General features: G+C 34.4%; 6 protein-coding genes and 1 non-coding gene across 12 annotated transcripts in view; 1 reads left to right on the top strand and 6 right to left on the bottom strand.

Moving 5' to 3' along the window:
• Positions 1-46,943, top strand: part of LOC111058431 (arylsulfatase B) — a 119,277-nt gene extending 72,334 nt beyond the window's left edge. Inside the window, exons 2-9 of the mRNA XM_039423340.1 lie at positions 26,173-26,332; positions 27,026-27,252; positions 28,253-28,514; positions 30,201-30,379; positions 35,493-35,628; positions 36,846-36,946; positions 37,154-37,235; positions 41,994-46,943. Of these exons, the coding sequence (XP_039279274.1) occupies positions 26,173-26,332; positions 27,026-27,252; positions 28,253-28,514; positions 30,201-30,379; positions 35,493-35,628; positions 36,846-36,946; positions 37,154-37,235; positions 41,994-42,415 (1,569 nt within the window). The 3' untranslated portion in view covers positions 42,416-46,943. The remainder of the gene's footprint in view (positions 1-26,172; positions 26,333-27,025; positions 27,253-28,252; positions 28,515-30,200; positions 30,380-35,492; positions 35,629-36,845; positions 36,947-37,153; positions 37,236-41,993) is intronic.
• Positions 46,009-55,293, bottom strand: LOC111058430. The gene is made up of 4 exons (XM_039422745.1): positions 55,284-55,293; positions 54,500-54,633; positions 52,542-52,625; positions 46,009-51,110 (listed from the first exon to the last, which is right to left on the bottom strand). The coding sequence occupies exons 1-4, from the start codon at positions 55,291-55,293 to the stop codon at positions 51,102-51,104; spliced, it is 237 nt and encodes a 78-aa protein (XP_039278679.1). The 3' UTR covers positions 46,009-51,101.
• Positions 55,294-55,511: 218 nt separating this feature from the next.
• LOC111045201 (coronin-7) lies at positions 55,512-89,744 on the bottom strand. 2 transcript variants are annotated; one of them, XM_039423338.1, is made up of 19 exons: positions 89,652-89,744; positions 87,806-87,991; positions 87,076-87,224; positions 85,410-85,596; positions 82,987-83,210; positions 82,314-82,396; positions 81,487-81,579; positions 79,284-79,446; positions 77,388-77,528; positions 75,008-75,613; positions 72,959-73,189; positions 68,617-68,886; positions 66,310-66,421; positions 64,895-65,008; positions 64,204-64,374; positions 59,093-59,322; positions 57,746-57,936; positions 57,340-57,478; positions 55,512-55,748 (listed from the first exon to the last, which is right to left on the bottom strand). In XM_039423338.1, the coding sequence occupies exons 2-19, from the start codon at positions 87,963-87,965 to the stop codon at positions 55,527-55,529; spliced, it is 3,486 nt and encodes a 1,161-aa protein (XP_039279272.1). In that variant the 5' UTR covers positions 87,966-87,991; positions 89,652-89,744; the 3' UTR covers positions 55,512-55,526. The 2 variants fall into 2 exon arrangements, with proteins under 2 accessions (XP_039279272.1, XP_039279273.1); XM_039423339.1 differs by lacking the exon at positions 75,008-75,613.
• Positions 89,745-93,014: 3,270 nt separating this feature from the next.
• On the bottom strand, positions 93,015-123,482 carry LOC111045202 (sal-like protein 1). Of its 2 annotated transcripts, none has more exons than XM_039423336.1 (13): positions 123,282-123,482; positions 120,407-120,683; positions 117,317-117,584; positions 115,374-115,483; positions 113,950-114,101; positions 112,972-113,077; positions 111,272-111,433; positions 109,947-110,076; positions 105,205-105,295; positions 104,243-104,375; positions 102,378-102,506; positions 101,001-101,245; positions 93,015-98,615 (listed from the first exon to the last, which is right to left on the bottom strand). In XM_039423336.1, exons 2-13 carry the CDS (start codon positions 120,674-120,676, stop codon positions 98,291-98,293), a joined length of 2,121 nt encoding a protein of 706 aa, XP_039279270.1. In that variant the 5' UTR covers positions 120,677-120,683; positions 123,282-123,482; the 3' UTR covers positions 93,015-98,290. The 2 variants fall into 2 exon arrangements, with proteins under 2 accessions (XP_039279270.1, XP_039279271.1); XM_039423337.1 differs by having other exon boundaries at positions 115,374-115,480.
• Positions 123,483-131,148: 7,666 nt separating this feature from the next.
• LOC111045203 lies at positions 131,149-427,814 on the bottom strand. Its single transcript, XM_039422744.1, has 23 exons — positions 427,551-427,814; positions 418,889-419,122; positions 416,752-416,863; positions 413,973-414,137; positions 411,886-411,951; positions 281,145-281,319; positions 271,204-271,282; positions 261,889-261,944; positions 233,023-233,100; positions 231,732-231,958; positions 230,070-230,299; positions 225,621-225,814; positions 221,636-221,867; positions 220,458-220,680; positions 216,815-216,902; positions 150,948-151,088; positions 148,873-149,074; positions 144,077-144,290; positions 141,974-142,123; positions 139,733-139,906; positions 137,618-137,926; positions 135,297-135,427; positions 131,149-134,575 (listed from the first exon to the last, which is right to left on the bottom strand). Exons 1-23 carry the CDS (start codon positions 427,797-427,799, stop codon positions 134,468-134,470), a joined length of 3,837 nt encoding a protein of 1,278 aa, XP_039278678.1. The 5' UTR covers positions 427,800-427,814; the 3' UTR covers positions 131,149-134,467.
• LOC120350745 lies at positions 383,731-383,891 on the bottom strand. Its single transcript, XR_005571013.1, has one exon. It is a non-coding gene; the product is annotated as a U1 spliceosomal RNA (small nuclear RNA).
• Positions 427,815-429,621: 1,807 nt separating the features above from the next.
• On the bottom strand, positions 429,622-514,468 carry LOC120350362 (rho guanine nucleotide exchange factor 12-like). Of its 4 annotated transcripts, XM_039423332.1 has the most exons (11): positions 514,021-514,468; positions 500,730-500,944; positions 492,792-492,841; positions 492,310-492,367; positions 457,848-458,044; positions 456,653-456,862; positions 443,476-443,691; positions 438,362-438,440; positions 437,620-437,658; positions 432,211-432,419; positions 429,622-429,888 (listed from the first exon to the last, which is right to left on the bottom strand). In XM_039423332.1, the coding sequence occupies exons 1-11, from the start codon at positions 514,050-514,052 to the stop codon at positions 429,637-429,639; spliced, it is 1,557 nt and encodes a 518-aa protein (XP_039279266.1). In that variant the 5' UTR covers positions 514,053-514,468; the 3' UTR covers positions 429,622-429,636. The 4 variants fall into 4 exon arrangements, with proteins under 4 accessions (XP_039279266.1, XP_039279268.1, XP_039279267.1 ...); XM_039423334.1 differs by lacking the exon at positions 443,476-443,691 and having other exon boundaries at positions 514,021-514,466; XM_039423333.1 differs by lacking the exon at positions 437,620-437,658 and having other exon boundaries at positions 514,021-514,459.
• Between the last annotated feature and the right edge of the window lie 7,347 nt (positions 514,469-521,815).

Raw genomic sequence — 521,815 nt, 5'->3', positions numbered from 1 at the left:
ATGGTGTACGATTTAACATTAACGAAAAAATAATAATTTGAAGAACGATTTTCTTCTGGAATGATCGACGAATAATATCATTCCCGACTCGAGGCAAGCTATTACAAAGCGAGACTGAACTGAAAGAAACAGCCTACCGGCTAGTGAGCGCGACGCACTCAAGTGAAAGAAATACGAACTGAACGAGGAGCGCGCGTCCAATTCAAAAACGAAAAATGAAAACTAGAGCTGGCTCCAACAAATTGTCAAGATTAGATGTGAAAGTTGATGATTTGTAAATTGTTATGTTAGTTTTTGATTTATAGTGCTATAATATGAAAATCGATTAGATAAAATTTATCTAATCTTTATTTAATATTTAATATTGATATAGATAGGTAGCCTACTCATAGTCCCAAGCATCGACTGTATGGACAAGGGATTATTTTATACCGACAATTCAAAATGAATGTATGCAAAATCAAATATGGAAGTATGTATGTGTGCTTTCGAAATTCCAACTTTCAAGTTATTTTTGTTATCGATCACGGCAACTGTACCAGAACCATATAAACTCATTGACTTCAGAGTACTTTATAAATAGAAGATTATCTTCTATCATAGGAATAAGCATTTTGTAATAATTGTTCTAAAATATTAACAAAATTATCCTACAGATTGTGACATCTATTTACATAATAATCAATCAAGTTATATCTCAAAAAGGCCATTATTGAAATTAAACAAATGTATCAAGTACGGTACCCTTTTACTTTTTTATGTTTCATTGAAAATTCAACTTCAATAATTTTAGTAGCCCTATAGAGGAAAGCGAAAAATCATTTGAGTTGAAAAAGCAGATCTGGAAGAGACGGGCCAATCAAAGGGATGAATGGAGGCGAATTGTTGATGAGGCCAAGGTTGCAGCCCTACTTAGCGTTTCTTAAGTAAGTGAGTATAGAGAAAAGTGAGTAGCCGTTAAAAAAATATTTTGCATATAATGGGCCATATGAATAAAACCAAAACATATGCTCATGAGCATGAGCATGGAGCATAAGGTTTTGCTCCCTTTATAAGCTTTACTTATGCTCCTGAACTCTGGAGCAAATGCTCACGTATTTTAAAGATTTTTCATCAGCTGATTCGCCTTTGTGGCCTTACTTTTTTTTATAGCTCACGTAAGTGCTAAATATGCAATTAGGAGACACTTGTGTTAGTATACTAATTGCATTGTACTGATACACTCATATGTATTTCATTTCTGATTTGCATGGTACTGATTGATAATGTGAATATCTTCTGAACGGTTTGCAATATCGATGTGCGGTTTTCGCCATTCATTTTTCCTTGAAATTCCGTATCGAAATAATGTATCACATGACCACCTTCCTATTAAAAAAAGCAAAGTTACTTTCAAAATGGCGGATCCAAGATGGCGGACCAGATTTTTAAAGTCATAGTAAAGTAGTATTTTTAATTCGAGTAACATCCCCAATCACACCCACCTTGGAATCACTTCTCTTTATGAGATACTAAGCCGCTCTCAGACTCTTTTCTCTCTTTTCTGCTTTGAATAGTATTTATTGATTAAAGTAATGTGAATATTTCCGAAACGGTTTGAGATATCGGTATGCGGTTTCCACCATTTATTTTTTCTTAAAATTCCGTATCGAAATCATGTATCGCATGACCACCTTCCTATTTAAAAAAATTAAGTTGCATTCAATATGGCAGATCCAAGATGGCGCACCAGATTTTTTAAGTCATTGTAAAGTAGTTTTTTCAATTTGAGTAGGATCCCCAATCACATCAACCGTCAAATTACCTTTGTGTGTGAGATATTAAGCCGTTCTCGGACTTTTCACCCACCCTGTATGTCATCTTATGAATTTCGGGGATGCGATATTTTTATTTTTCACATACTCACTCGCTCACTCACTTTTTTACTATCCACAGCTGTTTCAGCCAAGGATGAATTATCCTTTTAATGTCGTTCAGCGAGTTTTCCCCAGGATGAGACCTAGTGCAATCGAATTTTTATATCATAAACCTATATGTTCCAAATTTCGTGAAAATGGTTAGAGCCGTTTTCGAGATCCGTGTTGAACATAAATAACCAGATATAAAAATATATACAAATATATGGAAATTGCTAGCTTAATGTAATATGATATGCAAGCAGGAGACACCGCTGTGTTTGCGTCATCTGCTCTGTTTTCTATTTATGAATTTATGGATGAATTTATTTCCCAAAAACAAAATACAAAAAAGCTTTAGAAAAAATAAATATATGCTACTGCACTTAAACTAAAATGCATACATAAAAATTAGGGAACTAATAATAATAATAATATTTTGGCTCTACTGGCAAAAGTAACACTTGAGCACCAGTAGTGAGTTCAATTAAAGTAATTATATAATATTATGTACATGTACAAGAACAAAAGAGTACAAGTTAAAAAAGTTAAGTTGCTATTAAACAAAATTAACAGAAATAGAATGAAGGTAATATAAGAATAGAAAGAGCATTGACAACATAAAAAAGCAAATAAGTAAGATTGAAATAGATGTTTGCTCTCACCCATTTATCAATTTCATTTTTCAGTTTTTTTTGAGAAAGGACTGGTAATAAAATGAATTGGGATTTTATTTGCAAAGAATTCTATGAAATACTGAAGCTGATGTTTATTGACTGACAATCTAAAAAAAGATCTATTTATGTATGTTGTTCACTGTTGGGCGTAAATTGTGAGGGTTCGCATTAAACCTAATTGACTTTTAGGTTGGTTGAGTTTAGAATTTTGAAAATAATGTAATCTCTATGATAATCTTCAGCATAATCTTATAATATCAATATAGCCTTCTTATAATCTTCTACACTCTCATCTTCTTAAATGCCTATTTCCTATTTTGTGATGGCTATCTTTATATCAGATAGCTAGCTATCTTTTGCATTTATTCTTTTGCAGGAATAATGGTGATATATATTTTGGTTGAATCTAAAAAGAGTTTTATAGTTCTCAACTATTGGTTGTGATCGTATCTGGTATAGACCGTATAGTTTCCTCTTCCTCATACGAATTAGTTGAGCCATTTTACTGTGAGCAAAAGATGAAAAGCTGCTCTAGACTAGACTCACCTTTTTTAAAGCATTTGCTTCAAAAATTGAGCAAATATACTTTATTCATACAATTTGAGTACCCTATAAGCTTTTACTTTTGAGCAATTGCTCAAACAATTTTTTGATGAGCATGAGCAAAATGTTTTGCTCACGTTTATTCATAGATAATGAAGCTAATGCTCCATATCTTAGAAGTATAAGCAAATGCTCCACTTTATTCATATGGCCCAATATTTCAGAAGATTTATAATTTGGGATGGAATTTTATGTTTTTGTTAAAGGTTAATAGAAAAAAAAGTTGGATGTAGGCAATATAAAGCCAGCAGCTATCTAGACAAGAAAAAATCTTTTTCAAGTTGTGTTTAGACTAAAAAATATATCAATCAGAGACCCAATCATTCATGCACTATTTATATCGGTACCTACCTACCGTATATATTTTGCGCGAATACTGATGACTCTTTTTAACAGTTGAATGTTTAAAGATAGGTCGACTACTATCCTATATAAGTAGCTGCACCAGATTTAAGCTAACCTCATAAATAAAAGAAAATTAAACAAAAAAATAAAATAGATAACCACTTACAATTGAGACATCACTCATAAAACATCATCCAGCAGCGAGGAGGGTTCTAGCTTATTCTTCATCATAGTATAGAGTCTTCATCAGACTCTATAGGAACATCCAAATACTGTTTCTAGATGACTAGTAGATTTTATTCATCAATTGACTAGAATGTTGTAGGCTACTGCGGAATCAAATTCTCTTCAATACCCATTATTTAGACATAGGCTATCGCGATCTGCCACCTGTTGAGCACAAATTAAAATAAACAAAGACATCTAATCTCATGATGTGAAGAATCAGAAATAACTTGAATCAGCAAATTTTATTCGTACCTTTGAAAACTATCAAGATAAAGTTATACAGTAACTTGAAAAGTTTCTCGTCAAAGTACCGCTAATAAAAGCTAATAACAAAATATAGTTTAAAATTTCAGTCTTTGGTGAGAAATGTTTTTTGAAACCGTGTAAGTGGAGTGGGTATCTATATGTCAAATATGCTGCTAGATGTAAAACTACCAGACAAAATTTAGTTGGCAACCAAATGGTTTGTTCAATCAGATTATGTCGGAGTTTTAGTATATTCCAGCAAGAAATACACATAGGCTATACTAATTTTGTCACTATTGTTTTGAGTGGAAAATTGAAATCCTACGTGAAGAATCAAGAATATTTCTTTTATACTTTTCCAGATGCTACACAATGCCAAAAAATCAAGTCAAGTCGTCTGTGTTATCGATTCAAGGATAAATAATGTAGGCCTATCGTGAAATGTTACTGGCCGGCCAAGATATTTTTCGTTCTATATTTTCGGCACGATACTCTGTAAAAAATTACTTCTGACTTGGGATGGACATGCGCAGCAGTGAGGCATATAGCGGTAAGGATACAACGGCGGTGATATTGCCGTTCTGAACCGGCCAGCGTTCTCTTTTTTCTATAGTGAGGTCCATGTTATAATGACAGTATTTGATCAACTTTGGTTTTGGTATCCTTGTCAATCATTCGACAAAGCCAGTGGTACTATCCTTTTCTAGGTCCACAACGATGCCAATTATGTTTTTGACAATGTAGAAATATAATTAATTAATGCAGAGAATCGGCATCGCTATTCTTCTATCTTCATCCACTGTCATTATAACGTGGACCTCACGATAGTAAACATTCAAGCGCTCATGTTAAACTTACGAAGATTCCTCTCTGCAAGCACTGACTCGACTGATTCTAATCGACAAATTGGCAACTGCGCTGACTTTATCCATCACTCTAATTGGCTGATCTCCCTCCATTTCTCTGCGCCGCATATTCCTCCAGGTCAAAAGTTATTTTATCCAGAGTATAATTATTATTAACTAATATGACCTACTGATGTATAATAGTTGAAAATTTCGAATCCGATAAGATTGACTCAGCAGTAACTCAGCATTGACTCAGCTAATAACTTGAAAAACGGTAAAAGTTTATTTATTTCAATACTTACCGGTGTACCACTAAAACTTTTAGACTAGATCCACCAACAAACTTCACCAAAAGAAATGAACAAAATGGCAGAAGCTTCCAGATGCCAAAGAATCATCCTGTCAGCAAAATAGCAAAGTTTTGAAAGTTGCAACTCGAGGCTGGCCACTATAACGGTAGAACATGACAAACATGTGTGTACATGCAGGTTCATAATGCACACACATGTTCATTGTCATCGGTGAGAGGCTTCCAACATTACGCCGCATCCACATGTGTGCCCAATGAAGGCCAATGACAACCAGCGCCAGTGTGTGTGGATGGCTGGTTTACCAACGCTGATTACTGCTGGCCTTGATTGGGCACTGGTGACATTGCAGGCTGAGCCAGCTTACTGAGCCAACATGAGGACTAGAACTAGGCATAAAATAAACAGCCAAATGAACCAATAACAATAGATAAACCACTGAAAATTACAAATTATGATGATAAAAAAATAATTTAACCTCAAATAGAGAAGTAAAGGAAAAATTAATTACAAAGGTCGAAGATACAAAAACCCCAACCTCAAAAACAAATTGGTTTGAAGCCTTTCCCTGTGATGACAGACGGAGACGATAGACCAATGTATGACGACATGTATGTATGCCTGTGTGTATGTGTATACCTATACAATAATGTTCATCATGCATGTCCTGTCGTTAGTGGCTACGCTGAAGTCCAAGTACAGAAGAGAAGCTAGCCAGGGTTAGCCAGTGAAACGGGAAGATTTTAATAAGTGGCTAATTCTTTAAGAAAATTAATTTTATTATTTACTTGTTATAAATAGTAAGGAAAAAGTTAGCCATTTACTGTACAATAAGTGAAAAAAATTATTTTTTGAAAATAACATTTGTCAAATGTCCTCCATTGGAATCTATGCACTGCTGCATCCGGGCCTGGAAGTTTCTCATGACATTTTGCAGCATATTGAATGTTATTCCTTCGATTTCGTCCCGAATTCGTTGTTTTAGGGCTGGGATAGTTCTAGGTGGATCGTTCTGAAAAACTTGCAGGCTGTCAAATCTGGAGAGCGGGGGGCCAAGGGATATCCCCATTTTGGGAAAATGACGCGGCCTGGAAACAAAGCATTCACAGCATTCATGGCAACTCTTGCAGTGTGGCTTGTTGCCCCATCTTGTTGGAACATTGTGTGTTCATTCACTGGAAAACGGGCGAGTTGTGGTGTAAGAAAGATCTGGATCATTGCAACGTAACACACAGAGTTAACAGTCACAGCGGTTCCATTGATATCCTCAAAGAAAAATTGGCCTATGATTCCTCTTGCTGACATTGCGCACCAAACCGTCACCTTTTCAGCATGAAGAGGCGTTTGATGAAGTGCGCCAGGGTTTTCCTCTGACCAGTATCTGAAGTTTTGTTTATTAACAAAACCAGAGAGGTGGAAATGCGCCTCAACACTCATCCACAAGTTGTTTACTTGGTTGACATTTTCTTCAAGTCTTCTGACCATTTCCTCACAAAATTGTAATCGTTTCTCATTGACAGTTGGTTTGAGAGATTGCACAATCTGTATTTTGAATGGGTGAAAATGTAAATCATTATGAAGAATCCTTCTCACTGATGGGTTACTTATTCCAAGGCATGGAGCATGTTGTTTGGCAGATCGGCGTGGACTTTTGAGCACTGCATGCTGAACAGCAGCGATGTTTTGAGGGGTTAGAACGGTTTTTGCACTCCCACCTCGTTTTTTAGACGTTGATCCAGTTTGTTCAAGGTTGTTTATCCACGAACGAATTGCGTTATCTGAAGGAACATGCCTGTTGGGAGGTATGTTGAAATGGCGTCAGAAATCACCTTGCGTTTTCACCAAACTCTCACCATTCATATAATACACTTCAAACCTAGCGCTGCAGTGCAGGATGGTTTCTCACAACTTGGCGTTGTTTTCATTCGAGATGGGTGTCTGGCTTGGAAGTGTTTCAGCTGCATTGCAGGATGACTGTTAACAGTTGCCGGAAGATCAACAGCTGGATTTTTTTCGTTATTTTTCGTGATAGAGAAATTCTGATTGCAGATTCGTTCTCAGCGACCCCAAGTTTAGCTACTTTTGTCGTTCTTGTGCTGAAAAAGAAGTGTCTTGTTTTGGCAGGGCGAGTCCGTGACTAATTTCTCTACCTGGAAAACAGTCTCTGGTTGTCGCTATCAGCTTTTGACGCTTATGTCTGTTAAGCTGGCAGAATAGCTTGGAAGTAAACTGGTTTCAATTTTGGCACAGACTGTACTTTCTTTGAAATATTCTTTTTAGAACTTAGTGTGACTGTAGAAGTGTGTGTGTGACCACCATTGGACAATACTCCTGCATGACATTGTCTCTTATCTCAACCTTATTTAGTTCTATTGCTTCCTCTCTCATTCTCTCTCTCCCCCTCCATCACCCTCTCTCTATCACTCCTGCGCCTTTCTCTCACACACTCTTTCTCTGTCTAACACACACACACTCACTCTCTCTCTCTCTCTCTCTCTCTCTCTCTCTCTCTCTCTCTCTCTCTCTCTCTCTCTCCTACTCTCTCTCTTACCCGGTTGTGTGCTAATGCTCTCCTTTTTTTAAAACCCCTCAGGGTTTTGTTATTTCATTCAATGCTTCAGACATAATTATCTACAACCTATCTTGAATTTGACTCTCCCAAGCCTAGATTTGTAAATTTCTTTGTGTCAATAATATTCATTACTATCAACTCTTGCTTGTAATACTGTGAATTCCCCCATTCCACCGAGTAGGATTGTATAATATAGTTGATGTAGCATCGTACTGGAGGGTTGATGGTTGAATGTGAGAGAGGGCCGGCCGTGCAAAAAAAACTAAAACTGCAATTCAATTAAATCCTCACTTCTTCACTTTCTCACTATAGGCCTATATCCCTCAGAACCACACTCTCTTGTGAAATACACAATCCCCTACACTGAAATAATTTGACTCCTTCAAGTTATGTGCTCCCAACTTGATAATACCGCCCGTTGTTCTCTCAATAATATTTGTTGAACGAGCGTTAGCAAGTTCTACTTTTTAATCAAGTTCAAAGTAAATTGTTCAAAGTACATTTCAATCAGTACGCGGTTGTACTGAACTTGGTGAAGGTTCCTATCAATAAGGATAATAGAAACGTATTGATAAACACATTAACTAGAGCCAACTATCATGCACTATTGGAACGCATAAGGAAAGAAGATTGGGGAGAAATCTATACCGTGAATGGAAGCATTGACACTATTATGGATAAATTTGTCGATCGTTTGACCAGTATCATCAATCAATGCTCCCCAATCTTCATTCCTTATGCGTTCCAATAGTGCATGATAGTTGGCTCTAGTTAATGTGTTTATCAATACGTTTCTATTATCCTTATTGATAGGAACCTTCACCAAGTTCAGTACAACCGCGTAGTGGTCAGTTATGTTTGTCCTAAATATAACTCCTTTAATGGACATAGAATGGTTGCCTGAATTTTTATAAAAAATGTGGTCAATGCAAGAATTTGTTGTGGTTGTTACTCTGGTATCACCAGTTATGTAAGACTTATAGCCATTACTATTGAAAATATGCAGATAATCTTGAACAGGAACACTAGTTGAATGTGTATTTATATTCATGTCTCCCGCCACACATACATTTATTCCATTAGGAATTTTACTGATTTCATTACTCAGACTATTAAGAAAATTATCAATACTATTTTGATTACTTGGTGATCTATAAACCCCAATCACCTTCACAATAAAATCATCAATTCTTAAGTCAGCACTAACTACATTGGCATCAGTGATATCGAGTGAAACTTCATTGAATCTTATGCAATCTTTTATGTACATGCATAATCCATCACATTTATTCTGTTTAGTGTACTTATTTATTGCCATATATCCAGGAATGTTGAAAATGAACGGCATATCTGCAGTCAACCAGGTCTCAGTTAATATTATAATGTGAATATCAGTTTTAAATTCATTGAGGCAGCAAATAAACTGATCGAAATTAGCATTCAAACTACGTATATTCATAGACATAATATTGAAACACTCAGCATCTTTATTTCTGTCCTCGTGAAAGTGATAGTTCAAATAATCGTCGATTACATCTGTTTCATTTTCTGTTTCTAAAATATTAAGAACTTCTTCAGTGTCACTCGCATAACTTATATCATCAGGTCCACTTCTCTTTCCCTTGTTCCATTTAACAAGCTCCTCACTATCTATGAATTTAAGTTTCTTAATTAGTTTGTCCACAGCATCATCTACCAGACTGGTTGTTAAATACCTGAAAGTTTCAGTGTGTATAGACAAGGCAACAATCGCATGGGGCATGCTGTTATAGATTTCATTCTCCTTGTACTTAATTCTGATTAGAATAACATTTTTATGAGTTAGCCCTTGTGCTTCGTGGATTGTGTGAAGTGCAACATCCTCTCTCCACTTTATAGTATCACCCACCATAAGTTTTTCCTCTTGGGTGAATGTTAATATCAAAGTGTCGGGTTGTATCAGATGGTATTCCCCATTTCTGTAAGTAGGCAGAATTGAGATAGCTCTTTCATTAAGCGTCGTAATATTTTCATAGACAGTGGAAAGGACAAAACAAACATCGATAGGACATCTACGAGTTACCGTTTGTTTTGTAAAAGGTTCACAGAATTCTGAAATTTTATGCCATCTTGTGGCATAATTACTTCTCTCAATGTAGGGTATTTGGTTTGCGTCACCAACTACAATTATTTCTGAGGCCTTACTCAAGTAAGCAATAAAACCGATGTAACCCGCATGCATAAGTAGAGCTTCATCAAAAATTGGAATATGATTCCCAATGAAATTGTTGAAATTGTCATTGTAAAAGAAAAATTTATCTTTTTCCATGATTTTTAAGAAATATGTTTCAGTGTATTGCTACTCTAGGGCCTCTCTGTAGACCCATATTTCTAATAAATATTCCATGATTGAATTAAATAACTAATAATGTATATGTTTGTATTGATATACTTCAACCACATTTGTATAAAATTGGAAAAAATGAAGCATATAATAACATCTTCTAATGTAACATTTATGGGGAATAACCCAGGTCCCTCTATCCTTTGGGGGTATTCCTCCCCCCCAATACCTCTTGTTTTTGCCCCCCCCCCCTTTAGCAGTTTGGTGAAATGGCACCACTGAAGTTGAATGAAATCAACTTCAATTATTGTATGGTAATTGTATGGCAAGATTACGATACTTATGAGCTCTACTTAGAAATGGATTGTGAAACAAGATAATTGTACTGGAATGTAATAAACTGTGATATTTTCATGATTATATAAAAGCAATTAAGCCATTCATTTCAATCATTGAGAGAAAAACCAATAAGATGCTTATATTATCTTCTCAAATCTTAATACATTAACAATACACTACCGGTAATTCACGTGTAAATAATACTTATGTGGTCGATTTCAATGAACATTAAATGAAATGGTTGTTTTCTTCTAAATGTCTATACTTGAGCATTCTGTTAATTTCGAACAGAGATCACTTTTACGGAGTTTTCTCAGATGATGCAGCAATCACTGAGGAATATCCAACACATAACTCAATAATCCAGGAGAGAGTCATCTAAAATTAAAACTATTAGTGCAATATTGCTAAATTATTAGTGTTTTTCAATAAATTATTAATCCCATAAATGTCTCTCAATCAAATGATAAGTTATGGAGTTCCAAATATTATAATATTTTTCGCATTCCCATTTTTATTTTTTTTATATTTGAATCGCTTCATTTGGGTCACTCGTTGTTTAGTCGAATATAGTATTTAATAGTATTATTCAGGTATATCAATCACATAAATCTCTCTCAGCAGCTACTATATAAACGCTTAAAATAGGTTGCTAGGGAACGATAATGATAAGAATATGTGATGAATAATCTATCCTGTTCTAGGCGAGCAATATTTCTGTACCGTATCACAGATATCCAAAAGCTTCAACACTAAAATGTGAATATCTTTGAAACGGTTTGATATATTTATGAGTGATTTCCACCATTCATTGTCTCTTGAAATTCTTTATTATTTGAATCTTGTATTAAAACCTTCCCATAGAGAATTTTTGATTCAATGTGGCGGAACGAAGATGGCAGACCAAAATTATTTTGAAGCTACCTACAGAATTTTTTTTCAATTTGAATAAGAATCTCAGTGGAGCCCACTGTTATATTATCTTTGGAAAAGGAACATTAAGCTGTTTTCCTATTAATATTACGCTGTAGGCCTACGTGAATCCATAGGACTTCATAGGTTTCTCCGTATGGGTAAATGATTCAGAATCAGAATTCAAATTTTGTTAAATCAATAATACCAACGACATAGCAACTGCCATCACAATTTGTATCATTAATATTACGCGTATTCTACTGAAGGATAATAGTCAGGCAGACACACAGGAGCAAGTTATTTTGTCTCATGCAGTACTTTCAATGTTACTTTTATATCCTGAAAAAGGACGAAGAAGTGAGTAAAATATTTTGTTGTTCAACGGACTTGACCTGTAAAAAGGTTCGAAGAGTGCGTGTTCAAAATTTGAAGCTGATCGATCAACTCTTTCGTTATTGTAGTGCATTCAAACAAACAAGCAAACCCACAGACTGGCAACAACTTTGAACTTGATTAAAAAGTAGAACTTGCTAACGCTCGTTCAACAAATATTATTGAGAGAACAACGGGCGGTATTATCAAGTTGGGAGCACATAACTTGAAGGAGTCAAATTATTTCAGTGTAGGGGATTGTGTATTTCACAAGAGAGTGTGGTTCTGAGGGATATAGGCCTATAGTGAGAAAGTGAAGAAGTGAGGATTTAATTGAATTGCAGTTTTAGTTTTTTTTGCACGGCCGGCCCTCTCTCACATTCAACCATCAACCCTCCAGTACGATGCTACATCAACTATATTATACAATCCTACTCGGTGGAATGGGGGAATTCACAGTATTACAAGCAAGAGTTGATAGTAATGAATATTATTGACACAAAGAAATTTACAAATCTAGGCTTGGGAGAGTCAAATTCAAGATAGGTTGTAGATAATTATGTCTGAAGCATTGAATGAAATAACAAAACCCTGAGGGGTTTTAAAAAAAGGAGAGCATTAGCACACAACCGGGTAAGAGCGAGAGTTGGAGAGAGAGAGAGAGAGAGAGAGAGAGAGAGAGAGAGAGAGAGAGAGAGAGAGAGAGAGAGAGAGAGAGAGAGAGGGAGAGATAGAGAGAGGGAGATGAGTGAGTTTGTGTGTGTGTTAGACAGAGAAAGAGAGTGTGAGAGAAAGGCGCAGGAGTGATAGAGAGAGGGTGATGGTGGGGAGAGAGAGAATGAGAGAGGAAGCAATAGAACTAAATAAGGTTGAGATAAGAGACAATGTCACGCAGGATATTGTCCAATGGTGGTCACACACACACTTCTACAGTCACACTAAGTTCTAAAAAGAATATTTCAAAGAAAGTACAGTCTGTGCCAAAATTGAAACCAGTTACTTCCAAGCTATTCTGCCAGCTTAACAGACATAAGCGTCAAAAGCTGATAGCGACAACCAGAGACTGTTTTCCAGGTAGAGAAGTCACGGACGGACTTGCCCAGCCAAAACAAGACACTTCTTTTTCAGCACAAGAACGACAAAAGTAGCTAAACTTGGGGTCGCTGAGAACGAATCTGCAATCAGAATTTCTCTATCACGAAAAATAACGAAAAAAATCCAGCTGTTGATCTTCCGGCAACTGTTAACAGTCATCCTGCAATGCAGCTGAAACACTTCCAAGCCAGACACCCATCTCGAATGAAAACAACGCCAAGCTGTGAGAAACCATCCTGCACTGCAGCGCTAGGTTTGAAGTGTATTATACGAATGGTGAGAGTTTGGTGAAAACGCAACGTGATTTCCGACGCCATTTCAACATACCGCGCAACAGGCATGTTCCTTCGGATAACGCAATTCGTTCGTGGATAAACAACCTTTAACAAACTGGATCAACGTCTAAAAAACGAGGTGGGAGTCCAAAAACCGTTTAAACCCCTCAAAACATCGCTGCTGTTCAGCATGCAGTGCTCAAAAGTCCACGCCGATCTGCCAAACAACATGCTCTATGCCTTGGAATAAGTAACACATCAGTGAGAAGGATTCTTCATAATGATTTACATTTTCACCCATTCAAAATACAGATTGTGCAATCTTTCAAACCAACTGACAATGAGAAACGATTACAATTTTGTGAGGAAATGGTCAGAAGACTTGAAGAAAATGTCAACCAAGTAAACAACTTGTGGATGGTGATGAGGCGCATTTCCACCTCTCTGGTTTTGTCAATAAACAAGTAATAAGTGGAAAATGCAACTTTAAAACCACCCTCATCCCTTCAGCACATGATGTAGGGGTTGGGATTTTTTATATGCTCACCTCCAAAATAGTGTCAACCACAGAGAATTCCTCCTACTTTGTGTGTCAACAAAGCTGCAAAGTCGAAAATATTGTGTTCCAAACATTCCCTCCAAATTTCATTGTCAACTGATCTATTGTTGCTGAACAGAAAATTTCACTCTCAACACTAAAACTGCTGCAACAGTCGTAGGGAAATGCGTAAAATAGTGAAAATATGCATCAAATTGAAGATAATTTGATGCTCTATCAGCTTATAATCAGAACCAATTTTTTCATCAATCGTTCAAAAATGATAATGCCGAAAATATGAAAAAATTGGAGACAGATGTGTTTTTTCAAAAAATGTCTCACCTTCAAGAGCAGATATCTCAGAAACTATAAGAGATATGGAAAAAATGTAAAGGACAAAACTTGTTTGTAATTTTGTAAACTTCACGTCTGCACAGAATACGAATGTTTATAAGATGCATAGTTCCCGAGATATATGCGAAAAATGAAAAAATGGTACTTTCAAACCACCCCAACCCTTTAGCACAGGAGGTAGGGGTGGAGACTTTTGATATGTCAATCCTCTTACTATCCTCAAAAGAGCTGTGGAGTTGGAAATTGTGTACCAGACTTTCCCCTCTATAATCTTTCGTTGACTGGACTAAATGGCAACAAAAAGATAGGTATTCAATTCTGAGCAACCAAGGCAAAGGCTCTTGTGCGCGTATAAACCATGAAAGGTGTACCCGAATCTCATTTCCAAACAATATATGCATTCATTGTCTGCAATACAAACATTATGTTTATACAAAAAAAATGTATAAACATTATCTGCATTATCATATTTCCAACTTATGAATTGTGCCTTTGTTAGTATTGAAGAACGATTTGTTCCAAACCAAGATATTTTGAAAGACTGTTCTGGCTTACTCCGAAAAAGTTTAAAGAAATGAAAAAACTTGTCAGTTTTCCTGCAGACGTACTTTGCGCTATCCCTAAACTGGAAAAAATATAAATAAGTTGAAAGTTAAGTTAATAAGTTAACTTTAGTCAAATGGGGGGGTACGTCATAAGGATACATCAATGATCAAAACTTTAAACACTTATAACTTTGACAGAATGATCAGATCTCCTTGTACTACAGCTCATTCTTCTCAGCTCGTCAAGGCGGTTCAAAATCATGTATCATAACTGAAATTTGATCAAAAAATAAAAAATTCATCCTTTAGTGTATTTTAGCCCTCATTTAAATATAAAGAAAAATGTCCAATTTCTTTATTCAAAACTGTGTATTTCGGTAACCCGAGATGATAAAAAATGGTACTTGGTCTTGATTTGAAGAACAGAATCTCCTCCTTCATGTGAGGTAGATGAATTCCGTGAAAATATAATCGTGAGGTAAGATATGTTTGTTTCAAAAAATCAAGAGTTTGCGATATTTTCCTCATTTTCACAGTCTCGACAGTTTTTCGATAATAAACAGTCATGCAAGATGGATTTAAGGCAACGCAGCTTTAGAACATGTAATTGTCTTCCATTTGAGACCAATCGCAAGTTTCTATCATGTATCTTACTTGTTTTAGAGACTCTTGAATAACAGAAAAAATGAGAAATTGGAAATAATAATTTTTTCAATTGGCTGTAACTTTTGAACAGTATTGAAATCAGAAAAACGATTTATGAGAGCAAAAAGAGAAAAAACTCTCTACAACCTTGACTACTTTTTGGATTTTGAAGTGTTTCATAAGATATGCAATTTTGAATATGCGAAAAATGTATGATACCTTAATCATTTTCACAGTCTCGTATATTATTTAAAGTTGTGTAACTCGTGAAGCATTTTATTTGATTTGATTTGATCCTTGACGTATTCTTATGACTTACCCCCCCCCCTTCAACTAGGAGATACTGAAATTGAATGTTTCTAACAGGTAATTCTCATAGAAAATAACCCTGGTAAGATGATTTCAGCTGAAATATGTATTATTTTGTTAGGAAGTCTTGAAAAGGTATTATAATGAAAAATTTGTATTTTGGCTGTAGGACATGATTTTCTATTTTTGGGTGTATTCCCCCTCCCGCCACTACTAAATTCAAAAATTCCCAAGGAATCCTGTTCATAATATTAGTTTTTCTTTCACGTGATGTGTGGTTTTTCATCTATACTAGAAAAATATCCAAGTTGTATTGGGTAGAAGTGGTGGGTTTGCATAATTTTGAAACCCCTTAAAAAATACCCGTTTTTGAAAATCATAGCTCTGGAACCAAAAATGGTAGAATCCTGCGCAAATTTATTGGAAATTTTATTATCTTTAATTTTTGTGAAACCGTATATTTGGGATGCCCAATATTGGTACTATGATCCCTATCATGCAAATAAATTTGCAGAAATCGAAGGCCGTCCGGCTCGTAAATAATGGGGTTCTAGCAATACCTACTATTACTTCAGGCCCCACAACTAATTAATGACGTCATAAGATGTAGATTGATTCTTCCTAGAATTATTAGTAGTTTCTACTACAGTAACTATACCCACAGTATGGCCATTAGAATATTTTTCCCGCCGCCGCCATGAAGATTCCAAATATTTAATTTTACAATGGAGCTTATATGGGATTATAAGTAAAATCGCTTGCTTTTACTTATTGAAGTATATTTTTGTGATTATTAACTTCGATATAATTTTTTTCATGTTTTTTCTATATTCCCAATATATAGTTTTGGAACTTGAAATACAGTAGTAAATCGTAGATAATAGCGAGTGAAAATGAAAGGTAGGTAACGTAACATGAAAGCTGAATTTCCAAAAAAATACCATAAAACTTTTGAAATGTGTCATGATATTGTAATAAATTTTGTTCCATTGACGAATAATAAAGTTCTCATATTATATTTCTAGAAGAATGATGAAATTTTCATCATAGTAGTACCTAGTAGTTTGTTTTTATTCAGCCAATAAGTCTGACGAAAATATTTAAGAATAAAAATAAGAATATTTTATAATATATTTTAGAGCACAACATTGAATATAAACTCTGGAAGAGCCAATTATTCTAGCCATAGTACTACTTGATGAATTTTATAAACAAGTAAGAAATTGAAAAATAACACACATAACCATTATTGTTTATATTAAGTGATATTTCTAATCTTAACCACTGCTCATGGTAATGCAACTCGAAAATCATATCAATAGCTATTGTACCAACATGTTATGGGTAGGGTACTCAGTACTGAATAGAATCAATAGAAAAGTCAAGACGTCTTTAATCAGCTCTTAATCATGGTCAAATATTTCATAAAATGTTATATACAATTGAGCCACAAAAAATATTTGAAATTGGATTATTTGAAGTTCGATTTGATAAATGGGATGAGGAGGCTCCCACAAACTTGATCACAATAAATCTGTGGTACAAAAAACTCATCAGGAAAATGTTTTTCAGTTAGGTAAAACCTTTGATATTATGATGTTATGGACAGTTCCAGCACTTTGCATTTACTTTTTAATTTATTCAAAAGTTCTTTCACACACTTTATTTACACTGTTCTTCCACACTCTAATTACACTGTTATTTCACATTTTATTTACACTGTTCTTTCACACTTTAATTAAATTTCCCACTTACACTTTATTTACACTGTTCTTCTACCCTTCATGTAAACCGGTTTTTTGTAGAATTGAAGCTCTTTTTTTCTCATCGCTTGTATCCATTTTCGTTTCAATGTTTCATCTTTCGAAAAAGAAAGTACTGTACCATACAGAAACTTTTGGAGTCTTGTTATAATTCCCGCGACAATTAGGTACACAACAGTATTCCATGATTTAAAACCCCGAGTATTCATCATTACTTTTCACAAACAAATATCAGAAGAATGATAAACAAACCATATTTATTGAAATGGAAGATCGTTCCATTGAAATGGAACCATATTCATTGAAATGAAACCGTGAAAATTGAATTTGTAATTCCAATTTTGTCAATTACTGTTCTGGCCAGAGAACTCGAATTTTAGCGCCAGAATGCCAGACTATAGTTCTGCCAATAGCAGGCTTGTGTTTGCGCTGGCGCAGACCGTCCTGCTTGCTTGGCATTCTGGATGTTTTTTGTGAGTCGTCCTTGTCTTGTCTGTCTTGTCTTGTCAGCCCGTTTTGCAAGACCAAAGTTGTGTTGGTCATGTAATTTTCGATCGGAAATTTCTTGTAAATTGTTTGAGTGTCGTGTGTGTGAATTATGAATATAACAGCGTAAATAGTATTGAATTGAATTAATTTGAATTTATAAAGAATCCAGTTTGAGCTTTGTTCGAAACACAGTGTATGGCCTGCAAGTTGAACACAGAACCAACGAGAAGGCAGCCCGTAAGCAATAACCTGTCTTTCCCAGATTTTGTCCCACCCTGAATCTGACCAAAACACCTAATAAGGCTTCGAAGGGCAAGTAGTCAAGATTGAAATAAATTTGGTGAGTTTTTGCTCTTTTTTATTGTTCATTAATGCAGAGCTTAACTGTACAAATAACCTGGCTCAAATTGAAGATTAATTTTGCCCCTTGTTTGTAATTTTGTAAACTTCACGTCTGCACAGAATACGAATGTTTATAAGATGCATAGTTCCCGAGATATATGCGAAAAATGAAAAAATGGTACTTTCAAACCACCCCAACCCTTTAGCACAGGAGGTAGGGGTGGAGACTTTTGATATGTCAATCCTCTTACTATCCTCAAAAGAGCTGTGGAGTTGGAAATTGTGTACCAGACTTTCCCCTCTATAATCTTTCGTTGACTGGACTAAATGGCAACAAAAAGATAGGTATTCAATTCTGAGCAACCAAGGCAAAGGCTCTTGTGCGCGTATAAACCATGAAAGGTGTACCCGAATCTCATTTCCAAACAATATATGCATTCATTGTCTGCAATACAAACATTATGTTTATACAAAAAAAATGTATAAACATTATCTGCATTATCATATTTCCAACTTATGAATTGTGCCTTTGTTAGTATTGAAGAACGATTTGTTCCAAACCAAGATATTTTGAAAGACTGTTCCTGGCTTACTCCGAAAAAGTTTAAAGAAATGAAAAAACTTGTCAGTTTTCCTGCAGACGTACTTTGCGCTATCCCTAAACTGGAAAAAATATAAATAAGTTGAAAGTTAAGTTAATAAGTTAACTTTAGTCAAATGGGGGGGTACGTCATAAGGATACATCAATGATCAAAACTTTAAACACTTATAACTTTTGACAGAATGATCAGATCTCCTTGTACTACAGCTCATTCTTCTCAGCTCGTCAAGGCGGTTCAAAATCATGTATCATAACTGAAATTTGATCAAAAAATAAAAAATTCATCCTTTAGTGTATTTTAGCCCTCATTTAAATATAAAGAAAAATGTCCAATTTCTTTATTCAAAACTGTGTATTTCGGTAACCCGAGATGATAAAAAATGGTACTTGGTCTTGATTTGAAGAACAGAATCTCCTCCTTCATGTGAGGTAGATGAATTCCGTGAAAATATAATCGTGAGGTAAGATATGTTTGTTTCAAAAAATCAAGAGTTTGCGATATTTTCCTCATTTTCACAGTCTCGACAGTTTTTCGATAATAAACAGTCATGCAAGATGGATTTAAGGCAACGCAGCTTTAGAACATGTAATTGTCTTCCATTTGAGACCAATCGCAAGTTTCTATCATGTATCTTACTTGTTTTAGAGACTCTTGAATAACAGAAAAAATGAGAAATTGGAAATAATAATTTTTTCAATTGGCTGTAACTTTTGAACAGTATTGAAATCAGAAAAACGATTTATGAGAGCAAAAAGAGAAAAAACTCTCTACAACCTTGACTACTTTTTGGATTTTGAAGTGTTTCATAAGATATGCAATTTTGAATATGCGAAAAATGTATGATACCTTAATCATTTTCACAGTCTCGTATATTATTTAAAGTTGTGTAACTCGTGAAGCATTTTATTTGATTTGATTTGATCCTTGACGTATTCTTATGACTTACCCCCCCCCCCTTCAACTAGGAGATACTGAAATTGAATGTTTCTAACAGGTAATTCTCATAGAAAATAACCCTGGTAAGATGATTTCAGCTGAAATATGTATTATTTTGTTAGGAAGTCTTGAAAAGGTATTATAATGAAAAATTTGTATTTTGGCTGTAGGACATGATTTTCTATTTTTGGGTGTATTCCCCCTCCCGCCACTACTAAATTCAAAAATTCCCAAGGAATCCTGTTCATAATATTAGTTTTTCTTTCACGTGATGTGTGGTTTTTCATCTATACTAGAAAAATATCCAAGTTGTATTGGGTAGAAGTGGTGGGTTTGCATAATTTTGAAACCCCTTAAAAAATACCCGTTTTTGAAAATTCATAGCTCTGGAACCAAAAATGGTAGAATCCTGCGCAAATTTATTGGAAATTTTATTATCTTTAATTTTTGTGAAACCGTATATTTGGGATGCCCAATATTGGTACTATGATCCCTATCATGCAAATAAATTTGCAGAAATCGAAGGCCGTCCGGCTCGTAAATATAATGGGGTTCTAGCAATACCTACTATTACTTCAGGCCCCACAACTAATTAATGACGTCATAAGATGTAGATTGATTCTTCCTAGAATTATTAGTAGTTTCTACTACAGTAACTATACCCACAGTATGGCCATTAGAATATTTTTCCCGCCGCCGCCATGAAGATTCCAAATATTTAAATTTTACAATGGAGCTTATATGGGATTATAAGTAAAATCGCTTGCTTTTACTTATTGAAGTATATTTTTGTGATTATTAACTTCGATATAATTTTTTTCATGTTTTTTCTATATTCCCAATATATAGTTTTGGAACTTGAAATACAGTAGTAAATCGTAGATAATAGCGAGTGAAAATGAAAGGTAGGTAACGTAACATGAAAGCTGAATTTCCAAAAAAATACCATAAAACTTTTGAAATGTGTCATGATATTGTAATAAATTTTGTTCCATTGACGAATAATAAAGTTCTCATATTATATTTCTAGAAGAATGATGAAATTTTCATCATAGTAGTACCTAGTAGTTTGTTTTATTCAGCCAATAAGTCTGACGAAAATATTTAAGAATAAAAATAAGAATATTTTATAATATTATTTTAGAGCACAACATTGAATATAAACTCTGGAAGAGCCAATTATTCTAGCCATAGTACTACTTGATGAATTTTATAAACAAGTAAGAAATTGAAAAATAACACACATAACCATTATTGTTTATATTAAGTGATATTTCTAATCTTAACCACTGCTCATGGTAATGCAACTCGAAAATCATATCAATAGCTATTGTACCAACATGTTATGGGTAGGGTACTCAGTACTGAATAGAATCAATAGAAAAGTCAAGACGTCTTTAATCAGCTCTTAATCATGGTCAAATATTTCATAAAATGTTATATACAATTGAGCCACAAAAAAATATTTTGAAATTGGATTATTTGAAGTTCGATTTGATAAATGGGATGAGGAGGCTCCCACAAACTTGATCACAATAAATCTGTGGTACAAAAAACTCATCAGGAAAATGTTTTTCAGTTAGGTAAAACCTTTGATATTATGATGTTATGGACAGTTCCAGCACTTTGCATTTACTTTTTAATTTATTCAAAAGTTCTTTCACACACTTTATTTACACTGTTCTTCCACACTCTAATTACACTGTTATTTCACATTTTATTTACACTGTTCTTTCACACTTTAATTAAATTTCCCACTTACACTTTATTTACACTGTTCTTCTACCCTTCATGTAAACCGGTTTTTTGTAGAATTGAAGCTCTTTTTTTCTCATCGCTTGTATCCATTTTCGTTTCAATGTTTCATCTTTCGAAAAAGAAAGTACTGTACCATACAGAAACTTTTGGAGTCTTGTTATAATTCCCGCGACAATTAGGTACACAACAGTATTCCATGATTTAAAACCCCGAGTATTCATCATTACTTTTCACAAACAAATATCAGAAGAATGATAAACAAACCATATTTATTGAAATGGAAGATCGTTCCATTGAAATGGAACCATATTCATTGAAATGAAACCGTGAAAATTGAATTTGTAATTCCAATTTTGTCAATTACTGTTCTGGCCAGAGAACTCGAATTTTAGCGCCAGAATGCCAGACTATAGTTCTGCCAATAGCAGGCTTGTGTTTGCGCTGGCGCAGACCGTCCTGCTTGCTTGGCATTCTGGATGTTTTTTGTGAGTCGTCCTTGTCTTGTCTGTCTTGTCTTGTCAGCCCGTTTTGCAAGACCAAAGTTGTGTTGGTCATGTAATTTTCGATCGGAAATTTCTTGTAAATTGTTTGAGTGTCGTGTGTGTGAATTATGAATATAACAGCGTAAATAGTATTGAATTGAATTAATTTGAATTTATAAAGAATCCAGTTTGAGCTTTGTTCGAAACACAGTGTATGGCCTGCAAGTTGAACACAGAACCAACGAGAAGGCAGCCCGTAAGCAATAACCTGTCTTTCCCAGATTTTGTCCCACCCTGAATCTGACCAAAACACCTAATAAGGCTTCGAAGGGCAAGTAGTCAAGATTGAAATAAATTTGGTGAGTTTTTGCTCTTTTTTATTGTTCATTAATGCAGAGCTTAACTGTACAAATAACCTGGCTCAAATTGAAGATTAAATTTTGCCCCTTGTTTGTATTTGATTATTTAAATAGTAAATAACAGTCCTCTGGTAGCTCTAGCCTGAGCTTTGTTCAGAACATATCAGATGTGATAACAAGCGCTCTTATTCAATACCTACCTACTATTACTTAATAATAAGTATTTGTCTTATTTCGCTTGCTTACCGCCAGTAGATCATCAATCTACATGTGATGACGTCATAGTTTATTAAAGCTTCAGTTGTGGGGCCTGGAGTAATAGTAGGTATTGATTCTAGCCACAGCTTTAGCTCAGTAATAAGTGCATGAGTAACCTTATATAATAATGGACCATGAGAGGTCTAGACGACTGACCAAGTCTTACCGCCGCTTTCTTGTAGATACTGTAGAATACCAAGAAAGAAATCAAAAAGATAGTCGGTGACTGGAATACAGTAACCATATATCCAATCAAGAATAAGAGTTTCAAAACACTCAGCATGAATATTGGTGTGCACCAATTTATCCTTTTGAAATTCTATATTACTTACGATGCCAGTTCTGGAAGATCTCTGGAACCTTATGTGATATGTAGCAGACTTATTATAATAATTATCAGTAAATATTTGCTGATTGATATTTGTGACTATTATCAAAGGATGATAAGCAATAGTTGCTCAAAATAAAATTAATTTTTAATGATTCATTAATTATTGCATATGCTGCACTACAAAAATGCTTGGTGCCAAGACAGCTCAGACTGTATATCACGAGATGGATCAGGTAAGAATAAAAATTTCTAAAAACTTTGAATGCTGACAAAAAACACAAATATATTTCCATAAATAAACGCAACAATAAAATATATCAATACAAAATAAGCTTCCCAATATTTCTAATATCACAGGAGTTATTATCATTAAAAGTGATATTTGCTATAAAAATATGTATTAATACTGATATATAAATTCGGATTGATTCAGAATTTAGCAAATTTGAACATGTTCAGTTCATAGACTCGATAAATAATATATTTCAACCAATTATAAATAATCCAAAAAATGATTGCTTCAAATCTCAGGGGCATGAATTCGTGATATGCATGGAAATAAGCTTCCTACAGATTTCAAAATATATTTATGAAAAGAGTTCTTAATAAATATATGCCAATGTCTAACACATTGCGAAGTATTCAAGCTTGCATCAAAATTTATATAGCACTTTTGAATAATTCCCCGATTCACTAAAAAGGCCTTATTAATGAGCTCATTAACTGAAGTTCTCGATGAATAATTAATCATCTCCGACAATTAATTAGCCAAATCCTTTTGACTAAATCCATTTGGCTGGGCTACGGTATGGTCCAGCTCATGAATAATATTATTTTTCTATCAGTATTAGCTCCTGAATGGGAATATTTTACAGTTAAGAACTCATAATATCCACCGAGTTCACAAATAAACAAATAGTTAATATACATAAATAATTTGACAATAAAATGGGACTGGCTTGTTTATTTTAAAATAATTGAAAAGGAACCCTATTTTCTGATGCATCTATCTTCCACAAAATCTCAAGCCAGAGAGCTGTGTTCCTAGAAAATTTTCATCTTCTTCCTCTAAAATTTGTAAGCCCTCGCCTGATTGGTTTTCAAGTCTTTGTAAGACATTATATGATTGGCTATTCAAGATTCAGGGTTTCCCTAGCTTTTTGTTACACAACAAATGTATAAAAAATAACTATTATTAATTACTAGCATTTATTGTAGGTTACTAAATTGTATAGTGGGCCATAAGAATTACAATTAAAAGAATCACGTTAAACAATGATGCAATAATTGTACAAATTCCATACATTGATCTCTATATATATGATCTCTAGTTACTCTTGTTTTTGTGATTTTTTAGATACCAATAAATATTCGGAGTATCACAATAATTAATGTCTTCATATTCACATACCATTCCCTTACATTTAATATTTATAATTATAGTGGAACTAGCCGTCAGGCTCACTTCTCTCGCCATATCCGTCTAGCCAGGGGGCTCCGCCCCCTGGACCCCCGACTGGATCGTCCAAGAATGAGATCAGCAGGCTCGCTTCGCTCACCTGCATTTTTCATTTGAGCATTTTTATCATATGTTAGGGCGATCCAGTCGGGGGTCCAGACTAAACGTCTGGTTAAACGGATATGGCGAGTGAAGCGAGCCTGACGGCTAGTAATATAGTATTCCCAGGAATAGCTCTGATTGAGGTAGCAGTGCCCAATCAATTTTTCCGCGATAAATGCATTTCAATCTTCAACTTGGTGCCAACCTAACAAAGTCAACTTAACTTAATGCCAACCTGACAAAATTATTAATTTAGTTACCAGTTAACAACTGTTTCAAAGAGGTACTCTCTCTAGATTATAGTTCTATATTAACATATGGTATGGACATTTTTCAATTATAATTAAAGAGAATAAGAAGAATATACATGCTAAAAGACGAACTTTAAACCCAATAAAAACTACCCTTAGAGTTGAAATATTGCCAATATTGCCAAAAGATTTCTTAGTGCGCCTCTAAAGGGCCAACTGAACATACCTACCAAATTTGAACGTTTTTGGTCCAGTAGATTTTTAATTCTGCGAGTGAGTGAGTGAGTCAGTCAGTGAGTGAGTGCCATTTCGCTTTTTATATATATATATATATTTATTTATTTATATATTTATTCATTTATTTATTTATTTATTTATACATAGATATTATAGTGGAATAAAATGTATTTTTGTTACAATAGCTGGTTGGTCGGTCAGCTGATTAATTGAGCAATAAGTTGAATAAATTGTCGGTAGAACTGAGATCATGTGACCTACAAAATCAAAACAAGAATTCCAACCTCTAAATTACATGAATGTTTATTTTTGTGTTTGCCAAGAACAAATTACAATATTTTCCATAATGTTATTTATGGCAAAGAATTTAGACTAGTCTATAATTAGATCTTTCATTGATCTCTTATCGCTTTATCGATAATAGCTGTACCTCTTATCAGAAAAGAGGATTCAATTTTATAATAATTCTACCTTGACTATGCTGATCGTTTTTCAATTTGCTAATTCTTTCTAAAATGATCTATTTTATTTGATTATTACATTGAGAGTCACACCTGACAGCACATTTTGTAGAACATGATTTTTCTCCATAAACTTTCGAGATTAAATGGAAAAATTGAAAAAAGTCCGAAATTTTAGGGGTTTTGGGGTTGAAGCCGCCCTCTGGCGTGTCAGCAAATTTCAGATTCGAATTCAGCGCCCCAAAATACGTATAGAAGTGTCGAGAAAAATTCTTTCAGGGCTGTTTCCTGAAAAATGACCATTTGACTGGACTATAACAACATGTTTGCTAACCAGATTCCATGTTAATACACATGAAACTTGGCATCTTCGATCTTGACCAATAGCAGGATGTTTTCCAAACTTTATAGTGGTGAGAGCGGAATTTCGAAATGTACGCAAGTCAAGAAACTAAAAATAAAATATCTCAAACAAACAAAATATCAAAATACAGTAGAACAAAATATCTCTATAGTTATTATTTTCGAATAAAGTATTTTAATAGGGCTCCTTGAATATTGAATAATTATTATAGAAAATTATAAGTATACTTAAATTTAGAGATTGCTGGTAAATTTAGAGACTTTTACATTTTTTTCCGAACACTTTCTATGAAAAACATATGAATCATCCCACCTAGTATAATTATTTTCAAATATTTGGTTGTTATACACGAAAGAAGAAGTAATCAAAAAAAAATCTTTTTCATTTTTTATCAGTATTGTACCTATTATTTTCCAGAGAGTTTTCTTAAAGTCCAGTATTCGCAATTTATTAGTTTAAAATAATTCTTTAGTTTATTTCATAGAACAATAATACCTACTAGCGTTTAGCTAGACTAATCAATTTTTGTTGATCTGCTTGTTTCAGGGATGGAACGACGTCGGCTTCCATGGTTCAGATCAGATTCCGACCCCAAATTTGGACGCTCTGGCCTTCAACGGCGTCATACTCAACAATCACTACGTGCAACCGCAATGCACGCCTTCAAGAGCCGCTCTGATGACGGGGCGTTATCCTATCAAGACTGGTTGGTAACTAGCTTTGAATTTCTAAAATACTGTTGAAATTGCAATAGTTGCACCATCTACGTTCACAATATAATATATAGATATACAAAATACAGAATAACTTCACAAAATGAATACACAATAATGTTAACCTCATAAAAATCGGTGCGGTGCTGTTCCAGTCTAATATGCCATTCCTATAGGCCTATATCTTGTATTATGTATGTTCATGAATATGAACTCCCGTTTCCTAATCATTTCTCAATCTAAAAGAAAAGACCGCCAAATTATACAGGTAGAGACTGGGGACTGTTGATATTATGTTATCATTGAACTTGAGAATCTAGGTGGTATCCTGAACATAAATCTTAAAACCCTTTTCTGTGCACGAAAAATTGGTGCTGAATGACTTAACCCCCCCCCTCCTCACAGATAATATATTTGTTGGATTATAAAAATATAATTATATTGCATAAGAAAATACAAACTGGCTAGCTTGTTTTTTTTCATAGTCAGTTTGTTATTAGAATAGGAAATTACTGAACTATTAGCTTGTATTTTTTCATGCAACGAAGGTCCAGATATATATGATTCTATTTCCATACTTAACTCAAAAATCATTGAATAATCAACAGGGACAATAAATTCTATTTTACTCCTGTCATGTCTGGTTCAGGATATTTTCTAATATTTGAAAATTGTTGCCATTGTAGGTATGCAAGGACCGCCCCTACTGGCCGCGGAACCGCGCGGCCTCCCGCTTTCCTACAAAATCCTGCCGCAGTACATGCGGGACCTGGGTTACAGCACACACGCGGTCGGCAAATGGCATCTCGGCTACTATCGCCGCGACTATACGCCGCAGTATCGCGGCTTCGACACTCATCTCGGATATTACGGCGGTTTCACTAGCTACTACGACTATATTCTCCAGGATATTGTGAGCATACAATAAAAATAATCCATACAGCTATCAAGAAATTCATTATAGTCTATCAACTATACTTTCGACTTGGAGAGATATGCGGAGCAGAGAAAAGTATGGATACAGCAGTGGCGATGTTGCCGTGCTGAAGCGGACAGCCTTTTAGTGAGTGTTCAACAGCTCATGATACACATAAGTAGTTTCCTTTCTGAAATCATTTCATCGACCGAGTCTGATCGAAAACTTGGCAATAACTGCGCTTCTTTCTATGACCTATTCATCACTGTAGTTGGCTGATGTCCTATCCCTCCATTTCTCTGCTTCGCATATCCCTCAAAGTCGGAGTTTTCAAATAAATTATTATATTTTCAAGTATACTAATATTCATTCTAAGAGCCAGACCACGTTTAGCGTTTTTTTCAGGCGCCAACTCAATCAGCTAATCGGAGAGCTTTCTGCCATTTGCAAGCTCTCCAATTGGCTGATTGTGTTGACGCCTGAAATAACACTTCGTGGTCTGGCACTTTTATTCTTCATAGGACAAGACAGTACTTATCCTTTTTCTGTTCAACAATTCACATGAATCTGTAATCACCAACATTATTTGTTATACTCCCAATAAGTGAACCGGTCTTTTCGCCTTTTCTGAATTCGTATTCCTATTCAATAAAAAAGACTAAGAAATTGTCAAAAACAATTCTTAGTCTTTCCATTCAATATGAATAATATTACCACAATATCAACTTCTCAACTACACAGCAAGTGAAATTCTTATTCCGTTACCTGATTGATATTTTAAAGCTCAAAAGTTCAGTTGAACCCATTCCCAGCAACTTGCTACTCTCAATAAGGGCCAGACCATAAGCGTTTTTTCAGTCGCCAACCGAATCAGCCAAACGGAGAGCTACCTGCCCTGCCGACTTGTCCGCCCGCCGCCAGTGCGAAAACGCTTTATATGGTATGACCCTTCGTGTGCCAGTAGCTTCGCTTGCTCTGAATCCCCCGGTTGTTGCAGTACCCAGAGGGCGAGTTCACCGGCTTCGACCTGCGTCGCAACGGCAGCATCGCCTACGACCTGCAAGGCCGGTACGCGACCGACGTCTACACAGAGGAGGCGGTGAACGTGATCCACAGCCATCCGGTGGGGCGGCCGCTCTTCCTGTATGTGGCCCACCTGGCGGTTCATGCCGGCAACCGCGGAAAGCTGCTAGAGGCGCCGCAGGAGGTCATCAACCGGTTCCAGCATATCGTCGATCCTCAGCGGCGCACTTATGCCGGTGAGTATAATAGGGGCGTTCATGTGATCATTAATACTAATAGTCGATTTAAAACTACTTCCGACTTATAGGGATATGCGGAGCAGCGAAAAGTAGGGATACAGCGGCGGCGATGTTGCCGTGCTAAAGCGGACAGCGTTTAGTCGTCTTTAGTGAGTGTCCAACACCTCATGATATGCATTCCTAGTTTCCTGCATCAACTGAGTCTGATCGTCAATTATTTGGTGTACTTCTTTCTAATTACATCACTGTAATTGGATAATCTCCCTCGATTTCTCTGCTCCGCATATCCCTCCAAGTCGGAGGTAATTCTATATTCCGTACAAAATTACTTTTGACTTGGGAGGGACATGCGCAGCAGAGAAGGCATACCGAGATAGGGATACAACGGCCGTGATGTTGCCATTCTGAACCAGCCAGTGTTCTCTCATTTCTAGTGAGTATTCAAGCGTTCATGTTAAACTTATGAAGTTTCCTCTCTGAAAGCATTCAGTCGACTGACTCTAATCGATAAATTGGCAACTGCGCTTCTACCTATGACTATCCATCACTGTAATTGGCTGATCTCCCTCCATTTCTCTGCGCTGCATATTCCTCCAAGTCAAAAGTAATTTTGTATGAAGTATAGGTATAGCTGCGAAGCATAGATAATGCAGTAGTGCTTTCTAATAAGAACGAATTGATAAGATAAAATATAGAAGAAAAGTATTAATAGGATTAAAGAAACAATAAATTAAATGAATAAGAATGAAAAGAATTTAACAAGAAAGAATTCATGTTGGAGCTGAGCTATAAATCGCTCTTGGGTCCTGACCATTGACATGAACTGCGATAATAGCTCGGTTAATTTTGTCAGCTAGTATCGTGGATCCAAACATGGATGTTGACAGTTTTGTTGAGAAAGTTTTCTTGAGACCAGCATTATGAAACAAAAGCAATAACAACCACCACAATAGATTTCTACTGCACAAGTTGTGGAAATAGCTCAAGAATTGAGCACGAAACTTGAAAAAATTGAAGTACAGTATATATCACATTCAATATTATAGAAATACTAGTAGGTATGGTACCCTTGTAATATTTTTTTATTGAACACTCATTTATTATAATTTTTATATTGTTCAAGTTTTTAGTTTATTATAAATCAATATCATAATTAAATATAGAATAGAATGACTTTTTTATTTATGACGAGGCGAAGTTTGGACAGTAATGTCCACTCTACCACTTAACCACGTCGTTAGCAGAAAATACAAATACAATACAAAATATACAGAGATAATAAAGAAATCGAAACAAAAAATGAAATAAAATGTAATAAATGTGAGGGTTTAATACCGGAAAATAAAAGTCATAGAAAATAAGTATTTTTTCTATAAACTAAATCACTTTACTGCTGAAAGAGAAGACAAAAAATATTAAAATAAATCAATACATAGGCTACTGTCATATTACAAGGGTACTCATAATATCTCAGAATGCAGCCGATGTGACTTACACCACTTTGCTTTTAACATGATCAATCATTAGTTGAATTTTCAATTAGCCCTATCAAAATACTTTATATTCATATTATAGGTATTCAAGTATCAATATTCATCAAACTCAGAATAATCAAACTGGTCTTTTTATTTATTCATTCATCTACTTGTCTATTTATGTATTTTTATTTTTATTTTTTTAAAGCGATGGTGGCCAAACTGGATGAGTCAGTGGGTGAAATAGTTTCAGCTCTTCACCGCAGATCCATGTTGGATAACACAATTATCGTTTTCATGTCAGACAATGGAGCACCAGCTACTGACAACCAGCGACCAAACATTGGCCTGTTTCCCAATTGGGGCTCGAACTACCCTCTGCGAGGGGTGAGTAGAATCATTATTCATTTTATTTATTTATTTAACTATACAATCCATGACACTCATGATCATACAAATGATCAGGAAAGGAACAACAGACCTAGCTCAAAACTGTCGGAAATTTCATGTTTTCTGTTCGAAATGTCTAGATATTGACGAACTGTAATTATTAATTAAAGAATAACTATGGGTCAGATAAAAATGATTCAGATCCAGTCACAGGGACACATGATTTATTCAACTTCAAAAACTTGAAACATACATTTTTCGGGGACAATATTTCACTTTCCACCCTGTAAATGTATTCGTAGTAGACATACACTGATAGTGTTATTGGTACATTGTTCTAGTATATTTCTAAACCTTCAAAATTATATCTAGTTCAAGGCTGTAAGTCCATCTTCTACGGCTGGAGCGTTATTGGAAAAAGAGCAAAAACAACTGTTTGCAGCGGAAAACACTCTTTTTTCACCATTTTACCAAACCTGAACAATTAGAAAACCATATGTAACTCATGACCCCTTGAAGGTAAAGACTTGAAAATGGTATCAATCATCTTTTCGTGAAGATGTGTGGAAATAGATTATCCATGATGGCAATCTCAAAAATGTTTGTCATCATAGAAAAAACCAAGATGGCGGCCAAAAATCTGATTTCAAGAGTTTGAAGTTATATTGACCATAGTAAAAGTTATTGGAAATAGATAAATCTTCCGGATATTGTAGTATGATTATTTTGAAGCTTCCAGATGGCTGAATTGAGTGAGCCAATATCCTCGACATTATTAGAATTACAGACGATTTCTTGAAAATTGGTTTATTTTTGCCGCCATCTTGTTTTTTGTGATGACAAAATGTTTGAGATTGCCATCATGGGTAATCTCATAGCCACCTCTAATACAAAGCCCCGGCCTACGATATTGCAACGTCGCAGTGTAGGCCTAGAATCTAATACATGATTGGTGAAAAAGATTTAAAAAAATACCAGCTGATCTTTTTCACCAATCATGTATTAGATTCTAGGCCTACACTGCGACGTTGCAATATCGTAGGCCGGGGCATTGTATTTGAGGTGGCTATGGTAATCTCTTTCTACACATTATTACAAATAATAAAAGAGAATAAATTTAAAAGAAATTGATACCATTCACAAATCTGTACCTTCAAGGAGTCATGAGTTACACGGTTTTCCAATTGTTGGGATTGGCATTTGGTGGAAAAAGCATGTTCTCCGCTGCAAACAGTACTTTTCTCTCTTTTTCCGATGACGCTCCAGCCGTGAAATATGGACTTACAGCCTCCAACCAGATGTCATTTTGAAGCTTTGGAAATATACTAGAACACAGTACCAATAACACTAGTGTATGTCCACTGCGAATTCATTTACAGAGTGGAAAGTGAAAAATTGTCCCCGAAAAATGTATGTTTCAAGTTTTTGAAGTTGAATAAATCATGAAAAGAGTGGTCGAAATGAGTCGATTCTCTCGATCATCCTAGTTTGGTTAATTCTAAACACTTTGGTGGTAAAACCAAAGCTTGTTACCTTGTTACCTCATGCATAGAAATGGAAAAGCGCACCAGAAACCGTGCAGGCGGGTTTTCTTTGGAGGGCGCTGGAGAACTCATTTCTTGACTTACAGTGCATGAAGATATATCGTTCCAAAGTTGAAAAAACGCTCTAAATTTCATAGATTCAAATATCTCTGTATCTCTTGCACGAAAAAAGTTATAATGGAATGAAATATTTGAAAAAACGTTTTTTTTGGGCTTTAGGAGGTTATAACCACTAAAAGAATATGCGTTTTAGAGGAGAATTTCATAAAAACAAAAATTTTAGAAGAAGATTTTAAAAATATTTTCGTCTAGAAAAATGATTGAATATCTTGAACGGTTATTGAAATACAAGCAATATAACAAAACCCTGAAAATTTTGGCGGACATCTTGTTTCCGATGTGTTTGCCTGTGATTTCGACTTATCATCATCACGATCCTTATTATGCTAGACCTAACGAAGAAATTGAGACATCTTCCAGGGCTGTTACCCAAAAATGACCACGGAGTGCCTTATTCATACTCCGAATTAGCTGACATGCATTTAATGTATGGATGGGACACTGTAATAGTACTGAAGCAAGACGTTTGTATCAAGAGAACTTCCTAACCGATATGTCCAAGTTCAAGGTTTTTTGCCACTATTCATCAACGTCTGTCTGAAACAGATTCTTTGATATCCAAAGAGCACATTTATGCAGGCAGACCCGATCTACTATGACTGTTGAGTTAGAAGAACAAGTTCTTAATGAAATTTATGAACATCCAGAGAAGAGCACAAGAGAATTGTCAGTGCAGTTTAATGTCAATCAATCTATTATTTGGAGGATACTAAAATAGCAAAATTACATCCATACCACCTCCAGAAAGTTCATACTCTATTGCCACGAGACTGTATTCCCCGTGCTGGTATTTGCCGATGGTTTTTAGTAAAACTTGTTTACCCAAACTTCTTAACAACCGTTTTATTTACCGACGAGGCACACTTTACAAGAACAGCTATCGTTAACGTCCACAACCAATATATTTGGGCAGCTGAGAATCCTCATGCCATCAATCCTAATCTTCCACAACATCAGTTTTCAGTAAACATTTGGGCAGGAATCATAGGAGATCATCTACTACTTCGGTTTGAGCTTCCTCCCAGGCTTAATGGCATAATCTACTAGTCTTTTGGTATAAGTTTAATGTCATTTAGATATGCTACTTTTATATAAAAAAAACTTTTCATGAAAAACCGAATATTTTATTTGCAATCAGCTATAGCCTATAAGTTATTAGTTCTCTCCTCATAAAACAGCAAATTTTTATGGTGTAATGTACTACATAAGAATACAATTTATTTAACTTTTATTCGAATTTAGTTTACACAGCTTACATAATTCTTTTCAGAATTAAATTCTCTACAATTTTTATTGCGAAAAATTATTTGTTTACTGGTCATTAAAGAAAGTTATTGGGCATCAAACGTAGAGTCTGTGTTTTTCTACTTGAATTTTTTGCATATTTCAACTTTTTTCTCAAAAACTACTCACACTACAGCTTCCAGACTAGTTTTATTCAATTTTTCAGATACTTTTCCATATGAATCCAGCATAAGTTTTTCAAAAACTAGTCCCCAAACAATTCAGCATCGGTGTATTTCACCAGAGGAACTGAATTCCGGGCGAAATCTTTCACTCTGTATAGCTCGCTAATGAAGCATTTATGGATATATGTTTATATGAACTGTTTTTCTTATTTTCACCTCTACTATCACGTATTAAAATATTTTACCATAATTATGAATCATCCTGAATATCTCACAATAACTAAATAGCAAGCGAAATAAAAATTTCTGTCAATAATGACCGCCATCTGAATTATTCAATGATGACGAGTATTTTCGCTGTTCCATCATCAATATTCCTATTCGGCTTGTTGTAACGAAGCAGTGTAGGCCTAGAATCTAATACATGATTGGTGAAAAAGATTTAAAAAAATACCAGCTGATCTTTTTCACCAATCATGTATTAGATTCTAGGCCTACACTGCGACGTTGCAATATCGTAGGCCGGGGCATTGTATTTGAGGTGGCTATGGTAATCTCTTTCTACACATTATTACAAATAATAAAAGAGAAGAAATTTAAAAGAAATTGATACCATTCACAAATCTGTACCTTCAAGGAGTCATGAGTTACACGGTTTTCCAATTGTTGGGATTGGCATTTGGTGGAAAAGGCATGTTCTCCACTGCAAACAGTACTTTTCTCTCTTTTTCCGATGACGCTCCAGCCGTGAAATATGGACTTACAGCCTCCAACCAGATGTCATTTTGAAGCTTTGGAAATATACTAGAACACAGTACCAATAACACTAGTGTATGTCTACTGCGAATTCATTTACAGAGTGGAAAGTGAAAAATTGTCCTCGAAAAATGTATGTTTCAAGTTTTTGAAGTTGAATAAATCATGAAAAGAGTGGTCGAAATGAGTCGATTCTCTCGATCATCCTAGTTTGGTTAATTCTAAACACTTTGGTGGTAAAACCAAAGCTTGTTACCTTGTTACCTCATGCATAGAAATGGAAAAGCGCACCAGAAACCGTGCAGGCGGGTTTTCTTTGGAGGGCGCTGGAGAACTCATTTCTTGACTTACAGTGCATGAAGATATATCGTTCCAAAGTTGAAAAAACGCTCTAAATTTCATAGATTCAAAATATCTCTGTATCTCTTGCACGAAAAAAGTTATAATGGAATGAAATATTTGAAAAAACGTTTTTTTGGGCTTTAGGAGGTTATAACCACTAAAAAATATGCGTTTTAGAGGAGAATTTCATAAAAACAAAAATTGTAGAAGAAGATTTTAAAAATATTTTCGTCTAGAAAAATGATTGAATATCTTGAACGGTTATTGAAATACAAGCAATATAACAAAACCCTGAAAATTTTGGCGGACATCTTGTTTCCGATGTGTTTGCCTGTGATTTCGACTTATCATCATCACGATCCTTATTATGCTAGACCTAACGAAGAAATTGAGACATCTTCCAGGGCTGTTACCCAAAAATGACCACGGAGTGCCTTATTCATGACATTTGCGCCCGGACTAAATAACAACCGGCTAAAATTAGAGCTTCAAAAAAATAAAGTTCATTTCAAAATTGAAATTCACACTTGGCAGAAAAAGAGACTTCAACTAACCTTTCAACCTTAAATTAGCCTAGGCATAAGTGTAGACAAGGGAGGGTCCTTGAAAATTTGGCCAACTTTCTGAGGCTACAATACATTTGGGGAAAAAGGCATGAGAAAAAATAGAAAATGAAATCAAATTTAGGGGGCTAGCCAGGTCCTCCTTAATTTCTGAAACTTTTTAATGGCACATACGTAATATCTTATACAGTCAAGTGAGCTCTAAACCCACTGGTAGGCATGGACGTTTAATCATCTCATCAAATCACCCATGCACTTTCCATTCAATTACTCACGCAAACACGTTAACAAATTATGACATTAAAATTTATCAATAAATTTATAAAATTAACATTGTTCAAAATTCAATTATTTTATATTGTTTTTCATTCAACAGGCAAAAGAAACATTGTGGGAAGGAGGCATTCGAAGTCCGTCATTTATTTGGTCAACCACCTTTCAACAAAGCCCAAGAGTGTCAACAAATCTCATGCATATCACAGACTGGTTGCCCACACTCTATGCAGCGGCAGGTAACATCTACATTTATATTTATGGAAAAATGAATCAAATATTCATTATATGTTCCCTGGTTTCCTAAGTACTTCAAAGTAATCTTTGTTGAAATAAATAACAAGCGAATGAATGAAATACATTACAGAAACCAAATACAATTGATTTATTGATGTTATTTTCCATGACAAAGCGCTACTTAATAACTACCGGTAAAGGCTAATGAAGCTCCTCTCAGGAGTAAAATTCTCTCTTCATTTCTTATCAAAAATTAGGTTGAGTTTTACGTGTGTGAAACACAGTATCTAGACTACAACAAAGTGATTATTTTCTTATTTGTGTTTCACTAGGTACCCGTATAGATTATCCTGCGTCGGAATACAATTCTAAATGGTAATTCAATATATTATGTCAAATTTGTGAAAATGTAGGCTACCCTGTACGTAAATTAATTATGCTCTAAGGCCGCCTTTACACCAGAGTTGTCAACTGAAAGTTTTCAACAAATTGCCGCAGTTCGTTTCCAATCTCTTAACAGCAACATTTTGTCGACAACTTGTGCTAACACACAAGTTTCCAACAAAATGTTTGTTCCCCACTCAGTGTGGGAAATACTGAGAAAGTTACCAACAAAATGTTCCCTTTATACAATTTTAGGCCGACTACACTCTGAAGACAAAAAGTTAAAAACTTTTGTTAATTCATATTTGAGAACAGCAACATATTTCCTACAAGGAAATCGACAATTTTTTGTTCAAATAAAACTTTTTGTAGACAACATTTTGTTGACAACTTTGTTGTAAAAGCAGCTCAACTTAGTGTGATGACAGGGGCTGAGCTCCAATTTTAATTCAATATTATTTATTCTTTATTCATCCATACAATAAGTACATCATCAAAATGATAGGGAGAGAAAAAATAAGGTAACCTTGTGCTATTCCTCTCCCAAATTTAGATAAGGTTACACATAGTCCGAAATAGGTTAAGTCTTATAGTTGTTCACTTCACATAGCTATAGCTATATAATTATAGTATAGACAATTATAGATAGCTATAGTATTGACAAAAAATCCATGAATAATTGCCTTAATTAAGGGCGGAGTTAGGACTCTAGGTCCTCTGCCCAGCCTTGTGCTATTCCTCTCTCAAATTTGGATAAGGTTACTCGTAGTCCGAAACAGGTCAAGTTTTATAGTTCACTTCATAAAATTTTCGTTTTTTTACTCGATAATTCTAGGCGGAGACAAGTTTGCTATGCCTCCAGACATAGACGGCGTTGACCACTGGTATTCGCTGCAGTGGAAACTGCCATCTCCACGCAAGCAAGCTCTTCTCAACATCAACGAAAGGGACAAAATTTGGATAAGGTTACACATAGTCCGAAACAGGTCAAGTTTTATAGTTCACTTCATAAAATTTTCGTTTTTTTACTCGATAATTCTAGGCGGAGACAAGTTTGCTATGCCTCCAGACATAGACGGCGTTGACCACTGGTATTCGCTGCAGTGGAAACTGCCATCTCCACGCAAGCAAGCTCTTCTCAACATCAACGAAAGGGACAGAAATGCCGCCATTATAACATCCTACGAGACGGGCATTTCACGAAACACTTGGAAAATGATATTCGGTGAGTCATAATGATAATGATTAGAAATTTTGAAAATTAATAAAACATGGTTGATTTTTTTTTAATTTAGCACTAAAATTCTATATAGGCCTTGGCCGCCTCCACTACAGCTCTCCAAGCTTTTCTGTCTTTTTTCTCCACCCTCTACATCCCATTTTTGGAGATCGTCTCTCACTTCATCCTCCCACCTTCATCTTGGACTTCCTCCCTTCCTTCTGGAATGCAGCCTCCCTTTGAATATTATTTTACACATTCTGCTCTCGTCATTCATTCTACAGATATGTCCAAACTTTAGACCAGTTATAGAATAGACACGCTGGGAAGTCTAGCCTCTGAAGCCAACATCTACTGTCATATCTCCAAATCGTGACGTCATCATCGAATAGAAAACTTTCAGATTGTGTTTATTTCAGAAGGATGTAAATTATTATTCATTAAAATGGTAAACTCCAGCTGCGCTCCCGCTGGAATAGACACAATCTGCTATGGAAAACAATGTAAACAAACTCTACAGAAAAGTTTTCTATCTGATGGTGACGTCACGATTTGGAGATATGGCAGTAGATGTTGGCTTCATCGACTTTCAGTATGAATATACAATAGGCCGTGTCTATTCTATAACTGGTCTAAGGTCCAAACCACCTAATTCGGTTAAATAAGGTGAAATTTATAAATTGTTGAACTGGATTCATACATATGTCAGTATCAGTGTAGCCTAAGTGACCGGCACAGTGAAAATATCATTGCTATGAGTTCTAATTGGACTATTCCCACTCAGCCCGTTCTCTGTACATTGGTACAAATGGTCAGAGATGGTCCAATGGTCCATTTGTGTGCCATTCTCTGTACATTGGTACAAATGGTCAGAGATGGTCCAATGGTCCATTTGTGTGCCATTCTCTGTACATTGGTACAAATGGTCAGAGATGGTCCAATGGTCCATTTGTGTGCCATTCTCTGTACATTGGTACAAATGGTCAGAGATGGTCCAATGGTCCATTTGTGTACATCTCTGTCTGAGAGAGTTTAATGACATCCAATTCTATATCTAGGCTGTATTATAGATTTCATTTTCATAATATGTTCGACCACTGTAGAACATTTTTTAGCAGGATACATCTGTGTATTTATTTATCAATTTATCCCCAGGAATACATAGGCTACAATTGAGAAGTTAAAACTGAAAATCATTAAAAACGATCAGATAACTTGTTCTTTGCACTAGAGAAAATTTTGTCCAGGAAACATCTTTAAATAGAATAATAATTTATTATTTTGTCAAAATTACGTGAATGATTTTCATCAGAGTTGAAAATTCTCAGCAAAAAAAATGGGTTTAATTGATCTCGAACCCGCAACTTTTCATTCATCATTCACGCGTGCTACCAAATTATGCCACGAATGGATCACTTTGAGAAAGCACTTTTTACTTTCCTTGCCCTATTACCAGAGGTGAGGAAAGTATTGCTTTCCAAAAAAAATAAGGTACTCTAATTTCAAGTTTTCTATACGTTTCAAAGTCCCCTGAGTCCAAAAACATGATTTTTGGATTTTGGTCTGTGTGTATGTCTGTGAACACGATAGATCCATTCCTGATATTAATCGATTGACTTGAAATTTTAAATGTAAGGTCCTCATACCATGTGGCTCCGACAATCAGAAATTCAATGAAATTCAATTCAAAATGGCGAAAAAATGGCGGATAATGACCAAAAAACCATGTTTTTACGGTTTTCTCGAAAACGGCTCTAACGATTTTTTATCAATTTATACCCTGGATTGCTATTTATAAGCCCTATCAACTAACATGAGTCTCATTTCTAGGAAAATTGCAGAAGCTCCGTAATATTCTAGAGAAAAATGGATTTTGTTAATTTTCCATCACGATTTTCTCAAAAATGACTTTTTTCAAATTCATACCCTGTATAAAATTTATCAACTCTATCAACTGGCATGAGTCTCCTTCCTGCGAAACTAACAGGTGGTCCATCCCATCCTTGAGAAATGGACTTTGTAACATCCTTCTCGTGCATGAGGTAGGTAGGTAGGTTGTAGGTAGAGTTGTTGTACGAAAGAACACACATCATAGTCGAGATATTTTGATTGGGAACTTGATTAAACTGAATTTAAACATTGCAAAATCTAGTGAATTTGACAGAAGGAAAAACTTACCGTATTTTGTCAAAAATTTAAGAATAGTATCAAATGAAGCCAATTTCAATCTTTCAAATTTACACCCTATCTACCACACAGTAAAGCTGCGTTTACTCCAAAGTTATTAACAAAAAGTTAATAACTTATTCCTTATAGATTCTATTAGTCCAGTCAAATGGTCGTTTTTCAGGAAACAGCCCCAAAAGAATTTTTCTCTACGGTTCTATATGTATTTTGGGGCGCTGAATTATAATCTGAAATTTTCTGACACGCCAGAGGGCGGCTTCACCCCCCAAATCCCCAAAAAACCCTAAAATTTCGAACTTTTTTCAATTTTCCCATTTTATCTCGTGAACCTTGAGTTTCTCTAGAAATATCATTCCTGACAAAATCAAGGAGAATAAAATTTCCAATAAATTGAGTCGTCGCGCAGGATTCTACCATTTTTGGTTCCGGAGCTACAAATTTTCAAAAAAGGGGTATTTTTTTAGGGGTTTCAAAATTATGCAAACCTACCACTTCTACACTATACAAGTATACAACATAGATATTTTTCTAGTATAGATAAAAAACCACACATCACGTGAAAGAACAATTCATTATGAACAGGATCCCTTAGGAATTTTCGAATTTAGTAGTGGGAGGAGGGGGATATACCCAAAAATAGAAAATCATGTCCTACAGCCAAAATACAATTTTTTTATTATAATGCCTTTTCAAGGCCTTCCAAACAAAAAAATACATATTTTGGCTGAAATCATCTCACGTGGGCTATTTTCTATGAGAATCACCCGTTAGAAACATTCAATTTCAGTATTTCCTAGTGGGGGGTACGTCATAATAAGGATACGTCAAGGATCAAAACTTTAAACACTTATAACTTTCGACAGAATGATCAGATCTCCTCGTACTACAGCTCATTCTTCTCAGCTAGTTTCTTTCTCAGCAAGGCGGTTCGAAAGCATGTATCAAAATTTAATGAAAAAATTGAAAAAACAGAAAAATGGCCAATTTCTATATTCAAAACTGTATATTTCGGTAACCCGAAATTATAAAAAATGGTACTTGCTCTTGATTTAAAAAAAGAATCTCCTCTTTCATGTGAGGTAAATGAATTTTGTAAAAATATAATCGTGAGGTAAGATACGTTTGATTTAAAAAATCAAGAAATTTGCGATATTTTCCTCATTTTCACAGTCTAGACTAGTTTTTCGATAATAAACAGTCATGCAAGATGGGTTTAGTTTAGCGCATCACTCCGCTGCCAGTGCTCACTAAAATACATAACGCTGAAATTTTGCTGAACTGCCATTTGCGTGAGAATGTTCAATTTTCCCGACATACCTTGAAGATTCAGAAAACATACTTTCTTATGAGTGCTACTTTCACAAAAAATGTCATTATTCAAATCAATTCTGTCCGGGCAGTTCCATTCAGTCCGGTCATCTATACTAAAAAAGAACCATGAAGCAGAATTGATAGGATATACTTCAGAGCTTGTAATATGGGTTGTCACACACTGAATAATTTTATCACATACATACCTTACACCACATCCATTCAGGGTCATGCCATGTGATGTATGAAATCTTTCACCTATGATGCTTATGTCTATGAAATTTTAATTTGACAAATCTTCCTCATTGCTCTATTAGTTTCTTTTATCAACTCGTTCACACAGGACCACTTCACCAAGTCATTACGGCGCGGAATTGAAAATACAATAACATTGGTTCTGTAGAGAGCCGCCAGATTCCTTCGTAGAGCCACAAGAATGTTCTTTGCTTCATTTTTACTAACATCTAGCCAGCTTGGATCACCAAAAAGTCGTTTCTATCAAATTCTGCAATTTTCTCTGGCAGGACGTCGGTAAACTTGGCACCTGATTTGACGAAAGAAGTGATATCGCGCTCACATTTCTTTATAAACTCGTTTCTTACATTTCTTCCTTGACTGTCAGCATAATGATGCAACTTGATTTTATAAGGAGATTGAACCGTTGACACTTCTTTAACTGGCTGTTTTTCTGTGCAATATTTCTAACATTGATCTTGCTATTAGCCTCATATACCAAAGCGTTCTTATGAAAACTATCTCTAGTTGTTATTGATACATTCTGAGTACCGTACACTGTTTTGACTTTGCATACAACTCATCATAAAGTGTTCTCCACTTATCTCTCTCCTCTCCAACCATAATCTTTTCATTCCTTAATGCTAATTTGTCTGCCTCTAGTGCTTCAATAGAAACAGACATCGACGTAACTATTCCAGACAAATGCCTATTCTCCTCTCTAAGCGTCATCATTTCATTGAGATCAGTACCGTACTCTGTGTGTGAATTTCAGCTTTCATCTTTTCAACCTCATTTTTCAACTCACTCGAGAAAGTTATAAGATCATCCCTCTGCTGCAGAAGTTCCAGTTCCCTTATACTTTGCGACTCGTCTACATTAATTGTTCTGAAATTTGGTGTGTTGACACCCATATCATGCATTTTCGGAGTACATAGTGCACCATGTCCACAAATCTTCGATTTTTGTGGGGTGCACTGGGAACAGACAAAACAACATATGAATATGTTCAATATAATTTGATGATTGCAGGTAAATTCAAGAACCACGAGTTCGATGAGTACTACCAGGACACCAAGTCGCCGACCAACCCAACCTACAACGTGCAAGAGATCCTAGCGAGCCCGGCGGGGCGTGCCCTGGCCACACTGTATCCTCCGTCAGCCACCGACTACACCATTCGCAACTCGCGCTTCGAGGCGACCGTCAACTGTGGAGTAGGCATCAACTACCCGGCGCCCAACTGCGAGTTCCGCCCCTGTCTCTTCAACCTCGACAAGGACCCCTGTGAGCGACTGAATGTCGCCGACCACAACACGGCTATCACCATCCAGATGTACAACGACCTCCGCTACTTCAGGAGCATGCTGATACCGCAGAGCAATCGAGGACCCGATATCTACGGCGCCGATCCCAAGAAGTGGAACGATACGTGGCAGTCGTGGGCGCTTTGATCAAAGTAAACCATGATGATCCTGATTAAAATGCCAATTTGCTGTGGATGTTTCAGATCAAAGTAATTAATGTAGTTATTAAAATAATGCGAGTTTGCTGTGGATGTTTCAGATCAAAGTGAACAATGACCTGTAATTTAAATAATGCGAATTTGATGTAGATGTTTCAGATCAAAGTGAACAATGATATTTTATTAAATTGCGAATTTGTTGTAGATAGAACAGTCACGAGAGAAAGATTGAAATTGCAGCGGCATAAGCATGCTGCACACACGAACATTAGTAGCATCCACTAGCTGCAAAGGGAACGTGGAATTGGAGATGTCCAGGAATCGAAATGACATTTCCAGTTCCGCTTTCCGGTAGAAACTAGTAATGGACGCTACTAATGTCACTGTGTGCAGCTTGCTTAATAGTAGCTGACCTTTTTCTCGTGACTGATTAAGTATCTATAGTACTACGGAGTGTGATGCTCAAGATGCATTTACATTTAATACGGTATGTAATTTGGTCATGCGTAAATTCACTAGTAAAAATACAGAATGTCCGAAAAGTTACAAACCATAGGGATTCTACTATTTAAATGTTCAAACTATTTATTACCTACATTTATAATAATCTTGAAAAATAGCAATAGATATTGAACAACATACATGATAAATATGTCATATGTTATTTATCAACTAGTTCCTAGTTGATGTTGTATTTCATTATTCTATTAAAATTTATCCAAAATATATGTCTTTCAGGTTTCGAAACATTTTCAAAACTGGAAATAGATGAATAGATGAAACATTATTTTGGCATCAAGAAACTATTAGAAACTAAGAAACTAATAGTTTCTTGTGATTGAACTATACACAATTGAATGGTATTAAATTCGTTGAATTAATCTTCATTGGGTATAATTTTGATTCCACGAGATTCCTCACAGCACTATATCAATCTAGTTTGAGTCTGATAATAATGGGACCACTTCCACTAGTCTTATTTCAATGTAACTTGAACGGAAGCAGTATTTAACAAGTTTTGTGAAATAGGATTTATTATCATAGAATAAAATTTAAGTGTAGGAACGCCATGGTGCGTGAAGTTTTGGACACTAAATAAAATAACAAATTGAATTTAAACGTTACTACTATTATGCATCACTCGGTTTAACATTCTGTTTGTATGTTTATTCTTACTCCTACTTTTGAATGATTGCTACTTTTATTGGTAGACTAATGAACGGCAGAACTACATTCGTATGTAAAAGCATCTAGTGGGAAAATTACAGTGAGTTTCAATAATACAGTCAGTTTTAATAATACAGTGACTTGGCAATAATCTATTAAGTAACCTATGGCCTATAAATGAACCCAACTGCTGGCAAGCAAGTTGTTAATAGAATATCAATGTTTCATTCAATTAAATGGTTCTGTTGAAAATACTTATTAATGTTTTGTATTTGGAAAATAATAAATTTGAAATATTTTTTAATTATAGTTAGATTGACTACTTACTATATATACCATCAGTATTTTTCAGCAGTCATTCAATTGATTTCTCAAATACCATGCTCCACTTTATAAAGCTTTTCTACTAATCTTACGATTTAAAAGTAAATTTCATTCAAACTTTTACCTTGGAACGATTCAGTTTTAATTTTTACAAAACAATATAATTCTTACTTGAATAATAGTTTCTTAAATATTATGGTTTTGTTGCATAAATATGAAAGGTATGTTCATAAGTGCCATCTGAATTAAATGTCTATTTTAAATAGCTATCAGTCCAGGCAATGAATGCTCAAAAAAGGGTATAGAGGGAAATGTTTGGAAGGCAATGTTCGACCCCGCAGTTCTGTTTAGGGTGGTAAGGAGGTAAACATATCAACCACCCTCATCCCCTTAGCACATGAGTTAGGAATGGGAACTTTTGATATGTTCTCCTCCTAACTAGTCCCAACAAAGCTGCAAAGTCAAAAATTTTGTTTAAAACATTCCCTCCAAATTCCTATGTCAATTGGTCCATTGTTAAAAAAATAGAATTTAACACTCACACAAAAGGTGTAGGGAAATTCGTAAAAGTGTGAAATCATACATCAAATTGAAGAGAATTCAATGCTCTATAAGCTCATAATAAACAAAAATAAATTTCCAATCGATTTTTAAAAAAGTTATGAGCAAAAATTTAAGAAAAATGGGGGCAAACGTGGTTTTTTCAAAAATGTCACACTTTCAAGAGCGGATATCTAGAAAACTGTAGGAGATATGGAAAACGTTGTAGGATAAATATTGTAGGAAATTATGTAAGATTCAATTTGTTATATGACATGCAAGTCCTTGGGATACTTAGTTTTTGAGTTTTATGCGAGAAACCAAAAAATGGTACCTTTAAACCACCCACACCCCCTTAGCACAGGGGGTAAGGGTGGGGACTTTTGATATGTTTACCTCCTTACCACTCTAAACAGAACTGCGGGGTCAAAAATTGTCTTCCCAACTTTTCCCTCTATAAACTTTCCTTGCCTGGACTGCATTAAAAAATCTTATCTAACAAAAAATATTCTTTGCAATAGTAACAGCCAGAAACAGCTAAATGTTGCTGAAAGAAAAATTTTCATCTTGAAAATGTGTCTTGAACTTATGAAAAGAATAATGCAGGGAGATTAGAATTTCTCTCCATCTTTTCTATTAGAGGAAGGAAAGTATTTTGATAAAAACATTAAAATAGTCACAAAGAATACTTCTCAAAAATATTTTGAGCGGAAATTTCAAATGTCAGAAGCTTAGTAGTTGGTACTAAGGAACAATGTTGACTCTAACAACATGAGTTCTGAAAAACATTCTACAAATGAACTCATTTTCAATAGTTGGAGCATAATTTTCTGGGGAAAAATTGCCAAAATTTTCAATTTTCTATTAGTTTATTACTTAACCAAATGCTAGTAAGTATACCTACTTCAAATGATGTGATTTGAAAATATTAGTGATAGCCTATTAGATACTAGTAGTGACTAGGAAACAACATATTATCAAACTATCATCCAACCTTTTTTATACACTGCAATAATGTTATGTTGTATCACTGCCCACTCGATTAATTTATGGATATACGTGTATAATATCAATATATTGTTTTAAATAATTTATTTTAATAGAAAATAAAATGTAACAGTTGGTGTAGCTGAGAACTATTATGCGCAGAATTTTTGTATTGTACAAGTTAGTATCAACTTAATATCAAATTATTTCAGGTAATTTACACTTGAAACAATAAGCTAATATTAATGTTACCCTATTAAGTATCTACTCGAAATTTGTTCAATTACTGTACAATGTATTAGTAATTTAAGACTATTATTATGTGATTAAGCTGTATCTAACATAATATTCGAATAAAGTTGAAGATAAAAAACGAAATAGTTATCATGTTCCTTCTTCACACCCCAAAACTGTACAATTTCTTTTTTTTTTTAATTTTACTAACGATACCGAAAGTTAGTCATGTTTTCACTCCATTTTAGGCTCAATGTTCAGTCAAAAGCTCTCAAAGTGTTTACAGTTCCTCCAATTAACCAAGTAATCAAGAAATAAAAAAACAGAAACTTTTTTATATCCCTTTATTATATTCAAGTATATAAATCTATAGTAAGTAGCAAACACATCTCATAAACATATCTTTTAAAATCACCACAGTTACTATTAAAACGCACATGCATACAAACTAATAAAATAAATAGGTATCCATATTAATTTATTATAAATATATCATCTTGATTTCAATGTTCTTGTTCAAGATAGATTAAGCACTGAAAAGCATGAAAACAAATACTGATAGAATTATTGATGAAAAATATTGTATTAGAAATTAATAAGATGTGCTAAAGAATTGTATCTTCTCATTAGCAATGCACAAACAATATAAATAATACTAAGATATTTCTATGTTGTATTATTAGAAAATGTACATGAATACTCAAGAGGCAGTACTATAGGTAGGCACACATTTCATTTATGAATTTCTTTGTTAAAAATTGTTGACTCATACTGTAAACCCTAAAAATAGTACTAAGTAAATAGAGTCAAATAATTTCATCACTTTTAATAACAAGCTAACATCACTGTAAGATCATCACCAGTATCAACTACCAATTATAAAACTTCGTTTGATTTTGACTAAAAATTTGGCAATACAGAGCTAGTTGAGGATATTTGAAAAATACTTCGACTAGAAGAGATCTGATTTTAAACACTTTATATCCTATAATTGAAAAATTTAGTTTCAGTCAATTAAAAAAAAAATTGTTGATAGGTAGGAAATTACGATTCTCTATAGTAGACGAATTTTTATAGAAGTTGAGTGGTAGAAAAGACTTGAAAGTCCTAAGTCCGAACTCCACCTAATAAAGATTTTCATCTTTTTCATTTTCAATTACAACATTCTCTCAGAGCTCACACTCTAAATGATTTTCTAACTAAAATACGATCAATCAAGGTATGAAAAGTAATAAAATACTAAAATAGTAGAATAGTTCTAAACAGGAAATATCAATTTCATATTATGGTAGATCCCTCCCTATCAAAGCAATATTTTTTAAATCAATTTGTATGAATTATTATCACTCGATAAACATTTGAAAGTGCATCAATCTATCACTGGATCTTAACCATGATTCTCACTCATTGAACTCATCCCAGAACAATAAATTAAAATTATAATTGAAGAATTAATTACATTCGAAAGGTAAATCACATTCGAAAAGCAATCACAACGATTCAGACTTGAGGATCATAAAATTTCATCAACTACAAGATGTTGAGCATGAGAATTTTCACAATCTTGATGAGCTAATGAGCTACAAAAATAAATCTAGGCTTATTTATTATTTTTGTATCAAGTTTTTGAATGGAATTGAAAAGAGTTGTATCAACGCATTTGATATATTATGTGATGATTAAAAGCATACGAAAAACTGGTTGAATTATAAACGCCAGTATATGGAAGAATAGTATCAAAAAGAAAACTTAAATCAAAGTACTTCATTTATTGAAATGTAATAAAAATTCTCAAATACCCTTTTTATGTTTTTTAATACTAGAGGATTTTCATTTCGTTTCAATAATTATTGTAGTGGTTCTATAAGGAAAAGTGATTACTTTTCACTTGTACAGTATTTGATTAGAATACGAGTATTGCAATATTTCAAAATACCAATAATTATTGTTGTTGTTTATGAAGAAAAACAGTTTTACAGGATTCAAAAGTACCAAATAAAAAGGATTAATATAGTAGAGTAGCACCTATTTCAAAATATATTGTTGATTCTAAATTGTCAGGCTTCATCACATTATTGAGACTAGAAAATTACAAAATATTAGGAATGTGTTAACATTCAATAAGTGTGTGCTCTTTCAATTAGTATAATATTGTGATTCACAGTAGAAGATAGGTATAGTGAAGTGAGATTCACGTTTCAAAGTCAGCACCTCATTAACATTGGTTTGCTATCCTTGTCTATCTGCAGACAAAGCAGATAGCTCTATCCTTTTTCAACTCCGTACAGTGTTGCCAAATCATTTTTAGGTTATGAAGAGGTATAATGAACTATCAAAATATTAAATCTCAATTATTAAAAATTTCATTTTCTTGGTGAATATGATATATCTGAGACAGAATTGATTATTATTCATAAGAAAAACGATATTAATATCCGATTTAGCGGGATGACTTGATTCACAGCTATCTACCATAGAAGACGGTGGAAAAGGAAAGTGAAAACAATGTCTATCTATCATTTCCACTTACTTTATAACGTGAAACTCACTATAGATTGTATTCATAATTTCATTTTGTCATTACATTCAGTCTGCATATTTAAGAATATGACTAGGTTATATATTGCTTCACAGGCGGCTCTCATAGCACTTAAGCACAAAACTAAGAGCACCATAACATTTCTCAAGTTGAGAATATAACTTTTCTGAATTGCAAACTTTGATAGGTTTGAAATAAGACTGTGGAATGTCAATAAAATGATAGGTAAAAGTAGCTGAAAATAAATCCTTAAATACTTGACAAATATGAGATTATTTATATTGCTATCAATAATTCTTGAAACCTATAGTCGTTAAATACTAGAAAGTTATGCTTATCTCAGAAATATTAAAATTATAATAGCATATATCATGATTAGCTAACTACGTTTAGATAGAGAGCAAGGCAAACGTCAAAGTGACAGGTCTAAAAAATAATATAAATACAAATTATTATCAAAATTTGATTAATACAATAAAGTATTTAGAAAAAGACTAGATAATACAATTTTCCTTGTTCGTCATCTCATGTATGGATAAAATACAAGCATAAAGAAGTATTGAAAACCAATATCAAACAATAGGTATCCAAAGATGCTTGAGGAATGAATTAAAACGTATGGAATAATAACACATTAACTATTTACATAAACCATCGATTTTAAATAGAAGAATATGGGAATTTTTCTGGTTTAATATCACCTTTCAATAATTTATTACTATCAAAATCAGTAAACTTTGCAAAGTAACACAGTTTTGGTTGTAACACAATTGACAAGTGACTAAATTTTGACACAATTGACAAACGTGACACAAATTTCAGAACTGTATAATATATTTGTAACCGAATACAATTAATATCATGCTCAATGTTTGTCTTTACTTTCTATAGGAATAGGAGTAGGACACACTCTCTTCATTTTAAAATGCATATAACATACCTAACACACAAGATACATACAACTAAGGAAAGCCAAAGTGTTTCTGAAAAATGATTTTGAAAATAATTCTCGGAGAGAGCTTTCTGGAAGTATTTGAAAAAAAATGCTGAATCTTGGTCCCTTCACTTATTTTGAGAGAAAAATATTGAAACATTTTGCAACTGCTAAATTGAAGGAAAATGCGTTTTCCTAATAAATTTTTCGTTGTACTCATTATTACTGTTTGACATTGATGATTAAGATACTATTTCAAATAGTAAAATAATTATAATTATACACACAGTGTTCTGTCTATTTTTCCCAGACACTTACGAAATCAAAAAGATTGATTGTAAAATTACATGAGTAGGGAGTGTAAAAAATACAATGTATTACAATACATTGTAAATACAACGTATTTTTTGTAAAAGTAAATAATTTACTTCTCAACCAAATTATTGGTATATTATTTGGCAGCCGAAATGTAAGTGCTAGCAAACCATAGATAACCAGCTATGGTAATGGAATGTTAGGCTATAATTTTCATCAATACTATAATAAATTATTCCGGTAAAAATGAAATAATAATATTTGAGCGTTTTTGCGAAAATTTTGCGTTTTAAATATTAGACTTCCTAAACAAAAAGTTTTACTGAATTATCCAATTCACAGGGATATTATCAATTAAATAAGTTACAGTTTCCAGTAATAAAAGCAACTGAACAAATAGCTATTGTTAAACAATAATTGTGTATACTATTATAAGAAAGTATCAAAGTTATAAAAAATATTGTCAATGAAAGATACTAATATCATTGGTCAAAATATTGGGTGTGGAATGTTTAAAATCTTTCAAATCATTGAACTTAAAAAAGCAGTTCTGTAAATACTAACATAAATTGGCACGAAAAAACTTTTTGTTTGAATCAGTAAATTTCCATCAGTACTGAGTAGATCCATTTCTCTCATGTAATTCAATTACATTATAGATTATGTTATCTGTAACATATTGTAGGTCTGCATCAAAACATTAAGGAATTTTATGAAAAATGCTGATGTAGAAAGAACATTAGGATTCTCAGACTCTATAAGCATTTTTTGAAATTGTACTGACACGTCAATTACAGGACATTTCATCTTAGAATTTATTTTTCTCTTGTCAAAACTTGCGATTCATAATCGAAACTAGTTTACGACACGCTTCAAAATACACCTCTCTAAAACCTATTACTCATAACTGGCCCTAGTTATAATTGATACACTAACTTTTGTTAACTGGATTCAATCTAGGATTCAACTTAGTTTTAATTCAACTTTTATTAATTACTTCTAATCTTCTAAAAATGATTACTTATGGCACATACTTTCATCTACGAGAAACACACAGAATTTGCAAAAGGTGTTGGTGTTTCTTCATTTAGAAAATGCCCTAATGAATATTATCAAAAATCAATCATATAAAGATGATTGAAGATGACTGAAGACATATTCTTGCATGGAATTTAGGAATAATTATCAAATGAGGTTTTTCTATTATTTGTACTAGGTTGAACTTGAGTAATTATTTTAAGAGGTATTTTGGCGGAGAGTAAGAAACTGCTCGATTTTAAAAGTTGGTAACTTGGAATGTTCAGGTGTATAAATTGCTATTCATACGAGTTTTGAGACATTATAAAATGGCTGAAATGTTATAAATGCAAAATTAAAGAGATCAAAAGTAAATAGTCGATGAAGATGATTCAATTCTATGTTATCCGATACTGCAAAGTACTAGTAAATGCTCTAAAAAAGGAGTATTATAGTATGAAATATAAGCTACAGGATGTATTGTATACATTACAATAAATGCGATGATATTACTATTAAATATATGATAAAACATGATACTAACAAATAGTACATTCTTATTGTTCACTTCTTCTATTACGATGGTATAAAATTTTGTTACCAATCTGACTGGGTTCTTCACTCATCCTGGAAAATATAAACATAATGTGTGTTAGACACAAAATTTAAATAATTCATCAAGCAAAAAAAACATGAAAAAATTACAATAGATTAATATAATAGAATGTAATTATGTAATGAAATTGCTAGTTCTTCAATAATATTAATCAAAGTCAACCATCATAGTTTATTAGTGAATTCAGAGGAATTGAAAATTTTATTCGATAGTTTTTTTTGGTCTCAAAAGTAAGAGTGAATTGAAAACATAAAGTTAACATGACGTTTGGAATGTTAATTTCAAGTTCAGATTCGACGCAGTGCCAGTATAGTAAGATTCACTTCAAACTTTCAGCAACAGTTGAATGGGAAGCTTTCATGGTTTCTATGAGGAATGCTGACGGAAGTGAATCTCATTATACCCGCATTATTTGAACGGGTCGCCGTCTAGGTGTCACCCCGACAACCTGACATCTGGTCATTTTGGCCATAGGCGACAACCTGTACCCTGGTAAAAATACACCATTGCCGTCAAATTGTCACCTACTGAACCGAAGGTGCCAACTTGTCATGACCGTAAACGACAACCTGACACCTCGCACACACATGTCAGAGTGTCACCCCGATACTTGTCTCCTGTACCTGCAGGTGATAGTTTGTCGGCAACGTTCATGACAACCTGACACCTTGCATGTTGGCGCCCCGACAACTTGTCACCTACAGGGCACCAGTTGGCACAACTTAAACCCCCGCGGCGTGGGGAGGAGAGATCAAGCAATTTTTACTGGTTATGATGTAGAATTGAATTCTTAGCACTTTTGGTTCAGTAACATTTTCCCGTCAAACGCACGGTTCGGGAGAAATTAGCCGTTTTTGCTAATTTTAGGTCATTTTTTTCGAGTAGGTTGAAAACCACATCAACCTGTCCCCTCAAAACCGGTTTTGAAAGGGGACAGGTTGAAGGGGTGTCAAGTTATCGAGGGGTGACACCTAGACGCGTTCCCATTTGGACACTCCTCTTAAGTACCTTAAGTGCCCCATAAGTAGAGAGAGAATAACAAGATACTGTACCAAGAAATAAGTTGAATGAAACAGTAAGCACTATGAAGCCTGTAAATAAATTGAACTAGTTGAAAAATTAATAAATAGAGAATTTTAAACATGCTGTAGTGAAATTCACGTCAAACTATAAGTATGGTTGAATGGAAAGCTTTGGTGTTATCGGCAGTATAAAGTATTGTAAGATCCACTTCCTACTGTCAGCCTTCCTTATAAATAACACCAATTCTTTCCATTCAATCAGTGCTAATAGTTTGGAGCAAATCTTACTATAACATACTCTACTAGCATAATTATTACTAGAGCATAATCTCTAATAGCAATTCAAAGCGTACCAACGAGTATAGGATTTAGTTCTTATAGAAAACGTAAATAGTGAAAGAAATGAGATAATGTATTTACCCATTCTTTTTCATCGACGCCCTCCATTCTTTCTTGTTCCAGTTTTGTATTCACTTCCAAGCGGCTGCTCATCGCCTTTTGTAACTGAAAATAACAAAATAAGTTCGAAACGTATTAGAAAATTATACAAGACGATAATTTCAGACAAATATTGATTATAGACAGAAACAGATATTTATTATTAAACAGGTTAGAAAAAAATGTTATAGTGATGAATTGATTAAAATTCTTTCTAAGTGAAATTATTCTCTAATTCTTACCATTCATAAGAATACCATTGGTTGCTATGGATGTGTTCACATATTGACAGACTACAAATGTGAATCCTCTCCCATAAGAACGAACAGTATTCATTTTATAATTAAATGTGGAAAATCCAATACAGTATATTGTTTTTACTTTCCTTGCCCTATTACCATAGGTAAGGAAAGTATTGCTTTTCGAAAAAAATTAAGGTACCCCAATTTCTATACGTTTCATGGTCCCCTGAGTCCGAAAAAGTGGTTTTTGGGTATTGGTCTATATATATATATATATATATATATATATATCCTATATATCCTCCTATATATATATATATAATATATATATATATATATATATATATATATATATATATATATATATATATAATATATGTGAATGTGAGTGTGTGTGTGTGTGTGTGTGTGTGTGTGTGTGTGTGTGTGTGTATGCGTGTGTGTGTGTGTGTGTGTGTGTGTGTGTGTGTGTGTGGTGTGTGTGTGTGTGTTGTGTGTGTGTGTGTGTGTGTGTGTGTGTGTGTGTGTTTGTGTTTGTGTGTGTTTGTGTGTGTGGTGTGTGTGTGTGTGTCTGTGTACACGGTATCTCATCTCCCAGTAAACGGAATGACTTGAAATTTGGAACGTAAGGTCCTTACACTATAAGGATCCGACACGAACAATTTCGATCAAATGCAATCCAAGATGGCGGCTAAAATGGCGAAAATGTTGTCAAAAACAGGGTTTTTCGCGATTTTCTCGAAAACGGCTCCAACAATTTTGATCAAATTCATACCTGAAATAGTCATTGATAAGATCTATCAACTGCAACAAGTCTGTAAAAATTTCAGGAGCTTTACCCCATCTATGCAAAGTTTGATTTTAGATTCTCAATTATCAGCCTTCATATACAATTTAAACGAAAAATTTCAAGTGGAAAAGATTGAGCATGAAAATCTCTGCAATTATTGTCCAGTAACATTCCCACCTAAAATTGAAAATAAGCTTGAAATCCGAGAAAATGTGATTATTAAATTGCAAACTGTTGGTTCTATTAAATCATTCACTACGAAGAGATAGCAGACCTCGTGTGTTTCCAGCGTTATTGACCTATCACCAGCTGTCTCATATCTTTGAGTAGTAGACTTGAGATGCGAGAGTACACTAGCGTCAGGTGATAAATTTTCATGACGGCAAGGAAAGTTGTGTGAGTGCACCACACCAGATTTTTCTGCTTGAAGTGGAAAAACTCACATAAGAACCAAACTTATACTTTTCCGCCAACGTGTGAACACTCCTATAAGAACCAACGGTATTTATTTTCTGCCAACGTGTGAACACTCCCACCAGTACCAAAGATATTCTTTTGTTTAATTATTTTTCTACTCAGCGTAGAGTTGTGTGGCAGAGGACCTAGAGTCCCAACTCCGCCCTTAATTAAGGCAATTATTCATGGATTTTTTGAAAAAACTATAGCTATCTATAATTATTGTCTGTACTATAATTATATAGCTATAGCTATGTGAAGTGAACAACTACAAGACTTGAACTATTTCGGACTATGTGTAACCTTATCTAAATTTGGGAGAGGAATAGCACAAGGTTACCTTATTTTTTCTCTCCCTATCAATTTGATGATGTACTTATTGTATGAATCAATTTATCTAGTGTAAAAACTAATGACCAGCAGAGAATGAATGAATTGTAATAAAGTGTTACCTCCTCTTGTTTCTCCTTGGCCGATGCTTCGGGAGACCAACTGGATTTGGAGATTTGCGGTCCCGGGGATTTGGTGAGCGGCGCTGCTGGTGAGTGCGCATTATTCGAGCTGGGTGTGCCTTGCGCATCAGACACTATAATCAAACAAAATAAATTATCAATTAAATAAACCAATTGAAACAAATTATTGGCAGAAAAGGATCTTGCCTTATAGTAAGACAAACATAGAATAATTGCAATTTCGAAATAAATTGATTGAAACAAATAATTAGCAAAAAATAATTTTGCCTTATAGCAAGACAAACATAGAATGGCAATTTTTAAATAAATTGACTGAGACAAATAATGGATAGAGAACAATCTCGACTCATAACAAGACAAACATTGAATTTTAATTTTAATCTAAATCTAAAGCAGAAAATATAAGGAAAAATAACTAATGAGCACCCGAGGCTGAAGCACTCATTCCAAATGCTGCCGGTATTCTGTCAGCTGTTCTATTCAAATCAGTAAAAGTAATGAGAAATACACTTTGGACTGATTAGAAGATCCCTAGTTGTTCAGTACAGGGGTGGGTGGAGGTAAAATGAAGTCAACTGCGCATGCTCGACTGCTGTATTCCTAATTATACAATTATTGTGTTCTGGCCCCTGTTTCATGAAAACTTAAAGTCCTGTAATACAGAAACAGCTGATTTTATCGGCTATATTGAGCATGTAATTTGAATGGTGATTCTCCTGTATTACGTGACTTATAAGTTTTATGAACTTATTATTTTTCGTACAAACACTCATGATTGAAAAGATTGAGAGAAAAGAGGCAAATGTTAAGCTACTTATCTCACAATTATTCTTATTCTTCTTAATCCAGGATTAGACGTGAACGCCTGTTCCGGTAAGGACATAACTGATGCACATACAATCTTTTTAGAGGTCTGCCTATGTCCCTTCTACCATAAGGTCTATATATTCAATTTTAAGTGGCATCCGTTCAACATTATAAAAAACAATTTCGAAAAATACATCAATCACTTTTCGTTTACCTTGATGCGAGGCACAGTGAAGGAGAGCGGTTCGATGGTGGTGTTGGTGAGACGGAAGGCGCGTGCAAACTCGACGGCGGTGACGTCACAGCAGCTCTTGTCCAGGAAGGAGAGGCCCTGGTGCAGGGAGGGGCAGCGGTGATGGCTCAATGGGCACAGGTAGGGCGGCTCGCAGCTCACCTCGTACGTGTAGATTGTCGAGTCACCCTGTATTACACGTTAAACACAAAACAACAATATAATATTAGATCGAGTAGATTTGTGAAGTCATACTGTAAGTAAATCATGATGAAAATAATATTGAATTGTTTAGATCACTGAACCACACGGTACAGGTATTTACAGAGTCCGGCAGTGAATTGGGCGATTTTGAAATAACTGTTAGAAATCGATTAAGTAGTTAACAAAACACCGTAATCTACATAGAAAAGCTTTATCATTTAATTTACAATACTGTTCATTTTTTGAAAATTACGTCGGTAAGGTGACGTCCTTCTCTCGCCTGGCGTTTGGTAATAAGCCTTCACGGCGAATGCACGTTGTAGATTGCTCCCAGTCTCCATTGCACACATTAGCATTCCACCATTCGCTCTGTCTCAGCTGATTCATTCTCAGCGCCTCCACGAATGCCAGGCGAGAGAAGGACGTCAACATAATTTTCAAGAAATGAACAATATTGTAAATGAAATAATAATGCTTTTCTATGTAGATTACAGTTATACGAATAAAAGTTTTGTTAACAACTTAATCGATTCTCAACAGTTATTTCAAAATCGCCGGATTCACTGCCGGACCCTGTATTATAGTGAGAAATATTATATTGTGTAGATTGTCAAGTCACCAAGTATAGCAGCGCACAACAACAAGCAGTAATAATAATAATAACATCGAGTGACCTTGCTGGCTCAGGTCTTGTGTAAGAGTTTCTAGGTTGCACCTGATTAATTTCAGGCCTCTGACATGACCTAAAGACTGTTCTAAGGCATCGGGACCGACGGCTTAACGAGTCAATTCGAAACACGAGAAAAATATCTTACACTTGCCCGGGCTGGGATTAGAACCTGGGCATCTGAAATATAAAGCTAGCATCTAATCGACTACGGCCACTCCAACAACAAGCAGTATTAACTTACATTGAATTCTAAGAAGGGATGCATTGAGTGATTTATTCCTAAACAGGGATGCACTGCGGACATTTATATGATATCGTATATCAAGTTTGAAAAAGTATTGTATTATCATTTTTGTATTCTTGCCATATAAGTGAAATAATGAAATAGTGCCATGTAGTGAAATAGATGAATTAGTATAAATATTAGATCGTGTAGACTATAGATTGTCGAGTCACTATGACAGCACAATAGCAACAACTAATATAATATCATGTAGATTTTCGAGTCACACTGAATTGCAATGAATTCAACACTGTCCACAATACATATTCATATTACCAAAGATCGAAAAGAATGTGTAGATTTGTAAGTCTCTCTGTATAACACACAACAAACATTACACCAGTAATGTTAAGTAAACCTCACAAAGTAACACAAATTAATATACCTTGAGTAGAAAAATAAGTATTGTAATTCTTGTATTGTTTTATCTTTTCTCAATAACGTTGTGAATTGTCTTTGTATTGATTGAATACAATTCATTCAGTTTATTCTGTTTGAGAAGATCTTCAGACAATTAATTTTATTTATTCATTTCTTGGTATAGACACTACACAAATCATAGAATGTGAAAGTAAAAACCAAATAAAATTATATATTTTTCATTTTCGTGAGATGAAACTTACTCTGCCAGTCAAGAAGAGTGTTGAACTGTCCTCATCATAGAAAGGAATGAGGATAGCAGGAGACACATCCAGGCCGACTGTGGCCAGGGGTGTGTTCAGCTCCTCTCTTCTATACACCATTATTTGTCTCTCTGACACTCTGCAAACACAAACACAACACTTTAAAAACATACAGTTAACATAATGTGAAACATAAATATTGTTCATTTCGGACGAGTACTTGATATTATGATTTTTCAAAAATTGGTCCATCATTTAAGATAACGTAAAAACACTCCTATAAGGACAAAGGGTTTTCGCCAACTCGCACCAATTCGTTTTCTGCCAACAATGGTATTAATTTTCTGTTATCACACTCCCATACGAACCAATTTTTCGCCCCAGATGTGAACACTGTCATACGTACTTGTCAAATCCGGTGACGACGATGAAAGCGCCGTCAATGGCCCATACGACGCGCGCCCCCCTGGAGCCGACCGGCCCCTTGCCCTCTCCGACCGGGTTGTCCGACTTGCGCGGGTCGTACACGCGCAGCAGTGTGTCCTTGCACGCAGTCGCAAACATGCGGCCGCACGGCGACCAAGCCATGCTCAGCATCTAGAAACACATTATCAATGAATTGAAAATGAACATAATTCTGCCGTTGAATAATACAACAATAAATACAACAACACTTACGCATGATTGAATGCATGAATGGATAGATCCAATTGAAAGATTATAATTTACATTATTAATACTATATTCACTTTCTTTATAGGGCTAGTTATTCAAATGAAAATCCTCACGTACCCTTTTTATGTTTCAATTCACAACATGTTTTGACTAATTATAGCCGTTCACAACAAAATCACTTATTTAAATTGATTTTATATTATTTATAAATAAAAGACGCTATAGACACTGACCCTGGCACCACCACTGTCTTACAGTCTTTGGAAAAATACATATAAATTTTTAATTTTTCCATACTTGTCAATAAAATATAAATTTATAATCCACCATTTGTGTTCTTTTTATCATTTATATTAGGCCTATACAAAAACGTATTTAAACTTTTTTTACAGTCAGTTAATGAACGATGTTTTCAAAATGGTTAGAAATAAGTATGTTCAATTGAAGAAAAACTGCTAAAAAACTAAAATAAAGAAGTTGTTACTCTTTTTAAATTTTATCCAAAAATCACTTTATTCAGCATAGTATTTCTGTATATGAAATTCAAAATTGCATTTACAAGTAAGAAAAACCTATTATCAGATAGATTGATTTTACATAATAATTAAACTTTATCAAGAAAATATTTGTGGAATATTTCAACATACAATGCACCAAGTTGATTCAATAAAATATTTCGATTTCAGAGATAGAAAGTCAAATAAAATTTAGAAAAATGGTTCTTGATTTTACTCTATCAAAAACAATTTCTTTAATCGTTCACTTATTCTACTCTTCCTCTTATTGTATTATTCTACTCTTGTTCGTAGCATTTTTTCTATTTATTTCCTCATTCTATAATAATGTATGAGTGTATAAATAACTGAATAAATTATTGTTAGTCTCAAAAAACAATAATATATCATTTGAACTGTCAAGATCAAAGCGAACAAAGTGATCCATTAAATAGATGAAAATTCAACGCAAATGATTAATTATTGAAAAAAAATCGGGGGATTCCTTATATACCTTATTTGTAAATGTAACATTGTGGGAGATGAATTGATTTGATTTGATTCGACAAAAATGCAAAACACACCTGATCGGTATGTCCGTGCAAGACGAGCCGCTCCTGGCCGGTGGAGAGGTCCCACACACGCACAGTCATGTCGTAGGAGCCGGATGCCAACACGTCGGATGCGAGTGGGTGGAACTTGACAAAGTAGACCTTCTCCTGATGCCCCAGCAACACCTGCTCTGGCTCATTGGTCGGCTCCGTCAGGCCTCCACGAGGGATTTTCCACAGCTTGATACTGCCGTCGTCACACGCTGTAAAAAGCACTCTATCTTAGATTTTTCCCTGAGTAATTTACAAAAATATTCTAGGATTAGATTGTCTACAAATCAAGTTATGAAAAAACCTAATAAACAGTTAATACAGTGTGATGCAGTATCTTGGAATTGATACAATCTAATAGCACATGTACAGTACATAAGATCAGTCATGTATAAAAATCAATACATATTATTACAGGATACAAATAATGGAATAAGCAAGAAATCAGAATCAAGACCATGTAAGAGAATGATAATAATTATTGTACATGGAGAAATGTATTGGATATTCGACTGACAAAATGATTCAGGTTGTCTCACCATATATAGGCCCTGTGGGCTGGGGGTAGAGTCGAACAAGGTAGACTCAGTACTCATGTTAAAGGAAAGAATTCACCCACAGAAGACCCTGCCAATTCTTTTTGAAACTGGATTACAAATACCACTTATCCAATCAACTCAACGACCAAGGTGGAATTTCAAGAAGGCTAATTGGAATGGGTTTACAACGGAATTGGATAAATGTATCCGTTGGATCCCTCCAACCCCTGAGAACTACAAGAGGTTTAAAGGTCTTGTTGTCGCAATTGCAAAGAAACATATACCAAGAGGCTTCAGGAAGGAATATATTCCAGGCTGGAGTAGAGAAAGTGACCATCTATACAAGCAGTTTCAGGAAAAAATGACCAACGGATTGCAGGAGAGCTCCTTAACAGCTTGGATGAGGCACGTAGAAAGAAATTGTCCCAGACAATGGAGGGAGATGGACTTCAGACATTCTAGCCGCCGGGCTTGGAGTCTTCTCAGAAAACTGGGCAGTGTAAGAATTACTACACACCAGAGCTCCCCTATCCATCCAGATCAGGTGGCAGAACAAATAGTCAGAACATCTAAGGCGGCTGGCTGTTTGGATCATGCAGCGGAGGTAAGGAATGGACTGAAAGCGCTTAAAGCTATGGCTGTGGAGGACTTACGCCTGTCCAGTGATTTCTCAGTAAAGGAGGTGGATGCTTCTCTTTGTAATACCATGTGTAGAAAGGCACCTGACTTTGATGGAATCCATCCACAGTTTCTGGTGCATGCTGGAGGGAAGGTTAGGCTGTGGATGTCACGCTTTTATACAAAAATTCTGCAAACTGGAAATCTTCCAGCAGAATTCAAGGAGTCTAAAATAGTTTCAATTCTCAAGCCTGGCAAGCCTTGTGATGATGTGAAAAGCTACCACCCAATTGCACTGCTGAGTGTGAGTTACAAAGTGCTAGAAAGGCTTCTTTACAATAGGATAAGTAGAAGAATACTAGAGCATGTACCGATAAAAAAGGCGGGATTTCGACCCAACCGGAGTTGTACAGACCAGGTTCTCTCTTTGACGACATATATCGAGGCAGGCTTCCAAAAGGGATTAAAAACATCTATTGCCTTTGTGGACCTGAGTGCTGCTTATGATACAGTGTGGAGAGAGGGACTCATTTTCAAACTCCTGCATGTTCTACCAAGCCTAAAAATCATCCAATTGATAAATAACATGCTAAAGAACAGATGCTTCAGAGTGCTCATGGATGATAAGCTAAGCAGAAGAAAGGTACTCAATAATGGATTACCACAGGGTTCAATCTTGTCCCCGCTCCTTTCCAACTTGTACTCAGCAGATCTTCCCAACATACCATCAAGGATCTTCATGTATGCTGATGACATTGCTGTGGCCACTCAAGACAAGAGTATGAAGACAACATCAAAGAGCCTCACCGAAGACCTATCTTCCCTTTCAGTTTATTTCCACAAGTGGAGGCTACACCCTAACATGAAAAAACAGAGGTGTGCTGTTTTCACTTGAATAATGGGGAGGCTAGGGTAAAACTGGATGTGAGGTTTAACAACACGCAATTGCAGCATAATTTCTTTCCAAAGTACCTTGGTGTGACGCTTGAACGCACTCTGTCCTACAAAAATCACCTTCATAATGTTGCTGAGAAACTGAAAACTAGGAATAATATTGTACAAAAACTCTGTAGAACAACATGGGGAGCATCAGCAACAACTTTGCGCTGTTCTGCCCTAGGACTGGTATACCCCACAGCTGAATACTGTGCGGCTGTTTGGATGAATAGTGCCCATGTGAATAGAGTCAACACTCAGCTGAATAATTCCATGCGACTTATTTCTGGGACCATTAGAACCACCCCCACATATTGGGCTGCCAGCTCTCAGTAACATTGCTCCACCAGGGCTGCGAAGATCTTTTGCTCTTGTTAGTAAGTATAATAAGATACAAATGACAGAGCACTCCCAATCCACGGAGATCTTTTGGAGCTCGGTAACAGGCTGAGGTCAAGGCGCCCTCCCATGCGCTTGGCTGAGCAGATAGAACGCGAGAATTTCTCTGTCGCTGATAGCTGGGAGAAAGAGTGAATGGATAGAGCGCCTCTCAGTGTTAGTCACGGAAGATGTAGAGCATATCTTAGTGACTGGGGTAGATTGCCCTCCCCTGTTTGTGATTGTGGAAAGGCTAGACAAACAATGAATCATATCATCCGAGATTGTGCTATTCGAGCCTATCAGGGCGGTTCCGATGATTTTATAGCAGCTTCTCCACAAGCAATAGCTTACATAACCAACCTGGACATCCAAGTTTGACTTGATTATTTCCTTGTGTATATATACAGTTTCCTTTGTCATAGTAGTTTTGTTTGTATGCTATGACCTAGATGGATGGTTCTATTTTGTTTTGTTTTTTGTTATAAAGCTGACAAAGGTCAAAGACCTGAATATTTTTTGTGAATTTATGAGTGTGTCTATGTGTTTGCCATACGCTAATAATAATAATAATATAGGATAATTTTTCAAAGCCCGGTTCACACGTACAAAATTATCGTCAGTCTTGCCAGAGTTGACGGCTTAAGGCGGGGACACACTTGTTATGCAGCGTTCCGATCCACATGTCCTATTTTTCTGTGGGGGTGGAAGTAAAGTTCATATGAGAGACAGGTGTAGCTTGCCGCATTCAAATCCCTTGTTTATTTCGCTGCCATACAGTCGTCCGCCTGTACGATCGGAGTGGAATCGGAACACTGCATGACAGGTGTGTCCCCAGTTTAAGACTGCAAATGTGGGCAGGTTGTAAAAACATGTGTTTTATTCAGTCTTACTTAAATCGTCTAGAGGCAATTTGTCAAATCTGGCACGATCAAGCAAGACTGAGATAAATTTGTACGTGTGGACCGGGCTTTAGATTTGTATATTATCTAGTGAAAGAAATAACAAAATTCCTGTGGAAAAGGTTTTTGTTAATCAGTTTGTGAAATATGGGTGCCCACAGTTCAAAGTTATGGAAAATGTAATTTCATAATATGGAGAATGTAATGAAAATTGAACTGTCAAACTACATCAGGCATGCATACCTTATATGGTAGCAGATAAAATCTTAAGATTTTGAGCATACAAGCTACAAGGTATTGTTTATCAAATAAAACATCTGTTTTTGATAAATTCATTCAATTTGCTATGAAATAACAAGTTTTGAATACTTTTTTTATTGTTCCATAGCAGTTAAATAAATAATGGGCCATATGAATAAAACCAGAGCAAATACTAATGAGCATGAGCATGGAGCATAAGGTTTTGCTCATGAGCATTAGGTAGAAGCATAAGCATTTGCTCATTTTTATACGAATAAGCTTTACCTTATGCTCCTGAACTCTGTAGCAAATGCTCACGTATTTTAAAGATTTTTCATCAGATGATTCGCCTTTGTTGCCTTAATTTGTTTTTATAGCTCACGTAAGCTCTAAATATGCAATTAGGAGACACCGCATGTGTTTGCATCGTCTGCTCTGTTTTCTATTTATATTTAGTATTTTAATAGCGTGAAAAAATGTCATCTCTATAATAATCTTCAGCATAATCTTATAATATCAATAGCCTTCTTATAATCGTCTACACTCTCATCTTCTTAAATGCCTGTTTCCTATTCTGTGATGGCTATCTTTATATCCGATAGGTATCTTTTGTATTTATTCTTTTGTATGAATAATAGTGGTTGGCCGAGCAAAGTGAGGTCTAAGATTCAAGTCGACGGTTTGGCATTTCTCTTAATGTTTAAATGTTTATATGTTATGTTGCGCATTTACGGCGAAATGCGGTAATAGATTTTCATGAAATTTGACAGGTATGTTCCTTTTTAAATTGCGCGTCGACGTATATACAAGGTTTTTGGGAATTTTGCATTTCAAGGATAATATAAAAGGAAAAAGGAGCCTCCTTATTACCGTAAAAATCAGACTATAGAATTATTCATCATAAATCAGCTGACGAGTGATTACACAGATGCGTGGAGAAGCCAGTCTATTGCTGTATTTCCATAAGGTCTATAGTTTTAATCAGGTAATTGTGGATGAGAATACTGCGTGAGGTCTACTGTTCACAGAACTACTAGTATATATCATGATCGAATCTAAAAATAGTTTCATAGTTCTCAACTATTGGTTGTGATCGTATCTGGTATAGTTTCCTCTTCCTCATACGAATTAGTTGAGCCATTTTACTTATGAGCAAAAGGTGAAAAGCTGCTCTAGACTAGACTCACCTTTTTTGAAGCATTTGCTTCAAAATTTGAGCAAATGCTCTAGTTTATTTGAGTATAAGCTTTTACTTTTGAGCAAAGGCTCAAACTATTTTTTTGATGAGCATGAGCATGGTTTTGCTCACGTTTATTCATAGAAAATGAAGCAAATGCTCCATATTTTAGAAGTATAAGCAAATGCTCAACTTTATTCATATGGCCCATTGTTTCAACTGTTCCAAGGTCCTAAGGTGAACAAATCCTAATCATCATTCAAGATAATTTAAACTGAAATATAAATTAAGTTTGTCTCTTACCAACAGCAAGCCGATGCGTATCAAACGGATCCCAGACGAAGTCCATAACGTTAGTGCCCTGCACCAATGCAGGTATCACTCCATCGGGCAGCTTACCAGGCTTCGACAGTTCGAAAATTGCAATCTTTCCACCGGGTCCACTCAGAGGAACGGCAACTCTGTCTTTATTTGCTGAAAATATAACAACATTTTAGAATAAGCTATAAAAGAATTCCCACAAGATTCACAGTAGATATACAATATGTAATTAAAAGACTTGAAGTTGTTGCAATCATTTATATATTGAAGAAAAACCAGAACAACCATGAGTTGACAAACCATTATTAATCTCTAGCAAACTCTACTAATGACCGTAGATAAAAAGGCATTATTGCATTGTTCACTTTTTCAACGAAATAATCTGATTTTAGGGAAAACAGTAGTTTATATTATTTGTTTCGCCAAAGAGACCGTACCCGTTTTCTCATTTAAATGTGGTAAGGAAATAGGATCACAGAAAAAGACAACAGCAAGTTGTCATTCTTTTATTCTTCATAAATAAAAGTATGACAGTTGTAAGGTTCACTGACCATATTGTAAGGCTTACATTATATAATCAGGCAAGGTGGAACCATTTCGCAAGGGACTCCCCACCAACAAAACTTACGAATTAAGTTTATTTACTTTTTTTTAATTTAAATTTCTCAGGTACCTTGAAACCCATCGCATTCTCCAGAAATTTGACGGCTCACGTTCCTGACATTCTCAATGTGCAGCGACTTGTGAGCTGGAGTTCCCTTCAGGTGACGAAATTTCGATACTCGTCCTACAAAATTAAAATAAATTACAAACATTATTCTCATGTTATTATAAATACATTTGAAACTATATTCATATGCTAGTGTATAATATACAATAATTTCTTTCAAATGCAAATCAGGGTTGAACTAACAAGCGTGTAGCTTTAATGATGATGCCAAATTAATTTCTACTCTCTGAACTGAATTATCTTATATACAATCACTGGAGTATCAAAACATATATCTCAAGTTGTAATAAATAATGTAAGCTACTTGAGAATGAGCACCAAGAGCAATGGAGTAATTAATTTCTTACAATATTAAATTTCAAATTCGTTTATTGTTGTAACATTTCAAAAATGCAGAACAGTCAAAATACATATAGTGAGGTTCACGTTATAATGACAGTGTTTGATTAGAAATGGTATTGCTATCCTTGTCTATCATTCAACAAAGCGAATAGCGCTATTTCTTTCTCGCTTTGCTCTGTTGCCAGATCGTCTTTTAACAATGTAGATTTATTTACTAATTAACAAAATATTTCATCTTAATTATGAAAATTCATTATAAAATTATTGAAAAATATAATTTCTTGCTTAATAAAATATAATTGATTATTTTAAACGAGAAAGAACCGTTAATATTACATCAATAAACCTGTATCAGCTACCGTCTATAGAAGGCATTGACAAGACACAGGATCGGCAACGTTTTTCTCCTATCTTTCTCCACTGCCATTATAATATGGACCTCACTACAGACATAATATCATTCAGGTATGACAACACAAAATCACAGAATGCAAAATTTCACATATATTCATATATGAATGTATGGACATTAAAGGCACACGAAAAAATGCCTAAATGCTTCTCAACACATAAAGTACATTTATGTAATTAATGAAACAAAAAGATAAATAATCAGATAGCAAAAAATAAGATGAAAATCTTACATCTAATAGTTCAGTCACAAGAATAAGGTTCACAAGGCGGCAGCAGCAGGATGAGGTATAGAGTACTGCGCATGCCCTTTGTTAATATTGTAATCTGTTTTGCACTAGTCGACAGGGGAGCCAACCATACATCTTATTCACTGGCCAACCTTATTCTCGTGATTGAACCATCTTTACCACATTATTATCGTAATATATGATATGTGGACAACTATTTGTTGTCTGTGCTGTTTTGCAACATCTATCTATCTATAACAAGAGTTACAAACATAGGTTGCCAACAAAAGTTTCAAAATAAATTGCAACAAAGTTGCAAACACAACTCGCCAAGAAAAGTTTTAAAATAAGTTGCCAACAAAAGTTGCTACTTACCGAAAACAGTTGATGTCCGCTTGGGCACGGCAGCTGCTGTTGACAGCTGAGTGGGAGCAGCAACTGAGTTGCGTTTCGCCTGAGTTTCGCTGTCCTTGCCACTTTTCGAGTTCTGTGAAATAGTACAATTACAATACATTACTTGGAAAATCAAAGTAAGGAATACTATAAACACATAATAATCATAGAGCAGTGTTTACACAAAAGATGCCAACTGAGTTTTCAATAAATTGCGGCAATTTGTTGCCAGTTTCTTGAAAAGCAAAGCAGTATTTTTTCATCAATTTGTAGAAATCATCATTTTCAAAATTTGTGTTTCTCACTTAGGGCCGGTTTCCGAGCTCGGGATTTAGCTAAGTTCTAGACTTTAACTGGCTTTAAACTCTGGAGTCAGAAAATTGGCTTTCCGAGTCAGAGCGTTAACGTAGTTGAGGACTTAAATCGACTCTGGAGTTTAGAGATCATGTTAGACCCTGGAGTTTATAATTTCGCTTTCTGAGTGAAGGGCTTATAAATCCAGGACTTGAATTAGATTCTCGCCTCTTTCCGAGTCAAGGATTTATCAAAAATCGTTAAGTCCAGGACTTGAAACAGCGTGATTTTAAACCCTCGACTGGGGAAGGGTTTAAATTCAAGTTCTAGACTTAACTGAGCAAACACAACTCAGTTATTATTTTGGAGTAAATAAAAAGCCAAATAGATGTCATGGAATACCTAAATTATTTGGATTAGTCCATCTAAATTCACAATTTATAGTTTGCAAGTTCATTTTGGAATATAATTGTATCAGAAATTATGCGTAAAAAACTAACCTCATTTTACGACTGTGACAACCTAAAAATGTTCAAGCAAAATAATACAAGGATTGCCATGGAATTTATATTCCAATCTGAATGTTATTAATCAATGTCATATTCAAAATATTAATAATAATAACAATAATAAATTATTACTCCAGTTTTTTTTCAAAACAAATACGTTTTCAAACTCAATAGCCTGATGAAATTTTTATTCCAAAATCACTGGTTAGGATCAATGATCAATAATAGCATAACGTAAAATGAAATGTTTATTCATTCACCTTTCAAATGTTTTGCTTTGAATAGGCCTACAAAGAAATCGAAACATATTTTTACAAAATAGTTTGGAGAGCATGCTCATTTGAATTGTCCCGCTGTAATCAGCTGTTTTCATTTTGCTATAATGCCAACAATACAACAGCAAAACATTGTGAATTTCCCTGATGTTTACTGCGTTACAGTCCTGGACTCAGATAAGTCGAGAACTTGATAGACTCCGAAGTTTAGAAGATAAAATCGTGACTCAGAAAGTCAATTTAGACCCGAGAGCTTATTTTAGTCATGGACTCTGTAAGTCCAGAACTTATAGATCCCAAGCTCGGAAACCGGCCGTTAGTATGTTTCTCAAATATTTTAGAAAATCGATTTTTCAAAGTTTCAGAAAAAAATACTAATTTTTATGGTACTGTAATTCGATTCTACTGTCAATGTTCTCAATCAATGTTTAATTTATTTTCAATTTAAAATTTAATAATTAAGTTTCTGTACTGAAAAATCATATTCATTGATTTGACATGCACATCATGGTGAACATCAATTATTATTATACTACTGGTATTCACTATTGGTGATTTAAATACACCACAATTGCAATGGTTTTAAATTGAATAATAAGACCAAGAAATTGTCAAAAAACTACACATCGACAATACCAACTTCTCAACTACACAAAAAGTTCAATGGTTTTATTCAAATTCAAAATGCAATACACATTTTAGAGTGCATGATCTACTAGAGTCACATCTTGCTCATTCTTCCTCTGAATAGCATTCTATTATTTTTGTTATCATTACTCAAGACAAATAAAGAGATGAATCAGATAATCAAAATCATAACATAAAATAATCAAAAAATAAGACAATCTAACTCCGAAGATACCAGTATTATTTGATATGGTGTTTTTCCGGCTTTAAAAAATATCAGTTCTACAATCATTAACAACTTAAGATTTGGATATTTTCTAGTGATGTGCTTTGACTTGTGCATAGCGCTGATTTTTGTATCATTTATGTTATGTAGAAAATGTTTCATGTCGAATCCATGAACATGAGTTTTGACGATGTTCATGAACAAGTTTTGGACGATTCCCTGTTTTTCAACACGTTTCCAACAACGTTTCAATTCGTTGAAGGCTTGAATTGTTACCCTATCTATTCTATTATTGTTCTAAATCTATTCTATTTTCTTATTTATTTTCTATTCTATTTTATTTTTTAATTGAGGTGACCTTGAGCGAGTCGCGTCGCCTGAGCGGCGTGGGTGTGGGTGCGGGTGATCCGGCCTCCTGCACAGACATGGACCGCGACTCGTACATGCGCCGTCGCTCGGCAATTGTCGCGTTGCTGTTGCTGTTGCGTGCTCCGTCGCATTGCTCCTCCTCATCTCCCCCTCCAACACCACCCCCCGCCATCACCACATCATCTGTCGCACTCTCGTTGGCGCTCTCTTTCTCGCCAGAAATCTCCAGCTGTGACACAGAGCCGTTCAACAGTTTATCCTGGAACATAAATTTATGGCATAAAAGTGAGGATTCTCAATTTATGTAGCAAAATCCCATCAAAATGTTACCTCTGTTTTTACTAGTAGTTCTATGAACAGTAGACCTCACGCAGTTTTCTCATCCACAAGTATCTGATGTCACCTGTTCTAGTTGAATCACAATTCACAGTTGAATCACAATTCACAGTTGAATCATAATTTACTGTTATTTGTTTTCTCCAAGATCAAAAACTGACGTTAATAAAATCAGTTCACGTTTTAATTTGTACTTCATATGATGATTTATCCAGTTCCGTGATAATCTTTCCATCTGATAAAAATATTTCTCAACTATTCTAAAATAGTTTTTTTTCAATCAAGAATATAATAATTTCTTCAACATTATTTATTTCATTTAATCATTTTTTTCAATCACCTATCATAGTCCAGTCAAGGAAAGGTTATAGAGGGAAAAGTTAGGAAGACAATTTTTGACCCCGCAGTTCTGTTTAGGGTAGTAAGGAGGTAAACATATCAAAAGTCCCCACCCCTACCCCCTGTGAAAGGGGGTGTGGGTGGTTTAAAGGTACCATTTTTTGGTTTCTCGCATAAAACTCAAAAATATGTATCTTAGGGACTTGACTGTCATATAAAAAATCAAAGCTTACATAATTTCCTACAATATTCATTTCACAACTTTTTTATATCTCCTCTAGTTTCCGAGATATCCGCTCTTGAAGGTGAGACATTTTTGAAAAAACACTTTCCCCACTAATTTTTTTCTATTTTTGCTCTTATACCTTTTCAAAAAAAAATCAACGGGAATCCATGTCGATTATGAGCTCATAGAGCATTGTATTCTCTTTTCATGTATAATTTCACACTTTGACGAATTTCCCTACACCTTTTTGCAGCAGCTTTAGTGTCGAGTGTGCAATATCCATTTTTGCAACAATAGACCAATTGACAAAGGAATTTGGAGGGAATGTTTAAAATTAAATTTTTGACTTTGCAGCTTTGTTGAGACTAGTTAGGAGGAGAACATATCAAAAGTCCCCATTCCTAACTCATGTGCTAAGGGGATAAGGGTGGTTTAAAAGTTGCATTTTTCAGCGTTTTGCTTCCACGCTCATATCTTGAGAACAGTGCGTTCAACCGACATAACTAACTATTCAAAAATAAAGCTTGATAAATTCTCCACACTTTTTGTTCAGTGGAATTTTATGATATTCCAATCAGTTCCAGAGATGTTCGTTCTTGAAGGTGTGTAATTGTTAAAATAACAGGTTTTTTCCAATGTTTTGCTCTTTCAGGGCTTACAGGGCTTGTGATACCATTCTCAAGTCTGTACCTTCAAGGAGTCATGAGTTACACGGTTTTTTGATTGTTGGGATTGGCATTTGGTGGAAAAAGCTTGTTTTCCGCTGCAAACAGTACTTTTCTCTCTTTTTCAGATGACGCTCCAGCCGTGGAATATGGACTTGCAGCCTCCAACTAGATGTCATTTTGAAGCTTTGGAAATATACTAAAACACTGTACCAATAACACTAGTGTATGTCTACTGCGAATACATTTACAGGGTGGAAAGTGAAATATTGGCCCCGAAAAATGTATGTTTCAAGTTTTTGAAGTTGAATAAATCATGAAACGAGTGGTCGAAATTAGTAGATTCTCTCGAACATCATAGTTTGGTTGATTCTGAACACTTTGGTGGTATAACCAATCCGATACCTCTCACAATAACTAAATAGCAAGCGATATAAAAATTTCTGTCAATAATGACCGCCATCTTGAATTTTTCAATGATGTCGAATATTTTCGTTGTTTCCATCATCAATATTCTTATTCGTCTTGTTGTAACGAAGAGATTGAGACCATTTGCAAGTCTCTATCTTGAAGTAGTCATGAAAAAATAGTTTTTTAGTTCTAGCTTGTTACCTCATGCATATGGAAAAACGCACCAGAAACCATGCAGTGTTTTCTTTGGAGGGTGCTGGAGAACTCATTTCTTGACGTAAAGCGCATGAAGATAATATATCGTTCCAAAGTTGAAAAACGCGTTAAATTTCATAGATTTAAAATTTCTCTGTATCTCTTGCACGAAAAAAGTTATAATGGAATAAAATTTGAAAAAAATAGAAAAACTTTTTTTGGGCTTTTGAAGGTTATAACTAAAAAAAATATGCGTTCTAGAGGAAAATTTTATAGAACAAAAATTTTAGAGAAAGATTTTAAAAATATTTTCGTCTAGAAAAACGGTTGAATATCTTGAACGGCTATTGAAATTGAAATACAAGCGATATAGCAAAACCCTGAAAATTTTGGCGGCCATCTTGTTTCCGAGGTGTTTGCCTGTGATTTCGACTTATCATCATCACGATCCTTATTATGCTAGACCTAACGAAGAAATTGAGATATCTTCCACGGCTGCTACCCAAAAATGACCACGGAGTGCCTTATTCATGACATTTGCGCCCGGATTAATAATGTAATTCATATTATCTAGAGTTTACTGGAGATCGAAAATGATGTATCAACCAACCAGTATCTCAAATTTTCCAACAATAAAATAAATGGTTGTGGCAATTTTAAGTTGATCTATCTAATATAGAGATAGCTAGAGTTAGAGTTAGCAAAATACATAGCATTATGACAGTTTTTCAGAAAAACTGATGAGAGAAACATAGGGATTTTATAATTTATTTTCTCAATAAATTGAATTGGAATAAATGGTGTTTTCTCGGTTTTGTAGCAAAGGTGAATAATAACATATGTTTATGATATATGTGTAAAGCAGGGAACCCACTATGCCGTCACCGTCAGGCGCCGTCCGGCACCGACCGTCACCGTTGCGTACCGGCAACATTGCTTTGCATTGTTTTGAACGAACGGCAACCCACTATACCCGTCCGTCACCGGCCACGACCGTGTCTGTGAGTCACCACCGGCCACCATTGCTGTTTGTGGCATTCTTGCCGGATAGCCGGTCCGTTTTTTTATCATTCTTCCAGTCGACATTCAACTATCAGGGAAGTCACATCGCCAGTGTTTTGTTGTAGTGCGCCTTTGTTCTGTGAGCGATGAGTACGGACGAAATGTTGATAGAGGCTATTAGGGAGTATCCCTTCCTGTATAATACTAGTGATAATAGTTATCACGACAACAGGAAGAAAGATAATGCTTGGCAGGAGATCTCAGAAAAGTTTGATACCATGTCAGGTAAGTTATTTACAAATATTATTCTGTAAGCGAAATTATGAAATAAGTTTTGGCCGTTTGACAAATCACACGATGATGGGAAAGGGCTCAAATTAAAGGTCTTGATCCCAGGGACTCGGGAAAAGTTAGCAGTTGTCTTAAAAGTCAGCACATGCTGCGGCTATTACTAGCAATTCTTCGTCTGATGAACTCTCCACCGCAACTGATGCATTTCTTCTGGTTAGCTCCGGTTTCTGACGGAGCTAACCAGACGGGCAAGTGGGTTATCGCCGGAAAAATGACGGTGAAGGCGGCGACTGACGGTGACGGTCGGTGCTGGACGGTGCATGACGGTGACGGCATAGTGGGTTCCCTGCTTTAAGACATGAATTTGAATATCTTATGGCTATCACACTCCAAGCGAAGCGTAGCTAGAAATATGTCTTTGTTAGACGTAGCCGACGTATCTCCTAATGTTAAACAATCAGTCCATTTCACACCGACGTAGCTCAGATTTAGCATTGGGAGATATGACGGCTATGTCTTCCGAAGACGTACTCTAACTCCGCTTGGTGTGTGATGGTCATTAGTTTTTGTTGCCGAATTAGTACTACTGAAGAGCGTAACATAGGGAACAGTAAAGCAGTTTCTCCTGAAGCATTGAATTGTGATAATTTTCTTAATTTCCTTGATTTTCTTTTTGCTGGTGATGCCTAGATTTTATATTTTATTTCAGTATATGTATGAATAAATATGAATATTTATTTATATTTTTAATGATATGTCATATTATAAAGAGTTTGTAATATGTCTTAAATATTCTAAATTGGCAATAAATGAAATTTTGTATCAAATTTTGATACAGATATGTGGAAAATCCTAAATGAACTCACATCATCGGACGGCTGATTGGCGTGCAAGCTTTGGGGCGGCGAATCAGCTGTGACCGGCTCGGGGCTGTGAGCGCCACCTCCATTGACGGCAGCCGGGGGCGGCGAGACGGCTGGGGGCGGCGGATCAGCAACAGCTGGCGCACTGGGCACATCTCCACCACCCGCCCCCGTATCTACTGATGCCGACGAGGAGAGCTTCGGCGGAGTGAACGGTTTTGGGCCCAGTCTCGGCTGCGAAACGAAATCAACATTTCAAAAATTAGAAAGTAGAATAATTTTCCAAAATTTGTTAAACTTGTCATTAATATTTTAACTCAATTTTTCCACACCATTTTTTTTCGCTATTTCATTAAATAATTTTCACATGAACCAGTGCTGAATTGAATTTAAGAGTTTATTCAAACCTAGGAGGACGAAGTTAGGGCGCAGCCGGCCCTCTCTTACGCTTGACTCTCTGAATATTGACAGCGATTTGATTATCGATATAATATACTATTATATTAATATAAAAATATAATATAATTTACTTAATTGCACAACACGCCGTGCTATGCACGGTCTAGTGTGTGAGTAGCTCCACAGCTATTCCTGTCCTTCATGAATCATTTTTTCTATTCTACTGTGAAAAGGATATTGTGTGGATACGGTATCTAAAATTTAATAAAAAGGCTTAGTGCCGGTTGCACAAAAGCCGGTTAAATGTTAATCGTGGTTAACTCCATAAGAACCAAACAGAGAAGCCGTCTTTTCAAAAAGGCCTTCTCTGATTGGTTCTCGTAGAATTAATCACGGTTAAAATTTAACCAGCTTTTGTGCAACCGGGCCTTAGAGTTGCCATGATTACTTATCTATTGAGATAACGAGAAACATACGTGGAGTTGTCAAACGAGTCCTCTAGTGAACTCTATTAGAGGTAAGTGAGGATTTAGAGTAGTGTAAAAATACAAGTGTTTTCGCTGAAAAAAAAGATGAAATATAATATTGCAGTCTAAAACAAATCGAACAACAAACATGCTGAGAAAAGAGCACAATTATTGGAAGAAAGGTGAACAACAGCAAAATAGCAACGAAAACTATTTAGTGTAATATCATACAAGAAAAATGTGAACAAATCAAACTCAATAGGTGGTTTAAAAATCAACAAAAAATAGGAAAAGAAGATCTCTGAAAACTAGGGTGAACAAGAAACAATTTAAACTATTTAGAGAACTATAACACAAGACAAAACAAAAGTGAGCAACTCAAAACTTACAAGATCTAACAACAATAATAAATGTATATTAATAAGAAAAACATTAAAATAAAAATAGAATTAACGCCAAAACAGCAAAAACAACTTTTCTAGTGAACTATCACGCAATAATAAGTTGGGCATGTAGGATATAAATGGTGCTACGAATATGAAAAGAAATATATTTATAAGAAAAGAAGATGACGGAAAGTAGGGTGAATAGAGACATGCTAAACTCACGACATAACAAAGGTGAACAGATCAAACCTTATTGGTGTTACCAACATAAATTATATTAATTAGAAGAGAAGTAGAATAAAAAAGGTAGAATAACAACAAGACAACAATTAAAAATATCTGATAAAAAACTATCACACAAGTGAAACAAGACATACCGGTGGAGGTAAAACTTTATACGCACTATCTATCTACCGCAACATAAATGAAGAAATATATAATTTAGAAGATGATAAATTAAAGTTGATTGATCAACAAAAAGATAGCATCAAACCAATCAAGTGATCACACACGACTAAACATGTGGAGGTAGAGGCTTGCACAAATCAATACCAACAATTTTTTTCAAGAGAGTATATAAACAAAAACTATCAACTGAACTACCACACGAGGCAGATACGTGAGCAGAACAATCCTTATAGGTGCCACCAATTAAAATAAACATGAATGAATGAGAAACGAATAGAACTTAAGTAAAATCAAAGAAGGCAACAACCAATACGAAAAAACTTCTTAGTGTATAAACAGAAGCCATCTAGAGAACTACGACACAAGACAAAACATAGGTGAGCAGGTCGAACCTTATAGGTGCCACCAATATGTACAGACGAGGTGAAGGACACAGGCTGTACAGGGCTTTGAGCGGGAACGAGCTGTACCGGACTTTGAGCGGTGACTGTACTCGGCTGCTGAGCGGGCGGTGACGTCACTGTGCTCTGTTGCTGAGTGGGAGTTGCACCAGATGACGTCACAACATTCACCACCGAATTAGTGCGCGGTCTGGCGACCGGTTTGGGAGTTACGCTGTTGGTGTCCTCCTCAGGAATCGAACTGTTCCGCGACGCTCTCGGCAACGGTTTAGGCGGGAGATTGTTGTCTCCCCCTCCACCACCACCACCGTTCTGCACGTTCTTCATCTCAGTTTTACAGTCGTAGTCGTTGTTGTGGGACTGTTTGTTGTTGTCGATGTTGTCGATCTTCTTGGGCGGCAGCTCGAACAGTCTCTTGCTCTTCTGCTCGTTGGTGTCGTTGTTGTCCTTTTCGAAGATATTGCGTGTTGTGACAATGTTGTTGCGAATGAGGTGCTCTTTCTCGCGTGGTGGTGACGAGGCTCGCTTCACAGGCTGACTGGCTTTGCGACGCTCCTCGTGTTGCAGGCGGACGTCGGCTAGAGAGCCTCTGTGCACCTGATTGCAACCAACCACACAACATTCACACACCAACTCTACAGTCAAGTCCACGTTATAATGGCAGTATTTGATTAATATTGGTGTTGCTATCCTCTATCACTCTACAAAGGAGAGTGCAATCTATCCTCAAGGAGAGTGCAAACTCTACAAAGGAGGTAGCGCTATCCCTTTCTAGCTCCGCAATGTTTCCAGATCGTATTTTATCAATCTAGCAATATAACTAATTAACAGAATATTTAACCTCAATTATGGAAATCAATGCATTGAAAAATATATTCTCTTGACACATAAAATATAATTGAAGATAGATTATTGATACATATAAGTACAGTTAATACATCAGATATACCGGAATAAGCTATCTTCTATAGAAGGCAGTGGCAAGGAAGAAAATCAGCAAAGCTGTTCTTCTATCGTTCTCCACAGCCATTATAACGTCGACCTCACCATGGACCACACAACTCACAGTGACTACTTCAAAAACAAGCTTCCAACAACATAAATGCTTTGCATGATTATCAGTTGTGACTGAGATTCTGTTGTGGCCATGAACAGTAGAAACTTTACTTTCATGAAGTAACGGAATAAACCCACAAATACAGTACGGTACAACAAATTCATGATGATAAGGTCTGACCCGGAAGTCTTGTGTCCGAGTTCTGAGGTAACACCGGTATAGGTTGAATAAAATTAGGTTAAGGGGCGTTTAAATTGGTCAAGTTTCCTTGAATTTCATTTTTCGTCACGTTTGTGTAAAATAAATGTATTTTGCAAACTTGAAGTCAAGTTAGCCAGAACTCAAATCCACTATTCCAATGTAGACCCTTCTTCAAGCTTTGTTGATTCAAGTAGTTGTTGAACATGCTTGACTTTTGGGTTCAACTTGAACCTTGAAGGTACAACCTACAAATGCGAAAATGATTGAGAACAGTTATCAGTGAATATAGAATGTATAGAAACAGCTCAATAAGAAAGTAAGATTCAAAAGAAACATGATTTAAGAATAAAAAATTGAGATTAATTAGATTTTACTTAATAAGTATATACTTTTAAGGATATGTAAACTTGAATTCAAGTAAACCTAACTTCAAGTTTTCAAAATCAAACGTTCACAATCGTTAGAAAGTTGATGAATTCATGGGAAATTGGCCAATATAAACGAATCTTTAACCATCCTTCAAAACCACACAAAAACTTATCATAAATTTTAAATATTCAAAGTGTAATCCATTATCGTTCCTGGATAAAGTGAAGAACATGATGTTTGTCATCAAACCTTCAAACCACAACAAAACTGCAAACTTCAAATGTAATTTGAAAGCGTAATCCCACTTTCAAAGTAACCACATACTGTAAACGAGGGGAATAACAACACAAGGGTGCAAACTTATTTTAAAGAAAACAACAAAAACTATATAAGGAATATTTTTATAAATATTCTGTTTTTTGAAAGTAGCCATAGGGTTTAACCAGATACTGTGAGATATGGCTGATACTTTACATGTGAGCTTTTAATATTAAACAAGGCAATGATTTTATATAAAGCTCATAATGTTTCCAAGTTCAAAACTAGAAACATTGACAAAGACTACAACATATATTTTGTCATAACACTAAAACGACCACATTGCAACGAATATTTTTATACACCATACAAATACAACAGCCACAAGTTTTGACAGATATTGTAACGAATATTTTCTAGTCATCATGAAATTAAAATAACGCAATTGTAGCAACAAACATTTTTAGGAGATATTTAGCCACAGACCTGATGAAGGTTCTTGTTGGTGGGATCAAGGCTGATCTTGACGACAGGGGTGTCCGTGCCCTCCATCCACTGTCCCGCAGTCACCGACGAATCGCAGCCCGACGTCACGGGGAACAGGTCACTGTGGAAGTCTCTGTACGACTGAAATCATAAACAATATTTAAAATAAATTTATGTAATTCACGATAAACTTCTATTGTAACAAATCATAATTGGATCAATTATTGAATGGAGCATATCCCTTGGAAGTATCTGTAAGGTCTCTGCCCACTGCACCGTATCATACTAGGACCGGTATAGGAACGGCACATGCAACAAAGAATAGTTCACGTGGGCGATGCCCACTAGACCGGTCCGTAGTCGTACCGTATAGGAACGTGCCATGACCGGTCACCATACAATTTCTCGGAGAGAATATTTTGCTGGTTACGTTCCATTCCATTTACGTACCGTTCAACAAGTGATGTATAGCCGCGTATGTACCGCGTTGTAGACCCGGTTACTGGAGAAATATTTCTTCGTCGCTAACAAGATGCCTATACAACGTCCAATATTCGCCTTCGGATTTTCATTTCCTTACAGCGTCATGAATCCAATAGAGTCAGGTAGACTTTTTGTGGTTTTTTCTTCCTCCTCATCCAAAATAATGGCAATCACTGCTAGTTTCCTTAAAGACAGCTTATTAGAGTACTAAAGGCATAGCTTAACCAACTGATTACACTTCAACTAACCAACTAACAATATTTAAAATAACTGAAATGCTACACCAGCATGGACGACGTGTTCACTGAGCATATAGTACACAAATGAACAGACAGACATGCACTGTGCACCAGTGGAAGGGGCACGGTCTATGCAAGGTCATCATAACCTAAAGTAGCCTAATAGCCAAGAGTGGCCTAAAAGCCTAAAATATGAATGTAATGTATGATTTTTCTTGTATTAACAAAACTGCTGTATTTTTTAAAAGATCAAAATAAATTTGTGTTGATTTGATATCCTGGTTACTCTATGTACTTATTCTTTCAGATGTTTCTCAATAATTCATGCAATATTTTCAGAAATTTGGTAACTCAACAGCTGTTATGAACTTTTTCCACTCTCTCATACTCTCTCTGTCTCGTTTTCAACAGTCAATAGAAATTTCTCTCTCAGTTGCTAATCACAGGACAAATCCTTTTGAAGAACTTTCAGCGAGTTATCCCAGATTACAGATCCAGATCAAATGAATTTTTGTATCATGAATAAATTTATTGGATTCCAAATTTCATAAAAATCGTTTTTGTGATCCGACATACATACAAACATACAGAAATTGCATGATCAATAGGGTAGGATAAGCATACAGTAATTTTTCACTTGACCTATTGAATAGAAAAATGCATAGTATTTCAGCATTAACTGATAAATAACTCTTGAAGGGTATACAATTGTTGGAACATTTGAATTCAAAACATCCCTAATACCATTGATTCCCATTGATCAGAAACCTGCACCATGTTCACACAACAGATTTTATCCAACAAGTTTCATATTCCATTCACACATTGTTTTTGAATCCACAGGCACCATACATCCATTATTATTCATATCTCTATTCTATTTATATTTATATCCTCAGATTATAATCTCTTTGAGAAAGATTAATTCATCGTAAACAATGAAGTTGGAATATATTCAGATTGACACATATTAATGAATGATTCATAATTAGGTAGCCTACTAGTAGAAATAGAAAGAAAAAGAAAAAATCTCAGTACCCTTTATGAATTATTTAATCACAATAAATAATTCATAAAGGGTACTGAGATTATTTATTTTTCTTTCTATTTCTATAAAAAGTAGCCCTATACAGAAAATAGATAAATTAGGTACTAGTTTATGTTGTTTGCTTACCTTTCTAGGCACCTGATACATAATTGGAATGACAGATGATGATGTCAGCTGTAGCACTTTGTTGACCTCAGCTTGCATGACATTGAGAGCTCGCTTGGGCACCAGACAGGCTCCCTTCGTCTGCTCACCAGAGTGTCTTATACCTTCAACCAGGTACGGATCTCTGAAACATCCAAATAATATTCACAAAACATACTCAAAGCATGTTCATGAGCAGTTGATCACTCTATTAGGTTACTGCATAGTTGTATATAACTTCCAGCTGTTTGGGCTCGGTCTCAATGTTCGTCTTTAAGCCAGGTACAGTAACTAAGTATATGGTTATCTTTTTTCCTTAGGGCTACTCTTGAATAGAAATGAAAAATAAAAATCTAATTACCCTTTTTAAATTATCAAGTTTTACTTGATAATAGCATCATGGCCGAAACATGTTGTAAATAAACAAATTACTAGTAGTTCTGTGAACAGTAGAACTCGCGCAGTTATAAACCACAGCCTCCTCTTATACTGTCCATCACAGTAAATCCTGTCTGTAAAACGTGTCGGCAAGATATCGGTGTGAAAACAGCTAATGGCTGTTGGGGTTGGTGTATCAAAAATGCTAACATCAAAAGCTTATTTCACTTTTGTCAAAGCTTACAGTTTTGGGTAAGTCCTGTTGCTCTCGCCCCTATCTATATTATGATTTGTAATTGTATCAACAAATAAATATTATTCAATAATAAGTGTGGTGATATTAAGTGCAATATTTGACTATAATTTGGTATTTTAATCATTCTAAATTCTAAATTTCTAGCTCATAAATATTTTTCGACAGAAATTGAACTTGACTTTCCTCAGTAAGAACATAACCTATTTTTTCGGACATTTTACTATTTATCAAAATTGGGAACAGAATAGTTTTGGGCTATGCCTGTTGTTCTATCCCGATCATATTCATATAATTATGATTTGTAATTGTATCAACAAATAAATATTATTCAATAATAAGTGTGGTGATATTAAGTGCAATATTTGACTATAATTTGGTATTTTAATCATTCTAAATTCAAAATTTCTAGCTCATAAATATTTTTCGACAGAAATTGAACTTGACTTTCCTCAGTAAGAACATAACCTATTTTTTCGGACATTTTACTATTTATCAAAATTGGGAACAGAATAGTTTTGGGCTATGCCTGTTGTTCTATCCCGATCATATTCATATAATTATGATTTGTAATTGTATCAACAAATAAATATTATTCAATAATAAGTGTGGTGATATTAAGTGCAATATTTGACTATAATTTGGTATTTTAATCATTCTAAATTCTAAATTTCTAGCTCATAAATATTTTTCGACAGAAATTGAACTTGACTTTCCTCAGTAAGAACATAACCTATTTTTTCGGACATTTTACTATTTATCAAAATTGGGAACAGAATAGTTTTGGGCTATGCCTGTTGTTCTATCCCGATCATATTCATATAATTATGATTTGTAATTGTATGAATAAATAAATATTATTCAATAATAAGTGTGGTGATATTAAGTGCAATATTTGACTATAATTTGGTATTTTAATCATTCTAAATTCTAAATTTCTAGCTCATAAATATTTTTCGACAGAAATTGAACTTGACTTTCCTCAGTAAGAACATAACCTATTTTTTCGGACATTTTACTATTTATCAAAATTGGGAACAGAATAGTTTTGGGCTATGCCTGTTGTTCTATCCCGATCATATTCATATAATTATGATTTGTAATTGTATGAATAAAAATTTGAGATCACTATGGCTAGAAATCATTCAACTCTCACTGAAATCACTAGTTGAAAACTTCTGCATCAGATATACATTTAACAGAACACAATTCAAAATTATTATTTATGTTCATCAGTAAATTTTCAAGAAGGAAAAGTTGTGAAAGCCGCAAACTTCATGCTCTTCTGTATTGTGCAGTAAGCTTTTCCTCTAATTTTGTGGCTTTACACCACCACAAGTCTGAATCCCTGTCATTATTAAGATTTGATATTTCATATCATTTTCTGTAATATTTATTAAAACAATTTCAAATTTGCTTGGAAATCTAATTATTTTGATTTACATATACAAAATATATTCAGATATTGTCACAAAAAATAATAACAAACCAAACAATATATAACGTCGACAAAATATCTAAATAACAAAAGTGGATAATGCTGCAAAAACTCACCTTTCAGTCACTTCCAGATAAGATATTGTTGTATCTCCTTTGCCAGCCAAAAACAACATTCCTGTATCTGGATCATACAGTGGAATAAGAATGCTGAAAAAGTAAATAAGTTATAAAAACAATTTTTGAAACGATACCAAATCAACTTGAATGAATGGTAATGTAATTTTAAGGAAAATGTTCAGGTAACCTAAACAATTAGTATATTATTCAATAATAAGTGTGGTGATATTAAGTGCAATATTTGACTATAATTTGGTATTTTAATCATTCTAAATTCAAAATTTCTAGCTCATAAATATTTTTCGACAGAAATTGAACTTGACTTTCCTCAGTAAGAACATAACCTATTTTTTCGGACATTTTACTATTTATCAAAATTTGGGAACAGAATAGTTTTGGGCTATGCCTGTTGTTCTATCCCGATCATATTCATATAATTATGATTTGTAATTGTATCAACAAATAAATATTATTCAATAATGATAAGATAACCTAATGATATTTATTCAACCATTCAGAATTACACAAGTTACAGTAAAGTATCACAGGCATACGTCCAAAATGATTCCAATTATAATTTATAAAACAGTCCAAATGTAGATAGGTTTAAAATTCTTTAATTACACACTAAATTTACAATATATTGAATAGATCATTTTGTCACGTTTATTAAAACAACAGACACTAGTTTTGGTCTTTTAAATCGACTCTATCGCATAAAGACTCACTATCTTATGAGTAACTTCATACCAATGTAAAAATAAGAATTATGAATCATTTATACAATGAACAAGAATATTCTTCATTATGAATGATTGACTCACCCAGTTGAGCTATCCAAAGTCAACGATTTCTCCACCTCATTGAACTTCCGCACATCTCTGATAAAAACTTCACGCTGTCTTGCCTGAAATATTTCAAAATGAATACAAAATTTACTTCTGTGAACTACAATACAAAAATCAATATCTTGATAATAATATCGAGTGCCCTGGCTGGCTCAAGTCTAGAGTCAGAGCTTTGAGGTCACACTGAACAATTTCAGGGTCCCTCGAAAGACCTAACTACTGTTTTTGGGCAGCCGAGACTGACGAGTAACGTGTCCATTCGAAACACGGGAGTGGACCAAGAAAAATATCTTTCCCGGGCCGGGATTCCAACCCGGGTCTCTAAATTAGCTAGCATCTAATCTATTCGACTACTAACTACTCCTATCTTGATGGAATGCGTCGATAAAATTACGTTTGAATATGTAGAAATTATTTTTCTCTCTGGAATACAGAAAATCCCATTTGATTTGAACATGAGAATGAAGCAGTCACACCACCGCTTCAAATCCAGTTGTCAGCACCTGATTATTTATTGTATTTTTACGTTGAAAACAAAATATTTCATTTCATTCAAATTCATAGGAATGTTTTTGTTTTTGTGGACTGAAGGTAAATTTCCATATTCTACTAAATGTGAATAAGATAATGAAGAAGTTGTAATTCGTACCGCATCGAATCCAGTAGTCAACACTCGATTCGTCTCTCCGAGCCAAACGACGCGCGAGTCCTTGATGTTCTGATGGCTGTCGGTGGACTGCACTATGCTCTTACCCTGCGCTTTTGACCTTGGGTCGAGAATACGCAGCTGTTTGTCCTTGCATGACGTCACCATCAGCCTCCCGTCCTTCTTCCAGCTCACCGACTGAATCACGTCGCCGTGGTCCGAATTTGCTGCGAAAAACGAAATCAAAAACATCAATAACTGGAAAGCAATAAATAATTATTTCAATGAATAGATAAATTTTGATTGGGAGACACTTTTTATTAATAAGGTCATATTAAGTTGTAACAGATGAGAAAAGTTTTATTTTTTGTGTAAATATAGATTTGGACTACCACTGAAACGCTAGGAAAAGGACAAGTTTTGGCAACTGCCGGTTTATTCATTCTTGAATATTTACTCTTGTAGATAATGTATTTGTATGCCTCATTCAATAAATCATCAATCATTTATTTATCAATACAATTACTATCTATTATAGATATCATATTCTGTTTAGTTTTCCTCTTTCAGATAATCTGAAAGAGGAAAACAAGTACAAGTTCAACTTGTACTATTCCTCTTTCAATTTTATCGGTAACTAGAAGGTAACCCGTGCTTTGCACCGGGGAAAATTGAGTGTTTTAAAAAAATGCAATCCCCTTGGAACAAAAAAATTTAATTATTTATTATTTTTTCAAAATCTTCAAAATCACGTGGATAATCTTTATAAGAGTTGAAAATTTCCAGCTAAAAAAAATGGGTTTGATAGGACTGGAACCTGCAACCTTTGATTCATGAACCCACGTGCTTTTCAATAAATCAACTAAGCTAAGGAGTCACTTGGAGTATGCCTTGTTTGAATGGGCTTTATAGTTGCGTAAACTTCGAATCGCAAATTGAATAAATTTGATTTGATTATTAAATTAGAATTAATAGATTGTTAACAATGAAAACAGGCCTGCCAATAAAATGACCATCTTCAGTAAATTCAAAATCTTTATGTAAAATTGCAAGTTAATCTGTTCAGTAGGTCAGACGTCAAGATGCGTCATGAATTTCGTGAATTTCCTATTCCGTACATGTGTAAAACGATTCTTTCCTTTATTATATCCTATACTATTAAACGAGCAACTTCTGTTTATATGTTTAGATGTTTGGATGTTTTTATGTTTGTATTTCACCGGATCTCGAAAACGGCTCTAACGATTCTCACGAAATTCAGAACATAGTAGGTTTATAATATGAAGATACGATTGCACTAGGTCTCATCCCTGGGAAAACTCGCTGAAGGACATTAAAAGGATAATTATTATTCATCCTTGGAAAAACAGTTGATAATTATTTCGTCGTCTGTTGATGATGGAAGTGAGTGAGCGAGTTCATGTGTGTGGGACTGTCAAAATTATGACTCAGCTGTTGAAATTTTGTAATCATTCAATCAGGTACTTAGTGCCGGTTGCAAAAAAGCCGGGTTATTTTCAATCCTGATTAATTCAAGTAGATCCATCTTTTTGGAATGGTCTTCTCTGATTTGGTTCACGTGAAGTTAATCAGGACTAAAATTTAACCGGCTTTTGTGCAACTGGGCCTTTGTGAGGGAAATTTTTGCATTCCTCTGGGAATTAATCTCAATTTTCTTCTTTAGTAATAAATTGTTTATGGTTTTGTACTCCAGAGCGAAGCTTGGTCCCCGATATTTAGATTATAGATGAAGTTCAAAAGGTTGTGTGTTTGTCACGCACTTCACATTTCTGGTCCGAGAATACTCCTTGAGAATAATTATTGACAAGTGATAAAAATGTTGAGTTTAGTAATGTTGTTAGAAAGCAGAAAAACACTTGAAAGCTAAATAATTTCAATAATATTGTATTCGAAAGTAAATTTCGAGCCCAAAATTTACAGAACTATAGTGCGGTCCATGTTATAATGGCAGTGGATAAAGATAGAAGAATAGCGATGCTGATTCTCTGCATTAATTAATTATATTTCTACACTGTCAAAAACATAATTGGCATCGTTGTGGACCTAGAAAAGGATAGTAACACCGGCTTTGTCGAATAAATAGACAAGGATAGCGAAACCTAAGTTGATCAAATACTGTCATTATAACGTGGACCTCACTATACAAGCTACACTATCAGCTGATACCAATTGAAATGTTTTGTATATTCTGGGCCTACAACAGTAGATCATAATTGTATAAATTTGAGAAGCTGATGGTTAATACGATAAGAGATGGGCATTAGAGGAAATAATTATTTTATACTGAAGGTTATTAATTGATGAACTGACTGTAAACTTCTTTCTCGGAGGAGACGTCCAAGAGAGACGTCCCTTTATAACCTGAATTAAATAACAAAAATGTGGGATAATTTTATGTTACTGACTGTAGACTTCCTTTTGGGAGGCGACGTCCCAGAGCACGATGGAGGTGTAGGAGGAGGTGGTGAGGAGGCAATCGGCTGTCGGATGGAAGCGGACCGTCTCCACACGCCGCTGTCTGTGCGAGAAAGTGCACTCCGGTGTGCTCAGGCTTTCCTCCAGGCCTTTCTCCGGTATGTGCCACACCTTCACCTGAAATCACCAACAAATTTATTCATTTATAATACACGCATTTTCCAGAATGTGCCAAACCTTCACCTAGAATCAATAACAAATCTATTCATTCATTCATTAGCAGGCACATAACAGTCATATTTGTTCATTCATCAATTTATTTATAATACAGGTACATAATACATTCAATTATTCATTCAGCTATTTCTCTCCCAAATTTAAGTTCAAATAAAAAGTTCAATATATTTTGTTATTCATTAATTTATAAAACAGGCACATAATAAATTTACTTATTCATTCACCCATTTATAATACAGCTAGATAATATATTTATTATTTATCAATTTTTACTAAATACTTCACATTAAAATGATTAGAAGATAAGTAAGATTAGCTTGTGCTATTTCTCTCCCAAATTTAATTTCAGATTAGAAAGTCCAAAAATAGGTAATGTCCAACACCAAACAATTTTGGGTCCAATTTTATTTTGAGTTCAACAAATCATGTAGCCAACAATGATCAGAAGAGTACAAAAGGCTAAGCCTCAAACTGTCCCTCTATCGAATTTTGTTAAATGAATGTTTCCAAATATAGGGTTGAGTTTTTACTTCCATTAATAAGCTATCAGTATAATTTTCACTTTCATCAATAACAGTCTAATTTTCACTCCAGAATTTTACCAACTGAAGATTGAAAATTTGTATAGTTAAAAAACTGAATAAAAAATAACTTATCAATCGATCATTTGGAATTATAAATCAATAATAATATTTGTATAACTTTCAGTGTAGAGCCCCACACAGAAATTCCATCATAAGATATTACGGCTTAATATTTCATATTTATACAAGGCTAATTATCTTAGGTAAGTGTTATTGGGGATTTAAAATAATAATTTTCTGTGATTTTTATATTTATTTTGGTTTGCATCTTGGATCCATCCTTTTGAGTATACATGTCCGGCTGAACAAAATACTGTTGAATTTGAATTTGGATTAAATACCTCGAGAATCAATCAGAGAAGCCTTCTTATTGGAAGAGGCTTCTCTGATTGGTTTTGGTGGTATATAAACATTATTAAAATCTGACCCGATTGTGCAATTGGGCCACAGAAAAGTAGTTTTTTATTTTAGTAAGGTCCCAATCAATCCTATCCAGGAGTTAAAGATCATCCAGCCAACGTGTAGCTGGGAATATGTCTTTGTAAGACATCAGCAGCTACGCTACGCTGGTGTAAACGGGACAGATTCGTAGCATGGATTTAACATTGGGAGATAGGACTGCTTCCGAAGACGTATTTCAAGCTACATATAGATGGGTGTGTGACGACCTTTACTGTTGACAATGAGTTCACAGAGCTCGAAATAACTACACTCCATAAGTAAATAAATCGTTTACTACTTGAAATAAATGACTGCTTGTCGGTATTTGAACGACAAAACAGTGTGTCAGAAATTATCAAATTGTTATTTGATTTAGCAGAATAATGCAACTTACCAAACAGTCCTGGGATCCAGTGGCTAGCAGTCCGTCATGAAAAGGCGAGAAGTCCATATCGGTGATTGTGTCAGTGTGGGCGTGCAACAGAGGCATTGTCTTGCTTTTGCGACCGCAGTCGTTGACAGGCAGAACGGCCAGGCTTGATCCTGCAAAATTAACAATATAAATTGCATTGCATGAGGAAACAAATTCAGTATAAATAAGAATGAGGAATTGCAGTCGGAATATCGAGACTCCAACATTTTATTATCCGTCCTCTTCATAAATATATCAGTTATATTTAATTTCATTTTATTAATCATCATTAACATTCTTTGTTCACAGTATACACTGTTAGAACAAGTGCCTAGTCAAATATCATTGGTGCAGTAAATGTTTTATATATGCGATTTTTAATGATGTTTGTCTTGGAATGAAGCTGTAAGCCATTATCCGTAGTAAGTTTTCTTGTATCGATCTAAAATGTATTTTTATGCACTAGATAAATAAATTATTAGATAAATATAAAAATTATCAGCTTGTGATAATTTTGTTGGATTGTGATTTGAATTATTCTTGAATATCGGTAATCTGAGAAAAATCATTGATATGAAAGAGAACAATCAATATAATGTATAATGTTATGGTTGAAGATGAACTATTAAAATAGCAAATTTACAATTGCATTCAAGCGAGGATCGATTTCAACTTATTAAAACAATATATATTGTAGGCCTATAAAACTCACCATTGTGATCGACATTGAATGCCATGAAGGCGGCGGATGAGGCAATGTTATTTCCATAGGTCTGATACGATCCAACCGAGATATCGCGAACACAAGCTTCAGGCTTTGGCACAATTGGAGTCGCATTTTTAAACTTTGATGCTTTAAAACGCCACGCCATTATGAACAAGCATCAACAGTTGTCTTCTGAAAATAAAGATAAAAATATATAATACATATAAATATGATTTTTATATTAGTAAAAGCTAAGACCTATTTCATGTGTACTAAAAAGAGGCAAAACTTACCAAGAATAATTAATAAACACTAGCTTTTACAATAATGCACGATTGGAAGAGAGAATAACTTGAGAAGAAAATTGGCAATAAATTGAAAAGGACTGATAACTTTACTAATGCTCACCACTTCAACATTTATTGAGAAAAACTCATAATGATATTCTAGTTTTATATTGGCAACCTACATAGAATTTACAAAATTGTTCAACATCTTAATTATTTTTTTTTTAGTAGAAGGGAGCACAAAAAATATAAGTTAGCATAATGAAATACTGAAATCACTCCTTAAATTTAAAAAAATACGAATTAACTTCTAACCGATGTTACAATTTTGTCGTCTATCAAGACTTGAATAGATCTAGTAATTTTTCTGGCAGCGATCAATAATAATTATCTTCAATTACCAAAATTTATTCCTATACTATTAAACGATCAATTTCTGTTTATCCTGTACTATTAAACGAGCAATTTCGAGCATATATTTGTATTTCACCGGATCTCGAAAACGCCTCTAACGATTCTCACGAAATTCAGAACATTGAACATAATAGATTTGTAGTATAAAAATTCGATTACACTAGGTCTCATCCATGGGAAAACTCGCTGAAGGATATTAAAAGGATAATTACTATCCATTTTTGAAAAAAACAGCTGATAATAATTATTTCGTCGTCTGTTGAAGATGGAAGTGAGTGAGCAAGTTCATGTTTGTGGGACTGTGTCAAAATTATGACTCAGCTTTTGAACTTTTGTAATCATTCAATCAGTGCTGGTTGCAAAAAAATCCGGGTTATTTTTAATCCTAACTAATTCCAGTAAAACCATCTTTTTGAAATGGTCTTCTCTGATTTAGTTCACGTGAAATTAATCAGGATTAAAATTTAACCGTCTTTTGTGCAATTTTTGCATTCCTCTAGGAATTAATCTCAATTCACTGTGATCGGATAAAACATTTCTGTATGAACTATGAATATTATTATAATTTCTTCCTTCGTATTAAAATGTTTATGCTTTTGTACTCCAGAGCAAAGCTCCGTCCCCGATATTTGTTTTTATATTGAGTGGTTTCAAGATTCATACCGCACGTACAGTAAGCCCGTAGAGTATGTAATAAAAAAATAAATATTATTTGACATAAAAGATAAAAACAATTTATATCAAGCAGTTAGTATCAATAAATAAAGTTAAAATAAGTTTCAAAGATTTATGAATAATTGTAATCAATTAAAAACAACAACTAAAGAAATTTTATTTGCTTGACAGTTGTAAGGTTAGAAATTGAGTAAATTATTGAATAAGTAATTCAAACAATGGATAAGATAGGATTAATTTAGCAATCCGATTCAATTTTTTTAATTTAAATTAATTATTGAATCACAGAAAATAACATAAATATCACTTTGCAGACAACAAAACAAAGAGCTACTACCAACAACACCCTCCCTGTTCACGAACACCGACTGTCAAGATTGAGAAAATATGATAGCATGAATTCATAACAAATTTAGAACAAGAAATTCTCAATGACAAATGTATGAAATTAATTTGCATTTTCAAAATGTACATACCTTTTAATAAAAATGTATGATTGTCACTTGGAAATAAGTAAAATGTGTAAACATGTACTCCGGTCTGTCAATCGGCGTTCATTCCACAGTGGTCTATGCCATCTAGATAACAGGGTGTAGTAAAGATAACATGATTGATGTTTTCTAATTAAAATCAAGTTTAGTGTACTTTTTAATTTTTTTAAAGATTTGAGTAGAAATAGCTTCAATTTTTTCTTGTTTTGATGTTAATATTCACATAATATTATGCATATTTTTGACAAATGAATCTGATAGTACCTGGAGCGCGGGAATTATAAACAAAGCAAAATGGATGCGAACTGTGATGTGGGTATTAATTTATGAGTCGACGTCAAATTTCAAAAATATAAAAACTATGTAAATTGCATCACATTTTATTGTGTGTCTACTATATTGCTTCATTACAATACTTACTTATCTAGCGCTACTTTTAATGATGAAAATAGAACAAAAATATAGTAACCTACCTATATATAGACCTTATTATGCCTGCTCCTTTTTACTTCAAAAACACCTTTTACTTTTTCAAAAAACACAAAAATACAGTATCGTATTTGAAATATTATTATTACCCTTCATAATTATTAATTTCGCAATTTAAAATTTCAATTTAAGTAGTGTTGTATTTCTTAGAATAGTAGAAGTAGGTAGTGTAGAGAGTAGAGAGATTATAGTTTTAGAAGAGTGTATTTAACTTATATATATTTTTATTTATATAAGGATTGCTACAATATGGTATGGACGCGAGAATAGTTCTGGCCCTAGCCTTTCCCTAAATGCAACTGATCACCAAGTTTTTATAGAAGAGAGTGGAACTTGACAATCTATAGGCTTATAGGCCTACACACTTCTCAAAAAACCAATACGACGCCCACGACGGTACCGGACCGTACCTATGTAGTACGTCTACATATTTATTTTTGAATACTGCATTATTATTAGAGAGGATAGTGCATTATTATTCTAGAGAGGACTTATAATGTGCGAGTGATAAAAAGGTTGACCAATTGACAAAGGAATTTGGAGAGAATGATTTGAATACAATTTTTGACTTTGCAGCTTTGTTGGGACCAGTTAGGGGGTGAACATATCCAAAGTCCCCATCCTTACCCCTTGTGCTAAAGGAATGAGGGTGGTTTAATAGTTGCATTTTTCAATGTTTTGCTTATACGCTCATATCTTGAGAAGAATGCGTTCAACCGACATGACTAACCATTCAGAAATGAAATTTAATAAATTCTCTACAATATTTGTACTGTGGTGATTCGTTATATCTCTATAATTTGATGCTCTATAAGCTCATGATCAGCATGGATTTTCCCATCGATATTCAAAAAGTTATAAGAGCAAAAAACTGAAGGAAAATGTGTTTTTTTAAAAACTGTCACATCTTTTAGAGCGGATATCTCGAAAAGTGAAAAATATATAGAAAAAGTTGTGAGATCAATATTGTAGGAAATTATGTAAGCTTTAATCTCTTATAGAATAGTCATGTCTGTAAAATGCATAATTTTCGAGTTATATGCGAGAAACCAAAAAATGGTACCTTTGAACCACCCCCATCCCCTTAGCACAGTGGGTAGGGGTGGGGACTTTTGATATGTTTACTTCCTCACTACCCTAAACAGAACTGCGGGGTCAAAAATTGTCTTCCAAACTTTTCCCTCTATACCCTTTTTAGAGCATTCATTGCCTGGACTATCAGTTCAGTTCGGTTCGTTTTCTGTTTACCGATAACGAATGAGACTTCCACACATACATAAGGTTGTCACACGGCTCTTATTGGGTTTATATTTTCTTCTCAAGAACAGCTGTGTTTGGATTTTCACAAATTCAAGTACAACAGCTGCTGCTGGTGTTCAAATAGTAAGATGTAATTTTTTAAACTCCTAAATTTCAAGTCACTTCAAAATTTTGAACTTTTCAAATAATTTCTTAATGATTATGTTAAATTTGGACATTCTGAGTGATTAGTGTATTTCTTAAATTAAAAATTATTTGTTTCTTGTTTTCCTAAGTTTCAATTTATCCTTATATTTTTATAGGATTTTCCCACAGTAGGCTACTAACTTATCCTCGAGTTCCAACTACAGCACTTATTGCACTGCAGAGATCAGTCGATTCATTTATCATCTGGCTAACTATTCATTGAAAAAAATAATGCTCCAGGAACTAACTAAAATGAATTGACCATATGATTTTCACATGGAAGATTTTAAACAGATCATCTCGCTATCAGGTGAAAATAAGAGCCGAAAGACTTTGTTTTCGTTTCCTAGCAAAGAAGTTGAATATGATGGAAGAGGGGGAGTTCGGTGCTGTAAGGTTTCTATTCGGTACCGAATTCAAACCAAATTACCTTTTTACACTTATCGGAATCGGCCGAAAACGAACAGAACCGTATGTGTGTAAAACTAGCCTTACGACGAGCAGGAAAGTGTGGATGGCTCCCTATGCCAGCGCTCGCCTTCAATTATTGACTTGGCAGCGATTTTTGCGGAGCCGAAACGAGCGAAGGCCAGTGGCCAGGCGAGAATCTAAAAATATATCCCATCCACACTCTCGATAACCATTGCGTATTGCATGACATTGCCTTGCAAGCGATTCGTGTTGCCTGGGCATCAGATTAATTCATTATTTTCTAGAAAGCCCATTACACGATCAAATATTTCATAAAAGATCTTTGACCATTTTTAATCAGATTTATCTATTTGTTTATGAGATATGTGTTGAGCTAAAAGATCACTATTACATCACCAAATATCATTGAAAAAATAAGCTCCGAGTCACAGGGGCTGTTCTGCATATGTTGGCCCAATGAAGGCCAATGTCGACCAGCGCCAGTGTATGGATGGGTGGTTTTGCTAATGATGGTATAATTGGGCACTGGTCGCATTGCAGGCTGGGCCAGCTTTCTATAGAACAACATGTAGATGCGACATTAGACTGTTTTGCTCAAATCTTTCAATATTTTTCAAACATGAAATTTTTCAAGAACTACCGCAGAAGTCTTTAATCTCATTACTGAGATTTTAGTAATACTTAAAAGTTATCATTAATTAATAAATATAGTATTATACTCCATCTAATTAATTATTTAAAAATTAAGAAAGAAGGTCCTACATCTCTAAACGGTACTTAATCTAGGGATCCTCCTAGGAAAATTTATTCCAATCTATTTGGTATAGATTTTATATAGATATATATTCGTAATGACAAATTTCCATCATCGTATACAGATTTTTCAAAAATGAACATTGATCACTAAATCGAGTTACAGTCAGGTTGTGCCGCTAAGGGTCTTAAAAACTACATCATGCATGACAGAATGAAACAACGCAATACTTTTAAAAACTCTGAAAATTATAATTTTTAAATCAATCTATAAAAAACATAGTAACTTACACAGTAGCTATAATACTGTATAATAGAATCTATTTATACAACATATTGTTATATTTCCAGAAATCTTTTAAAGATTCATTACAATATTACAAATCGGGCAACCTTATTGAAATTTGTAGTAATTGTAGCTCAGAGTAAATCAGCTAATTAATTATATTGAGCTGGTATTCCAGAAACGGCTTATGATTCGCTGACATAATTTGAGTGTACTATAAATAGTATACTCAGTATATACAAAAACCATCAAGTCTTGGTATACATAAATGAAGTTGAAAACAAATTTAATAAAGTAATGGAAGCTTAAATCTTAAATCAATTCCAACAACACTTAAAAAATATAAAGCATGAAGCTTATCGGAAGAGTTTGTAAATCAAAGCCTAATTCTATATAACTAAGGGAAGAGTAAGTTTATTTCAAACTCCTGATACTAAATAAAAATCTTATTTTAACCCAAACTACAACAAAATATTTACGGCTGACGCGAAGGAAGAAAATATTACACAAAAATAATACCACAAAACATAGTCCTCTGGTTTTGAAACAAGAATTCATTTCTAAACTTTGAACTAAATTATATATAAATTCAGATATATTAGCCATCCCACTGGGCAAACAAAAGAAAACCTAGAATGCTGATTTTGAAACTTCTATTTCGTATTCCACTTTTTGAATAAAAGATTGATTATTTACAAAAATTCAGCACATCAGTTTTAGATTTCAGAAAATAGAATGCCGTTGACTGTTCTGTAACTATTGTCAAGTCTGTAGCGTTTTAATTGCACGGATAAAAAAAATCGGAGTTTCAAAAATATTGTCAAGAAAATTCGAAAAAATGATCACGATCTCACATTTTTAATACGATTGATCTTGGATTTATTGAAGATGATTGATTGGATTAGGTACTTTACTCCATCAATATAATACAGTACATTTTTTGCATTTATAATGGTAAGTCAATGCCACTGTACATTTATATAACTTTATATTTCTATCCTAAATAGTAATAAGACTAATTTTCGTCTTAAATCTGAGGTAAATCATAAAATATCTATGGTGTTCCCCATTAAATTATTCATTGAAGTTGTACTTAATAATAATAGTTTAGTTCTATGAATTGGAAAATAAATCAAAAATAATATTGTATACACTGAAAAAGAAAGAAGTATAACTAAAATTTGTTTTCATTCATTCTACCTCACTAACTTAGAAGAAAAATGTTGTACTAGAAATGAACCTATTCATTCAACCTTGTAACTCTTTGAGAATCCTACAGGAATTTGTGTATAAGATCATATAAATTTTATTAATTTCTCTAGTAAAATATAATATTTTTCAATTGATTCAGAAATTTATAACTTATTTGATGATAATAAATGGCTTATTGACAATTATTATGACAGGAATATAATAAAGAGTATTTATAATTATTCTTTAAAATAGGAATGAAATTAAATGAAAAAATTAAACCTATAAAAAAACTACAGGAATTCAACTAAAGTTGGCTTCATATTACTCAACCGCAATAGTTACAAAAATAAAACAGTGAAATTCATTGATTCAAAAGAATTTTACATCATATCTACCAAATTAAATTCAGGCCGATATTGTTCAAATTAATAATTTTAAAACTCAATTTCTCCCTTATTCTTCATTCAACAATTGTTTAAGCCAAGCTTAAATACGGTACAATAATGAATGACTAACAATGTGAACTCTCAAATTAATTATCATACAGCTATCACGGTTGAATTGAATTATTTTCACCTAATACAAAAAGGCTTATTAAAAAAGAATTTATGATCTTCTGTGAAATAGTTTATTCACCTAACTATTGTAGTTGAATGATTTCTACCCAATTGGAATACGGATTTTACAATCATTGAACTAAAGAATTTCAATTAGTTTTATGAATGCCTTGAATTGAATAATGACCTCGATGGCCAATGACCAAAGAATTTAATAGTTACCTCTATTTATACGGTGATAAAATATCACATTCTATAAGATAACGAAATGACATACAATCTGAAATCACTTTCAGACATCATACAGTACAGATACATACAGTCGTTCAATGATTCGTATCAATTTAAAATGAAAGTAGTTTTTATCATGTTACGAACAAATTTGAAAAGTTGGTATAGCAGAAACTTGAAACTAGAATATAATTTTACACTATGATAACGCTTCAAGTGGTTGAATATCTTTACCATATCGACTGAAAACAAACTTGATTTCAGAATTTAACGTAAAAGTCCTAATCGGTATCTATGTTTGAAAACACGTCAACACATCGTACAGCTATGTGTTTGAGTATGATCACTAAGTCTTCAAGATAAAATATTAAATGTAATTTCATTTCGAACTTAATATCAAAATTTATGTTTGAAAACACTTTAAAATATCATAAAACTACGTGGTTCACCATTATAGTTAAAAACTAACTTAACGTTAGAGCTTATGTTTCAAAACACTTCAACATATTTTACAACTAAATGGTTGAATATGTTCACCATGTCGTAAAAATAACATGATAAATGTCATTTTATATAAAACATAATATGAGAAATTATGTTTGAAAACACTTCAAAATATCGTACACCTACGTGGTTGAATATGTTATAGAGTCGTTTGTCAAGAGAACGATTACCATTATATTATTATGATATCATATCATATTATCTATTTTACATAAAGAGTGATTCACTTTAAACCATCAGCATTCCTTATAGATAGCAGCAATGATTCTCATCCAACTAACAATCACTGGTATTTTATTCATTTTCGTACTTAATTTCATTTTATTAATTTGTTTTATTATTATTAGGGCTAAACTCTAGGTCCAGTGGCGAAATACCTGTCATCAGTTTTTTGTTGGGATCGATTTAGTATGTCATTTTGAACACAAAATCACAAGAAATAAACGGCGGTCACTCATCATAAATTTAAAAAAAATTTAGTTTTACTAACCTCACTTTCATCACGACATTTCAAACACCTCTAATATATTAGGTTAGGAAAGCTTATGTTAGAAAAGTTTTGGTTATGAAAACTTAGGCACTGGACCTAGAATTACACCATTATTAGCAAAGATCATTCAAATTATTGGGAGAGAAAAATACAGGTGAACACAAACTACTAGTAGTTCGGAGAACAGTAGAACTCGCTACACTCACTATCATCTCTACTCACACACGCCCGCCTATTCACACACACACACACACACACACATACAAATTGAATTTAGAGAATGATGATATATTATATGCAATAGGATCGGTGGAGGACGCTGAGAAATAGAAGTTCTTCACACATTTGAGCTAGGATGCACGGTTGAAGAGATGAAAAATCTAAAACTTGAAATTTGGGACTTGGAAAAATTATCGAATTTTAAATTTTCTGATATTTTAGACTTGTAATACATGAAATAAGATCACCTTGGAGCGCTGAAGAATAAAGGTCCTCTACACTTTTGAGCTCGGAAGCCCGGTTTAAAAGATAAAAAAACTGAAACTTGGATTTGGAAACTTGGGACTTTGAAAACAAATTCGAATTCCAAAAATTAGAAGATTTTGAACATGTAATACATGAAATAATAACTGCGACAGTAACAGCGGTACAAACAAACAGACAAATGCCGATTGACTTGAAACATAGAATTCGCTTCGCTCATTCAATTATACACACAAATTTATAGATGACAAAAGGCTGAATTCAAATAAGGTTAAAAACAATTGTCCAAAAATAGTAATGATAAAAAAATGTAATTTAGAAGAAATTTTAGAATTGAATTAAAAAATAGAATTGAAATAAAACACTTCGTGAAGCATTAAGGACTTAATGAAAACTATTGAATTAACTTGGAAATGGTATTGTCCAACAAATTGTGACATTTAACGTTGTAATGTATAAAAGTAAAACATAACATTCTTATCGGACATTTCTTCTAAATTCGCAAGCAAAATATCTCAAAGTTTGCTTTTGTTTCTCTGCCAACCACTTCAATACAATTACAATGGAACCGAATCTGATACAGAGGACCGATCCTCACCATCGGGATACTGTGGGTGTCATTCCAGTCATTAATTCTATTCAAGATTCGAGTCCATCTAGTTGACTCGCTCCCCTACCCACAGTGGCATTCACAAGACTCCAAGGAGGGCTAGAGAAGTTGTATGTACCATACTCTGACTCAAAAACTTGTAAATGCACGTATGAATTGTTTATTTGTTTCTGCCACAGCCTATCCATACGACTTCATAATATATTATATTGTCACTAAGCTTACCATAGTGTACATACTTTCTGAAAATTAAAAATCCAAGTACCCTTTTTCAAAATTTTTATTCACATGTTTCAACATATTACTACCATTTTTCAAGTTAGTGATTTATTTTACTCACTCACTTGTAAATGGCGTTAATATGTTGAAACATGATGTGAATAACAGTTTAGAAAAATGTTCACATCAGTATATATATATACTGTACATATATATATCAACAGCTGATATGCTATGGTAAGCATAGTAAGCACTTCAGAGATGCAACATTAGCTGATCCTATACTCACCATAGTGTATATTAGGGGTATTCACGATCTTAAGATAGTCGAATTATTTGCTAATTTGAATCAGTTGCTATATATGTTTTTGTAATATACAACTTATCATAGCATTGACTCGCACATTGAATAACAAATAGCACCACTCCTGGAGTTATCCGAATAGCTCCTATAAATTCAAAATCGTGAAGACCCCATAAGCATATGATATACTTATAAAGTATAATCAGCTATTGCTGATGCTTTGCTTAATATAAGGCATAAATTATAAACTGTACTGATCTGATTAATATAAGGTAAACACTATCTACTGTACATACATAATAGAGTGTCCCATAAAGAGCGCAACACTTGTATTGTAATTAAATCATTGTTTACTTAATATTTCAAAATATTTTTCATTACAATGGAAAATGCGTTTCCTGTGGAATTTTTGCTTGTGGACTTTCTTTAATAGTTAATTGTAAAAATATGTTTGAAATTATAAATAAATTATGATTTAATCGACAATTTGAATGTTACGTTTTTTATGGGACACTATATACATAATGAGCGTATATAATCAGCTGATGAAAAGTCCAAGTGCTAGCTAGGTCTAGGTCGGAACGCAGCCGTTTAAAGTGAACCACACACCTCAGCCCACAGCCCACTTAGCGAGGCAGCGCCTTTAGAGGACCCAGCGACAAAATGTTGCTTGCGCCCAAACCACCCAGGTTGGCCTGGGCCGGACTGCGAGCGTTGTCGATGGCAATGATCGGCACACCAAACAGGCCACCCGAGCTAGACTGCAGTTGGGACAGAGGAATGATGTGCCGGATGCCGAGCGAAGCGAGTCTGTCGGGCACGCCGGGCTGACGTAGGTCGACCACCGGCAGAGCCATCTCGGTGCCCGCGCCTCCTGACTCCTTGTGGAACGACTGCTTGTGTTGCGCCAGGCCCTGTTGGGTCGGGTACTGCGCGTTGCACAGGTTGCATCTGCCAAAAATATTTCAAGTTAGTTGTTAGAAGTAGTAGTCCTGATGAGAACTAAGTTATTAAAATTTAACCCCGTATTATATTGGAAAAAAATGCTCATTAGGCTTCTTACATGTTTATCACACACACACACACACACACACACATGTTCATCATTCATGTTTTGTATCAAGAGGCTTCTAACATGAAATAAACAACCTATAACAATAAATAAAACACTGTAAAAATTAAAGATTATAATGATAGAAAAATAGTTTAACCTCAAATAGAGCAGTGAATAAAAAATGAACAAAAATTCGGAGATACAATAACCTAACCTCAAAAATCTTTGCTCAGAGCCTTTCGGTATGATCACAGCTGTGATGGCACAACAATGTATGTCGACTGTGTATCATGCATGATCTACCGTTAGTGGCCAGCTGTCTATTTAAACTAGATTGCAATAAAAATTATTTTTAAAATCTGCCACAAATTCAATCCATTTTTTTCAACCTCCGATCACATATCATACGACTCAGACAAGAGGTGGGGGTGGCGATTTTCACTGAACTGAACAGCTTGTCATCCCCAAAAACGCCCTGTGATCGGTGCGGCAATAAATTGTTATCGAATTGTAGACCCAGAACATGGCTCCTCCACTTGAGTTTCCCGCCAATTGCTAGTTGCGTAGCGTTATTCATTTTTTACAAGTGAAAGTTATGTGGTAGTCATAGGCTTTTCTTGTCTTCAATTACTAATGTACTTGTGGAAGCGTGTCCCTATACAATGGAGGAATGTTGTGGTGCCTTTACACTTTGAGTTGATACAGATGCATACACTTTGCATAGAAAAATGTTCATGAAATGTTACATGCCACTTGAGCTCTGCTCAGATTTGTGGCTTCACGTAACAAATGATAATAATAATAATAATAATAATAAGGGCAAAAGTTCAAAAGCATATTTACCAAAGCATGATTCAATTTTACATAGGAAACGTTATGAGTGATGATTTTATGCGTGAATAGTGTCGGAGAATTGCAGATGTTAGTTTAAATGACTTTCGAAATCGTTGTGATGCATGACAACACATAGTGCTGATGCGACCAAACGACTTCTCCAGCAAATCAAATGTAATAATTACGATCCCCCGCCATACAAATCTGTCTTGGCCACTAGCGACTTGTAGCTTTACCTCAAACTCACGACATGACTTCGAGGCCACAGCTTCCAACTAACGAGGAGATCCAAAACAACGTCACAGCCCACTTACACTCATCTGGCGACAATATTTAATGAAGGGGGTTTTGGTAGGTTCACTGGTACCTCAAACTTCACGGCAATTATGTAGAAGAATAATCATAAGTGTAAGTAGCTTTTAGTGATAAAATGATTCTTTCATAATATACATTCGTCTGGCCAATCGGAGGTTGCATAATTATGACTCTCGAACTTGTTCGTTCTGGGAAAAATCAATCACGTTTTTAGTCCAATAGTTGTTCGTTATTTGAAAAGTGATTGTAATTACAGGTATTTCAAGTTTTACCATCAATTTCGCCATTTTCATTGCTTCAATTATTATTTTAATAAGATTTATAAATTCCTACCTTCATATTAATGCATCAAAGAAAAGCACCATTCATCAACATGCATCAAATATATTTCATAATGTATCAACATCAATAGACAATTCAACATAAAAATATGTTGAAATATATTTGTAATGAAATGTTTTGCAGAGTCAAGTGTAATAGAAAGCCTAACTTCGCCCTCCTAGGCATAAAATAAGAGTCATTTTCCATTCTATTCTATTCTTGGTAAATGAGAAAGACCGATGAAAATATAAATAAATTGATATTGACAATATCACAATATATTTTCAAAGCACTTGATCAGTACCCAGGTTTCCAATGCAATTTTCAATGAAACCTGGGTTCCTACTGATCATGTGAAGATTTTCCAAAAATATAATATAGTAGTATAGTAGCATAAATCAATTTGTTTTTATCATGGTAAAATATCGCATCTCCTACCATATAATCAATGAAGAACTGAATTGATCAAATTAAGAAATTCTGAACATAGAATATTTTGTTATTTTCGTGATTGTTTGATATTACACTTTTTATCAAAATTTGGAAAAAACAGACTCTGCCTAGTTTTCCTCAAAGGTCATAATTATATTATGATTAGAGTGTTTTGTTTGATTGGTTTAGATGGTTAATTTAATGTAATGGTAGTTTTAAAATGTGACTCTAATAACCTGTATTTTTGGACTGTGTGTTGTTTATTTATTTTTTTAAATCGGAATAGGAACAGTTTTGGGCTTGCGCCTGTTCTTTCGGAAAGTGATTGTACTTGTAAAAACAAAATAAATATATTCTTGGCAATAACATTTGAAAATCACCTGTAAGACAGCTTGCCGCTACTGCTGCTGTGCGTGGACATGTGCGTGGAGAGGCCCTCGCGCGTGTGGAAGGACTTGTCGCACACCTGGCAGATGAAGGCGCGCGCCCTGGGTGGCCGGCGCATCTGGGGCGCGTGCGTCTGGTGTCGCGGCGGTGTGTCGCGTGTCAAGTCCACTGTCGGCAGGGCCATGGTGGGTGGGGGTCCCCTGCGGGCGCTCCCTTGTGGCGAGGCGAAACCCGAAGTCTAAAAGGGGACAAACCTTACAATTACTTCAACCATGGAAGATATAATCTTGTCAAGGTAGTTTAGTTTATTCTTCGCCAGTAGACAAACCTTCAATTACTTCAAACACGAAAGAAATGACTTGCAACACATGACCTATTAAAACATTAAACTACCTAAACTATTTAATCAATACTTGACTTGTTCATGATTATATAATCTAATAACATTATAAAGAGAAGAATTGGCTTATACATGCACAGGATAGGGAATACACAAATGAAGGACGCATCATTGCGTCTAAACTACTGAACTGATAAAACTTGAAATTTCGCATAAGATTCTTACTTTACCGAGGATGGTTATAGGCCTATTTCCAGTTCGCCAAGTTTTCAAATCGTCAAGCTTCCAGTTTGCAGGGGTACCCTCAGGGGTTTTGTTATACTTTGCTTGAGAGTGGTCAAAAATAATGTATTCAACGGTTTTATCTTCTATCTTCTTATTCTTCTTCTTCTATCTATATCTTCTTCTTCTTCTTCTATCTATATCTTCTTCTTCTTCTTCTTCTTCTTCTTCTTCTTCTATACTATAAAGTATTGAAAAGGAAGAAATTGAACGGGATACGTAATACATGTTTAACGCATAATCGCGTCTGAACTACTGAACTGATTAATTTGAAATTCTGCATGAAGATTCTTAATAAACCAAGGATGGTTATAGGACTATTATCATTTTTATTAATCAATTAATTATAACTTAAATAATTGGAAGAAATTTATTCAATTTGAGATGAAAAGTTTACGTAGGATAAAAATCCAATCAAATCATTTTTCTATTGTGAATTATTACAGTTGTTAATACCTTCAATATTAGCATGGAACAGACTATACAACTAAATTCAATCTATTTGTGCTTTAAACAGATCCTTGCGGAGCATGGGTTATCTGCTAGTTGAAAGATAAAAATGAATAATTTTACTTCTTGAGAAGTTGATATTGTTGTAATTGTTCATATTGAATAAAAATACTAAGAAATTGTTTATCAGAAATTGACAATGGGGTAACAACCGAAGTCGGTCTTTCTAAATTTCAATAAAATCTGTGGTTTTTGACAATTTCTTTGTCTTGTTATTTAATATGAATAATTTGGTTACCTGTCTTGAAGGACTGGAGGCTGGCATAATGGATATGGCGGAGCCAAGGGTGAGGGGTGGGGGAGGCCGGGATGGGGAGCTGGGTGGAGCTGGCGCCTGTGAGCGACCTGCCTCGCCCGATGGTGTCACCTGCAAATTAACCAATCAAACTATCAACTCACAAATATACTATAAATACAAAATTAAATAGACTATAATTATTACTAAACTATGAATTAATACAAATTACTTCATATTTTAAAATGATTAACGATCTCTTTAGTTAAGGAACTGCAATAACCAACCGGCTTTTTAAAAAGAATAGTTTATTTCAACATACTAATAAATCTAATAAAGAGTTAGAAGCATTGTACGCTACACGACCTCTGGCAACAGACTGACTTGAAACTGTCAAGTTTTAATAATGATTATGCCACGAGTACCAATCAGAGAGGGCTGTTTCGAAAAGAAGGCTTCTCTGATTGGTTCTCATGGAGTTTAATCACGATTTAAATTCAACAGATTTTTGTGCGGCCGGGCAATCAGAGCTACCTTTGCCGCTCCGTCATGTTTCCACCACTTTATAGAATGTGGTGGTAATTACCACCATGTGGTGGAATGTAGTGTTATCAACCAGACCTTACATTCAGATGTAACTTTGATCAAATGTTCTCCGTCAAACCAGCACGGAGAGTGTTGCATGTAATTCAACGATGGCGCACTTTGGTTAGTCGAATAGTGGAGCGGTATGCTGCGACCCATTTAAATACATGCATAACATTAAACACTCTCAAGCTACCATTTAGGCCACATTCACCGTTCCACCATGTTTCCACCCTCAAATGTAAATTTCACGAATATCCAATTGAGTTTAACCGCCGTAATACGAAGTCATTGCATTCGATAATTCTGTTGGATGACATAATTTTATAACCGTTCAATAAGACTGGATTTTCGTGCATAATATGATCGATGATCTACTAATGAAAAACACCATTTTCCTTAAGTAATTTTAGGAAATTAAAAAATATGATTTAGAACTAAGAGATTTTGTCACATAATTTATGTAGTTATTATCATGCTCTATAGCATATTGAGAATCACCTATAATAATAATAAAGAAAATAATTGGCTTATACACGTATGGGATAGGAAATTCACGAATGACGCATCATCACGTCTGAACTACTGGACTGACAACTTGAAATTTTGCATATACATTCTCAATTTACCGAGTATGGTTATAGGCCTGCCCTATTTTGAATTCTTCAAGATTTCAGAAGGTGAAGTTTTCAGTTTGTCAAGTTTTAATTGGACCCTTGCGGGGTAAGGGTTATCTGCTAATAATTTATTTCTTTCCAAAACGTACATGAAAATGGACATGAGAAAGTCAAAAACTAAAAACTAACTTAAAGCCAAAGAGAAATTAGTGACTGTATAAAATTCATTTCAATCAACTATAAACTTTGTGCTCCAGCCGCCATATTATAAAATGGCGACCAAAATTAATGTTTCCTGATTTTCTTCTAAAACTATTCACCGCACAGAAAACTTTTTATAAAAAAAATATTTTTGGATAAAAGCATACAATGTATAAAAATGATATTTATAATATATTGATAAAGGATAAATTTCCGTTACATCTTAATTTCAACCCTCATAACCCTAGAAAAAAGGCCAACCTAGTATTGTCCACCAGAAATAGCCATTAGTGGCTGCTACTAAACTCAGGTCCATTGTTCGGACGCTGCTAATATCACTGTGCGATGGTTTTTTGCCATCATACTATTGGCGGATACTAGTGGACACCACTATAAATAGACCCTATGTACTGGGGCTTTTGAGCTCATTCATGTATAATGTCTAGTGAACTGATTAAGACTCACCGTTATTCCTCCCCTACTGGCCAGTAAGTTAGCCACTACATTTGCACCGCCTTTAGGAGTGGCTGCAGAAATAGAAACACTGGAGCCAGGCCTCAGTTGCACTGGACTAGCTGCCCCCATACCGTTGTCCATACTAAAAAAACACCGGAAACAATTCATTTAAAATAATCAATAGCAATATGAAAATATAAGCGTGCAATCTACTAATTAAAGTGTATCTAGAGAAATCAGCAATAAAAATTATGTAAAATTGTCATAACAATTGAAAAAATTATAATCGAAAATTTACAATATTTTAAAAGATGGCAAAATTGAAAATAATACAATTTTTCAAACTGCTGAACAAGTTACATACTGATCTCAACCAAACAATATTTTCTAAAGAATTAGCTCCAATGTTATAAAAAAAATTATACAGTAGTTATAACCATACTTTTATACTTTTCCATATCATACGATGTTCAAAAATTATCTCATAAAAATCTACACCAATCATTATAGATTACAATATTAAACTCTTCCTCAAAACATTAGAATGCATTTCACTCCTAGGGAGGAGCTTCATCAACCTCTGCTGATGATGATTAACCATCTGCTGAGGAGGTTGATGTTTCCTTAAGATTGAAATGCATTTCTCATTTCTCAACTAAAAGGTAAGTGTTTTCAAATATTTACTGTGAAACACAGTGTCTAAATTATAACAGATTTATTGGAAAGTGTCATGGAAAACATCAGTAATATTGTAATTACGATTAATTCATCTCATATAAGGATATTTTTGATCATTTTCACTGCAGCTTGACTGTTGCCATTACAAGTGCTTATTTTACTCTACACATGATAGATTTATTAGTTCCAATAATTCAAATTTGAATTTGAATTTGAAAAAAATTGAAATTTGAAAATTTGAATTATTGTGTTAACATTTATTGGAAACCCAGAAATAAAACAGCCATACTAACCTGACATCCAATCTTCTCCCTTTGGCCATAGGTGCATCAGTAGGTGGCTGAGTCTGCATCCTCTTCATCAATTGGATCTGATTGGTGTTGACTAGAAAAATAAATATTATTATTACAATGATTATAAAATCCAGCTTTAGACTAAGGACAAAGGACATGTATAATTGTGAACGACAATAAAACCATTTGATTTGAGCTATCATCATTTAATTTTTATACACCATCTACAGTGAGATGCACTCCATATTTTCAGCATTTCAGAAATGCTGACAGATTGAACTGAATCTCACTAAAGAATAGAAAACAGTTGACTCCTTTGAATGTAGTCATATAGTTTTTCTGTTTAGTTTGAAGTTATTTTACAGAGCAAGAACGACAAAGCTGAATTTTTATAATGTCAATAAAAAAAACAAACATTCGTGAGAGATTTTAAAAGTACAAACTAGCCTAATTATCTACTTCTAATACCAACGATTCTTAATAATACGTTCCCAAGACATGTGCATCAAGGAAACGCATTTCAGCATTTTTGCCTACTTGAAAACTAACGGGCAATTGTTGTAAACTTTACTATTATTAAAAATGATCCAATACCGACCAGGCTAGCCGAAACGACTAAGGTGTTGCACCATTCAGTCTGCTAGCGCTACCTAGTGGTGGGTTTAAAGCCCGCCGGTAGACAGACAAGGGCGTTCACCCATGTACTTTCCATTATCAACTATGCAGAAACTTAAAACTCATGAGGGCATCATCCACAATGCGCTGCGCAAAGTGAATCTTGTCGAACTATTACATTTTTCATTTTCTATTTTGAAGTGATTTCAAAGAGAAAGTACGACAAAGCTAATTTTTAAACAAACTAATAGCATAGAGAAAAGATAGCATAAGAAGATATCCCACGGTATAGGGCGTTTATGTTCCAATTTCACTGTTAACGCAAGCCGATAGTCCTAGTAGTTGCTTTACGTAGAGCTATGTGACGCTTGTAGCGCAGAATACATATAGAATGGGAACTATCAATCAAACGCCTATTCAACCAATGCTTTTCACATGTCACAAATACTTGAGTGTATCAAGACACGTCACGTGACTGCACCATCTTGTTAGAAATTAAAATCCTGGTCTTTTGATTGGCTCGCGGCAGTGAACGAGACCGATTGACTCGGATCAGTGAAGTGATCCGAACCTCCCATCTATACTATTACAATGCTGAACTTTCTTCCAAGATGGCGGATTTTTGTAACAGGGTACTAGCTGAGTTACCATTCTGTATCTATTCTGTGCTGGTAGTCTCTCATACTGAGCCGTTCTTACACTCTCCCAAAAACAGTAATAATAGACAAAAGTCGACAGTAATCGGTTTGAGTTGACAGAAACTCAGCTTGAAATTTGGAACATAAACGACCTATAGCATGGGATATGTACTTATATCTTTCTCTATGCTAATAGACAGTACGAACTAGTATTCAAGTTTGAATACAGACCATTATTGAGTAGTTCAGTGGTCTGCTGCGAGGGAGGAGCCACCAAACTGGCGAAGGAGCGCGGCTGAATGGAGCCGGGCTGGGGAGGGGGAGGGACCTGTGATGGCCCACAGTACAGCTGGGGGCTTGCCTAAAACAACACAAAACATAACATTACAGAAATGTTATATTTATACAAAAATAATATTACAATTTAATGAATAATTATTGTGTATCATTGAATAATTATTAATAAAGTAATTACAATAATTTGTGAATTATGGTGTCTCACTGGTGTCCCAGCAAGCTTTACACAAGGCAATGGTTGCTCTCTGGTGACCCACTGGTACCAAGACTGGTGGCTGAATCATCACAATTAATTTTATCAAATGTATAAATAAATAATGTCATATGAGTTTTGTTGGTGAAGCTATTCAACGGTAAATCCTTGTTTGTGTAAGTATTTATGTAATTTGTATTTATGGTTTATAATATTATGATGTCCTATTTCTATTCCTTAAGTTGAAAAAGTGCGATTTTTTTAGCATATGTTGTTTTTGATCTTTATTTTGATGTAAGGGAGCACCTCACGAAGTTAGTCTGCCTATTTCAGAAACATTTGGAATATATCCTCCTAAAGTGCGTAGACTTATGCGTCACGAACACCCGCATTTCACTGTTCATCAGCTGATGCTATGCTTATTATATCGTTACGAATACATATATAATAAGTATAGCATCAACTGATGAACAGTGAAATGAGCGTGTTCGTGGTGCATAAGTCTGTACGAACCTTAAGACCGCTTTGATCGCAGAACGCTTTCCTTGTATTCAAGCCACTATCAAATGGGAACAACTGTTACATTTTAACACAAACAATTGTTGCTTGTTAAAAGCTAGACATCAATGTTCCCCTTTCAACCGATGCTGATAGTTTATATAGCCTATCTCACCATATTCTCCTAGTTTGTATAGCCTATCTCACTATATATTCTCCTATAGTGGGGTCCACATTATAATGACATTGCAAAAAGATAGGATAACAGCGTTGCCGATTCTCTCCCTTGCCACTGCCTCCTATAGAGGATAGCTGATACCGGTATATCTATATAAAAGATAAATTAAATACTAAATCATATTTCAATATATTCAATATTTTGTTAATTAATAATTATATTTCTACATTGCTAAAAACGATCTGGTTAACTTGAGGATAGCGCTATCTGCTTCGATTTGGTGTTGGATAGCAACACCAATGTGATTGACATACTGCTATTATAACGTGGACCTCACTGTAGTTTGAAAGGCCTATCTCACTACATTCTCCTAGATTGTTTCACCTACCATTGCATTGGGCTGCATAGGGTGCGCACTGGCACGGTGCATGTCGAGATCGTGACGCGTGTCGAAGACGACCAGACCGGCACAGTCACCGCACCGGAAGTGTTTGCGGGTCACACGATGAGCCTCCAGGCCAGTCGCGTCACCAATCACCTCCCCGCACACCTGCAATCACGTTACAATCACATTCTATACACCGAAATGAAATAGGTTGCAATTCCAGTCCATAAACCTATATTTAATAGGTTGACACTTTCTCAAATCTTTAGAGAGACTAATAGACAAAGAATGTACAGACATTCATATTGAATCAAATGGGCTTAGTTTAGTGTAATCATCATCACAGATTTCACCACTATTGACTGGGGAATTGTCATACTCCATTATGAGTTGAATTGAAGACACCAAAAAATTATTGAAAATGAACATTTGAACTCTCCGCTAAGTTTTTTCAACTAATCTTTTGAATTCGACAACAATTTTATATATAATTGAACTCCCCATGACCTCCAAGACATGATGCTTGATCCCTTGGTCTATACAGGATGTGTCAGAAGTAGTGTCGAACATTTTAGGATATTGTTCCTAGATGATAGGAGACTACAGAAGTCGTATTTGGAGTGTCCAAAACTCAGCGGTTATCCTTATAGCCGCCATTTTTTTTCACATGTTGTATTGATCTGAAATTAGAGATGAATATTTATGTTATGAAGACTCAGCTTTAAAAAATGAAATGAAATTTTTTCGATGAAAATATCCAAAATGACGGCCATTTTAAATTTTTGATGGAAAACCGTTCACTTTACAGAAAATTTACAAGAGACAAAAAAGTTGGCAAATTTTATTAAGATTTCAAGGATACCTCATTTATTAAGATTGGTGAAAGAATAACGGAGAAATTAATTCTACTCTTACTACATGCATGACCACTTTTCACCATTTAGACATCGAATATTAAATTTTTAATTCAAATTGTATTCAAGATGAAGCTTTGAAACTCGGTATGGCTCCATATGGGCATACAACTGATTTTACAATGTTTTTCAGATGATCTTGTTTGTCTTGTACAGGTATGATTGTACGAAAAGAATTGATTTCTCTGTTATTCTTTGACTAATCTTGATGAATAAGGTATCTTTGAAATTTTTATAAAATTTGCCAACTTTTTGTCTTCTGTAAATTTTCTGTAAAGTGAACGGTTTTCGTGAAATTTGCCATCAAAAATTTAAAATGGCCGCCATTTTGGGAATTCTTATCGAAAATTGTTCATTTAATTTTTTAAAGCTGAGTTTTAATAGCATAAATATTCATGCCACATTTCAGATCAATATAACATTTCGCTCTTGAGATAAAAATCTCAAGTGAAAAAAACAAAATATCCGCTATAAGGATAACCGCTGAGTTTTGGACACTCCAAATACGACATTTGTAGTCTCCTATCATCTAGGAACAATACCCTAAAATGTTCGTCACTACTTCTGAAACATTCTGTATATTGATGAAGTGCAGTTAATGAAAGAGTCTTTAAAATATAAATTACAAATTAAAACACAAATATAGTAAATATATATAGTAATATTAGGGGTGCTTCACTTCACACATTGATAATTATGGTGTCTTGAGGTGAAATTGAAACCAATGTCATTGGGTCATACATCTCACACTTGCCGTTTGATGAATGTAATATTATTATAGTACGCACCTCACACTTGCCGTCGCCACCGGTGCTATTACGTCGCATCGTTGTTCCCATCATAGCCGTTCTTACACTCTCCCCCCGCCAAAACAGTAATAATAGACAATAGTCGACAGTAATCGGTTTGAGTTGAGAAAAACTCAGCTTGAAATTTGGAACATAAACGACCTATACCATATGTACTTATATCTTTCTCTATGCTAATAGGCAGTACGAACTAGTATTCAAGTTTGAATACAGACCATTATTGAGTAGTTCAGTGGTCTGCTGCGAGGGAGGAGCCACCAAACTGGCGAAGGAGCGCGGCTGAATGGAGCCGGGCTGGGGAGGGGGAGGGACCTGCGATGGCCCACAGTACAGCTGGGGGCTTGCCTAAAACAACACAAAACATAACATTACAGAAATGTTATATTTATACAAAAATAATATTACAATTTAATGAATAATTATTGTGTATCATTGAATAATTATTAATAAAGTAATTACAATAATTTGTGAATTATGGTGTCTCACTGGTGTCCCAGCAAGCTTTACACAAGGCAATGGTTGCTCTCTGGTGACCCACTGGTACCAAGACTGGTGGCTGAATCATCACAATTAATTTTATCAAATGTATAAATAAATAATGTCATATGGGTTTTGTTGGTGAAGCTATTCAACGGTAAATCCTTGTTTGTGTAAGTATTTATGTAATTTGTATTTATGGTTTATAATATTATGATGTCCTATTTCTATTCCTTAAGTTGAAAAAGTGCGATTTTTTTAGCATATGTTGTTTTTGATCTTTATTTTGATGTAAGGGAGCACCTCACGAAGTTAGTCTGCCTATTTCAGAAACATTTGGAATATATCCTCCTAAAGGTGCGTAGACTTATGCGTCACGAACACCCGCATTTCACTGTTCATCAGCTGATGCTATGCTTATTATATCGTTACGAATACATATATAATAAGTATAGCATCAACTGATGAACAGTGAAATGAGCGTGTTCGTGGTGCATAAGTCTGTACGAACCTTAAGACCGCTTTGATCGCAGAACGCTTTCCTTGTATTCAAGCCACTATCAAATGGGAACAACTGTTACATTTTAACACAAACAATTGTTGCTTGTTAAAAGCTAGACATCAATGTTCCCCTTTCAACCGATGCTGATAGTTTATATAGCCTATCTCACCATATTCTCCTAGTTTGTATAGCCTATCTCACTATATATTCTCCTATAGTGGGGTCCACATTATAATGACATTGCAAAAAGATAGGATAACAGCGTTGCCGATTCTCTCCCTTGCCACTGCCTCCTATAGAGGATAGCTGATACCGGTATATCTATATAAAAGATAAATTAAATACTAAATCATATTTCAATATATTCAATATTTTGTTAATTAATAATTATATTTCTACATTGCTAAAAAACGATCTGGTTAACTTGAGGATAGCGCTATCTGCTTCGATTTGGTGTTGGATAGCAACACCAATGTGATTGACATACTGCTATTATAACGTGGACCTCACTGTAGTTTGAAAGGCCTATCTCACTACATTCTCCTAGATTGTTTCACCTACCATTGCATTGGGCTGCATAGGGTGCGCACTGGCACGGTGCATGTCGAGATCGTGACGCGTGTCGAAGACGACCAGACCGGCACAGTCACCGCACCGGAAGTGTTTGCGGGTCACACGATGAGCCTCCAGGCCAGTCGCGTCACCAATCACCTCCCCGCACACCTGCAATCACGTTACAATCACATTCTATACACCGAAATGAAATAGGTTGCAATTCCAGTCCATAAACCTATATTTAATAGGTTGACACTTTCTCAAATCTTTAGAGAGACTAATAGACAAAGAATGTACAGACATTCATATTGAATCAAATGGGCTTAGTTTAGTGTAATCATCATCACAGATTTCACCACTATTGACTGGGGAATTGTCATACTCCATTATGAGTTGAATTGAAGACACCAAAAAATTATTGAAAATGAACATTTGAACTCTCCGCTAAGTTTTTTCAACTAATCTTTTGAATTCGACAACAATTTTATATATAATTGAACTCCCCATGACCTCCAAGACATGATGCTTGATCCCTTGGTCTATACAGGATGTGTCAGAAGTAGTGTCGAACATTTTAGGATATTGTTCCTAGATGATAGGAGACTACAGAAGTCGTATTTGGAGTGTCCAAAACTCAGCGGTTATCCTTATAGCCGCCATTTTTTTTCACATGTTGTATTGATCTGAAATTAGAGATGAATATTTATGTTATGAAGACTCAGCTTTAAAAAATGAAATGAAATTTTTTCGATGAAAATATCCAAAATGACGGCCATTTTAAATTTTTGATGGAAAACCGTTCACTTTACAGAAAATTTACAAGAGACAAAAAAGTTGGCAAATTTTATTAAGATTTCAAGGATACCTCATTTATTAAGATTGGTGAAAGAATAACAGAGAAATTAATTCTACTCTTACTACATGCATGACCACTTTTCACCATTTAGACATCGAATATTAAATTTTTAATTCAAATTGTATTCAAGATGAAGCTTTGAAACTCGGTATGGCTCCATATGGGCATACAACTGATTTTACAATGTTTTTCAGATGATCTTGTTTGTCTTGTACAGGTATGATTGTACGAAAAGAATTGATTTCTCTGTTATTCTTTGACTAATCTTGATGAATAAGGTATCTTTGAAATTTTTATAAAATTTGCCAACTTTTTGTCTTCTGTAAATTTTCTGTAAAGTGAACGGTTTTCGTGAAATTTGCCATCAAAAATTTAAAATGGCCGCCATTTTGGGAATTCTTATCGAAAATTTTTCATTTTATTTTTTAAAGCTGAGTTTTTATAGCATAAATATTCATGCCACATTTCAGATCAATACAACATTTCGCTCTTGAGATAAAAAATCTCAAGTGAAAAAAACAAAATGTCCGCTATAAGGATAACCGCTGAGTTTTGGACACTCCAAATACGACATTTGTAGTCTCCTATCATCTAGGAACAATACCCTAAAATGTTCGTCACTACTTCTGAAACATTCTGTATATTGATGAAGTGCAGCCAATGAAAGAGTCTTTAAAATATAAATTACAAATTAAAACACAAATATAGTAAATATATATAGTAATATTAGGGGTGCTTCACTTCACACATTGATAATTATGGTGTCTTGAGGTGAAATTGAAACCAATGTCATTGGGTCATACATCTCACACTTGCCGTTTGATGAATGTAATATTATTATAGTACGCACCTCACACTTGCCGTCGCCACCGGTGCTATTACGTCGCATCGTTGTTCCCATCATAGCCAGCTTGTCCAGAGGAATGTACTCGTTCGAGAGAGGCGCATCAACGAAACTACAAAACAACACACACATATTAAGAAATAGATAAATAGTTTTAAGGAAAACTTAATTTAAATGTTTGGAATTATAAGATATATAGCTTTTGTAGCCATCAGACTTGAGTTGTTGACAACGTCAAGAAACATAAAAAAACTCATTTAAAAGTTGTAATTAAAAACTCTTCTAATGCGTAGTAGAAAGGATTGGCACACAGAACGTAAAAAGAGACTTTTTGAACAGAGCAATGGGGAGACTTTCATTGAATCTGCCAACTTATTAAAAATTTTAGTTCCAACAACCAAATGCGACTTTTGTATCTTAAAGTGCAATTCCTTAGCGACGACTCGAGACGTGTGTTTAGAGCCACCGCGGCTAGAGCACATAACCTATAAATTCATTAGATTCAATGACTCATTTGATTTTTATCTTGTATGAACGTTATGGCGGCAGATGAATTAGAAGTGATGGCTACTCTATTGCTTTTACAATTCATAATGATAATATTGATAATATAGGATTCGCGTGAGCATGCGCGAAAACGTAGTTTTGGCCTGACAGTTTGCGCAAATGGCTTGAGCAGTGTTATGAATCATCGAATCTAATGAATTTATAGGTTATGTGCTCTAGCAGTGGCGGCTCTAACCACGCGTCTAGTATTGTCACTAAAGAATTGCATCTTTAGTCAGCCTTTTATGTTGGGTCTCAAGTTAGTGCCTTTGGCGCTAATCAATCATTGACTTATCTAGCCCAATGTATAAATGAGTCTTTCTAGTAACGAAGTACCTAGGTATAGAATAGAAAAATCGGGAAATAGTGATCATTATAACACAATAATGGGAGACCTCGACAAAATCTTCATCATGAAAAGTAAGAAAGTAGCATTACCCGCCAGCAGCTGCCTCTGGATTAGAGCCGGCCGACATGACTGAGAGTGCATTGAGAGGTGAAGCAAGCGCATTGGCAGGGGTGATAGACAGCGATCCATTCTTCACTGAACTGTTTAGAAGTGACGGTCCCAGGATTGTCAGAGAACCAATCTGAAACACAAGTTATACATCAATCTTTCATGAAATACAAATTTTATTAAATACAAAATCATTAATGAATCTTTACAGAAACACAAGAAAAACAAATTACAACATTTAATAAAATTTAAAAAATTTACTTGTTTGTATTTAATCAACTATTGATCAATCTTTTCCAACAGAGTTAACGTGTTTCAAATGAAATTAGATTATTAAATTTTGATAATCAGGCTGGTGTCAGAAGCCTTAGAGGTTTCAAATAATTATTGAATAAGGGTTACCCAATGATAATGAACTACAAATTTTATTCAATTTTCAAACTTCATGAATTACTAATCAACTCAAATCATGTAATTGATGTCACACAGTAAAGAAGTTTGTTAGTAAAGTAGTACTATGTAGCAGTAACATAGAAATATTCCATTCAACCAATGCTGACAGTGCATTTCACTATAGAAAATTCACTATACAAAACCCAATTAATAATTACTAAAAATAAGTCCATGGTCTTTTGTTTTGAAAACTTTTTTATATAATCAATAAAATAGTTTTGAACGTTTTCAAGGCTACTACTGTATACTAACAGAATGAAAAAGTTGTCTGTCGAAAACATTTTTTTTTTTGAGATATTTTCTGAAACATTTTACTTTTTGAGATATGAGAGCCTAAAGTTTAAATCTTTGGGACAGAACATTTCAAATTCGGTAAGAGATATAATAAATCCATGAGATTTGGAGAATAAATTCTTCATGGTATTGTTGATTGAAAAAACAAAATGTTCTGAAAATATCAATTTTTGAGAATATTATTCAATTTACCAAAAATAACTTTTAGTGTTGAGTTATTTTTGGTAAATTGAATAACTTTCTCAAAAATTGATATTTTCAGAAAAGTTTTGTTTTATTCAATCAACAATACCATGAAGAATTCATGGAATCAAGAATACCATCATCTGAATCGCATAGATTCATCTCTTACCGAATTCGAAATGTTCTGTCCCAAAGATTTAAACTTTAGGCGCTCATATCTCATAAGTAATGATCGGAAAAAAATTTCATTTTGTTGGTTTAATAACATACTAATCGAATTTTTTTTAATATATCACCAGTTGAAAGTTTATTTTTAGCCTTACCACAGCCTTAAAACAAAAGGGTACTACGAAATTAATTTTTTAGTAATCAAAAGGCTCTAGATTGAGTAACATCTGAGATTGACAGAACTTTTCGGGGTTCAATACTGAAATAATGAAACGATTTCATTCAAATAAATGAAACTAGATCTCACCTTGGGAGGAGGAATATTCTTGACGTCCTTGTTGGAGTTGATCGACTCTGCCCCACTGCTCTCAACCCCACTATCATTTCCTGAGCTTTCGTTTTTGTCGTCCTCATCTGCTGGAAACAATCACTATTACTTTAATTGTGTCAAAAAATAAACACTTCTTCTGTGAATCAAAATAAACACTACTATTGGGAATCATTATATTGTAATCAGAAAATTTATAAAATATACAAGCATGAAATAGTACTGTAATAATGAACGAAATACTGTGAATACTTTGTTAACGTATTTTTCATTTTTACAACACCCAATTGGTGCAATTGGTGCAGCCTAGATAAGACTGGAAAATAATATTTGGTTACATGGTAAATATCCAAATGGAATTACCGTACATGCAGTTTGAACCGAATCAAAGGCTGCTACATTTTCAAGCATTATTCTGCTTGTATCTAGGAAAACTCAAATTGGTAGGATAAGAAATCAAAAAAAGTTATAACAAAGTGAGGTTTATGACAATTTTAAATAGTTTGACTGGATTTAGGCATACCAATTTTGAATAATTTACTGAAAAATGAGAAGAGGCAAATAAGAACAAAGCATACGGCGACAATTATTTATTCAACACAGCTTAAAAGCATGCAACTATGATGCAACTAGAATCACTGGAAAAATATGTATATACACCATCAAGAAGTATTTCCAATAGTCTGATCTTCTCAGATAAATGTATTGATAGGAGTTATGGGTCCAATGTCAGTACATAGTCAGTACTCCTCAGTACATAGTACAGTTAAATATTGTAAACAATGGGGTGGACCCATAACTCCTATCAATACATTTATCTGAGAAGATCAGACAATTGGAAATACTTCTTGGTGTATATACATATTTTTCCAGTGATTCTAGTCATATTCTAGTAAATATTATAACTAAGGGTGGACACTGACGACAGGATAAGTGTGTTGAACATATGTGAGCATTTATGACATGCATGTGTGTGAACACACATGTTCAACATACTTGTGTCATCAGCAAAAGGCTTCAAAAACATTTTTGAGGTTAGGTTTTTGTATCTGATTATATTGTTAATTTTCTCTTCGATGCTCTATTTTAGGTTAAATTATTTTTGTATAATTTTTATTTGTAATTTTCCAGTGGTTTATTATGTTATTGGTTATTCATTATTAATATCATGTTAGAAACTGTGTTTATGTTAGAGTGATGGTTAGGGAAAGGTAGTTTTCTTTTAAATATATGCTAGTATCTAATCATGTAGCCTAATAATTAAAATTATTCTATAATTTTAAATTAGGAATTTCGTTATTGTCCTCAACAGAACGCCCACCTGGAGCGCTGAAGGCTAACGACGCATGCGCATTACGATATAATATTCTCGAGAGAGTAGGTAGCAAGGATAGTAAAATACAGTACAGCTATAGATAGTATAAGGATAGATCTATATGCTATTCTTGAGTAAGTAGTTGTTGATGTGCAACTATAGTGAGGTCCACGTTGTAATGGAGGTGTTGCTATCAACATTGGTGTTGCTATCCTTTTCTATCATTTGACAAAGCAGATAACGCTGTCCTTTTCCATATCCGCAACATTGTCAGATCGTTTTCAAAAATGAATTAACCTAACAAAATATTCAATCACAATATTATTTAAACAATGTATTGAATTATTAAAAAATATTTTTATTCACGAATAAAATTTAATTGATCATTTTCAACAAGAATGAACAGTTAATATTACATCACATATACTGGTATTAGCTATCTTCTATAGACAAGGCAACGCTGTTCTAGCTTTCTAAACTGCCATTATAACGAGGACCTCACTATAGTTTATTTTACTTTTACTTCTGTACTTCTAGCCAAGTATTTCAAAGTAAATTACGCTACTACTTGATAAATAATCGGGAAGAAAAAATGACGGTAGCCTACCTTTGGCGGATGGTTCCTTCTTGACCTTGACCATGGATACTTTCTCCACTTTGACCTGCGGCTCTTTCTTGATTGGTTTCTTCATTTCGTTGCTTTCTTCATTCTTCTTCGGCGGCACTTTCTCAGCTTCTATATCATTCATCGGTTCTTTCTTTACAGCTACTTTCTCCATACTTATATTTTTCACTGCTACTTTCTCCACACTTACATTTTTCACAGCCACTTTTTCCACACTAGCGTTTTTCACAGGCTCTTTATCTTTACTACTCTGTAACAAATTGATAATTAAATAGAAATTAAAACCAGTTTATAGCAGTAACTTAAATGTGTATAAGACAAATGATTGACTATGTGATTGAATATCTGTGATTTGATGTGGCCTTATGTATATTGTACCATAGAGAAACAATAGCATATTAAGTAGATATCCCATGGTATAGGGCGTTTGTGTCGCAACTTTTACTTTTATCTCCGTACAAGCTTTACTACGGTGAGCTGGCGAAAAACATTTCAAGCAACAATCCTTCTCCTTCACAAAACGGAAGCGATCCCAAGGCGATAACTGAAGAAACTGGCGACAATCAATTAATTTTTGATTTGTCAATGAGCATTTCAGACAATCCAACAACTTTGTAGGTGCCTTGGTCTCTTGCGAATTCGATTGAACGACTAGAACTTTAGATTTTGCGATTTGTTTCACTGCTGGCTTACATGACTTAGAAGATTCTTCATAAGGCAACGATTTAATTTGTTTCTCTATAAACGACACAAAATCAGCATATTATGTAGGATCATCCTTGGCGTGTACTGAAGCTTCAAATGCTTCCCGAGATACAGGGTCCAATATTTTCAAAGCTTGAAACAGGAATAATAGCATCAGATACATCTTCACCGCGTTTCAAGGCTGTAATAGAACTACAGAATCGATCCAATATTGAAACTAAACCAGCACGAGACTCAGATCTTAGATTATTGAATTCGAAAATTTGTTTCAAATAAGCATTAGTCTGAGATCGGGGATCATCAAACCGCTTAACCAACGATTGCCAAATAACCTCATAATTATTAGCAATGGGGGGCAAATGACGATCAACGTAAGCAGCTTCTCCTTTCAGCTTACTTACAAGATGTTGCACCTTGTGTTGATCTGAAATCGATTTGTTATCATGGATCATGCATTTGAACATTTCATAAAATACAGACCATTTCGACTGATCTCCGTCAAACACAGGAATTTCGATTTTCGGTAAAAGATTTGTAGAATCATTAGTCATTGAAGGTTGAATAGGGTTAGATGCAGGTACGACTTCACTACGTTTATTCAATTCCCTAGCAACAGTCTCTATACATTCATACATTTCGATATGTGAATCACTGAATTGAGGTACAAATGCGGGATCAATTTCCATTTCAAGTTCCTGTATTTCCATCTCAGTGGCCTCATATTGGTTAATACTTGTTAAAGTGGAACTATAAAGAATTAGAAACTGCTTAGCACTTGCTTCTTCTTTCAACGCCCTTTTAGACAAATCATAAGTACGCTGAATTCGTGTAAAATATTGTTCAAGTTTAGCTCGTTTGAGCTTCAACTTTCTGTCACTCATGATTGGATAATATTTAATTATTTTCATTAATCATAATGAGATTACGATAACAAGAATGAACGATTTCGAACGAGAACGAAACGATAATCATAGAACAACGATTGTACAGAGAAATCACAAATACAAAGTAGGAATAAGCGATAATTTTATCTGCAGTGCTGAACAATGAGTTTCTGTTGAGCAAGCAGATAAGCACTGCTGCTTTGCAAGCAGTTACAACACAAATGCACAGTACTGTCTGCAACGCAACAACTGGCATAATAACTATACATATTTCGAAATCAATTCTACAATGCAAATTGAATTGAATATATTGAAAAATGAATGCCAAAACGAATGTATTTTACAAGATAAATGAGACGATCCGGTCCGGTTGACCAGAATGTTAGGCACATACTGGTTCTTTAAATTTAAATATTTCAAACTACAAGTTTCAAATGCTCTGAAGTGGACTGTATAAAACGAATCAAATCTTTGTGCTGAACAATATATCCATTCAGAAAAATCCACATACATAGAACACATAGAAAATCAGAAAAGGTACTCGCCAAATCCCAAATCCAACATGTCGCGATTCGAATTGCTTGCCTACTTATATTTGAGGTAAAAGGTGAACAGTTGGATAGGATAGATGAGAAGAAAAGATGGGTGAAATTATGCAAAACGATTTATCCGAAATGCGATTATTAAAGTTGGTTCCTAGCTGGTTTCCCGTTCTAAGATGAAGTTTACTGTCTGGATATATAACACTATGACTTGATTATTGATAAAAACAAAACTAAAAACTGAGTTCTGGCATTCACTTTTCACTAATACGAAACGTGAATAACTTTTCACGTAGAACGAAAATACAATATTATTTATGTACACGAATATATGTATAGGCTGAATTTCCTATAATATCAAACTATACGAATATTTAGGCAGAATGAGGACGAATTTCCTGAATCTTAAAGCCTCGAGAGCGAGTACATAGCTGAACGAAATGCTATCCAATGCCTCGAACGATAATTGATAATGAGCAAATGAATACATTTCAAATGGCCTCAACACAGCTCATGGAAGAGCGGCTATGAAGTACGATTGAAAGCGCATGCGAATTCAAAGCTCATGCGCCGTTAAACGGTGCATTTCTCTTGTGTCACTCCAGCCATTTGTGTAATCCACTTGTCAGCTGATTGATTATGAATAATATCTATAGTCTGATTAATCATATCTTCAGAGTAGAATCTTCGGTATGGAGGAATTCCTTTTCATTTCATATTATCCTTAAAAAACCTTGTGTATTTTTAAAAAACCTTGTGTATACATCGAGTTGAAAGAGAAATATTCCTGCCAAATCTCATCGAATTCAATCAACGCGTTTGGCCGTAATCGCGTTACATACAGACAGACAAAAGCAAATTGAATTGAAACATAAACCTCCCTATGTTCAATCAATAATAATTGCGTTAACTAACCTGCGAATAATAATCATTCAACTAACCGCGGAACTGTGATTGGACGAACCACTGGCCGACGAACTCCTCCGCGAACTCGCAGGGCCCGCTTTGACCGGCTCCTCTTCCTCCTCATCCTCTTCCGGTTCCTCCTCCTCCTCTTCCTCCTCCTCAGAGGAGATGCCGTCGTCGCCGTCGAGAGGAGGCTTGGCTAGGAATCCCTCGGGCACCGAGATCGGACTCGAAGTGGAGTTGGCATGCTGCTTCACCTCTGAGCTACTGGCCACCGGTACGGCCGGTTGCACCTTTGTCGTCATTGTCCGTCTGGAAAATTGATTGAACATTAAAGTAGTCGAATTCTAATCACAGTTTGTAGGCATAGTGTAAATGAAACATGTTGAAGTAATGTTAGTATTAGTAAAGAAGTAAAATCATAGTGAGAAATAGAATTGAATGAAATCGGAGCATACTGAAGAAGTAAAATCATAGTAAGAAGTATTTAAATCACAGTAAGTCTTCAACTAGTAAATACGGTACAGTACTTCATAAATAAATTAGTATTAATTAGTCGAATTGAGTTTCAACTGGAAAGTGAGCATAGAACCGTCACTGCTGGTTGTACCTTTGTTGTCATTTCTCGTCTAAAAAAATTGATTGAATATTCAAGTAGTCCAATTCTAATCACAGTATATAGGCCTATTGGAAATGGAACATATTGAAATAATGTCATTATTAGTAAAGAAGTAAAATCATAGTGAGGAGTAGAAGAACTAGTAGCTTTGTTAGTACCCCATTTTGTGACAAGGAAAAAATATAATAATTGCTTTTAAAATCTCTAGTCAACTATTAACCTGTTTAAATAATTTGAATCAACGGTTAGGAGCTTTGGAGGATTCGTTCATGCAAATACTAAGATCTTCACTATTGTTTAACAACACCTGTTTTAGCAACTAAGTAAATTGTTTATTAGCAAATACAGTACATTATGAACAATTTAGTAGTAAAAACTTTAATGGGATTGACAAAATACCATTCATTACTACAAGTCAAACTAACCTGTTACTTAAAACATGAATGATATGCCATAAAAATTAAAATTTGCTGGTAGTAACTGAAGTAAAGCGTTACTGGTAAGCGAATGTAATGGGTTTTATAGAAGATGAAATTACACATTTTGTTTAAATGACACAATAGGCATGTTTTCAATGACAGTACTTTGAAAAGTTTTTAAGATATTGAGATCACTTGATTTTGAGTACATCTATTTTTCCTTATGTCTAGTATTGTATTTAGAAGTTGAAGAATTCTAAAAAAATAGATTAAAAATAAAACATTGTAAGTTGAAGATCATAGTAGTAGGAAGAATTAGGTCTAGAATTTAGTAGTAAATTTTCTAATTAATAGGATTAACAAATAAACTACTATTCATTACTATCACCATTGTTGAGTTAAACTGTTGCTTATAATATTAAAGCAGTAGCCTAAGTTAAATTCTAATAAATCAAGTTATTATATGAGTCTTTAGTTTCACACTACAGTACTTTAAGGACTCGCCACACCAAGCTCGCCAGTACCGCCGAGGTAGTACCGCTGGTGGTAGTTTTCTCGGCTGAGCACGCCACACCGAAAAACGTCCGCTAGCGGTAGTCTCCGAGTAGTGAGTCTAGTAGTGGGGGGTGAGACGTACTAGTGTGTTGTGTTGCAAGGAGGAGAGGTGCGCATGCGCTACCTCTTCGAATCGCCTGCCATGTATTCAGGTTGAGCGCGCCACACTGAGCTCGCTTTGTCCGCCGTACTACCTCTCAGCGAACTTTTGTTGAATCGCCTAGCAGGCGGTCGTAGGTGGTAGTGCGCCGTACTACCGCCGCGGTAGCGAAGTCGGTGTGGCTCGCTCAACCTGAATACATGGCTAGCGATTTTTAAAACTTCGCTACCGCCGCGGTAGCGAGCTTGGTGTGGCGTGTCCTTTAGATGGTTGCATCTAAGCCAGCTACTAACGTATAAAATTATAATGGTTAGTTAATGTTAATTGAAGTTCATGAACCATTAAAGTGGTTATGCTAGCCTATATTAATGGTAGATTTATAGATTAGACTATTTTTTCAATGAAGACATTACATTTTAATTTAACATCTAACAAGCCAACCTAACCGAACTAGCCCTATTGTAACACAATATCAAAATGCATCCTTTTAAAGTAAAGGTACCAAGAAGAATTATAATATTTAAATATGAATTCTTTCAGTATAATAATTTGACCAAAGAATATAAACTGTTGAAAGATTAAGAAAATAATGAATTGGGATTTGTAAATATAAAAAACACAACATAATATTTTTTGGGTAAGTTATTTATTTACATGAAACACTAATAGGACTATCTATTACTATTTAGCCTACTAGATTAAAATTCAGATGAAAAAATGCCAATTTACTTCTATACAAGCAAAAATTAACTCTAGCCTAGTCTAGATGCTAGTTTTGGATGTAGGCCGTAACTAATAATTTAACAATAATTGTTTTATTATTGATAACAGAAACATAACTTATCTGTAATAATCTGATAAAGTTAATATACTACACAATTAAATTTTATAAAAATATACTTGTTAGCCTAATGAGTTAAAAAATAAAGCATTTGGAGCAATCAAATAACAATAATAATACTGGCTCCAAGTACTCATAACCTATTACTTCCTTTTATTGGAATAGGCCTGATTCTAGGAAAAACACTAAAACACTGTTTTTGAAGAAGCATTAAAATACGGTAGGTAAGCTGGCAGCCGAAGTGTACAGCATATTTAAATTTAAAAAAGTATTATAACTTGGGAAAAATAGAAAATGCAGGAAGGGATTAAAAAAGCAAAGAAGAATATTAATGCCGGATTGATTAAAAGTAGACCTGTCCTGTCGTGTAACTTACCTTTCCAGTTTTCACAAGGGAGATTATTATCAATGTTTGATGACAGCAAAATAGCACAAAACAAATAGCAATCAGTAATAAATATTATAGCACATTAGTAAAACACTTTTCAGTTATAATATAATATTTATAAACTAATTTCTGGATCCTCCTCAAAAGCGATAAAAATTGACAGCCATTTGCAATAATAGCAATTAACATAGAATGGCTGCCAACTGTACAGTGTTGCCATCAGTCGTTAACTTCCATAATGATGAACTCAAATCTTGAACGATTTATATAAATATGTAGATGAATATTTCTTAGAAGTTTGGATAATCAAAATTTGATTTGAATAAATTACTGCAATCGACTCTGTTTTAAAAAGATTGTCGATGTGAGACTGATTTGAAGACACAGATTGCTAGTCGGCCATTAAAGGGATCCATACCAACCAGGGAGTATAATATAATAAGGGTGTATACCATCTGACCGACCTAAAAACTGACCGACCTGCAAATTGACCGTCTTATATAGGTCTCAGCACCTTAGCACGACCTTAGACCAGTTATAGAATAGACACGCTGGGAAGTCTAGTCACAGTATACATACAGTATGGAAACTTGGTTAGTACCCTGACGCTAAAATCCGCCATCTTGTTAGGAAGCGCCGCGTTGTAATAGTATGGATGATAGGTTCGGATCACTTTTAATGATCCGGATCAATTGATCTCATTCACTGCCCCGAGCCAATCAGAAGACCAGGATTGGAACTTCCCAAGGCCACGTGACGTGTTTAGTATTGGCGTCATCTAAAAAGCATTGGTTAGATAGGCGATTGATTTCAAGTTTCCTTTCTGTACCTATTCTGTGGTCTAGCCTCTGAAGCCAACATCAACTTCCATATCTCCAAATCATGACGTCATCATCGAAAACTTCCAGATTGTGTCTATTTCAGAAGGATGTAAATTTTTATTCATTAAAATGATAAACTCCCGCTGAAATAGACACAATCTGCTTTATAAAACAATGTAAACAAACTCTACAGAAAAGTTTTCTATCTGATGCTGACGTCACGATTTGGAGATATGGCAGTACATGTTGGCTTCATCGACTTTCAGTATGAATATACTATAGGCCGTGTCTATTCTATCACTGGTCTAAGCTCAGCACAAAGTAGACTGATTTTTTTTTCTTCTCTGTGGTCTCAGTTTTTCTGGATATCAGTTCATCCTGACTAACAGTTTCTGTATAAATATTATTTACATCTGTTTAAGTTAGAAGGGCTTTGGTTTGGGTTTTGTTAGAAGTTTGATTATTTTTAAATGGAAATATTATGGTATTATTCGAAATGCTTTGATAAGCATTATTATCATTATGATAATTTTCTTAGAAAATAAACACAAACTAAAGATTTCAATGAAAATAAATAAAAAATACCTAATTATTATGATTATTGAATTGGAATTACCATTGGGTGACCTATTTCATCAAACATTCCTTTGTCAGCTTATATCGTCATTATTTATTGTAGAAGCGTATATCCTATATGCTTTCTCTATGATTCGAGATTTCACTATAATTATATCTTTCACATCAGATCCACGTTTAACGTCAGTAAAAATGATATGACTATAGTGTTGCCGATTTTCATACTTCCAACCCCTTCTAAGGTAGATAATTGACCGAGCGAAGTGAGGTCTAAGATTCAAGTCGACGATTTGGCATTTCTCTTAATGTTTAGATGTTTATATGTTGCGCATTTCCGGCGAAACGTGTGGTAATAGATTTTCATGAAATTTGACAGGTATGTTCCTTTTTAAATTGCGCGTCGACGTATAAGCTTATACAAGGTTTTTGGAAATTTTGCATTTCAAGGATAATATAAAAGGAAAAAGGAGCCTCCTTCATACGTCATCAATATTAGAGTAAAAATCAGACTATAGAATTATTAATCATAAATCAGCTGTCGAGTTGACTATAAATTGCAAGCCATGACGCATGCAATTCAATATCTCAATGTAACTTGGTAAAACATTAACAGCTGTGTAGACTATAAATTGCATGCCTCATTGAATTCAATTTTCATGCACTATTAATAGGATGCAAAGAACTTAATATATAACAGTTCGTCTTGGCGCCTAGATGTCTTCTGGTTTTCTCGCGCTAAATTCCCGAAAGCGTTATAAGATAATTAAATCTTGTGTAAGCATGATCTGATCAAATAAATAGTGTATCAGTGTGGATGTGCTTATGGTATGTGTTTATGATTTAAAGATTCGATTGCACTAGGTCTCATTCTTTGGAAAACTCGCTGAACGACATTAAAAGGATTATTCATCATTGGAAAACAGATGATAATTTCGTCGTCTCTCGATAACAGAAGATGCATGTGCCTGTGTTGGAGAGAGACCGAATTATTTCCCGCTGTGTCTCAATCAGCGAGAAATTTTATCTAGCTAGACAATTTAATCGATTTGATCAACATAATCTGATTTGTTGACATGACATGATATAATCCTCCTAAACTAGAGTACCTATAATTATCATAATTTTCAAAGTTAATCATTATTTGACAATTTCAAGTGATTAGTGAGTGTTATTTTGTTATTCAATTTGGTTTGTATATAATCTAAATTATACATTTTCAAATGTTTGAACAGAAAATTGAACCTGATTACAAGTGTATGGAACGAACATATAACCTACTTTCTGGAATATTTATAGTGTATAAATCAAAATTCGAAGAAGAAACAGTTTTGGGCTGTGCCTGTTTTAGTACGGTTCTTCCCCAATCATTTTAAAAAATTGTGTTCGGTTTATCAAAAGTCAATAAATAAATAACGAGCAAAGCTCGGTGCCCCGATATTGTTAATAAACTCAGTTCACGTTTGAATTTGTATCCCATATGATTCATGATGATTCATCCATTTTCGTGATAGATTAATCTTTCCATCTGATAAAAATATTTTTCAACCATTTTAAAATTAATTCTTTTCAATCAAGAATATTATAATTTCTTCGGAGTTCTAAAGAGTTCATTCAGTTCATTTAATCATTTTTTATTTCATTTTCAATCACCTATTAAATTTTGTATTTCAAATTTGAGAATATTGATACTTATGGGCATGCATCACAAAAAATATTGAAACCCTACCTGATAGAAATTTATAAATAGACACGGCCAGACACCTGTGTAATGCATATGCAATGAATACAACTTGTCAACTGATTAATTATGAATAATTCTATAGTCTGATTAATCCTATCTTTAAAGTAGATGATAGTGATATCAGAGTATGGAGGAATTCCTTTCCTTTTTATATTATCCTTAAAATGCAAAATTTCAAAAAACCTTGAATATATAGACGCGCAGTTGAAAAGGAATACTCTTGCCAAATCTCATCAAATTCTATCAACGCGTTTGGCCGTAATCGCGTTACATACAGACAGACAAAAGAAAATCCGGGTTAAAACATAGACCTCACTACGTTCGGTCAATAATCTGATCTTGTTCATTCTTGTTAAAAATTATAAATTTTATTCTTCTTGGAAAAATTCATTTCATACTTTAAAGTACTGACTACTCTCTATGGAAAGCTACAAAGTGCATTAAAAAGACTTCAAGCCAAAATGTACCCATTTAAAACTGTGGATGGTACGTGGGCTAGAGACAACAAATAAAAATCAACTAGGTTTGCAAATCATGTGGAGAACATCTTTAAAACTGATGACAGCTATGATGATGATGAACATCTGCCACATACTGTTCAAGAATCAGCAAGGATCACATCAGTCACTGTAATTGAAGTGGAAAATATGATCAAGAGTAGCATCAAAACCAGGAAAGCACCAGGGTTTGATCTCATAACTGGAGATGTATTGAAACAGCTTCCTAGGAAGGCTCTCTTGAAGCTTACATTCCTCATAAATACATGTTTCAGGCTGAGATTTGTCCCAGATTACTGGAAAGTTGCAGAAGTCATCATGATTTTAAAGCCTGGAGAATCACCACATGATGTTACATCTTACAGGCTAACCTCTCTCCTACCTGTAATCTCAAAACTTTTTGAAAAACTGATTTTGAAAAGATTAAAGCCAATTATAGAGATTAAGAAGTTGGTACCAAAACATCAATTCGGATTTAGAGAGAAACACACCACCATAGAGCAAGTCCACAGAATCACCAATTTAATTGAGATGGCTCTTGAAGAGAAGAAAATTTGTAGTGCAGTATTCCTGGATGTTGCCCAAGCATTTGATAAGGTGTGGCATAGATGCCTATTAGCAGAATTAAGAACTATGCCTACAATTGAATACACTGAAATATTGGAGTCATATCTAGTGGGAAGATATTTCAGAGTCAAGCAGGATACCTAGGCATGACTCTGGATGCAAGGTTGCGTTGGAAAGCACATGTGAAGAAGAAGAGAGAAGAACTAGGTATCAGATATAGAAAAATATACGTTGATAGGCCGAAATTCTGCTCTTTCAACCTACAACAAGACCCTCATCTACAAGCAAATCCTGAAACCCATATGTATTTATGGAATCCAACTCTGGGGCTGTGCCAGCAAGAGCAAGGTCGATGTAATCCAACGATTCCAGAACAAAGTTTTGAGGAACATCTTCAATGCTCCAAGATTCAGCCGAAACGCCGACATTCGCAGAGACTTGGAGGTGGAGTTCGTTGCAACAGAGATTGGGCGCTTCGCACGCAAGCATGCAGACAGGATCCAACGGCATGAAAATGAAGGAGTCGCTCAGCTACTTGACAACACACATGTGCTGCGCAGTTTGAAGCGGACCAAACCCTTCGAGTTGTTTAATGTTGTGGAGTGAAAATGTTAAAAGCAGAGCAGTGTTGGTAGTGTGAATGTGTATATTATAATACATGATAATCTATTCATATATTACTATTATTATCTTTTGTTAATTTCAAGTTAGTTGCTAGAAGTAGTAGTCCTGGTGAGAACTAAGTTATTAAAATTTAACCTCGTATTATATTGGGAAAAAATTGCTCATTAGTCTTTTTAGACTAGATTGCAATAGTATTTAAAAAAAAATAATAATTTCAATATTTCGGCAATTCATCCCATTTTTAAATTTTCTAAAACAATCTGGCATCGTTGCGGGGCTAGAAAAGGATAGAGCAATCATCTTTGTCTAATGACAGACAAGGATAGCAGCACCAATGTTAATCAGTAGGTGACTTTATAACATAAATCTTACTAAAGTGAGAAAATTTTAAATACAGTACCTAACTTGTAAGAAAAGGTCATCAACGTTTGCCGATCCTCTGTCTTGTCAATGCCTTCCATGGAGGGTAACTGGTACCGTTTTATTGATGTAATATTAACTGCTTATTCTCGTTTAAAATAATCAATTATATTTTATCAAGCAAGAAATTATATTTTTCAATTATTTCATAATGAATTTTCATATTTTGTTAATTAATTATATTTCTACATTGTTAAAAACAATCTGGCATCAGAGCAAAGAGAGAAAGAGATAGCGCTATCCGTTTTTTGAATGATAGCAATACAATTGTTCTTCGATTTGCCTCGTAAAACATGGTCGGCATTGAATTGGGTACGAACTCGTCATGGTAGATGTGCCTAACTGATGCATAAGTGGGGGTAGGCAGACTCCCCTTTCTGTGAGTGTGGAGCAGTGCAGACTGTGAGACACATAGTGGAGGAGTGTCCCAGATCAGCATACACGGGTGCACAGGAAGATTTCCTGGTGGCTAAACCAGCATCAATAGCCTACTGAAATACCCTGGAAGCATGCCTCTAATTTCCAGGTCAAAAGTGACTGAGATATTTTATTCGTTTTATCTATGAATTTTCAATTGTATACTTTTTTGCGAATTTTGTGATTATAAGGGCCGTTTGCACAGTGTAAGTTTAAGCTTAAGCTTAAACCAAATCTGGATTTTTTTTGTTTAAACTAAAATTCCGTTTGCACAGTATCAGTTTAAACTCTGTATTGAGTTTAAACTCTCGGAAAGTATAACCCCAAAGCAGGAGGTTTAAACCAAATAATTTGGATTAACTTGACATCTGTAAAGATTTGATGGGGAAACAGCTTATAGTAAATTATTTTTCGACGGTTGTTTTTAATGCTTCTGTAGACGATAATTATTATTAATTTAGGTTATAGTGAATCATTATTTGAATGTAAAAATAATTGTAATGCAGGAATTGATAGAAGTTTTCAATGCGATTGATGAAGATTACTGCGAAGAAATTTTGAAACTGAGAAAAATTGGGCAAAAAACAAATAAATTTAACTTTTTTTCCCCAACATTTTTTAGGATTAACTGGAATACCACGACGATACTCTGAAATCCTAAATTACCTATATACCGAATATCCTGTGTACCTAGAAATCCTCTAATAAAAATTCCAGAGCATAAAAATAGTAAAGACTTAAAAACAGCATGAATCAATAAATGTAAAAATCTTAAATAATTTATTCTGGGATAGAGAATTTTTTAACGGTTTTGCTTGAGTACAGCAACTGCCAATTTAGTATTTTGATTGAATAAACCACTTGATAGAAAATAAGACAATTTTTAACTGTGGTCTTCGATTGGAAAACATGTTTTTAATAACACATAAATGAGATATATATTGCTTTCGAGAGATTTCTAATAAACGAGAAAGACCATAGTAGATTCAAGCGTAACAAAATAACTTTTTTATCTTACATTCTAAAATATATTTTCTGGTGCCAACTAAACGTAAGTTTTTAAGGAATTTCTTGATCGCTTTTCACTTTTAGAACCGTACAGCTTACAACTCTGTGGATTTTGAACAAGAACAAGAAAATACTAAAATAGTAGCTACATAACCTCAAATTACTGATGGTTTGTAAACAAATTTCCTGTAAAATCAGCCTTCCTAATATTATAAACGATGACATTCTATTACCAACTTAACGCTAAACTAGTTTTACTTAAACTGGATTAGTAAATGCACTGAGAAAACCGATTCAAGTTTTAACTTTTGGATTAACTACTTAAACTCGATTAACTTAATCGAGTTCAGCAATCTATACTGTGCAAACGGGCCTTAATGTGTTGTGTATATATGCTGCCATACGCTAAATAAATAACAATTGGTAATTAAACACTGCCATTTTAATGTGGACCTCACTTCAGTAGTATGTATTTGGAAGACGTAGCTGTCCTATCTCCCAATATTGAAAGCTACGCTATGCTGGTGTGAACGGGACAGATTCGTAGCTTGGATTTTACATTAGGAAATAGGACGGCTACGTCTTCCGAAGACGCATTTCTAGCTACACGTAGCTGGGTGTTTGATGACCTTAAAATATGCAAAGTAGAGCTTCCTCCATTCTTAATCATGTTGTTATGTAAATTGAACAATTCAATTACATTGCACTGAGCATGGAAGAAATTTCATTTCAACAAAATAAATATGAGCCATATTCTAGAAATATGAGGTGTAGTAAAAAGTTGGAATGGAAGTTTCATATTACCATTCGTTTCCCTTGTTTTATCTACCACTTTATATCGATAACAATCGTATTATATCACCAATACAGACTAACATACCGCATTTTCATAACAATCTCGTGGTCTCTGGTTGCCTGTCACCAAGTATAACGTAATATAATGTTATAACTCAATACAATGGAGTATCCAAGTCAGGAGGAGTGAAATGGTTACCTCTTATCAGATTCCTATTGGCTACTTCGTTCCACATATTATTATCATAAATGAAATACAATTTCATCACCTTTTTAGTTTCTGATTGGCTTCATTTTCCTCTCATCATGTTAAGAGACATTTTTTATTCAAATTAGAATTAGGTCGGATTAAGTTTCAAGGTGGGTAGAATAAATAACAAAATATTATATACATTATTGAAATATATACTTATGTATATGTGTATTTTTCATAACAACATACATAATATACATACACATATATATAAATATATAAAACCATTGTGTTTTATTCATGCGAATTCAGTCTATGTACATAATACATATACATTACAAGAATATACATAATACACTGATCTGCCAACATGTATTGTACATATACAGGTTTTCATTTTTCATAATAATATTAATAACAATAAAATAGTTTCATCATCATTGTTAATAATAATTTTTGTGTCAAGATACAATTACAGTACTCTACATTATTTTCAATGTTTGATTATTTTATACACATATTAAAAAATTAGGCCACTCTTTGAATGAAGTTGCCTTCTCGAAAAAAATCAAGGGATTGATAATTATAATAACAATAAAATTGATGATAATAAATAATAATTTTAGTATTCACTGATTCAGCACAGCATGGTTTGACACATCAAAACAGATTAATTGCAAATAGTGTAATAAATAAATATAATTTACACAATGACAGTTTTTCAGAGAAATAATACCATAATTGAAATAAAGACAAAGATATTTCACATTCTGTTTGGAAAATATTCGGATAAAAACAATATTCAATTTCATTCTATAAATAATTCGCTATAATTTACATATTTATCGTAATTTCTAATAATATCATCATCGTTATAATCTTTATTAATATCTTTACACTGTATAGACATAGGCTTGCCATTTTTTGGTTATTCGATATTTAGAAAAAAGCTAATATCATTTACCACATTTATCAAGATAATATCAGCACAATTTAAAAGCTAGGAGTACCAGTGAAAATAAATATCCAATTATCACAAACATTTTAAAGAGAAAGAAAGCAACACAACTATATTATAATTTTTTTCTTATATTCAATGTCTAGAACTATTCAAAATTGTTTGCGTAATCTATTTCATTTAGTGTGTCATAATTGCCGATTTCTGTGAAATCAACTTTACATTATTAAATCAAGAAATAAGGGATTCTGAGACAAAATACTACTGTACCGAAGTTTTGATTTCGAAAGTGGATTTTCTCCGATAGGCCTACAATTTGAATTGAAGTGATATGTTGGGAAACACTATGCAGTCTTTTCTACGCCAAATGATATAATTCATACTTATTTAGCGATTAATATTTTCATCATAGATGGTTAAAAGAAATTTGTATGGGAACGGGCAGTTACCACTTTTTTAAATGATTAGTAAATACTGTCTCAGAAGAATATACTATTCAACTTCGAAGAAAGAGTTGGCCCAAAAACTTGTTGAGAGTAAGAGAAAGCTAGAATACGTTTTCTAGATTTATATAGATATGGTTAGCCGACCTTCTCAAAGAGTGCACAAAACAAACAACAAATTAATTGACAATATATGAAACAACAAATCAATTAAAATATATAAAAAACAACAATTTATTTGATTATTATCAATGTACAATAGTAGAGATGAGAAAAACTTTATAATGTTGGGGGACACAAATAGTAATCATGTTGGATAATAATAAAATACATAACAAATTAAAGTATAATAATATTGGTTGAGAGTGGTAAAGAGATTGGAATGCGCTGCACCATTTGCATTGGGGAGAATGAGAGAGAGAGAGAGAGAGAGAGAGAGAGAGAGAGAGAAATAGAGGGTGAAAGAGGCTTGTACAAATAACGTAAGGGAAATCAGGGATTGTGATGATGTCGAACCTATCAAATGATTGGATCTCTTGAATAGAATAAATTGCTCTTCAAGAACTTGGTAACAAAAAAACGTTCAACTCAAGTTTTTGGTGACAGTTGCTAGGCACTTGGACACTAAAAACAGAGCATCGCAGATACAGATACCTCTAGCAATCTTCATCAGTAGTTTTAATACTCAAAATGCCCTCAATAGCATCAAAAACTTCCTTAGAATTTACAATGATTCTGCTACAGATAGGAATAAATTTGACAAGATTTATTTTGTCAATAACTAGTTGAACTGCAGTTTAGATCTAAATAAACTGCTTCATTAATTAAAGCGAATTTCAAGTGCAACTTTCAATATAATATCAATGATTAAGTGATGTTAGATGGTAGAGGGGTTGGTAAAATTCCTATATTCTTCAATGAGATTCATGAGATATGGGTGTGCATAAAAATAAATCTATAAATTAAATTTGGAGATAATAAATAGTTTCACTGCATAAAAATCGAGAGATCACCATTCGAGTCTAAAACTAATTTATAATTTTTGCTAATTCTCAGTTAACGTTATTCTGTATTTTATAAAAACATATCTATATACGCTTACAAAAATATGTAGCTAATATCATTGCCGATGGCTTTTAGTCGAGTAAATCTTGAATTTTTGAAACACTGCTACACAGGCAGGCTAATTGACACTAGCACAATACCACATCGTTCACTTCTTTCAACTGTATTTTATTGATTATTTGATTGATGATAAATATATCGATACTTCTGTAGCGAACATTGTTCTACTATTATTATTGATTGAGACAATGCCTATTATATTTAGCTTCGAGTATTTTATTTTTGGATTCGACAATAATAGTATCCTCAAATTCATGGATTCAATAATATTATTATACTAATTTACTGCTACATGGTGACATCACTAATCAGACCAGCTGATTGGATGTCACACTATAATAGTTTAAAACTAAGAATAATAATGCAGTTTAGTATTATTTGATAACGAAGAGGCACCTTATCAACATTATTTATTCAAAGACCTTTAAATATCCTCTTCAAAATTTCGATTTTCACAGTTTTTACAGTATCAAATGAAAAATACTACATTTATTTCGCTCTAATTCATCAATGGCCAACAACAGCTAATTAACAATATTTTCATCTATACACAAAAGCCAAGATATTTTCGAAAAACAGAAAAAAGTTATCCAATAAGATTGTTGCAGTTTCTACTACGAATACGGTATTTTTTATTGTTGTAGAATACAATATCGGAGCGTAAGTGTGAGTGTGTTTTATTTAATAACCGGTAACAATAAATAAGCATTCGAAACTCACTAGTCACAATAGTTGTTAGGGAGTTTCCATGCACCGCCGTCAAACCATCGTTAATAACGTAACGTGGAGTTTAGAATTGGGCGTTGAACTCCCTAATATCGACGAGAATACTCTATCAGCAGTCTTTGTTGAATTTATTCATCATCCTTTGGTAGCGATCGGAGCGCTAACTAGCGGAGGAAAAACAAATGACTCGAGTGAATTTTGAGTTACTCTACCATGATTAGACGACTCAAGTGATTCTACCACGACTCTGAGTCATTCTGGAGTCAGTCAGCCGAGTCCGCTGTCCGGGTGGGAGCAAGTGTCTCCCCTTCCGCCGCACCCGCCGCCTCCAAGTGACTCTCAGCCTCGCCGGACAGGGCATCAACAAACACCTGACAAACAAACAAACATTATTTATTATTTATTTATACATTGATACATAGGTTACAATATCATTCTCAACTATGAATGATTGGGAAAGGAACAACAGGCTTAAAGCCCAAAACTGTCCCTTTCCCAAATTTAGATAGAAATTGTCCAAAAATAGGTTATGTTTACGTTTCACGATTTTTGTAGAAAAACGATTTATTCAAAGAAAAAATTAAAAAATCATCGTACCCTTCTCTCAACTTTATTTTAATACTCACGACATGTTTCGACATATCAATGTCATTTTCAAGTGAAAGAGTGAAATAATTTAGATTAATAATAAGATTATTTCACTCACTCACTTGAAAATGGATGGTTGTACAAAGTTCACATAAGATGTCCAAACAAATTGTGTTTCTGTTGTAAATTAATAAACAGTTAATACTTTTAATATCAGCATGGAACTATAAAACTAGATTTAATATATTTGTGCTTTTAACAGACCCTTGCGGAGCTCAGGTTACCTTCTCGTATTATATAAATGACATAATTGCGAACAAATCAACAGAAAGTAATGAAAATAGATTTAAAAAAACTACACATGATATTTCCATCTCCAATAATTATTAGATATCACTGAAAATCCGCCTGATATAACACAATGAACTTGTTTCAAGTTGATCCTGGAATTCTCACACTGTCTGATAAGATAATTGACTTGTTTTGTCTGAACAAAACACCAACCTCCTGAGCTGTCGTTGACGCTATGGCGGACTCTGAGACTGGATTATTGGAGGATGCGGGGTCTGTTTCCTCACCTGTGTGGTTGGCCTCCTCAAGGGTTGCCTCAAGGCATGCCTCAAGGCTTGCCGCACCTGTTCACAACATCCATCAAAGCCATGCATGACATCGGGGTTGGTTACACACACAGTAAAACAAATCAACAGAAAAAGAGTTGAAAACAGCCGGATTCAAAAAAATTTACAAAATAAAAGAAATCTTTAAAAAATTAATACTGAAGTTAATAGGCATATTAAATCAACAAAATAAGATTGAAGATCAGGCAGATGAAATCCACAAAAAATAAAATGAAAATATCAAAAAGATCAATAAGCGAAAAAATGAACAAATTCATCAAAATAAGATTGAAATCATTGAGAAAGTCATAAAAAGAAAAATGTAAAAAGTCAATAAGCAAAAAGGTAAAAAAGTACTATTGAAAATCAGCCGCCAGATTGAGAAATTACTCAAAAAATGAAAGATGAATAGGAGATAAAAAGAGTCAATAAGCAAAATAATAAACAAAATAAGAGTGTACAACAGCTACAGTAAAAATTTTCAAAAGAACAGAAAACTACATGGAAGATGATAAATAATTTTGTTATATGTTATTATGAGTGTTTATGAGCTCACAATCCTTGGTCATTCAAAGTTCAAAATCAGCCAGGTTCAAAACGTCTTGAAAATGAAAGCAACCTTTCAAAAGCTTGACTATGGAGAGATTTACTTTAAACTGCCAGTATTCCTTATAAATAACATTAATGGTTCAAAACATTTGAGCTGGGATAACCGGACAATCTATGGGGTTTTAATGAAGCATGATCAAGCATAAACCATACTGGGAAGATACCAAGTAATTTATAGTTGTCATTCATAGGCGAGAGAGTTCAGTTTAGTTTTTTCGTCAAAAAACACTACATCATCAAGCAATTCTTTTACTATTTTTGATTGTTCATAATCAGGCAAACTATAGTTGGATTAATGTAAAACTATCTCAGTAGAAAAGACAAGCTATGGTGATTTTATCTTAAAACTATAATTTTTTAGCAAGCTGTGTAAGTGCATTATTCTAATAGGATATAATTCAAACTAGAGAGTGCTATTAATGAAAAATGAACTATAAATCGTAAAACTGACAAGCGGTAGAAATAGTCTAGCTAGGATCGTACCTAATTTCTTCACCAAGCTGTCAAGGTCCTATTACTTATGGAATAGCGATATTACTACTAAACCGGTATTCAGGATATACCTTTGACTATTCAGGACATTAGTGTAAAGTGAAAGAATCATTACTAATCACAAACCGTGGAAATGATTTGTTTGTTGGAATCTTAGACATATTATATCGCTTACTTTCTGTCTCACTTGTCTAAAACGGTGGCGTGGACTTACATACGGTGGACTTACATACGAAACCATTGAGCGTGGACTCTCCTGCGAAGCAAAAATCAACTGCGGGTTTTCCTACCAACTAATACTTTTATCCTGTAATCTATTACTGTTAACAGCCCAGTAATGTAACTGTTACTATTATCTTAGCAGGTGGGTGAAATTCCGTGTAGTGACACTTCTTACAAAGAAACTTTGAGGTGATATATCTTACAAACCATACATCATTTGCCAAAGTACTATTCTGTCACTTTTACGACCAGCAGTAGCTTATAATATTGGAATTTGACGCTTATTTCATACACGCTACATCCTTTTATCTACGATTCTACACATTTGAAAAATATTACAATATTGTAGTATTGACAGAGCGTTGATAGTTCTACAAGTTTCCAACTCAACTAGATGTGCTTTTTCAGTATTTGAGTATTCAAGGCTAAACGCCTTAATTGAAATTGTTTCATGAGATTTAGATTTTCTATTGTTTTCCAAGTATTAGAATAGATGCAGAAAAATAACATCTATACAGACGCAATACTAGACGAATAACATAAAAAGATACATTACGACACAAGTAAGGCCGCATCCACATGTTGGCCCAACGAATGCCAATGTCGACCAGCGCCAGTATGTGGATGGGTGGTGTGCCAGCACTGGCCTTCATTGGCCTTCGTAAGGGACTGCACCTCTACCAGGCTGGGCCAGCGACTGAGCCGACATGTGGCTGCGGTGTTACAGTAGCAGATACAAGTTGAAGAAGCATTTCTTAGGGAAGTCACGTCCACGGTTGAATTTTGCTTAGTAGGAAAGTCCACTATTAATGGGTTCGTATTACAGTCCACTGTATGTAAGTCCACGTATCCGTGACCTGACGTGAACTTAGCCCTTCCACTCACCAGGCTCGCGAGTCAGCTGATCGTCGTGACCTTGACTGGCGCGCTGTTCGTGCAACGCATGCAACTGTTCCCGACTGCGTTGCAACTCGCGCCGCAATCGCTCGCGTTCGTCGTCCCGTTGCACGAGCACGCTCAACAGCTGCGTGAGTTGCGCGTTCAGGGAGGTCGCAATCGCGTTCAGTCGGTGAGCGGGCACACCTGCCGACGTCGGCGTTCTGGAACGCGACGATGACGTCATGACGCCGGCGCTCACCGCGTCTTCCTCAGTCACGCGTAGCGCTTCGTTTACCATCGCTGACAGTTGGTTCGCTGAAAAGAACATAAAAAGCATAGTTTTAAATTATAGAGTTAGTCCAAGTACGGCATTTTACAAGATATAACAAACTTTAATATACAAAAAAACAAAACAAACAAGTTACAATATCTAACAGGATATCGCAATCAAAATACTCAAGACTATAGAATACTCTATCATTAAGTATTTTTATTTAATGACTGAGTTTTATTCGTGTAATTTTTATCTTCCTAAATTCGAAACAGTTTTGAGCTGTTGTTTCCATACGTTAGGTACCTCGACACCTGTATGCCGTTTGTAAATAAATTAGAATTCAATAAGGAAAATCTGATATAGTGAGGTCCACGCTTAAATGGCAGTGGAGAAAGATAAGAGAACAGCGTTGTCGATTCTCTGCCTTGCCACTGCCTTCCATGGAAGATAGCTGATAGCGGCTATCTGATGTAATAGTAAGGAAAATCTGATATAGTGAGGTCCACGCTTTAATGGCAGTGGAGAAAGATAAGAGAACAGCGTTGTCGATTCTCTGCCTTGCCACTGCCTTCCATGGAAGATAGCTGATAGCGGCTATCTGATGTAATAGTAAGGAAAATCTGATATAGTGAGGTCCACGCTTTAATGGCAGTGGAGAAAGATAAGAGAACAGCGTTGTCGATTCTCTGCCTTGCCACTGCCTTCCATGGAAGATAGCTGATAGCGACTATCTTATGTAATAGTAACTGTTCATCCTTGTTAAAATAAACAATTTATAGTTTATTAGTCGAGAAAATATATTCAATTATTTAATAATAATGTTCATAATTGAGATTAGATATATTGTTGATCAATTGTATTTCTACATTGTTGAGAAACGTACTGGCAACGTTGCGGAGCTAGAAAAGGATAGTGTTATCTGCTTTGTCGAATGATAAGCAAGGATAGCAACATCAATGTTAATCAAATACTGCAATTCCAGCGTGGACCTCACTATAGATGGCAACACATTCATGAAATATCTTATTATTTTCAAGTAGAAATTGAAGCATTTTTTACTAGGAAATATCATGAATAAGATACATCATTTCCAGATTATTTTACATACGGTATTTGTATCTTAGAATTCGTCACTTGACTCATTGCTTATAACATTGTAAGAACATTAGTAAAATAACAAATGTAGTAACAAAAATTTGAATCATACTTCAGTACATGGCTTCCGATGCTGAAGTCGGTCGATTTCCTTATTAATATGGATTATTAACACCTTCTCAAGTCACATTTTTTAATACTTTTCAGTCATTTTTGAAATTTTAATTGTATCGATTTTTTCAAAATGAAATATTTATTTCTTATTCATAGTTATAATTTATTTTCTGCAATACATTCCACTCTCAATCATCATAACAAAATTGGAGTCAACACAATGGTTAACTTTCCACTCCAAAATTTATTCGAATAAGTCACTGTCTAAATATCTGATAAACTACAGTGCAACCTCGGTATAGTACAGTCCCCGTTATAGCACACTTTTTCTGCAGTCCCTTGAAACGTCCCTGTAGCTATCAACGTTAATATAGTATAGCTCGATTTAGTATAGATCTCGTAATAGAATACTTTTTCAGCGGCCTCTTGAGATGTACTAAAACTATAGTTCTATTGGAAAAAAAGACTGGAACTCAAGTTAATTCTACATTCTGAAATTTATTTATTATTCACAATCAACTTAAGGACGAATATTGATAGAATTCATCAAGTTTTATTATAGAAATAAATCAATAATTAGATTGATTGGAGCTATAATCCTCAAAATTGCATGAAAAAAAACTGAAGTCGGAGTGTACCTTGGTTGACAGCGGCTAAAATGAGTTCGGAAGCCTCCTTTTCGGTGGCGGGCTCGCCGGCGATTTCGGCAATGGTGTCGAACTCATCCTTGGGTACATGGAGGATATCTGCAACCAGCTGCTGTTTCTCCGCCAATGCCTGCTTGATCGCCTCGTCTTTCCGCCTCAGTTTTTCTACAAAAAATACGCAGATAAGCAACTCAAAATCAGTCTCTGAAAAATTACGTAATTTTCATCAAACAACTTTCCAATAGTCATTTATTCACATACAATATTATAAATGCAATATTTTAACTTGAAGTTAAAATGAAGACTTTTCAATCAGAATTTCCTCAACTTCACTTATTTACACAATAATACATCAACTGGACAAAAATATGAAATAAACCATGGAAAATGGGGTTGATTTCTCAACTACTTCGTCTTTCTGTCTCTCTTCCAAATCAAACCAGGATCCACATTATATTATTACATGGATTCTACCATGCATGGTACAGGGAACTTGCTATTATTTTATGGATTCTACAATGAATGGTATAAGGAACTAGGGACTGTATGAAACCATGAGGTCTTTCTTAGGGAACCACAATATGTCAAAACTATCAATGAATACATGAACATTAACTAACACTTAAAATTAGTAACCCTAAACTCGCATGACCTTACCAAAATCGCATGATATACTCATTTTTCTCCATCTACATAGCAATATTATTTATACATTTTCTATTAATTAATTTCACCAAACAAGAATACAAATACAGAATATTTTTTCCTTCATCATAATCCTTCGCATTACATTATTTCTTTGCTTCAAGCTTGCTCCAACATAGCCTATAACCTATATCTATCTCTAATGGCTGACGCTAAGACTTGAGACCCATAAATATGTTCATTAAAGAGCCACCATGGAACGAAGAAATTAAGTTCATTTCTTTGCCCCATGAGTGTCACTATGTTATCTGAATGTGGTTGAGATCAGAATATATAGGAGCAGAAAAGTTGAAAGAAAGCGGAGCAGGTAGCTAAGAATCTTGAATAATAATGCATGTATCTGAATGTATCCGTTTCGTTCTACCTTCTACCCTACCTTCGCCTCTCCACTATCCTTTGACACACATTTGAATACATGCATTACTTTTCAACATTTCAACACTCTTAGCCAACTTCTACCTTCGCCGCTCCACTATGTTTTGACCTTTACTAATAGTCCTGGGGAATAAAGAAAGAAAAAGTATGAATTTTTTGGATAGGGCTACTCTTAATCATCAGGAAATAAAAAATTTTAAATTTGAAATCCCTCTTTTAAAAGAGTACTCACTTGAAAATAACATTAATGTTGAAACATGTTGCGAGTGAAAAATTTTAAAAAGGGTCATTAAATTTTTATTTATTGATAAAAAGTAGTTTAAAGAAATGATAGTACTTTCTAGAAAGAAAAAGTAGTACTTCAGTTTCAGCATTCTCCTCCAGAGACTGAAATACCTATTTAGGTGGTAGGCGGAGGAGAAATAGTACTTTAGTATGCTGCTCCGGAGAGTAGGTGGAAACTTTAGACAATTTTATTGATTTGATAGTTTGCACAGTAAAAGATTGAACTGAATTTAATAAGCTGGTGGTTTGAACACAAAATTAACCACACTATAACAAGACTTGATATGGATTTAATCCAGTTTAAAATTGAAATTCGTTTTAATTGGTACTGTGCAAACGGAACTTAATAGTGAAATGAATACCCGAAACTGGACGTGTCATCAAAAAATAAACAGGGTACTAGTGATTTTATGTAATAGAACTCAAGTTGCCCTATAATTTTATAATTTCCCCCTAATAATAGAATAATAGAATTAAAACAACCTTCGACTTGAAGGGATTTACGGAGCATAGAAATGAAGGGAAATGGAGAACCAGATCAGCCAGTTACAGTGAGTAATAGTCATAGAAAGAAGCGCGATTGCCAAGTTGACAAAACAGACTCAGTCGATGCAGTGCTTTCAGAGAGTAAACTAGGTATGCATAATTATAATGAGGTGTTGAACGTACTAGAGACTACAGAACGCTGTCCGTGTTAGCACAGCAACATCGCCGCCGCTGTATCTCTACTCTTCTCTGCTCTGCATATCCTTTCACGTCGAATGTAGGTTTAATTCGACAATAGTCAATTTGAGTGAGTATAGCAATGAAACAAAGCGCGGCGATTAAGTGAGGTTAGGTTAGTAAAGCAGTGAGTTGTGAGGTTACCTAGTGGCGTGAGCACAGGCTCAGCGGTGAGCACAGGTCGCTGTGAGATTAGCACCTCGGACGGCTGAATGAGTGAGCTCTCGGCCGTCGTCAAACGCAGCGGCTCGGCCACCTTCCTGCTCAAGCTCGGACTGGGACTTAGACTATCACCTGTCAATCCACCACCACCACAGTTACAACAGTGAACAGACGTGCGTTATTGGTCTACAAGCTATTCACATAATATAGATGTATATTATTGGAAAGTTGTCTAAAAAGGGAACTTTGGGAGACATGGTGATTTAAGAGACGAGATGGAGACAAATAATATTGATTTATGCATGCCACCATGTAATATACAGAGTGGGTGAAAAGTCCGAGAACGGCTTAATATCTCATACACAAAGGTAATTAAACAGTGGGTGTAATTGGGGATCCTACTCAAATTGAAAATACTACTTTACTATGACTGAGAATCTGGTCAGCCATCTTAGATCCGCCATTTTGAGTGCAACTTTATTTTTTTGAATAGGAAGATTGTCATGCAATACATGATGGCTTGGTAACTGTAGGAAAAACTTTATGTGAAATACGTGCGCAAAGTTCCTCTGCTGCACTCAAGAAACCATTCCGCCCGAGCCGTAGGCGAAACGTTTCTTTCGGTGCAGCAAACTGTCACTTTGCGCACTAGTTGCACAAATAACTATTGTGTATGAGATATTAAGCCGTTCTCGGACTTTTCACCCACTCTGTATAACTCAACAACATAAACAGTTCTAACAGTTCCTTGGTTTTTTAACGTCCCATTTTTAGACAACTTTCCACTACTCTGAAACAGTTAACTTGCTTACTGAGGTTGAACAGTTAATTAATAACAATTAAGTTGGTGTATTATGGGTGAAGATATGCACATTCAAATACATTAACAGTTGAGTTATCTTTCAACATAATTATTAAAAAATTAATGAAAATTATGTTGATGAATTATTGGTGAAGATGTAGAATAGATTCATGAATACACTGAAACCGTGTTTAACAGAACCATTAAACATCAAATTAAGATGGGTTGTCATATTCGATTTTCGTTTTTTGTTAGTTCAAAATAATTAGCTAACAGTAATGAAAATTGACTTTGTGTGTAATGGGTGAAGTCATCAAACAATTAATGAAAATTGTTTTGGTTTGTAATGAATCAAGATGGGGTGCTAACATTAGATATAACAGATACATATAGTTATAACATATACTGGCATTTAGAACACAATAACACTACTAGTTTCAACTCTTCAAGAGCCATTTTCAAGTGTGAATAAAATAAATAAACACAATATGTTATTAATGAAAATGGCTTTCTGTTAACAATAATTGAAAACGGCTCTTGAAACTCTTGAATGAAACTAGTAATGTGACAATAGTATGAAGGTTAATTTTTATTATGTTTTATAGTGTTTTAATAATCCGTAGCCCTAAACAGAATAGTGAATACTGGCATTCAAATATAAACAGTCATCTCAACTTCACCTGCGGTCACCTGCTAATTATCTCACGATATCAATAGAAATGTAGAGTATGATAATTAAATTTAAATACTACATTGAATATGAAGTACTATTACTGAAATATAGTATACAGTATAGTATAGTATATCATAGCATAGCACAGTATATATGAAGTAGGCTACTTATACAGTATTTTTTATTGGAATACCATTTTTTATTGGAAAAAATGGAATAAAAATATTCGCTAGTGGAATGTGCCACTTATGCATGAAGTGAAAGAGCTTAGAGTATTCACACATTAACAATCATTCAAGTGTTTTCTGAGTCTATAAATACTGACAAATCTTTTCTATAGTGGTGCACGTATGAGGTGAGCTACTTAGTGAGTAAGTCTAGTCACTTCAATTATTACTTTATACCGTGTAAGTCTTGAATAAAGAGATTGATTGATTGATTGATTGATAATCAGTGGATGATACACTTTTACTCTTTCCAATCTGTGTCATAAATTTGTGTAATTTGTTTCAAATTTGTGTAGTGTTTCCAGTGGGAACCGTGTTGTTTTCACTTGTTGCTAGTGAGTTATAAGTAGGTGCAACAAGGACAGTGTGTGTAGTTCACTCACCCATTCGTCTGGCGATAGACTCAGGCGTGTCCGGATGAGAGGGGGCTGGCGAAGGCGAGGGGGATGGTGAGGGCAGGAGGGGGGTTGACTCGCTGTTGGGACTGGGTGACTCGTCGTGCCCGTGCCCGTGCCCGTTGGTTGCCCGCGGCGGTGACAGCAGGTCCGCTCCGGACGGCGTCGTTGTCGAGTCGTCCACACTGCGAATACCACAAATTTCAAATCAAATTTATTGCCAAATCAATAAAAATTTACAAAGTATTAAGCTGGATTCCCATTCATCAGTATCAGCGTAAGTGCCCGGTACAGTGTAAATATTATTCCAATGGAATTATTCCCACTCAGTCCGGCCAAGCGAGTATGAATCGCTCATCATTACAACTCATCAAAATGACGTTTTCACTGCACCGGACACGTTCATTGATACCATACGGCATAATATGGTAATATAGCATAATACCAGGTGTCCCACGAAGAGGCTTACACGTTTAATTTTACATTACGTGCCCATTCTTGCACAGATTTTTTTATTTTACACAGTTTACAAAGTAGGTACTGGAAATATTCTGGTAAAATTTCAGCTCCCTAACCTTCGTAGAAACAAAATGGCTGCATATTGAAAATTTTATCAATTCGCTTACTACTTTCATGAGTTATCTTATTTGTTTACTATATTGCAGTAGTATTGCCTCATTTGATGGTACCAGAAATAAATCAAGCTATCTTCCAACAAGATGGTGCTCCACCTCATTTCGCAAATCATGTTAAACAATTACAAAATGACAAACTTCATGGCCTTTGGATTGGTTGTGGAAATGATTTTACAGATTGGCCACCCCGATCACCAGATTTAACTGTTTGTGACTTCTTTTTATGGGGTTACTTAAAGGAGAAAGTTTATACCCATAAATTCAATGATGATGTGGAACTAAAACGATCAATAGAAGAGGAACTTCTCCAGATACCGCGGAGTTTCTTTGTAAGAGCTTAAGAATCATTTCTTAAGCGCTGTTATCAGTGTGTTGCTGTGGATGGGTTTCAATTTTGATAATTCTTTACTTTTAAGGTTTTTTATTAGGCCTTGTTCTAGTTGTTTTATTGAAAAGTTATATTGCTCTAAAGTGCAACAATAAAATATTTTATAAAACCTAAAACACATTTTTAATGTTTTTAAAGTATCGTTTTTTAATAAGCCGCCATTTTGTTTCTACAAAGGTCAGGGAGTTGAAATTTTCCCAGAATATTTTCAGAACCTATTTTGTGAACTGTATAAAATTTAAAAAAGTTCGGTGCATAAATGGGCACGTAATATAGAATCAAACGTGTAAACCTCTCCGTGGGACATCCGGTATAACAGCATAGTATAATATGGTAATATAGCATAAGAAGATATCCATAGGTCCAAATATCAAGGCAATTTTTGTTACCTCAAGCCGATTACTATTGACTACTGTCTATCATTACAGTTTTGGCCAAGTAAAAGTGTAAGAATGGCACAGTATGAAAGACTACACATAGCTTTACGAGAAAAACTACTGACAATATCGGCTTGAGTTAACAGTGAAATCTGGAACGCCTTAAACCATGGGATTATATTCTTATGTTATATTTTCTATATGCAGATACTGAAATGTGGGAGTCCATCTTAATAATTATTTTTTAGATGAAGGCTATATATTTATTGTAGTAAATGGAAACAAATGAATTAATACATCAATATACATTTAATAAATATTGAGTAAAATTTGAGTGATTTAAATGAATAAAACAAAAATGAGTACATTATAAATGATACAATTTTTTCTAATTTGTGTTCCCGTTGAGTTCAAGTTTCATACAGGAAACTTTTTTCATTCTAAACACAGAAGCCTATTTATATCACACAGAGGCATACATAGGTGATAGGTTATGTATATAGAATTGTGAGACACAAGTAGGTGTTGAGGACACTCTACACCTGTAGAGTAAGAATATGTACAGGGTGGGTGAAAAGTCCGAGAACGGCTTAATATCTCATACACATACACAAAGATAATTTGACGGTGAGTGTGATTGGGGATCCTACTCAATTGAAAAAACTACTTTACAATTACTTTAAAAATCTGGTCCGCCATCTTGGATCCGCCATTTTGAATGCAACTTTATTTTTAAATAGGAAGGTGGTCACGTGATACATGATTTCGATACAGAATTTCAAGATAAAATGGATGGCGAAAACCGCACATCGATATCTCAAACCGTTTAGAAGATATTCACATTATTAATCAATACCACTCATGTATTTCATTATTCTGATTTGCATGGTACTGATTGATGATGTGAATATCTTCTAAACGGTTTGCGATATCGATGTGCGGTTTTTGCCATTCATTTTTCCTTGAAATTCCGTATCGTAATCATAAATCTCATGACCACCTTCCTATTTAAAAAATAAACTTGCATTCAAAATGGCGGATCCAAGAAGGTGGACCAGATTTTTAAAGTCATAAGTAAAGTAAAGTAGTATTTTCAATTTGAGTAGGATTCTCAATCACACACACCTTGGAATCACTTCTTTTTATGAGATACTAAGCCGTTCTCAGATTTTTTTTCTCTCTTTTCTGCTTAGATAGTATTGATTAATAGTGTGAATACAGTATTCTCGAAACGGTTTGAGATATTGATATGCAGTTTCCACCATTCATTTTTCTTCAAATTCCTATGAAATTCATATATCGCACGACCACCTTCCTATTAAAAAAAATGAAGTTGCATTCAATATGGCCGATCCAAGATGGTGGAACAGATTTTCAAAGTCATTAAAAAGTAGTTTTTTCAATTTGAGTAGGATCCCCAATCACACCCACCGTCAAATTATCTTTTCCTACAGTTAGCTTGAAAAGTGGCCATTGCTGCACTGATTACAGAACGCAAAGAATCACTTTTCCGCTCTAGTGCGGGAAAATTTTTTCCTGCACTCCAGATTTGCAACATGGCAACGCAAAATAGTTAGTAGGTTATATGGAGCACCAGTGCAGCAAAATCAAAATTAAGTTGGTAACTGTGACTGTGGTGCACGTTATAAGAATCTTGATGTGGTGGACGACAGCCACAGCACAGTGCCACATTGAGCACACAGCCGCCCCGTCATTCATTTACTACTACATTATTCTATTTTATTTATTAATAATAAAATGACACAGATATACATTTGATGGATTTCAGGGAATTTTACCCATAATTACCCACTTTTCATATTCAATGGTAACTGTAGGAAAAACTTTATGTGAAATACGTGCGCAAAGTTCCTCTGCTGCACTCAAGAAACCATTCCGCCCGCGCCTACGGTTCGGGCGTAAGCGTTTCTTTCGGTGCAGCAAACTGTCACTTTGCGCACTAGTTTGCACAAATAACTATTGTGTATGAGATATTAAGCCGTTCTCGGACTTTTCACCCACTCTGTATAACTCAACAACATAAACAGTTCTAACAGTTCCTTGGTTTTTCTAACGTCCCATTTTTAGACAACTTTCCACTACTCTGAAACAGTTAACTTGCTTACTCAGGTTGAACAGTTAATTAATAACAATTAAGTTGGTGTATTATGGGTGAAGATATGCACATTCAAATACATTAACAGTTGACTTCTCTTTCAACATAATTATTAAAAAATTAATGAAAATTATGTTGATGAATTATTGGTGAAGATGTAGAATAGATACATGAATACACTGAAACCGTGTTTAACATAACCATTAAACATCAAATTAAGATGGGTTGTCATATTCGATTTTCGTTTTTTGTTAGTTCAAAATAATTATCTAACAGTAATGAAAATTGACTTTGTGTGTAATGGGTGAAGTCATCAAACAATTAATGAAAATTGTTTTGGTTTGTAATGAATCAAGATGGGGTACTAACATTAGATATAACAGATACATATAGTTATAACATATACTGGCATTTAGAACACAATAACACTACTAGTTTCAACTCTTCAAGAGCCATTTTCAAGTGTGAATAAAATAAATAAACACAATATGTTATTAATGAAAATGGCTTTCTGTTAACAATAATTGAAAACGGCTCTTGAAACTCTTGAGTTGAAACTAGTAATGTGACAATAGTATGAAGGTTAATTTTTATAATTTTTTATAGTGTTTTAATAATCCGTAGCCCTAAACAGAATAGTGAATACTGGCATTCAAATATAAACAGTCATCTCAACTTCACCTGCGGTCACCTGCTAATTATCTCACGATATCAATAGAAATGTAGAGTATGATAATTAAATTTAAATACTACATTGAATATGAAGTACTATTACTGAAATATAGTATACAGTATAGTATAGCATAGCACAGTATATATGAAGTAGGCTACTTATACAGTATTTTTTATTGGAATACCATTTTTTATTGGAAAAAATGGAATAAAAATATTCGATAGTGGAATGTGCCACTTATGCATGAAGTGAAAGAGCTTAGAGTATTCACACATTAACAATCATTCAAGTGTTTTCTGAGTCTGAAAATACTGACAAATCTTTTCTATAGTGGTGCACGTATGAGGTGAGCTACTTAGTGAGTAAGTCTAGTCACTTCAATTATTACTTTATACCGTGTAAGTCTTGAATAAAGAGATTGATTGATTGATTGATTGATAATCAGTGGATGATACACTTTTACTCTTTCCAATCTGTGTCATAAATTTGTGTAATTTGTTTCAAATTTGTGTAGTGTTTCCAGTGGGAACCGTGTTGTTTCACTTGTTGCTAGTGAGTTATAAGTAGGTGCAACAAGGACAGTGTGTGTAGTTCACTCACCCATTCGTCTGGCGATAGACTCAGGCGTGTCCGGATGAGAGGGGGCTGGCGAAGGCGAGGGGGATGGTGAGGGCAGGAGGGGGGTTGACTCGCTGTTGGGACTGGGTGACTCGTCGTGCCCGTGCCCGTGCCCGTTGGTTGCCCGCGGCGGTGACAGCAGGTCCGCTCCGGACGGCGTCGTTGTCGAGTCGTCCACACTGCGAATACCACAAATTTCAAATCAAATTTATTGCCAAATCAATAAAAATTTACAAAAAATTCGAAACAAAATTCAGTTTCATACATTGAGTAGTTCACCACAGTAGAATAATAAATCACAAGAAGTGATTGTACAGATGGAGGTTACTGAGGTATTGCATTTATTCAAATGCTAATGAATTGATAATATTATTAAAATCCAAATTAAATGCTGTAAATCACCCCGAAGACTTTTGCTACTGCAAATATTGACAACAGGGTAGACAGCTAGATGGAAATTCGATGAGCGCTACCATACTAGATTATTTTTCAGCCCGGGAAAAATAATATTTGAATAGTAGCGCTCATCGAATTTCCATCTAGCTGTCTACCCGGTTGTTAATATTTGCAGTAGCAAAAGTCTTCGGGGTGATTTACAGCATTTAATTTGGATTTTAGTTTAATAATAACAATAATAATATCACAAGTGATTGTATTTGAATGAAATAATTGATGCAATACAGATTACAGTCACAACACCTATTACACGCCAGCGTCAAGTCCTTTGCCAAGCGGCTCGCTGTATACACCTATTATCTAGTCCACACTATCGCCAAGTCGCTGGCCAAGACGGCTGGTAAGCTTGGCCACGTTGGTCTTGCCATCCACACTGCAATGTGATCATTATTTGTGTATGCTCGGCCGGCCATTCGCCTTCGCTCGACAAAAATCGGAGCGATGGCCAGTGAATGTGAGCGCTGTTAAAGCAACCATCCACACTCTCGCGCTAGTCGTCATCTGTACGCACGGGCCAATAGTGTGGATGCGGCTTATAAGGGCGGAGTGAAGTCGAGCGGTCGCATAGTAGCCAGATACACTCTCGCGCTCGTCGTTATTTGCACCCATTTGGTAAGAGTGTGGAAGCGCTATTACAGTATGTTAAAGATTAACATAACGATAAAGGAGTTGAATTAGTTGATCGATACAGGAGTTGAATTAGTTGATAATGAGTTATTCAGCCAGAACTCTGAACTGCGACGGCTTACAATTGTACGCAATTTGTACGCATTGGGCAATAGTGTGGATGCGGCTTATAATGGCGGAGTGAGGGTGGGCGGTGGCATAGTAGCCATCCACACTCTCGCACTCTCATTTGTATGCTCTTGGCAAGAGTGTGGAAGCGCTGGAGAATAACGATACAAGAGTTGTGTTAGTAAGTTGATAACGAGTTCTTCAGCCAGAACTCTTAACTGCGACGGCTTACAAAGAAACTTATTTTTTACTTTTCACTAATTGTGAAAAACACAATTTGAAAAATTGTCTAAACCTAAAAACTGTTATACTGTATGACTCTGAAAACTGTTCATTGGCCACAAAACCAAGTTCTGTTTTCAAAAATAATAATAATAATAAGTGGATGACAATTTCTATGTGTTTTCCGTTATGAAAAATACCACAAAATCACACATAACACAACTGTATTGAAAACTCATTCTTGGTTGGTTGTAAATAGAAGTTTTTGATAACTTAAACTATTTGCTCAAGGACTGAAATGATTAACTACAATCAATAAAATAATACAATCAAAAAACAGCTTGGTCATATTCTTCAACAACCACATCCATTTTCAGACAAATTTGTACTGAACAAGTAGTGCTGAACACATACTGGCTGTAACTAGTGTACGCCACTATTTTCCCTGTCTGATAGCGTTTTACCAGACACAAGCAGTGGCGGCCATTTAGTGACTCTGTGTGCAGGGAGCTTCAGGAGCTCCCCTTTTCAATAAAATGTTTACATGATATTCAATTGTTTGTAAAATGCTATCAAATTGTTTGCGTTGACTCATTCATTGATTTTGTCGGGTTGATAAAAGATGAAATTTCAACTCACTCTTTGGTTTTGTCGGGGTGTTCGCTTGCGTCGAGGTCGTGCTGGGCTGCGGCTGCAGCTGCGGCGGCTGCGTCCGCCCTGCGGTTGCGGCCATCGCGCTGCTTGTACGCCTCCGCCGCCTCTGATATGTGCTTGAACCATCTAAACAACACACAGAGGAAAAATACAATGTTAATAACAAATACTAAATTGTGAATCATAACATAAAAACCTATTAGATCCCACAGTTGGTGGGAATAAATATTCATTTATTCAGTAAATTACAGTAGATACAAATGAATGATAAAATTCGAATGAGCATCATAAAAGGTCTGTTCATCGAAAGGAGAGACATAAAGTCTGCGCTTGTGTGCTGCGTACACGCACGTAAAAAAAAACATCAGATCTTTTGTCGTTTAGAATTTTAACATGAGTATAATTTTTGTGGATTTAAGTGAAATTTTCAATATTTTTTGTGATTGTGAAGGAAAATTTTTGTTTGGATCTGTATTTTGAAATTAATTAATCTGTTAAATTCAAAATTATTGTAGTAAGTACAAACATTTTTTTGGCTCAAAATAGTGTGTGAATTAAGTTATCATTTACATAATCTCTAGACTGTGTATTCCAAATTAAGATTTAAAGCAGTTTTTGGGCGAATGCCTGTCGTTTTTACCTGCATTGAATTACCTGTCTATGAATAAATGAATGAATGAATGTATAAAGTGATGATTCATGTCAGTTGTTATATTGCTAGATTCAGTAAAAAAATTTCACTAGAGACAATTTATTTATTTATTGATATACATATACATATAAAGGCTCACATACAATACCATGAAGAGCCTTTTTTACACAATTAATAGATAACCATACTACATAATAAAGATAACTTGAAAGATGAAAAATATTATGAAAAAATTATAGAAGAGAATAAGATGAAAAGTAAATAAAAAATTGAAATAATAATAAAAATTAATAATAAAGATAAAGAAAACAAAAAGAGTTTTAGCCAGAGCTCATAACATTTCATGACTCAAACGAGCTACAAGATAAATTCATTTCACAATTTTTCTCAAAGACATTAAATGAGTTTGAAAACGGATCTATATGTTCATTCGAAGTATTATATAATCTTAGACTTTTAATAAGAAACGAATTATAGTGATGAGTAGTTCTCACAAAAGGGATGTTGAACAATATATTTTTTCTAGGCCTAGCATAAGGTACAATGAAATTCAATAAATATATGAATGATGGAATATGAAATTTATGATTTAAAAAATAAATAAACAATACAATTCGAATAAGTAATGTGATCTGTTCATCGAAAGGAGATACAACGATAACATAGAATCTGCGTTTGTGTGCTGCGTATAGAGGATATGACTTAAATTAGCTGATGATTGCTGAACTCTTCAAATACCAGTTCACAATACGTCCATTCACACTGAATCACGTACTGTGATTAATCAGTTCCAATTTACATTGGAACAGAATAATACATTCTAGGAATGTATTCTATATTGAGGTCCACGTTATAAAGGCACTGTTTGATGAGCAATGGTATTGCTATCCTTATATATCATTCAACAAAGCGGATAGCGCTATTTCTTTCTCGCTTTGCTCTGCTGCCAGATCGTCGTTCAACAATGTAGAATTAGTAATCAATTAACAGAATATTTCATCTTAATTATAAAAATCTGGTGTGGCGCACTCACACAACTTTCCTTGCCGTTATGAAAATTGATCACCTGACGCTAGTGTTCCCGCGCATCACAAGTCTACTATTCAAAGATTTGAGCCAGCTGGTGACAGGGCAATAACGCTGGAGACACACATGAGGTCTGCTATCTCTTCATAGTGAATGATTTAATAGAATCAACAATAATTTGCAATTGAATAATCACATTTTCTCGAATTTAAAACTTATTTTCAATTTTAGGTGAAAATGTTACTGAACATTAATTGTAGAGATTTTCATGCTCAATCTACTCCACTTGATTTTTTTGTTTCAATTGTATCTGAAGCCTGATAATTGGGAATCTATCTGCATTACTGGGGCGGAGCTCCTGAAATTTTTACAGATATGGGACTTGTTGCAGTTGATAGAGCTTATCGATGACTATTTTAGGTATGAATTTGATCAAAATCGTTGGAGCCGTTTCCGAGAAAATCACGAAAAACCCTGTTTTTGACAAAATTTTCGCCATTTTAGCCGCCATCTTGAATTGCATTTGATCGAAATTGTTCGTGTCGGATCCTTATAGTGAAAGGACCTTAAGTTCCAAATTTCAAGTCATTCCGTTAATTGGGAGATGAGATATCGTGTACACAGACGCACATACACTCATACACACATACACACACACACACAACACACACACACACACCACACACACACACACACACACACACACACACACACACACACACCACACACACACACACACCACACACACACACACACACACCACACCACACACACACACACACACACACACACCACACACACACACACATACAGACCAATACCCAAAAACCAGTTTTTTGGACTCAGGGGACCTTGAAACGTATAAAAATTTAGAAATTGGGGTACCTTAATTTTTTTTGGAAAGCAATACTTTCCTTACCTATGGTAATAGGGCAAGGAAAGTAAAAATTAATAATGAAATTATTGAAAAATTATAATTTCTTGTTTAATGAAATATAATTGATTAGTTTAAACGTGAATGATACGATAATATTAGACTACATCAATAAACCTGTATCAGCTACCGTCTATAGGAGGCATTGACAAGACAGAGGATCGGCAACGTTGTTCTACTATCTTTCTCCACTGCCATTACAACGTGGACCTCACTATAGATAGAGTACCGTCCAGTTCATTACCTACTCTCTCAGTTCTACCACAAAGTAGGAGAACATTCCTCTTCTCTGTGGTTCTACCTGCTTCAAGATCAATTCTCACATGCTCATGTTAGTTTAGATCGTCCCTAGATTCCAAGCAACTTCCGAACATGAAGGAACAACAGTTTCTATCATGAAGATCACAAAAAGTTGAAACTATTTCAATTCGGCAAACAAATCTCATACAATCATCATTAATATTGAATGAAAAAGACTAAGAAATTGTCAAAAACCACAGATTTATTGTTACTTACAAAGACCGGTTTCGGTTATTACACCATTGTAAGTCTCTGATAAACAGAGAACACTGAGGTTTCTCAGACAAAACTGAATTGAACAGTTTAAATTAATTATTGTAAAAAATTACTTCTCCATGAATATACCTGCTAGATACATTTTCCAATACATCTACTTTGTTACGACTTGTCTCATTTAATGAGAATGACGGGCGATATGTACAGACAGTTTATCAGAGATTGACAATGGTGTAATAACCGAACCGGTCTTTCTAAGTATCAATAAATTTGTGGTTTTTGATAATTTCTTAGTCTTTTTCATTCAATGTGAATAATTACCACAATATCCACTTCTCAACTACAAAAAAAATCATCATTAACACTGTTTGGATGATTTAGATTGACGACAATATTATTTCTTCTATATAACATTTTTTGGATCTGTTGTTTTCAATTTGATTAAGTATCCAATTGTGTGGATGTGTTAATGAGTTGGTTAAAAAGTTTTGTTCAAATGAATGACAACGGAATGGATCCGTTAATATTTACATATTTAAAAAATCGATAACCAGATTTCCCTCCAAACAACTAAAATAGAATTGGGCTATTGACAAGATCTGTGAATAGATATCGAGCAATATTCTATTGTGCCATCCCATTAACAATTGATTACAAATAGTATTGAATCAAATTGAATGATCAGATTCGGTAAATATAACCATTGCAAGAAAAATTGATTTTTCATTATTATATTATTAAAATTATTATACATTATTTATTTATAATAATCGAAATTCTATCACTGACTACAGATTGGGTCAATTTGTGATTTTATAATTTCGTAATTGTGCAAGGTGCAGCACAACATAACTAGAATATCTAAAATTGAATAGGCTACTATATCCACCATCTCAACCACCTACTCGACAAGCTAATTCACTCCAATAACAATCTCTATCTGACCTTATTCTCCCCCCCATCATCCTAAAAAATGAGTGTCAATCCCCCATCCCATCCATCATCATCGTCATCCTCATCGTCATCATCCTCAACATCATCATCATCATCATCATCATCATCATCATCATCATCATAACTGTCTACCAAGAATTAATCCATCATTACACTGCGAAGACTAGTTTGAAAAAGAACCTAGAAGAGCCCCATACTTTGCCAATTAAAGAGTGAATCAATTTCAGCACTTGAGCAATTCATTAAAAATTAATTGTAATTGCACCAGTTCTTATTGAAGCTGGTATTATTTCATTTGAATGTAGGGCCACCCACATACTGTCGAAACTGTCATAGTATTGTTTGGTCTAAAAAAATGTCGCTTATTTGTGACTTAATAGAAAAATAGGGAAATTTTTTAGCGTAAATAAATCAAGCGTAGATAATGGTAGGTGAACAAATCAAAATTACATGTAATTGATGGAAGTGGCAAATATTATAGTACTGAACAACCATGTAGGTGATGAATGCGTGCAGCCACCCTTTGCTTAATAATTTGGAAAATCATAACATCAAAACCAAATGTCATAACCAATTCTAATTGTCAACCTCAATCCTTATTATTGTTGTAAATTTCCTTGTTTCATATAAAATGGGAACGCGATTAGTCCAAAATCTGTTATCTAGAATTATTAATTAGAATTTCATTTTACAACCCAATTATAAATCAGGGAGCAGTTGACAAAAATCGAAAATAATGATTTCAACAAGTACCGTATAGGCCTACCTTCATCATTTTGTAAAACTATCCAAACCGTTCATATCTCATACACTCATGATATTACTTTTGGAATAGAATTGAATTCAGTGTATTCGCAATTGAAGAGAGCACTTAAAAAATTATGTTACCAACGTTTGATTTGAGTCTCTTTGATATTATACAGAACTCAATTGAAAAGAGAGGACCTGTTAAAAAAATATTTTGCCTTTATATTAGGAAAGTGATGCCTTAACAATGATTGAATTCAGAAAAGGGGAATTTATTATGAAATGACCGGTATTTGAAAATCTTAATTGAAGTGGCCGGCCGATTTAAAACGCGAATTGTAGAATGTTTGATTCATGCTAAGAAAAATTGCTCAAGAAATTGCGTTCTTCGAGAAGATTTAAATTGAATTTAAATGTTTGATAATCTATACAGCAATCAAATTATGCAACCCTTCAGAGAAATCAAAAGAAGACACCGAATAAATGTAAAATCTTGGAAGCGAAAAATCTTCAGAAATCAAATTCTATCTTGAATCAAACCAGCAAACATATAATTATCTCAACAGGTGTTCACCCCACTACTCAGTACACAGCGGAACGAATTTCATTGTCGTTCATAGTTTACTGAATCTGGCACTGGCTGTATGACATCATAGCCGACAAAATTAAGTAAACAAAATGGACAATTAATAGACAGATTGTTGCGCACATTTTCACCACGCACCATCAGTAGAGCTCAGAGATAGAGCATAAATACATGTATATAGAGCACTGTATCGATGGATGTGGTTGGTTGATTTAAAAAGGCATTTGCTCGAAACAACACCAACGGATGTGGAGCAAGCAAGCCTATCCACAGCCTGCAATTGTTCAAGCTCAACTCAATCAATCTCTTTCTCAATCACTAACCCTCTCTCTCTCACTCACTCTCCCTGAAACTTTGAGAGAAACAAAAGAGAGAAAGAGAGTGAGGGAGAGAGAGAGAGAGAGAGAGTGAGAGAGAATGGGTGAGCCGCCCCCGCTCAATGCCAACTGATCGCAACTCAGCGAGATTTACATGAAAAATAAATCACACTGTCATGTTGTGTCGAAAACCTTTTTAGCACATTCAATATTTCGAAATGTCAATATAGTGGTGATATTTTGGTATGAATGATCGTAGCACTAGTGGACAAAATTATGCTTTTCTTGAAGGATAGAAATAAGTTCTCTTTGAGGGTTTGATTAAGACAGAAATACAGTCTTAAACAAGACTGTATCCAAAATGTGTTGGAAAATGTGTTTGGATTGTATCCAAAATTTGTTCCAAATGTGTTGGAAACCTTGTCAGCACATTCACATTCTTAATTGCCAATAAGGTGGTGATTTTCATTTTGGTATAATCAGCTAAACACCCGTGGACAAAACTACAAAATTATACATGTTTGGGAGTTTGCACTGGGTCAATGTGTTGGAAACCTTGTCAGCACATTCACATTCTTAGTTGCCAATAAGGTGGTGATTTTCATTTTGGTATAAATCAGCTAAACACCCGTGGACAAAACTACAAAATTATACATGCTTGGGAGTTTGCAATTGGGTTTTCTTCTGAAGAACTATACAAGAGTTCATGGATATATTAGAGCAGCCTCAAGAGGCCAAGTTTCTTATGCTTCTCCTACACAAAAGTTTCATTTATTCATGATGGAAACATGGTTCAAACTTGGTTCATATCATGGTTCAAGGATAAACTTGTTCTTGAAACTTTGGTCTACTTTCCGTTGCTTGAGCTCCTGGAGATTGCAAATATTTTCTAGGACTTCTCAATCTTTTTTGCTGCTTGTACAGCCACAGGAGAAAACTCCAAGTTCACACTTTTTGGTTGTTCTTTTTGCCCTAATTTCTGCATGGATGTTCTTCATAACGTCAGATCAATTTTCCCTCACAACTCCCGATGTCATAATTGTTTCTATTCTTCTTTTTCTTGTGTTTTTGCTTTCCTTCTTCCACTAGGTTATAGTTTCTATTTCAGGTTTCTTTCTAATTTCTCATCTAAAACTTATCTTTACTCACTGTCTCTGTCAAATGCTCAACAGAATGACAGCACAGTTACTTACTGTTATTGGGAAAAGTAATACAGTACATGGTTTTTTAAAATCATAATTCTGCAGGGAAGAAAGTATTTTCTGAATTACTACCTTATAAACATTGTTGGATAGCCAGAGTCTTAAACAATCGATATATAAAGTATAGATTATCTTGAGGAAAGCTATGAATTATCTGAAAACCCTTCTCTACAAATCCATGTTAGTATTATTATTCAATGAATGCCTAGAAAATTCAAACGACTCAAATACTTGTCCACCTTTTGACGAGACACAATCATAGTAAATGGGTCACAGTAGTAATTCCAAGTAGGCCAACCTTTCAAAGCAAGGCCATTCAGATTACTACAGGATAATTACAGCAATTGACAAGGTATGAAAACTTGTATGAGGAAACCTCACTAGAATGTTTACTTGCTCTAGCAATTTAATAACAGGATTGGTCTACAAAGCAGAGGAAAACATTTTGAAAAATTTATGAGAAAATGAGTGCTGAAGAGTTCCTAGAAAAATGGTTGAGGTTGTAATGTTATAGGAATTATAAGGTATTTATAAATGTGATTTCATCCATGTATAAACGTGTTATTCCTACAATTTTTATGAGAATTAAAAAAACTAAGGAGAAAATGAGAGAAGAAGAGTTGTTTCATAGAAACCTTTATGCCATATTATAATGTGTTTGTGCACGTATAGATATGATTAATCTATTTATATATATATTATTCCAACGATTTTCAAGTTGGGAGAGAGAATTCAAAAATTGAAGAGAAAATTTTCGAGAAAATGAGTGATAGAGTGTTAGTTCCTAGAAAAAGTTATGAGGATGTGATGTACACGGAGGGAGTATAACTAGTTTCAACATTTATAGATATGACTTCATCCACGGCACTCAAAGATGGTATTCCTATAATTTTCAAGTTTGAAGAGAATTCACCCGAGAAATTTATTCGGCTAAAGGTAGAGGAAGGCTTCACAATTACGGTACTCAAGTTGAGATTATTCAGTTAGCGATACTCAGCAAGATATTCTCGAAATAAGGACGAATTCAAACAAGTTTCTATCTACTAGATCCAGGAAAAGTTCAAACGAAGCCTGCATTCTGAACGGCTAATTCAACTAAATTACATCCAAACTTGTTTTCCACTTTGAGTTTTGGAGAGCTCAACAGATTATCATATCCTATTCTACCAGTTTTTTGTCTTTTCAAACCCTTTACAAAAAAAAGAAAGTTCAGGTCATTTTTGGTCACTTCAAAGAAAAATCATCAACATTATGAGAGGTATAACATTTAATTTTCTAGAATTCTCAAGAGGAACATTGAATAATGAAAAACATGAAAAAGTACTACAATATTATTGATGTATTATCAATATTCATCAAACTCGTTTCTAACATGATAAGCAGTAGTAGTGTCATGTCATGGAAGGTAGGTGTCATGAAATGTATGCGCAAGCGTAAAAGCTAAGCAGGTAAATAATGTCATTGCAAACTATGGAGGATAAATCAATTTGCATTTTCCTAAAACATGAAGCAGAATCTTGGAAGTGAAATGACGACAAAAACATAAAAAAATCAGCCGCAACATATCTAATACCTACGGTCTTCTGAGAGGTAGATAGTTTCCAAATATTTGTCTCTCTAATAATTAATCATTAATTAGTCTATCATGAAGTTTCTTAATTATCTTTGAGGAACCAGCAGGAATTTTCCGATTTCAATTGAATTTAAGGTTCAATATATACCATGTTTTTCAGATGAAAGAAAAACGTAAAACGTATTATATAGAGTTTTCCCAACTTGAGAAACTTATTAAAGTGAATGAGGATCATAAAAGTAGTAGGTAAGAGGAAGTGAGACGAAAACTATCATTATCCTCTTCCACAAGAGGAGAAAACCATCATTCTTCTCTTGGCTTAGCAACAAGAATTTCTAACAACTAGTATTATGTGGTGACCTCTCGTTCCTGTCAAACCTGTAAAGTGAATGAACAAGAAGAGCAGAATGACAAAAGTGAACAAGAAATAGAGGAAACAAAGCCACAAATTGAACAAAAAATTAGAAAAGTAAATAAGAAACAGAGGAAAAAAAGCTACAAATTCAACAAAAAATTTACGGAAGTTAACAAAAAGAGTAAAATGAACATGCCTTGAAGCCTGAGAGCTGACCCCAGTGAGGACCGACTTCAGAGTGTTGGGAGAGGAGGGAGGTGACGAAGCGGTACCCATTCCAACTGCTGAACCTTTGTCACGTCGCTTAACCCGAGTAAGACCAGCACTTCAGGTATCCAACAGTTGAGGCCACCAATCACACGACATCATTTGCCACTCCTATGAGGACTTCATTTCAATAAATGTGATGCACACAGATGGATGAAGCGTAAAAATAGTATAAACTGGGGATTTTCTATCCTTCAAGTGTAATAAGTGAAGTCCTTCCCATTCAAACGTGAGTGACACTTCACCAATTTTCCCCTTAAACTAAACGTAGATTCGTCGTATACACAATCTAAGGTTTTAAAAATAATCAAAATTCACAACTATTCTGGTTTGCGTGTATTTCTCGTTGAAAATTTATTAATTTTCCCACGATTTCGAGCGAACAGAGTACAAATTCATAACACAAACAACCCGAAACTGCACGTAATCATTAGAATCACAATAATTTCCCAGTTGGTTTCTTAATTTTACTTGAACTTCTCAGTAAAATTTCTCAAAACAGCACTAATTTTTCTTCGATTTCAAGCACTTGCTTCACAAACTAACCACACATTCATAACATGTACAATCCTAGACTGCACAAATAACCAGAGACTAGAATTTTAGTCAACCTTTCATTTACAAACAGTTTTTTCACCGATTTCAACATTTTCGCGACGAACTGAGCACATTTTATACATCATCCGCTGTTCCAAATTTTATAAATTTTTGCCGGATCTCGCTATGTTCAGGGCAGAGTTTGAAATGCATTAACTATTCACAAGTCCACAAAATGTATCCAGTTTTCATGAAGAATAAGGCGGAATTTAAACCTCATTTACTGTTCAAATCTATCTAAATTTATCCTGATTTTACTACGAATAAGGCAGAATTACAAACTTGTTCAAAACTAAACAAAATGTATCCCGATTTCACGTCGAATAAGGCAAAATTTAGAACTGATCCACTGTCCAAAACTTCACTGAATTTTCTCACCGATTTCGCGATGAATAAGGCAAAATTTAGAACTTATCTACTGTCCAAAACTTCACTGAATTCTCTCACCGATTTCGCGACGAATAAGGCAAAGTTTAGAACTTATCCACTGTCCAAAACTTCACTGAATTTTCTCACCGATTTCGCGATGAATAAGGCAAAATTTAGAACTTATCTACTGTCCAAAACTTCACTGAATTCTCTCACCGATTTCGCGACATACAGAGCCGAATTTAAGTTACAGTTTGCAGAACATAACACACGCACACCTAGACTTCAACCAGCCAGCCAGCTAGGATAAGACTGCCGCTCTCTCTCACTCATGCACACACGAACGGCGGCGCCCACGAAACAGACAGTCGTGCCAACTGAGCCAAGCCAAACCAGAGCCAACAGCCAGCGGAGAGTCGGAGAGTTGAGAGAGTTGATAGGAGTCAAACGAAGCGCGTGGCCTTTTTACACAGATCTTGGTCATGTTCAGGATCAGGTTCACTTCACCTGATGCAAGCCGGCTAGGTCACCGGTACAACAGTGCAACCCACCGGTTGCCGCTTAACTATGCCACAGAACATACCGGTGTCTAATCTGAATATTAGCTCTCAGAACATGAATGTTGTGGTATTTTGCTGAGGGTGATGCCTACCTACTACACACAGCTTGTGCGAGGGTACTGGAAAGTATGACGTTGATGGTGATGATGATGACTATGATGATAATGATGATGGTGATGATGATGACTATGATGATAATGATGATGGAGATGATAATTTTTTGGTTTCTTGAATGAAACTCAAAAACTATGTATCCTAAGGACTAGACTGTCATATAACAAATTGAAACTTATATAATTTCCTACAATATTCATTTCACAACTTTTTTATATCTCCTCTAGTTTTCGAGATATCCGCTCTTGAAGGTGTGACATTTTTGAAAAAAAAAATGTTTGCCACCAATTTGTTTTCCATTTTTGCTCTTACAACTTTTTAAAAATCGATGGGAGAAATCCATATGATTATGAGATTATACGATTATGAGCTTATAGAGCATTAAATTCTCTTCAATTTGATGTATAATTTCACAATTTCACGAATTCCCCTACACCTTTCGCAGCAGCTTTAGTGTTGAGTGTTAAATCTTCATTTTTGCAACAATATACCAATTGACAAAGGAATTTGAAGGGAATGTTTTAAACAAAATTTTTGTCTTTGCAGCTTTGTTGAGACTAGTCAGGAGGAGAACATACCAAAAGTTCCCATTCCTAACTCATGTGCTAAGGGGATGAGGGTGGTTTAAAACATGCATTTTTCAGCGTTTTGCTTCCACGCTCATACCTTGAGAACAATGCGTTCAACCGACATAACAAATCAAAAATGAAGCTTGATAAAATTTATTGAGATTATTAAAAAAAATTGTGAAATGAATATTGTAGGAAATTATACAAGCTTGAATTTGTTATATGACAGTCAAGTCCTTAGCATACATAGTTTTTGAGTTTTATGCGAGAAACCAAAAAATGGTACCTTTAAACCACCACCACCCCGTTAGCACAGGGGGTAGGGGTGGGGACTTTTGATATGTCTATCTCCTCACTACCCTAAACAGAACTGCGAGGTCAAAACTGCGAGTCTTCTCAACTTTTCCCTCTATACCCTTTTTTGAGCATTCATTGCCTGGACTAATACTATAATTAATCCATCGTCAACTTATACATCTCAAAGGTGATACAGCACTACTATAGCCAATTTCAATACAATATTCATCTCGAAGCACTGCTCACTATAATTAATTGATCCATCGTGAACTGATACATCTCGAAGTGATTCCAATGCAACAGCCAGTTTCAAATACGACATTCGTCAAGAGCTACGAGAATAATTAATAAATTCCAGCACCGAGGTCCAGCAAGTGAGAGACAAGGAAGCAGGCTGCAGATACATATCAACCTGTCAGCATTTGTTGAATGAGAGGCATTGACGCTATTCACAAGTGATTCTGACAGTTCAAAGTGATTGAGACTGTTGTATAGGTATGCACCTGAAGCCTGAGGCGCCAATCACCAGGTCTAATCGGACCAGTCAGTCAACGACCGCCGCTGCAGCGGTCTGACAGACCCAGTCGGGTCATTACCGAGGTCACAGGGACCTCCACTACAGTTGGACACCTATCAGAGATCTGCCTAATTGATTCCATGGCTACTAAACATTGAGGTAATTGAAGCCGGTGCGGGTTGAAACCGCACTACATTCGATTCACTGTCAGACCGATCATATTCGTCAATCTATACAATCTAAGTGACAGTTCAAACAGCAGAATTTGGAGATTCAAGGGTTGAACTGTCCCTGTCCTACTCACTTATCTCATTTTGATAAAGTGTTAAAACAAAGAAGAAATGTAAATCATCACTTTTATACACATACAAGCGCAAACTTTATATTATTGATGTCTCTCCTTTCGATGAACATACTATATAGGGTTTCATCACATGCAAATAGGGAGGAATATATTCTTGGATATCGTCTTCCACGAATGGACTATAGACTGTTTGCAACCTGTTCAAGCTCCGCTGATTTTTGTAGATACAGGTCCAAATAGTCCAATTTTTGTACTTAAAACTGTGTGTGAGCCAAATCATCAACTCTACATAACCTGTAGAATGTAGACTGTCTAGTCTAAATTAGGGTTTAAAAAAGTTTTGGAGGAATGCCCGTCGTTTTCACCCGATTTGTTTGTATTGTCTACGAATAAATAGATTTTGATTACATCCCATCTTTATATCGTGAGAATGCTTTGTTGAATTAATTGAAACTTTAGACATATTGTCAGTTACAATGAATAAGAGTATAAGGCAGGTAATACTGTTTAAACCTGAGTACAGTAAAACAGAAATTCCAATTTATCCAACTTATATATCCTATCCCCCTCTTCATTGCTTGTGGTAATCCATCTTCCTCTCCTACTTATTAATCCATGATTTTGGATTCCGTTTTTTAGTGATAGTTATCCATAATGAGACACTAGAATATTGTCCAATGTCACGAATTTATTGAAAAGTTCCATACATGTTTTAACACCTATGGTGTTTCAGTGTGGAAATTCAAAACTTGAAAAATATTATTCTTTCTTTACAATCGAATTTTTATCTTTCATTAATCTATTACTATAATCCTTTTCTTATTATAAGTCTTACTAATCCTTTTCGCTATTACTTCCTTTTTTGTACTTTATTAGAATCGTACAGCGTACATATTATAATATGCTCTATATCAATTCCTTTCCGATACAGCCCAGAGTTCTCATATCTGAATTAGTGCCGGTTGCACAAAAGCCGGTTAAATTTTAATCATGATTGATTTCACGAAAACCAATAAGAGAAGCCGTCTTTTCAAAATGCCTTCTCTGATTGGTTCTCGTAAAATTAATCACCATTAAAATTTAATCTGGCCCAACTCTCCTTCAGCAATCAACACACTAATTCTAGAGTCGTATTCAACGGTTGATTACCCCCAGTTATCCATCCAAGCATGCTCATTGCAATGATACAATTGAATTATTGTAATTGGTGTATTTTATCGACAGCCATTTGATGATGAGCGAACTTAGCGGGCGATTAGAGCCCTTGCTCGCGTACAAGCTATTGCGTAATCAATATTGATGGATATTACGTAATGTCTTGCGTCATTGGTACAATCCTTCCATGCATTCGACATGGCACTGGAAATTGGCGAGTTGTCAAGAGGAAAAACAAGCATCATGGATAACTACATTTTAACCGATTGAGATTTTTGCAAAATTATCACCTATGATCAACTACAGATCATAAATCACCAAACTTCTCAAAAAGAAACAATCAGGGCCAAAACAAACGAGGCGTTCTTCAGACGCGATACGACACGACAGGACATGAAGCTCTCCGATTGGCTGATTATCGATATGCCAACCCAATCGGCCAATCGGATAGCTTCCTGTCCTGTTGTGCCGACTCGTCTGAAAAAAAGCCACGTGTGATTCCATAAGTCATAGCTATATAGTCGAGTCATATAGTCAAAGCGATCTCAAACAGACAAAAATAAAGTCATAGACATCTTAATATGAACAATAATTGAAAATAGATAATAATAATAGTCTATTGAATGAATATGGTCAAGCTGAATGAGTTGAAATTAAAATTAAATTAATTAATCACACTACGCACAAACCTTAAGGAATATGTAAAAATCTGCAAGAACCACGAACAGGATCCACGTATAATGGAGTGGATAGAAGAAGGAGGTGGAAGAAATTAAAAATCTGCAAAAAAACGTAGTCGGAGGAGAAGAAAACAAAGAGAGAGAGAGAGAGTGTGTGTAACAGAAATGCGTGGAAAGATGAATAATGTAGAAAAAGGTGGAAGGTGAAGGAGCGAACAATTTAAGAAGAAGAAGAAGAAGAAGAAGAAGAAGAAAAAGAAGAAGAAGAAGAAGAAGCAGGAGGAGGAGAAGAAGAAGAAGAAGAAGAGGCAGGAGAAGAAGTAGGAGAAGTTTGAAGGGAGGCGCCATTTACCAAACCGTGACACTATGCGGTTGTGGATGTGGGTGCAGTGTTGAGTAATAATGCACACCACAACAGTGTGCTAGTGTGCATACAGCAACATGACCTCCATGACCTACATGCTTCATAGCCTCAGTACAGATGCACTCTCATAGCAGGAGAGAGAGGCAAATGTAACATACATCTCACACACTGATACAGAAGACAACACCAACTATAGATACAGAGTACATTGATGAAACAAAAAAATGCAGTATCAATAGATCTCTTTTTTGAGAAGTTGATATTGTGGTAATTATTCATATTGAATGAAAAAGACTAAGAAATTGTCAACAACCACAGATCTATTGATACTTAGAAATTCTATCAGATTTCTAAGTATCAATAAATCTGTGGTTTTTGACAATTTCTTAGTCTTTTTCATTCAATCAGTAGATCTCATAGACTGATAATTCTTCTAGTTGAAATAGAGGAAAAGATACAAAATAGGTGCAGTATTAGTATTTAGTAGATCTCATAGATTGATAATTATTCTCTAATATAACTATTAGTAGAGGATCAATAACGCAAGAGATAGATTAGAGGCATTTCGATGATAAACATTTACATTTACATAAGTTCATGGATAAAGTGTTTGAGCAAAGATACAACAAAGTAACGAGGGGAATATGAAGATAATTATTATGTGTGTAGTATCAGATATTGTTGTATATTAGTTTGTTTAATTCATTCAAATAAATGGATCTTCGTTCTAAAACTCCTGCTTGCTTTACAACATAATTCTTTCTTTGTTTTTGATATATTTTTTATAATATATCATAACAATAAAAAAAGAATCTCAATTCCGAAATATTAAGCCAATAGATGATGTATAACATAGGCTATCTCAGAACTAGGATAATTGCATGGAATAGAATGAGCAATTACAAAAGCTGAGTTGAATATAATTAGTAGCTTATTATGAAGCTTGCTATAAGCAGTGTGTTGAGGTTGGGGATGTATCCAGTACCATTTTCAAGGAACACCCCTCTCCAATTCTATTGGTGGATAAACCAACGTAAACTACTATAGCAGCCAATCACAGAGCAGTGACTGTTACTAGGAGCAGCAAACTCCTACTCTATTCTGATTGTCGATGTCAGCAATTTTGAACTATAGACACCATTTCTTGAGCAAGCCAGTTCAATCAATGAGAATCCATCAATGCTGGCTAGCGTAGGATTCGTGTAGATTCAAAAGAGGATAGCTTTTGTGATGAATGAATAATTCGAATCGTGTGAATTGGTTAATAACTAACTAGGCATTCACTTGTGACATTGAAAAATAAGCTTAGACAGCTTGAATTAATATTGTGAGCAAATAATGTGACTGAAAATCAATATAAACTAGTGAAATACATTAAAAATTATTTATAGTGTGTATGAGAGACATATCTCAGAACAAAGATAATTTATTACATGGACTGAATATATGCATATTTTTCAAAGTGAAAAATACATATGAATTAAATTGTTATTTGAATGAATTAAACCAATATACAACAATATCTGATACTAAACACATAATGATATTATTATCTTCATATTACCCTCGTTACTTTGTTGTAGCTCAAACTCTTCATCTATGAAAAATGCATTGAGATGGAAAACCAAAAATTATTTCTAACTGGCATTTTACCTAAATTCGACCTAATAACAAGCAACGTGAGGCCACGTGATCTGTTCACTTTGCAATCATGCCAGTTAAAATGAATGCCGCTAGTTTGAATTTAATCTCTCTACAGTGAGAGAGTAACAAAAATGTAGGAGTGGAAGAGAGGACCACGAATGAGGTAATAAAGGATGAGGATACAGAAAAAAGAGACCGCGAATAAAGGATGGGAGAGTAGGAGAGTTGAACAACGTTTAAATGTCGTTTAAAAGCCATTTTAATTTAACAGCTCAATTGTTCCGACAATGGTATGGCCACCAGATATAGTAATATAAATGGAATACAGCACACAATATAGTTCCTCGCCAGTGGAAAAGTAGGTGAATTATTTCTGCTACTGGAACGAAATTTAAAGGGAACCGGGAAATAAAGAAGCAGTTGTCTGAGTTTGAGCTGCTGTATTTGACGGCGTAAAAGAAGAGATAATAGAGTGACAATTGACGAGGCAAGAGCCGTTTCACACTGAACGTTTTTTTTGCTGGCGCCGCATTTTATTAAGCTTTTCACGTAATTGGTGGTCTTCATCAAGGGAAGGTCTGCAGTAATGAGATTCACTTCAAAGTGTCAGCATTGCTTATAGGAAAACATCACGATACCAGTATAGTTCAGATCATTACTAATGCTGGAAGTTTGAAGTATTGGTATTGAAATTGAAATAACCTACATAAATAATATTTGGACGATTTGTGACAAAATTATGAAATAGAAGAAGTTTTGGGCAATGGCCTGTTTTTTCTTTTCCGACTATTGTATTGTTTGCTCTATCTAATAAATAAATAAATCACATTATAGATTCCTAAAATATTCACATCAATATGAGAGCATAGACTATAAAATAATAACATCAATGCCTTCAATTGAACCTATGCTGACCGTTCTTGGTGAACCGGCATAATGATTTTCTAAAACTGGCTATTTGTACAAACATTGAAATAGAGTGGCTTATTTTACGTTGCACTGTAGTTAGTATAAAATAAGTTGAGACTTGTTGCCAAATTGTGCGAAATTTCAATCTTATCATGGAAGACTAGATATATTCAAATTGACAACTCTGCATCGGCTGTGTTGTCGAATTGAATACATTCTGTCATATGAGCTTGCATGAAAAGATGACATTTCGTACAAGTTGACAACATGGATATTTTCTCCAAGTCCCAACTTATTTTATACAGACTATAGATGCCAATCCAATCTTTCAAATTGATCATAGCGTACTTATTAGTAGATTTTCAGATTAATTCTATATCTCTACTTGGGATCATTACCATTTCAGAGAAAAAAATCTATATTATAAAATTCCTATTTAATATTATACTTAAATTTCGAAGAAACCCCCTATTTCAATCCATTCTACTACCTTTTTATAATTCTATTTATAATACTTGGAAATTAATTACTCATATGACTATCCACCAAAAATATTCCAATATCTTCTTCAATCTATTTCCGTCTAAAAAAATATTTATATTTCTATTTCTCAACCAACAAATATGCATATTTCGAAGAAGAAATGAGACATTAGAACGAATCTGAATTATACAGGACCAAATCCTTTCAACAATCTATTTCCAACTGAGAAATATTCGTATTTCTATTTCTCAACTATAACAAATATGCATATTTCGAAGAAAAGATGAGACATCAGAATAAAACTGATTTATACAGGACCAAATCCAGGCACCTGTTCACAGCAGGCGTGCAGAGGAACACTGTTTATGCGTACGTGGATCGGCAGAGGAAGCAAACTTAATGAGTCGATTTGTTTATGTAGCAGTAGCAGATTCATTCACAAAAGTTAGCGACTGACGGCCTGCCCGGGTAGGCTGGCCGCCTGCTCACAGAACAGAAGTCAGCTCTAATCTCGAGATGGGATGCACCCGAAAATAGACGCTGTTTCATTCTATTCCTAGACGACAAGTGTTTTGTCCCCCCCTTCTGACCGACATCCCCCCCATTCTTCCCCAAAACCAGAACAACGCCCCCCTTGACAAAAAGCTCCGCTTCATTCAAGCATTAAGCTGATAGATAAGAGCAGAAGAAAACCGGCATTATTACAACAGACGAGTAATAATATTTCGGCGGAGGAGAGGGGGAAGAGAAGGAGGAGGAGGAGGAGGAGTAGGGAGAGCAGGAGCAGTTGGAGTAGGGGTGATAGGAAGAGGAGGTGGAGGAGAAGAATGATTGTTGGAGGGAGTCTTGAAGAAGGAGTAGCTGATAAAAATAGTTAAAAAAGATGTGATGAAGAGAAGAATGAATAGAAGTGAGAGTATGATGATGATGCTAATGATGAGTAGGAGGAGGAGGAGGAGGAGGAGATGGAGAAGAATCATTGTTGGAAAAAAGGGAGGAGGTAGATAGGGAGAGTCTTGATGTCTTGAAGAATGAGTTGCTAACTAATAAAAAGATGAGATGAAGAGGAGAGTGAATAGAAATGAAAGTATGATGATGATGATGATGATGATGATGATGATAATAATAATAATGATGAGGAGGAGAAAGAGACAAATTGAAAAGGAAGAGAAAAGAAACAAGACGGGGATAAGAAGAAAAATATGTGAAGTAAGAGTAAAAGGAGGGAGGAGTGGTGTAGATGAAGGTGGCAGAGGTGAGAAAGCATGAAGAGTAGATGAAGAGATAGGCTGCGAAGGAGAGTTGGAGAAGTATGGTAGGTGAAAAAGGATGAAGAGATGAAGAAAGAGGAGGTATGAAAAAGGAGCATTAAGAAGTGAGGGGAGTGAAGAGATGGAGAAAGAGGAGGTATCTCCTCCATAAGTAGGATCATGAAGAAAGATCATGAAGAAATGAAGAGAAAGAAAAAACAGGAACGTGGAGAACGAGTAGACAAAAAAATTGCAGGGTAGAAAAAGAGGATATACCAAGAGAAGGTGGAAATGGGTTGGAGAACAAGAAAAAGGGAATAAGAGGAAATGCAAGAGAAAGAAGGACAAATAATTATGGAAAATATAGTGATTCAAGAAATAGAGGCGATGCAGCAAAATCATGATAACAGAAGAACAAGAAGAATGATAAAAAAAACATGATGCGCAGAATACAGTAACATCAACAAAGATGAAGAAAACAAGGTTGGAGAGTTGAGAAAATAGAATAAATGAAGGATAGGAAGAATGAAGGAATGAATGAATAGAACAACATACTCCGTTCAATAAAATAAGCAATCATTCACTCTTCCTATTCAGGATTAGAAGACAGAATGGCAAATTTACTTCAAGATATATTGAGTTTGATAAAAAATTATGATTGCTCTTATTTATTGATACTCTTGTTTGATATTACTCTTAATATAAATTGTTTGTTAAAACAGTTTGTGTTTTATGGCAATAAACGATTATTAAATTTGCAGATGAAAATCAACATTTTAAAATTCATCAAGTTTTGAGAATGAAATGACAATGAGTTGATAACAGCAACCGCCGATAGGTAGCAGCACCAACACACAAAGTACTGCTCTGTTTATGTGTGTAGTACAAACTTTTGCCAGAAGATAGCGCCTTGCACATTGCCTCGCTTTGAAGTGACAAACTGAGATCCTTCTTGAATGGGACTCTGATAAGATATAAGGAGAAAACCAGAAGAGAACAACTCATTCAAAATATTGTGCGACATATAAATTTCTGCTGTCACATGCAAACTTCAGTTACCCACACCCACAACAATAGATTATTATTCTATCTGGTTTTCTGAAATCTGAATTACAATCAAGTATGAAATTATTTCGCTTTTCTGGTGCTGGTATCAAATATCATGTCAGGGCAAATTATTTCACAGGATAAAGACAATTATAAGGAATTAATAATTTACAGCATTTAATTTGGATTATCGTTTAATAATAATTATTAAACCCTTCTATGTTTTACTACAGTGAAATTCACTCCAAACTGTCAGCATTATGTGAATGGGAAGCACTGATGTTATGTATTCGGGATGCTGACAGTTCACTCACACAGAATCTCACTATAAACAAGGAATTTTGAAACAATGTGATTTCAAGCCGCATCAGGAGATTCCCATTTCCCCCTATCCAAATAGGCAAACCTCTTCAAATTTGTCACAGATTGTAATTATTTTGTTGTCAAAACTATAATCAAGTTCAAGTTGGCACAGTAGAGTTTGGCTTAATGCCATAATTTTTTCATGGTGTATGGTTATTTTTCACATTACACACTAGCCTAGATTGCTAGTTTCATCTGTTTAGTCAGTGTTTAGATCAAAGAAAGTCATCAGTCAACAAACGAGCGATGAGATAAACGCCCCACTCAACCCTCTACCCCTCAATACTTAAAATATAGTGAGACAATCGGTGAAAGGTACCTAGAAAAATAAGACACTCCCCTCCGAAAGGACTGATGGTACGAACAGAACAGTCCGGTCCATAATTATGTAGATTTCAGGTCGCTAGCGTTCTTCTATATCGTTGGTGCGAACAGAACAAGTAATTCACGGTAAAGCTAAAGATCGATGCCACTATAGTGAGGTCCACGTTATAATGACAGTATTTGATCAACTTTGGTTTTGCTATCCTTGTCTATCATTCGACAAAGCCGGTGGTACTATCCTTTTCTAGGTCCACAACGATGCCAAGTATGTTTTTGACAGTGTAGAAATATAATTAATTAAAGCAGAGAATCGGCATCGCTATTCTCCTATCTTTATTCACTGTCATTATAACGTGGACCTCACTATAGACTCTAGGCATAAGACCCGTTCGTACTCTAGGCCCGGTTTAACAGTCGGTTAAATTTTAACCGTGATTAATTTCATGAGAACCAATCAGAGAAGGTCTTTCTGATAGACGACTTCTCTGATTGGTTCTCGTAGAATTAATCACGGTTAAAATTCGAACGGCTGTTGTGCAACCGGCATTAAGCAGCAGTCTTTCAATCAGTGTAATAAAAGATCATTCCAGAGAGAGTGAAGGATTGAATGAAAAAGACTAAGAAATTGTCAAAAAACCACTGATTTATTAATAATTAGAAAGACCGGTTTCGGTTATTACACCATTGTCAATCTCTGATAAACTGGTTTATCATTCAATATGAATAATTACTACAATATCAACTTCTCAACTACACAAAAAGTGAAAAAAAAGAGTGAAGGATAGTTCTGAAGCATCGAATTTGATAAAAAAGAATGAAAGTGGGAGATACAACATTGGAGAGAGAGATAATATTTCTCCATTGGGGAGAAATATTCAGATTCCTTTATTTGTGTGTTTTACAAAACAAAATTCCTAAGAGAAAAAAACCATAATAAATCATAATATTAACCTAAAGACAGAAGAGTTTTACAATGATATTGAGCACAGAAAGATAGGCGAAAGTTGAGGTATTATTTGGGTCTCAAAATCTTCTCAATCATAGAAATATAATATTCTGAATCAACACTCAAATTCTGTCTTATATCTAGGCGTGATAATTTACTATTCTGAACTGCTTTTTCTACCGATTTCGGAACACGTTTTTACAAATTATTTGCAGAATCCAGGTATCGTCAATAATAGCATTCATAATACTTATGAAGCCTGAATCTTGAAGTTCAGTATTTCCATCCAAATTTATTGTAATGTTTTCACATGAGACGGTGAAGTTTTGACTTTGATTTGTTCATTCTCAGAAAGGGTATCTGAGGATACCCTTTCAACACTTGACCGTTCAAAAAAAAATAGAGAGAGAGAGAGAGTAAACGAGTGAAAAAAGATAGAGACATAGAGTTAGAGAGTGTTAGAGAGTTACAAACGAAATAACGAAATTGGAAGCAATGGAGCAATACAAATTCATTTAGAACTTCACAGAATCAATTAAAGGCAAAATCATCATTGAACTGTTCAAGCGCACTGCACTGTACAATAACCAAGCTGTCAAATGATTTGGTTATGCGCATGATATTCAATAGAGCCAGTCAGCCACATACGTGCCGTAAGTACGGACAAATTTAGCCACATCTCAAAGGGACTGTCGTCCCTTTGGCCGTCTCCACAATGACATGCCCATGCCCATGCCCATGTGCCCTACCTGTCACATGTAATCCACACATACGTATATGTATATTACACATATGTGGTAGAGCCAGTTCACATTCGCTATGACGCATAATTCCATCCCTTATAGCTTTGTAACAATTATTCTGGAGGTTATTCCCAGAACCGAGGCGAACATCATTACTGCGATTCTGATGAGAAATTTGTGTTTTCAAAGCCTTAATGGAGACTTTAAGGTCAATAACTCAACTCCACATTTATGCTTTGTGTTGAGGACTGATTTTAGTAGTTTATTTGTACGTTATGAAGCTCATTTATATTGAAAGTGATGTCCTTAGTATCTCAATTTTAACATGTTATGCTCTAGCATTGGGAAAATATAGAATTACGCTATTGACTTATGGCTTAAGACTCCATCCATTATCATCCAGATAAGATATCATCCATTTCTTGGGAAAGTGTTAAATTTTATCGGAATTCAGATTTAGTATATGGGGAGTGCGAGAGCTAAACGAGCGACAGGTTATTGATATATTGAACGGGGAGAGCTGGGAGAAATTGATAAAATTCATTAGAATAGCCTGGAGGTACCGACCTCAGCTGATTGAGGAGTTCAACACTTGATAATGCAATCTTAATTACATTAATAATTATTTGTAGAGTCAAATAGTAGTCAACTCCTGGCAGACGGCCTGAAAGCCATTGCTGTATAAAATTTATCAAGTTATTATATATATTTTTTTGTTGTTGTGGTTGATGTCAATAAAGATTTTTTGAATTATTATTATTATTACTCCCGTAACTATTTAGGTTTTAAAGTAAGTAAAAATATTATAGAACGGTATACTTGTCAAGTTTCCTCTTCCACCGCCTACTATAGCAGAAATCAGTGATTCAAATAATCCCTGTATATCTGATATATTGTGTTGGACATCCCTTCTATTCCACAATCAAATTAACGTAGAATTTAAAAACACCTTTAATGATTATGCCTAATGATGGCTCAGACTTCAGTTACTGTATACTCTTTGTATAGTAAATGTAGCCCAGACTAGGTCGAAACGATCGTCAATGCTATAAGTAAGTGTTTATTCCACATCAAAACTTTTTCTTATTCAATAGCTGATGTAGGCCAATAAATTAATGGTTGATTCTTGCTTATAATTACAAATTATATCCCAAATATATAATATTAACCAAAAAATATACTTCTCATAATTTCGCGAATTAAGAATACAGCTATCTGTTTAGTCTAATGACAGACAAAACGATGAGAAAGCCACACCAAAGTTGATCAGGTGCTGACTTAAAAGTGAATCTCACGTGGAATCTACACCAAGTAAATACTGTCGTAAACTATGTTTCACAACAAACATAGTTAGAACCAATGCACCTAGAATATATGGTATTGTATCTATAATATATTCTAGGTACATTGGTTATGGCCTACAAGTACATACTGCCATAAACAATGTTAAACCATACAAACGTGAAGGAACAATGATAGAACAGTAAAAAGAAACTTTCATTATTCAAAATTTTGAACAATAGTATGATAATCCATTCCAATCAGGCGAAGCTACAAATCCACTCCAATCACGCAACGAAATCAAATTTGAACGTCAAAGAGCAGATAATCTATCGGGATTTCGGGTAAAAAAGCATCATCCCACAACTCCACACATGATGACAAAACTCCAAATCTCTCGATCAATAGCTAGCGTTCATGAATCAAAGATACCGCACTCCCACAGACAGCCAATGTTCGTGAAATAGCAATCCCGTCCATTGTCACAATCACGTAATATCAGACTCAAAAGCGACTCGCCAAGATTAAAATCGTGGCATTCGCAGAGGTAGAGTGAGAGAGGAGAAAAAGAGATAGGGAAAGAGAAGGTAGAGTGGAGAAGAGAGAAGGAAACAGAGATAAAGCGAGAAGTAATGAGAGTTACACATGTAGAGACGTTATCCCAGCCTATTCAATCATGTCACATACATGCTATTTCCTCTCCGGAATCACGCTATTTTTCAACGAATTCTCCACGTATCTACTACAAATCAGACGTACTAATGACCTACCATATGAGAGCGTTTAACGTATAACGTATGGCGTATAACCATACCCCAAAAATAGCACAAAATAATCAGAATAATACAAATCAGACGTACAAATGACCTACCATATGAGAGCGTTTAACGTATAACGTATGGCGTAAAACCATACACAAAAATTAAACAAACAGTATTGATATCTCATGGTATTGGTCGTTTATGTTCCAAACTTCAAGCCGATTCTTGTTATCTGGAGCCAATTACTGTCGACTACTGTCTATTATTACTGTTTTGGTCAGGTGAGTGTAAGAGCGGTACAGTATGAGAGGCTAACAGCATCACATTGCTTCACGAACAAGAAGTACTAGGACTATGAGCTTGAGTTAACATTGAAAATTAGAACATAAATGACCTATATTATGCTATCTTTTCTATATTGTATAAATTTCAAGAGCTAAAACCTACGTCCAGGAACGTTAAAGCACAGAGAAACTGAATACAACTTGTTAAACCATAGAAAAATAGAGTAGCTTCACGATTGTCTTTCGCTCTACCATAGAAAAATAGAAACTATATAAAATTATAGAAATTAATTGAATTTTTACAGTATACTGTTTGGTTTAAACTATAGTAAGATTTACTTCAGACTGTAAACATTCCTTAACACAGATAATTCCATTCAACCAATGCTGACAGATTCAAGTGCAAATCACTATAGCAGAATCACCAACTGCATAAAAGCTCGACGAAAGCGTTTTAAAATAATTACATCCATTATTCACGTGCACACCTACCACTCTAATAAAATTCATTACTTTTATTTTCAGTGAGTGGTTAATGAAGTCAACTTTGGTGAATCGTTTTCAGTGTTGCATATTTTGACAAAGTCACCGATTTTGAATAGTATGAGGAGTTTCAAGAAGACAGACTCATGTATTTTGATGGAAATTAATAGAATATGTTAGCATACACGTAGTGTAGAAGCCATAACCCTCTTAACACCGTCAACAAGTGACAGTGGTATTATTTAGAGACATTTGAGAGAAAATGTAGCATTATCATTCTACTAAATCCTTTGACTCTTCTTAACAATATTTATTATACATATTCATTATCAATAGCTTACATTGAATAAAAATGATACATACCAAATCGCATACCTCGTAGTATACTTTTGAAGTAGCCTACTATATGACAGAGTGGCGCTGAACCGAAACGATTATTTTCAAACACATTACTGATGATAAATAGATAAAAAGGAATTCATGAAATTATATTGAATATGTATTTCCGGGCTTAAAAATAATTTTTGTATAGTAGCACTTATCGAATTTCCATCTACCTGTTTACCTTGTTGTCAATATTTGCAGTAGCAGAAGTGATTTTGGAGAGTGATTTACAACATTTAATTGGGATTTTCGTTTAATAATAATTATAAAATTATATTTTCTAACGTGTTTCTCAATGAGGACTGATGAACTTGAATGCAAACACTAGTTTTCAAATTCATCCAAAACTTCTTAGAATTCTGATTCAAAATTAGGTACTCACATTCATCTTTGAGCAATAAGTCAAATTCTTACTCACGAGTCATGAATCCAGAGGTATTAATGAAACTTACCTGCAAATAAGAAAGAAAGGATTAAGATAATATTCATTAAACACAAAAAAACAAACATTGAAATTTTCAAAACTTGGAAAATCAAACTATTTTTATTTTACTATCTTGACAAAAAATCAAATTATTTTTCATTTTGACAGAAATACAATAAAATAATTGAGTTAATTCACTATCACCATTAACTCAGTAAAATGAGAATAAACACGAAACAAGATACGAATAAGAATAAAAATATTTGTCCAAGAACAATCAAATGATTGCATGAGACATTGTCATGATAGTTATAATATTCAACTACATTTTTATACATTAAACATATAAGTCATAATAAAATCAAATTATACATTATACTCCTGAATACTCCTGTCAGATTGATGGTGAAATAATAATGAGAGAATATTCATGAAATTTCATATTTTTCTAGAACAATCTTTGAAATGTAACCGACAGCAGAATTATTTTCCTGTCAGGTTCAGTCGAGCATCGAAGAGAGAGAAAAAGAAAAAATGACACTTAATAAAAAATATTCTAAATTTTCCTCTCACTGACAGAATTGAATGAAAGCAGTGGAGGCAATCACCAGGTTATCAAGATAAAACGAAATTGTCAAAACAAACTGAGGTAAGCTTAAATGAAATGTTAGCATGAATTCGAACGAATATGCCATGATGATATTGTTTTTAGAAACAAGCTTCAAAATGTGTCAACAAAGTTTAAAGCTTTTGCTGAGAAATAAATTACCAACGTTACTTGAGGGCAGAAATGAAATGGCATGGGAGGAAAATAATCCCACTACCTTTACCGTTTTCATGAATAGTGTGGAGAAAGAGAAAGAGAGAGAGAGAGAGAAAGAATAGGTAATAATTTCCCTGACGGTAGGTAGTGGAAGGTACAAGGTATAGTAGTAGCTGAACTACCTTCTCTCGCGAATAGTGTAGAAAAAGAGAGTGAGAAAGAGAGAACGATTAAGATTCAGATTCCTTTATTCATGTAATTAACAAAACAAAATTCAATTTACGTTCTAGTGTTAAAAATAATTACCAGTAAGAGTAAAAAAAACATGATGATAATAATTAAGAATTGAAAATTTTGTGAAGTGAATAACTACAAGGACTTAACCTATTTCGGACTATGTGTAACCTTGTCTAAATTTGGTAGAGGAATAGCACAAGGTTACCTTATTTTTTCTCTCCCTATCATTTTTGATGATGTAATTGTTGTATGAATTAATAAAGAATAATTTTCTAATGCAGACTTATACAGAGTTCTACAATAAATATTGAGCAAGGAAATATGATGACATTATGCAAGAATTGAGGTATTCATGTAATGTTTTCACATGGAACGTTGAAGTTTGGGCCTTAAGATGTTCATTCTCAGAAAGGGTATCGAGGATGCCCCCTCCTTCAGCACTTGGCCGATAAATGGATGGATAGATAGTTAGATAGAGCGAGAGAGAGAGAAAAAAGGTAATAATTTCCCTGATGATAGTGGAAGGTAAGTGGAGGTTAGATAAAAGGGTAGTACAAATAAAGCAAAGCTGAAAATGCAGCGACTGACACTAACAGCAAAGCGGATCATATCGAATTAGAAGGTTTCAAACTTATCAATTTGAGAACTGAACACTTGAATGAGTTCTGATTGTGAATGACTCTACCGGAAGAATGAGAGAAATTCACTGTCCAGAAATTCAATTCGTGAAACTTACATATTTTACAACTGAGAATAACAGCAGTATTCAACTACTACATGAAGGCATGACGTGATACTACAAATCCAAAATCTCATATACGATATACACTCATGAAGCCAAACCACCCAACGACGAGAAGTGGAGAGTTAATAAATTTAAATTGAAACCCTAACGGCAGCTCGTCACTCAACAGAACCTAACCTAACAACCACATTTCCATTCATCAGATGCACATTTTGTACGGTTGTGCCTGCATTTGGTGGTTGGTGCGCGCGTCCAAATTGGACTGTTTGTTCTGGTTTTCCTTGAGATTCCGACGAGCGCTGGTGATTTACCTGACTCTCTAAAAGGCTTTACGAGATCTACTGGCCGAGTCGTAAAGTAACACCGGCTATCTCTCTACGCTGACATCCCATAAGTCTTACTGGTTACTGTACTCCACTCAGAGTTGGTTTCACGCCTTCAAATCCAAGAAACTGTGCGAAAAATACAACAATTCCAAGATTATGATGGAGTAAAATGGACGTTGATAGTACTAGAAATATTGGTTTGTCTTCAATTTCAAGAGGCTGTGCTGAGAAATTATGAATTTCGAGACTAATGTTTCATGAACAAAGAGTAAATCGATAGTAAAAGATTTTTTCAAATATAATAACACTGGATCAATATTAAAACATCAAACATTATGCTTGATGAAGAAAAACGTACAGTGATAGTAATCGAAGTATTTTTCAAACCGGTAACTATAACATAACCATAGATGAAAGATGACAGTAGCTCGATAATATCTTTTCTCTATCTTATAACTCGTACGAAAATAACATTGAGATGAAGTTTCCAATAGAGTAAAATATAGGATAGAGTAAATACAAGAGAATAGAAAGAGAAAAAGTAATGTATTTTCTTATCCAACATAATAACCATAATGTTACAGAGAAGATAATAATAGAAAGAACTTCAATAAAATTATTCAAAATTTCAATAAAGAAGACCTGGAAATTGAAGTAGGCATACAGTTTTCGAATTTTATAGAAAATTCTATAATTTTCATTTTAAATTCACATCCCATGGCTGGCCACTAACTTACTTAACGTTTAACATGTCCGATACGACTTTCAAGACAAACAAAATGAATCTTCTCTGTTCATAAATATATGTACAGCGGTTTTTCACTGCAGACCTATGTCGAAGCAGAGATGAACTAAATCTTAAATCTTAAACTAAAACTACCATAGTTTTCGTTTCTCTATGGTCGAAGCCACAGCCACTAACTCTCATCATAGATTAAATATCACTATTCTTTACAAGAAATATTAGAATATTGAAACGATATTCTTTCCTCTATGATTTCAGGTTTTCCAGTGTACAGACGTATCTGATAACATGTGGATTGTTACGTTAATGATCATCCTAGAAGAATGGAATCGACTAACACAGTAATTAATTTAGGTGACATTCAATTTATAGTAACTTGTTAACAGTAAGAAGAATGGTCTAGTGTTTCAAGTAGGTTCACAAATTAATCTCCCTATCAGTGTGAAAATCAGAGATTCTGAGAAGAAATCTCTCAGTCAACGTCTAGATTCAGTTAGCAATGTCACCACACTCAACTCCCGACTCCCGACTCACAACGTTCAGCTGCTTTTGATTAATGGGGTGGCCAATCTCTACAGCTTCAGCTCTACGTCTCTAAGAGAAAAAAGGACTCTACTTCTCTTTTCTGCTGCTTATAAATAAAATGGCAAATTCCATTGTTTCTGTGTGTATATGAGATACATTTACTCGTGAGGAGGCACATCAGAGGACAAAAAGCATTCCTGTTTTTGATTGTGATAAGTTACTTAAACATTATATCCATCATTTCTGGTTTCGACAGAGTAGAAGGGAATGAGGTAATTTATTGTGTTCTAGTAAGCAGAGAGAAATTAAGAGATACAGAGTATTCTGTATAAATTGTAGAACAGAAAATATTTTGTTGCATAAAATCAAAATATTTCGTTGTTCAAGAGCAGATATCATTCATGAAGATAACTATGGCTTCAGAGATTTTTGGAACATTCTTTTCATTTGGATACTAACAAGTTATCAAAATGAAAGAAATTCCTGTGGGTTTTCTCGTTTTTCAGTTAGGCTTAATTAGTTGGTGAGATATGGGTAGCCTAAAATTGATATTTTTGACACACATTTTTAATAAATATGCAATTAGTTCCAAGGAAGGCAAATTGTTTATCGAATAGAATATGGAATATTCTAATATCCCAAAATATCAATTGCTATTTGCGAAATAGGCTACATTTCATTCTAATGGAATAACCTAGACTTACTTGGATTGAGTTGTAATAAATATGTTCACTGCTGACAATTGTGCCTCAATCAATCAATCAATTTTATTGGAATATTCTATTGGAAAAATTCCATGAGTTTATAGACTTGTGCATTGGTAATGAATGGAAGGATACTTGGATAAATGGACAGAAAATTTCAGGCTTCTAATCCCCCAAACATTGATAACAAAAAGACAACTAAGTTAATTATCATGATCAATATGGATACAACAAACAAGTGGTTTATAATGAATAATTCTCCACACATTACAAGGCTAAACAACAAACATATTGAAAGAAATCGAAAGGTTAAAGTGAGTCAGAGAAACCAATAAATTATTTATCTATTGGCATATATCAAACAATGAATATACTACAACACACGACTACCTACATGGTAATAGGGACATGATTTACCTCTTCAACAACAGTGGTAGTTGGTATTCAACTCAAATTTTCATTCTTCGCAATGAGACAGCTGTTATGTCTCAAAATCCAGCATCGACCCTCTCACTTCACATGATATCTCTCTCTATTTCCACATAAATTATGTGAGGCGGCTCTTTGAAGTTACTCGCCTAATCGCAATCAACAAATGTGTGGTCATTATTCTTAATCGATGAATAATAAAGTTTTTATGTTCTCATTTCGAATTCATGAGCTCAATCGTCATTAAAATCGAACCCTAAACAATAATCATTCACTGTTGTGATCGGTTAGAGGATTTCTCGGTTGTTCATAAATTCTTTCCCCACGTGCGCAATAGGCACAATTTATATAAAATACTTGATATCGGAATAGTTACACTATTAAATGAAGAATTGTAATAAAAATATTGCTTAATAGTGTACGTGTATTACGGATCTAATTCACTTAAAGTGATACAAAAGTCGCTCAACACAAATCTCAATTTTGTTATCATGACTTTTTGATTACTTTACATAAATATTGAGCTAGATTGGTCGAAAACTTCAAATGAAATGAGAAGAACAAACTTGTTTGAAATAGAATAAGAAAATTTTGTGCTTTCAGAATTGAAAAAGAATCAATAGATTAGGGCACCAGAAGGTTAAAAAATAGAGCAAGAATCGAATTATTAATCAATACTTCACTTAATTATAAAACAATATGGCTGATATAGAATCGGCATCAAGTTACAGCACTCAAATTTGGAGAAATCATAGAGGTATCTTGGAATAATGATAATCTAGGATAAAAATATCAAAATACAATTTTGTGCACGATATGATTGCAACTAGCGTCACTATTGGATTTGACAATGAATCAAAGCATCAATAAACGTAATTACAATAATCAATACAAGATAAAAGAAAATAAAAATTAGTATCAATGTTGAGAGCCATGAATGTGGAGAATAGTTGAAATGAAGTTGCAATACTTGAGCACTTAATTTTAGAAGAGGTGTACATTTTATGATTGGAAAATAACAGATAATTCGAGAATAGGATTGAAACTAGACCACTTTATCGGATTTGATTAGTTACGTACTTCAGCAATGTCACGTTAGTATGTCAATGTCAATATGAGATCTCAATAGTGTATTGCAAAGCCTTACTCAACACTGAGTTGTCAATCAACCAACTCCAAGAACAATGTCTTCAATAAAGAATTGTATTTTCTTCCAATAATGAAGATGAAGAATTTTCGACGAACAAGTAGAGAAAAGTACGACAGTTGGTGACCTTGGCACACAATTTCCTTTCAGATGATAATACACAATAAAATCAATCGCAAGGATGGGGAAACATCGATAAGCCTTAGAGATGTGATGATGTTGATGATGATGATTATAATGATTATGATGACAACGGCATCTCATGAATTTTGATACTTTGATGATAATGCATGGAAAAACGTTGTTTCAATTTGGAAGCAATGTCTGTCGACACGTTCTCCAAGCTAAATGGCTCAAATTTCGGGAGACTGAGACGACATTTACAAAACAAGAGCAGTGTTCGGCGTTACTAATGACATAGTTAAGATGTTTCCCTTGATAAGATGACAGGGAGACTGGCGTGAAGATGGCAAAGTCATGCATAGCTAATCGATATCTCGAAAAGACAATTTGAATGTGTACAAAATAACGTATGTGACAGTATGTAGTAGCATGAAGAAAATATATAGATTTTTTGGCTCTGGTAGTAGTCCATAATCTACAATGAATAGTTTCTATGAATGGTGAACTCATTTGTCAACAGTCATACTGTAATTGCTCTTCAAATCATCAGTTTTGAATTAAATTCCCTTATTCATTTCAAAGCAGAAGAAATCAAAGTGACATCTTTTGCTGAAAAATGGAAAGGATTGTATAGATCTCAAAGTACTACATCTCATTGGTTCCTCACATTTGTTTTTTATTTATTGGAATTTATTGTTTATAGGTTTCTCTACAATATCAGACAGTCAATCTGAAAATTTTCGGTACTAGACTATTTTCAATCCCGATAAAACAATAAAATAAAGGAAATCAATTTCCTAGTTCCTTTGCCAATAAGAAGATGCCAAGTTGATGCGCCCGTTCAAGCACAAAGAAGGTCAAGTTAGGAGCAGCCACCCTCTCACTCATTTGAGTGGGGCCTTCTCTAGATTAATGAACTGGAACAAGGGTTGGCTCGCGCGCACGTGCGCGCGTATGTGAGTGTGATTTGTGAGCTAGTGTGAGCTCAGTAAAGTGAAGTGCTCCAGTGAGATTCACAAATTGGCAGCATTCCATATATGAATAACATCAATGTACCCATTCAAGCAATGCTGACAGTTTTAAATGAAGAGCTAGGTGACACACTCAACCACCAAAGCAGATGGGTCTCCAGACAGAGATTCACTTAAAATTGACAGCATTCCTTATGAATAGCATCAATGCTTCCCATTCATCTAACGCTGACAGCGATACACCTACCACTACCTACATCACTGTAGGTGACAGAGTTAACACATATATTAAGATATATACATGTACGTAATACTGTACATACATGTCCTGTAACTCAGGAAAAGTTTCCTAATGCTCTCAAATGGAAGAGTTGAGACTGCTCTTACACACTACATAAATTCACTTGCTCCTGAGATTTGGTGTATAATAATTTAGCACAGAATTGTATTCTGCTTTCAGTCCAACAGAAATGAAGACCGTTTATAAACATAAAGATCGTGGATCTAATTTTGAAACAATAAAATGAAACATGTTTAAAAAGCATGTAATTATACATAAAGCATGTGAGTATTGTCTCAGAATAGACAATCTAGAAGTATTGAAGTTTTCTCTGATATTGTGTAATATTTAGCGCGGAATGAATTCAACTTTTATTCCAACAGAAGTAGAATCCATAGATAAACAGTAATAAAAGTTTAATATATTTCAAAAACTACAAAGTGAAACATGTTAACAAATTATGTTAAAAGTTGATTATATTTTCTTATAAATAGAAAATTCAAGAGGGCTGATAGATACTGAGCTGTGTGTTTTTGTTTTCTTATTACTAGTGATTCTAATTATCGTGAATTTAAATAAATAAAATATGAATTTGAAATTTGGCGGTTGAAGACTTGGGGTGAAATACAGCGAAATTTATACCTGAATTGCAAAAACATTCTGGAGCTCATTACACTAACCTGTGATAATGTGTTGCCAAGCAGGAACAATACATTCAACATACATGTGATACATTTCAGCTAAGAGTTAATGAGTAGGCCTAATATGCTAATTACTGCTCACACCAAGGTAACTACAGTACAGTGTTATTTATCAATAAAATGTCAGCGAAAAGGTAATTTGTACTTGAGATAACAAACCATAGCGCAACTTGATATCAATCTTCGTGTCAAGGAAAAACTTGAAAGCCATGCACGAACATAATTATTTTTAGCCCCAAAAATAAAATGCTCACAAAAATTGCGTGAACTTTACCAGGCGACATTGAACATGTGATGTCGATTAGTGTTGGGGTAGGAGAGATGAAAAGAGAGAAAGAGAGAGAGACAAAGAATAGAAGAGGGTCAGAGTGAAAGAGCGGAAGAGAAGACGAGACTGTCGTCTCTATTTATCACGCTTCCTCTATTTTGATAAATGATTGACGTATTAAACGCTCATCGCGATCAGATATCAAATTTTCACTTTAACAAATTGGCAAACAATGAACTGTGTTTAATGAAGCTTTATTAGGTAAGGGATGATTGGAGAAATGCAAAATCAGCCTCTCACTTTCATTTCTTCACGCTTCTCCTTTCAACTCATCGTAATTCATTTGGAGCTCCTTATCCTCCTTATTTCTCTCATATTTTTCATCTAAAGTACTCTTACTTGATCCTGCCTCTTTCTACCTTCTACATAAACCTGTTCATCATTTTTACTAGTGTCTACCAGTATCTTCATGTCTTTACTATGTCCTCCATAATGGTTTTATGGTAGTCTTATCGAACCATATTTACAATTTGTTTCTTGATTCATCCCCTCCTCCTCTTCAAATACACCCTCATTTTCCCTCTCATCGAAAAAATATATCTTTCTGTTCATTGCTGATGTCATTTTACCCCAATTATTTCTCTCTTCTACACTATCCTGTTATTCAATGTCTTCTTACTTCTTCACGATCGTTTGCTTCGGATCGTGCTTCAAACCTCCTTCATATTCCTTCCAATTCTCATATTAACTTGATAACATCAAGTTCATTATCCTCTCCTTTTCCGTAGACTATTTCTTTATCATCTTCTCTTTTATCACCAATCTTCAATCTTCTCATTGTCATCAATCTACTCCCATTCTTCTCCCATTCCTTTATCATTTCCCTGTAATTATTCCGTTCACAAAGGTGTCAAAATTTTCTATTCTCTAATTTATTATCATTATTTATTTAATTTATTATTTATCTTATTCTTTAATTTTTCGCTTTTCTTTCTCCTTATAACTTTCTCTTGCATCTTCTTCTCCTTCTTTTCCTGTTGATCCTCTTTTACCCAGTTCACCTTCCCCTCGCTCTTGATTGTACACATTCATTTCCTCTACCATTTTCTTTTAGAAGCCAACTCCTCCTGATTATAATGCTTCACACATCATCGGAAAATTACATTATTTCAAAAGAGAGACGTAGGTGTTCACCAGAACAATTTACTTCTCAGTTCTCTTTCATTCTCAGGTTGCTTTTCTTCTTGTTCTTTTTTTTCTCCTCCCTCATTTTCTTCTTTATCTCCTTCTTCTTCTCCTCTACCTTCTCATGATAATGATAATAATGACACATCATAATCAGCAACTTCAATTATTATTTCAGTCAGCTATTCATCAAATTCAACCGAACTCAGTAATCTCTCGCACAAAAGCTGGAACCTGAATACCTTGTGCATATAATATAACATGAATGCGTGATGCGTGTGTTCACCTCATCACCTCATAAGCATCGGCTTCACTTAATTAGCAATCATTGTGCGCCAATATAGGAGTAGAATATCGCATCGGAGAGAGAGAGAGAGAGAAAGAAAGAAAGCGTGAGAAGGAGAGAGGGAGAGAAAGAGAGATTGTTAGAATTTGACGTAATGGTGGAGCCGGAGAGAAAGAGAATAGGGTGTAGGTGACTAAATATTTGAGAATTCGCTGGAATATTTAGCACGTTACAAAGCGTTGTCAAAGCGCGAGTCATGGGTGATGTATTATGGAAGGCTTCAGTGATCAAAGTATCGATCATATTAGGGTAGCCTACTACATGACATAATTTTCTCGTACGACGTGTACATGTTATCAAAGCTTGATAAAAACAAATTTCTGATGCCATTTGTTTTTGCCATTTGCTTTTTCACATTATTAAATGTGGTTTGTTTTAAGTTTCATATTACTGATTCTATGCTTTTGAATGCATTGCATGACATTTATTGTCAATATGGTGAATGTTGTATTGTTCACGAAGAATAAATAAAGTATATATTAGGGCTACTTCTATTGTTTTATTATTAAAGAAATAACTATAACCCTTTTTATACTTGGATAAGAATATGAATTAATATATTCTGTGTCATCTGTAGTCAAATTAATTTAATGATACCAATAATTGATATTCATTTTATTGATATTCATGTATCATCACAGAATAAAGAATCTATTAGTAAAGAAGTTTTCTCTGGTATCATGTATTGATATTATTATAATAAAATTCCTGATATTGGTTTCAATGTTCAATCTATCAAGTAAATTTACAATTAAACTGGAAATACATATCTAGTCATATCAAAAGAAATATCATATAGTTAGTATGAATCGCATTGATAATTGAATAATTTGTAGCCGTTGCCAAAATGTAACACAAAAAGAATTTATTCATATGATAAGTTAGTTCTATTTGAATTTCGTATATTAGACATATTTATTTTGTATATTTCTGATATATTTCTCTATATTCTACCAGTATTCAATTATTTCCAGGATTTGTAATACATGTATGATATACACACGAGTGTATTATACTCGTATTATACTACATGAATGCATGTATTTGATAATATTCCCCATAGAATCATCAGGGAAGAGAGAGAGAGAACGAACGATTCCTATACCAAGATGCTCTCAAACAGAGAAGTGAAATCAATTCCCTCCAAGTTTAGAATCAATAAATCAAGGAGGCGAAACACTCAAACGTCACTCCGATAATGAATTTCTATTTCTATCTAATGCCTGAACGCTGAGACTAAACAACATCTGAATCAAATATCTGCAGTGCAAAGTCAAATCAAATATTACTATACTGTACATAGATTCACTTTAAACTGTCTGAATTTCTCATTAATAACAAACATCAATCCTTCCCATTCAATCAATGCTCTGTTGGTTTTAAGTGAAAACTCACTATAGAATACTATGATAATTTATTATATATGTAGTAGTATATAAATATATTCAGCACAATATTTGTGAAGTTGGGAAGGAGAGCTTCAGACAGCGTGAGTTTGATTAATTCAACTGCTCAAGTTTCAAGACTAACATAATAATATGTGGTGCTTACTTGCTAACTTAAGATATCAAAGGATCAAGAGAGCAGGCGGAAGAGCAGAGATAAGTTGTGTGAGTTTGTGGAGAGTTGAGCAGGAGAACTTCAAGGAGTATGTGGGAAATTAGGTTCAGTCAAGATGTGGAGCCAAGTGAGATTATTAGTGCAAGAAGCAAGACAAAAAAGGTCAAATTTGAGCGCTGTTACGGTGAGGAAAATCGTGTTAGCATGAATGAGGTCTTTATTTAACCAGAAACAGAAATATTCACTAATTTACTAAATAGCTTACATAACAAACCACTCTACTCCTTACTCTACCAAAGCGACTGAAAGAGTACAATATGAATGAGACTGTAATGTCGTCATAATAGTTCAAAAACGAATTATCAACTTGCAGTTCGACATGGATAGCAAAATAGATGAGTAAAGTATGAAAATGAAAATTGATTACACTAGTTTGAATACATCAGATTTAGCTAAATAAACAATTTATTGACCTAATAGATAAAAATAGAGATTTATATTGGAATAAATTAAGTTAGTAAGGAAATGGAAACCGTCCATGAATTCAATTCATGTACGGTACTGAACAGAACACACATTGCCTCGTTAATCCAAAAAGAAACTTCCAAATTAGAAAGTGGATCAAAATAATTTATGACACTATAACTTAATTATAAATAGAACAATTTCTTATTACTTCCCAGGATATTCAATTCAAAAATGCATATACTTAATGCGTGTACTGTGCAGAACACATAACATCGCCAACAAGAACAAACTTTCGAATAAAGTACAAATTGCTTTGACAAGCGAACAACGATTATCAAGCAAAGTGTGAAACTCAACTGGAGAATAATTCAGTCACACAAGCATGAAATCCATCTGAACAACATGGAAACAGAATTCAACTCGGATCCCCCCCGTACGTGTCTCTCCAGCTACTGATCTCATTCAGGCAACTTTTCTGGAAAGTTTCGCGAGCAAAGTTGTAGAGTTTTTCTCGCAGCCATTAATGACCAAGCTAGTTAGAAATTGAAGACAACTTGCACATTAAAAACTCGAGAGAGAAACGCTAAGCTCTGATTTTGTATCGATAACTCTAGTAGAGGACTGTTAACGCCAATTTATCGTTGTCTCTCTCTCTCCGACAGACCGGTGCAACTTTTTCCTCATTTACAGATAAAAAGTTGTAGCTCACAGTAAATCGAAACACCCTCGTTTCCTGAAGGGAGGGAAAATAAATTGAGAGGAAACCATCTCTCAGAAGGAAAGCTGAAGATATTCTTGCCATCTATCAACTAGAAAGATAAAAGTCTTTCATTTTCTTACTTATCTTTTGAGAAACTTTCATTAAATTTAGGGAAAAATAACAGGATGAAGCTTCCTTATTTAGTCTAATCACCTAAACTTCAACACAGAATGAAGGGCCTGACAAGATAAAGACTCTTTTTTCTAGAGTTTTAGAACGTTGATGTAGCGTTCACATTTTTGATACCTTCATAGTTCTTATCATTATGAATCTGAAGTTGAAATCAGCTAAACTTTTGTAAATTTCTAGCCCTTTCACTATTATTAAATAGCTTATATTTTAGACACATACAACGTTATATACGAGGGTAAACCTGTAATATAATAATTGATTATTATTATCCGCCAAATAGGTATAACTATGTTTATGTTGACAGTAGTTTGGTTTTGGGTTGATAAAGCATGCTTTGATTATTTATATTCAAACCCGTGTGAGAGTAGCCTTACAAGCTGCTAGCATAAAAGAATTTGTCAATAACTGCTGCTAGTTTAGTTTCAAAATCTCTGTCATGCTTTTAATATTTTAGCCGTCCACGTTTTAATTACACCGGAGAAAAGCAACGTGCAGTGTCAAGTTTTTGTGTTCAGAAGATGTATCAGGGCCCAAAATTCATTTAAAACTTTTTTTACAATACGGAAATAGAGGCTTGCCATAACTGAGTGTCAATGAATGAATTTCAACCCCTGATCCACTCATTAGAATAGGAGAAAACGATTTGAAAAATGAATTATTCAAATAAGATGATAAAAGTTTCTTAGATTCCCGTTAGAGCAGCACCTACAGGCTCGACTCCAGCCTGTAGGTTGTTGGCTTCTGATTGGTCGGAAGTTCAAAAAGAACTGGCCAATAACGTTCATTAGTGGGTGGTCCTAAATATACGCCAATCCCGAGTACTGCTCGTGATGCAGCAAGAATTCACTAATCAATCTACAATATGGAGCATGAGGAACAAGCCCAAAAATGAAATCCCATATTAGTTGAGAAGCGAAGAATTATTAACGTGACTTATTTTACTGAATATAACAAATATTTGCTAGTTTATTTTTGCTATTATGATATTTCCTAGTTTATAAAGTCTAAAATTACTGTATAGTCTAAGTATGGTGTTGAATATCATCATAACTTCAATCTATTATTTGCCCAAGCTTTGGTATGGCTTATTTCGTTCAAAATCTATCGTCAAAAATGAAGATGATGAAATTCATCAATGAAGATAATGAAGTTTATCAATGAAGATGATGAAGTTCATTAATGAATATGATGAAGTTCATCAATGAAGATGATGAATTTTATCAATGAAGATGATGAAGTTCATGAATGAAGATGGTGAGAATGATGAACATAAAGATTATGATGATTATTTTACTGAATAACTTCACTCGACCCATTAGACTATATTCCAGCTCGAATTTTTGTACGGGAGTTGTGTAAATTTTACATAAAATTGGTAAACTAAATTTTACCTGAAGTTTTCATTTTGAAATGTTTATTTCTATGTCAGGATGATTTATTATCAGAATAACTGTAATTAATATCCAGATTGATTTCAGAAAGTTCAAGAGATTTAACCTACGATGGATAGATTTTTATTCAAATGAAAAATCTATGATTTGCAGGAAAATAATATGAAACAAGGAAATTATTTCGTTCAAATCAACTTGAATATAATTTGAAAATCAGTTAGACAGCATTAATAAAGCTTTGAAACCTTCATTAACCTTGCTCCTACCGCTTTCAGAGGTTCATCCAAACTCCAGTCTGAGATGAATGTTGAGAATCAAGTGATTACGCCTAAGGTGAAATTAAGTTGAAACTTCAGCTACCCTGCGTTAGGACTAAAGTTTCATTCTATGGTATCATGTTTTTGAAGTGGCTGTTGTAACATAATAATCTCACACAATGGCAAGGTAATTACAAACAGTATTTCAGAAGCTCGATGATTCTATCTCAATTTGAAATTTGTTGTAAACTTTAATGATAGAATAGCTTTCTTCATTAATTAAATTTGTTAGATGGTTTACTACAATCTCAATTGCAAATTTGCAGTGGAACATACTAGTAATATAACATACATAATAGTTCACTGGTAAATAATAGTTTCCCATAACTTCAGTACAAAGACAAATTGTGAATAAATGTAAAAAGACAAACTGTGATGTACAGAAAGTGATCGAAAACCAAAGTTTGAGGTATGTGAATTTTCGATTGTTTAGTATAGTTATTTCACCCAATAAATTAAAAATCAAATCAGCAATGTGCAAATTACTAACGGAAAGTTTACATTTCCGGTGCCGTTTTGAAAAAAATGTTGAGTGAAAAACTAAGAATTAGTTTTCCCTTTTTTACAAATAAATAAATCAATCGAATGGATGAGAATTGTATGCTAAATCAATGGGGAACTACGCACGTCTTTACTTGACATGAAAATACGCAAATTGTACAGAATTGGAAGTAAATAATTAGTTGAGGTTGTCCAGTGCCAGATATTGTTAACAAGTTCTAGTCAACTGACACTTCTGATAACCCTTCATCCCATTTCTTTCTCCACTTCCTTCACACTTCAATTGAAATAAATGGGGCATTCACTTTATCGTGTATTTTTCAATGAGAACTGATAACAAGACAATGACAACTATTTCTACTACAATAATAAATTGATACATAGTATAATGGAGTTGTTAAAGGAAGTGGTTCAAAATTTCTGATTGAAAAAACTTTCGTATAGTATTTGTTGTTTTTGGGAAAAACATTGATCCATCAATTTACTGACATACAGAAAGATAATTTCAACATCTAAAAGCATTTTTAACCTTCAAGGAAAAACAGTTTGTCTGAAATGATCGAATTACCATGAAATTATCACATTGCAAACGTTTCCTTTTTACCTGATACTGTAATGCATTTTACAACCTAATGGGAAATAATGGGAATTACAACAAACTTCTTTGTAGAAAAACATTTTTTGAATATTCATTACCGAACACAGACAACATTGATAATCTGATAAAACTTGAGAACCGCTGATCATTCAAAAATTATATTAGAATCGTTTGTCTCTATATTTCTACTTTTTGATCTTCTAATTTGATATCACCGCAATAAATGAATGAGTGAATCTGAAAGCTTGTGGGGAAATTACATTAAAAACGATCTCCCCAATATGTCTACCTTTTGTTCTTCTACTGTAACATTACATCAATGAAAAAATGTATGCAATATATAAGAAGTCAAAAATTTTCATAATTGTTCAAAAATATTGATACAAAAATGGAAATTTATCCTCATTCAATGAAGAATTATTATAGGAATTTGAAAGAAAAGAAGTTTCACATACTCACATCTAAATACTTGAGTGTCTAGTCAACTAGTATGCTATTTATTTCTATCAGGCTACTGGGCAAGAGAAAGTAGCATTACTTCGTACTTTATTATTCCGTACAGAGAGCTTAGAACAAGTTCTTAGAATTGCAGTCAATACTTCATTGCAGATTCCGATCTCAATAGTGAGATTCTCGACAAATTGTCAGTATTCTCCACATACAAACATCAATGCTTCCCATTCCAACCAATGCTGATAATTTAGAGTGAATCTTACAATAAATGTTTGAACGTAAACGCAGTAGTAGTTGCGGAAGTTTGATTGCAAGAATAAGATAAAGTTGATACTTAGTATCCTAGTATACTGAAAGTACTGTAGTATACTTATAGATTTGATACCGAACTTGAAAGGCATGCCATAACGATTAGAAACCAGGACGTTATTGTTAAGAGTCGATGGACTCATTACTTCCTTTCTCATCAAACACTCAAGATTAGATCACATTCAATACTTAAATACTCAATCATATTGGATACTCAAACCGAAACAACTTGGATTGTAGGGAGATCTATTGATGAACGGATTCATTATCTATACTATAATAAAGGAAAGAACTGGCTTATAGTACTTATAGAACTGGCACGTACAGGATAGAAAAAATGTGTTTGACGCATCATCACATTTGAACTGCTGGACTGATTAACTTGAAATTTTGCATATAGATCTTAATTAACCGGGGATGGTTATAGGCCTATTTTCAATTCTTCAAGATTTTAGTTTTCAGTTTGTCAAGTTTTAAAATAGACCCTTGCGGAGCACGGGTTACCTGCTAGTAATGAATAAAAATGTTGCGATTAAATATGCAAATGCTTGTGAAACCGAAGAAGCTTGAATTGCAGAGAAATTCATTTGATGTAGAGATTGATAATAATTAACCTTTTGGTTGATTGTTTTAAACCAAAATACATTATTATGTACAGATGGAAGAAATTTCAAGAATTCATGTAGCTGAATTAAGTTCAATCATAAGAATCATGAGGATACAATAGAATACAATTCGATGATATAAGAGAATTCCCGAATATTAAGATAAATTGTCTCTTTCCTGTATAGGGCTACTTCTTGTAATATAAATATAAAAAAAATAAAAATCTCAGTACCCTTTTTTTAAAATATTTTATCACAACATGTTTCGGTCATTTATGCCATTTTCAAGTGATCAAATTTCACTTGAAAATGGCATAAATGACCGAAACATGTGATAAAATATTTTTAAAAAAGGGTACTGAGATTTTTATTTTCTTTATATTTATAAGATAAATTGATTTATATTTATATTACATGATATCACCATGAAAAAATATAAGCAATTAGTGCACGCATTCCTTTGACAGAGTAGGATACATATTATCTTATTAGAAGAAACTAACATTTTCAAAACAAGAATTTGATAAGAAAGAACATGTTCATGAAAGACAGTACACTCATAGAAAGCTAAGTTCGGAAGATTTTCTCAAAATCTTCAGGTTTGGAAATGACTATCATAGGAGCCTCCAAGGCTTGAACCAGTGTTGATTGTCATATTAAATGAAAATGACGAAAAAATCTACTGGGAGAGAAATTTTTAGCCTCACAAAAGGTGTGCAATTATTCTCATGTCTTTCAAGTTCTATTATTTATTGAGCAATCTCACAAGAGAATCCAGACAGGAATGGCGGAAAGTTTGCTTTTGCAAGTTGAAAACTTTTCTGAGGGCTTTCAAATTTCCAAGAATGAGACGGAAAGAAAACTTAAATAAAACTTCTTTTTTCAAGAATTCTCTCGCTCAAGAACAGTTTGTTTTGGAAGTAGACGTCGTGGGTGCTCAACTCAACTCACTTTCTATTTATCTTCTTCTTCTTCTTCGTCTTCTTCTTCTTTACCCCCAGCCTCTTTTCGCAGATCCATCACTCTCGGGGGCGCTTTTATTTCAGATTTAATTACCAAATATTTGAAAAGTTTTCTAAAAACACAAATTTCATTACTGAATTCATAACTGGGAACACTTTTGATTAAAATCACGACCCTTGAGGAATTCAGGGTAATGCTTCATCAATATTCAGGACGCCAGCTCGCCTTCAATAGTGAATTCCACATTCTCAAGCCAAGCACAACAATTTCACCACATGCATTCCGAATAAACTCGTGTATATTAAAATCAGGATTCTTGAAGTTCAAATCAACTCATTTAGATTCTTCGGTGAATTTACTTCTTCAATTTAATACTTCTTGTTGGAAAATATTATATTTCACATTCCTCTGCAAAATCCAATTGTTACCATAAACTGATACTGGTTATATCACGTATATACGATAAAAATTAGTTTAATAAACAATGTATATAATTATCATAATTATATAACTGACACATGAAAAGTTTAGGAGATAAAAATTGCTGCATTTCTTTGCATACTATGGATTTCATACAAGCCCTATATTCTAACAAATTTCTACACTGCTGGACAGAAAAGAAAACTTTGGTTATTATGGAAGAATTCATTCATACATGGTCAGACTTCATATTGTGAACACATCTAAAAGAACACATTGTATTCTGCCAGCAGAGCTAATTAAATTGGGATTCACAGTCAAAGAAGATCCTCAGAAAAGTATCTCTAATACCTAATTGTTATTTATGTACAAAAAATCCATATAGGCTATTCTAAAAGAGACCTGTTTGATACAGATATAGTACCAGATTATTGAATTGGAAAAATTAAATATTGCCTTAATCAATGATTTCCGTACTGCTGTTCGAACAATATCCATCAATTAATTTATGATTCATTGAAACATTTACAAGTGAAAAGCCAGAAATCCCACTCATCAAGTGAATACTAACGGGAATAATCATTGTAATATTCATGTGTAATCACATTAAGCTTACTGAATAAGCAAATTTGAATTTATGATAACGGTCATTAGGTCTTCACGGTCTTCAGTGGTGGAATATTTCGCGTTCAATTTCCAAAACTCTAGTATTATTGATTACTATACTATGCATACAATTTAATGCAGATTGTAGTCAAGTCGAAAATAAAGTTCAAAATCTCAGTATGGAATTATATTCAATTCATTTATTTCTAGTTAAATAATATAATATAATAAAATGTGTAACAGTATTTTCTCCTTCGGTCTTATTTAAATGTGACAAATATGACAAAAATAAATAAATAATGATTCATTTTGTTATTGATAACGTCGATATTCTAGCCCTAGAATATTCAATTGCAATAAATACACAATATTACCGATTATGGTAATGCAAAAAGCAGTGAACAATAATTCACGTGGGAGCTCGGAAAATAATTTAACAGCAGCTGAAAGACATGACCAGATCAATAATGCCTAAATAAGGCAATGAGTGAATGAGTTTCCATTCCTTGACAAGGTGCTTCAACTTGATTGAGTCAGCTTGGTTTTAATTTAATGTCTTTCCACGATGTCATCTGAACACAAATATCTTGAATCTATACCCCATGATTCATTTCATTTTATGAGATGAGAAAAGTTTAAGCTGACGTTTGAATTTGGGTTTGTTTTTCTTTTTAGTTTCTAACGCTTCTTAAAAGGTTAATTCTCTTGAACTGGCTATTCTCTCGAAAACTCTCGTGAAATCACAACAGATCAGACTTTTATAATCAAAAGATTTTCAGTGAATGAGGGTTTAAAAGCGAGTCAATGCTAGCATTCCCCAGCACTTCCCAACTCTCCGATTCTACAAATAAGGAAAGTGAAAAAAGAGAGAAATGATATTGAAATTCAGAAGCTGTGACGTCAGAAGGACTTGTGAAATTGCGTCACAGGCCGGCAAACACCCGACTGTAGGTGGTGGCGATGGAAAACCGCCCCTGAGTTTTCCGCGGGAAAAACCGAGGCACAGATTAAATATTCACGACGCGAAATAGAGTTCTGAAAACCGTCTGTGGCAATGGAGGATAGAGCACCTCTTGCCAAATGCACTGCTTCATACCAAACCACTTGCCGCTCCAGTATTCTCTTTTCATCTCTTTCTCTTCCCTTTCATCTCATTCGTCCACCACTTCTTCATTTTCAACAGATATTCCCCTCCTCCCTAACCAAACGCTGGCGATTGCTGCTCCTATATTGTCATTTCAATCTTCGTATTTTGTTCCTCTCTCGTATATATTATTTTCAACGAGTACTTTAAATCCTTATTCTCCATTCTCTTCCATTAAATTTAAAATCCTCTTTCTTCATTCCCTTCCATTGAATTTCATCCCAATAATGAATTTGTTGCAGAAAAGTTGGAAATTCAAGCGATTTGAATAATATTGGAACAATACAATAATAGAGAGTGAATATGAGAGAAACAATGGAGAGAATAGAGTAGCATCGATGAAAGAAAAGTTAATGGCAAATTTATGAAGACAGAATTACCTGCGAACAGTGTGAAATGAATCTCATTATAGAAGCATTATCAAGTATAAAACAAAATAAACATGATAGAACAGAGAACAACAAAATCATGAAAGACAATCAGATTGAAACCATGTTTTCAAACACACTTTCAAGTTCCTACTCAATCTCTCCTGATTGGTGACTTTATTGTAGCTCAAATAATATTCAAAATAGGAAAAGAAAATCAAAATATAGGAAGATTTTCAAATTGGAACTACTGGACCTCCAGTGACACCTTCAAGCTTCTTCTACTCTCTCCTGATTAGTCACTAATTTGTAGCTCCGCCGACTCTTCCCTGATTGGCCAACAAAATAATGTTCGAGACATAGCTTCAAATTCTGCTACTAGATGGCAGCAGTTACTGGGTGAAGAACTGCCCAGATCGCAAGACATCAAGCCCAGTCTTCTTTCTCCTGATTGGTCAACCATTTACCGAGAGTTAGTTCCGAAGCCTGTCGGTAGATGTCAGTGGTAACTGAGTGGATAACTCGAATTCCACAAAAACTCGAGCATATTCTCAATTGATTGTTCGCCAATTATTAATCGAAACGAAGTTATAAATTCGTAGAAACTGGGTCTAGTAGCAGCTTTTCAAATTACATTACAAATAAATTACTGGAAAAAATTGATTTGGAATTGTTTTCAAAAATCTTAGAACCAGCCTTAGCTGAACCTGAGAAACAGATTTTAAATTTTTATCCTGTTCATTCACGAAAAATATTGGGAAAACGCTGAAAATCATAATTTCCTTACTCTCTTCATACCTCTCCTTCTTCCACTTAATATTCTATTCATACCCCAGTCCACCACCCATGATTCTACCGTCACTTATTATTTTTTCTCTCCAGTCTCCATCTCACTCTTATCACTCATTCTCTCTTTCTCTATTCGATTTTTGCACGCAAATCGGAAATGGAGAGGCAACTGGAAAGTGCAAATCGCTTTTCATAGGACGATTATATTACGAGTGAATTTCTGGTCCACTAAAAACAGCAGCAATTGAAAACGTTCTAAATCGGTCGATAAATCTGAGGATACGATCAGTTTAGCGCCGGCTGTAATCTCTCTATCTCATTTCTATCTCGCTTTATTGTACAACCCCTCTCTTTCTACTCAGAAATCTCATTAACTTGCTTTCATATTATCATTGGTACGCGACAATCAATGTTCACGATCAATGATACCATCACAGATAAGGGAAGATACTCAACGAAATATTAAATTTGTTTCTGATATAATCTTCAGAGAAAAATATTGCAAAAGAGTCAATTTGAAACATATTCACAATGGAACACGCGTATTATTATTCTGAGCAGCTAAGAGTTTAGCTATTATTCAGTTATCAATAGTAACGCGGAATGACAAATGAATCTTTCAAGGAGAACATACTTCCACTATTCCACTAAAATTGAGTGGAATTAAAATTTGTTACAATTTTAAATTATACGTCATAATCATATTGTATTTTTTTTGGCAGATTTTCATAAAAATGTAATATTACTTTCAGAAGGTTCAAGGCAGCTATTTCAGTGGCATTACTCATCCATTGTCACACCAAATGATAAAGAATTTCCCTTGTTTCCACATAAATTGAAGGAGAGCGAAGAATTTTCCAGTTTCCACAAGAAATTGAAGGAGAGTGAATAATTGCTACTCAAAATTGAAGAAGAGTGGAGTTTATTACAATCTCGAAATGTAAGTCAAATATTAGGTCAGTTTAATGAATCTCTCGTATCAATTTAACATAATTTTCAGTTGTAAATTGAATTGACTCTTGCGAATCTCTATACCTAAATATTTCAAGAAAAATACAACACTAACTTGCAAATAATTGAGATGCATAACTGAACTCCCATTCCATTCTAGGAGCTGCAATCTCAGCTATCAGTTGAAAAAGCTGATCATTCTAGATATCATTATTGATGAAACAGACTAAGTGCTCAAACTGAGCGATAGTCAAATTTCTTATCAAATTGTACGTTGACTGTGCTATCAATTGATCATTCAAACGTTTTCAATCAAGGCTAAAACCGGATGATACGAAAACTGCTTTGTTGAGTTATCAGTGAGGCATACGGCATACATACTCATAAGAGCATCCATCAATAACTCAGATTGAGATATATAATTTATTTGTTAGGAGCACGGTTTAGTGTTATTTTATTTTTTTATATTTTCCAGTATTATTAAGATGTATTTTCCCTTCATTCAGTGTTGATATGTTTGTTATAAAGAAACCAATATTTATAGTAGAATTAGTATTCATTTATAGTAATATTAGTATCTATTTATAGTAAGTAGCCTATTCATAGCATTTGCAGTATTGCATATTTTACAGTATTATTGATATCTATTTTCCAATGTTTTGTTTTTGTGTTAATGCTTTTCTATATACAGAATAAAATACGATTTGACATTTTAATTCACAAACTGCATCAAATGAGGCAAACATTCTCTTAAAAAACTGCATAAAACCTATTTCCTCGACATAGTGTTGGAATAGATGAAACATTGATATTTTATGGCCATAATGCAACTAGTTACTGCCGATGAAACGTTTGCTACACGTTAAATGACATCAATATTTATGTGGATTTGTCAACAGCCTATGCTCACTTCCGTAAACAAAGTAGTAGTAGAGATTGCTGAAAGTACCTGTCATCCGTTAACGAAAACCTTGGGAATGATGGTTCAAAGTGTTCAGAAATAGATTCTTTAATGATGAAGGCCGTAAAACATTCTATTTTCTGATGAAGGCATATTTCAGAAGTTTCAAAGAAGATTCTTTCCTAAGGATGTTGACTAAATAATGTTTACTAATTGAAAAGTTTCAAAAGTCCAACAATTAGAAGCTAACTAACATCATATATACACACCTCATAAATGATATTAAAATATTCATGAACTGAAAAATGGGTACAATATTTTCGAATTGAAGTTTCAACAGCACAAATATGCTTTATTAAGGATACATTTTGAAGAAGCGATTTCAATGAAAGCATTTCTATTAGGGCCTTAAGTTAGTTTAGGATTCAAAGATTGTAGAACAAGAAGCTAATCAAGTTTGAATATCCAACTGGAATTGGAATGAAATAAGGCAGTATTTACCGTCAAGAACAGTGACTAATGTGAATGAAGAATGATGAACAGAGAGGTTCAAGTTGGTTACATTGACAAGACTTGATAATTATTATGAAAACTTGATAGTCTAATGAATTCAAATTTAAAATATTGAAGTATAGCGGTGACTCTCAAATTAACTTTTGATATATCAATTTCGAATTAAAGTAAGTAAAGTTATAGTATTATGCTCAGATATTGAGGAAAGAGGCGCTGAATAACGAGCAAAGAGATTGGGATAAATTAGAGCGGTTACCTCGTGAGAAGACAAGAGTCAAAACTGTATAAATTACTTTTAGGATGAGGGTCTAACAATGACTAGTCCAATAAAGTTACGATAAATCAACTTCAAATTAGAATGAGAATGAGTTGAGCTAGTATTGGTCCCAGATCTAGAAACAAGAACCGCTGACTAACGAGCATAGAGATTGGGATAAATTAGAGCGGTTACCTTGTGACAAGACTGCCCCGGCGCTCATGATGCCTGGGCTCCGAAGGCGGGTGCAGCAGGCTATTGCTGGGGGCGGCAAAGCTCCCCCGCCTCTCGCTGCCCCTCTGGAGGCGGCTTTGGTCCGGGGGCGGCGAGCGCCGCTCCAAAGTCAGCGATTTACGTCGATCTCGAAGCATTCTACTGATGCTGATCTCTCTTCACTCTCCTTCTCCTCCTCCTACTTCCTTCTTCTTTCTCCTTCTCCTCCTCACAGTTCCTACCCCTCCTCAATCCACAAAACGTGCGGCAACCCACTCAAAATCATCGGAACAGCCGTCGCTACTAAGTTCGTTCACTAAACTGTAGAGCGAGTTACACTGCTAATTGTCAATATTGAACTTTCTTTGTAATAGTTCACGGTCTAATTCAATCAATGGCTTTCGGGTACTGTTGCTTTCAATCAATCGATATTATTTCGATGCACTGTACTGACACAAGATCTACAAGAATCAGGATGGAATGAACTAGTGAACGTTGTTTAAATGAAAAAAAAATTGAATTTTAGAATTACGGTAGGGAATAAAAGCTACTGTGTTCAATCAATACAAGTGAATGAAGTAAAGTGCACCACTGTACTTGTATTTCAAATTCGAATTGAATCAATTTTGAAATCAATCAAATGATTCTCTCAATGGAAACTGACACGTTTATCGCGACAACCTCAAAACAAATAATTAGCCTATCAAAGATAAGATAAGAAAAGATAATTCGATCACTTTGAAATGCATGAGAAAGGTGTCATGTATATTTAGTAAATTTATATACTAGAACTGTTTTATAACATTTATTTATTATGTTCGTAGATTATCAGTGTTCTGTTGCTACTTGATTTTGTTTTTGCATAATAGTATATGTTTTTTCATGTTCTTCTTCATATCTAATATCTGAGTTTACGATAAGTTTTGCTTATGATACACATACTATATATATCACTGTATATATCTAAGAACTTGTAATATAAATTACACCTATGGAAAAGTTAAGTATATTCTCTCATTATTTTATTGAGTTCACTCTAGATAACTACTTTTATTTCTCCTGTCCAACTGGCATTAATGACATCTCTAGGTCACATATCAAAACACGGTACTTTACTTACAACATTTCTAATTACAATAAAATAGGGCATCAATTTATCTAATAATATCTATCTAATTGGTTTGTGGATATTCAAATTATACCACAGAACATTGAAAAGAACTTAGAAAATTGAAAGATAAAAGCCACTTCACTTTTCTCTACTGACCTGAATTTGTTTCAATAAAAATATTTCCGATTAGCCTGCTTTATCGAGTAATAATATGCGCCAACATCAAACATCCTACGATAGTAAAATGCAATATCCGTCACATTAGATTGATGAGTTATTTATACATTTATGAGGCAATAGAATATTTTTCCGGGAAACGATACAGAGTTGCAGTTATCAAATTATTGTAGCATTAACTTGAAATAAACACGAGGATCTACCTCGCACAGAAATGCTATGCTACCTTGCATAGAAGTTGTGCAGAAATGGAAAAGTGTACCTTAGTGACAGTGTAATAACCCTAGATACTTTTTTTTATAAAATAGCATTATAATACACTTTTTTTAAATTAATATAAAATAATAGATTGAAAACAAATTAAAACTACTAGTTTTGATGTTCCACATCATCTTCAGGTTTTCAAAATAAATTTCAAATCTTGAAATATGATAACAGTTTTTAGAATAGATATTAAACAGAAAGAAGTTGATGGAAAATACTAACACGGTAGTACTGTCATAGAAAAAGATTGACTTTCATTAGTCTCTCTCTGGTACACTTCACTGCAGAGTTTTTGAAGGAATCTAATAATCCATCAGAAAAACAGTATTTCACATGAAAATAGCAGCTCTGGTTTTTACAAGTTATTGATTATATTATTCACAGAACCTACGTTTCTTTTACTATTCAATATTTTCTAATAAAAAAATATTTTCTCTAATATTCTACTCTATATTGCTCTCTATTCTATAATAATGCTCTAATACTCAACATTATTTTACTACTCAAGCTCTTAAGCCGAGCTCTTGATCCCATGCGATGATCCATATCGCAAAAAATACATGGCTCATCACTACTCTCTCTCACACAAAATGACAACTTTTTCCCGGATTAGAATGTTGGAAATCATAAAAGATGCAACAGGAAACAATCTCGCTAATTGCTGGCTCGGTCCATTTGCTAGATGAACGTGTTGAACTTCAACAAAGCGATTTCAAGCATGCGAGAAGCGCAAATATTTCCCGACACTGTCATACGAGTGAATTAAGTAGTGTCATAAATGTATTTTTAGTAGTATCGAGATATTGACTGGATCCCACGTTCAAACTTGAACTTCTCAAATTTAGCGTCATAGATAATTTGGTGGCGCGGTTGTAAACTACAGTTTATTCGTTTGAACTGTGTTCAAATTTGAGTTCAAAACTGAGATTGAACTGTGTTTTACGTTTGTAAAATGTTACTGTGTTTCCTCCTTCCTTCGATTCATCTTGCACCAATGTCTCGTGAGCATTTTACTGATTTTTTCGGATTGGTTGAACGGTTTTCTAAAAATACAACAAAATAAATTTCAACTTTCGGCCACTTCTGTTTTGACAATCTCGACCCGCTTGGCACTTTCTAGATTTTTTAGAATAGCAACTTTTTCGGACATTGGTTCACGTGTGAATGTATCAAATTTTACTGAATTTTCGTTAATTTTGTAGTGCTATTGCTATTATTTCATCGATCCATTTATACTGTTTACTTGTAAATAATATCTGTATTATTTAAAAGAACTCTATGTTCATTTATCCAAGAGTTGAAAGTACTGAGTACTTCTTTGAACTCTGTTTCGAGTAGAGTTGAAACCACCCTTCTAAATATTTTATTTTATTTTTTATATTCATTTTTATAAGATCTTTGCAAGTCCTATATCATTGAATAATTGAGTCTATTTCTATACTACTGTATTTTTAAGATGGATCATCAACTACTTGTCTATTCATAAACATTGTCATGAGCAGAAAACTCATTTGAGCAAGAGTTTGTTTGAAATTTCATTTGAGCAAACTTACATGAACATGAATTCATTTTAAAACAACTCTTGAAACTATCTACGTAAACCGTATGGATGATACACCGACATTAGACTAATTTTGCTTACAATATGGATAGACTTTTAGCAAACTGGAGTTTACTGGATTCATAATGGTGTGACAACCAGAGCTACGTACTCCCAATTTTATTCTAAGGCAGAATAGAGTTCATTTTGATTTAGCCTATTCTAATAGAACATAGTGGTAGCAGAATTGCACATCTTTTATACCTATAATCTCTATAATCTATCTTCACTACAACACAGCCTGATTTGAAATTCTAAAATTGATCAATTACGATATGAATAACTAGTCATTTAATAGCTAATTATTCAATTTCCCTATAATGAAACTAAATCGGTTCAACAAACAGTGCAATGAGCTCTTATCACATTCCAAGACCTGTCCTCATCATAGAACGAGAATCTGATAATATCCGAAAATAAACAACCGTTCAAATGATATAATTTTTGTAAAACAACGAGGTTATTTACGAGTCAAAACACTTTTCGCCGATTAACTAACACAAAACAAACGAGACACCGAGTGTGTCTTATCACACACAACTGATAAGAGAGAAGACGTGTCTCACGAGAGAGAAAAGAGATACGCGTTCTGATAAGAGAGGGAACGTCGCGACGTCGTTTTTCGACGCTGGTAGGACGTTAACTGAAAGCCGGTTGGACCGGGAGACTACAAGGTTGATCCTTGGGAGGAGGGAGGTGGTTCCCCCTCTCCAGCACCCCTTTTCACCCCCCTAACAAGGGCTGCTGACGGTCTCATTCTGAAATTCCCGCGCAATCGCTGATACGGAGACAAGTTTCACATCTACTGTAATCGACGTTGTCAAATCGCCACCGAGTTATAACCGAGTTTTGTTTCACGGTCAAATTTGTTTTGAATTTTCATCAGTTAAAAATTTGATTAAAATATGTAAATGTGGAGAAAATGTTTATGTTTCATTTTCTACATTTTCAGTCATATTATTTTGGTTAATAGAAACAATTTTCACATTGGCTATGAACGGCGTCGTCAAATCGCCACCACTTTTGTTTTGATTTTTCAGCGATAGCAATTTACAGTTACAGATTACAATATGGAAATGGGGTGATTATTTTTTTTTCTATCATATTAATTTGATTCAGAAAAACAATTTTTACATCAACCGTGATCCACATTGTTGAATCACTTCCAGTTGTAGCCCAGTTTTGTTTTACAGAATTTTTTTTATTAGTTTCACTTTGATTAAAATTTAGAAATATGTATATACCTATCAAAAATTAGAAATGTATATACGTATCGCGAAATATTATACACGTATCACACTCTTGATTTCTAATGTCATATTTGTAACACAGTAATTATTGGATTAACATGATAACTTAAAAACAAGAAATTCCATTCCATCATAGCACAGCAAAGCTACAAGAATGTTCATTCTATACTGTGAAAATGTAATTTCATATTGAATGAAAAAGACTAAGAAATTGTCAAAAAAACCACTGATTTATTGATAATTAGAAAGACCGGTTTCGGTTATTACACCATTGTCAAACCGAAACCGGTCTTTCTAATTATCAATAAATCAGTGTTTTTTTTGACAATTTCTTAGTCTCTTTCATTCAATATGAATAATTACCACAATATCAACTTCTCAACTACACAAAAAATGTAATTTCAATTGGGTGCTAATTTTGGGCATTGAACTCAGTTAAAAAATAACAATCCTCACATTATTGATAAATCAACATAAAAGGAATTCATGAACTTAAAAAATAAATCCGGTTATTCTACATACTAATTGAATTGTTAAAAATACATTTTCAGTAGAGGTTGATGCTAATTCAAAAGTTTTAGTGGACATTTTGAAAAGTGATTAGCCTGGGTGTGATGGAATTTTAAACCCAAATTCAAATCCAAATTGATGAGAAAAAAATAAATGAGTATTTGGAGAAAGCAAACTCAACGCTTTTATGAAAATCCATGGCACCTACTACGGCCAGATTCACTTTACACAGTCAGCATTCCTTATAAATAACAACAATATCTCGCACTCAATCAATACTGACACGTGAATCTTGCCATTGCCAAGGTTGGAAAACATCGATTATTGGGACATAAATAGCCGAACATCGATGTATCGAATATTGGAAAACCCAGCTGTTTGTCATTTGGAGAGGAAAAATAACTGACAACTCACGGTAGTCGCAAATTGAAATCCATTTTCCATTAATCTCACCGTAATAAATGAATGGAAATGGAATGAAAAACAGCACTCATCCAACATGCATCCGCGGTGGTGACGTTCACTCTAAATTTTCAGCATTGGATGGATAGGTAGCATTGGTGTTATACATAAGGAATGCTGACAGTGGATCTCTCTATACCAATAACCAATAGTGTCTGGCTATTATTAAGGCGGTGCAACACGGATGTTAGGCCTACCTGGTGGAAAAAAATTCAATGACACTCGAACATTTTCATCAAAGTATTTCCACAATGTATCGGTATGACGGGGTGTAAACGATAGCGAAAATGTTTTGCTGTGTCATCACGTGTAGCTGCATTCTGAAAGATTGTTTTCAGTTTTTACGTATTCTACTTGGGCCCGTTATCAATAAACACGTTTTCATTGAAATAATTGATGAAATATTCAGTAGCCTACAACATATCCTTATTATAAAATATATGAATTATATTTATTGATTTATTTATTCATTTTCACAAGCACTTATCATTGGAAGAAATTTGATTGTTTGGTAACAAATCTGGACTGAAAAAGTTCAAAATATTTTTTGGACCACTTTCCTCATTCCATAAGTAATCACCACCTCTACAGCCAGACTTTACACTCCCAGAATTCCACACAAGACAAACAGAAAAAAAGTAACTTTTGGCTTTTGTTGGTGGGGAGTACCTTGCGGGAAGGTTTGAAAATATTGAAGTATTCGAAAATAAAGCAAAGTTACATGTAGTAAACTTTCAACGTAGGCTAGATATCAGCCGAGAGTATAATAGGAACGATACTGTAATCTTTCAATTCTTTAAAAACGAGCAACATCGAAAAAACCACTTGTTTCATTAGAACAATTATTATAAGCTTGACCGTTGTCACAGAAGTATGACATTATACTACATGCAACTTTCAATGTAGGCTAGATTTCAGCCGAGAAAAATAGGAACATTATTGTAATCTTTCAATTCTTTATAAACGAACAAACCACGAGTTACACGAGAATAATGATTAGACGCTTGACCGTAACGCGAAACCAATTCTACTTGAACTGAAACGACATGCCCAAGTTTCCAAAATAAACAAAAGCCAACCTATTTATTTCGACCAAAAACACATTCTAGAAACAAGAGCTACCCGGCTACTCTTCAAGTTTGGTGTCGTTTCATATATTTAAAATGATATTTTTGTTGAAAAGATGCCAGAGCCAAACTCTTAGCTAGTTTAAGAGAATATTTCGACCAGTTATGAAACCTAATTCCATTTAAAACCTGAAGAGAATATGTATTTCATCATGATATTATTATGAATAAAATGAATGTTTGTACTCACAGATAAGACACCAAGACTTGAACTTACCTGAAAAATAGAGAACCTTTGTGAATGAATGAGAAAAGACAAAACATACTGAAAATGTTTCATAAAAATATGCTTTAACCACTCTCTAATGAACAAATGTAAAAATCTTGAAAACCATATTGATGACTATCTGGATTGTCGGATACTAACAATGAGAATTACGAAATACACTTTCAATAGTGTAAAACAAAAATTGAAGTATAATACTACAAAAATAGAGTAAACACTACATTCATCAGTTCATTCACTACTAACAATGTAAAATTCTCTAAAATTGTTGGGATTCGTTATCGAAATTTGAGTGAGGATAAATTCTCTTGACATCAAATTCACAAACAATTAGTACAAGTACAGATTTATTATATAGTTATTTGCTAAGATGAGCTTGTAATAAGATAGATAATAGACAACAGAATAATAAAATATGAACGGTAACAGATATACAGTAACAACTGTAAACGGTAACAACTGATTACAGTAGAAGTTCGTAATTTGATTAATTTTTGACAGTTTCAAGGTTGAATGATATGAGTTGTCATGTGAACAGTGAAACTCATATTGATAGCTTTTAAATAAATAAATTTCGATATAAATAAATCAAACACAAACAGGCATTTGAGATAGATCGTCTCTTAATACGGTAATATTTATATTACAAGGTTTTTTTTATTTTATTTACTATTGCTATCTAGTCATAAGACTAATGAGCAAATTTTATCGAACCTAACCTACTAAATAAAAACAAAATACAGTGAATCTCTCACTAGAATCTCTTACTGATAATGATAATATTATGTACTTAAATTATATAACGGTACTATAAAGCATGCTTTTATTATTTCACTCAATCACTGCTCTGCTTTTTCACTTGAAACCACTTGCACTACACTAATTCAAATGGCTTCCTCCTTTTGAGCCTCCGCACCAATCCTCCGTTGTCTAGCAGCTGGATTGCTTCGACGTTGCTGTGTTGGTGGAGCCATGCTTCATGACTCTCTGGATACCAGGTTGACTCCCAGATCTCTATGGATGTCGCTGTTCCGCACATACCAACGAGCATCAACGATGTTTCTGAGCACCTTGTTTTGGAATCGTTGAATGATGGCGATGAATTTCTTCTTCGTATTTTATGGTGAGCTCTTCTTTTTTCTTTTTGACATGCTCTTTCCAGCGAAGCTTAGCATCAAGAGTCATGCCGAGATATTTAGCAGAATTTGCATGTGGTATGTTGATATTATTTAAGCTGATTGGATGGTACTCATCAGCTCTCACAAGGTGATATTACAAGGTGATGGAAATATTGTTATAGTATTTTCAGGCAATTATTATTATTATATCTGACGCGACGGTACTCACACATTGCTTATGTTGGATAAGTTTCTAATCTATTACAAAAAAAGTTTCTAATTTGATAAAGGAATAACATGGTAGAGTTTATTCTCTTAGACAAGACTAATAAACCCATATAAACACAATATAAACTGGAGGAAAATACATTATTTCATCGTGAGAAATATTTTCTATTTCATGAAAATAACAGCAGCTCTTTACAGTGTACAAGTGAAGAAAAATGTCATGGTGATTGAAGCAAGAGAAACGTGAAAATTAACGAAGCAGAAGGGACTAGAGACCACCTGCCGGGCAGAGAGAGATAGAGTGAGACCGAGAAACAAACTGGCGTGAGGAGAGAGTGAAATAATAAAAATTAAGGATCGAGAGACTTAGTCTCTAGTGAAAACAAAAATTAGAACCGAAAGAGTAGTGATAACAGTGAAAAGATAACATCAGGAGAAGGAGAATAGAATAGTGATAATGAATAAAGAGAAAAATGGGAATCAAGAGCAAGAAAATAGTGATGACATAGGAAGAATGGTGATAGGGAAGGGAGTACAATACAATACAATACAATAGTTTTTAGCGTGACTGGAAAAAGAAGCCTTGAGCTCCAGCCACGATTTCTAAAATAATTTGGAACTACTATGATTATAAAATAGTTTGTATCTACACATACTGGCGGAGGTTTAACCAGCTAAGCATTCATTATTGGTAGAGGATATCCGAGAGAGAGAGAGAGAGAGAGAGAGAGAGAGAGAGAGAGAGAGAGAGAGAGAGAGAGAGAGAGAGAGAGAGAGAGAGAGAGAGGAGAGAGAGAGAGAGAGAGAGAGAGAGGGGGGGGAGAGAGAGAGAGAGAGAGAGAGAGAGAGAGAGAGGAGAGAGAGAGAGAGAGAGAGAGAGAGACAAAGAGAGATAGTGATAACAAAGAGAAAACAAAATGAGAATGAGAATTAAGAGAATCATGATGTAAAATAGAGAGGAGATAAGTGCAAGAGAGAATCATGATGGAAAATAGAGAGAATAATGGTAACAAAGAGAGAAAATCATGACATAGAGAGATTTAGCACCTAACTAGCGAGTACAAGTAGTTGAAACGCAATGGGATATAAGAGAATTACTGGCTGAAAAACGAAAGAGAACAATAAATAAAACTGACGATAGCCAGTTTCGCTTCTGTCAGCAATAATTATATAGGGTTGCGTTGGTTTCATCTATGAGGAATGCTGACTGATTCAAGTGAATCTCACTAGAGAAAGAGACGTGAAAAGAATGCAGCAGCAGTGTGAGGTCTGCAATGACAACATCTAACCGACTTTTTTCCAAACCAAATCAGAGCTGATTTTTATGGCAGGTTACAGAGTGACTTGCATTTTAACTTCGCATCGGTACTAATTTGTTGCTAATCAACCAAATACGTGTAATGAACTGGATTAGCAAAGCAAGACAGCAGCTATTAGTCAGGTTCACCTCAGACTGTCAGCATGATTGATCAAACTGTCAGACAGATTGACTCAATCAGATCACATTTCAATAATTGATTATTTTAAAATTAAAACCTTACACCTGAATAATTGAGTGATTACTGTGTTAGCTTTGAGATATCAATGACAACCTAAAGGTGCGTACAGATTTACAGATTTACGCACATAACATGAGCAATTCACATTTAATCAGCTGATGCCAAGCTTTTTATATCTATATCTTACCGTTTCTGTAAAAATACAGATACAATCAGCTGATTAAAAGTGAATTGCTCATGTTCGCGGCGCGTATATCTGTACGCACCTTAGCAGTTGTCAATCAAAATTATGAAAAATTGTGGAGAGACCAGTAGTTTTGAAACATCAATGATAACGTTTTCAAACTATCACTTGTCAATCATATAATTGTGAATAATTTCAATAGCTTCTTGAGGGTTTGTTGAGTTTTTGAACTGGAAAGCCTAATGCTCATTTATCATTGGAATGTTTCAATGCGAAATTTTAATTGATTGGATTACATTCATTATAGATTTGAAGTAGGAGTGCGGTTATAATATTGTAAAGTGTAATACAAATAAGATTTTTTCTAATACAGGATAAATATTTTCATATTCAGACTGTGTAGCTTTGGATCTAATTTTGGATAATATAACTCCAACCAAGGGAGAATAACAATATATGATAACTAGTTCAATTATAGCTGTTCAAGATCTTCACATAAAACAAATTTATTCACTTATTTTTATTCAATTTTCAATATAAGTGTATATATCAGTGAAAAACTTTCATTTATACTTTAATTTCATTAAAACAGCATTGCTTATTTTTGTATGAACTTGAACATTATTTATTAGTTTTTACATTCATCTTCATTTAATATTCCCATCAACAGAATTGATTTGTTTCTAAATTGTATGACCTAAATTGTATAAATTTTGTAAAATTAAATTTTAGTAAAGTTAAATTTATTAAATTAAATTTTAGTAAAGTTAATTTTGTAAAGTTAAATTTTGTAAAATTTGCTAATTCCAATATTGTTCCACAACCATGAAAAGAAAAACACTCATCAAGTACCACTTGTATTCCAAGAACCTCTTTTCAATTACATAATTTGAATTTGAAAAATTACAGGAAAAGGATGTTTGGCAAAAGGTTTTTCTTTATATTGAGTTGAAATGTTGTTTTTGTCACTTTCTTGCAATAAAAAACTTACAAAAATGGCTTTGTATTGAAAACATAAATTTTTCAGATTGTCTGTAAAAGCAAGCGTGAAGAAGATTTTGAATCGCAATAATGTGTTTTTTTTAGATCAAATTCCTGATGATGTGAAGAACACCGACAAAATAAGATGAGAATAAGTAAAAATACGCTTCAGATTTTTTTTGAAGAACGACTACAACAATAAAAAAAGTTCATACATGAGGCATTCAGTGAGTAGGCTATAGAATGTAAATTTCACTGAAGGCATCATGACAATACTACAGAGCAGACGAAAATAAATTGAGGAAAATTCAACAGATTGCAATATTTCTTAGCTGGTTAGAATAAAGAAGGAAGAAGCAGTTTGCACAAGAAAAGAGTTTATACAGCGCAGAATAAATTTTCCTTGTATTACTCAATATTTGAGAACCCACACAGAAAAAAAAGTTCAAGGAAAAACTGAAACCAAAAAAGGCATCAATAATGAGTTTGATGTGGAACAAAAATTTCAAATTTTATTGACAAAATAAAACTGTTTTTGTTGACAAATCCACTTATAACTTGAAAGACTGCTTTTTCGAAACCAACACAATGGATAATTTGACGATGAACAAGAAAACGTTTCAGACAGTAAGTATAGAATGTAATACATTCTATATTTTACATTCTATACTCACTGGTTTCAGATCATGACTCCGTCGACAAAGCAATGACTCTATTGAACACTGATTCTCCATTTCAACTGCACATATTACATTATAATTTTTTTCCTGGCGATTTGACGATTCAATTGGGAATATTCTGGAACTGTGGCTGTAAAAGTAGAAAAAGTCCACAGGCAGCTCAAGCCAAATCTGATTTTTATTTATTGTTATTATTCATGGCTCGGGGCCAGAACGGTGGGATGTGAGAAAGAGGAAAAAGCGAATGAAGTGAAAAAGAGGAATCAAAATCAGACACCCAATTCGAACTCAGTGGGTTCATTTGCCTGTCTAACAAAAAACAAAAACAAAAAAGATGCCTGAAGAGTCAGAATGGGATGAGTTGTGATGAGATGCAGTTCCAGTCTAGCACTGAAATGAGTCCTCACTCCTCACTTGACCAATATCCAACAAATAGTGAGATTCACTTAAAACTGTCAGCATTGGTCAGATGGGAAGCAATGATGTTAATATTCACAATGAATGCTGGTAGATGCTGCCTCTCTCTATAGGCTAGATGTAAACAGAAGATATACATGCTCAAAACTCAGAGATGAATATTGATATTACTTTTTGAACTTTTGAAAACCGAATTCTAATAATTTTACTTTTGCAATATGGTATATGATAAAATATATAAAAGAGAAACGAAAACTATATTTCTAACGATTTTCCCTTATCTCTGGATAAATATATCTTGACAACAAAAATTGATAAGACATCTTCCTAGTTTATAAATATTTTGGACGCAAAATTGGAAATGAATCATGAAGTGTTAACATAACCTATTTTTGGACAATTTCTATCTAAATTTGGGAAAGGAACAGTTTTGGGCTTTGAGCCTGTTGTTCCTTTCCCAATCATTCATATTTGACAATGATATTGTAACCTATGTATAAATGTATATAAATGTATAAACTGCTGTGTTATGACAAGCTGTGTTATTCAACACAGCATTTCCACCAAAAAAAAAAACAACAAACAGTTGAATATCGTAATATAGTAATATTGTATGAAGAAGTAACAAAATTGATGAGAATGTAACGAGGGAATTTAACCGCAGTTGATGGCAGCTATCAAAAGTTTGAATCATGTTATTCTTCAGTATAATATTCTATAAAACTAGTTGTAAAATATTAGTGTGAAAGAATACAAAAATTGGTAGAAATATAGGCTATAACTATTCAACGAATGAATATAACATTTTCAAAATTTCAAATAATTGTTACTTCAATAAACAGAACTCAGAGTGATCATTTGTTTATTGTCAGGAATGAAGTGATGTTTTTCTAATTATATTATAATAATTGCCAACTCAGAAATCAGAGATGGACTTATTCAAATGAATGAATTAATTTAATCATTTATTCATTGAGACAACAAGTAAAACCCCATTTTGAAGAGGCTAACATACTTCCTTTACATTCTAAATGCTTGTAGTCTTGTTTTTGTAATAAATGAATAAAAATATTCTGTATTCTGTTCATGTTGGAGAATAACATGTTGAAGGATACACATTACTCATACACACTCATACACATTTTTTCAAATTAATAACAGATTTTCAACTTTCTACTAATGTTCATCTTTACTGGAGATTTTTCAGATTTTAATTCACTCAATTCATTAATATGTAAATGGAAATATCAAGTAAGCCTGGTAAAATCAAGTACTATATTTACATAATACGATGTCACTAATCACGGTGGAACCCAATAAAATCTAGAAGCAAAGTTACCTAATACTACAAGACATATTCTAAAGTATTGACACAGACATTTACAAGTCCCAACTGAGTTCTTCAAAAACGGTTTACACACATTACTTGATATGAACAATTATGGTGGCGATCAGGGTGAACTCGTGTCTAAACAAACCGTGGAAATGAGGCTGAGATCCCAGATTTATAAACCGTTCAAAGACCTAAAGACGTTTGCAAGACATTCAAGTAACCGGCAAGATCTGAGAGTAATTATAAGCCGTTTAAGATCAAATAACCTCCTCAAGAATCAACATGGTATAGTGAAAAATAAAAGCAGTTCAAGACCAAATAACCTCTTCATGTATTAACAGCATGATGTGGTCGATATAGTCAGCATTTCTTATAGATGAGTTAAATACTTCCCATTCAAGCAAAGCTGACGGTTTAAAGTGAATATTGACTACAGCTATGTTACATTGTATAGGAGACAGGCTTCTCAGTCTATGTATACACACGACAGTTGACATAATTAATTGCATTATAAAGGAACTGTTCTGTGAGTGAGAGAGAGACAGAGAGGTAGGATGAGAGAGAAACAACGATAGGATGAGAGAGAGATAGTGTGAGAAAAAGAAAGGGTGGATGAGAGAGAGAGAGTATGTGTGTAAGAGAGAAGAGAGTGAATTAGTGAGAGAGAGACGTTTATTATGGAATCGGCCAAAGTAGAGTGCAGTGCAGATGCCATACCTAATCCAAATATAGAAGCGCCAAGCACTGGTCTCCTCGCACTCATAATGCTAAGATAACAGACACACAAACACACACACACACGCGCGCGCGCGTCATGTCCAATGACCACGCATCGGCATCAAAAAAAAATATTACACTGTATCTTTTTTTAAATAGTCCCTCAGCATCTCCTCTATCATCCACACTTGTTTTGTTTTTTCATTTTTCTCTCTTTTCTCAATCATCTTCTGTCAGAAACCGATTGGAGATACCAATACTGTACAAACACTAAGATACAATAAATAATTCTAGCTTGGGAAAATTAATTTGAGTTTCTCACCAACTTTGGTCATAGATAGTAAACAGTACGTGGAATATTTCTAATTTCTTCTAGTTTTTCATACAGCATTATATTATCTTCTGTCCTTCAAAGTGAATATTGTTCTCGCCTTTGAATTGTTGGTTATTCTATCCTTTTCCCTTTTGATATGTATTTTCTCTTTTCCTTCTCACTTTTACTTCATTCTCTTTTTCTTCATTCTCTTTTTACTTTCTTCTTCTTTCTGTTACCTTAATGTCATTTCTCTGCTTCTTTTCCTTTCTATTCTTTTCCGCAATACCTTCATCATTATCTTTCTTTCTTCTATACTTCGTATTTTTCTACCATTTCTTTCGATCTATCTTCGATAAAATGTTTATGGTGAGGACTTTTTCTTATGTTCCTAAAATGCATGGTTACCTGTTCAAACTCTGCCAATTTATGTAAAAAGAAAACACTACTGTATAATGTTATAGTAATTTTGCAGTTTTTATGATAGATTTCATGTTTATATCGTTTAATAATCATCCAGTTCCTACTTTGTCAATTCATGAAGTTGTTAGTTAGATTGTAAGCTATGATATAAATGTCCTAGTGTATGAGCCAGCTTATTATTATCTTATCATTTAAGTTAGCAATTTCTGTAAATATTTATATATCTGGTTATTTATGTCCAACGGATCTCGAAAACTGCTCTAACGATTTTCACGAAATTTTGAACATACCAGGTTTATGATATAAAAATTCGATTGCACTAGTTTCATCCCTGGGAAAAAAGCGGAGAAAGAAATTTCAATCAACTTTATCAAAATATCTGATTTGTTGACATAACATGGTATATCATTCTAAATGAAAGTATATCAGAATTTTTAAAGTTAGTCATTATTTTACAGTTTTAAGTGATTAGTGAGTGTTATTTTGTTATTTAATTTGGTTTGTGAACAATCTAAATTGAAACTTTTTTGTTTTCAAATGTTTGGACTGGAAATTGGACCTGAATTCAAGTGTATTGATCATAACCTAGTTTTTGGAATATCTATAGTGTATAAATCAAAATTCGGGGAAGAAACAGTTTTGGGCTGTGCATATTAATCCTTCCCCAATCATTCTAAAGAATTGTGTTTTGTTTCTCAATAAATGAATAACGAGCGAAGCTCGGTGCCCCGATATTCTGCATAAATGAAGAAATCTGTTATTTCCTATATTAGTCAGTAAACCCAGCTTATATTGAAATTTGTATGAATTGAGAAATCTAATGTCCTTTTCTTTCTTACTTCTGTTTTATTTCTTCCTCTTCTTCTTCCCCATAATCTACATAATCCTTCATCTTTTCATCGTAATTTCTCTATAGACTCTTCTCTTTTGCTCCCACCAATCAGATTCACTTTAAACTGTCAGCATTTATGTTATTTATAAAGAATGCTGACAGTACAAAAACAATCCCACTACAGAAAATACATTTCTCATCCAACCATTTTAGCCAACAGGCTCCAGTGGTTTCTTATCAGCGGCCCTCGTTTCACATTTGGAATGCAGTAACGGCAAACGCTGCCTTAAACGATTATTCGCTGCTTTTCAATGCTAATCAATTTGTTCAGTTCAGCTGCTACATGATTTAATGTTGTTTGCACATACAAGAGATTAATTGTGCCTGATTCATTCATCCGCTGCCATTTATAGCATCGCGCCAGAAACCAACTTGGTCATAAAGTATTCGTTCAGATCTGGAAAACGTCGAGAAAAATTTCAGCGAATTTCAGATGAATTACAGTGAGTAAGGATATATTGAAATGTTGATGAATGATAGAGTTGTATTCGATTTTCGCTGACAATTAATTAGGCATAAATTTGAAGGTACCGATCTGTATTCCTTTGCTATCTGATGCAGTGATTGTTCACTTATTTATAACCTGATTTTGACAGGAAAATTGACTTTTAGAAAAGAAGATATTAATAATGTGATAAAGACTCACTTTCTTTTTTCCTGAGCCGTGGTAGCAACTAGGTCGTAGATCTGCGCTCCATTCTGAGATGTATTCACAAGGAACAGACCCGTTTTATCTGCAAATAAACAATCGATTTTAATAGAAAAATGTTTTGTATTATTAGAAGCATAAATTAACATTTCAACAGAAACGTAAATAGTCTTGCACTAAAGGTACAAACATCAAGCATTAGAGAAAATATATCTATAATGCAAAGCATTGTAGAAGAAATAAAATAGAATGAGACATGACAGCCATTGATATGACAAAACGTTCAAATATTTCAGGAGTCTGCTTTATCATTTCTAATCCGATTGATACCATTGAAGAACTCCGATCAAGGATTTTGAACGGATTAGAAATGATAAAGCAGATTCCTGTAATATTTGAACGGGTCCGACAATCGATGAGAAGACCTTTGAACATATGCATTCAGAGCAACGGAGGTCACTTTGAACATCATCTTTAGTCTTTTGGTATAAGTTTGATGTCATTTAGATATGTTACTTTCATATAAAAATAAAACTTTTCAAAAAAACCGAATATTTTATTTGCAATCAGCTACAACCTATGAGTTATTAGTTCTCTCCTCATAAAACAGCAAATTTTTGTGGTGTAATGTACTACATAAGGATACATTTTATTCAACTTTTATTTAAATTTAGTTTACACAGTTTACATAATACTTTTCAGAATTAAATTCTCTACAATTTTTATTGCCAAAAATTATTTGTTTACTGGTTATCCAAGAAAGTTATTGGGCATCAAACCTAGAAGTCTGTGTTTTTCTACTTAGATTTTTTGCATATTTCAACTTTTTTCTCAAAAACTACTCAAAACTACAGCTTCCAGACTAGTTTTATTTAATTTTTCAGATATTTTTACATATGAATCCAGCATAAAGTTTTTCAAAAACTAGTCCCCAAACAATTCAGCATCGGGGTATTTCACAGAGGAACTGAATTCCGGGCAAAATCTTTCATCCTGTATAGCTCGCTAATGAAGCGTTTATGGATATATGTTTATTAGAACTTTTTTTCTTATTTTTTCTACTATCACGTATTAAATTATTTTACCATAATTAAGAATCACCCTGTATACAAAGTGGGTGAAAAGTCCAAGAACGGCTTAATATCTCATACACAAAGGTAATTTGACGGTGGTTGTGATTGGGGATCCTACTCAAATTGAAAATACTACTTTACTATGACTTGAAAAATCTTGTCCACGATCTTGAATCCGCCATATTGAATGCAACTTTATTTTTTAAATGGGAAGGTTGTCATGCGATACATGTTTTCGAAGCGGAATTTCAGGAAAAAATGAATGGCGAAAACCGCATATTGATATCTCAAACCATTCAGAAGATATTCACATTATTAATCAATACTATTCAAAGCAGAAAGAAGATGCATAGTATCTCATTAAGGTGATTTTACGGTGAGTGTGATTGAGTATCCCACTCAAATTGAGAATACTACTTTACTATGACTTTAAAAATCTGGTCCGCCATCTTGGATCCGCCATATTGAATGCAACTTTATTTTTTTTAAATGAGAAGGTGGTCATGCGATACATGATTTCGAAGCGGAATTTCAAGAAAAAAATGAATGGCGAAAACCTCATATCGATATCTCAAACCGTTCAGAAGATATTCACATTATAGTCCAGTCAAGGAAAGGTTATAGAGGGAAAAGTTGGGAAGATTATTTTTGACCACGCAGTTCTGTTCAGGGTAGTGAGCGGGTAAACATATCAAAAGTCCCCATCCCTACCCCCTGTGCTAAGGGTGTGGGGGTGGTTTAAATGTACCATTTTCTGGTTCTCGCATGAAACTTGAAAATCATGTATGTTAAGGACGTGACTGTCATATAACAAATTAAATCTCACATAATTTCCTACAATATCCATTCTACAACTTTTTCTATATCTCCTCTAGTTTTCGAGATATCCGCTCTTGAAGGTGTGCAATTGTTCAAATAACAGGTTTTTATCCAATGTTTTGCTCTTTCATGGCTTATAACTCTCCAACAATGCACCATAAAAGCTGATGCTTATAGTAGGTTTGTAGAGCATTGAATTATCTTTGAAATGATGAATTATTCCACTATTCCAAGTTTTCCTTTCATTGTTATAGCATCTTCAATGTTGGGGGTTAAATTTTTATTGCTGCAACAAGTGTCAACTCAGCGGTTCCACACTTTCAACAGAGGGGATAAAGATGCGCACTTTTGCTATGATCAACTACTAACTAGTCTAAATTAAGCTCCAAAGTCAAAAATTGTGTCACAAACACCCACTTCAAATGCCATTGTCAAACGATCAATTGTTGCAGCAATGAAAATTTCACCCCCTACATTGAAGCTGCTATAACAATGAAAGGAAAACTTGGAATAGTGAAAAAATACATCATTTCAAAGAGAATTCAATGCTCTACAAACCTAATATAAGAATTAGTTTTTATGATGCATTGTTGGAGAGTTATAAGCTATGAAAGAGCAAATCATTGGATAAAAACCTGTTATTCTAACAATTACATACTTTCAGGAGCGAATATCTCGGGAATGTTGGGTATATCACAAAATTCCAATGAACAGAAAGTGTGGAAAATTTATCATGCTTCATTTTTAAATAGTTAGTTATGTCCGTTGAAAGCATTGTTCTCAAGATATGAGCGTGGAAGCAAAACGCTAAAAAATGCAACTTTTAAACCAACCTCATCTCCTTAGCACATGAGTTAGGAATGGGGACTTTTGATATGTTCTCCTCCCAACTAATCTCAACAAAGCTGCAAAGTCAAAAATTGTGTTTTCCCTCCAAAAACATTCCCTCCAAATTCCTTTGTCAATTGGTCTATTGTTGCAAAAGGTGTAGGGAAATTCGTAGAAGCGTGAAATTATACATCAAATTGAAGAGAATTTAATGCCTTATAAGCTCATAATCAGCATGAATTTTTCCCGTCGATTTTTAAAAAGTTATAAGAGAAAAATAAAAAACAATTGGTGGCAAACGTGTTTTTTTCAAAAATGTCACATCTTCAGGAGTGGATATGTCGAAAACTAGAGGAGATAGAAGAAACGTTATACAATGAATAATGAAGGGAATTATGTAACCTTCAATTTGTTATATGACAGTCAAGTCCTCGAAATACATAGTTTTTGAGTTACCCTCTATACCCTTTTTTGTGCATTCTTTGCCTGGACTATTATTAATCAATAACACTTATGTATTTCATTTTTGATATGCATGATATTGGTTAATAATGTGAATAACTTTTAAACGGTTTGAGATATCGAAGTGAGGTTTTCGCCATTCATTTTTTCTTGAAATTCCGCATCGAAATCATGCATCACATGACCACCTTCTCATTTAAAAAAGTAAAGTTGCATTCAAAATGACGGATCCAAGATGGCGGGCCAGATTTTTAAAGTCATAGTAAATTAGAATTCTCAATTTGAGTGGGATCCCCAATCACACCCACCGTCAAATTACCTTTGTGTGCGAGATATTAAGCCGTTCTCGGACTTTTCACCTACCCTGTATATTAAACTGGACACGGACTATCATACTCATATGTTGGGATCTAGCTCAATTGGAAGTTTACAGTTGGGAAAACGAATCAATAACTCACCGACAGCATTAGTTCTGACTAGAACTGTGGACACCTTGATGACCGGACTATAGAACTGCGTGGCGCTGTAGAACTTGAGCACATACTTCTCGTCCTGCTTCTGCAGTAGGATGATGACGTCCTCCAGTAGCAACACGTGTAGGTCTATGGGTTTGGGCCGGCTGGCTATTCGCCACACCAGCGCGCCTTCGTGGATCAGTCTGTGCTTCGTCAGGTCCAGATTCTGTACATTAATTTACAGATTTGTTAAAATTCGTAAAAACTTAGATCCATAGTTTAACACAAGTGATCTTAAAATTGAAATTCACTGAGTCAGGTCTATCATTTATTAAAGTACAATATGAATTAGGATAGAATAGTTTGAGTATTTATTTATTTGAAAATATCCATATTTGAGGGCACCAGGAAAGAAATCCCATTATTGCCCTCATAACGCACATTGAGCGTACAATTCTATTTCGAGGTTGTGGTAGAGAGGACTAAAAATTCCTAGCACCGCCTGATAAAGAGCATTTCATTTTCATTTCATAATTGGGAGAAGGCTGGTTCACTTATTGTGAGTGTAGAGCAGTTCAATCTGTGAGGTATATTATGGAGGCGTGCCTAAGGGAAGCAAAGTTTTCGGCACGGTTTCAAAGACACTCATTGAATCTAATATTTATTTAGTCAATAATTTAACAAAACACAACTTCAAGAATAATACCACAGGCTTAAACGGAAGCCTAAAACGGTTCCAATTCTAATTTATACGATAGTCCAAATGTAGCTAGGTTATGTGTCACTTTCACATTTATTTGTATTACACGCTCCAATTTACAATCCAAGTAGGATTATAAATTTGATATGCCATAAACCTTCTCCTGAACATAACGAACACAACTAAAAAAATCATCAGATTCGGTGCACACATAGAAAAGTTATTGAATGTCAAAATTTGAGGCTCGATTTCTAATTATATAGATGTGGACTACGACTACGCCCAGTTTCGGAAAGCCAATTTTCTGAATCCAGCTGTTCAAAGTCTAGAACTCAGCTAAATCCCGAGCTCGGAAACCGGCCCTAAATTAATAAATAAGAATATTGAATGAGTGATTAGCAATGAATTCATTCGTAGAGTGAGGAGGTTAGAAAGGGACAAATTTCAACAACAATCAACGAGAATTGACAGAAAATCCTACCCTGAACTCATTGGCGAGCGGATTGTCGGCCTTGTCGAAGGGCGTCTTGTCGAGGCGCCGCTGTATCTCGGCCAGCCGATGTTGGTCTTCGGCCTCCTTGACCGCCTTGTCCACGTGGTTGAGAATCTCCTTGCTGCGTTCGACCGCCCGAGCCACCGCCAACGCCTCCTCCGAGTCCTCCGCCGCCGTGTACTTCGCCAGGTTCTCGAACAGCAACGGGTATTTCGTTAACCTGCCATCAAAGTACACAAATTAATTGATAGTTGAAAAAACAATTGAGAGAATTGAAAATCTCGAACGATAACCTTCAATAAAAGCTCAGTTCATTAATATCTATCCTTTCCTACCTCCGTACCGTTGTCAAATTGTACATTTGCTACAATTAAATATAACAAATTACCAGAATACCTAATCTCAATTATGAAAAGTCATTATCAAGTCATGAAAATATTTTTTCCTTGGTGAATATAATATATTTGAGAAATAAAATAAGGTAATAGAGCAAAAAGGCAATAAGTGAATAAAAGTTGATTGATTCAATAGCTTTCCAAACCATCAAAGGAAGGTTTGATTTGTTCAAATTTGCTAGCCCGTTATTCAAGTTTCTATATAAATCAAGGTTCAACTTTGTCAGCACCTGATTAACATTGGTTTACTATCCTTGTCTGTCATTTGACAACGTAGATGGCTCTATCCTTTCCTACCTCCGCACTGTTGTAAAATTGTTAATTTGCTACAATGAAATATAACGCTTTACCAGAATATCTAATCTCAATTATCAAGTCATGAAAATATTTTTTCTTGGTGAATATAATATATTTGAGAAATAATTGATCATTATTAACAAGAATCAAGAATACCACATATACCAGGATAACTGAATCAAATCACATAGAAGACGGTGACAACGGAAAAGTGGCAACATTGAGTTCCTATCATATCTACTGACTTTATAACGTGAATCTCACTACAGCATCCAAATCCAAGCAGTTATGGCTGAAGCCCTCAATAACATTTTCACATTTTCTTACTTTTGATCTTATTAACGTTAATTTTCTATGCACATAAGGGTCGCTAACTTATTATTTGGTACAAACAGTTTTTATTTTATTATTTACTGATTTAGAAGGCAGTTTGGCGTCCCCTCTCTCAGTGGAAGGACCTACTAAAAGGCCAGGAGTGGAACTCACGTAGTCACGAGTTTGTGGGTGAAGAGGCCAAAACTCTCCAACTCAAAGAAGGGCGGCCATTTAGGTAAAAAATCTTGGGAGAGGTCAGGCTTTTGAACCAGCGAAGTTTCGGAGATGCAAAAAGAAAAAACCCAAGAGACAAGTGGTGGGTGAAAAAACTGGCACAAATGTGGGTCAAGAGGCTGAGTCAAGGGTGGCCGGGCGCCCTAGAGGTAACTTGGCCGCCCCTTCCTCGGCGGAAGGACCTACAAAGAAGGCCAGGAGTGGAACTCACGTAGGTCACGAGGACTAATCAGTCTGAAGAAACTGCCAAGCATATCACACTGGATTGCGACAATGATTGGAACCAGGTGATGAATGGAATGTTAGTATAGGGAAAAACTTCTGGTTCTTGTAAAGGACATAGGTATTGGTTTGCCTAACTAACATACTACTTGGGAACAAAATAAGCTTCAGTTGTGGGGTTCTTTGAACCTTTGGATCCTTGAATCCGTCCCTTTAAAAACAATAAACATACTGATTTAGAATAGCAAACTGGTAATGTCCCCTTGTTATAATACATGTTGATGCTGAGGAACCTTTCTTTGAGAAAACTGGACTTAGAATCGTAAATTCAGTATTTCTGTATTCAGTAATGAACAGTGGATCTGACAAATAAAGACAGATTCACATATATCAGTGTTTGAATGCATTCGATCAGTGTACGTATCCGGTACAGTGAAGATAGTATTGCCATGAGTTCTAATGGGATTATTAGCACCTAGCCCGGCCGAACGAATATGAATAGTCCCATTATGGGAATATCAACTTTAGGGTGTTATCATATTGGATGCATATATGTGCAAGTGAACGCTTGGTTGTTGGTTATACATGACCAAGCGTACAGATGAGACAACACAATCTGGAAAGAGCAATAGGAACACTCACACCGAACGCATGCACTTGCTAGTTGCATTGAGCAGCAGCATGCATGTTACAACGGGTTTCAATGGCACTTTCCAGATTTTGTTTTTCGGCTCATGCATGATATTTGTCGTGCACTTGCACATAAGACGCATTCAATGAGATCACACCCTTAAACCAGTTACTCACACGTCGATTATTTGCCGTTCTTATAAATTTTGATTTTGATTAAATTTTCTTCCTGGACTCTTTAAAGATTATAGGAAATCGTCATGGACTATTTGTCAAAAAATAAAAGAATACATATAAACATATTATATTATATACATCACATTCCACAATGTACATTACAATTTAAACCTCCCAAAAGTCTCATTCTCCATCCATAAATTCTTGAATACTGTAGTAAACCCAGTTTGCTAAATATTTTTTCCTACAGTTACGTTGAAAAGTGGCCATTGCTGCACTGATTACAGAACGCAAAGAATCACTTTTCCGCTCTAGTGCGGGAAAAATTTTTCTGCACTCCAGATTTGCAACATGGCAACGCAAAATACTTGGTAGGTTATATGGAGCAACAGTGCAGCAAAATCAAAATGAAGTTGGTAACAGTGACTGGGCTGCTATAGTGAGCAGAGGTGCAACGAAGCACAACGCGCAAATTATTACTATTATATATTATAACCAAGGACAACATTTTTATTCAATTTGACAATAAATTAAGGTTTTTATCAATAATAAAATTACACAGAAAAACATTTGATGGATTTCAGGCAATTTTACCCATAATTACCCACTTTTCATATTCAATGGTAACTCTAGGAAAAACTTAATGTGAAATACGTGCGCAAAGTTCCTCTGCTGCACTCAAGAAACCTTCCGCCCTCGCCTACGGCTCGGGCGTAAACGTTTCTTTCGGTGCAGCAAACTGTCACTTTGCGCACTAGTTGCACAAATAACTATTTCAATAGCTTTTTGAAAATATCCTTATTCTCATTTTCTCTCAAAGCTGATGGCAGTTGACTCATAAATTTTATACCCATATAAGAAGGCTTATTTTCATACTAAGCTGTCCTGTGGTATTGTGCAGAAGCTTTACTCTTATTTCTAGTGTCATAATTATGTATGTCACAGTTTCTTATAAAATTTTTATCTCTTATATACATAATCACTTCGAAAATGTACAGTGCAGGCACAGTTAGTAGTCCTAGATCTTTAAAATACTCTCTGCAGGACTCTAATGGCTTAAGACCTTTTATCGCTCTTACAGCTCTCTTTTGCATTCTTAAGATTTTATCTAAATTTTTGAGACTGGAGCCTCCCCAAACCAATATTGCATACCGAATATGCGACATTATCAGGGCATGATATACTGTACATGTTAAGATGGTGTTCCCAGTACTTAATCTTGAAATCTGCCTGAGTGCAAACACTCCAGATGATATTTTACGTCACAAATGATCAATATAGTTATCCAAAGACAAGTTCTAGTCCAGCAAGACACCTAGAAATCTACAAGATTAAAAGAAACTTGACAAACATAATCTATTCAATCCAATTGGATTTTGAGTGATGGCAAAAAATCGAAAGTCCAAGAATCGATGTGTGTTACTGGCTTTACTTTACCAGACACGTATACTGATATGACACTGATATTTGGGAATCCATCAGTTTTCTCGGTTTTCTAGTTGCATTTTTAGTAACGAACCAAGCATGGCATGACTTTTCATTTATTAATTCATTCAATTGACTGTTCAAGTCAAGTAAATTATTATAATAATGGAATAAGATATGTTTTACTGTCGAAGATGTATTTTTCTTTTTGCTATAGTGATTGTATAATGTTTTTTCAATAAAGATTTCATTTCATATCAATTGAATTAGTTGCAGACCTAAGCATGCCGGTGGGAATGATGTCCTTGAGCTGCAGCCGCCTGCAGAGCGGACTGCCCTCTGCGTCGGTGAGGAAGCTGTGCAGCTTCTGGTCTTTGCGACGTCGCTCCTTCAGCGCCTCCAGCGCGATCTGTTGTCGCGCGCAGAAAGTCGCCGCCGCTCGCTGGAACACCTCGCCTTCCGTGCCATCAAACTGCACACAAACAAACAAATTCATCAAATCTTCTGGAAAAATATAACACGAAATGTTATTTGATTGATTGGCACCGTTAGAAAATACATGAAACAGCGAAACCATAGAAAAATATAGCATAACATAGCATCGTTCATTATTCGACTATAACCATAGCCACCTATAATACAAGGCCGCGGCCTACGATATTGCAACGTCTCAGTGTAGGCCTACAATCTAATACATGATTGGCGGAAAAGATAAGCTGGTATTTTTAAAAATCTTTTTCACCAATCATGTACTAGATTCTAGGCATACACTGCAACGTCGCGTCCTTATTAGAGGTGGCTATGCTATAACTCATTAGAAGAACAATGAGGACTGACTGGTTCCTCGGTCTAGAAAAGTTGCCTCAGAGTCTCGGTCTAAAAGTTGCATTGGGCATGTCCAGAGAATAGAAAGTTGCAGGTTTATTGAAAGGCAATATGATTGGTACACGTAGAAAAGGAAGGCTCTATAGGAAATGGCTGGAGGATGTAAGGGCCGATTTGCGTGTTTTGGACGTCCAAGGATGGGAGAATGTGACTGAGAGGAGAAACGATTAGTGGTAGAGTGTGCAGGAGGCAAAGATCTACATCGGACTGTAGCGCCAAGGGAAGTAAAGTAAGTAAAGGACCTACTTATGTTGCCACTAGTTGAGATACAAAAATTCTCAGATGGACCGATAGTGAATCTTCCAATAATTAGGACCTGAACTAAATTTCGTTAATTGGAAATGTCAGTGAAGATAAAATAATAAATCACAAAATAATTATGTTCAGAAAATAATTATATAGAAGTCACATCAGCTATTTCATAATACACCAGTGGAGAAAATGGGTTGCCAGTAACGTAAAAGAAACATTTTGAATTTTTTTGATCCACCAATAACAGCATAGTCACCTCTAATACCACCTCTGTATTAGAGGTGGCTATGATAACAGTGATGATCGTTTTTGCAATTTCCACTACATAAAACAGAATAACTATTATTATTGAAAACAAAATAATTATAGATGGTAGGTAAGTAGGCATACAAAGTAAAAATCACAAATTTTAAATCGATTGATAATCAAACATCATTAGCAATACTGAATAAAGACAGTTCAGTAGGAATGCAATGAAAGTTTATTCAATCATGTTGTCAGGCCCAAACATACAAACTATTATTCATGTTTGCAGTAGATTCAAGTAAATTTCAAGATAGAATACCGTCATTATTCCATTCAAGTACATAATTTTCTTCCTTTATCAAAGTGCTCTACTCACAGGAACTCGTAAACATACATTGTTCGTAAACATACATATGTTTACGGACACTTCAGTTGGTGAACATATTTCCTCCGAAAACTAACTAACCATGCATGTTACATCAAACCACTTTAACGCTGTGCATGGCCGCGTTACCGCAGAGTGTGAATGAGTTAATCACGTGAACGCACGTGTACACTGCACAAGTGCAGACAATGCTCCACATTCACGTCAAACCAAGTTGTGGGAGTATCAACACATATTGGCCGACATTTAATCGGTCATGCTGGCCTTGATTCCAGGCGCTCCATATAGATATAGTTTCTATTGAAATCGCACGTTGATGTAATTGGTTTGATTTGAAATGCTCTATTGTCAAAAGCAGTAAGTTGAACAAAAAATAGAGGAAATATTCAATATAAAAAAAATCTATATTTGAAAAAACACGTTTCCACATCGGCAACCCTAAATTAATTAATATGTATTTTTCCAACCTTCATCTCAATGCAAATTTGCATTACAATGGAACTCATGAGTAAAATTAAGATATAAGTCAAAAGTTGGAGCTTATGAGTAAAATTGAGATATAAGTCAAAAGTCGGGAAGAGTTTGCCATTACAATATGATTGTTATACGATTGATCATAAAGGCGGATTTCATTCTCGAATATATTGAATCTCTAAGCTGGATTCCCACATCATTATCAGTGTATATGCCCGGTATAGTGAAAACATTATTCTCATGATTTCTATTCATAGACCTACTCGCTTGGCCGGTCTGAGTGAGAATAGTGCTGTTAGAACTAATAGGAATAATATTTTCACTGTGCCGGATACGTACAATGATACTGCAATGTGGGAATCCAGCTTAATTCTTGTTTTCACAATACATACCCATATTCAAATTTTTCAGATTCTTTACACCATTTTCAACTGATATAATAAAAACAAAGCTTGAAATTATCAGGACACAAGTGATTTTATTCAAAACTAGCAGGTAACCCGTGCTATGCAAGGGTCTAATTAAAAACTTGACAAACTGAAAACTTTACCTACTGAAATCGTGGAGAATTTTTAAAATAGGTCTATAACCATCCTCGGTAAATTAAGAATCAATATGCAAAATTTGATGTTAATCAAACGTGATGATGCGCCATTCGTGAATTTTCTATCCCGTATAAGCCAATTCTTTTCTTTATTATATTATAGATTTAGAATAATACCACACTAAAAATCCAAACACAGGGCAATTACATTAATCAACTAATTAAGTCCGTTCTTGTCTGTGTGACCAACTTCAAACGCTTTTAAATAGGTTAGTTCACTTTGTCGGTGTCCCAATTCGTTCAAAATCAACTTTGTCACTACCGCAAACCCTTCAAAAGCATGTAATGTAATACTGACTACAACACAGCAACCTTCCAGCAGGTCCAACATCAGGGATTTCACACACACACACAGACAGGGGCCATGCTTTCAAAGTGGATCGATCTCTTGGTGTTGAGTAGGACTACTCGTCAGCCAGTTACACACATATCGATTTTTGTTCGTACGATAAATTCATGTCCTTATAAATTTTATCAAGCACTAGAAGAAGATGATAAATTGTATCAGATTAAACAGAACTTAACAGACATCATGTGTTTAATCTAAATATCGGGGGACCGAGATTCGCTCTGGAGTGTAAAAGCAAAGAAAATTTGTAACGAAAGATTGAATTTATAGTTTTTTTTTATTCTTTTTTTCAGTCGTGCAATTATTTTCACAGTTATATGAGGAGGCACAACAGGCTTATGCCCAAAACTGTCCCTTTTCAAATTTATACTACAAATTTATGCTCGTTTAATAGTATAGGATAGAGTGTATAAGGACGGCAAAAAATCGTATGAACGAAAATCGATGTGTGTGAAACTGATTTGACATGTGATATTTTGGGAGTTGTGATACTCGTGGCCTATTTCATAGAGGTTATAATTTTTGAGAAACGGCAACACCTAAGGGTAGATTGTGCACACACTAGACAAGCACATACTGAAAGTTATTGAAGCAGTAGGAACAGAAGAAACAGGAACATAATATATTATGGCAGTAGGATGTGCACACACATAGAATGTTATTAAGGCTGTGCTAAGGCTAAAAATTAACTTTCTACTGGTGATATTTTTCAAAGTTTTTCTATTTGTATATCATCAAGCTATCAAAATGAAATAGTTTTCTCAAGAAAACATTTTTTTCGATCATTACTTTTTGAGATATGAGCGCATAAAGTTTAAATTTTTGGGACAGAACATTTCAAATTCGGTAAGAGATGAATCCATGAGATTTAGAGGATAAATTCTTCACGGTATTGTTGATTGAATAAAAAAAAACTTTGAAAATTTCAATTTTTGAGATAACTCACCAATTAATTGGTGAGACAATTAAATCAATTGGTGAGACAATTCACCAATAATAACTCAACTAAAAGTTATTTTTGGTAATTTTTAGTAAATTGAATAACTTAAAAGAAATTTTTTGTTTTACTTGATCAAAATTACCATGAAGAATTTATGCTCTAAGTCTCATGAATTTATCTCTTACCGAATTTGAAATGTTCTGTCCCAAAAATTTAAACTGTAAGCGTTCATATATCGAAAAGTAATGATCGGAAAAAATGTTTTCCTGAGAAAACTATTTCATTTTGATAGCTTGATTATATACAAATCGCAAAAAATATCACAAGTAGAAGGTTTATTTTTAGCCTTTGCACAGCCTTAAAGCAGTGAAATCGAGCTTGATCACTACGTTCACTCATTACTGTCAACATTACTATTTTACAATACCTGTAGTTTTATACAGGCCCCAAATAGATCTAACAACTTTGAGGCTAGATTAATCATTAATAATTATTTCGTATAACCTATTTTATTGATTACTTGATTGATTATCAATTTTATTTTCAAAACATTTTTGATATATTATTTCTATTCCTTGGCCTCAGTACTGACCATGTTGAGTATGAGATCTCCGACTCGCTGTACGGTGGGCACGGCCTCCTTGCGTCGGGCCTTCATGGCCTGATTGAAGTGACCATGCCGCGTCAGCATTTCGTCCAGGTTGGCGAACAGCAGCTGCATCTGCTCGACGGGCAGAATCTGCTGATCGCGCATTGGCCGGTAAAACACCTGGTCTAGCACCTTCAGGCCGCGAACGTGTGACCGCTCCGTGTGGAACAGCTCTGCAAACACACACAATACATGCTAAATTAATAGGAAATGATGGAGAAAGAACAGCTCTGCAACCAAACAGCACGCTAGATTGATAGAAATCATGGAAGAGAACAACTATGTTATCAAATATAAAACACGCTGAATTAGTAGAAAATTATGGGAAAAGAACAGCTCTGCAATCAAACACAAAACACGCTAAATTAATAGAAATTACGGAAAAATAACAGCTCTATAATCAAACACAATAAGCAATCTTTTGGATATTCAATTTCAATTCTATTTCTGAATATCAATTAGATATTATTGCCTAAGAAACACAAAAATGATGAAGCATTCTACATACACACCAACATTTCAAGAATTTGATAGTTTCACATCTTACAGAGTGTTTCTAAAATAAACCGACAGAATGAATAATATCATGAATAATCTTCTGACATTTGAATGAAGAAACAAGTTCTACAGTAGTAAATATGGGTCCTAAAATGAGATTTTGTTACCGAAGGCATAAGATTGCTCATGTTTCTTCAAATATTCAATTTTATAAATTCGTGGTAGCCTCATCCTCTTGAATTCATGATTCTGGTCAGTTCTCATGTGAAATTAGCTGAGGAGTCAAATAAATCTAATTAGTTGCATGTATCTACATTAACTCTGGAGATAATGTGGAAAATATGTCAAAAATTTTCAATTTGAAGAAATATAGCTAGGATATTTATTGTTTAATGATATTTTAAATAATAGAAAATTGTAGATTATTAAATGTAGATGGAAATGCTTAGTAACTTTTTAGTCTAGAAGGAGCCCAAACTATTCAAGTGCACAATTTGAACACACCAAGCAGTTCAGGTATTCTATTAAAAAAAACGTTTTTTATTAAATGTGCTATTTTTGTTTATTCTGTCCCCTTTGAAACCTGATTTATGAATGTGATGTTTGAATAAAGGGTTGCTTGAATTGATCTGAGGAAATGTGCATTAAAAATTTGGGATAATACATTTGCAGAATAATTTGGGAAGATCAGTTAAGATTCATGCTCCTGTTACTACCATTGTAAGGGTGACCACTTCAAGAGCTCTGAATACCACTTATAGGTTTAAAATTGCTTGTCGGTGGTTCGGAACCCACCTAAAGCTGGGGTCCTTCTCTCATCATCATCATCATCATCGGTTTCATTACTCGCGCACAAGCCTGGAGCTCATGTGAGCATCATCCTTAGCGAAAAAAGTATATACAATAATTTAGCATATTAGTATGGTGACTAACTGATAAAAACTAACTGATGGTAACTAACTCCTGACGTTTCTTCTCGCTTATCAAGTTGAAAAAAGTTTGTTTTCAGTTCACTGAATACTTGGAACCCCATTTTTTGAAACCACATACTTTGAACCCTACTCTCGAGCAACTCCTGTGCCCTACATCAACCACTTTATGACTCACCATTGATGACTTCCTGCCGCTTCTTCTCGCGGGCGGTGAGGTTGCTGAGGACATCTTCGGGCACAGCTCGCGTCCAGTCGGGTGGATCCGGCTCTGCCTCCAGGTCACTGTCCCACTGGGGCACGCCACCACCCACACTGCCATTCGTGGGGCACGAACCCCCCTCCCCGCTCACACCCCTGCCGCCGCTCACCGCCTCCAACGAGTTGCTCGGACTGTCCAAACTCCTACTGCAACAAAATACAAGGTTTAGTGGAATTTTGAAATGAGGAAATGTCTATAAGATTATGAATACTAGGACTAGTATAAGTATAGGACTAGTATAAGAATCAAAATTTTGGGGAGGCACAGTTTCGGGTTGTGCCTGTTGGTCCTACCCAATTATTTAAATGCATTAATTATTATTGTGTATGTTAAATCAATAAGTAAATAAATAAATAAATAAGGACAGGATTTTTGAAATTTATGGTGTCGAAAAAATCACGAAGTTTCAAATGTTTATAATGTTGATCTAATGAGCTTATTAAGCATCGGCATGAAATGCCAGACTAAAAAAAACTTTGAACGTATCTACGAATTCGGCTGAATAATTCAAAGAAATACATTTTCAAGTGACTACTGTACTAGAGTGAAAATGAAATAAGGCTTTTCTTAAATTGGTCGAGGAATTTATAGAGTGAATTCACACCCTATTATATGATTAATAATGTTATCAACTTTTTCAATCAATCAATGTTGAAACTTTAAACATAATGTACATCTTCTTTGCACATGTGTAGGTCTGCACACATTTTACAGTTACAAGTGCACTCTCTACAAAGTAATCCTTTGATTGAAATGAGGATTTATATTATTTCTGTATCGACATTTTATGAGTTCTCAATAAAAAAAGAAAGTGCATTAATTTGGGGGGAAAATGTCAAAAATAACTTTTCTGAAACGTTTATAAATTTTAATTGGCTTGACTGTTGTCTGAGTTATAATAATTCTGAACTATAGAGTCTGTGCAAACCTAAGTTTGCACCATTGTTCTTATGGAGTACATCACTGCCTGATTTCACAGAATCCACAAAGCCTGTGAAATAAATGTGTGAGAGGAAGAGGGAAATAGAGAGCCTGAGAGCGTAAGCCTTTTTTAATACATATAAACGGCAACAGTGTTCTTCATGCTCCTATTCTCATAATGAATTAACATTGGCCATAAAGCCCCGTGCTGCAATATAATGGTTGCACGGACTATAGCTATGAATTTACTAATCGCGAAAAACTTGGGCAAATTTTGGATAATTACCTCGTTGAGAGGCTGGAATTTGAAGAGCTACCGGAGTTTGCATGGCACGTTAATGTCTGGTTGTCTACGTCTACGTCACTGCAAAAACAAAGGAATATTATTAGAGAATCATCAAAAACAAATGAAAACACAGAACACAATAATCACAACATGACAAAAGCACAATGATCATTGAAATAATTGTAATCAATATACATTCAATTGGAAAAAATCACAGGTCGAAGAACCATTCTGACAATATCCCACACAATATAAAAGGAATGATGACTGATGTGATTTTTCTATAATAAAAGTACAAAGTTTATAACTTAAGTAAGTGGAGCCTCATGAAAAAGTAAAGATTTTATTATCGGCCACATACAATGTCCGTCCCACACACACATGGTAGGAGTATTAAAGCATAAAATCAGAGTTTGATAGCATCAATTTCTTGTTAATAAACTGTGCACACACATTTTACAGGTGCCTAAGCCCTAATCTTGGCAATAATGCAAGACGAGAGCGATCATTCATATCTCTTGAAAGTTACATAAAAAGGCTGTAACCATTAACGGCAAAGACAATAGTTTCGTAACGCAGTCACGTTCAAGCTGGAAAAGTCGTTCTGCAACACTGTCAAGTGTGTTAACTCTTGCTGCTGGGTTGGGAAAATAACAAGCACCCCCGCTAAGAGTGTGTCCCGATAAGGGGGGAGGCTGTTCGAACTACAAGTTTACGGAAAAAGAAGGAAGAAAAAGAGAAAGAGGTGGGAAAACGAGAAGAAAATGCCGAGGGAAACCAGAGAAAACGCAATAATTTTCCAGCAGATAACGAACGAACAAGAAGAAAAACGACGACTTGAGAGGGGTGGGAGTCGATTGACTGAGAGGCGAACTGCCAAGATTGCACCATTCTATGGAATAAATGCTGACTCCAGTAACCACACAATCAGTACCTTCTGGATTAAAATTACACCAACGCAATCTCGAATATTCCAGTCCCGGAAAATATTCCACTTGAGATAGGTTTCACAACCCTCCGAAGTGCTGAGACAATTATTCGGGATTTCAACATTTTTGAACCGTCTTTTTTCGTCGTTGTTTTTTCGAAGTTTTTCGAAATTTTATAGTTATCCAGCTTTTCCAGCTAGGAACATTTGGAGATAATATACTGTGGGAACAGTATCAAATTTGTGATAATTGTTGAGTAATATAATTATTAACGATGACGATGAAACAATAGGAGACACTATAAAAGTTATACACAATGATATCAACTCTGATTTCTTGATTTTAAGGAATAGTAGAGAGCATCAACTTAACACAAATTACAATTAAAATGGTGATGTAGAATGCTGAAATATATGCGAGGGTACCTGTGTAGAATCGAATAAATAGGAATCGAGGAATATTAAAGGATGGAGGAATTCAACATTGTTCTAGTGAAAGTAGTTTCAGTGATACTGTTATAATAAATTTTCCCTACGACTGGAAATAAATATTACAGTATTCAGAAATGTAACTACTTTATAGAGCTCTGGGAGGAAATTTAGACAAAGTTAATTTTAAATGCATCAAATTGATGAATCAAAAAATTAATAATTATTTAAAAACTAAGCAGAAACTATTTAAAAAAGTTATCTCCAAGGAAGTATGAAGTTTGAGAGTCGTGAATTATCATGCATGATAAGATAAATAGATGAATGGATTCCTTTTAAATTTTCAATAATTAATTACTTTTACCAAAGATGAGAAATTCTTGATCTAATATTTGCCAAACTTATCGCAAATAAAAATTTCAATATGGAGTTTTTGCCTACTCACTTGCCTATCATCTAAGTTAGTAATTTTATAGCGCATGAAGTTTAATATTTGCAACCGAGCGCCTCAACTGATGAAAATGCGTCGGTAATTCGACCATAAAAGAGGAAAAGACTTTTAAAAGGCTATTTGGCGCTGGAGTGGCCGTGTATACAACAAAGATAGGGGTAGCATGAAGGTAGAAGAATCAATTTAGAGACCAGCTCACTCTATTTCAAACTCTCCACTCTCTCACATACACTCCCTCTTTCTTACTCGCTCTCTCACTTACTCTCAAAACAGCTCTGGAGGATGAATTGCACAGCAGGAGGCTACTGTATACACTTTGCGATCAAGACGTTCCAAAGAAGTGAGACATGGATAAATGGATTAAGGGTGGATAAACAGACCGATTGTGAGGGTTGGTTTGCGACGTATTGTTACAAGTGTGACGCAATTTTTTCATGAGGATGACGTCGACAAGTGTCCTAGACTTGCGCTTGGGTAATAAAGAGACGTTGATGATGATGATGATTATTATTATTATTATTATTATTTTGTTGATGATGTTGAAAATGTTGAAGAAGATGATGATGATGAGAGATTAATAACTATATTTAATACTTATATATTATACTTTATTTATATATTATATCATACTTTATTTCTGTATTTTATATCGATTTTTAACCTGTCGTACATAACCTGATTAAAACTTCACAAAGAGTACTGAAGATTATATACCATTAGAATCGAAACCCTGGGTTTTTAGAAAGGTTTTTGGATACGTTAAACCGTCGGTCCCGGCAGCCTAAAAAGCAGTCGTTAGGTCATGTCAGAGGCCCTGAAATTGATCAGTTGCGGCCTGAAAACTCTGACACCAGACCTGAGTCAGCCAGGTCACTTGATATTATCATTATGTTGAAATAAGAAAGATAGATAATTTAGTACCACTGACCTCTTCTCAAAGGGGTATATGGACTTGTCAATCATTTAAATTATTATTTAATTGAAATTGTCCATTTTGAAATTGGGCCGTTGCACAGTAAAAGCAGCTGAATTAAATCAACTAGTGGCGTAAAACTAATCACAAAACTCCTCAAAATGAAGACATTGTAACAATCGAGACTTGATATGGATTCAATCAGTATAAGGCTAGTTACACACAAATCGATTTTTGAACGTACGATTTTTTCCGTCCTTATCACTCTAAGGGTAGGCACACACCAGTTAGTCAAGACAAGACTAGTCACAATACTTCACATAGTTGCTTATGAAGCAACACACACCGATTAGTCATTGCAATTAGACATATCTTCATAAGCAACTATGTGATGTATTGTGACTAAACGTGTCTTGTCTTTTCTTGACTAACTGGTGTGTGCCCAGCCTTAGATTAAACACATGATATTTGTCAAGTTCCGTTTCATTCTTTATTGATTCATACAACAAATACATCATCAAAAATGATAGGGAGAGAAAAAAATAAGAAAACCTTGTGCTATTCCTCGCCCAAATTTAGATAACGTTAACATAAACCGAAATAGGTTAAGTCTTGTAATATTGTTCACTTCACAAAATTTTCATTTCTTAAATTGTTTTCACAAAGTATATGTTTTTAGATGCTTCAAAACCAAAAATAGAAGAAAAATTTCACATTTCACGTTTAGTCTGATAGAATTCATTAGGACGGCAAAAAATCGTATGTCCGAAAATCGATGTGTGTAACTGGCATTAAATGAAATTCCGTTAAATGGTACTGTACAAACGGCACTATTTAGAAAAACATATAGGTAATTATTGTGTTTATATTTCACTACTAAGAACTAGGCCTACTACCTCTCTTAATACAGTTTTCAATTTACTCACATAGTATTCCTAGGCTTTCATGTCTGGCTCATTAGGTTTGATTCGTTGTTTCTTAGCATACTAACCAGAATTGCAATAAAGCATCATACCTGACTATAGAACCCTCCCAACACACTAATTTTACTAAAACCACAATGGTTGAGAATTCTCACCGAATGCATTCTTTAGCTGAGCTAATCCAGAATATAATTTGTAATTATAAGACCTCTTTGAGCGATGTGCTCCTTAAGAAAACAGGCCTTGCCACTCCAGTCCATCAGGAGTTTTCCATTTTTATATCTGCAAGGAAAACTCTGACTTTCTTAAGTAGCGCCAGACCGTTACTTAAAGGCTACTGGGCGTTTCCTTTCTCCTCTTCCTGCTTCACCTCTCACTCACCCTACAGATATTAAAACACCTCCACCAGTTATTCTCCTTTCTCACCTTCTTCTTCTTCTTCTTCATCATCTTATTCTTCTATCCCACCACTACATCATCATCATCATCATCATAATCACCGTAGTTCTATATTCCTCTACTTCATAATTTCCATCGTAGTCACACTTTTCCCCCATTGCCATTTCTTTTTATACTTCTTTTACTCCACACTTTCATTTCTTCATCTCTTCCTGCTTCTAATTTCTTCTATTTCTAATCCATCCTCTTCTTCATTTTGTTCTGCCTCATCGCAGTTCTGACCTGCTTCTTCTCATTATAATTACCTTTTTCCAACTTTTTCATCTTCTACTTTAATTTTCCCACATTTTCGTTCTTCTTTTCAGCTACTTCTTCCACTCCACCTTCAAGATTTTTCATCTTCTTTTTCTCAAACCACTTCACTAATTTATCACTTTCTTCTTCTGCAGCTTCCTTTTATTGATCTCCAACTTTCAGTCACCTGCACCTTCTTCTTCTTCTTCTTCTTCTTCTTCTTCTTCTTCTTCTTCACCACCTCCTGTTTCTCCCTCATATTTTTCTTTTTCTTCTTCTTCTTCTTCTTCTTCTTCTTCTTCTTCTCTTCTTCTTCTCTTCTTCTTCTTCTCTTCTTCTTCTCTTCTTCTTCTTCTACTCCTCCTTTTCTTCTTCTCTTCTTCTTCTTCTTCTTCTTCTTCTACTCCTCCTTTTCTTCTTCTCCTCTTCTTGTTCATCGTCTCTTCTCAACTTATTCTTCTCTTCTATCTCCTTTTCTTCCATCTTTTGTTTCTTATTTTTTCCTTTTTCCTTCATCTTTCTCATCAAGTTGCCTCTTCTTCTCTTTCTTCTTCCTCTTCTTCTCTTCTTCTTCTTCTCTTCTTCTTCTTCTTCTTCTTCTTCTTCTTCTTCTTCTTCTTCTTCTTCTTCTTCTTCTTCCTCTTCTTCTCTTCTTCTTCTTCTTCTTCTCTTCTTCTTCTTCTTCTTCTCTTCTTCTTCTTCTCTTCTTCTTCTTCTTCTTCTTCTTCTTCTTCTTCTCTTCTTCTTCTTCTCTTCTTCTTCTTCTACTCCTCCTTTTCTTCTTCTCTTCTTCTTCTTCTTCTTCTTCTTCTTCACCACCTCCTGTTTCTCCCTCATATTTTTCTTTTTCTTCTTCTTCTTCTTCTTCACCACCTCCTGTTTCTCCCTCATATTTTTCTTTTTCTTCTTCTTCTTCTACTCCTCCTTTTCTTCTTCTCTTCTTCTTCTTCTCTTCTTCTTCTTCTCTTCTTCTTCTTCTTCTTCTACTCCTCCTTTTCTTCTTCTTCTTCACCACCTCCTGTTTCTCCCTCATATTTTTCTTTTTCTTCTTCTTCTTCACCACCTCCTGTTTCTCCCTCATATTTTTCTTTTTCTTCTTCTTCTTCTTCTTCACCACCTCCTGTTTCTCCCTCATATTTTTCTTTTTCTTCTTCTTCTTCACCACCTCCTGTTTCTCCCTCATATTTTTCTTTTTCTTCTTCTTCTTCACCACCTCCTGTTTCTCCCTCATATTTTTCTTTTTCTTCTTCTTCTTCTTCTTCTTCACCACCTCCTGTTTCTCCCTCATATTTTTCTTTTTCTTCTTCTTCTTCACCACCTCCTGTTTCTCCCTCATATTTTTCTTTTTCTTCTTCTTCTTCACCACCTCCTGTTTCTCCCTCATATTTTTCTTTTTCTTCTTCTTCTTCTTCTTCTTCTTCTTCACCACCTCCTGTTTCTCCCTCATATTTTTCTTTTTCTTCTTCTTCTTCACCACCTCCTGTTTCTCCCTCATATTTTTCTTTTTCTTCTTCTTCTTCTTCACCACCTCCTGTTTCTCCCTCATATTTTTCTTTTTCTTCTTCTTCTTCTTCTTCTTCTTCTCTTCTTCTTCTTCTTCTACTCCTCCTTTTCTTCTTCTCCTCTTCTTGTTCATCGTCTCTTCTCAACTTATTCTTCTCTTCTATCTCCTTTTCTTGATTCATACAACAAATACATCATCAAAAATGATAGGGAGAGAAAAAAAATAAGAAAACCTTGTGCTATTCCTCGCCCAAATTTAGATAACGTTAACATAAACCGAAATAGGTTAAGTCTTGTAATATTGTTCACTTCACAAAATTTTCATTTCTTAATTGTTTTCACAAAGTATATGTTTTTAGATGCTTCAAAACCAAAAATAGAAGAAAAATTTCACATTTCACGTTTAGTCTGATAGAATTCATTAGGACGGCAAAAAATCGTATGTCCGAAAATCGATGTGTGTAACTGGCATTAAATGAAATTCCGTTAAATGGTACTGTACAAACGGCACTATTTAGAAAAACATATAGGTAATTATTGTGTTTATATTTCACTACTAAGAACTAGGCCTACTACCTCTCTTAATACAGTTTTCAATTTACTCACATAGTATTCCTAGGCTTTCATGTCTGGCTCATTAGGTTTGATTCGTTGTTTCTTAGCATACTAACCAGAATTGCAATAAAGCATCATACCTGACTATAGAACCCTCCCAACACACTAATTTTACTAAAACCACAATGGTTGAGAATTCTCACCGAATGCATTCTTTAGCTGAGCTAATCCAGAATATAATTTGTAATTATAAGACCTCTTTGAGCGATGTGCTCCTTAAGAAAACAGGCCTTGCCACTCCAGTCCATCAGGAGTTTTCCATTTTTATATCTGCAAGGAAAACTCTGACTTTCTTAAGTAGCGCCAGACCGTTACTTAAAGGCTACTGGGCGTTTCCTTTCTCCTCTTCCTGCTTCACCTCTCACTCACCCTACAGATATTAAAACACCTCCACCAGTTATTCTCCTTTCTCACCTTCTTCTTCTTCTTCTTCATCATCTTATTCTTCTATCCCACCACTACATCATCATCATCATCATCATAATCACCGTAGTTCTATATTCCTCTACTTCATAATTTCCATCGTAGTCACACTTTTCCCCCATTGCCATTTCTTTTTATACTTCTTTTACTCCACACTTTCATTTCTTCATCTCTTCCTGCTTCTAATTTCTTCTATTTCTAATCCATCCTCTTCTTCATTTTGTTCTGCCTCATCGCAGTTCTGACCTGCTTCTTCTCATTATAATTACCTTTTTCCAACTTTTTCATCTTCTACTTTAATTTTCCCACATTTTCGTTCTTCTTTTCAGCTACTTCTTCCACTCCACCTTCAAGATTTTTCATCTTCTTTTTCTCAAACCACTTCACTAATTTATCACTTTCTTCTTCTGCAGCTTCCTTTTATTGATCTCCAACTTTCAGTCACCTGCACCTTCTTCTTCTTCTTCACCACCTCCTGTTTCTCCCTCATATTTTTCTTTTTCTTCTTCTTCTTCTTCTTCTTCTTCTTCTTCTTCTTCTTCTTCTTCTTCTTCTCCACCTCCTGTTTCTCCCTCATATTCTTCTTCTTCTTCTTCTTCTACTCCTCCTTTTCTTCTTCTCCTCTTCTTGTTCATCGTCTCTTCTCAACTTATTCTTCTCTTCTATCTCCTTTTCTTCCATCTTTTGTTTCTTATTTTTTCCTTTTTCCTTCATCTTTCTCATCAAGTTGCCTCTTCTTCTCTTTCTTCTTCCTCTTCTTCTCTGAGCTTCTGCTTCTTCTTCTCAATCACCTGTTTGTCTTCTTCTCCTTCACATTTCACTTCTCTCATTTGTTACTCTTCTACTACCTCTTCCACTTCCTCAACCTCTCATTACCACTCCTCTTCTTCTAATTTTTCTTCCTCCTCCACCTTCTCCTCATTTCCCTGTCAGGCTTAATGAACTTTTCCGCCACAGGCTTCAGTCTGGCTGAGCTCTGCGCTGAGGAGTTGTCTGTGTACTCAATCTCACTCTAAGCCTTCCACCATTTTCCATCTCACTTCTACTCGTTGCATCATCACAGTCTCTCTCTTCCTCGTCAATCCTACACCTCAGACCGACCACCCTTGCACCACAACCACAAACCTACCACGTTTTCTCAGTTCCCACCCACAACTTAAACTCAATCTCTCGCACTCTTTTTTTTTCTCTCTCTCTCTCACCCTCACTCACTCACTCTTTCCCACCCCTTTTCTTTCTCTCACTCATATCTCTCTCACACCCTCTCCTTTTCTTTCACTCTCTCACTCTCTCTCTCCCACTCACAGCGTCACACTCCCCCACACCCATACACACACATCTCTCTCATTCTCTCTTTCCTTTCTATCACTCACTCTCCAGACCACCAGTTTCAATCGAATCTACCGGCTTAGTCTGTCTCCGAAAGTAATGAAAGGTTCCGAAGGTAACGAAAGCTTCGTGTCATCTCTGCCTTCATTTGTTTATTTTGCTTCTCATTGCAAGACGCCTTGAAAATGTTTATTACCTGTAGGCTAGAAGGAAGTTTTGTTAGGTCAAGTCGGCTTCAGGTGTTTACGTTCGCTCAGGATAAGTAGATTGCTACATCTTGGAAAACACTTACTATTTCATACTACTCTCCTCTACTGAAAGTACTTACTCTCTACTGTTTCTACATTTAATACTTGGTGAATAGTCTCTTACTGCTTCTGAAAGTACTCTCTACTGTTCTTTTCTTAGACCTACTACTTAATTATATACTTTCTCGCAGTTTCTCTTTAAAATAGAACAGTTGAAATAGTTTCTTCCACACTTTCTCGTTGCAATATTTATATTTTGTGTTAAGGTATGTTGTGTATATTTTGTTTATTTGACATTGTATTGTGATGCTGTTCAATGCAATGGGTCTATCATGACTTAGCACGTCATAATAAAAATCAATCAATCAATCTTCCTACAAGTATTTTTGAGAAGTGACACATCGTATCCGATGAGGTCGGCTTGCTGATCATACAAACTAATTCGAAACATTTCTCATGGTTTCAGTATTGTAGCGCTCTATTGTGAGACTTCAAGGTGTTACTGTAGTGAATTAGGACCAAGATAAACGAAACGTTTTTACAGACGTTTTCAGACGAATCGGCAGGGCAGAAAACTCTACGATTATCATCAGCTAGATCAGCTCGTGTGAAAACGCTTGAAAAAACAAACGATTCGAGTGGCTTGACCCTAGTTCAATACATTTGAATCATCTTTCGTATGGCTTGACCCTTTCCGTATGTTATAAGCAGCATCAAACATTGTGAGTCACTCCACAAAGTAGTTAGCGTTCTTGAATCAAAAACATTGGGGAGGCACGAATTTTATAAGAGTAGCTTGCCAAATTATTCATAATTATTATCATCATTCTGTGAAAGGAAGAGGATGGGTACCACCACACACTAAACATACAAATATATTACATGGTTCTCTGTCCTTTTCTCTACAAAGAGCAGCAGAATGCAACTTTCTCTATCCTGAACAAGTCTATGTGTGTGATTTCCCCCTTAATAAACATATCGTTAATGTAACGGAGTTGAAAACCGAAACTGAATATTTTACTTGGTTCATTATCTTTATTATCATAAGGAATGGCAAAATACAACTTTCTCTGTCCTGACCAAGTTCAGTGTATCAATTCCGTTCATCACATATCGTTAATGTATAAAAGAGATAAAAACTGAAACTGAATAGCCCACCTGGTTTAACCAATTCCATAACTACTCCTAAACTCTTAAATTGATTATCCACTACTATAGCACCACATTTTTCTGTTGCTTCCTAGCAAAATAAAACCACACAACAAAACACTAGTTCTAGAAAAAGCTATCAAAAATTGCAATGCAGCTGGAGAGTTGGTGCCAACTCGAATTATTACTCCCCTATAACAATGTTGACCTAGAAAAACTCACTGATGTGATGAACCCCCGCTGGGTGAGGGGGAGTTTGGAGGAAGGGGGGCAATTGACCCGGAGGAGATAGTCGTGGAGAGACAGAGAGAGAGTGAGAGAGACAGAGAGAGATAGAGAGCGAGAGAGAGAATGTGAGGGAGTGACTAGGCCAGAAGGGATGATGATACGACATTTGCATGGCCTTGACACCTACAGAGCCGTGTTTCGTAGCGCCGCCATGACAGTCCGCCAACAACAGCTCACGAGAAAATGTCAAACGGCTTCCGCGTTACTTTGCACACGAGAGAGAGAGAGAGAGATCAGTGATAAAGAAAAAAATGTGGCGTGGGAGCCAAAGAGGAACATTTGGATGGAGTAAGAGAAATATAATAAGATTGTAAGTACCGATTGAATTTCAATTGTGGTTCTCGTGGAATAATTCAGAAGAAAAATTTAACCGGATTATGTGAAAACAGCCCTAAGGGGAGAGAAAAAAGGAAAATTAAAGAGATAATAGTGGGCTGAATATATCATTTCCCCGGCGGAGAGTAGATTTACTTATTTATGCGGATATACATGCTCACTTATACACCCCATGCTTATTATAATCACCCCAGTTTACTGTATGAACTGGAGAAATGTTGAACATTGAGATATGAGAATATACTATTTGAAATTACTATAATATCATATTGTTATGCATTTACATGGATTGGCGGAGTTTAAACATATATAACTATTTTAATCCTTGGAGGGCGGCGAAGCTGGGGCGCAACCGGCCACCTCTCTTAGAAAGAGAGAGATTAAATTAGAGTTATTTATGTATGTATTTCACAATAAATACTGACTCATACCGTTATTTACAAGGAATGACAGTATTACGAATTTTACGAAGTATGAAAAATTAATTAATGAGAATAGAGATTGAACGCAATTTGAATAACGATAATATGATATTGCGATGTAACTACATAAATCGGCGGTGATTCAACAAATAATTGTCGATTCTTTGAAAAGGATATAAAATAACATCATTTCCATTAGCATACGTCCGGGAGATTGATTGATTGATTGAGTACTTCATTTATGTAGATTACAATATATACTGGCTTATACACTTATCTACAATAGCTTACAATACAGCAAAATAATAGATGAATTTACATAATATAGACTAAGAAAATAATTATTGAACTGTATATGATATGAAAAAGCATTTGTAATATAATAACTATAGATAATTACATTGTTATTACATGTATTGGCGGAGCTTTGGACATATCAATGTCCATTCTTCGGAAAGAATATTAAAAATATCCTCCCCACTAACTCTCTACCAGAGAGAGAGAGAGAGAGAGTGAGAGAGTGAATTGAAGGATAAGATAATATAGATAATGTAAAATATGTGAAAAATTGTGGAAGACATAGATACACTATACAATTTGAGAGAGGATAAATGGCGCGAAAGAGGAAAATATTAATTATAAATAAAAATTTAGATCACTATTGATACTTCACAGAGAAAAATTAGATTGCATTCCTTTATTCATGTAGATTTCAATGAGTGTTTGAGAAGAGAGAGACAGAGAGAGTCGCTACGAGAGGGTTGTAGTATAAACTGGGCCAGCACTGGAGTGTAGGCGTAATATTGACAAGGAGAGTAGTGTGCCAGGGGGTAGAAGCACCCCAGCCAAGGCCTCACTAAATACGCCTACAGTGTCTGTTTAGTGCGGCCTCGCCCTCTCCCTGGCCAAGTTCAAGGTCACTGAGCTTCACTTTCAACTGTCAGCATTCCTGATGAACAGACATCATTGCTTCCCATTCAACCATTGCTGACATTAGTAATTGAATATCACTACACCGTCGTCTTCATCAGCAAGTAATATTGAAGCTCAGGTCGATGACGGATATCCGACCGATTCCATCACTTCCTCCTGCATCTCCTTCTTCATTCTTAGACGAGTACTTTCATACTGAGTCATTCACAGCAATCATAAGGGAATCATACACATAGTATGTTATGCATGCTTTTGTCCATACTGACTCAACACTGCCTTGTAACCGACCTTTATAGTTTTCTGTCTTCATTCATACATCAACTCTTTTATTATATAGTATGCATTCTAATTCAAATTTATCTGTTCCTTGTACAAATTCAATACAGTTACCGTACATAATATTTACAGAAATGAAATTATCAATTGTACAAAAGAACTTAAAGCTAACCTGCTTGAACTTGTATGCTTTGCATGCCTTGTCCATGCTACAATACTGACTTATAATTAACTGTTTATATTATACTGCACTATTTTCATTCATAGATCAATTAATAGGATGAAACTTGAATTTTAAAAAACACTCAGACAGTCTGATAATGACCAGCAACAGGTCGAAACGATCGTCACTACCAAAGTAAGTGCATTTCCACTTCAAAAGTGTTTTTTAAAATTAAAGTTTAATTTTAACAGTGAAATGTATGGATATGCAACAGAGTAATAGGATGATTTTGAAATTGAAATAAAACACCTAGTTCAACGATTCCTATCTTCTGTGTATAGAGAGAGAAGTGAGACTGACGTAATAGTCAGTGGAAAGATGGGACTATATTGTTGCCAATTTTTCTCTACCACGGCCTTCTATAGTAGATGATGATTGTATTCCCGGTGTATATGATATAATATCAATAGTTGATTCTGGTTAATGAAGATCAATTATATCTCAAATATATTATATTCGCCAAAAAGTGCACATTTTTTATTTTTTAATGATGCATTTTAAGAATTGAAATTGAATAATTTGGTGAATAAAAAGACTAAATATTGTCCAGATATTCAGTATGGACCACAATATCACCTTCCCAACTACTCAGAAAATATTCTGATAGTTAGTACCTTATATTCCTTCACAGCCAACAACAAACGATTTGGCAACGGTGTGGAGTTGGAAAATGATACAGCTATGACCTTTGTCTAATGATAGACAAGACAGACAAGGAGAGCAAATTAATGTTAATCAGGTGCTGACTGAATAGCGTGAATCTCTTCTTCTTCTTTCTCGATCCCCTTCTGCCTCACAGCGTAGGGTGCCTCACAGCGTGAATCTCAATATAGTATAATAATAGATTACAGATAAGAATGGAGTCGTTAATCTATCAAAAATCAATAAATAATATCAAATTGAATTTACCGGGATCATTTCAAACACACAGCTTCTACTAAATAGTTTTCATGTGGCACCTGCTTAAAACCCTACGGATTTAGCAGGACCCAACAATGTAAAAATGTTTTTCTAATAAAATTGATTGATTGATTGAAGACAGTGGAGAAATAAGATAGGCAACTATACTAACCTATCATTTCCACTGCCTTTATATCAGGAATCTCACCATGGATACTAAATATATTGAAAATTGTATACTGTGACTGCTTAGAACTTCATTCTTATACTACAATTATGCTACAGTACGGTACTTGCTTGACTAACAAACTAACAAGATAGCTAATAGCTAATAGCTCTTCTAAACTAGCATGATACTGCCCTAGTTACAACATTGATTACGCCATAGGAATAGGCCTACATACTCATAATGTCATGCTGGCAAGACAATGAGATACAAAAACTTGCCTGGAGAAGTTTCACGCTCCTCAGAAACGGGTTGTTAGGATTTTCGTAACGACCAAACTTACAACGCAACAATACGATTACATTTTTATTCAGAGCAAATGCAGCACAAGAATTCAGCTGCGGGACGTCATTAAAAAAGATTCTGGAACTTTTTCTACATTAAAAGTACGTTAAGTAGGCTGAGTCGAGGATTTGAATGGAGGACGACAATGCAGCTGAAATGGAACTGCTAAACTTTGGCTCCGGAACTGGGGCTACTTGAAGAGAACAATAGTAAACTACATGTCACTCTACTCTCTTTATATTTAAAAATTGTATGGAATACTCTCGGACTCTAGATTGATCTTGGATTGTGTTCTTATGGCTAATGCGATCATTCCAAACAGATTGTAATGGATATGTACATATGAAAATTGTAAGTTACAGTGTAATTAAAACATGTGAAAGTGACAACTATTAGTGACACCTATTGGCTACACTTGCACTTTTCTATGAATTAGAACCGTTTTGGGCTTGAGTCTATGGGACTTTTCTGAATGTTTTGTGATTTCGAACGATTTGATAAAATCAAATGAAATGAAACGAAATAAAATCAAAAAATGAATAAATGAAACTTTGATAACGATATGACGGTTCAAAAACTATGTCTTATCGAGGACTTTTTCATTTTGTATTAGAGCTTAGAACATACATTTTTCTACAATTCTACCCAAAGTCTCATGGAACTTGCCACAGACCAATAAATAATACTCTTGTTACTGTATCACGGTTTCGATTGAAATTTGTACTGAAGATGTTTTTAGCTTTGTGAGTTTGAAAAACCGTCTTATCAAGGCTGTTTTATCCAAGTGGATACTAAAGAGGTACACTATAACGGTATGTGATGTGAATAATAATAATAATAATAACAAATAACCAGGCTGGCTCAGGTCTGGTGTTACAGTTTTCAGGTCAACCTGATCAATTTCCTCTGACATAACCTAACAACTGTTATAACGCAGCCGGGACCGACAATTTAACATCCGAAACATGGGTGATGTGAATATCCACCTATAAATATGTGGCTCCGTTGAGGTAGGACTCTCACTAGTGATGAGTGATTACAATCGTCCTATTTTCTGATTGAATGTAGAAACGCTGTTTCTATACTGACTTCATACCAAAATCGTCAAGAGAACAATCAACATATAGAACAATACAGATATTGCAGTAAGTGTGTGATTTATATTACGTGGAAACACAATAATAATCAACACATAGTACTACATAATGTCTAATCCATATCTCGGTCATAGAACCTTACAAACAAGTGATTGTTCATGTATATGGATTGGAATAACTATATTTACATTTGTATATGTCTCCAAACCAACCAAATTTCGGCGAGTGTAAACCCAAACTGGGCACAAAATGGCGGCAATTAGTCGTCACCACCAAGACAAGCAGAGGCGACATAACACCATAGAACCTAACACCATAGAGCTGAATAGGTATAGAGATGACACAGAGTGCAGCTATGCGGGTTCCATTATTGCCCGCTGGAGGATCTTCTACAAAGACAAAGGGGCAGCAGGTGTGGATGGCGTACCCCCCCCCCCCACTACAACGACAACATAGCGACTACCCTAACCGCAGCAAAGGTTCAACTCGGGTCAAAGGACCTTGGCTTGGAGAGAGAAAGTGTGATACAATAGAACTCTGATTAGACAGAGAAACTGTAAAATATAAAAGAAAGTGCATATCATAAGTGAAATAAGAGGAAGTGTGACTTTGCATAGGGAATAATTTTGAATTAGTGAGAAAATTGAAGAAAAGAACAATGATATTACTAAAAAAGGATACCTGATTCCTGTTTGTTCTGTTGAAAGATCGATATTCCAAAATTGATATTTACTCTATACTGTCAAATCAATCAACCAATTTTGACAGTTTGAAGAGAACACTATGGTATAGCTATTTTGAAAATTTATAGAAAAATTAATCTGATTCTTCAGGGCCGTTCATGATGATCGTGTTCCTAAAGGCCCGGCCACACAAACGAATTCGAACACACAGAGAACAAATAATTCAAACAGCTTCTACTTGAAAGAAAATTTTATCAAACTCATTAATTCCTTCTATTAAATTAGAGTAATTTATAATTATACAGCTTCTACTGGAAATAAAATTTAATTCAACTGTTTAGTATTTATTTATTATACTTAAAAAAATCGTAATTTTATTGGTGTATAAAAGACACGGAGCTAAATTGTGAATTATTTAAAGAATAGGGCAACAATTCAAATCTACTACGCAGTATAGACTACTCGAAACACGGAAACCAACGCTGGAGAAGCCACAAACACACAGTCACACACTTGAGAGCAAGGAAAAGCAAATAGATGTGAAGATGATGCATTGTCAAACATCACTCTTGACATGCTTTCGGGATAAGAATGCGTTGAGACATGGACACTGAGCCCTTGCTCTTTCCCCCGTACCCCTTTCCACCAACATATTGGCTGGAAATAATTGCGGTCGGAGGGGGAAGAGAAGGTGGTTCAAGGATATAGTTGAGCCTGAATATACTCGGGTATCGTGTTGAGCTCTCCTCCCGTAGGATATTCCACCCCCTCCTGTTGGATGATGGAGCCGCCACGTAATGGAGTCTGGAATTATGATTATCGGACCCATCCTGTCATCCATAGACGTCCATGTCATCCATGAGGAGGAGAATGGAGGAGCGATCTTCTCGAGATTTATGTGCTAAGCCTGACCGAACATACACCCCCTTTCATTTGGGCCCCCCTGTCACACACCAACAGATTGGGTGTGGTCCCCCACACAAGCTCTCTCACTCTCTCAAACTCTTCACTCCCTCACATTAACTTGCTTTCTCACTCATTCATTCACTCTCTCTCTCTCTCTCTCTCTCTCTCTCTCTCTCTCTCTCTCTCTCTCTCTCCTCTCTCTCTCTCTCTCTTCAATACGTTCACTCATTCATTTACTCCCTCACAAACACACTTTCTCACTCACTCTCTCTCTCACACACTCTCTCATTCTCTCCTTCACTCTATCACGCTCACTCACTCTCTCTTTCACATTGTCTCTCTCACACACACTCTCCACCGAGATTGGTGTTCGGGAGAACGACGAACGACCTAAAAGTGTCAACAGCGTTGCAATCGAATAAAATTGAAAATAAAAACATTGGTGACAGGATGTGGACAACTAATACCGAAATTGAATTTACTGTCTATGCCATCTTGATTACCTGCCACAAATTGAAATCGATTTTTCAACGAATTTGGTTGCCTATCAATATCAGAGGGAATTTAAGCCCCATACATGCATTTCACAAACTGTATATTTCATGCTCTTCACGGCCCCTTAATGACTTTTAATTTATCAATATAAGAGGAAATTTGAAAGACATATTGGTTTTCGTTTCCACATCTATTTAATGTTCTCTGCCATCCGTTTTTGAGGATTCAAATGAACTTTTATTAAAACCAAATGAATTATACCAATGAAGATTTCATTAATAAACTATTATACGAACTTATTGCCTCATAATAATGAACAATACCAAATGAACTATTATGGAGATTTATGTTCAGTTCACATCATTCTGTTACAAAGCAAATAAGAAAATTATGCAACTATGTTGTTGATTCATTTTCTACTGTGGAATTTAGAATACATGGCACACATGAGATAGAAGTATTGTTTCTACGTAGACTACAAGAGTTGTAGCTTGATCAATATCAAAGAAGTTAACAATATTTGAATGATTATGAATTTTGGCAACGATGTTACAAGAATTCACATTGTTTACAGCATTGTAATATCATTTGGAACAACCTAAAGCCTCCGTTTATAAATGGATTATTGATTCACCAATTAGATACATTTCCCCTGAACACACAGTTCTTTCTCTGAACAAACTTGAAAAACGTCTATGTCCGTGCGAATTCCCTTCTACCTCCCGAACTCTTTTATGTGCATGGGCTCCCCCACATTTCCTCCCTTGTTATAATATTATTATTGTATAGCACACCAACAAGTGCCAAAGAAGATGAAACAAATTACGGAAACAGAAGAAAAGTGAGAATTGAAGTAACAATAGAAGCAACGAGTAAGTTACGGGACCAACAGACTAAACGAAGAATTAATAGGTTGACTGTCCTTATTTTTCCTAGAGAGCGAAGTTCTCTGCGGGTGCAGTCGGCCCTCTCTTACACTCGGAGTACAGAGAATCATGGATAGAAAAAGAAGGTGAATAAACAAAATGAAGGATGAGAGAATACGGAACAAAACCATGAAATGAATGGGGACAGTGGAAAGAAAACTTGATGTTATGACATTGAAGCATGAAGGGCCACAAAAAGCGGAAACTTAACGAAGACGACACTGCAATTTCCCCTCAAGCGTTGGAATTTCCCCTCAAGAGTTATTGCCCAGCAAAGACCAACAGCACTGTGAGACTTGGCTTGTGAGGAAGTCGAGGGAGTCTGTAACTTACTCAAACCACCAAAAACTCCGTACTCCCTTTTTTACTGAGCTAAGTTTAGGAGAAGGCCTACCTAATCAACAACAAACTTGCATGGATATGCATGTGTGGAGAAAAAATGTCTATCCACCGAACTTATATGTATATGAGAGATAGGCCGGTTTGGTAGATTAATCTTTCAACAATTTAATTAAAAAGTTATTACGATTTAATTAAAGTTACTACGATTAGTTTATCGTAGTTAGTGTAGGCACAGTATACATACAGTACGGAAACTTGGCTATACCCTGACGCTAAAATCCGCCATCTTGTTAGGAAGCGCCGCATTGTAATAGTATTGATGGTAGGTTCGGATCACTTTAATGATACGGATCAATTGATCTGGTTCACTGCCACGAGCCAATCAGAAGACCAGGATTGGAACTTCCCAAGGTCACGTGACGTGTTTAGTATTGGGGTCATGTAAAAAGCATTGGTTAGATAGGCGTTTGATTACAAGTTTCCATTCTGTATTTATTCTGTGGTGTAGGTGATACTGAGCTACATGGCTGGACTCAACTCAGGAATAGAGAGTCCCACACAGAGTGGGCTCAGCTTGCTAGGTATCTGTGCGTAAAAATGCATTCTGCCGTCCTCTATGAAAAAAGGTGATATTCGCACCAAATGAAACAACTTGAAATAGTAATATTATAACTGTAGAATCGAGGAACTAAAGTCGGTTCATAAACCGTTATTCATAGTAAAATTGAATCGCTTCAAAGCGATTCCATTATCCATTATCCCTTAGAATAGTTTAGGTTTCTGTGATGTAGTGCAGATGTAATTGATATCTATACTGAATAAAACGACCAAAATTATGATAACTACTTGATTTTTCAAGATGAAAATATTTTTTATATTACATTCAAAGAAACGAAAAGGTTCTGAATAATAGGTCCTCGAAATAGTTCTGAATAATATAATAATGGAACAGGTGAGCAACTTTAAATATCTCGGCTGTGATGTATCCTATGACAGAGAATGTGATATACTTCAGAAAATAGGAAAGTTTAACTCGATTTGTGGAGTCATTCACCGTACATTAAAGGGTAAGGCCAGAAAAGAGACTGAGATTGAGTTCTATAGGACAATGGCCATCCCTTTAATGACATACGGTAGTGAGGTATGGACAAAGACCAAGAATGATGACTCACGAATTCAGGCATCAGAGATGAGGTTTCTGCGCAGCATTCAAGGATACTCGAGACGAGATCACATAAGTAATGAAACAATTCGAAGTGAGTGCAATGTGCAACCACTAACAGCAATCATTGAAAAAATACAGAATAAAGTGGACAAATCACCTACGTCGTATGCCACCAACTCGTCTTCCACAACAAGCTTGGAAGTTACAGTTGGATGGGAAAAGGGACGTCGGACACCGAAGCGGTGGACACCGGAACAGGCTTTACAAGCCTAGTCCATGATGGATGATGATGATGATGAAGAAACGAAAAGATGAATATAACACCAAATGTATAGAGCCACATTATTGGTAGTTGGGGATGGATGAGAGCTGTCATTGGCTAAAACGCCAAGAAGCTGGGGGAAGCATTCATTCCACAACCACGATTCATAACTGAACATTTTTATATTTAAGGAACAATATGAAGAGAACAGTATATTTTACGATTTTGTCAAAAAAATGTCCATTTTAAAAATACGACGATCCTAGACAAGGATTCAAAATCTTAATATACAAGGATTCAAACTAAATAGAATGGAGACAGAAATAAATGTTTTACTATCTGTTTATGATCGATCATGAAACAAGCGAAAAAAGTTTTCATAAATTTGACAATAAACTGTACTTGTATTCTGAGAGGTGTTGTGGTATTTCTATTTGTCTATTGTTATTTATCCTCAATTTGGAACATTATGAACTGCGATAAAAATTAACTGGAATATGAAAGAAATAGCATCCAACAACATATTTTATGCTGGATAATAAAAAAATTATATTCGTAATTCCTATTTCAATATTCTCAAGATTATTCCGATCATTCCAAGAACAGGAGCTCACAAAAATCTAAACGAAATTTTTTCTGTTTCTGAAATGTTTTTAGGGATTTTACAACATAATAATGACAGACAGAGGGGAAAAAAGCATGCCAACTGTGCACAATTTTGAAACCAAAATAAAGTCACCCCATTTAATCCTCAAGTACCTCAATTGCCTGAAACCCCAATACCCTCAACCACTATTTACTTCCCAAACAGATTCCATCACAGCGGCACATTTGAAGAAGTGCGGCAACATTTGGCGAAGGCTTAATTAATTTCGTGACTTATCTTAGCAGGGCTTTCAGGGTGACGACAGTCGACACGATTTTTCTCATTTTAATTGAATTGAGAAACCAGCACTGCGCATGCGCACAGCGCCTCCTCACAAGAGACTCTGTCTGCTCCTCACAAATGGAAAACCAGTCTGTCTACTCCTCCTCCTCCTCACAAATGGAAAACGCTACCGCAGCCCCCCTCACAGTACGTCATGAATATTTATGAGACCCCCCCACCAAACGAAAACACCCAAAGTCGCCCCCCCTTCTCGGCAACCACAACTTTACTTACTTGGGGTTTTTTACCAAACACGTTCGTCTCCTCCGACCACCGAATTGTAGAAATTCTCTACATTAATCCAGCCAGCATCAAGTTTTAGTTACAACTTAATTCGGAGTAGGTCCGGAATTATAATTTGAAGCCGTCTGCTTGAAATTGAACTGGAAGAATCAAAGTAGATGCGAGGGTAAATTAATTCTAATATACGCTCTCCTTAAAACTTCATGGAAACCTACACCAGAGGAACCAAAGTAAGACTCTGTGTAGCACAATGACCAAACATCATTATCTCACACACTGATCCTTTTGAATGTTTGAAACGAATTTGGTTTTTCTATATAGAGCTGAAGTGATAGGATGCTAGATGATTATTAGTCTAAATATATTTTAGAGCTGTGAATAACAAATAGTGAGTAGGTTTTTGATTTTGTATTCAAATTTTTTAAATAAGTGCAATATTTCTAAAGTTTTTAATTTATTGTGATTCAATTAGAGTATAAAATCAACCTTCATAATTCAAAATTTTAAATCATTTCTAGACCTAAAATCAAGTGACGAAGCAGTGTGTGACTATATAACCTTATCTTTTGGACAACATTGACATTTTATCAAAATTTTTGGAGAGAAATAGTACAGGCTTAGCCTAGTTTTTTATACAATAAATAAATAAAATAAAAAATAAATGATGATCAGCATTATACGGTAGCTCTTGTATGAATGATTTAAATTGATGAATGGTTGAGTTGAAGAGAAGGAGTACGTACTAATAAGAAGATGTGAATGCGAGTATAGAGAAATGCTCTTGAAATGTTAATATATTAATGTGCACTTACGACTGAAAACTGTCGCTTTTGGATTGCAAATTGTTATGAAGCTAGTAATTTTCATAAATAGAGAAGAACAAGAGATGAGGAAATTAGTTTACTGGAAAGAAGTAGGGTGAACAAAACCATGCATCTGTAAATCAAGAAAAAATCATAATATCAGTAAATATATAAAAAAATCCAAATTTCAACTGATTCATGTGAGGAATAGTAAAATAGGATGGAATTTGGACTTTATGAAGTGTCAGATATTTTTTGTTAATACAGAACATGGAATAAGATATTTTTGTGAATGAACAACACAAAAAGATATAACAAATGAAAGAGCATGAATATACAGAGGGTATTAGACATCGATTCGAAGTAAGAATGTTCCAAAGTCCTGAATTTGTTGAAGCGGAATGATATGTAGGGCAGGAAAGATGATAATCGAGGACAAACATAGTATTTAGGAGAATAATATTGGTTCACTTAGGAATATTGATTTCACCGTGTTATCAATTTTAATCAGAAAATCAAAACATGTTCTGCTGAAAGGAAGCCAATTTCAGCACAAAACCAATTACGACTTCTTGCAGCTGAGCTCAAATTATGAGGTACAAGGCGGACCAATTTAATTGAACACGAAGCTTAAAAATAGAGGATTAAAATTAGCGAAGAATTCCAGATTGCTAGATGCAGATAGATTGCCAAAATAGCTCGCAAGTGGACTGGTCGTCTCAATGAATTGGCAGATTCCATGTAGCTCGTGCAATATGAAATATTTTACGTAATTACTCACTTTTCTTCAAAAGAAATTTTATTTTTGGAACTGATGTTTATTCATTTCACTCCACTTCATTCATATATAAGCACAAATAATATACAATGATTGATTGAGTGCTTTATTTATGCAGATTAAAATATAAATACTGGCTTTTACTCTTATATTAGACAATGGCTTACAATACAGTTTGAGATTTACATATATATTTACATAATATAAAGTGAAATAATTATTGAACTGTACATGATGAGAAAAAAATGCAATTTAAAATTCCTCCAAGATAATATGATTTTGTATCTACATAATGATTGGGAGAGGGCAACAGGCTAAGCCCAAAACTGTCACTGTTCCAAATTTTGATTGTTGAGAGTTTCTGAAAAGTAAGGTTATGTTCTCACTTATATGTTCTCAGTTTATTTATCCATTTATTCAATCATGTACAATAATAAACGAAAAGTGTACAATAATATGGACACTTATATGAAAAGGCACAGCAGTAGTTGACAGTTTGAAAGCAAGTGATGTGATTTCAAGTTACTGCATGAACTTCATAAGGATTGGCTTCTGTTTTGAAATTTAAATAGGAAAACAACTGGAACTTCAATGTATTGATTAGTGTTTATAGCACACCCACCCCATTATCAAAATTCATGGATGGCAAGGAAATTTTGTAGGATTTGAAAATACAAATAGAAGTTTCAACACAACTAGGTGTTGAAAACACAATTTATACGTACGGTACAGTACACAGTAAACAACTGTAATGTTTTTAGGAATTCCAAAATTGATTTTTTTGCAATGCAATGAAATCATACTAAAGTGAGATTCACGTTTCATAGTCAGTAGATTTCATAGGACATCATAGTTTTCGAAAATCAAAATATATCTCATTCCCGAAATTCACAACCTGACGTATAGCCAAACTGTTTAGTATAAAACCCGACCTAAAAGATGAAGAAACCTCAATAGTTTGAAAGATGAAAGGGTAGGTTAAGGGATTAGGTTTTTGCTTTTGAATGGTGAAAGGCTTGTATTATTAAAATGTTTTGATAGTTAGGAAGCAGAAAGCTTGCATCTCAAAAAGCGTTTGTGTTTTGATTTGTTATCGTGTTTGGCTATCATTTCCTTATGATTTTCGGGAATGCGATATTTTGCCTTTTTGCCTACCGTTTCCGCGTTTCCTTGGACACCGCCTTCTACAGTAGACAGTGATTCACGTTATCCTGTCCTGTATGATACAATACAGAATGTTGATTCTTATTCATTTATCGTTTCTGTAACCTAACCTCGTTTATCTCTATCTATATCGTGTATCTCATTTTATTCTATATAGATTGTTCTACCTAATCCTAATACTGTATTATATAACTGAAATCCTAATTGTAATATATTGGTGGTAGGAGAGGGTGGGGGACGAAAGAGAGCGATTGAGTGAGACAAAGGAATGATACAAAACTAACAGAAAGAGAGAGAGCGCGACAGAGGAAGATACAACAAAGAGAAAGAGCAAGAAGATGAGGTTATCCCGGCCGGCCGGCCTATGACTGTTACCTCTCAGACCGACACCTCCGTTGAGCGTCGGAGGCGGCTGCGGGGGCGGCAGTAGCGAGGGGCAGCACAGCACTCGTCGATCGGATACGATCCATGGAGGCGGCAACAACACATCCTCCTCCTAAGCACTGTCCCGGCTCACTGCTGGGGGCGGCAAACCTACCTGCTTCCGCCCCCACACTCACACATTGCAAGCAGAACTGCGCCACCCCCGCCCAACCGCCCCCGGATACAGATACGCGATGCACCCCAAAGCCACATAATGCCCCTAATTGAATGCACTATTATGTTCCACCCTCCAACATTAACCCATATCGAACAGCTCCCGAAAGTCTACTAAAGTGATACAATTTGCGACTACTGTATAAATTGGAGGTATGATTCAAATGATTTCTACATCCTTTCTAGGTTTGAATAGAATCCGACAGATTACAGATAGAATATAGATACGGTACGAATATTGAGTATTGAATACCGATTGAATATGTTGAACTGTTACTAAAATATATTAGATACAATTGGCGACTGAAGTATGCTGGAGGCAATTTCCTGATAGTTTATAACTTCCATCTTTGTCGTAGGATGAATTCTATGGTGAGATTCACAACAATCTGTCAGAATTTCTTATAAATAGGACCAATGCTTTCTATTCACCAACTACTGACAGTTTATAAGTGATTCTAACTAGAAGATGTGCTCTATGTAGAGTCCTATGAGTTTCATAGTGATCTATGGAAGTGTGTCAAACACTTTTTCAACTTTTCATTAATATTGCATTTCTTGACAAAAGAACCACAATTTCATTACTTCTATATACACTCCTAGTCTCATAATAATTGAAGTTTTCATACAGAAAAGTTCTTCATGACTTGAACTTGATCTTCACTTGAAGTCCCAGAAATTCTTGGATTTACGCAACAGTCTTTATTCTTGGAACAGTCAACTTGATTTTTAATAGAATAGGAGAATGATGATTCTCAAATTCCTTCAAGGCACAGAAGGTAACTTCATAAAATTCACAAACTGAATTAAAAAAATTGAGCAAAATCGATAAATTTCCACATTAATTTATCCAATTGAAACAATCATTCATTTGAAACTGGAGGAGCTCTATAAGATAGTGATCTCCATATAGGCAGACATGAGCTCGATGTTTTACTCAAGTAATAGCTAATTTCTAGGAAATCTAAGTGACTGATTTGTAGGAAATCTAAGAGACTGATTTCTAGGAGATTAAAATGTCTGATTTTCTAGGAAACATGTGATTTCTAAAGATATTGTTGTCAAAAATGATGGTGATCCTTCTACAATCAGCAAACAATCTCCTTACTTATATAAATCTACAAACTTATACAATCTCCATAAGAACTACAACTATGAGTGTAGGTTATATATCTGAAGCTTTATCAAAATCAAAATATGGAGCGAATTGCCAACAATTGGAACAGTGTATGATGTTTCCAATTGATACATGTAGCATGATACATTACTCTGAAAAATAAAATATGAGACGAGCAACTTTCAATACAAGTGTCTCTTCTTTTATAAAAACTATTTCCAGTATTGAACGACTAAGAGATAAATAAAAATGAAACGTCGGGGGAAGAAGGTAACTTTTGGACAGATAAGTTTGTCTTCTCAAGGTAAAGATAAACATTGTAACAAAAGCCTTTATCAAAAGTAGTAAGAGGATTTAAGACCTTCATCAAAGGTAATATCAGTAGCCTATGTAAAACCTATCACAAAGATATATGATACACCGATATGACACTAAATTCAATAAAAACTTGAGACAGATGGAACCAATATGCTTTCAAACAACCCTGATAAACGAGATTCGGAACGATTGAGTACACAAATAAGTGCACTGCTCATGCTTTATCAATGATCCCCATTGTCATCCAGTTGCTATTCATAAAAAGCGGAGCGCAGGAACGTATTTTGCATCGTTCAACGCAGGATTTTCGTGATTTATGAGTGTCATTACCATGGCAACTAGGCTCCTGCTCCTCCATACAGCCATGTGTGAAATATGCTCCCAAGTGCTACTAAAGTCTGATTCACATCAAGCTGTCAGCAGTGGTTGAATGGGAAACATTGATTTTATACACAAGGAATGCTGACAGTGAATCCTCCACCGTAATGGTTTGAAGCTATTCTACCATTATTAGACATTTTGATTCAATCACGATTTCATTAAGGTTCTTGCAGTATTGTCTTTCTTCTTTAGGGCTACTTTTAATATAAATCTTGATATTTAAAAGGGTACCAAGATTTATATTTCAATTATATTTCTTAGAGTACTTCTCCCATATTAGGTATGCTCATGTTTGTTACAACTGAATGCAATAATTTAGAATGTTTGTTTTACTTTGGCTTTATTTGACTCTCCAGTTGAGTTAAAAAATCTAGAATATGGTTTTCTAGGGTAGTTTACGTGCTGGTCTAATCTTCAAGTTAATTTGCCTTCATGTAATTTTCCCGTCAAGAGACAACCCCACTTAGGTCAATAGTATGAATAGTAGATTGCATGCTATAGTGAGGTCTACGTTATAATGACAGTATTTGATCAACTTTGGTTTTGCTATCCTTGTCTATCATTCAACAAAGCCGGTGGTACTATCCTTTTCTAGGTCCACAACGATGCCAATTATGTTTTTGACAGTGTAGAAATATAATTAATCAATGCAGAGAATCGGCATCGCTATTCTCCTATCTTTATCTACTGCCATTATAACGTGGACCTCACTATAGTCTAGTCCAAACATTCATTTGTTTACCATAGAATTCATCTCACTTTCCAATTGAGTGACAAACTTAGTGCCGGTTGCACAAAAGCCGGTCAAGTTTTAATCGTGATTAATTCCATGAGAACCAATCAGAGAAGCCGTCTTTTTAAAAACGCCATCTCTGATTGGTTCTCTTGTGATTGACCACAGTTAAAATTCAACCGGCTTGTGCAGCCGAGCCTTAGTCTAGTTGATTAGCGTAAGACGTAATTCACATTCTAGTTTAGTCTGAAATGGAATTAAAGTTTGAAACTAAAAGCAACGCGTTGCACGATTTATGAAATCGGCTTACAAGCAGATGAGCATCCTGTTAGCAAAGGGCACACAGCACGTGTGGTGTTCTGCGCAGGACGACTCACCGGCCACCCACGCAATGCAAGGTTGAGGTGATGATACTCCACTCTCACTCTCTCACTACCAGTGCAACTATTGTTTACCCATGAATAAATTGATATTGAAAAGGACCTGTTGAGTAATTGAACAGAACAGCTCCAATGGAAACTGGACACTACAAAAGGTGTTCCAAAATATTCATGATGTTAGAAAATAGTTCAGGAGTGGCAGAAATTGTTTCCACAATATTAACATGCAATATACTCATCAATTTATTTATTGAATCATTCATAATATCAACTACAAGTCAAAGGCCCGGTTGCACAAAAGCCGGTTAAATTTTAACCATGATTAATTTCAGGAGAACTAATCAGAGAAGGTCTTTTTGATAAGACGGCTTCTCTGATTGGTTCTCGTGGAATTAATCATGGTTAAAATTTAACCGGCTTTTGTGCAACCGGCACAAAGACCTTATAAGAAGACAACATGTCATTAATTATTTAGTGGGAAACGAGCAGTCAATACAGAAAAAAAGAATAACACTGAGCAGCTAGAAAAAAGGGCGTGAAAAGTTCTGAAAAATGAAGAACTCTCATTGACAGTTGATATAATTCCAGCATTGGTTGTAAATCATACTAATAAATAAGTTTCTGATTAAGGATTATCATCAACAGAGTGTACAGTAATAATCATTCACTGTAATTTAAGATATAGATGATTGTGACAGCCCTTCTCTCGAAATAGAAAACACAAAGACCATTCAAAAAATTAATATATTCTTCAATCACTGTAATAAAAAATGGAAAGAATACTCAATGATGTATTATACAAGTTTAATACCACTCAATGTTTGACAATTTGACACGAAAACCATATTCGGTCGTCTAGTCTAGTACTACAGCAGTCTATAATATTACAGCCTGCTGTATAACACTCATGTTAAAGGATTGTAAGACATTTTCACACATTGTAGTGTAGAAGACTCCCCCAAAACCGTTCCAAATTGAACCAGATTAAACTGAATCGACAAAAGTTACCGACCGGCAATAAAATCAGACTTTCTCCCTTCGAAATTGTCCCCTACAAGGCATGGACAAGTCCTAACTCCCAGACTTCTTTTTCTTCTTCTTCTTCTTCTTCCTCTGTTGAAGTTTCATCGGAACTTGTCAAATTCAATCTCGCCTCCACCAATCCTTCACCCTGCCAAACGCTAGGTAGTAAACTTGGATGTCTACTACAGTACTTCTTCTACTGCAGGATAACGCACTCAGAATCCGGAAGGAGAGAAAGGACCTATTCTTGCAATCTGGACTGAGTCCAACAACTATTAGGCCACAACTATTCTGGAAACAAGATTCCTACTGGAATGAAGACACACGAGTTACACGACAAATCTAATAATTCCCGATTCCCGTAGTCTAGACAGAAGTAATATTTTTGGAAGATGTTTTATTTTAATAATACATCGAGTTATAGAATAGAGAAAGCATGCACACAAGATTTGCTTATTCTATGGTTATACCCTTTATAGTTGGTGAATTGAGCAATAGGTTTCAATTTTACAGTCTTTCCCATCAGATAACAATGCTACTGAATGCTCAATTCTATCAATACAATAATTCTCAAATGTATCTCTACACAATTCTGGGGATAATATGGATTTGTAATTTAAATTTTCATGAAGTATACTGATGTTATCATGAGATTCCAGCATTGGTAATATGCATGTGACCGAACAATTTCTAGATAGAAAATTCTAATAGAATTTGTATGTTTGTTTCTAGAATGCCCATTGATTGCATAAAATTGATTAGTTCCCACCATTTTAATCATGTACACATTCGGGTATTGTTGATATGTGATCATACAATTCTGGAGAAAATAGAATATCAACTTTTCGTGTCGAATAGTAAAAGTTTAAGCATAGATATACTGTCATTGGACCAAGCTATAACAGAGTATAAATATATTCTACAATTATACTGTTTACAGTCTATCTGTATATATTCTACAATAGTTACTAGAGTTAGTAGAGATAGTTCTAAGGTTAATCATGAATTACAGAACGGGAAGTTTGTACTCACTTATTCGTTTTCGACAGATTTGGATCACTGGTTTTCCGTCGTTCTCGAAGCTGTCTCTGTGAATAAGATGAAGAAATAAATAAGTTATATGATAAACAAGAATACAATCAATATAGAATTTATAGAACTTATTATCATAACTTCTAAATAACATATTACATGTCACACAGCTTGGTTGTAAATTATGTATTCTAAAATTAGTAGTTCTTAGCTGCATAATCCTTATAGCAGGTGAAAAAATTCGAAGTAATACAATATTATTCTAATTTTTAATAAAGCAACACTTCATCATCCGAATTCGTAATTGAAGAAAACTGAAAGAACTGCAATTTGCAGAAATGCAACTTTCAAAGTCAACGTATTACATGGTCGCAAGACAGGTGTTCGAATTTTAGCGCCAAAATCTGACAAGCCAATAATGTTTTGCTTCCGCACAATCAGCCAATGAGCGTCGACGAGCGTTGCCTGCTTCTCCATCCTGTCTAGGAAATTAAAAGCTCGTCCCTGTTCACTCCAATCAAACGACTTAATCAAGTGGAAGGCGCTTCTACCCCTCTCCCCCACCATACCACCCCTTTTCTTTACAATTCAACCCACTTTCCCCTTCTAACCAGCTTGACCCCCCTCAACATTTCATCACATCGCCTCATCATTCCAACTTACCCCCTCTTTACAATTTACAACCCTACCCCCCCCTTTAGGAGGAACACACTAACTGCTTTGAAAGTATCAATCCGCCCTTTATAGAAAAGTGCTAACAGATGGAGTGGGAGGGATGATGAGCTGTTGAGAAGTTGTGGAGAAGACTAGCATAAGGAGAGAGAGAGATTGAGTAAGGGATGCAGTTGAAGAGTTAAGGAGAATGCTAGCAGAGGGAGAGAGAGGCAAACAGTTGAAGAGCACAGGAACAAGTTGTTTCAAGCAGGAAAGAGTTGGTGGACCTGATGAAAAGGAGGAAAGAGTGGGATAATTCAATTGATAGAAGATTAGAGTGAGAGAGATAGGAGTGGCAGTAGCTTAGAAATACACAGCTGTGACTGACAGCATTAGCCTTGAGATAAATCTATATATTGAATTTATATTCGACAAAATCCACTTGAATAACTTGAATTTATAATAATTATTGGCATAATAAAAATATTAACATGACATGTTAAATCACATTGTGATTTTCTATGGATTTCATGATTTTAGGGTTTGAGTCATCCTTAGAATGATCATACAGGTTATTGCAATAATGGGTGTAAATTAGAATAAATCATCGAATTGATGAGTGGTTTTTTACACAAAAATTTAATCAGTTTTATTAGTCAGTGAAAAGATGGACCAGTGAAACACCAATTAAACCACTTGGATCAGTACTGATGACTCAACGTTAATAGACTGTCTACTAACTTTGCTGCTAACCTCATGAAAAATGTTTGGAAAATCCATTTAGGATAAAAAATCCTCAGGATTGAAAAATGATAAATAAGGAAATTGAAAACATGAGATTAAAACAAGGAAACTGATTGAAATCAGGAAACTGAACAAGCATATTCTATTTGAAAATAAGTGAGTTTTTATAAATTATTCAGAGGTTTGGCTCTAGGCTATTGGGTGGGCTTCTAAAGGTGCGTACAGATTTACGCGCCGCGAACATGAGCAATTCACTTCTAATCAGCTGATGCCAAGCTTTTTATATCTATATCTTACCGTTTCTGTAAAAATACAGATATAATCAGATGATTAAAAGTGAATTGCTCATGTTCGCGGCGCGTATATTTGTACGCACCTTTACAATTACCATCTTCTTCAAAAATATAAGTCGTAATTATCAGTAAAATAATAATTAGTTTTACTACCTATGAATTTAAAAAAAACACACCCTTCGGCTCAATTTAATCTAACTTACGATAATCGATAATTATCAGCAAGAAGTTTCAAAGGTATGAAACCAATGCAGTAGCAAGCTTCTAACAAGTTTCTATTGGATTTATAAGAACTAAGTAATGCTTTCCTTATATTTTTATAAGAACCCAACATGATATAGGGAATAGACAACATATATTCAGGCTTTAGAAGTTGAATGAATATTTCCACTGAACCGTACACGGACTCTGATGCTGATATGTAGGAATCCACATAATAGAAGTATTCTCGGAGTATTGATTGATTTGTTTATTGCGTTTATTAAGGGTGGAGTTAGGACTTCAGGTCCTCTCTACCACATCACCCTGAGAGGCTTACTTCATAGTAGCATTTATTACAATAATATCATTATAGTATAGTGCTACATTCCAGTAGATAAGTGAATTTCATGAACAAGGTGCTCTTACTTTATATTTTGCTTTAAGTAGTGGGTTTCACAGTGACAAAGCTTCAGGTTTCCGAGAATTGAATCTCATTTGAATGATTGTTTAATTCCAGGAAAAGAAATTGTATATTGAGAGAAAGGGGTTTCATAACGGAAAACCACTAACAAACAGTCTGGAAAATCGGGTATTACTTGGAAAATTCACTCACAAAGTATCCCAACTCGTATAATTGATGGGTATCAAGCATTTCAGAGTTTCTCAACACGTTAAAGTGAGAGAAATACCTACACTATGTATGTTTGTTCAGGCTACAGTATTAATGAATTCCTCGAAATTCCTCAGAAAATTCCATAACTCGTGGAATTAATGGGTATAAAGTATTTCGACAATAAACTTTCCTAACTGGTTGATGTGAGGGGGAAGACTGCCCACACTATGTTTATATAGGCTACAGTATTAGTGCACACCTTGAGAACCCATTGAAATTACTGGAGAAGCGCGTGAAAGCTCAGTTAAGTGGGGTTTATACACTCAATCAACCCAATTAGCTATCGAGAACATCATTGAAAGATTCTGAGAATTTCCTGGGAGCGAGATTCCATCTTCCCTCAATAGAGGTGTGGCAATTTAAGATGTGGTACACTGGATGTGGAGAGTTTGTGGGAGACAGAGAAAGAGGAAAATGGTGAGAGAGAGTGTGCATTGGAAGGACAAATGAAATAACTTACATTGCTCCCTTGGACCGGGAAGAAAATAGGAAGAACTTGGAAAGTAAGAGGAGAAAGGTACGGGTGGAGGAGAAGGGGTGGGAAACAGAAGTGTGAGAACAAGTATTTCGTGCAAACAATGAAAATAGGGGAAGTTTCCTCTGTGGTTGACATGGGAATTTCATCGGACGATGTAGAAGAAGAAGAAGACGAAGAAACAAGAGAAGAAGAAGAAGAAGAGAAGAAGAAGAAGAAGAAGAAGAAGAAGAAGAAGAAGAAGAAGAAAAAGAAGAAGATGATTGTGTTGATGATTATGAGGGAATAGCAGGACAGTAATAAGAATAACTAGAACTGGAGGAGAAAGAATAAAAAGAAAAAGAGGAGAGAGGAGGAGGAGAAAAGGGGAAGAACAAGGAGAGAAGAAAAAAGGAGCTGGAGAGAGAAAAAATAATAAGAAGGATGAGAAGAAGAAGGGAAGGAGGAGAATATATGTAAAAGAAGGAAGAGAAAAAGAAGAAGTGAATGGAAATAAGGATGAGAAGAGGAAAAATTAGGAAGAGAGAAACAAGAGAGCAAGGGAAAAGAAGAAGAAAAGGAGAATAAGTGACGAAGAAAGGGAGAACAAGTAGAATAAATGATAAAAGAGTAAGAAGGGATGAAAAAGAAAAAGAAAGAGCAAGGAGGAAAGGAATAAAGAGAAGGAGAACGGAGAGTAAGAGAAGAAGTAAAAGAAGAATAAGAAAAAAGGAGAAGAAAAACAAGAATAGAGGGAGAAAAAGAGCAAATGTAGGAAGAAGAAGACCTACAAGAACAAGAAGATTAAGGAGAAGGAAAAAGAAGAATAAGAAGAAGAAGAAGAAGCAGCAAGAGGGAGGAAATAAAGGAGCGGTGAGCGGAAAACGAATCATTCTCTCTCACTCTCTCAAGGGCTTTTCCAGAGAGAGTATTGACCTCGAGCCAATCCACGGTCAAGGGGCTTTTCCGGCTTTTCCCGCTGCACACACGCATCGATTTTGCGCGCCAAACACTCGCATGCACGCACACTCACGCGTAGCAATGTCACGCACGTGATTTACGCATGTAGTTTACGCACATGAAACTGGATAGAAGGAGCTCATTATCTACCCTACCATACTACACTACACACTTCTCAATCTAACACAGATGAGATATATGGTGGGTTCTGACGAGATATGTGTTCAGACTCACAAGGAAATTATATTCTTGGTAATCAATACTGTTCAGATGCTGTATAGGGCCAAAACGTTATTATAGTGGGGTCCACATTATATCAGCAATTGATTAACGTGGGTTTGCTATCCTTGTCTGTCATTAGAGAGGGCAGATAGCTCTATCATTTTCTACCTCTCCACTGTTTCCAAATGTTTTTTTTTATTTTATCTCAATTATGAGAATGTTATATAAAACTACTACAACATGCTTGGAAGTTGGCAACTGAGATGAGAAAGCATGTGGAAACGTATATAGCCACAAAAGTAGGATGTTTCTCAGAGATTTATTGTAAATAGTGTAAATAACTGCAACTTGATAGGAATAGGTTGGAAAGTACGAAGAGGACGCGCATCCTACCTGGCTGAAGGTTGGTCATAAATCATTTTCGTTAGAGTACGAACAGAGCGCGCTTCATTTCAGTGCGCGCTCTCTTCACAGCTCACTGATTTACCCTTCTGACAGCTTGACAGAGCTTTTGCATGCGCGCTGTCTTCGTTTTCCCAATAGGTTGATATGCATTGTGCATTTATGCATTGAATGAATTGATACCTACCCAGTTGAACGCTGAAACCTGGTTCTATATAGTCTAGATTTTCAAGCTCAAGACGTTTTAATTAAGATGTTCAATATTTAACATATTATAATGCAATTGAAGATTTATACAAGAAATTGAAGAAACAAGAGAAATTTCATATACTATTAGGAATAATTCAGATTTAATGGAATAAGTGAACTTGTAAGGAATTCTAGCTTTATTCATTTATTGATTTAATGTACACAATTATTTTTCTCTTTGTTTTGTCAACAAAGGGAATCTCATGGGATGTGAACAGTCAGATGTAGTTTTTACCCACTCTAACACACAGCATCAATAGCGTTTTCAGCGTTTGAAAGTGACACATAGGCCTAATATATCCGTCTACTTAGTACCCACCAAATTTCATCCAACAGACTAATCATCTACTTAGATGATGACAAGGCAATTTTACAAACCGAATATCATCATCTACAAAACTACTATCATGGACGAGCTCTTTCAACAAAGCTCCATCAATTTCAGAACCCAATCTTCGCCCATTTTTCCACAACACTGAACATCCAGGGAATTTGAATAACAGCTCGTTTCTGTGACCTTTATCATACAATCACCCCCCCACCACCACCAACCAGCAAACACAGACTCTGAAATGAATGAACGAGCACAGTGCAAGTATTCCCAGAGCCCCGACGGTGTTTTGGAGAGTTCAAGGGGGGTAAAATGGGGGTCTGGGGACAGCTTGTCATTTTTCTGACATGTAATCACGTTGTATACGCGTCGGGACGCGACATGGTCGTACGACGCCACTTAGCCGTAATTAACATCGGGAATGAAAAATCACGATGCAATTCATGTCTGTCTGTCGTGTTCGCATTTCATTTCATCTCCATTTCGTTAAATTATGTCCATATTTCAAGCAGATTCACCGTAGCCTCAACAGCCATAGAAGTGACATTGGAATCTAATATCAGGATCATGAAATATATCATTTGATAACGAATAACAGAAAGCTAAAATGTTTTTAGATATATGATGTATATATTCTTGAACCGATTTATCAAATTAGTGAAAATAGAAAAAAATAGAGAATAATGCAATAGTTAGTAATATTATAATGAGTAATTCGGTTGAATCCAATGAAAAATTAAATTCATTGTCTTACAAACAATAATCAAGGTTCAGAATAATAATAATACGGAATTTATGATATCTTCTTCTTCTGGATGTGCCTGTCCACTACGAACGTGGGCGATCAACATGGCGATTTTCACTTTATCCACGGCAATACGAAATATTTCTATGGAGCTTTTTCCACACCAGAATCGGATGTTGTTTAGCCAAGAAATTATTCTTCTACCTGGGCTGTAGACATGCATTAATGATATAGTACTGTTTAATGATTTAAATAGTGATAAGCAATAATCGCATGAAATTTATTAAAAATGAAGAATTGAAAACGTATAACATAACAATAAAAATTCATAACAATTGAAACTCAAGTTGATTGAGCTAGTGAGGATTATATTATAGAGCAAAAATGGGGAGGTTGATTATTCTTCTATGATGATAAGAAAGGCACGTTTCAAGCTTTTGAGTCTAAAAACGAATGGAAAATCTTGTAGCCTCGTCGATATAACAATGGCTAATACAAGTTTGGTAAGAGAATTCAACCAATCGCAAGCTAATCAATGAGAGAATAGCAATTTTGTAGCCGATAGCCAATGAGAGCCGAGGAGAATTCAACCAATCAGATTCAAGCCAATGACAGAGTAGCAGATTCGTTGTCATGACTGCAGTCAATTGAAGTTGAGTAGGGAATCACAAAATAGCTAATGAGAAAGCAGATTTTCTGTTATTATGACAATGGAAGGTCAGTAACAAAGAAATCAGCCAATCAAAAGATAACCAGGGAGATACAAGCATGATTGGAGAGTTGTTTCTGCATGAATACAATCATAATAATATAGTTGTTACGGCGAAATCCAATGAATGCAACAGTTTGATAGAAGATAATCCAACCATTAATTATAAGCTAACCAATAGTAAAATAGCAATTTCATTGCCATGACAATACCCCTGTAGTCGACTATTTAGATTTTAACCAACTAAGAGCCAAACAATGAGGGAACAGCAGTTTAATTGACAAGCCAGAATGAATTAATAGAAATTTCAACAAGTCAAAAGCATATTAGTGAAAGCGTGGAAACAGCTAGTAGAAGTTGAGTAAAAGAAATTTCCTTCAACTATTCAAACTATTCAAAGTAATTCGTCGTCATGAAGACAGTCAAAAATGAATTAAATCCAACCAATCACAAGATAACCACTTAGGGCCGTTTGCACAGTCAAAGCTTAAACTGAATTCAATCAGCTGGTGGCTTAAACTCAAAATGTAACACATTATAACAAACGAGACTTGATACGGATTTAATCCACGAATAAATAAATAAATAAAATAAAATGAAATTTAGTTAATGTGCAAACGGCCCTTAGATAGCACCAATGCTTTCATCTTGGCGTCGGCCAGTTTTGCAATGAGGGTGGATAGCCACTACACAAAATCTTTAGTAAGTTATAATTTGTAAGAAAAACCTTTTATAACAGCACTTGAAAATTTATGTATTTTTTATAATTATTATAGCAATTAGCTGGAGACTCTTGAGCTATTCTATTTTGACTTGTTCAAATAATAATATTGTTAATAAAGGAAGGACCTATTGGTTTAGCCTTCCACATAGGTTGAGAACTAAATCAAGGGTAATACATGTGGAAAACTTTTACTTCACGTGAAACTGAAAGTGCGAGGAACCCAAACAACGCATAAAATACTGGTACTTTTTAAAAGTAGAATATCATTCAGTTTGTACAACAAATCGCAATTATACGGATTGAAAACACTCTTCTAATAACAGTCGGGTTGAAAAGGCAGATGAATGATGGAAATGAAAGTGGACACGCCCTAATGGCCCTAATGGTCAGTTGCCCTAAGGAGAGTTGTACACTGAAGGCCTTCATTCATCAACCCCCCTCACTACCGAAAAAGGATAAATAACGACTTTTGGATCCCTCAGGGCTCAATGTCAAGGGGAACATACAAGATTAACAATCCATATGGATGATACACCTACACCAACGAACAATATTTGAAGTGAAATTGAATCTTTTGGCTTTCAAAATGCCGCCTGAATCTCTCGAAAATGTCATCTGCAGGTCTGAGAATGATAAATGGAAACGGATAATCTTTGTTGTATCAAACTAGATATTTCAGTTACAAATCTCAAAATATACCAGATAAAACCACAGTAAAAAAATTATCTGGAAAATATGTTGATGAAAACTCAAAACTAGGACCGATTTGAAATAAAAAGATCAATCAATTTTATGACTGCATCAAGAATATGATATACAAAATAATGCATCATTTTCAACGTTTTCCAACAATAAAAACATATTTTATTATATCAATTTATGGAAATCGATTATTGTGAGGACTGCAACAAGAATATGAAGTGAACTTTTCTTTTTTACAATTTATTGAGATAAATAAATAAAAGTTTCAATGAATCTATTGACTAGAAATCATCTATTTTGTTAACTGCAACAAATATCAAGTACGTAAACATCAATATAAAATGGGCTGTACTAACAGTAATGAGTAATTATCGGCTCTAAATTTTCAAACTAATTTCATTATTTCAATAAAACTTAGCATTATTTTGTGTTTACTGGCTTTATTCTCAAACTTTCAAATCTCGAAATTGATTATTGATTTCTTCTAGATTATTGTTGGTGTGGATACAACCTTTGGCATAAACAAAAAAATTGGACAATATTTTTCAGAATTTTGTGCTAGAAATAGTAAGGGTATGTCTGTTTTCTCCCACTACGTATTTTCGCCATTGAATGAAATAAATAAAATATATCAAGCCACTTCACTGTGTCTGACATTATCTTTCAACTGACTGCTAATGAAAGGTTGAAATGGTTCCTCCATAAAATAAATCAACAAAAATCATGATAGAACATCACGAACAAGGTCCTATTTTCCATTTCACTGACCTTGACCATGAAAAAACATTTGAAATTCCCCAGAAACTTCACAGGCACACATCTAAACAAACAGAATAGACTACCTATTGAAGAGAATGAAAGACAGAGAGACGAAAAGAAGGGAGAATGAGAGATAAAATGATTGGTAAAAAGGAATAAAGATTGAAGAAAACGATGACGCCCTTACTTCAACCTCCGAAAAATGTCTATCTTCTAATTCGGTCACGAAAGGATTCTAGAAAATGAGAAAAAATGTTCAGGGCAAACAAACTACAGAACTTGCAAACTCGTGCCTTATGAAACTTTCTTCTATTTCTAGAGATGAGTTCGTTTCAAACTTTTCTCTCAAATAAAATATTGTATTAGGATAACAGAATAGCGAATAGATGGTAATACTTTTCTCAAATAAAATACTGTATTAGAGAAATAGAAGGGAAAGTAACATTTTTCAAGGACACAGGCATTTAAGGTTGGATAAAAAAATTGGGCTTACCTTATTTGGTATTCGCTCCTTGTAGCTTTCAGACCTATTTATCGTTGCTGCCGATGATTTAGGTTTCGCTATGTGGGTTCTGTAACAGAAACAAAAATCAGATTAATCGATTTTAATATAATTAATGAATTGATTTACAGATATAATATTTACAATCGATTATAAGTATGTTCAATGATAATCCAAGAGTAAAGCCAGCGCCACACTTATTTATCTTGCATCGTTCCCATTCTACTCATGTGAGGTGGAGGGGATGGTGGTAAGATGTATGTGGTATGACATGTGTGGCATGCACCATTCCAGGCCGTTGTCACCAATGATCATCAAATTATCGTATGGAAGTAGGCTTGGAAAGGTGCATGATAAGTGTGGCCCGGGCTGAAGCCTGTTGACTAGGAGGACAAAGATCTCAATATAAGGAAGCAATAATATTAGTTCTGTTCAAGACGTTTCGAGATGAACTCATGATCAAAAGCTGTAGAGAAATAAATAGTTGCTGGAGTTAAAACGTTATTTATTTATGGCATACGCATAATAGGCAATGGTAATCAGTCGTTAGATTATAATGGTAAATTGCCAGTATTTTCCAGTGCACGCTCTCACAAAATTTAAAACTTGAATAATTGAATTTGACGAATATAAAAGAACGTAATCAAATGCACGTAACGAATGGAAGTTGATAATAAATTTGTTGTTGCGAAGGAGGATGACGAAAGCTTCTGTTTCAAGTGTCCTGTTGATAATTCAGGTTTTTACCATAATTTAGTAGCATATTGGATGTTATTGTATCGCCTGCTGTATAAAGATTATTTTCTCTTGGGAAAATTCTATTCTGCTATCTTATCAGGCTGTGATTAGATAGCGCTGATTAAACTCTGAAACTATCACAAGTGACATCACATGTAATTATCTGATGGAAAGTGGTCAATGCTGAGTTCTCCATGTATTATTAATTTATAGGATATGGCCAACAAAGACATTTACCACGAAAAATTGACACAAGCGCCTTCCATTCCTAGATTTAGAGTATTCTGCACAGAATGCAAACAAACTCTAAAAACTTTATTATGGACAATGATGATTCCATTTATTAAAACATGAAACATATTGAGTTTGATCCGATGTAGTGAAGATTTACAATGTGCTTAGTCACATATTACAACTACGACTTGTTATTTTTGTAGTATCTAGTAGTCCAGTCAAGGAAAGGTTATAGAGGGAAAAGTTGGGAAGAAAATTTTTGACACGGCAGTTCTGTTTAGGGTGGTAAGGAGGTAAACATATCAAAAGCCCCCACCCCTACCACTTGTGCTGAGGGAGTGGAGTGGTTTAAAGGTACCATTTCTTGGTTTCTCGCATAAAACTCAAAAGCTATGTCTGAAAAAACTCAAAATCCTAAGGACTTGACTGTCATATAACAAATTGAAGCTTACATAATTTCCTGTAATATTCATTCCACAAATTTATTTATATCTCCTCTAGTATTCGAGATATCCGCTGTTGAAGGTGTGACATTTTTGGAAAAAACACGTTTTCCACCAATTTGTTTCTATTTCTGCTCTTATATCTTTTTAAAAATCGATGGGAAACATCCATGCTGATTATCAGCTTATAGAGCATTGAATTCTCTTCAATTTGATGTACAATTTCACACTTTACGAATTTCCCTACACCTTTTCAGCAGCTTTAGTGTTGAGTGTGAAATCTCCATTTTTTGCAACAATAGACCAATTGACAAAGGAATTTGGAGGGAATGTTTTAAACGAAATTTTTGACTTTGCAGCTTTGTTGAGACTAGTTGGGAGGAGAACATATCAAGAGTCCCCATTCCTAACTCATGTGCTAAAGGGATGAGGGTGATCTGAAAGTTGCATTTTTCAGCGTTTCGCTTTCACGCTCATTTCTTGAGAACAAGCCTTTAAACCACACCCACCCACTTAGCACAGATGGTTGGGGTGTGGACTTTTGATATGTTCAACTCCTTACTACCCTAAACAGAACTGCGGGGTCAAAAATTGTCTTCCAAACATTTCCCTCTCACCCTTTTTTGAGCATTCATTGCCTGGACTATAGTATTAGTAGTAGTAATTCTTTTATTATTTTTGTAGAGACAAAATGAGCTGAAACTTGTAAGAAAGGAAACCTGCTTTAACATTGACCTTATAATAATCATATTTCTGTTTCGTGGAAAAATTTCTAATCATTAAAATTGGTCTCAAATTCAAAAGTGTATGAAACTTAACGTACTTTTTGGACTATAGTGTATGAATTCGGGGAAGGAACAGTTTTTGGCTGTGCCTGTTGATCCTTCCCCAATCATTTAAATGAATTATGTTTTGTGTGTCATCATCACAGAAAATTATTATTTCAATTATAAGTAATTTTGTAAATGATAAATGGAAAAATACAGAATTGGTCACATCCTGTTGTATCAATATTGTATAGTAAAATTGTACATCATGGAACAAATACTCAGGAAGATTAAATCATAAATCATTCCAGAAAAAATTTCTTCTCAATGTGAGCAACGAGAGCAACAAAGAGAGAAACTCACGCATGGACAGCGGGCAGACTTCTCTTTCTCTGGAACATGACAGCTGGCTGACTAGATGTTGTCACCCTGATCCCCTAATCTTTGCTGAGCCCCCAACTAGGGGCACAAGACCCGGATAATCACATGACTGACACACGCACAAGACACCTTAACACTATCACAAATTATCACTTGAAACTAGCGGTTCACTAGCATTTCTTGTAGACGTCTTATTACAGAGGATAAATTAGTTTTACATAACCACGATCACAGACAAGAATGTGGCTTAAATCTGTTCCACAATCTATGATGAAACCATAGAAATAATCCTTGTAAACCTTATAGTCCAAGAAACTAGTTCCCAGTTTCTCAATCACGATTCGAAAAGCTCAACTTTAAATATTCAGACCATTCAAGACTTGAAGTGAAAAAAAAGTTCCAAGATATTGAGAGCTAATACATGTTGAAGAAAATAATTGTATTGCATAGAAATAGCTACCTACTTCAAGATTGAAAGCCTATTGATGAATAAATCATCAATACTAATGACAAGTTAATGAACAATAAATAATGAGGAGCATCTTCATTCACAGCCTCATTTCGACTAAATGAATTGAGATTAAAATATATAATCCTTACGATAAAGTTGTAACACTGTAAGAGTTAATTTGTTAGCACTGTTTGAGTTGTTGCACTGTATTTCTTTACCTCATTTCGGCTAAATTAATGGGGAACAATATTTTATAATCCTCACGATAGTTGTAACTATTCCTAGAGTAGTAAACAAATATACGCGGTAGTCTTCAATCAAAATGAAAACAAATTCACCAGTATTAACTTGCTGAAATAACCTACATTTGGATGAACAATGTTATAATTAAAACCGAATAAATATACGATAATCCACGTTGAAGAAAAACAATGTAAATCGCACAACACACCGCCACCAAACCGAACTAGTCTGCAGGAGACGTCGATACAAACTGCTCAAACTGAGAACGAAGCGGACAAATCTGGCTCCAAACAATATAGGGAAGGAAGGGTTGAATCGAAAAGAGATAGAGAGATATGGTGAGAGAGAGTGCGATAGTGAGAGAATGAATGAATAAATGAATGAAGACATGAAGACTACAGCAGGGGATGAGGCAGATAAAGAGTGATTTCGTGAGGAAGCAAAATAAACAGAGCAGGGGATGAGACTGAAAAGGAGAGAGAAAAACTGAATGAGACAGAGTAGTGGATTAGGTAGATATAACCCAAGGATATATAGTACTATTGCTGTAGCCGAAATAGTACTGTATACTATCTTGGATATAACCTTAGAGAAAAGATAGCATAAGTGTTATATTGTGCTATCTGTTCTCTATGATATAGAATTGAGAGAATAGAAAGTAAGAGATCGGCAAATAGGATATGAGACTGATGGAGATTTCGAGAAAATGAAAGAGGTAGAAGAAGGAATGGGACACAGAGTAAGGAAAGAGTCAGAAATCATTCCAGAAAAAATTTCTTCTCAATGTGAGCAACGAGAGCAACAAAGAGAGAAACTCACGCATGGACAGCGGGCAGACTTCTCTTTCTCTGGAACATGACAGCTGGCTGACTAGATGTTGTCACCCTGATCCCCTAATCTTTGCTGAGCCCCCAACTAGGGGCACAAGACCCGGATAATCACATGACTGACACACGCACAACACACCTTAACACTATCACAAATTATCACTTGAAACTAGCGGTTCACTAGCATTTCTTGTAGACGTCTTATTACAGAGGATAAATTAGTTTTACATAACCACGATCACAGACAAGAATGTGGCTTAAATCTGTGCCACAATCTATGATGAAACCATAGAAATAATTTTTGTAAATCTTGTAGTCCAAGAAACTAGTTCCCAGTTTCTCACTCACGATTCGAAAAGCTCAACTTTAAATATTCAGACCATTCAAGACTTGAAGTGAAAAAAAGTTCCAAGATATTGAGAGCTAATACATTTTGAAGAAAATAATTGTATTGCATAGAAATAGCCACCTACTTCAAGATTGAAAGCCTATTGATGAATAAATCATCAATACTAATGACAAGTTAGTGAACAATAAATAATAAGGAGCATCTTCATTCACAGCCTCATTTCGACTAAATGAATTGAGATTAAAATATATAATCCTTACGATAAAGTTGTAACACTGTAAGAGTTAATTTGTTAGCACTGTTTGAGTTGTTGCACTGTATTTCTTTACCTCATTTCGGCTAAATTAATGGGGAACAATATTTTATAATCCTCACGATAAAGTTGTAACTATTCCTAGAGTAGTAAACAAATATACGCGGTAGTCTTCAATCGGAATGTAAACCAGAAATGAAAACAAATTCACCAGTATTAACTTGCTGAAATAACCTACATTTGGATGAACAATGTAATAATTGCAACCGAATAAATAGATAATCCACGTTGAAGGAAAACAATGTAAATCGCATAACACACCGCCACCAAACCGAACTAGTCTGCAGGAGACGTCGATACAAACTGCTCAAACTGAGAACGAAGCGGACAAATCTGGCTCCAAACAATATAGGGAAGGAAGGGTTGAATCGAAAAGAGATAGAGAGATATGGTGAGAGAGAGTGCGATAGTGAGAGAATGAATGAATGAATGAAGACATGAAGACTACAGCAGGGGATGAGGCAGATAAAGAGTGATTTCGTGAGGAAGCAAAATAAACAGAGCAGGGGATGAGACTGAAAAGGAGAGAGAAAAACTGAATGAGACAGAGTAGTGGATTAGGTAGATATAACCCAAGGATATATAGTACTATTGCTATAGCCGAAATAGTACTGTATACTATCTTGGATATAACCTTAGAGAAAAGATAGCATAAGTGTTATATTGTGCTATCTGTTCTCTATGATATAGAATTGAGAGAATAGAAAGTAAGAGATCGGCAAATAGGATATGAGACTGATGGAGATTTCGAGAAAAATGAAAGAGGTAGAAGAAGGAATGGGACACAGAGTAAGGAAAGAGTCAGAAAGATAGAAAATCAATTAGGACAGAGGTAGGAGAGAGACAGATGGAGAGAAATCTTTCTGTTCGGATAGAGGGAAATCGAGAAAAGCAAGAATGGAAGAGCAAGTTAAAATACACAAAATCAAATTGAAATAGGCGATGAGAAGGATGAGACTGAAAGAGAACACCCGCGAAGAAGCAAAAGAGACAGAGCAAGGGATGAAGAGAAAGATAACGCAAAGACCATATATTAAGAGATGGAAAATGGTAGTCTGGATGAATAGAAATTATTACTGAGAACTTCAGTGCGATTTGACGGATAGAAGGGCGGTTACGTTAGAGGATCCCTGACAAAGGCATGGACCATGGAAGGGGTAAAGTTTAGACAGAGGTTGTGATAAGGTGAGTCAAATGATAAGAAAGAGATATAGAGAATTGCATTGCTACTTACTAGATACTAGAATATTGTAGTGTATATGGAATATAAACATATAGTTGTCTTTAGTGTAGATCATATATTATTGTAGTACAAGTACATAATATAGGACATTTATAAAATTTAAATACATAGATGTCTGCAGTGTACATAATATAAATATATATACATATATATTGTGGCAACGGGAAAAGCCTCACGACACGACAGTCAGTCTGTTACCTGTCAGAATCAAAACGTAACAGTCTGCAAAATAGCATGGGGAAAGGTAGTTGTCTCCCAGTAAGACATCACAAAGCACTAAATCCAAATTCACAAGACAGAATTACATTTGCTGAGCATCTCCGCCATCTTTCAAGGTCGAACGAGAGCGCGCCAAATTCAAATATCCCAAATGCAGTGCAATTGCCAGAATTGAATTTTGATGGACCCAATTAAGGCTAATGTCTATTCCAAAGGAAGGGTCAGGGCATCCCTCAGAACACTGTAACTGAGTTACTTACGTCAGAGTGGTGTTGCCTGTATAATTAAGTACTAGGAAAACCTGGTTAGTCAGTTTCATATAACCAGGCAAGTTGGTATCAGAATTTCAAACATGACTTTGAAAATAAACAATTTTGATATTTTTTTCTCTTTATAACATGAGTGTTTGGTGAATATTTGAAAGAACCATACTTTGAAAATAAGCAAGTTTGTTGTTTGTGTTCATAACATATTAAGGGTTGGTAAATATTTGAAAAAGCCAAACTTTGTGTCTGCTGTAGTTTTAAAAAATACCACATCCCCTGAGGGATGTTGGGTTCATAATGGGATGTAATATTTTACATACATTTGTTTATTAAATTTACATTTTTGGTTGAAAAATGTTTGACAATATTAATTTAACACTGAATATATAGCATGAGTTCAAGTTGGAGAAAATTAAAGTTACATTTGAGCGTTACTGTACATAAAATATTGTGGAAATATTTGAAATTTCAACTTCGAGAGTGTCCTATTTTGGAGATTTAAGAGTGTTTAAAAAAGTCTACTTTTACCATGCATTTGATTGAAATACGTTATTTTACCACGCTAATGATGTGAGTAATTTGAGTGCAGTGTATTGGAATTGACTATTCAATATGAGGCTTTCAGAACATTTTAGAATTCAAGACCAATAATAATATGAATGTAGATTGGAATATGAATTTGAATTCAGGACAGAAGAATGTTGTTAGGATTTAACACACTGGACACTGTCATAACGCTTTAAAGATGGACTCATTCGAATGATTAGTCAAGCTTGAAAGCAAAATGATATTGTCAAAACCACTAATTCATAAAAACAATTTGAGATAGATACGGTAGTTAAAAGATTATCAATCTCTTTAGTAAACTGAAGGCCTAAGCATCGAGCAGGAGAATATGTGGTGTGGGTGAAGCCCTACGATTGGCCATTGCTGTTGACCAATGAGGTCAAGCTCGACTGTCATTGGCCGAGGCTAGACACGCCCAAGTATTCCGAGTATGGTCGTATTCCAAGTAATCCAGAAATCAAGTTGTTCTTATTCAAAATGGATATCTAACACGTTCACAATAACAGAGACATTTAATTAAGTTTTAATTAAAAAAAAAGAATTTGATATATTGTAGTTTTCTGGACGAACCTGTCCCCTCATAAAAATCAAACCCTCATCTCATAGCAGATAAATGATTCAATAAAGTGAAAATGCTTTTTACCCCCTCAATACATTAATCAGTTTGATAAAAATCAGTGTATCCGATTGTCATTGGTTTGAGCGGCTGGCTTTGACCCAACACTTTCACAGCTATAAATTTTATTGCATTTCTCTCTTTTCTACATTTTCGCGAGAATAAAGCAAGCCGAATCGGTGCTTTTGCATGGCAACGAGCTTGAAAAGACAGTTTTTAGATTGCAAATACAACAATTACAGTGTAAAAGAACACTTCTCATTGAAAAAAATAGTGTTTCCAAGACGACTGTAACTTTGAACAGAGAAAACTTACAGGATACTGTAAAAACTTACTGTTTCTTTTCTATGCTTTGAAGAGACTTAATTATTGGATATAAATATTTCAAATTTTTATCCCAAAAATGAGAATGTAAGGGTGGTAATATGAATGAATGTCTCCAGGGATTCCTCATGAAAAAAATTTGAAACTTTCAAAAAGTAGTAACAAAAATAATGTTATTTTTAAATGAATGAATTGGGACTATTTTCAGGCTTGCATTGTGGAATTGTTTAGTTGTTTTTCAACTCCAGTAAAACTAGTTTGAATAATAATTCTTGCTGTTTTTCAACAATAAATTCTCACATGAAAATTATGCATAATCTGACACACCTACATGTCTGATGTCATACTCGAGAACAGTGATCTCTCGTGAATATTATCTAAAGATAAAATTTGTATTCATCTATTCAAGATATCAAATGATCGAGAACGGAACAGGAAATTTATTCAGCTATTTATTTATCGATTCAAGTAGAAAATTGGCAAAAGCTGACTCAAAATTCCAAGCTATGAGATGACACCTTTTTACGATGTGTCTGATAGTCCCGGTCATGGTTCGACAGAGCTATTCAACAATTCCGGGACAGGGATCAGCGCATGAAATGGCTCCAGAAACTGGCTTTTGATTCCGAACACGTATCTTATGGCTGTGACGCCTCACCATCAATATATCTACTTCAAGTCCTGTATCTTCATCCACAATAGAACTACACATAGTACATACAGTTCTATATACTTAAAATGACTCAGGTTGTAGCTCCTACCTATAGGATACGTGTAAATGAATATCTAGTAGCTATATCTATATATCTATATATATATGGTAGCCTATGTGAATGTGTGTACATACAAGTACATAGCTCAATATACCTACAGTGACTCAGACACTGGCTTCAACATGCCATTCACCTTGAGAATTCTGCTATTCTGTTGAGATACCGATTTCGGACTGAATTCTAATGTACCAGGAGCGGCTGGGCTGGAGGCACATCTTATTAGACGGTATTATAGGGTTTATTGTGGAATCGACACACATATCAACTACACATTTTGTATAATAATAGTCGTATTGTAGTTCATCTAGGTTGGCGATTGATATAAGTCACCGTACATTGACAAAATACTGAACAGGGATTTCAGGCTAATGTTTCAAAGACTACAGAAATCGATACAAACATGTTCAATGCAGCCATTAGTATGTTCGTTCAAAATTTTAACAATCTATTTATTTTAATCATAATATATATATAATATAAATACGGTAAAAGCAACATACATTCACCCAAAACGGCTATAAACCATAATTTAGAATAGACGGTTTAATTTAGAGATTATGTAGAAATGATCATTCAATTCCCACATGTACAGAAACAATTTATAAACTAGGATTTTGATTTTATCAGATCAATTTACTTCCAAACACGGAACCAAACAAAAAACCTCACAATTCAATAAGTCTTGGTTCAGTACATCATTGTAATTATTATGATGAGTGCTAAGTCTCTATTAGTTACTAGTATTCTATTAGTTAAGTCTCTATTGGTTATTGTATATTATTATAGTATTGGATGTGGCCTATTAATAATTTCCGTCTCGAAACATGTTTCATGTTCGATTCAGTTATCAGTTCAGATTCAGTTACCTATTCTTGAAGTTATGTAGTATTTTATAATTTATAATTTATTAATCATATTAAATATTGATATTAAAATATTACATATTAATTATATTAATTTATAATTTATTAATCATAAATTTATTAGCATACGCTCCCTTTATCTGAGAGGAAAACAATAATGTGAATTGAATGTGTGTAATGTATTACAATTATATTAGTAAAAAATTGTAATTGGAATGAAAATGATTAATCAGGACATTTTGTTTCTGAATAAATAATTGTAATTGGGAAGAGAATAATTATTCTGTTTGATAATTATTAATATTGATTACTCACAGGTCGTGGTGAGATTGGTTGTGTTGGTCTTCGTCATTGTGATCTCCGCCCCTTGCTCCGGCCCCCGTCCGCTCCTCAACCGCCTCCCGGACAGGATCTGGCCGCCTTTCGCCGCCCCCACCACCCCCGGACACCCTCGGACCACCAGACGTCGACGAAGACAAGCGGTCGCTACCTAGAACACAAAAAAAACAATCAACAACTGTTTCTAAATTACATTTAATTGTGAATCAAGAAAAATTAAATCAGCTGTTGGTTTGAATCCGTAATGCAATGTTAGTAGCGATGTACCTAAAATAAGGATGTTTACATTCTAGGTACCTTGGCTAGTAGACTGTCTACTAACTTTGCCCGTAATGTACAAAGACCTTTAAGATATCTCTTTAAGGTCTTTGGTAATGTACTACATTATAATACGACAATACCTTCATGTGATCGTAGATTAGCATTAATTAATTACATGGTGCATACGGTCTTTAGTTGCAAACAAAAATTAATTTTGTTATCCTCAAGAGATATTCAACAACAAAAGCATAATATGACAAAGTACCCTTTCAACTATAATTTTGTTTAGAATACAGAATGTTAATCTACGATTATTGTGGAATTATTGTAAAATATCAATTTTATCACCGTTTATTAAAAATTATAATTATCAGAGATTCTGGAAAAATCTGGTGTGGAGCACTCACAAAACTTTCCTTGCCGTTATGAAAATTTATCACCTGACGCAAGTGTTCACGCGCATCTCAAGTCTACTATTCAAAGATCCAAGCCAGCTGGTGACAGGTCAATATCGCTGGAGACACATCGACAGTTACCAACAGTTTGCAATTGAAATAATAACATTTTATCGAATTTCGAGCTTATTTTAAATTTTAGGTTAAAATGTTACTCAACATTAATTGTAGAGATTTTCATGCTCAATCTTTTCCACTTTGAATTTTTTGTTTAAATTGTATCTGAAGCATGATAATTGGGGATCTAAAATCAAACTTTGCATAGATGGGGCGGAGCTCCTGGAATTTCTACAGATATGGGACTTAAGGCAGTTGATAGAGCTTATCAATGACTATTTTAGGTATAAATTTGATCAAAATCGTTGGAGCCGTTTTCGAAAAAATCGGGAAAACCCTGTATTTGACAACATTTTTAACCATTTTAGCCGCCATCTTGAATTGCATTAGATCGAAATTGTTCGTGTCGGATCCTTATATTGTAAGGACTTAATTGGGGTACCTTAATTTTTTACAGAAAGCAATACTTTCCTTACCTATGGTTAGGGCAAGGAAATTAAAAAGGTTATAAGTGAGAATTGTTTGTTTTAGAGATCAAGAACGATTGTATCAAACCTATTCTTCTTCAGTGCTATTAATACGGCAGATTAGTATACGGCAGAAGCCCACATGAGGTGAATGTACCCTTCTTACTTCACACCTCTCACTATTGCAAAACTACAACTACCTAACAAAACTCTCAAATATCATCCAAAATACTGCTTGGTTTTACGTTTATGATGAAGCTTAATCACGTCGAGAGGAAACTTACAAGCAGCAGAAATGTTCAAAAGAAATAGCAAATAGGAAACAGTTTACGTAACCTAATATAGGAGTAATGCTGTTATTACTGCATTATGTGTGACTTTACTGCAAGGTTAATAAATTCCGGCTGTTACAACGACAACAATTTAATAGCAAGGTAGAAAATCGTTTCTTGAGAATTAGCCTCGAGCTAGGAACGTTGGTTAGATAGTCATTTTCGGAGCGGAAAATACTAAAATAAGTGATCTATTAGGGGAAGGGATGTAGAATGTTAGACACACGCGATACATAATTGAATTTCTCGTCGACTCTCTTGCAACCTTATTGGATACGCATTTAATCTTTCAAGACTAATAACAAATTGTATTGAAAATGCTGGGGCAGATCCTTGATTGGATAATTTTGAAATGACTCGATTGAAAATATTTAATCAACAGTAATTGATTCTATTCTCTTGATGGAATATTCCTTCTCATCTAATCAGATAAGACGTATTGTCATTTCAAGACTGAGCAATGAAAATTGCATTGAATTTTTTAGTATTCCATTGAATACTCTGGGTGGAATCCATGATTTGATAATGTTAGTTATGATCAACTCTGAATTTATTATGGAGGATGAAATTCCAACAATTCAAAGTATATTTTCCTTGATTCTAAAAAAAATCACCGGCAACTGGAATAAGCACAAGTTATATTGATGTAACCAAAAGAAAAACTAACATCATTTAAAAGTTAATTCATCTGAATAGAAACTGAAGATTTATTTTTAGCAATACTGTTTACTACAACAGTATTCCCTTGAGAGTTATACATCATTATAATAAAAATTGTTCATGACAATTACTGTAATTCAAAGTTTCATGAATACGACCACTCTTAGCGGCATTGCATTTAAAGGAAATTTACTTCTCGATATGCAACTTCAAAAACTAAAAGCGCTTCATTCATAAAACTGCTTTTAATCACATACAAGACCTTCACAAGCTTCATTCATCATCAACTGTGTCAATTTTTTTAAGAGAGTCACGTGATTCAGTCTGTGGCCATCAGACATTGAAGAGTAAAGAAACTATAGAGATAGAAAGAGATGAGAATACAAGTGAATAGTCTGAGAGAGAGCGAGAGAGAAAGTGAGTGAGGGTGCACCAAAGACCACACCCTCAATTATTATGAACGATAAGCTTGGTGTATCGAAGCGCAGACTTGGAGGAAATCGATCAGTCAAGATAGCAAGTTTGGATAGTGAGTGACTGAGCGGACGTAAGCCTTTTATGAATGAACGCCACGACTTCCCTGATGAATGAATGGACAGATGAAATATGGTTGTGGCTTATCAAATGTTGTTTGAGGTCAGGGTGGCATGCGAAGCAGCCGGTTACAAAACAACAACAACAATATTACAACAAGTAGCTAGTAAACAGAGACATCAAGGAACCCGACAAATTGACACACATTAATCAGCTGAAGCAGTTTTCAAGAAGTATGCACAATAGTATATTTCGCACCTAGGGCCGAAAATGAGACTTTTCCGGCTCGAAATCGGTTTTCAAGTCCGAGGCCATAGGCCGAGGACTAGAAAAGATTGAGAGCCGGAAAAACATTTTTGCCCAAGGTGAGAACGTTATTTTTCGCCACACAGAAAAATAAACAATATAAATATGAGAATAATTGTTTATTAGGCACTTCCAAAAGCAAAACAGGAAGATCATAGCACTAGCAAATCTGAGGTAATCTGAATATCAGGAAATTGTCCAAGTATTTTTATTTTTTATTCTGATTTGTCTAAATAACCTAAAAGATTATGTTCAATTATGTAAGAGGTTGAGTTTATACTTTTTATTCTTCCAAATGACAATAAGATGATATTATTATAAATGTTTTGATTTTTGAATAATAAACACAAATAATGAAAAGTTTTTTGATCAGCTGTTTTAGCACACTTGAAATTTGGCCAATCTGAATGTCAACGTCAACAATGCTTGTTGTTGTTGACTTCGGAAGTTTAGGTTAGAAGTTCTATCCTACTCTAAAAATCGAATTTGAATAGTTTATAATATATATCTTATCTGTATTTTATTCATCCAAATAAAATGATAGTATCTTATTGCAGAATACTTATTCAATTCTAGAAGCATAAACTGATTCCGTTTCATACACCATTTTGTAAACACGTTCACATCAAATCAGTATCAGCTGACTTCAAGGTTATTTTACAGCCCTAGGGCCGTAAAACTTTTACCGGCCTGGTCAGAAAACAGTCATTTTCGGCCTCCATATGACGCACGAAAAACAGCTCATTACATCCAAGTGGGGCGAAAAAATAATTAACCTACATAGCTGCAATAGTAGAGTAAGTTAGTAGTGTGTTGACAGTGACATTGTTTCTCATTTGAATCGCATACTAAATTTGTCCATATTTTCACAAAAAGAACATACTAAATATGGCTGAAATTACAAATATAGAAAATAGAACAGCGAGAACTATAAAATTACAGATAGAATTAAATAGAGAATGCATTTATTCAAATGCTAATTAATATAGAATTATTATTTAACGAAAATCCTAAATAAATGCTGTAAATCACCCCGAAGACTTATGCAACTGCAGACATTGACAACAGGGTTAACAGCCAGATGGCTATATAACTATAAAATTATTCATAAATGGAAATAAATTTACAATAAAGAGCATGAACAAGCAAAATGGATATCTCTTCTGTGGAAAATCACATTGAAAAAAAAAAACATCAAAACTAAGTGGCACGGTAAAAATAACAAGTAAAAAGTATTCAAGCCTGAATCAACCCTTCAAAAAAACCAAACTTTTTTGATGGAATAACGGTTGAAAATCACTTAGATTAGAGTGAATCAGCCACGGTTGGCTTAATCAGCCACGGCTGGCTTGCTATCGTGCAGTGTGTGCGCTACGCTCTGTCAACCGCCCAGATTCATCCAGCTGCTTCATTGATACAATTTCACACAATTAAAAATTTCACAAGTGATTAAACGCTCACCGACCATGAAATGAACATTTTTGTCGCAGCATGTCACAGCTACGGGGCAGGTGTCTGTCACAAGTGTGTGTGACACACATATGTATTGATTTCATAAGCAAGCTTTCACCTGTATAACCGCACAAACTACAGTAAAACCCGGTAAAACAAACCCCCTCTTTAACCCCTCTTTATAACCGATTAGAGTATTCTTTATAACGATTTATTAAGAAAACCCCAAAAAGGTAATAATTCATTAAACTCAAAGTGAAAAGAGTCCTGCTATCGAAAATACCCTCATACGATACCTTAGTACCTCTTACTTCCGACCTAAGACACGTTATGTACGGGTTCAAACAAATATGATATACTTACTGTCACTGCACATTACGATAATACATCATTTTCCATACTAGCTACCTCAAATACGCAAGTATGAAACCTACATTTTATCTTGTGACAATTTGACATTTATCTTATTACAAGTTTATTTGACGTTTTGAATCGAATATACTATACAATCTAAAGTTATTTGACGTTTAGAATCGAATAGGCTACTCTACAATCCGAAATATCAGAATAATCAAGTTGAAGTCTCTTTGAATTGATTGAATAGGACACTTTTCAGCCTAAAATGAGAATGTTTACTGCAGTTACAAAATTCTTTCTGATTTTATGTTATACATATATAGATTTTACACCAATAACACTAATTTTCAAGCAGATAATGACATTTAGGCCTAGTTCATAATTTTTAGTGATAGCACTCATTTTTGTTAGCATTTTGAAAAACACTTGAAAAAACAGGAGACTTCAGAGAAATTGTTATGACTTCTATCATTTGAAAAACTGCATATGGGATAAGGGCCGATAACTGACTAAAAATGACTACTTATTGGTTTCACCTTGTAATAAACCGTGATATTGTATAAAAGTATTCCAAATGTATGAAAAGACAATCAGTAAACTGTATGTATCCGAAATATATTGACAATAGCTCTTCCATGATTGTACCGCACACATTATGTCTATAAATGCAATATTTTGCTCACTCTAAAGTACTGTCTACATATGTATATAAAGAGTTAATATACAATATACAATAACAACAACAGTAATATACAATATGTATATAGACATACTGTCTATATATGTCAAGCTATAGATGCTTTGCATACACTGAGCACAGAACATCTGCATGCATATTGAAGGGGATATTCTGGTAAGCAGGTGCTAAATGACAGGACAGTGCTAAGCTTATTCAGTACTGGACAGGATATGCAAATTTGACAAGACCAGCAGGTCAAGATACTGTCACATTTACCCATCAGACACACACACACACCTGTCTTCAAGCTAGGTTAATAGCGTGTGCTACACGACAAGGTGACTTTGATAACTTAGTTCAAAATCAAATACAATTTTCTAAACAAATAATGTGCAGAATATTTCCACCATGCACATATTATATAAAGCAGAAGTTCCAAATCAATCTAGAAGTATTCTCTACTAGAGAGAAGAGTATTCTTTTACTTTCCTATAAAATTTCAGAATTTTCTTTATGTGGGAAATATTTTCATCATGCACACATATTGATATAGCAGACATCTATATCTACATTATAGATGTACAGATTCCAAGAATATTACATGCTTATAGCAAAGACATAATTATCATCATGTTCATGATCATCACCATTAACAATATTTCCTGTCGGCCAATTTTCTGATTTCAGGATTTATTCCGTTTTTATGAGATTAATTAAAATATATGTAGACAAATTCATGGTCTACGATCTCAAAATTATTCTGTAACAAAAATATAATCATATTGCACCAGCTCAAAGCACATCTACTAATTATTACTCATACACAGAAGGAAAGCATGAGTATAAAATGAAAAAATTATTTCTTTTCTTCTTCTGTTCATCCTTGTCCCTCACTATTTGCTATTTGCTCTCTCTCTTGCTATTGCTCTGTATTTTCATCATTTTTTTCTGCTACAGCCTCTTCTTCTTGAAACAAGGTTCAAGATATACTGCTTATATTCAGCCACACCACCTTTTATTCATTTTTGCAACTATATTCAATTCTTTTTTCATCCCTTCTACTAGTTATACTCCCTTCTACTAATATTACTCTTATTATTCATTAATATTTACACTACCATTTGGAATAAAATCCATACAAGAGAATCCACATCTAAATACACACAACACGTGACCTGCTCGCCTAATCACTTCTTAGATAAAAAAAAATCTATCAAGACTGAACAATAGCGAACGCATCCACCCTCTCACTTCTGAAAACAATAACCTTGGCGTGGGAGTTATGCTGTCAGCCACATTCCACCATCCAAGTGTCATCTTCAAGCTCACAAAGATATATATTCCATCCGAGTGTAGATATATATACATAAATATAAATATGAAAGATACATTCCATCTGAGTGTCATCTTCAAGCTGCTAGGTGGGAGGAGATGAATTGAACAAAGGCATAAATATACAACCTCACCTTTATTCCACCTTGTCTTCGGCGAATTTTTCAACAACTTCCCGCTCGTTTTACAATCTTATTCACTTTATACTGTCAGCATTGGGTGGGTGGGGAGCATTGGTGTTAGAGGAATGCTTACAAGGAAATGACATGCAACCGATGCTGACCTTTTAGAAATGAATCTCACTGTAGTCTAGTCTAGATTCTAGAAGAAGAATAAGAATAAAAAGAGAAAGAACAGGAACTTGAAGATTAACAAGGAGAAGAGGAGAGGAAAATGAAGAGGTAGAAGAGGTGGAGGAAGAAGAAGAAAACACATTGAATAAGGAAAGAGTAGAAGATGAAGAGTGAGAAGCAGGAGAGTAAGAAGAACAAGGAAAAGGAGAAAAGAAGGAAAAAAGGAGCAAGAAGGAAAAATTGCAAGAATATGGAAAGGACAAGAATAGAAGAGATGGATAATGAGGAAGGGGAGAGAAATGGATAGATATATGAGAAAATTAGAGGTGGGAGAAGGTGAAAATGAAAGTATTAGGAGAAGGAGGAAAGGGAAAAAAAGAAGGCAAAGAAGGGCAATAAGAAGAGATGGAAGAAGAGGAAGGAGAAGATGCAAAGAATAAGTTGAAGGAAAAAGATAGCAAGTGAGAAGCGGAAGGAGGAAGCAATAAGATTGAAAGGACAAGAATAAAGAGGAATAAAAGAAGGAGAAAAGGTGAAGAAAAAGAAGAGAGGGCGAGGAGAAAAGATGGAACAAGATATAGGAGAAGAAGAAGGAGAGGAGGAGGAGAAATGGAATGGATGTGGAAAAGGAGAAAAGGGAAAAGAAAAAAAATAGAAAGGAAAAGAAAAAATAGAATAGAAATATAAAAAATAAGAATAAAAGAAGCAGAATAATAAGAAGGAGGAAAAAAGAAAAGAAAAAATAAAAAGCAAAGGAAGAAGAAACAAGAAGTGGGGGAGAAGAAGTGGTAGTATGATTTTGTAAGAACCAACGATCTAGCCAATCATTTCACACCCGGTTGGGCACAGCTGATGGCAAATTCTGGTTGGGGGCGGATTATTTGTATGCGGTAAAGTCGGGGGCGGTAAACCGGGGCGGCACTCGTCACGGGGGCAGACAGGCGAGAATATGCTGACAAGCACAAATAGGAAGAACCTGCTTGACAATCTCCGCCTGTGTTCATCAGTTTCTGTGAAAATTTATCCACTGTATCCATTCAATTTTATTGGCACATTTCAAGGTTCCAGTCATTACCAGTGCAGCACCAAGGGATACGATAATAAATCTATTCCTGTAAGTACAGGAAACTCCATAGTCCGTAAAATAGAACCTTCAGTTCCGTGTCTTTAGAATTTGGATTATTCAATCATTCAATGTCAGACAAATGCATTGCAGTTTTCTTGAATTCTTGTCTATGAGAGTTATAGAAGAGAATGAGTTTCTGTTTGAGAATAGGTGTTTTTTTCAGTAAGGCGTGGGTTAAAATTGACGGGGCAATGCTATTTGTCTATTTAGGTATTTTTACAACAATCTTTATTTTACACTGGGGTATTTTCCAAGAAGTTGTTGAGGATCGTTCATTAAATTTACTGAAATTGGTGGGATAACTAAGCTATTGAATAGTATTTCTAAACATTATTAAAGTCATCATCATTATGAATAGGAAAAATCAAGAACAAAGAATACGTAGATAGAAGGAAACGGGAAACCAGCTACTGTAATACGAGATAGCTGCGAATACTATACATGCCAATTTAAATTGAATATAAATTTATACTATACTATACATGCCAATTTAGATGTGAGTTAATTATGACTGTATATTGTGATTCCGCTAAATCACTCAATTTGTATGTGTCAAAGTTAAAAATACACAATTCATATTGAAGATAAATTTGTTGAAAACAATCGATTCAATTTGTATGTAACGGAGTATTCAAGTTTACAAATTCACGAAAGTAAAATTGTTAACTAAGATCGATTCAATATTTGTATGTGAGACAAAGGCCCGGTCGCACAGCAGCCGGTTAAATTTTTACCATGATTAATTTCACCAGAACCAATCAGACAGGGTATTTTTGATAAGATGGCTTCTCTGATTGATTCTCTTGATATTTATCACGATTAGAATTTAACCAGCTTTTGTGCAACCGGCACAAAGTATTTAAGGTTGAAAAATTCATAGTTTTCATCTTGAAGGCAAATTTGTTAACAAAGATTGATTCAATACCTTACCTTCAACTGCAAGGCTCAAGCCTTTTCCACATGACACGATAATGATACCGTTCGTAGGAAATATTAATATGAAGGTGTCATATTGAATGAAAGGCACGCCAATAAACCAACTATTCCAAGAAGTAATAAACAGACAATGACCTCCCTAAACAGTGCACAAGGTTGCCAAGCAATAGAACTTAGTAATAAATATTGTATTATACAGAGTGTCTCATAAGTACGTGCCAGAGGTAACATCCGATAGCTGGAGTAATGAAAAAAATCAACAAGTAGGCAGAGTACATCTGTTGAGTATTAAAAGCCGTAAAAACCGTCACTTTGCTGCAGTGAAATCACCTTCAAATTTTCAGTATTCCTAGTGGATAACAACGATGATTCTCATTCAATCAATGATGACAGAATGAAGTGAATCTTGAAACATTTGCAAGTGCTCTCGGTCCGCTTGTGAAACGGACTGCCTCGTAAATTACTGCGGATATTGACCGAACCTTGACCTTCCACTCAATACATTAGCTCATGTCGTATTTCATTGAGAAGTGGCATGCACTTGAAGGTTGCTCGAAACAACAGAGTATTGTTTATTAGCGGGATGATTTGTTGAGGTAAGAAGTATCTTAACTATTCACTTAATTAAGTTTCAAACCGAAAGCGCTTTACTGGGGAAGAACCTGATAATTCTTGGTGAACGTGCATATCTCTAATGAAACAACTCCCTTATTGGAGTTGACACTTTCCATAATTGGTAAAAGGATCATTGCGTTTTCTCAGAGTATTGTCTGATATTGTCTGAAAAAACAGCTGTGCTAATAGTGAAGTTGTGTTTCTTTTCTGGCTCAAAATTTTGTAGAATTACTCAAAAATTTCCAATTTATAGAGATTTGAGTGAAATTTTTTGTTGTTAATTAGTTTTAAAATATCAAAATTTAAAATTTTTAGTTTATTCATTAGTTTTAAGTGTAAATTGGACTTTTTTAAGTGAAAAGTGAAATCTAACCTCCTTTTTTGAGACTTTTATTTGTAAAAATTTGGGAGAAGACAAGGAGAAGACAGTTGTTGGCTATGCCTGTTGTCTTCTCCCAATCATATTTTAATTATGATTTGTGATTGTAAATAAAATAAATAAAATAGATTGGAACAAATAAATTCTTGAACAATATAATTTAAGATGGGTAGTGGAAGATAAAGTATTTTAATGCCGTTAAAACTCTTCAAATATTGTCAGATTGGAACAAATAAATTCTTGAACAATATAATTCTAGAGGGAAATGAAGTATTTTAAAGCCGTTATAACTCTTCTAAACTCAATTATCTCTTGAGAATATGATTCTGTTTGGACAAAAGTTTTGTTTTGGCTCTAAAATTGAATATTTTGTTCATGGTAAGTGTAAGGAGACGAAATGTTTAAGGAGGGATAGAATAGAATAGAATGACTACCTTTATTTTATACCTAGGAGGGCGAAGTTAGGGCGCAGTCGGCCCTCTCTTACACTTAACCCTCCAATACAATATATGAGAGTGACAGAGGAAAAGGAATATGGAAAAATGAGGAGAATTCAAAGGTCTGAAAGAAAAGAGTAAGAATAGAATAAGAGGAGGAAGATCGATACATTTTCAGGACCAGCTGAAATGCTAACATATGAACAATACTATACTCTGAATAAAACAAGTTGGAAAATGTCAAAAAATCAGTGATGCTGAATTGTACCAAATTTCATTTTTTTTCACAAAAGCAAATATGACTGGATTTAGATTAAATTTGACAATACAGTCGATTCAGAGATGTCAATTTGAATATATCCAGTCATATGGGCTCGTATGAAAAAAGAATAATATTTTGAACAACATGACAACACCGATATTTTGTTCAAGTATCAATTTGTTTTATTTAGAGTATTCATCAAATCAATTTTTTAGTAATTCTTCATATCAATTGCTAACCTCAAATACACGTCTGGAGAATGTCGACAAAACTATACTACTCTATCACTATACTACTACTCTTCTTTATTGATTGATACAATAAGTACATCATAAAAATGATAGGGAGAGAAAAAAAATAAGGTAACCTTGTGCTATTCCTCTCACAAATTTAGATAAAGTTAAATAGGCTATCCCCTAAAAAGTTTTCCATGTACAAATTCAACAAGCAGACTCTTTCCAAATCTAAAAAATGTTAATCCTTTCTTGAATGCAGTCGCAGGTTATGAGCTTTTTCCAAGCGCCTATCGACGACGACTGAGAACAACCGACTAGAGAGGCCACGAGCACAGACGATAGAGGGAGACTACTAGAGTGGCCAAGGTGGATGAACTTGTAAGCAGTGTGCAAAGCACGTTCGTTTCAACCAAGTCCTTGCAGCTAGCAGCAGGTTTATGCCAAGTTCCCGCCAATCAAGCACTACAACAAAGTGGATTCCTCTTCAATCAGATTCATTTTTATCTGTCAGCAATCGTCATAAACAAAACCAAAGCTTCCCATTCAACTAATGCTGACAGATTTTAGTGAATCTTAATCTACCACAAACAAGTACACAACCAAAGAGGATGAAAGGATTCTTCTATTTATGCGACTCACTAAATCATCTGTGACACTACTACTGTATACAGGAAAGAAGAGATTCATTGCACAGGTCAACTTTGGATCATACCATAGATTAGAATAAAGTAACTTTGTCTCTGATCATACTATATATGCTTATGCTAGTGTTGGTGAAGAATGAGTGTATAAGTATAGAGTGTGTGTATTACAACCTATACCAGATAAAACTTATACAAGTTTGTTTTATTCTTTCACTTTACTATAACTGTGGATGTACTGACTATACAATCTGTGGAGCTACAGAAAAGTGTATCCATTGCATTCCTACTGTCACCTGTATTATGCAGGTTGTCGGTCGGTAAACGATTTTCCATGTTTGAAATTCAGTCCGTTCCAAAATAGCATCCTCCATTGCAAAATACGGCGATAACCTGCACTCTTGACGACTAAAATCACGTATGTTTCTAGAATGTCAGTCTTCCAATGTACGATGTAAAATGTACAATCTTCCTCTGATAACCTGCACTCTTCCTAACTATACTCATTTTTGTACATTTGAAGTACATGAGTACATGTATATCTTAGAGATAGGCCCATATGCACCATCGCGGTTTCAATGGAAAAATGTGAACTGTTCGTTTAAACCTGGAATGAAACACATTATAATAAATGCGATCATATCAACAAGTATTAATGGCTTTGCGTTTAACGTAGATGGTGCATATAACCCTAGACGGATAGGTAGGCTACTTGAGTATAGTCCATCCCCACACCTGAAATCTTCGTAGAGTTAGTCTGTAAATTTGCCAGTTTTATTTTAAATTATTAAACTAAATTATTGTGTGATGAAGAATATTTGTTTTACGTTGATAGCCGTTCACTGGAGATATTCTTTTATGTCTTCTATACTATAATTCAACACTAAATAATAAGTGGTTCCTATAATACTCTTGAATTATTAGAGCTATTGAAGTTTCAGGCATTATTGAAGCTATTGCAAAAGAAATTCAACCAAACACTCTGAAAAGATCCAGACTAACTGATCTTTGGTACCCAACATTTTGATTGTCACATTATACTCCCGCTCAATAAATGTGAGAGAAAACATAAATGTGAAGAGTAGGAAAGGAGACAATAGAGGAAGACGAAAAGAAGAAGAAAAAGACGAGGAAGAAGAAGAATATCATCAACAACAACAACAACAACAAGACAGAAGAGGAGTTAAAGAAGATGACAAAAAGAAGAGAACGAATTAGTATAATTTGGTGGGAACCAACAGGCAAACAAGCAGATCACATCGGTCAGAGATGGAAAGATGAGGCATTGGTGTGAAGAGGCTGCAAAAACTATTGAATGGGGGAGGAGGTTAGCGAGGGCAAACTATAATCTGCTCTCAGATAATCCGAGACGGCGCCATATTTTTTGCGCATCTGCAATCCTTTGATGCTTTCAGACAAGAGAAGAAAACGAAGAGATAGAAGGTACAAAAAGAGAGGAAGATGGAGAATATTGGGCTAGATTGGAGACAGACAAGATTTCAGACAGGCAGGCATCTCAGGGGGATAGACAAGAGGAGAAGAAAAAGAAGAAGAAGAAGAGGAAGAAGAAGAAGGCAGAAGGAAAAAAGAAGAAGGCAGAAAAAAGAGAAAGAAGAAGGTGAATAAAGCAATTTGCTCACAATGATCCAACGCTTATTTCTTGTTACAATTTGCCATCAAAAGATTGATATTGGAGGCCATTAGAGTAGAATTATTACAGCGGGGCAGACTAATGTAAGGTAATATTCTTGTTGGCGAATGCAGGAGTCTATAAAAAGGCTATTGAGATGGCATATCTTCCAAAAGATAAATCTGCAAATTTATTCCTGTTCTCAATGGATAGAGCCTATTAGACTACATTATTTCCACGTTTTATATCAGACTACAACAATTTATCTTTATTCACGTACTTTTTGAGTGAATGTGGAACTAATTGTGAAGAAATAGTCATTAGAACTATTCACCATAGATCTGCTAGATTATTTTTATTCTCATTTTCTTCTTGCCAAATATTTGAACTTTTGTGTTTTTATTAAACGATAATGTCTACACTGGTCACAGACGGAAGTAAAATTGAATTGAATTAAGCAGGCACGGCCCAAAACTTTTCCTACCCTGAATTTCAATTCATACACTAATTCCATAGCATAAAACAATAGTACCTATAATAGTTTTCTCTGATCAAGTCAAAAAGTAGGTTATGTTTCATTCACTTTTGAATTTGAGTCCAATTTTCAGTGCAAACACCTAAAAACAAGAAATTTTGGATTCAGATTGTTTTGCATAAAATTCAATTTCTATGCATAAGTAACTGCAATCCACCTACAAGTTGCCACACATTTTCCATCATCAAGCCTACCATCCACTCTCAAAATACACTACCCACCCTGAAAATACTCACACTTTTTCCTGAACCTCTTCATTTCACTCTGCATTTCGAATCTCCGTCTCTGTTCACAGATCTATTGTCGGACTGCAGACTGGAGCCAGCCTAAAGTGAGATTCACTTCATATTGTCAGCATTCTATGTGAATAACAACAATGCTTCTCATTTAAAGAGTGCTGAAAGCAGAAAATCTCACCATAGCTTACAGCATCTTCAGCTCAAGGGTGTCTACAATTTCTTTCTCCTTTTCTCTCACCTCCAAACACACATATTACTTCGTCCAATTCTCTTCATAATAACATTATCTGTCGCTTTTATTTCTCTTTCTGATCTCTTTCATTCCTTGAGGATCTATTCCTTGTCTTCATAATCGTCTATAATCCTTACCTTATTCAAGATCATCTTCTCTTTCACTTGTATTCCTTATTCTGATCTCTTCTTCTCCTTATTTGTACCAATATTAAATTTCTCTCATCAAACATTCATTATACATCTCTCATTATAGAACATTCCTTGTCCTATTCCAGACCTTCCCATAATATTTTTCTCCATTTCCTTGTCCTGGTCTTATTCTTTGTACTCTTTACTCCTTCTTCATCAATCCTTTCAATTTTCTCTTTCTACTACAGTACTTCTATCACTTCCATTTATCATACTGCTCTACATTATCGTCATCAATTAACACTCTGTCCATCCATCTCTCTAACTTACCTCTTTGTCCTGATATTTATGCCCTTCTCTTCCTTACTCCACCTAGACTTCCTTTATCTTCTTCCTGTTAACATACTTGCCATTATTTCTTACTTTAATCTTTTTTCTGATAACTTTCCCTATTTCTTTCTCTCCCTGCTCTCTCTCATCAGTCTAATATTCTGCTTTTTCTTGCTTTCATATATTGCCTTGATCTATTCCACTTCTTACCACAGCTGTGCTTCTAGTGGAGAAGATTGTTTCAATCTTCGGAACAAAATATTTCAAATTAATATTTATTTTAGGTACAGTTTTGAGTGCTAAGTAGAAGGAATTTTGTTATCAATTCGGATCTTAATCTTAACAAATTCAAAATTAATTGTTTCAAGTGTTTGTGTTTTGTTTCAGTGTGGAAATTAGTGAAGAATTGAAAAGTCACACATAACCTTTATTTGGACAATTTATTTTATGAAATTGGGATTGGTTTCTTTGACCTTAAGTTGATTGTGAATGATAAATAAAATATTCTTCTATCCTTCTCATATTAGTCATCCAAGTGGTCCTAATATCCATCTTTTACTCACTCTTTCTGGTTCTCCATGATCTCCTCCTTCTTCCTTCTTCTTCTTCCTCAAAAACCCCTTGTTTTTCTCACTTCTGTTCCAAGCCCAGATCTCATCTTTTTCTCTCTTTATTCATCCTAATCCTGCTCTTTCTTTTTCTTCCCCAACGAGATGGCGTCTGTAGATATCCGACCGGGACATTACAAAGGCACTTCGTGATCCACACAAAACGGCTCAACAGTAAAACAAGCAAAAAGAGAACAAAGTCAACAGAAACACGCAACCAGACCCGTATTTCCACACAGAATAAACCATGTTGTACAGCTAAACAAAGTGGAAAGAAAAAGTAGGATAGAACTATCTATAATAGTAAATGTCGATGTACCTACTACATTCGAGTAATGTTATACAATCAAGAATGTTACAAAATAATTCTAATAACCAAAAATTCACCTAATTGCGATCAATGTACCTAGAATACATTGTATTACAATACAATATTCTAATATATTCTAGGTACATTGATTGCGAAAATTTAGGCAAACTAAACTTTTATTACAGAAAGACTGGGAAGGAACTGCCTAAAGAATATAATATATTATTTATATTATATTATACACTGGAAGAAATGTACCTATAGTTAGGTCCACGTTAAAATGGCAGTGGAGAAAGATTGGAGAGCAGCGATGCTGATTCTCTGCCTTGCTACTACCTTCTACAGAGGATAGCTGATGAAGGTACGATGAAATATCAACTGTGATCTTTAAAATATGAAATTGTCAATTATATTATATTCTTCAAGAAAATGTATTTTCAATGATTAATTAATAAATTTTTATAACTAGTAGTTCTGTGAACAGTAGACCTCACGCAGTATTCTCATCAAAAGTACATGATTGAAACTATAGACCTTATATGGAAATACAGCAATAGACTGGCTTCTCCACACATCTGTGTAATAACTTGTCAGCTGATTTATGATGAATAATTCTATAGTCTGATTTTCACTCTAATATTGACGTATGAAGAAGGCTCCTTTTTCCTTTTATATTATCCTTGAAATGCAAAATTTCCAAAAACCTTGTATATACGTCGACGCGCAATTTTAAAAGGAACATACCTGTCAAATTTCATGAAAATCTATTACCGCGTTTCGCCGTAAATGTGCAACATATAAACATTAAACATTTAAACATTAAGAGAAATGCCAAACCGTCGACTTGAATCTTAGACCTCACTTCGCTCGGTCAATAATCAACTACTGTCATTATAACGTTGACTTCACAAAACGTTGAGATGGATGATCATTATTATTGACACAATCTTGTTCAATTTTACAAAACACATACATAAATAGCCAAAGCTTCACTTACAGCAAACTTCATGTGGAGTATGGAAGGTTTCAGTTTAAATTTGAGAAAACTTTCAATCATACTAGAATTTGTTAAAAAATCATGATTAGAGTGAAACTAGATTCACTATCCTAGATCAACTACCATCAACTATCTTGAATCAATTTCTCGATATATAACACCAATTTTCCAAATCATATGAAACACTAAGGAGGTATGTATGGTAAATTTCAACAATAAAGCTGAAGGATTCTCACATATCAGTGACATTGAACATGACCAACACAGTGGAAATATAATTTCCATGAGTTCTGATTGGACTGTTCCCAGTTCCCACTCACAACACAGCCGTGCGAGTATGAATACTTACTTCCATTAGAACTTAAGAGAATAATATTCTCACTGATGTTGTGCGAATGTAGCCTAGTCACTCCTGCAATAAACAATCGTAAGTTCAAGTGCAAAGTACAACGTAGATCTCTGCAATTCTATTAGCACCCACACATTGATGATATGAGCCTAGTGGATGCACCCAGTCGTTGAACTTTCAACTCGAGTAGGCTTGGATGACTGGAGAGAGACACACTTGATCATAGTCCAGTTGTATTCAATTAAGGACAATGAGACTGGAGGCTGCTTCAAGAGGAAATGCTATCAATACCAAACAAGGAACGACTAGCGACGACACCCTTCATTCATAACAGACCAGCAACAGCTGTCTTTAAACTAGAATAGAATGGTTATTATTATTTAACAAAAATCCTGGATAAATGCTGTATATCACCCCGAAGACTTCTGCTACTGCAGACATTGACAACAGGGTTAACAGCTAGATGGAAATTCGATGAGAACTACTATCCAAAAATTAATAAATGCATTCTCTATTTAATTCCATCTGTAAAATAGAATGGTTGGAATGAACTAGTTTGCTTCGGGACCCACCTGAGAAAAAGTGAACCGAAATGAAATGACATAATTTGATCTTGTTACTGGTAGAAGAACTTTAATTTATGAGAGAATTTAAACATTATCAACATCATAAATTATTTTTAAATCAGAACTGAAAGAACATTCTTGAAACACACACCCTTCTCTTGACCATGTTGACTGGATTAAATTAATTCTAATAAATGTAAAGGTACAAGCAAAATATTTTTTACAGTAGCGTTCATCAAATTTCAGCTTTTTTCTCTGTAATAATCTAATGTATATCCATTCTAAATTAATACCAAATCCATACATTCTAAATGTAAAGATACAAGGAAAACAGTTCTGTACCCTGATTTTAATTGAATTTCAGTTTTTTTCTCTGTAATAAATAAATGTTGTATGCATATCCAATAGCACTTCATTGGGATTCCACATTCCATTATAAATACAATTTTAACAACATTTAAATATTCTCCAATCCATAAAGAAAACATTTTAACAATCAGAAAATTACAGGAAGTCTGTACATGTGTGTATTGTAACATTTATTTATTCATTTATCGTATAAAACACTATAATCATAATACAATTATGACATTGTATGAAAAACTAGGCTGAGCCTGTACTATTTCTCTCCAAAAATTTTGATAAAATGTTAAAGTTAAAATAAATAAAAAAAATGAGAAAAATGGACAGCTAAATGTTGTCCAAAAGTTAAGGTTATGATATCACACACTGCTACGTTACTTGATTTTTGGTCCAGGAATATTGATTTATTTGGTGCAAAATGTCCCCCCGTTGCTTACAAATTTGATAATCCAGTATTTGTGTATGTATTATATGTATTTACTCACCCATCAATCAAGCTTATCAATTGATCAATTGATTATTTTCAAATAATACCAATACTGAATCCAGTACAGTACAGTCGAAGGGTATAGAATACATTCTGCATTCTATACAGTACTGGATCCAATCAATATCTGTACTGAATCTATCCCAATGTACTATGTATAATCTTGTGTAGGAGGAATTGTGAAATACACACCACCAAATTTCCAAACAACAGTCAATCATCCTTTTTGCGATGAATGGAACAGCGACATGTGTACGTGACAAATGTTGGATCTCAGCACAATATCAACAAACAATTTTCGCTGGCTGGTTCTATTCGAGAAAAGCAAATTTCAGATTGTTTCTAAAAAAAGAAACTCGTCAACACAGAGGCGGCGAATCCGTGATAGCAACGCCTACTCAACTGCACCACACACAGATCACAGCAGTTACCAAAAGAATACTACTGTCATCATCATCATCAACAATGTTTCATATTGGAGCTGATACACAAGTACGGTGATAACATTGTTGAATGACCTGGCGTGACCGCTGTCATGTCTCAAGGTCGCTCCGAGTTCCCATTTCAATTCTACAAGAATTTGTTTATTTTACAGAACGATCAACTTCGAATTTATAGTGCAAGCTTTCCGGCTTTGAAACAGAATTGGAAACGATACAATATTAAGAATGGGATGCTGCATTTCAGTCGGTTTAACAGGTAATTTTTAAAAGATACTTGTGATGAATCATATAATTTAATCGGCAATTCAAAATTAGTTGATTCAAACAAATCAAATCTTGATTTTTGCTGATATTTATTCAAGCCCTACTTTCCGTTAATTTCTTCTATATACTTCTGATGACTGGATTTGGCGGAAATAACTGAAAACTGGAAATTTAACCGAAAATACTAGTTTTTTTGGCCACCCTGTCCCAAATCTAGCACCTGTTGAGAAATCTAGCATGAGAAAATTGGTCCTGGACTTCTCTCATGTATCCAAACAATATTAATGAAATATCAGAACTATGATGTTGCAAGCACGCCCTCTTCTCCATTGAATGGACTATAAAAAGGCCTGGTATTCACAATTCTTCATTGAAAAACTTATGTTATAATTTTGTCAATAACTCGTAAACACAGCAGATATGAAATGTAAAATTGGAGCAACAAGTCTGAAGATAATAACTAAGAAGTTTTAAGTCTGAGATAATTTAGAAAGGTGAAAGGTCTCTACCACTAATGTTGGAAATAAAAATCAAAAAAGTATTTTTATGAATGATTTTAAAGGAATAAATTTTGCAATGATCTCTTGGGATGCCAGCTAATCAGTCTAATCGCCTTGCTCATAAAGTGTTGCACTAAACTCGGTTCTTCAAACACTGTCTTCTACAGTACTTCCTCAATTTATCAAAATTTAATTATGCTTCTGTATCACAGTATTTTATATTGGAGATGAGAAAAGCACGACATTGATAAATGTGTCTAGACGTAACAGCAACCTTGTATAACAATACCGAATCAAAGTAATGCAAAATACTAATGAGGAACCCGGAAATAAGAACCCATAAAAATCACAATGGAAGATCATATCTTTCAAGTTCATCGATGGAACAATACAATAATGCAGATTTGCCAATAGAGGGTTATGTGTGTGGTAATCATTTATTATTCAAAGACTGTACGTCAGATTGAAGATCAGTGTTGATATAAACTCAAGACAGGAAGAATATAATTTGCCAAAAAATACATTTGCCAATCATTATTCATTGAAAGTTGGCGTGAAGATGTCTCCTCTTCAGTGATAATGGCTGAAAAGAGCACAATACAGAATTCCAAGGTCGCCAACCTTGACACGGTTTAGCAGAGCCGTGCAAAAGCACTGCTACCAACCTTGAACTACGAAAATCCCTCTTTTACACCCTCACATATTGTTCAATATGAAAGGTAGAATACAGGACGATATTCTGAAATTCCTATGGCTCCTACTTTTATTCTCAGGCAATATAATAGGGTGTTTATTAAGATAAGGTTCCTAGATTTATGAGGTTCATACCAAACACAGAGATTTCTACATTGTATTGCAGACTATTCAATTCTGTCAAACACTATCTGTATTGTCATTAAAATAACAGATAACAATTACATTGTAAAATAACATTTGCAAAAGAATATTATTATTTACAATAAATGTTTACATACAATTCTAGCCTCCAGCCATATCATAGACCAAGAATAGTATATACAGTAGACTATATACTATCCTTGATCATGGACTACAATAATTACGGTACTAACACCATATCAATATGGCCAACAGTTATTTTATGTGTGATGTAGTATTTTTGCAAAATGAAAAACACAAAAAGAAAAAGTGGTTGACAAATTATAGATGTGTTTTTCATTTTTCAATTCTAAATATGTTATCATGCTTCGTTTTTCTCTGTACAAAGACTGTCCTACAAACATCAAGTTATCAAGACTTGACATCATACTTGGTATGATGATCCAAATCGTTATCAATCCCTAATGAAATGTTGGGGAGAATTACAGATCCGTTCCTCAAAAACCCAACTCAAGTGTCCAACACTAGACATTGAAAGATTTCAGATTTCATAAACAACGCAGAGAACAGTGTTTTATTTCATAGTTTGTAACCAACACAACACCAAGGGGCTTATCAAGTCAAGAAGATAATGAGCAGTTATCAAAAACAAAAGTTATTTGGAATGCTCAACAATTTTACGACTGAAGACTGTAAATACTATTCGCCGACGGCAGATATAGTGAGATTCACCTCCAAAATTGGTTAAATGGGAAGCATTCATGCTATTTATATAGAATACTGACAGTTTCAAGTGAATCTAACTATAAATGAGTTATGTAAAATGCCCTTGTAAAGACGTAACAAGTATCATGAACGAAATAAAAGCCTACTTCCACTACTAGACAACTGGACCATAATAATATTACAGCAGAGCTATGAAGAGTCCAATAAAACTGCAGGCGTGCCTCCCAATAATAATGGGTCAATGCCCGATAATTCAGTGGCTATCTTTGCATCTGGTCTTCTTCTTCTTCTTCTACCTCATCTTCAGTTGAACTTTCAACTAATTTCGTAGTTAGTGCGATTCTAAGAGATTAATCTTAGTCAAGTAATTATGGTTAGAAAGTTAGACAAGTTACCTGTCATGGTAAATGGTCGTTGGATCTCATGTTAGAATAGAAATGATATGGTGGAGAAGAGAAATGAGGAAGGAGAAGAAGAGTGGAAGGCTGAAGGAGAGGAGGGAGAAGAAAGGAGCAGGACGGAGAGGGGGAGAAGAGGAGAAAATGAAAAAGACAGAAAGGAGGAGCAAAGGAAATGGAAATTACTCTTCTTAATATCACGAACTGTAATTCTAGTAATAAAGAGGAGAGGACGGAGAGGGGGTGGATAGAAGACTGAATGAAAAAATGAATTTATTTTTCGGATATGAGTACAACAGGAGAGTAAAAGAAGGAGAAGAGAATGAGAAGAAAAGGGAAAGTATATAAGAGGAGAGAAATGAGTAGATGAATTGTGACCATGGGAAAGGGAAAGTCAGTACGAAAATATGAGAAATTTAGAAAGCAAACAGGGAAGTAAATGGTGATGAGAGAGAAGTGAAGACAAGAAAAATGGAGACATGAATCACAATTAGAAGGAATAAGGGAATATAACTGAGAAATATTACAAGTGGTTGCAGGGGAAGCCAGAAGCAGGATAAGGCGAACAACAAAAATAAACAGAAAATAAGACATCAAAATAATAGATCATAAGTGATCTTAAGATCTTAAGTGTGATCTTAAGAGTACAATAATCTCAGTTTATTGGATTTTTGTATACAGTATGGATAAAGTGCTTTTCAAGAATGAGAAACCAAATCAAGAATGAATCAAGTCTTTGATTTGTTAATTTCTAAAATAGTATAATAATTATTATTCAATTACTCAATTTACAGAATAATAAAACAGCAGAACTATGCATCTAGTATTGACGATTTGTTGAAGCGAGAATAAAATAGAAATTAGAAAACTGAAATTTCTGAAAGATCCAGAAGATTTTAGCTGTGCACAAATTCGAAAAAGATTAAAATGACAATTTTAAAGATTTATAACACTTGGAAATTACAGCATTTTAATTTGGATTCTCGATTAATAAAAATAATTAATTAATAACACCTTATTAGCTATAGAAACTCGTAGAAATTTATTTATTTTTTATTGAGTCATTATGAATAATTGTTTTTCCCCAAATTATTTGGAATTCAAACGAAATAAAACGATTTATTTTTGCCAAATCAATTGTAAATCCTCACAGTAACCGTGAAACAATATTGTAACGGATAACTGGAGGAAATTGTGGTAGCACGAATAGAAAGGATGTGGTTTCGAATGGGTGAATCCGATATGAAATATGAATCATAGCCGTGTATTTAGATAACTGTTATCTGAAAGTCTTTGCGTCAACGAAGCAAACACTCCAAGTTCAGCAATTTAAATATTTGCAATACCGATCACCATTATTCTAGATATTATTATTAATGATGAGAAAACTATTCTCAATATTATTGAGCTGATATCAATGATATTATAATGTACGAACTCTATAATAGCTCTAACAGTAACCAACTACAGTAATAACCAGCGACCACATAATACAAATGTATTATGTTGAATTCCTAATTTTGATCCTAGAAATTTACTGTCTTCACTACTTTTTACAAGAATATTCATTCAACATTTCTCCAATTTACATCTCTAAACCAGAGAGTACATGTATTATGTGGTTATGTGGTATGTTAGTAATGTATTATGTGGTCGCTGGTCATAACCAACTCTAACCAAATTAGCCTATAGATTCTGGTTGTAATCAATCTATTGCAGTCATTCATAAATCGGATATTTCTTTTAAAAAAATTAAAAATCAAACTGAATTAGTAGAATAATAAATTATCGTGGGTTATCACATTATTCCATGTCAAATGAGAGCATACTATTGTAGGATTTATGACATTTTTTCATAATCACTCTGCGATTAGCAAGAACTGTGTTTTTTCACAAACGGACATCATAAACAAATAAAACCACTGATTGGAATAATTTAAATGGAACTACAAGTCAATCATGATCTCATTCACGTTTCAATGCAAATGAATATCACTGAATAAAATTCTCGGAAAAATTTAGTGCTACAGTGTAGCTTGATGACTGACTACACAGACACAAAATTTATGATTATAATTATTTTATTTGCTCTAAATTCTCTCAGCAAATCTAGTTCTATAGCAACCTCAAACAATATTTTAGCTTTTCCAGCAAATTATTCTCAGATAGTTTCATATTTCATCAGTCGTGCTAGTCGTTGACCCGACATGCGGTGTAATACTTTCTTGTGATTTGTCATATTTTTGAATTCTAATTTTTTCAATTTTCTAAAATCGAAATGGTTTTTATATATAGTTGAATTCTCTCACGTTGAATTCCTAATTTCGATACAATATATAATATTGATAGTATTGTCAGAGGCATGACCAGTAAACCAGTTCAAAATGTAGTGACTTACTGTTTACTCAACATTTCCCCAAACTACATCACTAAACTTCAACTAATAAACTTTATTGAAGAACCAACACGCAGGAAATCACATGAATACAAAAACATCAAGGAATATCATATACCTACACGAATCAATGGAATAATGGACATAGGCTAACAGTAATAGGAACTTCAACGAATTCAAAACACTGCATTTTTTCTGCTAGTCCAAAACACACTAACCAGATACAGAACAAAGTATGCTAGCTAAGAGAGACAACGAAGACATATTTGAATTGTGAACAGTCTGAACACAATAGTGAATTCATAGATATTCAATATACGGTAGAAAAGAAATGGCACCATGTGCACTCTTCGGAAATACCATGATTTGAAATGGTTAACGGTCTTTTGGCAAAGCCATCGGAATGTTGTCAGACTTCACCTTTACGGAATTAACACACCTTAAAATTGCAGGTCTGTATCGATGTCACGTTCTGCAGTAAACTATCATTTGACAATAATTGTGTGACCGAAACTACAGAAAAAACTATCCATGATATCAGAAGTCGCACAGAATCTTCGTTTAGTAAGATAGTCCAAGATCAAGATGTTTTTCAACTTGAAAGACATAGTTGAAATATTGAAGAGAAATAAGATAAAAACGAAGTACAGTTGCCAACTCCCGACTGCCTTATAACATAGAGAAAATAATATAGCATAGTGCTTTTCATCATTCTACAGATGGAAATTAGATGACTTTTCATTATTTTCTCTATGTTATAAATTAGTCAAACTGAAGAAATGTACACTCAACTATGGATTATTTGATATAAAGTGAAACAAAAGAATGACTTTAGATGTGCTGATGCTGATAGTGAATTTACTCTATGCCTCAAATAATTCGATCGAAAGTAATGTAGTTAATGAAATAGACAGTTGTTGACCGGCTACCTGAATTTCAAACTATTTCACATGAAAACCTGAGAAATGAATGAGAAAGCATAAAAAAATATATCAATTATTAGGGAGGAGACATTGACACATGGGAACTATGTATTTGAACAAAAAACACCAATTTTCCTTATTTTATCCAAGGTTTTCCTGGAATCTAGTTTATGATTCTAGTAGCCCCATGTTTATGATTCAGGATTCATTAAACTTTTTTGAATCATCTAGGAATACTATCTTCTACATATACAGTGGAAATCCTGTATGGAGAAGATAAATAAAAGAATATGTTAAAAGAGAGCCAAATTCAATATTGATATCATCACAACTCAATATCAACACTTTGAAACGAATAGATTTATACTTTAAACACAACTTTCTCAAAGTTGTGTAGGCCTAACCTAATTCTGATTTATTGAATACTGAATGAAAGAAAGAAAATGAATAATTGTGCATTTGCTAACCGTGATTGTGCTCGTCCTCTGGTATATTCTCGTCGCTGAGGAAGTGAAGGGGCAGCGCCGCTAACCAGGACGGCGGTCGGGAGGCGGGAGGCGAATCCACACAGTCCGCCGCCTCCACCTCGGCGCGGTTCCGACTGCCGTAGATCACCGGATTGAAGTTGAAGAACTCCCAGTCGACCGGCACACTTTCACCGCCCCCGCCCCCAACCTGCTGCTTCCTAGCGCCGCCCACGGGGGTGGCAGGAGAGGCGGCAGCACCACGAGCTAGCGCGTACTTTCGCCGGCGAATTTTCGTCTTGAAACTGGACATCCTGAAGCCGCCTCCAGCCGTGCCGCCTCCGGTGCCACCTTCAGTGGGGGCGGCAGACGTGAACCACATTCTGGTGCGGAGCCAGTCGCGCTTTTTGCCCCCGGAGGCGGCTGTCGCCGTTGCCGCCAGCTTGTCTCGGGTTTGCGGTTGCTGTTTCATTCACGTCAATTTCTTCAATTCGTCAATATTTTATTTACGATTCTCGTCACTCATAACCGGTTGTTCTTCACTTGTACACAATAAATGGCATTAGTAATGCACGGGTCAACATTTTGTCATATTTGAGAAGTTCACTGACACTGTACTTCACTGATAGCTTATTTAGTTACTTGCATTACTTTCAGGTATGACCTTCCAGAATCTCATCTAAATTGCATTGGAAAAATAAAATATAAATCTTTGTAATAATATTTTGGTTGATATAAAAACTATCAGGTGCCTATTATAATATTAGTAGTGGTTTCATTATTCTTAGTTCAATTACCTGTTAATTAATTCATTCTTTCTGGGAACTGTATTGGTGGTTTCTGTTGAGAATATTTCAATAACTAAATCATATATTTGCAATTCTTGTAACGAGTAGCGACATGATTGAAAGAGGTCAAGTTGATGATTTCCGTATTATTCTATGTAATAGGTATATGGAAAATTAACAAGCATTTTGCAAGCAATTAATTTGAATGAGTATTACCATAAAGACATGACCAGAACAAATTGAAGTTTTCTATACTTGAAATTGAATATGATAGGCTGGTGATCTTTTCAAGGACATTTTCATGAGTTGAAATTAGTTTCAGTGTTTGCAATGATGATCCTGAACATTAATAGTGTTGCAATTAGTATTATTTAAGTTATTTTGAAATTATTATCGTTATTTACCGAAAGAAAGTTGATGAACTACTGTGTATAATGGGTAATGGGTACTGCAGCCTAGTTATTCCATTAGTAAAGAAATTGTATCTCACAGACATACGGTAACTAAACTTTGAATTTCAAACTTTCGGAATTCTAATTAAAATACGGACTACATAAATTTGAATTTGAGTGAAACATGACTACGAACATAACCTCAATTTTACAATGATGTTATTTCTAAAGTGGTCACCAAACCATAGATTTCAATGTTATACTGTATTTTGGAAATGTGAATTGATTATTAAGCTTCTTCTAGGTAAGCAAACTTTTTCTGGAAGGCTTCACGGGTCCCAAGCCTCATTCACCTGGACAAATTTAGAAACTACGTCTACAGACACAGCTACGAGCTACACATTCAACTCTACACTCTATTGCAAAAAACAACAGCCCCTTCCAAGCAACTTCAACACAAGACAGATGCTTTCTGGCTTTCCAACACACAACACAACATAATCAACACACTCACAACACCGGTATCCAATACTGCTGCGCGTGAACTCCAAAACGAAACAAACTTGAAGATCTTGCTGGGCACTACAAACACCACGATAGAGACTTCTTTCTGTTTGGGCTCTACACTGTGAAACTATGGACCACGATGAAGAAGACTTCAAGAAGCTACTTTCAAAACTTTGCAGTGTAAACTACAGGGTTGTATTTGTACACACATATCGACGCACGCACGCACATCCACCCATGTGGGAGACTTCCGGTGTGAATGTGTGGAGATCAGGGCCGACGCACACTGTGCTAAGAATAGAACGGACGCGCACGCACACACAAATACACGGCGTGCTCGCAACACCAGTTCACAACACAAACTAAACTAAAAATTCAACTGGACTGAAGAACGACCGTGCGGCGTTTGCTTCCCCCACCACTCCACCAGCAGACAGAGGAGACAAGCTGCTTCACAATATTCCAACGCATAGCTGCATGGCTACAATGGAGAAGAGGGGGAACCATAGTGCTGAAGAAGAGACCTAGAACCATCACAGACAAGACTTGACTTGACAGAACTGCATTGTTGTGAATTATTGTCCTACAAGACTACAACTATTCCTATACAAACTGTAGGCTTGTAGTGTATGTTGTATTATTGTCATAGAACTGAATTATTAGTGATTGGTGGTAATGTTCATTGTACTGTAGCCAGTGAGTATAGAATGTAATATATGAATGTACAGAATGTAATACATGAACGTACAGAATCTATTCTATAATGTATTCTATACATTCTATACTCACTGACTGTAACTAGTAACTTACAAATAAATTCGAAGGATTTGTTAGTACACAATGTACCTGTTTAGTCCAAACCCATGATTCAATTCAATTCATATTCATTTTATTTTCAGAAAATGAATGTTTCACAATACATACCCCTGAAAAATATTACTCTCTAAATGGAACAAGCTCGTGTTTAGAGGAGGATTAGTTCATTTTTTTCATCAGTTGCTGAATGATTGAATACATTCAAACCCACAATTTCATGCAGTTCAGAGTGTACGTGTCCGTCGGTTATGTTGGGTCATATTGCATTTTTTTTTTCATTACGGTAGTAATTTGACTTACGGAGTAATATGACTTATCAGAATTAAACTGATTGAGAAAAGTGCACCATAATTTCACATTTATGAAAGTAAATGAACATACAGATATTCTTTGCACTAATTCTTGTATTTTTAATTTCTTGTGCCTGTTCAACTCTGGAATTAATAAATTTTATTCAACTTTCAGATATAAAACATTTAAATGTCCTTACATCTCTGCAAAAAAATCTCTAAACATATCACAGATGAGCTTTTTCTCATTTTCACCAACAGAATGAGCTCCCACGAAAATAAAAGTGTACTTTAGAATATTTTCTGTAAATCTATAGACTAATAACTTGTAGACGAATAATTGAATGATTTTTTTTGTCAATGTAACATTATGAACAACTGATAGATGATGATCTAAATTTTCATTTGAATTTTACATTACATTCATATTTTTACATGATTGTTATTCCGCATTTTTGTAAGTACGATGTAATCTATAAACAACTGATAGATGACAATCTAGAGTATAATTAGCATTCCATTTATATTTTCGCATTTTATTCTTCATTTTTGTCAGTGGTTCATCTATAAACAACTGATAAATAAGAATAGATATTTTGACAGTCTAATGACGTTGATATGCATCCAACAAAATAGAATATAAATATTCTATTCGAATATCATCTTTGATATAACTGAAGAAGCTGTTGACTCACCGCATGGGTGATTAGACAAAACAGTAATGTGGAATTCCAGGACAATTACAAGCTGTATGCCCTACCCCTCACTAGAAGTCATACAGTACTATAACTGGGAAAGGAGAAGACCAGGTTGGATGTGCCAATGTTCTATCATGGAAAATACTTTAAAACCATACAATGTGCAGTTCTTTTTCTGAAAACTAGTTGCTGACTCATGATCATTGGTATCTGCACAATGCAATGATAGAAAGGAATAAGTTGAGGTATTGCATAGAATGGGCGCCAGTTGAAGCCAGTTTTATACATCAAACTTGTTAAACTTCATAATTAATTCGGTTTCCATGTATTTCTTCATGTTTCATTATTTGTCAGCGAGACTTTATTTCAAAGTGAATAGTGTAAATTCAAAGTATTGTGCTCACTATAACCTTAGTGTCTGGTTTCCCATAAGGGAACTTTGGCCTATATACGGCGAGGTGGAACTACCCTTGGGTCTCCCCACCATTGAAAGCCATTCGCTAATAATAATAGCGAGACTATTGAACGATTCATTATTAACTGATTTATGCTTTCAAACGTTCAGTATCCCATTCATAAATACATTCATGTGATCAGAAAAAAGAGGATTTATCTAATTGGAGTTATTGTTTTCAAATAAGCCTAAATCATTATCTATTATTTCATTATAAGTACAATAAATTGAATATTTGTGTTGATTTGATTTGTACAATATTTCATCACAGTGTTTAGTATAAACACTGATTTGAATTGTATAGTATTGTATAGTATAAACACTGATTCTATTTGTATAGTACTTCATCACAGTGTTAAGTGAGATGTACTGATATTTTTATCATAATGAGAACACAAAAATATCATGTTCAAAGATATTATCAAGAGATTTTCGAAAATTCGTGATATTTAACTATATATTTGCTTTGTACCAAACTTCGACTACACATTTGAGTATTCATTATTTACTTCAAATTTGCAGAAATAACTTAAAAAAAAATGGACTTTTCTGCATGAGAACAAAATAGTTCAAAACAACAAGATATGTCCTTCCCAACCCAAGGATATAGCTGTATACTATTCTTGCTTCCAACGACCCCCTCTCATTCTTGAAGCTCATAACTTCATACATGAGCACTAGTAAACTAGTAGGAAACTATTGTGTAACTCCTGAATCAATAAATTCCTACTCAATGTATTAATGATTAAAGCCAAGATTTGCCAACACCTCTATTTACGGAAAATTCCAACACATGCATTAGCTCTGCAAACAGCAAGCACGTACAGTGAGTTTCACTGCAACCTGTCAGCATTGGTTGAATGGGAAGTGAAGGTGGTATTTCCATAGGGGATGCTGACAGATTGAAGTGAATCTCGCCACAGTTACACAGTGCTTGGCGTGTTTGTTTGAGAATAACATTACACAACCCCGTGATTATAGGTACATTAGATGGCGACAGTACTGCTATAAATACAGGCGACGTGCAAACTGGAAAAAACAACAGATTTATCGACACGATATCGCTAATCGCCGGACAAATAACACCGAATAATTACGAGCTTTACCGAGAAGTGATACCGAATAATGGGTTTCACACCCACAAGTTGAGAATTGATGAAAGATTCAAATACCTGGTGAGGGGTCGACGTGTAAGGAAGCAGGAAGATTGGTTAATCTCAAATATAATTCACTCTAATTTCGCTAAAAACCATTCTCAAGACACATTCCACAAAGACACCGATTCCGCCAAGTGTAAACAAACTTACTCAAGGAAATTTGTGGATAGAACCTATGTTGACTGCAGATTTACACATTTTATAATAATCGAAAAAACTTAGTTTGATTTATTTTGGAAGTGAATGCCAATGAGTGGTACACCAGTTTCTCAGGAGGCTTGAAATAAACATGTTATTTTTGAACTTGAAAAAACATGTTATTCATAATAAAATTATATTGTACATGAATTGGGATAATTGCACAGATTCTTGATTCATGTACTCAAAAAATGGAAAGTTACTTGCATTTATTTTTATGATGAATGACCATTTGTTGCTACAAGAGGTTTTTATATTACAGTATAGAGATTGTATTTGCGTCTACTTTCTTTACGAATAAGTCACCTGTTTCCTGTTATTGTTTTTTTTTTTTTTAAGGGAATTCCTACTACCACTACATTATCACTACAGTAAGTATTTACAATATTACTTTGCGAAATATTCTCAAAGAATCCAAATATTTGATTAAAACTAGAAAAGTTAGGTCGCACTTTACTTCCTTACCTACCGACAAAAATAACCCTGATAATGATCATCCATGCCTCCCACCAGATTTACTCAACGATCAACTACAAAAATAGTTTTATTGAGATTTTTCAAATTGATAGTAGCAAAACGTTGAATCCCGGTTCAAGGGTAAAACATAGACCCTAGAGTGATGTCCATCTCAACAGTCCAATCGGAAAGTCCATTTTAACAGTTCAATCTGAATTCATAACTAAGCCGTTGGTCAATTTCAACCGTTCAATCGAAATACTTCATCAATTTCAACCGTAAAATCACAATTCAGAACAAATTTGTTCATCAATTTGAACAGTCAAGTCTCAATTTCGATCAAAACCGTTGATAAACCTCAAAGATAAGCTCAACCACGGAGTAAGGAAAAACATGTTTCCATTTTCTGTGGCTTAACCCTTCATGAATTTCAACCATTAAATCCCAATTTAAAACAGCAAGCATTCAGTGATTAAAATTAGAAGCAAAAATGAATCGAGCTACCAATTTTCACCACAGATTAGCAGCAGGCCAATTAACAACAAACAAAACTCAGCATCCGTTCAATTTCAGTTGGAGTCGAACGATTTTATCTCCATTCAGAACCCTCTCTGACGTCAGAGAGCACTTCCACTAACCAATCACACCACTTTCGACTAAGTTAGTTGCTCTGATAAAACATCTCTAATAGCAATCGTATTTCTATGGAAGGCAGCATTCTTCATTTTTTTACAACGGGTAATTCAAGATCAATTATTAGGATTAGAATGGTGATAGCGGTCGACCTTCCAAGGCCGTAACCGTTTTTAATAAAGAGACATGTGCCGCTCTATAATAATCTCTACTACTTACATGAAATGACGGAAGTGAATGATGCGGTTGACTGCCAACCTATTATGATATGAGTTGTTAATAAGTAACAAGGCCAGCTCTCTTACCTGCAACACGAAGAATAAAACATAATATTAGAATAATTGATGTGTTGAATCAAATTTAAGAAATTAATATGTGTTTTATTAGATAAATGGGTGATCACTGAAGAGATTTCTGATAATTCTCATAGGTTTTTACACACTTACTCTTGTAATCTATATAAATTAAAGCTGCAAATGACAAAAAATCGCAGTCAACACTGCTTGTTCCCTAGAATAACCTCTTTTAGGGAATTTAAATTTGAAATATGAAACATTTTTGAAGATATACATTTCTGAATTTCCAATTAATGAGGATATAAATGGGGAATGATAGTGCATGATATGTAGAATAGTATGATTGACGAATAGGTTTCAATGGAATAAACTTTAACAAAAGTTCCAAATTCTAGAGAGAATGTATGTGATGTGAGTAGCTCTTCTAATATTCTTAACAGCATTAATTTTAACGAGCGAATATTCAAAATAGTGAATAAGTTATCGAAAATATTTGCATCAACAATGCAGGAGATTTAAACAAGTTAAATGGTGGAAAATGATTTTTCCTGCTGTGTGGATGGTAGTTTTGAACCTGGATTTAGTAAATTTGTGTCATTCCATGAAGTGAATCATTCCATGTACATAATGCATAATAAATACACACTTCACATGAAAATTGAGAATCAATGTACCCCCTTTTTAACATTATTTATTTTCATTCTTCACAAAATGTTTCAACTTCCAGTCAAAACCTTTATTAAATAATAATACTTTTATTTTCAATTCTTATGTGAATACGAGTAGCTGTGAACAAGAAAGTGAATGCACTTATCTTCAGATAGGCCCTACCTCAATGAAAAAAATTCAATCTAGTTTCAGCTTAATATTATGCTTCTGAAATGTCATCAGATACCGCTACCTTAAATCTGATATTGGAGAAAATGCATAGATACGATCAAATTCATTTCAACTGGGTCCTTAGTATGCAAGAATACAACTGAAAGTCGACATTGCTGGTGACAGAAAATATTTGAAAACATTTCTTGACATGACTGGAAAATACCAACACTGGCAACACAAAATATACAGTACTTGAATATAAGTTATATATTTACTCCACATTTCAATTTAAAATAAGTCTGACTTGAACATGATATGCTTCTGAAATATAATGTCATCAGATGACAAAAAACTGGAATAAGATTATGTTGTATAATACAGTGTTACAGAAGCAGTATAACGGGGAAAATGCACAAATACTATAAAATATAGCCGGTGAAATAAGGTCAAGTCAGTTTAAGATACAGCTACAAAAACATTATAACGGAGAAAGACAAAAATACTACAGAATAAATTCATTTGTAGGGCCTATTATATTCTATACAAGCTTTATATCAGACTGCAATCCTTGTGACACAAAATGACAAAAACATTCTTGATGCACCTGTACTAACTGATAATTGATTTTAATCCAATAATTTAGCTGTAAATCTACAAAGCTTGTGTCACAGAATGTTGAATATATTACTTGATGCACCTGAACTGACTGATAACGTATTTATTTCTACCGAATATTTCAACTTTACGTCTACAGAGCTTGTACCAGAGAATGTTTAAAACATTATTTCTTGATGCACCTGCACTGTCCAATGCCACACACCACGTTTCAATCAGCCAAGAATTGAATTCCATTCGGGATGGATTGAACAAAGAGCCCAGATTGATTAGAAGAGGCCGAGACTGCGCGTGCGGACATCAGATTGTATTATAGTGTGGGTATATTGTACTGTAGTGTGGGTTCAACCTCAAAGGATGAGGTGAGCAAGCCGACTCCTCGCAGAGCCTCAGGGGGAATCCTTCTTCTGGATATCAAGCAGCCTGGTTGAATAAAACATTAATATCGTAGGGAGTTGTATTACTTGCGTCTGTTATGGAAGATGATCATGATGAAAAAAGTCAGAAAAAATCTATTTAGGGTACAATGGATAAGGATAATAATATGTTGGCTTCATATTATTAAACCAGAAAGTATCAAGAATGAAAATGGAATATTATTAATATTGTGTAATATAATACAGAATATTTTTTGTATATAAACTTGAACTTATCAAGAAAAGTGGAATATTATCAAAGTTTGTCCACAAGATGTGAGATTTACCTCAAATTTGTATATGTTTTGTCAATAAACTCCTCTGGTTGCAATTCATTGGCAATCACAGAAATTATGATTAATTTCCATGGAAAATATGCATTTGAAATTTATAAGTATTTCATTCAAGTTTTATATTTTGAAACAATCTAACTATGAGAATTTAATGGAAGAAGATATAATAACAAGATTTCTATTGACTAAATTCATTTGAAACAGTTTAATGAGAACACTTAGTAAATGCAGATAGTGGAATTACGTATTATTAATTGGATCATAATCCTTGTTCAGCAGACAATACTTGAATTTTTTTGAATTTAATAATTACTGTATTTGAAAAGATTCAACTAAAACATTTTCCAATATGTGTAATGTAAAGTTTGAACAGTATAAACTACAATAGGAGACCAGTATTTCAAACTCTATACTTCTTCAATTAAACTTATACGATATTAATTGTGGATAAATTATAGTTTTGATAGTTGACGATTGTAAATTAATACAGTACAAATCTCTAAAATTATTTTGTAGATCTTCCTGTCATGTAAATTTCAAACTTTATAACATGAATGATGAATCCAAAAATAATGCGTAGGAGTACTAGATTCTAGATGTGCATGTAATAAATAAACGTGTTTTGAATCAGTATTCCAAATGAATAAATGAGATAATGAGAATACCAAAACTAATCCGAATATGATTGACCCGAGTTTATTTAACACCAAAAACAGTTGAACGCATCTATAGCTCGACACAGCGCATTGTTCAATAGGATTTTCCGCGATGATACCCTACTTTCACACAGGTACAACATATACGAACAGAGATGATATAGCTGTACATATTTATGTAGTACGATTTTGCGTGATAATGGTAATGCCAGTCTGTACAGTAGAGCGAGGACGAGAACGCGGCACATTGTTTCAACAACAATATCCCCCCCCTCACATGTGCCACCAACATTCTATTCAGCAAATCAGACATTGAAGCGGATACTAAGCACTGCTCCATTGTCGTTCTCTTCAAATTCAAATTTAATCCGGCTCTTATCACGGCACACGATCCAACACCTAACCCAACCATGCCGCAGTTTCGCTTCAAACTGTCACAATTCGTTGAATAGGAAACATTGATGCTATTTATAGGGGATGCTGAAGAGAATCCACACACTACCTGTGTGCTATCTCGCTATTTGCGGAGTTTCCCTTATGCATTATGTTGAATTTCGCAACTTACTGACAATAATATAGTATGACAGTAGTCGGTAGGCTCGCTTCGCTCGCCTGCTCTTTCTTTCAATCTTATAGTTTACTAACGTTCATTAGATTCTTACATTATTAGCCTACCTAGACCATCAGTAACGCAGTGAACATAGAAATAATAATAATAATAATCCTTTCCTTTTTTCCTTTTTCCTTCGTCCTGGTACCCCCAGAAGAAGGGAGTTTATTATAGAAAATATAACAAACAAAAATGAAAAATACACTCTTATAAAAAGAAATCTTACAAACAAAACAAATGAAGAATAATAAAAAAGCAAGAATGACAGAAGATAAGAAAAATTCCTTTTCAGTGGGAAATTTCAAAAATTATAAACCAGACAAAGTATAAATTCTCCAAAACCTTCTAAAGAAGGTTTGACTGGAGGAGTCAAGTTTCACATTATATTTAAAAAAAAACCATAGAAATAGTACATTAATATAATCAATCAGTGATCTCAAAATAATAATAATAATAATAATAATAATAATAATACTGAAGGTGATGCCCACATAAGCTCTTAGGCTTGTTCGTGGGTAATTAGTGAGAGGTAAGATGATGAGAGACGACGACTATCTTTTAGGTAATCGGGACCGACAGATTATTGTCTCCTCCGAAAGACGGGGTAACCGTATCTCTATGTGATTGTGTTGTGGTAAAAACCTTTTTGCCCTGGTCGAGATTCGTATTTGGGTTCTCTTGATTATTAGACCGGCGCGCGCGTTATCACTTACTCCAACGAGCCACCCAAAATAATTCACTTACAGCTTACAGACTAATATAAATTTCAAATATTCAAAGTTTTTCATATCAAAAGTGGACAGAGAAAGTACATGGTTCACTCTTCAGTGAAGCTTTGCAATGAGAAAAATAACAATATTTTTTCAACTAAAAATTAGTATAAAGAGCTTTCATATTTTTTATAATTACCGGTACAGTGATTCTTCAAACAACAGTTCTTTTATTCTTTTCTCATATATTTTATATAGATAAAAAAAATGTTTAACTTGATAAAAAAAGTTGAATTGAATCTACAAATTGGAGAGAATTGAAGATTGGATGCATAACATCAGGTAACTTAAACCAAAGATGAGATATTGCATTCTTTCATCTCCACTAAGATGAAACATTCGCTGATATTACAGTAGCACAATGTTGAAACATACAAAGGCACTGTAGAAACACGATCAAATATGCCATTTGCATGACTGACAGATTGTAATATTATGATCTGGCAGAGAAAGACAACAGGATAGCAGAAAGTATGATTAAGAATAAATAAGGGAGTAAAAAAATGCTAATCAGATTGAGAGCTGGTTCATTCTACAAAATTGAATGTTCACAACAGACGTCTGCCGTGCATTGCTATGTTGATTGTGGGGATCGATAGAGAGGCGGCAGAGCGCTCTAGTGCATCCTACACGAACTAATAGAGAAGTTTCTCTAGCTAAAAGCAGTATCCTTGCTGGCAAACAATTCAACATTATTATTTCTTGCGACTGGAAAAGGAACATTATTTATGTTGAATAAAATTGATACTCTGAATTTGAATAGAATAAAATTCGAGTTTGGAATTTGAATTTGAATATTTCAAAGTTCTGGTACTTGAATTTTACGAATAAAATATTTTTTTAAAATGCACTAAATCTGACGTTAAAATAAATCAATTTTCATTCAAATAGATCTACAATAGTCACTTTTATACTTAGGGCTACTAACGTTATTGAAATTCATCAAGTAAGTATACCCTTTGTATTTTGATAAAATAAAGAGTACTTGATGACTTTCATCGTGTTTCAATCTACATCATTTACACATATATTTTGAATGCAGTCTGATGACTTCAGTCAAGAAGAAAACCTATTAATAATATTGATCACCTATTTGATCTAACTTGACCCTAAATATTTATGCAAAAAGTTTTATAAATGAAATTGAACCAAGTTATTATAGTGTATGCGTATATTGAAACCGATCTATTTGACCATAATGCTCCTCCCACCATTACACCACTAATACATAACGAATTTAGCTTGCAAGCAGCAAAGTAGCAGCCGCCAAAGTTTGTCTTTTGGGTCATAAAGTTGCAGACAACGCTGACTGCATCATAATATCCAAGTATCCAAGTGTGGATGGGGAAGTGGGGAAGTAAGTCCTCCCAAATCAAATTTTCACTAATTACTTCATGAAAGCTGATGAAAATTCATGAGCTGAGAGCTTGTCTGCAACTATAGTTGAGTTGGGTCACTCCTGGCACATCCTTCTTCTCCCATAAACTCTAATGTTGTTAGTAAAACAGAATCAGTTTATTTGAATTAGGTTGATAGTGATCACAAATCATAATGAAATTGAATTGAAAATTGATTAAATAATGAATTTTAATTAGACCGGTCTATATTTCTATAGCATTAATATTACTGATATATGATTAAAACTACAGTATTATGAAATGGTGAATTTCAATTTGACCGGTCTATAATATACTATAGCATTAATATTGATGATCTTAGAATTACAGTATTATGAAAATATCTATTACAACAGAATATATTAATTATATAAGAAAATAGACCTTTTATTTATCTATGGGGGAAAATTAAACAGCGAAACCGATAAGGGAATAATTTCAATTCATGTTCTGTCAGTCTTTTTACGAAATAAATATATCACATACCAATGAGTATACAAAGAATGATAGAACTTTCTGTGAAGTTGTGGTAGATATCCATATAAAATAAAAAACTTGTTGAAAATGAAATGCATGAATGGAGAATGAATGAAACAATATTGCCAATACCACTAATTTATTAAACAATTTGTGATATTCAGTTTAATTGGATTTCGTCAACCACTTTTCACAGAATATCGAGGATACAATACCAATAAAATTGTTAATTTAGAAAAATATTCAGTCTTCCGTATTCTTTCAATCAGTCAAATAGTATTCTCTCATATTCGAGAGAATATACACAGAAACTTTATAATTATTTCGTTAAGTGCAGCAAGATTTAAAAGTAGTCTGGGATTGCCACAGAATACGTTGTATACTAGTGGTAAAGGTACAGGTAGTAAGTAGTAAAGTTACAAGGGTTAATGAACGTTGACACCTGAAAAGAGCACTCTAATATACATGAACTTCACATTTACTGCACCCTGACATGCTTTATACATACATGACTACATGCCATTACATGAAAGGCATTTGATTACAGCGTTGATTCTAGCTTTAGTGACATTTACTGCAATCAGTCAGCATTTCTTAAAGATAACATAACAGCTTCTCATCCAATCAATGCTGACAGTTTGAAGTGAATCAGTCTGTAGAGGATCTATTTCCAGTGTTTGACAAGAGTTAGTCACTCGTTTTTGCAACTTTTTATGAAAAAGTAGTTGAACCACCTTTTTGCACGGTGACTAAATTGATTTGGAAATTGGAGAGTTCGTTGGCCCTAAAATTTGGGAGAGAAACTGTTTTGGGTTTATCCTGTTGATTCTCTCTCAATCGTTGATTTTGTGATTGAAGATTCATGTCTGTAAGATTATTTGATGTTGTGATTGTGTAATGAAATAAATAAATAAACGGTTCTATGTTCTGGGAAATTTTCTCAAATATGTTAGTTGATTTTCAACAAAATTAGTTTCTTTGTAAGGAATTTTACGTGTAACAGTTCAAGCTCTAAATTGCAATCCATTATTTTACATCAAACTAGCATATTTTACAAATAATATAAAAAGATTTTCTTCGACACCAACAAGCAAGAACGTAGAAATTATAAAGAGAACGAAGAGCAATAATATTAGAGATTGCATCTTAATCCAACTATCAAACTTTCGTATCCATCTAATCTTTGATATTTCCACCGTATTATAACGTTTTCACAAAAATGAAATTTTTCATTATTCAAATTTGAACAGGAATTCACTCGAGATTTTTTGAATTTCAGTTTTCTGAAAACTGAATTCACTCGAGATTTTTTGAATTTCAGTTTTCTGAAAACTGAAATTAAAAAAATCTGGAGTGAATTTCTGTTCTGAATTGCTCAAGTTGAGTTCTCATTACACCAATACACTATAATATTCGCATTCAAGTCCCAACGAACATTTTTAAAAACCTTCCACAGTAGAATAACCTGAAAGACTCACGCCCAGACTAATATTTAATACAACTCAGGTCATTCAAGTTAATAATTATAATTATTTATTAGTCAATAATTGTTATCCCATCATTTTGTTGTTTTGTCGTTGATATCTTGGAAGCTCATGCTGTTAGTGATTAGTGAATTACTGATTATTCAGTTCTAAAAATGTCAATTTTTAGTTTTGTATACGTTCTAGTTTTTCCATATCTCATATCATTAAGAAAATACATAATTTTTGCTCTTCTTAAGAGAGAAGGTTTTTGAGAGGAAGGTGTTAAATTTAAGAGACACATAACTGCTATAGTACAGGTTCAAGTAACTAAAGCGTGATTCACTTTCAACAAACAGCATTCCTTATGAACAATACTATTGCCTCCCGTTTAACCAATGATGACAATTTGAAGTGAATATAGCTTGCTATGCTCGTAGTACAGTAGATACGACCCCACTACAGCACTAAAACCACTGTCTGCCAGCACGGTGTCCAAAGCATGGCAAGTGGCAGAAGGGCTGTTAACGTAGTCGAGTCAATTAGCAATGAGGTTGAGAGACAGCTTTTACGATGTCACAAACCTCGACTCTGTTTACGACAGTCTTGAAACCTCCCTGAGGAGGACGAGGAGGAGGAGATGGGGGAGGAGGAGGGGTGGGAAGAGGAGGAAGAAGACTGTGAGGAAGAGGAAGAGGAGGTGTGGTAGAGTGCATGCGAAAACAAGGTCTTAAAATCGTTCGCCACTCTCTGGAAAAGTGTTTTACCGACAATTCTAAACGTGTTTTCCGCCACGTTGACCCTTTGCGCACAGGTCAAGCGCTGCTAATCAAGGGTGTGAGCCACCAAGAAGACCAAAGTAAATATCCTTAAACTTAACACACGCTTTAGGATACAACTTCGAGGTTGTTTTCTATTAGGATAAATGTCTTAATATTACTCATGTCATAATATTATTAGGCTCATCCTCTTACTTTTTCATCTACAATTTCTAGATCTGTTTTCTCTAGTCCTACTATTTTTCAGTCCCTTTTGTATTTTCATTTGTATTTGTCTTCTCTTAATTCTAGTTGAACTGCTTTTTGAGCCCGTGTCTCCATGTTTGAGACATTTTTGCATGTCAGAGCAAAATTTATCTCCCCTTCTGACTACTTTGAATGATATTTTGCCTGTACTTCCTCTACCATATGTTTCTTCCACATTCATGGCACGTCTTTCCCTAGTCTGTTTCTGTCAGTTTTCTCCTCCTTGACCTTCTCTTACTCATCTTTCTCCACTTATTTAATTTACCTTTAGTTCATTTTGAATCTTCTTCATTTTTCTCGGATTTCCATACTTCACATCACCTGCAACAGTTTCTTATCTTATTTCTGTTTCTTACCCACTTCCTTCATTTCATTGGCCGTTTCCACTCTTTTCCTCCATTTATCTTAACGACACTCAGAATTGTCTTCTGATAGGCTGATTTTCACTAAGAACTGATTCTTAGCCAATCGGAGGTCATTCTGAGTGTCAACCAACAATGTGAGAACTATAATTCTTTTCAAATTCTAGAGAGAATACTTTAGTTCAATATGAAGTTCTACCTATATTCCATTGTTTCATAGGCTGATTTTTGTTGAAAGTCTGTTTTGTAATGTAAATGTCTCTCACTAGTAAAATACCTTGTCGATAAATGAAGAATCAAGGCAGATTTCCAAATATTACTGAACGTGTCCAGTACAGTGAGAATATTATTACCATGAACCATAATGGGACTATTCATACTGCGTGGGAATAGTCATATTATAGTGAGGTCCACGTTATAATGGCAGTGGATGAAGATAGAAGAATAGCGATACCGATTCTCTGCATTAATTAATTAATTATATTTCTACACTGTCAAATACATAATTGGCATCGTTGTGGACCTAGAAAAGGATAGTACCACCGGCCATACGGCGAGAATCGCAATGAATGTTCTGCAGGAAACCTTTCCTGGACGTTTGATTTCCCTATTTGGCCACAACCCTTGGCCAGCGCGTCACTTGATCTAGCAGTTTGTGATTACTTTCTGTGGGGCTATCTCAAACATAAAGTCTTCAGTAGTCGACCACAGTCAATTGCAGAACTAAAGAAAGCTATTCAACGAGAAATTGAAGCAATTCCACAAGTGATGATTGAGCGAGCAATGGTAAATTTTAGAATTAGGTTAAGTGAGTGTGTGAAAATTAACGGAGAACATTAGGATGACATTATCTTCGAATAAAAAACTTTGTGAGTAATCTATGTAATTCACTGTAAATAGCAATTTTTTATTTTTTATTTGATATATTACATGTTTTAATTGTACGAAACACACTTTAATGATTATCCCTCAAAAATCGTCAGGTTCTCTCATGCCGGTCCTTGTATGAACACTGCAATTGTGGAAATACTTAGTAGAATGAGGGATGAGCGGAAATATACCTGAATCAACGTGAAAACATTACATTTCAATTAACTGGAAATCAAATAAAAAACCGGAAGGAAGCAGTGAAGCTAAATGTTAACTGTATTATCGATTGAGCAATCAGGCGTGGCTTTATGTGAGGAGGGTGGAAACCCATCTGAGCCCCTAATAAATTGGGGGAAGAAAACCCTCACCAGAATCGACTAAGAGCTTTTCCCCACTCACATGATGTTGTTTTTGTTGATGACATCGTGGTGAGATGCAATTCTCTCAGCCAGGTTGATTGATTATCTAACAAATATTGCACAAAAGCCGGATAAATTTTAACCGTGATTAATTTCACGAGAACCAATCAGAGAAGGCCTTTTTGATAAGACGGCTTCTCTGATTGGTTCTCATGGAATTAATCACGATTAAAATTTAACCAGCTTTTGTGCAACAGGCATTTTGTGTTTAGGAATAGAGAAAATATTTTTTTTTAATGTATACCTTTCGAAGCGTGAAATTTCAAACCAATTGGAAAAAGATATATAGGTAGGGACACTAAAATTTGGAGAAGCTGAATTTCCCCAAATTTTCAATGTTTTTTTATAATTGACCGAGCGAAGTGAGGTCTAAGATTCAAATCGACGGTTTGGCATTTCCCTTAATGTTTAAATGTGTGAATGTTTTAGGGCCGGTTTCCGAGCTCGGGATCTATAAGTTCTGGACTTACAGAGTCTAGGACTAAAATAAGCTCTCGGGTCTAAATTGACTTTCTGAGTCACAATTTTATCTTTTAGACTCCGGAGTCTATCAAGTTCTCGACTTATTCGAGTCCAGGACTTTAACGCAGTAAACGTGAGGGAAATTCACAATATTTTGCTGTTGTATTGTTGGCATTATAGCAAAAAGGAAACAGCTGATTACAGCGGGACAATTCAAATGAGCATGCTCTCCAAACTATATTGTAAAAATACGTTTCGATTTCTTTGTAGGCCTATTCAAAGCAAAACCTTTGAAAGGTGAATGAATAAACATTTCATTTTACGTTATGATCATTGATCCTAACGATAAACATTAATCCTAATGATAAACATTTCAATTTACGTTATTGATCATTGATCCTAACCAGTTGCGATAGAATATCTTAGAAGCAAAAGCTTCAAGAGTTGGAAGCAGATGAAACAGCAAGGGAAAAGCTGAATTTCCTTGAATTTTCAATTAGTTCTCTATAATAGATGATGAATTTACAGTTAGTTTGGGATAAATAGATAAAACCGACTTTTAAAGAGAGCAAAACCATGTACTGTAGAATGCGTCGTCGATGCAACTGTAAAACAGAAGAAGCACGTCACTGCAATAAATAATCGGTCGGCAGCTGTGTTGATTTTGCATGTTGCCTGCTTCACGGCCTCACTCTTGCAATAATCAACGAAAACGAAGCTACCGTAACGAACAAACATACAATTCAAGATCATGTATGCCGCTGGCAGCCATTGTAATGTATTAACAAAAATTTCAAGGTCGAGAAATTGCGATTGTGTTATTCGTTCCATTGTTGAAGTTCGGTGCAAAAAGAAAACACCTGAGAATACCAAGGGGCACAGAACGATTAATGTGGAAACGATATTAAAAATACTGAACATTATTTGAGATTTCAAGATTTAGAATCAAAATTCGGGGCTCTATGGCATGAATATTGTTTTTTGAAGCTCGAAATGAATTAAATTTGGAATTATTCAGTGACTCTATGACAAGAAATATTGATTCCAGATCATAAGTCGGAAAACATGATTCAAAATTAAAAATTGTTACAAATTGAGCATGATATGAGGAAGAATAATTCTCGAAAAATGGAAATATTCCCCACATGTATTGAAGATTCATACATCTAGAGATATCAACACTTGTAAGAATGTGCCCCTTGGTCAAAAGTGTCTAAAAGATACTCTTCACAAGCTGTGATGCAATATAATGAAAATCCTTTTCTTCGTGAAATGAGTTTGAATTAACTATACAAAAACGCTAGAGAACTAACCTACTACTATGAACTTTGGAATAATCGTATGCTACTAGCAATGTGAGAAGATACTGGATTATTTTATGGTTTTCTTCCGTTGTGAAGACTTCCGCAACTGCTAATATAAATATTGTCAACAAAATATTACTTTTTATGTTGCAGTGAAGGAGATGTGGTAGATATTAAATCCATTGTATTCCATATTGAATGAAAAATACTTGAAAAAATTAAATCACTAATCTTAAAAATGCTCAAAGTGAAATGTAAAAATGAGAATTATTGTGACAGTTTCAAGTTGTTTTCATTTTTTATTAGATAGATTATGTTTGGTGGATGAAAATAATGCCAACTCAGAAAAAATCCAATGGAGAGAATTGTGAATTGAATTGAAAGTAAGGGAATTGAGAGATTGTCAATTTCACTGAAGGAAAAATTGAAACTGTCAATAGAATTCCAACATCAATGAAAAACTAATTTGAACGCCCTCCGCCCAGCATGACAAAACTAATTTATTTTAATAGTGAACACTTCACAGTACAGGTACGCTTCGAAGACAAGACAAGTAAGAATCGAAGTCTGTCTTTGTCTATTCATTAAGAGAGCGTTTCCTTCAACTGCAAGGCTTCGCCAAGACTTGTAGGGATTCTCTCTCGTCTTGCGACACTCAAAACGAGCCATTTTCTTGCAAACAATTTCCTATTTCGCTCTCAGAGCCCGATAAATTAATATGATTACGTCACACCACGTGAATGAGAGGCTTTTGCACGAGGAAAAATCTCATATATGAATTTCAAATAAGACAACAAAACAGAGAAAAATGAATTTCATACTTGTTGTTACTGAATTACAGTGACGAAAAACTCAGGCTCTGTTGCAAAAAAGCCTGTTAAATTTTAATCATGATTGAATGTCATGAGAACCAATCAGAAAAGCCTTCTTTTCAAAAAAACCTTATCTGATTGGTTCTCGTGGTATTTAGCATGATTAAAATTCAACAGGCTTTTGTGCAACCGGGACTATGTAATTTAACAGTGATGTAACAAAATAATTGAAAGTTTTTGGCTGGATGACATCCACATAATCTTTCACTTTAAATTAGATTTATTCTGAATGTTTACAAAACATACAAATTTTGTTCTTATAATACTATTAATACAGAGGGATCGAAAAGTCACGCACATCATAAGGTAAGGAATGTGTGCGACTTTTCGATCTCTGTGTACTATATACACACACAATAGTGGATCATGTATCACTCGTGCTCGGGTAATGATATTAGATGATAAAATTATATAAAATCTATAAGCTTGGAGAGGTTCAAATTCTAGCAGTTAGTATTCCAGCAAGTAACATGTTGATAGCATCTTAAACGACTTTCATTTTCCCTGTCAATCTTGATTTGATACAAATCATGAAAACTGCAAACAATTGAATAGAGCAGAATATGATTGTCTTTATGTATTTCCCTCGGAGGGCGGAGTTAGGGTCTACTTAAACATTTATCAAGGCCTTTCTTATTGAGATATTAATTGATATCCTAAAAGTCGTCACTCACCTAGCTACGTGTAGCTAGAAATAAGTTTTCAAAGGACGTAGCTGTCATCACCCAATGTTAAGTTAACGCAACGAATTTGTCTCGTTCACACCAGCGTAGCGTAGTTTTCAACATTGGACGGCTACCGAAGACTTACACGTAGCTGGGTGTGATGACATTAATATAGAGAGATACCTTGATAAACCTAATTGATATTTGGTAGAGTGTACAGATATTCAAGTTCGGAAATCAGTTGGTATTGAACAATGCATACAGGGATATGGGTTTTCAGATCGAAAAATTATAAAATTGATGCAATAAACTCTAATTTCTAAACCTCTCTTGAACGACAATCACCAATAATTCAATGGCAAAATTAATGCCATTCGTCATGGAAGTACCAATGAATGATGAAAAATCCCTGCATCAGCAATAGAGTAGTAGAAATGGGAGCACATTTTGAGACAAAAGGCCAACTTATTTCAAGTGCCTATTTGAAAGGTTCTCTTTCAAGCAATGACGTCATCATTGGAAAAGTTGTTTTTCTCTCCCACACACTCTCTCTTTCTCTTCTTTCACTCTCTGTCAGTCTGTCACTCTCTCGCTCCCGTCGTCCACCCATCTCTCTTGGACTGTTGGAAAACTTTAGAATGGGCGGGCGTTCCAATTAGAGAGAGACAGAGCTCGTTGATACTGAAAATGATTTGCCTTTTCGAGTTGAGCAATGGGATGCAGAAAATTTCAACAGAACTGCTGACGATTTCAATATAAGTGGGTGGAATCTGGGATGGGTTCTCTTTTGACCTGGAACGTAGTCACTCCAGGAAAGCATCGACGAGGAGTATAATAGAGTGCCGAATGCGATAAAGAAATCATACAGTTGACGGATTTCCAGCAATGAGGAGGTGCTAAGCGATATCTGGCTTGACCTGGAAAGAGTCGCACGGGGATTCAAGGATTAGGCTACCTCTACTTTTTATTCAAGATTCATTCCTTCCACTTCTTTAATATGTTCAATATATCTACTTCTACTATTCAATATACCTCTACTTTCCCGATCCATTGTTGAGATGAGATCATATAAAGATATCTTGGATATGAATAACATATTTGATAGACATTTCTTCAGGGTTCGAGGAATACAGTTGCAGTAGATAGTAAAATATTGTATAGCCTACTCTATAATATGAATGATTTCTTGAAATATATATAAATATTTTTGAATTGGCATACTATTGCCGCCTATTAACTGCCATTATGCTATTGGTGCATGCAAATTGTTTCAGTATTCATGCGCTTGGTAACCTCCTATATCCTGAATACACTTAATTATTTTTATTAGGTTTTTTAAGTATGCTCTCTACATGCTAGTTAATATTCTATATAATAATATTTATTTCATGCTTCCTAATAGTTAGCCACGTGACCATTTGTTCTTTCAAATTGCATACCGTTTTGCTGCAATAGATCTCTGCCAAGGGGTCTGGTCAGATTCTACGTTGCATGGCTCGGTCGATCGTTAGGTCGCCGATCACTGAATGTATATACCTAACCTCAATCTTCAAAAATTAATTTTATAATAATATTATTCATTAGCAAAAAATTCTTTCAATTCCTTTTTAGGTTATTGTACCGTTTAGCCAGAACAAGCTGATGCTATCTAATCTTTATTGTTATCTCATTGGCGATATTAGCCAGTTATTTATTCAGACCTATTAGTACTTCAGCTAGGGATTTTTATCTACCCAAATTTCAAATACTTTACAATGATACGAGGTATGAGAATGAATAAAAAATAACAAGAATGAGAAAATTACTAAATGAAATAACGAACTTTTCAACATGAAGTATAAAATTGATGCAATAAACTCTAATTTCTAAACCTCTCTTGACGACATCACCAATAATTCAATGGCAAAATTAATGCCATTCGTCATGGAAGTACCAATGAATGATGAAAAATCCCTGCATCAGCAATAGAGTAGTAGAAATGGGAGCACATTTTGAGACAAAAGGCCAACTTATTTCAAGTGCCTATTTGAAAGGTTCTCTTTCAAGCAATGACGTCATCATTGGAAAAGTTGTTTTTCTCTCCCACACACTCTCTCTTTCTCTTCTTTCACTCTCTGTCAGTCTGTCACTCTCTCGCTCCCGTCGTCCACCCATCTCTCTTGGACTGTTGGAAAACTTTAGAATGGGCGGGCGTTCCAATTAGAGAGAGACAGAGCTCGTTGATACTGAAAATGATTTGCCTTTTCGAGTTGAGCAATGGGATGCAGAAAATTTCAACAGAACTGCTGACGATTTCAATATAAGTGGGTGGAATCTGGGATGGGTTCTCTTTTGACCTGGAACGTAGTCACTCCAGGAAAGCATCGACGAGGAGTATAATAGAGTGCCGAATGCGATAAAGAAATCATACAGTTGACGGATTTCCAGCAATGAGGAGGTGCTAAGCGATATCTGGCTTGACCTGGAAAGAGTCGCACGGGGATTCAAGGATTAGGCTACCTCTACTTTTTATTCAAGATTCATTCCTTCCACTTCTTTAATATGTTCAATATATCTACTTCTACTATTCAATATACCTCTACTTTCCCGATCCATTGTTGAGATGAGATCATATAAAGATATCTTGGATATGAATAACATATTTGATAGACATTTCGAGGAATACAGTTGCAGTAGATAGTAAAATATTGTATAGCCTACTCTATAATATGAATGATTTCTTGAACATTTTATATTTTTTCTTGTTGGACATTTTGTGAATTACTGCAACAAATAAATTGATTCGAATTTAAATTTACTACAAGTAATATACTTGATATAGCACTTCCTATAACAGTATTCAAGGAAAATTATAGCCTACGGTAAAACATAAATGATTTCTTGAGCTTTTTATATTTCTTCTTGTTAGACATTTTGTGAATTGCTGCAACAAATGAATGAATTTGAATTGACTACGAGTGCAATACTTGATATCGTTCCTCCTAAAACAGTATTACCATAGAAAAATAGAATATAATATTTGGAGTTTGAACATTGTAAAGCTCTTCCTGGGGGAGTCACTCTCACCTCCAAGGATAGGACAATACACGTAGGGTGATGTAATGCTGTATCTAAATGCCTCACGTTGGGCCGGCAAATCATGTGGTGCGTTTTTTAACGGCTTCACACATGTAGAGTGAATCTTGTACTGAGTCAATGGTGTAGCGGCTATAAATTTTTGTAATTGCGTGCGTGGACGCTGAGTGAACACCAGACTGATTGACTCACTACAAGACTCAATACAATTGTCGGAATCGCGGGAGGCCTAAACGCTCGCTCACCCTTGATTCTTCTAATGACAAATTGTATAGTGATGAAATTTTTATAAGCAGTGGAGCGATCGCTAAACACTGAATACGGATACCTTAAAATTATTACCTGTGAAGAATGAGCATACAAAATCATACAGGTCGAGCAAAAATCCCGATGTAGCTAATTTACGGGACTGCGTCTCTAATAAGTTCTGAAGGATTAAAAATACGGTATTTGAACCCAATATCGTTCAGAATATACTTCGAGAACAGAGTCTTGTCGGGTTTTAAGCTCTATTGTAGGAATTTATATGATCTATGGCTGCCTCTGCTGTACAATTGATGAGTCCGCTCCAAAATTCGAGGTAGGTAACAGATAAAAGCTGATATATGAGCAGGTAAGGACAAAGAATAAATATCTCGATCTGACCCCACTCGCTACATCCACTTAGACCTGTTCCAATATCCAGCTTGATTCAATTATTCCAATGATCGTATTCGATCGGTTCTTGATGATATAGAACGTATCAGACACAATAATTGACAGGCTTAAGAAATAATCGAACTCAGAAAGCGAATTAACAAAACTGAAATATATTATAATAAAATATGTAATCATACAGTGCAGATTCAGAATTTGATTCACAGGTTGATAATAATTTAGCATTAATAGAATAGTTAAAAATTTTCTTGTGCTTGCATGATACCATGCGTGATTCAACAGAATTTTACAATTGATAAAATTGAACAGTTTTGAAAAAATAATGAAAAAATGAATTTATAAAATATTTTTAAAATGCTCGGGGTCGTGGTTCTGGCAGCGGAGGATAGTAATCAACTACAAATTCTTATAAATTCAATAGGAATAAATTCTAGGCTCTTAAATGCTAAAGCGCTTGTCGGCGTGGCCAATAATTTAACGAAGAAAAATTTATGTTTTTCTGCACTGAAATATTTTCGAAGCGTAGATTGGGGCCCCTTATGACTTATGACTCACGTGAAATTCCTTGGTAGTCGTGGTTTTCTTCTTTAGATCAAAAATCGTTTGATCGGCGGCAATCCAGGCTTCAATTTCAGCACGTGGGGAATTTTAGTTTAAATATCTCCTTCACCGAATTAATTAAGGGATAATTTACTTTAAGTTTTTAGATTTATCGATTGATGAGAACAGAAATTTACGAATAACAAATAGATTGGCCTAAAATATCGGCTCACAAATAGAACATTTAAAAATCGAACAAGAAATTTTACAAATAGGTCTTTGGTAACTATAAAAGAGATCTACACGGTAAGGATTTCAAAAGGGAAGTGCTGTTCTTTTCTCTAAGCTTTTAGGCTAGACCTTGCTTCTCGGAATCTCGATGTAATCATTTGCATAAAAATTTGCCATTGGTAGAAAGCTTTTGACGTAGACGTGACGTCAATGGCAGGCAGTAGAATACAATTCCTTTAATTACAATAATAATTTAATTTATGTAATTCTTAAACTACTTAATCTTATAGACATAGTTCCTCTCATACAATGTACACGTGCTAGTGTAACTGATAGGCAGGGTTGGTGTCTGATAATAGATTAACATGTGTGCTTTCAAACGATCACTGTCTTGGTGCTATTTCTATGCACTGTGATTGGTTTAGACCTATCAAAGAGATTTAATTACCATGTGGTTCAGTTGAATTAAATTATTAATAAATTAATATTCTTGTACAATTTTTATTAGGTTTGAGATTATTATAATTAATTTCTGCCATTTTATCAATAATAGAATTCATGCTATGACCTATTTAGTTACAATAGACCTGACGCATAATACAATTTCTAAATAATAAATAATTTCAACAATAATATACATTTATTTTTTTATTTTGAAATTCTTGATCCTTTATTGATAGTTTTATAATTTTTAGGAATGATATTTTACCTTGCATGAAGACCGGTATGATATTTGACAATGCTTTGAATCAGTCAGCTGCGTTCGAACTGTTTTAAAAACATCTGATCGATAGTAAACAAAGTGTAACCTCAAAATCAGTGAGCAATCGTAAATAATTTGTGCTTTATTCGCAAAATAATTATAATTTTATGAATAATTTTCCTAGAAAATATTCAGTACAGAACGGTACTCTTATCTAATATACAGTTATTGATAAGTACGCTTATCGCTCGGTCGCTAACTATTCCTTTAGCAAATTCTTTCATTTTAAAATGTAATCACAATTTTTCTCTCTTCTCATGAGATCTTTTGAAAAAATCATCACACAAAAGCCCCAGGATATTTTAAATAGGTAATTGGGAGACGAGTCGAAACAATGACTATTTGAAAAATCCGATTGTGATGAATACACTTTCATCTCCTTACTTCTACGAAAACTCAACACTTAACACTAAAAACAATATATCGTGCACTTTTGCTACGAAAAAATAAATAATTGATTGTTCCTTTCATTGGATACAATCGAAATACAATAATTAATGAGGTCTCTTTGGATCCTTCATTAAAACAACTCCACAACTTCCATTCACGGGTGGCTTATGAGCAGACCCATAACTATAACAACTATACAAGATTTCACATATTACTTCTTAAGATTTGATGTATTTGCAACAAATTAGACTTTCATCATTTTTTCATAGTTATTACAGGTTTCGACTCTTTGGTTTGGCTTTTACATAAATTGGGTGAGAGTGTGATTTTACTTCGGTGACTTGACAATCGTCTACCGTGACTCGAGCAATTTCTTATTTGCGCTTAGTACGTTGCGTACAAACAGGGTTACACTTGAAATGGCTTTCTTGATTTTTATCAATGTTGGTTACAAATATTAAGTCCTTAAGATTACATTTATCAATTTGAATTACAATTCATGATCTTTTGATGCAACAGTAATAAATTTCACATTTAAAGGTAAGAATTTCATTTTCTTTGGAGTTTTTAGAGATACATTCATATGACATAGAACATGCGCATTTCGTGCAAATTAACATAAATATATTTTTGGTTGGTTTTTTTGCTTATGATTCACATTAAATAATAGGTTACATAATATTGAATAACGATATTGCTTGAATTCTATTAACATTGACTCTAGGATTTCGTACACATTGGTTTGTGGACGAAGAAAATTATCGAACAGGCTTTGGTTCGAATAGATTTTTTATCGATTCTGTATTTCAAGGTTAGATTTACACATTTTTTCAAATAAACTTGTTTATTTTCTTTCCTCCTATTCACTGCTAATTTCATGTTATTTCTAATTTATAATTATTTTCTGTGGATAATCCAATTTTTGTTTTTGTTTTCCAGTTGGGCGGATATAACTAGGCGATTTCTTCTGTGATGACTGTAACATGATGCAGATGGCTTGATCAGGTTGGTAATTTTTAGAGTTGTTTCGTATTTTTTATTTTCTTCTGTTATTAAAGTTGATAATAAGTTCTTCATTTGATGTGGATTTATAATATTTTCCTCATTAGCTGAGATGCGGCGAAGTTTAGGTTATCTTGATTGATTAGGCTGCAGTAGAAAGAGCTAGTCTGCAAAGATTGACTCGGTGGTAGGCTGTGACTATGAAGAAGTTTGATATTTGATGTATTCCACAAATGTAGCTTCCAATTGATTAAAAGATTATTATTTTCTCAAGCCCCCATCTAAATTTGATTCCGGTGTTATTCAAGGTCCAATTCCGATTTGCAACTATCCGTTTTACTAAACTTTGCTTAAAACGAATGTGCCGGTGGTGTAAATCATTTCTTATAAACGCATTTCCTCTTTGTCGGACGTGACATGCAGTTTGATATCCTTAAACCTGACATGCCGGTGGTGTCTGGTGTCTTTCCAAATGATATTTTCCTTTTTTGCATGCCGGTGTACAGTCTACTTGATTTTAACCGGACATGACTGCGGTGATTGTAGGCCCTTCTTGATACCGTCTTCCTTTTTTCTTGCATGCTGGTAGGAAACTTGATGTACGATTTCAGCCTAACATGACGGCGATGGTTGTAGTTCTCCTAGATATTCTTCTTCTTCTTGAATGGTTTGCTGCTTATGTGTGGTTTTGATTTATGCGGATTTTAATTGTTCTGATGTTGTTTTCTGTGTTTTGATGGATACTGATTTATGTGTTGCAGGTGCTGTCCTCGGCGGATGGGAGATATGTGCGGTCGGCGGTCCGGGCTGCTCTTCCACTCGGCGGGCAACGTCCTTGGACTCCTGGTGTCCGGCGCTCGGGGGTACGAGCTGTCCCTCTATGCCATTGATGACGTCTTCGGCTTGGCTGGTGATGTCGACTGGTTCCTCTCGGCATTCGGCGGGGTGCGGCGCGACTCCAGTCTTGACATTCTCGGTGGGTTGGTTTTCCATACACGTTTCACGTTCGCTTGCCTGTTTTATGACCTCCTCCTGGTGGGTCTGCCTTCGCATGCATGGCCGATCATTGGTCAATATTGATTCTAATTGTCCGACTTTTCTCCTCGATTTGCTGTCCACATCGGCTCTTTCCGCTGCTTCCTCAACTGTTGATCCAGTTTCTCAAACTTGTCACTGTTTCTTCCACTGTTGGATTTCCTCTTTAATTCTCATTTGCTGTTTGTTTCTTAATATCTCTCTCTGCTTGTTGTTTCTTAATTATTCTTCTATGTTGTTTGTTTTCTTTAATTATTTCTCTCTTGCTTGTTTGACTTTAACTCCTTTTCGAGTAGTTTATTCCGCGTGCGTGGGCTCAGTCTCTGGTCCCACTGATTCCTTTGCATGACATTTTCTTCACTCTGCCGTGTTAACATGCTTTTCTCTACTGCTTCCTTCCACTTTTGTCCGGTTTTTAGAACTTGTTTACTGGTTTCCGCATCTGTCGGGCTTCTTCAATTAGTTCTCAATGCTTGTCTGTTTCCTTCAATGGTGTTAATGCTTCCAGGATGATGCTCATCTAGCACAGGAAGGGTGGTATGTGGTCCTCAGTCGGGGCAATGTTCTATGATATGAGTGCGGGCGTCTGGACTTCTGAAACGGTGGTACATGGGCGTTTCTCCCGCGCGACATCTTCCGTCCTTGAAGTCGCCGATGTGGGTTCCAGGATGCGGTGTGGTACTTCCATAATTTATTGGATGATGTAAAGGTGCAAGTGCGTTGAAACGACCGCCAATATGTGGGGTTATGTGCAAGATTATAAGTGAATGATCAAAAATTGAAATAGTGTGAAAAATTCGTTCAATGAAGAAATACAAAAGTTTGATTCAATAACATGTGTTCAGTGATGAAATGTATCAAATTAGCAATATCGTTAAATAAAAATGACAATAACATAAAGGATGCACAATGGATAATGCGATGACAAAGGTACGTCTTATAATTTATTATATTACTATTATAAATATTTATTTTTATAATTTCTTGCCGCAATTCTATATATAGGCTAGTGTTCTTTGCAAAATTTTATATAAAAGGGGCAGTGTTTGTTGAATTATTCCGCAATATATCCGTGATTTAATTTTACTTCCCTCTTTATGCTTTAAAAACTTTTAAAATGTAAATAACTTCAATCCTCTTTCTGTAAATATTTATAAATTGTTTCAATATAGACCTAATATTCTTAAAATAATATGACCTTCTTATGATATCTCTTATACCTATGACTTATAGTACGACCAATTTTCGAATAACACGATAATAAAATTCTGAGTTCGATTTTTCTCTAAAAATTCATCAATCGATAAATTTCTTTTCGTTCAAAATTGGGTATGGTACTTCTTGTTATTTTATATAACAGTGAACAGTCAATATTAAATTCGAAAGAATTCACAACCATGAATTTTTCACAAATTTTCCCGTTGTCAGCGCTATAGTATACTGAGCAACTAAATAATCCTCGTAGTCGATTATCCACCTCTTCAATGCCTATCACTGTTGGGCGCCAAATCATGTAAAGCTCTTCCTGGGGGAGTCACTCTCACCTCCAAGGATAGGACAATACACGTAGGGTGATGTAATGCTGTATCTAAATGCCTCACGTTGGGCCGGCAAATCATGTGGTGCGTTTTTTAACGGCTTCACACATGTAGAGTGAATCTTGTACTGAGTCAATGGTGTAGGCTATAAATTTGTAATTGCGTGTGTGGACGCTGAGTGAACACCAGACTGATTGACTCACTACAAGACTCAATACAATTGTCGGAATCGCGGGAGGCCTAAACGCTCGCTCACCCTTGATTCTTCTAATGACAAATTGTATAGTGATGAAATTTTTATAAGCAGTGTAGCGATCGCTAAACACTGAATACGGATACCTTAAAATTATTACCTGTGAAGAATGAGCATACAAAATCATACAGGTCGAGCAAAAATCCCGATGTAGCTAATTTACGGGACTGCGTCTCTAAAGTTCTGAAGGATTAAAATACGGTATTTGAACCAATATCGTTCAGAATATACTTCGAGAACAGAGTCTTGTCGGGTTTTAAGCTCTATTGTAGGAATTTATATGATCTATGGCTGCCTCTGCTGTACAATTGATGAGTTCGCTCCAAAGTCGAGGTAGGTAACAGATAAAAGCTGATATATGAGCAGGTAAGGACAAGAATAAATATCTCGATCTGACCCCACTCGCTACATCCACTTAGACCTGTTCCAATATCCAGCTTGATTCAATTATTCCAATGATCGTATTCGATCGGTTCTTGATGATATAGAACGTATCAGACACAATAATTGACAGGCTTAAGAAATAATCGAACTCAGAAAGCGAATTAACAAAACTGAAATATATTACAATAAAATATGTAATCATACAGTGCAGATCAGAATTTGATTTACAGGTTGATAATAATTTAGCATTAATAGAATAGTTAAAAATTTCTTGTGCTTGCATGATACCATGCGTGATTCAACAGAATTTTACAATTGATAAAATTGAACAGTTTTGAAAAAATATGAAAAAATGAATTATAAAATATTTTTAAAATGCTCGGGGTCGTGGTTCAGGCAGCGGAGGATAGTTAATCAACTACAAATTCTTATAAATTAAATATGAATAAATTCTAGGCTCTTAAATGCTAAAGCGCTTGTCGGCGTGGCCAATAATTTAACGAAGAAAAATTTATGTTTTTCTGCACTGAAATATTTTCGAAGCGTAGATTGGGGCCCCTTATGACTTATAACTCACGTGAAATTCCTTGGTAGTCGTGTTTTCTTCTTTAGATCAAAAATCGTTTGATCGGCGGCAATCCAGGCTTCAATTTCAGCACGTGGGGAATTTTATTTAAATATCTCCTTCACCGAATTAATTAAGGGATAATTTACTTTAAGTTTTTAGATTTATCGATTGATGAGAACAGAAATTTACGAATAACAAATAGATTGGCCTAAAATATCGGCTCACAAATAGAACATTTAAAAATCGAACAAGAAATTTTACAAATAGGTCTTTGGTAACTATAAAAAGAGATCTACACGGTAAGGATTTCAAAAGGGAAGTGCTGTTCTTTTCTCTAAGCTTTTAGGCTAGACCTTGCTTCTCGGAATCTCGATGTAATCATTTGCATAAAAATTTGCCATTGGTAGAACGCTTGTGACGTAAACATGACGTCAAGTGGCAGGCAGTAGAATACAATTCCTTTAATTACAATAATAATTTAATTTATGTAATTCTTAAAACTACTTAATCTTATAGACATAGTTCCTCTCATACAATGTACACGTGCTAGTGTAACTGATAAGGCAGGGTTGGTGTCTGATAATAGATTAACATGTGTTGCTTTCAAACGATCACTGTCTTGGTGCTATTTCTATGCACTGTGATTGGTTTAGACTACCAAAGAGATTTAATTACCATGTGGTTCAGTTGAATTAAATTATTAATAAATTAATATTCTTGTACAATTTTTATTAGGTTTGAGATTATTATAATTAATTTCTGCCATTTTATCAATAATAGAATTTCATGCTATGACCTATTTAGTTACAATAAGACCTGACGCATAATACAATTTCTTAAATAATAAATAATTTCAACAATAATACATACATTTATTTTTTTATTTTGAAATTCTTGATCCTTTATTGATAGTTTATAATTTTTAGGAATGATATTTACCTTGCATGAGAACCGGTATGATATTTGACAATGCTTTGAATCAGTCAGCTGCGTTCGAACTGTTTTAAAAACATCTGATCGATAGTAAACAAAGTGTAACCTCAAAATCAGTGAGCAATTCGTAAATAATTTGTGCTTTATTCGCAAAATAATTATAATTTTATTGAATAATTTTCCTAGAAAAATATTCAGTACAGAACGGTACTCTTATCTAATATACAGTTATTGATAAGTAAGCTTTATCGCTCGGTCGCTAACTATTCCTTTAGCAAATTCTTTCATTTTAAAATGTAATCACAATTTTTTCTCTCTTCTCATGAGATCTATTTGAAAAAATTCATCACAACATGTATTCTCTTTGATACTACATAATTAATTGGCGGTTACATAATTTAATTGTACAGTATAATTTAGTTCCCCTTCTTGCATATAAATTCTTGACAATCTTAATATCGACAGATAAAGAAGGATACCTAATCAGCTTGCCTGTTAGTGTAAGTGATAAATTATTCCAATTTCTTGTACCACTTGCTTAAAACGAGCATTACAAGCAGCTGGACCCATTTAGGAGCAAGCAACAAATAAAACAAGCCGCTTGGAGCCAGCAACCAGCATTGCAGTCTAACTTTGCGCACAAGATAGCCTTATGAACAGTCTGAATATTTCACTTGATGCAGTTAAGCCCCTAGGAGAGAAACTTAGCATACCTATTCCTCCTCCTCCACCCCATCTCTTCAACCTTCTCCACCCTTTATTCTCTTTTGTTTCAGCTTCCTCTCATCTTTGTGATGCTCTCCTTGTTCATCCTGTGAACTCCTTCCGAGGAGAGCGTACTTGAACTTGTGCAGTGAAATTGACTTCAAACTGGCAGCGTTGGTTGGATGGGAAGCATTGTTGTTATGTATATGGGGCATGCTGACAGTATGAGGTGAGTCTCACCACTAGCCTTGACCCTTGGTTGGATGTTGCAAAGTCCCTTCGTTTTGCATCTCTTATACATTACGAGATAGTACGGTGTGCCTGTTTGCAACTTTTCTCCTTGTCTATTGGTCGATTGTTGATAATTTTCGTCTTGTTTCAAACTCATTCGGCTCTGTACACCATTCTTTTCTCTCTCTCAATACTTATATTTTGTGTTCTATTGGTTATATTTTGTTTATTTCATTTTGTATTGGAATGATGTTTAGTGCAATGGATCTATACTGAGGTCCACGTTGTAAAGGCAGTAGAGAAAGATAGGAGCAAAACATTGCCGATCCTCTGTCTTGTCAATGCCTTCTGTAGACGGTCGCTGATACAGGATTATTGATGTAATATTAACTGTTCATTCTCGTTTAAAATAACCAATTATATTTTATTAAGCAAGAAATTATATTTTTCAATAATTTCATAATGAATTTCCATAATGCAGATGAAATATTTTGTTAATTGATTATTAATTCTACATTGTTTGAGGACGATCTGGCAACAGAGCAAAGCGCTATCCGCTTTGTTAAATGATAGACAAGGATAGCAATACATTGGTAATCAAACACTGCCATTATAACGTGGACCTCACTATATCAAGACCTAGCACATTAGGAGTAAAATCAATCAATCTCTCACTCTGTCTCTTTGAACTTTGCTGTATTGTAAGCTATTATATATTAGCATAGAGTGAAGATACTGCTTTACTGAATTTTTTTGTCATATTCACCCTATTTATTAGTCTCTAGTCTCTGATATTAGTGTATGACCCAGTATATATTGTAATCTGCATAAATCAGGCACTCAATCAATCAAACTCTCTCCGATTGAAACTTCGCCGATTCAAGTGGTCACATTTCTATTAGTATAATGAAGCATCATAGCCGCCAATAGATATAAGTAATTTATCCTATCGTTAATGAATAATTGGAAGCTTCAATTATAATTACTGAATAAATAAATTCTCCTAGATTAATATTGGACATCCCGTCATTAATAATCTATGTTTTGAGAGATATAACTGGAATGCGATAACATGATCATTGAAGGCTGATGAAATTTTAGAGAATGATGAAAATTAATTAATATTATGAAAGATAATAGACAATTTACGTTACTACTTTCTTCTGGATCAACATCTAGCACACTATTACAAGAATTTAATTACCACTATAGCTGGACTCAGGAGATAATACAACGAAGATTACAAAAAAAAGAAAAATATACGTCCAATACACGAAACTGATGACACAGAAATGAGAAATGAAACTGGATGAACCTTTCACGACCTTTGGATCAAATGTCGGAGGAAGGAAAAGAATAAGTGAACAAAGATGAAGAGACAAGGGGCAATGGGGTGGGGGGCAAGTACACTCGGTACAAGTATGAAAGAAAGTTTGAGTGTATGAGAGAGTGTGACACAGATACAGAGGGGATAGAGTGAAAGAGTGTCATCACACAATGGCACTTGCTCTTTCCACTTCGTTACCCTTGATGTCGATTTTCTAGAAGCGCTTACTTCAACCTCTACACTATCTCCTTCCTCACAGCCACTCATTCTCTTTCCTTTTTTCTCTTCTTTCCTTCCATATCTACGCTCTTCTGCCGGCGGGATGCTGAGAGCTTTTTTTCTCAAGCGAGCAGACAATTGCTTCTAGGCGAACAGAGCAGGCCCCTTCAAAGTCAAGTGACGAGCATTTTCATTCAAATAATTAACTTCTGTGAACAAAATGATGGAATCTACCTTCACGTACGAATTGCACCAGATAGGTATTTTAGTATGTGTTATTATTGGATGTAGTGAAAAAAAGGAGAAAGAGGGTGAGAAAAGAGGAGAGAAGTTGATTTCAATACCCAATTATGGAACTGATGAAGTAGATTCGTGTGGTAGGAGAATTTAGTATAAATCAGTCACCACAGACTTGAATTGAAAACTTTCGCAAGACTGAGAAAGGAAAACTTAATGATTCAGTCATGAAAGTTTCAAGAAAAGGAAATGAACTATTATTCTGATTAAATTAGAAAAATCTATTTTTCTCCCTGCAGTCCTTGTTCTAAAGAATATTTGAAATAAGATTATAAGGTATCTTCATAATGACAATAAAATTTATTCTTAACTATATAAAAAAAGAGAATTTAGAGTGTAAAAACAAAACACTTTTAACAAATATTTTCTTCCATTATACCAGAGAGGATAAGAATATGTAACATTCTATTTCCGTCTATTACATCAAAATAAGTGATCCGGCTACTATGGCTACCAGCTTGGCGATATAAATTGAATAAACTTTATTCTCCACGCAGTAGCTTCTACAAACTTCTACAAGCTGAATTCGGAAATATCTTTGTCGATCAATCAGGAGTGAGTTGGCGGAGGCGGAGATTGGAGGTATGTTTGGAGGGGTGGTGTGAATCTGGATCTTGTTTCCGTTTTCATTGATGTTTCTGTTGAATGATATCAAACCACCAAGGAGAAACCGTCATTCCATTACCATTATAGTATTGTATTTTTTCTACATGAGACTCAATATCCTATTATATTAAGCGAGCAATTTCTGTATTTATATATCTGGTTATTTATGTTTAACGGATCTTGAAAACGGCTCTAATGATTTTCACGAAATTTGGAACATAGTAGGTTTATGATATAAAGATTCGATTGCACTAGGTCTCATCCTTGGGAAAACTCGCTGAACGACATTAAAAGGATAATTCATCCTTGGCTGAAACAGCTGTGGATAGTAAAAAAGTGAGTATGTGAAAAATCAAAATATCGCATCCCCAAAATTCATAAGATGACGTATAGCCAGCTGTGAAATATAAACACGATCATTTTAGAGAATTGTGTTCTTTTTATCAATGAATAAAAATAACGAGCGAAGCTCGGTGCCCCGATATTCTACAGTTATATAGAGAATATCTTTAGAATTACTCGTATATTATGAAGAAGCATTCAATCAAAGTAGGTTGATAAAATAATGAATGAAGTTTCAAATCATCAGGTAATGTGAACATGTTCACTGATTAATTGATAACACTAATCAATTCAGCATACTACTTTCTAAAGTAATCAACTCTGATATGAGATTAGATTAACATTGGACGAGTGTTTCACTTTTAACCCAGATATAATGTGTAAAACATTGAAAAACAATCATAGTAATAGAAGATCTTGATCAAAAAAATTATAATATTTACTCACTCAAATGGATAGCCTTCCAAATTTTAAGTAATCCATCAGTTTTAACTCACCTGGAACAGAGAAAAGAGAAGAAAAATGAGATATTGAAAGAATCAAAAGAGATCATCTTGTGAGAAAAAATATCACAATAAAAATTATGGTTTCTGACATGCAAAATAAGGCAGAAAAAGAAATCGGAGAGTCTGGAAAAACCGTACAAATCAACCTGGGAAAAAATAATTTAATATACGTTCAACAAGGGCAAGAATTGAAGATTAAATGACTAAACATATTAAATGAATATGAATGATTTATTCTTCAAAATAGATGAAAATCATGTGAAACATTTCTTAATACTTTGACTTAAACACAGAAAATACTGGAAATTCAGCAGAATACCTCGTTAAGATCGCAAAGCAGGTTTGCAAACGCGAGCCAGTTAGCAATCTTCGTGCTCATTCAAATGTCACAAGTCAAGAATGAAAGATTTATTACAAGTTTAGTATTCAAACTAGACCCACTTCACCCACCACACAGAATCAATAGCCTTAAAGATTCGAATAATGTTCACTAATTATCTTCGACATTAATTTCATTCTTTGGTGGCCTGCGACCCTCAGTCATTACCATAAAACATTCAGAACACAACTGAAAATGGAATCTGGAGTCACGCGAACTGAAAAATAAAAGCGTCCGTGACATTCAGTGGAATTGTGGGGATGAGAAGGGCTCAAAGAGATTTTGTGATTCAAACATGAAAAACATGTGTTAATGGAAACGGGGAGGTAGAAGAGGGAAATACCTGTTTCACAAATGAAAAACATGGATAATCAACGTCTCAAAGTCCAGATATTTCCGTATCAAAAGTTCTTAGAATAATTTAGAGAATAGTAACTCTGACAAAGAATGAGCAGAATTCAGCAAAAATATTTAGAAAAAAAATTTCTGACAAAGAATCAGCAGAAGCTAGCGGAATTATTTAGAGAATAATAATTTCCTCTGAAAAAATCTAAGAAAATTATATAAGACTACAAATACTTTATTTAACAGATTTGAATAGGCTACAATATTTTCAATAGTTCAACAACTATGCCAATAGATTTTTCAGGAACCCTCACGTTTGATTTATTACAGTACCTAACTAGCCTATCCTAGTCAATATTCTATTCTAAGTTATTAAATTTAGATTGATAATGAAGAATGAACGAGAAAATGAATGACAGATAATTGATGAAAAAATAATTGTATGAAACTCAAAGAATGAAAATGGCGGACCAATCACAAGCCAGAACCAAATGAGAACCAAGCCTAAAGTAATGCCATATTCAAGCTCCACCAACTCGCTTCTGATTGGTCTTTAATGTATTTACGAATTTGACCGGTAGATGGCTGCACGTACCGGGTGAAGTAACCAATCTTATAATTTCTTCGTTTGTAGAAATATCTTACTGAATAGTATAAATATGAATAATAGTGAATCTTTAAAAAATTAGAAGAATATAAACTCTTCATCTTCTACATTCCAGGATTAGAGGTATACAGTTTTCCCGATATCAATTATTATATATTAATATATTAGATATTAGATAATATTAAAATATTAATTAATTAGATATTAGATAATATTTATTAGATATTAATTATTAATAAGCTGCTCAAAAATGGTAAAAGTACCAAAGTACCGAAATTTGAATGTGAATGGTACTACATCACTAAATTCCGCGCTACGAAACTTAATCTTAATACTTGAAAAACAAAAATGTGTGGTGTGCATGATAGAAAGGTAATAAATGAGAGCTATGTTTGCATATAATATCAATTTATCCAATAAAAAATAACCACAACATTTTTCAATTCGCGGATGGATCAAGGGAAGCTATTCCAAAGATATGAAAGGCTCTAACTACATCACAAAATCTGTTCAATAGTTTTGAAAGGCACATCTCAATTTTCCGTACAAAGAACGAAGAAGATAATTAGATGATACCCACAACTTTTTCTATTTTCGAATAGGAAATTTCTGGCTGAAGGGACGCTGTTCCAGAGATATGAAAGGCTATAACAACATCACAAAGTCTGTTCAGTAGTTTGAAGGCACGTGCATTTCAACCCCATCAGCACTTAACTTCAAGTCTTGAAAGCTTCATCGCTGAGCAGTAATTGGCGGGAATTTTAAACTTTAAAGTAGCCGCCACTCAAACTTAACCGTTGTTAAGATAAGTTCCTCTTCACTCTTCGCCACTCTGTCAACCCAATTAGGTTGGTGTCGGTGAATAATAATAATAGGGAGAAGGTAGTGATAACGCAGTAAACGGGTGGAGAGGAAGTCGATATTGTAGTAACGATAGTAATATGGACAAGATCGATATTGAGAATGAATAGTTGGATGAATGAGAGATGGTAAGTGATGAGCAGGAGGAGGAAATGGAATTGGAAGGAAAAGAAGACAGGAAGATTGGAGTATAAAGTGGTGGAAGAGAAATAGAAACAGGAGAAGGAAACAGAAAGAGGAACAGGAATAATATCAAAGGGGGTAAGAGATGTTATAAAAGAAATGAATGGATGGGGGAGTGAGAAATCACAGATTAAAGTTAGAAGATATTTTTGAAGCATCTAAAGTTGAAAATCTACTTCGTGAAAATACTTGACTGAAAATTTTGTGAATTGAAGAACTACAAGACTTACCACCAGTTGTACCTACGTCGGTTAACGTTAATCACGATTAAATGCTATACTTTAGTCGAGATTAGCGCTAACCGATGCATTTTGGTCGCACAAAACAAAAATTTCAAGCGATAACGCCGATTAAACTAACGGGCGTAAAAAAGTTTTAATTCTGATTAGTTGGCACCATTGAAAAGGCGATTAGTTGAAATGAAGAAAATTTGATTGCACAAAGGTAAAAATCGAAAAATAACGCCGGTTAAGCTAATCGACGTAAAAGATTTTAAACAGGCCATTCACGGGGAATTAAATCCAACTAACGCCGATTAGGTACCTACTGATAGCTGTCTTCCAATTCGTTTTTGGTAAAAAAAACTAGAAAATTCAATGTATGAGCTAAATATATGAATGAATTTCATCCGTTAATAAGATAGAGAAGTGTATCAAGCATTCAAAATTAGATTCTGATTTCTGAGGTTAGTTTTATATCTGGTTCGTCTGCAGATAGCACTTGACACTAGCGACAGACAGAACATTTTTATGGCGCATGCCTGATGAATGGTCACCGCTTCAATAACCTCAATTATTTTGTGCCATTTGTTCAGAACAATAATATCTGTCGGTTAAATTACAGTGTTGCCAGATTGTGAAACCGTTTAATTCTTGGTTAGTTAACCGGAAAACTTAATCGGGATTAAAAACTAACCGATCTTTGTAGAACAGAAATGAATCCGTAAAACTAATGTCCATATTTAACAGACGTACGCGCAACTGGCCCTTAACCTATTTCAGACTATGTGTTATCTAAATTTGGGAGAAGAATAGCACAAGGTTACTTTATTTTTCCTCTCCCAATCATTTTGATAATGTACTTATTGTATAAATGAATAAATGGAAGGATAAAGAGGAAGAAATCATAAAAGAGGTCAAAAATGTCACCGAGAAGACAGAAAGGAAACAAAACGAAAACTAGAATAGAGGAAAAAAGAAAACGGGAAGGAAATCTATAAAAGATTGTATATTATGATGGGGAGATGGCTTTACTTGTCATAAGTTCACCATAGCCTTTAGAAACTGATCGGAAGGAAACTGTGATCTCCTGTTGTCTGATAAGTTGTCCAAACTCCGACGTTATTCAACGACATTTTTCGAGCTGCTGCTAGAGTGAGATTAACTTTCAACTGGCAGCATTCCTCATAAATAACACCAATGCTTCCCATTGAATCAATGCTGACAGTTTGAAGTGGATCACCAGTTACCAACCACCACAAACTAGCTCAATCAAGAGAAAGACATGAATGTGTGGTGGGGGGATGGATGTTGGATGATACTCGCCGCTTCAACTCTGAGATCGTGTTACAAAATTTGTACTCGAGCTCGTGTACTTGAAACAATGACGTAGTTAACAACTTCAGAAACAATCGCTGATATTTTAAGCTCAAGAGTTAGCAACTTCTACATATCAAAGCCAATTTTCAGCTTGCCTGTTGGAAACCTATCACAGAATGTTGTACAAAAACTAAGGAGTGGTATAGATGTACATCTTATGAAGAAGAACAGAGTATAAATAAAAATAGAAATTTAAGTACCGGTACCCTTTTTAAATTTTTTTTTTTTGTGTAGTTGAGAAGTTGATATTGTGGTAATTATTCATATTGAATGAAAAAGACTAAGAAATTGTCAAAAAACCACTGATTTATTGATAATTAGAAAAATAATTTTTTAATAAAAATTATTAAAATTATTTAGTCAAAACATGTTTCGGCTATAATGATGCCATTATAAAGTGATTGGAAAATGTATAACAAGATTTTCCAATCACTTGATAATGGCATCATATAGCTGAGACATGTTGTGACTAAATAATTTAAAAAAGGGTACTTAAATTTATATTTAAAAGTAGCCCTGAAGAAAAAAAGACGAGAAGAGAGTTATATAAGTTATAGAAAAAAAATGATATTGATTTATTTTATTAATAATTTATAGCTTGTTGATACAATCATAATCATTCAACAATCATAATGATATGTTGTTATGTTATTTTCTCCAGAGTGAATGAACAACAACAATTGTCGGTTGACAATTCCGAATTATTTGTTTTATTCATCACGATTTGAATGTACTTAAAAGATTGAGATGGTTAATATAATGAAGGAAATGAGTACTGCAATTGAAATTTTGGGAAATATTATAAATTAATATCAAACGAAAAATCAACTATCAGCAGTTTCATTAATTATATGATTTCGGAAGAATCAATAATTGAGCCTTGTGAATTTAAAATTTCGTAAGAATTAAAATTAATATCATTCGGGCCTTGATACAATTTGATATTAATTTGACATGTATTTATACATTGATACATAGGTTACAATATCATTTTCAACAATGAATTATTTGTATATTTAAGGTTTAAACTCGTTTCCGTTATCTTGAAATTTCAGCAACTCATTCTCACCAATGTCTAATGTCTCTTATTGTGAGGATTTTCAAACTAATTAGTATTCAACAGTATACTCTTGTCAGCAGGTCTAAATAGCTGATTTTGTTCTCATTTCTCATTTTTGATGTAATTTAAACAAATAACTCTGCACATATATAAGATCACAAACCTTCAGTTTTGTTCTAAACTTAATTTTATTTGATTTTCAGGTCACAATGAATGCTTAGATTGCACTCACATGTCTACGGTAATATTACAATACAGTTGTTATGGATGGCAGTAGATTACTGCTAGGTATTTGGGACAACAAATACATCCTTCACTCTCCTCATTTTCAAAGTTTAATAGTGAATACATCTTTTTCAGAATGATGCCAGCCAATTTTGTGTACGTAAACTATAAATTCCACGATTCAAACGCTGTTCAATTAGCATGATCGTGCAAGTTTCCTACTCAAACAAGCAACTTCAACTTAGAAATTTGTGCTTTAGCGTATAATGCTCGAGGGAAGTCAACTTCCCCTTTTCCTGATTCAACCGGATCCTAAGCTATACTGACATTCACTTTAGATTGCCAGCATTGCATAAATAGGAAGCTATGATTTCATATATAAGGAATATTGACAGTTCAAAGTTAATCTCACTATGTAATAGACAGTCAGTATTAGTTGACTGGGAACAGTATTGATGTTATAAATCAGGAATGCTGTCAATTTGAAGTGAATCTCAGCACAGAATCAGGTTATCGGGTTGAATGGGAGTGAGAGAGACAGAAACAAGTATGTTGTCTTTCAGTTTGAATTATTCAAGAGACAGTGTAGTACAGACTATACACATTACAAAGTTTATAGTTCTATATACAATGAAGGCACTAGACTAGTCCACTATAGTATCGTACTATACACAGATATGTAGGTACAAAAGTATTGGTAGTAAAATGTTTATACAGTACACTGACTCACAATAAATACAGTACAGTAGTCTACTACTAAAGCTTTCAAAAATGTCACATTATTATACAATCAAACCAATACAAATGACCGTGGAAAAATACAAAATTTTCCTGTATCCTACAGTTTCGAATTTCAAGAGAAAGATAATAACCTAACCATTTTCAAGTTGAAAATGACCTATGATCGAAACTAGTTGTTGTAATATTTTAAATAATAAAGGATACTTCAAGTTTCAATATTTTTTTATTAATTTATAAAAGTAGCCCATTCAAGTGAAGTGTTTTTATATTTTTATGAATAAATTCAGTTATTCTCCAAGTTCAGTGGGTGGACTAATTTTGTGAAATTCCTATATACTTATTTCTGATCTAGCTTGAAAATACAGAAATGATTCTGGGTCATTTTTCGGAATACAGCGTACACTATATGGAACACTATAGTGATATGAAGGTTACACAGTAAGCATCTGAACAACATTGATTTGCTACACTTGTTTGTCTTAGACAAAGCAGACCGCTCTATCCTTTACCAACTCCACATCGTTGACGAAATATATCTATATACCCATCGTATAATTTAGAAAGAATGGATCATTATTAACAAGGATCAAGAATTAATACTTGAATCCTTGATCATTATGTACAAGGATCAACAATTAATATCAGGTTAGATTTATTGGTGTGACTTGAATTCTTGATCATTATGTACAAGGATCAACAATTGATATCAGGTCAGATTTATCGACGTGATTTGAACCCTTGATCATTATGTACAAGGATCAACAATTAATATCAGGTCAGATTTATTGGTGTGACTTGAATCCTTGATCATTATGTACAAGGATCAACAATTAATATCAGGTTAGATTTATTGGTGTGACTTGAATTCTTGATCATTATGTACAAGGATGAACAATTGATATCAGGTCAGATTTATCGACGTGATTTGAACCCTTGATCATTATGTACAAGGATCAACAATTAATATCAGGTTAGATTTATTGGTGTGACTTGAATCCTTGATCATTATGTACAAGGATCAACAATTGATATCAGGTCAGATTTATCGACGTGATTTGAACCCTTGATCATTATGTACAAGGATCAACAATTAATATCAGGTCAGATTTATTGGTGTGACTTGAATCCTTGATCATTATGTACAAGGATCAACAATTAATATCAGGTTAGATTTATTGGTGTGACTTGAATTCTTGATCATTATGTACAAGGATCAACAATTGATATCAGGTCAGATTTATCGACGTGATTTGAACCCTTGATCATTATGTACAAGGATCAACAATTAATATCACGTCAGATTTATTGGTGTGACTTGAATCCTTGATCATTATGTACAAGGATCAACAATTAATATCAGGTTAGATTTATTGGTGTGACTTGAATTCTTGATCATTATGTACAAGGATCAACAATTGATATCAGGTCAGATTTATCGACGTGATTTGAACCCTTGATCATTATGTACAAGGATCAACAATTAATATCAGGTTAGATTTATTGGTGTGACTTGAATCCTTGATCATTATGTACAAGGATCAACAATTGATATCAGGTCAGATTTATCGACGTGATTTGAACCCTTGATCATTATGTACAAGGATCAACAATTAATATCAGGTCAGATTTATTGGTGTGACTTGAATCCTTGATCATTATGTACAAGGATCAACAATTAATATCAGGTCAGATTTATTGGTGTGACTTGAATCCTTGATCATTATGTACAAGGATCAACAATTAATATCAGGTTAGATTTATTGGTGTGACTTGAATCCTTGATCATTATGTACTGCCCGTCAGGAATAGCATGAGCTCTGAGTTCAAGATGCGCAGTAGCCCGAGAGAGAATTTTAGCGGTGGGGGAAGCATTTGACTCAGTCACAACTTGACCTCCGTACGGTGCACATCGCTCCGGTTTGCATATGCCTAATAGCATAAGCAGTAGGAAAGTCAACAACAAGCTCCAGCCACCTCACCTCTTTTAGTTTCGAGCGGCCTCCCTACTCTCACTCCATTATCTCTCCTCTCGCGCATCTCACAGTTCATGCTATTCCTGCCTACTAGTACAAGGATCAACAATTGATATCAGGTCAGATTTATCGACGTGATTTGAACCCTTGATCATTATGTACAAGGATCAACAATTAATATCAGGTTAGATTTATTGGTGTGACTTGAATCCTTGATCATTATGTACAAGGATCAACAATTGATATCAGGTCAGATTTATCGACGTGATCTGAATCCTTGATCATTATGTACAAGGATCAACAATTAATATCAGGTTAGATTTATTGGTGTGACTTGAATCCTTGATCATTATGTACAAGGATCAACAATTGATATCAGGTCAGATTTATCGACGTGATTTGAACCCTTGATCATTATGTACAAGGATCAACAATTAATATCAGGTCAGATTTATTGGTGTGACTTGAATCCTTGATCATTATGTACAAGGATCAACAATTGATATCAGGTCAGATTTATTGGTGTGACTTGAATTCTTGATCATTATGTACAAGGATCAACAATTGATATCAGGTCAGATTTATCGACGTGATCTGAATCCTTGATCATTATGTACAAGGATCAACAATTAATATCAGGTCAGATTTATCGACGTGATTTGAATCCTTGATCATTATGTACAAGGATCAACAATTAATATCAGGTCAGATTTATCGACGTGATTTGAATCCTTGATCATTATGTACAAGGATCAACAATTAATATCAGGTCAGATTTATTGGTGTGACTTGAATCCTTGATCATTATGTACAAGGATCAACAATTAATATCAGGTCAGATTTTTTGGTGTGACTTGAATCCTTGATCATTATGTACAAGGATCAACAATTAATATCAGGTCAGATTTATTGGTGTGACTTGAATTCTTGATCATTATGTACAAGGATCAACCATTAATATCAGATCAGACTTATCGGCGTAACTTGAATCCCAACTGTTTCCTATAGAAGGCGGTGGAAAATAAAAAGTGACAACAATGACTTTCTATCATTTTCACTGACTTCATGAAGTGAAACACACTATAGGCATAGATAAAATATACCATAAGATAACTTACTATGCTAATTAATAAAAATAATATGAAAACTTGTAGTTCCCTTTATTAATTAAAACTTTAAAATATTATGACTAGTTTCGACCCATATGCTACCTTTTCTCTATGCTATATTTACTAAGTTACTATTCAGAGTTGCATTATACAGTAAGTATAACAGTGGAAGTATTTACTGTATACAATACAGCATGCTACTTAGTGAAGATGGGAAGATGACTAATAAAATGTATACAGTATATACTTGTTCTTTATATAGCAGTATTAGATACTGTATTTAATAGATACTGCTATATAAAGTAAAACGCCACTCGACAAGTGAAACGGTAAAAAACGGCGCCAGAAAAACGTCTGAATTGCAAATAAAGACGGAACACGAATCGTGACAAGACTTGAAATCGATAATCGAACGGTAATCTCTAGTCGATAATCGAATGGTAATCGATATAATTGAAGCCTCTCCGGCGGATGAGTGCCTACTTGGAGCCTTGCCTGACCGTCCCCGCTACTTACGTGCTACTTACGTGCTTACGTGCTACTTACGGGATGGGACGCCACCTGAGTCTCTAAAATTAGTAATCACTCCCACGCAAGTATCCGGCGAATCGTTATCACGAAAAGGATTTGTCTTGTTTCAATAACCGTATTTAGGGGAGAAGTAATACTATGGAAAGAGTGGTGAGGGGGTGAGACACTAAAAATGCTGTGCTAAAATGGTGCCACATAGCTATCTGAGACCAAACTGTCATATATCCGAGTAAGTCATAACAGAGTAACGCAAGACGTAAGGTGGCCACTAACGACAGGTCAAGTGTGTTGAACATGTGTGTACACACATGCTCGTCATGCATGTTGTGTCATCAGCGAGAGGTTTCGAACAAAAACAGCTGTTTGAAAGCAGCTTCTAACATAGAATAAACAACTAGAAGAATTAATAAACCACTAGAAAATTATCCTATTATATTAAGCGAGCAATTTCAGTATAATTTATATGATTATGTGATTATCTGGTTATATGGTTATATGGGCATATATTTATGTTCAACGGATCTCGAAAACGGCTCTAACGATTTTCACGAAATTTGGAGCAAAGTAGGTTTATGATATGAAGATTCGATTGCACTCAACCCTTGGATAACTCGCTGAAGGACATTAAAAGGATAAATACGTTCTTGGAAAAACAGCTTGAAATTTTGTCGTCTGTCGATACCGTAATGGAAGAGAGTGAACGAGTGCATGTGTGTGGGATCATCCAGCTGATCTCACGAGAAGAAAAATTGAGCAAGATAAACAAATTTTCGTTTATTTCTCTTTTTTTAGAGAACATGTTAACTTCAGAAAGTCAAAAATAGTAACTAGATACTGTTAGTGATACATAGTATATTAATATTGTAGCAAACATAGTATATCATTCTAAATATAATTCCCAGTATATCTATTTGTAATTGATGATGTGCTTGTTTTTTGAAGTGTGAATAAATTTTTATTTTGATGAGTGATAGAAGCTTAACCTAGATTTTGATTTGGACTGTAGTATAAATTTGAAAAGGGACAGTTTTGGGCATAAGCCTGTTGTGCCTCCTCATATAACTGTAAAAATAATTGTACGACTGAGCAAATGAATAAATAAATATAAACTATAAATTCAATCTTTCCTTACAAAATTTCTATGCTTTTACACTCCAGAGCAAAGCTCGGTCCCCCGATATTAAATTTATAATGATGAAAAAATAATTGAACCTCAAATAGAGCAGCGAAGAAAAATATCCAACATGAACAAATTTTGCTCGAAGCCTTTCGCTGTCATGAATACTATTTTAAACTGTTTTGTTATTATATATGTTTCAACGCTTACTTCAGTCTAGTTCAAACGTTTCCACACAAAATTATTCAGTACAGATGGAATTTCAAGTGCAAAATACATTCAAAGCTTGAGTTACAACTGATAGGAGTTTAGCACTTTCCATAATTTTCAAGTTATATTATTTAGAGCTATATCAATTAGAGGCAGTAAAACGATATGAGTAAACTTGACATTCTTCAACGACCTGAATTAAATTTTGTCGATTACATCAAAAATAGATATTGGATGCATTTATCTCATACGATATTTGTCAAGCAATTCCCAAACATTTTATTAAAGTATGTGTGAGTTTAGTGGGATTCACTTCTGTCAGCATTCCTCATAATAACTTGAATATTCCACATTGAACCATTACTGAAAGATTAAAATGAGTCAGGAAAACTATTCAACGTAACCCTCAATGATTACACCAATCTCACGCATAGTAAGGTCAAGCAAAAATAGTTTTGGCCTCTATGTCAAGATGATTGCTTTGACAGCAGACTCCTCACTACCACAAATCATCTTGTCTTTGTTCAATCAATCTCTCGCACTCTTTCTCTCTTATCACTCATGTGGGAAACTAACTAACCTATCCGAAACTACAAAGCAGGGCCAAGTAGGTAAAGTGGGAACCACTCTAAACGGTCAGTATTTTTCATTAATAAATACTATGCTTTCCATTCAACCAATGCTGATAGTTTGAAGTGAGTTTTGCTATAGAATTAGGCAAGGACGATTGTTACCTACAAGGCAAAATTTATTGCGTAATTTGGAATAAATCAACAGCGTCGATCCACTGACAGTTTGGCAATGACAGTTTAGCACGTATGAATATGAATTCTAGTACAGTTTTTGCATTACATCAAACAAATGAATAAGTATTCACTCCCGAATAATACAAATCTGAATCACAGCTGAATCTCAAACCATAAGTTTGCCAAGAAGTATCATTGCAAAAATAAACGATATTTGAAACAGTATGTTCAATATATTTATTTCTATTTTCAATGATAAATTCTCTTGGAATGATACATTTCAAGTTTGTTAATATTCATTATTTTTCAAATTATTTAGTAAGATTATTAGTAATTAGTTTACATAATCTACAGATAATTAAAGTTAAATTTGAATTCAGATTAATAGATACAATCAGTTTATTGCAGAATTAACCTGAAGTTAATTCCCTTGCACAAAGGAAACTTATGTTAATACTATTAGGAATAAAATACAATAAATATATTACTAATACGAGTGAAATTATTTCACTTGAAAATAAATTAGTTACACGAGAGAAATATAGTGAAAACTTGAGTATATTTATATGATAGATTTTTTAAATTAAGAAAATATAATATTTAAAATGGTTTACTCATTTATCAACTGATCATTTCAATTCAAATGCTAACTGTATTCACCACTATCAGGTAGCGGAAACGGGAAACTCTCTCAGTTGAGATGCACCAGGAAAATGAACAGATTGAAACGCAGTTGTTCGAGTCGCGTAAACAAACAAATCGTGGCTGTAATACGAATTCGATTTTGCCCACAGGATATACGCCAAACAGACTGGCATAGCAATAGATCACTCGAAATTGGCCTCACTAAAAATAAAAGCCACACAGGAAATTCATTCACAATTCACAATGATCACTTGGCAATTAAATCTTTGATTTTTAGAGGCAAATAGAGAGGCTTGAATGAGTTATAAGAATGCAAACAAACATAAAGATTCAAATGAAAATATTCTTCATTAGACGGAGTTGAGACTATAGTATTCTCTACCATTCAACGATGTAAACTTAACCTGAAATCGTTATACTAAGAATAAAGACACTGACGGAATTCATTAAAGATTTTCTGAGCCAGATAAATGTTTGATTTTTGAAGGCTCCACAGGCAGAATACAGTACTGTCGAATGCAAGAAAATGTGGAACTTGCCATCAATGTGTAAATAAGTGTTAGAAAATTCAACTAATACTAGAATACAACTTGTCGAAACCAAACAGAATAGAATGTCTATAGAAATTACATGCTTGTTGTAATTAGATTACGAAAAGTTATATTAGTTGAATTTTCTAATAAACACCAATTTATACATTGAGATTTACATTCTATAACAGCTACTATCTTTATTCTATAACAAAACTAAGTTGCATGTTATCCCATTATTATTTTCTTGTATTGTCAATCATTGAACACTCGGCCTCTGCGCTTAGGATTTTCGAACATAGTACTGGGTGTCTATGAATGAATATCGGGGTTTTAACGCTTTATAAGATTTATTACATTATACTTACAGTTATTAATGATATGTCAAATGAAAGAGCAACTCAAACAGTTTTATATACAAGCTTACAAGTGTTCTATGTGAGCACCATTTGACACACGGCACACATCAAGTCTTTAGCCGAGTTCTTCCCAAACGTTGAGTAGTGTGTCTTCTGTAATTGTTGCAACAGCTGCTTCAATCCTCTTTCGTAATTCAAGGAGGTCAGCTGGTAACGGAGACACATACACACGATCCTTGATGAAACCCCAAAGGTAAAAATCGCATGGCGTTAGGTCGGGTGACCGTGGAGGCCACGCATAGCAAGCTCTGTCATTGGGCCCCTTGCGGCCAATCCAGCGGTCGGGTACAGTTACGTTCAACCAATCGCGTACTTCGTTATGCCAGTGAGGTGGCGCACCATCTTGCTGGAAAATGAAGTTCTCTAGTTCATACTGTTCTTATTATTGTTCATATTATTATCATTTATAACTGTAAGTATAATGTAATAAATCTTATAAAGCGTTAAAACCCCGATATTCATTTATAAACACCCGGTATTTATATATAATCCTTTTTAATAGCATTGATTCATTTTTAATTTTATATTGTATTCTGCATTTTTCTTTTATAACCATTGTCATCGTAAATTATGTTTTTGGGACAAATACTAAAGATTTGATTTATCAAGGTTGTACACATTGAAGGCTCCAAATTGTAAACATTGACAATTACTTCAAATAAGACAAATAGTTGAATGTTTTCTATCTATACTCTCTGGTCGAAACTATATTTTCGTGCAAGTTACAGTACTCTAAGTACATGCGTCAAATGTAAATAGAAACGACCTTGGAGGTGACTATTGTCTTGCAATCCTGCAATACTGTTCTGTGTTCTGTGGTTGCCTATGGTCCAGTCTGTAGGCTGTAGGCGTTTTCACATCACTCAACCGACTAAAAATGTCATATTAATGTCTTCTTTTCAGCAGCAACGCCTCTGCTTCATGTACTACCATTGATTGAACTACGTACCAGAAATACTATACTTGCTATAGAAAGTGATATTACTTGCTGTACAATGCTACAACGTAGCCAATGAACTGAAAGTCTGTTTCACCTACAGAAGTTCTATTGTACTGAATACTAAATCCTGCTATTGTAAGATTCACTTTCAAACTGTCATCTTTCCTTATATATATAACTTCACTGCTTTCCATCCAAACAATGCTGACAGACAAACTCACTGGAATGCAGTACGTACCTGATGAAAATATGGATATTTCGAAAATATATTCATGGAATACAACACAGATAATAGATATAAATTGTGGTCACTCAACTAGAACTGTGTTTTAAGTACTGAACCTTTATTGAACTGTAAAACATCTTGCTATGGTGAATTTCACTTCAAACTGTCAGGGTTAGCTTTCCGTATAAATAACGTCAATGTCCATTTACATAATGTTGACAATAAACCTCACTGGAATACCAAGAACTTAGAACTTAGCACAGATATATATTTTATCTTATGAAAACAATGATGAAAGTTTCAGGTGAAACTCCTCACTATATAAAGAGCGTTACTGTTGAAAACATAAATCGTTGAAACATATATACATGGAACATAACACAGATAGATATTGTGACACACCTCTACGTATGTAGAGTGAGTTGTTGGAATTGTGAGGACCAATAATGAGCAATCATTAATCATGCAGATGCCACCAGTATCATTAGACCGCGTTTGTCTGCCAGTAATGTCGTTTTGGCTACTAGCTATACGGCACTAAACAGCCGGCTAAATGAATTTGAAATGAGAAAAGGTGAGATAAATAGTACAGTTTGTGTTTTCAAATGAAAAACGAGTATAAACCTAGTTCGAACTAAAGGACGAAACTTTTTATGTATCAATTTAGCAAATTCCTCAGGATATCTTGGTAAAATTGGAAATACTTATTATATAATATTATGAAAATAGCAAATTCATTTCTATAGCGTAGAATAGAGCTGTCATGTATGAGAATATTAAAGTGACGGTGACTTATGGAGTGAAATGATGCAGCCAATTGTTTAAATAAGATTGAATAGAGATGGTTAGAACTGTAGTGAGAGTAATGCACAGTAATAATAAACCAATTTGATCGTATTGTAATAATTTATTAACTGAATTCAACTATTAATATAAAATGAGTAAATTTTGAGAATGCAGGAAAATAAACATTCTTGATGTCTTCAGCCTCCCTACTATGAAGGAATGGTAACGAATAAATTAATAAAGTGAGTTTACACAAATTTGAAAACAATAAGAGCAAAATATATTAATGCGAATTCAATACTTGACGACAGATCGTATACTTAAGATGAAAAATATACAATCTCTAATACATTATCAATCACAAGCGATTGGATCTTACTCCAATTTCTAAAAAAAAAAACAATAGTACTAACATTGGTTGAATAACTAGTTTGAGTTGACAAAATGGAGGTAGTCGCTTGTGATTGGTTGAAGAGCTGGCGTAGTCTACGAAGTTCCACCTTTGAGCGCTAGATCGCAGTTGAAATTAACTCAAAATCCGTTAAAATTAGGTTCGTTTGTTGAATCTGTCATCAAAAGCGAGAAGAGAAAAATTAGTATGAAGAAGAACAAGGTGGAAAATGAAACTTTATCACAAGTGTAGGATAAATATAAAAACAACAGATTATAAGAAGACGAAACAGATAAAAGAAGGTATAAAAGAAGATAAAAATAATCAACAAGTATTAGTAGAGAAAAGAAGTTGATGATACGACAATGAAACCAAAAAATAAGGAGACATGATAAAACGAGAAAAATTGAAGGAAAACTTTAAAATAGTGATACAAGAGGAGAAATGGTTGTCATTCCCCCCCCCCACAGACTGTGTCATGTGGAGAATATCTTTGATTATGGATACCTTAACGTATCCATAATCAAAGGTAATTTTCACATTATTTAAAATGTACCTGTAAATATATTATATTGTAAAAATACATTTATTTGATTTGAAAAAAGAGAATAAAGAAGGAAAACAACAATGAAAGCATTAAGAGAGCACAAAAGAGAAAACAGACGAAGAGAGAGAGAGAGAGAGAGAGAGAGAGAGAGAGAGAGAGAGAGAGAGAGAGTGAGAGAGAGAGAGGAGAAGCAGTTTGTAGTTGAAGCAATGAAGAATTAGGGCGAGACCATATTAGGCGTTTCTCGTCGGCAGGGCGGAAAGTTCTCAGATTGGCTGGCTGATTGTAGGAGGACGTTCCCACAAAATGTTTTGAAAATAATTAACTGTAAAAAATTACCAAAAGCTATTTCAGTATGAGACCTACCTGATCCTGATCCCCATATATTGGGCAGCTTGAGCAATTTCTTGAAGCTACTACTGCGCTTGAGGTTCCCAGCCGTCTGTGCGGTAGACCGTACGGTGTCCGCCCCTCCGGTCGGCCGTACGGTCGCCGCCCCCGGCTCATGGGGGTGATGATCCATGCAGGGCGAGGCGGGGGGCGGCATGGGCTGTTCTTGCACGTCCATGATGCTCTGACGTCACACCATCGCAATCGCTCGCAAAAGTGCTGATGCAGCTATTCTGCATAGCACACACTCACACGGCACACTTACACACGCGCAACTACACGCACCAGAATATCGCAGATAGAATTTTCAACTTTAGAATAAATCCCTATCTTTATGGGAGGCTAGAAAGTTTCACAGTTGGCTTCACAATATTCATTTATTCTTCAAATTTCATTAGGAATATCACACTGTGTTAGTAAATAGCACTTATACTGTTTAGTATACTACAATAATTTTTGAAAATTATTCTTCGATATGCCTAGAGTATAAAGATTTGCTTCAATATTATATCACTTTCTACTGTCATTGAGTAAATACTGTTATTGATAAATTTGCATTGAGTTTAGTACTGTATCTAGTTAGTGTTTAGTTTTGTCTTAATGTAGAATGGAAAGGTCAAATTTCATCAACTCCTTCAATCGATAAACTCTTCAGTAGTTGATAGTTGATACTGTATGACTAGTTATCATTCAATTGGCCTGTTCCACTCAATGAGTTCAGATTGAGTTGTAAAATTTCATAATTTCTACTAAATTATTTAGTAAATACTGTTCATATACCTATTTAGAGTCAATCCATTATGATTACTAATAACAGACTCCATCATGTTGTTAGATACAAACTGCTATATTCACTGATTATATCCATTTCTAGTATTTTGATTATCTTCAGTTGATATATCCACGATTGAATTCCATCATACTCATTGATAAAGGCTGTGTATAAAATATATACATCGTTATTGTCATTTTTTCTTCAATAATATGTCACAGCAAAAATTTTGATAGTCTTTTATATAGTAAATACTTTTAAAAATTGTTTGAACAGAATGAAATAAGGTTACTTTTTGAAGTTTTGGAGGAATATATAACAGTCAGTCTGAGTTTAATTGCACTAGATTGTCGATGAAGGATATAATAGAGGTGGTAGGTTGATGGATGTAGCACACGTATACTGGTAATAACGTATTATTAAACTTAAAGATTTTCTTTGGTTTTGTTGCACTTAAGTTCGTCACTTCTATTGCTAATTATTAAATGAAAATGTTCTATCACAGCATTCAGCTAATCTTATTTACAGTCAGTAAATTTCGATAAGGGTTTCTCTGTTTAATATATGCCACCTGTAACCATACAAATTAATAAGCAACCTCAATTAAGATACTCGAATATGGGAGTGGAAAGATAATGTCGTGTCAAAATATCGTGGGAGTTGAATTTGAACTAGCGTGCACTATTAGATTGAATAAATTTTATAATAATCAGGATTAGTTGAATTTAATAATAAACTTACTTTTCTTCCCTTTTTCAATCACCTTATACTAAATTGGTAAATTCTACACCATAATATTGAACAATAATCTGTAAAATCCCGAGATGCATTATAGATGAATTATAAATAATAAAATTCAACAAAACATCTAGTGATATGATTGATGTTCCAGAAAATGTTCATATTGTGTTTTTTTGAATGTTCAATTTGAATTTTCTCCAAGAAAAAAAGCTACTTGTTATTGTTATGGACCAATAATGACAAAATTTTCTGAATGAAGCAACAGCGGTGGTACAAGTCACAAGAAAATCGCTTGTCTAATTGCTCCTCAAATTTGGCACAGATACGAGAAGAGGATGCAAATACTGTACTAGAGAAGAATCTAACAGACGTAAAGAGTTAGAGAGAGGGACAGACAAGCAGAGAGTGTGAGAGAGACAATCGTATTGAGGAAATAGCGAGCAGCATTCGCGGCACGACCCAAACGCTTCTAATTTGAGTTTCGCAGCTACCGAAAATAGTTGACAAGTCAAGGACGCAACTAAAACCCCCTCCCCCCTTCAAGAGGAAAGGGGGTATATTGGGGCAGGTCGCCCCAGACCCACGACACCAATTAGAATTGTTGTTACGAAACTGCCTGCAAACATGAAAACTCCTTGAACTTCACTCGCTGTCCGCTTAAAACGAATTTAGTTGACCAATATTATTGAAGTAACAGTAAAGTTCAGGCCAAATTGGAGATGACAGAGGAATGGAAAGTAAATACTCATCAACATACTGTTTTGTATATAATACCAAATTAATAGGAATGGCACGTATATGAAAGACAATCTCAGCAAATAATCATATCACAAAAATTGACTTAAAATTCAACTCAAACTCTCAATTTTATACAATTAATATGAAATATCAGAAGACCACTAATCATAATGTACTGTTGCAAACACCAACTCATCATCAACTCACTGTTTTGTACTTCATAAACTTTTTCGATATTTTATAAATGTTTTTGAATATTAAATGAAGTGGATCAGATATTTCATAAATTTTATTTTGCTGCTCTTATAATAATTATGTATTATATGGATTATTTCATATGAAAAACACAGTACTTGGATTAGGTTTTTTTGGTATGTGTTGTATATTTTTATTTGCTTTCAGATGTGTTGTTATTCAAGTGAGATTCACTTTACAATGTCTCACCTGATTAACATTTGTTTGCTATCCTTATTATTTTGTCATTAGACAAAGCAGTTAGCTCTATCCTTTTCCAACTTCCCACTTTTACCCAAACATTAGTAGGCTATTGAGAAATATAACGAACTACAACAATATCCAATCTCAGTTGCCCAAATTTATCATGAAAAGATGATATTATCTTGGTGAATTTGATATATTTCCGATACAATTGATTATTAATGAGAATCAACAGGTTATATTTTAATAAGATATACCGGGATTACTTTTATCATATTCTATCTACTATAGAAGGCGGTGGAAGAATAAACTAAACAACTATGCCGTCCTTTCTTTCCACTGACTTTAAACATGAATCTCACTATACATTAGTTTTGATTCGACCAACCTACATCAAAGTGGACAGCCAACAAAATGAGATTAGCGGATGATGAACCTGGAGATCAGTGAGACTTGTGCAAAGCACTGGTCATAAATCAAATACTGGGAGATCAAATTTATCGACAGACTGTCATGTCGATATTTTTCTAACTGACACCCTCTAAATAAAAGATTGATGTTTTTCAGTGTTCAGTTCTGATAATAATAATTGAATGAAACACGGTGAAGAAACTTTAACAATCAACTCAAAGGAACACGTGGAATGGATTCAGAGGAGTACATTACCACCTCAACTAACGCCTCCGAAGCATGTTACCGAATTAATTACAAATTCCGGTGTTAAGCTACACATGGTAATAATGGATAGGAACACACAATATGTACAGGCAGGTACAATGCAGTAGGCTATGTACAGTAAGAAAATCTTGTTTCCAAGTGTTTCTGAGCAAAAAATTGCATATAATTGAATCAATAAATGGCTAAATAGACAGACTAACAGGTCAAGAGAAATATTGAAGACTTCAGAGACTAGCTTGGAAAATTCTTTAGACTTTCGTAAGAATCAAGTAGGCTAAGAAGAAATGTCTCAAAATATCCATTAAACTGCAACTAAAATTAAAGATATTTTTTCTACCTAAGATTATCATTTATGGAATTTGCAATATGTTGCAATTTTATATATTATTCCAATCAAACTTTGTTAGTATCTGACAAATTTTTGTTTTTTCATTTCTTCCCCGAATTTTCGAGTTGCTGAAATTGTTTTCAAGCGCCCAATTAGCCAGCCTAAACCAATATGGCGTCAGTTAACCAACTATGTGTTGTACCCCGCCCACTTATCAAAACCACAATTGAATTGACAAAGCTAATGACGCGTTGACTGCTAACTGTGCCTGCTTGCTGTTATACTAGGTCGCCCTCTACCTATTTAATTCTATGGTCGCATATTACATGTCCTTTTTAAAGCATCGCGTTTCCAATTGCGATTGTTTATGACTGCGTTACCAAATTCAGATTGACACAGACACACGCACCAACACAGAACACACCGTACTTTTCCAGACAAGTGATCCAGATACATGAACAATGTGCAGCTGCCTACGCATCGCTCAACCCTATTCCTCACGCGTTCAAGTATGTTCTTGCATGAATTATGAGCCTCGTTATTGTGGTGATGGTGATAGAAGTCTGGTAATAATGGTTTAAAAATTAGAAGAGGCTTATGAAAAGTAATGTGGAAAAATTCAATAATATTATTCATCAACTGCACTTTACAATGATGATAATAAAAACAAAAAATAATGATGATACATTTTGATGATGATTTCATCATGAACCGTGTTTCAGCATTCTGTAATTAATTTTCATAAAGTAAAACAGTTGGAATAGAGCAAAAGAAGCCTACAGTGAAATGAATGTTATCTCAGTACACTTATTCTTATTTACTTTTCATCAATGGTCTGCAACTCTAGGGACTAGAGACTATAGGGTCTGCGACTCTAGGGTCTAGGGACTTGTTGGTTCTAATCAATTTTTTATTATAAAATATATTGGTTAAAAGATTTATATTTCATCTCTCATGTATTAAAACAAGTCTATTCATTCCACTTAATTTTCATTGCAAATGAACAAAACATTTATAGAAATATCGGAATTTTAGAATTGGATTCAACGGTTTAAAAGGATTGAAGGATTTAAGGATAGTATAACGCTTAGTTTATTTTCTGGCATACGTGACTCTTCTTATAAATATTATCATTCTTATTCTTCTTCTCATTTTCCATCATCATCATCATCATCATCATCATCATCATCATCATCATCATCATCATCATCACCATCATCACCATCATCGTCATCATCATCATCATCATCATTATTATTATTATTATTATTATTATTATTATATTCATTTTCTTCTTCTTCTTCTTCTTCTTCTTCTTCATCATCATCATCTTCTTCTTCTTCTTCTTCTTCTTCTTCTTCTTCTTCTTCTTCTTCTTCTTCTTCTTCTTCTTCTTCTTCTTCCCCTTTTCGTGAAATCATGCAGTCATTATTGTAATTTCTATCAAGACTATATCAACTTTTGGCCATAAATTGAAAAACCCCTACGATTGCAATCCACCAATCATCCCTAGATAAATTATAACATGCTATCACATACTGTGTCCAATGTAAACAAACTAGGACATTGTTGGTTTTCGAGAAGAATCAGTATGATTTTTATCCAGAATGAAAATTGTTGAGAGCGCGCAGAGCAGGTGATTTATTAGTATGGCGTGCGCCTGACATTTTCCGAAATGTCAGACATCCACTCGCTTCCACTCTTCTGAAATATTGTATTTCATTCTTCCGTGTTTTGCGCGCCTAATTCGCTTCTTGTTGTTTTCCATCACATGTGATTGGTTACCCTATTGGTTCCCATTCAGGCAGCCCATCAATCATCAATCATGCCTCATAAATGTGTTCATTGTCAACGGCCGACGAAAATCGATTTTCACAATCTGTGAGTAGTTTTTTGTTTATAAATAAAGAATGTTGTGGATTGTAATTTTAGAAAAGTCGTTCAACCAAAACATGTTGATGAATGACCGAGAATCTTCCTTTCCTACAGTGAGATCCACGTTGATAGGAGATAACTGATGGTATATTCAATGTAATATTTTATTTCATTTATTGCACAAAACATTATACCGTAATCATTATATAATAATTATGACCATGGAGTAAAAGTTAGGCTGTACATTAACTGTTCATTCATTTCAAAAATATTCATTGCCTATCAAATATATTCTTCACTTATTAAATAATAAATTTTCATAATTGAGATTGAATATTTTGTTTATTAATCATATTTGTACATTGTTGGAAAAAGATCTGGCATCGTTGCGGAGCAAAATAAGGATAACGCTTTCAGCTTTGTCGAATGATAGACAAGGATAGCAACCCAAATTCTTGTATTGAGTGGGATTTGAACCCAATTTATTATTGTAATGTTTCATTTAAATACTCTGACATTGTCTAATGCAAATTTGTAACTGTTCTTTGACAAATATAAATAATAATTATTATGTTTATCAAATACTGCCATTATAACGTGGACCTCTCTATAAAGTATGGAGAACATAAAAAAGAGGTAAATAGAATAGTGCAATTATTTACTTGCTGTGGAATCAGAATAATCCATATATTCTACTTAATATAATAAAGGAAAGAATTGGCTTATACACGTTCGAGATAGGAAATTCATGAATGACTCATCGCCAGACGAATGACATCATCATGTCTGAGCTACTGTATTATCTTGAAATTTTGCATATGGATTCTTAATTTACCAAGGATGGTTATAAGCCTATTTTGAATTCTTCAAGATTTCAGTAGGTCAAGTTTTCAGTTTTCGATTATACCCTCGCGGAGCACGGGTTACCTGCTATTAATTGGTAAGGGCTACACAAAAAAATATTCAGAATCATAACTTGAGAAAATGTTTGAATAAAATAAGAGACTATGTGAGTAAAGTAAGAGACGTAAGATAAGTGAGAAAGAAATTCTCACAAAATCACAACGGATTATAAAAGTCAAAGCAGGGGAAAACTTCACCTAACTCACGTCCGAAATATTGGCGCTACATCTTGCAGTTGACGAGGCAAGGGTGAAGGCTCACTGAAGGCTCAACCTCATCGTAAAGTTTCGTGAGTCATGTGACTTGCCTGCTGCCTCAACTCACTGCCAACCCAACAAAACAAAACACCAACTATTTCATATCCATGCACTTTCCAACTCCCAACCGAGCCGTGCAATCACACTCTGGCCTCAAATAGAATCCAAATCTCCATATTCGAACCGTTCTCCCAGAACTACACCGTATTTTTGACAAGTTTGGTAAGTTCAAGTTTGGATTGTAAAGTTTGCGACACATAACATAAATTTCAGTTACAAACTGAGAAGAAAATAGAGTACAACTTGCAACGCTAGCCAGAGTTTGTACAATACATGTAAATAATTGCACAGATGTTTAGAAAACTTATTTCATTGCACTGTTTATTTACGTTGTTGGCAAAAGTTTAAGGTGGGTGAAACCCAGATGAACAAATTCCACGAGAAATGAAATCTATTTTATTCCTGTGTGCCAGTTTTCATACTGAAGAGGCAATAATTGATAAAAAGAGTAGATAAAATAGAATCGTATAGTTTGTATTTTATATAATACAAGTTTTATGTTTCCTTGTAGTTGTGAATGTGATATTGTGGTAGATATAAAAATTGAATGAAAGTGGACCACATACCAGTATTTTTTTACGTGTCAGGCACCGTAAGAATATCATTCCATTACGTTCCAATGGGACTATTCATACTCCCTCGGCCGGCCTGACAACTGATAGGAATTTTTAACTGATGGGAAATGGACAACTGATAGCAGTTGAACTATTACAAAGGAATCAGATCTTCACTGTACAAGTCACTGACACCGGAGACAAACAAGTAGACTTAAGCTTATATTTTCTCTTTGCTGATACTGATATGAGAGAAACTACCTTAAAGTTGTCAAAACCATTTAGTTATTGGATAATCGAGGAACTACTTTCGGTTGATACAAATTTATCAATCAAATTTGAGTTGGAAATTATGATTGGAAGTTGGCTGACCTATCAAGAAGGAAGGCTGTCATTGGCTGATACAAGACACGCCCATTGTGGGTGGAGCACTCATACCGAACAATAAAAATACATACAGAAACATTGAGAATATACTTTCTCTGTTCTCATACTAATTTTAAATTATAAATTTTGTGATCTTTATGAATGTGTGTTCATAACTATTTTTCTCAAAATTAGGGAGAGAAAAAGTTTTGGATTTATCCTGTTGTTTCTCTCTCAATCATTAATTTCGTATTGTGGAATAAATAAATACATTTTTGCGGAAGTAATGGAACCTTGAAAATTAATTGTGAAAGAGAATACAATTTAAATAATATTGTGATATATGGTTCCAATTAAATTTGCCTAAACTTTATAATGAAAATATTTTCTAAAAAATGTATTTTTGCTTGAGAAAATTGTCATCGTCGTATTGAAATTTATACCTCTAACTAATGAACTATTTCTGTACGTTTCAAGAAGGGGTCCCCCATCTTGATTGAATATGAACATCTTTCAAATTAAACATGATCCAAATTTCAGATTTTCCAAGATGATACTGATTATTGAACCAATATCTTCTTATATTATATTCTTTCCTAGTTAATCTTTCATGATTTTGTTCCAAATTTGAATTTGTCCGAAATAGGAAGTCTATTAAGCGTTTTTCATCCTTTTTTGTCATTCTATAAGATAAAATAATTCATAAGATAAAAATTCATTAAATCTTGAATTCATGCATTGCAATATTAAATAATATCCGTTACTTTATCATATTCCGGTTGTGGTTACTATAATACTGTAGATGCTCGAATGTGCATTTGCATGTGACGTCACAGCACCTGTGCAAATATATAAATATTTTTTGTTCTTCCACAACTATCAAATCGCTATCGTTATTGTTCTCCAAGCATTTTTTAATCCAACTCAATGATAAGTTACTCAATGTATTGTGTCGTAAATACGTTGTCTACTGTCTCATACTCCACGATTTTTTTTAGAAAATATTTTCTAATGAAGTATTTGAATAGGGCTACTTGATCTGTTAATTGATGAAAAATTATGCATCATATTTTAAAAGCTTTCTTACAGTAAACACAACAACTGGTTTCGACATTTTCAAGTTTCTCTTAAAATTGAAAAACTTGATGTAGTTGTGTTTTATATAAAAAAGTTTGTAAAGCAGAAGGGTACTATGACATAATTTATTTATTAATCAGCAAATACTATTTGATAGGAGTTTTGAGTTATTAGGTGTTTTTTAGCAGTTATAATATACTTTGTATCGCTTGTTAAAACATGTTTTCTCCCATCAACAATTTAAACACGTGGAACAACTATGGTTTTCAAATATAGAACGTGAGAGTAATGTGCAGATTCGGATTCATTCGTTATAAAAATGTTTACACTGTAAAATAAAAAACATGGAAAAACAAATAAGTGTAGGGAACCGAAGATTTCTGGTTTTCAAAACACTGAAGTCGTTCGAAATTGGATTGTAGTCAGAAGCTATTTTGGTCAGTTTCTTTCCTTACAACTCAAAGCAGAAAAGAGGGTGGGTGGAAGGAATAGATGGGAAGGGGGAAATGGAGGAGGAAGAGGAAGAAGAAGAAGAAGAAGAAGAGGGAGAAGAAGAAAATATTTCGCCCACGATCAGCTTAGGCTACCACCTCCCCGTTTTAAAGTTTTCAATCGTCAAAATGTAATATGGCAACTAACATTCTAAACTAGCTAACTAAATTTGTCAAAAATCTAACATTCAATGAACCTTTACGATTTTTCTTGTAACCGAGATATAACAAACAGAGATACAGGCGTATAATTCTACAAATGTTCCATTGGATTTAAAAAATATAGTTGTCCGAATTTTGCAATAATGTAATTAGTTCTGATATTTTCCATCTTCAACGCAAGTTCGAGAGGAGCTACAAATTATAAGTGTTTGAAGTGATTGAAGAACGCAGGATTCAGTATTTTTTCTAATTTTCAAGACTTTCCAGTTATATCTTCAATCAATATCACAACACTACAATATTCAAAAACCAACTCAAAGTTACAAAGTTGAAAAGATGCAACGCTCGCTTTAGCATCGATGCCAATTCAATCAGAGTCAAACAGCATGCAAATGAGACAGATTTCTCGATGCCTTGAAGCTTGAATTACCTTCACTGGATTGAGATTCACTACAAATTGTCTGCATCGGTTGACTAGGATGTATTGATCCCAATTTGTAGGTATTCTGACAGTTGGGATGTGAATCTTCAATCTGCATCAATTGGGTTGCCATCTCGCAGCAACGTGATGGGATGATGGAACGTGTATGGGATGAGGAGGAAGAGGAGGATGAGAAGGTGGAGGAGGATGAAGAGGAGGAGGAGGAGGAGGAGAAGCAGAAACGAGATGATAGAATTTAAGGGCATTAAAAAGGGAAGCAACAAGCAAGTGATCCGGTTTGATAGCCGATGAAAGGATGTCATACACTGCAGCCAAGAAGTAAGCCATGTCGAGAAAGTAATCTGATACTTCCAGATACTGATTAAGATATCGAAGCAGGTATTTCGCTTCAACCTTTACTTAGTTTACCTCTTCCTCGTCTTCTTCTTCTTCTACGTCTCTCCGTTTTCCGTCTTCACATCCTTTGGTTCTCTTCCTTTTTCATCTTCGACCTTATCACTCTATTCATACACCTCATTCATTGCGTTTTCTTGTTCATCAACTTCCTCTTCTTCTTCTTTCCTTTATAATAAATAATTAAGAATCTACTGCTTCTAGTTCTCTCTCATTCCATCTATTTTCTCCTCTTTCTCATCCCCAATCCTCCTAAAACTCAATATCTTTCTTTCAACTTCAATCTCTTCCAATTTCTTCTTCTCTCTCTTTGTCTTTTCTCATTCCTACTCCTCGTCTTCTTCTTCTTCTTTTCTTCTAGGCCAGGCACGGAAATCGTGCCATTATCATTATTTTTGTCGATTTTTTTGGTAATATTTATTGAAATTTTATCAAATTCCGAAATGGCGATCACATTATTGTCATACCGCATGTTTGACGCAATGTAATCGGATACAATGTTTGGAAAAAAAATATTTTCCAATATCAGCAGTATTGTGTGGCTTTTCAATACGAATTTTTGCTAAATCTCGATTTTACGTGAACTATCGATTATCTCAAACATGGACATTACTCCCAGTAACGATTTATTCATTTAGTTTTAGAAACAATGTTTACCTGCCCTGTATATCTACATCAATTTATATTTTTTCCGATCCAATGTTCTATTGGTTGATTCTAATTGTCGTATGTACATTTTATTGGCAGCTATGCAATAATGAACGCTAATTTTTGAGAGCTAAGTACAATTATTAGAAATATAGCTATTTCTAAATATTATTATTTTAATTGAATTGGCCTTCCCACTACAACAGTGATGAACAGTTCTGAAAAATCATAGGTAAAATCCATATAATATATTTTGATGAATGTGAATTAGACCACTTACAATATTTTGGATAAATTTTATTTCCAGTTTCACTTTTAATGAGTTTGGTTTTGGTAGAGAGTTAGTGGGAAGGATACTTCGAATACTCTTCCCGAAGAATGGACATTGATATGTCCAAAGCTCCGCCAATTTATGTAGATGCATAACAATATTATCTATTTTATCTATAGTTATTACAAATTGATTTTTTCCATATCATATACAGCTCAATAATCATTTTCTTAATTTATATTTTGTGAATTCATCTATAATTTTGCTGTATTGTAAGCTATTGTATATAAGTGTATAAGCCAGTATATATTGTAATCTACATAAAGTACTCAATCAATCAATCAATCAATCAATCAATGAGTACTTCATCAATGTATTCGATCAATGAACTCAAACACTTTCGATCAAGTTTTCAACATAATTTTTAAAAAGCATATTGAATTGAATACAACTCTAAACTAGAATATTCCGTCAATTCCCCATAATTATCTACACGTCTACTGCTTTCCACTGCAGTGAACTAGTCTAGTAAAATCCACTCAGAACAATAGCACGTACTGAGTTTTTCACATACTAACTCACTTAATTCAAAGTACTCAATTTCTCTTGTAAATCTTGCAATTTCTCTGTGTATAGTACACATTACTTAGTTGTATGTAGTACACACTTATTTCCAATCCCAATTACTTTCAATTTCTCTCATCTTCGTCATACTAAATTTCTCTTTGATTTTTCCTTCAATATACGATATGCAGTTCGTGCATTCTTTATTAATATGAATTACTCTGGTGAATTTGGATCACTGTACTTTCATTTACTACTAGAACACCACTATGGTAGGACACGATTACTCATAAACCTGTTCAAACCTGTTGTTGTCTTTTCCTCCAACTCTTCGAAAAAAAACGAAAGTGATCACACCTATCAAAATGAGAGTTTGTGTATTTTTGTGAAATTAACTTATTAAGAAGTTTTAGGTTATTATCAACCCTTAGTCAGTATGGCTGTTCAGCACTAAGATGTGACGGCAAAGTTGAAAATAACAAGAGAGTAGCTTCGTTTGTGCTTCGCAGCTTGCTTGTGATTGGCTCTGAAGCCAATTAGAGAGCAAATATCGTCTTAATAGCAACAGCTAATGAGAGTTGAATGAGAACAAATTCAACCAATCACAAGCTAACCAATGAAACAGCAGCAATTTTTCCATCATGGCGAAAGCGAATAACAGTTGTTTAAGAGTGATTAAAAATATTTAAAAATAAAATTATACAACCAATCAGAAGCTAACCAAAGAAAGAGCAGTAATGTTGTTGCCTTAACATTAATTGACTGTTTGATCAAAATCAAATAAATTCACTTCAACGGCCTCTTTTGCAATTATCTAATTTTATTCAGGTTCAAATAAAAATTGAAGCATCTACTTTGCGGGTGGTATGCAAATAGGTGAAGAGGAGAAGTGAAGAAGAAGAAGAAATGGAAGATGGAAAAGAAGAAAATGAAAAAAGACAACAGAAGGGGGGAGTGAAGAAGAAGAAGAAGAAGAAGAAGAAGAAGAAGAAGAAGAAGAAGAAGAAGAAGAAATGGAAGATGGAAAAGAAGAGAATGGAAAAAGACAGATTAAGGGGAAGAAGAAGAAGAAGACAGAGAGAAGAAAACCAAAAGCGAGTGTTGGTGAGGTCAAAATGAATTAACATGTAAACAATCATCTACTCTGGAGATGGTTGGTGAAGGAGGGGAGGGTTAAGAGAGAAAGAAGAAGAAGATGAGAAGATGAAGATGAAAAAAGAATACAGGAGAAGAACAAGAAAAAAGAAAAGAAGAAGGAAGGAAGGAAGGAGAAAATCAGAAAGGAATCAAAGTATTTGTGCTAAGCTGCTATATCGGAAGCAAGACAGTAGTGAAGTAAGCGCAAGGCAGGCAATAGAGAGCTGTGCGTTATTCGCCTCTTCTTTATTGTTGGAAAAGAGCTTAGCAGCTCGTTTCCTTTTCGGTCCGTATCGTGACAAGTTTACGAGTGGCACGATTTCGGCAATCCTCCACAACCAACACCACCATCCAAAACAGACACACACACGAACAGACTCGTCTAGTCAGGAATGCTTACGAGAAATTGTGGAACATGTACACTGGTTTGGGTTGTAGAGATTTGGGCACTGAGAGTAATAAAGATACAACATAAGGAAAGAAAGTTTGAGATAGGAATTGAGAGAAAAGAAGAAAGAAAAGGAGAAGTAAAAAGTGAGGATAAAGGGAGTTGGAGAAGAGAGAAAATTGGGGGAAGATAGAGAAAGAGAGACGAGAGGGAATTAGGGTGGGCAAAGAGAGGTGTCTTTTTTTACGACGATACGAATGTGAAAGTTGCAGAAGATGTTGTGAATATTTGATGGCAATATCCACACCGGGAAACTATATTCAGGCTGACAGCCTCAATTGGGAATATTCAAGTACGAAGAATGAGGAAGAAGTTTGGTTGGAGGAAGTCAAGGAGATACGAACTGGAGAAGTGAAGTGGAATGGATTGGAAAATGTGAGAAAGAGAACGTAGTAAAGAAACAAGGAGTAGAAAGAGAAAAAGGGAAGGGATAGACAATAAGAAGAGGGAGAGCAGAAGAAGAAGAAGAAGAAGAAGAAGAAGAAGAAGAAGAAGAAGAAGAGAAGAAGAAGAAGAAGAAGAAGAAGAAGAAGAAGAAGAAGAAGAAGAAGAAAAATGGAGAAGAAGAAGAAGAAGAAGAAGAAGAAGAAGAAGAAGAAGAAGAAGAAGAGAAGAAGAAAAAGAATGACAAATGCGAGAAAGGAAGGAGAAAAACGTGAAAAAGGAAGAGAATGAGTAAGGAAGCAATTTAGATTCACGTGTAACAGTTAATGTGTAGTTGAGAATATCATACAAGCAATAAATGAAAATTAAAGTATACAACAACAAAAAATTTAGGATCAGAAAAGTGGAAATATATGATAGAGAAGAGTGAAAAAGTCAATGAAAAATATTATTACTTCGGAATGAAGAAAAGAAATTCAGAAGAAAATGAAGCAAGAAGAGAAAAAGCAACTTTAAGAATGTGGGCCGCATAAAAAAAATGGAACTGAAAAGACGAATTAGAGACAAGGAATTGGAGGAGAAAGAAGGAGGAAATAGGAAAACTGAGAAACGTAGAACAATATGGAATAGAAATTGAAGTGAATAAATAAGAGACTAGGGAGGAACGAGGACAGAAACAAGCTAAAAAACGGAATAAACTAGGAGAAAGAAATCATTCCTAGATAAATGTTTTACTTCTATAGAGTAGGAAAACGAGTAAAATATGAGACAGTATAAGAAGGTAGATGCTGTTCTGCTTGAGTGAGAGGAGATAAATGGAATGATTGTGCAAGAAAAACATTAATGTTGAAGGAAATAGAGGAAATAAGAGAACTGAGAAAATAAACTTCGAAAATAATGGTTAAAGTTTGAGCTTCAAGAATCAAGACAACGTGACAGTGGCAATAGTATAGAGGAGGAAGAGACACAAAAGGAACCAGGAAGGAAGATCATGAAACATGAAAGAGAAACTGAAATAGGGGAAGTTCTTGAAGAACTTCAAGAAGAACACAGGAAGTAAAGTAGAAAATTAGTGTTTCAAGGGTGGAGATTGATTAGGGAGAGTTTCAAGACAATACAACGTAATGCAACAATGAAGTAGTAGAATAACAAGCATAAGATAAAGCAAGAAAGAAGAAGAAGAAAGAAATGGCAAAGAAAAGAAGGAAAACTAAAACGTAAAAGGCAAAAAAATAGGAAACGAACTGTGGTTTAGGTTGGTTAGGCAAAACTTTCAGAACATCAACCATGAGGTAGTGATGAAACAAGAATAAGATGAAACAAGGAAGAAGGAGAAAAATAGAACAAAAAAGGAGGAAAACTAAAAAGGAAAAGGAAATAAAATAGGAAATGAGTGGTTGAAGGGTGGTGATTGGTAAGGGAGAGACAGCGTGGCAGCTTCAATGGTGTAGTTTGTTTTTCTCTGATTCACTGGGGAAGCAGACATCTGTCTAGTTTGTTGTGAGGATATTTGACTGCACTGTGTGAGGGGGGGGGCGCTTACTGCCAACAGGGGACAGCGCCCCTCCCTTCTTCATCACCCAACCCTCTCTACACATGCCTCCTGTATTACAGTGAATTCCATCAATTATTCTATTACTACCTCAAGAGCTCTGCAGGGGACACCTATAAGCGAGGTGAGTCATGCCTGTGTTATGTACAACTCCAATCTCCAAGACCCAACAGTGAAGGATACCTAGATGGAATAAGGTTGGTAACGAGAGTGTTATACACAGTAAGTAAACTTGTATAAAAGACTGAAGCAAAAAGTGCAGTTAACTTGCAGCTTGCAGGTATTGTACATTCTATAACAATGACTGTACGAAAGACTTGAATAGAGTAACAGTAAAGCTGCGTTTACACCAAAGTTATTAACAAAATGTTAATAACTTAATCCTTATAGATTATTTTAGATTGAACATAACTTATCATACACATGATAAACATATGTGTTTGTCAAGTTCCGTTCAATCTATTAGAATCTATTAGGATTAAGTTATTAACATTTTGTTAATAACTTTGGTGTAAACGCAGCTCAACGGCCGAGTAACAACGATACAAATACAATTCTGTGTAATGAATGTATAAAAGATGTGGGAATAAGAGGGAATATTATGCATACTAACACAATAATATAATAATAAAGTGCATGAAAATGAAAAAGTACTAAATATAATGAAAAATATAATAGTATAATTTAAAACCTCTTACAGCGCTTTGCTCTGTTTGCTTTGATCAAATTTAGGCCACCTCTAGCGCCACTCAGTTCAAGTGATTTCGTCACTTGAAAAGCCTATTTTTAAATTGACTCAATCAACGCTTTTCTAGTCAAATTTCAAGGGATGAAACCTGCACATAATATTTTTTATTTGTATTTTTTGTGCGCGTTTCATGTTTCTTTGTTTTGGGACTCATTACCTAGTAAAAAAAAGTAAAAAGTAAATTCGTATGGCTTTTGTTGGTGGGGAGTCCCTTGCGGGAAGGTTCCACCGCCTGAATATATAATTTGAGCCGTCAATGGGCCTTACGACTGTCATACTTCAGCCGGGACCGACAGTTTAACGTGCCCATCCGATAACACGGGAGTGATCTGGTTAAAAAACTTTTGGTTGTGAGAGGGTTTGAACCCGGGATCTCTATGCTGCTACGCAAGCACTCTATCCACTAGACCACGGATCACTCCGCTCATTACCTGTTTATCAGATGTTCTTGAATTAATGTAATTATTAAATTTTGAGAATATAAGAAAGCTAACCTTCGCTTTGGTGAAGCTTTGGTAAAAATTTTGTTCACAAGTAAATTGGTTCAGAACTAAATTGGTTAAATTGGTTTATCGGTAAATTGGTTCGTTTTGGGAATCATTCCCTGACTGTTTATCAGATGTTCTTGAATGTAATTGAGACAGATTATGTAAAATATAAAACAGTTACTTTGGTGAAGTTTAGTAAAACTTTTGTTCACATGTAAATATTGGTCTAGAATACGGATCACAGTGACTGTAATTAGTTTTGCAAAAGTCAATATACGGAACGACTACACTCAATTGGTGTTTTCCCAAAGATGAGGACTTGGCAGGACTTACCAGGACTTGGCTCACGTCAAGTTTACCTCTAAATGCATCATGAGATCAACAAATTGAATGAGCAGCCTATTGGAAAATCATCAAAGACTCCTATAAACCGATTCAACGCTGAGAACCATACGAATCAGATTCGATTTCAAATCGCATCACAGACAGAAAATAAAAATTAAGTCTCAAAGTTCAAGGCCAATCTCTCTCAAAGTCCATCGGCCTGCAGAATTTAATTAATTTCTTCCGGCGTTCAATTTTTTCGAACAAAAAAGAAGAAATTAGCCTACGCGCCAAAACAGAATCGAGTTCCATTTCCAAAAAAAATTCTTTGCAGATCGAATACTAATTACAGACGCGGCCAGCCAGCCACACAAATTTCCTCCGGGCGAAGTCACAATACAAATCGCCCAATAGGTTATACAATGAACTCCAATATCTATCTCTCCATCTTTCTTTGGTCAAGTGGGGTTTGGCAGATCCAATCTGATAACTTATTAGACGAACAATAAAACTTCACCAACAGACAATAAGTCGTCCCACCTCTCTTCGATCAACGCTCTATGATGAGATTCAAACTGCCAGCATTGGCTGAATGGAAAGCATTGCTCTTATTATATAGGACATTTTTAAGTGAATGTCACAATAAATCTCTAGATCATTACATGTCACACCTATTCTGATCTATATCCAAATCATCTAAAATCACAATAAATCTAGATCATTACACGTCATCTATTCTGATCCATATCAAAATCAACTGAAATCAATCATTTGTTAGTAGAATCACTACAAAGGCTGAACGTGTAGAACGTGGGCTAGCTGAGAATAATCCTTCCAATTATCTTAAAATCGAAAAACTTTTTAATTAGAAGTGTTGGTATTCTTTATTAATGTATCATGTATATAATTATATATACCTGAGCACTGTATTACATGAAGATTGAGAGATCAATCATTAGGTCAATGTGTAAGAAATCAGATAGTAACCGGATTGGAAAGCAGTATGTCAGGATTTGACAGGATGCCAGAACAAAATTGATTAATTGAACAGGTATTATTTGACAACATTGTCTTAGATTTTGAGTTGGTTTAACAAGTGAAAGAGATGAATTAGATGACGTTTAGAAGAATAGAGAAAAGAAATAAGAGAAACCTAGTCATTTTTTCCATCTATTAATTAGCTATTTAATGAGTTTTTTATACTATCATATGATCAAGTTTACAGTGTTTGTAAATAATGAATAGTTTTTCAATTTGAATTCTCAATAGTTTTTTTTCTGCATCTTGTGTCTTTTACGTGCTATTCTTTTCTTTCTATTACTACGTGTCCTCCCTCTTTTCTTTTTATGTTGCTCCAACCAGAGGATAGGAATATTTATATATTCTTTGGTTCAATCTTCTTCCTTGTTAGCTACTCTTCCATTACCTATTGCTTGCATCTGTTCTATTATCTTCCTTCTAGAGTTCAATGCTTTCCCTCTTTGCCCCTTTAAAATTCACTCTATTAACCATCTTTCCATCTTTTCCTCATTTTCCTGTCTGCTCTTACTATTCTTCCTTCTATACCTTACAATTTCATTCACAATAATTTCTCCATTCACTTCCATCCTCATACTTCTAACATTCAATGTTTTTTCCTTTCCGGCCCTTTAAAATTCACTATAATCACTACTTTTCTTTCATCTTTTCCTTCAGCTTTTACTATTATTTCTTATTTCAATTCCATTTACAATCACTTCTCCATTTACTCCATTCTCTCTGACAGTATTCAGTGAATCTCACAACAGGCTTGATAGCCTATTGTGGGTGTCGGTGTGTAGATGATCTTCAGTGTTCACTGTTCAGTTGAGCCAGCTTGACTCCCCTCAGGCTAGTAGACTGTGGTTGCCTAGCAACCGTAGACGGCGTCCCTTCCCCTCTTCTGTGACACTCCGCCAGGCACTTCCGTCCCACCACACACACACACACACACACACACACACACACACACACACACACACACACACACACAACCGTGAAACCGCGACAACACGGGAAGTCTACAATGACGTCCACGTTATAATGGCAGTATTTGTATAACATTGGTGATGCTATCCTTTGACAAAGCAGGTAGCGCTATCCTTATCTACCTCTGCAACGTTTCCAGATCGTCTTTTAACAGTGTAGAAATTAATATAATTTCTTAACAAAAAATTTTATCTCAAGATTTATTATTTAATCATTTAAATACACATTTTCTTGACGAATAGAATGTAATTGACCAATTTAAACAAGAACGTACCGGTACCAGCTATCCTACACAGAAGGCAGTGACAAGACAAGGCTGTCACTGTTCGGTAACGCTGTTCTCATATCTTTCTTCACTGCCATTATAACGTGGACTTAACAACCGGTCGGGTGTTGGTAGAGGATATTACCAAAAATAAACAATAGCGTAAGTAGACATCCCATGGTATAGGGCATTTATGTCGCAACTTTTACTGTTATCTCAAGCCGATCACTGTAGATTTTTACTGTTTTGTTGGGGTGAGAGTGTATAAACGACACAATATGAGAGACTACCAGTGTCACACAGCTTCACAGGACTATCGGCTTGAGATAACAGTAAAAGTTGCGACATAAATGCCCTATACCATGCGATATCTACTTACGCTATTGTTTCTCTATGATATTACTGTCTGTCCGTCAAAACACCTTCAATATACAAATGATTTTTATAGTTGGGACAGATTTGGGATGATATTGAGATTCGGACACAATAATTGATCATAACAGTATTGGATTAGTATAATCGTTGTTCAATAATATAATGAGAATAGCATCAGGATAATGATCGTCAGTCAAATAGAAATTATAATGAATTTGATGGACCATAAAAATGAGTAAGTACTTGGAAAACTAAGAGTAAGTTACTTACTAAATAAGTATAGAAGTAAATAATTACTCTTAGAAAACTAGAATACACTAACTTAGAAAGATTAGTGTTCATTTTACTGGTAATAGTATCAGCATAATGTTCATCAGTCAAGTAAAGATCTCAATGAATGTCACGGAACATTCCAATTTCACCCCTGAATTTCATGATGAAATTCAATAGAGTATAAACAGCGAAAATCCTTCTTTGGCCAAAAAAAAGATTATGTAATCTATACTTTCTGTAGAAATATTCTTTCAAGTTTTCAACAAACTAGAATAAAACATTCAAGTATAGGGATACTTGAAAGATGAGGTTTAAGTTATATCTTGAATTTTATTTTTTTTATTCAACTAGGAACAATTCTACCAATTTCTGTTCAATAATATTCTTTTCCTACAGTTACCTTGGAAAGTGACCATTCCTGCTCTGATTACAGAACGCAAAGAATCACTTTTCCGCTCTAGTGCGCAAAATATTACTTAGCGTATTATCTTGCAGCAATCCCAATCAGCTGTTGACATTGTTGGTGTGTATTTTTAATGCGAATTTGTTCTATCTATATTTTTTCTGATTTTCAAATAAATAAAAATGAGAACTCATTAAATAATACATTTTGAATATTATTAATTATTCATTATTTCAAATAATATTTTTCCATTCATAAATTCATTGGTTGAAAAATGATTTAGAAATTAAGATTTACTCAAAATTATTCAAATTTCCAAATTAATTGGATTAATTTAATTTTCAATTTGAATAAATTATCGATTATTAATTTTCAATTGGATTATCAAATTTAAAATAAATTAAAGTTGTTATTAATAACAAAATTATACAGATAAAACATTTGATGGATTTCAGCCATCATTTTACCCATAATCAACCACTTCTCATATTCAATGGTAACTGTAGGAAAAATTTAATGTGAAATACGTGCGCAAAGTTCCTCTGCTGCAATCAAGACACCATTCCGCCCTCGCCTACGGCTCGTGCGTAAACGTTTCTTTCGGTGCAGCAAACTGTAACTTTGCGCACTAGTTGCACAAATAACTATTATGTGATCTAAATTTATGTCTTAAATGAAATCAAGAAGGGTACTAGTAGTTCTTTATTGGAATTCGACGATTCAACAACTGCTACCCCTTAACACAGATATTTAACACCCTTCCCACCCTATTCAAACCTGCTCATTTAGTCTAAGCCCTACCTACACTTCAAGGTTTCCTACCCTCTTCATTTAAAACTCAAACTCAATTCTAGAGAGCTGGCAAATGTCATAATGTGTCAGCATAGATTCACAACAATGATGACAATTTTATAACTTCTCATAAAGTATCAGCGACCGGTGGCATAAACTTAATTGCTTCAACCAACATTGCATCCAAATATACTCTCCCATTTAATACTCTCATATTCCCTCTCAACATATAATACTCTCATATTCTCTCTCATTTTACATTTCAAACTCCAGACAGTTCCACAACAAGCTCTGAACTGAATTCAACAAGCAGAATACTACTAAATACCTCCTAGTTGAACAAGTGCAAGCCGGTATTTACGACTAGATATGTACGACTATTACAATGACCCACACCCTCTGCTCAATGGCTGCAATCTACAGCAGTCAGTTAACGACTTTACCCTTGACATGTTTGCGACTCTACTCATTGTTCTAGCTGTCTTCTTCCGTTCTGCCAAACTGTCTCCTCCTCTATACTCCTCTCACTCATCAATACTCATATTTTTATCCTCCTTCTCTTCATCACATCCTCAATCTCTTCCATCTCTTAAACATCCACATCTTCTCTATCCCCCTCTTCCAGGCTTTAACTGGACTTTGAAAAGCTATTCTAATTTTGAGTTATTCAACTCTATTTGTATGATCACTGTGAACAAATAAATTGATGATGATGATTATTATTATTATAGAAAAGAATGACTGAGACTTGGAATGACTACATGACAATAATTCATTCCCTCCAAATCCATAAAAATATATTGCAAATCCATCCTGTATGTATTGCAATCTGCATAAATTAAGTAAATCAATCAATCAATTCAAAAACTTTCTATATAATTAGTTTCTACTGAGTAATTCTGCCTCATCCTTCAATTCCTCTTTTTACTTCTCGGTTTTTTCTTCCTCTTCTTCTCCTTATTTTCATATTCTTCCTCGTCTTTTCTCCCTCCTTTACTATCATCTCTCATTGTAAAAACACACGACAACATTTATGACAACCAGAAAAGTAGTCTTCCAGGAGTCTCTATCATATTATTATTTCACATGTACATGTCATTTATGACTTCTACAAACGTAATACAAACATTTACACAAAATTGATTAAATGAATGAACAAAATGAAAGTAACTCCATTAACCTTGTCAACTAAAGCTTTCCTCTACTACAAACACAAAAGTAATACAAACATTTAAACAAAATTGATTGACTGAATAAACAAAATAAAAGTAAACCCATTAACCTTGTTAACTAAAGTTTTCCTCTACAAATTTCTATGTACCACCTGTTCTTACTTCTTCTACCTCCCACTTTAGTTGACCGAGCGAAGTGAGGTCTAAGATTCAAGTCGACGGTTTGGAATTTCTCTTAATGTTTAAATGTTTATAATTATGTTGCGCATTTACAGCGAAACGCGGTGATAGATTTTCATGAAATTAGACAGGTATGTACCTTCTTTAATTGCGCGTCGACGTATATACAAGGTTTTTGGAAATTTTGCATTTCAAGGATAATATAAAAGGAAAAAGGAGACTCCTTCTTACGCCAATATAAGAGTAAAAATCAGACTATAGAATGATCCTTCATCTTGAATGATATTCATCATAGATCTGCTGACAAGTGATTACACAGATGTGTGGAGAAGCCAGTCTATTACTGTATTTCCATAAGGTCTATAGTTTCAATCAGGTACTTGTGGATGAGATACTGCGTGAGGTCTAATGTTCACAGAACTACTAGTTATACAATAATTTTCCTCGTCCGTCACTACATCACCTCGATTTCCTACCAACTTCCTTATCCTTTTCTCCCCTTGTTTCTCTCGATCTTCTAATCTACTCCTTCTACAAACTCACCTCTATCTTCCTACTCTACTGATCTAATCTAATCCACCTATTATTCTTTTCCACTGGATTTCCATCTTTATAACATCATCTTTTTCTCCTTCATTCAACACTTTTCCTTGCTGCTAATTCGACTTCTCTTCTTCACGTCGTTCTCAACCACCCTCAACAATCTCTTCTTTCTACTAATCCTCTGCTCATTCTTATCCTCATTTCAGTTTTCTGCTTGTACTACCCTTCCAACTGATTCTTAACCTTTTTATCGATTCTGAACCCTTTTTATTTCTTCTTCCTCCTCCTCTATATTTTATTTGTCTAGCACTACCTCTTATCTTCTAGTCATCATTATCACCTCTTCTTGATATTCTTCTTCATCTGATTCCTCTACATAAAATGTTTATTTACCTTCTTCTACTCATCATTCAACCATTCAACTTTTACCTCTTCTCCTATTTCTCTTTCTCATCCAACTCTTACTCTCCTTCACCTCTCCTTCTACTTCTATTTATCTTTCTCATCCTCCTCTTACTCTCCTTCACCTCTCCTTCTACTTCTATTTCTCTTTCTCATCCTCCTCTTACTTTCCTTCACCTCTCCTTCTACTTCTATTTATGTTTCTCATCCTCCTCTTACTCTCCTTCACCTCTCCATCTACTTCTATTTCTCTTTCTCATCCTCCTCTGACTCTCCTTCACCTCTTCTTCTTGTTCTTCCTCATCATCATTATGATCTTCCTCATCCTCTTCCTCAATCCTTCACCTCCTCTTCTTTTTTTCTCATTCTTCTTCTTCCTCCTCTTCCTCCTCATCCTTCTCATCCTCTTCCTCATCTCCTCATCCTTCACCACAATCAACAAAGTTTCCGAAGCTCTCTATAGTCGATTGATCATTCCAACTACTGGCAACTCACTCTACTACTGTATTCCATAACAGTAGTACATCAATCACCACCACCACCACTGCTACTACAACTCACTTACTGCAGCATTAGCAGATTCTGCTGCTGATTCAACTGATGCTGCTGTTAGCTGTTTGCAATAGTAGCATGCAAATATCGCGACGCGACGCAACTAACTTGTCTGATAGTCGGCAAATTGATGAAGCACCGTCATTTGTTGTGCTTTATGAATGACCGATGATGTTCAGTCGGCTCCAGTTAGTAGGGCAGGGCCTTCAAAATTAGTATTTATTGCCAGACATTCAAAACGTATCAGAAGTATTAAGGAGGATCCAAATCGTATGACACAGTACACATATACAGTAGTTATACAAACCGCAGGTGAGGGAACGTTTGTTACTGGTCGAAATAAGATGGGTATGGAATTGAAGATTGAATAAAGAAATTCAAAGATGAATAATTATATAATTAACGCTTGTGAATGCTTGTGAATGGTATAATTAGAAAGGTATGGAATTTAAGGTTAGATAAAGAAATTTAAAAAGATGTCATTGCGAAATTGGATCAAAAATATTGGAATTACCAAAATGAGACTCTTATCATACTCCTTCTAGAATTTTTGGGATATTTTGGGACATAACTTACAGCAGCATGCTCCCAGTTTTTATGATATACTTTGCAATTGAAAGTTATTATACGAAAAAAACATTACTTTAGTGGAAGCACACATTAATTAATCTGTGTTATTGGTGGTGGGAGATAGTGATATAATATATAGTATACAGAATGTGATTCCGAAAAACATGACCCCGATAACAACACGCTATTCTAAAAGTGGAACAAAATAATTGTCCTCTGAAGAAGTTCCAATTTCGAATTTTCCCATAGTTGGTACATTCAACATACATAGTTTGAAGGCTATAAACTGTACACTCTGACCAAGTTACACACACAGACGAGGATATTAGTACCAAAAATTGTGCGCCCGAGATGCCCACATTTGGGGCATTCGCAGGGGTCAACCAAGTCGCAGTGCAATGACAAGGCCTCGCCCTGGGGGAACCCTTCTTGATCACGGTAACCCCCACGCCAGGTAAGTAAAAGAGGATATCAGTTGAATAATACATAATTGTTTGATGATTTTAGTTATCATGGAAGGCAAGGAAGAAAATTGTGGAGTTGAAAAAAGCATACTTGAGCAAATTTAATAACCGAAGCCGTTTTTCCAACTCTATCAATGATATTCGGAGATTTGTACTAGAATATTGAGAAGTGATATTTTCTAATCCATCAAGGTACGTACAGATATACGCGCCGCGAACATGAGCAATTCACTTTTAATCAGCTGACTATATCTGTATTTTTACAGAAACGGTAAGATACAGATATAAAAAGCTTGGCATCAGCTGATTAAAATTGAATTGCTCATGTTCGCGGCGCGTAAATCTGTACGCACCTTTAGAAATACTTAAGCAATATGAAGTATCGAACACCCGATTCATATATAGGTTCAAGTTTGAGTAATGGTTGCCCTATATAGATTACACAGTACAAAAATACAAGGAAAATCGAAATATCTATGAATCAGAGATTGGAAAGGGGAAAAAATCGAGGAAACAAACGCTTTAACTAAGATAAAAATAGTGCAAAAAAACTATGAATCAGCTTGGAAAAATGAAGACACTATCTTCCAAAGTTCCAAAAGGCAGGAGGCTTCTTAGCTGCTAAAAGCAAGCAACCCTTATCTAATAGTCGACCAGATGGGTTTAAATGGCTCACCGGTGCTATTTGTGGCCTTACACCAATTAAATATTCATCTATTGATCCGTAGTACAACAGTATACAACTCTGCCTACTACGCTACTCTGGTTGTAGCTCAACACCTACAATACGCAACCAACTTCTCCTAAGCTATTGTCTCACTTCTAAGCATCAGACCGAATACGAAAACCCGGAAAAAAGGTAGTCGATTATTACAGTTTCTTACAGTTCTTCTACGATTTCCAGTTAGCACATCTTACAGTGAAAGCACAAATAAACCAAATTGATGTATACCAATATTGATGTATTAGATTTGTTGTAGTCTTGTAGGGAGGAGTATGTATGTTCCAATTGCAATTTCTAAGCAACGAAAATTCAAGACGGATTATATAAATTATTATCAATCTCAATTCAACAGGTTTATCAATCTCAATTCGCTTGAAGGATGATTCAAATAATGGATTAAGGCCCGTATGTAGATACTTGGTTTAAACAGAGGAATGTCAGCTGTTTGTTTAATCCCCGTATAAAACACATTATGATAAATGCAACGATATCAACAAGAAAGTAACCGTGATTTAGCGTAGTTTTAGCATATGGCTATGGTATTGGGTTGTGTACTAACAGGTCACATCATCTTACTACTGTTTCTGTACAAATACGGATGTAATAAAAATAGCATCAGCTGATGAAAAGTGGAATGCGTGTGTTCGTGGCGCATAAGTCTGTATGCACCTAGAGAAAACACTGTAAATAATAAGGTTATCCCTATTTCAATTCCAGAATTCGAATGAAATACGTTTGTTTACAATCCAAGTTGAAAGAAGAAAGCATTAAAACAAATTAATTTCAGAACAAGGAATCCGAAACAAGTCTGAAACGAATGGAAAAGTACAACAAATTGGAATCAATTAACTGGACGTTAGAGGAAATTAGGATTGAACTTTTCATAGATGGACTAATGAAATCTACATGAATTAAAGTTTAGCGATATAAAGAACGTTTGTACAACAACGAATTAAAGTTACTACAAAAGTTGTAGATATTTATTTATTTGAATTTAATTCTATTTTATTTAAAGTTATGAAAAATGTAAGGAAAATCATCATCTCAGAAAAATGGATACAAGATGGATGTAATGGATGATTGGATACAAGAAAAATGTAAGGAAAATCATCATTTCAGAAAAATGGATACAAGATTGGAATACGAGATCCTTGTAAATTGTAGAAGCAATTTCACATCATGACTTCACCTCATGACCTACAGGCATTACCATAAAAGTAGGTCTAAGATTCGTCACCCGTTCAGACAAATCGAACTTGCGGTGTTGCGAAGCAGCATTTCATTAGAAGAAGATTAACATCATAATTACATGTGAATAACGGCGACCTTGTGAATGAACACTGGACTATGCAATGCACGACCTCTGCAGGAAGGCTGCTCAAATTATGCGCTTTTATTCATATGACAGCCACGACAGGAATCTAAAATCTGTTACTGAAACTGATCATCAATTTTCAAGAAATCAAAAGAATGGTGGAAGAAAAGCGGGCACGGAAGGATTTTCCGCGTTTTTATACATAAATAACTGCTTGAAGGTATTTTTTAAATGAGAGTATTGAGGATAGTACGAATAGGAAATTGTTTGTAGATTAATAATGAAACTTGTCTCCAAGGTAGTCTATTTTTAAAGATTTTCGCTGCATTCTTTGTACGGTGCACGATTTTGCAATTTCATCTCAATTAGAAGTCTATAATGTTTACTACTCTTGTATAGCAACAGACTGTATTGCACTACAAGAAACCTCTAATCTAAATTAACGCAATTCATTCTATTCAAAATTCGTTATTCTTGAACACGTACAAATAAATTTGAATAGTGTTAAGGTTGATAAAATTTATTTCTGCGGAGAACCAAACCTTGTGAATATACAGAGCAATAATAATTGTTCACAATTACAAAATATAATACAACTCGCGACCTCATTTTCAGTAAAGTAATGATAATCGTGAACATAATGTTTTCCCCAGTAAATATTATGATCATGAGAATCGTCAAACAACCAATAAGGAAAAACTTAGTAACTGACAAAACCAAATGGATAATATGAGATGAAGGAAAGGGCACCACAATATGATATATCAGAAATCTACCACAATATCAGTATATAGTAACAACACAGAAATTCATTTGAGCAAGTTCAACCTCTGCAGTAGTATCACAGCAAAAGCATACAAGAAGATTCGCTATCATTCACATCAGCAACCAGAATAGGTAAGTATAATTTTATGAAAGTGATCATTCTAACCACAAGCTATTTAAATTAGGAGTCTAAAATAATTATACAGTCCTGTACTCACTCCATTATCTATTACAATTTAGAACACTGTTTCTATTAATGACAGATTAGGTAGATTCTGATTATGCAATTTCTACTATTGTCTGAGTTCAGCCAACTGCTAAAAATTAGTAATAAATCAGAAAGCAATACAATTAAATTTAATAGGAATTATTTCTATTAATAGACATTTTCCTCCAAATTCATAGTTTTCAATAGCTACCATTGTACAAATCCCATAAAAATCTTGAGAGAATTGCTGAATTACAATAGCCTAATATTATTATTGTTAATTCTCTGCAATTGTAATGCAGGTCAAATTATTTATGCAGGCAAGCGTGCAAGCGGAATCGATTTTTCTTTCAACAGGCCGTTAAAATTTATTCTGTACAATCAGCACGACTCCAGATCAATAATAATAATTCAACGTCATACTGATAGATTTTAACGTTTCAATTATTTCTATCAATAAAAAACTACGTAATGAACAAACGGTTGGCATTGCAACTAGCTTTTAACATTAGTATGGAGCAACAATGCTTTTTAAAATTGAAAATGCTTTCAAATCTGAATAACGCTTGTGTTAGTCAAATCACTTTCTGTAGGTTCTAATAATACTTTTTGTTGGAATGTATCATAATTCTAAGTTTTTGGTTTCCTCGATATCCTTTTCCAAGGTTCATTCTTGGTTGAAGTTTTATTCCACGTTGAAGTTCAAACTTTAATCTCTTTTAAATACTTGTTCTTAGCCTAACAATACTTGAACCTTAACTCAAGTTATTCACCTTCAACTCAAGATCTTCACCTTTACTTGTTATATATACAGAACAATTTTTATACACAACATCATAATGGAATTGCATTTCATCTTAATATAATTGAAAAGTTCTTCATTTTTACTTTGCAAAAATAATTGAATATTATTAGCTGTAATTACTAGAATCTAAACCAGCTTATATTGTTATGAGCATAACTGAAGTATTCTAATCTGGACTCTTTCTGTGTTTCTCTCGATGAAACCTCTCCCCCTCTCACCAACACACCACTGGGTCATGAAATCAATGGGTCATAACAGAGAAAACTTCTAAATTCTTCTGTATTCTGTGGTCATAAGTACCATTTCTGTTTGAAATTGATGAATCGAATTGTATGGAACAATTAATTGTCTTTATTACAGGAGGAGTTGGGACTCTAGATCCTTTCTGCCACACAACCCTAATGCAGATATTCATAACACTATATTACGATATATGCTTCTATAGTACGATTCACTTCAAACTGTCACAACAGAATGGGGTGGACTATCGATCTTAATGCGCAAAGCCATGTTCAAGCATGTGAAAAACCTCAACAACCTTGCCACAGAACCAAAATTCAAGTTCAGCATTCCTGAAACGAATTCCCAGTTTTTGTGGACAATTATTTTCGAGCACGTTCAACAACAAACTCATAAACAAGTAGTATAAAACCAGGAAGACCAAAAATATCCAAATGTTAATGAAGTGAAAAACTTGTTCCGGTCAAACGGGGTACATTGTCAAGTTATATGACACAAGAATTCCGCCAACGGCCGTGATTTGAATAGCAACAAAATAGCTGGAAATTTCTGCTACGCAATGTGTGTTTCCCAAAAACATGATTACAAATGTTTCATCAAAGCGACCTTGCCCGAGATACAAGTCTAACAATATCACATCCCGTTTTCCTGAATCACAGGCATATTTATAGAAATGGTTTATTTCGTGATTTTTTGTCACCAATTAGCATGTTTCAAGAGATCTAACTGAATATATTTGATATCTAAATTCGATTAAATTACTCAATTTGATTAAGATACTAAATCAAAAGCACCTGATGTATAATTTTAATTTGAAAATAAATTTAAAACTTGCATTGGTGAGAAATACTTCAACAGAAATTCGTTTAATACACTAATATGAAAAGATAAAACTTCTATAAACCAATGAGAGCATTGAACCGATTCAGGATAAAAATATTATGATCTAGATCTCAATGCAATGATAAAATATGATATAATGATAATCATCATGTAACCAAATATTTTATGTCATTATTTCGAAATATTATGTTTTTCTTTTACTGTTATGCAATTTTCACCAGCGGGCAGAGTTTATTTTTGCTGGTGATGCCTAGATTTTATATTTTATTTTATTGAAGTATATGTATGGATAATTATGTGTATTTATTTATATTTTTAATGATATGTCATATTATTAAGAGTTTGTAATTTGTCTTGATTATTCTAAATTGGCAATAAATTGAATTTAAATAAAAAAAAACTGTAAAATAGTTTGAGAATTATGAAGAATCATCGTCATATTTATGCAATGAAAAAGAATATAAATTGATTTGAAACATTGAACTTAAAATCTCTGGAAACTTTCTTCTAACATAATAAAAATATACTGGACTAGAATACAAAACCGTAGAAAAGTTATCAGGGTATTGTTTATTTGGGCATTATACGCTACTAATATTAATGATTCCATAATTTCGATATTTATCCTAATCTACTCAATTTTGCAGCTACAGAACCTAGTTTGCTAAATTCATCCCTAATTTCTGCAAAACTAGTATAATTTGAGATCAATCACAATAATGTCAAAATTAGAGGGAAATATCAATATCTGTCATAATAATATAAATATCAATTTAATAGAACATTTCAATATTCATAACGAATTACCTTTCCACTCGACCTAAATTATCTCGCCCCAATCTGCTAACCCAATAAACAATTGCCAAAACTCACAGATAGATTATTGTCGACGATACTCCACAATTAACACTCACGATCCTAAAAAAACCACTGACGATATTTGACACTGATCTACCACAATTTTCAACAAACTTCAGCACCTAAAAACAGCTGATTGGGATGGGTTCACTTTCAATCTTAATCACATAGACCACAATATCACAATCTAGCAGTTCTTGTGAACCACTGACTATATTTTAAATAGTATTGATAATTCAATTAACACAGATCTATTATCACAGTGCACACTAGATAGCTACAAAACAAACAGCTGATAGGTTACCGGTGAGTTAGTTAGGTTATTCTACAACACCCGACTTTGTAAGCGGAAGAGTTCACTTTGGGCACCCTAAATTTGTACAATATTTCCACTACACGAAAGATGCGATTAGAGTATTTGAAACCGGTGATAGATTGTTGAAATAATAGACGGAAAGTACAGAACAGAGCCCGTATTTGATGCCGAGAGACGCACGGACCTATCGGCAAGACACCGCCATACAGACTGAACACTGCAGCGAGTTGTCTCAATGTTTCGGCGCTTTCCCCTCCATCACTAGCCTTCCCCCCCAGGAACCGACGCCTTCCCCCCTCCCACTTCAACGACAGGCGTCGTCCAAAATCGCGTCGCGTCGCCTATAACACACAGGACACGGCCACATCAATATTGCACGTCTCTTTACACAGATCGCTCGCTGTGTGCGAGTTATTAAATGGATGTACCCCGTTTTCAGGTCAACGATTAACTAATTAACGAGCTTCGAATTCGGTGAGAGATTTTGTGCTGCGGTTGCAGTATTGAGCTTGTTACAAGCGGCTGATGATGGCTTTCACACAGAGGCGAAATGATCGGAACACACACTGTTAGTTGGAATAGTTCTACGTATATTCTGGTCACAGTGCTTATTGGCCATGTTAACAATAATAGATTTATCATATCAATTTCGATGATCTACGATTCAAAAATCTATAATTATCTATTTATTTATTTATCTATTTATTTATCTATTTATTTATTTATCTATTTATTTATTATCTATTCATTTATTTATTTACAATGCAAATGACACTAATGTAATAACATTGAAAGATGAAATTATAAGGTAGTCCTTGTGCTATTTTTCTTCGAAATTTATAAGTGACAAAGTCCAAGATAAGGTTATGATTTATCATATTAATCTATCAATTTATATCATTGATATGTTAGAATTTGCCAAAATAGTGAACTTGATAATAATGGCTATTGAAATATTCTGTTCTAAAAAGCGAAATAAAACAGCGTAAAGGGAAGGGGAAAGAGCTGAATGGGAAAGAGAATAAGAAAACAAGAAGAGGATGGGAGAAATGAGGGGACGAGAAGGAGACGACGTAGAAAAGAGGGAGCGACTAGAAATAAGAGACGAATAGGTGGTGAAAAAAGCAGTAGAGAGATAGCAAGGTAAGAGGTAAGAAGTAGGAAGAAGAGGATGAGGAGATACGGGTGGGAAGAAAGATGTGAAGAACAGGAGAGGACGTGGAAATAGGATGCAGAGAAGAAAGAAGAGACGGATAGGCAGTGAAGTAGTGAAAAAGTAGAGAATTGGAAAGAGGAAATTAGAAACAGTAGGTGATGTTGGTAGAAAGCTTGTGAAGTAGGATGGGTCAGAGGAGGAGAAGTGAGGAGATAGGAGAAGGACGATGAGAGGAGTACAATGGGTGAAATATACAAAGATCACGAGAAGAAGGATAAGAATAAGATATAGATTGAAAAGATTTACTAGTAAAACAAGAGAAAAGAAGAATCGAGCACTGGAGAAGCCGAATGATCATGAAGATAAGGGAGAAAATGGAAGAAAGAAGATCGTAGAAGAAGAGAATGATGATGGAGACTTTTTATTAAGAAGTTCTTTCACGATTTTTCAAGTTGAACCAAGACCGTTGAGAATATAGTTATTAAACTTTGTAATTAAGCACTTGTTCAGTTGGTCAACATCGTAAAAATACCAAACCACAATTATTGTTTTATGACGAATGGTACACTTAAAAACGCCTGAAACTTGTGCGTGAATAATAGATGATAGAATGGAACCCAAATATAGAAGCAAGAATTAGTATCTAAGCATTAGTGTACTGATATGAGTATAATTGTATCTAGTTTTTACAAGCAACTAATTGTAATGGGGATAAACTGTAGCAGCTATGTTTAGACTACCAAGATGAACTTTCTGATCACTGAAGAATAGTATTAAGAAAACGCCTAAATTGGATAATAGAACATTTAAATGAGTTCAATGAGTAGGCTAAACCTAGTTCTGAAGATGAACATGTCGAAACTAATAAAGCAACACATTTCTAAAAAAATCTGGTGTGGCGCACTCACACAACTTTCCTTGCAGTTATGAAAATTGATCACCTGACGCTAGTGTGCACGCGCATCTCAAGTCTACTTATAAACAAAGATCTGAGCCAGCTGGTGACAGGACAATAACGCTGGAGACATACGAGGTCTGCTATCTCTTCATAGTGAATCATTTTATAGATTCAACAGTTTGCAATTGGATAATCAAATTTTCTCGAATTTCCAGCTTATTTTCAATTTTAGGTGAAAATGTTACTGAACATTAATTGTAGAGATCTTCATGCTCAATCTTTTCCACTCGAAGTTTTTTGTTTAAAGTGTATCTGAAGCCTGATAATTGGGAATCTAAAATCAAAATTTGCATAGATGGGGCGAAGCTCCTGAAATTTTTACAGATATGGGACTTGTGGCAGTTGATAGAGTTTATCAATGACTATTTTAGGTATAAATTTAATCAAAATCGTTGAAGCCATTTTCGAGGAAATCGCGAAAAACCCTGTTTTTGACAACATTTTCGCCATTTTAGCCGCTATCTTGAATTAGATTTTTTCGAAATTGTTCGTGTCGAATCCTTATAGGGGAAGAACCTTAAGTTCCAAATTTCAAGTCATTCCGTTAATTGGGTGATGAGATATCGTGTACACAGACGCACATACACACACACACACACACACACACACACACACACACATACAGACCAATACCCAAAAACCACTTTTTTGGACTCAGGGGACCTTGAAACGTATAGAAATTTAGAAATTCGGGTACCTTAATTTTTTTCGGAAAGCAATACTTTCCTTACCTATGGTAATAGGGCAAGGAAAGCAATACTTTCCTTACCTATGGTAATAGGGCAAGGAAAGTAAAAATCACTCACACGCTATTTTCAACATCTGATAGGCCAATAAAATGACCCTGAAAAGTGATTTCAAAGTTTTCTGCCAGTAATATTATTTATGGTTTAACGTGAGAAATTTGATTTTGTCCAAAGGAATATAATTTTATCCTACAGATGGTTCGGAGGTTTGGTAGAGTTCTATGATGTATTGATACGAATTTTCTTCTTATTCTGGCATTTTTGTGTTTGATTGTACAGCCATAAAACGGCTAGCTAAGTTCACGGGAGCTCCCCAATTTTATCGAAGTTTTCACCGTACATCAAATCTATCATCAATTTATTACTGGCTTAGTTCGACTGGATTGTAATTTAACTTTCACCTTATTCCCACTTACAAAAAGAGTTGATGAGTTCAGTTAACCACATCAATTCAAATTCAATTATAGACCGGACGCCCTGATAAGTAATTACGAAGCAAATTGAATTAAACAATTTTAAAACAATGTTCATTAATTGCTTCTCTAATAGAGAAAGGCAGGGTGAACTGTGTACTGTGTACATTCAAGAATGATAGGAAAAAATGTCGTAGTGCAAAATTCCTGAAATCTTGTAGAAGCATCTCCAGCAATTATCATTAATAACATTATTTTATTATCACTTACCGCTAAATCAAGCGATCGTAAATTGAAAGGAGCTCTTACCTGAAAAAGCAAACATTTTATTACACGATGATAATAAAAAAAACTACAATATTTTATAAAATGTTTCAAGAAAAAAAAAACAAATTCATAATACATTAGACTAAACACTAGACTACTGCTGTGTTGAGTAGGACTACATCACGGAAGGTTTTCTAAACATGGATATTGGGAAACGTAGTTATTTAGTTAAGATGTTGCAGATAAAACAAGCTACAATTACAGACAAGAATTCTGAAGGCGAGAATGAAAATCTGAAAAATGTTAAATTTCAGCATGTAAAACGAAGAAAAAACTCATAAACTAATGATGGAATTCTGTATACGAAAGGCATAACAAGAAGATGAAAGGAAAGAAGCTGAGAAAAATTGAAGTCATAGAAGATGAGGAAAATTTAAAAATGCAGTTTTTCAATTCATCTGTTCTTTGCTGATAGGCCTATTCAGACATGGAGGAAAAGAATTATACGAATCAAACATTTGATTACTTCTATTTGAGTAAAATAATAATGAGAATTTTAGACTCCCATTTTTGGACGAGTAAATACAGTAGCACAATTTATCATCATTGGATCCCATTACTCCTTCTTCAGATCATTGAATAGATATTCAATTCTTACAACAGCAAGTGAAATTCTCTTAATAATTCGCTAAATTGTTAATAGTTATTGTAAACTCCAACCGTAACTGATCAAAGACTACATTGCAATATGGAAACATCTACATCACAACATAAATCTGCATAAATATAGAAACCTAATCTACATCTACATAAATATAGAAACCTACAGTGAGGTTCACGTTATAATGGCAGTGAAGAAAGATAGGAGAAAGGCGTTGCCGATCCTCTGTCTTGTCAATGCCTTCTATAGACGGTAGCTGATACAGGTCTATTAATGGTTCATTCTCGTTTAAAATAATTATATTTTATTAAGCAAGAAATTATATTTTTCAATAACTTCATGATGAATTTTCATAATAAAGGTGGAATATTTTGTTAATTAATTATTAATTCTACATTGTTAAAAGACGATCTGACAACAGAGCAAAGCGAGAAAGATAGCGCTATTTGCTTTGTTGAATGATAGACAAGGATCAAGGATAGCAATACCATTGCTAATCAAAAACTGTCATTATAATGTGGACCTCACTATAATGCCAAATCATCTCTGGAATCCAAGGATCTCTTCATCTCTGAACCTCTAAGTGCCGGTTGCACAACAACCGGCTAAATTTTAACCGTGATTAATTCCACGAGAACCAATCAGAGAAGCCGTCTTTTCAAAAACGCCTTCTCTGATTGGTTCTCGTGAAAATTAATAACGGTTAAAATTTAACCGGCTGTTGTGAAACCGGGCTTAAGAACTTGAACCTTTATCTTGGGCACACATATGCATTAAAGCATTATCCATCCAGAATTTTTTCTTCTGTTTTCTAGCGCTATGTTGCAGTTATTTAGCTGGGTGGTTGTGGGTTGGCGTGGGCTGAAAAATATCGGTTAGATGTCCTCCAACCCAATAAAATGCGATTGTTATCCGCCGGCTCTACTATACCATGCTGTGTCCTCTCTAAAACATAAGTTAGTTAAGTGGTTCATATCTGCTTGCTTGCTTTGCTGACTGCTATTCGCTTGAAAGTAGTCATTATTTTAGGTTAAGACGCTGTTATTATTAAACATGGTCCTCTTGGTTACTGGGCTACACTACCAATGCTAATTTAAATTATGTTTCTTCTTCTGCTTCCTCTTTCTCACACTACTTCTCTTCTAATCTTCTCATCACCTCCACATTTCTTTGCTTCTAACTCTTCTCTTCTTCTAATTTTTTCGTTATTTCCTCTTCTCTTTTCCCTCCTCCTCCTTCTTCTTATTCTTTTTCTTCTGTTGCTACCATTTCTCTTCTCATTTTTCATCTTCTTCTTCTTTATCCTCGTTCTTCTTCTTCTCCCCCTATTTCTCATCTTCAATTTTCTCCTCCCCTTAACCTTTTTCTTCTACTAAGTCTTCTCTTTTTCTTCTTCTCGTTCTCCTTTTCTGCCACTACCTCTTCTTCTTTTCCCTTAATTATTATTAACTGACTAACAAGTAGCTCAGAAAGAAAAAAAAACAAGATATGGAATATCTACGTTTCAACAAGTAGTATCTATTTTTCATAACAGGCTAGCGCCTAGACAACAAATTAATGCTGTTTTATAGAATACACACATTACACATACGGTGCCAATAGTTGTTAATAATTAGATAGAATATTAATTATTAATCCATCCGCAGATTTTCATCGAGATCAGCATTACGCACCCCAAACAAACTCCAAGCACCTTCAAACTGTACAAACTCTATCAAAGATGGAGGAATTATTAGATACTGCAGTTGACCAACTGCTGGAATACTATATTAATAAATTCGAATATCCAATGAAACCTATATTTATAGAACTTCGGTCAATATTTGCAGTAGTAAATAATACTTTCTGCAGTAATATAACGCAAAAATATTTGGAGTAGCAGATATTGACCAGAGTTCTATTTATTCGCTCTTATCAATTATTATGTAGGGCTGAACATAATAGTATTTTTGGTGGCCTAATGATTTGAAAGAATGTTAAAAGACATTGCACATTGCAAACGGTAATTCTATCTGATACACTTCTATTACAAAAATATGAAAAGCAAAATGGCAGTGACTCATTATTATCAACCGATCTAAAATTCTGCCAAATCAATCAAATTTGATTGGACCTCTGGACGAATTTTGAAAATCGTAGAATGATAAAGGGACGGAATCGAAGTAAAAGTAAAGTTAAAATTTGATATCCTCGAACAATCATCAGGTATAGTACCTAATTCGGTGAATATTTTATGAGAATGGATGAGTAACAATATTCTAAATTTTAAACCAATCTCCATAATACTATATGAAGAGTGTAGTAAAACTCAAAACCCATAAATTGCTGCCATCAGTAGCAGCATACGGAACTAGACAGTACTGCAAATACGAGGACCAAAAGAAAGCGATGTGACGTAGAAGGGGCAGTGCCAATTCCAACTAGCCAATCAGAAGGTGTTTGGCTAGGAGTCTCTTTTCATTGTCGAAAGCTTTCTCCTAATACAATGACTTCAAATATTTTGTTTGTTCTTCATCATATTCTACTTCGTCTTCTTCTTCTTCAAGTTATTCTTGCATTTTTCTTACTTGGCTGTTTCCGTACATCACCTTATCTTTTTCTTCTGTACTGATTAGCTCTTTTGCATCTACTTGATTTCTCTAATATAATTCCTCTCCAACTTTATTCTCCTCTAGGACTATCTCTACATTTATCATCTCAGGATTTTTACTCAAAATGAATAAAATAAAAGGGTAATTTTTATAGCTTTCAAGTTTATATCCTAGTCTAGTTAATCTTGCTATCTTGGACTTCCTCCATTATTTTGAATTATCTTCCATGTTTTCTGTCACTTTAAATATACGTTAATCTCTTTCAATATCTTAGTTCTCTGTCTTCTACTGATTAATACACGTATGTGTAATTTAATTAAACGCATGTCTAATAATTTAATTAAACGTATATTCAATAATTAAATTAAACGAATGTTTAATTAATTTTGTGTTTTTATAAGATCATAAAATCTTTTGTTTACATATAATTTTTACTCTCAAAAAGAATAAACCAATAGTATCATCGAGAAAAGAAGGACCGATTGATCCAAAGGAAAGGATAAACAGTATAAACTAAAAAATAATAATGCGCAAAAGATAAAAAAATATGAAAAGTGTACAAAGAGATTCACTTTACATTCCTCATGAATAACAGCTATGCTTCCCATTCAAGAAATGCTGACAATTTGAAGAGAGTTTTACATTCTTATAGTATGATGAAGCACAAAGCAAGATGGCGAAAATGATTCACAAAAGAATATAATACAGAATATAAAGAGGATACACGAGTAAGGATGAAGATGAAGAGCAAGAACAATAAAACCCTTTCGATACGTGAATATAAAGCGGGCATCATAAATATATGTTGAACGTGAAGGGTAGAATACATCTATAGGTATTTTAATATGGAATAAGTGTGTGTATATGTAAGTTGAGGGTTTGGCACCCATCTTTTTACGCCTCCATATTTGAGACAGAAATTACAGCCGAAAGTCGCTAATTGCTTCGCTTGCATGGTGAGAGGTATGCATGTAGGAAAGAGAATGAGAGTGTGTGTGTGTGAGAGAGAGAGAACGAGTAAGCGTTATAGTGAGAAAGAGAGAGTGAGTATAACAGTGGGAGAGAAAGAGTGTTACATCTGACACAAGACATTTTCAGCTTTTCAACTCTAAAAAGCGTCTCTTTCAATTTATAGTCTCAGCGGTCATTAGTGAGAATTATCTCTGCTTTCCAATTAAATGTTCTCCCAGCGTTTGCTAAGCTCCTACTTTGCTCTTTGGGCCAATTTTTAATGAATAATATTGTTTTTCACAAAAATATTTTGGTAAAACTCATATGTTTCTTTCTCATTTTTTTATCTATTCATAAATGAGTGTGAGCAGTTAGTTGTTCAAGTTTTTTTTATGCATAAATATGTTTTGAAGAGAAAATGTTTCATTAGATTTTTATATGGAAATTGTTTCAGGTCAAAAAAATTGTTGATGCAGTGTTAGGATGAGTACAAACCTAACACGGAACAAAGTTTGTTAGGGTAGGTTTCCAAATTTTCCCCACTGGTCTTGAGGAGAATATAAGAGTTCTTTGTTGTTTTATTGTTGAATTTTATTGTTCTTTGTTGTTGAATTATTGTTGTTTTCGTAAATATTTGGGATCAATTGATTCGAAAAAACCAACAACCCATACTCAAATATGACCCTGTATTCGTATTAGGAGTCTTGGGTCGTTTAAGGTGGCTCCAATAGGGTATGAAAGTCAAAGGGACAATAGAAGAAAAATGAGAAAAAGACGTGGCCTGAAACATGGATGAGGATATGAGAGAGTGGGCTTAGAAGAAGAGAGAGTGAGAGAAAAAGAGCGACAGAAAGAGTGAGTGAGAGCAAAAGACGTGACCAGTAGAATGATTTGGTGCAATATGGCTACCAGAGTAAGAGGGTAGAGGAGAGAGTGAGCGAGCAATGACATGGCCCTGACCATAAAAGGAAAAATTCAAAGAGAGAGAGAGGAGGAATTGGATTTCTTTATTACAATACTAGCAGGTAACCCGTGCTCCGCAAGGGTCTATTTAAATCACGTGACAAACTGAAAACCTGAGGTCCTGAAATCTTGAAAAACTGAAAATAGGCTTATAACCATCCTCGGAAAATTAAGAATCTTCAAGTTAATCAGTTTAGTAGTTCAGACGTGATGATGCGTCATTCGTGAATTTCCTATCCCTTAAGTGTGTATAAGACGATTTTTTCCTTTATCATGTTACAGATAATAGCTAAATAAAGTATATTATCAAAGGAATTTTTAATAACGAATAAACTTCAATCATTTTACCACAAGAAAGAGATACAGTAGTGACAGAGAGAAACAGAAAAAGAGAGAGTAAGAGAGCTGAAAGAGAAAGAGGGAACAATTCAAAGACAGTGGAGAAATTAGATTTCTTTGTTACAATATAGCTAACTATTCAAGAAATTTAACAAGTTACCTGAAATTATTACTTTTCAATCAATTTTAGCAAGAGATAGATGTATAGACAGACAGAGTGGGAGAGCCTGTGGGAGTGAGAGATAGAGAGAGATTGATTGATTGATTGATTAGCTGCCTTTATTGAAAACCTAGGAGTGCGAAGTTACGGCACAGCCGGCCCTCTCTTACACTTGACCCTCAAGTGTAGAGAGAGAGAGAGAGAGAGACAGAACACGAATTGGTGCAACGTGGCCAACAGGGGTGTGTGTTATGAGGGAAGACGCCGGCCCTAGGGGAACTCACAGGGTAGGTACTAGATCCCCCATCCCCCACCACACCCTGCCCAACTATCGATCTCGAATCCAGGATTCCGGCAGACTCAACCCCCCCCCCCACCCCAACCAACCTACAGGAGGGCCAAGGGCTCTTCCCTCCAGTGGACGGACATCCTATTTCCGAGATTAGTGCCTATCCCACAGGCATTAACACTGCATTTACTCACTTCACTACGTGTGCGTTGCGTATACAACCTATATGGGGCAATTCACTTCAAAATGTCAGCATAACATCAATGCTTCCCATTCTGATAGTTTCAAATGATAGTTCTTGCTGCAAACGTTGTTAGGCTGGCTAGAGCCAGAGAGAAGATAATTTATTGATATTGATATTTATTTATTTATTGATATACATATGAAGGCTCACAGACAATACCATGAAGAGCCTTTTTTACACAATTAATAGATAACCATACTACATAATAAAGTAAACTTAAAAGATGAAAATATTATGGAAAAATTATAGAAGAGAATAAGATAAAAGTGAATCAAAAATTGAAATAAAAATAATAAAAATAAAGAAAACAAAAAGTTTTAGCCAGAGCTCATAATATTTCATGACTCAAACGAGCTACAAGATAAATTCATTTCACAATTTTTCTTAAAGACATTAAATGAGTTCGAAAACGGATCTATATGTTCATTCAAAGTAGTATATAATCTTAGAATTTTGATAAGAAACGAATTATAGTGATGAGTAGTTCTCACAAAAGGTATGTTGAACATATAGGTATTTTTTCTAGGCCTAGCATAAGGTAAATTGAAATTCAATAAATTTATGAATGATGGAATATGAACTTTATGATTTAAAATGTTGAATAATAGCAATAGAGATTTACAGATCTGCGTAATTCTAGACAGTGCACTTTAAATATCGATCTTAACTCACTAGTTGGGGAATTAAGGGACAAAAGCAATTAAATTTGTTCATGTATAAATGTCTCAGAATTCTATTTTGAATTTTTTCAATTTGATGAATGTCTGTCACATAATAAATTCACATTATAATTATTTGATCTATAATATATAATAAAGGAAAGAACTGGCTTATATACCAACACGTACGGGATAGGAAATTCTTCATCACGTCTAAACTACTGGACTGATTAACTTGAAATTTTGTATAAAGATTCTTAATTTTCCGAGGATGATTATAAGCCTATTTTCAGTTCTTCTAGATTTCAGAGCCTCAGGTTTTCAGTTGGTCACGTAATTTAAATAGACCCTTGCGGAGCACGGGTTACCTGCTAGTATTGTAATAAAGAAATCCATTCTCCTCTCTCTCTCTCTATTTTTAATATTCAATAATTATTTTCTTAGTCTATATTATGTAAATTCATCTATAATTTTGCTGTATTGTAAGCTATTGTATATAAGTGTATAAGCCAGTATATTGTAATCTACATAAATAAAGTACTCAATCAATCAATCAAACAATCTCTTTGAATTTTTCCTTCTATGTCATGGCCATGTCATTGCTCGCTCACTCTCTCCTCTACCCTCTTAATCTGGTTGCCATATGCACCAAATGGAAGATTTATTCAATGATAGCACTTACATGACAAAGTACATTATACAAATGATATTACAGATCATTGAATACAATACAATTTGCAAACAAATCCTAATTTACCGAGGATGGTTATAGGCCTATTTTAAATTCTTCAAGATTCCATTACGTCAAGTTTTCAACTTTTCATGCTTCCAGTTTGTTATTTTTTGCTAACTTGATTGAGAGTGGTCATGGATAAAAAAGTGTATTCAACGGTTTCATTTTCTATCTTCTCATTCCTCTTCAATCTATATATCCTCTTTTTCATATCTATACAATATACAGAGTTGTTGAAAAGTATGGAAACAGCTGAATATTTCTTTTGAAAGGAAAATTTATAGAGTTAAAATTTAAAGGGAATAGAAAGGGGGTTTAGTGTAGAGTATATATATACTACAATTTTTTCGTACTACTGTAGATGTAAAATTACTACGTTTTGCTCTGTTACTTCACTTAAAAAGGTGTTAGTTTGAAGTTACCAATGGTTTTCTACCACTCGGCATTTATTTATTTTTGTTCAAGGTTTTATTTCCATATTTAATTTTATTGTGGAAATCTATATTTATAGGAGTTTCGTTTCCACAAGTTACTAAAGCAATGAAATAAGAGAATATTCTCTTAGTATTAGTCTTATTTCGGTCAATCACTCCATTATAAGTGTCATAATATTTTTTTCATACTAGGAAAATTATTAAAACACTTCACATATATAGGCTACTTTTGTACAAATTAATAAAAATTTTAAAATATTTCAACGACTAAATCAACTAAATTATGGTCTAAACTAGTCGTTGAAATATTTTAAAGTTTTTAATAACAAAGGGTACGACAAGTTGTTATATTATTTTTATTAATTAGGAAAATTATCAATGTGATTATACAAGAAACGTAAATAAATTGAATTGTTTTTAACTTGGATCAATTGAAAACATTATTTGAAATAGCAGGTTGACTTTGAACTTGAATTTATCAAGATTCACTTGAGGCTGTCGGCATTGGTTGAATGGAAACCATCGATGCTATTATAAGGTATAATGACCGTTTAAACAGTTGTATCTCACTTGTGTTCCACCTCTCCATGTAATAATAATAGTGAAATTGCATCAGTAAAACCAGCGTTCGAAGCACCAGTTGATATTTCAAGATGTGAAATTTTCAATGCTCCAAAAATCGATCATTTGAAAATGAAATTTGAAGTTGGTGTCTGGAACACAATTTTTGACTCGGCAGCTCAATTGGGACTAGTTAGATGGCGAACATAGCAGAAGTGCGAATATTTATCCTCTCCGTTGAAGGTGTGGAGCCGATCAGTTCACACTTGTTGCAAGTGTAAGTTGAAAAAATCACCCCCTACATTAAAACTGCTATAACAATAAAAGGAAAACTTGGAATAGTGAAATAATACATCAAATTGAAGAGAATGTTATGCTCTATAATCATTTTCACGACTCATTGTTGGCTAGTCATGACGGTTAAACGTATTGATCCCAAAATATGAGCGTAGAGCAAAAAGCCAAAAAATTCAATTTTTGAACCACCACTCATCCCCTTAGCACATGAGCTAGGGATGGGGACTTTTGGTATGTTCTAACTGGTCTCAACAAAGCTGCAAAGTCAAAAATTGTCTTCAAAACATTTCCTACAAATTACGTTGTTACCTGGTCTATTGTTGCAAAACTGGGGATTTCACACTCAACACTAAGCTGCTGCACAGTCGTAGGGAATGTGTAAAAAATAAAATTAACATAACATTTAAGAGATCGTGATGCTTTATAAGCTCATAATCATCATAGACGTTTTCCATCGATTTTTACTTTCCTTGCCTACTACCATAGGTAAGGAAAGTATTGCTTTCCAAAAAAATTAAGGTACCCCAATTTCAAGTTTTCTATACGTTTCAAGGTCCCCTGAGTCCAAAAACATGATTTTTGGGTATTGGTCTGTTTTGTGTATGTGTGTATGTGTGTGTGTATGTATGTCTGTGAACACGATAACTCCATTCCTAATTAACCGATCGACTTGAAATTTTAAACTTAAGGTCCCTACACCATGAGGACCCGACAATAAGAATTCAATAAAATTCATTCAAGATGGCGGAAAAAATGGCGATAATTACTAAAAAACCATGTTTTCACGTTTTTTTCTCGAAAATGGCTCTAACGATTTTCTTCAAATTTATATCATGGATAGCTATTTATAAGCCCTATCAACTAGCATAATTCTCATTTCTGGGAAAATTCAGGAGCTCCGTAATATTCTTGAGAAAAATGGCGGAAAATGACTAAAAAACCATGTTTTTCACGGTTTTCTCGAAAACGGCTCCAACGATTTTCTTCAAATTTATACCATGGATAGCTATTTTTAAGCCTATCAACTGGCATATTTTCATTTTCTGGGAAAATTTCAGGAGCTCCGTAATATTCTTGAGAAAAATGGGGATAATGACCAAAAACCAGGTTTTTTCACGGTTTTCTCGAAAACGGCTCTAACGATTTTCTTCAAATTCAAGCCATTGGTACTATTCATAAGTCCTATCAAATGACATGATTTTTTCCTTGGAAAATTGCAGGAGCTCCGTAATATTCTTGAGAAAAATGGCGGATCAATTACTAAAAAAACCATTTTTTCAAAATAACTTGACCGATTTTTTTCAAATTCATACTCTGTATAGTTATTGCGAGGAACCAATATATGGTACCTTTGAATCACCCCCATCCTCATAGCACAGGGGGTAGGGGTGAGGACTTTTGATATGTTTACCTCCTTACTACCCTAAACAGAACTGCGGTGTTAAAAATTGTCTTCCAAACGTTTCCCTCTATAACTTTTCCTTGACTGGAATAAAAAGGATTAATTGCTATTTCTTTAGGACAGTACGGCAATTTCCATGTAGATAATAAATCACAATTTTCAGAACAGCATATTTCAATGCATTGTGTAATAAAACACAGCCATTCTTCAGATCTTTAGAACAATCTGGTATAGTTGGAAGCTTTATAACTGCATTGAAATTCACTCCAAACTTTCAGCAATCTTTATAAATTCTTCCATTCAATCAATGCTGGAATTTCAAAGTAGATATCAGTACAAACAGTATAGTATTATCCTTATAATATAATAATATCCAATATAATTTATCCAACCCGTCTAGAAATACTTCCCGCCGGTCAGCTATACTGAAATTCATTGATACTGCCAACATTCCTTACTTAAATGATTCCCATCCAACCAATGCTCACCGTTTAAAGTAAATCTCACTATAAATAGATGCACTGCGCCCAATGAATAGGCAAGCAGATGATACCCAATAGACTTCCACAAATTTGTTTGGCGCGACAATTAGCTTTGTAATTGAATGAGAGATGAAATACCAGGAGAGAGGTGGGTGAAGGGACTAATCAGGGGGTTGGGCTCGGAAAATCGACACAGTTTTTCCGTCTCTATATTGTGGACAAACAACACAAAGGAGGAAACTGGTGTGTTTGTGTGTTTGTGCAGATGGAATTTCACTCGTTGGTCAACAAACTGAGCAAATTGTGGGCATGGAGAGGGTTAAGGGGCGGTTACCCTAGTAGTGGTTGGGGGTGGGGGCGATTGGAGAGTGAAGGGAGGGGGTGAGTTTGCTCACGTGTGTTTTATTTAAAGACGTGCTGGATGAAGCCTGCATTTGTGTTGCGGTGTGTGTATGTGTGTGTTTGGTCAAAACACCAGCAATTTTAAAGTGAGGTCCACCTTATAATGACAGTATTTGATTATCATTTGTGTTGCTATCCTTGTCTATCATTCGATAAAGCGGATAGCGCTGTGTTTTTCTAGCCCCACAACGTTGCCAGCTCGTTTTTCAACAATGTAGAAATAGATTTAATAAGCAAAATATTTAATCTTAATATTATGAAAATTTACTATTCTATCATTGAAAACAATTTTTTTAGCGAATAAAATATGATTGATTAATTTTAACAACAATTCTCAGCCTATCTTTCTCTACAGCCATTATAACGTGGACTTCACTATAGCATTCTCTTTCTACAGTATAATTACATGATGTAGATAGTATATTATACTGTATTTATGATATTTAATTCTAGTATTACAATACTAAAATACTTTAGAATGACATTATCGCCGATACTATTCATATTTGATAAAAAATATATATATTAATATAGTATGGTACTAGTGATATACTGAAGGCCTATTCACATTTCAAATACAGTACTCGGAAGGTATACGGTATATTGGACCAGTAGACAGTAATGTAAGTTCAACTGTCTTTTTTTATTAATTCTATGACAAACTAAAAATTGTCTTGTCTTGTCTACTAATTAGCAAGGTTCTGATTTATAAAACGATTTGCTTTTGCTCAGGATAATTGTATTTTGATTGTTAAATTGATGACTTTTGGGTTTGTTTTTGACTACTATAATTGTATTTTGATTATTGAATTGATGACTTTGAACCTTATCAACTTGTTATTGAGAGTTGTAATTGTATTTTGATTATTTAGATTACACTCATGACAATAGTTTCTTCAAACACAAGATAGTCCAAATTTAGATTCAGTCACTTGTTTAGGGCTTCTCGCATGTGCAAACGTGCATGAGTTCACATTTTAAAATAACTTGAAAGTATGAAACATGGTTGTATAAAAATAAAATATAATAAATGTTGAAATTGTACTTTGATTCTTAATGTGTTTTTCAAATTTGAAATTACAAGAGGTGCGAAGGGGGAGAAAAAGTTGATTATTCATCCTATTTCGTAATAAAATTTAGTAGAAACCAGTTGCAAGCCACAAATTCTCAATTTAAAGTAAATATTAAACATATTACATAAAATATTAATGCATAATAAAAGAAATATAAAATTATTGATTCCATAAGTGAAAAGTGGACAAAGGAACATAATGACCAGATTTGCAATACAGTTGTACTAAAGTCACTTGATACTAGATAACACGGAAAAATGGATGAATTGAGATAATTTGAGTATTTTGCTAGAAACACTTGAATGTTTATTTATAAAGAATTACAAGTACCTTTGATTGTATTTTTTTATCTCAGACACATAAAAATAGATTGATACATTTAAGGTCCAAATAATTATTTATAAATAATAATTAGTTAATATTTCATTTTCAGGCTTATTATTATAGATTAGAACTATAGGCTTCACTGGAAGACTTTAGCAATAAAAATTAATATTTTAGAATAAGAAATAAGAGAACAAAATTAATGGTTAGTCCTAGTGACTAGTTTTAATGGAAGTAATAATAATAAAAAAAAATCAAGCTTATTGTAATATAGTCAATATATTCACCAGATATTCACTTCACCAATTTAATAGAATCCTCAGTCTCTGAATCACAGACTACTCTAAATTTTGATGCTGATAATCTTCTATAACTGAGGCATAACCTCTTTACCTGATAATCTCCTTGATACCTGAGACAACTTATTATAGCCCAAATAAGGAAATGAGCAATTTGAGGAAATGAAACCATATACTAAATAAACAAGCTTAGATCTGTGATGAAACGTAGGAACTTAAAAATGATGTAGGTAGCAGGGTAATGATGATGCCACATTTCTATAAATAAGCCATTACATCTTACTCAAAATAACATAATCAACAAAGTTGAGCCCATAGAGTGGGTCGATAAGGAGCGAAAACAGACATGGAAAAATGAAAGGTTACCGCAGTGTTCACACTTCAAAACTCTGAAAAAGGAATTCGGACCCGAGTGGTGGGTGAAGTAAAAATTTAAATTATTAGTTGAGCCATTGACGTGCGCCAAAAATAGACATTGTTGAACAGCCTAGGCTGCACCCCTGCACCCCTCCTCCACCAAACATTTTCGCCACAGAAAGAAATCCGACTACAGAAAGCAGAGACGCACTTCAGTTTTGAAGTGTGCAGAGGCCTTGGAATTCTTCAACAGATATGTTTGAACAAGACGATAAAAAGTTGAAAGCTTAAATGGTTCGATGGATCTGCGAAAATAGATGCCTTCAACTCATTCGATTGCGGCAGCAACCAACGAGAAACATCAACTAATATTTTCAAGTATAGCTAATAGTGATAAATTCAAGGCGAATGAACAAAGATCCAACTAAATAAACGTACATGAAATTCCACCATGAGCTACACTCATCATTATGTATGAGATGGCAATTGAAAATGAATGAACTATATAGATAAACTAAAGATTGCAATAGAGAAGAACAACAAGAATTTAGATTTTTAAATTAACCAAATATAGTTTTTAAAGTTGAGTTTCATCACCACATATCCATACCATTAATAACTTCCAGCCTTGTAATACTCAGATAATAGTGATTGTTATTCAGAACATTCAACTTTTCGAATTAGACTATAGATAAATTTTATATTTTTTTGAGAGGGCTAAAGCACAGTCTGAAGCAATAGAAGACTTCGTCATCAGAAAATGAGATAGATCTGTTCATTGTTATGAATTCAATTCCAACTTTCAATGAAGAAAAATATTATTAAACTATTGTAAATCATTGTACACATATTTGAGAATCTTGATAATCATATCCCACCTATAATTCATATCCACATAGTTTTCAAGATTCTATGTTGCAGTTGAATTGAGAAGCAATCAAGTGCATCATTCAAGACACCTTTCAATAACCCAAAGACATAGCTGCGACAAAGCATAGTTGTCGTAGTTGTGAAAATATTGATGACTGTCGTACTCTTATAATTTATGAGAGATTGATTGAATGAATCAATAGTAAACAATAATAACCTCATCATCTATGAGCGATTAATTGAATGAATCCATTGTAAACAATACTAACCAGGGCTCAGTAACCGAACAAACCTAAACGTTTATTTATTAATGAAGGGCTACTTAATATTTTTATTGCCCTATTTTTATTCATTGCAGTGAGGAAAATCGCGCACTGCGTACAAACACATATGGAAGGGAACAACAGTCTCAAGCCTGGAACTGCTCATTTCCAATTAATACAAAATACCAATTATGAGTTAAGTGATATAGAGGATTAGGGATTCTGCAGATCAGAACCGAATGGAATAATCGAATAATGTTGTAGAGCGTGAATCCGAATTAACTTGAAAGCATTTAATTTTGATTTTCGTTCAATTATCATTATACATTCGTGAGCATTTGAATAAATAAATTCTCCCATTCATTTATATGAGTGTTGAATAATATTGCATTGTGAAAAATCACAACACTTTTAGAAAGGAATATTTAGCGGCTTACCTTTTCTGATAGATGATAAAATATTTGTTTCTAGTTCTTTATAGTCTACCATATAAAGAAAGAAATGAAACAAAAGAACTAGACTTGAGAACAAAGATATTAGACTGAAGCCAAGACTGTTCTTATTCAAACTCATATTGCAGACCAAACATATACTGTATATAATTAAATTATTGTATAATCGAACTACTTTCATCAGCAAACTACGAAAACAAGAAGGTCTTAGCATTCTCTCATACATTTACATGTGTAAAATCACACCAATTTCAGAAAGGAAAAACACTTTCAAGCCCAAAAACTGTTCCTATTGAAACTCATAGTGGAATAATCAAACTACTTTTCAATCAGCAAACTACGAAAACAGGAAGGCTCCAAAATTCTCTCTCATTAATTCCATATATTGAATAATATTGCATTGTATAAAATCACAAAATTTTCAGAAAGGAAGCCCTATTCAGGCTCATACTGCAGATCAAACATGTTTTAAGAGATATTGATCAGAACCAAATGGAATAATCAAACTACTTTTCAATCAACAAACAGTCCAAACAAGAAGAGCCCCAACAATAAGCCGTGAATTATGTGGAGCAAAGAACGCAGTTTGCTTGCTGTGAATCGGCTTTAGCCGCGCTGAAAGTGAGGCCAGAAATAGTTCGGCAATAAACTTGACCGAGAAGTTCAAGTTATGCCAACTGGCAGATTGCGCCCTTTTCTCAACTGTTCCAAAATAATTAATTTCTTATTTAGAAAATTGCAATGCGTGTACAGCTTTCGGCTAATTATTTTGCGATAATCATACAATGTGTAGCGTACAAAATCGATTATTTTCAAAGACCAGGTTGTAAAAAGGATTCAAAATTAGTTCTACTTAGAAAGTCCATGTTCAGCTTGAATGTATTATTATTTTTACTGATCATTGTTTGATATGAAGTGCAGAAAATCGGTTAATTTTTAGACAAAATTTTGTTTCAACTTGGAATCTCTATCGATATTGCGGAATGAAATGAAATGAAATTTAAATGAATGAAATGAAATGAATGAATGGAAACACTGTTAAATATTGTCTATATTCCATTTTTACTGTGTAATTAAAGCTGGATTCTCACATAGGAGTATCAGTGAACGTGTACGTTGCAGTGCGAATATTATGTCAATGAGTTATAATGGGACAAGTCCCACTCAGCCCGGCTGAGCGAGTATGAATAGTCCCATTTGAGTTCAGCTGTATAATATTTTCACTGAACCGGACAAGTAAACTGATAGTAATATGTAGGAATCCAGCTTAGCCATAAACTAGTAGAGAACTGTTGAGTCATTAAGTTGTGGTCCAGACTCTAGTGCTCGAATAACAGAGGAATTAACAATATTTCAACGAATTTAGATAGCAATGAATGAGAAGTGAGGCAGCAGTTCTATACCTTTTAGTATTTGTACTAGCTTGTTATAAAATTTCCTACCAATTTAATCTGGTTTTTGTTCGAATAGCCTATTATTATTATAGGCTAGTAGCCTAATTCTACTATAGTGAGGTCCACATTATAATGGCAGTGTACGATTGACAATACTGTTGCTGTCCTTTTCTATCATACAACAAAACAGATAGCACTATCTCTCTCTCGCTTTGCAATGTTGTCTATTTGCCAGAATATTTTATATTTACTTTTGACAGTGACTGTACAAAACTGAACAAACCATATTCTCAGCCGCCATTTTTTTTCTTCATTCTATCAAAATACTTGAGTACACAAGTCGTATAATTGATTTAAAATGTATTTTTGAAACAATGAAATAATTTTTAAACATTACCTTATAAGAAACACAAATTAAAATACCTGAAATGACATTTTAAAAGTTGATAACCAACCATCCTAGACTTCATCCATTAATACAATTATAGGAGTTTTCTCTGGTTAGACCTACTCGTACCGGTATAAATAATATTGAAAAGTTATTTTAGAATTAATCCATTGAAATTACTTATTTTTAAATAGGATTTCTATTTTTCTATTATTTTTAAAGGAAATTGGAATAGAATACCTACAAAATAACTCAATTTCTGTTGTTTTGAAATTCAGATTGTTGTATCACAGCTTTTTAAATTAGCCGCCATTTCGGGTTTGTATAAAAATAAAAATCTGATCTCAGTCATGAAAGCAAATTTTTGAATCAAATTATGAAAAAATATATTTTCTTGATCAATTTGACATTAAATTGATTATTCTATCAAGGAAATGATACTTATTATTAGATTAAATTTAATGGGATGAATTGAGTAACAGCTGTGTACAGTCAGTGGCAAAATGGAGAGACTTGGCAACGTTTTTCACCTCTTTCTTCACTGCCACTATAACGTGGACCTCACTATAGTATTTATGTTAACAGGGCTCGGCTTCAAAGTATTCCTTTACTTGTGTTACAAAAAATGACACTGATTTAATAACATTGATAGATAAAAAACTAAGCCAATCCTTGCGTTATTTTTCTTCCAAATTATTTTTATTATTTCTCACGATCATAGGCCACTTGAAAATAGCAATGACAGAGATATCGATAAATAGATACTGGTCTACTGAAAATGTCAGAATAAAAGTTTGAAGTTATCCCTCCACAAAACTATCACAATTTGAGAAGAATCCCCAGCAATGCACCACAGTTCAATTGAGACAACTTGTTCAATCCTGAAGCCGTAGTTTAACTATTAAGGACTGCAGAAATATATTGGTTCCTACAATGCATTCAAGAATCATTTCAAAAATAACACTTGATAGAGAAATGGTGTGGAATTTCTTCTGAATAAGAGAGTAGGAAATGAAATTAAAATAAATGAAACAGATTATTTGAGGCCCAACTAACAACTGGAGATTAAAATTTATTGAAAAAGAATTTATATTATGGAATTTTTCCATAATTGAAAAAAACACAGTTCTATTTTTGCCACATCCTCATTTATTTGGATCCAATAAATGTGGATGTGACAAAAATAAAACTGTGTTTTTTTCAACTGGAGATTATGCGATGAGCATAGAAATTCGAGGATTCTGAAATTATCAATTGAATCAGAAATGTTGTGGAGCTTCTCCATAATAAGGTAATAGCACAAATTGATTACATATGAGTTCAGGCTTGAATACAAAATAAATTTGTCATAATCATAGAAATTTCATTATCGGGTTTCCAAAAATGTAAAATACTTGTGGAAATGACAAAATTTGACAAAATGTTGGGGAATGTTTTAATTACTAAGAAACTACTGTATCAATGTTGGAGCTTCTGTGACTGCAGTTGTTGACACAGTCAATTGAGATATTACTACACGGGAAATAATATATTTTTTTATTAAAAATAGATAATGAAGAGCATTTTACTCGGTTGAAGGAATGTTGAACTGCAATGTCTATCCATAATATTATTGTTCTCAATTGCTTTTACTTTGGTCCGTTTTCAGATTATGTGGCTGTGTGAATTTATGTATATTTTATTTTGTATATGTACTACGGTATATGTATAATTATGTTCAATTGACTTTTGTCCATGCAACCAATGTTTGTTTATGTCAATAATAAAGATTTGATTTGAGTTCAACTCACCTAATTCGTTGTCGATGAGCATCCCCGTATCTCCGTCCTTGTCTTCATGTTGGCGCCTCAGCCGATCTGATTAGAAAAAAATTACCAAGTTATTGAAATAAGTAAATAGAGGAATTCAACCAATGTCCACAATAAATACATTTGCATAACAAAAACTTGATAAGAGTCGACTTGACTAGAGTCGACTTCGTTTCTCTATGGCAAAGTACCGTCTGAAGAAGTATTGAGCAATACAAAAAATCGTAAAATGAAAATAAATCTATCAAATATTCAAGTTGAGTTTCTGAAATTTTGGGGTTCATTAATTGAAGTTTTTTTTGGCTGAAGATGACGTTGGACGATGCTAACATGAGCTCTAGCCTTGTGAGTGGAATGATCATAATATGAGATAAAAACGTTCCCAACAATTTTAGGTAGGGTACCCACCTAAATGGTTCGGAACGAACCATCAGAAGTGATAATAAAGTGTATAGATATCAGTTAGTGGAGCTGACCTAAAGCAAAGACTAATAACACAGGAGTACCGACAGAGTATCACTTATCTAATCAGAGTGAATTGAATATTTCTTTAATAGAAAGATTATAATGAAAAACACACATAGAATTTGTTAACCAATTTTTATTATAATATATTTAAAACGGAAATTGGTTTTGAGGCTTCACCAGCCACATCTTCAGCTGTCATACATCAAACATATCACAACTGTAATGTTAAAATATAATATTTTTTACTTTTCCTTTACAATTGACCTACACCTTTACAATCTGGGAAAGGAACCTGGTATTATAAAAACAAAAAGTAATCTTTGAATATGACACTTTAAACTGATTCGCCAAATAATGAATTATTACTGAAGGGTTACAATTGAACTGAATAGTAATACGAAAGAAAACGACTGATATTAAAAACAATTAAGTCTAATATTAGTTCAAGTCTGATAGAGTCTAGACTCTAAACAATTAAGAGTCTAGCAGTTTACTATTACTGATAGAAGCATAGAGAAGGCAATAAACCTTAAAATGTAGTCGCAAAATACAAATATTTAGATTGGTTTGTCTTTAGTTGTTGGAAGAAGTCTATTCGAGACTAGTTTCAAACGATAATCGATTTTAAACAATTGTTTTATTCATTCATTGTTTGTGAAAATCAGTCACGTCATTCCAGTATATCATTCATTAAGGACCATACACACCATTCGAGTTTAACGCTAATCTAGGTTTACATGTAGCTCTATTATCGTATTTATTATGTGTTACATTCCGAGTTTAAGCCACCATCTAGCTAAGTTTAAACTAAAAAATGGTACGGCTAATAGTATATTTCATTTATTTACACAGGTCAAAACAAATATTGGAAGGAAAACAACAAAATCTACTCGAAATTATTCCTCCCAAATTTTGGTAGTATAGTTTAGATGAGTTTATGTTATATCGAACATATTATATCATCATCAAATATCATAGACATGATTAAAAAATGTTTTTGGGATTTTTTCCCATCATAGAATTTGTTTTTCTTTTCCCTTTATTGAATGAAGATACTTGAAATCTTCACAACCACGTTTTTATTAGAATAACGAGAAACTAGTTTCGGTGGTTACAGGTCAAATATCACCAACCTCTAGTTAGATTGTTTTGTTATTAGTGTTTGAGTGGACTTGAATGTTCAAACTTTGTCTCATCAACGACTAGAAAGCCATTCTATTCTATTCACTCACACATTCTCCATCCCGGTCGTGTGTTGATGGGAAGGATATTTTTTTATATCCTTCTTAGAGAATCGACAATTATTTGTTGAAACACCGCCGATTTAAGAAGTTACATCGCAATATTATATCATCGTTATTCTAATTGCATTCAATCTTTATTCTCATTGATTAATTATTTATACTTTGTAAATTCCATTGAATAATTAGCATTACCATCATTTAATGTAAATTAGTGTATAAGACAGTAAATGTTGTAACATACATAAATAAAAAAATCTAATATAAACTAATCCCACTGTAAAATAAGTACTATACAGTGTGTTTAAATTTCGGACAAAATAATTATAAATTTGTGATGAAAAATGATAGGATAGTTACCAGATCCGAGGTTGAGTGAGCTCGGTTTCCGCCGCGTATTTTCTGGCCTAATTTTTTCCATAAATTTACTAATTCGGTCGTTGCCTTTCTCCTTCTTGACCATTGGCCCCGGGCAGTTCTCATCCAGCACTTTCACGCAGTGCCGGTGGATGTTTAAATGACAGTCTGAAACAGAACACAAATCGGTTACAAGTTGAATTTTAACATTGGGAGATAAGACGTATTTCAGCGTAGCGTAACTAAATGTGAAGAGACCTTAAGGTCGCTGTAGTTTCAAGCTTTTCCTAGTAACTGAATCTTCTATAGCTATATTTGAGAGTTCTAGATTGTAAATTTTCTAGTAGATTTAATTAAATTTGTACCTAATTGCTTAAAAATGTAACTCAAAATTGAATCATTACTAATAATTCATTTGAAAAAATCTTTTTTCCTCGTTCATATGACAAAAATAGTAGACAATTTCGTCAGTTCAACATAACATCTATTATTATCTATTCTGTGATAACATCCTCTTAAATCAAAATATTGAACAACAATAATAGAACTCTATTAGAAAATTTACAACCTAGAACTCTCAACTATACCTATAGAAGATTCAGTCACGAGAAAAAGCTTGAAACTGCAGCGACCTGAAGGTCGCCTCACATTTAGTTACGCTACGCTGAAATGCATCCTATCTCCCAATGTAAAATCCAAGCTACGAATCTGACCCCCGAATCTCACATAAGCGCAGCTAAACTTTCAATATTGGGAGATAGGACATATTCCAGCGTAGCGAAGCTAAATGTGAATATGGGGACAAAGATTTTTCTGGCGATTTTAAAAACTTGAAAGTTATAAGATTCTTGAAACTTATAAGTTTTGTTGATTAGTGTATTATTGATAATAGTGAAAAAATGATTATAGATAAAATCACTTCACTTATATGGGCTACTTTATTCAAATTAATAAAAATAATAAAAAAACTTGTAGTACCCTTTTTATTTAAAACTTTAAAACATTTCAACGACTAGTTTCGACCTACTTTGGCCATTTTCAAGTTAAAATGCAAAATAAGCAAGTTAATACTAGATAATATTATGCCCATATGCTTATTTATACTAGCAGGTAACCCGTGCTTCGCAAGGGTATTTTTAAAACTTGACAAACTGAAAACTTGACGTAATGAAATCTAGCAGAATTGAAAATAGGCCTATAAGAATCCTCGGTTAATTAAACATTTATATGCAACATTTCAAGTAAATCAGTCCAGTAGTTCAGACGTGATGATGCGTCAAACATAATTTTACTATCCTTTACAAGTGTATACGTGTTTAAGCTAGTTCTTTCCTTTCTTATAGTACTACCATACCTATTAATATTTAACTTGATTGCAAAATTTTACATTGAATAATTATTTGATAAAAACCAAGTTCAATCGTAATGAAAACAACTTCCTTCAAAAAATAATTTTTAATAATATGTTTCGAGGGAAAAAATTGAGAACAAAAAAATTAAAACTTCTTCGTGACTCGAATCAAGTACCTTTCGCTTTGAAGCCGAGCTCTTTACCAATACTCCACGAAAGCTGTTGAGATGAATTGTCTAGTAACTAACGTTATATCACATTATCCTTACTACCTAGAATGAAAATAAATGTGGCACAATATGCCACAAAATAATAAATAAATTTCATTTAAAAAAGATTCAATTCGTTTCTGTATGATAATTCATAACTATATCCATTAATTTTTGCATCTATTTATTAAGTGATACAAATAAATTGCAGAACATGCCGGCAATATTCAAATAAAATGCTGTTAAATTTTGGACTGCTATTGAATTTGCCCCAAAATAGCTAGTAAATGATTATTTATAGCACTTTGTTCAAAATAATCCGACACGTATTATCTAGAGCTGAATAATATAGCTCTTCAATTGGGTTCAACAAATTTTTGTTTCTGATACACGGAATTCAGTAGGCTACATACGGTCACTGAACTCTATACTAACGTATAGTTAGTATAGAGTTCACTGCATACGGTACCGTACCTAACCTTCATCATACTTGAAATACATCTCTTATGTTAAGAAAAAGTTTTCAATATTTCACCGATTTAGGAATTTGTCAGCGGAACAATATTATTATTGTATGTTGGCTATATTATTGTATTGATTTCATTTAAAATCAAAACTCTTACATAATTTTATAACATAATATTTAACTCACTGCTCGTACCGGCGGCGGTAGTGTGTTGTATGGTACCGTAGATGATTTTCAGTGTTTAATATCGTATTTAAAGATGACAAAAACAGCTTTTCGAAAATTTAAAAGATTGAGAAATTCTGAAAAATCTAGAAGGAAAATTGAAATTTTGGCTTCGAGGTGCACGAAATTGATATTTTTAGAATCTATGTGCAAAATTTGGAGATCTGAATCATTCCCGTATTTTCGGTATGCAATCCACAAGTTGACATGTTTTGATGCAAACAAACGAACAAACACAACCCTACTCTCTCTTATTATATAGATGATTTATTTATTTATTTCTTATTTAGTATCAACTTGTTTATTTTTGAATTTTAAATTTAAAATGGCCAAAGTAGGTCGAAACTAGTCGTTGAAATGTTTTAAAGGTTTAAAATGTTTTTAATAAAAAGGGTAGGTACTACAAGTTTTATAATATTGTTTTTATTATGGTTATGGATGTTTATTCCGATACTATTATTGTTAATATTTGATGAAGATGATTAAGAGAACCAACATCTTACTTGACAAAGTATAATTGAATAGACTTACTTGAGCATTGGTATCCTTGGGGACCGATACCCCAAATGATGAGCTGACAATGGTTGCAATAGGTCACTATGAAATACTGGTGAGCTACAAAGTGATGACCCATCAAGGTAACCTGCGGCAAAACAATTAAAATCAATAAATTGCAGAACTTCTAATTTAAATCTAATGAACTATGAACAAGAAATGGTAATAATTCGCACAGAAAGATCTGAAGAATACAAAAAGCATTTTTTCTTAAATGTATGAATTCAGGGCTACTTTCTTGTATTTAGAAAATAAAATTATAGTACCCTTTGAAATTAATAAAATAATAGAATAAAAATACAAATTATAACTACTAGTTTCGGTGATCAAACCATCGTCGGGTTATAAAAAAAAATCAAATAAAAAAATTTATTTTAATTTTATTACAAAATAAAAAATATTATTTACAAATTATAACTACTAGTATTGGTTATCACACCATCATCAGGTTATAAAAATAAATTTCAAATAAAAATAAAATTTCGTTTTATTTTTTATTTTATTAGAAATGTATTTTTATAACCTGATGATCACCGAAGCTAGTAGTATGTGTATTCTTATAATCGTATTCTTTTATTTTATTAATTTCAAAGGGTACTATAATATTATATTTTATTTTTTGTATAAAATTACTTATACCTACTTCCAGGATTTATTGTTCTAATTGGAATAGAGTGGAAGCCTCATTTGACCATATGCCAGTATATGATTTGCAAGCGAAATCAAGACGACAGTAAAGTGCACTCAAATAACAATAAAACTCATAAGTTATTCACAAACTCAATAGACAAACCGACAGAGTTTCATTCAAAATGAAAAGTAAATATTCAATTCTATTACAACTACAGACTCGGTGAGCATTAGGCATAATGAGAATGATATTGTATATATCAATGTATAAATAAATAAATAATTGATTATTCAAGTTTTTTTTCTATTGGTCAATACTAAAGCCATCTAGCCTAAAGACTAATGAGAATTTTTCTATCCTAAAATACTACTTGAAATTGAACAGTGAATTTCTCATTAGGAGTTCTTACTGCTATTGTGTTTAATTAATATGTACACTTATTGACTGCACTATAGAAGCTAGATTCACTCAATCACTGCTCTGCTCTTTCACTGGACACTACTTGAACAAGCACTACATTAGTTCAAACGGTTTCCTCCTTTTATTATTCAAGTGAATTGAGATCCATTTCAAACTGCCAGTATTGGTTGAATGAAAGGAATTTGTGTTGACTGGCCTATATGTCAAATTGTGATGTACTATATTTATTTACAATGCAAATGACACTGATGTAACAACATTGGCAGATAAAATAATAAGGTAGTCCTTGTGCTATTTTTCTTCCGTGTTCACGTGTACTATGTACGTGCTCATGCGTCACTTTTTCTTCACGTGTACTATTGAGTACATCACTAGCCTCACTATTAAGGTCAACAGATATATTCTATTCTATTCATTAATGTTATTCATAAGGAATGCTGGCAAATTGAATTACAGTTTATCTAACTAACGTCCGTGGATCGCGAAGATCCAATTCAGTCAGGTTGAAAGGGAAGTATTTTCGAAGCAGGTCATTCACTATCCGACTTAGTTGGACAATGTTAGACCACTAGTCGGATGTTTCACCACTCATGCTCCGCCTGGTTCTCCAAATTCAGTCTATTCAATGGACAACAAAGGCTAGTCGGATGTCGAACCTTTGTGTTGGACCTCTAGTTGATCCAACTCGTACAACATCTCACCCGGTCACGGTCAGACGTCGAATCCAACATTGAATGTTGGACCAGAAGATGGACAACAAATCTGAGAGTGTACAGCCTGCTGAAGGAATGATGACTGTTTAAAGTGTATCTCACTAAAACAGAGGTTGTTTCATCCGGTGGGATGGATTATATCTCACCTTCCTAGACTTGCTGAACGAGTGATCAAATTTATCGATCCATTATTATCAAATACCTTTTAGAGAGATTAAACATTGAATATTGTGGGGTACCTATGAAACACATTCAATCTCATCCATTGTGTGAGTCATCCATGTGACTCTATAATCTATTATTATCTCATTACTCTATTACTATCGCGATACTCTTTGCTCTATCTCACCTTCCTAGACTTGCCGATAAGCTTGGACTTGAGCGACTTGTCCTTGGATACGAAGGTGGGACACCGCTCGATGAGCGAGCTAAAGTGCTGACCGCGCACTCCGAACTTCTTGCCGAGGATTGTGCCAAGGGCGGCCGCCGTCGTGAACCGCCGCCCGTCCACCACGTCACTCTCCATATCTGCCAGGAACGGCTCCAGCTTCGGCACCAGGATCGTCTCCACTATCTTCGTTTCCTACACAAACAAATACAAACTAGATGCAAAAACAACATAAATGAAATCTCAAAGGTATAGTTAGATACATGTTATAAAGTCAGCACCTCATTGATTAACATTGGTATCATATCCTTGTCTGCCATTCGACAAAACTGATAGCTCTATCGGATAGAGTCTATCCCGTTCTAGCTCAGCAATGTTGCCATATTGTACTACTATACTCGGAGCTCAGCATCCTCAGCATCAAACAGATTTACATTCACAGACTTCTAACATTCACCAAAAAGAACCCACAATTCTTCATCAATTTCACCCGCAAGGAACAAGCAGAAGGAACATGGACTTGGCAATTCCCAGGATGACAACATCAGCCGCTCAGAGGTCAGCCACATATTTAGGACCAAAAATTTTCAATAAACTGCCAAAAGCTATTAAAGAACCAGTGCCATTCAAATCGAAAACAAAAAAGTGGCTCCTGGATAATAGAATCAATCATGGAGAACAATTAGTTCTAAGAAAAAATTCTCCATACTGTTTCATTCTCATTTTCTTCATTTTAATGATTTTTTTTCCATGAGTATTAAAATGTTTTCTATGTTAAATTTATCTTAAATTTCTAAATCATAGGTTATCAATTTTTTTAAAAATTGTGTATATGAATGTGGTTTTCATAAACTTCTAATGACTCGCAAGATGTATCTTTATTAGAATTTTTTTACTTTTGGTATAAAATCTTAAGCAATAGCAAAATTAGTGGCATCCATAATATATAGTATTGCAGCAGCAGCAGCCGCATCATTAAAGCAATAAGCAACTACCGGGTTGAGTCAGTATCGTTCTTCATGAAATTTCTGGTGAGAGGGATTGTTTACCGGATTATAGTTTATCATAGAAATTAGCAGTATGGTCATCATTGATCCACCCTTAGCATCAGCATTAGTGGAATTATACCCTGTCACATGGCCGGTGACATGATCGTTTCCTGAGACTCCTATTGGTCGGTAATCCCTTTTCCGCCTCCCAATTTTCCACGTACCTTACTCTGCGAGGAGCAGACCTGGGTGAGAGGCAGTAGTTCAGTGATTGGGTTTGTGTACAGCCGTGTTCTGAGCGGCGCTCCCAATAGTGGTTTTCTAGGAGGATAATATTCTATTCTCTATTTTATTGAATAGAATATTGTGAGTCGAATTACCGACTGTTTGAAGGTAGATTTTCCTGGGGGATTTTCTGTCCTTGTAGATTTTAATTATAGTGCAGTTGTTCGGTAGTGGAGCATGTGAACGGGTCACTAAGCTCCTCTCCTCACAGCGTTCCCGGTGCTAGTTTATTACTAGGGGAATTATTCTATTTTTGTGTGTTTGAATAGAATATTGTAGGACGAGTTCCGGACAACTCAAAAATAGATCATCCTTGGGGATTTTCTTTCTTGTTAGTTATTTCTCCCAAACTTGTATCACTGGGGGTGAATGGGTTATCCTTGGTTTCGAAACCTGGAGGGGTCTCAAGTTTGTGCTACAAACAGTTAAGTGGGAAATTTAACTAGACTCTTGCATAGCATAACTCCAGAGTGCTTAATTTATAAGTCTCTACTCTGTCGCTTCACGAAATTTTATTTATACATGGGGATTGATAATCGGTTCGTTATTCTCCATAACAGTATCCACGTCGATTCAGGTAATTGTATGTCAGGACTGGTAGTCTGTATGTTTTTCCTTCTCTGTAGTAAGGTGGCCTTCAATTTAAAGAGTAAATTTTCTCAATTGAATTTTCATTCTTGTAGGGAAATCCCTATCATTTTTAAGAATAGTTTTTCTCAATTAATTTTTATCCTTGTGGGGAAATCCCTGTCCTTTTTGAGAATAGTTTTCTCGATTAATTTTTATCCTTGTAGAGAAATTCTTATCATTTTGAGTGAATTTTCCTTGCTTAATTTTCATATTGTAGAGTGGCCCTGTATTTTAATTTTGCATAGCAGTTTCGGACTTGCTGTAATTCCTTGTAGGAAAATCCCAATCCTTTTCCTAGAGAACTCAGGTGCAGCTTGTGTTCGTCCCAGCCGAAGTCATCAGACTGCGACGTCCTGTTTCTTTCTTTCTCTTAACTTTCTCTATTCTAAAATCCTTCCAGCTCTCAGGTACAGCTTCAGAACTTCCTTGTCGAAGTCCTCAGTCTGCTACATCCGTTCTCTTAATTTTTCCTGTTCTAAAATCCTTCCTGATCTCAGTTCCAAATTCGAGATCGTCCTGGTCGCGGTTTTTCAGACCCACGAATCCTTTCTAAAATTCCTAGAAACCTGTCTTCTTTAATAGCAAAGATTATTTGCTGGTTTTCCCTGTGGAAAATTCACGAATTTCCCCATGATCCATTTTCAAATTAGAGATCGATTTTGTTGTAGTCCTTAGACTGGCATTTGCTTGGAAAAGCCCATTAAAATATTTTCCTGAATTAGGAGTCTCTGACTCGATATTTTCCTTGTGGAAAATCCTGGAAAAATCCTTTCCTATCCTGACAACGACAGACTGTTGTCTTCCCGATATTATTCTACAGACTGTGTCTGTGAAAACCTTTTCTATCCTCTCATAATGGTCGACATACTGACTATTAATTTTAAAGCGTTTCAGACGATTGAGAATGATTCCCATTCCCTCAAGGGCTGTCACAGATTAGCCCTTAATAACCGGCACGCAGTTGCTAGACTAGCGCAGAAATCCTGTTTAGCAGCACAGAATTGCTAAAGATCCTTTCGCAGCTACAGACTCGCGGTTCAGAAATCCTACACCTAAAACCCTATATACTGAATCTTAAATATCCCGTATTGGAAATTTATACCCTGTATTTAGCTAGCAGGTCCAGCTTGCTGAGAGCTTAAGTGCGAGATAAATTACTTTTAACATGAAGAGGAGAAACCCATTTCTCCTTCCACAGTTTGTAGCATAGACACAGACGGACATCCTGCGCACAATTGAATGCGCCGTGTCATTTTGCTTCATGTTCTTGTGATGAAAACATCTCTGTAACATACACAAACCAATATACCTGCTGACCAGTACACTACCTGGAGCATTGTCAGCAATTAATAGCTGGAGGGGAGTGTTGGTGCGACGCGTTGCAAAGCTCTCTCACACAGACACAAAAGAAGGAGAATGCTGCTAGGTAGTGGGAGTGATTAGTGGGAGATAGCATCGGACCACTCCGTCTTCGAGAAAGAGCCATGTTAAAAGTAATTTATCTCGCACTTTAAAGTGCAATTGTCAGATTGCGGATTATTGAGCAGATATCTGTTTGCTGTAGAGAATAATAATCTTATTATTGATTCTCTGTTCCCTATACCCTATACAGTATACCTCATACCCTGTACCCTATTCTCTATAGCAAACACCCTATACCGTGCCCTAATTAACTATATCTCGAATACTACTAACGACTCCATAGTTCCATCATACCTTTACCCTATAGCTCTTACCTTAAACCCCATAGAAAAACCTCTTTTCGGGCTCGCAGATCCAGTCTGCCCGCCGTCAGCTCTCAGTTGGTTCAGACTGCATACTACCTTTATAAATAGAATTATCTGTAGGGATCTGATAATCAGATCTGTCTCCTTGTATAGGTTATCTTAATCCCTTAACACCCACCCTGTATTCCAAAGGCCGAGGGCCAAATCGGCCAGTAATGGCACGGGCAAATACTCTTCCCCAGAAATTAAAAATCTCGCGAAAGAAGCAGAGGGTAAAGAATCAGGATAGGGGGAGAAGTGTAGGTCCGGTAACTCCACCTGTCAGTACAGCTACTGACCCCGACCCATACCCGGCTGTAGCTAGTCCGCGTCGTAGGAATACTTCGCAATTATTAGATAATCTAGGGGGTGGAATAGGCGTATCTGATAATTATTATTATTGTTTTTAGACCATAAGAAATATAATTCCACAGATTTATTAGACGAAATATTTGATCTAAATTATGAAAATTTATCATAAAAATGTATAAAACAAATATATTTTTTTGTCAAATAAAATATAATTTTATTGATAATTATCAACAATAATTGACAATAATTATAGTGATAAATATATCATATACTGGGAAAGCTAGAAGGCAGTGGTACGCAGAGAATCGACAACACTGTAATTTCCAATTTCTTCATAAGTGGATCTTCTATGGATGCGCGTAACTCACAAACAGCTAATTTTGCAAAAACAAGAAAGTTTCTGGATACTCTGGATAGCCCTTCAGCCAATACTAGTGCAATAGCAAAACATTCATCTCATATTCTTCATCAATTTTCAGATGACGCTGCATTGAACAGTGCTAAAAACAAAATTACTAGCTGCCAATTTAGTAGACAAAAAAAGTCAAAGTAAAAAGTAAATTAAACAAAGTAGATGAATGGATACTGAAGATATTCTTACTCAAAGAAATATTGTTAGGGAAGCTTATGAGGAATTTAAATTAGTGAGGGATGTTCCGAGTGAAGTCATATACAAATGTCTAAAGAAAAACTATGCAAAGAAGTGAGGAAAGCTAAGTGTAAGAAAACAGCTGAAATATTAACAACTAGTACCAATTTTAACTCTGCTGTTGGGAGGTAATTAATAGAATAGGAGAGCAGCTCAAAAGAACAGTTACTAATGTCCCTAGGATAATCGATGAACATGGAAATTATATGGATGATAGTATAGACATTTGTAACTTTTTCAATAATTATTATCAACAGGTTGCATATAACTCCAAAAGTCACTGAACCTAATACTTATAATACAACTACATTAAATGCTGAGCCAATTGAAAAGGTATTTAAATTTCATCCATTATCAAGAGATGAGTTGTCAAGAATAATAAAAAATTTGAATAACAAAAAACAGTAGGATTGGATGGGGTCTCAAGCAAAATTAAAAGAATGTGAAAATGAATTACTGGACCCTTTATTGCATCTCCTTAATACTTCACTAGAGCAGGGTATTTTCCCTGATGATCTGAAACAAGGAAAAATTTTGCCAATTTTCAAGAGCGGTGATTCTGAAAGAGTTGAAAATTATAGACCCATTAGTATTCTAAATGTAATAAGTAAAATTTTTGAAAGAGTAGTTTTAAATAGGTTATTGATGCACCTGGAAGAAATTAATTTCATATGTGATGAACAGCATGGGTTCCAGAAAGGGAAATCTACTAAGACTGCAATAGTATCCTTGTTGAAAGACTAATAGATATAATAGATTCAGGTGAGAAGGCAGCCGCAATATTTCTTGATTATCCAAAGCTTTTGATTGTGTGAACCATAGAATATTATTGGAAATACTAAAAACTGTAGGTGTGAATGGTATAGAACTAAAATGGTTTGAATCATATCTCATAGGTAGAAACCAGTGTGTTGAGCTTACCAAGGTGGATGGAATGAAATAGTAAAAAAAATCTCAAAAACTGGAGGTCCAGGCTGGAGTACCTCAAGGCTCAATTCTGGGTCCCTTACTGTTTCTGTGTATGTGACCAATTACCAAAAGAGTTAAAAGATCACAGAGCTCTGTTGTTTGCTGATGACACATCGCTTATCTTTAACAATTATTTATTAGATAGTTTAGAAATAAATGCTTTTACTGGAGTACAGTCAATTGTCCAATTCTTGAAGCAAAGGCAATTAACAATAAATAGTAAGAAATGTCAATTCCTACAATTCAAAAGTAAATATAATTCAGTAGAGGATAGAGAAATAAATGTGTTTGTAGAGGAAAATGAATTAGGCCAAGAAGAGAAAGTAGCATTCTTGGAATTTTATTGGACAGGAAATTAACATGGCATCCTTACATTGAGAGGATATGTAATAAGATATCATCTGGGGTATTTGTCCTGCGGCAGCTTGCTAGGCTGAATGATAAAAAACTACTGTTAACTGCTTACCATGGACTTATACTATCTCATATTAGGTATGCTATTTTAGTATGGGGTAATTCATCTCAACAAAATGAGTGTTTAAGATTCAAAAGAAGGCACTCAGATGTATAGAGAAAGTGAATAGGTTAGACTCTTGTAGGCCTTTATTTAAAAAGCTTGGTCTATTAACTGTGCCATCTTTGTATGTATATGAAGTTGTAATGCATGTGAAAACGAGTGGTGTGATCCAGAATTCAGATGTTCATGAGTATATACGCGAAACAGAGCAGATTATCATATAATGGGTCACAATAGTAGGTTATTTGAACAAAAACCAGATTATATGGTAGGAAATTTTATAACAAGCTACCTCAAATCTTGAAAAGTAATGATGATTGAAGATTTTCAAAAAAACAAATGAAAAATATTTAGTTGATAGAGCTTTTTATAGTGTACAAGAATTCCTTTCAAACCTAAACTAGGTTGAACTACTTAGTGTTAGAATTATTATGTAATAACATGACTTGTCTTATACTCCATGGTGCGACGCGTTGCAAAGCTCTCTCACACAGACACAAAAGAAGGAGAATGCTGCTAGGTAGTGGGAGTGATTAGTGGAGGATAGAGCATCGGACCTCTCCGTCTTCGAGAAAGAGCCATGTTAAAAGTAATTTATCTCGCACTTTAGAGTGCAATTGTCAGATTGCGGATTATTGAGCAAATATCTGTTTGCTGTAGAGAATAATAATCTTATTATTGATTCTCTGTTCCCTATACCGTATACCTCATACCCTGTACCCTATTCTCTATAGCAAACACCCATACCGTGCCCTATTTAACTATATCTCAAATACTACTAACGACTCCATAGTTCCATCATACCTTTACCCTATAGCTCTTACCTTAAACCCCATAGAAAAACCTCTTTTCGGGCTCGCAGATCCAGTCTGCCCGCCGTCAGCTCTCAGTTGGTTCAGACTGCATACTACCTTCATAAATAGAATTATTTGTAGGGATCTGATAATCAGATCTGCCTCCTTGTATAGGGTTATCTTAATCCCATTTAACACCCACTCTGTATTCCTAAGGCCGGGGGCCGAATCGGCCAGCAACGGCACGGGCACACACTCTTCCCTTCAAGCTAAATACCTCCCGACAGAAACAGAGGGTAAAGAATCAGGATAGGGGGAGAAGTGTAGGTCCGGCATCTCCACCAGTCAGTACGGCTACTGACCCCGACCCATACCCGGCTGTAGCTAGCCCGCGTCTTAGCAATACTTCGCAATTATTAGATAACCTAGGGGGTGGAATAGGTGTATCTGATAATTATTATTATTGTTTTTAGACCATATAGAAATATAATTCCACAGATTCTATTAGACGAAAATATTTGATCTAAATTATGAAAATTTATCATAAAAAATATATAAAACAAATAATTTTTTTGTCAAATAAAATATAATTATTGATAATTATCAACAATAATTAACAATAATTAATAGTGATAAATATATCATATACTGGGAAAGCTAGAAGGCAGTGGTAGCGCAGAGAATGGACAACACTGTAGTCCACTGTAATTTCCAATTTCTTCATAAGTGGATCTTACTATAGGTGCACGTAAATCACAAACAGCTAATTTTGCAAAAACAAGAAAGTTTCTGGATAGCCCTTCAGCCAATACTAGTGCAATAGCAAAACATTCATCTCATATTCTTCATCAATTTTCAGATGATGCTGCATTGAACAGTGCTAAAAACAAAATTACTAGCTGCCAATTTAGTAGACACTATTGTCCCTTTGTGACAATATTTTGCCCGGTCATTTAGTAGCAGCCAATAATAACGGCTAGTATAGTTGGTTGACCACAAGAAGAGTTATGGTTTTCATTGTTTACAATGATTTTCAAATGCTAACCAGGTTATTAATATAATTTTTGACAATTTTCCTATACTCTGAGTGTCTGTAGTGAGATTCATGTCAGTGGAAATTATAGGAATGCATTGTTGCCACTTCTAATTTATGAGATTCATGTTATAAAGTCAGTGGACATTATGGGAAGGCATCGTTGCCTTTTTTTATTTTTTCACCGCCTTCTATAGTAGATAGCTGTGATTCAAGTCATCCCGGTTCCCGGTATCTATTATCCAACATTAATTGCTGATTCTTGTCAATTATGGTCGATTGTATTCCAAATATATTATATTTACAAAGTAGATATAACTTTTATTCATTCATTCATATGCAAATACAATCCAGGTAAAAACAACAGGCATTTTTTGTCCAAAACTGCTTCAAACCTTAATTTGGAATACACAGTCTAAAGTTTATGTAACTTAATGATTAAATAATGAATTTTTACAATTGAGATAAAACAATTTGGTAGTTTAATATGTTTCTGCATATTCTACTAGCAATTCGGCAATGCTGCGGAGTTGGAGAAGGATGGAGTTATCTGCTCATAGTATAAAGCTACCTGCTTTGTCTAATGACAAAGATAGCAAACCAATGTTAATCATATACTGACTTTATGGCCTGAACCTCACTTTATGAAACAGGGTCCAGGGCTCTAGCAGTAACTGACCTTGCCCTTGTCATTGATGCTCTCCTCCAGCTGAGCGTCGGATGGTCCGAACAGCATGCCCAGTCCGGCAGTGCGCTTCTGCTGGAAGTCGGCCAGCTGTTCGTTCAACTCCTCCTTGGCCTTGAGGCGCGCCTTCCAGAATATCTTGCGCATTATCTCCTCCTTGTCCGACTCTTTCAGCAGGCAGTCGTCTATCTCTCTTGCCACGTTCTCGTCTACGTTGTTCAGGCGTAGCGGCTGCAAAAACATTTAAATAAAATAATTGTAAATATGAACGAATCAAACATTTGTTATAGAATTTTGATATGATAGCAAGCTATAATTGCATGCTATCATAGCGTATGATAGCTGAACAGTAGCGAAGATGCATAGTATCGTGTTGATGGTGTGGAAAGGGTAAATCGGTACAGCAATCAAGTTAAAAGCCGGAACTGTAGTAGAAAAAATGCTGTTAGCTGTTGGAGATAACTAAGGCACTTCTCACACTACCAAGACTCAAATAGCCAAGCGACTCTATACATCAGCGTTCTAAGTGAGTGTTTTGTCAACTAAGATGGCAAAATTTCTAATTCGGAATTCGAAAATGATTGAAAAATTCAGAATAATACTAGCATATTGCCGTTTTAAAACCAAAACCTAACCCCAATCCTCCCTTTAAGCTTACTTTAACCTTGAACTTCTTGACACTAATCATGATCCAAACCTCAAGATGATACCTGTTTGGATTTTCAAACATTTGTGCGCTCCCTCCAGATTCATCAATTGTATACTCGAGACTGAGTTTCAAGGCGACTCAACATACTGATCGCCAAGAGACGTGAGACTTGAGTATCCCAACGTTCAATAAAGTGAGGTTAGGATTTGAAAAGAGATAGCGTGAATATAAACGAGAACGCGTTCAAATTTATTGAAAAAGTAGTAAAACTTTCCAATTATAATCATTAAAAAAAGTTTGATTAAAATAAATTACACAATTTTAAATGAGTCAAATCAAAAGGTCGGAAAGACTGGTATCCGCGACTGGAGTCGTAGGATTTGAGTCGCACTAGTGTGAGAAGTGTTTTAGTTTTAGTGCTTAGTTTTGGAAACTACCAAACATTCTGCCAATCTATGAACATTCCCATACAAAGCAATGGAATTCTCTTCTTGTCTAGAATTAATGGGAAAGTACTTCTCGTATTTCTCAAGTTGGATTCAACTCTAATTAATTCATCAAATGATTTATTTATTGATTCTTTTTAAATGGAGATAACTAGCTTCAGGAACTTTATGTGAAAATATATTATCTTTTACATTTTTATTCAATGAGTTCATGAAGATTGCCGAGCATTCTGCTAATGTGTGACTCAATGGATTTTTTCCTACCACCTTATTCCACCACCCATTCATTCGTTTTTCAATTTATTTTTCCATAAAAAGCAGTTCAAAATAAATTAAATTTTCATACATTCATTCATTTATTATTCAATTATTCATTGATTTAATTAATAATTTTTGAATGGCCTACCAAAGTGGAGGGATCGCTGATAAAGATAACTTAGTTTCGAAGACTACCAAGTATTCTACCAATGTATGAACACTTCGATCAATTGTATTCTTTTTAGCAAGAATTGATGGGCAAGTACTTCTTGTACTGCTGATCATGTTATATTCAACTATAATATAATTATTTAATCATTTTCTGACTGTCACTGACCGAACTAGGAGGATCGCTGTTGGAGATAATGTAACTGATGAAGACTGTCGTACATTCTGTGTGTATACACTTTTATGAGAATCAATGCTGTTCATTTTTCACACCCTCAAGTGAAATTTAATTCTAATTTACTTATATGTTTGTTTACTGTTTAATCATTAATTTAATTCATATTTAATAATTATCCGAGAGTCATTGGCCAAACTGTAGGGAGCTAGTTTTGCTTTCAAGACTACCAAAGATTCTTCCAATTTATGAACACTTCCATAAGAATCAATGGTATTCTTTTTGACTGCAATTGATGGGCAAGTACTTCTTCTGTAATACTTCTCAAGTTAGATTTAACTTTAATAATATATTATCTGATACATTTATTTATATATTCATCTTTTATTCATTTTTTGAGTGAATGACACTGACCAAACTAGAAGGATCGCTGTTGGAGATGACGTAGTTCATGAATACGGCGAGATGGGCGTGGTGGGCCCATAACTTATTCAACGACTTGAAGGGGCCGTGGTCCTCCAGCTGACTGATCTCCTGATCTGACATGTCGTCGTCCTCCATCGAGATGATCGGCGGCTGCACCGACCCGGGAGGAGACATCATCACACCATCCATCATCACCCCGCCGTCTCCCGCCTGCAAAGCGACCAATTCACATCAGAACAACGTGATTCTTTGTCAAAAAATTACTATATTAATATAGTTGTATAATTTCCATCAAAACTGTAGTCTGCAAAGTGACCAATTTACATCAAAACAACGTGATTCTTTGTCAAAAAATCACAATATTCATGTAGTTTTATAATTTCCATCAAAACTGTAATCTGATTAATGTCACATCTATGAGAGAAAAATAATGAAGTTTTACTTTTTCACATCTATGTAATAAGAGAGAGTAGGGTTGTGTTTGTTCGTGTGTTCGTTTGTTCGCATCAAAACATGTCACCTTGTGGATTGCATACCGGAAAAACGGGAATGATTTAGATCTCCAAATTTTGAACATAGATTCTAAAAATATCTATCTCGTGCACCTGGAAGCCTAAATTTCAATTTTCCTTCTAGATTTTTCAGAATTAATGTTCAAATTCATCTTTGCTACCGTATGCTACATGAAGTTCCATAGCCAAAAGTGTGTCTTTTTATGAGAAGATTATAAGACTACAATATTTACGAACGTCTATGTAGCGCAGCGGTAAAACCCTTGCTTGTGATAGTTCCTCGATTCGAGTCCCCGATGTTCCTCATTTCTTTTGCTCTTAATTTTTTCCCTCGAAACGTATTATTATCAATTATTTTTTGAAGGAATTTGTTTTCATTACTATTGAACTTGGATTTTATCAAATAATTGTTTTTAATGTAAAATTTTGCCACCAGTACAAATGAATTGGACATAGTCTTCATGCTGTAAACCTATAATTGAATTTCATATGAAAAACATGAATAGATCACAATAAAATAAGTAGTAATTTATATTCTTCAGTTATAATGTACAATCAGACACGAATTCCCAGTGAAACGAGTATTTTAGGTATTTTGTTTGGAATTGGGAAAACAAAAGGCTGCCTGATTCAAATTGAGGAGGATCCTAATCGAACTAAAATTTATTGATGTATTAGAAAAATCAATATGATTCTGTGAGGTTTCCAAGTTAGTATTATTTTTCTTCAGTTTTCTATACTATAATAAAGGAAAGAACTGCCTCATACACGTAAGGAATAGGGAATTATGTTTGACGCATCATCACGTCTGAAATATACTCAACTGATTAATTTGAAATTTTGCATATAGATTCTTCATTAACCGAGGATGATTATCATAGGCCTATTTTCAAATTTCGATTTTTTATTACGTCAAGTTTTCATTTTGCAGTTTTAAAATAGTCCCTTGCGAAGCACGGGTTACCTACTAGTAACAGTATATAATACAATGAAAATAAAAATTTATTATTCTATAATGAATACTTAAATGTCACAATGTGAAAGGCAGATGACATCTTAATCAGCGTTAAAAATGTCATAGATGTACAACTGGGTATTACACTACAAAACACAGGCGGAAAACAAACAAATTGGAAATAAATACAGTTATTCAATTGAAATAATCAACCTATATCAATTTATATTTCTAGTTTCATGTATATTAATTTCAAGTATATTACCTATTTGACTTTCTTGTGATGCAATGAAATTTCATTTTATTTAAATACCGATCTAATCAAGGAATATATAGGAATACAGTACAGTATAAAAATCACGTGATTCCTCTATAGAGAGACTCTTCAAGTTATAAAGTCAGGACCTGATTAACATTGGTTTGCTACTCTCGTCTATCAATAAACAAAGCAAATAGCTCTATCCTTTTCTACTTTGCACTGTTGCCAAATCGTTTGTTGACTATAAAAACATAATCAACTTGTTCTAATGGTATTGATTGGTCTAGTGGTAAGGAGCATTACAAACTTCGGTCCGCAGCACCACCTGGTTCGAGGGTTCGAATACCGCCGTTTGTCTGGAGGTTTAATCATCACATCAATTCACCAACGCACTTTCCATTACCCACGCACCAGCAAAAAGTTCATGTGGGCATCATCAGCAATAAAAAAATGAAATTTAATAATTAAATCATAAGAAAATATATTATCTTGACGAATAAATATATTTCAGATTGGGTTGATAATAATTATTACCAGGATGTATTTTACACGACGTGCAGTCAATTATTCTAAGTAGAAAAACAAATCTTTATCACTTACTCACTACTTTTAGACGGAGTACTTTCTAAAGGCAAGTGTTCATTTTCAACAGTGTACCAGGAATCATCAATTAATATTACATCGGAATTACTCATATCACAGCAATTGAATACAGTAGGCGGTGGTAACAGAGAATCGGCAACTCTGTATCCTATAATTCCGACTGACTTTACAATGTGAATATCACAATAGAAACAATTGGGTACCTTATCGGTGTCATCGGGCGTGATGTCGCTGATCTCGTCAGGGGCGGCGCCGCCCCCGGGTGCGGGCGGGATGGCGTAGGGGGGCGGTGGAGTGCCAGGAGGGGTGGAACGGGGCGAGTCCACGTCCCAGGCGACGCCCCCCCGCGTCCGCTTGGCGCCCCCTATTGACAGTTCGTGCAAGCACTCCGTGTCAATCAGACGCTTTGAAGCTACAAAAACAAACAAAAATGAATTATTTATTGTTAATTAATGTTTTTGGAATGACATAAGGTTGATTAACAAGCTCATACTCAACTAGACTATTCAAACTATGAAAATATTATTCAAGTGAAGGGTAAATTGTACCCTTTGAAGCTAGAAAAAATGATATTATTTCATTAATTCTATTGGACATAAGGTGGATGAACATGTTTATACTCCAACAGGCAGGTCAGATTCAGCTATATACTATTCTATCTATATACTATTCTTGGGTAAGACTATGGAAATATTATCTGAGTAAAGAGTACATTGTATTCCAGACAATCTTCGATTCTTTCCAAATTTCGTTTATAGTGGGTTTATTCGTTCAAGTGGAAGAGCCACAATTTAGCTCAACATGCCTCAGAAGAGAATCCAAGAAAGAAGTTTATGTTACCAATATTTTAAAATAATTTGAACTTTGAATTTACTCATACTTTTGGTATTTGGCTTCTGATCTTTATGGGAACAACTTTATGATGGAAATATACGAACAATCGACGCAATATATTAGAATAGAAGTTCTTGAAACTTTTCAACACCGCATTGAACATTTTCACTTATTTGATTTAATAGCTTATGACAATATTTCACCTGCTTCAAAATACAGCACAAATTGCATAAATTGTATAAATTTATGGTAATGATCTGGAAGAAAAAAGCATTTTTTCACATCAGGAAACTGAGAACGATCGACGCAATATTATTAGAATAGAACTTCTTGAAATAGTTCAACACACCTCATTGAATACTTCACTTATTTGATTCAATAGCTTATGCCAATATTTCACCTGCTTTAAAATACAGAACAAATTGCATAAATTGCTACTTGCAGGACAAATCATTTATTTTATTTACAAATAAATAAACCTACTATTATCTATCTTCAACTTCAAATTAATGGATTTACGAGTTAACCTGGATTTATTAAATGATCTGAAATGTTGAAGCGAGGAACTAAATTTTTAATTCAATTTATTTGGGTTAGATGTACCAATTATTTATATTGCTGTCAGTTATGGTTTTATCAAACGTCCTAACATAACAATTTTATCACTTCAAGCTAATATAATTTCAACATTTACCAACAAATCGCCCAAAATTAATTTATACCTGTGACCTGTGATGAATCACTACAGCATAGAATCAGGTCTTCCTATATACTATATCCTATATATACTATCTATAGGTAGTATATAGGAGGTCCTGATAGAATCTATCTATACTAAAGATTGATGGTTAATGGTGGAAATAAGCCTACAAGTTTTCAGATCAATATTAATCTATTAACCTAACTTTTTAACTTCACTGAATAGTAATGACAGAGCTTTGTGCCCTACTATTTTCCTTATACCCGACATACCTATTCCACTTAACAAATTGCATACGGTACACTAGAATAATAAAAAACTAATTTTAGATCCACTTCTATTCACTCACCACACTTCAAACAATAACATGTGTCAATTGTCAAATAATGTTGATTCATCATGACGAATATACAAGTTATTTACTGATTTGTGACTAACAGAGAATTTTGCTCAGCACTTCGCCGGGAAACAATAATTGATAGAATCTATTCTTATCTGCTTTTCGATAGGAAGCTAGGCGAAAAGAGAGAGTTTCTTATCAGAGGCTAGTTATCAGTACAAAGTGGATTACTTTATTCTGATCATCACTATTTATATAATGATATACATGAAATCACTTCACTTATATGGGCTACTTTATTCAAATTAATAAAAATAATATAAAACTTGTAGTACCCTTTTTATTTAAAACTTTAAAACATTTCAACGACTAGTTCCGACCAAACTTTGGCCATTCCGACATTGAAAATGGCCAAAGTAGGTCGAAGCTAGTCGTTGAAATGTTTTAAAGTTTTAAAATGTTTTAAATAAGAAGGGTACTACAAGCTTTATATTGTTTTTATTAATGATATTAGTTATTTGTGCAACTAGTGCGCAAAGTGACAGTTTGCTGCACCGAAAGAAACGTTTTCGCCACACTTGGATGTAATGAGCTGGTTTACGTGCGTCATATGGAGGCCGAAAGTGATTGTTTTCCGACCAGGCCGGTAAAACTTTACGGCCCTAGGGCTGTAAAATGACCTTGAATAACAGCTGATCGTGTCCGATCTCACAAAAATCATATAGATAATCTCATAACGACTGTAATAATCTATATAATTATGTATCGTGAATCGCGGTATCATGTCTATAATATATTTTATGAATTACTGTTTCATAATTTAATATTTATTATTGTGTTTTTGATATCAAACAATAGAATACGATGATATCTCCATAGCCTCAACAATATAATATTGGCTGCATTGTCCATTGTCAGAAAGGTAAGTATCGCAAGTCTTTAAAAGTGAAGAATCGAATTTGAAATCAAAGTACAATAATTGTATCAATATTTAAAAGTGAGGTAGAGTAATAATTGTTTCTTTTTTATTATCGAATTCCACTTCTTAATGCAATACAATCAACAATAATAATAGGAAAATACAGCAGAGATCCAAAGTTTAAGGTAAGCCAACTGGTGAAACTCAGCCTTGACTGAGAAATTCCTAGTAATTTTTCCGTAATTCATTATTAAAACTTTTAGATAATTTTTCTTCAATATCAAACCATATAGAGAAAACATTAGGCCCACTCAAGATTAAATCTTCGAATGTTTTCTCTATGATTTAACTATTTTCAGAGCAATATTTTGTTGTGAAAATGCCGGCAAACCGGCTTCAAGTTTGCCGCTATAGGCCTACACTATATTATAGTAGCCTACATACGTTACCTGACTTACAGGCCTCTTCGATCAAAATTATACAATGGCCGAGAGCGTAAAGGCGTAGTACATCAGAACTCTCAAAGCTCAGTGAATTACAAACATGATCTAGGTTCGAACCTCGGTCAGTGACATTTTTTTTGTCGATGAATTTCGACTTTTATTAGCTATTTTTTATATTAGTTACCGTAATTTAAATTTCAAACAATTTTTTAGATATATTTTGAGACAAAACTGTGAAATATGCAATTATATTAATTTTTTAATCACATTATTTCAAAATAGTAATGAAAATTCTATTCATCCATCTATCCATGAGATATTGCACCAGGCGCAAAGCGCGAGCTATAAAAATTCAAATAATTATTCGAAATATTAATAGTATAAAAATATTGTCACTATTGTAAATTATTAATTAGTAATATTGAAATTAATTGACAGTGAAAGTTGTCATAACCAAGATTCAAACTATCAAAATAGGCTGTTTGAATTTTATTTATTTTTTAATTTCTTATATATTGGGAAGTTTTTTTTTGGTGTGGTGAAAAATAGCGTTCGCACCATGGGCAAAAATGTATTTCCAGCTCTCAATCTTTTCTAGTCCTCGGCCTACGGCCTCAGACTTAAAAACCAATTTCGAGCCGGAAATATCTCATTTTCGGCCCTAGGTGCGAAATATACTATTACGCCCGAGCCGTAGGCGAGGGCGGAATGGCTTCTTGAGTGCAGCAGAGGAACTTTGCGCACGTATTTCACATTAAGTTTTTCCTACAGTTACCATTGAATATGAGAAGTGGGTAATCATGGGTAAAATTGCCTGAAATCCATCAAATGTTTTTCTGTGTAATTTTATTATTGATAAAAACCTTAATTTATTGTCAAATTGAATAAAAATGTTGTCCTTGGTTATAATATCTAATACTAATAATTAGTGCGTTGTGCTTCGTTGCACCTCTGCTCACTATAGCAGCCCAGTCACTGTTACCAACTTCATTTTGATTTTGCTGCACTGTTGCTCCATATAACCTACTAAGTATTTTGCGTTGCCATGTTGCAAATCTGGAGTGCAGAAAAATTTTTCCCGCACTAGAGCGGAAAAGTGATTCTTTGCGTTCTGTAATCAGTGCAGCAATGGCCACTTTTCAACGTAACTGTAGGAAAACATTATTTTATAGCATGTCAAAAATATGAGTTGCTTTCATTTTTTCAGTTTATAATCTTATGCATAAAATAATAATAATGTATTTCTTTACATTAGTTGAAAATCATCATAATTTTGAAAATTTTTATTTTACTGAATTCGATGGGACAATAATTTATCGCCATTATTTTTCACTTGTTATAACAAAGAATAATTCAACTAGACTAGATCATGATCGAATAATGCTATTAAAAACTTTGTGTGATAATACGAAAGATAATCACTGTCAAGTAAAGATTATCACAATATTACTTGGAGATTCCTCATAGGTTAGATTGGAGAATAAAATAAATGTACATTACCGTAACTCCCTAATTTCTAACTCACTGTCTTAAAATCTCTTTAGAAGCTTATTAAAAACAGGGAGATTAATAAACAGCTTTAAAAATTGAATAGAAGTAAATACAAACTTTGAAAATATATTTAATAGGTCTTTCGAGAATCATTAAGGTAAAAAGTAAATTTCACTGTCAATTTTTTAATTTTGACTCATGTAATAGACAAACAAGGTGTTCTTGTTCAATTTGTTTCTGATAATATACAGAGTGTTTGGAAAAGAACATCTTAGTTTTGATGTGTCATAGAATCTGTAAAAAGTGATATACACTATTCTAGTTTATGGTGTTTGATTCAGCAACTGTCCAAGTTTTGCCCCCCTGAAGTTGGCAGACCTCAGACTTCAGAAAACTTCTTAATAAACAAGAAATGAAATTGAATAAATCATAACATGAGCTTAGTTTATCATGAATGTAATCAAATTGAACAAAGGAAAGTGTTTCTCATGAATCAAGTAGCTACTTAGAAAAATCTAATCAACATTATCATAGAATTTGAACTTTTGAAAAATAACAGACACATTGAAAAATTATGGTACATAGACAGAAGGTTATAATTTAGTAAACTAACTCAAACAATGTTTATATACGAGTAGCAACAAATGAAAACTCACTCTTTTCAGAGTAGAGATGAGAAAAATTTCCTTATTGGACAAATAATTTTATCCTTAATATAATATCCTTATTGGATAATTTCCTTTTAATGGACAATTAAAATCAACAGACTAGTAAATTACAATATAATTGAAGAGAAATTTTTTTATAGCATAATAGTGGGTACATTAATCATGTAATCATAAATTGCAACAAAAATGTTTTATTATAGTCTTGAATTAAACTCACATTCCTCGTCAGTTGGACTTCCATTCAAACTGGTCACTTCTTTGTTGCATGAAAAACAGTCAACAATAAAGCTGAAAACTCTTTCTTATGTAGCAACACTCACAAATTATAATGATTATGCATACACAAATATTTGACAACCCTTCAGAAATATTGAAATGTTCCACTATATTTTTCTGTAATCTCATCGATAATTCTATGATTTTCACAGATCATAATTCTAATCCTCTTTCAACCCGAACTGTAAAATATATAGTAATGTAAACAGTTACCGTAATGCCACTCTAAAGAAATGACCGTTTATAGTATTCCTTGACGAATAAACTGTTTCGATTTTTAATGGATACATATACAATAAAATCACTTCACTTATAATATGGGCCACTTTATTCTAATTGATAGAAACAATATAAAACTTGTAGTACCCTTTTTATTTAAAACTTGAAATGTTTTAAAGTTTAAAATGCTTTAAATAAAACGGGTACTACAAGTTTTATATTGTTTCTATTAATAAACAATAAAGGTTAAACTAAGTGAAGTTCAGTTAATTGTATAAATTACAGCCATAATAGGGGTTTCTTGAATAAAATATTGATAAATTGTGTTGATTATGGCGATTTTCAACATTGAATAAATTTATAAGCGGCTGTGGCTGCTTATAAAATCTCATTACTTGATGTCATATCTGTTGAAATGCGCAAAACTATCATTATTCTAATATTATAATGATATATTTGGTTACCTTCAGCCATGCTGCTTGCATTCAACGTGTCGGGACTTGACTTGGTGCGATGGTGTTTGTGGACTGGTGTTCCAATCGGCTGCAAACACACAACATCATAATAATTGACATCGACATAAAAACAACAACTGTAATAATTGTACAAATACATCATTTCAGGTTGAAACCTAAAATGTAATGATTTTAATATCTACAAAACAGAATACACTGTTTCATATCATATTCAAGCATTTCATCTTTTGATAGAATCAACATAAATATTAGAATGGAGTTGTCTTAGTCTTCTATTTTATTTTTTACACAACTCATTCTAATCTTGTAACCTGTAACATTATAATTTTCTAACAAACTTATTTTTTATGGCCTGACTGAGATCAAAAATATCAGTAGAAAAATTTTTTTCCAAACCCCTTAGACATTACATTCATCACTTCATGAAACGTAAGTCTGATCAAAATATTTTGATGAGAACAGAACAAATGAATATATATTTTTTAAAATACAAAGATACAATAAAACCCATATATTATTTTATTTTAAAATTATTTGTATTTGTACTTAAAAGTAGCCCTATCAAAATAAACGCTAGAAAAGATTATCTACTCATTAAAAGTATCCGTCAACTATACGTCCCGTTGCGTCCAGTAAATACCAATTTAACAGAATCAATTTATATGAATTTTAATTTACTCGAAAAATTTGACAAAATTAAATCAGAATAATTTATAGCATTTATAACATATCCAAATAAACCAAACAAAAAAACATAAATTTCTAATATTCTTCACAAATTTTGCAGTTTTTCAATATATTAACAATGGTCCATGATTAATTTTTGACGTTGCATGTTGCAGGATTATTTTAAATAATTGAAAACTAGAATTTATTGTTGAGCAAAGTGGTGATTTTATTCCTCTAGATTGAGATAACTTGAAAATAGTATTGTTGATAGCATACTACATTTTGAGCACTTTGAGTTACAGAATACAGGACTATGGTTTTTTACTCTACAAATCTTATTGACCGGTTTCTACCTATTCTTATACAACGCTGAACTAGATGATGGTATAATATGTGAAAATAAACTTTTATTTTCTACATTTCTTACTATTACAAGATACAAGAAATAACAGGAAATTAGAAAGATACGGAAACAGCAATGCAATAGTGAACTACCTATTCTATTGACCACAATTGCTACACTTTCTACGACTATTTGAATATGCAGACACATGAAGCAATGCACAAACATTAACTAAATGAATAAGGAAAAATCAAAAGTAACTGTATAAAAGGCACATGCTGCTGAAAATAATTAATGACCAAATTTCATACTCACAGGAAATTTCAATAACATTGCATTTTTTAAATAATATTCTTCAATATACAGTCACAAATACCTAACACTTCATTGCAGATGTCTCATAGGAGAGAATTTTGACAAGATTTACTTCTCTTTTTCACCATATCTATTTAAAAGAAACAATAAATTTTTCTTTTCGGCTATTTATTGGGGAAAAATTATGTCAAAGCTCTGTGTGTGAAATGATCAAAATCTAGATGAAAAAATTGCCAATAGTAGTTCAACGAAAATTTGGAGGAACGGGATGAGCTTTTATTACTTTTAGAACGAAGAATTGAAAAAAAATCAAGAATTAGGTAATTTAATTGATAGAACTATATTCATGTAATTGAATGGAATTTAAACAGTCATTTCTGTTGAAATGAGAGAAATTTTGGGAAATTAGATATGAGACTTGAACCTTTGACTATATAAAGAATCCTTTCTATAGTCAAAGCTTGAACCCTGTTGGCAAACCGGTGCTCTCAAATAAATAATATTGGTGAAAAACATGATATTATAAAACGAATGTGTATAAAATGGAAAAACATTCTGTAAGTAGACAATTTGTTTCTTACATTAAAACTCAATGACTGCTTGTCGGTATTAAAATGAAAAAAACGTGAATGAAAACTCATTCTTTATTTTTTCATAGCTGACACATGAATTATTTAATTTAAAGAATAGATCAGGAAAATATAATTCGATAATTTTGAGAAACCAACAAATATTAATAATTTTCATAGCTGATGTACTAGCGACCAAACTGAATATCTTTCCCATGAATGGTAAGGTAACCTTCTTGATGACAGTCTAATAGTGGCTAAAGCTGAATGAATTACAAGAATAGTAATTGATATAAATTCAAAGTGGGAATTCTATCTACTTCACACAATTCTTTTGAGAAATTGGCCCACTTTTATTAATAGTAGAGCTACTTGACAATCGTTTAATAGAATTAGAAATTCACTAGAGCCTTGTAGCTTCCAGTGACGTGGGAAGAAGGGAATTCATTCACATAAAGTATAGTAAATTATTGTCAATCTACGTACTAAGTAAGTAGCACAACTGTATGCATTATGTAACAAAGTAATCTTCTTTATTTTCAAGTCTTTCATTCCTTTCTCATGAGACAATCGCCATTTTTCAATCTGATCTGAATTCTAAAGCATAAATTAAAGAATTTGTTGAAGCCTATTGCAATCGAAACGTTTTTTAGAAACGTTATATTTCATGAGCATCAATTTACACAAGTTATATTTATTTATTCATTCTAAGTGAATTTCCTAAACACTATTTGCATTTTCATACTGCAAACTTCGTTTTCGATGGAGTATTTTAAAATCTTAGTGTACTTTTTACTGACTATTTGAAATTTTTAAGCTTATTTCTAGTTTTACTGATAAATATTACATTTGATTTTAGGTGTGGATCAATCAAATTAAATTATTCTGAATTATTTTCAAAACATTACACTTCATTCATTGGGGAGTATACTTGCTTCCAACATATGAAAAATATCAACCAATTAAACTTTTACTATTTTAAAACGGATTTGTTTAGTTGTACAGTTCAACTATTACAGATACCTCACTCGTCTAAAATTATTTTTACCTAATTTTCAACTATTTAAAAATAACAAAGAATATAGGCTAAAGTTTTTTCAAGTAATCAGAACTTTCAATTAAAAAAAAAAATCATCCCTGGAGTTTTCTTATCTCAAATATTTTGATATTATTTGCTGTCACGTGAAATGTGCAAGTATGAATGTATTTTCAACACAAGAAAAATTCAGCTTTTTCAAGAGATTGTAAATTTCTGATTAGGAATCTAGATCACCTAATATCCTGGGTCCCATAGTTGTGAACTTCCACCATTTATAATAATGAAACCAGTTGGAAAGAATAGAGGTGCTGAATTCAAGAACCCTGCATGCTCCAAGAAAAAATTATATTTCATCAGTGACTTTTTTTTCTTTAACCAGTGAGATTCAGAAGTAGGAGAAGAATATAAGTAACCTTATAGTCCTGTGTAACTAGTTTTGGTTTTAATGAGTATTCTTGAATTAAAATTAAAATAATGGAGTTTGAGAGAATCAACCTATTTGGAATTAAATTGATTAATATCCTACCAAAACCTTGAAATAATTAATCCCAATCACAGTTTTTGTTTTTAGTGAAACGGTTAGGTCACCGAAGTAGTGAGAATAAGTAGGTATGTTAATATTAAAATGAAATCATAGAGCCAAGTCCAATAAAGCATGGTAAATTGATTAATATTATGAATGTTACATTATTATGGTCGATAATAATTATTAGGGATATTGGGGGAACACTATAATATTTGTGTAGCCTGTTGTTTTATAATAAAATTATTTTGTAGTGGGATGAATGTATTTTGTCAACTTATGAATTTTATTAGTTTTATAGAGGAAGATATGTATTTTGCATACTAATTAATTGTACTTTCGTTTTTTCCTGCAATAAATAAATAACTGATGAGATAGACAATGGTCGAACAGGATTATGCATAGGATAGATGAGGACTTTTATAAAAAAAGGAATATTATCAGGCAATTTTTGTCTTACTCTTAATAAAAATGTTTGCAAAAACAATTCAGCTTTGTTTATAGGTTACTCAAAAATTATCCTCTCTATACTGTGAAAATTTAAAAATTGAATAAAAAACTCTTGCCTCTTGTAATGTCTGTTCAATGTAAACTTGATAGTAACAATACGCTCAGACTTTACCCAATGCATTTTTCACACCCAAAATATTTCTGACCAAATGAATAATTTTTAAATACTCGAAGTTATGGTGGTATAGATATCCTGTAGCGTTGACATTTTAGTTCTGACCTTTCATGATCAGTTTCCAGTGGTTCGAAATTCTTCATGAACTGGATTCCCACAGATCTATATTAGTTTACTTTTCCCATACAGTAAAAATATAATCCGCCCGACTTCTAATGAGACTACAGTATTCCCACTCAGCCTGTCCGAGCGAGTATGAACAGTCACTTTATAACTGATGAGGATAATATTGTCACTGTACCAGATACTAATATGTGGGCACACGCCTTCAATTTTCAGCCATAGTCTGTATCAAATAAGTTGAGACTTGGAGAAAATATCCGTGTTGCCAAATTTTGCAAAAATTTAATTTTTTCATGCAAGCCAATATGCCAGCTGACAGGATGCATTCAATTCGACAACACAGTCGATGCAGAGTTGTCAATTCGAATACATCCAGTCATACTGGCTTGCATAAGAAGATTAAAATTTTGCACAATTTGGCAACACTTAAGCTGCGTTTACACCAAAGTTATTAACAAAACGTTAATAACTTAATCATTATAGATTTTATTAGATTGATCATAACTAATCATACACATGATGAACATATGTGTTTGTCAAGTTCCATTCAATCTAATAGAATCTATAAGGATTAAGTAACATTTTGTCAATAACTTTGGTGTAAACCCAGCTTTATATTTTATCCAAATCTGAACTTATTTTATACAGACTATAAATTCAATAACAACAATAAAAAAATTGTAGTACCCTTTTATTAAAACATTTTTAAAATGGTTTACCACAAGTTTTATATTGGTTTTAATTAATTTGAATAAAGTAGCCCATATAAGTGAAGTAATTTTAGACTATAAGTTCCCTGTTCTGATAAACTCTTTATGACAGGGGTAGTATTATGTTAAAATGCCTCCTCCAATCATTTCAATTAATGTGGTTGTGTTGGTGTTAAGTATACTTACACTGTGGTTAGATGAAGTGGTCAAGAAGAAATCAGCACCAGAGGAGGTTAGTTTGTCCGATTGAAGCAAGTACTGACGCGGCGGGAGGGGCGGAGGGGTGGCAAGGAAGGAGGGGGTGGGAGAGGTAGGTGGATTGCGAGAGGGGAGGGGCGGAGGGGTGTCGCCCCCCTCGTAGCCCGGGGGGAAATCGACCAAGTGTCGGGATAAGGGCAGAGGCTGCAAAAGCGTAAACAAACACACAAGACAACAGATTAGTGCAAAAGAAACAAAACGCAAACCGACAGAAAAGTAGTAGTTAAGGGAACAATGATACAGTATGTACAGGGGTAAGTGCAGCTGAAACAATAGTAGGCAAGTAGGCCTGTACTGTGCGAGCCCAAAATCACTGATACAATAAACACTAGGCAAAGTACAGCAGCAAATAAAATACAGGTGCACACTAGACAATATGCAAAAATACATCAGGAAATAAAAATACAGGTGTATACTGAACACTATGCAAAATACATCAGGAAATAAAAATACAGGTAAAATAATTTGAAACCTAGATTCTGAAAAGGGGGATGTTCCTAGAAAAATCACAGCTTTTTCCCCACAAGTATCTTGTACCACGGTATATAGAAGAAGACGGTAGGAGTCACGCGCATTTTTCTGCTAAATTTCCAGTGCAGCTGACGTCATTTTATATTCAATCATCTGTTTTTAACAAATACGTTTCATAAATTGCTAATAGGTGTTGAAAACCTCGGTTGGTGGCGATGATTTAATCTAGCTGGCTGGCCACTACGCACACATTTCATGACCCCAACCGTTTTCATCTAAATACCTTGTCTTGTACATCATTGAAAGTTGATAATACGAATTTCTTCCTAGTTCATACTAGCTTGAACTGTTTGACAATAATTTAATATTAAGGTGAAAAATTTTAATAATTTGATACCTGAGTAAGGAGTTTTACTTTTACAACAGTAAAACCCTTTTATCTTAAGGTGCTTTTTCGTTTGTGCGTAAACTGCCGCAGTCGATGACGACAAGCATTGTTGACATTCATATTGTCAAGTGTGCTAAAACAGCTAATCAAATAAATTCTGATTATTTGTGTTTATTATTCAAGAATCAAAACATTTAAAAGTATAAACTCATCCTCCCCCATTAAAACATAATCTTTTAGGTTATTTAGACAAATTGAAATCTACCCAATGTGAGATCCTCACCCTGTCGTGGTTGACGACGGCATTTACGCATAAACGAAAACCCAACTTCAGGTCAGAACCCGTTTCAAGGCACAGCGCTCCATCTTCAGGGTACCTAATTATAACTCGAAAGTACCAGTAGTATCTAAGTACCTCTTGTATGCTGAAAACGGAGCCTAATGCCTCGAAACGCATCCGGACAAGTATGTAGTGTACTGTTGTAAAAGTAAAATTGAATAGTAATTGGATTATTGAACAACAGTTCAAGTTGGGATGGAACTTCACAACTAAGAAGAGATCCTATTAATAACTTTCAATACTGTGATATGTAGGATGAAGATAAATGGTTGTACATATTTTTAATAATGTATTATCTGATTATGAATGGGCAACAAGTTAACGACAACTGATATGCAAGCTATGCATATCAGGGTCCATATTTTTATGATTTTGTCAAATACCATATTAAAAAGTATAGAAAATTTAGCAACATCAAGTTCATAATATATTTAATAGGAAATTACAACATTTTAGATATTTGAAGCACAAAACGTTCTGTTTATGTTAGAGTTATTTGTTTTACAATAGTAAAAATTCAATGTTAGAAACAAAATTGACGAAATATTGGTAAGACACATCGATTTTAGTCTTTTGAATGTTTTATGACTTCAGGAAGGCTGTAACCAGTTCCATGTGGTAGCCACCTCACAATTAGTAGAATTTATCATAGCAAACAATTTTTATTTACATCACTTGTAGACATTAACATATATGAAGAGAATTGGAATGATGTACAGAATGTGTTCCTTTTTAAATAATCACAATTATTTCGTTATAAATTATAATTATTTCGAATTGATCAAAACAAATCAATCTAAATGATCTACATATTTTCTAATAAAAAATACATTGCATGCCTACTTGTACGGTACTAGAAGCATGAAAAACAGGAAAATACTGATAAAAATATTCACAAGACAAAACTAACGTCTAAAACAAAAAACCTACTAGCTCATAGTCTACTTGAATCAAGCTGAAACAAAATGCACAAATTATGCAAATAAAGAGAATTTAAAAATTTGATCTATAAATGAACAATTGCATTTGATACCAGAGAAGTTGTAACACACGATACCACATGCCAAAAAACTGCAATGGAATATTTAATTATAATACCTATCGACTACGGTACCAGAATAGTTGGAAAAATCCTATCCTTATTACTTGATAGAGGAGGATGAAATAATTTTTTCGACATGTAGAAATTCAAAATTGAGAGGAATAAAAAAATTCTCATTAGAATAATTTAATTTAATAATTCCCATTGGACAAAGTGGAAGAATGTCATTTTTATGACAAAAAATGAACAATATTGATATATGAGCAAAGACCAGTTATAACGGAATCATGCTTACATACGTATGTCAGATCTAGTCTACGTTAATAATAAATCTTTTGTAATTAAAAACACTTGAGTACATTTTTTATTGAAGATCTCGATTATTGCACTCGTTTTCAAGTCAGTGTTTGTAATACAACAAAATTATTACTGTAATTGAAATTATCATGAATTAATTGTTTACATGTCATATACCGTCAATCATCATATTAATATCAATTAATGATACATAATATGATGAATTTCTTGTTAATCTGAGCATTTGATAAAATTATTTATTGGCTCAAAAAAATGATAGATCATTGTTCTTTAGATCTAAGTGAAGATTCTAGCTCCAAACAAGTTATAACCTCAGCTGTTTATATATAAATGGATATATAATCTAAATTTCGTACGCACGTACATAATATTTTAGTGCAATAAATATTTTTCTTTTAATTTGATTATAATAAATATCCACTTTCTAATATTTGATCCAAAACATTTTTATGAATTTACCAAATCAATTCTATCAATTATTGTGAATCTATCGAAGGATACAAATTTACTCACTCTATCTGAAGCATATTCCAATTTCTTTGTGAGTCATTATCACTGTGTTATGAAAGTGTATAACTGAATATTCCCCACAAAAACAACATTTAAAACCTGATCTATCTCTCAACAGAATCCTCAAACACATTTACATTCAACATTCCATCCCAAAACATCTAAACAAATCAACTCAAAAACTGGAAGATTTCATAATACACTAGCACAATCACTGATCGTCACTGCTACAAATAACTCAATCATCTCCAATAGATCACAACACGTTTTGCATAAAAACCGACCACTAAACCTTGAACGGCGGTTTGCGGTAGATAAGTGATGAGTTATTTGTTGTTAAAAATGTGATACCTGTGTGGTTTGAACACTCAAAACAAACGGAAACACCCGATTTTAGGGAATTTTGAACACAAAATCAAATAATCTCTTCAAGATCTTTAACACATAACCACAAGAGCTAGAGCTAGTACATAAGAGTTTTGTTTTATTCGATGAAAAGACAATATATTCGGTTTGATCACTTGAGCAAATCACGAATTTAGGGAACTCAAAATTTGAACAGACTACACGATTTTGAAAATGTTCAACAGAAGACAACACAAACACTATAAGATGTAGGACACAAGACACGTTTTTAGAAAAGATCAACATTCAACTCGATAAGACCCATATGCATCATCTACGTTTAACGCTCATTTCGCTCATTTCACAACGTCTCATTTATTATGAGTTTAATTTTGGGTTTAGACTAACATTTGATCAATCTCCGTTTAAACTGTGATGGTCCTAAGAAGACAATGCATATTAATTCAGCACTGAAAACACACAAAACACTGGATATTAAACACAAGAAAAAACACAATGATATTATAGGCGATTTGGAACACAATATCAAACTAACAGAACGACATTTGGTACACAAGACTTGGAAACATACGATAATATTTCATCCTAACTGCATGAACGACACAACACACTGTGCAACCGACTTGGAAAGTGCATCTTGGAGTGGCGTTCTAGAAAGACTACCGCACTATCGCAAAATTAGTTCCGCGAATTTATTATCAATTGTGCAAGATGTCATGACCCACCGGTCCGACCTTGTGGGCCTGTGCGCGTGAGTGCGATTTGTTTTCGCCGATTTTTTGCTGTGTTGCAATTTTAGGGTTCACAGAACTGTAGCAGCCGAAATTCCACTGTGACCTAAATAAACGTGAGTGATTCCCAGGCAGCTGGCTATACACTATCAGGCTATTAGCTTTGAACTGTCAGCATTGGTTGGATGGGAAACATTAATGTTGCTGTAAAAATTTCTGACAATTTAAAGTGAATCTCACTACAGCAATGTCATCCCCAGAATTAGACAATACTGTCGTTTTAATTATTTCAATTAATTTATTTTTGAAGGATTATTAAGAAAACACAAAAGTGAAAGTTTGTTCAAGAAGTGAAAATTCGTATGAAAACATCAGCAATGATTAATTTCTATACTTCTAAAGAATTTGGTGAATTGGACAATACAAAAATGTAGGATTTTTGCAAAAAGTGATAGTCCTCATTGATGCATCAGATATATTTTCAAAACTAAATATAACAATAATTTATTGATATAACGATCCATTCAAATCGAAATGTATGGAAGATGACTTTGAAGTAAAAGAGAGTAATTAATTTTTTCTATTTCCTTTACTTAACATTTGTAACTGATGTTCGGGAGGATGAAAAGTTTAGAAGAAATAAGTAGCCTAGCTACCTTTTTTTAGTTTTTTATAGTTTGTTATCTGATGATTTTTATCTACAAAACCTTGTTAAGATTATGTTTATAATATTGAGATTCATCTATTTCTCATTAATTTTCGTGATTAATTGAAAATCTCACAAATCATAACATTATTATGTACATTGTACGGTAACTGATCAAAATGAAAAAAAAATTGAAATTGAATCAATTTTTATAATTCTTTATGGGCTTTGCTGGCATCTTTCCCCTCCCCATATTCTTTAAAGTGTCTCCAAGGTTGAGGAAAAGTTCCTAATATCTATAATAAAATAATCTAAATATGTGACATCTTATTTTTTCAATACATCAAGTCCAAAGTAATGAATGAATGACAACTTATGCAGACATTTCATGTTGGAAAAACGATTACTCAAATTCTCACGTGGTACTCATAGTAAATAAGTAAAATTAAAATTCTTGAACATACTTCCTTTCCGAAATTTTTTGGCAGTGGATCAAAAATGTTTGTTTCAACTTTCTTTTCAGTAATTAAGTTACATTTGACGACAAGCCACGTCTTTGAGCAGTAGCCAACAAATTTTTGGGATCAGTTCAGTCTTGATTATTTACTTGAAATATTACATAGAATTTTTCCAGCAAGACATGCCATGAAATAGGTAATTAGCCATTACATTGGATCATTTATCGTAGTGTACCTACACAACACAACTAGAATAGTAAGTATTACAATACTGGGAGACTATGATTAACTAATAAATTAATAATAAGGACAACCTAAATATTTTAAGGCTGTGCAAAGGCAAAAAAGAAAATTTCTACTAATGATTTTTTTCAAAGTTTTTCGATTTGTATATCATCAAACTATCAAAATGAAAAGTTATTATCAGGAAAACATTTTATTTCGATCATTACTTTTTGTGATATGAGCGACTAAAGTTTAAATTTTTAGGACAGAACATTCGGAAAAAGATAAATCCAAGAGAATTAGAGGATAGATTCTTTATGGTATTGTTGATCTAGTAAAACAAACATTTTCTAAAAATATCATCTTTTGAAAAAGTTATTCAATTCACCAAAAATAACTTTTAGTTTTCTTAGTAAATTGAATAACATTCTCAAAAATTGATATTTTTGGAAAATTTTTGTTTCACTAGATCAACAATACCATGAAGGGCATAAAGAATATTTCCTCTAAATCTCATGGATTTATATCTTACGGAATTTTAAATGTTCTGTCCCAAAACTTTAAACTTAAGTCGCTTATATCTCAAAAAGTAATGATCGGAAAAAATGTTTTCCTAAGAAACTTTTTTCATTTTGATAGCTTGATGATATACAAATCGAAAAACTATGAAAAATATCACCAGTAGAAAGTTTATTTTTACCGTTTGCACAGCCTTAAAATAATTGGGAGAAAACTCAGTCGAAATTTTTGGGAATAGCCTGGTTTTTCTTTGCTGAATATTGGATGTTTTTTCCATCCAATAAATATTAGACTAATATTGATTATATTCTTGAAACTGCAATACATTCATAATGTAATACCCTTATAACTTATTTATTTCTTGAGTGTAAGTATAATACGTATATTCAATGTACTCAGAAGACATTCAAGGTATATTGCGTATATTCACGATATAAGACCCCACTTCACAGACAAGTTCAAAATAATAGCAGGCTGTTTTTTTCTTGCATCCGTTCAATGAACCTTTTTATTCATCGCCGCAGTGGGTAGTCTACTCTCCATCTCTAGCTAGAGTGAGATTCACTTCATACTGTCATCATTACTCATAAACACCATCAATTCTCCCCATTCAACCCATACTGACAATATGACATGAATCTCAATTCAGCTATCATATCACTCTGTCTAGTCCCCCTCCCCCACAACACACACGCCTTTTTATCTATGTTTGCCAAAGCTGTCCTACTTTTTTCTCTTTTTTAAGTCTGTTTTGAAAGCAGGGAACAGACGGGAACAATCTATCTAGGGCTCCACCCCTACATTGTCACCTACTGTCTGATATTGAGTATTGATTTTAATGAAATATGCTAGACATTTCCCCTATTGAACTTGGGAAGGGACTCAGGACATTTCAATAACTTTATTCGTGCACTGGATAATAATCAAACATTAATGATATTACAAACTGTAATTTATGATTCAATATTTTCATACTAATAATGTAAATAGACAATATTCATTTTCCTTATTATTACAGCCAACAAAATTCAAAACATTCTGAAGTAATACGATGAACTATCAATTTGCCCTATAGAAATGCATAATAATAATAATGGGAGATTTGATGCACTACTACAGTGAAAAATTGGCATAAAAGTTTTTGATGAAACTTTAGCAGAAAACCAGACTTTAAGGTCTCAACTGAATATTGAATAAAGATTTCAGAGATTGGCTATTCATTGTATGAGGCTAACATATACGAATCCTATTATATTAAGCGAGCAATTACTGTATTTTTATATATTTATATATTGTTATTTATATTCAACGGATCTTGAAAACGGCTCTAACGATTTTCACGAAATTTGAAACATAGTAGGTTTATGATATAAAAATTCGATTGCACCAGGTTTCATCCTTGGGAAAACTCGCTGAACGACATTAAAAGGATAATTTATTCATCTTTGGCTGAAACAGCTGTGGATAGTAAAAATGTGAGTTAGCGAGAAGTATGTGAAAAACAAAATATCGCATCCCCGAAATCATAAGATTACATATAGCCAGCTGTGAAATATAAACACAATCATTTTAGAGAATTGTGTTCTGTTTATCAATAAATAAAAATGACGAGCGAAGCTCGGTGCCCAGATATTTCATTATTTACGAAAGAAAACGGATGTATTTGACGATTCTATCATAACATTCAAATACAACAGAAATTTAGTTATTCATATTGTTCTTATCTAGGTACTATTATAACAATCAAAACTTTCGATAAGGTGAAAAACTACCTCAAAATACATTATTGTAGTATGTCACCATTAGTAAGATGTTGTTTATTTACTTCATATCGCTTGAAAATGGCATCAATGTCTGAAATATGTTGTGATAAAATATTTCAAAAAGGGTACTGAGATTTTTATTTTTCTTTATATTTATATTACAAGTAGCCCTATACAGAAAAGAGAAAAATAATATGTTGCTCTTTGTTTCACATCTTTGGGTGAATTCAGCCTGTCTCCTACATGATAGTCAAAAAATGAGTTTTTGATAATTTCAGTGATTCAAGTACACCAGGACTTCAATCTTGTTAACCCTTTTTTGAAAATAGGAAAGCAATTTTTCCAATAACGACAGTAACAAAGCCAGATGAATGAAAACATTAATTTATTGTTGTGTTGTTTAATACAGACAAAATATGTAAAATTTGAGATTTATGACGCCACAGACTATTAAGATTATTTTACTCCAATTCCATTCCAATTATTGGTGGCTGAAGTAAGGTCTTTCAGAATGCTAAACCTATTTCAGTACAAAAATTTCACACAAAATATTTCCAACACACAAAATGTACAAATGGTTTATTCTCGAATTCCATTCGGTCGAGTAAGCACTAATCTCTCCCCAATAAAAATTCCACATTAAATCCAGTAATAGCTTTAAATTGTGTTGACATATGTGTCGCAGAAATATCTTCATTTTTTCTCTAGCAGCGCACGTTTGTGAGAAGATCAGTTCTGTTTGGGCGTCAAGATGATGATATAAATAAAACTTGATTATCTAGGTCTGAACAGCATCGGTGTTTCTTTGGCTTCCCTGCAGTCGATTCGATCACTCCCCAGAATAAGACGCCACTATCTCCCTAAGAGATTCACTTCTATCTATCAGCATTCTATATAAATAAAATTTTATGAAACTTGAAAAACTTTTTTATAATCAATGAACCACACATAAAATACCGAATTGCATAAAAATTGAACAATTATTGTTAATGTATCTATGAAAATACGGAATGCCAGGAAATATAGTTTTAAATATATTTTTGAATACCTTACAATCGAATAACCAAATTTAAAGAAATAAAATACACAAGCCAAAACATTAGTTTTTAGAACAGACAAATAAATTATTTATTTGGACTAAATTCTAGTAAAGTGAAATTATAACCCTATTTTGTACTTTTAAAATGTTATCTAAATTTGGGAGAGAAATAGTACAAGGAGTATCCTTAGTTTTTCTCTCCCAATCAGTGCTTCTTTGTGGAAAATATAAATTAATAAAAAAATTAATTAATTTGAATATTTTCATTTCCATTGTATAATTAATTATTATTTTCCATGTGAATTTCGACAAACAAGTTCTATACAATATAAAACTCTTGGTTTAACTGTAAATAAGTTTCAAATAATTTAAAATGTATAAATAATAAGAGATTCAAATTCATTATCTTCTATTGAACTATATTCAGTTCGTTTGATGAGTTACTGACCTTGAATAATTATCAATTTTCCCCTTATTTGGCAGCCAATAGTAAGCAGCAATTTTGCCGACATGACAACAGTCAATGAAAGTTGAATAAGAAAGAATTTAACCAATCACGAACTGCTTAATGACAGAGTAGCAATTTCGTTGTCAAGACGACTGCCAATGCTTCACATAAATATTATAAATTATATATTATACTTCATATATATTATATAGTGAGGTATCGTTTTTAAAACCTTGAATATTGTTATATTATTGAAACTGTATGGAAAAATAATATGTAATGTTCCTGAATTTATGAATAAACTCCTCTGGATGTGTCGTCCAACATCCAGAGAAATTAGTTTGTGATACGACCTAGAAATACTAGAAATAGAAGTTGAGTAAAAAAGAATTTAACAAATCCCAAGTTGACCAATGAGAGAGTAACGATTTTCATGAGAAAAGCCAATGGTATTTGAGTAACGAAGAATTTTACCAATCAAGAGCAAGGCGATGAGAGAGGAGTTTATGACGACAGCTGATGGGAGTTGAGTAAGAGAGAATTTGACCAATCACAAGCTAACCATTAAGAGAGCAACGATTTCGTTGTCAAGGCAGCTCATGATGAGGGTGGAGTGGGGGAAAATTCAAACAAGCAAATGAGAGACAAGGAATTTTGATGTCATTCATATGTCACCTGAAATTGATCAAGTGTGACCTGAAAACTCTGAAACCAGACCTGATCCAGCCAGGTCACTCGATATTGTTATATTATATATTCGATGTCATGGATAAAGCCAATGGGAAATGAATGTGGGAAAATTTAAAGCATGAAAGATCAGAGATTTTGTTGTCTTTCAATTTTTGACGAATCGATTAGAATTGAACTACTCCATTCTAAATGATCGAATAATAGGTTGCAGCTAGTATTCGATAATTTTTAATTATTTCCTCTTTTTCCTATACATCAACCCAAAAAAATTGAATAAACTCTCTTTTGATAATGCATGAAACAACCTCTTTGTAGGAAACACAAGCACCGCGTGAAGCCAAACCAAAAATTGTTTGTGCATCAAGATGAGCCGACTAATAAATTAAACTAGAAAAAAGTAATTAGTTGACGACAAGAGACAAATAATAGGAAAACTCGAGAAAGAAGAGACAATGGGTGGTGTTGGTTGGCATAGCTCAGCCTCAGCCTGCCACAAGACAGGCCACCAAATTAACATAAACACATCTACTTGGGTGGTGGGGAAGGATAGAGAAGGAGGTGGAGTAAGGAGGGAGTGAGAGAGACTGTTGACCAAGATCACGCGATCTGGAGAAGAAGCAATAAGAGGATGAGGGTGACGGGGAGGAAGAGCGAGAAAAGGAAGAAGGAGAAGGAGGAGGTAGGGAAAGATAGAAGAAGGAGTATGAACCGGAGAAGCAGGTGGAGGAATGAGAAGAGAGATGAGGAGGAGAGGAGGAAGAGGAGAAGGAGGAGAAAGAGAAGGAGGAAGATGGGGAGAGGGTATAGGAGATGATGAGGAAGAGGAGAAGAAGGAGGAAATTGATCAGAAGGAAAAGGAGAAGAAAAAAGAAAAAGAAGAAGGGGCAGGAAGAGGAGAATGAGAAGTAGGAGGAGGGAGCGAAGAAGGAGGAGGGAAAGGAGAAGTAGGAGGAGAGAAAGGAGAAGCAGGTGGAATGAGAGGAAGAAGAGGAGAGGATGAAGACAACGAGAAGAGGAAAAGAATGAGAAGAGAAGGAAAAGGAGAATGAGGAGGAGAAAAAGAAGGGAGAGGAAGAGGGGGAGAAAGTAATTGAGGTACCGTAATGATGATGATGAGGAGGAGGAGGAGAAGTAGAATGAAGAGGAGAAGAATAAGAGGAAAAAGGAGAATAATAAAAAAAGAAGAAGAAGATGATGATGTTGATGATGATGGAGGAGAGGGAGGTGGTGAAGGAGACGAAATAGAACACACAGCTCAAACTACCAAACCATTGTTTTCAACATCCACTACCTCCTAGATTTCAATCAGTTTTTTTTTTCAAATTGTAATTTATCAGTTTTTTCACACGTGCCAGCCATCAAAGGCGGTGGCAACACAATACGGAAACTCAGTTATTTTTTAAGAAAAGTTCTCTAAAAACAAAATGTAGCACTATGATTCAAGAGTAGTAGCACCAGTAGTAATATATACTAGTATATAGTATATACTAGTAGTTGTAGTAGTAAATTTTAGCAGGTCAAGCATAGTTGAGGCAATTAGCGCGCAAATTGTGTCCGTCCGGTCAGAGATTCCTCAGAACAGGACCAGGTATACAACGGGGACGGACAATGTCAGCCGGAAATTCTCCAAGGCAATTAGACCAAAGTTCAAGTTTTGCACACGAGATGAGTCAAGACTCGTTATTTGTTTTGGTGTTTTGAGAAAACACCAGATTGCAAATTATTGACCTATTGAGTGGTTTTGGCTCAGTTTGGACGACTAGTACACTCCTCCTTATTTGCAAAATGTTGAGCTTTGATCTACTAACAGGTGGATTTATTTGGATTGTGATCTCAAAGATGATCATGTCTAGTAAAAGATGACATAACACAATTATTGAAAAATTGAGTGTTTCACCCACGAGGGGCTAGAAATCTAAATGAGAAATACCTGGGCGCTCAAGTGCGCTTTTTGTCATACCTGAAATGACAATACTCCTAATTCGAAATTCTAAAATTATTATCGAATAATTTTGGAAAATGATACCATTTTGTCATTTAAAAGCAATAACCTAACCCCTAAACAAACCTTAACCTTTAACTGAATTCTCCTAGCTCAAAAAATAATCCTAATCTCATCTAATATGACATCCGCCAACATCCTCTTTTGCAATTTTTGCCGTTCCTCAAGATTCTTTTAATCCTGCTTCTATTCAAATATAAACAGTTGAGGTTATAATCATGTATTGTATTGATTGTAATTTGTATATCTCACCAGCCTCATGTGGTCTGATTCACCATGTTTTGAAGTAGGTTCACTTCCATAATCTACCTGTTTCAATTACCTCCATTAACATTTTCTTCAAATAGACATATTCAATCTGTATTCCATCCTCTATCATCCAAGTTTGATCCATTCAATATTTACTCACATATTTCCTTAATACTCGCCCACCTAACCTAACCCAACCCAACCAAACCTAACAAATAATCTTTCAACCTAACAAATCTATATTTAATATTCTGTGTTTTCAGTTACCACCTGGCTACACTCTATTTTTCATCCCCATACAATTGTGTGTTCTTGGTTGATTACAACCATTAACATTTCCTTCAAATACAACCTGATTTTCATCCTCTACAATTCAAGTAGAACAACAAAATATTTCATTCGAGATGATTCTTTCTCAACATAGCCTCAAATATTTCATGAAAACTCACTCACCTAACCTAATAATACATTACAAACAAGCCATAAATCTAACAAACCTACCCTTTATATTTTGTGTTTTCAGTCACCACCTTGCTACACTCTTGTTTCCATCCCTTAAAATGTGCAGCCGCTTGCAGCTAAACCAATCTATGTTTTGATAACCAACCAAACCTAACCTAACACTTATTTCCTTATACCCTACAATGTTGTGTTGTTGATTAGTTACCTCCTTACCGCCTTGCAAGATGGTTAAAGGATATATCGCTACCGCTGCAGCCTATGAACGCACCGCTCGCAGTCAACTCAATCTACGATTCGATAATCAACCAAACCTAACCTAACAACTATTTCCCCATCTCCTACAATGCTACAATTTGAAGCTGTAACCCAGCATACCAACCTAACCTAACAACTATCCCCCTATCCCCTACAATGTGTGTTGTTGCATTGGTTAGTTACCTCCTTGCCGCCTTGCGTGGTGGTCAAGGCAGCAATCTGCTGCTGCAGCGTGTGAACACGTCGCTCAGCCGCCTGCAGCTGTCGCGTCAGGTCGCTCTCCTGACTGGCTTGCTGACATCGCGCCAGGTTGCTACGCAGCATCTCCACGTAGTTCTGCTCGTGTTCCAGCATCACCCGCGTCATCTGCAAGCGTTCGTTCTCCAGTTCAACCTGCAATATATTGATTAATTTGCATTGAGACAATTAAATATTTGCAATATTTTTTGTACAATTATAATTTATAATATTGTACTACAGCTGTGCTAATAGAAAAGTTGTGTTTCTTTTCTAGCTGAAAATATTGCAAAATTACTCAATAATTACCAATTAGTGAAGATTTGAATGAAATATATATATTTTTTAAATTAGTTTTCAAACATAAAAATTGAAATTTTCTAGTTTAGTCGTTAGATTTGGAGTAAAAATTGGAGTTGAAAGTGGAAAGTGAAATTATGACCTTATTCCTTTTTTTAAAACTTTTGTTCATCAAAATTTGGGAGGACAGTTTTGGGCATTGCCTGTTGTCTTATCATATTGTATGATATAATGATTTGTGATTGTCAATAAATGAAAAGAATAAATAAATAGATAAATTGATGTTGACTCAGATAGTACTCAGTACTGAACAGAAAATACTGTATGATAATATAGTGAGGCCCATGTTACAATATATATGTTGCATTATATGATTAACATTGTTGTTGATATCCTTGTCTATCATTGAACAAATCAGATGGTGCTATCTTTTTCCAGTTCCACAACGTTGCCATATCGTTTTTCAACAATGTAGAGATATAATTAATTAACAAAATATTCAATCTCAATTAGAAAATGTATTATTGAAACATTGAGAAATATACTTTCTTTACGAATAAAGACAAACTCAGACATACTCACTATAATGATAATTGTATCGATTTAATTGAATAAGTGACACAGACAAAATAAATAGTATTAATGAAAATAATGACACATTGATATTATAACGAATATAATTGATTAACAATATCTCAATCATAATTGTATCGATTCAATTGAATTATTGGCGATGATTAAATAATGAGGATAATGATACAATAATATTATTACGACTCAGTGAATATTATATTGAGATTTTTATAAATATTACTATACGTATTTAGATTTTCGGTGATACCTGTTTTTTATAGTCGACAGGTTGTGGTCCCGTGATGCGATCGCGCGCGGGGGCAGAGTGGTGGTGGTGCAGGGGGCGGGAGGGGGGCGGCGACGCCATTGTGGGGAGCAGTGGTGAGGAAGGGTGCAGGGGGGTGGTGGCGCCGCCCCCGCGGTGCGCCGGATGTTGTTGGACGGTCAACTCCACGTGTGGACCAGCTGAAACAGACAAAGTAAAATTTAAATTAATAACAACATTGAATCGCAAAATATGTAAAAAAAAATCATAAAAAACTAAATAGAGCCAATTTGGAAAACGGATCAAGATACTCACAAATAAATCAATTCTTTAATAAATCATAGTCTAATAGATTTCATAAGAATTCTAAGGAATTTTGCGTTCGAAAAAAGCGTCCAAAACATAAAAATACGAAGTGCCTGTTTGTTCCTCTGATTCCGAAGGGTCAGGTTGCTCAAGATAACAAGGAAAATATTTACATACAACAGAGGAAAAGAGAATTGTATGAATAAACCAAACTGAATTATTATGAGAATGTTTTTTTTCTGAGGGTGAAGCCCACATGAGATCTAGGCTTGTGTGTGGGTAATGAGGCGGATGATGATGAGAGATGAATGGACCAACAGTTTTAGGTGGGTTCCGAACCACCAGGAAGCGGTTGAGTAGATAAATGCAAGAAGGTGAGAGAGAAACTATTGAATAAAAAATGAAGTATTCCATTCAAAGGAACAGTGAAATATAACGAGGATATATAAGTAAGATAAGATTCAATTTGAAGAACTAATAAATGAGAAAGGAAGATCAATAAAAAATATGCATATCGCGATATAGGAAACATAACAAAAACAATAGAAAAAATGGAATAAATATTAACAAAAACATCATTTTCTGTTTATCAAAAATTATTTTATTCGATTCTTGAAGAAACCAAAATGCCCAAGCAAAAAAAAGAGTATCAAAATGTCAGACAAAAGAGTACCAAATATTGTACACTTTCCTTCATCAACAAAACGAAATAGCCTATGTTGTTGAATGTCAAATCTGTAACAATTTGCGTCAAACAAAACTTTCTTTTAATTAATCTAAAATCTTGCGTCTACCGACAGGTGATTCCTATGTCAGATAGAGATGAAGCATATCGTGACCTAATAGGAATACTATATATAGCTCTCAGAGGGCAATTGGGAGAAACATTTTTCTTCTACGTTGATAATGGAAGTCACGCAATGTGAAAGCACTATACGAAGGATTAAATCATGCTTACAAGCTTAAAGGCATTGCAAGGAGAACCAAATATTGTAATACCTGCGATGGAAAATATAAGAGAGAGTGAGAGAGTAAGACAGAGTGAGAGAGAGAAAAAAAAGAAAGTGTGAGAGGGAGTGAGTAAGAATGCGTGAGAGAGGTGGAGGAAGCTATTGCGATTGATTAATTTCTTCATTTGAATTTAAAATTCAATCCAGAATATTCTAGCCTACGGTCAGGCATTAGACACGATTTTTTTAAATTGCAAAACATCAACATTCTTACAAGTAAAACACGAAACATCTCAATGATGTTGAAATTGTATGGAACTTTTTATGAACAGGCAAGAGATCATAGTGGTGTACAGATAGAGACCGATAAAAATAGACGTTGGTTGATTCTGATTCATAAATTTTCTGCGATTCGACTTACATTGAATGTCGATTTTGAAAATTTCCTTGTTATTCAATAATGAATTGAAAAATTAATTTTGTATTTCTAAAAAATAATTAGAAAAAATATATCTTCTTCTTCTCTCCTGATATTTCTCCTTAATCTAGTGACCATGGTGAAAAATAATATTGTTACATTAGATTTTAATAAATAAATTGTAAATTAATTATTTCTCAAGATCTAGTCTAGAATAACAGAGCACAGTAAAGAAAGATAACTAGATAACTATGTAAGAGAGATCCAGAAAATATTGATGTGCTAGGTCTAGAAATATTCATTAAATAAAAAACAACATTACAAGACACTTCAAATAAAAATACAATACAATAAAACTTTACACACAACAGCATTACAATTACAACACAAAATATTTATCAAATAATCATTATAATAGACATTCAACACAATAGAATGAGAAAAGAAGATATATTCCAGAAGACAATTTGATCCAAAGGATCCAAAGTAGGAAATAGAAGGGGCAATAGCCTGTTTTTTCGTTTCTGACTATTGCAGTGTTTACTCTACACAATTAATAAATAAATGACAATAATGAATGACAGTAATGATTCATGACTGATAATGATCTCGCGTACCAGTATGTACAATAATACTTATCAGTGCTTGAGTTCAGATATTATAATTTCGACGTGAACTGTTTTCACTCTTGCATTTCATCCACGACAACTTTATCTAATTGAGGAATTATTATTGCTATTGCTCGCTGGCTGAGAGGCGTGGATAATTGCGAACATGGAGTACTTTGCATATTAGATGCATTAATAAATCGTACTGCAGTACATGAAAAGCACAATTGCGGTTATGAGTTGATTTCACTATGCAATATTACTGTACTATGAACTGAACTGTATTATACTAAAGTGGTTTATTGTGTCATAAAAAGTGAAAGAGCGACGTTGAAAGCAGCAGCATCCTATCCACAATAGTTACAAGGGTATTAATTTATTTATTTATCTATCTATTCATTCATTTATTTAATTAATTATTTTTCATGTAAAATTATTATACTTATATGAAAAATCACAATTCCCAAAACTGTCCCTTATCAAATTTGTTCTACAGTCCAAATAAAAAATATGAAAGATTTTCAACAACACAATCAAATGAAGATTAGTGAATTTATCGGCAAGTACAATGAAAGTTGTTGGAAAATAGACAGAATTGGCAAAATAATAGTTAAAGCCAATGTACCTTGAATACCTAGAATATCTATTCTAGGTACCTTGGTTAAAGCTAATCCGCAGCGATCTAGTAGGTAAACAAATCGTTTTTACTTTTATTTATTAGGTTAGGTTAGCACAAACAATACAATGATCCAGAAAGAAAAACAGGTTATTGTCCAAAACTTTTTCAATCTCCTAATTTAGTTTCAAATTTATTGTCCAAATATTATACATAGGTTATGTCCATTTCAATTTCAACACCAAATCACAATCTGAAAATATAAATTAGAATAAAACAATTTTAAATTTGGATAAATTGATAATAAAACTTTTGTAAAAACATGAAACAAACTTTTGAAAATGATAACTGCGAGTTGAAAAAAGTGTAGATGGAAAGTCTCACATCCCAGTTTGTCACGAATCAATAAATTCACATGTCAGTCAATCTTGAACGTTTTATTCAAAACCTTTTATTCCGTACATTTTGGTTCAATTTTTCTTCCACCAATCAAACATACTTCTCTCTTTCTTTCTAAATAAGTAACTCTTTGTTTTTTCACATTGATTCGATTTTTTTTCTCCGAACTGGGCAACAAGGAAAATATCGAAGTCTATTTTTTTTAGAAGCAAGCTGTTTGAAACTTCCAAGAACATCTATTAGATTATGTTTCTCTCCTGGCGTGTAAAAGAACAGAACAGCTCTGTCTTGTTCTAATAGAAGTGCTGCACTGCACGAGTAACATCTCTCTTTCAACTGAATGAGTATTTTTAGCAAGCACAATTTATTTTAGGAACCGACTGCCACAGCAATTAGTCAATAATCGTCTTGTAGCTGAAGCCCATGTTATGAGCAGCTCAGGCAAGAGACATAGACCACAGAAGAAAAAAAGCTTTCGGTGGTTGAATTTATGGTCAGGTTTCCCATCTTTTGCATATTCATGGTCGACTTAAATTCATTGAATAATTTCATAAACATGACAAATTTGAACATGCATGGGCCTAATGAGTGGAATACATAAACCAGAAAAGCATTGGATATTTTCAATAAATTTGACAGCATTGGAAAATCAACAAAACTTCAATAAAAACAAAATACCACATTTGAGGAATTAATCGTGTGTAAACTCTCCATAATTGAATAAATACATGTTGTTAAATTTATAAGAGAACCCAACCAGTAGTTCAGTGTGTGAGTAACAATAATTTATTTACAGATACTTCAATCTGGACAGATGAGGGGATCGTGGTGGCCAAAATGATCCTTACAACAAAAAATTACTGTAGCATATTCCTGAGACAACGTTCAATTATTGTAAATGCTTGCCCTCCACTAGTTCAACGGAATAAATAGTATCCCTACTCCAGCTCCTGTCATTCCTGCATTAGAAAACAGTATTTTACCCGTTTCACCCAAATATATTTAGTACAAGCTAATAATGAGCAACGGGTTGTGTTTTAAATTGAACACCCTGTGGAGGTTGCTCATCCTCCTTGTGGAGGATGTTTCTTATGAGGATGTAAGTCTTACTTTCGGGGAACACCAGGAAGTTTAGTAGCTATGGGTATTCAGTGTGGCTATGCCGGAGACATACGACAATTTCAAACCCATTCCACATCCTGGGCCCTCAAAACAGACAGTCCCACACAAGGTGGGCTTAGCTTGCTAGGCGTATATTTTTCCGTGAATGCTCTCTGCCGTCCTTTATGGAGAAATAAAATTAATTGTAGATAATACGGTACTTACATTATTTGTAACTCAAAGTTTTCAATATACGAATTGACAACACGATCCTATTCAGCTCACAGTTTGAGATTGGTTTCTTTTGAAAAAAATAAATATTTTTGCTCTATATTTCCAACAATCCTTGTAATGGTTATTTTTTGATACAGTACTGCGGATCTCTAGATGCCGTTATACAAATTCAACAATATTCAAAAGTGATAACTTTATTGAAGAACACTTTAGGCCTACTAATATAAGATATATTTTCAAGTGATAACTCTAATGAAAAACATTACTTGTCTACTAATAAGGAAACTGAAACAGTGGAAAGTAAAACAGTGTTCTAAAAAGGTTTCATGGTCAATGTTGACGAGACAAAATACGTTTACGACTATTTTACTGATAAGAAAACATTACATTTACCTTCACAATTAATGACAGGCTTACAAAGTAGATAAAGTTTCAACACGATTGATAAATAGAACTTTGAATTTGTTGTGAATTGAGAAGTTTTAACTTATTCCTAAAGAAGACTTTTCAGAAGTTTTTGATTTTTTTCAAGAAAATGCAAGCAAATTTGGGATGTACCAAACATTTAGAAATGACGAAATATGCATGTGCGTAATGCATCAATCAAAATGACGAATTCGAATCAATTGATGTACAAATTAATTTGTGATTACAATGTGATAAAATGGATGAAACTAATGACCTCTTATAATGGACATTGGTGAGATGATTGTTGAAATTCAAAAATAAATGTTTAAGGTACGGTATTCTACTTTTGAAATTTGAAGAACACAAATTATCATGCTAAGATCATAATAGCATTTCAACCAACAGAACTAATCAATGCAAATATAGAAGAATTGCCAACTTATGGGGTTGCAAAAATGAATGAGATTGCAGATTCATGCTGCAGGGGATAAATTCTAGACAGAAATCTGCAATAATAGGTGGAAATCTATGAGATGCAGGAAGCCACGAATCGGTGGGAATACAAGATAAAATTGAATAAATTCTCACCCTGACGCCATTTGCATTTCAGTCTCATGAGGCTCAAGTTGAAATTGTGATTAGGCCTACTGGATTCTGTTCCATTTTTGAAAGCTTTAGAAGAAAAATTTCTGAGTTAGAAAATCATTTTAAAATTCATAGTAACTTAGATAAAAGATTTCATAATGCCTATCAATGAACTATTATAGTTGAACTGTTAATAGTATATTCATTCTGTAGTGTTCTATTAATAATTCAAATTTATAGACACTACGTTAAAAATGAAAATACTATTTTTTTAATTGTTTGGTATTGCATATTGAAGCAAGAGTATTTCTGCTCAAGCATTTAATATGAAAAAATATACACACCATGATTTCTAATTACCTCTTAACAGAGAAATAGAAAATGTTGAAAACCATTTTCTCTAAATGATTGTGAATGTGATAAAGCGATTCAATTACAGTAGTATTTTGAAACAAGCAGAGCAAAGATTCATTTTGAATCTCTTCCTTTGATAGCAATATACAGTATTTAATAACAATAATTTAACCATATTTTGGAAGGATGATATGGGAAAACATTTCAATCACATAAATGTGAAATTCATCGAATATCATACCATTTTTACTGTAATATGGAAGTCATTAAAGTACTGAATGCCTCTGAATACACTACTGAACAGAAGAATTTGAAACAACAAGAAGAGTTGACATTCCCTCCAAATTCTGGTTATTTGATGGCAATATATTCAATTTCACCATCTGCAGGAAAAATAATATGGAAAAACGTTTCAACCACAAAGTGATATTGACATGAAAATCAATGTCGCTTGTTTCATAAAAAATGCATTCATAAAAAGAATTGTTGAACAAGAACAGCTAACTATAAATGTGCGTACAGACTCAAGTGCCACGAACACGTGCATTTCACTTTTCATCAGCTGATGCTAGGCTTATATCTGTATTTGTACAGCTACAGATATTAAGCCCAGCATCAGCTGATGACACATACTAGACATGCACATTCTAGTTCTAGTGTGTCAGCGTGTTAGTGTCAGATTTTCTCACCAAACAATAACTTTACATTTTCATGAAACAAGTACTCAATCAGCATAATTTTCAATTAAATTTGTAAATAAATATAATCGACGTCATTCAAAAATTAAAATGCAAAAGTTGCTTATGATTTCCTAAAGGCTGAACAGTGAATGCATAAAATTATTCCATTCCTTCCTAGATCCATTGAATTCTTCACACGATGAATTTCATTATTCATCGATCATATATCCAATCTACAAAATTTCTTTGCTTACAACACATTTCTTGTGATACGACACAATAAAATCATATTTACATGAAACCAACTCTTCTATATAATGAGGCACTGTTCACGGTTTTCACGCACTCAGTTTTGTCAATGATTGACAGACAACTTTGTAAATCGACTAGATTCCACTCGATTGAGCACTTCTAAAAACTAAATCGCACTCCTCTCCAAAACATGTTTCACGAATGTCAGCGCAGCAACCGACTGAAAGCTGATCAGTCTACAGCTGGAGCCAGACTCCAGGAGGGTAGGAGGAGGGTGCATGTGCCATTAGAGGGAGAGAGAGTGAGAGAGAGTGTGGGGAAGAGGAGAAGGTATCATCCCTTCGAGTGTGGTCCCTTCTCCTGATTGCTGCCCTAACCCATAAACGGAAATCTCCCTCTGAGGGATGGGAGGACCATAGCAGAAGGCACCACCCTACACCCCTCACAGGCTAGACCTGTATTATTCATCTTTATTACAGATATGCAGCGTAGGAGAAAAATACAGACCAGGAGTAGACATAAGTGTACTTGCTTTCCCCTTTCCCCAATCACCACAACCCGTATTTATATGCATAAAAACCGAGGTACAAACTTGAATTTCTAATGAAACTATACAGGAGTAAAACAAAACCTATCAATCACTCACTACATTTTGATTTCTTCCTAGTGCCTCTAGGAAGAATAGCTATTCTGCTATCTGTGTATTCAAAATACTGTATTTACAGTTGATTTTTTCAGAATATCGGAAAATAATTAGTTCACATTTCTCGAAAATACATTTTTTAATATTTTCTGTTGAAAAACAAAACTTTCCTTTACTAACAAATAAAATTAGCAATGTTATGTTGAATTTTCTCCTAACATTATGGAAAAGACTAGGGTGCAGTTTATAGGACACTTATTATATCTAAAATAAGCCTTATTAGCCTTATTATCTATAAGTATTATAGATTAAATTCATATCTAATAAGTTTCTTAGAAGCCGGACCTCAAAGATTTAGTCTGTCTCCTCAGCCAAGTGTATATTATAGCATTTTTATTCCATCTACATAGGTAAAATATTGTCAGTATTTGTTTTGGCTACATAAGAGAGGGAGGCTGGAATACTACTGTCTTATCCACCCTTACTATATAGATATAAAAAAGAAAGACAGCCTTTTTGTATGTCATCTATACCTACAGCATTCACAACACAGATATACAAATAACATGTACACAGGGTTGGCTGTGTGCCTGTTGCCTGACGCACATGGATATAGATATGTATGTATAGATAATGCAAGAATAGAACAGACAACTGCAGTGTGAAGTGCGCCACAATGGAACAGCTGGAGCTAGCATATCACCCAGTTGATTTGACAGTTGGACACGTGACTCGTGTCTGGTGTAATAGTAGGAAATCGACGTATGAATGCAAAGACAATTATTGACCAACTTACAGAAAGAAGTGGGGGAGAAATTGAGGAGAGTGAAGAGAGAAAGGGGGACATGAGGTGACTGAAAGAGAGTTATTCGGAGGAGAAGGAGGAGCAGATGTAGAAGGAGGAGAAGAAGCAGGAGAATGAAGAGAAGAGGAGAAGGATGAGACGTAATAGAAGTAAGAGAAGGGGAATAAGAAGAAGGAAGAGGTGAAGAAGAAGAGAAAAAAGTGGAGAAGGAGGAGAAAGAGGATATGGAGGAGATAGAAGATGAGAATAAGGAGAAGGTAGAGGAGGAAGAAGCACCAACTAAGTTCAACAATTGACTGAAAAGGTAAAAAAATGTTTGTACAGTCTTGTCAATGATGTTCTAGCCCATATTCTCAATACAATCATAGAGTAAAGAAAACTATTATTTTATTAATAATTCTGTCATCTCTGATAAAGTGTTCTAAATACAGTCTTGCCAATGATGTTCCAACTTCCAACTCAAATTGAAGATTGATATTCTATACACCTAAAATTTAAATTGACGTTTTTCATTCTATTCATGATTCTGATTATATTTACTGATAGTTGATTTCTCACCAAAAATATTCAGTTCTCTAATAAATTTGCTCAATTTCTGAATACATCCTCATCTATTCGATCTGAATTTCAACGTTTTTCATAATGAGGAATATGTGAAATTTATAGTGCAAGTGAAATTGACCAGTAAAATTCATTTCAATCCAAAATAACATTCCAAATTATAGAGTTACTTAAATAACACACAAAAAATATTTGCAAATAGCAAATAAAATATCGAAATAATGTATTTCATTGAAAATTTAATTTAACATTGTTTTTTCTAATTTCAGCAACATTATACGAAATTTTTGATCCACCCAAACAAAAACCTAAATCAGATTCGCACTGATGCATAGTGAGGGCACAAATAACAAGTAGGCTTGCCAAAATCATCCAGCCAAAGAAAAAAATCGCCCCAAAACAGAGGCGCTGTCACTGTATGCATAAAAGGGCAGCAACACAAATGATAGATGACTTTATAAGACTCACTCACTCTCTCACACACACTGTCATTTTTTCTCTCTCTCCTTGGTCCCTGATGAAGTAAGCACTCTATCTGGCGCCAAGAAAAGGAACCAGACACTGACGACAATAATGTAGAGCCGACCCGCATAAAAATTTGGTCTAATGTCACAAGTACACGAAGGGCTGAGATAGTCTGCAGAAGGGCAGATTCACCTACACTTACACTCTCTCACTCTTACCCTACATTTGAACCCTCTAGCTCCTCTTTCTCTCTCACTCGCACCCTACACTTACACTCTTCTCCGCTAACTTGCACTCACACTGCAGTAAAACAGCGACAATGTCCCCTGGGAGAAATATTGTGCCAATAAAAGTGAAATATCATTCGAGTATCGACACTGGTTTGCTCTGTAAAACAGAAAGTAAACTGACAAAAGTGTAGTTTGAAGTTTTTATGCAAGAGATAAAATAATTGAATAGTTTGTAGGATGTGTAGTTTCAAGTTATTTGTGAGAGAGATGGGATAATCAATAGTTTGAATGATATCTATGGAAAGTTTCAGGTTTTTTTCATCAGAGAAATAGAATAATCAATAGTTTGAAGTATGTCTACGTCTGGTTATCCAGGGATGTGTTTTTCAGGGAAGTGGTAAATCAATCAAAAGTTTCGAGGAAATCCATGGTTACTTAGCTACGGTACTTATAACACGAGAGCTATGAATTACGAATAGTTCTAGGAACAGTCATTTACATTTATTAGGTCATAAACATCACAATATTTAAAAGAAAAACCAGCGCTAGACCAAAATTTCTTCATTTTCTAAATTTTGTTCATTGAGTTTTCCAAATATGGCTACGTTTGTCACATCAGCAATGCATGGTCATGTAAAGTTTCAAGTCTTTCATGAAAGTTATAAAATTAACAAAACTGTAGTTGAGAATATTTTTGAGTGGTATGAAATTCTCCATGTAATAATTATTAAAGTATACAAAGAGTTAAAAATTTGCAAAACTGACAATTTTTATTTTGTTTTCTGAAAGGATATGCATCAAAATTAATAAGACGATCATAGTTGAAAGTTTTTAATAAACTTCAGTTTGTAACGGTCAATGGATAAATTTAAATATTTATTCTGGAATAATACATCCATCACAATGGTTTTGAATCGGTAAAAAGGGAGTAAATTGAAAAAGAAACATTGTTTGAAGTTTTTGTGGGAGTGATAAAATGATGAATTGTTTGAAGAATATCCACACATATAATCAAGTTTTTCAAAATAATAGTTGAATAAATAGTCAATAGTTGTGAAACTGAGAGAAAAACAGTGTTTTAGATAGTCTAGTCGTCTAGTGTCTTACTAATGATATGCATTAAAATTTAGTGAACGGAATGATATTGGTACCATGAAATGTGATAATTGGTACAATGATAGAGGGACCACGAAATAGATGGGAGGGGGTCAGTTAGGCTCAACTCACACTTACGCGACTCTGGTCGAGAAGAGACTCGACTCTAGTCGAGAGCATGTGTTTCCAAATGGTGACACTCAGACCAGTCGATTCTAGTCTCCGCGACTGTCACCATTTGAATACACATGCTCTCGACTAGAGTCGAGTCTCTTCTCGACCTGAATCGCATTAGTGTGAGTTGAGCCTTAGAATGACTACTCCGTGATTGGTCGAAATATACTCGTTGCTCATTGGGTGTTGCCTGAACTTGTCAGTTGAATAAACAAAATGGCGGATACAATGAAATAAAAAATGCCGGTTTTCAACAGAAATTGTGGATTGTACACGATTTTGTGAATCGAATACAACCGATCAACAATTAGTTCAAGTTCTCATTGAAATGTCAAAAATGTATTAATAATCAATTCATTGAATTTATATCATTCATTTTATTTATCAATATTAATTGATAATTAATTTAGGTGAATTCAACTAGATAAACTCAAGCAAAATCCTGAGGCCCATGCGGCTTAGACTTAGGGCTCATTAAAGAAAAAATCACCAGAAAATATGTAGTTCAAATTTTCAAAAAACTCAAAAATCTAGGATAGAAATGTTTCTATGTTGTAATGACTGAAAGGAGGTAGAAGTAATGTATTTTCTGTCTCTCTCCTACATTACCTTCAACAAAGCCACACCCTGTATTGATCCTATCTCCATAATGTAGGTCCATTAACATCCACAGGTCATTTGCTTTCACAAAGAATCCTACCCAAAAACGTTTCTAAATAAGTGATTGAATTGACTGAAGTTCCATTTGAATGCCATTGAAAGAGATACTATGTTTCATCAAACATGAATATCAATCTATTAATTATTAGTTTATTATTTATTTAATCATTCAGAATTATACAATTTTCAGAAGAGTACCACAATCTCATTAAGATTGATATATCATAAAATAACATTTTTACTATATTTTTATGTATTAAGAAAAACGTTTTTATGTAGGCTATAGTATCTATGTACTGTAGTAGCCTTCAAACTTGGAAATATAATTTTCCCAAGATGCAAAACAATTTTTCCTCCACCTACTGTTCTAAGTACTTACTTTACTCCCTGAAAACTAATACTAAAGTGTCACTTTTTCGCTCTCGGTAGTAAAAAACAGAAAAACTCCCTAGGGAGTAAAAGTGACTCCATTTAAATAACATGGGGAGCATCTCTATTTTGAAACTTACATTGTAATAGGTTAGAAAGTCTAAGCTCAGATGAGAAAGCATAATAGAGGTGTCTGTCATTGAGTCAACTGAATTCAATACCACAACCAGAAATTTGATTAACTCATGAAATATATGTTTGTATGATAATTATTATATTCTTAATATTAGTAGATGACAAAAATTTATACAATTTTTAAAATATTTTATTCTATTCAAAATACCAGCCAACAAATATTTTTGATCTGCAATTCAAATCTGAACCGCGTGATCTGGAGTCAGCCATTTTTGGTAGCTGCTCAGCTGATATAATTGTTACAACTTTTGCCGATAGATAGCGCAATCGGCAGTGCCAATCAGACGACCGGTTTTTAGGTTTTAGATTTAGGTTATGTTGTTAGGAATCATTGTCACCAATACGTAAGTTATTAGAATGATTTTATTTGCAGTTTCTATAAAAAAATGTTGTGTACATCACGAGCGAAAAATACTTTTTCTCCCTCAGGAAAATTGCTGCCCTTGGCTTCGCCTCGGGCTTCAAACTTTTTCCCACAGGGAGAAAAAGTCGTACTTTTCACTCTAGATATACAAATAACTATTTCCACTGATCTCTTGATAATTTGTGTTATCCTTTGATTTGATTCCTTGACAGTAAAATTAATATAAAACTTATAAAACGTCCGAATCTATAAAACGAAATTACTATAGTAAATACCACTAGACAACTATAAAATATGGAGAGAGCCAACATTAGCATGACTATTCAATACACAGTGACTATGACATGACTATAGTGACTACTGTAAGTGGATTCACTCACTATAGATAGTGAATGATATGCTGATGTCATTGGTGACTTAATGTGATTCACACTTATGGAGCAAGATGAGGTGAAAAATAATTATGAGGAAAAGAGAGGTATTTTTGCAATAAAGTGAAGAGGCGACAGCCGTGGATTCGCTTATTTGATTAGCACTGAGATTATCATTTTGTGTCCTTCTCTTCCTCCTACTCTACTCCTTCACCTTCTTCTGCTTCTCTTTTTATTTTCATATTGCAAACTATGTGAGAGAAATCTGTAGATTTCTACGATTTCTGACGATTGGAGTCTCAATACAGAAAACTTTAAGAATGAAAATTCCTTTCAGCTTTGGGTTTTCCTTTCTCTAATTTGTCTTCTTTTCCCAATCACTCCTTTTTCTCTTCAGCTTTCTTCTGTCATCTTATTCTTCTCCTTCGATCCACTTCTTCATTTTTCCTTCTTCTCTCCCAGTATTCAGCTGTCTCCTCGTTTTCCTGTGATCTATAATGCTCCATCTCTAATATTTTCTTCTTCTTCCATCCTTTCAATTCTTAACATCTTATTTTCTATCTACATCTCATTCATTTTCTGCTTCTCCTTATTCCTCTTTTTCCTCGATTTTACTTCTGCAATTTTTGACATCTTCACTTCTCCTCCTCCTACTACTTCTCCTTTAATTGATTCTTTATTAAGTACATCATTAAAATGATAGGGAGAGAAAAAATAAGGTATGATTGTGCTATTCCTCTCCCAAATTTAGATAAGGTTACACATAGTCCGAAATAGTTCTCCTTCCACTCCGTCACCGTTTTCTCCTTCCATTCCATGTTTCCCTCTTTCTCTTATCACAATCATCTATTTTCTCAATCAATAGAATTCATTTTCTTCATCTCTCTTTTCATTTTCCTCCTCCTTCTTCCACTTCACATCATCAGTCAAAATTTATAGACAAAGTCTCGATTGACATAATTTTCTTCTTCGTATTCTGTTTCTCATCATCATTACTTACTCTCTCTGTTCATCAATGTTACTTCATTTTATTCCCTGTCTCCCATTACTTCTTCTCCGTCTACTTCTTCCAAAAAAATATAAATATATATATATATATATAATAAATTACATATAGCTCAACACAATATTCCACTTCAACACAATCATTTTCTTTACACCGAATATAGTAAACGGGAAGAAACGGATAGTGAATGGAAACTTAAAAGAAGAGATATTCTTATTCTTTTCTAGTTTTATTGTTTGTTACTTCTCAGTAATCTAAGAAAAGCCCTCGACCTCAGGTATAAACCGAGGAAGAGTGAACTGATTCAATCATCTGTGAGCTTGATCCAATCGAATTTGTGCCTTTGCACGATTTTTTCTTCTTCAACTTCTACTTCTTCTCCTCCTCCCCAATTATCTTTATTCGTTTGCTTCCTTCCTCCTACAACCCTTTCCACCTCCTTCACCAGCTACACCTTTCTATCCCCTCCTCCTCCTCCTCCTCCACCACCACCACCTACTCCTACTCCTTCCTAATATTACTAACATATTTCTATTTCCTATTAGCAAATCAGCAAGTGCAAACATGCATGCGGAGGTAGTAGTCGACGGACAGAGATGAAAGACAGGAGATGAAGAGGCGGATATGTGCCATTCAATCGGCTAATTCATTGTAAACAAAGATGATGATGATGAGACAGAGAAAGAGAGAAAAACTTGCATAAACACACACTCACTCACTCACTACTATACATTACAAAAGATGATGCAAACATCCTCCAATTAGAAAACTTTCTATTGAATAAATACAGCGGAGAGTATTCACCTTGAAGGACGAAGTCTGCCTTATATTATTCTCTTTGTAGAGATATTCATTACAAACTGTCGACATTGGTTGATATCAGTAATAGAAGGATGGGAAGCATTATGCGGAATACTGGAGTGAATCTCAAGATAGATTCCTCTTCTCTAGAGCTTCTAGTAGTTGGATGAGAAAATTTTTCCGAAGAAAGTTGGTAGAGAGATAAGAGCAGTTCATCATTTCTCACACATTTCTATCTATACAGCCGTTAAACCCTTATAATCAACTAGTAGATAAACATTTCTCTTTAAGGTTGGGTTATAATAATGGAGAAAAAATCAAGTGAGAACTAGTTAGATAACGAGCAAATTCAACTTGAAACGATCGTAGAAGTAAGTACGATTCTTAGGGCCAGACCACAACAAGCGTTTTTTATCAGGCGACAACCCAATCAGCTCATCGGAGAGCTTCCTTTCTGACTCTAAAACCGCCGTTTGTAAACAACTGGAATATGCTCTGGCCCTCGTAGACAAAGTTACAGTACATATTATGCTCCTCGATGTTTAATCATATAATTTACTAGAGAGAGGTGATTGTTTAGTAAACTAAACTGTTCTCAATTTTTTAATCAGTCAGTGATTATGACATTATGACAATTTCAAGTCAAAATGGAACCCAACTCAGCTTTACCTTTACTACACTACAGAAGGTATCTATTCTTTGTAATTATAACTGAAAGTGAGAGTATTTAGTTATTTATACCATTAGTTTTCGTTACAATTATCTAGTACTAGACAATGTCATCAAGATAATGGAATAGCTAGGCTTTTACTGCTATGGACCTATGTTCAATGAACTATTTTTTTCAAAAATTGTCAAATGAAACAATATTTATCCATACCACGGTGTAACAATCATAACAAAATGTGTTTACAAAGAGTGTCCAAAATTTGAAACCTGAAACAATTAATTTTTCCAAAAATGTGACAGCGTATTTTTCACTTGTATTTTTGTGAGGTTTTTATATACATATGTGCGATATCTGAAATGTGCGAGTATTTCAAAGTGTTGTTATATATTTCGTTATTATCTAAAATTATCAAAATATTTTAAATAATATTTAAATATTGCCATTTAAAAGCCAAATCCTAACCTCCCTAACTTTTTCTTTTACCTTTAAAACCTGATTGAACAGAGCCTTTTAGGTTATGTTAAAAAACTGCACAATTTGAAATATCGCAGATCTGAGCCACTCCCTTCTTGTCGATGGTAATGAATTTTTATTTTTATTCTGGAGATTTTCCATAACACAACACATTCTTAGATCATAGAAGTAGATTCTAGATTCTATTTCTTTACTCTCAGGGAAGTTTCATCTCTATAGATCATTCTTCTCTATAGACTCTCTTTCTATTGATAATAAAATAAGTAAATTGCAGATTCTACGTCTATTCTCTCTGGGTGTTTTAGACGAGATTGCACACTCACCGTGCAACAACAAGAACTGGGTGGAAGTGGTAAGTCAACTGCAGAATGCCGATGATGTCACACCTCAAAGAAGAAAATCCACTACACAAGCACACACATTCACACACAACCACAAAGAGACTCAACTGCTGTACTTGCTCTCTATACTGTCTTTAGACTGAATAGTTGTTCTGATACTCTGTTTAGTCTGCACTGGGTGACTCACTAGAGGCTGTCGTCGGTTGAGGACCGTGGGCAGTCACCAAAGAGCTAAATAATAGCTGGAGGTGGCACGTACTATACTAGACCAGGGTTCCACCTAATTTTGTTTGAATTTAAAACTATGTGAATAATAATATTGGAGGTGAGGATGAAAATGTTGTCTAGTATTAGTTAAAGATGATCCCTTCAGGTGCTGTCGATCTCTGTGTGGAAATGTGTATTTAAAAAATAGAAGAACCACTGCTGATTCAATCAGTGCTACCTCCAGTATGTTATTTTAGCTCAGTGGGCAGTCGCATTCTTTCTCTTTCTAATGAAGGAGTGTCAGCTGGTGACGACCCACTCACGCGTAAGCACCGGCACGGGCTCAAGACTTGTTTCCGAAATTCAGTCAAAACATGACATTGAAAATGATCCCAGCATCAATTTTGTGGTGATTCAAACAATTTCATTTGGAATTGATATGACAATTGACAACTCAATGATGATGTAAAGATGCTTAGTCCTCAAGGATTTTTTTGCTGAGGGTGATGCCCTCATGAGCCTTAGGCTTGTTAGGCGGATTATGATGAGACTAAGACTTGAGATGATATTGGGACATTAATTATTCTCATTATTATTGACTCAATGCGAGAATGGATTGCTATAAAGATTTGTACATATCTTGACCTGTCTCAACATTAGAATGAATTGAACAATAAAAAACATATTTTGCAAATGACATATCTGTTCCTGATGTTTTTTATATGTTATATTGTGACACGATGAGTTAATCAGGAATTATATAAAAATAAAAAAAATTGGTGATTACAAATAGTTCTATAAGTTGAAGGTATTACGTAGAATCATATACTAAAAAATCGAATATTGAATAAGGATTATATTTTTTACACAGTCTTTCTTTTTGGTTTAAAATTGAGTCAAATTCTGCTTAGCATAGCAGAACAGACAAGAACGGTACAGATAAGAGCAAGAGAGAAAAATGATCCGCCTATCCTTGTCCTTCCGCCTCCTCTTCTTCCTTTAGCAACACTCTTTCTCCGCCCCCCTCATCGTCGACATCATTCACAAATCCACCTTTTCCTTCTGCAGCGAGAGTCACTAAAATCTATCAGCAATCCACATGAATGAATTCAATGCTTCCCATTCAACCAATGCTGTCAGTTAAAAGTGAATCTCACAACACACGTTTAGGGTCAAGGCTCTTCTAGTGCCGTTCTTGGCCATTCACAAATTTACTTACACCATTGTAGCTACAGTACTATGAATCATAAGCATACAACAACTGCTTATGACAGCACCAAAAATAGATGCGGTTTTCTATTGTACAGTGGGAAAACCTTCAATCTCTAGGACGGTGTACTTTACAGATTTCAAGCTAGATTCAACTAGGATTGACCATTGTAACGGAAACAAAAAATTGTTATAATTAGATGATCGCATTGTGGATTGGCATTTTAAATTCATTTATGTAGCTGTTTTACACTTAAGTGTCATTTATTTCACTCTATTTTATACTAGCTTACCCGGCGAACTTCGTACCGCCAAAAAGTCAATGTATCTCATGTCACACTTGACTTTATTTGGTGAATCATGAAATTTATCTGACAATCAATATTTTTATTTACATCTCAATACGGACTTCCTATGTGCTTAAAACTACCGTTTAAAGGTTCGAACCCACTAGAACGTACCAGACACGGACCGTGTCAGACCATGCCAGGCACGTAAAATAACAACTATGCCCACTACACCGGATCAACAGCGGTCTATGCCAGTACATTACGCGTATGGTACGCGTATGATACGGGTATGATACGCGTATGATACGCGTATGATACGCGTATGATGCCCGGTCAGAAGTTGTTGGGAACGCGTCAGTTAGCAAGAGAATGTAGCGGTGAACTGGTTACCAACGCGGTGCATACGCGGTTACAACGGGGTTTGCAGGCGTCACGTGCCATGCAAGGACCGTTCCGTCACAGACAAAATATACTGGCCGACAAATGTTGACCTGGACGTGCATGGCACGCTCCGTGCTTGGCCGGTGACGGAACGGTCTAATGGGTACATTACATATCAAATGATGCAAAGAATATTTTTTTGCATGTGTCGGTACGGGCACGGTCATGGTATGATACGTTCTAGTGGGTTCGGACCTTTAAGGTTCGAACCCACTAGAACGTATCATACCATGACCGTGCCCGTACCGACACATGCAAAAAAATATTCTTTGCATCATTTGATATGTAATGCACCCATTAGACCGTTCCGTCACCGGCCAAGCACGGAGCGTGCCATGCACGTCCAGGTCAACATTTGTCGGCCAGTATATTTTGTCTGTGACGGAACGGTCCTTGCATGGCACGTGACGCCTGCAAACCCCGTTGTAACCGCGTATGCACCGCGTTGGTAACCAGTTCACCGCTACATTCTCTTGCTAACTGACGCGTTCCCAACAACTTCTGACCGGGCATCATACGCGTATCATACGCGTATCATACCCGTATCATACGCGTACCATACGCGTAATGTACTGGCATAGACCGCTGTTGATCCGGTGTAGTGGGCATAGTTGTTATTTTACGTGCCTGGCATGGTCTGACACGGTCCGTGTCTGATACGTTCTAGTGGGTTCGAACCTTTAATCAGTAAACAATTTTATCACCGAGTGACGTGTTTATTACAGCTGGTAAGTTCATATGCTAAATCACAACATGATCTTGAATCATGATGATCTTCCTGTTCTACGTTAGCCGCTCGGCCGATAATTTCGAAATCATAAGTCTGTAAAATGGATTAATAAATAATTATTATTAGCCTCCCTATTTCTGGTCAGAAACCTTCCACAATATTCACACAACATATTCCCAAAGTTTCATGCCGTTCTGTCAAGTATAGTTTTCGAGTCTATAGAGAACAAACACACTAACAAACAAACACACAAAAAGACATTCATTTTTATATATAAAGATAATTGTTGTATCTGATAGCACCAGTAATTGATAGTTTTTTATTGTACAGTGATAAGACCCTCAATATTTAGAGCAAAGTCTTTCTACAGATCAGACTGGCTTCATGAAGAATTGATCATTATAATAAGAAGCATTTTTACAATTTATAAGATCGCATGTGGATCGAAATGGCAGAAGGCAATGAAAAATAAGAACAATAAAGCAGATAATTGTCAGAAAAAAACAACAAAAACGAAACATCATGGCTGATAGTGAATCTCACTCTAGATATATGACAGGGATAGGGTAAATGACAAAACCCTCAACCCCAAACAAACAACCCTTAATAGAACTATGAAATGGGTTTCAAAATTAAAAATCACACTACCCTATATTATGCGGTTGAAGGTTATTCATTCGGAAGGGATGTTTATGTTCAAAAAAGGGGTTTGTAACATGATAGGCTGCGGTTACACGATCAATAACAAACACCCTGTGACCACAAAAAAGTGAGAATATTAGGACCGGAACAAGCTATTATAAAAAAACAGACTGCAAACTGAGAGTCAACAGAGCAGGAAACATTTTCCTGTGGTTCCGTGGTTTTTTTCTAGAGAGACCTAATTCAATTTATTGTAAGTCTCTAAGAGTTAATTAAACCTAAATATTGTTATCATATATTAAGATAGTGTTTTTATTATGTACTAGCAGGTAACCCGTGCTTTGCACTGCGAAAATTCTGTATTGTAAAATGCAATCTCCTTATGTCCAGGAAACCTGGATAAAAAATATAATAATTAGTCAATATTTTGTCGAAATTACTTGGATGATTTTCAACAGATTTGAAAATTCTCAAAAAAAAATGAATTTGATTTGTCTCGAACCCGCAACCTTTGATTCATGAGCCGCACGTCCTATCAATTACGCTTGTACACTTGGAGAAAGCTCTGTTTGCTAGGCTTTTATTGTTGCATAAACTTTGAATTAAAAATTGGATTAATTTGTTTCAATTATTAAATAAAAATTGATTGATTAATGAAAATAAACCTATATCCATCCTTGGCAAATTAAAAATCCTATGTAAAATTGCAAGTTAATCAGTTCATTAGTTCATGCGTCAAATGTGTATTTCCTAACCCGAACATGTCAATTCCTTCCTTTATATTATATTAATAGATAATATTATTCGTAAAATCTAACTGAATGCATCTTAAGGTGCGTACTGATATACGCGCCGCGAACATGAGCAATTTATTCACTTTTAATCAGCTGACTATATCTGTATTTTTACAGAAACAGTAAGATACAGATATAAAAAGCTTGGCATCAGCTGATTAAAAGTGAATTGCTCATGTTCGCGGCGCGTAAATCTGTACGAACCTATAGATAGACGATTAGATAATCTATTGTCATTAAAACAGATGTTTCCTTTCAAAACCTATGACCGAAGAGGTGATTTGAAGTTATGAAATAACTAAATAAATATAAATACTTTCGATTTATGGGTTGTTTCAAATGTAGTTTCGAATTTTGAATTCCTCAAAAGTAGGGTGATTTCATCTTTTGTGGATTCCGAACGCGTTCCAAGGCACTGGATCCAATCTTCAGTGTACTGGACTTTGCTACCTTGATACTGTTAATATTTGAACATTGTACGTCCTACTATGTGAAAATGTATTAATTTAATGTTGAATAATGGAAGAGATATGAATAAAGTTGACACTTTATTAGATAAAATCAAACAATAATTAAAATTTAGTTGCAGTTGCAGAGTGAAAAGAAGATCCCTGAGTCGATTTGCTCCTTCCACAGCATCAAGACGCTACTATGCGTAGCAAGCAAGCAATAGCATTGTTGATTCAGTTGATTTGTATTTTTGAGTCAACCAGCCAGCATGCCGTGATTCTATAATTTATAAGAAATGCAATAGTCAGACAAGCACCCTCCCGCACTGATTGTAAGGTTAATTGAATAACTGAACAAAATTACATTGTCTAAGTTTGAATTACTTTACGGGATTTATTACCTTAGTTTCGAGTATTATTAGTCAATTATTTCTAAGAAAAAATATTTTCACTCTAAACGTCATTACTTTATGAATACAGTATACTTAGCTTATGAATTACATTGGAAAAAAAAATAGAACAGAAATCAAAAAACAATACAGATTGAAGTGGACAAATCAACTGCGTCGTATGCCACCAACTCGTCTTCCACTACAAGCTTGGAAGTTGCAGTTGGATGGAAAAAGAGACGTCGGAAGAACGAGGAAGCGGTGGACACCGGAACAGGCTTTACAAGCCTAGACCATGATGGATGATGATGATGATGATGATGATGATGATGATGATGATGAAAAAGTTTAGTCCTCCTCACCAAACAAATCGAATAATTCGTACCAAAAATCATTCATACACAGATACACTGTGTTTTACACAGTAGTGTAATGTGTTTTACACTAGCTAGTGTAAATGAAAGAAGAGGATAAAAAACGAACCAAAATACAAGTGAAAATAAGCGACTGATGAAATTTCCTGAAAATGTGCTGTATTAACGGAAATTTAATATTGTCGACTTGAGTTTAGTTCCGAAATAAAATCAGCAGAGAATATTCTAGTCACTGCTATTCCAATTTCCGAATCTCTTGTGCGAAACAACCGAATTCGAGAATGAATTTCCCATCCCCCAAACACCTTTCACATTTGAAACAATAATTTCCTACACACAATTGGTTACTGTGTCCAGTCTGAACTAGTTCACTCAATCAAACGTTGGCCACTTGAATTGCTATCATGGGATCCACTTTGAGCTATCAGCATTGGTTAAATGGAAGAATTGATGTAATTTATGAGGATTACTCTCAGTTTGATGCGAATCTCGCAATAGTGCATTCTACCAGAGACAAATAATCAAGGTATCTTTAAATTAATAATTTTATTGAACGGTATCTTAACTCTATGATAATACACACTTTTTGGAATCTATATGAAATTCTGTCAAGTCAGCATTATTTGAATGGGAAGCACTGATGTTGTTGAGTGAGAAATGCTGACAGTTTTTAGTGAATCGCACTGTAGAAGTTTACGACCTCAAATGCAACAGAAAAAAGCCCAGCACAGTTTTACGTCGGCCTACGACAAATAATAATAAGACAATTTGCAAATCGCCAGCTATAAGTAGGTCAACTTGCTCTACAGCGTATCTAGCTGACTGGAAAAAGATGGTGAGATGGATGAGTTCAGTGGAGGAATAGTGATAACGACAGTGAGACGATTCACCAACCTTCTTTTCCAATGAAGGAATGTGGAATACATTAATGAGGAAAAATGAATTCATCCAGCTTATTAGAGAGAAAGAGAGAAATGAAAGGGGGGGAAAGAGAGAAATGAATAATATAATAAAAGCAGGAAAAATGATAAACATTCAGCTTATACGAGAATAAGAGACAGTGGAAGAGAGAGATAGTAGGAGGGTGAGGGAAGGAAAGAGAGAGATATATGAATACAAGCAGAGGAAGAGTAAGAAAGACAGACGATTCATCAATCTTCTTTTACCACTGGAGAATGTTATGTGGAAAGCATTAACGAAGAAAAATGAAAATTGCCAACCTACAAAGGAGATAGTAATTTAAATCAGGATAATCTACCCAAGCCTAGGGATAAAGCGTACTTTCTGCAGACACAAACAATCAGGTTGATATGGTTTTAATATTATGAGATACGATTTCCTCTGAGCCAAATTTCTTTCGCGATGACCTGAATATCATAATTACAAGCTTTTGATCTGCTGATATTTGACATTAATTTCTTCATGTAATTATGGTAAATCATATTTTGCTCGTACTCTCTTGATGTTATGCATATATTAAGCTATTACCACAGAGGAGAACAAATAGATACTTAACTTTTTATCTCTTTGCTATTACTCTTGCTAATTAATTTAAATAGGATGGAAAATCCGCCTGCACTACCATCAACAAAACATGGAAAGTTAAGTCGAGTTCTCTGAAACGCTTTTAATTAGTGGACAGAGTTTAAATATTGGCTAAATTCAACTTCTAATTCGCATGTGTATATCAACTATCATTGGAGATATCGACTTAATGTTTCAATTCTTTAATTTAAAAAAGTCGATATCTTAAAAAAAAAGCTGAGATACAACTGCGCCTTGGTACTAGGATTTTACCTAAATGTTTTAGAGCATCAATAGTCAAGTACAAGCACTTAAAATGAAGAGATTTCTCTGAAAAAAAAAACGGAAAAGTTTTCCGTTTCAGTTTCACTCGATCTCACAGTAACTCTCTCCTTCTCTCTCTCTCTATCTCTTTAAGAAACTTCTAAACACAAAAAGCTCAGCACGCGCCATCAAATAATACCCTCTCACAAGCCCTGTCTCTTTCTATTTCTTATCAGTCTTTGAACTTGAACCACTCGATATCGTTTTCTGCAAACATGCGCATCGATTACGCACCTGCTCCTATTCTACGAGAAAGAGAATAATGAATAACAAGAGAGAATAATGATTATTCATCTTCACATAAAATACATAATTTGAAATGTTTACTATAAAAAATAGAGAACATTTTCATGTTACTGGAGATTGATGTTTTGAATTGTTTAATTTTCAGATTGGTTTCTGCGGACTTGGCGCAGATTTAACGCCTCGTGAGACCGGATTTCTCATGTGTAATGTTGTAACAACCGGAACTAGGTACTTTCATAGTTTTCTTCAAATACGTTATTCTATCATGCCATATTTTTATGATCATAGCATCTATTTTATAAAATTATTCATATTTTTATAAAAATGATTGTTTTTGACCAGTTTACTTGATAATCATCTCAGTTATCTAGAGATCTAGTGATTAATAATGCTGAAAACATCCAAAATTAGTTTTTATTATTATTTTAATAAATAATTATTTTGAAAAAAATTACAATACGGACATCTACTCCAATATCACCTCCTTTATTACATGAAAATTTGAAAATCCAAAGCAGGTACATGAATTTAATGTTGTTGAGAATCCCAGGATTATGTTGCACCTCAATATGGAGACATAATATTATGAGAAATCCAAAATAATAAGAGGGTTTCCAACAGCCAAGGAAGACTTATTATTGACAGAGACAATAAATAAAATTAATGGTATCTTTACTCTATAGTATTTGTATGTAGTTATGTTATGTTTTGTTGCAGGTTAAGAGAAAAACGATAGTTAAACTAACTCACTGTATTTTATCAAATAATTATAGTATGGAAAAATAATTATTATAATAATATTGAAAATTATTACAGAAATGAATCAACTTGGAGTAAATCCGAATTACAAGTAGAATAACAAATTATTAATACAGAGCAGATGAAAAACATATATTACAACTCAAATAATTAAACAACGGAGAAATATATATTAAGTAGTATAACATTTTTGTAGGGGATAAATGAGAAGTATGAACTAATTCTTACAAGAATGAAAAAGATGAATGAATGAGTCAACTTTCAGAAATAACGTTTCTTGTTTTATTTATGCATAGAAAATTGAAATTAAATTCTATTTAAGCTTGATGAGCTGGTTAAGTAAAAATTATATTTAAACTGTCAGCATTCCTTATAAATATAACATACATGCTTCCCATTCAACAATGCTGACGGTAGGAAGTGAATCTCGCTATACCTTGTATATCTTCATAAGTATTTATTTTGAATAAATAAATAAAAAAATCAATAAATAAAATCTCTAGCATGTTTTAGTGAGCAATCAATGGTTCACTGCTGCCTAAAAGGTGTCCCCCTCCAGTCATCATCCCCTTAGCGGCTTTACCCGAAATAGACGGGTAAAAATAAACATCCGGAGAATATGGTTGCTTTTCAACTGGTGTCTAGTTTAATTCTTTCTTATTAACTTACTGAACTTTCATGACAAAAAATGGTGATTGAGGTAAAATAAGAATAGTTTTTCATTTTTTTTCAAACTTGTTTCCAAATTTTTAATTTCCAACGCATATTTCTGACAAATTTACTTCTTCAATAAATAAATATCACTGCAATCACAACCGAAAATTCAAACACTGAATTTGAGACAGCATCAATAAAAGGCCAACTATGAAGCAAATGGACTTACAACGTGCAGAGCAGAGCATAGCAAGCAACAACGTAAAGCAAGATCTGAGAAGCGACCTGACTGACGCAAGGGTCAAGGCTGCTGGTCCACTGCTCCATTCACAGTTCCATCCATCAAACAATAAACACATTCTATAGAATAAGATTCACTCTGAACTGTCACCAGTCCTTATATATAACACCATTGCTTCCCATTCAACCAATGCCGACAGTTTAGAGTGAATCTTCCAACTTTTAGGTCCTACTTCATTACTCTGGCTCCATTCACAGTTCATCCCATTCCACTTTCACTCTTGCCAATTTATTCCAAGTTACTTTGAGTTGTCTAGTACGAGTCAAACAATAAGTCTCTACAATCAAAGTACTACAAATTGAAAATATAGTAATTTTATTTATTTAGCATTCGACAATTTCTACTATATTCAACTTGAAAGAATAAGACGTTGATGTTGTCAACTTTGATAATATATTCAACTTAGTTGATAATAATAAAATAAAATGATTTGTGGACCATCAGATGAATTAATGGATATGATTAAATTATACAAATAAAATAACATGAGGTGTGGGTCGGTGAATGGGTGTTGGATAGAATTGAATAGATCGTTTCTACTGGTTGAAACGAAGTCGAATTTTTATAACCAACCTATGTCAGGATTGCTACTCTCTTACTGAGTAGCTTGTGATTGGTTGAATTATCTTTTACTCAACTCCCATTGGCTGGCTATCGGCATGACGATAAAATTGCTAGTCTCTCATTGGTTAGCTTCTGATTGGCTGACTTGAATCTTACTCAACTCGCATTGGCTATCGCCATGACGACAAAATTGCTAATTTCTCATTGGTTAGTTTGTTATTGGTAAAATTCTCTCTTACTCACTTGCTTATGTACCTCCATTGGCTGTTGCCCTGACGGAAGAATTGCTACTCCTTCGTGATTGGTTGAATGCCTACTTACTTAAGTCATGCTAATCATACTTAGTCATCGCCAGAATTCTTCAATTTTCAAATAAATAATTTGTGATAGTTTCAAGTAGTTTATTCGACATTGTTAATTTTTTAGTCAATTCATTTCAATAGAATTGCTAAATAACAGGGTTTCTTCAGGCTATAATCTGTCCACCTTCTGAATTCAAATCGAATTGGTCTCTCAAAAACAGCAGCACTTGCTCTTGGAAATGACAAATTCTCTACAATTTTTGCTACGAAAGATGTCTACATACGTGCATTACTCAATTACATAGAGTGGGGATCCATCCTATGGCCATATTACCGATAGCTCAAGGCTCCGTGGAGTTTCTTATAGAGGTATTTCGTAGAGAATTATTTTCTATCTAAAGAAATATTGAATATTTTTTCAAATAATAAAGGTATTTGCTAATAGAGCTGAACGTGGGTGTTCATCAATGTGGTCATCAACGTTGATGTTCATACAAATCAAATTTCGAAGGTGAACTTTCAATCACTGTTGTTACATTGCTCTATTGTCCTATAACTTACATTTTACGGGTTTCTGTTAACTGTACATCGTCCACCATTCAGTACGAAAGTCCACGCTATCAGCTACAGGTTTGAAATAGCATAAGGGAAAATGTTGGAATGGAGATAGAATAGGACAAAATGTTGTTTCACGTAAACAAAATGCATGTTAAATGTAGTCAAAACTACTAGAACCAATTTTCATCAAAAAAAATTTGAAATTTTTGACGCTCCAGTGTACTACACAGAATTTCCCATCATTGACAACACAGTCAAATGAACGAAAATTACACAATCCAAATTCTTGGACAATCAAAGAACAATCAGCACAATGATACATTGGACAATAAATCCATCAACATCAACAACATATTGCACACATTACAATTCAAACTGTGTATCTTGCATGAATGTACAGAAACAATACAATCGAACTTGCCCAACAAGGAGAGTAGTATGAAGGAAACGTTTTTCTTGTCTTCTCCTTTCTTTCCTTCCTTTCTCCTAATAGCTACCATTCGGATGCCAGCCGCGGCATATTACTACATCTGAGTAATTACATCCTTAATAGTGCTTCTTCACAGGAGGGAAACAGCCCAAGATCTTTGCATCTGATACTTTCATTGTCCAATTACTGCAATACTTCAGGAGTAATTGAGGTGAATGACAGTTGTAAATAGTTCAACTTGGATGAAGTTAGCATAGTGGATGTGAAACATGGAATTTGTTCAAACATGAGGACTGTCCATAGGACATGCTATTATGATTATGACATCTCATTTTTCATTATTATCTACATTATCTTTCATTATATTAGAAACTTATAATATTGTTTTATTATATGTTATCTAGGTAGACCATAAATAATAATATGATGAAAACAGTAAGACTGTTGAAAATGATTGCTAGACGGTCGAAAGTACTTCAGTCAGTAAGTAAAAGTTTTGAATTTTTTACTCAATATTTGACTGCATGTCGTGTTTAAATACATAGAAAAAAGTGTGTAATACATCGCAGCTCGGAATGGATCAAGAAACCATCACCTTTAAAACAGTAAGCTTTCTGCTTACAATCTTTCATTCAAGTTAATAGATTCTATGAGTCAAGATAATTTAATTTTTTAATTGCCCAAGATAATGAAGCTGTAATTAAAAACCCCTCTCATTTTTACTTTCCTTGCCCTATTACCATAGGTAAGGGAAGTATTGCTTTCAAAAAATTAAGATACCCTAATTTCATGTTTTCTACACGTTTCAAGGTCCCCTGAGTCCAAAAACATGATTTTTGGGTGTTGGTCTGAGTGTGTGTGTGTGTGTGTGTGTGTGTGGTGTGTGTGTGTGTTGTGTGTGTATGTCTGTGAACACGATAACTCCATTCCTAATTAACCGATTGACTTGAAATTTAAAACTTAAGGTCCTTATACCATGAGGATCCGACAATAAGAAATTCAATAAAATTCAATTCAAAATGGCGGAAAAAATGGAGGATAATGGCTGAAAACCCATGTTTTTCACGGTTTTCTCGAAAACGGCTCTAACGATTTTCTTCAAATTTATACCCTAGATAGCTATTTATAAGCCCTATCAACTGACATGAGTCTCATTTCTGGGAAAATTGCAGGAGCTCCGTGAGAATTAGGAGCTTCATGAGAATAATGAATTTTGTTAAATTTCTATCACGATTTTCTCAAAAATGACTTGAGCGATTTTTTCAAACTCATACCCTGTATAGTTATATATCAGCTCTCTTAACTAGCATGAGTCTCATCCCTGAGAAACTAACAGGGGGTCCACCCCATCCTTGAGAAATTTACTTTGTTACCTCCTTCTCGTGCGTGAGGTAGGTAGGTAGAGCAGTTATTCAAAAGAATATTTTATTTGTAGAACAGCTGTTTTGACAACTTTTAAAAAATCCTCAAATTTCATAATTCAAACAAAGGAAAATGTACTCTGAACACAATAAAAGTAGTATAATCGTAGTTTTAATTATTTAGCCGCCAATCGGCATAATGTTATTCCCCTAAATTATCCTCGTTTAAGAATGAGGCTTAATGAGCAAAGAAAGTTGTGTGAGTGCGCCACACCAGATTTTTTTGTCATGAAAACAAAAATTGAGTAGATTGTGTACGATAATATACCTCTATCTTCTCACTATCTTCATAATTATGGAGGAAATACTGAAAAACGAGTGATGCCATTTTCCGGTAGGAACATATACAACAGAGAATCTTGTTATATTTTTCAGTAGTCTTTTGCAGTAATTTTTGACAAATAATTATAGAAAACCATAAATTTCAAGAATGAAGATGGAGAATGGTAGCAAATAAAATTTATGACAAGTATATGAATCTCAAGAGCAATAAACAGCAAGAGAAAACCGAGTCGAAGAAGAATATCTTGGTTGGCAAAAATGAGGAAGTGGTTCGATAAAACATCAGTAGAGCTCTTCCAAATCACAACTAACAAAATCAAGATAGCCATGCTGATAGCCAACATCCGGATTGGATAGGCACTTAGAGAAGAAGAATATGAATCTCAGTGAAACTTATTTGTTAAAGTAAACAGATTGAAAAATTTCAATAGACTAACACTATAATGAATAAATTCACATCCAAAAACCAGAACTTGAATGTAGTGTGAAAATCTGAACTAGTTTCTATTTAATAATTAATAAAGAATAATTGCATAGTACCCTTTTGTTTCGGAGTGATCCGTGGTCTAGTGGATAGAGTGCTTGCGTAGCAGCATAGAGATCCTGGGTTCAAACCCTCTTAATACCAAAAGTTTTTTAACCATATCACTCCCGTGTTATCGGATGGGCACGTTAAACTGTCGGTCCCGGCTGAAGTATGACAGTCGTGAGGCCCTTTGAAGGCTTAATTATATATTCAGGCGGTGGGACCTTGCCTCAAGGGACTCCCCACCAAAAAAAGCCATACGAATTTACTTTACTTTTACCCTTTTGTTTTTAATATAATATAACTTGTTTTATATAAAACACAACAACAACAAACAAAACTATTTAATAGTTTCGGCATTTCCAATCCATTTTCAAGTTTTCCTTAAATGAACTATTATTTATTAATTTATTTAAAAAGGGAACAAATTAATTGCTTGTGTCACATCTAAAGTGATTATCGCTTTAAAATGACGACATTCATTACCTAATAACAACAATGCTGCCATAGACGAATGATGTTCGATACTAACGGTATCTTTCCTCTATGAAGATACCTATTCAAACAAAGCTGATAGTTTAAAGTGAATACAGTATCACTATAACACAATTTAACTCTCTCTGATGAAGAGAAAAAGTCGAATAAATATCAGATTAGTAGATAATGTACAGAGAAATATTTCGAATGTATTAGCGACATAAAAATGGGTCTTTCTGAACTCTTTAGTTAACAACTCCCCACCATGGCCGACCCCCAATTTTTGACACAACCACGCTACGACTGCCACTCACAACTACTCTGTGGTCGGATGCTGGGTGCAGACGTTATTTGCAAGATTCCCCATCATGGCCGACCCCCAATTTTTGACACAACCACGCTACGACACTGAATTCTATACTAGTTAGTATAGAGTTCACTGCGCTACGACTGCCACTGACAACTACTCTGTGGTCGGATGCTGGGTGCAGCCGTTATTTGCAAGACGCGGCGGCGGCGGCCATCACACCACCAACCATAACCATAAATTACTCCAGTCATACTCACTTTCAACCGTCAGCATTTCTTATATGAATACTACCCATTCAAACAGTGCTGGCAGTTTGGAGTGAACCTGACTGTCATAGATCCGACAGGGATAAGCCAGACCACTCGAGACGCGGTGCTTACTTCAAATTCACACGACAACACCATCATAATACTCTGTGCTCTCTGTGCTCTCTGTGCTATGGTTTGCTGCAGTACAACATGACAACGAGGGCTTATTCCCACGCTTCAGTCCAACATTACACTGCTTCTAATTGAGACGAGTGCAGATGGACTCTACTATACGGTACATACTGCATCTGCTATACTATACATTGGAGCTCAGCATCCAACCTGACTGCTGTTTACCGAGGGTTTCGAAGTATTAAAGCATTAAATGCTTTACAAATTTTACTAAAGTAAGGTAGAGAGACCTTAGATCTAAATCTAAATGACTAGCACAGATACAAAATATAAGCCCAGATACAGATTATTGTCTAGTGAGCCTCCGGGCTGGAGAACTCGCTCAAAATGCCGCTGATATACTGTCACCTGACCTATTGAAAGCAATTGAAAATCAAGAGAAATAGTTCAAGTTACATTGAGTTATTCATTGCATTTAATCGTGGCTTACAAGAATTCTTTAGGGTCCAAATGCCAAGAATCTTGTAGGCCACGATGCAATTAATAATCCAGCTGACAGCTGATTTTTAACAATAAATTGGTATTCATTTTTCCAATGTTATCTTGTTTCCTGTTACATCATCAAAGAAGACGAAGGAGAAAGACAATTTTCTTGGCCAACGAATTCAATCTGTAGGTCTACTATGGTTCAAAGAATATGTGTTGAAAATTAGAATATGATGATGATGGAAGAATTCAAAAGTTATCGTCGAACACACAAACGGACGACTCTGGCATCAAGTCAAAAGTAGAAACTCGCTGCGCTTGTTGAACCAGGAAATGTTTTCTCATATTATTTCAGATTAAAAGGGCACCCTGACATTACTCTCCTAGTGTATTTTGTATAAATCTTTCACAATATTATTGTGCGGACATAATTGTGTATGAACAATTTGCAATCTTTAACCTCAACTTAGTTTCCGTTCGTTTTACAGCCGCTTCGGAAAACGGAGCTGCAAAAAGTCAAACGTTTTCGCATGTTCCACTCACTACTGGAAGATATATAACCCATATCTACAACACAACACGCAACTGCCTGTTCTCGTGCTTTGGGAGATGGAACGGATGTAAAACAACTACACTCCTACACCATGAAGCTGTAGTGAAATCCACGTTATAATAGAAGTTGAGAAAGATAAGAGATTCTCATAAAAAATATTTTTTCTTGAAGAATAAAATATAATATTGATTATAATATTACATCAGATACACCGGTATCTTCTATTCTCTATAGAAGGCAGTGGCAAGGCAGAGAATTGGCAACGCTGTTCTCCTATCTTTCTCCACTGACTAGAAGGTGGACCTCACTACAGTAGCCACACAGGGTGCAGTCAGCAGACCCATTACGGTTTTACGGTAGGCAGTTAGGAAGTCTGCAATACCAACAACAGCAGCAGCAGCAACAAACGGAGCCTCATTGTTCACAGCTGATCGGTTTTCGGGTGTGAAATCGGCACGCCCATCCCCATCCGTGAACGACGACTGCTTAACCACGTCGCTTAACTCGCAATGGCTTGCTAACAGCCGACTGCAGACTATGTCAGTGCTTTCAACGAAACAATTTGCTGCACAAACTTCTAGAGCTGTAAAACCTTTTGTCAAAACTTTACACCGAGAGACTCACTAAAAAGTAGCCCCGAATTTCAAACTAAACATATCTGATCTCTATTCAATATTGGTACAGTCACATTGGGAACTACTGAACTTCCTTCCCCAAAAGAGCAAGCTCGAGCTTGGAAAAATATTTCCCTATGGAAATTAGGGATCAATGGATTTGATTTGCACATTCATTCATCAATTTGGGTTCAATTTTCAATTAAAAAATTGAATGACTGGAATTGTTCAAAAGATAGTTGAGAAACTGAATGAAAATGACTATTTCACTCAATAATGTAAACTTTACAAAATTTAATTTCAAGTCGAAAATTTACAAAATGTCAACACTACTGATTCACTAAAAGCACAATGATAGATATATTAGAGCAAGATCGATTTCCTATTTGATAGAGATAGCCTATCCTATGCTTTTCCATTTCAAAAGTTATAGTGTGTTAGAAGTTATACGTTAGAAATTAAATATTAATATAAAGTATTATTTTCTCTATGGTTACGTGTAGAGAAAAGAATCTCCTCTTCAACGCCATTTCCTGGTATGTTATTAATGGTAGAAGGCTATTGATCATATTTTAGCAGAACACTTTTTGGGAAAAACTAATTGCCGTGTACAGAATGGTTGACGTCACACATAGATAACTTGATTCTACACAAACTTTGACCATTGTAGATTCCTAGATGTAGCTTTTCAAATAATTCATGTTCATCTTCACGTTTACATTTCCTATGCACTTACTATAATTCACGTTATTTTTGTTCACGCTTATTTTTATCAAGTAGAAATTCAATTTGAATTCAAGTTTATCAATGCAGAATTTGTATCGTTTATCAGTGCACAATTTGTATTATTGTATAATTCAATATTTACAGCCTCATTATTTTATCAAAGTAGAATTTCAATTGAAATAGTTGACCAACGCTAATTGTTAACAAAGTAGAGTTTCACAGATAAAAATCCAATTTTATCAATGCACAATTTTCTAATCACTACCATCCATGATTGCTATCAGAATTTAGGGACTAATGATTATTAAATACTGATGAATCAATAATTAATACACATTTGAAGACTTGATGAATATAAAACTCTCGATACAAAATTCAAGAATACGTGAATCTGCCAAGACTTACGATACGACTTCAGAGACTGTTCTACAGCTTTACTTTCCAACAAGTTTTCATTCCCTAATCAACCATCTAAAAGCGACGCATAAAAAACAGAGCGCAGGCAATAATGTCATCGCAATTGAAACAATTACAAAATTTACTATCCTACTATTAACGACTGACATCAAACATACCTCTTTTGTTTATTACTGTCAATTTATAGATTAAATAGAATTAAAATTTCAAGCTCAAAAATCACCGATAACCAAGCAAGTTGTCATCAGTTTATTTCTTCGGATGATGGAACTCTCCAACTGGGCCATTAAGAGCCTATTCAACAGCTGGCCTTAATTTCAGGTCGTAAAAATCGTCCAATTATTATTGTTTTTTGATATATCCCCAATGATATGCATTGAATAAGAATAGTGCACGCGATTTCAAAACATACTATCCAATTCGTGTCTCACTCTACAATGAGTCATAATGAGTCAATTCAATGAGTAGAATTTCATTTGAACGCATAGTTCTGACAGTTAAAATCAACAAGAATTAAATTTTTACAACCCTTTGTTAAAGCTTGGAATGAATTGGAAAGAACAGAAATAAAAAAGAGAGTTTAGTAATCGAAGAATATTCCAAGAGCCAAGTAGCATATATTATATATCACAGATGAATAGGAATAAAATATTTTATTCAAGACTTCTCTCTTGGAGTTTACTCTTGGTCTTGGAATTAACTCAGGAATTTAAGGCGCTAGAAATATGTAGTGTTTTATTATCGCTTTAGATTGACTATAGAAACAGGAAGTATTGAAGAAAACAGTTCTATTCCATATTCAATGAAATTTTATTATTCTATTGAATAATGGAATCCTATTTAATCCAGTATAACTCCAGTTATCACTAGATAGATATAAAATTTTAATAGTTGACGACTGGCAAAATAATTATTAAAAGATCTAAGACTTACATAAAAAATTCTACTCACATTTTATTAGCTCCACAACTTCAAGGTGGGTTGAATGAGTCACAGTGACTCCATTCACCTGAAATTTTAAAATCAGAATGTATTACACAAATGCAAAAGATAGAAAACTGTATAGTGAGGGAAATAGAAGTAACTATTCTATCTTTTTTACTGAAGAAATATAGTATGAAGTCGCCCACATATTAAATACAAGAATTTATCAGGTAGCTTGACGTACTATCCAGTGAAAGAGCCGTTTTCTATAATTCAATTATTATTGATTCAATGATACAAAATTATTCATTTAAATATATTACTTGACTAGTGTATACATAATACTTGACTTACAAAATCCTAATGAACAGGCTCCACACCAAATAATGAACTAGATCGGATCTTCAGATTTGATTAACTAGATTGATGGAAATATTATCAATTAAAAAATATATGAAAATATTATGAATCGATCAGAAATAATTTAACTATAAAAGATAAAAATTTACCTTGATGATTTTATCACCACTGTGCAACCCTGCTCTCTCAGCGGCACCACCTAAAACAAAATAAAAATATTGATTTCATTCATAAAATTACTCAAAAATAGTCAAAAATTATCTTCGTTTTACCTGTATATGTCACAAAATGTGAAGAATAGATTTGAATATGTTGAATGAAAATACAAAACTTATAACGATTTATTTATTTATTCAAATATATGAGAGTATATTAGTCAGGTGTAAATTGAGTCTAGAGTTTAGTGGATTGATAAAAGAATAACAATCGGAAATAGTTTATTTGTTATTTTAGTTAGTGTAACCACTTGTCTTTCTAAGAATATTCAACACTAGTGAGCCCCCGTACTGGAGAACTCGTTCCAAATGCCGCTGACATTCTGTCAGCAGTTGTTCTATTGAAATCTCCGGTTGGAATGGATTAAAAATATTCCATATTATGACTCGAACTCAATAGCATACCTGCATACATTATATATAGTAATCTAGAGCATGTATCCTTTCTCACCTTATAAAGGGTAAAGGAGTAAGTGAGACTTATTGTATAAAGAACCAAATATGGTATGTGTTGAAAATTCTATGTTGATTGATGAAAGCGAACGTTATCGTCGAACATACAAATGAATTCATATTGACGCATTTGATTGATGATAGCATTCGAACATACAAACAAACGGACAACTACTCGAGCCTTGACTCGATACGTTCGTTCAACTGTATAACTAAACAGCTACAATGATTAATTGAAATAACAGTACGGTAGCCTACTATACAACTTACGAAAAAAATAAATTCACCATTTAGATTATTCAATCCTGTTCAGCAAAACTTGAGTATAAGATAATAAAATAATGCAACTCGAATCAATTCATGATGTTTGAATCGGGTACAATATTTACTACATCTACATTACAATCTCAAATTATACACGCACACGTAAACGAAACCAAAGCTAATACTCTACTATCTCTGTCGATGACTTCACTTATTTCCTCAAATTTATCAACTCACAATTCTGCAAGTCAAACATGATTTGTCATGAAACGATTTAGAAGTTTCGTAATTTATGCAGATTACAATAATATAAGATGCTGGCTTGTTACAGACCTATACTAAAATCATAGAATAGAAATACACCGTGTTCCACAAAGAGGTTTACATTTTATATCACGTGCTCATTCATTCACCGAACTTTTTTAAATTTTACAAAGTAGGTTCTAAAACTATTCTGGGAAAATTTCAACTCCTTAACTGATCGTAAAAAGACAAAATTGCGGCATATTGAAAAACGATACTTAAAAACATTAAAAGGGTGTTTTTGGCTTAATAGAATATTTTTATTTTTGTACGTTAGGGCTATATGTCTTTCAAATAAAAAACTAGAACATGGCCTAATGAAGTCAAAAATTATTCAAATTGAAGCCCATCCACAGCAACACACTGATAACAGCGCTTAGAAATGATTCGTAAGCCCTTACAAAGAAACTTTGCGGTATCCGGAGAAGTTCCTCTTCTATTGACAGTTTCAGTTCCTCATCATTATTATAATTATTGAAGCTATGGGTATAAACTTTTTCCTTAAATTAACCCCATAAAAAGAAGTCACAAACAGTTAAATCTGGTGATTGGGGTGGCCAATCTAACAAATCACTTCCACGACCAATCCAACGGCCATGAAGTTGTCATTTAGTAATTGCTTGACATGATCTGCGAAATTAGGTGGAGCACTATCTTGTTGAAAGATTGCTTGATCCATTTCTAGTACCATCAAATGAGGCAAGACTATTGCAACGTAGTAAACAATTCAGAATATTATATTCAGAAATTCTTTCATACTCATGAAAGTAGTTTTTATAGGAAGCTAATTAGTAAAATTTTCAATATGCCGTCATTTTGTTTCTACGATGGTTAGGGAGCTGAAATTTTCCCAGAATATTTTCAGAACCTTCTTTGTAAACTGTGTAAAATTTAAAAAAGATCGGTGCATGAATGGGCACGTCATATAAAATTGAACGTGTAAACCTTTTCTTGGGACACGGTGTACATTAAATCTCTATCTATATGCGCTAGTATCCAAAAGATATACAATATACAAAGCTAAAATACATGAATCTATCTGCTAATATCCAATAACTTGCAAATCATAGAGAAATCATAGAGCTGGAAGACGCTGCACACGGGGACAATAGTAGCTTCCACTAGCTGTCGCGGGAACGCAGAGTTCGAAATGCAATGTACTACATATACAAAGTTCCTGACATCCAATTCCGCGTTCCCACGACACATAGTGGAGGCTACTATTGTCCCTGTGTGCAGACAGCTAAACATTTTGATGAATTTACACAATATACATAATATTTGGACAATTTAAGACAAAATTAGGAAATTGACGGAGTTTAGGGCAATCGCCTGTTTTTTCTTTTCCGACTACTGTACAGTATTGTTAAATCTATCCAATAAAAAAATAAACCACAGAAGTGCAATATTTCTCAAGTTTTTAATTTATTGTGATACATTCTGTGATTTATTTAGAGTATTACGTCAACCTTCAAAATATTCAAATTATTATTCCTGGACCAAAAATCAAGTGATGTAGCAGTGTGTGATTACATAACCTTAACTTTTCGACAACATTCACATTCTATCAAAATTTTTTGGAGAGAAATAGTACAGGCTCAGCCTAGTTTTTCCTCCAATGTCATAATAAATTATTTATTCTATAATTATATATTATGATTATAGTGCTTTATACAATAAATGAAATGAAATATGAATACTGAATGTATCAATCAATCAATTTATTTTTCATATATGAGGAAAGCTGATACAGAGCTGACATTATAAAGTCAGATCTCAGAGATAGAGAAAAGAAGAGAGACGGATAGTAGATTATAAAATGAAAGAAACTGAACAAGAAACAAAGAGACAGATGAATGAGTAATATAGGAGAGGAAGAAAGAACAAAGAGAGAATGATAAAGAAAGAGAAAACACAAGAAACAACTAGCCACTAGGGCTCGTTGCGCTGTAACGATTGCGTGGGTATTTTCTGAGAACGCCCCGACAGTTATGATCAAATATATACTGGTAGAGGCAGCAGTAGTAAATGCACAGAACATTATGGCGACTGAGTGACTGCATGCATTTTATGAACCAACTAATCTTCCAATACATTCATTACTACATATATATACACACTCATGTAGATAGCATAATATATACACATATACAACACTGAATATCAGCATGGTTCAAGGTCCTCTCCATTGCATAGGCTCTATTACCTCCAGTGTTTGTAAAGCTATGCGCAGTCAAAAACAATTATTAGTTCAACTCAAGGGAGATTAGAGCGATACTAATAACAACAAACAATAATTTATAACACGAGGTATGAGATCTTCGTGTAATCAACTCCAATTATTCGGACGGTTCGGGAGATTGGGACTAGGCTTGTTATGAATTAATTTAGAATGCATAATTGGAATAAATCATGAAACTGTAGGTTTACTAATTGGGTACAAATTGGTGTACCATTGAAGATGGAATTGAAGTTTGACAGTTGATTTATTTCAGATCGAAAGAAATATGATATTGCATTTATTCAAATGCTAATGTAATGAATACATCATGATTATTAAACGAAAATTCAAATTAATTGCTAACAACTGGTTTCTCATGGCTGTTCTCAATATTTGCAGTAGCAGAAGTCTTATGGGTTTTGGGAAGCAATAAATTATTATGATTCATATCAAATGGATGATTATCAATGGATGAAGTCCTTTTTCGAAATATTTTCATAATCTAATTGAAAAATAGCATGGTACTAAAAGCAAACAAGCTCCATGTCTTCCAATTTGTTGCATATTCAAAGGTAAACTATTGAAGGGAGCCTTTGACAACTGAATTATTAATTCATGTTAACTATTGATGAAACAATTCTACAACATTTCTCATAAGTGTTCGATTAATTAAGCTGATAATTGTCTTTAACTCTCAACATAATTGAAATATTTATGTTTTCATGAAAAAACAAAATTGATGTCAATTGGCTACAATAGCTAACCAAATCAACCGATCATTGGATTTGAACAGAAAAACATCGCATAAAGAAACACGAATTTCATGATTAAATAAATAAAATCTAGAATAAATAATCATTAATTTGGATTTTCGTTTCCTACCATGTACTATATACTTTAGCATTTGAACAATGCAAAACAGTTTGCTCGGTGATGGAATTCTCAACTCACTTAAAATTTTTATTTCAACTTTTTAATCATGTAGTGATGTAGTTTAAGAGATTTTCATTCACACAATATAATTTATACAAATGTGTCTTATTTGTCTCTAAACTTTGAAACTTATTCAACCAAAATATGGATATTAGTCTATACAATAGTTAACATCAATAGCATATACACCTACCTCTAGCCAACTAGAATATGGTACTCTATCCATTATTAGAAAATTAAAAAAAAATTGGTAATGCCATAAATCTAGTAGACATAATCGCATAAAAAGAAACACGAATTTCATAATTAAAAAAATGAATCATTAATTTGGATTTTCGTTTCGTATCATATACATACTTTAGCATTTGAACAATTCAATCTCTCATTTATTTTAATATGAACAAATGCAATCAACCATTTACTTCCATCTGTAAATCAATCATCTCGAGACGATAATCTTTCATCTACTTCGTAAGTTTCAGTATTTCAAACAAAAAAGCACACCTACAATACTTCCGTCTTCCCACACAATTTCATCTAGCAACAAAGTACGGTAGAGCACTGGCATTTCAAAGTGAAAAATGACCGGCACGGCTGAGAAATATGCGATAAAGTTTAGAAATAAATCTAAAACGTACTCTACTTCCGGATAAGGTATCGTGCAACTATATTAAAGTTGAATTTGCTTCAAACTGTCAGCATTGTTTGAATGGAAAGCATGGAGTACTATTACAGGGAATACTGACAGTTTAGCAACACGACCTTGAACGGCGCGCACATTTTTGCGGCAACCCAATTATTTCTCGAAGTTTACATTACATTTACGGAGCATGCCGTTACTTTAGAGAAGAAAAACGTTTCAACAATAACTTTGTTTCATTACAAAACATGTGCTAGTCGTCAATCAAAATAACCTTCCCCCCTCATAGCTACTAAATAAATATAGACTACTGGACTACATCAACTACACTACAATTGCTAGTTTTATACGCCTTCTTTTAATTACAATACATCAATTTTACTGTTTTCTCACTTAGAAGAAACAACTACCTGCCTCTTCTACTATTGCTATAGTGAGGTCTACTTTATAATGGCAGTGGAGAAAGATAGGAAAACAGCGTTGCCGATTCTCTGCCTTGCCACTGCATTCTATAGACGGTAACTGATACCGGTATATCTGATATGATATTAACTACTGTAGATTCTTGTTTAAAATAATCAATTAATATCGGGGCACCGAGCTTCGCTCTTTATTTTTATTTATTGATAAAATGATCGTGTTTATATTTCACAGCTGGCTATACGTCATCTTATGAATTTCGGGGATGCGATATTTTGATTTTTCACATACTCACTTTTTCACTATCCACAGCTGTTTCAGCCAAGGATGAATTATTATCCTTTTAATGTCGTTCAGTGAGTTTTCTCAAGGATGAGACCTACTGCAATCGAATCTTTATTATCATAAACCTACTATGTTCCAAATTTCGTGAAAATCGTTAGAGTCGTTTTCGAGATCCGTTAAACATAAATAACCAGATATAAAAATAGTCAGATATAAAAATAACCAGATATAAAAATAGCCAGATATAAAAATAACCAGATATAAAAATAAACAGATATATAAAAACAGAAATTGCTCGCTTAATAAAATAGGATATTTTATTCGTCGAGAAAATATATTTTTCAAATGATTATAATTGAGATAGGATATTTTGTGAATTAAATATATTTCTTCATTGTTAAAAACGATCTGGCAACGTTGCGGAGCTATTGAAGGATAGCGCTATCTGCTTGTCGAGTGATAGACAAGGATAGCAACACCATTGTTAATCAAAAAGTGCCATTATAACGTAGAGCTTACAGTTTATAATGAGGTGATTCATAGAGACGATTGGAAAAATCTAATGATAGGTAGAAAACTGATTCAAACCATGAGAATTTATAATGAAAGCTTTCAACGAGTTTATAGAGGGAAATGTTATGGAAAAAATTTTGTCCCCGCAGCTCTGTTTGAGATAGTAAGAGGGTTAACATAACCCCCTGTGCTAAAGGGATGAGGGTGATTAAAAGGTAGCCTAGTTTTGAGTTTTTAGCCATTTTTTGGGGGGTATTCGCTTATACGAAAAGTATGTAACTCGAAAACTATGCATTTTCTATTCTGAATTATTCCTATTTGCATTTGAACAATGATTCTTCAACAACTCTAAAAACAGAGTTTGATGATTCTTTCAATTTACGTTAATTTCTTATGAATCTAATCTTTTCTAATGAATCGACAACACTATAGAACAACACAGTATTATATAATTCTTACACTTACTCTTACAACAATTTTGTATTTTTTCTTTTATTCCTCCCCCATTTTTCCTTCTTTAGTCCTCTTTGCTCCTTACCTTTTTACCCCCAACCTGCCTATTACATGTAAAACCATAGTTGACAAGGTAATTTTCCTCTTTTGAATCTCTTCAACACCCCACCATGAGATGCCTATTGTTTTTTGTATTTTACATTACGTGTCATTGATTGTATATTTTAGTGTGTTCGAAACTAAGAATAAAAATAAATATTGAAATCAAGTTAATTTCTCTCAAATCAATTCTTTAACCCCTTAGAAAAAGCGTTTGATGGTATAATGAGGTCCACATTTTAATGGCAGTATTTGATAAACATTCGTGACAAAGCAAATAGCACTATCCTTTTCTAGCTCCGCAACGTTGCCCGATCATTTTTTAACAATGTAGAAAGATTTATAATCAATAAACAAAATATTCAATCTGAATTATTATATCGTTGAAAAATATTATTTCTTGACGAATAAAATAATAATTTATTATTTTTAACAAGAATGAATAATAATTATTAGTGATATTACATAAGATATACCGGTATCAACTATCTTCTATAGAAGGCAGTGGTATGCAGAAAATCTACAACGCAGTTCTTCTATCTTTCTCCGTAACTAACGTGGACCTCACTATAGTTAGAATTTCTCTCACAACAATCATACATTGTTCCACAACTAATTTCACAATTTACTGTAAATAATTCTTATTTACAAGAATGACTCCTCAATTATAGCTCTCAAAACAGTATTTCATAGTAGTCTCATTTTATTTTACAAAATATATCATAATTACTTTTTTCTACAACTGCGCGTAAAGAAAGAATTTACATACTCAATTCTCCTCGTAAAACAGCTTATTTCTGAGGAGAATCTACTTTTTCGCTCGCTAACCATCTGCGCATGCGCAGTAGATTTTCTTTACGCTCTCATAACATTTGCGCATGCGCAAAATAGTTTCTTTACGCTCGGTAATCTGCTGATGATAAGCAGCTCGCCAAAGACAAACCACTCTCGGTCAGATCTTAACCTAAAAAGTCGGTAATTGTACCGATTCTACAGCCATGATGGATATCAGTGTAGACGAATTATTATAAACTCCGCCAGATGTAAGTGATTTAACAGGTTAGTGCAATTGTAGAAAAAATGTTGTAAGTAATTCGCGCGTAATGCTTCTTCATCGCTCTTGCGCATTACGCTCTTAATACATCAATAGCTATTACACCGATGGTTCAACAGCTTCTACAATAGTGTTTGATGTGTGTTCCAATGTCATTCACAAAAATTATTCTTCTACACCTTTGACATGAAACAGAGTTTGAATGATTGAACAGCTGATGTGTCGACAACTGACCTTCCTTGACGGACTGGACGTAGACAGGGTTGTCACCGGACACCTTCATGCCATAGCCCTTCTCGTCCTTGTGCACAACGATCTTGGTATGGGGCAGGGAGGCGGTGCCACCCCCACTGCCCCCGCCCCCCGAGTCCAGGGTGCCGCCCCCACTGCCCCCGGACGAGGGCCGTGAGCGGCGGAACGACGGCCCGTTCGACAGTGACATGCTTCTCCTGCAATTAAACAAAATTAACTTATTTAAGAAGTTTAAATATTGGGGTACATAGATTGAGAAAAAGGTTATGAATTGAAAATAGGCACCAATTTTAGAGGAAATTCAATTAGATTCAAATTTAATTTATAGTTTGCATTGCTTGCAAAAGAAGCGGGAAAGAGGGGAACAATTAAGACAGTATCATTTGAATGAATTATATAAAATAAGACATTAGACTGTTTATCATTATCATCATTTTTGCGTGTGAAATCCATTTCATGAAGATTTCAGAGTTTATCAAGAATCAGTCCAAGTGGACAACTTCAGTACACTGAGTTTTCAGTTAGTCAAGTTCCTGGTACTTTCAAGAAGTCCAGAGGATCAAAAAAGTCTAAATAATATTGCCATTTATGAGCAATTCCCACGAGCCAAGTCATGCAAAGCTTTTATTCAGGCGTTTTTGGAGTCGGCAGGGCAGGGAGCTTTCCGATCGGCTGATTCCCCGAACGCCAGGCCAATCAGCTGATAATCCTACCTTGCCGACTCTAAAAACGCCTGCAAAAACGCTTTGTATGGCTTGGCCCTAACCAGTGTGCAACGGTGTAGCTGACTGTGTATCAGCCTGCAAAGAAAACTTGATGCCGTGAGACTTAAACAACTGAACGGTTTAACCTATCATTTGTTTCACTATCTCAAGAAATGGTCAAAATAGAAACTTGATGAACTGAACCCTCCCATGTCAAGTGTGGGACTTAATGTGGAGTGGATAAACAAATTATTATGTAAACATTGGAGGCAAAGGACAGGGTATTCAGAAAAAGTATTGTGTAATAAAGTGGCAAACAACATCATTATATAGGTGTTACAGTAAATAAAAATGGTAGAGACAATGTACATATTTTTGAGAAAAATAGGAAGGCGAGCGAATACTATCAAAGCACTGCATCCTGTGGTATGAAATACTGACAAAGGAGAAATAAATTATATCAAGCTTTGATAGAACCAATACAGTATTGATATATGGATGTGAAGTATGGGTCTGGATCGCAGACATGCTTCCAAATTGCTTGCTGCGTTAGTGATGTATTGAATAAGATGCTCAAGCTTTACTTCATAAGATAAAGTAAGAAATGAAGTAATGTACTTATAATATGATAGAATAATGTACTTATTGTATGAATCAATAAAGAATAAAGAATAAAATGGGTGTGATTTCTCCAAAAATCGCCAACCGCGGCCACATCTTTGGCCCTGTATAATAAGCCTCATAGAGGAATGATTTATTATTAGTTATATATATTTTTTTGTCGTTGGACAAATGATTATGTGATAGAGACCACCCAAATGACATAATAATATTATGAAATGTTGTAATGAGCGGTACACATTAGATAATAGTATATAGAAACAAATTAATTTGGTTGGATGTTTAAAATAATTTCATTAATCTTGCTATCGATATATACATGCATTTGGAAGAAAAAATCTTCTCTCTAATCCCAAAATATCGAGTACGAATAGTCTATATGTAACCAAAAACATGTCACTTGTTTATAGCTACCTCTACAACCTCTACTTCCTCCAAATTTTTGCTTTCATCTTAATATAAATACGCTTTAACAGAAATCGTCGAAGGTAGCAGAAATTGTTAGAACAAAGCTCCATAAGAAAAATTCAAGAGCAAACCTTGATCACACCAAACGTCACAAGTTTCTAAAAATAATTATCTACTGATCCAAATTAGATATACAGTAGCCTACAGGAGCTTACATACAACACATTCGTATGTATTTATTTCCACTGGTTAGGTTTTTGTCAGTTGTGTTATTGTGGGGGGATGGGCTTCACGCCAAATATTAGAGCAACCGTTTTACGCTTCATGTGTGAAGTGTTCACGGACAATATAGAGAAAAATAATCTAATTCAGACAATGACCACTCTTTTCAGATGTACAGCTACAGTGGGGTCTACGTTATAATGACAGTGTTTGATTAATATTAATGTTGCAATCCTTGTCTTCCATTCGAAAAAGCAGATAGTAGAATCCTTTTCTACCTCCAACATTAGCCTAACAATGTTGGAATGTAAGTAGACTAGGCTAAATATTCAATCTCATTAATAAAATTTTATTATTTAATCATTGATAAATATATTTGATATATTTTCTCGATGAGTAAATTATTATTTATAATTTTAAACATTAATTTCATGAATGAACTGTTAGGGCCTGTTTCCGAGCTCGGGATTTAGCTAAGTTCTAGACTTTAAACAGCTGGAGTCAGAAAATTGGTTGTCCGAAACGGGGCGTAGTCTTAGTCATAGTCAAAGAAACGTTTAAATTGAATTTCGATAAACTAGAAAATTTAACTAAAAATAAAATAATGAGAAAATAGTGTTAAGTCCCAGCTATTTTGAACTATTTATGAATGTTTCATTACGTCAAGGATAACAATGTTGGAATGTAAGTAGACTAGGCTAAATATTCAATCTCATTAATAAAATTTTATTATTTAATCATTGATAAATATATTTGATATATTTTCTCGATGAGTAAATTATTATTTATAATTTTAAACATTAATTTCATGAATGAACTGTTAGGGCCTGTTTCCGAGCTCGGGATTTAGCTAAGTTCTAGACTTTAAACAGCTGGAGTCAGAAAATTGGTTGTCCGAAACGGGGCGTAGTCTTAGTCATAGTCAAAGAAACGTTTAAATTGAATTTCGATAAACTAGAAAATTGAACTAAAAATAAAATAATGAGAAAATAGTGTTAAGTCCCAGCTATTTTGAACTATTTAGGAATGTTTCATTACGTCAAGGAAAAACGTTTCCAATTATAGAAATAAGAAAATCAAGATTTATTTTGCAGCAGCTATTTACTGCGACTACCCCCAGTTTTGAAAAGCCAATATTCTGACTCCAGCTGTTCAAAGTCTACAACTTACCTAAATCCCGAGCTCGGAAACCGACCCTTAATAACCCTGATATACCGGTATCAGCTATCCTCTATAAAAGGGAGTGACAAGGCAGAGAATCGGTAACGCTGTTCTCCTATCTTTTTCTACTGCTATTATAACGTGGACCTCACTATAGTGCTACAATGGAGTATCAAGAATGATTTTTGTATTCTTATCATGATTTTAGGGGTTGGTTAATATTCACGTGTAGGTATCAACCAGTAGGCTAATCAGGTTGAATCCGGATAACTTGGAAATAGTCGTTGAGTTTGACGTTGATAGGGCAGCCATGAGTCTTTAAGAATCATGAAAAAGAGTCATGAACCTTCAAGAGCGATTATATTGTTTTAGCGGTTGGATTCCAAAATTGGAACCTATTAGGTTGGTGCCACCACGGAGGAGAGAACACCGATTCTTTTTTTCTGTGGTGCCACCTTCGACCGATAGAAACTTCGTCAAGTACCTGAATTGAGACGGTCCAATAGTAGATTAATGCCCAATAGCCACAATGAAGCAAAACTGGACCACAAAGTCTAACCAATAATAGAAGAAAGGAGAAGCTGTTTTTGGACCAATGTGAGCGAAAAAAATATGCAGGAAATGCATATTACCTTCTTCATATTCATCATTCAAGTTTAGCTATTTAAACCAATATTCAAATAGTGGTTCACAACAATTGACTAGTTAGCATAATATATCTGACTGCTCAGATTAGATAAGTGACATGCTCTCGGACCTGCCCTTTGAATGATGACTACTGCTCTACAAAGGGTCAAACCATAGTGGTGGAGTACATCAGAGAAGGTAGCTGAGAGTGTTTAAATAATGCATGTACCTATATAAATGACTCCGCTTCCGTCTACCTTCTACCCTAGCTTCACAGTTCCAATATGTTCTGACTTTTGAAAAAAATATTTTCAAAACTCTCGAAACCTCCTGTGATGCGCTCTGCTTTCTCAAATAAAAAAATCATTATAGGTCTCCGCTCCACTATGTTTTGACCCAAATAAGAATCAAAACTACTTCCCAATGGTCCGGAACTCACCTGAAGAAGCAGGCCCATTAATTATCATCCCACCGTTTTCCCACGTACTAACCTAGAGCTCATGTGAGCAGCAAAACCATCACTCAAATACATGATAGTTACCATTTGTTCATTGAAATTCAAGAATTATAAGAATGGAATGAAAACCCAAACCAAAAATTCTGATCCTGAATTTAGTCCAATCAATTGTTTAAAGTAAGTTACTTAATAGAATTTTGTATCACTATACTGTAGTCTAATTGCAGCTATATTGTCACATTCATGGTAATCAATTTCCACCTATCAACAGACTATGACTAGTTATAATACTTGAAAATACCCTATAATACTCTAAATCTACATATCCTACCTATTAAACGAGCAACTTATGTTTATAAGTTTAGATGTTTGGATGTTTAAATGTTTATATGTTTGTATTTCACCGGATCTCGGAAACGGCTCTAACGATTCTCACGAAATTCAGAACATAGTAGGTATATAATAATATAAAGATTCGATTGCACTAGGTCTCATCCCTGGGAAAACTCGCAGAAGGACATTAAAAGGTTAATTATTATTCATCCTTGGAAAAACAGCTGATAATAATTATTTCGTCGTCTGTTGGTGATGGAGATTAGTGAGCGAGTTCATGTGTGTGGGACTGTGTCAAAGTTGTTATGACTCAGCTGTTGAACTTTTGTAATCATTCAATCAGGTACTTAGTGCCGGTTGCAAAAAAGCCGGGTTATTTTCAATCCTGATTAATTCCAGTAGGTCCATCTTTTTGAAATGGTCTTCTCTGATTTGGTTTACGTGAAGTTAATCAGGATTAAAATTTAACCGGCTTTTGTGCAACTTGGCCTTTGTGAGGGAAATTTTTGCATTCCTCTGGGAATTAATCTCAATTTACTGTGATTAGATAGAACATTTCTGTATGAATGTTATAAATGTTATTATAATTTCTTCTTTCGTAATAAATGTTTTATGCTTTTGTACTCCAGAGCGAAGCTCGGTCCCCGATATTTACATATAATACCTGATAAAACTCCTAACTAAACCCTTAGAGAGGACAAAAAAAATTATCAGAGGGTATACAAAATATATTGACGGGTCAGCTGCAACGAGTATAAGAGTTGTCATGTAGCAGAGACATCAGTAAAAGACAAGGGTTGATTGCTATGTAACATCACTGACATCACCCACGAAACAACAGATAATTGGAAGCAGAAGGGTAGTAGCCTAAATAAGCTCAAGTCCTCAAGTAATTTGATAAAGAGGGTTGTCTAGAACACAGCAAGCATTGAAGGCTGGTTGGATCTAACAAACAGTTTAACAGGAGCCTAATAGTCTCCAAGCTCTCGTGTATCGTGGACTTGAAGTTTATTCTTTATCCAGCCAGTCTTACCAAAATTTACACAGAGCATATTAGGCAATCGTTAACCCCTCACCTAAGGAGGATTAATTGAAAATGTAGTATTTAATAAAATACATAACGTACTGCATTGGTTTACTAAGAAAGATTTCTACGAATTTTAAATTAATTTTGTTTGATGATCAAAGCCCAGGAGCACTGACAACTACTATAAAATTCAATTGTCTACATGTATAATGCGTAATGAGGATTGCACCGATTGAAAAGCTATTCTGAGAGACTTATTGCTACACCACATTACTCATTTGTGGAGGTAGAAGAGATCCCTTTTGGATACAGTGAAGTGATACATCAACAATAAGCCAAATGTCTATAATGCCAGTATTTGACAACTAAATCAAGTAGTGAATTTTGTCAAGCTACAAGGCTTGTGGAAAATATAGAATTTACTTGAATATGATAACTGACACGAATACAGAACCAATTTCTTAAGTCATTTCTTGAGTTAGGACTAATCTTGTCCAGAGTTCAAACGCCCGCCTCTCTGTAAATCCACAGTCAAATTTCTACAAATCCTTTCAGACGAATTTCAAGATCTCAACAACAAAGTATCAAGAATATTTACGAATTTGTCAATTCAATTATTTTAAATTAATTGATTTGACCACCTGATAGTTAAATATAATACCTGATAAAACTCCTAACTAAACCCTTAGAGAGGACAAAAAAAATTATCAGAGGGTATACAAAATATATTGACGGGTCAGCTGCAACGAGTATAAGAGTTGTCATGTAGCAGAGACATCAGTAAAAGACAAGGGTTGATTGCTATGTAACATCACTGACATCACCCACGAAACAACAGATAATTGGAAGCAGAAGGGTAGTAGCCTAAATAAGCTCAAGTCCTCAAGTAATTTGATAAAGAGGGTTGTCTAGAACACAGCAAGCATTGAAGGCTGGTTGGATCTAACAAACAGTTTAACAGGAGCCTAATAGTCTCCAAGCTCTCGTGTATCGTGGACTTGAAGTTTATTCTTTATCCAGCCAGTCTTACCAAAATTTACACAGAGCATATTAGGCAATCGTTAACCCCTCACCTAAGGAGGATTAATTGAAAATGTAGTATTTAATAAAATACATAACGTACTGCATTGGTTTACTAAGAAAGATTTCTACGAATTTTAAATTAATTTTGTTTGATGATCAAAGCCCAGGAGCACTGACAACTACTATAAAATTCAATTGTCTACATGTATAATGCGTAATGAGGATTGCACCGATTGAAAAGCTATTCTGAGAGACTTAGCCTATTGCTACACCACATTACTCATTTGTGGAGGTAGAAGAGATCCCTTTTGGATACAGTGAAGTGATACATCAACAATAAGCCAAATGTCTATAATGCCAGTATTTGACAACTAAATCAAGTAGTGAATTTTGTCAAGCTACAAGGCTTGTGGAAAATATAGAATTTACTTGAATATGATAACTGACACGAATACAGAACCAATTTCTTAAGTCATTTCTTGAGTTAGGACTAATCTTGTCCAGAGTTCAAACGCCCGCCTCTCTGTAAATCCACAGTCAAATTTCTACAAATCCTTTCAGACGAATTTCAAGATCTCAACAACAAAGTATCAAGAATATTTACGAATTTGTCAATTCAATTATTTTAAATTAATTGATTTGACCACCTGATAGTTAAATATTGCCAAATATTTCTTAGTGAGCACCTAGAACCTAGAAGGAAGTTAAATTTCAAGTTGTATCTTAATTCATGCAGTAGGTAGTTATTCAGAAATCGTGATAAATTTGAAATAGACTTTGTTTCAAGATCAAATCATCCCCAAGAACAACTGCCATCAACTTCAAGCCCATGACTGTAATTTAGAATGGATTTCGGTTCAAGCTTCAACCCATGCAGAAGGAAACTTATGGAATTTACGTTATTTCGATAATAGCTTCAGATCAATTTCTTAAAACAAAATATAATTGGAAACAGGTTTTGTTCATAAGTCAAAATATATGAAAAATTTGCTGATTGGAATGAAAGTCTCCGAAGCTTTGTTCAAAGTTCACTGTCTATGCAAATTTCGTGCTTGCCATCAGATTCTTTAAATCCTGAAAGATTTTCGTTCAGAGTTCACTGTGCAGAGACAGTGCAGAGCAAGAACAGTATGAGAGTTGTAGTAGCATGGTGCGGACCAAGGAAGGCCTTGCACCTTGGAAAAAACAAAAGCATTCGTCACGGGCTCATTTGGCCTTCGACGTTTGTTTACGCCTCCATCCCTCTCTGTCAAACCGCTGGTCCAAGTGTAGTCACCATCGCTCTCTTCTACTCCAGTCAATTGCCCCGACTAAAATCGGACAGATGGCTTTTTGCTGCCTCTCGACTAACGACAATTTTGATTCAGGAAGTTCTTTTCGACGAAAAGTAGCTTAGAAAGGATATGGTTCGAGTTTCAAATAAATTCATCAATTTTTTATTGGAGTGATGCCAGATACAAATAATTTAACGATATCTTTACTCAATGGTGATGCCCATATAAATATAATATGTAAGTTTGCTATCAGAATTCGCGTTATAAGTCATTGTTGCCACTTTTCCTTTTCCACTGCCTGCTATAGTAAATAGGTGTGATTCAAGTTACCGTTTACAGGTGAATCTGATCTAATATTAATTGACCGAGCGAAGTGAGGTCTAAGATTCAAGTCGACGGTTTTGCATTTCTCCTTATGTTTATATTCATGTTCCGCATTTACGGCGAATAGATTTTCATGAAATTTGACAGGCATGTTCCTTTTTGAATTTCTCGTCGATGTATATATAAGGTTTTTTGAAATTTTGCAATTTAAGGATAATACAAAAGGAAAAGGAGTCTCCTTCGACGCCAATATTAAAAATCTTAAAAATCAGACTATAGAAATTCATTACTTCGTACCGCCAAATAGTTTAATGCATCTCATGACAAACCTTAGCTGGATGCACACCTGAGGAGGCGCGATGCGGCATTTTATTTATATAGATAATTTTCCAACTGGAAAATAAATAATTTACTGAAAATCAATTAATTCTGAACACAATTATTCGAAAAAAGCAATGTCTTTAGAGCATGTACCCAAGTCTTTAACCTGAGGCCGCACTGCTGGATGGTTACACACAGAACAGTGATTTTGTTTTAGTCGGGGCGTTTAGAATAAAATACAAGTGTGGTTATGGAGCAGCACACACTCTTGTCTACTATCTACCGACGGCTGTTGTATGACGCAATGATTATAACAGCTGATTTTTATTTCTGTGTGTGGCCAGCTCACAAATCTTTTCCCATGAGGATTACATGTAAACTTTGAAGAACCGTAGGAAAGAGTCCTGAAGTCGGATTATTGACCGAGCGAAGTAAGGTCTAAGATTCAAGTCGACGGTTTGGCATTTCTCACGCCAATATTAGATTATAAATCAGACTATAGAATTATTCATCATAAATCAGCTGTTATATTGACCTGTTTTCATGTTTTCTCAAAAATTAATAAATAATTTATCAATTTCAAATGTCTAGAAAAAATCCTAAATAAACATAAAGCTTTCTGTTCTATCGTACCGTGGCATGTCGTCCCGGAATGTGAGCGTGAGCGCTGTTATCAGTTCTGGTTGCAACTGTCTACAGCGTTGATGGAAAGGTAAATTTTCAATATGTTCGATGTTTTTGAACGGGTAGTATTATAGTCAACTGTCTACTAACGTTGATGGAAAGATACATTTTCAAGATGTTCAATGTTTTTGAGGGTAGTATTATAGTCCACTAACAGCTGATTTATGATGAATAATTCTATTCCGATTTTTACTCTAATATTGGCGTATAAAGAATGCCCCTTTTTCCTTTTATATTATCATTGAAATGCAAAATTTCCATAAACCTTGCGCAATTTAAAAAGGACATAGGCCTACCTGTCAAATTCCATGAAAATCTATTACCGCGGTTCGCCGTAAATGCGCAGCATATAAACATTAAGAGAAATGCCAAACCGTCGACTTGAATCTTAGACCTCAATTCGCTCGGTCAAAAATACCACCCGTTCAAAAACATCGAACATCTTGAAAATGTATCTTTCCATCAACGTTAGTAGACAGTTGACTATAATACTACCCGTTCAAAAACATCGAACATCAGCCAGACCTGATAATAGCGCTCACACTCACATTCCGGGACGAAAGTCACGGTACGATAGGACAGAAAGCTCTATGTTTATTTAGGATTTTTTCTAGACATTTTAAATTGATAAATTATTTATTAATTTTTGAGAAAACATTACAACAGGTCAATGTAACTTACTGAGCACGAGGTCTACTGTTCACAGAACTACTAAAAAAAAGGCCATAAACGTGGTCCTGAACATAACGAACACAACTAAAAAAATCTGGTGTGGCGCACTCACACAACTTTCCTTGCCGTTATGAAAATTGATCACCTGACGCTAGTGTTCACGCGCATCTCAAATCTACTATTCAAAGATCTGAGCCAGCTGGTGACAGGATAATAACGCTGGAGACACTCGAGGTCTGCTATCTCTTCATAGTGAATGATTTAATAAAATCAACAGTTGCCAATAGTCTGCAATTAAATAATAACATTTTCTCGAATTTCGAGCTTATTTTCAATTTGAGGTGAGAATGTTACTGAAAATTAATTGTAGCTAGAGATTTTCATGCTCAATCTTTTCAACTTGAAAGTTTTTGTTTAAATTGTATCTGAAGCCTGATAATTGGAATCTGAAATCAAACTTTGCATAGATGGGGCGGAGCTCCTGAAATTTTTACAGATATGGTATTTGTGGCAGTTGATAGAGCTTATCAATGACTATTAAATGTATAAATTTGATCAAAATCGTTAGAGCTGTTTTCGAGAAAATCGCGAAAACCCCTTTTTCTGACATCATTTTCGCCATTTTAGTCGCCATCTTGAGTTGTATTTGATCGAAATTGTTCGTGTCAGATCCTTATATTATAAGGACCTTAAGTTCCAAATTTCAAGTCATTCCGTTAATTGGGAGATAAGATATCGTGTTTACACACATACAGTCATACAGACCAATACCCAAAACCCACTTTTTTGGACTCAGGGGACCTTGAAACGTATAGAAATTTTAGAAATTGGGGTCCCTACCTTAATTTTTTTCGGAAAGCAATACTTTCCTTACCTATGATAATAGGGCAAGGAAAGTAGAAATAATCAAATTCGGTGCAAACATAAAAAAATTATTGAGTGTCAAAATTCAAGGCTCGAATTTTATTTATATAAAAAATAAATCAGCTGTCGAGTTGATTATTAATTGCATGCAATCCTCCCTGTTTGAGGAGTTCCTTGTATTAAATGTTAAGCAATTATTTAGCTTTACAGCAATATTCCCCCAGAACTAACACCAAGTGAGCGTTGCCCTGTCGCTGTTTACAGGCGGAGGGTTGGTGTGGCTCCTTAGCATCGGGACTGAAGCGGCGGACGCTCTACTTCTTTCGCCCTATTTTTGAAAAATTATATCTTCCATTTTTTGTTCTCTTTCTTCCAAATTTTCCATTTTCTTTAAAGTTTTTTCTCGTTTGCTTTAAAGCTGAATAAACCCCTGATTGCTGTCGGATAGTTCTCAATAAAATGTTTTGTTTTTTTTAATCAAAATTAACCCAAAGTTTCACTTGAAGTATATAGGCTATATATTTTATTTGTTAAATTATAATTTACGTATTATATCTTTCCAATTACCTACCGTATATAATTAATTTATTTTCTCCATATTGTTAGATGTGATACATAATTATTATAAAATGAATATTGTTTGCTTTATGCGACTCCTCCCCGCACACGGACCTGTCATCCAAGCGGGCAGCCTATTCATATGTATTTATTTTATGTAATTTCATTGTATTTTAAATGAATAAATAAATTTGATTTGATTTGAATTAGTCTCAATGTAACTTCGTAAAAATCAGCTGTCGTGTGGACTATTAATTGTATGCAATTTTTATGCACCTTTTATTAATTTATTGCATGCATTAGTAACTAAGATAACATAGTAAATTTTCTCTAGACCTTTTTCTGCTTTCAACTTGGGCTGACCTGTTGCCAGTATGTCTTGAAGGAGATTAGCTATTGATGTTAGCATTTTTGATACACCAACCCAAATAGCCATTGGTCGTTTCCATTGAGATAAAATATTTTGGTTAGATAGTTCTTCATATTCGTATTTTCTACAAAGTCTATTAAAAAGTTGCGGAAAAGGATAGAGCTACCGTACCGTATCTACTTTGGCTAATGACAGACAAATATAGGAAACCAATTTTAATCAGATATATTATGCTAATTTTATAACCTGAATATCATTAAAAACTTGTATATGGGAGATGGATAAATTAGATTGAGAGAAGAAAAAAGCTATCCTAGCCTAGCCTACTTTTTCAGGTGGGTTCCGAAACATCAGAAGTTCATCAATGATATTAAACCATTCTTAGTGAACAGGCTAGATTATAAGCAATGTTGGAATAATGGTATCAATTTAGTTTTATAAAGAATAGAAAATATTAATCATAATAGAATAAGAAAGTAAATTATTAGCCTAATTGAACAATTTTCCAAGATTATTTTATGATTGTGTCAGTTCATAATTTGGTAAGAATTCTGAGGGACATACTACAATGGGGAAGAATGATGAAGTTGTCTTGAGTAAAGTAGCCTACAGAACACCAGTAGGCTATCAATTTCAAGTTTTGAAAAAAAATAAATCAAAGGTAGGTTAATATAAAGGCCAAAGCACACAGCGACACATAATATACATTTATAAAGACATTCGGAGAAAAAACCAAAAACCAAACGTCTGCAGCCATGAGTAAATATAATATGCAGAGATAGGCGGACGTCTGTCTAGCTTAGCAACATTCAAACACCTGGGGAGGGATTTTTCCTCTGTAAGTTATCAGTTGCTGTGTGTGATTAACTTGTGAATAAGTCGATAAGTATGATAACTGAATAAGAATTTGGTGCTCAAGTATGTCAATAAAACCAAAATTTGTTTTGAACTTTGCTCAAGAAAGGAAAGGTTAGGTTAACTACAGTAACAAAATAATAGCATAACCTAAAAGTTTTCCTTGTAGTTTGTGCAAATAAAACAACGTAATGAATGAACAAAAATATGATAGAAACAATACAGATAAGTATTAAGCTTTCTTTATGAATTGAATCCTATAGTCTTTTTTTTAACAAATGCTGGGTTTAGGCTTTCTCAGCTAAATTGCAATTGACAGTTCAAAACAGGAGCAGTATTGAATAAAAAATCTGTTATCATTTTGTACAGTACTAAATCTGGAAGTTAATCAAGTATTCAAAAAGTGATGATCAACTAATGATTGTTTTAAACAGCAGAACTGAAAAAACTCTATGCAATTTCAACATCATGAAATATTGGCCATTCCCAGATTAGCCTCCTATGAGATCTCAACTTTTTGAAGAGAGTTGATGTAAGTTCCTACAGCTGACTGACTTGTAATTTAGTAACTTACAAAATTGGGAATCGTTGAAATACGGCAAAGTTGAGAGATGGAATAAATAAACATTGTTTAAAACAATGATAAGCTGAGTAGCCAACGTAAATTCCTACTACTGGGCAGGGTACTTTGATGGAAAATCATCTGGGTATTCAGGCAGTTTTTTCGAACTAGTCATGAGTTTCAAATAGGTGTGGTACTGTACTTACTTTTCAGGTATTCCTGTAGTAGAGTTATCCATGTTTATTTATGGGATGGGGCTATAAAATCACTAGCATTATCACTTCCTACTAACAGCACAAATCACTGAATTTGGTTAAAATTTAACCCACTTCTATTCACATCAAATAATAGACATTAACACAAAATAGTTGAAAACTTTATAAGTTACACGAAAACACGAATTGAAAACGCACATCACTCAAGCACAAAATCCGCACTCTTTTACACTGAATTCTACGAAACTCGCGCAACACGAAATTCCCATAATAGATCTCTTCAACTAGCCTAGAACTTTCAACTTTACCAAAACAACCAACAAGTGGTAGCCATCTTGAACCCACTCACTCATTAGCATACCAATACTAATATCAAGTTATTCTGACATTCAAAACCACAATTGTTTCAATCGGAAAAAAACGTAAAAATTCTCAAATCAATTTAGTTTTATGAAAATCTTTGTTGAAAGCGCAACAATGTATTCATTCAATGTATTTATTCAACAAAGGTAATGGGATTTGAACTCGCAAGCGCTCTCTACCATCATATTGTTCAACTAGACCACCTCCGAAATAGCGCGGTAGATCCAAATATGAGGTCAATTTGAACTCGCAAACATTTTTCCTTGATAACGAAATAGTTATTTGTGCAACTAGTGCGCAAAGTGACAGTTTGCTGCACCGAAAGAAACGTTTACTTGATTTACTTGGTTTTAAACGTTTACTTGGTTTCTTGAGTGCAGCAAACGAACTTTGCGCACGTATTTCACATTAAATTTTTCCTACAGTTACCATTGAATATGAAAAGTGGGTAATTATGGGTGAAATTCCCTGAAATCCATCAAATGTTTTTCTGTGTAATTTTATTATTAATAAAAGCCTTAATTTATTTAAAATTGAATTATAATGATTAGTAATTCAATTGAAAATTTATGTGACTGCTTGAAGGGGGTCTATCTTATGTAAGCATTGAAATGACTATAATGAAGGCACATATTAATGGCAAGGCAACGCTGTTCTCCACTGCCATTATAACGCGGGCCTCACTATGAGTATTACCAACTTAATTTTGATTTTACTGCACTGGTGCTCCATATAACCTACTAACTATTTTGCGTTGTCATGCTGCAAGTCTGGAGTATGCAAAGTACTCACTTTGCGCACTAGTGCGGAAAAGTGATTCTTTGCGGCCTGCAATCAGTGCACAAATGGTCACTTTTCAAGGTATCTGTAGGAAAAACATATTATAGTAATAGCCGTCAGGCTCGCTTCGCTCGCCATCTCCGTCTAGTCAGGGGGCTCCGCCCCCTGGAAACCCTTGGATGGATCGTCCAAAAATGAGATCAGCGGGCTCGCTTCACTCGCCTGCATTTTTCATTTGAGCATGCTTCATTCCATCAGAAAGTCAAAGTACTGAGAAAACGCAGAAAAGCTGATTTTGGGCGTATCTTTGATGAAATATTAAGGCAACCTCATCACAAAATGTTTAAACCCTAGCTAAACCTCTGTACCAAATTTGAAAATTTTCTGTCGATTACTTGATGAAATAACTGAGAAAACGCAAAAATACGCTGGAAAAACGCAGATTTTGGGCGTATCTTTGGATTTTTTTTTCAAATCCGTTCTTAGTGCGCCTCTAAAGGGCTAACTGAACATACACATACCAAAGTCAGTGAGTCAGTCAGTCAGTGAGTGAGTACCATATCGCTTTTATACAGAGTGTCTCACCAATGTTGTAACAGCCGTTAAAAATACTGGCCGAATTTCAATTTCAAGGGTATTGTTGGAAAGAAAAAAGCATTTTCAACAAGATTAATGTAATTTTATCAGTTGTTAGATATTTTGTAGGTTTTTATTAGGGCTTAAACTTCAAATTCAAAGTCAAATTTCAAAACAATTTTTCTCCGGGTAATTATATTGGTTTCAATATTTCAAAAACGTCTCCATTTCATAAGCTTTAGAATGAGTATAAATTCGAAAAAGTAAGTTCCATGATAAAGTTCAAAACTGCTAATATCTGGAATGAACACCTTCAAAATGAGGAAATTCACAAACAGCATGCATCAAGTGGTGATCCTAAAGGGGTGAATCACCTGATTTATCTCTGACAATATTTTCAAGTTTTAATCAACATTTCAACATTCTACAATGATATGAATTTCTCAATAACTTTCATTATTTTCTGTACCTGGATAAAATAACAATAAGTGTATGTTTCAGCCTATTTTCAGTATAGTTTTCAGTGTGCTTTCCAGTTAATTGACATGATATGTACGGTATCAACTTTGTCTAGTAGAGAAGTGTTCGCGTTCATTTTCATGAAATTTATCTTGATTGAGTACTTGAGCATGTTATTGGTGTATGGAGAGTGTGAATGAAATTCAAGAGAGGCAGAGAGAGTGTACAGGAGACGTTTTCCTGACCGAAAACACCCATCTCATAACACGTTTTCAAGATAGTCAAGATAGTAAGGGTCTAGGATCAGTTTCAAGGTACGAGAGGCCCATCTAATTCCTGAAGCTTTTGAGAATCTTATTCTAGAGTATTTTGAGCAGAATCCTCGATCCAGCTGTGATGTTGGATGTTTCAAGAATATCGAAGAAGAATAACTTTTGACCATTTCATGATACCCAGTTCAAGAGTTGAATGAACCTGATACTGTTTCAAGGGTGCAGTTTTGCCGTTGGATCTCAGCATAAGATTGTGTTCCAAGCATTTTATTGACAGATCACAGTACGTTCACAAGAACTGGTGCTGTAAATTTCCACAATACACATACATGGACCTTTTATTTTCCCTGCAAGAATAAATGGTGAAGTTTATATGGACTTTCTGGTCAATGAGCTGCACGAATTCATGGAAGACATGCCTCTCAATTTGAAGCAGAATATGTGGCTCCAATTGGATGGCTGCCTCCCTCATTCCCTCATTATGCTAGAAACGTCCGTGGGTGGCTTGATAACAAATTATGCTGGGCGGTGGATTGGCCGAGGTGGACCCGTAAGTTGGCTACCACGCTCACCTGATCTTACTTCAATAGACTTCTACTTTTGGGGGGTTGTGAAAAGTAAAGTTTACAGAGAACCTGTGGAGACCAGGGAGGAACTGATTCTCAGAATTCGATTGACGTTTAAAGTAATGAAGACACGGCCCAACGAAGTGAGACGGGCAACTTGAAGCTTGATGAAACGCAGCAGAAATTGCATAAACAGAAATGCAACAGGCTATTTTGAATTCCTGTAAGCAGTGAGCAGGATTTGTAACTTAATTATCATCTGAATGATTGCCATCAGTTTTTAAATTCTGTCATTCATCTACTTTGAATTAGGTATTATATATTGTATGAATAAATAATGGATCTTGTAAAATTGTATGATTAGTCTAATATTTTATATAGAATTCAGGCTATGTACTACAGAAAATAATGCAATAATCAGGTGATTTCACCCTTTTAGGATCACCACTTGATGCACGCTGTTTGTGAATGTCCTCATTTTGAAGGTGTTCATTCCAGATATTAGCAGTACCGTATTGAACTTCATCATGGAACTTACTTTTTCGAATTTATACTCATTCGAAAGCTTATGAAATTGAGAAGTTTTTGAAATATTGAAACCAATATAATTACCCGGAGAAAAATCGGTTTGAAATTTGACTTTGAATTTGAAGAATAGCATTATTTCAAGTTTAAGCCCTAATAAAAAACTACAAAATATCTAACAACAGATAAAATTACATTAATCTTGTTTGAAATGTTTTACTCTTTCCAACAATACCCTTGAAATTGAAATTCGGCCAATAGTTTTCCAGTTATTGTGCCGGTTGCACGTACGTCGGTTAAATTTTAATCGTGATTAATTCCACGAGATCCAATCAGAGAAGCCGTCTTATCAAAAAGGCCTCCTCTGATTCGTTCTCGTGAAATTAATCACGGTTAAAATTAAACCGACGTACGTGCAACCGGGCCATTGAGTATTTAGTTAGCGGAAGTGGGCATATTCTGAAAATATCGAAAAATCGATATATATCGAAAACTAAGGTCGATAGGAGAAAAGTTTACTGAGCATTCTTTGTCAGAAATGTCGAGTAGAATCTATGGTCAACGGCTGTTACAACCTTGGTGGGACACTCTGTATATATAGATGAAGTCAAGATGGAATTCCTAAAGATACTTCACAATATTATCATCTTGAAGAAATAAAATACCGTAGTATACCAGTGCTGTAGTTAGTTTACAAAACCTGTTCTCTTGAAGTAGTCTAATATTTTATACGGTGCAGAATACAGCAGTTACTTTTATTCTACTAAAAAAGCATAAAATGAATGTAATGATAAAATTAAAAAAACTATATACAGGGTGTTTACTCTACCAATACTCTAGGGCATTGTTCCTAAATATCTAAATATCATATTTAAATTGTCCGCAAGTCTTCAGTTACGTGTACTCACACAGCGGTCATTTTGATTTTTCACTTATTATTTTTTTCTAAATAATGGTCGAACATACGAAATTGAAACTTTGCAGGATCATTTATAACAACTAGACAAAGCTACAAAAACATTATGATAATTTTTCAAATACAAAAAACAAAATGGCAAACAAAATTCTTGAATAAATCAGAAAACAGATGGTTTTACAAAAAACTTTACAAGAATAACTTTTTTTAGTAAATTTAATTTCCTATCGATTGGTACCAGATATTTTTAGATTGGACCAATATTAACTCAGATATGGCATCAGCTAACAGTTATAGGTGACTACTGAAAGTTTGTTGCAGTGCAAACCAAGGCATGCTCAATGAGTCGCCTCAATGATGCAACAATCTATTTGCATTGCATTGCATTGCATGTTAATTGAAAGCGATTTTAGGTCATTTCAAACAATAAAATAATGTTACATAACCCTCTAAAGGTGGGTTACCAACCACTAAAACTGCCATATCTCTGTGCGTATTGATCCGATCTTATGTTTGACCATTATTTAGAAAAAAAAACAAAATGGCCGCTGTGTGAGTAACTGAAGACTTGCGGACAATTTAAATATGATATTTAGATATGTTTTTTACCCAGGAACAATGCCCTAGAGTATTTTGGTAGGGAGTTCGTAAACACTCTGTAGAATTGTACAGTGCATTGGCCAAGATTAGATTCTAAGATATTTGAAAAGATAATATAAAATTATATTCCCATTACTGAACCAATGTGATCAGACTCCCTTCTCCTTGATCAATAGCATTTTGACTATTTACAGTTTGCTCAAATTTTTGAAGGTTCCTAATTTAACGAGCGTTAGCGAGTTCTCAGTTTTACTTATTCAAGGCCAAAGTCGTCTGTCTGTATGTTCTACAATAACTTTAGAAGGAATTGGTCAATCAGCTTCACATTTCGAACACATATATTCTTCAAACCTTTTTACAGGTCAAGTTTGTTTGACAAAAAAAATTGACTCACTTCTTCGTCCTTTACATAATAACATTGAAAGTGCATAAGGAAAATGAGGGGCGTCGCGGCAAAGTCAGCAATCTCCAATTTTTTAACTTTATGATTTTTTGATGCTATATTGTACTATTAATGGCGCTCTTTTTAATGATAAAATCAGTTCTTGTCAAAGACTGCAATTTCCTATAGAAAACCGAGTTGAAGAACTCTTATTCATTTTAAAGTCAGCAATATCCACTGTATACCGTTTGCTTCAGAAACAGCAATCTCCACAGCAACCAATGGCAGTTGAGTATTCAGTCACATGACCATTTTTGTAGGTTATGTTCCTCTACTGTGATCTCCAAAGACTCAAAGTAGTTGCAGTTGTAACGTAAACGTCGTAAAAACACTATTTAAAGAGAAAGTTAAACGATTTTGGGTGAATATTGTTTTTAATTAATTATGGATCGTCAACATGGGTTGAAAAATTTCAACTCAATAATTATTATAAATGAATATTGCAATAGCCTACTGTGAAAGAAGAAAAATGTAGCGATGTAAAGAACTTGTTGATAGAACATTTTGGTGAAAATTGGGAAGAAGTAAGAGAACTAGATTATTTTTCAGATTTCTTTGGTTGTAATAATATAATATTGTTAGCGAAGAACAAGACTCTGATGTTGAGTGCGAATGAACTGTAGAAATTCCAGAGTTTTTATTTTAATTTATATCAACTATTATGATGCCCCTATTATTTTTTACTACGTATTTCTTTCACTGACTTTTTCTTATCAGCTAATTTTGAACTTGAAATGTAGATATTTGAATGAAAAAATGAATATATATTGAACTAGAACGTGGTCTCTGCATTTTGTATAATCTATTTTAAATCATACATGAATAATAATTTATCATATTGTATTAATTATAGACTCAGAAAAGGCTTTTCTGTCATTTCATTATTTATGTGAAACTAACATATTTGTTTCAAAGACAGCCAACTCCATACATACATGTCAAACTCAGCAATCTCCTACATATTTTTGCTTATTACAGACTTTGTGATCAATCTGGGACCTTGAGCATGTATATTTAATGATCTTATGATATCGATCTTAATTATCCCATAGAAATTTCATGAAAGTAATGGTATATGTGCCAGGTACAGTTTTTTTGTGATTTCCCGGCAAAATACTTCAGTGGAGATTGCTGACTTTGCCGCGACACCCCTCAAATATTTGTGTTCTATCAGTCAGCTATTATTAATAACATGCTATTTTTGTAACTTTTCCATTCATTTAAAATAAGGCTAATGCTATTTGGGAGTTATCACACAGACTATCCTAGGTCAAGTCGCAGACAGGCCTTAATGTTAATGGTAAATTAATGTTGCACTCTCAGATATCAGGGACTGTAGGTATTGGGTGTGGAGTCCCTCAGAGCTCTATTCTGTGGCCCCTTTTGAATATGTTTTTAGTCAATAACATAGCACGTGTGGAGGGCAGAAGTGTTGTCTGCTATACAACTGACACCACCTTCTCCAATTCTCATCATGGTGCTGATGTTTTGAGGGCAACCATGATGGAGACCAGGGAATTTGCGGAAGGTTGCAGCAAACTACTTATTCATACTCAACCAGGACAAGATACAGTCCATCATTTTCAGCCTCAGAAATGGTGGTGAATTTGACTATGCTCCAGTAAGACTATTGGGGTTCATCTTGGACAGGAAAATATCATCGTGTGAGCGCCTATGTTGTAGATTGAGCATGCTGGTAGCCTACACCTTCTCAGAACACTTTTCATCAAGCGACAAAAAGTGTTTCCATTCTTCGTGGATTTTTCAGCTGCCTTCGACCGAATTGACAGAAATGCTCTGTTTCACAAGCTACACTCATATGGGATGTCGACTAGGATGGTAAGGGCAATATTAGGGTTAGGGGTCTGTATCGGGATGCGACTGCAGCAGTGTGGAGTCAGAATGGAATCGCTGATACGATTCCTCAATGACAATGGAGAGGATTGGCTGTCAGTGGCGTGGAGGTACAGGTATGAGCTTGTCATGGAGTTCAACTACTAGGATGAGAAGACGTCCAACTACCATAATGGAGCTGCCACCACTACTACGCACAATGATAAGATCTTCCAGGAGCGGCTAACAACCTCAAGCACTCAGACGGTCGATAGACCATGAGAGATTGTCTGCGAAAAAACCTTAAAGAAATGAACTTGCAAAATAGGATTTTTCTAGATATCAGAAATGTATTAATCAATTTTTTTGTTGTTTTCAATAAAGACCCTAACGTATTCTATTCTACACCTCAGGAGCAGCTTGAGGTGCAGTATTTAATTTCCTCAAAATCTGT

The sequence above is a fragment of the Nilaparvata lugens genome, chromosome 3, assembly GCF_014356525.2.
Source record: "Nilaparvata lugens isolate BPH chromosome 3, ASM1435652v1, whole genome shotgun sequence".
Classification (NCBI taxonomy): Eukaryota; Metazoa; Arthropoda; class Insecta; order Hemiptera; family Delphacidae; genus Nilaparvata; species Nilaparvata lugens.
The sequence above is the reverse complement of the archived record's forward strand: the minus strand, read 5'-3'. Positions and strand labels throughout refer to the sequence as shown.

What these genes read in the sequence shown, in the direction of transcription:
- LOC120350362 (XM_039423332.1), bottom strand. Translation starts at nt 514,052, where the DNA reads ATGGATAACTCTACTACAGGAATACCTGAAAA. An exon ending in ACTACAGGAATACCTGAAAA is followed by an intron (nt 500,945 to 514,020) that starts GTAAGTACAGTA and finishes GTTTAATTGCAG; the next exon opens with GAGAAGCATGTCACTGTCGA. An exon ending in TGCAAGCAGCATGGCTGAAG is followed by an intron (nt 437,659 to 438,361) that starts GTAACCAAATAT and finishes CATGCAACAAAG; the next exon opens with AAGTGACCAGTTTGAATGGA.
- LOC111045203 (XM_039422744.1), bottom strand. Translation starts at nt 427,799, where the DNA reads ATGTTTTTGCAGCCGCTACGCCTGAACAACGTAGACGAGAACGTGGCA. An exon ending in GCTCATCGACAACGAATTAG is followed by an intron (nt 281,320 to 411,885) that starts GTGAGTTGAACT and finishes TTTGTGTTCTAG; the next exon opens with GTAGCGACCGCTTGTCTTCG. An exon ending in AGTCAGAACTAATGCTGTCG is followed by an intron (nt 216,903 to 220,457) that starts GTGAGTTATTGA and finishes GTTTATTTGCAG; the next exon opens with ATAAAACGGGTCTGTTCCTT.
- LOC111045201 (XM_039423338.1), bottom strand. Translation starts at nt 87,965, where the DNA reads ATGGCGTGGCGTTTTAAAGCATCAAAGTTTAAAAATGCGACTCCAATT. An exon ending in GGCGACGCGACTCGCTCAAG is followed by an intron (nt 66,422 to 68,616) that starts GTCACCTCAATT and finishes ACTATTTCACAG; the next exon opens with AACTCGAAAAGTGGCAAGGA. An exon ending in GCGGACATCAACTGTTTTCG is followed by an intron (nt 65,009 to 66,309) that starts GTAAGTAGCAAC and finishes TTAATTTTGTAG; the next exon opens with GACGAGTATCGAAATTTCGT.
- LOC111058430 (XM_039422745.1), bottom strand. An exon ending in CCAAGGAGAAACAAGAGGAG is followed by an intron (nt 52,626 to 54,499) that starts GTAACACTTTAT and finishes TGTTATTTTCAG; the next exon opens with TTACAAAAGGCGATGAGCAG.
- LOC111045202 (XM_039423336.1), bottom strand. Translation starts at nt 120,676, where the DNA reads ATGACGACAAAGGTGCAACCGGCCGTACCGGTGGCCAGTAGCTCAGAG. An exon ending in CGTCCAATCACAGTTCCGCG is followed by an intron (nt 117,585 to 120,406) that starts GTTAGTTGAATG and finishes AATTTGTTACAG; the next exon opens with AGTAGTAAAGATAAAGAGCC. An exon ending in GAAGGAACCATCCGCCAAAG is followed by an intron (nt 115,484 to 117,316) that starts GTAGGCTACCGT and finishes GATTGTTTCCAG; the next exon opens with CAGATGAGGACGACAAAAAC.